At 37.2% G+C, this 524,837-nt stretch overlaps 3 protein-coding genes and 1 long non-coding RNA gene across 5 annotated transcripts in view; 2 read left to right on the top strand and 2 right to left on the bottom strand.

The window, feature by feature from the left end:
• Positions 1-167,924: 167,924 nt before the first annotated feature.
• Positions 167,925-215,344, bottom strand: Akap11 (A-kinase anchoring protein 11). The gene is made up of 13 exons (XM_026380027.2): positions 215,314-215,344; positions 210,791-210,843; positions 202,434-202,543; positions 197,908-198,024; positions 196,796-196,843; positions 195,322-195,456; positions 193,755-194,019; positions 188,690-193,187; positions 185,130-185,285; positions 178,577-178,660; positions 177,753-177,799; positions 174,710-174,870; positions 167,925-171,826 (listed from the first exon to the last, which is right to left on the bottom strand). Exons 3-13 carry the CDS (start codon positions 202,491-202,493, stop codon positions 171,686-171,688), a joined length of 5,712 nt encoding a protein of 1,903 aa, XP_026235812.2. The 5' UTR covers positions 202,494-202,543; positions 210,791-210,843; positions 215,314-215,344; the 3' UTR covers positions 167,925-171,685.
• Positions 215,345-240,327: 24,983 nt separating this feature from the next.
• On the bottom strand, positions 240,328-424,486 carry LOC113175707 (diacylglycerol kinase eta). 2 transcript variants are annotated; one of them, XM_077795200.1, is made up of 31 exons: positions 424,390-424,486; positions 416,355-416,558; positions 343,712-343,822; positions 341,593-341,673; positions 317,726-317,830; positions 317,348-317,480; positions 311,553-311,659; positions 310,788-310,913; positions 307,485-307,587; positions 306,193-306,352; positions 303,710-303,818; positions 303,438-303,577; positions 299,857-299,941; positions 295,566-295,651; positions 288,625-288,724; positions 287,335-287,608; positions 286,374-286,484; positions 283,099-283,230; positions 277,041-277,158; positions 275,779-275,889; positions 275,559-275,655; positions 267,607-267,714; positions 266,063-266,176; positions 265,674-265,808; positions 264,639-264,802; positions 262,649-262,754; positions 261,310-261,402; positions 258,534-258,653; positions 258,092-258,200; positions 256,537-256,667; positions 240,328-251,393 (listed from the first exon to the last, which is right to left on the bottom strand). In XM_077795200.1, exons 1-31 carry the CDS (start codon positions 424,447-424,449, stop codon positions 251,304-251,306), a joined length of 3,723 nt encoding a protein of 1,240 aa, XP_077651326.1. In that variant the 5' UTR covers positions 424,450-424,486; the 3' UTR covers positions 240,328-251,303. The 2 variants fall into 2 exon arrangements, with proteins under 2 accessions (XP_077651326.1, XP_077651327.1); XM_077795201.1 differs by lacking the exon at positions 256,537-256,667.
• LOC144253299 (uncharacterized) lies at positions 279,025-301,949 on the top strand. The gene is made up of 3 exons (XR_013343262.1): positions 279,025-279,514; positions 294,622-294,690; positions 301,939-301,949. It is a non-coding gene; the product is annotated as an uncharacterized LOC144253299 (long non-coding RNA).
• Positions 424,487-487,793: 63,307 nt separating the features above from the next.
• Positions 487,794-524,837, top strand: part of LOC144253356 (von Willebrand factor A domain-containing protein 8-like) — a 243,155-nt gene continuing 206,111 nt past the window's right edge. The window contains exons 1-2 of the mRNA XM_077795473.1: positions 487,794-488,063; positions 495,503-495,580. Coding sequence (XP_077651599.1) covers positions 487,901-488,063; positions 495,503-495,580 — 241 coding nt within the window. The 5' untranslated portion in view covers positions 487,794-487,900. The remainder of the gene's footprint in view (positions 488,064-495,502; positions 495,581-524,837) is intronic.

Below are 524,837 nucleotides of genomic sequence, written 5' to 3'. Positions count from 1 at the left end.
TGGAAGTTAAGAGGAAAAATGTCACAAATGCAGAAGAAAGACCATTAGTGTAAAGGCAGGGAATGAAGGGACAGGAGAGGGAGAAAGTAAGCAGAGGTACTAGGTAGTGACATTGATCAAATTATGTTACATGTCTGCTCGAATATGCCACAACAAAATGCACTATTCTGTATAATTAATATGCACCAATTAAAAAAGTCACAAGGATCAAAAGTGGTTTTATTTATTTATCAATATTTTCTTAGTGCTGGGGATTGAACCAGGGCCTCTTACATGCTAGACAAGCACTCTGCCACTGAGCTATATGCCCAACTAGTTTTCATTTTATTTTGAGACAGGCTCTGGGTAAATTGCCCAGTCTGGCCTTGAACTTGAGATCCTCCTGCCTGAGCTTCCTAAACAGCTGGGATGATAGGTGCCATTGTGCCTGGCTAAGAGTGGTCTGAAATTGTCAAGTCAGGCTCAGTGAGGCCTATAAATTGGGAAGCATGTTACTTTCATGATGCTTTCACATTTCTTAAGAAGAAAGCAATCTAGAGAAAGACAATAAACTTTGACCATACGCAGTTTCCAATTTGACATCAAATGTTGTTTCTGTTTGAGCCACCATGTTCTGGCCTAAAGTAAAGGAATTATTACCAGGCTATTCTGTGATATTGCTCCTGGAGTTCAAAGTAGTTACATCTAGAAACATAATACAACCTTAGAAGTAGTAGACAATGAAATTGAAACCACAAAGCACACTTGGTGATCATATGCCCACACTTTGTCTTCCAGGAAAAACATGAGAAAGAGTTACTCTGCTTTATGATCTGACTCTGTTGAAAACAAAAGCCACACATTTCTTATTTTTGCTTTTTGTCCTTTGTTTTTCCTCTCTGAAGAGCGGTGGATTTGCTGGAGCTTGTTTGAAAGCCTTTGCTGGGCGACCTGAAGACTCTTAAGTTCAACGAAAACTCATTGCCTCTCAACTGTATGAAGACCATGCTAAATCTGGAGGACACAAAAGCTGAAAAGACAAAGGCCTTGCCTTCCACCAGCCTGTCACAGGGATAAGAGTGTCATCATTGTCTCCCTTAGGAGGTAGGCTGGAAAATAGACCTGGGACTTAAAGAGGAAATAACAAAGATGGGATAAATGTCTTTGGGGAATGTGGGGTTTAAATTAATCTTTGTGAGTAAAGTAGCCAATATGTCAATGTGTAATGAGAGTAAAAAACAGAAAGTTTAAGGTCGAGGAAATATTTATAACTAGAACATAGATGTGAGAGAGTACACAGCAAATCTCAGACTGACGTGGGGTAGGCAGCAGCAGGGACTGGGGTGTATGCACACCTTCCCTGTGTGTACCTGGGGAGAAAACAGGTGGATGTTCTAGTGAGGCCTGAAAACAGAGGCCAGGGCAATGCTCTGTGAGTTCTTGAATGTAGACAAAGGATTATAGATTTATTCTGCATGTCCAGGGGTTGGATGTTCAACCAAGTTTCTGAGCATTGAATGACATGATCAGGCATGTAATTTAATAAGATTTTAGATGGCCTTTAGACAGAGCACACCAGTTGTAATGTCACAGTGACCCTACTCATCAGATCCAGAGAGGACTCAAGTGACAGCATTCCTGAACTCTGTTTCCAGTGCTGACTCTGGCTTTAGTGTAGGCCTTCATACAAGATCAGTTTGGTCCTTGCTTTTCCCTGGAGAATAATGGTATAACTAATAGTTCACCACAATATAACATGGTAGACAAGCACACACTTTGTGATACTGAAATTATATGGGAACCACCAATCCAACACTCATGGGCTCATCCATTTTCATGGAGCACAAAGCCTGCAACAAAAGACTATTTTGACCCTGTAGGCATTATAGTGAGTGTTAAATGGATCCCAAGTTCCAGATTCAGACACCAAGATCTGTGAGTGAGCTGCATATCTGTTATCTGGGTGATGCCTGGCAAATGGTATAACCTTGGTAGATCACTTTGCTTGGGCTGCTATGACAAAATGCCACAAACTAGATGACTTAAGTAATAGAAACTTACTTTCTCATTGTTCTGGAGACCAACAATGTTGGCAGGTTGATTCTTTCTTAGGGCTGAGAAAAACATCTGTCCCAGGTCTTTCTGTTTGGCTATAGATGATTGTCTTCATGTTACCATGGCTTTCTCTCTACATGTCTGTTTCTGTGTCCAGTTTCACCCTTGTATAAGGATGACAGTTTATTGGTTTAGGTCCCATTCTATGACCTCATTTTAATTGAATTACCTCTGTGAACACCCTGTCTTCAAAACAGTCACATTCTGAGGTACTACAGGTTAGGATTCTACCTTTAGGAAGACACCACTCAACATATAATACTCAATTTTCTTACCTGTGACAAGGCACTAATAAAATTATTTACCTATTATATGCGCTAGAAGTGGCTCAGGCTTATGACTTGCTTAGACCAGTTCTTGCTACAAAGTAAGCACTCAGTAAATAATCACTAGTGTTGCATGTATCAACCAAGGAATGGAGAACATTCTCCATCCCTGCCTCTCCATCCTGACAGCTCAAAGTGAGGCTGGTTAACAAGTAAGCAAACCACCAAAATCTCTTTCAGTTTCTTATGGAAATGATCACATTTGGATGTAAGCATTCTGCACCAAGCAGTTTCCTTCTAGAAATTGGAAAAAGGAGGCAGACAACACTTTTCTGTTTTCCTCTTGGAAAAGATAAACCTCATTGCATCTGTAAACACAGACTGACAGCATCTGATGGATGAGCTTGTATAACCACGGCCTAGGGCTGCAGCATCCTGACCCACACTACCTCAGTGTCCCTCGTGCAGGACCAGAGAAGCCAGCACAGCCCTGGGAAAGGCTGTGTTTAACTGTCTGTGCCGAGTCAGCAGCTAGTGTGTGAGGATGGCTATTTGTGGGAGGCGCCCAAGAGTGGCTATTATTTTAAAAGAAATTCTCATAGAAAAAAAAATCACTGGATTTAAAATAAATAAATGGGCTCATGGAAGTTGAATAAAATTGTAATGTAAGTGAAACGCTGAGTGTTGGATCGTGTCCACCCACCACTGATGAAGACAGCTGTCACAAGCTCTGAGTTTTCAGTTCTTTCAGGATTCACATGATAATAATGGTAAGAAAAAAAAAGAATGCTTTCAAAATAATAGTTCATGTCATTGATAATGCTTGCTCATAAAATTGAAAAGGTAGCTTGCTTTGGGCACACACACATGACTGGCTCTAATAGAAAAGATGCACACACATATGCTTTGTCTTGTTTTATTTATTCACATTCTAACATCTCTGAAATTGGTATGCATATTAAAATGGACGTGAAAAGAAGCATTGTGTCCTAGTTTCGTGGGTTGCATTCTTTTGTTTACTTTCTTCATGGTATATGAAAATACTGCTGCAGCTTACAGTCAATAGTGATAACAGAGTCAATGAAATATTTAGCAAGTCTAAATTTCTCTGGTTACCATTGGGTATAGAAACATGACTTGCTTCATTCTCATTGTATTTCCCTGAATTTCTCCTGGGTCTATGTTGTGCCGTAAGCAAGAACATCTTCAAGCCACAAATGCAGAACAAAATGGACACAGTTTAGTATTCTAACCAATATCACACAGCAAATTAGTCGTAAGTGATTCAGACTCAAAAATCATGGATTGGTTCTACTAGATCATGCACATAATAAATATGAGATTTTAGAGCAGCCACAAAATTCAGTATATGTGTGTTGTAGTTGTTGTTTTAACTTTGTAGCTTGAGCTGTATGATATAGTTTGGAAAAAGAAGTAAGATGAAGAAGGGATGGGGGTGTAGATCAGTGGTGAAGTGCTTGTCTAGCTTTGAAAAGGGGGGAGGTAAGCTAAAGCCATGTAAGCAGGAAGTAGATGTAAGAAGCCTGAGAGGCAAAGGATGATAGAGGCTCTGAGCCTCTGAAGATTATGAGGACCCAGCCTTTAGACTGTGTGAGATACTGTCCTTACTTACATTCTTAGTCTTACATTGAAACTTTCAGCTCTATAAAAGCAACCAGGCATTTTCAATTATTGACATTCTGAAGGGCTGGGCATCCAATTAGTGCTGAACGAATAGCTCCTTTTCTTTATTTTATTTTTTGTTTGTTCATTTAGATATACATGACAGCATATTTTGACATATTTAACACACATGGAGTATAACTTATTCTAATTAGGTCCCATTCTTGTGGTTGTACATGAGGCGGAGTTAATACTGGTCATGTATTCATATAGGAATAGCTCCTTTTCTTAAAGAGTCCATATCCTATTCCTGATATGATATCTACCATATCCGAGTAGAGAAGACAAACAGAGATGGATAAAGATGAAGCTTTCTACCCTGAGCTCCAGGAGTCTTACAGTAGAACTAAGGCCTCCAGGTCTTCAGTGCTGTGTGAGGCCAAAAGAAATTTTTAATTTGTTCCCATAAATTAAGAACTGATCAGTCCTGTTAATTTAGCTGCTGCCTTTATGTAAGCAATTCTTTTCTTTTAAATATCTCTCTAAAAATAACCTTATTTTATACTACACTAGACTATCATGTTTTCAGTAGCACAGTTTTTGTGCCCAACAGCACAACCCAACAAGGTTTGATAGACGTGAGCTTATTTAAGGTCAAAATACACTCTTCTGTCATGTATCTAAAAAGAACAAACAACAAAATTTCACAAAATGGAAACAAGGGTATTTATAAACAGAGAAAGGATTGAGTAGCTTCTCTATGTGATGCCAGGGAAACAAAGCCTTGTGCCCTTTCTTCTCCTGTTATGCACAGTGGAAATAATAGTCATGATTTAAGATGGTGTCTTTAATACAGCCTAGGAAGGACAATATAATTGAAGAAGAGAGATCTATAAAGAAAACAATACATATATATTAATAATATTTATTTCTCTTTCCCACTTCCCATCCACACAGGAGGCATCCCATTCAGCTTATGCCATGTTTACTTGCTGTGCACAAAGAAGATCAACAGATATTTGCTGGGAACATTAAATACCAAGCTCTCTGCTAGACTCCAGGAATATGATGTTGAACAAAACAGATGCAATCCTGGCAATCATGGGGTTTAAACAAGTTACTGGGACAGCCACTAAATCCCCCACCCAGCTCTTCTGTGTATTTTCTCAGTGAGCATTTTTTCCTTGAGTTTGCAGAGCAAACAGAAGTGTGACCTCGGGTGTTTACGCTGGAAATCCTAGTAAGATGGAATCTCTAGTGGAGGAGAACATCTCTATCATCTCTGCCTGTGGCCTTGAATTTTCTCTTTGCATCCCCTAAGTGTCATTGAGTTGCAATAATAGAGGTGAAAGTGCTTCAGGACCTATAGAGCTCTGTCCCAAATTCCCATTATTGTTGGTGCATTATGCTTATTCGCCCTGCATCCCCAGCACTGTCTGGTCAAGATGGGAAGACTTTATGGCTTCATTAGTCCTCCGTGTGCAACACTTTCTGAAGCTTTCATCCAGAAATAGTGAATTTCAACAGTCCACAGGGACTCAAGTGGAAAAAAGACAAAAACGGAAGCAGAGAGAGATTGTTTAAAGTGGAACAGAGTGGAGAAAATAGACTTAATTTGAACACGAGGTGTGAGGTCTTGAATCAGTAGCAATCTATTGAGTGATGGATATTTTTACTGACATACTTAGATCTTATAAATCCGATGTATTTTCTTGAGAATTGTGATTTGTGAAGAGGAGGAAGGACCAAGAGAAGTGGTCTATTATTTTATATGTCATTATAGACTTGGGATAGAACCACAAACCAGAAACTGAGGAGCCAGACAAGGTCACGACCCACCAGCAATACCACTATCAGTCATTATCATCAAATATACTTTCTTTTGCCTACTGCTGAAAACCCTGCTAGAGTTTGTCTGGAAAAAAAATCATATGCTGTAATGAACTAAAATTTCCTTTTTTTGCTAGTGAGTTTTAAAATTATCAGTTGTGTAGCCAAGAGCCCTGGGCAGCTGCTGCTATTGAGATGTGCCTGGAAGGCTCAGGATTTCCTTGCTTTGAACAAAAGACTGGGGCTCCTTCCTCATCATCTTGGAAAAAGAGCTTCAGGTGGCACCTGTCCAGCCTCTTGCATTCTTTCAAAAGATTTCTTGGCCCACAGAAAGAGAGGTGGTGGCAGGTAATGGTGGATTACTAACTAGCAAGGGAGATTTGTTAAAAGATATATAACTAAAGAATAGATGTAGTATTTTAGAGGATCCTGAGGATCAGATGTTAGCTCAGCAGACTCATGTGAACCTGTAACCCCCATTCCCCCCAAAAAAGGGGCGGGGGGAGGAAGGAAGGAACAAAAGAAGGAGGAAATAAATTAATGCTAGCATCCTATATCTTATGATCCAGAAAAGGAGATAAATGTTAACAGCATCATTTTTTACTAGTATGGAATCATATATGTGATGAGAGCTATAAAGGAACCCTCTGTAATGATACTAGTACGCTTGGCAGGGCAGCCTGATTCCTTCTGAGTGGTCAAGAAGGCTTCCCCAAGGAAGTGATGCTTGAGCTGACAGATGACCACCTACGCTTTAACCAAGAGAATATGCAGGAGGAAAATGTCAGGCCAACGGCGGCATGTGCCAAGGCCATGTGGCTGGATGAATCACAGCCCGCTTGAGGATGAAAGATGAGCTGGGTTGTTGAAGCCCAGAGGACGAGGGAGTGAAAAGGAGGGGGAAAGGAGACAGTTGGATCACACAGAGCCACGTCAGTCAGAGAGGGATTTTGTCTTCATCCTAACAAAATGAAAAGGTCCAAAAGGTTTAGGCACAAGACAAATATATTTTTAAAAGATCACTGTAGCTACAGTGTAGAGAACAGATTTTTGGAGGGCAAGAGGGTTAGAGAAGATCAGTTAGGAGGATACAGAAGTTATCAGCGATAAGAAGACTATAAGTTAGTCTAAGGAATTGAAGAGGAAAAGCAGAGGATAGAATTGAAAGGTGATATATATATATATATATATATATATATATATATATATATATATATATATATAAAATCACAAGGTACTCATGTCTCCTACCACTATGGCTCAGTGGAAAACTTTAAACTAGTTCAATCTAGACCTGTGACTCTCAACAGGGTCAGTTTTATTCCCCAGGGGACATTAATAATGTCTAGAATCATTTTGGGTTGATGATGCTACTGGCATCTATTGAATGTAGTCCAGAGGGGTTTCTACACATCCTATAATGCACAAGACAGCCCTCAACAATTCTCCAGCTCACAATGTCAATAATGCCAAGATCGAGTGGACCTAGTCCACACACACTTTATCCTTACAAGGACTCCCCGCTGCCCAAAAGTGGATAAATCTCTCCCTCATATCACCTATGAATAATAGAGACATGGAATGGGAATTGTCCACAGGAGAGAAGTAAGAAGGACCCACCAGTGGCTACTTATCCTATGCCAAGCTCACAGCTCTGGCAAAGCTCCTTGCTACAGGTGGGGACTTGGACATTCTGCACTGTCATCCTCCCTTCCTTCCCTCCTTATACCTTGCATCTTTCACAAAGGCTTTGAGAGCCCTTTGCATCCAGAGCTCTCAGTTAGGTCCTGTCTAGTGTTTGAAGTCTTTGTTTCTTTGGCTGGATATTCTTTTCTAATAAAACAGTAGTTCACCTTTCTTGGCTGGCTCTATGGTACTTGACATATCTTATACCAATCCTTTAAAATTCGGTTAAAGACTAAACCCCAAATAACAGGGGTCTTTTTATACCTTTCTATGGGGGTCATCTGGCCACCTCCATAGTGGCCCCAGACACTGCCCTGATCCTCAAAGTAGCAGAATGTATCTTTATGCGTAGGCATGCCTTCCTGCAGCCCCATGGATCGAGCTACACTCACCTGTTCCTTTGTGATATTACCCTTTTGTCTGGGATAGAATGTTCTGTGGAAACGCCCTTGGTGTGTCCTCTTTTCTGGCTCTGCCTTTGGATGTGGCCTTCCTAGCTGTCAGTCAACCTGCTGACAGCAGACATCAGGAAGCTAGACTCAGTCCCCTGAAACCTGACCCCTTGCCTCATTTGAATGGCTTCTCCTCAATGAAAGGGATCAGCGCTCTCTCTCTCTCTCTCTCTCTCTCTCTCTCTCTCTCTCTCTCTCTCTCTCTCCAGACCCTTAAGGTCAGAGGAGCCATCACAGGACCCCCCAAAGAAAATGGTGTCTCTGTCTCTTCTGTGGTTATTCCACACAGCCCAGTTCCCCTGGAGTGACCCTGAGTGTTTTTGTCACCAGGAACGTGACACCTTTCCCTCTGGGATCCTCCCTCATCTCTTCATCAGCCAACACTCACCTTCTCCAGGCTGCTTCCAGAAAAGTGAACTCTCAACCATCTCTCAAAAGCGTGGCTATGTCTTCTCCCAAAGAGTGAGTCACCCCCACAGACAATGAACCTTCCTTAAAATATCTCTGCTGATTATTCTTCTCATGCAGACTTCCTTTCTTGTTCTCCTAGAGAGAGGCCTGCCTGAATCTCCCTTCTATTTCAAGATATGGAATCATAGCCCCTGCTTCTTGCAGCACACAGTCTCCATGATATCACAAGGTGGACCAAAAACTGAGCAGATGAGTAAGATAGAATGGATGAGGATAGTGATTGTCAAAACACCAACAATAAAAAAGAAATATGGTAACTATGTTCTACAAACGAATACAAATTTTCTGCATTTTCATGCAGAGAAAACACTATCACCATAATAATACTCTGCAGTGTAGAAACCCAAACTATTTGGTCTTTTATCATACCCCAGATGGAGTTTATTTATTTTCCAAGGTCCACCTTACCCCTATATTCTTATTGTTCTCCATTTCTAAAAGAACACCCTTGGAAGAACAATGATGACTCTGGAGGATTTGTTGATGGCAGTCTTTCACATGAAAAGCTTACAAAAAAAAAAAAAAGACTTTGATTTTAGACTGATTGATTTTTAAAAGAAGATTGGCTTCCCTCCAGGAAGTTCCAAAGAAAAATTTGATTTTGTTTTCTCTCATACTCTTAGGGAATCAATGATTCATGCTTACCTTGCTGTTAGGATGATTATGACAAATAGGTGAATTATACTGATATTCAAGGCAGATGCACAGAGCAACATGAGGCTGTTTTTTATTTATACTATGATTTTCAAACACTAACCCAAACTAAAAGAAATGCATGTGGTATGGGCCAATAACCAAAGTCATTTCTATATGTTCAATGCATAGTTTCAGGAAAGGAGGAAATAAATCCAAATATCCTGGTCTAGGACCTATATTGGGAATAGACTGTGCCTCTACCAAGTTATTTCAAGGTTACTAGATAGTAGCTTACTGGCTCCCTGATGGTATTTAGAAATGTTTACATTTCTCACATTTTAAAGTTGGAGTCTGGTGTGGGTGTGCAGTTCAGTGGTAGAATGCTTACCTAACATTCATGAAGCCCTGAGTTCAATCCCCAGCACTGCAAAAAATAAAAAATACAGTTGAGTCCTTATTAAAATGCAAGTGTTAACCAAGTAAACTAAATTTATTCATTATAAGTGTTCACGCTGTATTAGTCAAGGTTCTGCAGAGAAACAGAATGAAGGATTGTGTGTGTGTGTGTGTGTATATATATATATATATATATTAAATAAGTCAATTCCTTAATAAACCACTCTCTACATATATATATATATATATATATATATATATATATACACACACACACACTCACACACATGTGTTTATGTGTTTTTGTGTACATTTGTACTTATGTATGCAGAGAGTGATTTTTTCAAGGAATTGGCTTATACAATTGTTGAGGCTGGCAAATTTAACATCCCAAGGGTAGGCAGACAGACTGAGAACACCAAGAGTGGTATGGCAGTCTGGATTCCAGAGGCAGTCTGTAGGAATGATTTCCTTTCTCCTCCGGGGTACCCTTGTTCTGTTTACTCTAAAGGCGTTCAGTTGATTGGAAGAGGCCTGCACATGTGCAGAGCAATCTGCTTTACTCAAAGTCTACTGATTTAAGTGTGAATTCTATCTAAACAATACCCTCACAACATCTAGGCCTAGTATTTGACCAAACCACTGGGCACATAACATACAAGCTGACACATAAAATTAACTATCACAACACCTTGGTTTAAATTACTTTACCATATTTATTTGTCAATTCCCTGAAGGTTCTGTATATGGGAAAGACTATTTTGACAGGCATAATAAAAGAGAAGAAGGGCGGAGAGCATTAGTCAAACTGTCTTAGAGAATTCAAGGCCAAGAAGGCAACAGTAGAGACCCTTGGACCACTTTTGAACTAGAGCTTTGTTGAGCCTCTGTGTCTAGTTAGGATTCATACAAGAAATAGCAAGAAGTAACATTTATTGATTGGCACTCACCCTGTACTTACTTTTTTAAAATATATCTACTCATTTAATCTTCCCCAAATGAAATAACACTGGTTCTATTATTGCCTCCACTTTACAAATAAGAAAAGTTTAGATCTAGAGAGGTTCAGCAACTTGGCCAGGAACATACAGGGGGAAATCCACAGAGCTGGGATTCGAACCTCTGCAATCTGCCAGCAGAGCCTGTACTCATGATCACAGTTGCATCATCTCTAAAACTGCTACTGATGATGTTTTCCAATATGTCATTCTTTGTTCTTTGTGTTAGGACATATACATACAATATGTTCCTTTTAGTACCAAGAAAAAAGATTGCATCTCCAAAGAACTTAGTTTATTTAGATGTATCAGATAACATAACCCAATGGCTTTCTTCTTTTGTACAGTTCTTTTTCAATAACCTCTGTTTATGAATGTTTATTTTTCAAGTTACTCCAAAACCTATTTGTAAGTAGGAAGGGTATACATAAATCTTAAAAGATATGTAGGATGTTATATATTACACTGTTGCCTAAAACAATCATATAGATATAGACATTGAGAAATTTCACATTCTTGAAGAAGTCTTATTACCCCAGAAAACAAAGTCATAAAAGTGATTTCTTTGATGGTAATAGATGAGACTCAAATAAACTCCAAGTTTCCAGGGACTGACATTCTAAGTAGGTATAGATAGGAAGGATTCACTGCAAATTCCAGGCTTTGGGGAAAAAAAGCTCTTGCTTTTTTCCAGCACCTGGAGAAGCCAACCACCCAGGTTAGCTCTTCCCGGGGGTTCATTTATAGAATACTGAAAAGCATGCAAGATTCCTGGGAGAAGGGGATTCAGGAGGAAACACGGTCTTGGATGTCTGCAGTTAGACTAACACCTGAAGCATGCTGAGGGAAAATCAACGTCTGTAGTGGTCTACAGCATTCTGGAAAAACAAGTCTACTCATTGGGATTGGTCCCTGGTTCTGCTTCCCAGCATGTTCCTGTTTCTACTGACTCGCCTTTTTGTTGAGCCAGATCCAAGTTATCTACTCCCTGGCCTTGATTATTGTGTGTACCACCTGGCCTCTATGTTCTGTCACCATCTGACACCAAGCTTGTCACCCCACTTTTACCATCAAATCTGTTTTCCCTAACATCTGCCTCCCTCTCTCTTGTTGTCAACATCCTGTCTTATCTCAGCCCACCAATGGCACAGCAAAACACTGCCCTTATCTCAGCCCTTCACACTGGCATGGCAGTTCCCACTTATCCATGATACAGAAATCAGGTCCACCACCTGATAGCCCATGACCCTTCACACTGAGGTGTAGGGCCCAGCCCTGGTTCCTTTCTACATGTGTCTGATTCAAGTTTGATGGGACTCTGCAATGTGTGGTTTACATCCTAGCATGAGCTGAAGCATACGAGGAGCTGTGGGCAGGCATCTCTTTACTCATATAGGGAGAAATTTCCAATGAGCCAGCTACTTGAACTGGGATGCCAGTGGGCCACATTCCTTATGTGCTCTGAACCAGTAACAGCAGGAAAAACCAGGTCAGAAAATACTTACCCCGAGGTTATGAGACAATCTGGAAAGTCCAGAGAACTCCATGAGGTATACCTCACAAACCACACACAGATCCTAGGCAATAAAACTCGAGCCATGGGGTGATTCTTACACTGGGCCAAAGGATACTTGGGACGCAGGGATCTTGAAGCCTCCCATGGCCACTGGAATCTAATGTTCTCACTGATTGGCTGACAACACCTACAAGACTTTAACCTTTTCTCTTTGTGGTCCTGGGGATACTGTGTTAAGGAAGCACATCATTGCTTGAACATCCCATGGTCTCTGAGTTTGAATTCTGAGTCATTCTGCAGGACCTCCAGGCTCATGTACACCAAAACTACCCATGTGGAGTATCATTTGGATCATCTGCCCAAAGGTGCTGTGATTACTAGAGGGCATCTGGCTTTTGAAGTCTTCCAGCATCGTCCTGATGGTCAATCAGCCATCAACCTGGCACATCCAGGGACAATGATTGACAGGTACTTATAGGAGAAAAACTGTTCAAATACAGCATTTTTTTTTCTAATGGAGCCTGAGTCACCTTGGGTCAAAGGTATACATGGATTAAAAAAATAACTTCAGGGGGATGTGGCTCAAGCGGTAATGTGCTCCTCTGGCATGCGCCATAAGCTGGGTTTGATCCTCAGCACCACATAAAAATAAAAAAGATGTTGTGTCCACCGAAAACTAAAAAATAAATATTAAAAAATTCTCTCTCTCTCTCAAAAAAATAATAACTTCAGTAATGAGGCAGACTCAGTGAAATGTTGTATCAGAAAAAATCCATATGACTGCAAATGATAAAAGATCAAACCCAAGTTAGCTTAAATAAAAGTGGAATTTACTGATCCACATCAAGGCAAAGTCTAAGGATAGTACTCAGTGGCTTTGGGTTTAGCTGGATTTGGGGTCTAAACAAAGCCAATAGGATATAATTTTTTCTCTCCTTCAACTTCACAATTTTATATTCCTCCATGGTGACTGTAGGCACAGAGTGCACACGGTAATAAGGTACTAGTAGCAGATTCAGCCCTTACACCTTTGGGGATTTCAGAGATACTAAGTCCATTTCCCAACCACCATAAGAATCTCTCTGCAGTTCCATGTCATTCTCCCATATTGGCCTAATTTGGGTCATGTTCCTTCCTGAACCAATCCCAGTGGCTAGGGCAGGTAATACATGATTGGGCTTGATTAAGCACACAAGCCCCTCTCAGGACCCCAGGGAGGAGTCAATGTCCCTAAATCATAATCACAAATAGTAAAGAGGAGCAGATCTCTTAATAAGATTGAAGTGCCATCATCACAGGAAGGGAGAGTGGACAATTAGTGGAACAAACAGCAAAAGTTTACCCCAGATTCCCAGGACTGCCTTACAACTAGGACTTAGTTTCTGCTGTACTTATTTCTATATTCCTGACCTAGCAACCCACAATCTCTTTGATGATGTGTGTCCTTCCCCCGCCCCTCCCGGTTCTGCGTATTGAACCCCAATTCCTCTGAAGCCTCAGTCATGCACCAAGTCTAACTGAAACCTGCTGTATGGTATTCCCAATTGATCCTCCTAATTCTACCACTTACTGTCATACTAAAAGTTGGAAGGACCTGGATTTATGTGATTCAGTCTAAAAGAGACAAATCCATAAACATGTTAATCAAAAAGATAGCTAGCTGTGGAAAATTGAAGAAACTTCTTTAGGAATGTACCCCAAGAAGAAAAAAGATAAGCAGGTGACAGCTACAGAGAAACAAAAGTGCTTGTAACACACATCCTTTCTCATAACAACTGACTGCTAGACTGTGCCCGGCATGTAAACAACTGTTATTCACATGTGACCTGTGTATGTGCACATTTGCACACTCATGCATGAGATCAATAGTGGAGTATGGGGAAAAGTGCTCCCTGAAATTCTTTTTTTGATGGTAATCAGTAAATGTAATCTTTTGCACCTCTAATGAGGAACTGGAGGGCTGCTCCGTGTTTGTTTTGCTGGGAACTTATTTAACTCTAATGTTTCCATGATGATTTCTGAGTGGATGCACAAGTGTTACTGGTGTGTAAGGACTACAGTAATGCACTGGTGACTTGAATATGATTAATGCCTTTGAATGGAGGCCTGGCTTATGCATGGAGAAAACCTGAGTTATGATTTTGCCTGTATGCAACAAGGAGGCTTTTGTCTCCTTCACCCCCACTTCCACCCCTGGAACTCATGAAAAAATGTATTGAGTGTGTATTGCATACAGGAACCCTCTTAGGATCTAGACCTGAAATATAGAAGGCAGGAGGGAAAGAAGAAAGGGAAGGGGAGGAGATGGAGAGGGGTGGGGAAGAGAAGAGGAGAGGAGAGAAGGAATTAGGAATGAGTACAGCAAAGTCTAAGGCCTGGTCATGATAAGAAAGAAAAACCAGAAAATTATTTTCAGCAAAAGTGTTATCCTTTTGAAATTATTTCCTATATTAATCTTCTAGAAGCAGAGTCCACACAAGATAGCTTTAAATTCAACCGAGTTCTGAGAAATAATACATTCTCAGACTTGTTTGAGGTAGAGTTTGTATGGTGGTGTTTTTCTTGGTTTTATTTGCATGAGTAAAAAAAAAAAAAAAGAATTAAAAAAAAAAGCTTACCAAGCATAGCTGTAAGGCTTTAGTTTCAACAAGCTATTAAAATTGCTTCTTAGTTCAAAGCGTGGGGTTTTATTTTTCATGTGCATATCTTGTTCAAAAAAGGAGCCCCATAATTTTCTTCTAAATTTAGATTATTTTATAAATTTTCAGTCTCTTTTCATTTACTTAATCATCCAAAATGCTTTTATATGAGCATGAAAAAAGAAGAAAGAAAGCCAAGTTTTTTTTTAATTCCTTAACAAAAAAATTTGCATTTATGACTTCAGATGTGATTATTTAGGTAGACTGGATTTAGAGAAGGAAGACTTGCAAATAACTGCTAACCACATTTCTGTCTAATGGTTTTAACTTGTTTACATTCCCTATCCAGTAAGTGATTTAAATCATTTTCTACTTCCTCATTCAGAATTAATTATTCTTTGCTTTAAAAATAATTTTGTCACAAGGATGTAATAAAACATTTTAATCAGCTTTGTGACTGAGTAGACCATCTATCATTGAATGGAACACCAGTCTTGGGAAGCATTGGCTTGACCTCTTGCATGTCTAACTTTGGAGGCTAGGAGTTGAGTGTCCTCTGAAGTGGAAGAATAATCATTTGTGGGGAAGTGAAAGTTGATGTTTCATTTGAAGATGCTAGTGCTGACAAATTGCTTGCCAAGCACATGAAGTTGGCTAGGAGACAAAGTTACTTGCAACACAGTATTGGGTGAAAATTTTGAACTGTAACAGATTTCCTCGTTCTAATCAAAATAATTTGCAGAACAAATATGTGGTTTGTGAAAATGTATTTGAAAAATGTGGAGCATTAAAAAATAAATTCTCACCAGACACAATGGTGCATGCCTGTAATCCCAGTGACTCCGAAGGCTGAGGCAGGAGGATCGAGAGTTCAAAGCCAGCCTCAACAAAAGTGAGGCACTAAGCAACTCAATGAGACCCTGTCTCTAAATAAAATACAGAATACTGCTGGGGATGTGGCTCAGTGGTCAAGTGCCCCTGAGTTCACTCCCTGGTACCTCAAAAAAATAAAATAACTCCTCATTGCTCCCTGCCGAGTCCCATGAAGTAAAATTTAGATCCATAAAAGTTGTACCACATTCTAGGAGTTGATATTTAGCTCTGCCATCCAATGAGACCATAGAAATCAAAGGAGATCCTTTGCACAGTTGGATTCTTATACCGAAATCAATTGATATCATGACTCTTTGGCTGTTTGAATCTTCTGGAGACAAGAGTGACAGGACATGTATTCTAGACAAAAGAAAAAAGAAAACTTCTGATGGTTATATTAGATGTCCAAGAGCCTGCCAATTTTGATCTTTCTAAGTTTTATCCTGTAAACATGTATGAGAAGTTAAATAGTGTTATTCAAGGATTTCAGTTATCACTTAGGAGACTTTCAAGGGCAATAGTAGTAGATTTAGCCCCTGACTACTTTGCTAATCAAATGCAGCTTTGACCTCAGTTTAAGAATTTTTGTATTTTTAATAATTATTATTATTTTACAAAATAAGCCCTTTGATTTATTTTTCTAGCAACTTAACAAATTAATTTAATGCCTTTCTTTCCCTCCAGATAACATGGTACACCAGGGAGCATATTGACTTTGAAGGAAGATGGAGGTGGATTGAAATGTGGAGTCATCATTTAAGAATTGTGAGAACAGGGCTGGGGTTGTGGCTCAGTGATACAGCGCTTGTCTCACATGCGTGGGGCACTGTGTTCGATCCTCAGCACCACATAAATGAAGGTATTGTGCCCATCTACAACAACAACAACAAAAATTCTTTAAAAAAAAAAGAACTGCGAGAACACAGATTATGAATCACTCATCCCCAGTACGAGCTGTATCTCTTGTGTGCAGTGACAAAAACTGGCTTGATTTAGATGATTGAGGATTAAAAAAGAAATAATATGTACAAAGTATCAGATAATTCTTGGCACATAATTATTGCTAGATAAGCTTTATTTCGTTTTTGGGGTGTTTCTTTCCTTTCCTTTTCTTTTCCAATGAGTCCTCTGCCCATAAGTTAAATGGATTCACACTTGGGCTTTATTGGCAGGTCTCTAATTTTTGTCAAGCGCCCTGTTCCTGTGACCAGATGACACATGTTAAGGCACCTATAATATTACTCCTCTTATCACAGATGTTACCCATTTGTTCAACGAGCACCTGCTCAGTATCTTTTCCTGACAGGCCATTTGCTGGGGAATGTCAAGATGAAGAAGACCTAGAGCCAGCGCTCAAAATGCTGACTACCTTCTGAGGGAGATGGGCAAGAGTCATGACTACATGGCAGTGTTTTAAGTTCTATCCGGAGGGTGTATCTCATTTTCCTAGATCTGCACACAAAGTTTGAGACAGGCTGACGAGTGACAGTCTAGGGGAGAGGAAAGTCTAAGCAGGCCCACCAGAAGTGCTATCCAGGCAAGAGGGGAACAGCTGGGGATGAAGGGAAGAATTTTCCAGAGGGAAAAAGAAAATGCCTTCACCTTCCTGGCACAAAACCCATCACACACAGCATTCATAGTCTTGTACTCAGATTCATCACAGCTAAAGATGTCAAAACTATTCGAGCATCTGCTGTGGCCTAAGTAGAATACTCAAAGAATGTAAAGGCTGAATTAGCACTTACATGGCCTTCAGGAAGCTTGTGATCTAGCTCAAAGAGTAAGATACTCAGCCAATTACCTGGGCAAGGCTAGAGCTGTCAGAGCTGTCCAGGGCTGATGAGTGCTGCACGGTGATTTAATTTAACTTGTCTCACAGCTAAAAGGGTTGAGCGTCAAAGTGTTAGAGCCCCAGATTTCCAGCTCTGAGACCAAGCTGGAATAAGTCCAAAAGCACTATTTCAGCTCAAAAGAGATGTTTTCAAGTCGAGAGCTTGAAAGTGAACAAATTGCAATTTGTTTCATATCTTAAGATAATACAAAATTTCATGAATCAAGAATAAAAAAATAAGCAATGGGGAAGAAAGCAATTGACTTAAATATCCTTGGAAGTGTTTTGACTGGGTGCTATAAAGCTAAACACAAAAAGGATATAGCACATAAACACTGTTTTCGGGTTGGTAAATTTGTTCCTCACAGGGATACAGGTTTACAATTCCAAAGCTGTTTTATAAGCATATTAGGGTTGAGCTAATAAGTAAGGATATTATAGATAAAGATGTCCAGGTTTCTTACAACCAGAGAAACAAGTTCTAAATAAGAAAAATAAAGGTAGAATAAATCTAGTGGTGTTGGATTGTATTTGGAGAAAACAGTGTGAACCTATTTTTCTTAAAAATACATATACACACACAGGTACATATATATATCTGTGTGTATGTATGTATGTGTGTGTGTATAAATGTGTGCATGGATAGGTTGGCATACATATATATCTCTAGTTTGGGGAGGGTCTGGAAACAGTAACAACAGTAACATCCCAGTAACAGTGAGCACTTCTGATACCCAGATCTTGGTTTCTAGATGTTATTTTCTTTTTTTGACTTTTTCTTTCTTTTTTTGGTCCCAGGGATTGAACTCAGGGGCATTTACCACTGAGCCACATCTCTAGACCTTTTTTAAAAAATATTTTATTTAATGATAGAGTCTCACTGAGTTGCTCAGGGCCTTGCTAAATTGCTAAGGCTGTCTTTGAACTCACAATCCTCCTGCCTCAGCCTCCCAAGCCACTGGGATTATAGGTATACACCACCTTGCCTGGCCTAAATGTTAGTTTCTAATAAAAAGAATCAGGGCATTCCTTGTAGAAGTGGTTGAATTCAAAGCTGGGCAGGGAAAATACAAAATAAGCAGTATTTTTTTAAAAAAGACTGAGCATATATTGAAAGTTCACAAGGGCCTACTTCAGGAAGATTCCAGTGACCAAATCTGAATCAATTTGAGACACAAAATAAATAATGATAGCATTGGGTCCTAAGCCAAAAGATGAAATAAATATCCTTGAGTCCATCTGATATAAATAAATAACTGAATAAATAAATAAATAAATAAATGGCGGAAAAGAAATAGCTTTTCCTTACAAGTCCCATTAATAAATGTAGAAGGAATAAAGGAACTAAAGTCCCATGATGAGACCACAGTGGTAATTATTATGGTCAAGATTCACTGGTGAATGATAAAGCTAGTGGGAAAATATTTAAGGGGAAACAGGATATGTGCATAGGCTGAAAGTATATCTCCCAAAATACCCTTGTATTAATTTTAATTTTACAGTGGTAAAATCTGTAGCCAAGTGAACCAAGTTAACATCATCAGTTAAAAGACAAATCATCCGTGTGTACAACTGATAGGATGCATTGAGAAAAGCACTTTTCCTCTGTGGGATTCTTCCTAATAATCATGAGAAATATCAGGCAAATCCAAAATGAGCCCATTTTAGAAAATAACCACATTTTTCAGAAATGTCAAGGTCATGAAAGACAAGAAAATTCTGGTAAACTCACAGATTCAAGGAGACTAAAAAGACATGGCAAATAAATTCGAAGTGCTATCCGGTAACAAGAAGGAAAAGTCCTTGGTAGAAAATGGAAAATTGGTAAAATCTCAACCAAGTCTTAAGTTAATTGAATTATATCAGTCTTAATTTCTTAATACTGATCATTTTACTACTATTGTGTATGATGTTAACATTATGAAAAACTATGTGAAAGGAACTGTGTTCTGTTTTGCAATTGTTTTGTAAGTCTGAAATGATCTCAAAATAAAAACTTTAAAAATAGTTGAAAATCAAGCATTTGTAGAAAGAAAATCTTCTTTCTACAAATGGTTGCAGACCCTTCAGTGACTATGCTAGTTTCCTATGGATGCTATAACAAACTACTAGAAATATAGTGGCTTATAACAACACAAATTCTTTATCTTATAAATTCTATAGGTCAGAATCCAACACAGGTCTCACTGAACTAAAATCAAGATGGCGGCAGGATTACATTCGTTTCTGGAAACTTCATGGAAGACTTTTCCTTGCTCTTTTCAACCTCTAGAAACAGCTTGCACTTCTTGGCTCTTGGCTCCTTCCTCCATCTTCAAATCCAACAATGGCAGGTCACTGCTATCTCTCTGCCCCTTCTTCTTGGTGACTTCCATCCCACCCCCCACCTCCCCACACCCCTCTCCTCCCTCCCTCCTCTCTCTCTCTCTCTCTCTCTCTCTCTCTCTCTCTCTCTCTCTCGGCTAAACTAGGTTTCCCTCTTTTAAGAACACAAGCGATTAGATTTGACCCACTTGGATAATTCCATTTTAAGGTCTTAACTCATCCCATCTGCAAATTCCCTTTTGTCACACAGTGCAACCATGCAACCTAGCCTTGGGTTTAGGGGATTAGGACCTTTTGGTTAAGGACTATTATTCTCCCTACCACAGGAACTTTTCAGGACAAAAGAGATAACTTTCTCCATGTCAGCACCAGGGAATCCCCCAAAATTAGATGAGACAAATTCCCAGGCCTTCCCCTCTGAAATAAGCTGGAGTATCTTGCACCGTGTCTAGTACATAGGATGCTCTCAATTAATTAATGATTGCAGACTTATTAAGACTTAAGCTTAAACTATCACAGGAATGCCATTCGCCTTTCAGTTACTGGCCAACTACCTTTAGGTGGCTCATCTCTCTCCAGATGGGATTCCCCTTTCCATTGTGAAGGCCCTGTCTTTTTACAATTTGCATCTCCAGGCCTTCTTGTTCTCAAGTAGGGCTGGGCTGCACCTGGATGTTAAGGGAGGACCACTAGTTGTCCTGTTCTTTGACACCTCTGCTGCAGTGCTCCTCATGGCATTGGGTATTTCATGGATGACTGTTGAAACAAACCCTGAGCAAGGTAAAGCTGGCCCTCTGCATCCAGAGGTTCCCCATGCACAAATTCAACTAACTAAAGATAGAAAATATTTTTAATGCATTTGTACTGAATGTGTACAGGCATTTTTTTCTTGTCATTAGTACCTAAATAATTCAGTATAGCAACTCTTTGCATAGCATTCATACTATACTAGGTATTATAAATAATCAAGAAATGACTTAAGGTATTCAGGAGAATGTGCATATGTATTATGCAGTACTCCACCATTTTATATAAGGGACTTGAACATCCAAGAATTTTGGTATTTACAGGGGGTCCTAGAAACAATCCATTGTGGATATGGAGGAATGACTATGTTTGGTTCTGTTCTCTGTGCAGTGGACCTGTACATTCTTGCTTCTGATCTGTTTTGGCCTGTTAAGAACTGGAAACCCATTTCACCCTGCCTCCAGAAGACTGTGAGAAGGGAGTGGGAAGTGGTTTTTCCCATAATTTTGGTGTGGCAGAGCAGATAATGTTTTTATTATGGTCTTTGATGCAAACAGGGAAGAGTCAGGCTGCAAATACAGTTTTCGTAGATTATTTAAATGTTATAATCTCTGCACTTTGAAGCACCTTATACAATTCCCATACTCTCAAATTATTCTCAGATATTCACTTGAGTAAATGCACATTTTACTCCTCATCCCGACAGGCTTTGTTCATAATGTCTGGATTGAGTAAAGAGGCTAACTCTGAGCTGACCATTAGCATCACTTGTGGTACTTTTTAAAGCTACTGATGTGTGCACTTCCTTTCAAAAATATTCCTTTAATTATTCTGTTAGGGCCCCCTGGCATCAGTATATTTAAGATCTCCAAATGATTCTAACATGAAACCAGGATAGGAACCACTGCTAAAGAAATAAAGTATGTTTCTCAGTATTAAAGTTCCCACAGGCCTTTCTGGAATAGTGGGGTGAGGTACCCCCCGCCCCAGGTTGACATCTGCCTCCAATTTTTTATGAGTGAATGACACCCATAGTTTAATCAGTCTCTATTGGGATTTAACCAACACAATCTTTCTCACTCCTTGCCCAAGTTGTTCATTGACTCTTCTCCCAGCAATCATTCATGCCCCCACTCTTCATCTTTCCCTTTGATCTGTTGATGAACCAGGACTAATGCCCCATTTAATGCCCCATTTAATGCCCCTCTGCTCCTTGCAGGCACCTTCTCACATCCCTATCTGTCACTCTATTCACCCTGCAGCTTTCTTTCCTCCTCCTAACATATAGCCTCATTCCTCATCCCAGTCTTTTGCTATTTCTAAACACAAATGATAGACTCAAAGTGGAAAAGGAATTCAAATGATGCACTGTGACTGCCACAGGAATATGCTTCTCAGCTCTCTAACAGTGACATCATGGACTGATGGCCCCAGGTGATAGTTAGCACAAGGCCACCCTTCCCTGGGGTGTTCCCAGATAATGGCCATGTGACCTGTCCCTGGGAGCCTTGAGCTCCTCTGACTGAGGACTTTTGCTTAAGGCTCCCAGCAGGCTTGCCAACCTTACCTAAAGCTGTCATGATCTGAGACTCTTCACCCATACTTTATTCCTTTGCTCTGTCCTTCCCAGAGGTCAGACCAACATCTAGCCTTGATAGTTCTCCAAGCCATTTCCAGCTCCCTATCATTTTCCCTCCCAAGTATTTTGTTGGTAAATTTCTTGCACATTATAATCCCATCTTGGCATCTGCTGCTTGGAGGAGCCAAACTAACACATGTGCTAAAGTTGTAAGAAGAACTAAATTTTACTTTAAAATAAGGTGATTATTCCTAAACATTTATTTAATCATCATCAATTAGCATGCAGACATATGTCATAGCCAATCATTTAAAAAATTAAGATTAACAAAGACATATAAGGAATGAACAATTGAGCAACTGGATAGAAAGAAATAATGCAATAAGGCCTGGTGATAGTGGTTTTCAACCCTGAATGCACATTGAGATAACCCAGAAAATTTCTAAGAAATGTTGATTCCCCCTCCTGAGATTCTGATGTCATTGTTCTGGGGTGAGCCTGGAAATTTGCATTTAAAGAGATCCCCAGAGGATTCCAGTGCTGTAAAAGTTTGAGAGGCCTGCCCTATAGGCAACCTAAAGATAGCCCATAATGTACAGTACCTATAAGATGTAAGCTTCCCAGCTGCTCAGGAGAAATGTGGTTAATTGCAGTCCTGAGGGAAGAGAAACATTTCTTCAGCAGATCTTCATAAAGGAAACACTGTGGGATGTCAGCAACCACATCCTTAACAACATCCCTGCAGTAAACACAAAAATAAGTCTCATAGACTTGCTTCCTATGACATTCCTCAATGTTGCCAGGTTCTTTCCATGTGCTACCACTTAGCACAAGCAGGTTCTGCTCACGTACAAATTTGGAGAGGAATTTTCCACTTTGGTTAGTGTATTTCTCCGCAAGGAGGCTTCATACTGTTTCTTTGGGTAAACACCATGGCTGGACACCAAGGGTACCAGAGAACATCCACCTTTATCTATTTTCTATATTGGGGTTCCCTGAAAAGTTGTCTGACCTAAAGATTCTACCACCAAAGAATGTTTGAAAATCTCTCTCTAGTCTGTAGGGAAAAAGTAACCATCCTATGTGTCCACAAGTCTAGGTTGACCTCAAATGAACTCACAGCAAACCCTGACCTCAGAGTCTTGGAAATAATTAACTCCAGTATGAGATGATCAATAAGGATGAACTTCAAAGTGTGATTCAATATCCAAGCAGACAGTGCACACCTGGCAGGGAGTGACAACCATGCTGAGCTGGACGCCCCCCTGCTGACATCAGTCCATATCAGAACAAAGAAACAAATTCTTCTCACATGGCCAGAAAGTTCAATGGCAGATTCCATAAAACTGAAAGAGATACCATCTCCTGGTTTTATTCTTCTCATTTCCTCATAGCCATGGAGAGATTATCTAAAACCTTGAATTTGAGGAAATGAATGTAAATATCAACTTCTCTTGGGAAAAGATATTAGAACGTATCAGAACTGCCAACTCACTGAGACTCTTGCCTTTGGGCTCCAATCTAGCTGTCCTCCACTGTCAGTAAGTATACTTTCAGCAGATTGCCAGGCCTGACTCACATCAGTGCTTCCTCTTCCCAAATTCATCTCCCCAACCTGGAGTGTCAAGGTTTAAGATGTTTAATAAATGAGTTATCTCCATCAGTTATGATTTCCTAGCCATTTTGTTTATTAGGTTGTAGTTCATCACAACTCTGGTAACTGAATTTAAAAAATAATGCATTAAAAAATGCAACATACAATTCTATTGCCTATTAGAATTACTGTATGTTTCAAGGGCAATACTTTTTAGCTGATGGAGAATACATGCTGTTAGCAATGTAGAACATTTCCCCTGTTGATTCTGAATAACTTCTTTATAAGCTGGACTGAAGATCAAAGAAACAATAGTAGTGGAATTATAAACTCCAAAGTGAGTCTTTATGCTAATCCAGATGAGTTAACAACACTATTCAAAGAATTAGAGTTTAAGGACATCCGGAAAAAGAGATAAAAAGAGAAAAAATTATGTCTGCAGATCAATTTGAATAATTATTATATCAGGCCTTGGTTTCTTCTTCTATTCTTGGCTTCAAACAGATGCACACAGAATATCCTTATGTTGCACAAGAGTTTTTAAAGTATTTGTAACTTGAAATGCTTATTAACCTACTCTGCCCCATTTCATTTTCTCTAGAAAACTTCCGTTCTTCAAATATGGCAGAAAAAGAGTCATTGCTACTCTCTTCATAAGAAGAAAGGACCTAGAATTTCAGAATAAGTCAGACATGCTAGCCTCACCAGCTTATCAATCTGCAACTTCTGCTAAAGTATGGGGGTAATAAGCCTATCAAATTCTTTCCAGAGATAAAACCTTGATAATGCAGGAGGAGAGAAAAAAAAAAAAACAGAGACCATGTGAGAAAAACTAAGTTATCAAAATAGGATAAAGGAGGAGAATGGCTGGAAGAACTGGGATTCAACATTTTCCCAACATATCCTCTATCTTGGCTTTATTGTACATAGGCCTAAGGTTCTGACCTAATATTGATGATGCATAAATGGAGCAAAGGGCTCACTTTCTTCTAGTCCAGTGCTGAGATTCTTTCAGAATATTAATGCTTCTCAGTTGTCTCTTCTGCTTACCACCATTCTGGGTCTCCAAGCTGCTGACCCAGCTCAGCTACATTAGAGCAGGCTTGGGAAGCAGTCCCATGAGACAGGTTCTCCCCATGGAGTTTGGTGGAGGCTTGTGGCAGGCTTACTGTTTACCAAAATAAAATCTGTTTTCTTCTAGTTTTGAAAGCTGTTCAATGTCATGGGTGGAATTCAACACCTGGCAATTTGCTAAACTCTTCACTTCTCTTCCAAACTACCTTTGTTGAGACAATACCTTTGTTGAGGGCAGGTTTGATACTCTTTTTTGTGTCCCCAGTGAAGGACAGGACCACGAAGTTTAAAATAAAGAACTCCAGTAGTGCCAGGCTGAGGGCAAATGAGCATTATGCCAACCTTTGGAAAATCTCAATCACAATCAGGTTCAGAAATTGGCTTCCCCTTTCTTTCCTTAAGGTAAAAGGAAGTAAAATAAGGAATGAGAGGTTTTATCAAATTGGACTTCACTTCATTATTCTCACTATATCATGAATTCACCATTCTCCAGGGTAACCTCACCCCAGGTGATGCTTTTTTAAATGAAGTGTCTTTCTCAGACTTGTCTAGTCACAATTCATTGGTGACTGCATAGAACGTCTAAGAGAAAAGGGGAGTACGCCACAAAAGCTTTTGAGATAGGCCTGAGGTGTTCTTAAATTTATTGAATCATTTTTATTGTAAGTCTGCGTGTGCGTATGTGGTCAGTGGTATTTTAGAAGACAATCCTTTTTTTTTTTTTTAAGAGAGAGAGAAAGAGAGAGAGAGAGAGAGAGAGAGAGAGAGAGAGAGAGAATTTTTAATATTTATTTTTTAGTTTTCGGTGGACACAACATCTTTGTTTGTATGTGGTGTTGAGGATCGAACCCGGGCTGCACGCATGCCAGGCGAGCGCGCTACCGCTTGAGCCACATCCCCAGCCCCAGAAGACAATCCTTTTAAAGATTTTTTTAAAAAGCATTTTTGCCTGATTATAAATTTTTTTAAAATGTAAGTTCTGTAGAAAATGTTCCATGAGAAAATATTCAGAAAAGTGCTCAAAGATTTATTCACAAAGAGGTTCATCATTGCATTATTTGTAATTCCAAAGCTATAAAATGATAAAAAAAATAGAGTTTTGATAAATATAACTGTTCTGTGGAACATTTAAAAAAAAATTTTAAGGATACTGGACAATAGTCACAATATATCAAGAAGGAAAATATAAGGTTGAAAACATAACATACATTATGACTTTATTTACTTATTTTTAAGTAATTATTCATTAATTTATTTATGGAAAAAAGAAGGAACTATTCTGAAATGTTAATATGTCATGATTTTCTGGATTCTATCCAAGTAGTTTTTATGTTGTTTATGTATTTTTTGTATTCTACAAAATATTTGCAATCATTATATATTGCATTCAGAATCAAGAGGGAAAATGAATCTTTGTTACTTTCAAATTCAAACAAGCTAATTATACCATCGCCCAAAGAGCTAGTGGTATTCTGCAACCTGCAGCAGGCTAATGGTTATAATGGTCGAGGTAGACCTTTGGAGGCTGGATTTGCATTCATCAGTGAGAGAAGTAAAATATCTCTGCCTGCCTTGTAGCATAAGTAAGTAAACTTCTACTCAGCCTAATTATCATTTAAGCTATTTGCTTTTTCAAACTCCCGTGGAGGGGAGAACACTTGCCCCTCCCAATATACTTTATTCTCCATCTTCCAGGCAGCTAGGAAGAAGACACATATGCTATACCCAGCCACTTCATCCCGGCACTGACTGACAGACAGCCTCCTGGGTTCTCTTAAAGGAAGTGGATGCCACACCCACCTGGCATCACTGAAAGGTTACACAGACCAGCACCAGCCTGTTGCAGGGAGAACCCCAAGTCTAGAGAGATTATAGTGTCAAAGTTCTGCTCTCCTTTACGGCACATGTCCACCCATTTGCTTAAGGAAACCAGGGCACATTTGAGTGGGAAAAAAATGGTATAACGGATATCTTCTTTGATATTGAATCCAGATCTCCCTAATTACCATCCCTTCTATTTCAGTTCACTTTGCATCACTGTGACTAAAATACCTGACAGGAACAACTTGGAGGAGGAAAATTCTATTTGATTTTGTTGCATCAGAGGTCTCAACCCACAGACCACCAAATTCTACTGCTCCGTGCCCAGGATGAGGCAGAACACCACGGGAGAAGGGCACTGCTGTTTTCCTCAGGGCAAAAAGGAGGCAGAAAGAGGGTACAGGAAGGAGCCACAGGGAAGATGAATCCTTCCAGGGTATGTCATACCTCATCCATCCATGCCCCGCCTACCTAGAGTTCCACCCAGTCAATAAAACTAGAATGAACTGATCAGGTTATAGCTCTTACATTCCCATTATCTTCTCTCTGAATATTCCTGCATTAACATAGCAGATTTGGGGGGTGGGGGGCTGGGGGGAACGATCCATATTCCAACCATAACACTTTCCATGGCAGTTAGCCATCAAGTCAGTGTTTTAGAACTTGAACTTCAGCACCATAGATGTATTTATCCTTATCAACAAATTTTCATCAGGTACTTATTCTGCACCTGGCAGAGTCATATGTATAAAGAGATGACTATAATTTTCCTGCCCTCAGGAATTAGAGTCAAGGGAAACTTACAGAACAATAAGGATGTGAGCTTACTCTTGATAAAATAATACTTCCCAAGGACTTCTGGCTTTTAATTTTAAGCCATCCTGTACCATACATAAATAGAATGTCTAAAATAATCTTAATTAGTTTTATTGTGCAAAATTAACATTTACAAATTATTGTACTCTCCCCAAATATTAGTGTTGTTAAGAGAGTGGGATTTAATTAATGTAGCTATTGAGAGATACAAATCAACCATCATCACTCTTTTTTTTTAATGAGGATATTGAGTTTAATGATATCATTATCTTCACTAGTTTCTAACAGTAGGGAACACAAGATTGATCTATTTTCTCCAAATACCTTGTATAGTAAGTTTTTATGCAAGTGGAAAACTTAATGCTAACAGAAACAAATTTGACCACACTTTTAAAATTACAGGATAATTGCTAATTCTGTGGTCATTCATTCCCAAGCCATAAACTCCAACACAGGAAACTATGAGAAATGTAACCACTGGTAAAATTAAACCTGCAATTATAGCACCAATTTCTAGGATATGTTGATTTTTCTCTATTTTGCAACATGTAGACAAATATATAAAATTTTCTCATTTACTTGGCGCACATTGACCTTATAAATCCAGAGTTTGTCATTGTGTGATAAATTTCATCAATTTAAGACAGTTTTTGAAACTCCTCGTAGTCTTCTTTGTTGGTTGATTATTAAAATTGTCATCTCATTTAAGGCTGATGAAATACTCAGCATATTAGTACAATGTACCCTTGAAAACATTAATCATAAGAGGAAAAAAAGCAACCAGAAAACCATGATTTATCCTAATCCATCATCCTGTTAGCCAAAATTATCTTTGCCATCAAACCTTTGGATCAATCTCTGTATTTGCAATGAATTCTCATTACACTCCACATCTTTATCAATATGCACCATCTACTTCTAGAACTTTTTCTAGGTACCATTTATCTCTCTTCTCCACAGCCTTCAGCCTTTGTCTGTTCTCAGGGCAGTGGATCCAAGGTTTCATTATACTCTAACCTAAAACCTTTCAAACAGCCCCCAAATTTTTCGAATCTGCTGAAGCCTCCTCTTCCTAGACTCCTTCTTTTATCACCATCAGTGGCTTAATTGGTTTTTGGTATTTTTTCTTTTTCATGGCATTAGGAAACTGATAGTGTGATATATTTCATTCAATTTTTCATATATGTTAAAGTCCTCTCCAAATCAGCATTGTTAAAGTATGGGTTCCAGTGCCTAATTCAAATGACACACAGAATACCTGGTATTACACAGCCCACCCTTGGAAGTGGGGATGAAGGCAACTTAGTAAAAATGATTATTGAGAACTTAGCATTTTGCATGCAACTATCTGGATTCAAACCCAAGTAGTCTAAATACGAAACCATCACTTTTAACGCTACACTATGCTGTTGTAATGAAAAGGAAAGGGAGCAAGAAGGCAGAGGAGGAGGTATAATAATACTGGTGACAGAAAAGTACTGGAATAGAATCCTGACTTCTAACTTATGGTCAAAGAGATGACCCACTGCATTGAACAAATGCAAAGTCCCTTGAGCTGTGCAGGATGCTGTGTGCTCTACTCTCCCTAGTGAGCAAGAAGTCATATGGTTTCTGTCTTCCCAGAACTTGCAGTTTGGTAACAGAGCAAGATTAAGGGGAGAGAGAAGAACACAGAGTCAGTAGAGTCTTCTCCTGAGAAGGGTTGTCTGAAGTGCTCTTTGGAATTCAGGTTGGTGTTAACAAAAAAGGGCAGAGAAGGATGTTCAGAGCAAAGGAACTAGCGTGTGCAAAAGGCACAACTCATGTGAAAGAGGAGGTTTATTAAAATAGTGCAGAGAAATTTCACAACACAATTCCATGATAATGGTCAATAATGTTCACAGTGATGAGGGTGTTGGTGGTGATGGTGACAACTTCAATGGAAGAACCTAGCCCTTTGAAATTGTCATCACATTTTCTTTGATTTTTTTCTTAATTATTTTTTAGTTGTAGATGGACACAATACCTTTATTTTATTTATTTATTTTTATGTGGTGTTGAGGATCAAACCCAGTGCCTCACACATGCCAGGCAAGCGCTCTACCACTGAGCCACAACCCCAGCCCCTGTCATCACATTTTCTTAACCAACAGTAATGGTATCTAACAGAATTATTTTTCCCAGCTTCCAGCACATCCTTTAATTAAGATAGTTTTTAAAAGGGCATTTCAAGCAAGAAAACAGAAGGAGAACTAAAAATCTAGATCAAGGACATGTTATTCATCTCTTTCTTATTTATAAAACTTTTTTAAACACAATATTGCAGGACCAGTGATTGAATCTTTACAAATGGTAGGAAAAACCGTACAGATGATCTATTGTGCTCAATATGGCATGGGTAACCTGTTTCTCCAGAGAAAAATCTAACTAGAACAATTAGATGAGACATTCATCTAATACTTCAAGTTGCTCAAGAATAGCAGAATGAAGAAAACAATATTTCTTCCAGAGTGAAAATATGTCTTTCAGATCACACACCTTTCAGACCACTTCTGAGCAATGGTTGTTAATGGCAGTTTGAGTCTCCCAACCATCCTGCAGAAGATGAAAATCATGGCCCCTACAGTTTCCTTTCCTTCTTCACCTTCACACTTACTAACCATCTCAAATAGGTACATACTTATTTGAAACAGTCTGACATGCTATGGTAAAATATTCAGTAAAATATGATGATTTGTAGGCATAATTAAATCCCTATCGTGGCCATCACCTCTTTTAAGAGCTGCTGTGCAAATAATATGCTTCAAAAGACAAGACAGTCTAACAGTTATAAACACTGAATTACCACACCCGAAAGATTTCCATAGAAGCCAAATAAAAACACACAGAAAGGTGTGGTTGCTCACTCTCATTCCTTGGCTATTTTCTTTGCAACCTCAAGGTGGTATGTTTACATAATGATTGTTTCCAGTGAGACATTCCAGGGACAGGAGAAAATGATAACTGTAAGCATGACCTAGTGAAATTGAAATTTCCCTATCAATGCCTGGGAAATAAATTAATTCTCTAAAGTGGGGATTCTAGAAGGAATCTTCCTCCTCAAAAATTCTGAAATTATGTTTAGAAGTGTGTATTCATATGCATAGGCGCATTTCCTGTCTTGGAAGGGGAGGAAACATAGGCTTCTTTTGACAGTCAGTAGAGTTCATAATACATTGCTTAGTAATGTCTTTCTGCTCTTCCTTCACTCAGCAACACTGAGACACCTAGAGAAGGACTTTAAAAGGGAAGTAATTTAAATCTAAGCAATTCAAATATAATAAGTATACAATAATATGGATGTTAAACAGTGTAGTAAAGTGGTCATTTGTTCAATCATCAGAAAATATCACTAAGAGGAATAGCAGATAAACTGGAACATATAACCCTATTCAAATGTTTTTCAATTGTTGTTTTAAAAATTTCAAAATTTCAAGGTATAAGTGGACTATTATGTGATGTCCTTCTGATAAAATTCTCTTAAGTTGAAATGGAGGACACGAATTGGCATGCTGTATTGAAGGAAAAAAAGAAAGAAAGCACCACATTTGCTGATATCATCATTATTATTGCAATTATGGTCTGAATTTTTGAAGTCTTAGTTTTTTTTTCATCTATTTAGTATTTTTATGCTTTACTTGTTTTTTCAATAATTCTCATCTTTCATTGGTAATAATTCTAAATTTCCTCAAAAGTGGGCTGTTATAGATAATAACTGAGTTGATGTTTATGTATACCAGTAATACATATTGGAGAGCTCAACAGTTCTGCAACAACATCAAATGCTGAGTATTTTTGTTTGCTTGTTTTGTCTTTTTCCACTTTGATAAGGTGATACTATTTACTCTTCAGGGACATAATGAATACTTTGAATTTATTCCCCCCCAAAAGTAAAACATTCCATAGAGACTACATTAATAATATGATGTATCTTTTGCAGATGTCTTTGGCACATTATAATTAATGATACATTTTGTAAAATGATAGAAGGAAAGGAGGAAAAGAGAAGCAGTAAATGGCCAAAGAAGTGTTTGTGCTTCTTCAGTGGGGAGGAATGATAGATACTGGTCTGTTGTCTTTATATTTGTAAACTTTTCAATATACTTTTAAAAAATTATGTTTATTTATTTATTTATTTATTTATTGTAGTACTGGAGGTTAAACCTAAGGGAGTTCTACCACTGAGCCACATCCCCAGCCCTTTTTATTTTTATTTTGAGACAGGATCTTGCTAAGTTGCTGAGGGTGGCCTCAAACTTGCAATCTTCCTGCCTCAACCTCCTGAGTAGCTGGGATGGCAGGAGTGCAGCACCCATCCTAGCTAATTTAATTTTTTAACCATGTATATTATGACTCTGAAATAGAAGAAGGAGTCAGCAGCAGCAGCAGCAGCAGGGCAGAGGCACTAAGCATGGTGTACAAAGAGAGGGGAACAGAGTGTACAAGGTGAGGCTTGAGAGGTTGCATATTAGAAAATGCAGGTTATAGAGTTAAAGATCTTGATATTCAGGGCTGGGGATGTGGCTCAAGCGGTAGCGCGCTCGCCTGGCATGCGTGTGGCCCAGGTTCGATCCTCAGCACCACATACAAAGATGTTGTGTCCGCCGAAAACTAAAGAATAAATATTAAAAAAATATCTCCCTCTGTCTCTCTCTATCTTTAAAAAAAAAGATCTTGATATTCAAGGGAAAGGAACTAAAGTTTTGTGGTTTTTTTTTTTTTGTATATACATGTGTCTTGAAATAATTCTGAAAAGCATTATTCACCTGCAATGAATCAACTGGCTTAGAGTGTATGAGAGGAGACCAGTTAGAAGGCTATTACAATTAGGAGAAGGTGGTTGATTTTAGGTGTAAACTTGGCTGGATTAAGGGATACCCCAAAAGCTTGTAAAAAATTATTTCTGGTGTATTTTTGAAGGTATTTCTGGAGGATAGTGGCATAAGTTGGTGGATGGAGTGGGGAAGATTTTCCCTTGATGTGAGCAGGCACCATTCAATCAGCTGAGGCCTAAATAGAACGAAAAGGCAGAAGAAAGCAAATCTTCCCTTCTTTTTCCTAGAGCTGAGGCTCTTGAATATCAATACCCCAGGTTCTTTAACCTCTTGATTTCCAGAATTTGCAACAGAGGGCCCAAGACTGAATTACATCATAAGCTAACCTGGTTCTGAAGCTTTTGGATTTGAACTAAGGTATGCCACCAGATTCCCTGGGTCAACAACTTGCAAACTACCTGCCATGAAATTTTGAGTCTTCATAATTATATGAGCCAGTTCCCCAAATAAAACTTTTCTATTTGTCTCTCATCTTTATATTTATCCATTTTACTATATATCTCCTATTGATTCTCTCTCTCTCTCTCTCTGGAATATCCTAACTGAAACAGATGGGATATTGAGATAGTTGAGATAGACTAATAGGAACAGAGAGGATTTCATAGATCTGAGGGAAATTTAGAAAGTAAGAGCAATAGACACCATATAAATAGAAGATAATTGGATCCAAACAATGGAATAAAGTTATTTGTAGTTCATTCTAAACAAAACTTTAGCATTGTTATACAAAAGTAATCTCAATTCATTTTCACTAGGGCAATAATAATATTAATTATCATGCCCTCCTACCTAAGGATTTGGTGGAAACATTACCATAGGCATGATAAACAATCTTTCTTCAACCATGGTTCATGAAGAAATTAAGCTCTGCAGAAAATTATCTAAAAGCTCTTTTTTCAGTTCTCCCAAGGATGAATAGCTAGTTCCATTGTAGATGCATAAACCATTGGGGATTAATTCTCTTGCAGAACTTCAGTTGAAAAGGGCTGGTAATTCAGCATTAAAAGAGAATAAAATTCTGGCATTTGCAGGTAAATGGATGGAGTTGGAGAATATCATGCTAAGAAAAGTAAGCCAATCTCAAAAAACCAAAGGCTGAATGTTCTCTCTGATAAGTGGATGCTGATCCATAATGGGGTGGGGGAATGATAAATAGAGGAACTTTGGGCAAAGGAGAGGTAGGGGTGGGGAGGGTTCATGGGGGCATGAAAGTTGGTAGAATGAGATGGACATTTCTACCCTAGGTACATGTATTACTGCACATATGGTGTGACACTATCTCATGTACAACCAGAGAAATGAAAAGTTGTGCTGTAATTGTGTACAATGAATCAAACTGCATTCTGCTCTCATATATACCTAATTAAATTAAATAAATTAATAAAAAAAGATAGAAAAGGGCTGGTAATATGGAAAGCTCCTATTTTGTTCCAATCCATATTTTTATTATTTTAATGCCTAATTCTGTTGTTCTTTAATCCTTCTATATTTTATCTGTTGTTGGGCCATATCAATATGACTTCTATCAGTATGTGCATTGACTGTATACACTTAGACATTTGCAATTACTCAAAATTCCCTAAGAGCAATATTTAAATCAATTGTTTTGCTAGGATGATGAGATCATCATTGGGGCAATTATCCAAATAGAACCAGGTCTCCTTCCAATTTCAGGGTACCATTATACTTCCCAGATCTCTTGAAGTTATGAGTGGCCATGTAACTTACTTCAGTCATTAAGGTATCAGTAAAAGTAATGGGTGCCATTTCCAAGCAGAATCTTTGAGAACTGATGCATTTTTCACTATATTTCTCTTTTCCCATTTCAAAGAACATGGACCCAAATAGGTCCCAGAAACAATGAATCTCATAAAAGAGGCTTTTACCATCCTGTATTTAATATATACCATGGATGTGGGGAGGGGGGAAACGTGTGCTCAGCCATTGAGATTTTTGAAGTGTTTGTTACTGTATCATGACTCTACCTCTCCTACCTGACACAAATATTTTTTTTCCAAAATGCTCTGCAAAATTCTGCTTGTTTACCAGAAGTGATTTATTTCTTTAATTTTTTTTACCCTGCTTTGTACCTGCTACTAACATAAATACTTGATGTTCATGAAAACTATATAAAGGCAGGGCAGTGGAAGTGGTCCATCCCATGCAGGAAATAAGGGGGTTCATTGTCTGTAGATTTTAAAACAGTAATAGAACCAGCTAAAAATTAGTGTGCTTTTTATTATCACCAGTTTATAAGTGCCTATTGGATGGTATGCCAGAGAACTTTCCCAATGGTAAACACCCAACCACCTGGCATCCATGAACTTATTCACTCATTTACTCAGTCCCTCCCAGGTGTAAGACAAGGTGCTACACACTGCAGATATCATAAGGAACAGTACTGACACCTTCCCTAACTTCATAGGGTTGACACTCGGGTGCAGGGGAGAAATGCTAAAGGAGTGTAAGTTATCATGAATGGTATTAGCCCTCCTTCTTGAGAAGGTGACAGTTGAGTTAGACCTGAGTGATAGGAAGAGGTAACTGGGCAAAGATGTCGGAGAAGAGCATTACAAGCAGACCATCCATCAATGCAAAGGCCTTGGAATAAAAACAAGTCTACTGTGCCTGAACTTTGTGAAGGAATTGGTGAGTGGAGACAAGGCAGTAGGCAAGACCTTGCAGCTCATCCATTGGAAGGAGTGGGGATTTTAGTCTGGCTACAAAGGGTAAACAATGGAGAGCTATTAGCAGGAAAGTGACATAATATGACTTGGTCTTTAGAATACCCACTTTGGCTGCTGTGTGGAGACAGGCAAGAAGGGAAATAGGAAACCAGTTAGGGGGTTGATGTATTGGTCCAGACAAGGGATGCTCATGCCTACAATGAGAGTTTTTAAGCATTGGATATGATGAAAACAATCAAATTCACAAAATATTTTGGGGTCCGAGAGACTATTAGCCATTAGTGAATGAGATGATTCTTACTTAAAATTATAACTTGAGTGGATAGTGGGCATCAGTTACTGATAAATTTTGCTTTAGTTTATGCTCTGCTCAAATAAGAAAAAAAAACTAATTTTCCTTCCTTAACTCCCCCTGGAACTCAGAAAAGAAACAGAGAGGGTGTAGGGAGGGAGGGAGGGAAGGAGGAAGGACAGAGGGAGGGGGAAAAGAGGAAGGAGGCAGAAAGAAGAAAGAGAAAGAAAGAAATTACTAAAGAAACTTGATCAAAAATATTTTTCAGTTAATTAGCATTTTTAATTATTCAGGCTACTGGACAGTATCATAGATCAAATTATCCAGGAATTACTATCCCAGGGCATCCAGAATTAAAATCAGACAAGCAATTTGATTGGTCCATGGTGATGTCATAATTCTATTTCAGAGAACTGAAGTCTGGGTGCTTGTGCCCAGAGCCTGAGGTCTGGCCACCCACTGGTCCCTGTTAGAGCCATGCTGTGCCGAGACCATTCTATGAGCTGATAAAAAGCTGTAGAATGTCTGGGCCTTAGGTTAGAGGGTTGTGTAATGCAGTCCATAATGGCAGTGGAAGTAAGATTAGAAACCAGAAGATATATGTCAGTGTGGTCTGACCCCTTTTTGAGTTCACATCAAAATCTCATTTGCTTTCCAGAAAGTAGTGGTGCAAACCGTTATTCCTGTTCATGGGCTCTTTGGGACAGTTCTTCTAGGACACAGTTCTCCTTTGCACTAGAAACTATTTTTAAAGTAAACAATACAAGATACCACTATTCAAAGAAAATCTGACCCTATATCCTTCTCAGAAACATATTAGTGTTGCACAAAAAAGACAGGCCTCTTTACAAAGAGCTTTATTCATAGATCTACAAAGGAGGAGGAGACCATGGGTGGTCTGGCCACACCCAGGAGGCTAAATTAAACAGTGTCATTCCAAAAAAACAGCAATGATTTCCTAACAGATTTTAGCTATGAAACTGGATTTTTGCCTATTGTCAGCTTTAAAGAAAACCCTCATATGTCTAATATTTTGCAAATTTGAGGTTTTCAAAGGGCATGGTACTTATTCAAACCACACTATCAATACAATCTGCAATTCAACAAATTGCAACCTCAATTTTCTTTTCTGATGTGTGTTTCTGGCACTCAGTTTGGAACTGAAGGGTGGTGGAACCATAAGGCCATCCCCTTGACTTTGGCCAACTCTCTCTGGGTGTGTTGAAGGCATCTCTACCACTTGGTTCATAGTTTGTCTCTGATTAAGTCATTGTATAAGATAATGAAAAATTACAGATTGCAGAATCATCACAATGCAATGTAAGATGGAGCCACAAAATCATAGCAGTGCAAGTCACAGCAGTGGATTGCACACACACATGCACACACGAACACACACAAACACATGCACACATGCACATGTGCACACATGCATACACTCATGAACATATATAATAGTGCCAAGACTACAATAAACCGATAACTTAGAGGGCAGAACACAGAACATTAAGGCCTTGCCCTCTGTAGGGAAACAGCCTGAGTTCAAGTCTCAAAATCTGTATACATGAAACCTACTAAATGGGTTGATAACAGTAGAACATACATAGAGTTATTGAAATGACTAATTGAATGTACGCACATAAAAGGCATGGGACAACCCCTGGCAAAAAGTAGGAACTATGTCAACCTTTGCTATTATGATGATTACTTTTTCTGTCTCTTAGACACATTAAGTGTCCCATTTATGACTTATGGGATGTTAGAAATTAAGAAAGATATGAGTAGCTAGCATGCTCTGAGCCTCTACCACATAGCTATTGCGTATGGAGAACATGCAGAAGACCTATTAAGTCTGAATCATCCTCCAAAACTGCAGCAGCTCATGATCCAGGAGGGGAGAAGCACAGCATGATCCAGGTACTTAGCTTGCCTTGCAATAACCTCAGCCTTGATTAAAAACCTGCCTTTACCACTAACAAGCTGTATGCACTTGGGCAATTTGCTTCAGCCCTCTGAGCCATCCTTTTCATAGGTATAAAGCAGATATAAACCTAATTTTCACAATTCCAGTGAAGATCTCCTGAGCTTATGTATGTAGATTAAAGTGGTTGGCCTCAGTGTAAGTTCTCAAAGGTCATGTTGTTCCTAGAATTACTTTTGAGCTTTTCCCTTTCACTGATAGTCTGCTTTGGAATAACTCAAGGTTGACCATCACCTTTCTATCTGAATATAATTTATTATTATTCTTTCATGGAAAAAATTCAGATTTTATATCATTACATGTATAATAAAAAAATAAATGTTGCAAAGATCTAGATAGAGTGTTAAAATGTGCTTTCAATCTTAGCTTATATTCACTGCTCAATCTGATATTTGACCATCCAGAATTTCCTTTAATTGCCACAATAGCTCATTTTTAAAGCAAAGAATAAAAATTAATAAGGACAGAGAGAAAGAAGGGATGATGGCCAACCATCTCTGAGATAAATCGTTTTCCCAGTATTATGGTTTGTATGGGAGGTATCCCCGAAAAGCTCAAATGTGAGCAGTGCAAGAGGGTTTAGAGAAAAAATGATTAGGTTCTGAGAACCTTAACCTAATCAGTGAATTGATCCCTGATGGGATTAACTGAGTGTTGGCTGGAGGCAAGTGGGGTGTGGCTGGAGGAAGTGATTTTCTGGGGGCTTGACTTTGGGGTATATATATTGTATCTAGAGAGCAGAATTTCTCTCTCTGCTTTCTAATCATCATGTGAACTGCTTGCCTCTGCGGTACCCTTCCTCCATGATGAAGCTGACTGTATATGGGCTGTGACCTCTGAAACTGTGAGCACTTAAGTAAACTTTTCCTCTTCTACACTTGTTCTGCTGGGGTGTTTAAATCATAGCAATGAAAAAGCTGACTAAAACACTCAGTAATCCAGAGGGGGTCATCCTGAGTATACATTCCAAGATTAATCTATGGCTTTCTCAAACAAATCCAAAGGCTTCGTGGGATATGCATTTTACCATACTGAAGACAGCAAGGAGGAGATGGCTGCCTCTCTAAGGAGCCAGGCTACAAGATTCGGTTATGTTTTATATCACTGTCCTTCCCTTGGCCCAAGGCAGTGATGGAAGATGCACAATTATAAAATATATTAAAATTAAGGATTTCAATCCACAAATATGCTTCTATTTACTGAAGCCTTGCCCTGGACCAGGGACTGACCACTGCATCCAAGTTCAACAGGTAGTATATGTGTTGGATTGATGCAAAAGGTGCCAGAGCCCAAACAGACTGATATAAGTTGAAGCTTGACTAGAACTAGCATCAGGACAGCCAGGAACTTGACAGGGCAAGTAGGGATTGGGAGTCAGAAGGAAGAAGCCAGCAAAAACAAGCTGTTGGCTTGGAGAGGGACAAAACTCAGGACTCCATCCTAAAAGAGGATGCTTGTTTTAGTCTTTCAAATGCAACACCCATTCTGATGATCTAGCAGGATGTTTGGGGCTCCCTGTCCCAGCAGGATTGCTGAATACTAAAACTAGGTGCCAATTCAATCTGGAATTTATTCATTCTACAAATATGTATTAAGTACCTACTATATGAATAAAATATATCAAATTTCCATGACTCGATGGTGTGTACACTCTAGCAAGGGGAGAGAGATAATAAATAAATAAATTATTTAGCATATGGGAAGATGAAAATTGCTATGGGAAATAAAAGTAAGGCCAAGTGAGGAGACTTGGGGATGTAGTTGAGGTGTACAGTTTTACATACAGCGGTTAAAGTGGGTCTCATTAAGAAGATGATTTTTGAGCAAAGATTTTAGGAGTAGGGGGTAAAGGCATAGGGCCACCTGTGTGTGCAAGTGACCAGGAGTGCCAGTGCAAAGCCTAAGGTGTAGGTAGCATCCTTGGTGTGGCTGGAGAACCATGGGGAAGGGGGAGAGGTTCCAGAGATGATGTCACCAAGGTAACAAGGCAGGTGGACAAGACCATGGAAAACTGCATAAAGTTTAATTTTCACTGAGTTAAATGTTGAATCATGCAGGATTTTGAGCAAAAGAGCTACATGATCTGACTACAGTTTTAAAAATATTAAGAGGCTATAAAATAATCCAGGAAGGGGAAAATGGCAACTCAGACCAGAGCAGTATAGTAGCAGAGGCGGCTGACATGTGGTTAAATTCTGCATACCTTTGGAGTCCAGAATTCCTTGGTGGAATGAATGCAGGATGTGACAGAGAAGAGAATGGTTCCAAGGGTTTGGGCCTGGAAAACTGGAAGGTTGAAGTTGCTATGAACTGAGATTTAAAAGGAGTAGGTCTTAGAGGAAGATCAGAAGCTCAATTTGGGATGTGATCAGTTTGAGTTTAGTGTGATACCTGCAAGAGGAAGTGTAGACAGTTGTGGATGGGAACCTGGAGTTCAGGAGAGGTCTACCCAGGAGATAGACAGCCAAGGGTCGGTGGCAGGATGCCATCTCCAGGGAAGAGGTGCTGATAGAGAGGAAAGCAAGGAGGCTCTTCAACTTAAGATAGCAACAAAGAAGAGAAGGAAGCAGCCAAAAGGAGGAGAAGGATTGAGCAGAGAGATGATTCCCTTTCAAATTAGGAGGGAGACAGAGCTTGACTAGTGGAAAGGAGGTTACTCGCCTCACTGTTTTTACAATTTGAAATGTGTGATTTGGGCAATGCAATGTGATTCCTGGGTATGGCTCATGGTGGTTTCATGGACTCTGGGGTTGGGAAAAGCAGCCTGGGTAATGTTTTTGTGTGACCTTGTTCGGTATGTTTGGGTTGTGTGGCTGAGTGGACCCACATGCCCCAAGTGATAGAAAGAACCTCATGACCAGGGAACCCTCCACATAGGGCTTCTGGGGACATTTCCTTCCAGTTAACAAGAAGGGAAGTTTTAATTTACATTTTGTCAATTAAGAACACTTTTTAAAATAATTCTTAATTGGGTGCTAATATGAGTCCCGTCATATATCCATGGTGTACAAAAGCCTTTTCCTCTGAATTTAGTGCATCCAACTCTTTTCTTTAGAGACAGAAATTTCCTAAGGTGTTTATTGACATTAAGATTTTCTCCTCTTTTAAAAATACTCCTCTTCATTAATTTATGTCCTTTATTATCATTGTTTTAAATGATTTATGACTTCTTGTTATTTAACTGTACAATTGAAGGTAATATTCTATTCATTCAGAGAAATTTATTCAGCAAACTGACTCAGTCCCAGCATCAGAGAGAAATATATTGTCTTTCATGACTTTCCTGAAGTTGAGCTATGCAAAAGAATATAAATTCATATGCTGCTTCTCCTGTGAACTTAATCATCATAAAGCAATCAGGATAGACCAGATTTAAAAGCTTGACAAATTTTAACTAATTGTATCCTCTCAACAACCCTGTGAGGTAGATATTGTATGATCAACATCCACCTTTGAAACACAAAAAAAAGGAATCACAGAAAGATTGAAGTACACAACTGTAAAGTGTCAGAGCCAGGATTTGAACCCAGGGAGTTGAGTTCCAGAGCCCCTGGACTTAGTCACTGGGCTATGCTCAGTTCTTGCTTCTTTTGGTAGTTTTCCACCATGTAAGCTGCTTCCCTTTTCTTTGGTAATATCAGAACTTCATAGGTGGCACTTTAAATCACCCTTTGAGTTCACAAAACAGCATCCGAAAGATGGTGATGTGGTGAGCCAGCCAGGCCACTGACCACAACACAACCAATCAGAGGGCCACACAGATGGACTGCCCAATGGCCTTCTCTGGGTGAAGGCAGCAGCTATTCCTGGGCCTACAAGGTATTACAATGGTAGCAATTGGGTTTTAAGCAGTTTCACGTAACACTTTTGATACAACCTTGGGAAAATTAAAAATGTTTCATTTATTTCTTCTCAATTTAATTTTCTGATGAAAGGCTCATTGCAAGAAACCGTGTTTGGACATGTTTAAAAAACAATGTTGATTAAAATAGGAGATCAGTGAGGGAGAGAGGAGGGATGGAAAAAGGGAGGTACAGTGGAATGAATCTGACCAAAATTTCCTATGTACATAAATAAATAAATCACAGTGAATTTTACCTTTATGTGCATCCAAATGCACTAATTTAAAAACCATAAATAGAGAAAAGATCAGTAAAGTACACAAACGGGAACAGAGGGAAGGGGGAGGGGAGGGAAAAGGGAAGTATTGGGGATTGAATTGGAACAAATTTTATTTTTTTAATTTTAGATCATTTCTTTTGGTGAATGGCTTTTTAAAATTTGTACTAATTAGTTATACATGACAGTAGAATGCATTTTGACACATCATACATAAATGGAGTATAACTCCTCATTCTTCTGCTTGTACATGATGTGGAGTTACAAATGGTCATGTAATCATATATGCACATAGGGTAATAATGGCTGATTCATTCTGCTATCATTTGAGTTGGAGCAAATTTTATTTGCATTTTATCCAATGCTTGTGTAATTATGTCAAAATGAACCCAAATATTATTTAAAACTAAAATGAACTAATGAAAAAGATGCACAAAAAAATAAAAATCAATGTTGATTGGGAGTTCACACACCAGCATTTTCTATTGTCTGGACATAGCATGTTCCCTTAACACTCTCTCCAAGGCAAGAGGATCAACAGCAAGTTTCCAGTTTCTGTAGCTGTCTGGTTCTTATCCTGCAGCCAGCATCACAAGCTTTCTCCCAGCTGGACCTGCTGCTCATTGCTTGATTTACCTGCAGAATTCCTTATGCACATCAAAGTGTGAGCTATTTGCCTGTGGATGCAGTAGTCTGGGCTGGGGCCTGAGATTCTGCATTTTTAGCATGATCCTAGGCTGCTGGTCTGCCCAGTGAAATCCAGGAGGAGGGCCCCAAGCTATGGTTTTCAAACTGCTCAGAGGGAAACACTTGGGACCCTTTGCTGGGTTCTGTCTTCAGAGATTCGATTAAATGGGTCACTTGGGCTGCAGGATATTTCAAAACTCCTCAGGTGAATCTACTGTTTGATCATGATTAAGACCCAGTACTTTAGAACAATGGTCCTCAAATGCATGGTCCTAGACCATCTGCCTCAGCATCTCCTGGGACCAGTTAAAAATGTAAATCCTTGGTTCCTGTGCTAGTCAATTTTCTGTTACTGTAAAAAAAAATACCTAAAATAACCAACTCATAAAGAGGAAAGGTTTATTTTGGCTCACAGTTTTGGAAAGTTCAGTCCATGACCAATTAGCACTGATGCTTGGAACCTGTGGTGAGGCATCACATCATGGTAGGGAGCTACTGGTGGAGAAAACTCTACTTCATGGCTGGGATGCCAAAAGGAGAATGTAGGAGTGGTGTCCCATGCCTGTAATCTCAGCTACTCAGGAGGTTGAAGCAGAAGAATCACAAGTTCAAGGCCAGCCTGGTCAACTTAGTAAGACCTTCAAAATAAAAAATAAAAGGGCTGGGGACATAGCTCAGTGGGAAAGCACCCTCAGGTTCAATCCCTAGTGCCAGAGAGAGAGAGGGGAGCTGGGGGAGAAGGGGTTGGCATTCCACTAGCCCCTCAGGGACATACTCCCAGTGGCCTAAGATCTCCCACAAGGCTCTGCCTCTCAACAGCGTCACTCTTTAACACATGGGCCTTTGGAAGACATTTCAAATCTGAACTATGGAAAGTCCTACCCCAGACCTCAGGGAAGGGGTCCAGCATCTCATGTTAACCAGCTTCCTCATGATTCTAATGCACACTCAAGTTTGAGAATCACAGGTTTAAAAGTTCATAGAATATACTTTCCATTTCCCTTCTTTTCCCCTCTTGTTCCCTTTCCCTCACTCTTATTCCTCCTCCTCCACACTCCACTAACCCCATGTTTGTAAACTATTTGGAGTAGTAGGGCTGTGCTAAAATGCATTGATAGAATGCTGAGAGTTGGAGGACGGGAGAGGAAGAGGAGTTGGCATCAATGTAACTGATGCCCAAATATACAAATATTTGGTTCATCTTGATAATTGACAATTAGTTACTTTCAGTCCATTATGGTATTTTGTACCTCAAACTGAAGTCAACTGAATGTAAGAAAATTTTGTAAGCCCTTTGGTTACACATGTTTATGTTTCTAATTAAAACAACAAAATGTCATAAAGTGTAGATAACTGGAAGGAAACCAAATCGGAATGGTTTGGATATATGCTTCCACCATTCCCCATGTAGTGCCTTCTACTGTGCTGGATAGTCCCTCAATCAGATTGGGCTCAGGCAATGGTACCACTGCTGTTAGACCTCCAGTGAGGCTGAAGCACATGGTGATGTTCTTAGAGTCTGTAGAAAGAGGTCTTCACCTACTTCACTTTTAGCCTGGATTCCTGGCATTGTCGGTCCCTGGACACATGATTCTGACCACCCTTCACACCTGAGGAAGAGGTTTCTTATGGGCAACACACCTCACCTCAGCCTGGGGACAAACATTCACACTAGGGGCAGACTACAACTGGACTGCCAGGGAGCTCAAGGAAGTAAGGTAATCTCTACCCAGGGAGTTTCCAGTCCAATGGGAGAATGGGCCCAATGCACAGAAATTAGTGACCATATTGGGACCTGGCTAGGAAGCCCAATATGAACAGCTGGCTCAGATATTCAGGTCATCTGGCATTCAGTTCAGGTGGGGAGAGTAACAAGAGCCAGTTCCCGGAAGGAAGAATACATTTTATGTGAGTTCAGTCCCAAGGCATTAATATTATGCAATCTTTTCTTTGGTTTAATTGTGATAAAACACACATAACATAAAAGTTGCCAACTTAACTATTTTTAAGTGTACAGTTCAGTGTTAAGTATATTCCCATTTTTAATGCAACCAATCTCAAGACTTTTTCATCTTGCAAAACTGAAATTGCATGTGGATACCCATGAAACAATTCCCCATTTTCTCCTCCCCCCAATCTCCAGCAAACACCATTCTACTTTCTGTTTCTATGAATGTGACTACTCCAAGTACCTCTGGTAAGTGGAACAATACAGTATTCATTTTTTTTGTGTGTGGTTAGCTCACTTCACTTAGCATAGGATCCTCAAGGTTCATCAGTATTGTAGCATGTGTTAGAATTTCCTTGTTTTTCAAGGCTTAATTATATTCCACTAATATTATTCATTATTGATAATATCCCACTAATATTATTCAATATTATTCACTAAGAATATTCATTTATCTATTCCTCAGTTGATGGACACTTGGGTTGGTTTCACTTTTTGACTATTGTGAATAGTGTAGCCATCAACATGGAAGTACAAATACATATTTGAGAACTTGTTTGCAATACTTTTGAACATATAACCAGAAGTGGAATTGCTTGGGTCACTTAGTAGTTCCATTTTCAATTTTTTGAGGCTCCGCCATACTGTTTTTACTGGCGATGGCACCATTTTTGCATTTTCACCAGCAATGCCCAAGGCGGCTAGTTTCTCCATGTCCTCTCCAACACTTGTTGCTTTCTGGTGTTTTTGATAGTGCCATATTCATGGATATGAGGAAATGTCTCATTGTAGTTTCAATTTGCATTTCCCTAATGATTATGATGTTGACATCTTTGTATATGCTTGTTGTCATTTGCCTAGCTCCTCTGGGGAAATATTTATTCAAGTCCTTTGCCCACTTTTAATTAGATTGTGTTTTTTGTTGTTGTTGTTGTAATTGAGTTGTAAGAATTCTTTATTTGTTCTAAGTAGAAAGAACAGGTAAATGATGTATGCCAAATAGGTAATCTATAAATATTTTCTTCTATTCTGTAGGTGGCCTTTTATCCCTGTTGATTGTGTCCTGTGATACACAAAAGTTCTTAATTCTATTTATCTATTTTTATTTTTGTTGCCTGTGTACATAGTATTATACCCAAGAAATCCATTGAAGTTTTCTCCTCTTGTTTTCTTCTAAGAACTTTTCAGTTTTATGTCTTACATTTAGGTCTTTGATTCAGTTTGAGTTTGATCTGGTATGTAGTATAAGCTTAAGGTCTGACTTCATTTTGCTTTGTTTTTTGTAGATTTTTTGTTTGTTTGTTTTGCATGTGGATTTGCTGGAAAGATTGTCCTTTCCTCTATTTAATGTCCTTGGAACCCTTATGGAACTCAGTCGACCATACATGTGCAGGTGCATTTCTGGGCTCTTTATTCCATTTATTTGATATGTCTTTTTGCTAATATGCAATCCTAGATTTTCACTTTTTAAATGAATGTCAGGCTCTCTTATCCTGTGTAAGGCAAACCATATAAACTCTATCATCTAATCATACTTGATTTTCATTCAGACAATTGCAACACAGTTGAGCTAAACTGTTTGTTTAGTGCATTCTGCTGTCCTATTACTCATGGGAGAATCAGACGTTCTGGGGAATATCTTGTGGGGGCTCACCCATTGCTTTTGGAAACAGGCCACTGAAGAAGTAATGATAACCACACCAATAGGAAAAAAAAGCTAGACCAGCAATAAAATATTACAACCTATCACTTCTTGATTTGAAAAAGCAGAGGTGGTATTCTGGATTTTTTTCACTATTTATATTTATACCATTTCCCTTGATATTTTGCCCCTATCTACCCTCAATAAATCTTCATCAAAGAAAGATAGTCTAAATTTTCCCAAAAGTTTTTCAGGAATGACTGAGTATTGCTGGCAATATATGAGAAATTTTGTTTCTAAAATAAATATTTCTATTATGCTTCCTCTGGGACACACAGGTCAAGATACATTATAAAATGTTGCTTCAAAGCACATATTTTTTTCCTTTTTCACCACAATTATTCATCTTCCATAAACATATTAGAGTTTTTTGCCAGAATGTTCTTTATAAGATTTACAGTAAGAGAAAACAAAAAGCAACTCAAATGTCCAATACCAGGGGATTGGTTGAATAAAACATGGTATACAAATTTCAGGAGAATAAAAGCATACTTATCAATGTGGAAAGATGTTCATTTCATATTGTCCATTGCACATGTTATTTAATATGTTCTCTAATACATATGCTGATATGCTATAACACATGTAGAAGAGAAATAACACCATATGTGTACCCTATGAAATCATGTATGTATAATGTTATAGAAAACATTTCATAGTATGTGAAATACATTGAACATGTGTATTATACTATTTCTTTAAGAATGTTTTTCTTGGTCCCAAAGTTCATTATCCTCTGTTCTTGTACATTTTTCGAGTATATTATACTTCCCCTTAATAGCGTTTACCTCAGTTGTAGATATGTGTTTAATTGCTTTTTTTTTTGTAGTTAATCGAGTCTATCTTCCCATCTAACTGTAATCCTCATGAGGGACATGTCTAGCTTATACTCTACTATATTTAGCTACATCTACTTATTGGCAAGTAGTTCAGAATTTATTTGTTGGATGAAATAATAAATGAATTATGAATTAATATACATAGAAAAATGCTGGAAAATACACAAAATGTTAACATTGTTTTTTTGTGGACAGGGATTACAGGTGATTTTTCTTGATTTCGATTTCCTGTATTTTATTTTTCTACAACAATTATGTACTTTGCAGATAAAAGCAACTTGATAGAATAGAAACTGGAAATTGCATGAGTCAGCTCTGCCACAATCGATTCCAGAATATCAAAGTCTCACAACAGTAAGCACGCATTTCTCTCCCAGTGTCTGTGGGACATCTGTAGTTCCTTGGTTCCAGACTGCAAGTCAAATTTACATCTCCTCCACCATCTCCTACGAGGAGCCAGGCAGAAAGACTAGTTCTGAAATCACTGTTCTCATGTCAGGAGCCAGAATCACAAGACAGACCAGCAGGAACATGCCATGCCTTTTAAAACCTCTGCTCAGGATTGTCATTCAGTCATCAATACCCACCCTGTATTGGTCACAACAAATCACACGGCCAAACTCAAAACCATGGTGCAATGATGTATATTCGGTCACCTGTGAGGCATGGAGAGTCACCTGAAAAATGGGGGAAAATGTGTTATTACAGAGAAGAAGCAAAGATCTGGGCACAACAATCCAATAGGTCACAACTGCTAATATTTTCTAATAAAGTAAGGTGAGTTCTATGTTAGAAAAGTCTAAGTCGAAAGGTCAAAATCAAAGACATCAAGCTCTGAAAACAAGGGCCAAATCCCTGAACCAAAGAACAACTTCTCAAAAACATGCACATCAACAGAAATAATCAACAACAATCCCAGAATATAAGGTTAACAATGTAAGCAAAGAAAAATAAGATGAGTTATTACATCAATTGTGTGTGGTAGGTTGTTTCATGAATAGCCCTCAATGGCTCACACCAGAAACAGATCACCTGGTAAACCAGCCGTTTTCTCAATTTTGTCACATAGAGGTCACTGACAATATCTAGAGACATGTTTGATGTCTTGGACTGTTACTGATATCTATGGGTTAGAATGCAGAGGCACTGCTGAAAATCCTTCAATGCACAAGACAGCCCACACAACAAAGAATTATCCAGCCTAATAATGTATACAGTACTGCTGTTAAGAAACTCTGCTGGAAACATGCACCCTTTGTTAGTCCTCTCCCACATTCACCCCTGGTTCAGCCATGGGATTTTCTTTGGCTAACGTGACATTACCATCTATGCATGAAGAGAAGAGTGAAAAATGATTGCTCACTGGGTCTTGCTATCTCTTGCTACACTTGGAAGCCAGCCTTGGCTTCCTGCTAACTGTTAGAAGTACACAACGCAGTTGCTCCTCTTGCCCAAGACAACTGCCAATCACATGAGTAAGGCCACAGAGTCCAATTATGCCCTAGCAAACTCATCATCGACCTGCAGCCATGTGAATAAACCCTGGCAAGACTGGCAAAAGAACTGCTTACCTGAATGTAGGCCAAATCTGACAAACCACAGTATCATAAGCTAATTAATGATTGTTGTTCTAAGCCACTATGTTAAGAGGCAGTTCATTACGAAAGAAAGGTACATTATACTTGTTGGGATACAGGCTAAGATGTCCTCACCAAAAGATTCAAACATACAGTAATTTAAATAGGTTTTTACATAAAAGTCCAAGTTGCCTCAACACATTTTCCATCTCTCAGTCCAAGATAGCGCCTCCAGCTCCTGTCCTCACAATTACATCCCATTCAGCACAAAGGGGAAAAATACAGTGGATTTTCACATGCAATCCTTTTAGGTCAAGACTTGTGTGCTCATATCCTTTCTGCTCACATCCCATTACCAGAACAAAATCATGTGGACACGTCTAGCTAGCTGTAACAGAGGTTGAGAAATGATGACTTTAGCTAGGATCAAGATTCTATGCCCAGGAAACAATGTCATAGAGTAGAAGAAAAGAAAAACAGATGTTGGAAAACAGTGGATGCTACAGATAAATTACTTTTTAAGAAAGAAACCCCTTCCTCTATTATATGCACATTGGGGATTGGGGATGTAGTCAGTAGTCTGAACAATCCAGAAAACTGTTCAATCCTGCATTTCACTTTGCAACTATAACCCTAAGTCACTATTTCAAAAACCACTTGTTCTTGAATCTGTAACATAATTTGGTTTTCTTTTTTTTCTTCCTTCCTTTCTTCTTTTTCTTTCTTCCTTTCTTCTTGTTCTCCTTCTTTTGCTTTTTGTTTGCTTGTGTGTGTGTGTGTGTGTGTGTGTGTTGTGCTAAGGATTGAACCCAGGGTCTCACACATACTAGACAAGTTCTCTATCAATGAACTAAATTCCCAGCTTTGTCTTTCTTTATTGGGAAAAAAACAAAGTTTATTTCCATCAAAATAGAAGATAATTAAGTTTTCCCAGTGCAAATATTTTCTTCTAATTTCCATTATGAAATCACATTGCTTTTCCAAGTTCTCTAGTTTGGATCTAAAATGTCTCCCAAGGCCTATGTGTTAAAGTTACCAGCTGTGACCCTCTTGGAAGATAGTGGAAACTTTTGGGGTGGGAGAGCTAGTGGAAGGAAGTTAGGTCATTGCAGGTATGCCCTTGAAGGGAATATTTACACCCTATTCCCTCCTTTTACTCTATTTTATTCCAGTCACCTTGGGGTGAACAGATCCCCTCTACCATGCACTCCTGCCACAATTTATTGTGCTACCACAGGCCCAAAGCAACAGGGTCAAGCAACCATGAACTGAAACCTCTGAAACCATGAGCCAAAATAAAACTTTCTTCCTTGTAACTTGTAACTATCTCAGGTATTTTGTTATAGTCATGGAAAGGAGATGCTCATAATATGTTAGTTTTCAAAGCAGAAGTTCTCACATTGCCATAGCTTCTGGAATGCCATAGTATCATTTTTTCTACTTTTATCATTTCCTCCTCTCACAAATTTTCCCCTGATTTTATAATCCACTGTGAATTTTCACCTGGGTGGTTACCAGATCCTAGGAATTTATGGACCCTGGTAAAGGGTTAGTTTTACCTAAGGAACAAGATCAATATAATACAAAACTAAGCAGAGTAGGTAAATGAAACCGCACAGAAAAGGAAATCCGAATGACTTACCAATTTGGAAACATGTATTTTTCTTCCATTAAATAAATGGAAATCAAAACTAAACTGAGATATCATTTTTTGCTTATGGTATTAAATGTTTGAAAATACATTTTTGGTGACAATGGAGAGAGACAGCAAGTTTTAATCATTGCTGGAAGACAGTGTATATCATTTAACCCAAGGGGAAAAATTACTAGGAACAATAAGATTTTTTAAATTCGCCTTTAAAAATTAATTTTTAGAAATATATCTTACAAATATACTGATACACCTACAAATACACTGACACATCTAAAATATTATGTGTACATTAAAGTTTTCTGATGCATTTTTTATCAAAGGGGAATAAAAGGAAATTAGTAGGAAATTTGTTAAATATAGTACAATGGGATATCATATAGCTATAAAAGGTGAATTAACATTATCAAATGATTTCTGAAATATTCTGTCTAACAAAAAGGCAAAATACAAAGATACAGAATAGTGTGCATAGTGCTGCATTTGTTTAAAAAGAAAGTAATGTTCCCAACTCTTTAAAATCTTATGAATCCTTGGGCTGGGGGTTGTGGCTCAGTAGTAGAGCACTCGCCTAGCATGCATGAGGCACTGGGTTCAATCCTCAGCACCACATAAAAATAAAATAGAGATATTGTGTCCACCTAAAACTAAAAAAAAATAAATATTAAGAAAAACTTACGAATCCTATGAAGGATTAACAAGGGCTGATGCCAGTGATCACCTCTTGGAGAAGCTGGAAACTAGGCTGATGCAGGAGAGTATGGGGGGATGAAATTTCCAATAAATAAATATTTTAAACTTTTTGGTAATTGAACCATGTGAAAATACTTTTCCTTCAGAGAAAATTATAGCTTGTTCTTAAATGGAAAATGCAATATCTTATGTCAGAGACATTATATTCATATTAATGCTGCTTAACATTATTTATTATTAATTGCTACATCATGTTGAGATCTTAGTAAATAAAAGCCCCCATCTTTTTTTTATTTTTTCTTATATCAAGTCCCTTTTTTGTAGTTAGGTAGTTTCTTTTATTTGTTCTATCTAAATATACATCTAATTTTTAAAAGCTTATAATTTTTTTAATAAAATTAACTACCTTGAAAAAAAGAGATAACATTCATATTTCCTATCATTTTCCTTATTTAACATCCTGTATAGCAGGCAACAAATTTCTTCTACTTCCAACAATTATCCAAATTATCCAAATATCCAATTATTGAGATAATAAACTACACACAGGTACCAAGATAAACTCTATGAGTTGTACAAGGGTACAAGGGTCATACACACACACACACACACACACACACACACACACACACACACACATCAGAGCTTATATACAACAAACACAGAAAGTTGTGTTAAATATACTACTTATATATTGGAACATTTTGAGTAAAGTCTCAGTTTGTATTCTCATGGAAAACTTCCAAGTATACAAGGCAGTTTCACAAATTGGAAATTTACTTTTAGGAGTTCCCAGATCTGTCATCTGAAAGACAGAAAACCCAACTCCTTCCACTAATTTTTAAAACTGCTGAATTTTTATAAAAAAACACCTATAATTTTATGGCAATAACAACATTAAAACTGATTTTACTAATTTTCAACTAGTCTGTGTGCTCATTGCAGAAATTATAAAATAAAGTACAAGAGGCATACAAAGAAGACAATAAATGTCACCGTAACCCCATCACTTAGCAATGCCACTGCTAACATCCTAGGTCACCATGAGTCTTCCAAACCAGTCAACATTCATTACATGCCAAGTTATCTACTCTGACCTGCATCAGTGTCCTACAGCTGACTGGAGTTCACTCACATTCACTAAGACTGGTTTTCCCATGTATTTGTGAGGCCCTCAACAACTCATCTTGACACACACACACTGGCTCCACCTGGAAGATCAAGAGAGGCTGGAGCACAAAGGGTGGGAGAGCAAATTCCACCTCAGGGAAACTTCTTTTTCCTGCCAGTCCAGCACACGGGGGATTCGTTGTCTCTGCCCACCCATCTCCCTTGCTAGCCCTGCCACATACACACATACCCAACATACTCCCCACAAGTCCATATCCCAGGTTGCCTCTGGGTGTTCTGCCCCACACCCAGAATTAGGATGGAAACTTCTGGAATTATTGGTGAAAAGAAGTAAGCACAGAAAAGAGAGTGAGCAAGGAGAGCAATCATCTTTATCAATATACATTTTTTTCAAGACCTCACAGAGAAGAACATCAGACTTAGTGGTAAGTGTAAATTAGTGGTAATTATAGAGCATTGATAAAATGAAATACAATATGGGAACTTAGAAACATCACAACTATGCCTAATTTCTATTAACTAAATATAATATAACCACACATACTTTATTACATATGAATCTCTTATAATTCATTCAAAGTTTTCCCCTCCCTCTCAGGACCCATGTCAATCTAACACTAAACTCTTATCAATAATGTTTCCAAAATCCACCTTGACTGTGCAACTTGCTCTTGATCTCCACTGCCGCATCAATCTTTGTCCACAACTTGCTGTCTCTTGATTCCTTTCCTACCACTTTATGATCAATGCTCCTGTGGCTGCTAGGCGGTCTTCTTAAAAGTCATGTCAGTTTCCTGGTCAAAACTGGTCAAAGCTCCTAGTTACTCAAATGCTTAACTTCGACCTACAAGATCCCACGCCATCTGCTGCCAGTCTTCAACCTCATCGCACACTCCTAACCTCACCCCCAGCCCTTGGCCTTCTTCCAGTTCCACCCCAAGCCAGCTACTCTCCCTCTTGGGGTCTTCCATGAGCTCATCTTTCTTCCTAGCGGTGCCCCTCCCCATCTTTGTAACTCCTCCATTCTCAGTTCAAACATCACGAAGAATGAATGTGGAATCACATGCTAAGTATTAAAAAGTGTGTCACCATGTTAACGGTTCTTTCTGGAAAGGTCGATTCTAGGTGGTCTTCATTTTCTTTTTCACACTGGCATATTGTCTAGATTTCCTACAATAATCCTACATTACTTTTGTCCTCAGAAAAACTCCCCTAACCATTTTCACAGTTATAGTCACCAGTCCCAGCCATGGTGTGGAAGGAAGTTGTACAGCAAATGGCTATCGCTGCACTTCCTGCTCCAGTCTCCTTAACTTCCTCCAGGCGCCATGTCATGTATCCTCTCCCTGGGTCCAGATGCTCTTTCACTGCCTTCTGGGCCCCAGAATATTCCTCTTTGTTCAGAATTCCACCTGCTCCTGTTTCAAGCCTCTGTGTGGCTTGATGCAAACCCAGCTCATCCTTATTTGTTTATTTATTTGTTTGTTTGTTTATTTATTTATTTATTTTATTGGTACCTGGGAAAGAACCCAGAGGCTCAACCACTGAGCCACATTCCCAGCCCCTTTTATATTTTATTTAGAGATAGGGTCTCACTAAGTTGTTTAGGGCCTCACTGAGTTGCTCAGGGTTGCGTTGAACTCTCAATCCTCCTGCCTCAGCCTCCCTAGCTGCTGGGATTACAGTAGCTCATCTACTAGAGTCAGCTCAAGGCATCACTTCTACATGGAGCCTGATGTCCCCCCCAGTAGAGTGAGTGTCTTTGGCCTTCGTATTTCTATGACTCTGGGTTTTGTTTTGTTTGTTTTGTTTTTAACATTTTTAAAGAATATTTTCATTTCCAGATTTTTAAAAAATATTTTGTTAGTTGTAGATGGATACAATACCTTTATTTGTTTATTTATTTTTATGTGGTTCTGAGGATAGACTCCAGTGCCTCACACATGCCAGCAAATACTCTTCCATTGAGCTGCAACCCCAGCCTCAACTCTGGATTCTTACCTCTGTACAAAACTTAGTTCTTGGCTTTAGGATTTATCCTTAAACAGTGACTGTCCAATGGGACAGAGGAAAAATACTCAACTGATGTTTGTTGAATGAATAAACTATATTATACAGGTGAGGAAATCAAGGTAGAGAGAGATCAATCTGATAAAGTTGTACACCCATTCGTTTGTATTTTCTTTTGAATTGGAGAAAGAAAGTTGTTGAAATAGGAACAGGAAAGAATTAAGAATAAGTTGAAAACATGTAAAGGACTCAGATTGCAAATAGTGAGCAGGGACCTGTAGCCAGACTGTCATCCCGCAAGCCTAGTGTTTTCCCACGGGGCCATACTCTTACCAAAAGTGGATCTATGCCATCTGTGTTGACTGGTAGAGGTTTAGTTTTTATTTTTTGTTTAGGTGACTCTGGTCTTGAGGGTTGAACTAGAATACACTCAGGCAGCATGTTCAGCAGTTGCTGAACACGGGGCTGTGAAGCCTGTCGCTTTCCTCCAGTGAACCCCCTGAGTCACCAGGATTGCTCAATAAAGCAAATGCAACATGTAAACAAAATGGCCTGAGACACAGAACATAGATTTAGAACTCACAGCCACATCGGGCAGGGAGATATGTCAGCTGATGTGTCCCTCTGACAGGGTTCTGAGCACACAGACCAACGCATTTCTCCAGTGGCCTCTTGGCTCCCAGCAAGCAACTTGCCGACCCGACTTTGGCAGTACTCCCTGGGGCCACGCTCATTCCTGGCGGCACTGGGCGGGGTGCCAGGCATCACCCTCTGCCTGCAAGACAGCAGGGCAAGGTGCCCGAGGCTAAGAAACAAAAACATCTGTCAGAGTCACCGAGTTGTTGGTTGCCTGAGTTCACCCACAGAGAACGCCGGGAGGGTGAGCTGCCAGGCCGTTTCCAGGATATGTCCCTGTCTGTCCCTCTGAGGGACCCTGAAAGCTCCAGAACCCAAGCCCAAGGGTCAGCCAACAAGGAAACAGAGGCAAACACCTCCCCATCACCACTGGCAAGTGGACAAGGGCTGGGGACAGAAGCCAGTCCCCTCCTGACATGCTAAGATACCAAACTCCAGGCTTAAGCTATTTCTAGATGACAACCTGCAACTGGTGGAGATGTAAATAAAACATCTGTCCTAACCTTTTTTGTAAATGTCTCTATTTTGATAACAACAGCTTGATGAATATTTTTCACAGAAAATACTGGTTCTGGTGGAGGGGGTTTCCTGTTTTGCTTTATTTTGTTGGGTTTTATGGTCTTAGGACAATTCAGGGACATGAGAGTCCTTCAAGGTCATCCCCTCCTACCCCCTGACCCATGGAGTGGCTGTGGGCTTTCTGCCAAGTGTAGTCTCTCACTCTCTCCATTGTAGCAGGGCTGTGATATGCCAGGAGTTGAGCAGAAGCAAGTTTTAGCTAAAGCAAAAATCAACCTATTTCCAAAACATCCTATTTGCTTTTGAGTCAGTGAATAAATATATGCTGACTTGTCCTGAGTAGTTCACATTTACAGTTACACATCCACACTTGTTCATCCATTTGTTCAAAATGCTTAAATGTCCATTATACGTTGACTGCTGTACAAGACACCAGAACTAAATAATGCTGAATACGAATAAGAGACAGCACCTTCCTTGGGAAACTTCAGAGTTTAGTGGAAGATTCTTCTCCCTCTCCATCAAGTTAGTGAGTTCTCAATGTGGGGCAAGTGTAGAAATTAATCTGGTGAAGTCTAGAGATGGTAGAACAAACCCCATGGCCACTCTGGCTTTCAAGCCAGACCAATGCTTACCTCAGAGAACTTAGGGTTACCACTGATCGGAGTAGCACTTGTCCTTTGTAATTTTTTAATTTTTTAATTGCTCCTCTGAAGTCAGGTTATAAATCTTGAAGATTAACATGGTTCGACATCACAATTAAATAGCAGGAGTTTACCTATTGGGTAATTAAAAGTTGTAGAGCTCCCCCCACCCCAAAAGAGTACCATATGTAAATAGCACCTTTGAAATAAAAACCAAATCTAAATGCTAAGTCTCAGCAGGTGGTAGGTTGTGAAGTTGGTTGCAGCCAATATAATATTAAAACGGCACCGTGTAACTGTGATGGTAATCTCAAACAGGATTTCATTTTGGCAAATGTAACTTATATTTTAACTATTCCTCTACTCAGTATCCTCAATATGATCTCTATGTTATGCCACTTGGCAAATCCTCTTCTCTGTTCTTTCATCTGTATAATTGGGAACCTACTTTCCAAATGGACATTTGACTGGATGGTTCGGATCACCAGCATAACAAGATGGTAGAAATCTCCTAAACATCTACACATAGACTATGGAGACATTCCACCCAGCTGTGCTGAATTTCACAGGAAGCAAGCTGTTAGGTTAAGAAAACATATAGCCATACAGTGACATCAAGCTTCTTCCCCTGACGCCAGCTGGGTGTTTGATGTGGTGATATTCTGAAGCCATGTGATGCCAATTTCAGTTGCATGATTCACAATGTTAAATCTCTGGAAATGCTGAACCTAAATGAATGACCCTAAATTCTACGCAGCTGTACAAAAAAATACTATTTGTACATAGTCTCTTCCCTGCAGTGATCTTTTGACTTAAGGAAAACCAGTGGTCACTCAGCAATTTAGGCAGTTAGTTCAATAGTTCATTAAGCAACTACTGTCACCGTTTTAAATAGCTTTAGCTTAATTCTCTTTTGCTACTAATGAACATTTACTCTAAAGTATCATTATCCAGGAATATCTGCTTGACAGAAGTGAATCAAAAGCAATAGCTTCCAGGTTTGGAGGACAACCAAGTTCAATTCATGTTAGCACCTCATTGCCAAGAAAGGAGATACTTTTGAGTTTATATCAATTAAACATGTGAATTCTTTGATCATGCAACTAAAGAGTGTATGAAAAGATGGACCAGAATCATCCTGAAATAATTTGTCACACTTTCAGAATAAAATATGAGAAATGCTACTTCTGAGGTTCCAATGTTAATTAGATTTTCGATGACCTACGTTAGAAAAGTCACACGTGAAAGAATTTGCTCTGCAAAAAATCATTTTCTGATCTAGATTCATGAAGTATAAATAGTTCTGATGATGTCTATTTTAAATTTTTAATTTTAGTACGATTGAAAAATTAATGGGTATGAACTATGCAACAAGTAAGAATGTTTAATGACTCCTTTCAACAGGATAATGGCAGAGGTCTAAAGCTTATAGCAATACTTCTGAGGGTCATCTATGATTTAAGTATTTTAGTAATAACACTTCTAATCACAATTACAGAACAAACAGGACAGAAAATCATTTACCCAAATTAAATCTTTAAAACATTTTTCCACCTATCAATCACTTCCAAAAGATTAGTCATCTTGATCCCTTATTTTTCCTACTTTTAGATGCCTCTAACACACAGGCTTTATATCCATTTTAAGCATTCACAGAATTCTAGATGTGATCACAACCACCTGTCTAAATAGCCACCTGACACTGACTGAGTGCTTCCTCTGTGTCAGCTTTGTGGACCAAATCATGAACCTCCTATCAGCCCTCTTATTTTATACAACTGTATTGCACATCATAGGAGGTTATTATTCCACTATTATTTTCATTTCAGATGAAATGTAACACAGATGATATAACTTAGTCACAAAGATTTAATGGGCTCTCCACAGTTAAACATCAAGTGAACAGCAGAGTTGGGGTTGAGATCCTGTTTTAAGTGGCTGTAAGATGTCCAAAAATTCAACCTTTATCCCCTATGAACTCTCAAGAGCAATTCCATTGCCCTCTCATTTCTTCCAATGCAAAGAATAGCATATTACTCTGTCTAATTTGTTTCACATTGGCCCAGTGATTGGGATGTGATAAAAAAGAAGCTGATTGCTCATTTGACAAATGACATTTTTAAATGAGGAAAAGTTGAGTCGGTGCTGCTGCTATGGCAACTGACTAGAGTTTCCTGATAGTTAAGAAATGGCTGGGGTGAGAGAGAGGTTCCCACTGGTTAACAGGCTTGCTTAAAATAGAGCAAGAATTTTTAAAGGCACAAAGTTGTATCTATATCCTAATCAATATTTTAATGCATTCCAAATTTGATTACATCGCCAGTGGAGATAAACTGTATAGATTACATGAAGGTAAATAATCAGCTTTACTGAATTTTTAATGGGTTATATTTTACATGTAAGAAACAAAACAGAAGAGTTTTAAGATAAAATAAATAGCAGTGAGAATTAAAAAGAGGTTGCAACAGTCAGATATGGGTGAAAAGATAGTTTAATTACAGAAATAAGATCTTGAGAAAGTCTTAGTCAAGCGTCTTTCCATTACAGTAACAAAAATACAAGCTGAAAGGGTTTCAGCAGGGGGGAAAAAAACTTTGCTGGTTCATGTAACTAAAAAATGTAGGAGATAAATCTGGCTTGTCAGAATCAGAATGCTCACACGTTAACCTCAGGAATCTGTTCCTCTTCAATTCCCAGACCTGCTTGCCTTTGTGTTGGCTTTCTTCTCTGGTTGTTTCTCTGTGGTAATGCACACGCTCTTTCACAACTCTGGGTTTACATCCTGTCAATCTTACTACCATGAGACAATGAAAGTTCATCTTTCCTAAGAGCCTCAGCAAAAATCTCAGATCAAGCTCCCATTGGCTCACTTAAGTCACATGTTTATCCCAGAATGGGAGACAGGGAGTCACTGAAGGAAAATTGGGCTGCTATTATGAAAGGACACCATGTTCTCTTGAAGGTAAACACAACAGATTCCAGAGTCAGAAAGCATCTTATATTAAAATGGAAGTGCCTCAGGAAGAAGCTATGTCCTAACTCTTTACCAACTCTCTGGGACATTAAAATGGAGCTATAGGAGAGGATGAGAGGGTGCTAAAAAGAAAGGTTGAACTTATTGAGGAAAGGATGAACTTGCCAACCACAAGTTCACCTACTGCCAACCCAGGCAACAATCCAATCTTTGTATCTGATAGCTAGTACACACACACACACACACACACACACACACACTTCCATCCCTATCAATTTCTCCCTATAATAACTATTCTTGTAAAAATGAAACATGTTCATTCTAGGAAATTTAAAAGATACAGATAAATTTAATGATATAAAATTCAATGATTCTTTCCCAAAACCCATAACCCCAGCCTAATTGTAAGAAAAACCTCAGAAAAATTCCATTAGAGAAGCATTCTACAAAACACCTGACCAGTACTCCTCAAAACTGTCAAGGTCAACAAAAACAAGGAATAAGTGAAACTATCAAAAGCAAGAAGAGCTGAGGAAAAATGATGACTAAATATACCACCATATACTGAATGGATCCTGGAACCGGAAAAGAACATTAGAAAAAGATGAAAGAGATCTGAACAAAGTATGGATTTTGTTAATAATGATATTTCAATATTAGCTCATTAGTTGTAACTAATGTAATCTATTAAGGCAATATAATAATAATAGGAAAAATGGATATGAGATATATGAGTGCCCTCTGTATTATCTTAACTTTGTCTAAAAACTATTCTAAAAAATAAAGTCTACTCAAATTTTATTTAAAAAACAACTGTAATATCACCACTCAAAGTAAGCATGTTAATATATTGATAGCTGTATTTCTAAATGTTTGTCTATGCATAAATTTTCTTCTATAAATAATGGATTGCATTACTTTATGTTTTATTGCTCTTAACAATAAGTTATCAGCATTGTCAGAGTCAAGAAATTTGCTGCAGTTGTATTTTTAATGGTTGTCTATATATACGCCTGAATTTATTTAACCGGTGCCTCATAGCTACATGTATAGTTTTTCCCATTTTCTAATACCAAGAAACAATGCTGATTAGTGTTTATTTGCCTGAGTTTTGTTTTACAAAATGGGATAATATCATACATGATATTTTATACTCACTGAAGTTATTCACGATTCGTTGTAAGTATCCCTCCAAATCAGTGAATATAAACCACAAAATAAAAGGTCAAAATCGAGACCCTTGTCAACAGTTGCACACATTGGTTAGCAATAACCAACAAAGTTCTTTTAGGCTGTCAAAACTATGAAAGAACATAGAATTATACCATAGTTAAATCCAGTTTATTATCAGATGAACTGAAGAAAATAGTTACATTAAACTACCCACAATCAGAACACTCATTTAATTATCATGTAAGTCACTTCTTAACTAGCAACCCCTCTCCATTAAGAGGTGTGGTCAAGAGCACACGGTCTTGGTTCTGGTTCTCTGTTGACTTACTTAGGGATTATCTACTGGTTCCTGTACACTCCAGGTTCTGTGCCTACAAACAATACTGAACATCATCAGATATCAGATTTATCTGCAAATTGCAAAGAATCCAAGGCCTTTCTGGAATTACTAAAAGATTGCTTTTCTTTTTTCTTTTGAGTGTAGAATCTTTATTTCTTAGAGTCTAACTGTGTCTATTTTTATTTGTTACTTCCTTGGTTCTAACCATGTCTGTTATTCCAGCTACATAATGAGATAACTGTGTGGAGTGCTCAGTGTGGCACATAGCAATTATTCAATAAGTTATGATTTATGCAAACGCTATAAACATTTGTGTACATGAGTGAATGACTGCTGTAAAATGTCTTTTGTGGTAGGACAAAGGGTTTGAAAGCCTCTGCTAGCTTTGGCAAGAAAGTATCAATTTCTCTAATTTGTGTGATTCCTGAAAGACCTTCAACCTCTCTGTTTCGTAGTTATTTACTCTATATGTATTTCTCATTCTCACAATATCCCTCCCCAGCAGCTCTGATTATAGTTTAAAAATAAACTTTTTCTGCCTCACTGGGTCCTCTCTGTGGAATGTTAATCATAATGAAATGTATATGTATATTTACACATCTGAACAGTAAACGGGGGTTCAGGCAGACAGAAGTACAAGGACCATGGATCACTGTTACTCAAATCACAATCCAGCTGTGCCTTCATTATCCCATTTGTGAACTGGAATGACAAAGCATTTGCAACATCCTTGTTTACACAACAATTTTGGAAATCTTGAAAAAACAGTAATTATGCTCTGGGGAATAAAAAGCCTTCAGAAAGAAGTGCTAAAATATGTGAACCTTATTAAGGTTATGTGGTTTTGCTACTATGGTATTCGAGTTTACATAGAAAAAAAGGCTCTCTTGGCCTAGTTTGCTGGTCCTCAAATCCATGTTTCTGAAGGTTTAAAAAATAATATGTTTGCATTTCCATTTCTTATTTTTTTTGTAATCAGCCTATCCTTAGACATCCTATTTTCCACCCCCTCCTAAGTGTAACATCAGAGTTATGTTGCTATCTTTCTTTTCTGAATTACCCCATATGGAAAATGATCTCTGTGGTTATTAGTTATTTGGGTACTTGGCCCTTCTTTTGTTTCTGTCATGCTCTATTCTTTCTGTGACACATTTCACGTAAATATACCACTATGCCTGGCTGTTTCCAGTTTGCATCTACTTAAACACCATGTCAAGAGCCTCATCAGATCCTGTCATCTAATATGCTCCCTCTGTAGGTGTCCACAATGGGAGAACCCACTGCTCCCTAAAATTAAACATTCCCAAAGAAAGAATTACCATAGAATTCTTCGAGCAAGCACCAGATGGACAACTTTTTCTTCCCAAAAGGAGATAAGGAGCAGGCAGGTGAGGATCTGAGATCAAGCACTAGAAAGAATGTTTAGGACTTTTAGAAAACAAGCCATTACTTTTTTTAACTTTTTTTTTTTTTTAGTATTTTCATGGGGTGCTGGGGATCGAACCCAGTGCCCTATGCATGCTAGGCAAGTGTTCTACCACTGAGCCACAACCCCAGCCCCAAAGCCATTACTTTTAATCTTTTGTATCTGACCTAACATTCTTATGACAATTAAGTAAAAGTACAGACCCCCAACTTGACCAATCTTCTTAAAAATGAGATAAGATGTCTCCTTGGTCCAATGGTCAGATCCCTCTCTCCTTTGCCTGAACACACCTATGCAATGCCCACACCAGTATATTCACTGGATGTATTGATTCATAAATACCTTTGTTCTCCACCTTCAAAGGTCATGACAACTTCTTTTTCTTCAGAACACTCAAGGCAACTTGAATCTGAAACTGAACCTGCATCACTCATATTTGGCTCAGAATAAACGACCTTCTTATGCTCCATTAAAGCAGAGTCATTAATTTGAGACGACACCACCAAGGTGTTTTTAGAGGCACCATGGAGAGGCAGCCTGGGCCTGGTCTAGCTCCCCTCCTTTCTATAAGGCAAAGTCTACCCTGGGTCCACTTGGGCATCTCTGGGCTGCATAAGTCCATCACAGCTCCTCCAGATATCCTATTCTGTTTTCTTAAAATCGATTCTTCCCATATTCCAGTCTTCAGGACTTTCCCTGGACTAACCTCTGCTAGTGTGCAAATGACAAGGAATGTGTTGTCCTACTCAGGTAAGCAAGCTATCTAACAAAAACCTTCAGAAGGTCACGTTAAAACCCAAAGGAAACCCCTGAAGGAGCAATATTCCAAGGAGGAAGACTGTTTAAGAATAGGCATTTGAGGCATGGAAAGCTTTCAGTTCTTCTGAAATTACAAAATATAAGCAGCTCTTTATCCTTCTAAACATAGGGCCAGTCCTTGTGGCATATTATCCCTGTTACAAGTGTCATCAGATGCAAAGTGAGGAGGAGTGGAGGGGGTGTTAATCTTATACACAGTAGGCTGGAGGGGCAGATAATCAGGAAGTATCCAATTTCTTTTGCTGCTCCCGCCTGGAGGGAAAGAAAGGGGAGATTAACATTTATTGAAACTCAGCTATGGGAAAGCCGTTTTGCTGGGCACTTCATATTCGCCATCTCATTAATCCTAAGAACAGCTACCATTATTAAGTGTTTTCTTTGTGCCCTCTCCTGGACTTAAGAGTCTGAAATATATCACTTCTTGGAATCCTCCTAACGATCCTATAAATAAGTATTATTAGCTTCCATTTTGCCAGTCAGGAAACAAGGCAAGAGCAAGTCAACTTGCCTGGAACCAGCTAATCCGTGGTAGAGGCGGGGTCAGACGAAACCCCAAAACCTCTACACATTCCTTTACGTAGCTACTATGATCCCACTTTTCATATGAGGAAATCATGACTTGAAGAAGTTGAATAAATTGCTCTGTGTCACAGAGACAATCAGTGACCGACCTAATTTCTTCAAACTCAGGACTGCCTGAGTATAAAGCCTGTGTGCTCCCTACTTGGTAATGCTTGGCAGAAGTTGGAGAGATGCTCTCCTCCCAAAGACCTTTATTTAAGTACATGGTCATTCCAAGATAAATGATGTGGGGAAAATACACACACACATACAAACACACACACACACACAACACACACACACACACACACACACACACACAGAGAAAGCACAAGAATCAGTCCTCAAAGGAAAAGTTGGCCTAAACATCTGAGGCCTAGTCTCTGTGATTGATATTACACTCATCTCCAAATGTCCTCTACATTTCAGTATCGTCACACTTCAACCTAAGATGAGGAAGGACTGGGTCCTAGGTCGTTGAGGCAAGGCTCCAGTCAGACGTGATGTAGGTAATGGCTTGTGTTTCCTGCTCTGCTGCAGAAAAAAGCAGGAAGAGCATGGAGGACAGAAATCAGGGAAGAATCAATGTTGAAACGAAATGCGAAGAGATGTCTAGAGGTTTCTATTTATTTATTTATTATTTATTTTGCTGGCATTTTGTTGTGTTTTGTTTTTGAGACAGGGTGTTGGGGACTTGTTATGTTCCCCAGGTTAGCCCTGAACTCTTGCACTCAAGTGATCCTCCCACCTCCACCTCCTGAGTAGCTGCAACTACAGACCACCACAGGAGGTTAAGTTTTAATACAGGGTTATTCTAGAGGAAGAGACTAGTGCAAGTAAGGAGAGATGTGGACAGCTGCAGAAGTCAAGAGAGACAACGTGAGAGGGAGAAACAGATGAGAGAAATCAACCATTCTGTGGTAGGGAGAAAAAGTAAACAGCTAAGACTTCATCTCTTTCCCCAGGGCTGTCCTTGGGCACCTGCTAGCTTATAAACTCTCCCTGACAGCTGCTGGGTGACCTGGCCGGCACTTCTCAGAGGCTAATTTCATGACCTAACTTCCCTGGCACCACACTATAACCCAGTACTTGGTATCTGGAGAACTCTTCCTGAATTTATACAGATGTTCATGGGAATGACTGCAAAAGGTAAAGATGGTGGCCAGGGGAAAGGGTATTAATTTGGGAACCCTTAGTCTGGGTTCCAAAATTAGCTCTACCACTGAAAGTTTCTGAACTATTCAGTGCCTCAGTTGCCCTTATATGAAGAATAAATGCAATAATGTAATGGAACTATCTAGCACAATGGCTCAAGATGGTAGATGCAGTCCTTTCACTTTGCATAGCTACATTCAATGCAAGATATAAATTCTACCTGCCTTGGGCTTAAATTACGAAAAACTATTGAGCTTACTGCTATAGATTTTCAGTGAAAATTGCAGTCCTCTCCAGAATCCATATCAAATTATTTTAAATATTTTCATAATATCTAATTGAAAACTTTAATAATGGGCTTGATTTTGAAAAACATACAAAAATCATTTAGCACCAAATGTAGTGAAAAATTAAACTAGACAATATATATTTTTTAGTTTAAAAAAATGGATGGAAGGAAAGTAAGGAAGGTGGGAAACAGGAAAATACCTAAGATGCTGCTTTTCTTGAGTGACTCAACCTGGCAAAATGTTAGTGCAAATGGGAATTTCTAGGAAATTTTATCAGTGTCAGCCATCTGGAATAAAAATCTGTTTTGAGGGAAACTGGAGGCCAACATCCATTTGGAAATTAATGTGCTTTTGTACTTAACAACAGCAAAAAATCTTGCAGTCACTGTAAGCCTTTGAAAATAGGACAGAGGAAGGGGATCCGATGAAAAATCTCCTTTCCATTTGCCCTCTGTCAGAGATACTGTAGGGTTATACAGTAATCAGCTAAAACCTTCCTTGTTGGGTTTTACACCTCTATAAGGGAAAATAAATTATAACATATTTACCCCCTTTCCATGGATTTCCAAACCTACCTGAGAAACAGCACAAAAACATTGGAGTTAGTAACTGGATTCTAATGCTGATTATATATGCAACATTAGGTATTACCTATCCTCTCTGAATCCCAGTTTCTTCTTCAGTTCATCTTTAAAACTGGAAGGGTTCATTTTAGGTCTATTTTTACTTATTCATTCAGTGGTCCTTGCTGCTTTCCTCTATTCTCAGTAAATCTATATGAATCACATCTTCTATAGATGCAGAGGTAGATTTGTTGGAAAATAATGAAGATTTGCGTCCCTCATCTGCACAGAGCACTTCTTGGGTCCTGGGAGGGCATGATGTGTTCACCAGGTTATATATTTTGTAAAATTTGTCAAAATAGAAACTTCTGTACCCTTTTTCTGAAAGAGTGCTCTCTACATTTTTGAGGAACTAGCTCCACAAAATGTAGAGATCTGTTCCTATATATTGGGAAAATTTCTTAACCCACCAATAAAACTTGGAGTTTATGGAAAGTAGAACAAAGCATCAAATGATCAAGCAAGAAAAATCCTGAAGCTAGTATAAAAGGGAACAACTTTCCAGTTCCTCCACTTCTCATTTGGCTTGCTCTGTTATTGGTTTTGGTTTTGTTTTAGAGCAAGAAGTTAAGACCTTGACCGGCAAAATGGCTGACCCTAATTAACAACCTACGCGGAAGTCCCAAGCTGCACTCCTGATAATAGGGCAGAACTCTTCTCCACCCCACTCCTGGAGGCACCAAAACCCCTGAAGACACGTGGCAATTTACTTCACTAACAAGACAGCACAAACTGGGTGGCTCAGTCTGTGAGAGTGGACACAGCTGCTGACATTCCTAGAAGGCGGGTTTTCACATTAACCTCATGTTTTTTTACATCATTTAAAATAGAGTAACTGGTGGCTGTTTTTCAGGCATGGTAGAGATTATTTTTACTCTCAATTACAGTGACCAAAATAGCAAGAACTGCTTGGGAATAGAAAATGGGATAGCATTTATTTAATTGGTTTCTAAGACAGATTCTGTCTTGAAAAAAATTATTTGTGTGTATGTGTGTGTGTGTGTGTGTGTGTGTGTCCCCTCCCAGTCTTCTTCTGCTCCCTGTGACTAGCTGTCCTATAAGACTTCTTCACTCCCATGCCTCTAGCTTGCTTTTGGGGTTCAACCAACAGGTATCCTCCTGGAGTCTCAGAGGTCTCTTGGAGCTTGCACCAAAGGTCCCCGGCAGTATGATGTGACCACACATTGTCAGGCTGCACCCAGTGTTTCCCAGCTCTTTTCTTCATAGGTAGCATCAGCCATGGGGCATTCCATCCCAGAGGGAGAACATCTTAGTTACCATGTGATTACTAAACACCAATTTTGATTCCAGCTGCAGGGAAGCCAAGAGAAGCATCCTTGGGGGGTAGACTACACACAAGCGTATTTACTCAACTTGTTGGGAATGTGAGTTACATTGTGATATTTCACAAGCCACTTGTGCAATGGTCAGTCTGCTTCCTGAAATTGATACTGCTGGTGGTGCTGGTAGGAAACATATATGAAGGAAATTTTCCTAAATCAACAATAAGCATACAAGTATTAAACTCTACATTTTCTCCCCCTTGCAAATTGTTTCTTTCCCCTGCCATGCCTCTGCTCCCTTGTTCTGCCTCCACCCATATCCAATACTGCCCTGTAGAGACATTAGTTGTTAAAGTCATTCAGGATTCATTCAAAAAAAATATTTATTAAATGCCTATCTTGTGCCAACAATGTAACTTGCTCTGGGAAATAAAAATTGTAAAATAGTCTCTGCGGCCGGGGGTGTGGCTCAAGTGGTAACGCGCTCGCCTGGCATGCGCAGGGCGCTGGGTTTGATCCTCAGCACCACATAAAAATAAAAAGTAAAGATGTTGTGTCCACCGAAAACTGAAAAATAAATATTAAAAAATTTTCTCTCTCCCTCTCTCCCTCCCTCCCCCTCCCCCCCCTCTCTCCTCTCTCTCCTTAAAAAAAAACAAAAGAAAAGAAACTGTCTCTATCCTTAGTAAGTGTATATTTAGTGGGAGTCATAGAGAAGTCCAACAGAACACAATGCACCATGTTGAAATGGACAGTGAGGCTGGCTGGTGGGACTTCTACACCTGAATCAAAGCAAGTGCTTTTTATGGGCTGCCTGGAAGAGATACTCAATAGAGCCACCCTCCCCCTCATTTCAACCAAAGAAGCTCTTGTGGTGATCCAAATATTTGTGTTTTTTGTTTAGTTTGGTTTGGTGTTGTACCAGGGATTGAACTCAGGGGCACTCAACCACTGAACCACACCCCCAGCCCTATTTTATATTTTATTTAGAGACAGGGTCTCACTGAGTTGCTTAGTGCCTCGCTTTTGCTGAGACTGGCTTTGAACTTGTGATCCTCCTGCCTCAGCTTCCCAAGTCACTGGGATTATAGGCATGCCCCACCGCGCCAGCTTGTTCTACTGTTTTTAACACAAATAATTAGTATCTGGTATTTGGAATTTCTGTTTGCTGCCATAATAAATTACTAGAAACCTAGCAACTTGGAATGACACTCCTCTATTATCTCATAGTTCTAGAGGTCAGATGTCCAGGGCCTAGCTGGATACTCTTCTTGGGATCTCACAAAGTTAAAACCAGGACGTTGGCTGGCCTGGGATCTTACCTGGAAGCTCTAGAGAAGGGTCAGCTCCGTGCTTGCTCATGTTGTTGACAGAATTAATTTCTTTCTTATTGCTCCCTTTACCTTTAAGCTAGCAATGGTTGACAAGAGTCCTTCCCATACTTCAAATCCCTCTTACTTCTTTCTCTTCTGATATCAAGAGCTCATATGATTACATCTGGCCCACCTGGGTAAGCCAAGATAACTGCCCTCCTTTAAAAGGTCAGCTGACTGGCCACCTCAATTACATCCACAAAGTCTCTTGTCGAATAACCATAACTATTGGATTAACAACAAGCAACAAGCTCAGAGGACACGGGAAGCCAAAATTCTGCCTACTTGTGTCCACCCAGTGGCTCTCATGATTCATATCCAAACCACATACAAAATACATTTACCCCATTCCAAGGTTCTTAAATTTAATCCCACTACAGCTTCAAAAATCGCACCTAAATCTCCTCCGTCCAAAAGTTTCCCACTATCATCATGATCATGTACCCTGTGAGTACAACTCCTAGGCATACTTCTTCCTCTGTGGACCCATGAAAGACTGAAAAAAGAAGTTATCTGTTCCCAACAGGCAAAGATGAACTAGGCATCAGATAATAGTCACAGATATTCCCAAATTGAAAAGGAGGAAAAAATAAAAAGGAATCACAAGTCCACAGGAGTTTCAAAAGCTAGCCAGGCAGACGCCATTAAGTTTCGATGCCTGGGAACAATTCTCCATGACTCTCCTCTGCTCTGAGTCATCAGGTAAACTGAAAACACACCATGTTCCAGGCAGTGTGCTCAGGGCTTGCAATACACTGACTCATTTAATCCTCTGAACTACGCTGTGAAGTACAGTCATTCCTCGATAGCCACTAGGGATTAGTCCCTTGATCCTCTGTGGATACCAAAATCTTCAGAAGCTTAAGTTCTTCATTTAAATGGCATAGTAGAGAATCATAGCTTCTGGGACAGGAATCCCTTTGCTTCTCCTTTGCTAGCAAAACAAAAACCTTCTTTTTCTCTAAACCCTATCGCCCTTATTGGATTGACATGAGGACAAGGACCGAGGTTTCCATAACCAATTTGTTACCCCAGATGGGACCGGAGAGCAGCCCCCACTCCAGCTTTCTTGGGCAGGACTGGGTCTCCAAGGAATTCCACTTCCATGCTGAGGATGCAAGGTGGCTGGCAAACTTGTTGAGAGCCAGCCACTGGAGAGTCAGGACATGGTGAATTTGCCTCAGGTCAAACCAGAGGAGCTATGCTTGTGAGTAAGGGGAGGGATTGAGAAACCCTCCCAGCAGCTGCTGAAGCTCCTTTTGCTTCAGGGAACTCTCACCTTCTCCTCCTGAATGGTAAAAGTTGCTTCATCATGGTCCACTTTTCAGAAACAGGAAACCGAACTCAGGAAAGTCATGACAAACTTAGCCATTTGGTAAGTCCCCTGGTGTACAGGCCAAGACCCTTGATTCCACACAACTGATTCCTTTTCATGGGAACATCTGGCCCCTTGTTGTGGGGACATCTATGGCATCACTGGTGTAGGAGTCATGGTTAAGGGGGGCTCGAGAACTTAGGGATATTTACTCCCTTCTGGTCTATTCTGTGTTCTCAACTGTTTGTTAGCCTTGGATTTGGGAATTCCCTCTGGTTGTCTGTGTTTTTGTTTTGTTTGTTTCTGTTATTGCCCCTTTTAAGACATGGCCAATACTGCATTGATCCTATAGGTAGTCTCTTGGGGAAGATCTTGGCTGGTTCATGTCTGTTGGCCATGGTTTGGGACTCCTCTCTGTCTCTCTCTCTGTGTTTCTTTTTTGTGCAATCTTGCAACTGGAGTTGGTCTGTCAGAGGTAAAGTAAGTTGAAGAAAAGACCACCTATAGGTATAAGCTTGTCAAAGATAATGTTTTACTGTTAACAATCTGACTTTTGAATAGCTTTCTGGATTATTACACAATCTTGCAGTTGATCTGTCAAAGATCAAGTAAGTGGAAGAAATTTATACATGCAAGTACATCTGTTTTAAAGGTTCCTGCCTATCAGCCCTGGTTTCAGTGATCCTCTCTTATCTATCTGTGTTTTTGTTTTTTTGTTTTTGTTTTTTTATCTTTTACTATCCCTTTGAGACATGGGCCATGCTGTGTTGCTCTTACTGGAAGTCTCTTGAATAGAGAGATCTTGGCCGAATGGGTCACCTGTCTAAGAGAGAGATGGTTTACTGTAGCATAATCTGGCCTTTGAATGGTTTTTCTGGATTATCCTACAATACCGACAATGAAGTTTTTCTGTCAGGGGTAAAGTATATGAAAGAGATTCTGTGTGTACAGGCATTTATGCATTACACAATTAGGGGTCTGAACAGGCAGGAACTAAGTTGAAGGTGCCAAAAGGCACTGCCTCTGGTGTGCAAGGATAGCAGGACATCAGAAGAACAGGTTTAAGAAGATTTAAATCTTTTAAACCCAGTGCTGGCCCTCCCAGCACTGTTTCTCAGCCTGACCCCAGGCAGCCACAGGTCATCCCACTGTCAGTGACACTAGCCCTAAGCTGGGAGGAGAAAATCCCAGGAAACTAATGTGGGCTGTGGGAAAATGGCCAAAGAGAACCTGGTCTCTGCCCTGCCTTCCAGGCCCTTTTTCCCATGGGGATTGAGGATGATGACCACAAAGGATGTGGCAGTAGGGTTCTAGCAGTGTTAGTTTATAATCTGGGGACAGAAATAGTCTCCCCTTTTAAGATCTGAAGGACACCCCATTTGGCCAGGGGGATATCTATCACTGGGGCCAAGCAGTTCTTGCTATGACAGAATCCCATTAAACTAAATGCATGGGGAGGATGGCAAAATAAGCAACAGCACCCAGAAAAGAAAAAGACAAACTAAACCCAACCCATGTTTTGTAGGCAGCCTCTGCAAAAGGATCTTCAAGGAAACCTAAAGAAAATGGTGGAAAGGACCTTCTCCAATGTATATGAATATAACTAGTATAAGAAAAAGGCCCCCAAGGAGCCTCTGGGTACAACTGACAGTACAAAACTCACTTAAAGTTCATGGCATTGTAACAATGATAAGGGAGACAGGTCAAGCTCAAAGATATCCTGTGCTCCAAACCTTGAATGCAACCTAGGGGAAAAATAGATTAAGGTACAGGTTTTATATATTTTATAAGGCACAGGCTGGATTGTCCAACCCTCTCCTGGGATGAAAATTGTTGTGTAATATTCATAAGGATTATTTCAGAATATGAAATTTAAGAAAGGGTTCAAAACTAGAAAAGATCAAAGGAAGTTATAGGTATGGAAATATATTTTAGTACAGAAAAAATAGAAGGTAAAAGAAATGTTCTGGATGAGAAAGTATTTTGTCTGGTAAAGTAATATTTTTTGTGTTAAAGTCCAAGATGAGAAAGGACAAAACCAAGGATGTAAGCAATTTGTGAATGTTTAAGTAAGCCACAGAAGGTTTGTGGAAGGTAAATCTCAAAAATTTGTGTTTGTAATTAAGTTGGCTATAATTAACCCAGTCAATATTAATTGAACTTTGGTGTACTGATATGAAGCAAAGTCTGAAACATTGATCTGAAATACTGATCTGCTCTTATCAAGATAATTTTCTTGTTATCCATTAGGTTTTATTGCTTAGAGAAACTAAGTCTTAAAGGATTTTTAAATAATTTTAAGTGATTACTTTGTAACTGGTTAGATAAACAACTATTATTTTAGGTTATAACAATGTAGTTGACACCCTAAATATATGTGATTAGATATAAGAATGCATCTGAGAACTATATCTATTAGCAAAGTAACCAGTGCTCTGTTATACATTGTATCTGACATAGAAGAGCCACACTGTCATTTGAAGATGTGCCTTTTATCAATTTACTTTGACTAAGTCTATTTCTAATCGTTAACACTGTTTCCTAAATGTATAAGAGATTTAAGGCTATCCTTTGATTTTTGTTAGTTCTACTAACCCATGCTGACCTGTGATTATTGTTACCATACACTCTGGATTCTAAATTATATATTAAAAGTTAAACTTAGTTAAATGTAAAGTTTGAGGAGAGTACTTTACCAAGTTGGTGTTCTTTAAACTAAAATTATATGTAGCAGTAGTCTCCAATTTGTATGTAAATAACAAATTCATTGGTATTTATTCATAGCATTTGATGTGTTATAGCTGGAAAAAGTAATCTGTTCTCAAAAAGTTATATATACAACTTTGTGTTAGGAATAGGAATTTAAATGTATTTTTGAAAGGTAATAACAAGAGTCTGATCTGTTTAAGGGTGATATTGTAAAACACGGAAGCATTTTGCCACTTTTTCCACAAAATAAAGTTAAAACTCTCTTAGCCTTTGTTTGATTCATGTTTTAGATGTAATGTTGTGTTGTGTTATTTGTCCACAGCCCTACATTACCTGAGACAAGACTCTGCCTCTCTTACTCCATGTCAGAATGGCTCCAGAATAAGCTAGACTTCAGTTTATTTAAAATTGTGTTCAAAAGATTGAATTTTTTGTTGTAAAGATTACTGTGATCTCAACTTGGGATAAAATATATAACGAAGTAAAGGTTTAGATCATAAAAAACATATTTCTTGGTTTATAGCTAGTACACAAATTGATTTTTTTGCTCTGTTAATTTCATTTTGTATTTTCTTTATAAACTTTATAGCTATTGCCTGTTAGTGTTTTGCAGAGATACTACTGCTCATAAAACAACCTGAGTTAATTTGAGATAATAAGCCATCACCTTAGAACAGATAGTTTATGCTAACTACTAGTACTAATGCTAACCCCCATTATAGATATCAAAGTTATAACCAGTTACTCCCACTTTAAGACTTGTGAAACTGACCTACTGGATGTTTAAAACTAATACCTTGGAGACTAAAGTCAAGGAAGTAAAAGGGCCAAGGAAAAAGTAGCCAACATTTGGGCCCTTGCCCTGTAAAGTCAGCCAGGACCCAGACAATGATGAAACTCCTTTCTCTGACCTGCAACTCTGGTGAGTCACCCCATCTGCTGATCAGGTAGATCAAGAGGAAAGGAAGCAAACCAGTGCACATTCTGCAAAGAGGAGGGTCATTGGAAAGGGAAATGTCCTTGATGCCTCCAAGAGAAGCCACATATGGTCAGCAAGACCCTGACCCTCCCTGGCAGATGGCACCACTGGTAGAGGAAAGCTAAAGGAACCAAGAGGCTTTGTACATGTCCAGAAGAGTGATCTCTGAGGACTCTCAGCTGACCTTTAAAAGTAGGTAGGAACAAGGTCAGTTTTGACCAACTTGGTTCTAAACACACACAGTCCTGCATGGACATTTAAAAGGAAAAACAATGTTTGTTTTTTTTTTTTAATGAAATTTAAGATATACACTTGTGTCAACCCTACCAAAAGTAAGTAAAGCTGGAGGCTATAAAGAAAGGGTTCTTGTGGGAGGGTGCCTAATAACAATCACAAAGGACTCTACAGACACAAGTTTACCTGAGTTACTTTGGCCTGATCTCATAGACCTAAAAATCTTCCTAACCTTCTTCATTGATAAACTTGATCTGTTTTCCACTGATAAGATTATGGGTTAGTGTCTTCATGGTTTTCAGAGACTGGCTGAAATACTAGTTGTTTTATGCTAATTATTTACAAAAAAATATAATGCTTTGCTGTGTTGTTTTTTGCTGTCTTAGCATGATCCCTGTCCTATGTATGCCTTGTCCAGTCACCTGCCATCTGCCACTGTGGACCTCTGGACTGCTCTGATGCTGATACCCTTAACTGTCCATGCCCCGTCTGATAGAGAACAAGGACTTTGTGTTACTTCCACCAACTTTGCCCTCTTTCAGCAGGAAGCAGCTTGGAGATGTCACTGCCCATTTTTCCATAGAAATGGAAATCAGAAGTTGACAGTGGGGAAATGTAATAGTGGTTCACTTTATGCTTGGAATGTAGCCCTTGCTGTTCTGCCACTGAAACTTATTTTTTTAAACTAACATGTTTCTTTCTCTTCCTCTCTTCTTGCTCCTCCCTAATCTCTCCCCTGCCCTAATATCAGGGGGAATAGGATTACCTTTCTTCCCTATTTTAAGCAGATTCATCTATCCTTGAGTACACACCCAGCATAGGAAGGAAGTAATCCAGACTTTGGGGATGATATCAGAAGACCTCAGAAATTATTTCCCAAATTAACAAGTGAACTACAACTCCAAATGAGAACATGTGGAATGTAGCCTTTGAATCACCTCTTTAAAAGCTCCTTGTTCCTTCTGAGGGACAGAATCACAGCTTCTGGGACAGGAATCTCCTGTGTTTCTCTTTTGCTAGTGAAGCAATAAACCTTCTTTTTTCCTTTTTCTCTAAATAAATAAATAGCACAGTATATTTGCACATAATCTATCCATGTTTTCCTATATAGTTTAAATCATCTCTAGATTACTTATAATACCTTATACAATGTAAATGCTATGTAAGTAGATATTATCATATATTGCTTAGGAATAATGACAAAAAATGTAGACATTTTCATACCCAATTATTTTCAAAATATATTTGATCTGCACTTGGTTGGATTCAGAATCAGAACCCACAGATATGGAGGGCCAACTGTCTGTTACTACTGTTTATTCCCATTTTACTGATGAGGCATTCTTGGGCTTATATATTTTGCTGAAGGTCATGTAATCAGGCACTAGAAGATCTGGACTGAAACCCCCAGGCAGTCTGTCCTCAGAACCAATACACTGCCCTCCACCATCTTGCAGAATCAGTAAAGACTGGAAACCACTGAGTTTTACTCAGGAAGATAGGTGTTTAGAAATTATTCCAAAGTTCCCCCAGCACACCACACTATTTTCTCTGAGATGTGGGTGTTTTTATGTATCAACATATACAATTCCCAAGTGCTGTACAGGAAGTGGAAAGAACACCTGGCATCTCTCTACCACGCGGCCTGCGCAGTGGTTTCATTAATGAGGTTCTAGGCATAAAGTTAGTTAGACGAGATCGAAATAAAAACACAAGACTCAATTACCTTAATTCTATTGCTAGGTCCGAGACGGCTCCCCTCTCTGGTTCGCTCCTCTAGCCGCCCAGCAGGGCAGCAAGGATTACTCAGGGCTAGCAGGAGAGAGAGAGCGAGCACGCCGGGGAGTAGCCTTTTATTAGGGAACCAGAGATTCAGGGGAGAATTCCATCCAATGAAGGTTGAGGGGGGGCTGCACTCCAAGGTCAGGGTCAGCGATTGGGTCCCCGGGGTCAGTGGTCAGGCACACCCCCACACGGATGGGCTCTCTCATCAGGAGAGGGACGGGAAAAACTTCGACATTTGCCAAAGTGCCTCAGACCCTCAACGGGAGGCACCCGATCACGTGTGAGAATGGCGTCCCACACATCTCTGTGTTGGGATAAGGGAAATCCCAAGGCTTAAGCTACTTAACATGCAAAACTCTTCTCCAGAAACATTATAGAGCATGCATTTGCATATGAATCTTGTCCCCACCTCAAAATAATTTGTCTTCTTTTTAAGAAAAGAAACTTGTTAGTTTAAACATGTTAGTTTAAATGGGAAGGGATCTCATGAAAATAGAAGGGAGATCAGTGGAGTAGAGGAAGGAGATACAGGGGGAGGGAGGAGGGACAGGAAAAGAGAGTAATGGTGAAATGAATCCTACCAAACTTTTCTATGTACATATATGAATATGCCACAGTGAATTTCAACTTTATGTATATCTCTAAAGCACCAATTAAAAAAATACAATAAATGGAAGACCGATAGGGTAGAGAAAGGAGGCAGGGGGAGGGATGAGGGGAGGCAAAGAGGAAGTACTGGGGACTGAAATGAAGCAAATAAAATGCCATGCCTTTGCTATTAGGTCAAAATGAACACATTATATGTAATAATAATGTACTTATAAAAACATTTAAACTCTTCATCTACACAATGGTACTTTGGCTGTGATGAGGGAAAACATTTCTATAATACTGGAGAGGTGGGATCACATTGTAGTTAGAAAAGGTAGCTCAAGGATTGGATTATCTAGGTTTGAATCTTGGTCTCACCTCTTCCCAACTGTTTAATCATCTGTGACTCACAGCTGTTTAACATCTCTGAGACTCTCCTGCAAATTGGGGCGCATAGAACCTGCTTCATAGAGATTTTATAACAGATGCATATAAATTCTTTGTGCCTGGGATCCAGTAAGCCCTCAAAAAATCTTAGTTAATAATATTTTTCTATTTATAAGCATTTCCTTGTTTTTATTTTGCACCTTTTGAAATTCCCTTAAGCTAAGGGCATATAGCAAGCAGGAACACAATCCTATGAATCAAAGAAGTATTCCTTTCATTTCATTTTATTGTTTGAAGTAGAAATAGGTTAGAAACTTCCATTATGAAAATCTATTCTAACAAGTATTTTACCAACCATTCCAACAATGATCTGAATTGAAACAGCAGAAATTATCCTTGAATTTTGTATTTTGCATCACATACTTATTTTCATACAAACCAAGCTTCACTTTGGCTTTTAAAGAATAGTTCATTGGGCCAGGCATGTGCACCCCTGTAATCCCAGAGGCTCAGGAAGCTGAGGCAGGAGGACTGTGAGTTCCAAGACAGCCTCAGCAACTTAGCAAGACCTTGTCTCTAAATTAAAAATACAAAAAGGGCTAGAGATGTGGCTCAGTGGTTGAGCGCCCCTGGGTTCAATCCTTTGTACTGAGAGAGAGAGACAGAGAGACAGAGAGAGAGAGACAGAGAGAGATTGATTGATTGATTTATGAGATATTGTGATATTATATTCCAGTTAGCTTTTTCTTAGGGAAGGGGGGTGGTACTGGTAATTGAACCCAGGCACACTTAACCACTGACCCACATCCCCACACCTTTTAAAATATTTTACATGGTCTCACTAAGTTGCTTAGGGCCTCGCTGAGTTGCTGAGGCTGGCTTTGACTTTGCAAATCTCCTGCCCCTGCCTCTTGAGTTGCTGGGATTACAGGTATGCTCCACCACATCTGGCTTGTAAATCTTTTTCTATTTCTTAGGTATCATGTCAGCTTTTTCCAATATTTTTCTATATAATTCTTGTTCCAGCCCTAAATAGAAACTGACAGTTCACCTTAACACAGTGAACAACCACATTATGTGGAAATTTAATCATAAAAACCATAGTCTGTGACAAAGAGACTCAAAAGTTCTTAATAATGATGACTACTGTATAAAATAATTAACAAGTGCTAGTGAGCATGTGGAGAAGTTGAAGTCCCTGTAAAATGGTGCAACTGCTGTGGAAAACATTTAGAACTAATGTATGCTCCAAAACCCTACTTCTGTGCATAAATATCCAAAAGAATTGAAATCAATCTCTCTGTGGGATTTTTGCACATCCATTCCCACAGCAGATTCATTCACGGTAGCCAAAAGTTGGAAGCAGCCCTCAGGTTCATTGCTGACAGATGTATAAACCAAATGTGGTACATACATACACCAGAATATTGTGTAGTCCTGAAAAGGAAGGAAAACCTATCACATAGCCCAACATAGATGAACCTTGAGGATGTCACCCTGAGTGAAATTAGCTGGCCCAAAAGACAAAGCCTGTATGATTTCACTTGTATGACTTATCTAAAGTATCGAACTCATGTAAACCAAAGTAGAATGGTAGTTATCAGGGACTGTACAAAAGGGAGAAAAGAAGGTTAAACAATATGAAGAATTCATCTCATGACAATGTGACTTTACTTAACACTACTGAACTGTGTTCCTAAAAATGGTCTAGTAAACCTTACGTGTTTTGATCACAGTATCAAAAACCATTGAAGGTAACAATACCAAGAGTGAGTCCTAATGTAAACTATGGATTTGGGGTGATAATGAGGTGTCACTGTAGTTAATTGATGGTGACAGTGCACCCTTCTTGTGCCAGGTGTTGGTTGTTGAGGAGACCATATGCATATGGTGTAAGGAGACAGAGGGTACAGAACGCTTGAACTTTCAGATCAATTTTGCTGTGAACTCTAAAAAGTATCTATTTTTTAAAGGCTCTGACTTGTAGACTATGCAAAAATTGTAAACATCCATCGATTCCCTCAGAAAGACTTCCTGCTCTGGGTGAGGACATCAATGGATGAACTCGAAGGCATCATCAGTGTATTGTAACATAAACTATCACCCAGGGTTAATTCTCACTTCTTTGGAACTCTCTCCTTGGAAATAGGCAGGACTCCCTCTTTCTTCATCTTCAACAGAAGGGACCACATTAAATAACCACCTAGGCCAATTTGGCAACACATGATTTCATGCAGCTATATGTGTAGGCTTCTGACGTGATTTTCATTGAGTAAAAGTTGTAAAATAAATGACTTAAGTTGGGATTCGTGATTCATGGCTATAAAATGCTTCCCAGAACCCCACTGGGAATTGCTACAAAAATGACTATAAACTTGAAGTTTCATAAGCAAGACCTGAAGATGATTCAGCTTTCCTTCCTTAAAATTAAGTAGACTCAAAAATAAGTCTCAACTAACTTAAAACCATCAAAGTTATACATCATGATCTTTTCTGATCACAACAGAATGAAACTAGAAAAGAATAGATGAAGGAACACACGAAAATTCAAAAATATGTAGAATTTAAACGACATACTTATAAACAACCAATGACTTGAATAAGTTACAACAGAAAGTAGAAAATACCAGAGACCAAAAAAAAAAAAAAAAAAAAAAAGATAAGATGCTGTGAAAGCAGTGCTAAGAAGAAAGTTGATAGGTATAAATGCATATAATTTAGAAAAGAAGCAACTCTGGATACTGAGGCAGAAGGATCACCAGTTTGAGCAAGCCTAGCTTTGGCAACTTAGTGAGACCCAGTATCAAAATTAGAAAGGGGCCAAGGATTTGTCAAAGTGATAAAGCACCTCTGGGTCAATCCCTAGTTTTGGAAAAAAAAAAGAAAAAACACACATACACACACAAGAAGAAGAGGAAGAGGAGGAAGAGGAGGAGAAGGAGGAGGAGGAGGAGGAGGAAGAAGAAGAAGAAGAAGAAGAAGAAGAAGAAGAAGAAGAAGAAGAAGAAGAAGAAGAAGAAGAAGAAAGTTCTCAGATTAACAATCTAACTTTATATCTTGAGGAAATAGACAAAGAAGATCAAACTAAACCTATGCTAGCAGAAGGAAAGAAATAATAAATATTATAGCAGAGATTAATGAAATAAAGATTAAAAAACAATAAAAATGTAAATGAAACTACAAGTTGGTTTGTAACACACCAACAAAATTATTTCTTTTACAAACAACATTGGGTAAACTAAATATCTCATGCAAAAGAATAAAGTTGGAAACCTTATCTTAAACTGTATACAAAACTTAGCTAAAAAATGGACTAAAACCTAGTGTAAAACTCAAAACTGTAAAACTCTTTGAAGAAAAAGAGAGACTGCTTCATGACATTGGATTTGGCAATGATTTTGTTGATATGACAGCAAATGTACAAGCAACAAAAGCAAAAATAGTTAACTGGACTACATCAAGCTTAGGAATTTTTGTTCATCAATGGACACAGTTGTTAGAACAAAAGGCAACTTATAGAATGGGAGAAGATATTTGTAAATTATAAATCTGATTAGGGGTCAATATCCTGGATAAATAAAGTCCTATAACTTAAGAACAAAAAAAATCCAATAACCCAACTAAAAATAGTCACAGGACTTGCATAGAAATTTCCTCAAAGATGATACACAAGTGGCCAGCAAGCATATGAAAAAGATACTCAATATTCTTCATTGATCATTAGGGAAATGCACACCAAAACCATAATGAAATTATAACCTCATACCCCCTAGTATTGTTACCAAAACCATTTTCCAACAAATAAGTGTCAGAGATAATATAGAAAAAGTGGAGCCCTTATACATTGTTGGTAGAATCATGAAGTGGTGCAGCTACCATGAAAGACAGTCAGATAGATCCTCAATACATTAAAAATAGAATTACCATATGATTTAACAATTCCTTTCCTGAGTATATACATCCAAAATAATTGAAAGCAGTATCTCTAAGGGATATTTGCAGACTCCTGTTCAAAGTATTAATTTCACAATAGCCAAGAAGTAAAAGCAATCCCAATATTTATCAATGGATGAATGGATAAACAAAATGTGTTATGTATGTAGAATGGAATATACTATGCTGCCATTTAAAAGGAGGAAAGTCTGTCATATGCTACAACATGTATGAATTTGAAGACATTATGTGAAATAAGTCAGTCATAAAAGTACAAATACTTAATTATTTCATTTACATGAGGTATAGGGTGGTTAAAATCACAAATGTAGAGAATAGAATGGTGGCTACCAGGGAGTGGGAAGAGGGGACAAATGGGAATCGATGTTCAATGTGTAATTTCTGTTATGCAAGAAGGAAGAGTTGTGGAGTTGTGCTTCACAATAATGGGAACATACTTAATACTAACCAACTGAACATTTAAAAATGCTTGAGATGGAAAAGTCTGCAATATGTGCTTTTCACCACAATAACAAATATACTTACAAATCAGATTTTTCACTGCAGCTGAATAGCACCACTTGTTCCACCCCTGTCCTCGAATACATAAATATTCAATACAATTTGATTGGTAAATACCATAAAAAGTAACAGGATTAAGGCCACACTCAGGAATAGCTTCACAAGTGGTAGAGCCCAGTAGGCACCAGGGAGTGCTGGGATACACTCACCCTCACTGTCCCCTATGTCCATGGGTCTCAGAAAAATTTCTCTCCAAGGTTGTGTGTGTGTGTGTGTGTGTGTGTGTGTGTGTGATTGCCTCGATCATCTTGTCATCTTAATATCATGGCTCCCATTTGTTCTCCTATTCAGTCATTCAACTCTGCTCAAACTCCTTCTCCTCTGAGAAAATTTCAGATGTTTGTCTATTGTGGTGAAAATCTCTGTCAGAATTTTCACTGAAATTCTATATGATGTCTAGATAATATCTGGGGGGGGGGAATGACATCTCTGAAAGATATCATCTTTCTATTCATAACATGGTATGTCTCTTCATTTTCTCAAAATCTTTATGTCCTTAATAATATTCATAGTTTACTCCATAAACTCAGAGAAGTCTTGTGTATCATTAGTGATATTATTTGTAGGTATCTTACATGTTTAATTAGAATTATACATGAGATCTTTTACATCCTCTCAATTTTATTATAAATACTTGCAAGCATAGACAAAAATAATAATAAATCCCAGTGGACAGTTCCCTGGATTCAATAATTACCAACATTTTACCATATTTGCATTATCTCTCCCTTTTCTCTTGATTCCTAACTTTTTAAACTACTCTTTTTCAGGGAAGTGAGGTATAATTTACTTACAGTAAAAAGCACAGATTTTTAAGAGCAAGAGATAGGACATTTCAATCCCCAGAAGGTTTCCTCACACCCCTTTGCTGTAAATCTTGCCTCCCTACCACCAACATGTCTTATCAAGAAAATTGTTAACTGTGACATTTATTCTTTGAAAATTGAAGTTAGCCTGTCTTCTTCCCTAGGTACAGTGACAATTTAAGCATTATATCAAATCGTGGAAAGGAGCCTGATGAAATCGTTTTAGGCCTCAGCAAAAAAGTGAAGGAGACTTTTAAAAAAGAGTTTGTTTCCATGGCCACTAGAGTCCACTGGAGGTCTGCTGGGTCTGAGTCCTCACTGGAGATATTCTGGGTGGATATTTTAGATGAGCACAGAAGGATCCATGCCCAGCATTGATTCCAGGGTTTCTCAGCCTCAGCCATATTGACAATTTGGTCCAGCAAATTCTGTGGTGATGGACCATCCTTTGCACCATAGTATGTTGAGTAGTATCTCTGGCCTATGCTCACCAGACGCCAGTAGCACCCACCTCTCCAGTTGTATAAGTATCTTATAAACATGGGCTTATAAGATGTCTCCATCATTTATTAGCTGTATGGCCTTGAATAATTATCAAGATATTATCTAGATATTTTCATATGTCCCATGGAAGGTAAAATCCCCTCTGTTTGAGAACCACTGACGGAGAACAGTTCTGAAGATGGTAGCCTCCTAGAAGGTACATCCAGGAAATCTTAGAAAGGAATACCTAGGGAGATACCCATGCTACTTGAAACAAGTAAGCATATAATTCCCATTGGTATCATATCAGCACTCAATGACAGAAGTACCCTTTGCTGCATCTGCCTTGCTTTCCTTCAGTGGGCAAGTAAAGGACCTACATTTTTCAAGGAATGGCCCCATCCTTATAAACAGAAGAAAAGGTTGCAGTAATGGCTTTATCCAATTATAACAAAAATAGTGCAGTAAATCAGGGGTGGATTCTCTTCTAGGTACCATCTTGATTTCTGGAAACCTTGATTTAAGATCATTGGGATAATGGACTCCACCCTTAGGAATCTAAAGCAGTTTATTTAGGCCTCAGATAGCATAGGAATGGAGATGGTTACACAGAAGTTTCTAAAGCATCACACTTCTTGAAACCTATTTTCCTATACTTAACTTACATATTGAATTTTTTAAAGTCATAGCATCTTTGCTTACAACCACAGCCCAAATTATTAAGTTCTGATGCAAAAAAAGTAAAGTGATAAATGTGTAAAATATTAGTGTCTACATACTCTTTAGAAACCACGTCAGTTTTTATAGGTACCCAGGTGCCATGCTGAGTTTAGAAAGAACCGGTCTAGTTTAAATTGTTCTAGGACCCATTCAATTCCTTTTTCACTTTTGACTTTATTTCTGGAACAAACTACTCCACTGCATTTCATCTTTGCTGGATTAAAACATCAATTACATCTTCACCCTCTCTTTTCCCTCCGCCACACACCCACTCCAAGTGATGGTGTCATTTCCTTAGGATTTTTCCTAAATTGTGGATCAAAAATGGCAGAGTTTTAAAATAAACTTTAGTTCCATTTCTACCTCAGATGTAGAAGAGCTGAATTTTTAAACAACTCAAGCCTTTCCTCAATCTTCCAAATGGAATAGTAGCTGGTTACTAGGAGATCAGTAGCTAACTAGTCAGCAGTTGTGGTAGTAGTAGTTAACATTTCTGAGGGCTCTGTTCAAATCACTATGCATGTATTATCATATTTAATCTTCACAACAACTCTATGAGGTTCCATAATTATCCCTATTTTTCAGATGAGACATCTGAGACCTGAAAGGTAAAGGCGTTTACTCAAGGCCATACATCTAATAAATGATGGAGACATTTTATAAATCCATGTGCCTGACTCCAGGGTCCTCCCTGTTAACTACCATGTCACTATGCACATTAAACTCAGTCCCACTAAAGAGCATGGGGTTTATCTGGAAGGCAACAAGGAGCCATTGATGATGGGATGTGTGTTTTCGAAAGATGACTCTGTCTGCAATATATGGAGAAACACTGAAGGCAGAGAAACCAATCCAGAAGCATCCAAGGTGACATGATAATTGGTGAGGTGGCCTACACTAGTTCAGTGCCAGTGGGAAAGGAGAGAGGGAAAATGAAGTTAAGGAGGATTGTGGAGTTAGGTACAATGGGGATAGCTATGAATGGAATCAAAGATGATGCCCAGATATCAAATTGTTGATGCAGACATTGGTCCAAAGGAATTAATCAATTCAGTGTGAGATATATTGGAACCTAATAAATGGTTTCCTACACTCAAGCTTCTGTTGCAAAACATGCTTCCAAAAGTACAATTAAATGGTGCAAATCTAATGTCAGGTGAGCAAATGGTGAGCAGCATCTGTTGGCAATTGATAGGAGATGTGTCTGGGGCTCCATGAGAACAAGCTGCCTTTTTGAAAAATTAAAAAAAAAAAACTGTGAGCCTAGTGGAATGTGTACAGTCACATCCAGATAGGCATGAGTCAGGGGTTGAAATCAATAACTCTACTACAGACCGATGCTTCACTTTCTAGGGCCTCCAGATGGTCTGGGAATCAAGCCTGATGAAGACAACATTCTCTCAAATGAACTTGAGAAAGAGATAATGAAGCTCTTAGGCCATAAGGGGGTCAGAGGATAAGAAAGAAGTGGGGGAAAAAATGAAGATGGAAATAGCTTTTGATATATGGAGGTTTCATAGGCATAAAGGGGATTTCCATTGAGAGAGCACATAGATTCTAAACATGTTCAACTAAAGTTAATGTTCCCATCACCCTATCTAGCTAATGTCCAGAGAGACTCCAAAAGCCAGAAGACTCCATTAGATGTGAACTCCATTCAGTCACCATTGCCTCCTGTTGAATGAAATTTCAGACATAAAGAAAGAGAGGCAGGGAGGGAGAATTTTTTCAGTTTTAGCACACAGAGAGTATTAGTTATCCAACATATCTAAAATTTCTGTAAATGCTATCTATAGCTTATCAAAACAAAGCTCGTTAAATGTTTATTAAGTGTCATAGTAAAACTGTCTGGTGGGTGCTTTCCATCCATTAATGAGCTTCATTTTCACTAGGAGGTAGAGAGTACCAATGCCACCCCAGATAAGGAGGCCAAGAAATTTACCCCATGTATCATGCAGCTCACCAGACACAGAGTCAGGATTTGAACCCAGGGCTGTCTGATTTCAGAGCTCGAACTCGTACTGTTATCATGATTTGGTAGCTCATAAGAGACCTGCCATGACTCTGGGACTGTCCTTAACATTAGTCCCAGGAAGTCAGCAAAGAGCAGTCTTCTGAATTGCTCAGTGGAGAAGAGGCAATTTTCTGCCACAAGAATGAGTTTCCTCTCTCTCTCTCTCTCTCTCTCTCTCTCTCTCTCTCTCTCTCTCTCTCTCTCTCCTCTCTCCTAGCAGTACAAGGAGCTTCCAGGGAAAATAGACTGAAGTCGATCATGCTCCTACTACCTTACAATTTGAGAATGTAATTAGGAATGGAGATATTTCATGATGAATATGGCAATGCAGTCGGGGCCCTGCCACTAAACTCTCTTTTTTAAAAGATTTATGCAAGAGAGAAATTGGAGATCATAAAAGAAAGAATTTGAAAAGACTCTGAAATTGGTGGGCTTCTACAAAGCTGGTCTAGACATTTACTTTTTGTCCATGGACTCCAAAATGTATTAGAACAGAAATCTGAATACTCTACCAAGATTTCAGTTAGACTTAAATGCAACTTATGAAACTCACCTAGTTCAATTCCACTTTGACAAAGCAAATCATGATGGGTTAAACAGGTTTTGAGAAGCTAATGAAAAGCACTCAGAGGAAGGAGAGCTGAGCTCTCACACATGGAAGGAGCCAGTGGAGCTTTCTCCTTGTATAGAGGGAGGTTGGCTCATCACTTCACTTGGCACTCACTTGACAGCAAAGGAGATAGGGCTTCATACATACAGGCTACCAGTAATTTTCCTCTGTCTTCATGACAGTTAAGAACAACAGAACCATGCCCTATGTGTTAGTCAGCTATAATAAAATACCTGAAATAATCAAGTTATAAAGAGAAAAGGTTTATTTCAGCTCATTGTTCTAGAGGTTTCAGTTCTCGGTTGGTTGGCCCTGTTCATTTCAAGCCTGTGGGGAGGCAAGACATCAAGGTGGGGAGCATGTGGTAGAACATAACATTTCACCTCATGGCCAGGATGTTAAAAAAAAAAAGAGAGAAGGTTCTGGAATACCATAATCCTCTGCGAAGGCATGCCCCTGATGACAAAAAGCCTCTCACCAGGCCCCACCTTTTAATGTTTCTACCACCTCCCTAGAGCACCAAGCTAGGAACTAAGTTGAGAACATTTCAACTCCAAAATATAGCACAAAATATAAATCACAAACACACATACCTATCTTTATGTCTGTACATCATATGAAATTGCCAGTGCACTTTTGGGTAATCCAGCCTTTCCTGACTTTTCAGCCTTAAAAATTTCTTACTTTTATAAAATAATGGAACAAATAGACATCTATGTTCTACTGCTGCAGTAACAAGTTGCCACATACAGCAATACATAAATGTATTATTTTCCAGTTCTGGAGGGGTAGCTCATTGGTAGAGTGCTTGCCTAGCATGAGCAAGGCCCCACTTCAATCTATACGAAAGAAAAGAAATGAAAAGTAAAATCACCTTCCCGAGTTTCCACTATGCTCCCACTTCCTATAGTTTTTATCTTGTTATATTATTTATAAACCTGAACTACAAATACATTGAAACGGCAAGGGTTTTCAGCACCATATATGTTTACAACATCTTATAAATATTTAGAATCATTGTAAGAATGGCTCCATTGACTCATAATAAATTCTGTGCTTTGTGTAGGGATAATTGCCAAACTGATGACCCAGAAATGTGGAAAACCCCGTCAAACTTTGTGACCTGCTTGTCCCAAAAGATTATCTTTCTAATTACTGGAAACGCTGGAGCATTTAAGTTTAGCTCTCTTTAAAAGTTGATCTTCATAGATAAACATCCTGAAATTCACCTCTTTGGAAAAGATAAGTAAAAGAAATATTTTCTGCTGAGGAATTTGTTCATTGGACTGTATCTTAAAAGACAAGTCATTTCGAAGAGTTCTCAGGCTCTGTATTAAAAAAAAAAAATCACAGAATCCTGAAGGGCCTACCATTCTCTGAATAGAGAATTTGGGCATGATGGAGAACACAGGGTGTGAGAGAACACCAACAAAGGATGCCACATGTGCCACTGGAGCCCTTGGGAAAGAGCTTTAAGGGCTATAAAGGGATATCAAAGGGTGACAGTTCTCCAGGGAGACAGCATTCATGAGCTTATTACAAATGCAAATTCTCCCACCTCAGCCCAGGCCTACTGAGGCAGAAACCCAGGATCTGGGGCACAGAACTCTGTGTTTTAACAAGGCTTCCAGGTGACCCTGAAGAATGCTGAATTTAATAACCTCTGCCATAGAGGATGCTTCTAAGCACTGGGAATAATATGGTCAGATCTGGGTGTTCTAGTGGCAATGGGGGAAAAATGGAGCAGAAGGCAAGAAATTGAAGGCAGAGAAGCCTAAAAAGAGGACCGAAAGTATGGATGGATAAGAGTTTGTGTGGTATCAAGTCTAGGATGTTATTGCTTATGAGTGACACGATTATTTATTTCTAGAAAGAAAAATTCTACCCACTAAACAATAACACAATTCCTTTTTTTAATCAAACAGTAAATCTACAATCTTTATTTTGTATTAGAACTGGATTTTATCAGTTTAGTGATTTGCTAATTCCTGTTAACTACTTTTGAAAAAACTCCTGATTCCCATTTTTCTCCCATGTCAGTAAGTAATTGTTCTTAGGAGTCCCCCTTGTCTACCTATTGTCATACTGTCAGATGACAGTGGTCAAATTTATTGAAAAACACAATTCTTACCACTGGAATTTTTATCTTACATTTATTGGAAGGAATCCTTAAAATTTGTACCAACAGATTTTTATCATATACCACCCATACACATACATAAAATGGAACATATAAGCAAAATAATTGGTTAAGATATTCCTAATACTCTTCCCAATCAAGAGCTGATTCTTCTGAAGTACTTTTCACTCCACAGTCATCTAGAAGGTTACTTACTTTGTTTCTTGGATCTTCTTCCATGGAGCTGAGGCTTTTTCTACAAGTTTGGATGCACATGCACAGACTATTCTGTCTCCTGACTGTTACCTGGCCAACAGAAACTGTAAGATGCCTCCCCATTCTGGAGATGCTGAATCTTTTTTTAAAAAGCCTTTTTTTTTACCTTTATTTTGTTTATTTTTATGTGGTGCTGAGGATCGAACCCAGGGTCTCACATGTGAGAGGCGAGTGCTCTACCACTGAGCCACAACCCCAGCCCGAGATGTTGAATCTTGAGAGAAGGAGTACATCTTAAAATTGATAACATTCCAATGACAGCTAACCCTGGCCAAGGGAAGTAACAGAAGGAACGGGAAGGAAGGGACAGAAGCCATTACCAGCTCACAGGTAGAGTCTAAAGGATGTGTGACAAATGAGATGAGGCAGATGACTCTGAAGTTTCTGATCAAAGTGACTAAATGGATGGCAATGCCCTTCATCAGATAAGGGGGGAGGAAAAAAGAGGGGACATGGGGATAGGAAAGGAATGAGATGGACATCATTATCCTGGGTACATGTATGATTACACAAATGGTGTGACTCTACATCATGTACAACCAGAGAAATGAAAAGTTGTGCTCCATTTGTGTACAATGAATCGAAATGCATTCTGCTGTCATGAATAATTAATTTGAACAAATGAAAAACCAAAAGATAAGAGGTTCAAGGGAAAGAGTGGATTTTAAGAGCAGAAGGGGAGACATGGTTTATTTTCTGTCTTTTTGAGTTGGAGGTCCCTGTGGGATATTCAGGTAAAGATAACCAGAATGCAGGTATAAATACAGATCTATAACTCTAGGGGATGGAAGGGGTCATGGTTATAGAGAAATACTTTTTAATCAACAGCAATGGTAGTTGAAACAAGGTCATGAGTAACCTTTTGCAAAACTAACAGAAGAGTTGAAGACATTTCATGATAGAACCAAAAGAAGTGAATTAGAGGTAAGAAAGAAGGAGCAGAGGGTAAAAATGATTAGGTTATTTTTATATATTTTGTGAGCATCTCAAAGACAAAACCTGCCTTATGCGTATTTTGATTTCCAGGGTAATGATTAGCCCACTAATGTTTGTCAGACTAACATGAAAATGGTGGCCCAAAAGCTAAAAAAAGGTTGAACATTTTAAGGAGAAAGAAGTGGTCCATATTGTCACATGCTATAGCTGACAAATAGAGTAAAATGATCTAGGGACCCCTGGATTCAGTATACCTTGATAGACTTCCACCACTACCACCAACCCCATGTTACAGATGAAGAAAGGGAGATATAGAGGCAAATGGACATGTCCAAGTTCAACAACTCACTGAGAAGTGAGCTAGAGGAAGGAATGTGATCTCCTGACTCTTGTCCTGGAACTGTTTCTTCTGATGAACTTCTCCTGTCAGAAGAGAATTATACCCACTGCTGCTAAACCTATGGGCCCAGGCAACCTCAGCTTGGCTCCTACTGAGCAAAATCCATGATCCATAAAGATGCATTCCACTGACAGCCACATCACCCCTACAGGCCAGGGGAACAACAGCAAAGGGCAAGGAGTCTGGCATTGGGTGGGCATTCCAGGTCTTGCTCTAACACCTAGACACTGCCTATGAAGCACATCCATGAAAACCTGGATTCAGATGACTTGAATTTCTAAGTCATATTCTGAGACAGGATTTTCTCTACCTCTAGCTAAATATAACAAAACAGGAAAAGACACTAAAGCAGAGCAGTCTTCTGTCTTCTCTGTAACATGGGGTCCTGTAGCAAAACTTGAATTCAGTTGAGCTCAAAACAAAGATGTCATCATTCTCTTTGGTAACAATTAAGTTGTATGACTGTTCATGGGGCTTATGCTACAAAATGAATGATTCCTTAAGAGCTGTGATTCTCAAATATCAGAGCTTACCTAGAATCACCTGGGAGAACTCCTACTTCAGAGATGCTGGGGCAACCTAATGTGAGCTCTGACCCCAAGTTCAAAACTATCTGGAGACTTGTTCCAAGAAAAGTGGTGAACATTACATTTCCCACAGTCCAAAACTCAGAATTTGCAAAGATTTGACTCTAGAGATTATTCTCTTCTTTATAATTCTTGCAGGCCCAGAGAATCAGCAGGCTAAGGCAAGTGTGGCCACAACCCCTGTGGCTTCAGTTTCTTCATTAATGGAGACACATACAGCTATGCAGAGGTTTCCAGATACCTCCATCTAGCAAAGATTAATAATGGGGTTTTCCCAGATATCCTAGCAAAGGTGCCAGAAGTATAATCATTTCAGATCACAGCCCTAACAAGACAGTTTCTCCTAGGACAATACCCTGATAGACAATTTGTCTTTCTTTTACAATTTAGATGATGCCCACATATGGCACTTACCTCTCCCAGGAATGGGCACAAAAATGCACATCTGGCCTGAACCTCTGAACTGAACCCTTCACAGAAAATGTCAGCCTTTCTATAAACAAGAGTTGAACTTTTCTTCCACTATGCAGGTTGCAGTTTTCTCCTCCTTTTATATGCCATAGCCCCTCCCCACCCCTAGCAAAAAAAGAAAACCAGATAGGGTCTAGCTAGAATTTGTAATCAAAGGAACTCCAAGTGAGTCCAAAAGCAGATGCAAACTCATGCAGATATTAGTAGCTGGTTGCTGAAAATCACCAAGGGCTTTCTTATAAAGCAGTGGGAAGGAAATGAGTGACAGATGATGTATTCACTATTAGACTCTATTGAGTCAGAGCCTGCAAAAATATGTTGGGTTAGGAAATAAAGGACACATTTATTCAGACTCCACTCTCACAAAGATGGACAAGATTTCAGACTAGATGTAAAATAGTATTACCATTGATACAATCCTTGTCCATTAAAAATTGATATTTCTTTTGACTTTTTAAGAGAAGATGAGTCAAAATAAGAAATCGTAGGAACATGAACCATTAACTGAGTGACCTTGGCAAAGTCATATAACCTTTCTGGGCCTCTGTTTCTTCAAAAATAAAATAATACTAAACCATTACTCCCTAAGGTTCCTTCCATCTCTGAAGTTCTATAAGAAACAGAACATCTGCTACTGAAAAGTTTAACAGAGATATGAAGCATGGTGAGGTTATGTCTTATAAAATCAGAATAATTCATCTTTCAGCATGGACAGGAACTCAGATAAATATGACTCTAAAAGTAACAGGAACAGAATTTGAAAAGTTATAAAAGTATAGGAGCTGCTGAGCAGGTCACTGGAATACTATGCCCAGATAGAGGAGTCCCTCTGTCCCAGGATGTCAAACTGTATTTTTTAAACAGTGTGTTATCAAATGGCAGCTCTGCTGAGTATTAGAAGGTTTGAGACAGGAGCAAAGTTCAATCAATTCTTTTAGTACTGGAGATCTCAAAGCTTTCCCTGTGCTGTCTAATAGACCATTCTGCAATTACAAATGTTCCACATATACACTTCCCAATATGGCAGCTGTGAGCCACATACCATGTGCCATCAGCTAGGTGGTTGACGCCCAGGAGACCACTCTAACTTTGACACTGCAACTAGCCATCACAGACATTAGTCACCACCCAGGGATAGAGGCTAGGGTGTCTTCTCTTCTTTACATGTGGTAATGTCACCTCAGAATACAACCACAGCAAAATCTCCCAAGTCCCAACCAATACCCTTTGCTCCTCGGTGAAAGCACAGTCACAGAATTCAACCTGTGACAATGTTAAGTAACTTTTCACTCCTTTCCACCAAATGTAAATCTAATGCTACTGGGCTTTCCAGTTGACCAGGTACATTTGAAGACACCAGGACATATCATTATCTTAACAACCCAGTAAGATAAGTAACATTTCATTTATAGGTGAGAAGAGTGGAGCTTAGACCTTGGAAGCGATTTAGTTGCTTGAGCTCACACACTTAGTTAATGGGACTTGGCCTCTGTTGAAATTATGTCTCATCAATCATTCTAACAAAAATTGTTTTAAATTGAATATATCCTTAAAGTGTCTAGGGATCACAAAAAAATAACAAATTAATACATTCTCAAAATAACAAAATATTATATAGCTGGGCATGGTGGCACATGCCTATAATCCCAGCAACTCGGGAGGCTGAGGCAGGAGGATCATGAGTTCAAAGCCAGCCTTAGCAATGGTGAGGCATTAAGCAACTCAGTGAGACCCTGTCTCTAAATAAAATATAAAATAGAGCTGGGGAGTGCCCTTGATTTCAAACCTCAATACCAAATGAATGTATGTATAATACCCAGGAAAAGCAGTTTGTTTTACAAGATTTGCTCACATATACTTGAAAAGTATAATAAATGCAAGAAATGATTAATGATAACAGACTAAAAGAGACCAACTCAATTATTCACAGACATGTATAATTCCTATTATCCAGGAAAATCTCCACTGAACCTGAAAAATCCACACGGGTGTGTAAATAACCAGCTGCAAACTTCATTCTCCCAATTATTCCTCCTTTCCTGGGTAGACAATCAATTTGGTGCCTCTCCGTGTCATTTACTCAGCCCGCAGCAGCACTCACAACTGCTCATTTTTGTATCTAATTTAGGCTTGGCTCTTCAAGCATTAGCTTGTGGGCCAAAGTCCTTGAATCAATTTGTCGTCACATCAGAGATGAGTGCCTTTGACTCTGACCTACACAATTCAGAAATCAAGGGGTTTTTTTCAGTGGAATATTGTTTCTTCAACCATCACTTGGCCTTTTAGGAAATTGACTGGTATCTGCAGCTATGACCCAGAATTCCAAATCCAGGCATTGCCAAAACAGGACAATGCAGAGCCTGAAACAGTGTATCAATGAGGTGACTCTCTACAAATCACACAGGCATGGCCAGCTATTAGTGGGGCTCACTGCACTCAGGCTCTTTAGATTAAAATAAAATCAATTTCAGTCAAATACATTGCAGTCATTATCTGTAATAAATCTGAATATCTTTGATATAAATAATATCGGACTTGATTATGACATCCTCTAAAAAAATTCTACAGTTGGACTTGATTATGACATCCTCTAAAAAAATTCTACAGTAGCATTGTAATATTGCATACAAAACATGACATACACAGTCATCTCAATGGTCCTGTGAGAGATGATTAGCAACCTGCATGCTCAAAGGCACAGTGGAGGAGGCAGAGAAAATGGAGAAGGAGGAGAAGGATGCTTCAGGAGTCCGGAATACATGAATGGGAAGAGAGAACCATAACAGATCTGTACCCAAGGCCACCCCTCAGGCTGAACTTAGGCTGAAAAGTCTCATGGGAGATAGGGTAGTTTGGTACACCGCTGCCAAATCTTACACCCGGGGACCTTGTTGATATCACAGATTCCTGGTCCCCACTCCAAGGGCCTTGGAATCTGTGTTTTAAACAAGCACATCCAGGTGATTCTCATCATGGGCAAGTTTGGGCAGCAGCACTAGTGGAGAATGGCATGGATTGGAAGACGGACAGTCCAAAGTTTGAATCCAGACCCATCCACTCACCAACTCTTGTTAACTTAAAGAGATATTTAACTCCTTGAGCCTTGGGTTTCTCATCCATAAAAATGGTACATTTACCCCCAGTAACAGTCCTCCAAGTTAGGTGTTGTTATCCTCATCCCACTTTATAGATTAGGGGGTCAAGGCATGGGATGATTGGATCAATAGTTCTCCCCAAAGTCATGTGGCTGGCAAGTGGCAGTCAGCCCCAAAGCTCCAGGCACCAGGTTCTCGCTCCACCATTGTTCTTTTCCTCTCTGGGAAAAAAAAAAATGCTGAGGAAGGCAGGGAAAAAGGGTCCAAAGCACTTTAGGTTCATTCTTATTCACATCAGATGATAACCAATGTTCCACTTACATAAGTTACTCTGTAAACTAGCAAAGTTTACTCAAATTAATTTTTGAATCAAGCTTTTCTTCCCCCAAGATTAATAATTTATAGGAATCAAGCCATGACTCCACCTGGGAGACAGCTCAGGCATATTAATGCTTCAACAAACTTCATGGCTAATAACGATACCACAAGTGGTAGAAATGAATATTAAATCAGGCGCTCGTAGTCTACAACACGGGTCCAGACTCAAAGTGAATATTAAATCAGCCCCCGTCGTCTACCACCCGGGTGCAGACTCAAGACCAGGCTAATGGCACTCACCCATTCAAGACCATCTGCCCCAAGTGGGTTCACCTCTATCCTGCTTTACATAGCCTTGTAGCCTCTTCAATATATTCCTGGGCTGGAAATTTGCATCCTATTTGAAATCAGGTCTTACTGGTGCATTTCTGAAGACACTGCAGCATATATCAAAATGAAGATCTAATCACCCACTGTAGCGACAGAGAATATTTATTTTACCAGGATGTGTGAAATGATTGTTTCTCATTTGTCATCAGGCTCTGCACTCCAGGCTGTATGGAAGATGCTTCCTGAAAGATAGGACATGACACTGGTAATGGACTCTGAACTTGATGTTTAAAAAATACATATTTAATGCAGAAAACAGAGGCTATTGGGGACAATTTTTTTTAAAAGTGCTTTCCAAAGTTCTGAGAATAAACTAAAGTAGGAAGAGCTAAACTTGTGGACAAAAGAAATGCAGATCTATTCAAGCAAAGCAAAGTGCAGATGAGCAAAATTAGACAAGAAAAAGTGGGGAGTGCAGGGAGAATGGTCCTAGGGTGCAACCTAGTAGTTAGGGATCTACAAGATAAGATTTGAAGGGTCCCTGTCAAAAGTATCCTTCATGAAGAGTTAGATTCATCAAGTAGGTGTTATTCTTTTCTTTGATTTAAGTCTAATCTCTGCCTTCCCTTATATATTTCTTAGAGACTCTTTCTCCACATACTCATGTGACTCATGCCCCCATGGAGCAGGGCTCCACACACATGACCCAAGGAGGGCCAATCCAAAGGTATCAGCTAATTCTTTCTCCCAACTCAGAACCAAATGGTACAAAGAAGATAACTCCTTAGTAGGGAGATGGAATTAGCAATTCAGAATGTGGGTAGAGAGGTTCCAATTTGAATAGAGTAATAGAGACAAGTAGAGGAAAATACCGTGTGCTATGTAATCCTGCTTCCAGAATTGTGTTTTAGCCTCAATGGTCTGCCTGTACTTTGCTTCTGGTTCCTAAAGGTCAATAAACTATTATCTTCTTACCCCAAATCTTCACGCTTGAGTTTGTCTCATGGATTTTATATTTCTTGTGACCAAAGAATCTCGATTAAATATAAGTAAATTCTGCACATCTTGACATTGGTGGGAAACTTACACCTGGCAGCAAAGAGAATTTCTACCACTCTCATATGTCTCCCAAGGATCTTCTGACCATACTGACTCAAAAGAATGCTTTCCTCTCATTTTTCCACCCTAGTAGATGTTCTGCCTTCTGCAGGTTTTCCATAATTTTATTAAAACAAAACAAAACAAAACAAAAAAACAGTGCTGGGGGACAAACCCAGGTCCTTGTGCTTGCTGGGCAAGTACTCGGCCACTGAGCTACATCACCAGCCCTTCATTTAAAATGCTTAAAGGTGGACTGCATGTTCTGGTGTTTGGGTTGGTGAGTTTTCTGCCATGAGATATATTTAGAACAAGGTTAGTTGATCATGTTGTAGAATTTTAGAAAGTAAATAAAATCAAGCATTAGAGGGGTACTTAAACTAGATCATCTTTACCTCCCAACCTTCAGATTCTAGGATTATCCTGACTTCTTTTGTTAGACTGCAAAGGCCCAACTGTTTTATCACTCCTTCTACAACACTAGTCTCCTGTTCTACCAGCCTACTCATCTTACCTCCATCAGAATGGGCCCTCACTTAGTTTCTCTTAAAAGATGACCTTCATAACTGAATAAATGTGATCTGACCAGTGCAGAATCTCCTAGGACTGCTACCTCTTTAATCTGCATTCATTCTGCAAATGCTGCTGTGAGAGCACTTATTGTGGTGAAACCAAGTCTCATCTGGAGCCCCAGCTGAGCATGAGTTCACTTCAGCTGTCTTAACTAGTATCAATTTCAAATTTTGACAAAAGGCTAGGAACAGAGGTCATCTAAGTAATGGGTTGCCTGTTTGGAGAAATACTGTTACCTTGGGGAAGAGTAGCCAGTAGATAATAAGGGAGGTGAGAAACTTCCAGAGATAAATTTCAGTTTTTCAGTTTGGGTTCTGGTTAGCCCTGAAAATTCAGGACCATGGAGACAGCCAATCCAAAATCTCTAGAACAAAGTTCTCACCTGCCTTCAACCTAAATTGTACCAAGAAACATCCTCCCAACCCTCCTGAAATCTCCACACCTCAAGGTTTACTGTCTGAAAATACTTGGACCCTAGATATTTGAATGTTCTGCCAAGGAAGAATTTTTGGGTTCAAAAATAGAAACAGAGAAAAGGGTACCCCAATACACAGAACACATTCTGGGATATAGCATGACATAATGATGATGTAACAGAAGGTTTACTTAAGTTAGAAATCAGCAGTGTACTGCTTCACTGCAATGTAATGACAAGTTCCAATACAGCCCCTACACACACACACACACACACACACACACACACACACACACACAATGAACACTCAAGCTCATATTACATCTTCAAGCATCAGGGCTGACAAGGAATGTCTGCATATTGAAGATATTGTCAATTCAATTTGTCAACCAGGAATAATTGGCCAAGTCATTTTCTTGAAAATTATCCACAAGAATTTTACAAGTGTTCATTCCTCAACTTAGTTCTAATCACAGTTAATGACATGTGTGTGAACTGAGATAAATTACAAATTTACATTCAAAACATTCCAAAGCAATGCAAGTCCATCTTTTAGTCCATTAATTCAAAAGTAACCAGTATCTACCAAATATTTATTTAATGAAGTATGAGAAAGTTATTTCACTCTATGGACCTACTCTAGGGCCAAGGTCACAAGTTGTTTCTATATAAAACTGTTCAATACAGCACAATGATTGGTATCCCATGTCCCTACATCCAAACAAGTTGCAAAAGCAGAATATACTGTAGGAGTGTAGGGTAGAAGGCTGACAGATGGCCAGCTACATCCTCCTGAAAACCAGGAGATCTGAGTTGGACTCAGAAGGCTTGACCTTATAATCAGGCTATAAGACACCAGAGGAACCTGGCTACCATTTCTACTGTCAGCCTGGCAAGTTGCAGGGAATCAATACCACCACAAGCCTGAAGAGTTATGTCTTGAGTATTCCTGGCAAATCAATTACAGCATGCAAATTTTCCGCGGAGTGGACTTCTCGCTTTAGGAGCCCCGCGCTCGCTCCTTCTGGCTTTTTGCATGAGGAAAACATTGTTGGGAAAGGAGCCTGAGGACCAACCACTGGAAAGTGCACTCAATAGCACTTTGGTTGAGATAATTGCTGCATTTTTTTTAAATTGTAGGCTTTAGAGATGACCACAAGCAAAATTTGTGACAGACATTTGACACTGAGAAAGTCTGCCATGTATGGGTGAAATTTTTCACATCTCCCTTCCCCCAAAGACTGGTTTATTGACTAACAAAAGAAAAATTATCTAAAACCGCTAGAGTACGTTAGCCAAGTCTTCCCTTTTGTCATAATGTTCTTTTGCTAAGCACCAAGATTTCTCATTATGTACAGTCACGCGGATTCCCATCCAGGCAAGCTGGCTCAGTCACCCTGCACGGGCTGACGGCACAGCAGCCCAGCCACACGGTATTAGTGTTGCTTTGTGAGCCCATACACGCAGATTTTTCAGGAAGACTCCTTACTCACCAGGGACCCAAGGGACTTAGAAGCCCTGCTTAGTTGCTACAGAACTGCTTTCTTATCCCCAGAGCCAAATGTTCCCCTTTGTCCTTTCTGTCTGCAGCAAATTCTATCAAGAAGAAAGCTTGTGGTGTGACAGTTTAAGGGACACAAATCCATCAAGTAGAAAGAATCACAAGCCAGAGAAAATAAAAGACAGGGTTTTTTTTGTTGTTGTTGTTTTTCCAGAGGCACTCTGCCTGCTGATGGCCATTAGGCCCCTGTGATATCAGTTAGCACAACAAGAACAGAATCAGAACCAAGCAGAGAGCTTTGATAAATTCTGAGAGTCTTTAGCCCTGGCTGGGGCTGTGGGTCCAAACCAGCTGGTAGGAATACACCAGAAGCTTGCACAGTTATTCCCTGTAGGCACCTCCAACATGTTCCAGGGCTCTTGAGGAGCTGACTCCTAAGCAGACTTCTGTAACTGGAAAAGGAAGCACCCTGCCTCCTGGTTTTCTTGATCATTCTACTTCTTATAAATATGGCATTGCAAAAGCAGTATTACACTGAGAGTCAGAGTGAATTTGGCTCTACCATTTCCTGGTTTGGAGACATCAGGAAGTTCTTTATGGCTTAGTTCCATTTCCTATTATCATTGAGAAGGCTCAATAAAACTATGGATGTGAAAGTATCTAATATGGGGGCCCTAAATGGGAAGTAATGAACAGATGAACTATAATAACAAAGCAATTAGAAAGTATTTCCTACTGCATGTTAGACAATGAGATTCTGTGTTAGTCAACTTTCCATCACTATAACAAATCCCTGAGATATTCAGCTTATAAAGAGAAAGAGTTTATTTTGGTTCATAGTTATAGAGGTTCCAGTCCGTGTTCAAGTGTCCATGTGGCCTTGGGCCTGTGATAAGGCAAGATGTCATGACAGGAGTACATGGCAGTGCAAAACTACTCACCTCAAGACTACTCAAAACTACTCACCTCAGAGAACAAAAGAGAAAGAGGCAGCCAGATCCCTTAATCCCCTTTAAAGACACATCCACAATGACCTAAAAGCCTCCCACTAGGTCCTGCCTCTTAATGGTTCTATCACCTCCCGACAGCACCTCCACAGGGATCAAGACTTCAACACTTGGGCCTTTGGGGACATTTAAGATCCAAAGTAGAGCAGATTGCAAAAACAAATGAAGCTTTTTTTTCTTTTTCTCTCACAAGGAACTCACAGCCTAGTCAAGGAGATGACATGAAAAGGTGCAAAGTTAACAAGTCAAAAAGTGTTAAATAAACTTCCAAAACAGGTGCACATGCCATAGGAATCTCAAAGAAGAGGGCAAGAAGAAGCAGGGGAATCAAGGCAGAAGGAATCATAACAGAACCACAAAGGCTGATGCCTTTGATAAAACAAGTAGATATCTCAAACAGAGAAAGGCTTTCAGAATAGAGACAAGGTCCCAGGTAGAAACAGACTTGGAGGAAAACATTAGTCCCCCAGCAGTTTACACAATGAAACTTGGTTTTTCAGGGACTCAGCCCAATTCCATTTGAATATACATTTCAAAATCAAGATCAATACTCATGCACAGACAAAGAAAAATTTCTACCTATGACCTCCTCTATAATAGCATCATTGATTCAGTACAGGAGAAAATGTATATATGGTTTTCCAACTCCAGAAGAAAACAGAAGTTAAGAAAAGGAAAGGAGTAAGTAAAACATGCAGAGAGATAACCATCTGTGTTTTCTGGTTTAGTCTTCCTTCCAATGTGTAATTATGATTCCAAGAGCTGAGTTGGCCATTTGAAGAGATGATGGTCCAGGTCAAGAAAATAACCCACTAAGGAGGAAATCAACCTACAGACAATACTCTGTATTTGCATGGATTTTTCTCTTAAGGGAGATTTATATTTGCCAACTCAACACTAGATACTTCCCCAATACATCTTAATTTGGTAGGAAACACCAAATTCATAAGTCTTCAGCAAAGTCTAAAATGCTGCCAACCACCTCATCTCTAGAATAAAACACAAGACTGTATTATTTTCATTTTATATGAAACATTCGAAGTTCAGGACTGGAAAATTGTGTGTGGGCTGATGCCTGATGGTGCAGCCAGTTATTATATAGTGACTCACAATAAATTTCCAGAGCTACCACACCTTAAAGTTAAACTCACTCGAGCCAGACAGTAAACTATTAGTAGAGATATTTTTGTAACCATAATTTCTAGCCCTTTAACTAATTTTTTTTTAAACTTGCAGCATCGCCAGTTTTATAAAAGTCATAGAGCTCTCTTTTCTGGCATCAATGTTTTGGAAGATTTATCCTTTCAAAAACAATACAAAATAAAAACAAGCCCCCTGGGTATTTTAAGGAATTTCTCAGCTGACCAACTTGGTCAGCCAGCATAATCCTGGAGCACTGCTTCAGTTTTGTCAGCCAGGCCTGGCTCCTCACCACAGGGAAGACTCAGAGATGACGCCTGCGGTTGTGGCAGCTCCTATCCCAGGTACCCAGAAGGAAGTCTCTTCATGGCGAGACCAAGCGGAAGATGGCACCATGCAGGAAGAGCTGCTGACAAGACACCGGAAATCTGAAAGAGGCTGGGATGCAGCTGCCAAGCTGTCCCCTGACCAAAAACAAAGATGCCTCAGCCTGAGTCCAGGTTTGGTCACCTGCAATAACACACTTCAAACACCCACCAGCAGTCCACAATGAAGTCACATCTGTCTGCGCTCAGGAACCCAGACCTGGAAGCTACTGTTTAACATAAACATGTGTTCAAAGAACCTCCTAACAGCACGGGGAGACAGACTCATTCTGGAGGTCTCATTATAGCATCTGAGTCGAGTGGCTTTTCTTCATCTATTTTTAATTCACTTAATGACATGCTATGGGGTCAGTGATGTAGAGAGAGTACTTGTGGGCTACTATGCTCAGTCCTTTGACTTGATATTTCTGAGCATGGAGTTGCACACAGACATATCATTATTCAAATGGAGTGGGTGAAACAAATAATTTACAATGTGTGTTTGTCGTCCATTTATTCCCATCTCTGACACCACAAGGGTCTCAAATGTGCTACAGAAATGGAGTGGGTAAAACAAATAATTTATAATGTGTGTTTGTTGCCCATCTGTTCCCATCTTTGACACCACAAGGGTCTCAGATGTGTTACAAAACTCATTTCTAGAGTAATATTCCCCCATTCTTTTTGCACATAAAATTAATGGAATGAATGATTATTTGGAGGACCTCCTAAAACTCTTCCCCATTTGGGGTGGGGTGGCAGAGTGGAGGGGAGACCTTGATCTTGTGGAGGCGAGCCAGAGGGCTTCCTGTCGACAAGGGCCAGCCAAATGAACCGCATGGGGCCAGGCAGAGGCTGGTAGCAGGAGGCGGGGGAGGATGCTGACGCACCGCAGACAGAGCACAAGTTTTTTTCTTGGTTAGGAACACAAACTGTGGACACACCTCAGTCATCAGCTCTTGAAAAGGGGCATCTGGTGCAGGGAATTGGAGAGTAACTAAGAACAGACTAGGGAAGAAGAGCACAAGAAGAAGACCAACATTAAACAAGGATGAGAGGTGGGAGGGAAAGGGACAGAGAAGGGAAATTGCATGGAAATGGAAGGAGACCCTCAGGGTTACACAAAATTACATACAAGAGGAAGTGAGGGGAAAGGGAAAAATAATACAAGGGGGAGAAATGAATTACAGTAGAGGGGGTAGAGAGAGAAGAGGGGAGGGGAGGGGAGGGGAGGGGGGATAGTAGAGGATAGGAAAGGCAGCAGAATACAACAGACACTAGTATGGCAATATGTAAATCAATGGAAGTGTAACTGATGTGATTCTGCAAGCTGTATATGGGGTAAAAATGGGAGTTCATAACCCACTTGAATCAAAGTGTGAAATATGATATATCAAGAACTATGTAATGTTTTGAACAACCAACAATAAAAAAATTTAAAAAAAAATAAAGGGCATGGGGAAATTAGAAAGGTGAGGGCAGAAGCCCCTTCTGTCCTTTGCTGAGCTTTGTCCTGGCTGTGCGCACTTAGGCACTGAATGAATCTCGCCTCCTCCCACCAAATGCTGTGGAGGCCCTGACACAGGGCCTGCAGCACTTAGGCACTGAATGAGTCTTCCACAGCTGAGCTTTTGGATTAAAAGTCAGGGATGGTTGAAGGAATGGACTGTTCCACATAGGAAGACAGACAGAGGGCATCAGGTCTGCCTCCTGCACAGAGGGGTTGGCCCTCTTCCTCAGTGTTACATGACCATCACAGTGAGAGCTGGCCAGTGCATTGGGACCTCCTATTGGTAGGAAATTCCATCATTTCTCTTCAGGATTCTTCTGATCCCAGCTCTCTGTGGTCCACCTGGGTCAGGATCTGAGGTCTAAGGTGTCCCTACAAGCCCCATATTCCAAGATGCTCACCCAGCTTGAAGGCAGCTTCTACCCTTGCTTTTCTTTTATTCTTCTATGACACCATTTCCTTCCTAAGCCCTGCTGTCCAGCCTCTTAACACCCCATGCTTTGCCCTCCAGTGATAGTTTCACTGTTGCTGTCCAGTCCATAATCAAGACCAAGGATCCCTTTGAAACCTGACACCCAGAAGGAAAGAACAAGGTCCTAGTCATCCATCAGTCCTCCTCATTCTTGCAGTATACACTCCTTTCTAGATCTTCTCTCCCTGCTATTCCTCCTGCTCTACCCAGCTTTGCTGCACCTGCAGACCCTGTGTCAGAGCCCCCACAACGTTTGGTGGGAGGAGGCAAGTTCAGAGGTTCCCTGCCTTGTCATCCTCCTCTTGAGCTTCTAGGAAGCCCACCTGTTTCACAGTGGCTCCCCACTACACAGACCACACGCACAGTGCTTTTTACATATAGACATTTTCCTCTGGGTTTTTTTTTTTTTTTTGGTAGAATCTGTGCCCACTGTGCTTTCTGACTGCTGGGTTATTTTTTCCCCAAAGGAGAAATAAAATGTGATCTGAATGGAGAATTAGCCTGGAAATTAGGAAACCTGCATTCTTAAAAATCAGTCTCACAGAGTAAAAAAGGACTTTGACTCTCTGGGTCAACTGGTATCTTAGCATCCTTGGGTGAGTGAACAGAAAGCATGTCAAGCATCCAAAAGAAACCTCCTCAGTTGCTGGCCCTCCCTGCAATAGGCACACGGAGCTCTGGTTCCTAGATAGGCCTAGGGTCCAGCTGGCACCCTACTTTGTGGCTCCTCCTCCTCCTCCTCTTCCTTTCCCCAATCTTGCCTATTTTGTTCCTCCAGTATTAGCTGATCCAAGAAACTCAAACCTTAGATATCCAAAAAAGTCAGTGTCTGTCCAATAAACTTCATGATCAGCTATGCTGAGAGTGTCTCAGAGCCAGACATGCATCATAAATAGCTAAAAATAGCTTAGGCTTGCAATGGGTGAATATGTATGAGCTTGCAATCAAGAATTCTGATAAATGACTTTTCACTCCCAAATCCTGCACTTAGGGTTAAGATGGTTTCCATGTCAAGTGACAGAAATTCAACTTAAGTTAACTTAAACCAAACAAGTCTGGTTTGTACCTTGTGCATTTGATCTTGTGCAAAGGTGGATATAAGGTCTCATACAGTGTCATCAGAGCTTTGCCTCTGTCCCCACCTGCTGGACAGGTGCTTTCCAAAAGAAGGGAAGACCATTGCCAGCTAACAAGTCCAGTGGAATGAAAGTATTTTCTAATAGTTCCAGCCAAAATGTCATGGAAGACTCAATTTGGGTCATGTCCCCATTCCTAGACTGCTCTTGGTTCATCTGACCTCCTCAGTGGTAGAGAGGGCCTGACTCAGGCTGTAGAATATATTCTCCTTAAGAGAGATGCACACAGTTCCTAGATAGATGGAAATGGATGTCAGTCAAACAAAAACACAAATGTTTCCTATGCCAATCTGAACCAGCTATAACCCAGAAACTCAGAACAAACTGGGAATGCCAATGAACCTAGGGCTAAATCTCACATATTTCTCCCCAAAAGAGGAGAAGAGAGACCTGAGACAGACAGACAGAGCATAACAAGGTGGTACTCTATTTCTTTCTACAGCTGGATAAAGCTCTTCCATCTTGATGGAATTAAATACAAATACCCATAGACTTTGCTGCAATCATCAAAATATTTCTATGACTCACAAGATAAATGAGAAAAACACAGAGAAGAGTCAAAGTTACACTGAAGTTAGATTGTAATCACACCCTTTAGTTCTAACAACCCACTGACAAAGTTTCCTGCTGAGAACACATTACTTATTTTTCTCCAGAGGGTACTGGTACTTGATGAGTCTAAAGCAGAGTAGTTCCTCTATGGATTATGTGAGATCAGTTTTCCTCACACATTGGTGTCCTGTCATTGACACAGACCCCATCTCTCTCACTGCATCAGCCTGCCAAAGAGAAACAATGATCCACTGGCCCAAGAGCTCAAATTGGGGATACCAAACCATCTGATGAGCCACAGATGAGCTCGGAAGGCTACACTCTTTCTTTAATCACTAACACTAATGGCTCCTAAATGGATAAGGATACTGTCTGCACTAAGAAGATCAGTCGTCTCTCTGGTAGCAAGGACACTTTAACATCCTGCTGCTCTGACAGGAAGTAGGGCTTTCAGAGGTTTACCTCACAGAGGGAAAAAAAAAAGGCCTTAGATGCTTTCTCTGATTTTGTGTGTCTTTTTTTCTTTTTCTCCACCTCAGGCCACCATGTCTCCAACACACCCAAGTCTAAACAACAGCAAACCCCCTCAAATCCATAGAGCACCTGCTCTGTGACTGGCATGGGAACACAAAGATTGATTTGGAAGAGATGTTCCCAAGTATAATGGCAATCTGAGGTCAGGTTCTGGGTTCCCCAAGTACAGCGATGATATACGAAACATATTTTGCTATGTTTAAAATAAAATATTGACCTGAAAAATCAGGTCAATATTTCCCTAAAATAGAAATACACAGTAGTAAACAGAGTTGAAGCCTAGAGTTGAGGACTCTTGGTCAAGAAGGCAGAAATGGCCAAAGTCTGATTCCTCTGCAAGTAGCAGGGAATAAACCTTTCCAGGAAGGACAAGTGACCTAAAAGGATCACCACCTGAAGCCAGGGGTGGTGCGGGCTCCTTCATCTATAAAAGGAAGCAGAAAATTATAGCCACTACCCTGGATCATCGGCCTATCGATAAAAAGTCAGGAATCTGCAGTTCTGGGAGAAGGCAGAGACAGCCAGGGAGCCCCATCTCAGGTGAAGCCGCCCACCAACTTAGTGGCCGCATGAATGTATTCCCAGCAGATAGGGTAGGAGCTCACCCACCAACATTCAATCTGGATCTGGAAGAGTTCCTAGGAGACAGGTAGAAGTGATGTCAAAACCAGTAACTAGGAAGAAAAGCAAAAGGTGATGGGGTAGAGAGAACATAACCAGATGTCAGGCTGTTGGGTGCTGAGCCATGGCTCATCCACATAAGAGAAGACAGGGACTGGGATGATAGACAGTTCTGGGATGAGGCTGGAGAGAGGAGGATGGCTTTAAAGAACATAACAATAGGAAGAACCAATGAACATAACAATCGATGGGAGCAATCTGGGTTCAAAGGGCCTCCTAAGGAAGATTAGTAGAGGTTTATGGTAGGAAGCATATTACAGATAGGTGGCAGTTAAAAGCAAAGATACTGATCAAATTTCTTAGAAGATGAAAAAAAGCTAAGGCCCAAATCATCAGCAACACTAACTTTTAAACTAACATCGATGTGGCTGCATTACTATAGTACACTGATTTTAAGTCCTTTGGTATAGACCAAGGAGTGGGATAGCTGGGTCAAATGGTGGCTCCATTCCAAGTTTTCTAAGGAATCTCCATACTTCTTTCCAGAGTGGTTACACCAATTTGCAGTCCCACCAGTAATGTATGAGTGTGCCTCATACATTGTCCCCCACATTCCCACCAACACTTGTTTGTATTCTTGATAACTGCCATTCTGACTGGTGTGAGATGAAACCTTAGAGTAGTTCTAGATGCTTTTCAATAGATGAATGGATAAAGAAACTAAGGTATTACTCAGCATTAAAAGAGAAATAAGTTAATAGAGAAATAGAAATTAATAGAAAAATAAATTAAAAGAGAATAAAATTACGGCATTTGCAGTCTCTGCAGGTAAATGAATGGAGCTGGAGAATATCATGCTAAGTGAAGTAAGCCAATCCCAAAAAAACAAAGGCTGAATGTTCTCTCTGGTAAGTGGATCCGGAGAGGGAGACAGGTATGGGGAAAATGGAAGAATTTGATTGGGTCAAGGAGAGGGTGGGGAGGGTAGGGGGCCTTGGGGCAGGAAAGATGGTGGAATGAGATGGACATTATTACCCTAGGTATATGTATGACTGCACATATGGTGCAATGATACATCATGCACAAACAGAGAAATGAAAAGTTGTGCTAAAATTGTGCATAATTAATCAAAATGAATTCTGCTGTCATATATACCTAATTAAAATAAACAATTTTTTTTAAAAAAAGAAAGAAAAGGATTCAACAAGAAATGGGAATACAGATAAGATCAAGGGAGAATTCTGTCATATAAGTCACTGATTAGAGGGAGTGTGTTACCAACATCAGATAATCCCAGAGGTCAAGTAAAGTAAAAATCAAGAAGCACGTGCTGGATTTGACAGTATGGAGGTCACTGGTGAGCTTCGGTCTCATTGACTTAATGAGTATGATATTAAATCAAATCTCAAAAATGGATCCTATCTACCCATAGATTTTCCCAGACGCCCCCAGGGTATTGATCAGATCATTAAATTAGACAAGGCTTCTTCAAATATGAAGAGGTCCCTTATTCAGTCTTTAAAACGAAGAAAATCCTACCATTAACAACAACATGGATGGAGCTAAAAGTAGGTTAAGCGAAATAGACACAGAAAGAGAAACTCTGAATGATCTCACTTATATGTGGAAGCTGAAATCGTCAAACTCGTAGAAGATGGTGATGGCTAGGGTCTGAGGTAAGGAGCAGTGAGGTGGTGTTGGTAAATGGGTACATGGCAACTAGCACTAGTGACTGATATGCTAATCAGCTGGAATGGGATGAACATCTCACAATGTGTGCATCTATCAAAACATCAAGTTGGGGCTGCGGTTATAGGTCAGCAGTAGAGCGCTTGCCTCACACATGAGGCACTGGGTTCAATCCTCAGCACCACATAAAATACATAAATAAAGTAAGGATATTGTGTCCATCTTAAAAAAAGCATCAAGTTGTATTCCTTTAATATATACAACTTCTACATGACAATGATATTTTAATAAAGCTGTTTTTTTTTTTAAATCAAGAAGCTCCAGATTCCAACCTTTCAACCATTTCAAAAGAGCAGGTTTAGAAAGCAGATCTCCAAATGCAATTCTCTGCCCTGTTCTCAGGATTTTCTCACTTTTCTTTAAGTTCAAGGCCAGCCTCAGCAACTTAGCAAGGCCCTCACCAAGTTAGTGAGACCCTGTCTCAAAATAAAAAACAAAAAAGGGCTGGTGATGTGGCTCAGTGATTAAGCACCCTTGGGTTAAATCCCTGGTAAATAAATAAATTAATTAATTAATTAATAAATAAATAAATGGAAAAAGGAGGGGGAGAGAGGGAGGAAAAAGCAACAAGATTGTGGGAGTCCTTGGGAAGATTCTGGTGGCACCTGGGACTTAGGCCAGCAATGCACAGCCACCACAGGAAATACTCCTGAGGACCCAAACAGCCTCCCAGTCAGGAAGAGGAGACAGCTCACACCTGGCTTCAATAAAAAGCCCGTCCTGCAAACCCTGCCTTGGTCTTGCATTGGTCATGAAATATTGGGTTTTTAAAAACCCAAAGGAACTTGCCTGGCACTCTGCCCCTTGAATTACAGTCTCTGTATTTTTTGGAAGCAATAAATTTATTTATGTTCTGCTCATTAAAATGCTGTTTGAGAAAAAATATCTGCTATTTAAGATGCCCAAATTGAAATGCTTTTTTTTTTTTCAAAGACTAGATTGCAGGTGCAAAAGCTCACTGATCATCCATTGCCCCTTGCTACCCAGAACATTAATTTTTCAGTGGGCTTGCAAGTTAGACAATTAAAATGCTCTTCCCTCCCCCTTCACCTTCTGCTGACACAGGAACATGGTTTTAATGGTCTTCCACAGTCTCTTTCTAGCGCCTCTAGCATCAATAGCATTTGAATATTCTCCAGATCGTTGTCTGGACTTGGGCAAAAGCCAATGTCAGTCTGGTCTTTTATGGTTTCCTTAACTTTATGATTAAGACAGCAAAATTCTGTTTGAAACTACAATCTAATTTAAGGCTTCAAGATCCAACCATGTATTTCCTCTTGCCTTGGTCTCAACTGATTTCGGTATTTCTACTTGTCTTAGAGGCTCCCCAGATCAGTAGATATGGCCTCCAGCAACCCTTTTCAGCAACCTAAAGCAACCGGTGAAGGACTTTTTCCACTTAAGACACAGTTTCTGAAACCACTTCCTCTCCCCACTCTCCTTGACCTCTCTTCAGCAGTCTGCTCTCTTAACCACTCTGTCCTTGAAACTATTGCATGTGTGCGTGTGTGTGCGCACACGCATGCACGTGCACACTTATTTGTGCCTGTGCAGGGAAAAAATGCTGGCATCAACAGAACTGGATACAAATTGCAGCCCAACACTTGACATTGAGGAAATTGCTTAAAAATGAGTCTGTGTACCCACATCTATAAAGACAAAGACAAATGACAATCCCTATTTGGTAAGAGTTGTGGTGAAGACTAAAATAGCTGCTTGTAAAGTATTTAAAAGATACACAGTCTCCATGAGATGATAGCAGACACATCTTTTCTGCTTTATATTTTCATCTCCTTTGCTAGCTCCTAAATATGGACGGTGCCCATCCCTCAGTTTTCAGCTGATTCAGTCTTCAGCCCCCTCTTATCTCTCTTTCCCCTTTGCATGTTTCCCCATAACCTCCCTCCCCTATCCCAGACCTCTCCTGGGGGCCCATAGACTAGAGTATTATACTCACAATATTACCAGTGGGGAATGGCTTCAGCTCAGTTTCTGTCTGCAAAACAAAATGTCGGGTAGAAGAATAAGGTACATGACTGAATCCTCTATTTTGCCAACACTTGCTCTATTGACTGCCTCTTTCACCGACTTTGATTAAGTAAGCTGCTCTACAAAGAAGCTCAGGTGGCAATCAACTAAGGGTGGCCTCTAACCAACAGCCATAAGGAACCAAGGCCTTCCATCAGACAAGCCCCAAAGAGCCCCGCCCTGCCAATATTTACCTAACTTGGAAATGGATCCTTCCTCCGTCAAGCCTCAGATCCCCAGTCCTGGCCAATGCCTTGTTTGTAAACTTCTGAGGGAACTGGAAGCAAAGGACTCAGCTAACTCAGGTCTGGATTTTTGACTCACAGACATTGGAAAATAATTAGTAAAACACTAAGTGTAAAGCCATAGGGCTAAACAGCAATAGATAACTAATACATTAATAAGTTAATGACCCTATGCTTTGAATTTTAATTGCTGCTAAGATTCACACACAAGAAAGAGACAATGAGATATTAGGTGTAACCTGCTGCAGGAACACAAAACAAACCAGGAAACGGTCTTGTCACAAAAACTAAACACTACCTTCAGGTCCGTGGATTCACCTATGGACGACTCAAGGGACTCCAGAGGACAGAAGAACTTAAAGGACACCACAGAGATACAATCAGACAAACCTACACTGCGGTAATTCTACAGGACATCACCTGGGCTCCTCATCCAATCGTCTGCAAGGAAAAACAAAAATAGATTCAGTGGGAAACCTATTGATTAAAAGAAACTTAAAGAAATATTAACTAGTCACTATGTATGGGTCTTGGGACTAGGGTTTTGATCATGGTCTATTTCTTGTGATTTATATAAATAAACTGTAGAAAGAAATAGCATTTATGAGCTGGTTGGAAATTTGAGTACTGCCTACACAATGACATTAAGGAAATACTGTTCTTTTTAAACTATTGATAAGGACCCTGTGGTTATGTTTTGTGGCAGAGATTCACACTGACTTATTTATGGATGAAATGACCCAATGTGTGGGAGGAGGGGAGAGGATAGCTGTAGATGGGACAGCATGGACATGGGCTGATCGTAGTCATGCGAAATAATGGGCACAGGGAGCTTATTATACTCTTCCATCTCCTTTTGTACTGTTCAAACCTCATAATTACATGAGGACATGAAAACAACATTTTGTAAGAACATTTACAAACAAAATACAAACAGAACATTCAGCCAAAATACAAACAAAAGGCACAGACTTTAGAATGGTTACATATAAGGAATGAGTAAATAAGTAAATGAATAAATAAAACAAGTGACAGCCCTATACTAACCAATGGTGGTGGTGTCAGAAACAGCAGTGTCATCACCTCGACTCTCCACTCACTGAGATCCAAAAGGGAGAACAGCCGAAAGGCTCCCTTCTCCTGCCAGCCCCATGCCCGGGTCCACACCAGCACCACCAGGGCTCCAAGGTCTCCTGTCCCCTCTGCTGCATTCAAGCCCCTAAATTTCCTCCTGTCCCCACTGCCCACCGCCTCTACAATTCTCATAAAACACAACCACATTGGAGAATCTGCGCAAAATCCAACAGCACATTTCCAGTAACCTATATGCTACAGTTAAAATCCTCTTCCCCATATTTCAAGGCCTTCAAAAATAAAGCCAGGGCACCTTTCCCTACTTCATTTCTCCCACTTCTCAGTATAAACTCAGCTCCCACACGCTCTTCCCAGGTTCAGAGGAACCCACCCAGCCCTTCAGGTCCTCCAACACACATGGCGATTCTCTGTGACTTTGCTCACAACTCTCTCTTCAATGGGGACCCAAGCCCGAGCTGAGCCAGCCTCAAGAGGAATGGTTGCTAATCTGGTTGGGTCATATCCATCCTGTACCAGGGGCACATTTGGGTGGGTTCTGCAGCACCAGGGACCAGAGACAGAAAGTGGAGTTGCCTCCTAAGGGTAGCTGAATCTATTCTCCACTGTCTCTCTAGAGGCCTTGCACATCTGTCACCCTAGAGGCAGAAAAGGTAAACTGAGGTAGCACTACCCTTTCTAGACAGGCCCACTCATCTTTCTCTTTGTTCCCTTCCATGAACACCTGGTGCCCAGAGACAGGTGGGTAGGAGGAGGGAGCAGCCTCACTTAGGCTGTGGGGTTCACTGCAACCCCTGACCAGAGAACCCTCTCAGTAGCATTTGCAGGAAGTTATCTTAAAAAAACCTAGATTAACAGGAAAGCAAAAGTCATAAAGAGTCAACATTACCCTTAACAATTGCTTAAGCTGCCCCTAGAATACTGCTGGGAACAAAAGGCTCTGTTGCATACAGTCTTGTGGCCCTCTCCCAGTGCTTTGCTGGTCAGAGTTCTCCAGGATCTTTAATTAATTCATCTATTTATTCCTCCAGGGTGACAAGCCTCCTGAGCAAAGAGCTTCCTTTCTCTGTGGGTGACTGGGAAAAAAGATGAAAGTCATTTAAGGGAGGAGGGGAGCCTGGGGACTGGGGTACTGATCATTTCTAATTCTTGTGCTGGGCTGTGGTTACACAGGTGTGCTGGCTCTGTCAAAATCTATCAAGCTGAGCACTTGTGATTGGTCTACTTTTCTATATGTAAATTATACTTTAATTTTTTTAAAGTTCATTTTAATATATAAATTATTTTCTTGGCTTTTCTAGCAAGCTCTAAGTGTTTCAGGCTTGATTGCCCAGGACCCATCTCATTCGACCACAAGGCAAGAGATACCATGCTATTTCCATTAATGTAATTCATTTTTGCTCTTTCTCTCTTTCTCCTTTTCCTCCATAGTTGAATTCTAGGAAATTAATTGAGAACAGGATGAAAGTAAATTGTGAAGTAGTTCCATCACCGACTTACTATGACTTCAGGCAAAAATTACTTAGCATCCCTCCCCGTCAGTTTCTTATCCGTAAAGTAAGGAAGATTACTTCCTACCACGCACCTCCTTATTTGTCGAAGACAAGTAAATGGTGTGTCCATAAAGTGCTTAGGAGAGCACTGGGACATAGTAAGCACTGGATACCTCTTATGATTTGTTATTTTTAATTTCCTGTTTGTGGTCTAACCCTGAACATATATCTCCATCAGGGGCCTCATCAGGAGAAAGAGTGCAGCACCCAAACAAGATCCAAGAATAGGGATCCCTTGACTAAACCCTACCAATTCAACTAACGTCCTTCTACCATTCAATCTCCCCCATCCCCTAGGCCCTGCTCCCATCCAACTCCTTTGGGAAGCTTCCCCTATGCACTTCAGCCCTGGGTTCTCTCCATCCTTTGAATTTGGCTTGTTCCCTGAATCATCGGAAACCAAACCTCCATGGATCACACCAGTTCTCTGGGAGATGGGCTCTGCCTGTATCTATCAGGCTTCAATGTCTCCTAATGCAACTGCATAAATCAAAGCCCTATGTCCTATAGGGCCCAATGGCTGTAAGTCAAGGATCTGAAATCGCCAGTTTTCCTCTGGTCCTGGCTTCTTTGGCAAACCCTTTCATCTCCTCCTTAGCCTCCCAGTCCCCCCTGCTTGGGGACGTAGGTACTCAGGGACATTTAATTTCCTCATAATCTTCCTCCACTCAGACAAGCAAGATTCTATAACCAGATGTGGGGAGCCACTCTGAATGAGTCGCCTTTTCCTTCCCTGAGCCGGAGAGGCTTTGACCGTCACTACAGCTCATAGTGACATGGACATTGCCCTGGTCTAGAAGTTTGAGGATGCGTCTTTAGATGTAGGCATGTTGCCCCATGGATTGAGCTACACTCACCTGTTCCTTTTTGATATTACCCCTTTGCCCTGTTTGGGATAGAATGTTCCATGGAAACACCCATTGTGTGTCCCCTTCTCTTGCTCTGCCTTTGGGTGTGGCCTTCCTAGCTGTCAGTCAACCTGCTGATAGCAGACATCAGGAAGCTAGACTCAACCCCTGAAACCTGACCCCTTGCCTCATTTGAATGCTTCTCCTCAATAAAAAGGTTGCTTGCTTGCTCTCTTTCTGTGGACCCCTAAGGTCAGAGGAGCTGTCACAGGACCCTAAAGAAAAAGGAATCTCTGTCTCTTGTGTGGTTATTTTGTGTAGCCCAGTTACCCTGGAGTGACCCTGAGTGTTTTTGTCACAAAGAACGCGACAACCAGATATTCACACTTGCCAATTGACTCTCTATACCTTTGCTAAGATTTGTTCACTTAAAATAAGTACTCTACATATTCCCCTCTCTTGCTTTCCCTCCCAATCCAAACCTCCCATTGATCCACCAAGATCCAGCTCACAATCTTCACTCCTCTTCATCTTTTCCAACTCCCCGGGGACAGTATTTATAATATTTAGCAACCAGTCTGGCAATCAGAGGAGTGTGACCTGCCAGTCCACCAATGTATCCTACCTGAATTTCAACCTCACTTCAACCTTGAACAGAACTAGTTCCCTTGCCTACCAGGCTTCTCATCACCTGGTCCATGCAAATACTGAAGCATTGTCCATTATCTTCCTGAGAGGGAATCTTCTGCCTGTCCTTCCCAAACCCTCCCCATTACACTCACACACAAACACTCACAGATGTGACTGTGAACTTCTGAAAGGAAAGAATCTTTTCTTAGTTATCCAGGAGTTTAGCACAACCCAACTGTATCACAGGAGTTCCATAAATCCCTACGGAATAAATGAATTGGGATAGGAAGTAATCCTATCTCCGTCACTGACAACTTCCTAAATACTTTCCCTCCTCAGATTAAGAACCTTTTCTACTTTAAAACTCAGATATAATATAATTTGTGTTGGGCTCATTTTCCTTATTTGGTTAATTTTATTTTTAATCAACAAATAATCAGTATATATATTTATGGGGTAAAAAAAGATGTTTTGATATGTTTGCAACATGGAATGATCAAGTCAAGCTAATTAGCATATTCATCACCTTCATCACTTCACATACTTATACTTTGTAGTGAGAACATTTAAGTCCACTCTTTCAGCAATTTTTAAATAGGCCATCCATTGTTATTAACTATAGTTACAGTGTTGCATGATAAATCCCTTAAATGTATTACTTTCTTTTAGTTATTATTTTTCAAAGTCTAACAGGCTTAAAATGCCTTTCTGTGTTACTTCTTATCTTTCTACCTCTGGTTATTAAGTTATATAACTGTGGGCTGAATAATGCTCCCCCAAAATACATAGATTGAGTTCTAATCTACATTAAGCTACATTGTTTAAAAAATTCATTATGTTAAAAGAAGGTCATCTACATGAGCCCTGGTCCAATGTGATTGTTGTCTTTGTAAACAAAGAAGATTAGAAGATGTCTACAGACATCAAATATCCCCTAGGGCTCAAGTCATGGTTGAGAACTATTGATTTATTGTGGTCCGATCTTTGTCTCCTCTTCTAGGATTTTTTCCCCAACCATTTGTGTCTCAAGTTGTAAATAAATTTGAGGATTCCTTAGAGAAATTTGCCATAGATCCTGAACCTGAGAAGGGTTGCAAGAAATAAGATAAATTTATGGGGAAGGGAGTGGGCTGGTGCACCTCAGATCTGTTATGACTATTTTGTCAAATTTTGGCCTGTAGGAAGAATAGTCTCCCTAGTAGGGCAAGACCAAAGAAGAGGCTAAAAATGTCAAGACAGTGGTTTCTGCTGAGTCAGAGGCCCAGGCCTTTATTCCCAAGATTTCACCTCCTGGTCACTGGTCACTAGCTAGGATCAACACAGACAAGGAGTTATTTCTATCTGCAGTAGGACTGACTATTTTAAATGAATTTGCGGTTTGGGGTCATCTCTTGGTGGACAAATCCCCACATCACAAAAACCACCAAGGAAAATGCCACTAATTAGCATGCTCGTTAACAACCTTAGTCAAGAAGGCAGTGGCTATAAGGGCTGGGGCCCCAGGACTGTGGTCTCCCCTCTGAAGCTTGTCTGGCACCCTGGGGCTGAGGCTGGGAGTAGGCAGACAGCATGGCCCCTTACTCCTAACCACCTTCCTCTTGGAGAATCATCCCAGGATCACAGGATTGTCCTCTGGAACCCATCAACTAGTGCCGGCCTCTCTCCTGGGTGTAAAGATGTAAGTAAGCCTGGTGATGAATGTATGGGATCCTTCTACCTACTAAGAACCTGTAGGAATGATGAGTGATGTTGTGTGGACCCATCTAACCTAGCCTGAGCAATCTAGTCTGATGCCTCCAGGGCCTCCATCATTTGGCTTAGAATCAATAGGCTGAAAATAAGTCAGCTTAGAGCCAGATAGGAAGGGCCTCCATGCCAAAAAGAAAGGAATTTGGATCATTTCTGCACTCATAAACCTCATGTTATCATGTTCTCTGATATTTCTGGGGGGACCGTGGATGGATGGTAAAGACACTGGGGATGTAGATCACAGGAAATCTCTGCCACTAAAATTTGCAGCGATGCATTTATGTAAAGAACTATGATGAGACAATGAAAAGTTACCTGGAGAGAAAAGAAAATTCAAAATGCTCCTAAGCTTCTCTAAAAGCAAAGAAAGTAAGTGCTGTTTTGATGCAAAGCCCAGTAGCAGACACAGGGACACTTACCGCTTCTACTTTCTGAATTAGTCACTGCATTATTTATCATCCCAGATGTACCCAGGGTAGCAGCGAGACCAAAACTGGTCTGAACTTGGACTACAACGGAAGTCTGGGCTGTGTTTCATACCTGCTTCCTCTCCCTCAGCTCTCCCCTGGGTGACACATGCAAAACTCCTTCCATGTGTATAAAGGTAAGCCTCATTCTGGAGTTTGAGTGAATGCCCATATGCCACAAACTAAATGTGTCAGAGGGGGTTTTCTAGGGATCCCCACAGCTTCCCCATTTCCTCCAGCTAGGCAGCATGAGGTATAGGGTTTTTCTGCTTATGGTGCAACTTGGGGATTTGATAAATGTAAGAGGATGCATTTCTTTCAAGAAGGGCATAATTAGCTGCCATTGATCATCATACCCAATACAAGCTACCTCTTATTCCCATCATCACAGTTTACATTGTCCTCTATACCATTTTCTGTGACATTATTAAATTCACCATACAAATGTCATTTTTCCATAGAGTTATTTTCCTGTCTCCCTACTTAGCTAGAAAGAGAAGTCAATAATGACCATTTTGCTTAATGCTCACAACAGTTTTACTGCTTTTGTACTAGGTTATAATAGCTGCAGCAGACATTTTAATTCCATTTAACGCTAAATAAATAAATAAATAAATAAATAAAATGAAATGAAATGAAATCAGTACTCATGCTGAGAATATGTACTATAACACACTAAAAGAGCCTGAAATGTGAAGTTAAACTCTATCTACTCCTTTGGGAAAGAATCGTAGAAAAGTTATTTTTCTCTTCTTCCCTTTTAACATATTGTGTGTCCAACCCATGGGAAAATTACAAATGCAGATAATTTAGAACATTTCTGTTAATTAGGGCATAGCCAAATTTGCTGAAATAGAGCTACTCCAAAATAGAGTGCCTCAAATTATCCTGAAGCACATTTCCCTTTAGTAAACAGGCACAGAGGTTGTGGGCAGGGCAGGAACCTGACTCTGCTCGATGAGATCCTCCAGGATGCAGGATGCTTAGGAAGAGGAGGATGACCACGACAATGTTCTTGGTCTTTTCCTTACTTTCTTTAGGTCTAATTTATATAGAGCCAAATTTGCCTTTCCAAGTATACTTGTTGCCTCCTTCTTCCCCAGAATGTTGCTCTCATCCATAGCACCTCCTCTTTATTCCGCTCCCTCAAACAAACAGCTTCTTTTTAAAGTGCATAGAGAAATGCAAATCAAAACTACTCTAAGATTTCATCTCACTCCAGTCAGAATGGCAGTTATCAAGAATACAAGCAACAATAAGTGTTGGCGAAGATGTGGTGGAAAAGGCATTCATTGCTGGTGGGACTGCAAATTCTCGCATCCACTCTGGAAAGCAGTATGGAGATTCTTTAGAAAACTTGGAGTGGAACCACCATTTGACCCAGCCATCCCACTCCTTGGTCTATACTCAAAGGACTTAAAATCAGCTCCTTCAGTGACACAGCCACATCAATGTTTATAGCAGCTCAATTCACAATAGCTAAACTGTGGAACAAACCTAGATGCCCTTCAATAGATGAATGGATAAAGAAACTGTGGTATAAATACACAACAGAATACCATTCAGCCTTAAAGAAGAAAGAAATTATGGCACTTGCCAGTAAATGGATGGAGTTGGAGAATATCATGCTAAACGAAGTAAGCCAATCTCAAAAATCCAAAGGCCAAATGTTTTCTCTGATAAGTGGATGTAGGGAGCAAGTGAAGAATGGGAGGAACTTTGGATTTGGCAGAGGGAAGTGAAGGGAGGGGAAAGGATATGGGGGGAAAGATGGTGGGATGAGATGGAAATTATTACCCTATGTATGTATGTGATTGCACGAATTGGCTGACTCTGCATTGTGTACAACCAGAGAAATGAAAATCTCTGCTCTATTTGTGTACAATGAGTCAAAATGCATTCGGCTGTCATGTATAACTAATTAGAACAAATAAAGTGCATAACAAGGGGTTGCAGCTCATATCCTCCTGCTCAGAATAACTTAAGGGAGCTTAGAAAGTGGAGTCCATGTGCCCAACTAAAACTTGGGAGATTCTCTTACTTTTGAAAGAATGAAGGTGGAAATGACTACAATTAGGATATCGTGCCACAGCATGAAAATCTTTACAAAACTTGGGTATTGGAGTCTTTCCCAATATCTTTTAACAAATGATAATTTAGTACTAGAATGCAATTGCAAATAGTCAACAAAGCAAATGTCTCATGCAATAATATCTAGTTCTTTATTGTTAATTTTTATCTATCACTCACTTCCCCTTTTTCCAAAGATATGAATCAATTAAACACGTGAAATTTTCTGTCAAACACAAGAAACCATTGCCAGATAGTGTCTGTTTTTTTCCCTTTAGCACAATCAAAATTTATTCTTGATGACTCTGGCAATCATAAAATGAAGAAATCTTTGGAGCAAGAATCCTTCAGCTGAAAGCATTCTGCAATGTTTGGCAAGTGTCTATAATTCAAAATTATCTAGTAAAAACATCAAATATACTGTGCTGTTTTTAAATCATATATCCCCCATGCTATAGGCCTATGACTCTGATCTGATCTTAATTTCCCCCATAATAAGTATGAAAATGCGAGAAAGACAAAGTTCTGCAGAATTTCAATATTTCTTTAGGTAGCTGCTGCATTTGATGAAAGCATGACTAATTGTTGGCAGAGAAAACTTCTAAATGAATCAAGGAAAATAAAAGATGCTATCAGTGTATAAATTAAGGGATTTTTATGACTGTGCCTACAATGCAAATATATGATGATGTCAGTTCCAAGTGATCAGAACAGCAGTGGATATAATGTTTTATCTGTTTAGAAAATGTCAGTGCCTAAGAGAAATAACTGCTATAATCTATTGTCATGATGTGTGGTACTGATGGCTTGGCAACAGTAGATATCTTTCCAGCCTCAATAGGAACCGTAACTGCCACAACAGCTATACTTTCTTTAATTCTACCATGTAGTGACCAATATGCTGATTGCTTTTTACCTACTCTTTCCTATAATTTTTGCAAGATTAAAAAAATTGTGAGACTGTCATTTTAAACCCAGGGGACAATTTGCCTAAGTTCTTCCAGTGATTGTGGCTGTGGTGATAATAACTAAGGTCCACCGAGTGCATCCTCCTATGCCAGGCCATGTGCTAAGCACAACAAAGCTGAGATTCAAATCCATGGCTCCTTCCATGGTCCCTCACCAAACAAGTCATTTATTAACACAGAGAGAAGCCAGGGTTGTCACAAGACTTGGGTTTCATCCTGCCTTATGCAGTCGCTCAGGTTGCCTCTGAAAGCTTGGGTTCTGAGCAGGTCACCTCTTGCAGTCATGTGGCATTCAGAAACAAATCTGAACCACAGGGCCGTTATCCATCCATCAGAGGGAGCACCTACTATCTCCTGTAACAAGTGACTTAGAGGAACGGATGATGGCCAGGCTCCAGCTACAGAAATACCAGGATGAAATGGGTGGCTATCAACAAGTGTTTTTTAATTCAAATCCTCTCAACCTGTCTGAAGCAGATAAATACAGTGTTGATCAAAATAACATACCCCACTGCTGTGCTTGGAAGGTGTCCCTTCTGAGTTCCAGGTGTGGCCAACATGCTAGTGTTAAGAGGCTGGGCCTTTGATAGGTGATTAGGCAGAAGGACTCCTCTATTGTGAATGGGATTGGGTTCTTATAAAGGGCCCTGACAGAGGGAGTTCATCCCATTCAGGTCTTTGTCCTTTGGCCACATGAGGATAGAGCATTCATTCATCCCCTTGGAGGAGGTGGCACTTAAAGGCGCTATTGGAAGCAGAGAGCAGCCTCACCAGGCAACTAAACCTGCAAGTGCCATGAGCACTAGAACCGAACTGAACTAGAACCGAGAGAAGTGAATTTCTGTTCTTTATAAATTCCCCAGCGTCAGGCATTTGTTATAGCAGCACACACAAAAAAAACTAAGATGCCATCTCTTCAGATACTCAAAAAGGGGGAAAAATTAAAGGAAACAAGTATGACAAATGCCACAAGAAGAAATTCCATGGCGTGTTTTAACCCCTCTCAATTCTTGGCACAATGCCTGTCTGCCTCTCAGGGATTAACAACACTTAATACAGATTTGTGACTGGTTTTTAAAGCGAAAAACTGAATTGACTAAGTAGCTCACTTTGTTTACTGAATTTTAAACACATGGATTTAGGACTAGTAAACTGAACAGAGATTTGGTTAGCATATTAAACTGTGGTGATTGATGTGATCTAGGAAGATTAAATGGCAGATTCTCTATTGAGATATTTGTCCATTCAATATATGCGAATAAGGACCCTTTTTGACAAATGATTTTTATTGTAAAAGGCTTCTTCTTTCACCAAAAATGCAATGATTTGTTTGTAAAATATATCTTAATCGTGTTTAGAAAGTCACGGCACCTGGCTAGGGGAAGACATAACAATAGTCATAAATTATTAATAACTCCTTTGGATATAACTGAATTTAAAATAAACTTGCTGAGTTTTAATATTGCCATTATTACTATTAGCAGTAGTAATAATAGTTAGTAGTTGCATTTATTTTATTCTTACCCCTCTATAACTTTAATATATATATGACATTACAAACAGCAAGTTTATTTTAAATTCAGTTATATCTATCTATCCATGGAAGTTTTTAGTTATTGAGACGCTGTTAACAATTTTGTTTCCCTTCTGTAGAGGCCAGCAATAGCAAACGTCAATTTCTGTCTCTGAACATTCATTCCTCGACATGTGTATGTCATCACCCTAGTGTCTCCCCACCCACACAAGGGGATTTTGGAGGGTAGGGTCTCTTTCTCAACCCATCCTACCACAACCCCAGAAAATTCCTGCAAAATCTTTCTCAAAAGAAATCTCATCATACTTTGCAAATCCCTTGAGGGGAAGCATCTTGTATCTTCTTTTATTTTTTAATCAGTGACAAGCTTCTGCAGTTTGGATGTTTGATCGTTAACTTTGATAAAAGCAACAAACCAAAGTGAACAGGTCAGTCATCACTTTGGCTGATAAGAAAACTGAAGGTGATTTGAAGTAATAAATATCCACAAGGCAAATAGGTAGATGCTCTATTCCTATTTACTAAGCTCCTACTAAGCCCAGCAATATCCTGGGCACCTTGAGAAATATGAGCGAGAAGACTCTTGGAAGAAATTACCAACAATGCAAGACTGTTAACCCAAAAGATAATGGCAGATTTGTTAACTGTGATTTTCCAGCTTTTTAGTCTTAGAATCCTTTTGACTCTTAAAATCCTTTTGACTCTTAAAAAAATATTGAGGATTCCCAAGGGCTCTATTTATATGACTCGCATAGATCAATATTTACCATATTATTAAATATATATTTAGTAAATATGTTATGATTTTACATACATACTAAAGATAAGAATTCTTTAATATGTAGTAGTTTACTTTAAAATAATAAAAATAAATCCATTACATGTTAACACAAATAACATGTTCTTATGAAAAATAACTATATTTTTCAAAACAAAAAAAAACAGTGAAAAAAGTGGCAATGTTTTACATTTTTGTAAATCTCTTTAATGTCTGGCTTAATAGAAGAGAATTGAACTTTAAACTCCACTTGTGCATTCTGTTTGTTACAATGTGTGCTTCTGGTTGAAGCATGTGAAGAAAATTCAGCCTCACACAGATACACAATTGAAAAGAGAAAAGTTTTAATAGCCATTTGTGATCATTGTGTACTATACCAATCGTCAATAATTGACAGTTTCTTAAAGATGAGCTGTAGCACTTAATCTAACATTATTACATTAAAATCCATTAGTCTTTCCTGCAATTTGGATTTTATGACACCATCATTGGTCTTCTGGGAAAAAGAAACCAACAGATCTTTGCAATGCTGACACTTTCATTAATACAATATCAAAAAATTACATTTACTCACATCACTGCTGTTTTCATAAAAAAAAAAAAATTTGAGTAGTCAAACATGGTGGGACACACCTGTAATCCCAGCAACTCAGGAGGCTAAGGCAGGAGGATCACCAAGTTCAAAGCCAGCCTCAGCAACTCAGTGAGGTCCTAAGCAACTCAGTGAGACCCTACCTCGAAATAAAAAATAAAAAGGGAGAGAGATGTAGGTCAGTGGTAAAACAACCCTGGGTTAAATCCCTGGTACAAAAAATAAAGAAGGAAAGAAGAGGAAAGGAAAAGAAAAATCTTTTAAGTATTGCCAAGCTGCCAAATTCATGGTAGCAGGTCCAAGTTCTCCAAGATTCTGATTTTCAAATTAAAAAGCTCAAATTTTATCATTGACCATAAATACTTTGCTTCCCTTGAAATATCAGACTCGGGTTTCTCATTTTTGAGAAAATGTCTGCCAGATAGATACACAAGTCTGAATAGCCATGATTTGTCTGTTAGTCACCCTCTCAAATAAATATGGCATTCCATGGGGAAAGCAGCCAGTTGATTCTAACTCAAATAATTGCAAAAGTGTTCCTCATCAACAGCCTGCATTTATTACACCTGCACCATAAATTTCTATAAAACACATTTTAATAGTTGTGAGAAAGTCATGACAAATGAGTTAGGGTGAGACATACTGATACTCACAAATTCTATCACCAGTGCCTGGTGGGAAGAATGCAAGGACTGATGGTACTGTTTGGTGTTACTCCCTCGACTATAATTTTGTTCATCAGTGTAAATGTCATCCTACTAAATCAGCAAATCATGTCTTTGAATTATTATGAAAACAGTTTTTAACCTCAAGGTCCAACCAAAAAGGCATCAAGACACCACCTTGAAAGTTAACACCTTCATTCTAATTTAAGAATTTGGGGTTCTTCCTCGACCTCATTAGCTGCACCAGTGACTATTAGCTCAAGTATAATGTAATGTTTTTAACATCATTTGACTATACATTGATGCTTCTGTGCCATTAAAATCACTGGTTAGCAACTGGCCATAGCAGCTGTTGTTAGGTACCAGAATAAAATAACAACCCCATTTCCAATTCTCTTTTTTCTTTAAAGGTAAAAGCATTTTCTGACCTTCTTTCTCTAAATTACTGCTGATGGATGGCTAGCAAGATGAGTGAGCCCTTCTGATCTCAGCAAGCTCTGCAGTGGTGATCAAAAAGGAAGAAGAGGATTCAATGTCAGTAACCCCACTTACTAACATCAGAAGGTCCAGCGCCCTAGCATTTAGGTTTCTTTCAAAAGCCTTTTTATAAAGAACGCTTGTATGCTTACCATAGACTAAGTTATAAGATAAAATATTAGAAAGTGGATCAGAGACTTACAGCAAAGCATGCCAGGAAGGGATTCTAACTTAGTTTTAACACTGTAACCTCCCTTATATTGCAAAATACACCTAATGCAATATGTACTTTTAGACATTTTATATAGAAAGGAAAGCACATTCTCCTAATATTTTATTGCCTAAGAACAAAAAAAATCAGCATTCTAATTGTAAAGACAGAAATGTGACAGAAGGAAAATATATGCTAAGAAGTTTATATGGGAGGTTGTAAAAATGGCCCAAATCTCATCAGGAATTCATCCTGCCTGGTGTTTATTCGGCTCTGTCTGTACCTTCCCACATCTTATTACATCTATTTGCTTAGTAAAAAGGGTAGTTCCTTTTAAAATATTGACAGACTTTATTTCTTTAAAACAGTTTTATATATGTAAAAAATTAGCAAATAATACAGAGTTTCCCCAAATCCCCCCCAATGCACAGTTTCTCCTATAATTAACTTCTTGCATTAATATGGCATATTTGTTACAATTAGGTACAAAATCAATGTGTCATATTCACTAAAGTTCATGTTTACATGAAGATTCAAGTTTTGTATCTTACAGTTTCATGGTTTTGCTAAGGCCAGGATGCCCTGTGTCCACCCCTACAGGACAATACAGAACAGTTTCACAGCTCTAAAAATCTCTGGTGTTTCACCCAGTTTTCTTTTTCCTTCCTCCCCGCCCCCTCTCCAAATCCCTGGCAGTCAGTTTTTACTCTCTATAATTTTGGATTTACCAAAGTGTCATAGTGTTTGAATTAAACACTGCCTAGGCTTTCGTAATTTGTTTCATTCACTGAGCAATAAGCACTTAGTATTTAAGCTTCCTCCACGTCTTGTGAGGGCTGCATAGCTCAGTTCTTTTTTATTGCTGAATAATATCCCTTTGTATGGATATACCACAGTTTGTTTACCCATTTCCAATTGAAAAACATCCTGGCATTTTGGTTTCTTCCAGTTTGGGTGACAACAAACACAGCTGCTATAAATGGTTGGAGAGAGATTTCCATGTGGGTGTAAATTTCCTACTCATTTTGGTAAGTCCATACTTAACTTTGAAAGAAACTGCCAAACTTGTCTTCCAAGTTGGCTGTGTAATTTGCATTCCCACAATCAATGAATGTGAGTTCTCTTGGCTCTGCATCATTTCCTTCCAGCATTAGATATTATCAGTTTTGTTGTATTTTAGCCATTTGAATCCGTGTGTCATGGTATCTTATTGTTGTATTTGTTTTGGTTTGCAATTCCCTAATGATATATGTTGAGCATCTTCTCATACTTATTTGCCATGTATCTTCTTTAGTGAGGTGTCTGTTCAGGTCTTTTGCCCACTTTTTCATTGGTTAATTTGTTTTCTTATTGTTGAGTTTTAAGAATTCTTTGTGTATTCTAGACACAAGTCCTTTATCACATATATATTTTGCAAATATTTTCCCCGTCTTCAATTTGTCTCCCATTACCTTAACAGTGTCTTTTGTAGAGAGGAAGTTTTAATTTTAATGAAACCCAAGTTACCAGTTTTTTTCTTTGATGGATCATGCTTTTGAGGCTGTATCTAAAAGCTCATCACCAAATCCAAGGTCACTAAGATTTACTCCAAAGTTATCTTCTAGAAGTTTTATAGTTTTGCATTTCATATTTAGGTCAATGATTCCATTTTGAGTAAGTTTTTTGTGAAAGACGTAAGATCTTTCATGGGGTTGCCCAGTTGTTCTAGCATCATTTGTTGAAAAGACCGTTCTTTCTCTTCTCTGTCTTGCCTTTGCCATTTTGTCAAAGATCAGTTGACTATGTTTATGTGGGTTATTTTGGGGGCTCCTCCATTGGGTGCTATTGATCTTCATGTTTTTCCTTTCACCAGTTCCATGTTGTCTTGATTACTGTGGCTTTATGGTAAATTTTGAAGGTACCATCAGTCCAATGAATAATTAGAATTTGAAATTAAAAACATAATATCATCATTATACAAAATTCATGTATGAAGATGTGAATTTGGTGTCAACATACCATATATACAAACAGAGATTTGATAAAATGTGGTATAAAGGTATATTAAGAATTGTAATGCAAAAAAATATGACTGTAATGCACTCCACTATTGTCATGTATGTAAGAAATAATAATAAATAAATAAATAATAATAAAAAATAAAAACACCAATAACCATTAAAAAACATAGTATCATTTACATTAGTGCCAAAAAAATACCTAGACAAATATGTACAAGATCAATATGAGAAAAACTATAAAATTCTGATGACTAGGTATATTTTTTGGTACTAATGTAAAAGAAATTATGGTTTTAATTTCAAATTGTAATTATTCACTACTGGTATATAGGAGAGCAATTGACTTTTGTGTATTAATCTTGTACTCCATACCTTGATATACTCACTTATTAGTTGTGGAGGTTTTTAATAACTTCAAAAAATATGTAGTTAGCAATGTCATCTGTGGAAAAAAAAACATTTTATTTCTTACTTCCCAACCTGTATACCTTCTATGTCCTTTTCTTGTCTTATTCTATTAGCTAGGACTTGCAGCATGATGTGGAATAGAAGAGATGAGAGGAGGCATCATTGCCCTGATTCCAGTCATAGATCTAAAGCATCTAGTTGCTCACCTAGTTTAGCCTAGCTGAAGCTTATTTATAGATATTCTTTATGAAGCTGAGGAAATTCCTCTCTATTCCTAGTTTTCTGAGAGTCTTTTTTATATACAAGTGTTGGGTTTTGTTAAATGTTTCTGAATTTATTTATATGATCTTGTGATTGTCCTTCTTTTGCCTCGATTCAGTGGATTACATAAGCTGAATGTCAAATGTTGAACTAGTCTCACATATCTGGAATAAATTCCACTTGAGTGTGGCATATACCATTTTTTATATATTTTTAATTTAATGTGCAATATTTTGTTAAAGATTTGCATCTGTTTTCATGAGAAATATTGTTTCATAGTTTTCCTCATCTAATGTCTTTAATTGGTAGTAGAACAATAATGCAGATCTCAGAAAATAAGTCAGGAAGTTGTTCCACCTTTTTCTAAAAAGTTTGTAGAGAATTAGTGTAAATGTTTAGTACACGGTACCAGAAAAACCATCTGGGCCTGGAGCTTTCTTTTTGGAAGTTTATTAAATGTATAATACATGGTACCAGAGCTTTCTTTTTGGAAGTTTATTAATTATTAGCCTCATTTCTGTAATAGATAAAGTCCTATTCAGAATATCTGTTGCTCCTTTTGTGAGTTTTGGTACTGTGTGTCTTTCAAAAAAATTGGTTCAATACATTTAAGTACCAAATTTGGGGGCATAGAATTATTTATAGTATTCCTTTCTCATTCTTTGGGTATCTATGTGCAAAGAGTCACATTTTCTTGTGACAAATGTACTGTATCAATGTAAGATGTTAATCATAGAGCAAACCGGGTAAGGTATATATGGTATATCTGTACTGAAAGGTTTTCTATACATTTAAGAATATTCCAAAATAAAAATTATTGTAAATAAAAATTAATATAATCAAAATTCACATATATGATATGGGCAGTTCATAAGATGTATATAGAACATAAGACAAGAAGGTTTGAAACTGAGGTATCTTGTAAGTACATCAGTAAAAATATTAATAGCATAAACAAGTTAAGATATTGCAAAAGCATACAGCAAGGCAATTAATATACCTTCTTTTCATAGACCAATGAGATGCTTAACTAATATTGACAACACAGTAAAATAGAAACTGACAACAAAGTAAGATTTTCAAAATACCCTTCTGGAAATGAAAATGACCTATAAATAATTCTTTGGTCAAAGGAAACTAAAACTTGAATTATACATTATTGAAGAATTAATGGCAGTAGGAATACTCCATAGAAAACTAAAACCCTAGAATCAAATCTCCATCAATTGGGTCTTGGCATCATTAAATGTTAACATTTCCACAGACAATTTTGGTGCCTTGGTCCAACTGAAAAGCACCATGATATACAGACTCTAACAGATGTGGGATTCGAGGAGTGGTAGGCATACCCAGAATGGTTCAATAAAGGGAGTTCAGGAAAGAGCTGCCTGAGGAATAGCATGTGAGCGGAGTCCTGACGAGTGAACAGGAGTTTGCCAGAGGACAAGAGAAGATAGATAGAGGGACTCTGCACAAAGACACAGAGGCAGAGAATAGTAGGGGATTTCGGTGTGGCTGAGTGTGATGCCAAGAAAAAAGCAGTGAGCTGAATGGGAGTCAGACGGTGGCAGACACAGGGAGCTGTGTGGATAGGGTTGACTTCATCCATTGGCAAAAGATTTTATGAAAGAAAAGATTAGGATCTGATTTGCGTTTTCAGAAAAACTTTGGCCACTCCTTGGAAGAAGGATTTGTTAGAGGGAGATTGGAGACCAGATGATCCAACTATCAGAAGCCCAGGGGAGAGGCGATAAGAACCAGGCTAAGGCATCACCCTGAGAACAGGGAAGAAGTGATATTCAAGAAAAGGATTGACACTATTTGGTGCTGGGGTGGAGCTAAGAGGAAAGGGACCCGTCCAAGAAGACTACAGGTTTCAGCTTGAGTCAATCAATGGTTGGTACCCACTCATCAGAATAAGAATAGAAAAATGCTGGGGTTTGAAGGAGCCTCTGTTTTGTACAAGATGAGTTCCAAACACTTAGGCAGTTCCCAGAAACGTAGAGGAGTGCAGTGCACAGACAGACCCTCAAGTCTAGCATGCAGGAAAGGAAAGAACAACGAGTTTTCAGTGCACATCATCTGATGCTGTGGTGTGGGGACACAGATATCTGAGGTTATGAATTTCCTTCAAACTCCCTTTTATTTATCTGTAGGGAATGTTCAGGACACACCACCTCTACACCTTAGAAGTCTTTGTGCTAACAACCTTCCATTCAAAATTTAAAAAACGAAATCTTCTTCTACAAATGAATGGATAAAGAAAATGTGGTATGTATACACAATGGAACATTACTCAGACATAAAAACAATGACTTTATGACATTTGCTGGTTAATGGTTGGATCTGGAGACTTTCATGCTAAGTGAAATAAGCCAGTCCCAAAAGGCCAAAGGTCAAATGTTCTCTCTCTCTCTCTCTCTCTCTCTCTCTCTCTCTCTCTCTCTCTCTCTCTCTCTTTTGTTTTTTTATTAAAAAGAAAAAGAATAGAAGAAAGATCAATGGAGTAGACAAAGGAGAATGAAGGAAAGGGAGAAGAATGGGAGAAGGAAAGGCAGTGGAATGAATCTGACCAAACTTTCCTATGTACATACATGAATATACCACAGTGGCTCTCACCATTGTATACCTCCACAAGAAATTGATTTAAACACACACACACACACACACACACACAACTATAGATAAATGGCAGAAAGATCAGTAGAGTTGAGGGAAGGGAGGAGGGGGTTGGGGGCAAAAAGGGAAAAGGGGGGGTACTGGGGACTGAATTAGAACAAGATATATTCCATGCTTTTATAATTGAGTCAAAATGGATTCTACTGTCATGTATAAGTAAAAAGAACCAATAAAAAGTAATTTTTAAAAACTTAACCCTTGGATCCATTGCTCCAAGATGAAGCTGAGTATCTCCTTCCCGTACACTGGCTGCTAGAAACCCATTGAAGTGGACAATGAATGCAAACTTTATACTTTTTATGAGGAGCTTGTGACCACAGCGTGACTGCTTTATTGACTGTCCTGAAGCCTATCTCCTTCACTTATGCCTACTATGCAAGTTGGTGCTGACGCTCTGGGTGAAGAATGGAAGGGTTATGTGGTCAAAATCAGTGACTGGTATGACAAACAAGGTTGCCCAATGAAGCAGGGTACCTTGTCCTATAGCTGTTCACCCGCTACTGAGTAAGGGGCATTCCTGTTATAGACTAAGGAGAACTGAAGAGAAAAAAACACAAATCTGTTGTTCAAGGTTGCATTGTGGATGCCAATCTGAGTGTTCTCGACTTGGTTATTGTAAAAAAGAGAAGGATATTCCTGGACTTTAAGATACTACTGTATCTCATCGACTAGGACCCAAAGAGCTAGTAGAATCTTTCAACTTCTCAGTCTCTCTAAGGAATATGCTGTTTGCCAATATGCTGTCAAAAACCCCATAAACAAGGAAGGTAAAAAACCCAGGACCAAAGCACAAAGATTCAGTGTCACATTACTCCTTGTGTCCTGCAACCCAAGCCCTGGCATATTGCACTAAAGAAACAAGGAAGAATAAGAAGAATAAGGAAGAGGGTGCAGAATATGCCAAACTTTTGGCCAAGAGAATAAAAGAAGCCAAAGAAAACACCAGGAACTGATTGCCAAGAGACACAGACTGTCCTCTCTGAGAGCTTCTACTTCTAAGTCCGAGTCCAGTCAAAAATAAGAATTTTTAAGAGTAACAAATAAATAAGACCAGACCTGTAAAAATCAATTAATTTTCAATGACTCCACATTGGCTAAATATGAAATTAATTAAATTCATATTCACTCAGGTGGCAAATCTACCCTGTTTCCCAGCATCACTTCCTCACACTTAGAGACCTCAAAGACCCTCTTCTCTTCTCTTAGAATATAAGTCAACTCCTATCACACATTGCTAATGTCCTCTATTTGCTCCCTGCCTTGTTCAGTGCTAAAACCAAGTCCTTACGATGACACATAAGGTCCTCCAGGATAGCACCCCCATCCCTTTCTGACATCATGTCCCACTAGTCTACTAATCTCAATACCTTATCTTCATTTTCTCCACTCCAGTCACACTGGCCTCCTGGCTGTTCCTTTGTGTTCCTCACACATGTCCCCACCTCAGGACCTTTGCTCTGGCTGTTCCTTCTGCCAGGAACACTCTTCCTTTAAACAGCTCCCAAAGTCAACCCCCTGCAAGAAGCATTCCAACTATTCCCCTGCCTCCTGCAGGGCTATCTTCACATGTCACTGTCTCAGTGAGATGTTCCTTTACCATCCTGTTCAAAATTACAAGTTCTTCTCACCTCAACTTCCCCATTTCCCTTTCCGTGCTTTATTTTTCTCCAAAGCACTCACCACCTGACATTGTGTGTGTTTTAACTACTCATCTTATTTATTGTCTCTCCCTATCCTGACATCAGGGATTCTTGCCCTTTTTGCTAACTGCTCTATTGCTAAGGAGTGTCCGCCTCATTGTAGGTGTCCAATAACTCTTGAGTGAAGGACAGCAAGACAGCATGTGGCACTTCCTACGTCAGCTGACCCAGGGCTGTCTAAGCTGAGACATGACAGGAGGAGGGGGGTGAAGGAGGCTCAAGGGGCCATCTTCCCAGGGGACATGGCAGCCTCATTCATCTTACTTTATTTTTGATTCAGGGACCACAGGCTGGCTCATGAAGCTGCTGCTGAGAATGGCAGCTCATGCATTTTGGATTCTCTGATTTGTAAAATATTCAGCATTGTAAAATGATCACAAGCCATTAAGAGATCAGCACATCCCTGACCAGCTGCATGGCTGTGTTATTGACTTTGTCCTGAAGCCTGACTCCTTCGCTCATGCCTCCAACACAAGTGAGCAACAGAGCTGGGATTAAACCATCTGCTTCCAGACTCCCAGTCCAGCGCTCATTCAGCCTCTTCAAAAAGCTTTCCATCTAACTGAGGAAGAAGGGGTGCACATTTAAAATGTTTACAATAATTAGAAAGTAATATACATCCATGAATTCACAGAACTTCAGAGAATTTGAGTGTAGGCCAGCAATTTCTATACATTTTTAAATTAAGCAAATGTTCTCAGAGTTACCCTGAGATGGCCAAGACTATAGCTCCTATGGATTCACGTGTGTACAGCCCTAGTACAGCTAGCGGGGCACAACCAAAATGGTTCATTTAAACAAAAGCCAGGGAACCTCTTGAGAATTACAAGGAGACCCACTGGGGATAATGTCCATCCCCTGAAGAAAGACCCCTATTAACCTCTCCAGCTTCCTACAATACCACTTGCAGTTTCTTCACCAATCCCACTAGTTGCTTCCTTTCTGCACACATCCACACACACTTCTGCAGAGCTAACTCCAACTCACACATCAGAACTTGGCCAAAGTGTGACCTTTATGTGGGTTAGGTTTGCCTGCTGGGTGTTTGTCTTAAAATTCTGCTGTAATCTTATCCAAATCTTTAGGAGTTGGACTTTATCTTTCTCTTTGTATCTCTAGCTTATAATATAATAAATGGACACACTATTAATGATAAATGGATAGATGGTAGGTGGATGGTTGAATGGATGGATCAAGAGAGAGAAATCATTAAAAAATGAAAGGGAGAAGATATATCTTTTATACCAAAGACAATGGCTAAGAATAGAAGATAGTATCTGCTAGGCTGTGCTGCATCACAAACAGCTCCAAAACTTAATAAACCTAAAACAATTGTTTATGTTGTACAGGTTACAATTTGGACTGAATTGAGCTGGCTCTTCTTTCTGGTCTAGAATGGGTTCAGTTGATTTCGCCTGGGCTTGGTTAGGTATCTACTGACAGTTGGTGGATTGATGGGTTGGCTGGTTAATGAGAGCCTTGTTAGGCCAGTAGGGACAATTGGAACTTCTCACATGGTTTTCAACCTCGAGCAGGTTGCCCAGAGGTGCTCACATGGTGGCTTCAGGGTTCAAAGCAGTCACAACAGAAGGTGCATGTCTTCTTGAGATCTATATCAGAACTTCCTCAAAGAAACCAGATTTTAAAAAAAGTCACAGTATGAAATACAGAAGATGGAAGAAGAGACTCTTCCCCTTAATAAAAAGAGTTTCAAAGTACATTTTGAAAATCCATCTTAGGAGGGATAGAAGGGATTTCTCAGTTTTCATGTTCCATGATGAGATTACCATTCTACTCTTTTATATATCTTTTTAACCCCATTTCTACTCTTATTTTTCTCTCCCTGATCATAACAATCATTCCAATTTGCTATGATTATCCTTTCTGATTATGCATCTATTTGTCCCTAAAAAAGGTACATTGGTATTTGTGTTATGTCCCTGAAAAACAGTATATTGGTGTTTTGTCCATGTGTTTTTACCTTATGTAAAAGGTATTTTGTGTATATTTCTTTTTCTTACTTTACTCAACTTTGTACCTTTAAGATTTGTCTTTAATGCTATGATCCATTTAATGTTATTCTTGAATTTGTAGATATACCTCACTTAATCATGACGTGTTTTAAAATTGTCGGGTTCAGTTAATTAGTGTTTTATTTGAGGATTACATATCTACATTCAACAGTAAAATGGGCCCATGTTGTTTCATAGTGGAAGAATACAACCTGTATGATACTGATATTCTTGAGTCTTTACAGTAATGTTCTTTATAACTTAATAAATGGTCTATTTTGTTGGTCTTTAAATTTGAAAAGTCCACTGTAATCTCTCTAGATTGGGATTCTCATTATCTTACTATGGGTCTTCTAATCTGCTTTTCCATCTATATTTCTAGGAAGTTAATTTCCATTTCTCCAAATATTTCTTCTTTTCTTTTTTCCCCCTCTTTCTAAAACTCCTTTTAAATAAATAAGAGGAGTAATATTTTTACTTCTAACCTGTGTCTTTGGTTTTGGCTTTTCTTTTCTATCTCTTTACCTTTTCCTGCATTCTTCGAAGAAAGTCCCTTAATCTGATAGTTTAAATCACAAGTTTGGTTTCAGTTATATTCTTCCAAGTATTTATTTATTCATTCTCTGTGCTATTGTTTTTCAACTATTGAATTTCTATTACATGTTTCCATTTCTCATTCTTCCATCTTGTCTCCCAGCACTGATGTTGCCCCCTACCTCTCTAAAAAATACAGAATCACGCACCAGTGTCGCAATGGCTGCTTTAGGTGGCTGTACAATTAATTGTCTTTAAGGTAGTTATTGTCACTTGGGAACTCATTTCCCTGGTAGTATTGGTTTCCATTTTTTGGAAATGTGTTTTGGGAAGAGCCATAGCTAGATTCTTGTCTATGTCACTGTGGATGATTTTGAGGAAGAAGAAGGATGAGACCCAAAGTGAGGAGGGAGCCTTGTTGGTTGCTTTTACTTGCTGCCCCTCACCAAGGAACTACTCCAGCCACTGGTGTACATTTCAACCACAGGGATGCACAAAACTGGAAGGATATAATCTCCCCAACCCAGAGACCTAGAAGGCTGCAAGTCACCAAGTCTATCTGTATCTGTCTCCTTAACTCCTCAGCCCAGCAGCACTTTTGCACTGGCCTGAGGTCACCTGTGAGCCCTGGTACCAGATAAATGGTTGTATCGTTTCCTATTGCTGCTGTAGCAAATTACCACAACTTTTGTGGCTTTAAAATACAAAAACACATTCTCTCATAGTTCTGGAGGTCAGAAATCTAAAATTAGTCTCTCTGGGCTAAAGTTGAGGTGTTGGCAAGGAAGCTGGTTCCTTCCAGAAGCTCCAGGGAAGAATCCATTTCCTTACCTTTTTTTTTTACCTTCTAGTGGCTACTAGTGTCTTTGGCTTGGGTGTCTTCCTCCACCTTTCCAAGCACATCACCCCAGTCTCTGCTTCTATGGGCATATCATCTTCCCTTACTCCTCCTGTGTGCCCCTTAGAAGGACTGTTGGGCTCACAGCAGCCCTGCTCAGATCCTCCAGGATAAGCTCCCTATCTTATGATTCTCAAATTAGTCACACTTGCAAAGTTTTCTTGCCTTTCAAAGATGACATTTATGAGTTGTGAGGATTCAAAGGTGGATACATGTGGGAGCCATTATTCAGCCTACCACAACCACTTAGGAACACATACGCTGAGAAAACTCAAGAGTCCACAAACAATTTTGAAGCACTTATTATGTACCAAGCATTGTACTGGGGAAGGGGTTGCTAGAAAGCATGACTGAGCTGATAGAAATGAGATCGTATCTGTACCTATACAGAGATTTATAATATAGAAGTTGTACCAAAGACAGACATGGAGAAGAACAGGATGTGGGCTGAATAGAGAACTAACCATACTAAAGATTCACAGTTGTCTTGTCTCTCTCCACCCTGGTGGCAAGTCTGTCCTGGAAGGATCTTCGGTTTCTGGAAGATAGTGCTCCCTTGGACTTGACATGGGGGCACTCATCTTGTACTATCCATCTTCCTTATAGGCACTTGGGACTCAGAAAAGGGGGAAATGGTGTGAAGGTAGGTAAAGCCCAGCCTCATCCTGTCCCTGAATAGTCTAGCCTAGTGGACGAGACAGATGGTAGAGAATAAACTACATGCTGTGGCAGGATATCCACCAAGGACCAGGAGGTCTGCCTCACCACCAGCCCTGGGGCCAGAGAGAGCTTCACCCATTTCATAAGGAAGGAGGAAAGGACACTCCCTGGCCAGAAAAGCACACCGCAGAAAGGCTTGAAGGAACCTGATAATCCTGCAAACAGGGAGCAGCGAGGTGCATCTGGCTATTTCCTTGCCTCTCTCCTGAGCTCTTAGGAAGAGCCCATCAGCAAAGCCTCCCCTTGCCTCACCCTCCAACCTTCCTTCTTGCTGTCCTTTCTTCTTTCCCATTTCCCCAGTGGGGGATTGAGGGAGGAGATATTACAGGCATTACAGTACCTTTTTGCCCCCTCAACTCAGCCCTTACATGACAAATACCAAGGGCTCTGCCAGGGAAAGAGAAGAAAATCAGTTGCAGTGATGTTGTCAGCCCTCAAAAGGCCTCTGACCACCTTTTCATCTCCGGAAGCTTTTATCTCACATTCTTACAGCACCTGCCTTCAAAGGCCTGATAGCCTGTAGGTATTCTCCCACCCCTTGAATATAGGCAGGAGGCAGGTCTCAGATCTCTGCTTTACAGATGAGAAAGCAAAGGCACTAGGATCCCAGCTCCCCTGCACAGGTCTCCCAGGGAGCTGCACACAGCTCAGACCAGAAACACCCCTGACAGACTCCAGGCAGCGGGCCCCAAGGAGGCCAAAGCACACCTCAGCTTTGTAGTTCCCAGACAGCCTCTGAAAATAATGATTCTCTAAGGTGATTTAGGCCACGACCTTCTTTGCACTGAAAAGCCCTGCTTCCTTCTCACTCCCTCCACAGTCTTTATCTCCACAGTCTCACAGAAGAGAATGCATTAAAATCACCATAGTGATGGAAACTGAAATATGATACAAATTGGACTAGATACCTCACCAGATATCTTAGGCCATTCAGAGAACGTCTCCTTCATAAACACTGACTCAGGAAATCCACAGAGACCACACTGAAATCAGAGTTCCTTTTGGCTAATAATGACTCCTTCACCAGACAGAAGTAAACAGCCTAACTTTAGTGTTAAGCCTGTGTCCGTGTCCCTCCCGCAGGGGACATTGGAGACTGCCCAAGTGAACTAGTCTATAGAGCCACAGCTCTGAGATCGTTCACTGGTGCACAGCAATGAGGCTGGAACATGCTTTTGCTGCATCCCGCACTGGCCTTAGGATTCCCTTGTTCTGTGCATGCACATAGGGCATCAGATTCCCATGTTCCAGGGTCCATGCAGATTGCCACATCCAATGCAGTCAGATTTGCCCTGGTTCAAGTGCAGTGCAGATGCACAGCTACAGAGGAGGGAAGTCTGGCAGCTCTCCCATTGTGGACTGATTGGTAATATTCACACAAAGTCATTATGGTAATTTGATTCACAATTTCCATGGCTTGCTTGAATGGATTATATTTGCTCCATGAATAACACAGAATGTACTGCCATGTTTTCACCCCAGATGTGTAACTGAATCATCCTATTCTTTCAATCATGCATTTTCTGTGCTCCAAAACAAAAAGTTGGTTGTGTCCCAAAGAATCAGTTTGGGGCAATCCAAGGGGTCTATAATTCTTCAGCATTTAATCCTTATACATTTGTAGCATCTGAGGAAAGATCCAAACCAGATAATGTGAGAATCTTTAATAACATTGATACTCTTTGAACCTTATTTTACAAATTTCAAAAAAAAAAAACCCAGTGGTTTCAGTCTACAGGCTTGCAATAAATTATAAAGAAAGGATTAGAATACAAAGTGATGTGTACCCTTTGAAAGGACCAAGAACCATTCCTAACTTCTTCAATTCCCTAATATCTCTTAATGTACTTCACACAATAAATATAAAGAAAATGTTGCTGCCATTTATTCATTCATTCATTCATTTGAAAAATGTGGGGTTTTTTTGGGGGGCGGGGGGCATCCTTTATGAGCCAGGCACTTCCAGGCTCTGGAGAATTAACAGGGAATAAAACAGACAAGAAAATATCTACCTTGTAGGTCTTGTATTTAATTCCTTCTAAACTATCACCAACAGGACAAAGATGAAGGGCAATAAAAACACTGAGATCACAGACCTTGGCCTCCTTTGGCATGACAGCTCTGCCCTGGTATCAGAGAGTGGAGAGGTCAGATGAAATGAAATTTAGCAGGGAGGCAATTAATTGGCTGAGGCCTGGATTTATTGAAGTCATTTACGAGGCTATTGTAAAATAGGTTATTTCTTCTACTGCCTAATATCCTTTCAAGAATCTCAGAATAATTTCTTTCCTCCTCAGAGCAAATATAAATTTTTAAAAAATCTTATTTCAAATAACACACAGTAGTTTTTCTAGTTGCATGAATAAAAGTTAACTGGCCCAATGAAACAAACCTAACTCAAAATATTGAGGGAAAAAACAGAACATATGTGCTCACATGACTGGGACATCTAAGAGGTCACAATGGATCCCAGAATTTTGAAAAGTGCCTTCAGGATGTTAGCTCTTTGTCCAGTCCTTCGACAATGCCTTCCTTCAACAATGTCTTCCTTCCTGGCAAGTTTACTCCACACAGTGGCAAACTCCAGGTCTTTGTGATCCTTCACCCTTGTGATCTTGGGATAAAGTGGGCCTTGGGGACACTAGGGATTGAAACAACAACAACAACAACAACAAAACACAACATAATCAGGACTCTCACTTTACTCACTCCCACAGGTCTCAGCTCTGCTTCTCCTTATATGTCAGCTTTATTTTCCCTGCTATCAGTCACTTCCCCCGAGGTAAATGGAGGAGAACATAAGGTCACAATGAGTTCTGGTCTTGCAAAATCCCAGCCCAGCCATTCAGAGAAAGAGAGCTAGCTTGCCCATTCGGTGGTCATATCAAACTCCCTGGTTAGTCTAACTTGGGTTCTAGACCATCAGGTCTTAGGGATGGCATCCTACTATTGACTAGGCCAGAGTCATGTGTCCATTTCTGTATTGGGCAAAGGAGTGTTAACTGCAAGTGGCAGCCCTGCTGAATGCAACAAATTCCTCTCCCCCACCCCCAATGGGAATGCATTGCTCATAGGAAATGATCAAAATTTCTCACAGCCCTATTTCAGTTGCACTAGACAGAGTGTAACTCTCCATTGCTCGATAGCTACTGTGGTTATCATGGTGGACAGTGTAGTTCTATATCCTTGACCTGGGTTAACTTATTTAACTCATGGGAGTGCAGAACATTTACTCAAACAGAAAGGTAATGGATTAGTTTCCTATTGCTGCTGTAACAAATTACCATAAACTTAGTGGGTTAAAACAACAGAAACTTGTTCTCGAATGGTTCTGGAAACCAAAGGTCTAAAACAAGTTTCACTATAGGCAAAACCACACTCTGTCAGAAGTTCTAAAGACTCTGCATTTAAAAATGACAAAATCATAGAATTTGGAGGGAAATGGATGGCATTAGAGCAGATTATGCTAAGTGAAGCTAGTCAATCTTTAAAAAACAAATACCAAATGACTCCTCTGATATAAGGGGAGGAAACAAGGACAGGGTAGGGACGAAGAGCTTGAGACGAAGATTTTCATTAACAGGGTTGAGAGGTGGGAGGGAAAGGAAACGAGAAGGGGAATCGCATGGAAATGGAAGGCGATCCTCAGGGTTATACAAAATGACATATAAGAGGAAAGGAGGGGTAAGACAAGATAATTCAAATGGAAGAAGTGATTTACAGTAGAAGGGGTAGAGAGAGAAAAGGGGAGGGGAGGGGAGGGGAGGGGGGATAGTAGAGAATAATATAGACAGCAGAATACATCAGACACTAGAAAGGCAATATGTCAATCAATGGAAGGGTAACTGATGTGATGCAGCAATCTGTATACGGGAGAAAATTGGGAGTTCATAACTCATTTGAATCAAACTGTGAAATATGATGTATGAGGAACTATGTAATGTTTTGAACGACCAACAATAATAAAAAAAAAGAACTTAAAAAAAAAATAAATAAAATGCATAATATGAGTTGAAAAAAAAAAAAAAAAAAAAAAAGAAGTTCTAAAGAAAAAGCTGTTCTTTCACCTTCTCCAGCTCAATCCTTTTCCTCCATCTTCAAAACCAGCAGCATAGCATCTTTAAATCTCTCTCTGCTTCCGTTATCATGTTTCTGTTGCCTTCTGTGTCATATCAACCCTGCCTTCCTCTTATAAGTTACACTGTGATTGTGTTTAGGGCCCATCCAGATAATCTGGGATAATCTCCTGTCAAGAGAGTTCCTTTATCCATATCTGCAAAAAAATCCCTGATACCATTTAAAGTTAACATTCATGGGTGTTAGATATGAGGCCCTGGAAATACATGGGTCTTTTCTCCAAAAGCAATACAAAGTCCATGTGGTAGGGGGAAAAGAGTGCATTTGCATTTTTTAAAAGATCTCCCTGTCTGTAGTTTAAAAAAGGAAGTGAAGGCAGAGGACCAGAGAGGCTACAGAAAGACAAGTTAGATACTAAGGTAGCCACATTGGTGAGAGGGACTGGCTCAGACGGAGATATGGCAGTGGAACTAATTAGTGGTAACATCCATAGACATTGGTGATGAATTGCCAATGGAGGGAGAGTGAAGGAGAGGACAGTCCAAAGAATGACCCTGGGCTTCTGGCTTACATAAATAATAGGAGCAATTAGAAAAGCTTGAAGGAAACCAGCAGGGGACACTGGTATGTAGGGAGCACTACATGGTTACGTTATTCAACTAAATGTGTGGTGCCCAGAGATATTCAATGAGAGATATCAGGAAGACATAATGATTTGGTGCTCTGAGATATGAATTTGGGAATCATCAGTCTACAATTAGTCACTGAAGCCCTTGCCTTAGAAGGTGGTGCATCGGGAGACAAAAGAACTAAAAAGAGAGAGTCTGGGACCAAGCTTTAAGGAGACCAACACTTAATGGATGAGTATACAAGGAGGAATCTTAAAAAAAGAAAACAGACTCTAAAGGAGTAACCACAAAGAGAGAGACATGTTACAAATAAGAGTATATTTCAAGGAGGAAGTGGTTGACAAGGTCAAATGATGGACAGAGATGTAATAGGATGAGGATAAAAATTGGATTGAATGCAGCAGCATCTACAGATTATATTTTGAAGTTTTCTCCTTCCACCAATCACACACAGACATACCATACCCTTAACAATATGTATTCATTGAATGAATCTAATAATATACACTGCATTATATGAGTGTATATTGGGAATACACTCCTCCATACGGTGGGAAGACATGAGCCTTGAAGCCCAGAACATCTACTTACAACTTTTCATGCCTTAAACATCTAAGACTCTAATGATCAGCTTAGTATGGGCCCAAGAAAGAGGGACTATTGGTGTCTACCACTCTTTACTCTTCAAGGTGTTGCAGGTTAAGCAAGCTATCCCAGGGTCAATCAGTTGCTGAACCAGAGTATTTTGACATCAAGTTCAGTTATCTGATGAAGAAAAAGACTGTCCTCAGGATCTCAGAGTTGTTACTTTTTACCTCTACGGATGGATGGCTGTTCAACAGTCATACCTAGAATTCTGGATGTAGAATTGGAGAGACAAACGTGTGAAACACAGTGCTTGCCCTGTAGGGGACTATGTTTCCATAGAGGAGACTAATTTGAACAGACCATTACACAACAAACTCTCCAGTGGGGAGCTTTTAAGGGTGAGGCACTGTGAAACCCAGAGGAAGTCCTGAAGGAGGAAAAAGAGAGATCTAGAACATTTTGGAAAGTGAAACAATACATAAGTCATAGATAGAAACACCCTTTTTTCTCTCTTCTTAAAATCAGAGAATTTTAACTCTACTTTGTGAAAAACCAGAGACATAAAAAAAATGTGCTCTATATGTATACTATGTATGGATTGAAATATATTCTGCTGTCATGTGTAACAAATTTAAATAAATATTTTTTTTTTAATTAGAGAATTTCAAAACCAGAAAAGATCTTTTAAAATTATTTCCCTCTCAGGGGCTGGGGATGTGGTTCAAGTGGTGGCGCGCTCGCCTGGCATGCGTGCGGCCCGGGTTCAATCCTCAGCACCACATACAAGCAAAGCTGTTGTGTCTGCTGAAAACTGAAAAATAAATATTAAAAAAAATTCTCTCTCTCTCTCTCTCTCTCTCTCTCTCTCTCTCTCCCCCTCTCCTCTTTCTAAATAAATAAATAAATAAATAAATAAAATTATTTCCCTCTCAGATGTGGTGCCACACACTTATAATCCCAGCTACTCAGCTGGCTGAGTCAGGAGAATCACTTGATCCCAGGAGTTAAGATCAGCCTGTGCAAATAATGAGGCCCTATCCCCCCCCCAAAAAGTAAAATGATCACCTCCTTATACCAAAGAAGGTATAAGAAGGTGTAGAGCAGAGAGGTGAGATAATTTCCTCAGGTCAAGAGTTGACAGAACAAAATCCATTGTTCCCAAGCTTAAAGATCTCAGCCTTGTGGAAGTCAGAAACATTGTCTTCTAGCTGAGTTCTGCAGGATGCTTCAACCATCTGGCCCACCAATTTAGGCAAGAATCAACTACCCAATCTCAAGGGCATCAAGACCCAGATAAGGACACTTGAATCACAAGGAACAGAGCCTGGAGGCACTGATGGGCCTTCCCTGGAAGACTGCTAGAAATATGTCATCACATGTTTATGAAAGACGACACTGGTTTCTCTGCTTGAGTCATTTGTGTATCTGATTTTGGGGAAATGGTAGTAGGACAAGACCTAGCAGAACCTTCATTAACCTTGCGGACAAAGACAGGTTGGAAATAAGCAGAAAAGGGTTACTCCCTCTGCATAGACCAGAGAAGGAACCCTTGAAACAAAATCTCCACATAAAAGAGGATTGAAAATCAATGCCCATAATTTTAAGAATATTCAATATGATAAATTCACAAAATGAGCTATTAAGACAAAATATTTATTTCAATAACCCAGACCTACTTGAGGATTGACAGAGGGTTAGGAGGAGGAAAAAACCTGACTCAAAACAAAATAAAACCATTCATTTCAAGAGGACTGACAGATTGTTATCAAGTAAAGTCCTTGCAACTTACATTTTGAAATTAGTAATGTAATGTCAAATACCACACACCAATTGTTTGGGAACAGACACCTGTATCAAAACTTGATGATACTTAAGAAGTCCATTTCCTGAAAGCAAAACAGAAGTTGCTGTGTGCTTTGTAAACTTCTATCTTTATAGACAGTAAAAACATAAGCTCTATTAGCCCCTTCCTGAACTACAAATTCCAAGTGGACTCCAGATGAATTAATTTGGAAAGTCCCTTAAATTCTTTGGAGTAGAATTAGACCTATGGGTCATTTTTCCAAGTCTTGCCATGGCCACTATCAATATTTTATGGTGACATTTTCTTAAACAACTTGAACAAAGAGGGGATGGTATACTTACAGAGAGTTAACCAAGTGCTAAGCAAACAGATATGTTTGAAGATAGCATTTTAAAAAATAACAGTATGCTTTTAAGAAAGTTAATGACAGCAGAGGCCTCCTTTATCCAGTTTTGTTAAGCAATGAGGTTGTCTATACAAGAACATTTTCCAGGCAATAGCTAATTTCCTCTTTCAATAACACTTCAAAAATGATCTTGATGGAGATTATTTTAATATGTAATGTACACTTCCCTTCTGGTTTACTTGAGCTAATCTATTATGTCCTTGCTAAGCCTTTCTGTCAATGACTCAGGACCCCCAAATATTAATACCTGTTGTAACAGCTCTAGCATAGCTTTATTCACAGGGCTGACCACAGTTCCCTGGGTCTTCATTGTAGACCTAGCTGCTTTGGTTTCTTAATCCTTAAGTGTCCCTCTCTACTTTCTTCCCTTTTCTTGAAACTGTCCATATGTTCTCCTCCAGTGGTCCTTTCCCTCTTTTAATTTGATACTTTAATAATTGTATGATTTTTTATTTTCAGTTATGAACACAACACATACTTATTTCGTAACACTTGAAAAAATATGGAAAATTGTTAAATATTCACTCACTTATACATAGATCCTTCTTTTGTCTTTTTTCTAACTCATTAATTTGTTTTAAAGTACATTGAGAAAACAATAGCTGCAGTAGTAACAAATAAAAAAAACATGCATTCTGCTTTTTGTATTCAATATAGCTTTTTTCTTCAAAGCAAACATTTAAGCAAACATTATATAATATTCCATCAAAGAGATTTTCTTCACTAAAAGAGTCTCCCTGTAACTCCCATATGGTAAGCTCTGGTTTTTCTATACCATCTTTTTTGGTGTTGTTGTTCTAATTAATTATACATGAAAGTAGAATGCATTTTGACACATCATACATAAATGAAGTTTAACTTCTCTATCTTCTGGTTGTACGTGATTTGGAATTACACCAGTCATGTAGTCAAACATAGAGTAATAATGTCCGATTTATTGTACTATCCTTTCTACTTCCATAGCTCCTCCCCTCCCCTTACTCCCCTCTGCCTAATCCAAAGTACCTCTATTTTTCCCTAGCCCCTACTGTGAATTAGCAACCAAGTATCAGAGAAAACATTCTGCCTTTTGTTTTGGGAGATTGGCTTACTTCGCTTAGCATGATATTCTCCAGCTCCATCCATTTATCTGCAAATGCCATAGTTTCATTCTTCTTTAAGATTGAATAATGTTCTGTTGTGTGTATATATACCACATTTTCTTTATCTGTTCATCTGTTGAAGGTTCCATAGTTTGGCTATTGTACATTGAGCTATTATAAACATTGATGTGGCTGCATCACTGTAGTATGCTGATTTTAAGTCCTTGGGGTATAAACTGAGGAGTGAGATAAAACTGAATACAAAACTTCACATCACACCACCCCAAAGTAAATCCACCTCGCAAAGCATGAGTAAAAAATGAAGATTGAATTAAAGGCTTATGGAAGGATAGGGAAGAATTCTCTTCAAAAATTACAATTTAATAATATCCATCAAAATGAAAAAGTATTAAAATGATCATTACAATGTTGTTTACATAACAAAGACTGGAAGCAATCTTAACAGTCCATTTATAAAGAACTAGTTTATATATTTATGAAATTAATCACTATGTAGCCACTTAAAGGAATTATATACATCAGTGTTGCAGACATGGAATGGTCACCAAATATGTTATAATATGAAAATATATGGTGCAAAACTATATACATGTATACATGTGTTGATAGAAACATACATTTCAGATTCAGAGATGGGGAGACATATACATATATATGCTTTAGAAACTCAATTCTGAAAGGATAAATAAAGGATAAAACAAGAAATAACAGTGACTGCTGTAGGAGGAGGAGGCATCCAGAGGCCAAGGGTAGGACTTTCACTCACCATTCCTCCTTCGGTACTACTAGAGGGTTGGGGTCATTATCATTGCTTCACCATGTGCATGGATTACTCTCAACACCACTATGAATTCATTTGCTTCACTTAGCTTTCAAAAGCATAATAGCAATAATGGATACTTACTGTTTACCAGGCTATAAGAGCTTATACATATAAAATTCCATTTAACCCTCACAATCACCCTGAATGGTACATACAGCTTTTACCATTGTTGTACAGATAAAAAAAAAAAAAAAAAAAAAAGAGCCCTAGAAGCAAGGAGGTTACATCATTTGCCCAAGAGAGGAGGCAACAGGGCTGAGATTTAAACATATGCAGATTGGCCCCAGAATCTGCATTCTTCAGTCCTAAAACCTACAGGCACAAAATAAAAATAAAGCTATTTACAAAGTTAAAATAGTCTTCACAAATTATTTGGGCATAAACTGAGGAGTGGGAAGAAAAAATAGATCCACACGAGTACTAGGATACTGGTGCATATTTTTTCACATCTCTAAAACTCAAAACTGAAAGCAACATTATAGTGGTAAGTGACAGTTATGCTAGATAAGGAATTACGCTGGATATTTTTAATGTATATAATACACTTTTATATAATTAACACTGCAATAACTGGAAAAAATGCTTCTCTGCTGAGAAAGGCTTCAATACCATCAGTCCCTTCCAATTGCTATTTCCCACACCTTTCTGCAAGTGCCACAGCAGCCCCATGGGTCTTCTCAAGGTCTCAAGGACAAACCATGATGTGTCCCATCCTGGATTGTGCTATGCCTAAACTGCACTTTCAACTGCCCATTCCTGCCAGTCATAGTCCTAGACATCCTTCAAGGTCATGACCAAATTCCACTTCCCATGAGAAAACTCTCCTGATCATCTACATCAAAGCTCATCTCATCCTCCTCCAGAGGTTTCTTAGCAATCCATTCAACAGAAATACAAACACAAAGAATGCAAAGGAATGAAGATTATGGAACTGTCCCCTGTGACGTGGGTCTTAGGAGGCAAATAATGTATGGTTATTTGCACCACCACCATCACACTAACTGGCACAGTATTTCAATAACTGTTCAATGAAGGATTGCAAGAAATAGAATATTGTATAGGGAGTGTTATGAGTCATCAAGAAAACCTAAAGCAGATGGAAATACGGTAAGGATGAGCCATGGTGACTGGGCTTGGGGATGTTAGTCATCTTTGCTCACTCCAGGGTGTGAGATGGATATGTTCTTCGCACAAGAAGTGGCAACTTGCTGCCAAAGGAAAAGTGTTTTGAATAAAACAGAGATGATTGGAGCATCTGCCTGCTGTGCTGGGAAATGTATAATGCAGGAAACCCCCCAAATTAGATAGATGTAGAATCCTCATGGCTACTGGAGATGGTATGGTAGATGAGCTTTCCTTCAACCTCACCCTCAACCAACACCCCTGCTCTGTGTGTTGTGTGTTTAGGGTGGGAAGGCCTTGACATAATCATCATCCAAGTTTCATATTAGCAAGAGGGTTTTGGACAGATCGTGTGCGCGCATGTTTGTGTGTGTGTTTGTGTGTGTGTGTGTGTGTGTGTTGTGACTTTTTGTTGTTGTTGTTGTTGTTGTTGGGGAGGAGATGATGTTGCTGATTATGACTCTGAAGAATATCAAGGATCCAGAGTTCACAGAGCTTGTCTATACCCCAAAAAGAAGAAAGCTGTCTTTGCTAGATGGAGCAAGGGAACAAAGAGGGAAGGGGACTCTGGGAGTCCTCATTCAAAGTAAACCCTGCACAATGGGCCTCTGGGTGTGTTCTGATTGGCCATGAGGGAGAAGGGGGCCCCCTAATGATGGACTAGGCCAAACCTTGGGCTTTTGCAACCATTGCACTGTAGGCCTCCAGAGCCAGACTGCAACCTGGTCATGTTGAAAGAACCCAGGCTTCCCTGAAGACTAGAACCCACCTTAAGCCCTGGGTAGCTTCTACATGTTGGCAGTTGCCTTCTGACAATTTGAGAAGAAATGGGTGAGGGGTTAGGGCAGAATCCTACTGAGACCACCAGAGGAAGAGAGTGAAGGCCAGGACTGCAAGGTCAGAGCCCAAGCTGGGCTGGAAGCCCAGAGGGGCCTCCTTAGGGAAGGGACAGGAAAGTACCTCCTCAGTGGGGGGCCAGGCCTGGAGAGGAACTGGCAAGAAAAACTCAGGCAGAGCAGCCGGAGGCTATAGAAGAGCACCCTGAGAAACCGGGAAGGAGGCAGATGGTAGGCCAGAGCCTGGGGTCACCATCCTACTGGCAAGACCGCCAGCTCCGCCTAGCGCTTTCTTCAAATCCAGAATCATGAAAATCTTTCTTCCTTAGGTGTATCTCCATCCATTTTATACATGCTCCCTTACAATTTGGTTGCTGAATTGTATTTACCTAGTTTTTCCAGTCAAATTATCACTTTATACATTTAGGAGTTTTATGAATATGAAGGAGGAAAAAAAAAACCCAAAACTTGAATGGAAACGCCTGTCTTCTCACTGAAAGATCCTATGCAGAAAGACATAGATAATCACACAAATTGCTGGAATTGCTGTACTGGAGTTGTAGGACTTGTTTAGAGCAGACTTGCATTAGATTATGTCAGATGTAGTTCTTTTTCCTTTTCCTTTAGGAATGAAATGACAAATTCTCCCCAGGTGGCAGCAAGAAAATTAAAAGTACAATCCATCTGCACTCTTGCCTCAGATGGAAAAAAAAAAAAAAAAGACAGAAATCCCATTTCAAATGAATCTCTGCCATAAACTCAAGCACAGCAACAGATGTAGAAAAGCCCTCTGAGATCAAATACAACACCCCCAGTCCCCAATAAAAGTAATCAATACCAGCTACTGTGCTCAACAGCACAAATGCTTCCAGAATGGTACAGGGTGTGCCAAGACTTATACCTGGAGGACAGCTGCTGTTGACAGTGTAGCCTGCTAAGGGGAGGTTACCTGGGAAAAGTCCTTACATTTTTCCTCTGCGGAACCCAGGATGAGGATTTGAGGATTGGAGAAATAGCACAGGATAGAGGAGGAAGAATAATCAAAATGGATAACATGAAGGTACACATAAGAACTGACACATGACTCTTAGCCATGAGAGACTGTACATTCAATACTCTTAAAATGTCCTAAGGCCAAGGAGTAGACATACTTTGCTGTTATCACTTAACAGAAACAATGCCACATGCATTCTGGAAGGTAGACAGATGTTCAGCTATGGCAGAGGAACCAAGGCAGATATGGAAGCTAAGGAAGAGCCCAGGAAAAAGTAAGCATCGGTTCCCTTCTTACTGGAGTGGTGTGGTGCTGTGGGAGCATTTTCTATATCATTGCAAAGTGATCAGTAGGAAATGAACATGGGTACTGAGTGCATGATTCATTGCACCAACATAGCATGCACATTCTGCTGCAGCGGCTAGCAGTCTAACCCAGTTAGAAAAACAGATGGTGGTTTTCAAGGTAAATTGAAGAAATATTTGCCCATGTACAAGCCTGCATGAACATAGACACACACTCAATATCCTAAATAAATAGTCCCATTCCTTCACCCAGGTTCACCCACAATCTGACCTACCTCTCACTGAATGACATCTAACCCTCAGCTTTGCTATGCCCAAGTCTTTTCCCATGCAACACTGAGAGAGAAGTCATTAAAAAGTCCTAAGGAAAGAAACAGCTGCTATAGCTTAATATCCTCTTTGAAAGGAGCTGGGTTTACTCAGAACAACTATCATCCTCTTCAGTGATGTGTCTGTGGCCCAGAAGGCCTGGGACACCAAGTAAAGCAATTCATTGATGATTTTCCTTGGTTTAGTCTCTTTAAAATTTTTTTTATTAGTAAGTAAAATTTGCACATATCTATAGTGTACAAGATGATGTTTTGAAATATATATATATACACATTGTGGGATGGCTAACTGATCTAATTAACATATGTATTACCTAAAATACTTTTTGGTGAGAACACTTAAAATCAACTCTTGGCAATTTTCAAGTATACAACACATTGTTAACGAGTCAGCATGCCATACAATAGATCTCTTAAATTCATAGTCTCTTGATAGATTTGAATAACTGTCTCTCTGTACATGCCTTGGCTATAGATGTGTGACCAAATGATACTGTTGCTGCCACCGGGAAGAGAATAGGCTACACTACTCACTGCTCCACAATATTCAAACTGGTAAGAAAGCCACCTTGAAAGAAGATAAAAGAAAGTTTTTGTTTGTTTGTTTCAAATTTCCACCTTTGGTGGCTCTGAGGGTGAAGAAAGCTTTTTAAAAGAGAAGAGGTGGCAAAGTGTGACAAAAGGCAGGAAATACACACAGATAGATTTAGTTAGTCTGTGCTAGACAGGCCAAGGATGGGAACCAGTCTCCATCCTCAGCTTCCTTGGCATCTCCCAGGTCAGGGTGGGAGGAAGCCCCTAGCCTCCACTATCAGTATGAGGAAGTTGCTCTCAGTTTCAGAGGGACCTCAACTTCCTAGGCAGTTGGTTTCAGATGTTATCAAATAAACAGAGAGAGATTTTGAAGATACGTACAAATTCTATGAGATTTTTTTTCCTACTCAGTCCCACATCTACCAATAGGAGAGTATTTGGAAATTTGGGGCTTTGATAATTTAAAATGATAAACTTTGAATTTTAGAGTATGATAGAGCTTGTTAAAATGTGGATTCCTGGAGCATCTTGTAGTGGCAGAATGTGCCAGAAGTGTTTCCCAAGACCACAAGAATTAGGTTACATCAGAGAGACACAGGAATAATAGAATAGAGATCCTAGATGTAACACGCCCACACCTCCCCCCATACACACAAACACACATATCTACAGCCAACTGATTTCAACAAAGGTGCTAAGAACATGATTGGACAAAGGATAGTCTTTTTAATAAATGGTGCTGGGTTAATATCCAGAATATGTAAGAAACTGAAAAAAAAAGTTCAATAGCAAAAAGAAAACAAAAACAAACAACCCAATATGAAAATGGGCAATAGACACTCATAGACATTTCTCTGAAAAAGACATATGAAGACAACAGTAGGGAGAGTCCTCTAAAAACTAAAAAGAGAACTACGATATGGTCCAGCAATTCCACTACTGGATAAATAGCCAAAGGAAATGAAATGAGTATGTTGAAAATATACCTGCACTCCCTTGTTTATTGCAGCACTATTTACAATAACCAAGAAATGGAAACAACCTCAGTGTCCATCAACTGATAAATGGATAAGTGTGTGGTATATGCACAAAGAAATAATTTACAGTCAAAAAAGGCTAAAACCCTGTCATTTGAGGCAACATGATGTAACTACATATCATTATGTTAAGTGAAATAAGCCAGGCACAGAAAGATGAACACCACATGATCTCACTCATATGTGGAATCTAAAAAGGTTGATCTCATAGGAATTGAAAGTAGAATGGTGAGGAGAGAAAGTGGGGGAGAGAGTTGGGGAAAGGTTGATTATGGGTACTAAGTTACAGTCAGGAGCAAGTTCTGATGTGTTATTATATAGTAGGATAACTAGATAACAACTATGTACTATATATCTCAAAAAAAAAAAGCAGAAGAAAGAATTTTGATTGTTTTCACTTAAAGAAACAATAGGTATTTGAGGGGACAGATATGTTTACCCTGATTTAAACATTACCCAGTGTATACAAGTATTGAAACATCTCATGGTAACCATTAATATACATAATGTTTATGTTTATGTATCAGTTAATTTTTTTTTTTTTTTTGGAACCAGAGATTGAACTCTGGGGCCCTGAACCACTGAGCACATTCCCAGCCCTATTTTGTGTTTTTTATTTAGAGATAGGGTCTCACTCAGTTACTTAGTGCCTCACTTTTGCTAAGGCTGGCTTTGAACTCATGATCCTCCTGTCTCAGCTTCCTGACTCACTAAGATTACAGGCATGAGCCATCACACCTGGCTAAAAAAATAAATTTAAGAGCCAGGCATTGCAGCCCACCCCTGTAATCTCAGCCACTTGGAAGACTGAGGCAGGAGGATCACTTGTCAACCAGGAGTTCAAAGCTAGCCAGCCTGAGCAACACAGCAAGATAACACCTCACAAATAAATAAAATAAAATGTAAATTAAAACAAGATACCCAAGGACCGCTTGTAAAAGTTACCAGCAGACAAAAAGGAATGATGTGATTAATAAAACAGTCCTAGATTATAACCCAACATCTATGAGTCCATACCAATATAAATAAATGAATAAATAAATAAATACATGCATACATACATTGGGGGAATAGGCAAATTTCCCATGCAGAAGAATTCCATAATTTATTTAGCTTACAATCCTCTGAAGGATTCAGAGTATGACCCCCACTTCATAACTGGGGGCTACCCACAATGACTTCCTTCCAAAGAGTAAAGTATAAAAAGATAAAATGAAAAGAACCACTCTATCGTGGAAAACTATTACAGCCAGGTGATCGAGGTTAACTCCAACAGTGACACACATTGATAATGTGTACCCTTGGGGGATATAAGAGGAAAGGCACTTTACCTCCGTGATCGACCTCCCTAATACCCATAAGCCCCAACCATAAGTAAAACATCAAACAAACCCCAATTCAGGTACATTCTACAAAGTACTCTCCAGCACCCCTCAAAACTGTCATAAGTCAACAATAACAAGAAAAGTCGGAGAAACTGTCACAGTTGAGAGGAACCTGTGTCATGACCATTAAATGTAATGTTATATTCTGGATACGCTCTTGTCATGGGAAAAGGACTTAAGTTAAATAATGTAGGAACTTTGTTTACTGTTATTGTTACTACAATTACAATACAAGTGTATATGTAACAATTGTATTATTATTATTATTACTACTACTAATAATAATCTATCAGTATTGGTTCATTATTTGTGACAAATATACCATGCTAATGTAAGATATTAAAAAAGAAAACTGTATAGGGCATATGGGAACTCTCTGTATTCTTTTTGCAGCTTTTCTGTAAATCTAAAACTATTCTAACCTTAACACTATCTAAGGGAATTTGGATTTCTGGGTGTTCCATCCCCAGGAGCTGCAATTTTGTAGGTCTAGTGTAAGAATCATCAGACCTGTAGGTGGAATAAGCCAATCAGGTGATTCCACTGCAAATTGCATCTCAGTCTTTTCAAAGGCTACAATCCAAGATATATTTAACTACAAAACAGTTGGCCAATGAAATGTCCACCAACCTCCCTTACAAGTGCCAGGAGCTCCAAGAGCAAAAATAATTTTCTCTCACTTGCCTGCCCATAAGTACCATTCTCAGTACTGGACCACTCTGAAAGTGGCTATTCACCAAAGGCCACATTTCCTCTATGCCTTGCCAAACTGCAAGTAGAATCACCCTCACAAAGATAAGCTGTGATGATGGTTACAGACTGTCCTGTGGCTTCTCAATCTGCAAACTTGCAAAGTGAAGAAAATAAATGGAGAACAAATGACATTGCTTCCAACAGCCTTCAAACTGAATGTCACATTACATGGACAAAGACTATTCATTCACCAGAAGGGAGAAGGGAAGGGGAGGCAACACGCATGTCTTTAAAGCTGGATCCTGCTGTGCTTAATTGTACATGGTATAACAGTAGTCTCCAAAACCTTAAGATATTCACTTTACAGTGAATATCTTATCTAGCATATACAAGGTCCTGGGTTCAACCCTCGACACTGTAAAAAAAAAAAATCAAAATATATTTTGTCAATGAAAATACAATTTTACCTAATAAAATGGTCTTCAATATTGAATAGGAACCTTGTGGGATTATTAAAATAGTGTAATTGAATAATATAAACATATATAGCTATTATAAATCTTACAAATATTATTAGAATAGATTGCTATAATAAACTCTTATGGAACAGTCAGACTGTGTTTCTATTATTTTCTCTGCAGGCATTGAATGCCTTGATCCTTTCACTTTATAGTCTGTTTTTTTGGCAGGCATGATATTCATTTTCTGTGAATTTGATATTTTCATAGTGACAGGATGGTCAATTATCTCCAGGCTATATCATTTGTCTTTTTACAGACTTTCTAGAAGCATCAGGAAAAAAAATAACTGGTGAGGAATAGGTCTGCACATGCACTGGTATTTAACCAAACTAGCCATACTGTCTGTTGAAGGCAGGAACACGTGGTATCCTCCATAACCAGGCCATCAGCATTTTCTCCTGATGACCCCTGGTATACCCCAGCATGAGGACCAGACAAATGTGCTCAGCCAGGCAACCATTTCCACTGACAATGTTTTCATTCTTTCTCCTGGGATTAACATTTTTTGTTTTTGACCAAAATGCAATAAAATTATTAAGTTTTAACAACCTCAGAGAGGACTCACTGTAATTTCTAACAGGCTGGCAGTCTTTTGGAGGGCTCATGAGCAGGTTTGCTTTTGAAAAACAGCCTAGATTTGGAGATTTGGGGACTTGAGAGTAAAGAAACAGAAAAAAATTTATTGAAGAAATGTAGCCCAAATCCATGTTGCCAACCTCAAATGATTAGTTTCCATATAGAAAACAAAAATAAAGATGAGGACAAGATAAAGTTTATTCCCCAGACTGCCCTACGACATGAATCATCTCAACCAAATAACCAGGATATTTCCGTCCACAATACCTCAAAACAGACTCAAATGGCATTGAAATAAATTGTATTTCCCCATTTTTAATGGCACAAAGTTCATTTGAGTTAAGCAATGATCTCATACAGGGGGGGATAAAAAAACAACAACATTAGGTTGTATATTATCATGGTGGACACTTTCAAATGTGATCTTTTGGACCTATTATAACTGTTGAACCACAGTAGATTCCACAAATGTCATTGTCAAGCTGTCTTGAAACAACTGATAAGATTTCCAAATTCTGTGCATGATAATTTTTTTACTGAGGCAAATCATTCATGATATTTAAAAATTACTTCTGAGTCACTAATTAATCTTCACAGTTTTCAGTACTAATAAATATTAACATTTGCCCATTTTATCAGTGTATAATAAAAGAAATTACAGGGATCCTGCTTGATCATAGGGTCAATCAGAGAACCAAAATTTCAAATGGAAAGTTAGTCTCCTAATTCTGAGCTCTAGCTATTTTTCTCTGCATTGCTGAGAAACTGTCACAAAGATAAGAAATGGGCCAAACAGAAACCACTCCATGGATGCTTTTGGTGTTTGGTCTCAGACACCTGAGTCTGCCTTTTGGTTTCTAATTCTCTTTAAAAATATGTACATATTTTTTTAAATTGTAGATGGACACAATACATTTATCTGATTTGTTTGTTTGTTTTTATGTGGTGCTAAGGATCAAATCCAGTGCCTTATATTTGCTAGGCAATCACTCTACCACTGAGCTACAATCTCAGCCCTTCCAACTCCTTTTGACATTTGCTTTCCTAATGATAGGAAATGACCCTGTCCACGAGGGGTAAGGTAGGGCAAGAAATACTGGCCAAAAGGAAAAAGACTCAACTGTTGCATCCTGGGGTTTTTTGTTTGTTTGTTTGTTTGTTTGTTTTAGAACCACAGTTTCTAGTTCCCTCAGGACAGCGGTGCTCAGGACAAATTTACCACTGTGTTGTCAAACACTTTCTAGGGTCAGCAACATCAAATGCATGCTCTGCAAATAATTACTTTTTGGAGCATGTGCCGTTCATTCTATCACATACTAAGGATGTAAAGACTAATACAGCAGCTTCACCTACAGTCCAGTACAGGAAGACACAAGAAAGCATGAGATGCCTTCTGAAACCTTTATCAAGAGAACTGCATGCTGTTGAAGCATCTACACATTTCTGGGCCACAAATGCAAGCCATGTGTGTGATTTAGGTTGTCTAACAGTTACATTTTTAAGAAAGTTTTAAAAAGTAAAATAAAATTTTATTATATATTTTGTTTAAACCAGCAAGTTAGAAATAGTGTCATTAACATGTAATATGAATAAATTTTGAATTAATGAGGTGTTTTACTTTTCCACAATAAACCTTTGAAGTCTATGTGCATTCTGTACTTACAGCACATCCCAATTTCGATTAGCCACATTTCAAGTGCTTAGCAGCCCCAGTGTCTACCATATTGGATAAGATGCTATAATAAATTACCATGCACTTATTGTTCTAACATTTACATTTTTTATTATTTTACAGTTCTGGAGGTCAGAAGTCTGATACAGGTCACATTGGGCTACTGTGATTGTCCTCATGATTGCCTTCCTTTCTGGAAGAGTCTATTTCTTTGTCTTTCTCAATTTCTAGAGACTGCTTGCCTTTGCTGACTTTTGGCCCCTTTCTCCATCTTCAAAGCCAGGAATCTCACATTTCTCTGACCCTTCTTCTGTAATCATGTCACTCTCTGGCCATGACTGGGAAAGATTCTCCCAATTTAAAAAGATTAGATTTGGCCCACCTAAATAATCTGTATTAATATCCCCAACTCAAGGTCCCCAACTTCATCACATCTGTAAAGACCCTTTTGCCATGTAAGGTAACATAGTCACAGATTCTAGGAAAAAGGACCTGGACATCTGTGGTGTAGGGAGTTACCCTGCCTACCACAATAGTGTTAAGTTTTATCTTGTTTTGCTTTCATTATAAAGAGAAGAGAGTAAACATTTAAAATTGGACTTGGAGAATCCATCAGGATACAATAAAATGGCACTGCCTTCTCTCCTCCAGCTCATTTAGAAGGAGCAAAGATTTCCTCCCCTGGACAAGACAGAATTACTTCCATAAAGTTCTACCCACATCCCAGGATATGAAAGTTTTCCCCTTCATGCTACTGACCATCCATCAAAAATATTTTAATGTCTTCTAGACACCAGATATATATATCAATCCTATAAAATAATTACAACCAAATAGAAGAAAATTATGGCACAACCAGATGATTCCTTTTACCACAACTTTATTCTGAAATGTTTTTATCACATTGGAAGAAAAAGAGGAGCAAGGCATCTTTCCCAACATAATGTCACTAATGAGAAGAGACAGCTTAGGAAGAGCCGAAATGAAACATATTTTTTTTAAAAAAAAATCCTTTATCAGAAAAAAATAAAACCATTTAGCATATAGACCAGAGCTTAAGATGGAAATATAAGCATAGATGGATACATTGGAGGTTTTCTTAAGGAGAATATTTTTAAAGACTTAAGGATTACCAAGGAATTTCTGTTTTTGTTCACATATACAAATGCATCTTTCAGTACTAGGTTATTACTTGCAACTGTTTACTGTCAAGAATACATACTGTTGGGCTGGGGTTATGGCTCAGGGGTAGAGCACTCATCTAGCAAGTGGAGGCCCTGGGTTTGATCCTTAGCACCACACAAAAATAAATAAAATATTGTGTCCAACTACAACTGAAAAAAAAAAGTATGCATACTGTCACCAGGCACAGTGGTGCACACCTGAAATTCCAATGATTTGGGAGGTAAGGCAGGAGGATCCCAAGTTCAAAGCCAGTCTCAGCAAATTATTGAGATCCTGTCTCAAAATAAAAAATAAAAAGGTTTGGGGATGTGGCTCAGTGGTTAAACACCCCTAGGTTCAATCCCTGGTATATATATATATATATATATATATCTGCTACATGGCTGATGGCCTTGGCCCCTTTCAGAGGCACCTATCATAAAACCAAAAACCATCAAGGGAAAGAAGGAACTTCAGGCCGTGAAGTCCATTCCACTTACTTCACAGATTAGGAAACAGGCCGTGCTGGGAGGTCAAGTGACCTGCTCAAAGTCTAGTAGGTAACTAGTGGCTAACTCCCAGTATGCTACTTTTCCCACTCACTGTTGGGGAGGAGTAAAATCTTTCCTCCTTTCCTCCTTCCATCTATCTACCTACCTCTCCAACAAAAATTTGGTAAATGCCCAAAAATACCAAAGAGCTTCAGGATTGAGAGCACAACAGGGAACAAAACTGGCAGAGCCTTGGTTCTTGGGAGCTTTAAGCTTTTGTGGGTTAATAGACAAAAAAAAATACACTTAGGTCAGGTGGACTAAGGGCTAAGAAAGCAACAAAAAGATTAAAGAGTGTTATGATTTATATCTGGAATGTCCCCCAAAGGCTCAGATGTTGAAGGATTGGTCCCCAGTGCAGCATCGTTCGGAAATAGGAGCTTTGGAAAAGTGATGGGATCAAGAGGGCTCTGACCCCATCGAGATGGAATTATTGGGAGGTGGTTTAAACTATAGGAGATGGGATCTACTTGAAGGAGTGGGACCTTGTGGTGGGCCGTTGGGACTCTATCTTGTTCCTGGCCCCTTCCCCTACTTCCTGGTCACCATGAGTTGAGCGACTCTACTTCATCATGCCCTCTCTGCCATGATGCTCTGCTTCACCACAGCAATGGAACCAGCTGACCATGGACTGAACCACTGAAACCATAAGCCAAAACCAATCTTTCCTCCTTTAATCTGTTTATATCAGATATTTTAGGCACAGTAACAAAATGCTGATGAATCCAAAGAGTAATATTTTTGCTATTCACATGGTGGTTGAGGAAGGTCTATGGATAAAGTGACACTTGAGCAGACTGAATTTAGATTAAAATTTAGAGTATACTTAGAATAGAAACTAGTTACAAATGGTGTGGATATGGTAAAAATCAATGGAAAATTCCAAAAATGCTAATAAGGGGTGACTGAGGACACTTGTGAGGGAAGAGGTAGGGAATGGGTAAAATGAGGAAGGAACTGAGAAGAGGGATGCTGGTGGTGCATTCTGCTCCCATGAGCATGATGTGACCTGAGGAGCCCCCTTGACTTCCCTCTGCTGCGTGCCTGCCACAGCTTTAGGTGGTGCCTATGAGGACAGGCTCCACCACACAGGGGGCAGCTCTCACCTGAAACTGCAAATTGAACCTAGACAGGAGAGAGGTCCCTTTTCAGTGACCGGAAGAACTGAGAAAGCCATTCCAATTCTGACTGGGGAAGGAAGTAGATGAACCAGCAAGAAAAGACTGCAGAGGTCAGGCTGGATTCAGAGTCAGCCTACTTGAAACAAGAAATGCAGGAGATTGAGATATGGTTCATTCAGACTCTCTGTGCCGAAGCAAGCTTTGGGAGGTGTAACAGGCTTGCTTCAGTGGTAGGCTGTGCAGCTGTACCACCTTGAGGCTCAAAAGTGACACTGCAGCTGTAGAAGAGCAGAGCAACCGTGAATGCTTTTGGACAGGGAGTCTGAGCTTCTGCAGTCTGAGCTTCCCCAAACTCCCTCTCCCTGTAGTGAAGTCCGGGTATGGCCCAGGGCTGGTCTCAAGCACTCCCTGGTAGTGAACCATGTGGGACAGGCTGCAGGAGTTCCTGGGGAAGGGCAGTGGGTCCCCACAGCAGCCAGCCAGCCCAGTCTAGCCTGGCTGGTACCAGTGTGCCTGGGAACCACTGCAGAGAGCAGGCTGCCAAGACGACCTCAACCTACCAAGAGCCCAAGCACCTCAGGGGCTGCGAGGCAGAACAGAGGTAAGACAGGCAGCTGCAGCCTCTTCTCTCACTGCTTCCATGGAAGGCAGTCTCCTCATCCCACTCACCGCAATTTTAAGAGGCTGCTGAGAAAATTCAAGGTTGTGTGATTTTCCCATGGGCAATTCAGGAAGCAGAAAAAAAATATTTTTAATAAACTATCTTTAGTCGTTTTTAAACTCTATTTTGCTTCAATGGTTTTTTTTTTTGCAAAAATTTCAGAAAACACCTAATACACCCACAATCTCTTTGAACCACATTTAAATATCATGTAATGAATTTTCTTTTAAAATACAGCATATATTTAAAATATTATATAAAGGTTGTGCATAATTTGAAGAAAAATGAAACATCCAGGGACAGTGTATATTATTGGTACCTTAGAAGCCTGTGTTGCATCCTCCTCCCTTTCTCCATCTATATAGGTAATTGAGTATCCTGAATTTTCTATCAGTCACTCGCTTACATTTTTATAGTAATATACACATATATATGTACCTATGTGTGTGCATACATCTATGACTATTAAAGGGTTATGTGTAAATAAACACATACATATGTATCTCCTTAACATGTTTAGTTTTATCTGTTTTTGAATTTTCCATCTGCTCTAAATGGACTCCTTTTTTTGTATCATTCTATAATTTGTTTGCCTTTGCTATCATTTTTACAATGTATCTATGCTGATGCATGTAGCTGTAGTCTTTTTCACTGTTGTATAAAATTCCATTAGGTAAACAGTTATCTCATAGTGGATCCCCAAACCTGAGGATACCTAAGTCCTTTTTATATAAAATAGCATAGTATTTGCTTATAACCTATATACATCCTCCTATATACTATCTCTTCATTATAGTGCCTAATACTATGTAGGTGCTATGTAAATAATTGTTTATATTGTGTAGGAAATAATGAGAAGAAAAAGTCTATATGTTAAGTACAGGTGCAATTTTTAAAAAACATTTTTGATCCATGTTGGGTAGATTGCTCAGATGAAGAACCCACAGACACGGTGGGCCTGTATATCACTATTTATCCAGTCTAGTGTTGATAGACATTTTGGTTGGTTCTAATGTTTTCCTATTGGGATCAATTCCACTATAAGCAGTTTTGTATATATCTCCTGGTATGTATGCAAGATTTTCTCTGGAGTTTATATCTGTGTAAGTCAGGTGTCCGTTGCTATGACAAAATACCTTCCAACAATCATCTAAAAGGAAAAAAGATTTGACTTATGGATTCAGAGGTTTCAGCCCACAGTTGAGCGGCTTGTATTCTGGTACTGTGGTGAGGCAGAACATCATGGCAGATAGGGGAGAGTGGAGCAAAAATGCTTACCTCATGACGACCAGGAAACATGGAGAAAGAAGCCAGAGTCCCAATGTACCCTTCATGGCCATACCCCCAATGACCTAACTTTTTCCTAATAGGTATCCACCACCTCCCAATATTGCCACCAGTTGGGGACCATGCCTTCAAGACAGGAGCCTTTGGGGATCATTCTATATCTCATAGCAAACTGTGGTATCACAGGGCACACACAAGACCAACTTAACTAATGCCCATTCATTTCCCAAACAATTGTCCTAATTTCCACTCTTTCATAATTGGGATGCCCTGAAAATAGACTCAGATATATCTGTGCAGGAAGTTTACTGAGGAATTCTCTCAGGAACAACTGAGGGGAATGAGGGAGGCAGGATTTACATCTACCATCTTATTTGGGTGCTATTTTTTTTTTTATTTATATATGACAGCGGAATGGGAGCTATTTTTTTTCTTCAATTTTTTTCCATCTTCTCTTTTTTTTCCTCTACTAATTTAAAATAGATACAACTTATTTTCTTTTACTGATTACTCTATAAATTTTAGCTTGTTTATTGAATAGTCCAGAAAACTAGACAGATACATATATTACTCTCCCCAGAAAATTTAATGTGTATTCTGTTTCTTGCTTGAGAATTGTTAGGTCTGGAAGTTTTCCAGCAATTATCTTTTCAAATATTAGGCCTCATTCTCTAACGCTATACTAACTAGATGTGTGTTAGATCCTCTTCCCCCCAATGTCATTTCAACATTCTTTCATACGTCTGATTGGTGTCTTTCTGTCCTGCATTCTGGATCATTCTTTTTCGGTTCACCAATTCTCTCAGCTATGTCTAATCTGCTGCCAAACCCAACTGCTGAGTCTTTCATTTCAATTATTTTTTTCAATTTTAAAGTCTTATGTTTTAAAAAAAATATTCTCTGTCATATAATATTTTAGATATAATTTACCCACTACAAAATTCATTTTGGAATATATAATTCAGTGGTTTTTAGTGCATTCAGAAAGTTACATAAACATCACCAATTGTAATTCTAGAACCTTTCCATCACTCCAAGGAAAGCATACAACCAACAGTCACTCCCAATTTCCCTCTCCTCTCAGCCCCTGTTAACCATAAATCTGTTTACTGTTGTCCTTTGTTTGTTCTAGACATGATACATAAATGGAATCATACAATATTGGATCTCTTTGTGTTTGAGACTTCATTTAAAGGTCCATCTATGTTGTAATGTTTACCTGTACTTCACTCTTTTAAAAGGCTGAATAAAATTTCATTGCATGTATAAACATTCTATCCATTCATCAGTTAACTGACATCTGGATTGTTTACACTTTGGGGCTACCATGGATAAAGCTATGAATATCCATGCCCAAGTTTTTGTGGAGTTGTTTGCAACTCTCAGGGGTATAGTAATAGGAGTAGAATTATTGGGTCCTATGGCAACTCTATATGTAACGTTTTGAGAAACTTTTCAATTTTCAAAGTGGCCACATCATTTTAAATTTACACCAGCAATGGAGATGGGTCCCAACTTCTTTGCATCCTTTCCAACACTTGATACTGTGCATCTTTTCTATTTTACCAACCTAGTAGATGTGAAATGGTTCTCTGCTCATATTTAGGTTCTCTTTTCAGTCTTGAAAAAAAAAATGAAACATAGCTATTTTTTATTGTGTCTAAAAACACCAACATCTGAAATCTTTGGGCTGGTTCCCACTCCATCACTTCCACTCATGGTTTTATAATTTTTTTAAATATTATTTTTAGTTGTAGTTGAACACAATACCTTTATTTATTTATTTTTATGTGGTGCTAAGGATAGAACCCAGAGCCCCACACATGCTAGGTGAGCGCTCTACCACTGAGCCACTACCCCAGGCCAGGTTTTTAAATTTTTTTAATCAAAAATTTTTTCAACTTTATCTTTGGGAGTAATTGAAGTCCACAGTGAAGGCAGGCTCCTTATGGTGATTTCTCTTTGCCTCTCATAGTTGCATTAACAGAAAATTAAATTAACAGGAAAATGTTAAAATAAATTAAACTCTGGGGTTTTAGATCCCGTCATCACACTGATTCACTACTAAAGTTTGGACAGAGAAGTGTTCTTCCAATCCCCAGCATGGGAGATATTTCCCCCACTCCCAACTTCATCCTTTACTGTATAGTTTTTTTTAAATTTAAATTACTTTAATATATTAAAAATGTGCATATTTATGGAGTACTATAAAATGTTTCAATAGATGAATACATTGTATAACATTTAAATCTAGTAAACATTTGTCTCCTTAAACATTTACCATTTTTAATTATGGTGAAAACATTCAAAATCCTTTCTTCCAGCTTTTTGAGATACACAGTGCATAGTCTATAGTTGCCCGGATATGCAACACACACAAAAACTTCTGCTACCTAACTGTAACTTAGTACCCACTGATTGACCTTTTGGAGTCTATACTTTGGCCAGGCCCTGAAGCTTGGTCCAATGGTTAATCTTAAGTGTCAATTTGGCTACGTCAGACATTTGCTCAAATATGTACAGATGCTACTATGAGAGAACATTTTTAAATAAGATGAATATTTAAATCAGTAGACTTTCACTAAAGCAGATTACTCTCTATAATGTGGGTGGGCCTCATCAAATCAGTCCAGGGCCTCAAGAGTAAACAGACAGAGGTTCTGTAATGGAGGGAATTCTTCCTCCCAACTGCCTTCCTGAAACAGCAGCATCAACTGCCCTGCAGATTAGATCTTGTCAGCATTCATAACTGCGTGAGCTAATTCCTTAAAATCATTTAATAGATAAACACATACACACACACACACAGCCCTATTGATTCTGTTATCCTGGAGAACCCTAATACACTTGGTTTTCTTTTCCCATGCTCCATTAGTCTGTGAAACCCAAAGTTCAATGAGGTTCAGGATAAGCCTTGAGCCAAAGTCAGTTTTACCGGCAACACACAGCTCTACATTTCTACCTTTATTAGGTTTTTGGCCTACATATTCCTTGTCTTCATGCTAGCTCATCAATGCATTTAGGAAGATGATTGATATTTTATACAGAATGGTCAATTATTTCCAGCAGACGGGTCAGTGCATTAGAATGTATCGTCTGTCATACATGTAAAAATAGAAGTCAGCAAGCAAACCAATTTATTGTGCCTTTCCCTTACTTACCTTCTAGACTGTTTAGTTATGAAATGTGACACATCTCTTGGTGACTCCCATCATCTGATATTACTGAGCCATCTTCCTTTTTCTGGACTCAGCATACTTCATCAAATAAATAATAAAGTTAACGATTATAACTACATATCTAATTCAGAATCAATGAGGCAAGGTAGAGCTTTACTGAGTGTCTCTGATGACTACGGAGTGTGTGGAGTGTGGGGTAACGCTGTATCACATGTCAAACTTTCTCTACCCATTCCCCCAGGTGGAAGAATGTTTCCCCTGACACCTGTCATCTTTCCCTCCTTTCCACATCACCTCCTCCCTCATCATTTTTGGAGACAGGAGTCAGGGGGAGAGGAAGACATCAAAGATATTTCAGTGATTACCCAAAGGTATGAAACGCAAAAGGCTGCACATTGTATAACAGAGTACAGAGGAGGAGGTGCATGTTTGCCAGAGCAAGGTAAGACTGGATCAGCAATGACAAGAAGGCAAAGGAAAAGCCACCTGGTAAGTGCAAAAGGCACCAAGAGCTTGGAAAAGACATCTGTTCTTTTTGTGACTTTTCCTTCACACTAGATTCTGAGGGTCAAGGAAACCATGCACAAAGTAGCCTCTATTGGTGTCAGCTCTGGTAGGCAATTATGATTGGAGACAAGGAAAGAGGAAGACTACAGTTAAGCTGAGGTAATAAATACTTTTCTCAGTTTCTGGAAGCCAACTAAAAATCTTTTTTACATTATTTTCCTTCTCAAATACCTACTTAAAATCTTAACATTATAAAGATTGTTGGCTGTGCCAACTTGAAGCTCAAAGCAAACAAAATACAACTATATATCCTTCAGAACAGAGAGCTCTAATATATTTCCAGCCAAGATAATGGCAAGATTCATTGATTACCAAACTTAAAGAGCCCAAAGGTCAGCATGAGGTTTTTAAAAGTGTTTTGATAGGGCTGGGGCTGGGGCTTGGTGGTAGAGTGCTTGCCTAGCAATGCTGAGGCACTGAGTTGGATCCTCAGCACCGCATAAAAATAAAGATATTGTGTCCACCTAAAAACCAATAGATAAATAAATATTTTAAACGTTTTTGATAAATATTTATAAGGAAAATCTCAATTGTATAAGATAGAAACATGGTGGGGGTGGGGACTAGAAGCACACTACCATGTAAATAATGTTCTGTTATTGCAGGTGATTTTCACTGTCATCTTTTTATCTTTTTGTTTTCTAATATGGTGATACAGTGTATTATAATGGGCACGACATGGGCTTAGGAGCCCTACAGCCCTGAACATTAATTACCACTAGGTCCAACAGGTAAGAAATGTAAACCTCTTTGAGCCTGAGTTTCTCATGTGAAAATCAGGGATACTGGAGACAGAGCTGATGTTGGAGTCAATGGTTATGAATTGCTTGCCTTAGAGAGTACACAGGAATTATTCTATGAACACATTTGCATTTAGGTGTTCATTCTTTCCCATTTTCTATTTTAATTATTTTAAGCACTGCTTCTTCACTATTTCCTTATGAGCTCAATTTCCTTTTTGCAAAAATAATGCATCCTTCAGTATTTTTTTCAGCACAATTCACTATAAACTCTTTCAACCTTAAATTTATGTGTACTCTTAAAAAATAAGAAATTCTAGATTTGACCTTTTCAGCCAGCACTTTGCAGATATTAGAAACTACTCTTTTAGCTTCTATCATAACTAATAAGCACACTCCTGTAAATCAAATCTGTTTTACAGGTAATTCAACTGTTCTCTCTGCTGGTTTTTAAGATGATAAGTTTTGCAGTTGTTTTTAAAATACTGTGTGTGTGCATGTATTATATGAAATGTACACACAGAATTTCACAAAATCTATTTGAACAGTTTAACCACCTGTTTAGTTTTTTCATTGCTGTGACTAAAGGACCTGACCAGAACAACTTTAGGGGAGGAGAAGTTTATTTGAGGGCTCAGTTTCAGAGGTCTCAGTCTATAGACAGCTGGCTTATTCCTCATGGCTTGAGATGAGTCAGCTTGAGGTAAGTTAGAACATCATGAAAGAAGAGTGTGACAGAGGGAAATAGCTCAGATCATGATCAGGAAGCAGGGAGAGAAAGACTGTACTAGCCAGACACAAAATATATACCCCAAAGCCCTAATGCCCCACCTTCTCCAGCCACCTCACCTGCCTTCAGTTAGCAATGAATTCCATCAGATGATTAATTCACTAACTGGGTTAAGGCTCTTGTAACCCTATAATCATTTCTTCTCTGAACCTTCTTGCATTGTCTCACACATGAGCTTTTTGGGGACACCTCACATCCAAACCACAACACCACCATTCAAATCAAGAAACAGAATAAAACCATGAATCACTAAATGTAATGGATTCAAACTAAAAAGCTGCTTCTCAGCAAAAGAAACAATCAGTGAGGTGAGTAGAGAGCCTACAGAATGGGAGCAAATTTTTACCACAAGCACATCAGATAGAGCAGTAATCTCTAGGATATATAAAGTACTCAAAAACCTTAACACCAAAAAACAAATAACCCAATAAATAAATGGGCCAAGGAACTGAACAGAAACTTTTCAGAAGAGGATATACAATCAATCAAAAAACATATAAAAAATGTTCAACATCTATAGCAATTAAGAGAAATGCAAATCAAAACTACTCTAAAATACCATCTCACCCCAGTCAGAATGGCAGCTATCAAAAATACAAACAATAATAAATGTTGGTGAGGATGGGGGGGGAGAGGCACACTAATACATTGCTGGTGGGACTGCAAATTGGTGCAGCCAGTCTAGAATCTAAACAGTATGGAGATTCCTTGGAAAACTTGGAATGGAACCACCATTTGACCCAGCTATCCTACTCCGGTTTATACCCAAAGGACTTAAAACAGGACCCAGCCATATCAATGTTTATAGTAGCACCATTCACAATAGCTAAATTGTGGAACCAACCCAGATGCCCTTCAGTAGATGAACTGATAGGGAAACTTTGGTATATATACACAATGGAACATTAGACTCAGCATTAAAAGAGAATAAAATCTTGGCATTTGCAGGTAAATGGATGGAGTTGGAGAATATAATGCTAAGTAAAGTTAGCCAATCCCCAAAAGCCAAAGGCCTAATGTTTTCTTTGATATGAGGATGCTGACTCATAATGGTGATGGGGGCAGAGAATGGGAGAAATGGAGGAACTTTAGATAGGGCAAAGGGGAGGGAGGGGATGGGAGGAGGCAGGGGGTGGAATGATGGTGGAATGAGTTAGACATCATTACCCTAAGTACATACATGAAGACATGAATGGTGTGAAAATACTTTGTGTATAATCAGTGACTTGAAAAATTGTGCTCTTACGTGTAATATAAAATGATTTGCATTCAAATTAGAATAATTAATTTAATTTTTTTAAAAAAGAATATTGTTGGCACCACCAGTGTCCCCTGCAGCATCCCTCTTCCTAGAAGGAATCACTAACCTGACTCAAAGACTATGCTCATCAATCATTTCCTGGTTTTTTGTTGTTGTTGTTTTTTTGTGGGGAGGGTCACTTTCAAATTCACATTTGATTATAAGTTACAACAGATAATCCAAGCTTAGAAATGTCCTATACAAAACAATGCTATAATACCAGAAACTGGTAATGGTGGTCTTTCTGGGGGAACACTTTGTGGCTGGAGAGGGATGAGATGACCACTTGTCACTGGACATTCTTACACCTTTTAGAATTTAATCTTATGTGTATATAGCTCTTTCATAAAGGGAAGTAACAAATGTAATATAAAATAAAAAGGATAACAATGGTAAATCACATGGAGACAAAGGAAGAAAGGGAGGGAGAAAGTTCAGTTCTACATATAAGTTTAACTATTTAAAGTGGCTAGAGCATGGTGGTACACACCCACAATCCCAGTGACTCAGGAAGCTAAGGCAGCAGGATCAGAGATTTCAGGACAGTCTGGACAATTTAGCAAGAGCTGGTTTCAAAATTAAACAAAAAAAGGGCTGGAGAGATAATTCAGTGGTAGAGTGAACCTAACTAAGTTAAATCCTTAGTACTGAGGTGAGGGAGAAGTATTAAAAGTGGTTATCTGGGAGGCAAAGTTGAGTAAAATATTAAAACATGAAAGCATGAAACAGCTAGTAACATACTGAAGAACCCCAATATGTAATCCAAGTACATGAAGTCACTTTTTATCCTAAGAATATTTCTCAATCCTAAAAAAACAAAAACAAAAAAAATTGATAGTGTTGTGGCAACCTCTAGAACTAGGAAAGCAAAAGTCAATTCTGTCTACTCTCCCCAACAAAGGGTAGCTGTAACTCCAAAGGGCCAAACCCTTCCTACATAGGCCCTGGCCTAGACTTGCAATACAATGTCAAGTCACCTTGGTGATCTAGAAAGCCTCAATGCTTGGAATTTAAATTAAGATGCTCGAAGTTGCCCTCAGGCCACTTGAACCTATTTAGGCCTCACTGGATCTGATTGTCAATTCAACACCCTCTTTTCTCACCAGCTCTATATCAATTGCAGACTTCATCATGAAACCAAAAGCCCCTCCTTCCAGTAGCCATGGTTTCTTAGGGTTCAAGGGCAGTGAAGAAGTCCACTTGGCTGCACTAGCTTAAGTAGCTTAACTGACCTCCCAGCATTTGCCACAAACTATCCAAGGTTGACTCAAAGAAAGGAACTCACAGGTAGGAAAACAATCGTAACATTTCAGTCATCTCTTAGTCCATGCTCACCTGTCCCACAAACATTCACATCCATTATAAAAAGAATAGAGGTAAGAGGCTAATTGGAGTTATTCAGGTAGCTTTTCCTTCTTCTGAAAAGATAAGCCTACAGTTTTTTAAGCTCTTAGTAACAGTTTATATATTTAGAAGTCCTGGGTTCATAGAATGTGTGTAAGGTACAGGGGAAGAACTAACTTTATATCAAGAAGGCCATGAAAATATAATATTAGTAGGAAAATATTTAAACCCATAGTTGTAAAAAAGCAGGTGTGTGTACTTTTGGAGAAAAATGTCAAATATGTGGTTTAGTAAAAGGACAGAAGGAAGTCAAAACTTCTTTACTGCTCCTCTTGTTTCTAATGTTTGGCTATTATCCTCCAATGCTCCCAATCAGCATATACAACAAAGTTATACCCACAAGGCTGTATATAAAGATAATACATGAAATGACCTATGACTTTCAGGTAGACAATGATCTACTGTATTAACCACAAGTTCTTTGGGAGCACATTTTCTAAATGTTATGAAATCATAATTACTTTTTTCTCTTCATATAAAATGCCTCATTAAAATCTGAACACTATCTGGTGTTCTAATATGCCAAGAGAATAATTCTACTGAAAAAAATGAAATGTAAATCTGACAGAATCTGTTCTTGGTAAACCTATACTGGCTTCTCCTCTTCTCCACATTCTCTCTCTCTCTCTCTCTCTCTCTCTATATATATATATATATTATATATATATATATATATACACACACACACACACACACACACACACACACACACATACATACATACATGTATACACACACACACATTCTCTCTCTCTCTCTTAATTTATTTTCTGCTCAGAAGCAATAAATTCAGAAGTCCTTAATTTCTAGAAGTCCCTCCCCTGAGCATTCCTAAGGAGTTACTAGAATGTCGTTCAGATTTTCTAGGCACATTAACTCATCTGTTTTAAGTCAGAGGCTGCATGTCAAATATTCATGGGCCCCAGCAGACAACAGAAATAAGGGAATATGGCAAGTTATTTAAGAAGGAAGAAGAGAACTTATACCAGGACTGAAGGGGCAGTGATCATTTGGCTCCAGCCAAGTTGTTACCATGTTGGATTCCAATCTGTGTTACAGAGCTTTTCAATTTTTCAAGAAAATAAAAATATGAAACATATTTCAATGGGAAATCTCCTTGTTTTTAAGTGTCAGTAATTACTTTTAGAAAATATCACATTGGGCCAAAACATATCAATGGGAAGAATTCTCTGAGTCCAGTTATAATTCCTTGTTCTCAGGTTAATAATCCATTCAGGAGTTAGTTAATGGGGAGGTAGTGCAAAGACAAGAGTTAAGTCAGAAGGGGGGGTTCCAATCCCCTCTTGCAATATTTATTTTTATTCATTCCAGTCTAAATATTATCTTCCTTGATTCAGAGAACAAAAGTTAAATAAGACCAGAGTGATTACAAAATTACAAGACAGATGGGGCTGGGGTTGTAGCTTAGCCATAGAGCGCTCACCTAAAACTTTCGAGGCCCTGGATTCGACCCTCAACACCAAATAAAAATAAATAAAATAAAGGTATTGTGTCCAACTACAATTAAAAATAAAAAATAAAAATAAATTACAAGACAGAAAAAAATGTAAGATACTCTTTATTGTTCCTGCTATATAAATAACGTTGCAAAAAACACAAGATTTTTCCTCTTACCCTTTTCTGAGTATACAATATCCACACAACATAAAATAGTATGCAGTATTCATCTCTAGATACAAGACAGCTTCACTTAAAAATCTAAAAAAAAATTTCAAGCCCTGACACTCCCTCTTCTCTCTATCTTAGCTAAGACACAAATTACAAATGAAGCCAGGCATGATGGCACAGACCTATAATTCCTCAGTAATTCCAGAGGCTGAGGCAGGATGATGCCAAGTTCCAGGCTAGTCGAGGCTATTTAGTGAGACCTGTCTCAAAAGCAAAATAAAAAAGGCTGGCAATGTAGCTCACAGATAACAAGCCCCTGGGTTAATCCCCAGTACCACACACACTCATACACACGAAACAAATCATAAATGATCACTTTGTTAAATAAACTTTAGCCACATTTCCCATTCTTTTGAGCCATTTTTCCTTTTTGGAACTATAATAAATGGAATCTCTTTCTTATTTTTTTGTATTTGTTCATTGTTTTCTTTGAGAAAGCGACATACTTACACAATGCCTTCTCATTGTTTGGCATTATTTCCTAGAATTCTGAAATAGTTATGAAAATGTAACAACTATTCCCTGGTTTTAAAATACTTAAGACAGGAAAATAAAGTGACAAGCCATACTTGTATATTCCTACAATGGCCATTATACACTTATCTATAACCACAGAATGTGCAATATTAAGACTGAATTCATACTAAACCACAGGCTCTGGATGATAATGGTGTGTTAACACAAGCTCACAGATTGTAATAAATGTCCCAACCTATTGTAGGGTGTTGGTAGTGAAGGAGGCTAGAGGTATGAGATGAAGGCAAAGGAAAACTATTTTTTGCTCAATTTTTCTGTGGATCTAAAATTGCTCTGAAAAAAAAAACAGTCCATTTAAAAGGAAGAAAAAGAAAAGGAAAAAAAAAAAAAACTTAAACCAAGTTAAATCCCAATGGTAAAAAAACAGGAACTAACTTTTGAGTTTCTCATGTGACTTATGCAACAGGGTTTCTCTACACACTAAGAAGGAGTGCTCAAACCAGGCCAGAAGAATTTCATAACTATGCTCATGTCCAAGGCAATCATAACACTCTACTTTGTGTTAAATCCAAAACAGGGCAGCCAGGCTTTGGAGTTACATACATCAACACTTAGAGGCAAATATTAGTAGGTAGAATTCAGTGTCCAATCAAAAATATTCCTAATTTCTCTTGTTCTCAAAAAACATGATATGAACATTTAGATCCTTTTATGTCTTCTATCTTGGCAGTCTTATATGCCTTTGCTCTTGCCAGTAGAGAATATTAACAAGATATTACAGGATGAAAACCAAGTTTAGACATTTCTTAAATTTATTGAATTCTTAGTTGGGAGAGGAAAAAAAAAATCACAGGCTTAAACAACTGTAAGATAAAAGAACAAATAATTGCAAATTATTACAAAAGTAATTTCTGAAACATTTTTTTAGCTACTGCTAACAAAATTTTAGTGCATCTTAAAGCTCATATTTTGATAAGCAAACATTAAATTACTGAAGAGGGAAAAAAGTTACAATTAAACAGTACAAGATTATAATGTAGTAACTGAGCACAGCCAAATAAACAGCTATAATTATTCAAGGCTGCTTTTGCTATATATCTAGTAATTAAACAAGAATGTGGATTATTTTAACACTGCACAGTTAACCAAAGTTAGCAAATTCAGCAATATTAAAACTGGGCATTAAATAGTATTCAACATTACAACAGAAAATGAGAACTTCTAGAATCACAACTCTATTCATATGAAAGGAATGTACATGGATGGTAAACAAATAAATAAATAAAGTGACAAGAGTGACTAACACTGCATCTGCATCTTCACAGCAGGAATACAGTAAATGAGTAAATGCTCACAGGGATTTTGCTGAAAATGAGAAAAAATAGATTTCACTCTGCAGTACAATTTTTCTAATTTCTCCTGTTGCGCTAATTCTCTTGTGCTGATGACAGGTGGACAGGGTTTTTAAAGGAAAGTATTTTCCCTACCCTGAGTATGGATGCATCACATTTAAAAAAATTCTGTGTAAAGTTTTCTTTGAAAAACATAAAATGTAAAGTGATATACTGCTGGGAAACTGATGATATTAAGTGGAAATAATAATATTATCTAAATAATTAAGCAGACATTTGAATCTGGACTCTGATGATGAATGAAGATTAAACTTGGCATTTAAGAAATATGCCCTAACATCAAAGTCACCTAATGTCAAATGGGTAAACTATCTTTCACTTTATACATGGTGCACTTAATAGGGAATTAAATTCTCCTAACAGCAACATAAAACCCATATGTAAGCAGAATAAATGTATTATGAATTGAGTTTAATTTACATCAAATATCTAGAAAGGTAAGTAGAACATGTTTCAAAGTATAAAGATATCACATATCATCACTGAGTGAACACTCTCAAATGTTTTATAACACCATTAAATCATATCAAACCATCCAATAGATAGTTATCTTCATATGTAATTTATAAATGAATCATCCTTTGAATAAATCAGGAAATATTTTCAGTATCAACATTACTAATACCAAAAATGTAAATGTAATTTAAACTTGGCTTAGGGAAAGAACTACATGAAAGACTTGTATTCTTTTTTTTTAAGCTATTGCTAACAAAATTTTAGTGCATCCTAAAGCATATTTTGCCAAGCAAAATAATATTCTGAAATAATATTCTGAAAACTCCTTGTCAAAGGTGTCATTCACTTTCTTTCCACAGTTGGCAGGACAATTTTAAAATGGATAAGCAAAAGAATTCAACTCATTGAACAACACAATTTTAACAGTTCTAAAGACACATTTCATTAGGACCAAAATGAACAGAATGGCAATATTACAATGTTACCATATAAATATGTCAAAACCAGTTTGTAATAAAATAAGACAGAGCTATCCTCACACAGCTGTTCTGAAGACTGAGCAACCAAACAGATCTAGCGTGTCTCTGGAAAGTCACAAAGTGCTTTTAAAGAAAGTTTAGACTGTACTTAATTAAGAGATACTGCTCTATTCTCAAACATTTTCTCTCTATATAAGTATGCTGAACCCACACCTCTTTTCACACCTATCAATAGTTAATATTTTCTCTATCCCCCTGCACTGAATTGATTTAAGTATGGAATTCCACTATTATTACCACACGTGCTAATACCTAATGATTGGCCTGTCATCAGGTAATGGTTAAATAGGGGAACTCTGAACCCAGCACAGCTCCAGCAAAAAAAAAAAAAAAAAAAAAAAAGAAGAAGAAGAATATGAGGAAACCTTACTTCAAAGTGATTATTCTATTAACAGAAATAAGCATTTTCAAACAGAGTTTCATAAAACTACACTATATTATCATGTTATTTTAAAAGAAATTCAGAACTCAGTTTTGCTGTTAATCAAACCCATACATACATCCAAATTACTAAATCAATTTGAAAGTTACTTGTAAAACTGCAATCTAAACTTGATAATCAACTAATCTACCTTATAGTTAACAAAAGCAAACATTCCTGGTCCTAACATTTAAAACCCAATCCAGTGCTGCCTCAGACAGAAACAATTCTGGTTATACATTTCCTGCTTTTTCACCTTTAAAAATACTTGAAAAACCTTTAGGAAAATTATGTTTAAAGCCTCCCCTGTGTCTGTTATTTTAAACTGAGAAAAACCAAAGCTTACAATACAACCTCAAAATATTTAAATAGCTTTTGGCATTTTTCTTAAAAAGCAAATTTGAGTCTTTCATTATAAAACACATTTCTCTACCATAATTTTTAATTTGAATTAATGTAAGTGCCCTGATTTCCTACTCCCTGGCAGATGCTATGTTTTCTACAGCTTCCAGAACTGTCAGTGCTCAGGACAAAAGAAAATGCAATGGAACAAAATTAAAGCCCCCACAGAAAGTGACTCACCCTCAATTACAAAATCCACTAGAAGAAGAACCCAAAACTTACACATACTAACACACACATACAAAACCAAGACATAATCTCAGTCCTCTTATTCATGTCAACTTGCAGTTTTTGAAGACAAAGTATTAGGAAATGGAGAGCCCAGAAAAATCATGTCAAAACTTTACAAAACAGTAGACATATTTCATTGGAAGATGGAAAATCCCCATTTTTCTAGGAAAAAAAAAAATAATTCCTGATAAAGGAGGGAGTTTTTTTAAAAAATTCAACAATGAAAACCATTATTAGGCTCCTCTGAATGTATTTCCATATTTAACATTAATTTTAAAAATTTGAATGTTTTGCAACTTTAACCTCAATTATAGAATAAAAGACAAAAATTTTTACTGCACAATCTTCATAAGCATTTTATTTTGAAGCACCTTTTTAATGTTAAATAGTGGGTTTCTAACTAAGAAAAAAATAAAAAATAAAAAAGAAGAAGAAGAAAAAAAAAAAAAACACTGGCAAGATTCAAGTTCTCCTTGAAACACACACACAGATACTCACTTTCATGCCAGGACAATCAGCAGCACTGGCAGATAATGTCCTTTGATGGAAGGCTGGGAAAACCATAGTTTTTGATGTTTACAAAAACCTAAAATACTAAACTTTTTTACTAAGAAATTAAAATTTGGGGAAATCAAGAAACTTCTAATCGCTAATCTATGTTAATAAAACTGATTTTTAAAAAAGCAGGACCAAAGTCTATGAATCTACTGAAATCAAAAAAGGCTCAATTTTACTTTTGATGTCAGATAGTCATTAGTCAGATACCATTTGTATGCAAAAGAGCAAAACTCTTTATCATGGAAACTCCCATCAGCCACCTCGGTATAGTTTCAAGCAGCACTGTGTTAGACAATGCCCCGAAAACCTCCCCGTTGACCTTCCTCCACATAGCGTTCTTAGGGTCCTAACACACTACACAACCATACAGAATAGGTGAAGATAATATTTTGACAGAGATTACAAAAGTATGAACTATATACACTGTGAGGACAGAAAGCACTTAAAAGCTATATTTACTTTCCTTCCAATTTACTTAAAACGTTAATATTAACTACTCAAATTTTATCCTAAATATGTTTATCTGTTTCTTCCCCTCCCAAAACAAATAATAAAATATACTGTTTGGGGATTTGTTCTATGCATTTTCCAAGAGCCAATCAAACAGAGACTTGCATCTCTCCTCAGTGGAAGCCTTTTCCACCACTTCATAGTATTTAAACACAGCCTGCAGGACGTCTCCCACTTTCCATCCTTTTTCTTGTAATCGTTTTGAGAGCTAAGAAAGACAGATATGTCAAAAGTTAGGAGAAAATAATTTTATAACAAAGTTTTTATTTTATCATTAGATAAAACAGAATTCTACTGCTTCCAACTAAATATTGTTTCCCAGTTATACTAAGATCTTATCCTCTAAAGCACCACCCCTTTACCCAAATTAAACATTACCCCTTCCTGCCCTTTATAAATACATCTCTTCCACAGAATGAGACTTTGGGACTGCTTGGAGACACAACTCCACAAACCTCACCCCAGGGACAGTCTGTGTGGGAGTGCAGAGGCTTACTCTCTACAGGAAATTCTTCACCTAACTAAATACATCTGCCACAACCTTAATTAGAAACATAAAATAATAAAGACAATGTCAAACTTAATAAAAGGATGTGGATTTTCCTTCCACAACATATAGTGTGGTTTTATTCTGGAAGACACACTCCAGCCTCAACGGAAACAAGGTTTTCTAAGTTAAGAAACACAAAAATAAATAAATACAGTTTTAAATAAACTCTATTGAGGCTAATCAGAACATGACTTCATTTACTTTTTTGTCTATTTACTCTATAAGTTGTTAAGTTTTGAAAGATCAGTAATTTAAATTTTGAAAAGCTACTTTAATTTTCTGTAAGTAAATATGCTTATCCTTTTTTATTTTTAAGTTGTTGATGGACCTTTTTAAAATTTATTTATCTATATGTGATACTGAGACTCAAACCTAGTGCCTAACACATGCTAGGCAAGCGTTTTGACACTGAACCACAAACCCAGTCCCATATTTATTCTTTTTTAAAAAACAGCTTTATTGAGACAGAATTCACATACAATTGTGTTTAGTATAGTCACCAAGAGGAATGCAACTATCAACACAATCAATATTAGAACATTTTTCCTCATCATATCAAATGGAAAGTCCTACCTATCAGAATTTACTCCCCATTTCTTCCCAACCCCCTCTATCCAAGGCAACCACTGATCTATTTTTGGCCTCTGCAGATTTAATCTACTTTGGGTATTTCATATAAACAGAATCATAAATTATGTGTGGTCTTTTGTGACCACCTTCTTTCACTTAGCATAATTATTTTAAGGTTCTACCACTGTGCAGCATGTTTCACTATTTCATTACTTTTTATTGACAAATAATGCTCCAATGCGTTAATATACCACACTTATCAATTCAACAGTTGATGGATACTTAGGACATGCCTACCTTTTACCTATGTTGCTAAGGACATTTGTGCACAAGTTTTTGTGTGGATATATGTTTTCATTTTTCTTGCACATACACCTAGTAGTAGAAATTGCTGGGTAACATGATAATAACTGTATTCAATTTTCTGAGGAACTGTCAGGATGTTTCCCAAAGCAATTACATCATTTTAGATTCTCACATCAATATATGAAGGATCTAATTTCTCTGCATCCTTGCCAATTCTTGTTATTACCTTTCTGATTATATTCCTCCTACAGGGTGGGAAGCTTACAGTGGTTTTGATCTGTGTTTATTTACCTAACAGCTAATGAAGCTGACCATCTTTTCACATACTTGGCCACTATAATTCAGATTCTCTATACCCATTTTTAATTGGATTATCTGCCTTTTTTAATAAGTTATAAGAATTCTGTATATATGTAGGTAAAGACTGTTATCAGACATACAATTTGCAAATTTTTTTCCATTCTGAGTTGTCTTTCACTTTGTTGATAAGTGTCCTTTTAAGCACAAAAATGTTTTTAATATTGATCTATTTTATTTTTTTCACTTATGTAAGTAGACTTTTATATTTTTTGTTTCTATATGATTATCTCTCATTTTCTATTTATGCTTATGGTAATAATGTTTGTTTGTTCTACTTAACAGTGTAAATATCAGAATTACTAGTATATCATGCATAAAGACACAAAATAAAGTATTTCTATTATTTTCATTATCATCAAAGATATTCTGTACTTGCCTCTTAACTGCTTCAGCTTCTTAAAAAATGTATGCCTACCTGCTCAGTTCTAACAATTCTCCTACCCATACTTTTCCCTTGATAATTCATCTCCTGAGCACTCCTTTCTATCCTATTTTCTCTTTCTGCTCCAAACAGAAACCTACACTGAAAAAGTCTAATGTAAGTAAAAATAATGACAAAATACATACATAAAAAAAGTACGTATATAATGTCTTCTCAAATACTTCTTTCTCAACAATATCTTCCTAAATTCTGAATCAGAAAATAAGAGTAACTGGAGTATTCCGTTTTTGTTATTATTGATCCACCTAACTTGGTTATTCACTAGACAATTTAACACCCTATAAAATTAAACCAAAGTTTTCAATAAAGACAATTATGGAGGGAAAAAAGTCCTTAAGACTGTAAACTGAAAATCTTTATGAACAAGTGCTTAGCACATACTAAACACTCAATAAAAATATCTTGTTTAAACTTTTATTGGCTTTTGAAAATGAATACTCGGGAAACTAGATCATCAGAGAAAGAATCTTATTAATTATTAAAAATAATTATGAATCAAATAAATATAAAGAATAACTCAATCTTTCATAGGAACCCATAAAATGCCTATTAATGGCATGTTAGTTGGAGAACTTAGAGCATGACCAGCATGAAGCTAAGCGTTTTGATTTTTACAGTTATTATATTAAAATTTTGCAAACCCTGTAAGGTAGATTCCATACTTAAATTTCCATAGTGCAACTAAGTAAACGGTTATATTGCTGGAAAGTAGCAGAACTGACACCTGAACCCAAACTGCCGACTCCACAGCCTAAGCATATAATCACTTTGCCAACAGGCATCTTACTACACTAACAAGATGACAAGAACATTATATACTGTCAAATGTATCCTCACAACCACTTCATAAGGTAAGAACTTACTAATACAAACTCCTTCTTTGAAGAATCATGATAATAAAGCTCTGAAACTTCAGCCTCAGAAGCAACAAGCCACTGAAGAATAATCCTCAACTGGGGGTCCACTGTGCACGGTTCCATGTCAATGTTTGTAATTAGCAGAATCTTTCCATCTTGCTCCAAACCTAATACATTTAAACAATATGAAGTGAAATTCATCAATTCAACTCATAATACTTTGGTTTCCAAGTATATACAAATATATTTCAATGAATGACTTTCTTAACCGTACCATAATATCAACAAAATATTTCTCTGAAAGGGAAAAATGATGCTAAAACAAAGGAATAAGTTTGATCTTTTAGTGACAGCACAAATGTGAAATACTATTGTAAGGTACTGAATTCAAATACTATGTATGTCATAATTTATGTCAAATTATGACTCACAGGTAAAAGGAGAGAAAATAAAGCTATCATTGCAATCAAAATAAACATGAAACAGAAACAATCTGAAAGAAAAGCAGCAAACCGTGGTATAACATATATCCTAAGTACTAAATTTTTTTATATATAAACTCCTTTAATCCTCACAAACACCCTATGAAGTATCATCACCTTTATTTTACAGGTAAAAGTAAGTTTTCAGGCCAAAAGAGACCCAGACTCTTACAATGTAAAATGACGAAGCCAGGATATGAACACTGGCAATGTGGCTCCACACTCAATCACTTCATTCTTTAGGCAAAATAGTGTTTGTGAAGTGGGTGGGAGATGTCATATGTAACCGCTTAAATCCCAAAAGCCAGACCATTAAATTTCTGGTACAGCCTAATATAAAAAAAGTTGCTGCTCTCAAGTTTATTTTCTTATTTAATGACAATTAGGTTTTTAACACAAAGAAGGATGTTTCCTTACTGACTACAAAAATAATGACTTGTGCACCAAGATCATGTATTTATCACTCCTGCTTAAGGATGATTAAATAGGGACTGCTGAGACCTGGACTCCTGACTCCACAAGAGGTGAGCTCCTGGGGCACTCTGGTAGATTTTGTGTTAATATGTTACCAATAATGGAAAGGCTGTTGGTGGATATTCCTGGTTTTCTGTTACAGTCTGCAAGCCATTCTAGATCACTACTAAATCATTTTTAGGATTGATGCTGGCCTCTAATTTTTAATTTTAAAACTTTGGTTCGTATTATTCTCTAGAAATAAATTTATTATCTCTTCCCTCCCTTCTCTTTAATAATTCTCATTCAAAAGTAGTTGTACACAGTACAAGACATGGTCTCTGAGTCAATTTGTAAATCCTGCAAAGGTCAGGAGTTGGAAGCTAGATCACCAAATTCTCTGTACTATTAGTGTTTCCCAGTTCAGGGTTGCCTGACCTGACAGGAAACCTCAATGGCTCTTTCTTTAGAGCGGTCACTTACCACTAGTGAAAAGGAAAGGAGCTGATGATACCATGCAACTATTTAAAAAAGATTTGTTGCCTTAGGATTTCCAAAATTTTTAATCTTTCTGTAAATCCAGAGAAGTATGTCCTTTAACAAATTTGAAAAAGTTAGCTATAATTTCTATGTAATAAGAAATACCTATGATAATCTTAAAAGCTGAGTAATGACTAACTTGCATATAATTAACCTTCTTATTTCTACCTACTCACAAAAGAAATCCAGAACAGCCTGGGTGGTGTCAAAAGAAAATTTTTAAAATGAAATTCATATTTATATAAACTTCTATCTCTTTCTGCCTAATAATTCTTCAGTAAAGTTAGTTATGCAATACTAGTTCATGGAGAAATACTTACCACATGCATTTATATCATGTATATATAGCCTTTGGAATAATTCTGCTCACAGGTGTTACTTGGGAAAAAGTACACAACTTTTATAGACAAACCCAATACATTTTTAGTAAACAAAAATAAAGCAAGCATTACCTAGCCTATTGCTAATTCTAAAAATACTGTTCTATGCTGACTTTATATTTGATGATAAAAACTTTCTAGACTTCCTATAGGAAGAATGTCTAATACACAAAAGATAATAAAATTAATAATAATCTTAAATATGATGATTTTAGGTTAAAAAATGGGATGTAACTTTCCCAAACAAAGACACTTGAAGATAAAACTGATTGGAAACTCAACAGTTTTATAAAGTACATTTCAAGAAATTCTTTTCAGCATCTTCTCAGTTTGCCTACTTCTAAAGAAAGAACAAAAATCCACTGGTTCAAAACAGCATAAATATATTTTATTTATATGTGATACTCTATAGAAGATATTATTAGTATTTTCATTTTTCAGGAAAAATAAGATTTGGGGGGAAAATTAAACAATTATCTGAATACAACATAAACTCCATTTCAATGTGAAAATTTTCTAGATTCAGAAGGCATTCTAATATATGAATTAAGGATTAAAAGCCAATGACATCTAGTATTGAGATATGTGGAACTATATTCATTAAGGAAGGCTTTAATATTTTCCTCTCATATACATATGCATGAGTATAGAACTGGAATTAAGGAATAAATAATTACAGAGGCACTTAGAAGTATCTTTTCACTTTTACTTATTCATGCCAGTCTGGCATGAAACATTAGTTCTAAAAATTACCAGTTTGGAAGGAAAATACTATGAGAGTAATATGCTATAATTATACCAAATTATAACATGAGTAAGGATTTTAGATCTTTATATTTTGAAAATGACAACAATTTGGAGAGATTATCATATATTTCTTCTCAAATAATTGAAAAATTCTTTTAAAAAGTCCAGTCTTTACACCAATGAGTACTTTACTAGTGGCAACCAAACAATACAAACTGCTCAAAAGGACCTATACCAGGGGCTGGGGACATAACTCAGTAGGTAGAGTGCTTGCCTCACAGATTCAATCCCCAGCACCACAAAAAAAAAAAAAAAAAAAAAAAAAAAAAAACCCTAAATCCAGACAAAGTATCTGATGAAGATGCACAAATACAAACTGTAAAAGACTCCTCCAGGAAATCTTATACAAAAAACAAGCAAACTCTGAAAAAACAAACTGTCAGTTACCTTCTACATTGTCCTCATGATCTTCATCTTTCTCATCTTCTCCATCACTTTTTGAAGAAAATAGCAGCATTTAAAAAAAAGGGGGGGCTTAATTAATAATTAATAAACTACTTCTTGGAAATGTAAGAAATGAATGTTACAATAGGACATATGACAATTTGGAAAGGGGAGAAATGACAAAAAAAAGGAAGCATTGCTTCTCACATCATTTCATGTTAAAATTTGAACTGCAAATGATGCCTAAAGTTATCAATAACCAAGAAGTCCTAACTTACCATTATGTTTAGAGCCAAGTAATTTCTTAATAAAATCGAATTTAAAATAATTTAAAGCTAAACTATTCTAATTTGATTTTAGATAATATGGCATTTGAATATTATGGAATTCATAAATAATAAAAAATTAGCACTTCTATTGGTGCCACTTACATATATTTTTAACACAATAAAAACATTTTTCTATGCTTTCTTTATGTATAAAATAAAACTACATACAAAAAAAAAAAAAAAGAAAAAAGAAAAGCCAACAGAAATCCTGTAGGAAGCAAGCTCTTTTTAATGAAATAATAATTGGTAGAATGAAAAATTGCAAGCAGAGAAACACATGCATACAGTCACACATTTTGCAATTAGATGTCAGTCATGTCTTAGCATAGTTGAATTGTTTCATTAGATGTAAATTTATCAAGCAGAATCATGTCAAAATACAGGAGAAAAGCAGGTTGATAAATACTGGTACTGTAACCCACATTCTCTTTAAGAATATGACATCATGCATTAGTGGTGAAAGACTCATCAGTTTTTAAGTTTCTAGACTGGACCAACCTGTCTGATGTTGGAAAGGATAAATTGTCCTCATACAAATCTCCTTCTAAACCAAGACTGCTCCAGCTACTGCTGTTACCATTACTGCCGGAGGAAGAAAAGAACAGAGCTGAACTAGTAGTGAATAGTTAAGACCACCTTGGTTTTCCTTGGAACAGCTTCTGTCCTTGATAATTGTGCATGTCCTGAAGCTGCCACAATAGAGTAGCATCCATCCACTGAGCGGACGAGAGGTCATCACTGCTACTCTAAAGAGTACCTGACAGGATCAGAGACTCAAAAGTTTTTTTCTTTTTCCTCCATACATCATGTAAATTATTCTAAGCTTACAATTATTTTGCAAACAAAGACAATAGAATGATTTTCAAGACAGGAAATAAATGGATGATGAAATTAATTTTTATGGCTAATCTTAGGATATAATTTGTAAAAAGGTAATACTTTTCAGTTTGCATAGTTTAAAAAGAAAACAAACAAGATTAAGATTCTTTCAATTTTTTAAATAGAGTTAAACTACTGGCTTACTACAGGTTTGGGTGAAGAATATGGAGGAGACAGAATGAATAAACCAAAACATAGTCTCAAACAGATGTTGTTTTCTAGTTTTAAAATATTCTTATTATGTCAATTACCTTTATTTTTTACATTATGTGTAATTCAGTAGGTGGCAAATAACATACATTTTCTTCAAAATAAAGCTAGAATAATCAAGGCTTAATCACATTTGCCTGATTCACAAGTCACTGATACCACATTCAGATAAATTCTTACACTACCTAACCAAAAGAAGAAGAAAGCAACTATATTCTATAACTGCAGCAAAGCAATTTTTTTAAAAAGCAACAATGTTCAGAAACAAAATTAAATTCAACTTTTCAGATTAAAACCTTCAGCATGCAATTTTTAAAAAATTCTAATCATTCCTAATTATTAAAATAATTAGTAAGCACATTAGTTTGCAGTGATAAGCAGCTATATCTCCTTATATTAGGCTAGGCAATTATAAAATAAATATTAATACAAAAATGAAATTTTGCTTCTAAAGAAATTAACATTAAATCATTACATGTGCATCAGTAAATATTAACAAGGTTACCAAAAAAGGATGATTACTTAAAGTTCTAACAGTTTTCAATCTCAAATAATTTACCTATCTATATTCACACTAATAGCATCAAATTGTCACAAACCATAATATATTACAGAACAAGAGTTAAAACTGAGCAGTATTTTAACATACGTTCAAACAAATATAGCTCTATTATAAAACCATTAAAACAACCAAGAGTCTTATCCATGCAGTCTGTTGTCAGACAAACTAAAAATGAGAAAATATAGAAATATAGAATGGACAAACAGCTGTGTGCCAGAGAAAGAGAAAATTAATGATCTCAAAAATTGTACTTACATCTATCAATAGTATTATTAAACAAAAACAAGTTACTAAATTAAAATTCTTATTCATAGCCTAATAACAATAATGCTTTCTCCATTTAATTAAAATAAAAATCTACCACCATAAGCATTAGATGAACATGAAAACAAGTAACAACTAAATAATGTAAAGACTTAAACTTCAAAATCTCTGTCACCTCATCTCCTCCACCCTTTTGCTCCTCAAAATGGGTCTGCCTTAAGATCAGTTATTTATAAAAGACTACTTCTAACTACGATGACAATATAATTTTTCATCTAACTAGGGTACTTGGAAATGTAAGAAGATACCATTAAAAATTATACCAAAACAGGAGAAATAAACCAGAACTGGCCTGAGTAAGCTGGAAGATATGATCACCCTCCATCCCAACACTGGGAAAAAAAAATCTTCACATAATAAACTATTTCATTCTTGAAACAATTTATCACTTCCATCATTTCCTTTTCTGCCTTTTCATATTTCCTTTTTCTAGAACCAGCATACTTACACTCTCAAACCAATGGTAGTCAAGTACAAAACTCTTAATTGTGGCTTTCAGTCATAGGAAGATCCTATCACATCTCATACAAAATATTTCAAGAATTCTGCAAGTTCAGCCCCATCTCTTAACTAGTGTAACACATAACTTGTAACAATCACAAACCACTTGAAATATTTGAGATTACAGACCAGTTCTCTTACTAAATAATAATACAATCCTCCTAAACACATATGCAAACCTGAAATTACTGTTTTTTAAATTTGTTGACATTTATTTTCTACCTAGAGTAAAAGTGCAAGGTGTTTATCTCCCATCTTGATCTCTGTATATAAAGGAACAGCACATAGAGCAAATGTCACCAAAAGATACAAAATGTAAAGCAATCTATCTTTAGATTCCAATGAAATCATCTAAGAGACTTATCAAGCAAGTAGATTTTCAGGACTCTCTACTGACCTAATAAATCAATTTCTGAAGGTGAGGCCCTGGAAATTATGTCCAGCAAGCACACCACCAACCCAGGATGAGCCCCACAATCTTTTTCTTTCTGCCCACATCTTAATACCAAATAAAATCATTATTAGTTTTAATAATTATTAGTTTTAATAATAATGTTATTAGTTTTAATAATGTGGTCAATTGAAACATAGCCCTTTTTTTGACAAAGTACTATAAAGCCAGACTTACTCCCTATATGAGTTCAAATAATTAATTTTGGAACCTAAATGTATTTAGTCTTGTTAAGTATAATTATTTTAACATCAGCCTGACTCAGTCTTAATTTCATTAGTGGAATTATCTTTTCATCCTCGTTTATAAGCCATCCACAAATGAATATTCTACAGGATTGACGAACTAATGCTAAAGAGGATAAAATAAAGGATAAAACTAGTAGAATACTCCCTCTTCTCATTAAATTACATAGTTAACTTCTTTGCACAGAGTTGTTCTACTGGGTATAAATCCTCTTAAGGCCACTAGCCTCCACCAATAGTTCTATTTTTTATTTTTTTTAGGTTTTTAAAATTGGTTCTTGTAGTTCAATGACAATAGAACTCATTTGAATTATAATTATGTAATATCAAATAATTATAAAAGCATGGAATATAATTTGTTCTAATTCGGTCCCTAGTACTTCCTCTTCCTTCCTCCCATCCCCTGTTCCCTTACTTTTACTCTACAGATCTTTCTGTTATTTACTTATAGTTGTTTTGTTTTTAATTAGTGTTTTGTCTATGTACATGCTAGTGAGATTCACTGTGGAATATTCATATATGTACATAAGAATGTTAGGTTATAGAGGATAGGAAAGGCAGCAGAATACAACAGACATGAGTTTATCAATATGTAAAGCAATGAAGTGTAACTGATGTGATTCTGCAAGCTGTATACGGGGTAAAATGGGAGTTCATAACCCGCTTGAATCAAAATGTGAAATATGATATATCAAGAACTATGTAATGTTTTGAACAACCAACATTAAAAAAAATAAAATAATAAAAAAAATAAAATAAAAAAATAAAATACCAATACAGTAAAATAAATAAATAAATAAATAAATATTTGCTAACAGGTTGAAAAAAAAAAAAAGAATGTTAGGTTATATACATTTAACTATCTCTCCTTATTCCATCTCTTCTCCTTCCTCCCTTCCCCCCATTCCCCTTTGTCTACTCCACTGATTTTTTTTTAATCCCCCTGACCTTTGTGGATTAACTTTCACATATAGTAGAAAACAATCTATCTTTGACTTTGAGAGACTATCTTATTTCACTTAGCAGGATACTCTCCAGTTTCATCCATTTACCAGCAAATGCCATAAAGTCATTCTTCTTTATGGCCAAGTAATACTCCATTGTGTATATATAACACATTTTCTTTATCCATTCATTTGTTGAAGGGCCCCTAAGTTGTCTCCATAACTTAGCTAACTCTGCTTCTAAAATTATCTTTATCTGCCAATGATATGATCCTATATTTAGAAGACCCAAACTTCTCCACCAGAAGAGTTCTAGAGCTCATAAATGAATTCAACAAAGTAACAGGATTCAAAATTAACACACAAAAATCAATCATATGCCTACTCCAATGATGAATCTGCTTTAAAAAATTAGGAAAACTATCCTATTCACAATAGCCTCAAAAAAAAAAAAAAAAAGGAAAAACCCCTTGGGAATTGATCTAACAAAATAGGCGAAGAACCTCTCCAATGAAAACTATAGAACTCTAAAAAAAAAAATTGAAAAAGACCTTAGAAGATGGAAAGAATTCCCATGTTCTTGGATAGGTCAAAGTAATATTGTCAAAACTGCCATACTACCAAAAGCACTACACAGATTCAATGTAATTCCCATCAAAATTCCAATAACATTCTTCACAGAAATAGAAAACGCTTGAAATTCATTTGGAAAATTATAAGAGACCCAGAATAGCCAAAGCAATCCTTAGCAAGAATACTGAAGCAGGAGACATTATATTATGGGATGTCAAATGATACTACAGAGGTATAGGAATAAAAACAACACAGTACTGGCACCAAAACAGGCATGAACATCAATGGAATAGAAAAGAAGATATAGAGACAAACTCACATAAATAAAGTTATCACATACTAGACAAAGGTGCAAAAAATGTATGTTAGAAAAGAGATAGACTTTTTAGCAAATGGTACTGGGAAAACTGGAAATCCATATGTAGCAGAATGAAATTTAACCCGTATCTCTCACCCTGCACAAAACTCAACTCTATGTGGATCAAAGACCTAGGAATTCCAATGAAACCCCACACTTACTACAGGAAAATGTAGGTCCAATATTCCAACATGTCAGCTCAGGAAGTGACTTCCTTAACAAGACTCTTAAAGTGTAAGAAGTAAAATCAATAAATGGGATGACATCAAATTAAAGAGCTTCTTCACAGCAAAGGAAAACAATCAAGTGTGTGAAGAGAGAGCCTACAAAATGGGAGAAAATCTTTGCTACTTGCTCCTCAGATAACGCATTAATATCCAGAATATAAAGGACTCAAAAAACTTAATACAAAAAAACAAATAACCCAATCAATAAATGGGCTAAGGAACTAAACAGATATTTCTCAAAAGAAATACAAATGGTCAACAAATATATGAAAAAATGTTTAACATCTCTAGCAATTAAGAAAAATGCTAATTAAAACTACACTGAGACTTCATCTCACTCCAGTCTAAATGGCAACTACTAAGAATAAAAGTAACAATAAATGTTGGCAAGGATGTGGAGAAAAGCGTAAACTCATGCATTGCTGGTGGGACTGAAAATTGGTACACACATTCTGGTAAGCAGCATGAAGATTCCTCAAAATACTAGAAATAAAACCATCATTTGATCCAGCTATCCTACTCCTCAGTATATATTCAAAGGGTTTAAAATCAGCATACTATAGTGACACAGCCACATCAGTGTTTACAGTAGCACAATTCATAATAGCTCTCCTATTTTAACACCAGAATTTCCTAAGCAACCATGTCAACCCACATGGGAATCCTAGAAGCTTGTGTTTCTCAAAGACAAGAGAAAAAAATTAAATGTTAATATTCTATTCTAGATAAAGTTATGGAAAAGGGCAAACTATGATTTATAACATTGCTCCATCTGCTTCTGCCAGTTTTAAAGACTATCTTTTTGGATCTGGATTTTAAGAAATACAATTATTTCTTTTAAGAAACTATGACAAATTATATACTTTATAAAAATTTTAATAGTGGCTAATGCAAGTAGCTAACAAAATACTCTTGAGATGCAGTGTCTTAACAGGTGAAAGGCCATTGACTCTTTTATGCTACCTGATCCCTTCTCTGGTTCTTCCTTCCACCTTCCTAGTAAGTCAATTCCAAAGAAGCCTTTCAGGGTCCTTCCCACATAGTGTAAGAATGTTGAGAACTCCTCCCACTTCCCAGATTCAGCATTGCATAATATTTATTATTGCTAATTATCAGCTAATGTGGATAGAAATTTTATGGGAATTTATAGGTCAGGATACTTTTAGATAGAGGTAAGAATATAAGAAACAATTACCATAATTAATAAAATCTTTCAAAGACTATTAAGAACAATGTTAACTAAGAAAAGTTATATATGAAGCAAATGTCAAGATATAAAAAATATTTTTATAATGGGTTTATGTATTTTCAGTATTTCAAGTATGCATATGCTTTGTGACTTTATTCCTAACAGGAATAACAGTTTACCATTCCCTGCAAAAATATATTAACTAATATAAACAAAATTATAGCAATATTGATGCCTTTTACAGATAACTGTCCCTTTTCCTAACCTCTAATGGGGGGGAAACAAAAACCCTATCCTTTTTAAAGTGAAAAAGAAAATATATTACTGAAAAGTTTAGGAAAAGTTTAAAAGGCAAGAAAATCAAATATCTATATTCAAATTAACTATTGAAATTATTGACACATCCAAAGAACAATAGCTCAGCTAAGTACTGTATTTAATAAGTATCAGAAACCTTTATAAACATGTTGTAAATAATAAAACACATTTTGAAAGTAATAATGTATTTCCAAATTTAGAGTTTTTAAATAATACTTAGTGGCTTTTATAACACAAAATTTTACACAATGTACACAAAATTTTAGTTACCTTTCACTCAGATGATGAAAACTGCTGCTTTCATCCTGGTGTTCATCCTCAAAACTTAAATTGGACCAGCTACCAGTGCTGTCATCACCAATGCTGAGATTCATCTGCTGGCTACCAAATGACTCAATTGATTGAAAGTCCTCTATTTCTTTTGAACTAAGAAAAGAAAACAACAATAATAACAATATCACACTAAAAGCATCACAGATCTCAACTCTCAGATTATTAAACTGATAATTGAGATGACAAAAACAAGAGATGATATTTAGAGTCAGACCAGTGTGCTAATAATGAGACTTTGTAGGATAGCATATTAACTTCAAACATAACTGAGATACCCAATAATTCAGTATGAATCCATTCCTAGTCCATCATTTATAAAAATTCTGTTTAAAGCAATTTCTATTTTTTAACTGGGATACCACGAGGAGTATAAGTTCCTAAGTTGATCATCTACTTTGAAAAACAGTGTTTAAGCTATACTAAAGTAGCCTCTTTCTGGCTTTAAAAACAAAATAAGTAACTCAAGGAATTCTATTAGTGTCAATCAAGCCCATATTCAAACTAGCCTTGAAATTTTGAGCATGGATCATTAACTCTTTTCATGCTTGTGTTTTTCCCCCCCAATAAGCAGACATTTATTTTTATTACATCATCACAAAAAAAAAGTTCATTCATTGCTCAACTATTGTAATTGCCCCTTCTATGTATTATTTGCATTATGGTAGTTTAAAGTGCTGTCTAAACATAAAGAAAAAAATGTCAGTCTTCTCATCAAAAAATATTCAATGGCTTCTCACCAGACTGAAAGCAAAAGTCCTTTATAGAATACTAGCTAGTCTTTTCTCATGTCCACCTTATCACCTTCCATATCATATCCCTGGTTTACTCTACTTCAGCATAAGCCTGTTGTTTCTGAACATGCACAATCCCACCCCTTCGACAGGAACACACTTCTGATTCCCATATGACTTAGGCTGTCCTCACCTTTGGCTCTTAGCTTAAATGTTACTTTGCCAGTTATTTCTTGGCCTGCTACCTATTTATTCAAGCCAACTGCAACTGTCACTGCCCACTGGCACCACTGAAACTCCTCTAACTCTTTACCTTGCTTTATTTTTCCTCTGAAGCACTGGTCAGTATGGGACATACAACATTTTACTTATCTAGGGTCTACCTCATTCCACTATAGTAAACTTTAAGAGAAACTAATTTTGTGTGTTTTACTCTCTTCTATATCCCCAGTGCATATAATAGGCCCTGAAGTGCTTTCCTTTTATAGGAAAAATTCTTCTTTTGCATTTAAGATATACCTACTTGATTTATATTGGGCATTCCAAATTCAAGTACATTATAGTTCTGAATAATAATAGAGCTGTATTTTGTTCTTTCTGATATTTTTCCTGGTATATGCTACATTTTTATGAAAATGACCCCCAGGCTGAGGTCCAAAAAGGAGTTTTTAATGACTGTTAGGAGATTTTGGCCCAGAAATAATAGCTCAGAATATAATCTAGATGTTTTGTTCTTACAAAAATGTACTATCATTTAGTTTCCCATTTGACATTTACATGTTACCCATGTGAACATTAAAGCTTTGTGATATACTACCACATATGTATATATATTTATTTAAAAGGAACATTAGTGAAATAACCCAAATAATATCTTAAAGACATCTGAAAAAAATCCCACTTCAAGCTTGAAAGGCAACTTCAGAAGTAGATGTGAAATGCAAACTGAATACACCAGAGTCAATTTTTAATAGTAAGCACTTACAGAACTCTAGCACAATTATTAAAAGAAACAGAAAATAACCACAAAATAATATTCTTTGTAAATACCATCCTGGATAAAAAGTTGACTTACAATAAGAACTCCAGGGGCCTGTCTATTGAAGTCCTAAGAAGGTAAAGTAAATATACTAGAGGTACCTGAGCTCGCATTGTGGCTCAGTGGTAGAGTGCTCACCTAGCATGTGCGAGGCACTGGGTTCAATCCTCAACACCACATAAAAATAAATAAATAAAATAAAGGTACTGTGTCCAACTACGACCAAAAAAAATTATTTTAAAATATATATATACACACATACACTGGAGGTATTGGCTAGGTCCTGAGAATAATGTCTTAGAAACACTGATCTACAGAATTCCTCCCATGAGACTGGGATGGTGGGTGGGAAGGGTTAGGAAGAGGGATAGAGGATTTTAAAATGATCTGAGGCTACTTGTTTGGGGAAAGAGGAAAGCTGAATCAATTGTTGAAAAAAAAAAAAAGCCTAGCTCACTACCACTTATTTTTAATATTAATTAACCACATATTATGTATTTATCATCTAACTAACAGGTTGTCATGAACAAAGAAAATGTGGGTCTATGATATAGGTTCACAAACTTTTGCTTTGAAGGGTCAAATGGTAAATACTTAGGTGTTGTTGCCTATATGGTCTCTGGTGCAACTATTCAACTTCCATTTTAGCAAAAAGGTAGTCACCAAAAATATATGAGTATGGAGATATTCCAATAAACTCTATTAATGAAAACTGAAATTCAAATTTCATGTCACAAAATATTCTTTTGATTTTTGTCAAACCATTTTTTAAAATGTAAAAACTATTCTTAGCTTGTGGTCCAAATAAAACTTAGCAGTAGGCCATAAGACAGCCATAGATTATAGTCTACCAACCTCTGATCTAGGAGTCTGCCTAATTAAGGCAAACAGAGACCTAGCCTTGTTCCCCAGAAACTTATAGCATCTTTCCTCCCAAGAGGATGCCACAGGACAACTGGATTTAAGAGTCCTAGCCAAACAGCATCTCTATTTAAGGACAGCCAAAGAAACAGGCAGTCTTGGTCATGAGTTTGACAAAAATTATTCAAAAAATCTGGTATACCATCTTTGCATTGGGGCTTGCAAATAATAATCCTGCAAACTAATACCATAGGTAAGTCCTTACATTTTCTAAGGAAGAAGGCTAAAAGTGAAAATGTTCAATCTGTTAGAATCACAGAGCAAAAGAGACAGCTACTAAAGGAAAGGACACAGTAGGATCATCAGAACCCTTAAGGTTGTGAACTGATTAAGAGGGACAGTATCTCTGGTGGAAGTATTTAGAGGATATTGTTTTATTCCTCAAAACAGTTTGATTAAACCACGTTCCTCAAAAGAAAATTTGCCTTTGTAAACAAGAAAAAGAAAATACTACACAAAAATCTAAGAGTAGTAAATTAATATGACAATAGTCTATATTTACTCTATAAAATTCTCCAGCTATTTCTTTGACTCAACTTTACCTACTTCATAGATCCATGAACTTGGACAAGGTGATTATCTTCTCTAACCCTCATCTTCCAGCCCTATAAATGGACGATACCTTTCCTCAAAAGGGATCAAGAAACAAAATACATGAAAGTCGTATGTAGGATACAAAACCACACACAAATGCAATGGGAAAAATTTTTGCTATTTTAGGATTAAAATAATCACACTTTCATGAACAGGATCAAAGCATACATGATCAAATTTAATTTTTCATTTCATCTTAAGAAAGGACTTACCTGCTGACGGCATGTCCAACATTTGTCATGGCTGACGTCATTATTTCTGTGGTAAGACTTTCAGCAAAGCTAATACCATCTTGTCCAATGCCACTATCAGCTGCCAAACTGGTATTGCTCAGCTCTCTCTCTGCTTTTTCAATAGCTTCAGCAACTATCTTCTCAGCAAGCACTGTCTTTTTATCAAGATTAACATGAATTTGAGGGACATCAAGATGAAAAATTCTAGATTTTCGATAAATGTTGCTAAATTTTGTATTTGAAACTGGCTTATTTGTAGCATATGAACCCTGTTTGGAAAACTGCTGAGATGAATTTCCAGTACAATCATGGAGTTCTTTAAGGTCACAATATCTGCAAGCTTGATTTATAAGGGGTGACAACTTTTCTGCATAAGTGATCCTATCTGCTGACCTTGCGGTCTCAGACACTTGGAAAACTGTGGATCCTAGACTTAGCTCTAAAGTATCATCTACTACCTTTTTAGCATACTGTTCTATAGCTTGAACAATATTCTCTCCACATCCATGTCCACTTAAGCTATCTGTACTATGGTAAAATCCATGATTTTGTGAGGAAGGCTGAAGAGACCTAGGAAACTCTGATTCAGTAAGATATTCAGTATCTTCAATACATCCAGATTTTTCAAAAAGACAAGAATCTGTTGAGGATTTTGGCATGTCAATTGTAGGTGCTATCAGCTCTTTTTTAACATCTCTTGTTATGCTGTGAGCAAGACAGGCCGAAAAACTACAGAGTTCAGAGTGCTCATTTCTACATGTATCCTGGGTCCTTTCACAACTTTGATTTTTACAAAGGTGACCTCCATTTTTTTTTCTTTGTAGTTTTTTATCTACTTCTTCATGGTACTCCTTATTTGAGAATATTAACAGTTCATTGCTGGTTTTCCACTGTGAGCTTTGCAGAGGGAACATTTTTGAGTTGTACTTCATTTTAGCTGTCTTGGCTGCTTCATGTAATCCTGACTTAACAGATCGATAAGCAAGCCTGTTGGCATACTGATCCATTATTAACTCGCCATTCCCACCTTCCTGTTTCAGTATTTGGATAACATGAGCTGCATATTCATCTGTCACACTTTCACAGCTGGGATACTTATATGTCAGACCTGGCATATAAGAAGTTGGTGGTAATGAAAGAATAAATGAATCTGCTTCTCTTGGGTGTGCTAAAACCTCAGTTTCCAACTTCTCTTCCAATTTATAATCTTGGTCTCCATCAATATGACAACTATTCTTCTTCTGTCTGAAAAATACACAACTTCTAACTTTTGCTATTTTCTCAGCTTCTGCAATGACCTCTGCTGCCATATCACCTGCAAAATTGCAGGTCTGTAAATCTGCATCTGAATGACTTAAAAGAGTAGGTGATATAATTTGTTGACTCTGTAAATTTAAGCAAGGACTTTGACCCTCAGGTTCTTGAGTTATTTTATGATCCAAATGAGAGGCTGCCATTTCAGTTGCAAGAGAAATGATGTGGGTAGCTAATGCTTCTGCAAACTGGACTTTCTTCCCTGAGTGCTCTGACTTCACATCCATTTCTGGATGCTCTTCACCTTCACTACTTTCAACTTCTTCTGAAAGAGATCGCATGAGTTTCAACATGAACTCTTCTTTTTCTATAGTATTTTGTTCACTTTCAGACAAACTACAAACAGATGAGTTGTGAGGTGTAGAAGGTGGTGTAGCCGGTGCAAATTCTTTGGCTAATTCCCCCTTGAGCTTTTTGGTTAACTTCTTGATATCCCACTCAGAACTAGCCTGAGATGGTACCAGAGGAGTTGATGGAGGAGTATCAGGTGTTACATTTCTGTCTCTGATTTTCTGTTTATCTTCAACATGCAAACCATCTGCACAGGTAAGGACTGTAGAAGAGAAACTTTGTGAGTTGTGAAAAGGGCTTTCCTGTCCAAAAGAAAAGGCTTCAAGTGCTGTATTATTCGAATTATGCTTTTTTACTGGTTTATCCCTGGCAGGTTCCTTCATATCAGGTTTCTGACTTGCCATTATTGTACAAGGTGTTAGAGCTACTGAAGAAAATCCATGAGCCTCAGAATCTTTATATTCTGGAACACAATCCTTTCCAACTGAAACTGAACAGTGAGATAAGTGATCTTGAACCTCAAGACATTTGGAGAACTTTTCTAAGGTTAACTTTGATTCTTCTTCTGGAACAATCAAGCCTTCCTTATGTACTACATTTTTATCTACATTTGGGATCATTGATTTGCTTTTATCTATGGAATGTTTAATAATAGATTTAGACAACTGTTCGGCAAACACATCCTTATGGTTAACTTCACTCTGTTGGGTTGCTTGATCACAGTGGGAAAAAGGAGAGATTTTTCCCTTCATTGTTTCAGTTAAATAATCCGTGTGTTCATCAATTGCTTTTGAAACATCAAATGATGTCATTGACTCTAAAGTTTCATTTACTATTGTATGCACCATTGCTGCAGAGAAGTTGCTAATAATCACAGGATCAGTTGTTAATTTTGAGGAACTTTGTATTTCAGCATCATCATGAGTTGGTTTACAATCATTCTGGTCACCCAGATTGTGTTCTGAAGGTAAACAAATATTTCTGAGGCAAGCTACTTCTTCTTTGTTTTTTGTAGCAAAATGTGCTTGCATAGAATCACCATTTAAATTACTTTCACCAGATGACAGTTCAGACTTTGCCTGATATAAAGTAGAGGAAATATGATATGGGAGAAGGGCACTTCCTGCCAAGGGCACTGGTATGGAAGTGACAATTCCTGAAGTGCAAAACAAGGCCTGCTGCACTGTATACTCCTTTTTATATTCCTGCACTGGTTTTGTCACCATAATTGCTTGATTGTTAAAAGATGGGGAAAATGTGAAGGTCTGTGTTGATGGTACTACACTTTCTGCACTAACATACTTGATGTTATCTGTAGATAAACTAACTGCTGCCTTTGTTGTGAAAGGCACATCAACTTGTGATAGCTCAATGAATGCTTCCTGTATTACAGACTCAGACAAGTCTTTTGCATATGACTTCACTATTTTGTTTTCAAAGTCAAATGACTGACACTGTGGAGATGTAGGTGTCGGAGAATATGAAAACTGACACACTTCCATGATGCCTTCAAAAACAAGCTCTTCAGCAAGATCAGCAGCAAACCTAGCAACTGTGTTTGTAAATATCTGCTTCTTTACATACTGTAAATCTTTTAAGGCATTTGATAAGGCTTCATTCACCAAAAAACTGGCCAGGCCACTAATGGCACGTTCTTTCAGCGAAAATGCACGCTGCCTTCTTAGTTCATTAAATGCCATCTTTTGAAAAACAGATGATGTCAATTTGATGGCTAAATGGCACAAGACATTGGTACAAGAAGAGACTCCTTTCTGTAAGTCTTTAAATGCACCGCCAAAACTTTTTTCCACAAGATCTGATGCAAATTTCTGAATGCTATCTTTAATCATTGAAGATTTATTTTTAGGTTTACCTTCATGATCAAGGCTTCCATGCTTAAAAGGCACAGTTTTACTTTCTCCCCTTTCAGTACTATTAACGTTTGACATTGAATCAGAATGTTGGGCATGAAGAACTGAGCCTAGTACTTCACATGAAATGTTATCTGCATAATCTTCATAGGTGTAATAAATAGAATCATGATTTTCATGAATCCTATCTCCACCAATATCTGTTTGACAAAAACATTCAGCAGGAGTACAGCTTCCAAGAGGACTAAAAGCAGAGGATCGAATAGGGCTAAACAAACCACTATCTTCCCCTGATGCCTTGACAGGGCGAGGAGAATCTGGAGTATCACACAGGTTACCATATGGAGATTCTGGTTTACGAGGAGTTGGTTTTCTAACGTTAGCTGGAAGAGCTGGACAATCAAACTTGAATTTCTGAGGATTCATACAAGACTTTTCATGTTTATGTCCTTTCTTCTGAGATGACTTCCCTATGACAGGATCTTTTATAAATACACAAGAAGTCTCTGAAGTTTGTTCTAGTTCATCAAACTGATCAAAACTATCAAAAAATTCACTTACTTCTGAGTCTGAATCCTCCACATCATCTTTCATCACAGGAATTTTAGGCAGCTCAAGTTTTGCTTTTAAACTTTTTTGATATCCCTCTTCATCTAAGAAAATAACAGGACTTGGACTTGAGCATTCCGATTCAGATGAATAGGCAGGAGAAGAAGAAGAAAAAAACGTTTTCTGGGTATCACTCCCTTTGTCTGAAGCATTAGATGACCTATAGAAACTTCTTTGGATCCAAGGCTCTGAAATTGATGTTGTGACTGAAGTTTTCACAGAAGGTGGTTCTTTCTGTCCCAGAACATTTACTAAAGAAGATGAGGGTTTAGCCAATAATTTCTGCTGTCCAGAGCTAACCATAATCTTTAAATCACGGGTTTCTAAGTGGTGACCAGAAATAGTCTGAGAAGCAGCATCACACTGGCTCCTCAGTGTAGTAATGTTTATTCCTACAGGTAAAGAATAAAATGATTAAGTTATTCTAGAACATAACCCTTTAAACATTTAAATCAATGGAATAAATTGGCATTAAACATGAAATGCTTATTTGCAACGTAAATGTTCCGTATACTATGTTGTTAAACAGAACGATTCATCCCAAGTAACACGTGAAAGCAAATATGCCTTTTACTAAAATAATTTCATTTTACCCTAAGGGGATACCTATTCTTAGCATACTATCATGCATGTTAGAAACATTACTACAGTGACTCTGCCAGCTAACTCTTCTACCATTTGAATATTGCCATGTTCCAGACACTGGGTATTGAGGTAAATAGGGTATGAACAATATTACCTTAAAAAGAACAGAAACCGTAAAAGTAAAAACCAGGTAACAAGGAACCTAAAAATCTCAGGGAAATTAATTCCTCCGCAACCAAAAAGAAGTTAGTATACTTAAACTGGATCAAATTTCAACATAAATTTCAACCAAACAAGTCTGCCTTAAAACTTCCAAAACTGAACTTTTGATTCCAATCTACTTCTAGAAAAAAATGTTCAGTAAAAAAACAAACCATCATTATATAGCTTTGAAGTCTCTTCTTCTTCTAACTGCTCAAAAGCAGTGACAAAGTCATCCTCTATGGAAGACACGGACTGGTTAGTATCATCATCATCTTCATTAGTGGTCTCAAGTTGGCGCTTCTGATGCAAGTACGTGTCCAGGGTGTATCGTATACCAGTAGCATATTTACTTAGGAGACTAAAGATAAAATCGATTCTGAGTCTTGGTAATGTAGGTGACACTCTCATGACACAAAGCATTCCAGAATGATGACTCTTGGGAAAGATCAAAGATGATTTTTTAAAAATTTAATTTTAAACACAAAACATTACCTGGAAGTATAGCCTAGAAATAATACAATCTCAGAAAACAAACAACAACAAAAACCCAAGAAATGTATGACTGACTCCCTGATTTGGCAATGTTTAATTCTTTTGTCTCTTCTTTATATTCTCATTTACTAATCTCTTTTTCTACTATCTTCCTCTATCTATGTATTCTAATTCTACCCAGTCTATTTCCATAAATGTTATATAAGACCTACCATCTGTCCACTCACCTGTCACACCAGTTTATACTGTAAACTGCTTGAGGACAGAAGCCAGTTTCTATTTTACTTTTTATCCCATTTTCTCATAGATGGCAGAATAATGCTACTTTTCCTATCACAGTTAAAAAACTGCACCCTCCTTTTACTTAAATTTCTCTAGTATTAAAACTTAAGACAATGTTTACAGTCAAGATTAAAAGTCTCAAACTTTCCTTCATATATTATCTTTAAAAATGCAAATACTGACAAATGATTTATTATAAAAAGAAGAAACCAAATAGAATAGCTAATCATCCTTATAATCTAGCAAATAAAGTAAAGCAAATAAAGAATATAATTAAGGAAATGAGGCAAACAGTTCTATCCTTTATCAGTAGATCTCATAAAGAACACAGCAGTATTTTATACCTAGAATACGCAATCCAAATTTTAAACCTACTGGTTCAATTTTAAATGTTTTACCTCCGAAAATGCAAATCATTTTTCTTTAATGCATTATCAAAAAAAACATTATTTAGCAATGCATTAAGGTTAAGTATTATGAAATTAACCACCTGGCTTAGTGGTATAATTTTTTGTTTATAATAAAAAAATATATAGGATCATGTGTACACTTTACAAGGATAATTGTGAACTAAAAAATGAGCTGAAGTACATTCACTATAACATATAGCACAATGTTTATATAAATTTGGAATTGGCCATAAAAAAAAAAATCATGCTATGGTTTATATAAAGGAAGAAACTATAGAAATCCATAAGGAATGAATTTCCATTAAAAAATTTGTACTTGCATATGACTATGAAACTTCACAGATATAAAATCTAATTTATAAGCTACAACCAAAATTACTGTTTCAGGGACATTAATGTTTCATGAGTTCAATTTCTTACAAATTCTATTTCCTTGAGATAGCAAAAACAAAACAACAACAACAAAATCATCCAATAAAAGTTTTATACTCTTGATCAAATGTAGTAAAATTTGCCCTGAAAAAAATAATTAGAAATGATCTATAAAAGTTACCTGATTTAAAAGACCACTACTTATATCTGATGATTTATTTATATCCTTCATACAAATAATTTCATTTTCATTTAGACTGCAGAAGTGAAGTGAATTCAGAAGATCTGGAAGTTCCAAAGAAACTGCAGCTAAATCCTAATTTAAAATAATAACAATATATTAACTGAAAGAATAACACTTTTACAGTGATCTCCATCCCAAAATCGTAAGGTCTATTGGTTATAAGATTTACATACACAATTTATATCCACAGATAATTTTTTAAACTAAAAAATAAAATATGAAATTATTTAATAATTATTTAATAATGACTATTCCTGCAGCCTTCCAAACATATAGCTATCGAGCTAAAAATAAATTTTAACATGGTACCATCACACATCAATGACAATTAGGCATTTAATTGTTTTTAGCAAATTTTAATCTATTGTCCTCAGATTTAAATCTAGCATTTTTCATACAGCATTCTTAGCTATCAAATGTACTTCTCTTCAGAACTTAAGTTTTAACTTTATAAAACACAAGTTCATTTTTCTGTCTCTCCTCTTGAAGGTATTTTATTAGCTTTGTTTTTTCCTTCACTTTTTTACATAAATATTTTACCTAGCTAAGAATTATTAAAGTCTTTGACCTTTAAAGAGCACTTTGCTTTGCAAACATAGCTTTATCAGTAACTCTGAAAGACAAGCATTAGAAAAATACTTTGGAACTTTTCTCTTTCCAGGCATATGTTGTCAGAAATATGTCCTCTCTGTTGTTTCTGTCCAAGCAATTTTCTTCCAGCTAAGGCAACAAGACATACAACAGAGTTTTTATTCATAATCACCTGATATGTAGTATTCTAAAAGAATTGAATAATGTTATTTCTTTCTCTAGTAGGAGATACTTTACCATGACAAGCAAGCACAAATTTTCAAACTGCAGGAAAAAAATAGTATATCTGCAGTAGTTTCAACCATGTTTTATGTAGCTATGAAGCCTTTCTTTGTTGATTTTAATATCCCCTACCAGTCCTTTTATATTTGCCTAAATCAAACAAGCTCAAATTTTTGCATTGGTTAACTGTGACTTTTTATAAATTTTATATTTTACATTTAACTAATTCAACTAAAAATACAAGAACTTTACTGTTGAAGTCAAATTATGAAAAGCAAAGAAAGAAGTGTCACATGCTATATAACACAAAGAATGAAGAAAAGGTCATCCTATAGTTTGCATTCTTTGAAGATAAATGCCTTCAGTAGTCAAACCTAACATTGATTTCTAGACCAAGAATTCTCAGTAAAAATGTTAAAAGTAAAAATGCCCAAAGCACACTAAAAAACTGACCTCAAAATATCACCTTTTAACTTTAAAAAGGAATGATATCACAACTTAGTGTATATATTGGGCATTATGGTCAATGTTTTGTGGTCTCAAAATTTATTCCAAACAATCTCTCACAGTCCTTTCCAATTCTTTAAGTTGACCATACCTGTATATGCGCAGCATCTGTTTCTTCATTAAATCCCAGAAATGTGACCTTTATAAAAGAATAAGGAATAAAATGGAAAAAAAATCCATTAATTTGAGTTTTTAAGTCTCGTCTCAGATTGTAGACAGAAATAAAGACAGAAAAAAAAGCACAGTAAGGCATTAAAATGCTGACTTCCTTGAACAGAGTAATTTTTCAAGGATGATCCAAAAGGTTTTCCCCTAAAGATTTGGCTTCATACTGCAGTTCATAAACTTCATAAAACACTTCCCTCAAACATATTTCAAATACATTCACTTCTTCCAATCCTCCTGCACTATTATATTCCTCTCCCATCTGATTCCCACTGTCATACAACATATCCTGTCAAAACTCTTCCCTTTCAAGGGGAAAATCCTAACCAGGGTTAGTTTATACCCTTAGCTTTCCCTCATTTTTATTCAAACACATGGTCCCCTTATCTAGGTCGGGAACTACCCAGTACATCCTTCCCTAAAGTTCTCAAAATTGTGTACGCTTGATCTGGATCTCTCTCCCTCTCTTGGGATATTTACATGCCTAGCTCCTTCTCATTCTTCAAGTTTCAACTAAATGTGATCTTCTCAGAGAGGCTTTCCCTGGGTAGACCCCCAAGATTGCTTCCTCTAGTACTATTCGAGATACCATCATTTATTATTTATTTTAATGCTCTTATACAGAGATTATTCTGCAGAAGTTTAAATAAATTAAATTTCTAAGAAATATCTAATGGCATGAGGAAATGCCACATTATGTTACAGAAAAAAATATATTTGGTACACAATTTCAAACTAATTTTTAAAAATATATGCATGAAAAATAATACTGGAAGGCAACACCAATGATTAAAGATAGCAGGAATCACTGAACACACTATTGTATGTCCAATGAGTGGTTAATAATATCTACAAATTTAATTACATGTGCTCACTATGATACATTAAGATAATTACGTTAGCCAGTATTTAAAAAAGGAACTTTTAATACATGAAATAATATGTAAAGATTTTAAAAATAGGTCATGCAGTTCTACAAAGATGATGGAAATACACTGAAGTTTATTAAGAAAAGATTTAGAAAGTGGTAGGTCAAACCTCAGTTAAATTGGCATGTTCATTCTGCTTTAAACAGTCCTCTCCTGAAATACTGCATAGTTCCTTCTCACTCTGTAATAAAGATTTTACAGACTGGAACACATCATCACTGAAGCTCTAAGGAGAGAAAAAGACATTCTTATTTAGTTCTACAACAAGGCAAGACATTCTGCAGATATTTTAATTTTAAATGGAGAGACTTCATGATCCAATTAACATCCACTTGGCACCTTTATTGTCTGCAAAACTTAATTCAGCTTAGAAGAAAAGTTCCATTCAGGTGATAAGGCTTAATAAGTCTTCCATGTGTCTAAAACACATTCAGCACACCAGAGCCTCTGCATTCAGATCACTGGCAGACTACAAAGGCCCTCACACCCCAGCTTTTATTGCCTTATGCTAAAACTAACAGATTGCATATCTGATTTCCAAGTCACTGACAGAACAGATACAACAATTTCTATAATGAGCGAGACAATGTGGAGTTATAATAAAGAACACTAACAACAGTGACTATTCCCTTAATATAGAGACAAAGAAAAAAGAGTTATTCCAAATAAGGCCTTTCAGGCATCAGCATACAACTGTATGATGAAAATGAGGGAGCAGATTCCAGATTTAGGGGGAGGGGACTGTCATTAAGTACAAAGGGAGGAAATACTTACCTTACATATCAATATGAACCTACAACTCCTTAAATATATGTACCACCTTTTTCCACTAAAGAGTCTTAGAAGCACTGACTCTCAGTGGCAATGAGCATATACCCATTACCCAGATTTTGGCTTCTTAATCACCAACAAAAAGACCAGAGATCCTCAGAAAAATGGCCGGTTCTAGATCAGAGGTAAAGAAAGCACAATGTGAGCCTGGAACATCTAACTATGCCAGAAAATGCATGGAAGTACTCCAAGACTTAATTGGATCTTAAAAAAAAAAAAACACACAGAAACCAGCTTGAAGGAATTCCTACTATCCAAATTTGGGCAGAGTCATAAAAAATAAAAATGGCTGGGCATGGTGGTGCAAGCCTATAATCCCAGCAACTTGGGAGATTGAGGCAAATTTGAGGCCAACCTCATCAAGTTAGCAAGGCTCTAAGCAACTTGGCCCTGCCTCAAAATAAAAAATTTTAAAAAGGCTTGGGATATATAGAGTACCTCTGGGTTCAATTCCCAGGACACCCCTTAAAAACAAAAAGGTAATGGATTATAACTGCTAATAATAACTTCTTCACCTATGAAAACCAACTGACATACATGGACAGAATGACTAAATTAGAAAATCCCATACTAGGCACTGTGGCACACACCTGTAATCCAAGCAGCTTGGGAGGCTGGGGTAGAAGGATCACGAGTTCAAAGCCAGCCTCAGAAACTTAGCAAGGCCCTAAACTACTCACTGAGATCCTGTTTCTAAATAAAATATCTTTAAAAGGGTTGGAGATGTGACTCAGTGGTTAAGTGCCCCTGGGTTCAATCTCCAGTACCAAAAAAATTTTTTTAAAGAAAATTCCAAGCCTGGGGACATAGCTCAGTTAGTAGAGTGCTGGCCTCGCACGCACAAGGCACCAGGTGGAACACCAAGCACCAGGAAGGAAGGAAGGAAGGAAAGAAGGAAGGAAGGAAGGAAGGAAGGAAGGAAGGAAGGAAGGAAGGAAGGAAGGAAGAGAAAATTCCATTTGTAATCCTATGTAATTATTGTTTTAGGAAAAGAATCATCAAAGTACTCTAAATCTACTAGGCTAAAACCTATTGGGAGCCGGGCATGGTAGCACATGCCAGTAATCCCAGAACTCCAGAGGCTGAGGCAAGAGGATTTCCAGTTCAAGGCCAACCCCAGCAACTGAGTGAGTCCCTAAGCAACTTAACAAGACACTGTCTCAAAATAAAAAATTTTAAAAAGGGTTAGAGTTCGTCTATTCCTCCCATGTTCCCTCTTCCTATCCAACTGTGAATCAGCCTCCTTATCAAAGAAAACATTCAGCATTTGGTTTTTTAGGATTGGCTAACTTCACTTAGCAATATCTTCTCTAACTCCAAGAAAGGAGGGGGCATGGGGTTATTAATGATGGTGGAATGTGATGATCACTGTTATCCAAAGTACAGGTATGAAGACACAAATTGGTGTGAGATATGAAAAATTGTGCTCTATATGTGTAATAAGCTTTATATATATAATATATATATATATTATATATATATATATATATTATATATATAAAAGGGGGGGCTAGAGACTTAGCTCAGTGGCAAAGCACTCCTGGGCTCAAGCCCCAGTACTAAAAAAAGCTATTGGGAAACAAGATACTCACACTAACTCAAACTATCACCCTACAAGTTATTTATTAATCCCATAAATACAAAGATACTATGTGCATTCATACTGGAGATATCTGGTGTCTACATAATCTTGACTATGGAATCAGGTCTAGCATTAAATAATATCAGACAAACTCTATCAAACTTGATCTGATAGAATGAATGCAACATAAGTTTTAAGGTACAGGGAAAACCAAATGAATCCAAATTTACTCAAGATTTTCTATCATGAGTATAAAAATCTAAACCACTGAAATGGTCCAGAATGGGGGAGATCAAATACACAAAACAATTAAATACAGTGTTTGAATTTTAACTGGACCCCAGATGAAAGACAAGCAAAAAGTCAGAAGAACATCTGAGATAACTGGAGAAATCTATGTAGGGACTATTCACTAGATGACGTTACTAAATTAATAATTTTCTTAAGAGTGGTGATGATGTTGACATGAAAATAACGTCTGTAGAGATACTCTCATACAATTGCAAAAGTGAAGAAAGGTTGTGTACAGGCATGTGTCTGCACAGGTGTGTATACTGAGAGAGACTGGGTACTGCAAAATATTAATAGAGGATGATCTAAATAAGGAATATATGAAGTGTTAACTGTACTGAGGTGTTTTCCCCTAACCTGAAAATATTCAATATTTAAACAATTTTGTTTTCATTAAAGAATGGAGGTTTTCATACTAATTTACAATCACAAAATCAAGAAAGGAAAAAATATGTAATAAGTAATCTGACCTTGAACTATCAATATAAATTTGTGTGACTGCAAAACAAAGGGCGATCCTAGTATCCAGATCTTGGTTTCTAAAGACTTTTCAGGGTTCTTTGAAAAATATGTCAATTTGAGGTCTGAGGAAAGGTGAGACTGTGTCACACAACCAAAAAGATACAACCAGAAAGTAAGGAAGCTGTCAAAAAATTAAGAACCTGAGGAAAAAGAACACAGGCACCAGGTTTGGTTAGCTCCCAGGTACCAATCTGGGGACAGTTTGAGCACTTCAAATAAATAAATGAAACAAAAGATTGTAAAATACAGAATTATAAAAATTTATATTTATACATCCAGAGCAATACAAATAAATTTAAAAAAATCCAAAGCAAAAATTCCAAAGCAATATAAATAGACAAATGAATGAGTGAGGGGAAATAAATTCACTTGCCACCACTGGAGGTGATAATTACATCAAGTCATTAATCTAAACATTATTAGTAGGAACTAAAGGACATTTACCCTTCCCATACTCACCTTAGATAAACTATCTTCTCCCTTATGAGTGTTATCAAAAGAGAGAACAGAGTTGCCATAAAGAGAGAAGGAAAGCAAGAAAAACATTCTAGTGAAAGTCAAAGACTGTCTCACAGGTATGGACTGGTCAACAGTGTCATTATATAATACAGAAGGGTGGAGAAAGTAGTATGTCAGGTCTAACAGGTAAGGACTGGTCACCAATGTCATAACAGTTCTAACAAACAAGCAAGTGCCATCCTCCAGTCTCCATTTCTCTCTTCTTCCTTTAATTAATGCCCCACCGTTTTAGCAAAGATAAAATATAAAGACATAGAAGATTAACCAAAGAGTTACAAAAGGAAGTAAAGAAGTTTTTCCTCAGACTACAAAGAAGAAAGGATCAAGGATCACATTTCATTTGGTCCCTACTAATTACCCTACATCTAGCAAAGGGGCTGACATATAATAAGTTCTCAAATTCTTATTTGCTGAATGAATGAAGGAATGAATGAATGGTAATATTTTGTATCATCATCAGAGAAAAGTCAGAAATACATAAGAAAGTTTATATCTGATACTCTATACAGAAGAGTATACCAAAGTTGGAAAACATCTGTTGAGAAGAAATGGAGAGGAGGTTTGTGATTTAAGAAAATAATCATGATCATGATTTTATAGCATTAATTCCATACATGACAATTTTTACATTATTTTAATGTTACTAATTTAAATAAGATTCAACTAAAAACCAAATCATAGCTTTAAAATGATCAATACTTTTCATTAAGGGCTGGAGATATGGCTCAAGTAGTAGCGCACTCGCCTAGCATGCATGAGGCACTGGGTTCGATTCTCAGCAGTACATAAAAATAAAGATAATTGTGTCCTCCTAAAACTAAAAAATAAATATTAAAAAAAATACTTTCATTAAAACTTTCATGAAAAAGAACCTAATATAATGAACTTACCTTTCTGACAGATGCTCTTGTCTTCATATGACTGTTTCTGAAAGACTGGAAAGTCGCCATACCTATATGACTATTATACGTAATTACTGAAGAGTAAATCTATTGAACACCTAAACAAAACATCAAAAGAAAACTTATTTATTGATCTTAGTAATGCAGGCAAACATTTTGTGCTAAAATAATTTCTTTAAATTCAGTCATTTAAAGAAAAATAAAAACAAAAATATTGAGCCCTAAAAATGTATTCAGCAATCCAACATATATATTTGACAAATAAGTGATATATGCAATATTACAAAAAAACTCCTATTTTTCAACTGTAAAATTATAGTATAGTTTACCCTTTTCTGACCCATTATCACTGTCCTTTTTAACTGAAAAGTCACAATAAGAATTATTTTTAAAACCTTTCAAATCTTAAATAGCATCATAAGAAGAATCCCAGCTTTCCTGCCTCCTAAAAGTCAACCTCATCTCTACAGCAACAGTGATGTTGCAGACATTCTTATCTCAGGCAAAATAAGAACATGAAATTTGTTCATATAAAATCAAAAAGATAAAAACAATTTAATTTGTATTTATTTAGAGACAGAGTCCCACTGAGTTGCTTAGTGCCTTGCTTTTGCTGAGGCTGGCTTTGAACTTTCAATCCTCCTGTCTCAGCCATCCAAACTGATGGGATTATAGGCATGCACCAGCACACCCAGCCTAACTCTTAACTTTTAAGATGCTTTATTTAAAACCTTTGAAAATTTAAATCAACTTTGGCCATTAATCATTCAGTATCTACATTTGACTGCAGGACCTTGTCCATCCATTAAGATCTACTCATGTTACACACAAAAGATATAATGGAGATGAGAGAGTTCAAAGCCTTCCAGAGAAAAAGTTTTATTATAATAAAGAGTAGGAGTAGGGAGCTGGAGCTGAAGCTCAGTGATAGAGTGCCTACCTCACATGTGTGAGGCACTGGGTTCAATCCTCAGCACCACATAAAAATAAATAAAGATTGGGTCCACCTACAACTAAAAAAATTTTTTAAAAAAGAGTAGGCATGCAAATTCTGAATAACCAGAAAATCTGAATCAATAAAGATTTAATAAACCTTAAAATCTTAGTTTCAAGTACCAAACTGGTCTTATCAAGGATTGCCCAACTGAGGTTTTCAAGACATTTGGTTAATACAGATTTATATTATGAAGAGATATATACTTATATACTTATTGGATAAGTTTACTATGAGAATCAAATGGAAAATAATTTAAGGGAAGCACTTGCAAAATATAAAATGCAGGCAAAAGATAAATTAAAATATTTACCTATGAACCAGAATGATCAAGACCAAAATTATCAAAACTGAATTTAAAGGTTTATCTGAACAAAACAAGAAGATAATCTTTTCATTTGTCTCAGGTCAACTTATTATTCTTTCTTCCCACAGTGTTCTCTTCAACTACCAGAAACCTGTAGTGGCAATGGAAATGCCACAGAATTTCATATAAAAAATAAACTACAAGCCTGGCGCAGTGCTGCTCGCCTGTAATTAGGAAGGCTGAGGCAGGAAGATCTCAAGTTCAAAGCCAGTCTCAGCAACAGTGAGGGGCTAACCAACTCAGTGAGACCCTGTCTCTAATTAGAATACAAAATAGGGCTGGGGATGTGGCTCAGTGGTTGAGTATCCCTGAGCTCAATCCCCGGTACCCACCACTAAACTATAGAGGCCAACACAAAAATTCCAGAAAAGAAGAAACACTCAAAGCCTCCTCCTGAAGAAAGTGTCACCAACTTTCTAGAAGGCGATTTTATAATGACGTCAAAACTGAAAAAATTCCTACCCTTTGGTCCAGCAATTAATTGTTCTGGGAATTTGTCAAGGCAAATAATAATCCTGGAGCATGTAAGGCTCTAAATTAGAGTTCATGCTTGCTGAGAGGTTTATGTTAACATCTCATTGTACACTCCTGTTTTACAAGGAGAAAAACTAAGTGAGACAAGAGGAAATTAAACAATCCACCCAGGCCCATACAAAAAATGGCAAAGCTAACATTCAAATTCAAATTTTCAAAATCCAGCTCTTAGCCATCCTCTATAGTGCATAAAGGTTTGAGAAGCTATTCATTAAACTTTATAACAGAAATAAGAAGCAATCTAGACACCAGAAACAGAAGAGGTGTTAAATAACCTTAGGTTTATTCCCACAGTGAGGTAATGGCAGCCATTAAAAACAACACTAAAAAAGTAATAATAATAAAAAATAAATAAATAAACAATACTGAAGGATAGAGGTAAAGCACAGGTTTGTAACATCTTTACTTTCTGAGTTGAGTCCTAACCTTGCCTGAAAGAGGAGTCCAGAAAAGAGATGGAAAACAGACTAAAGTCAACTGAACAAAGATAAACACTACCTCACAGGAAACTTTACCATAAAAATGACTTGTTATCTAGATGAAATGCCCACCCTAAGTGTGTCATGCCCCTGAGGCAGAAGACACACTTGTAAATGTCCTCAGTTGGGGTGTCTTAGGTGCTGAAACAACATCCTGGATTGGACAAGGCTAGCAATCCCAGTCCACTTTACCCATAATATTCCTGAATGGCAGGCCCAGATAGAATACTCTTATTCAAGGTCAAAAAATAAAGCAAACATGATCCAATAATGGGACCTATGAAAAAACATTTAAAAACAAATAAACACATTAGTAAAAATCCAGAAAAATATAATCATGCCACCCCCCAAATTCATATTATCCAATAATACCTCAGAAGATGTATCACTATTTAAAATTAATAAAAATGAAGCTAAGTTTAATTCCACATTTATACTATGCTTCACTCATGGAAGAAACACAATTTACTCCACTATTTACCCTACTCCATTACTTCAACCTAAAGTAAAATGTTGTCTCACAAAGAACAATCCACTAGAAAGTATCTGCACAACATAAAATCGAATCCAATATGAAATGACATAACATACTTCTAGTAAAGCAAAGAAAAAAAAATCTTTGGAAATGATACATAGATAAATGGAGAAGAGAAAAACAGCCAGAGCAAGATTTCATCAACATCTTATAAACTAAGAATCTAGTTTTAAACATTGTACAAGAGGAACAAAAACACAGTATTTTCCCCTGAAATATCCTTGTACTACAATAAACTTTTTGCTTAATGCTTATTTTATACCCTATTCTGGGTGAATAAATAAGAATTATACATGGGAAATAACTGTGTTAGCTATAACAAAATAAAAAATAAAAACCAATCTAGATTGGAAAAAAAAAAACAGATCAGAGTCAAGAAAGTACAAAACAGCTGAAATGTGAGCTGACAGAACTCAGGAAAGATCTAGAAAATAAAAATATTATCATTAAGCAGCTGAAATCCCTCTAGAAGCAATAAAAAAATATTCAGAAAAAAAATTAATACATTTATTATAGAAAATATTTAGTAGATATAATAGAAAAATTGCTGAATGTAAAAGGAAACAAAGCAATTAGAGAAACAATTATAAACAATAGAGAACAGAGACATGTAAAACATGCCTATTCTAGCATGCTTCCATTTTTCTCTTTTGTGTAAAATCTATGTCACTACAATTGTGTATTTACATATGTAATACAAAAGAGGACACACACTAGATGAGTAAAGACTGATTTTATCTGGGGAAATCCAATTATGGGTGTGGTCTATTGTTTGTTTGCTTTTTGGTCTGTGTGTATATCCTGTATTTTTCTGGATACACATAAATTCTTTTACAATAAAAAATATTCCCCAAATTTTCTCTCTGTCCTCTGGCCTAAGAAGTGTTCAAGTCAACATCACCTGTAACTTGACCTTTTTATATCAGGAAAATTAACCATGCCAAGAGTATAAAATACCTTTCTAGTCAACAATATTGTTTTTTATTCCCCCATACCCAGGATTGAACCCACAGGCACTTAATCACTGAGTCACATCTCCAGCCCCTTTTATATTTTATGTAGAGACAGGGTCTCCCGAAGTTGTTTAGGTCCTAGCTAAGTTGCTGAGGCTGGCTTTGAAATTGAGATCCTCCTGCCTCAGCCCCCTAAGCCACTTGGGATTATAGGCATGTGCCACCATGCATGGCAAAACTGTTCTATCTAGACTTGCCTCCAAATGCACCAATACTCAAACTTCAGAACACATACAAATCAGCTTAGTTCTAACACTAACACACACACACAAGCATATACTCAGAAGTACAGAGTCGGGTCTACCTGGAACCCAGAAATCCATATTTTTAATGAATATTTTACATAATTTCTACTGAGAAATACATCTTTCTACCCAGACATGGGTTTCCTTCCCTACATTCTTTCAAAACTTGTTACTCCAACACTAATAATTCCTTACCTTCCACTGTTATCCTCTTTGGTTTTCATTTTATTTAGTTTTCCAAAGATATTTTACCTCTACCTCTGGTTTTAACAGTGTGAATTAACTCCCTTAATTTATATCTTCAGTTCAGTTCTGTGTTCCAGTTTTAGTTCCTTATATCCAATTTTCTATGAGACACTTCTAACTAAATATCCTTGCTACAGTTTGGTTACTATTGTACCCCAGCAGTCCATGTGTTGGGAGATTTGTTCACCAGTGTTGGGAGGTGGTGGAACATTTCAAGAGATGGGGCCTAATGGAAGGTAATTAGGACCTGAGAGCATCAACCTCATAAATGGATTAATGTTACCCTGTGGGGATACTAGCTCTCATGGGACTATATTAGTACTCAATGAAGGGAGTCTTAGAAAGAGACCTTGGCCCCTTCTGCTCTCTGGCTTCCTGTCTCACTATGTGATCTCTTCTTCTACACAATCCCACCATGATGTCATACTCTGAAGATCATCACAAGAGGCTGAACAGATGGAGCTACCCAACCTTGGACTTTGTGCCTCTAAAACTATCATAGTTAAATAAATCTCTTTTCTGTATAAAGTACCCAACCTCAGGTACTTTGGTATAGCAACACAGTAAGAGCCAGAAACCAACCTCAGACAATAAGCCAAGAAACTTTCTCCCCAATCCTACAGAGCACTGTTCCTTGTAAATCCCCAGCCCTAACCTGTCATGCTCCTAAACTTGTCTCAAATCTACCCTCTCACTTCCATAAGCTGAAGTGAAACTAACTCTTAACACATTAGTTCAAGGACCTCCCCACTTAAGGAAGGTTTGGCTTATCATTTCTCCTTCCTTGTCCAATAGTACTACCTCCTTTATATTCCCAAAGTGGTTTGGTGTCAGTGTTTGCATACCTCTCTCCTGTTGTGAGTTCCCTAAGAATAAAAGTGCTTTACTTTATAATAGGCATTCAAACACTTGCTGAATAAAAATATTATTTTAAAAAGCAAAATACACTTTTAAATGTTTGAATGAGGTCTACAATTAATGGAATTATTTGTAAAAACACATTTAAATGTTTGTAACAATTTGTTTTATAATATTTGTGATTACATTTTTAAATATGCTCCAAATACACATTTTGACTAAATGCAAAATGGTCAGGTGTTAAAAATCAATGTTCTGTTGAATGTAAATATAAAAAAGGTACAAAAATATATATATATATATATATATATATATATATATATATGCGCAACTTTGGTTTGAAAACATTAAACAAGAAGTAATACAGGACTGTGACATCCCTAAGGGAAGGGAAACACCTGTGGCCTTTCCAGAGCACAACACATGGACAGGAAAACCAAGTAGTCTAGCAGCCTCAGTAAGTTTTGGACAAAGAGAACATTTTGGAGAAACCAGGGTGGCTATACACAGTAGGACACAGTACCAGAGTGAGAATGTTATGAGAACCATAGCTCTAAAAGATATACAAAAGAGTTATATTAGAATTGTTGTCTAAAAACTACGCTGTGCTAAGTACCCTGAAGCTGGGGAAATAACAATCAGAGAGTAGTAAGTCAAACAATATCTGGAGCCAGACAGAGCTCAGAATAGTTTACACTTTCACTAACCAGAGCTGAAAAACCTTGTAGGATATTCGACCAATGGATAGACTTTTCAGAAGGAAGGTCTTTGGGGGGGGGGGGGGAGAGATCACTACTATAGGCTCTTCTAGACATCCACAAATAAGTTTTAAAAGCAGGACTTGAAACAATTCAACAGATTACAAATAATCTAAATGTTCATCCCAACAAAATTAATACTCTTGGGAATTATAAGTTAAGCAGGCAACAGCATAAAACTCAATAGTGGCATATAATCAAAAGTATGAGATATGCAAAGAAGGAGAAAAATATGACATATAACTAGGGAGAAAAAGGCAATAAATAGAGGCCCAAAAATGACAAGAGATCCGGACATGAAGAGAAAAAAACTGTCATAGTATAGTATAAGTATGTTCCATACACTCAAAAAGGGAGAGAAAGAATCTGAAAATATAAGAGACCAAAACCGAACTTAGAAAATAAAATATTGCCAACATGAAACATACAGTGGATGCAACCAATAGCAGATTAAATACTGAAAAAGAAAAGTTAAGTGAACTTGTAGAGAGTGTTTACTTGTAGACAAAAAAGAAAAAAAAGAAAAAGAAAAACATCTATCCAAAATAAAACTGAGGGAAAGGCATAAAAACAAACCCTGAGTAGTGACATTAAGCACTGTAAAAACGGTTGGTACACAGAGTCTCAAAAAGTGAGGTGTGGGGGTGAGGAAGGCAGTCCCAAAAAGTGAGGGAGAGGACACAAGAAAACCATAAAAAGTGAGTGATCCAAGAAAGCTCAATAAACACCAAGAAAAATAAACATAAAGAAAATCACCCCAAGGCATATTATAACCAAAGTACTAGAAACCAGTGATAAAGAGAAAATCTTAAAAGTAATGGGCAGGGGGAGTACACAAAGCAGAGAACAAAGCACAACAGACTTCCTACCTACCCACGTCAGAAAACAAAGATGATGGAACACTATCTTTAAGCAGAAAGGGAAATAAAAGTGCTAACCCAGATATCAGTACCTAATGAAAATGTCTTTCAAAAATTAAGGCAAAATAAACTTATTCATAAGAAGAGATGAAAATTCATCACCAGTTGATCACCATTAGAATAACCATGAAAAGAAATTCTTGAGGCAAAGAAAAACAGTACCAGATGGAAATCTGGATCTATATGGACAAGTAAGGAGTACCTGACATGGTAAATATAATGGTAATATAAAAGTTATTTTCTCATTTATAAGTCTCTTAAAAAATAACTATTTAAACAACAATGTATTATAAGATTTACAACAGACACAGAAGTAAAATTTATGACAAAATAGCACACAAAGGATGTGATGGGAGAAAGGTAAAAAAATAAGCATAAGACTTCAACACCATCCATGAAATGATATCATTTCAAGGAAGACTGATAAGTTTAAAGTTGTCTTGTAAGCCCTAGAGCAGCCACTAGAAAAATAAAACAGAATAATATCAAATAACGAACAGCAGAATAAAGGTGAAGCTATCCTACTCTCTGTAGAGAAGAAAGCTAAGGCTCACCTTCACAGGGCTGCTATAAGAACACAATGCAATAAGATGTAAAAACAATGCCTTATAAGGCAGGAATTTCGGCTCTTCCCTTGAGCACACACCTGGTGTTGAGTTATAAAATCTAAAACTACAACAGCTATCAGTTACTACTATTTTGTCTTCAATTGTATTAAAAAGACCTGAGTATTCTTGATATTAATTCTTGATAGTAGCTGCCCAGTAGCAGGAACATGTTAATGGATCTCCTTTGCAGATTAAGTATTAAAATACTTGCTTCTTCATAGTTTCTGCCCTCTTTTTACTCCTGAATCACTTCATTCCTAAATGTAAAACATGCATTGTATTCTAACCTCAGCATTATTGACATTTTAGGTTAGCTAATTCTTAGTTGTAGAGGGCTGTCTGTGCATTTTAAGTAGGACACTGTACAGCATTCTTAGTCTCTACCTACTAGATGCCAGCAGGTCCCACCTAGTTGTAAGAACCAAAATTCTCCAAGTATCGCCAAATATTCCTTGGGGAGAAAAACTGCCTTACTTTAGCATTTTGACATTCTAGTGCCTTATATGTATAGTAGTTTATGCCCTGCATTGATCTGCAAACACTGACAACACTCAACACAATACTCACCAGGGAATTTTGAAGTTAGTAGCAGTTTAGTGATTAGAATTCAACTATGAAAAGCCCTGCTCTAAAGAGCTTACATTCTAAGGCCATGCCTTACCCACAATAAACAACTATTATTGATTGAACTGAATAAGCTATAAAGCACAGAAATTTTTCATCAAGAACATGAAATTCCAAGGAACATTTAATGGCAAAACTGGCATCAGTAGATAGAAAATACCTACTCAATGGCTTTTTGAAAAATTAATCCTGGGATATGTGTTCTTCCATGAGTTTTCTGAAACATCAATAGGAAAAAAAGTTATTGGTCTCTCAACTGCATTCCTAGGTTAGAACTCACTTCTAAGCATGTTTGAGCCCAGTCTGTCACTAGTTTTAAATTATCAGCATGGGCCTAGTTGACAAATCCTAAGTGGGAACTGCTATGGACTTCAAATCTCCCTATACAGCCAAAAATGTGTGTGTGCGCGCACGCGCGCACACACACACACACACACACACACACATTCATTCTCTCTCTCTCAAAATACTAAAGCTTCACATATGCTTTCAACATAAATATGCTATCTATAAATCGAAATAATTTTCTTAACCCATAACAAGATTATTTCTGACATAAAGAGATTTTAATCCAGTAACACATTTCTCATTATCAGTCAAATCTGCCAGTAGCAGTAATAGCTGCCCAGTAGCAGGAACATGTTAATGGATCCCCTTTGCAGATGGTCCAGTGCTTGGCACATAGGAGGTACCCTGTAAGCCCACACAGAATCTATTAACTGACAAGAAAAGCTTGAAAGACAACTTTAAAATTTCAAGCCTAAGAAAACAGAAGGTAGAGCTTTTGCCATTTTTTAGAATAACTGGAAGATGGTGTTTTATGTCAGCATAATACCCAAAGGCAACTAAAATAAAGCCACAAATGTTACTCTAAGAATCGTCCATGCATACAACACAAAGCTTGAAAGCTGAGCCCAAAGACTAGGACAAACAATAAATTAAGAGAATCTAAGGGTTCTGGGGCAGGTTAAAAATAAATAAATAAATAGATAGATAAATGGCAGTGTGAAGAATTTAGAGTCACTGAAGTCAAGAAATAGTTTTAAATGAGTGGTCACCACTAGACTTCTAAACTCTTTTGAGGGCAGAAATGATATTCAGCTCTGAACATTCCTGATGCCCAGATATCAGTACTACACATACAGTATGCACCCGATAAATACTAACACCCTACATATACCTTGTGGCTGCCACGTGCCAGCTAAACCTTGAGTGCTTTACACATGTGAATTCGTAATTCTCACAGGAGAAGGTGCTGTTATTACACTCATTTTACACACAGGGAAACTAAGGCATTTAAGTAATTTGTCCAGTTCTCACACCCAGAATTTGTCCTAAAAAGGGATCATTGACCTGGTTAGATCATTACCAAGCTGACAGCAAGTTCAACTCACTGCTATTAGAAAAACTACAGGATGTTAAAAGTACCCCAAAGTACTTATCATTTCCTCCCCATCCACACTTTTCTTAAAGAACTTGCTGTAGTAGTCTGAAAAATATAGCCCTACAATCTGTGAAACACAACTAAGTTTCCTCCCCACTAATTTCCCATTCCCATCTTCCCCCACCGCAACCAACATAACAAGAAGTAGAAATCTAACCAATCAGGTTCTCTCAATATAAATTTAGAATTGAGTTTTGGAGATATTTTTAAGAACCATGATTCAAAGTCAAAAATGAGTCTCATGTAGATGCTCTAGCACACCAAAGTAATGGGGAAGCAGAAAACAAGAGCCTTGAAGGGAAGGCCAATATGAAAAACACTGGAACGGGCATGGAGTACCTGAGTATCTGAGACAGTATGTTCCCAGGGAAAAACTGGAAGAGCAACTAACTGCCTGAAGACTTTATGGTTCCCAGGACCCCAACCTGGAATCACAAAATGGACTTCAGAGGCAGTGCTCCAACTGTATGACAAATGCCTTTTTTAAGTAAGCTAATTCAAATGGCTTTTTGTTTCTTGCAGCCAAATAATTATTAAGCCAACAAGGGAGGTCAAAGAAAAAACACTGAGTAAGCAGTGACTATGTGCCTCAAAGTAACTTTCTGAGGTAGATATTTTAACTCTCAAGGATGAGGGAAATGAAACTCAGATATTTAATTAGCAGGTCTAAGTGACTTCAAAACCCAAACCCTTAACACTATAACTCATTTTCACTAAAGTAACATCTTTCTGTTCCAGGCTATCACACAACGACTTTCCCCCATGAAACATTACCAACCTAATTAAAAAAAAAAGAAAAAGAAAAAAAGTGTTAATTTTTCTCTTTTTATCATGTCCAAGTTCTTACCTACACATTTCAAATGCCTTTATAACAGGAAATACTTTTAATGAACTTTTATGTATAAGAATAAATGGAAAGGGATGGGTTGTAGCTCAGTGGTAGAGCGCTTGCCGCATGCATGAGGCACTGGGTTTGATCCTCAGCACCACATAAAAATAAATAAAAATATTGTGTCAATTTACAGCTAACAGAATATTTTTTATAAAAGAATAAGTGGAAGGGCTGGGGCTGTAGCTCAGTGGCAGAGCGTTTGCCTTGCATGTGTGAGGCACTGGGTTCGATCCTCAGCCGCACATAAAAATAAACAAAATAATGGCATGCTGTCCATCTATAACTACAAAAACAATTTTAAAAAAAAGAATAAGTGGAAAAAAATGAAGATATTTGGATCTAATAAAGCATTTTCCTTTCCTTTCACCATATTACCAGTTTATACACCCTTTACTCACAACCAAGGGTAAGTTCTTTTCCTGACCTGTCCCCACCTCTCATTCCCTCCAAGTGGTTGCTTTGACAAAAAGAAAAAAATACCAGTTTGCCTAACTAGTAATTGCTTTATCCAAAGTTACTTCAACTACTTTACAAAGGCATGACAAAGCAACAAATGCCCCCAAACTTTGAAACCCTTGCCAAAAGAGTATAAGTATAGCAACAAATCGTTTTTCTATCTCTGAAAATCAGTTTGTCAAGATGGAATGGGAAGGAATTTTCCCCATTTAGATTGGTCTTCTTTACCCTTGACAAAAAGACATTTTCTAAGTTTTTTCACATTTTCTTCTTATATGGACAGAAGTTCCCTACCTATTTATAGGTGGAAATTTCCCTTTAAATGACTTTTAACATTTTTTTTTCTGAATTGGTCTCAGCTCCTTTTCCAGAGAGTAAGTTCCTAGAATTTAAAAAAAAGTAAAAAAAAAAAAAAGGTGTTGTTGTTTAGTCTTGATGTACTGTTTATTTTTCCATCTTCAAAGGCAAAGGAGAATTTCTTCACCTTCTAGACTTACCCTTGGAGTTCAGAGCTAGAGAAGGCTAGAAAATTTCTCACTGTTGGTTCTGGATCCTAGGCAACTCCTACATCTTCACCAACAGAGAAATAATAACCGGTCCAGGAGTATACTGCAAAGTATCAGTCTTTGCAATAGTGCAGTTTTGTGGGTAGTAATCACTAGCTCAGCTTGGGAACCAATTTCTTGCCTGATTCCCTTACAATCTTTGATCTCTCATAAATTACTCATCACCACAACTAACAGTGAAATTCACTGTCAATTCTTGGGTCAGTTATGCCTCAAGGAACATTAAAAAGTATAAATAACCAGAATAATACTTGAATGCATTTTAAAAGATTGGCAAAATAAAATAGTGGAATTTAACCAATCATATGGGCACTGGGCTACCATTTACTCTAACGTCATAAACAAGACATTAAAACAAAATCACTTTTCATAACTACGTATTCCCATCTTTTCTGAATATTCTCTGAGTATTTTCACATAATAACAAAATCATTTATTAACCAACATAACAAATTCCTAACAAGGTGGGAGGATGCTGAGGAAAATTTAAGCTTTTTAAAAGCAAATGAATAATTACAAAGCCAAAAAGAGGTTTGGAATTATTAACTTCAGTATACACGAAGGCCATTAACTACGTGCTTCAGCAGAATTTCTCACCAGTAGAGAAAAAGAACCATTACCAAGTCCTACCACCGTGATGGTTGATTTTGTCATTGACATTTTGCCAAAAGTTTGGGAGTTTTTTAATGCTTTTATTACATCTACACCTTTTTTAACTACAGCAGCTTAGATGCATGGAATAAAATAAGGCATCCCTATCATTCGGAATATTGAATGGCCATCACTTAAGCCACTAATGGCCTAGGAGAAAACCTGACAGCTAACGCAAATATAAATTCTCAGAGGAGCCGCTTGACGCTTCGGTTTCTGATATAAAATTCGAGTCCAGAGCTCAGGGATTCTGGCAGTGAAGAATGCTATTTGGGGACAATGTGCAACGTCGTACTCTTCCTATACAGGCTCTCAGGCGCACACCACCAACACAAACTAAGTACGCTCACCACGTACCTGGGGCCCGGCTCTGAAGACCACCCCGAGGTTGGAAGCTGAGCCTGACATACGGTGGGGCGGCAGCTCCTGCTTCACACTCAGGAACCACCTTCCCTCTGGGCCCAGGGCCTCTGGCTTCCTCCCTTCCCCACTATTCCCTCCCGCCTCCCACAGCCAAGCGAAAGCGCTGCCTTCAGGCGGCCCCGAAGCAAAGGGAAGACCACCGGCAGGCGGAGAAGCTAAAGAGGCCAAATCAGGCCTCTCCATCCATCCCGGCCCCCAGTTCCACCGCCACCCCGAGCTCTGCTCACGCCGCTGGCGAGTCGGTGCCAGGCTCACCTTGGAGGCAGCAGCGTCTGCAGCTCACAAGCATGTCACCAGCCGGCAACGACCAGTGGCGCGAGCCGGGCGAGCAGCAGGCGCCCCCACCCGCACCAGCCCCCGGCCCTCCCCCCTCCCAGCCCCGCGGCCCGCCCCCACCTGCCCACCCCCTCGGCTTCCGCCGCCGCAGCTCCTGCCCGCACCACAGCCTACTCCCCACGCCTCCCACTCAGTCTCACGAGAGCGAGCACTCTCGCGAGAACCACCCCGTGGCCAAGCCCGCGCAAAAGTGGGTGGGTTTTTAAAAAAGGAAAAAAGGAACGCGAGAAAAACCTTCCCACGTGCTTCTTCGGAGCAGCAAGCCTAACTGGTCCGCCGGTCACCTGACGCCCGAGCGGCCTCGCCATTTGTCAGAACGCGTTCAGCCTTGGGAGCTTTAAACTCGAGTCTGACCTACGAACCTGCGGTGAACGTCTTGCGCGCTTCCTGGTCTGTTGCCTTGGAAATGGTTTAACCCTTTCCTCTGGCAAAATACCCGGGCCTTGGCTAGTTCGGCCAGCTTGGTTTCAGGCCCAGTCTCGTTTCCTTCTACCCCCTTGGCTTATCGCCTGGGGCCAGCAAGACTCCATCGCCACAAGGCTGGCTTTGTTTTCTTCCGCAGCCCCTGACCCTGCCCAGCTGAAGCAGCAGCCCCACTAGATCTGGCAGCCCACGTCAGACCCATCCTTTCGCATGGCCCCGCCCCTTCTCGGAGCTTCTGCGGGAGGACCGTTCACGGAGCACCAGGCGGTCTGTGCTACCGAACCTCAAGAATCAACCCAAGACAATCTCTGGGCCCTAGTGCACACCCTGAAGTCTTTAAGTGGTTTCTAAATCAGAAAATAAAGCACTGGTCACCAAAAATCCAGGGCCAAGGTGAAACGCTAATATGTTACGTCCAGTTAAAATCGGAAGGGTTAGTCCCACAGTCAGGTTGCAATGTTCCTCAAAGGCATGTGTTCCTCAAATAGAAAATTTCTGATAGATAAGAACGGTATTTTAAATGTATCCTCATTAGGAATTAAGTTGCACCCTTTTGTTGGAAAAGAGTTGGGGAAGATTATTCACATGTTCACTTCTTAAGTGAATTTTGTTGAGCTTCTACATGTTTTAGGCACTACTGTGAGCTGTTGAGCAATGATGGAAACAAATGGGAGGGAGTGCATGATCATCGTGTTATGCTATATACAAATAAATAACAATAAGAAGCTTGGTTTTAAATACTTTTCCTTGCAGAGTATGGATTTTAAGGAGGCCAAAGTAGAAGCAAGAAATTATAGTCACTTGTAGTCCAGGTGAGAGAATTGTGAAATGAATTAATACCAAAGACCTTGACATTCTTCTGAAATCCATAAGGTCAGAGCCCTAGCGCTGTCTATTGCCTTTCATTAAAAGTAATTGGGTTTCTCCTATTTGATAAGAGAAATTAACGGGGATTTTTTTTGGTTTCTTGAGAAAATGAATGGTCCCCAAATGAAAAGCTCACCTTTGATTTTATTCCCATCATCTACACTACAGATAACCACCTCTCCTGTCTAAAAGTCAGTTCTAAGAAAAAGGAAACATAAAATGATGTTCCTTGTAGATAGTTATTTCTTAAGTGTAAAATTTGAAAAAAAATAGAGATTGAAAGCTGGAAAATGGAAAGTTCCATTAAAACAAATCGGGAGACTTAACTACCAACTTGAAACCCTCTTGTTAACTAGCAACCAAATCAAGTTTCCTTATCATCACTTCCTCAAACATAAAAAAAAAAAAAAAAAAAAAAAAGCAATTTAACTAGCCTACATGCAAAGTGGTTAAGCCTGAATTACACTTTGGCATGCACACACCAGTAGGATGGAAGCTGGAAAGGGAAATGAACTTTTATGAAAACCTAACAGTCAGTAGCACAAGCCAGATGAAACTGGACACACATACCAGCTGAGGAACTATGAAACTGATTCATACAGATACCAGGAATGCTTTCCCAAGAACCACTGGCTTTCTCAGAGTGTGAAAACGGAAGCATTGCCACCTGCTTAACCTTATATTCCCTTTCTCTGAAGCTATTTTGAACCTATGTAGTATTTAATAAATAATGATTCACATGTTCCTAATCTAAGTTTAAGAATTAGATGGAAAATAAGTTTTTTAGGTTTGAGTTTATATAGTAAGCTAACACCTTAATTTTAATGAAAGCAATATTTCAAGAAATGCTATAGGGTTACTTTTTTAAAGGAAAAAGTGACAAAGTAGGACTATTTGTTAAAATGTTAATTGCATACTTTTTCTAAGGTTTACAGCTCTTAGAATGATTATCTGAAGGCAGCTGCTTAGCACTGCAGATTTAGATGAAAGGAGGTCTCCTCTACCATTCTAATGTATATTAATAGAACCATCAAAGCCTCTCAACTCACCCTAGTGATAAAGTCATTGTGGTCTCAAGTTAGCTATAATTATTTGAAGTACATGAATAATATAAAGTGAGAAGAAATTTAATATTAAGATCCAAGTGTGGGGCTGCAGTTGTAGCACAGTGGTAGAGCATTTGCCTAGAACCTGTGAAGGCACTGGGTTTGATCCTCAGCACCGCATTAAAAAAATAAATAAAACAAAGGTATTAAAAAAAAAAAAAAGATTCGGTTGTACCATGTCCCTAGTTTTGGGATTCTTTAAAAAAAAAAAAAAAAAACAATATTCTTTTTTAACAGTTTCATTGAAATGTAAGTCACATCCCCTGCTATTTAATGTTTTTTTTGGTGTACTCACAGAGTTGTACAACCATCACCCAACTAATTTTTACAACAGCTTTGTCCCCTTAAAAAAATCCATACTCTTTTAGCAGTCAATCATCTACCCCATTCCCAATTCTAAGCAATCACTAGTCTCCTTTGTCCTTGTAAAAGTGCCTATTCTGGAAATTTCATGTAAATGGAGTCAAACAATATGTATCTTTTGTGTCTCACTTCATTCACTTAGCATAGTGTTTTCAAAGGTCATCCATGTTGTAACATTTATCAGCATTTCTTTTTATTGCCAAATAATGATCCCATTCTACATATATAGCATATATTATTGATCAGTTTTTCTGCTGATAGACATTTTGGTTGTTTTCACTTTTAGGTTATTATGAAAAGTGCTGCTTTGAACATTCATGTTCACATTTTGTATGGATGTTGTTTATTCCTATTAATACTTTTAAAAGTATGAGATGCTGGAGTGCAGCGGTGCTTGCCTGTAATTCCAGCAGCTTGAGAGGCTGAGGCAGGAGGATTGCAAGTCCAAAGCCAGTCTCAGCAACCTAGTGAGGCCCTAAGCAACTCAGAAGGACCCTGAGGTCTAGAGATATGGCTCAGTGGTTAAGTGCCTCAGGTTCAACCCTTGGTACCAAAAAAAAAAAAAAGTATGAGACATAAAGTTTATCCAGTTTACAAAGTCTACATTTCTTTTCTGAGCATAGTCACTTTGCTTCTAGGCTTTGTCTTTTTGCCTACTGTTTAAAGAATGTACACTCTGGGCTAGGATTGTAGCTCAGTGGTAGAATACTTGCCTAGCATGTGTGAGGCACTGGGTTTGATCCTCAGCACCACATAAACATAAATAAAGGTCCATCAACTAAAAAAAATATTTTTAAAAAAGCATGTACACTCTATCCACAGAGATAATTTTATGTAGGCAATTTGTATCCAACCATGTCACTTGCTTAAAACCTTTCAGTGGCTTATTATGGTTCTCCCATGGACTGCCTAACTTTCTCTTCTGCTCTCATATCATTCTCCCCACTTTTATTTCTTCAAAATAGGACAAGACTCTGCCTCAGAGCCTTCCATAAACTATTTCCTTAGTTCTGTATATTTTGCTCTACCCAGCCCCCTTAACATCTGAATGTCCACAATCCTCCAGCTTTGAGTTCTTCTGTCATTTCTTCAGTAACCTTGTCCTACCTTCCGAGGATCAGTATGCACCTCTTTATTTTCTCAACTTATAATGATTTTTATTTGTGCCATCATTTTTAGTACCTGTCTTTATTATCTTTCTCTTCTATTAGACATCCCACGAGCAGGGACCACATCTGTTTTTGATTACCCCTGCTTGGCACACTATAGGTACTCAATAATTATTCATAGGAAGGAGGGAAAGAGAGAGGGGAGGGAAGAAGCTGGAGGGGAGGTGGTTCTTCCCCAACTACTCTTTGTTCTATTTCCCTTATCGTCCTAGGATTCTTTAGCAAAGTCTTGATAAATGTTACAAACCAAATCTATGCTATGCTAAGGAAAAATAATGGCAAATCCTGTCCTTTGCTTGGGATATTTATTATAGCGGAGGAAGACACAAGTGACTCCTGCTCCCTACTAGAAAGAGGTAGGAAGAGGAGAGACTAATGGTATACAAAGGAACCAAGTCAACAATGGGCTAAGTCAGAGAACACAAGCTGTATCTAAAGACACCTAAAAGAGTACCTGGAAAACTCACATATGTCTCCTGGGGACATTTTAGTAGGCTAGCAATCAAATCAGTGGTGTCTTCTCCACTGTAATTTTTGTAATTACAAAATGGAAATATTACCTTCATTTGTAGACATATTCTAATAAAGCCAAGACATTTGGGTTACAGGCACAGGAAAGAATTACAACCCATCAAGGTTGAATAATTTGTTCTAGATCACATCAGCCACTAAATGCGATAGTTCAGACTAAAATTAGCTGGTTCAGTCTGGTCCAACTTTTTAGTGAAATCAAGCATACTACACAAAGCCAGGCTCTTAATCCCTCTGATGACCTTCTGACTACAAAGGCAGGAATCATCTTTCCCCAGGCGCTTTGGAGCTTTACACTAGCAACCTCTGACAGCCAAATCAGATTCCATGTTGCTTCCTGTCTGAAAACTTGAGTCTCACTTTGGCCTACATGGCAAATTCCTCCCTGAGTGATGTTTCCTGCATGAATGATAGCCCCAGCTGGCTATTTACTTTTACAAGACAGACACAGTGTTCATCGTGTCCACATTCCTTAGTTTGGGATTTTGGTATTTTATGATTATAAATGAATACACATTCATTATGTAGAACATTGGAAAGTACAGGGAAAGATAATGCAGCACACCAGAGGGTTTTTTTTTTATTGTTGTTGTTTTATGTTTGATGCTTACTTTACATGCATTTTTATATTTAATAATAAACCAAAGTAAAAATTCTAAAAGTAGAAAACTGGAAATTATATCAGCCTTCTAAATATGTAAAAATATTTTTTTTTAATTTAAGAGCTGAAGTCTGTCCTTCATATATTGTGTTTTGTTTTTTCATCCTGGTGATCCAACCCAGGACCTTGCACATAGTAGGCAAACATTCTACCACTGAGCTTTATAAGTCTTCATGCCTTTGCTTTAAAAGCATATATATTACCTCATAGTCTATTACATAAAGTTTATAACCTCATACTTACTTAATTCTTTTGTAGTGAGTCTCTTGAACAATGGAAACACATCTCAGCCAGTGTTATAACAGGATACCTAGTAATGTTTTAATTTATATAAGGTGCTCATTAAATGTTCAATGAATTCTAAGATTATAACTATACTAATTAGGAAATAATGCAGGTATTAATTGAAAGGTGACATTCTAAACTACAGAATTCTTGAATAACAAAATAAATCTGAGTGCTGTTATCATATGCAAATACAATGATTCTTCCCATATAGATCATCATAGTCATAGCTAATTACTTCCAATATGCAAAATATATATGTACCCTCTTTTAAGAAAATGTCGAGTTGTCCAAAATTCAAAATCATGCCTAAATATAATTATTTAATAAGAGAGTTACTTTAAATATCATCACCACCCTGCTAACTTTAAATAGTTGGCATGTATTGTAGTTAATTTTAAAATAGAAGCACAAGGTCTTATAAAAGTTATACAAACATTACTAACTCAATGAATGTTATCAAACATTTAATTACTATAAGTAAATGTAAAATTAATTTCATTTTCAAAACAAAATCTTATACTAAACTTCTCAAAAATGTCTTTTGCGTAAGTTAGGGTAGACATCCTCTTCCTGTGGGCCAATAGTAAGCATGCTCGCTACTTTAGAAAGATATTACATAATTTTTCCTGGATTATGTACTTAAAGGGCAAAGTTAGTCTTTTGAATATTAACATAGCTTTATGACAATATAAAACATATCTTTTCCTAGGTGAATCATTCCTGGTGGTTGGTTACTTGCTTTTCAAATTTTAACATGCCAATAAGAGCATCTTTATTCATTAGTTAGCTCACACAAAATCTAACAGAAATGTTATGTGATCCTTACATAACATCATACAGATGAAACATGAGTATTGCATGTCTGCCTCTGGTTCTGGCTCATTAAATACTGTGGTAAAAATCTAGCCTGAAAAGGAGATCTTTTAAAATACCTTGAATACTTCATGACCTAGACTTTAGAAAAATCTCTGTTCTATTTGGAATTTTAAGCCATTAAATTGTGCTAGAAATGCATAGTCTAGCCCCACACTAGTTTTTGATCCTTCTTTGGGATTCCTTAGGGACATGTTGAACAACCCTGGTCCCTTCCCCACAATGGAATTATGAAATCAGCCAATTTTCTGAAGGACAGAGTAGGATTCTTCATAGCCAATCTTCATGAACACCAAAGTAGCCCAACATCTCTGATTTGTTGGTTCACTGTCTTCTATCACTTCATGGTTAGTCTAATCTCTTCAATCTGAAGGTTTTGGCCAAAAACCAAAAAAAAAGCGAATGCAACTTTAGGCAATATGAATGTTAGTGTGATACTCACAATAAAAGAGGTAATGGACTTACTCCTCTGAGCTACTCAGTCCATACCTGCATTAACCAAGTGAGCTATGACCAGAGATGAGGTGACTTGGGAATATATTATATGTGAAATTAAACCCATTGTTATTTTTTTAAATTTGTTTAGATGTTGATTGGCCTTTATTTTATTCATTTACTTATATGCATTGCTAAGAATCAGACGAAGTGCCTCATACATGCTAGACAAGTGCTGCGCCACTGAGCCACAACCCCAGCCCCAAACCATTGGTATTTAATCTAAAGAATGGAAGACTCAGAGTAACACCAAACTGAAATTCAAAGGCTTTCATATTTGAAATATTTTAGGACTCTCTCTTTATATTTCGGAGGAAAGAGATACATTTTGGTTTAAATATAAGGGGGGAAATTAATAATTAGGATTCTTAAAATGTAATAGTTTTGTTGCAATACTGGAGACTAAACCCATGGGTACTCTACCACTGAGGTACCTCCCCAGCCTTTTAAATTAATTTATTTAGTTTTGAGATAGAGTGTTGCTAAATTGCTCAGGCTATCCTTGAATTTGGGATCCTCCTGCCACAGCTCCATCATCCAGTTGCTGGGATTGCAGACAAATACCATATACAGTTTATTTTAAAAATACACTTTATTGATTGGCCTTATGGAGTCCAAATTTATAAGATCCTAATTTCTTATTCTGCTCTTATCTCTAAATTAATTTTATTTTTTTTTCTTTTTAAGCCTGCTCTTATCTTACTTTTGTACAGATTGCTATCCTCATCAGTTAGTATAAGATTCTTACAAAGTTCCTCTTATCTCCAAACATTAAGCCTGTAGCAGCGTATAACTGGTATAACATGATTCCTGCAGAGCTCTTCTTTAATGGTAAAATAGCCTGTAATTTTCTTTCTCCTTTTTAGATGGGTCAATATCTATTCTGAAATTGCCATATAAACACCTGATGAAAGTGAGATCTGCAGAAAAATAAGGCCTGATAAAGTATCACACTAATTTTTATGTATGGTTGGAGAAAATGGCATTCCTTTATAGGAAAGAGAAATCCCAAGATTTACAACATTTACAAGATTCCATGCCCTTCAAACTTTAATGCTAGTCTATATTTTTATAATTAAAAAAATTCTCACAAACATTTCTTGCTTACTTTACTCTTGTGTGATTCTAAGAATTGTCAACTATATTCCAGTGGGAAAATAAACTCCTCAATCACATTAGTCATACCGTTGTTACCTTTCCATATGTCATACTGAAATGCCGACATTTCTGCCTGTCTATAGCTAGACAGTTAGTGCTCTTTTCTGCTACAGCATCCACTCATTAAGACATGACTAAATGATTCCATCTTACAGACAGGAGTCCTTCCTGCAGAAATGACACTTGATTCTGAGATCCCATACTTAATCTATATGCCAGGTCCTTCTGCCAGGACATGCAAATGCTTTCTCTCCTGATTTCAGTGATGTGATTCACCACCTCCATTGGGCACAAGGTTTTGTGACACCATAACGTTTATACTATGATTCAGCCTACATTGGACCTCTTGTCTCTCACCCAGGTATGGCAATAATATCTTAATATAGAGACAAAGCTTTGTCTCTTAATATAGAGACAAATCTAAGCCTCTGCTTGTCCTTGGAGAGAAGTCTTTTTCAAATAATCTACATATCATAAAAGAATCCTATTCTCTGTTCATTTGCTCACTTTGACCAATCTAAAGTCTACTTTCCTACTTTCCTTTGATAACTCCAGGTAGAAAAATGAAAGTAATGGAGTGTGATGATGTACAAGATATACACAAGAACAAACACCTGCTGGGAAAAGCCCCAGATTTCTGTGCCCCCTGCCAAGCATCAAGTTTCACTAGGCTACCTTCATAAGAGTCCTCACTAAGCTCCCTTTCCAGTGACATAACATCATCTTCACAGCTGTTCCGATAGCAAGTGGCTCACTCTCACTTACGCCAGAGAACCCCCACAGGAATCATTTGTATAATCACTTGGTCCTCTTTTTAACTCCACAGAGATCAACATGATTACTCTGGTTTGAGGACCCCTCTATATTTATATTTTTGGTGACTTTACATCTTGTTTTGTCTGATATGATCAGAATATTTTCCTATTGTGAGCACCCCTTTCTTTCTCAAAAGTATCTCAGTATGGAAAAAAGATGTTTGCAGATACCCTATTTATACTCTGCCTTAGGCAGAACCTCTTTGCCTGTCTCTCAAAATGTCCTTGGATACCACCCCCAGTCTGCTAATCAGACAGAGTAACCAGCCAAACCCTAAAGCTGTATCTTCAGGGGCACCCTTCCTACCACCAAGATAACTGATTATTTCTCCTTCCTACCATCTAACTCACTTATTTAAAAATCACCCAACCTTATCACCAAATACCTATGAAATATATTTTCTAACCAAGAAATTTCCTGGGCTAATTCTTCTGCTTTTAGCTATAGAATACTGTGAGGGATTCTAAGCCACAAAGGATAACTTAAATGCATTTAAGACCTTCAAATGTCATGGTACCCAAAGCTAACCCTAAAGGCATGTTACTATTCTCCATAACATCCTGATACTTCTCTCCCTTCAGCCCTTCACAAGGCTACCTGGTAGGGTTCTCATCTTCTCATTATGACCTTCATATTGGTGATATATTTCTATAGCTCCTAATACTTTCAAATTCTACAGTGTACTTCATTAGTGGCTCCTTTATTCCAGACAATTCAACTCCAACTTTTCATACTAACAAAGGATATTTAGGAGTATGTAGTTACTGTCATTCCAGATTATTGGCTCCACTGGAAACAAATTCAGTACTTCAACAAATGGTATAAAATACAAAGAACAATGCTGGGGACCTGCCTCCTCACCTCTGCTTGCTATTTAGGTCCTTGGCCACTGCCCTCCAGGGAAGATGCAGGGACCCATAGTACTGGGATTTCTACTGCATCTGGTCCCTAGAGAGCTCTTTAGTCTACTTGAAGAATAGCATCACCTCCTATCCTTAAGGATCTAATGCTCCTTGAGAATACCTGAAAAGATATTTGCCAGGAAGCCTACATGAGATAAATTTTCTGAGCCTGTGACTCTGGTCTGCCTCCTGCTTTACCCATTAGCTTTGCTTCTATGCTTCCAATTCAATTTCTATGCCAGTTAAAGGCAGGCAGGGATTGTGCCTTAATTAGCAGATTCCCAATGGTCCATCACAAAATTGGGAATTGGGCAACAAGCATATCTCTTTACAATATCTTGTAACTCTCTCTTTTCATGTTTGCTTGAGACTTGGCCTGAAAAATATTGACAAATTGGGGTGGCCGTATGAGATTCAGAGTGAGGAGCCTTGAAGATAAGGAGGATTACAGGTTGGATGCGGTCTAGTTGCTAAAAAGGTTAAGTCATGTGGGTGTGAACTATCTCTTACAAGGCAATAAACAGAGGCATTTTGGAGAGAAGCAGGAAACTAGCCTAGTATAGAACCAGAGAGATATCTTCAGATAACAAAACAGCCAAGTTGTTCAAATAAGAGCTCTTTAGGTGAAAGCAAAAGTGATGCTAAAAGATGCTGCATTTCATGAGGCAAATTGGGGGCGTGCTTTGCTGGGGGAACCCTTAAAGGACATACATGCCCCTTTCATTTCAAGACAAAGGGTTATAGTTCCAAGAAGTATTTTAAGTCTGAAGAGTAAGGGAAGGTAGTGAAAGACAGCTGTGTCCTAATAAATTTTCTATTTTTAGGAACTGGCTCTCAAGAGTGATTCATTTGATCAGTCTGACACAGGTTAGGAAGGAAGTCAGAAAACTAAGCCAAGTGCTGAGAGCTATAAATTTTAATCACTCTTAACTGAAGCTCTCAATTTCACTCACATACTGGATTAGAACAAATCTTAGTCAACACAGCTAGGTAGAAACCCAGTCTGGAGCTCAAAGTTCCATATCCCAAAGATAGTTCATAAATGTAGCAAGTGTCAAAGGATTCAACATCTAGTACGGGAAGTGGTTCAAAAAGTAGTTTACCAAATTATTCATGCATGCATGAATATATCACAATTCATCCTAATTGTATGTATAACTATAATGCACCAATTTACAAAATAAATAAATAAGTGGAAGAACAAAAGAGTAGAAGAAGAGGGTCAGGGGGAGGAAGGATGGGAGGGAAAGAGGAAGTACTGAAGATTGAACTGGAGCAAACTATGTTACATGCATTTGTGAATGTCAGAATGAATCCCACTATTATGTATAACTATAATGCACTAATAAATATTTTTAAATAATTAAAAAAAAAACCAGACCGGGCTGGGCGTGTGGCTCAGTGGTAGAGCGCTTGCCTGATGCATGTGAGGCCCTGGGTTTGATCCTCAGCACCACATAAAAATAAATAAATAAAAATAAAGGCATTGTGTACAACTAAAAGAAATACACACACACACACACACACACACACACACACACACACACACACATATATACATATCTATATATCAACCATAGCACCAGAGAATCTAGACTAAAGAGATACTCAGAAATTCAGGCTGACAATCAGCAGGCACTTACAAAATATATCAACAAACAAAATGGCCTTGATTCTGGTGTGATGGCACAAATCTGTAATCCCTACAACTCAGGAGTATGAGGTAGGAGGGTCACAATTTCAAAGCCATCTTTAGCAATTTATCAAGGCCCTAAGCAACCTAGTGAGATTCTATCTCAAAAAAATAAAAAACGGCTGGCATGTAGCTCAACGGTTAAGCACACCTGGGTTCAATCCCCCAAAATAAAATAAAATAGTCTCTATCCACATGAATACAGGAAGACACAACTGGGAAAAGTTATGACCAAAGCAAGGGAGGCCTGCAGTACTTGATCAACTCCTTAGTTCCAAGAAACTCAAGTTCAATGAAAAGAGCTATATGAAATCTTATGAATCAGGGAAATGTATTATCAAATTAGAGGAATAAAATTAGAGACACTAGAATATTTTGTGTACCCTAATGAGTAAAGGTAGGTCCTAGAGCCTGTCTCAGGGTTGTTTTGCAGGGAGAGATGGAGGCAGAAAGTGAAAACTAGGTAGGGTATCATTTTAAGTTATAAAATATATAAAATAAACTAAAAAAAATAAGTTTTTTTTTTTTAAAAAAAGAAGCAAAATGTTCTAGGTACTGTTAAAGCCCCATTCTCCAATCCCTTTGCCCTTCCTTTCTTTCTATGAGAAAGCACTATCTTGAAATTAATTTTACTCTATGTGTATGAATCCATGAACAATATATGCTATTGAGTGTTCAAATGTTTTACATAAACAGTATCATGTGGTACTTATTTGTAGAACCAGCTTATATTTTATTTAATATTGTTCTTGAGATTTAGCTATACTGATTTGTTATATTGATTTAATTCATCCAATTGAATTAATAAATAAGTTTATTTATTCTCCTTCTATTAAATATTTCAATTTCATTAACACAATCTTAAGTATCCTTGCATATTATCTTTTTGCACCCACATACGTGTATACCACATACAAGTGGAATTATTGGGTCATTGACTAGATGTGTCTTAAACTTATGAGGTATTACAAAATATGTCTCCAGATAGTTGTACTGATTTACAATCTCACCTCAGCATATATGAATTCCCATTTCCTCTCATCCCTGACAAAATCTATGTAGTTTTGACAGTGTGAGGAACAAAAACATCATTTTCCTTTATTTTCCTTGCTATGAGTACTATTAAGCATATTTTAGACATTTATTGACTATTCAGAATGCCACTATGGTTTATGTTTGTGCCTTCCAAAACTCATGTTGAAATTTAATTGCCATTTTAACAATGTTAAGAGGCAGGACCTTTGAGAGGTGATTAGGCCATGTGGAGTTCGTTCTCATTGGTGGGACTAATGATATTAAATAAGGATAAGTTTTTCCCTTTTTCCTTTGTACCCTTCTGCTTTCCACCATGTGATGGCGCAGCAGGAAGACCCTCTCTGGATGACACCTTGACCTTCAATTTCCCATCCTCCAGAACGGCATGAAAATAGATTTCTATTCACTATAAATGACCCAGTCTCATATATCCTGTTATAGCAGCACAAAATGGACTAAGACCATTCATTTTACAGGAATTGTTTATTCATATAATTTGTACAGTTTTCTAATGGGTTGTTTTGTTTTTAAATATTTATTTCTAATAATATATAAAGATGGTAAAGAAGCACAAAAATTATATTCAATATCATTAGTCATTAAGGAAGAACAAAATAAAACCTGAGGAAGATATCATTAATCTCCTATTAGAACAGCCTTAAAAAAAGAAAAAACGGACAGTACCAAGTGTTGTTAGCAAGGATGGGAGGAATGGAAACAAATACTCATACATCATAAGTGGTAATGCAAATTGCACAGTCACTTTGGAAAACAGTTTAACAGTTTATAAGAAACTGTACAGTACATACCTACCATATAATCTAGCAATCCCATGGTGTTTACTTTTGAGAAAGGAAAATAAATGGTCACACAAAACCTACACACAGCTGGCTACAGTGCTGCTACTCAGGAGGCTGAGCCAGGAGGTGCTAAGTTCAAGGTCAGCCTGGTCAATTTAGTGAGACCCTGGCCCAATAAAAATTAAAAGGGCTGGAGATATAGCTCATGGTAGAATGCTTGCCTAGCATGTACAAGACTTTAGGCTCAGTTCTCAGTACTGCTAAAACAAACATAGAACAAACAAACAAAAAAACTTGCATACAAATTTTTATTGTGAAGTTTTTCACAATCACCCCAAATTGGGAACAACTCAATGTCCTTCAACTGATGAGAGAATAAGAAAACTAGTAGATCTATATAATTGAATACTATGCAACAACAAAGAGGGAAAACTACAGATATAAGCAATGATATGGATTATATCAATTTTCTTATGCTAAGCTAAAGAAGCCAGACTCAAAAAGCTACATACACATAATTCCATGACATTTTAGAAAAGACAAAAATATGCCGATAGTCAATAGATTGGTGATTGCCAGGGCCTGAGGCAAGGAGAGGAATTGATTATAATGAGGCCCCACAAAATTATTTTTAAATGAAATACATATTTTATATATTAATTGTAGTGGTGTTTGTACAACTGAATGCATCCATCAGGATTAATTTATGTACTAAAAAGAATTAGTTTTTGGTTTATAAATTGTACCTCAATAAACCTGACTTTAAAAATAAAGAAAAAAATAAAAAGGCATTGTGTTGTATCCATCTACAAAAAAGATTCTCTTTCTCTCTCTCTCTCTCCTTTAAAAAAAATAAAGTGAGTGGTTTGTATGAGATATGTGTATTTATTGAATACAAATCATGGTAACTTGTACATTTGACATTTTTTCTAGTTTGTGGCCTGTAAACTTTCATATGTTGTTTATTATTAAAGAGAAAATTTGTATTTTTATTTAATCAAATTTACCAGTTTTCTCTTAAAATTGAGTGTGCTTTCCTGTGTCTTACTTAAAATAATCCTTTCCTAGTCCAATGACATGAAAATATTCTATTGGTTTGGGGGGTATAGCTTAGTAATAGAGTATATGCTAAATAAGGTCAAGGCTGAGCTTAATCCCTAGCAGCCCCAAACATATTCTTTTGTGTTGTCTTCTGAAAGGTTTGAAGTTTTGCTTTTTACATGTTTTTTTTTTTAATTTATCAGGAATTCATTTGGTGTATTTTATGAGGAGGGACTTACTTTTTTTCTTTCTCTGACTATCTAATTATTCCAGCTTTTTTCTTTTTTAAAATTTATATATGACAGCAGAATGCATTACAATTCTTATTAAACATATAGAGCACAATTTTTCATATCTCTGGTTGTTTACAACTTTTTTCCTTCCTTAATTTTTAAGCATCAGTTTTCTTAAAGTATAAGGAACATTCCTGACATGACACTACCCAAATTTTTTTACCTTCATATTTGGTTCTCTAAACTAACATAATGACATTTTACAAGTCAAAAATCTTATTACTTTACATCACAGAACACTTGATTGGATTAAGGGGCACTTAACCAGCACTGAGCCACATCCCCAGCCCTTTTTGTATTTTATTTAGAGACAGGACCTGAGTTGTTTAAGTCCTCACCAAGTTGCTGAGGCTGGCTTTGAACTCATGATCCTCTTGCCTCACCCTCCCAAGCTGATGGGATTACAGGCATGTACCACTACACCAGGCTCCAAATATAATATATTTTATTTCACCCAATACATATAAACTGTTTTAATTTTAGTAATATGTCAGTTTAAAAAATGAGACTTTTTACATTCTTTTTTCATACTGAGTTGCAAAATTGAATGTGTATATTTAGAAAACTCAAACTAGTTACTTTTCAAATGTTCAGTAGCCATATGTAGTTAATGGCTACCACATTAGATAGTATAGTTTTAGACCAACCTTCCTTTGTAAATAACTAAAAATGTCGGATAAATCTACATGAAGGCAAGAACCTAAGGAGTTAAGTTTATCACTAAATCAGATTTTATCTAAAGGACATTTCCCCCCCAGCCCAAAAAAGGCTCAGTTGAGTTGTGTTTTAATGACTCCTACCTAGGCTCTTAGGAGGAAGAGAGTCAAGCCAAGATCCACTCTAGGTGGGGAACATTACAGGAATCTACCACCACTCCTCTCTCCTAATAAAACACACAAAAGGGCAGCTCCCTAAGTGTCTTACTCCGTAGGCTATTGTAGCAAAAGGTTGGATGCCATAGACTGCATAGCTAATACACAGAAACATTTCCCACAATTCTAGAGGTTGCAAAGTCCAAGATCAAGATCCTGGAAGATTTGTTGTCCAGTGAGGGTCTGCTTCCTGATTCATAAAAGTTCTCTTCTTGCTGTGTCTAATATGGTGGCAGGGTAAAGGAAGCTCTCTGAAACCTCTTTTTAAAAGTACTAATCCTATTCATGAGGACTTCACTCTCATGCACTAATCATATTCCAAAGTCCCCCACTGCCAAATAACATCATTTTGGGTGTTAGGTTTCAATAAATGAATTTGGTGTTACAAAATCATTTAGAGTATAACACACAGTGTAAAGATGAACCAGAAATTAGCCCATCACACACCTTCACCTCCAGGGAAGGAAGCTGCCTTTAATATATTTTTTAAAATTTTGTAAATCAAAAATACACATCATTTTTTTTTTTTTGCTAAGGATTGCTTTAGCTATTCTGAGTCTCTTATTTTTCCAAATAAATTTCATGATTGCTTTTTCTATTTCTATGGATAACGTCACTGGGATTTTAATAGGAATTGCATTAAATCCGCATAATGCTTTTGGTAGTATGGCCATTTTGACAATATTGTGTCTAGGAGCATGGGAGATCTTTCCATCTTCTGAGGTTTTCTTCAGTTTCTTTCTTTAGTGTTCTGTAGTTTTCATTGTAGAGGTCTTTCACCTCTTTTGCTAGATTGATTGCCAAGTTTTTTTTTTTTTTTGAGACTATTGTGAATGGAGTAGTTTTCCTAATTTCTCTTTCAGTGGATTCATTGCTGATGTATAGGAATGTGTTTGATTTATGGGTGTTGATTTTATATCCTGCTACTTTGCTGAATTCATTTGTTAGTTCTAGAAGTTTTCTGGTGAAATTCTTTGGGTCTTCTAGATATAGAATTATGTCATCAGCAAATAGTGCTAGTTTGAGTTCTTCTTTACCTATTTGTATCCCTTTAATTTTTTTCTTTTGTCTAATTGCTCTGGCTAGAGTTTCAAGGATGATGTTGAATAGAAGTAATGAAAGAAGACATCCTTGTTCCAGTTTTTAGCACGAATGCTTTCAACTTTTCTCCATTTAGAATGATGTTGGCCTTGAGGTTAGCACATAAAGCTTTTACAATGTTGAGGTATATTCCTACTATCCCTAGTTTTTCTAACGTTTTGAACATGAAGTTGTGCTATATTTTGTCAAATCCTTTTTCTAAATCTATTGAGATGATCATATGATACTTGTTTTTAAGTCTATTAATATGATGAGTTATATTTATTGATTTCCATATGTTGAACCAACCCTGCATTCCTGGGATGAATCCTACCATTTGACTCAGCTATCCCACTCCTTGGTTTATACCCAAAGGACTTAAAATCAGCATACAATTTTGTGATGCAGCCACATCAATGTTTATAGCAGCTCAATTCACAACAGCTAGACTATGGAATCAACCTATGTATCCCTCAATAGAGGAACGGATAAGGAAAATGTGGTATGTATACTCAATGGAATATTGCTCAGCTTTAAAGAAGAGAGAAATTATGGTGTTTGCCAGTAAATGGTTGGTGTTGGAGAATATCATGCTAAGAGAATATATGCCAATCCCACAAAACCAAAGGCCAAATGTTTTCTCTAATATGCAGGTGGTAATTCACAATAAGGTGGGGGGCACTAGGGAAGAAGAGAATTACCTTAGATTAGGTAGAAGGAAGTGATGGGAGGGGAAGGGAGGGGATGTGGGGATAGAAAAGATAGTAGAATGAAACAGACATTATTACTGTATGTATATATGTGACTACATGACCAATATGATTCTGTAACATGTACACTCAGAAAAATGAGAAATTATATCCCATCTATGTATGAGATACCAAAGTGCATAAATGCATTCTACTGTCATGTATAACTAATTAGGACAAATAAAAAATTTTTAAATACACATAATAAAGGAAATTACTAAATGTTTAAAATGATATAATAATGAGACTACATATTAAAAGTTGTGGGATACACGAGAACTTTTCTGAGAGGCTCACCCTCCACAAGGCTCTCTATCTAGGAGGTTAGCACATGTAATCGGTGTGTACTTGCAGATCTAGAAGGGCAGGGGGTGCCTTCAAGCCTGAACACCCAAGAAATCCCTGAACACTAACTTTGTCCTGATTCTACCATGCTAGTCTAGGATACCTGACCAGTTCTCTTGCTGGGATTAGAGGTGTATAGAGTCTCAGTACATGGCCTTCACTTTAGTTACTGAACTTGGCTTTTGGATTCCTATACAAGCAGTTGACTGTCTTGAAGTCATACATAGTTCCTAAAAAACAAAAACAAAAACAAAAAAACAAAGAGAAAAAGCCTTGTGGGATAATGCAAAAGCAGTTCTTGGAGGAAAACTGATCATTTTCCCTATTTTACATTGGAAAAGATAAAATTTATATTAAGCATCCAACCCAAGAAGGTAGAAAGAAAAAAAAAACAGATAATTCTATTCTTACACAATTTTTTTTCACAGATTAGAAAATGAGTAACTATTCTCTCAACTTAATTTATGAACTAATGTACCTAACTTCCAAACTAGGCAAAGGCAGTGTAATGTCACTCACAAACATAGAGCTTCAAACAAAATATTCCAAGTAAAATATTCTCTTTACCTGTCCAAAAGGCATTTATTGAAGATCAGCTGGGAGCCAAGTTCTGCAATATAATGGGGACAGGATGAATAATATATGCTCTCTACTCTCAAGTAAATGAAATTCAGTGGGAAGATAGCTATGCTAATAATTATGATGCAATATAATTGCTCTAGTGGAGGTGTATAATGGGAACAAAGTGTAATGGTAATAGAGATGAGAATATCTAACTTTTCAATGCTCTTGGTGAGTTTTAAAAGGTTTTGCTGGAGGACCCCTTAAACGGAGACTCTATGGATGAGTAGGTGGTAGTGGATGGAGGTGGAGAGTAGACTAGGGATGTTCAAATGTGCACATCTATGTGTAGTGAATACAGTGAAGAAGGAGAAGCAGACAAGGACGAGGAAAACCCCAGCTATTCAGAGGAGGATTTGGAAGGTTTGCTTTTCTTTTGACTCAATGCACAGAAGGAAGAACTGACTGCAGTTAATACTTAAAATACGAAGTATTATCAGAGACTGCAGAATAAATGCATAGGTATAAAAGGAATGCAAAGTGTGGATTTTTTTCTCCATAAAAACAAAAGAGAAATAAGTGGAGGTGAGGAAGGAAATTGAGGGAGAGAGGAAGGATGTGAAAAGGGAGGAACAGTGGAATGAAACTGACCAAATTATCTTAGGTACATATATGAAAATACCACAATGAATTTCACCTTCAAAGAAAAAGGAATGCAGGTATAAAGTGTATATAAATATACAAATTCATAGACATTTACAAAGAATGTTCACTAACCTCAGTTTTTAACTTTTAATTTTTGTGTCAATTTGTATGCATTTTGTGTTCACATTTTGAAATCTATTATATAAAGTTTGTATAAAGATAAGTTCTATTCTGATGAAAACAGAGATGGGATTATACTTTTAAGAGTGCTTTATGCCAAAAAACATGAAACAATTTGTTAGGATTAATCACTTTCCAATCAGCTGGTATGCTTTAATAATTTGATTTCTAGTTGCAATTACATAGTTCATTGAATCATAATTAAGCTAATAGGAATGTTACATATTAGTGTTTTTTTGTTAGTTGAAAATTGTCATCTTGGAGTAATGAACTTTCAAACATTCTAACTTTTTGGCTGAATAACCTTTTACAGTAGCTGCAGGATGCTAAATATTCTTATTATCAGTGTAGAGGGGATTGGCATCTGTTGTTTAATTGGTTAATCACTTTTTGCTGAACTGCTACAGGGATTCACATTGAATGAATGGTAAGAGGTGAGTTTTATGTTGTTTCTTGTTATTAATTTCTAGTATAACTGCACTGTGTCAAAGTCTCCAGTTTGTATGGCCTAGGCTCTTAAACTTTTGGGACAATTGTTTATAACCTAGAATGCAGCCTTTCAGGGTCTCTGTTTATCTATAAAATGGGGGTCAGGGTGAGTGAGGAGATTAGATAAGTGATTTCCAAATGTAGTCCACATGTGAGAATCACCAGGGTGTGTGTGTGTGGAGTGGGGGGAGAGGGTGATACACATATTGGCATCCCAGACCCCCTCCCCAGAGATTCTAATTCCATAGATTTATAGTAAGTCTTGAAAAAATTTTAATGTCCTTTCAAAATGATTCTCAAATGGTCAGCTGAGCATTGGAAAACTATTGAACTGTGATTTTAAATAGTACTGTGGGACTTACCCTTGTGATAATGTATGCTTATCATGTTTGAGGCCCTAGGTATGAAACCCAGCACCCCTACTATCCCAACCCCACTCTCACACACTAAGTTATTACTATGGGCTCTAATCTATTAGTGCAGAGGTTGTGTCAACATCTTGCTTTAAAAATAGTGCCCTTTGGTTTACACATTGTCTATGGCTGCTTTCCTGCCATAGACACATGGCCCACAGAGCCAAAAGTATTTACAATCTGGCCCTTTACAGGAAACATTTGCTGATCCTTTCATTAGTGGGTTATAAAATCATTTTAAAAGATTGCAATTGATATTTTTAAAAAACAGAAAATACTAAGGCATATTGCATGTAAATAAGTGCTGTTATTATTATACATGAATATGTAATCATGAATAAATATATGCTGTATATATATATATATAATATATATATGTGTGTGTGTCTGTATAGACACATAGACACACACAACCATTTTTATGTACACTAGGGAAAAATGTATTTTTCACTTTAGGTAGCAGTCAAAAAAGCCTGAAAAATTTGATGTAAGACCTCTTTCACTTGTGACTTCTCAGTTGCTGGGAGCTACCTGGCTGCAATTTGGGTGAGAGGGAGGCCTGTATGGAAGAAGAGATACACAGAGAACATTTTCTACCTGCTGTGGTTCTTAGGGCTGCTTGCTACTTGGTGAGTCAGTATGGCTCTTCAAAGGAAGAGTAGTGCTCCAATGCCCACATTTATCAAAAATGTCATTGCTCGAAATGGAACCAATGCAAAGGGTATGAGGATGTTCCAAATGGGTCTAATACTGAACTCAGAGCGTCATGAAGGTTCACTGCAGAATATGGTGCCTTAAACTAAGAAATACTGTATACTGTTTGGATGCTATTTTTACTGTAGTGCCTCATTCTTGTGGCTAGTACAACCATCTCAGTTTTGCTTTGAGATGAATGTTACTCACTACAGCACCAAGTGTCATATTTTGTGAATGCACCAGTGGTGGGACAAGGAGTAATAAACAGCAGGAGCAGAGCTAGGAAAGGAAAGTTCCTAGTACTATTTGAAGGAGTCTCATTTTCCTACCTGAAAGCTCTCATGTATTTAGGTTTCCCGGTGAAAATTCCAATTTGCTTGTGTGATAAACCATTTGCTGTCAAGATTAAGGGACTGGGCTTTATCAAGACTATGGCTAGGTAAACAGATTGCTACTTTAAGAAGAATTAGTATACAATAAAGTATAATTTGCATTTAAAATTAAAAGTAATTTAATATGATTCAGAAAGTCTGTCAGAATCAAGCAGTACTGAGTCATGATGTAAGTATATAAAAACATTGGTTAATAGCACTTTTAAAGGGAACTAGAGCTTAAATTTTGGTTCACTTATTTCCTAATGCAGTTAGGACTGCATAGTTGGTCTTTATGTATGATCAGTTGCTGGACTGAGAGCCACTTATGGTTATCTGGTCTTCTGATCTGATGTTTGATTACTTCTGGTTTATTCAACAAATATACATGCCATATACATATGTTCAGCATATACATACATACCATATACACCCAATAGCCAAGCGCTATTCCATGCATTGGGATACAATGGTGAAAACATTCTCTTTCCTCATGGAATTAATATTCTTGTGGGAACCAGGTGATTGCCAGCTTCCGTTCAAACTCCTCTCTCAAGGGAACTCATGAGCTATCACATCTTTAGACATCGTAGTCTCTCCTGTCGATTTCACTTTCATATCTCATTTAGAACTAATACAAACCCACTTTGTCACAGCAGCCCCTTAAATATTTGAAGACAGTCCTTACATATATCTAATCTCATTTCCTCTGGTCTACCTTCACTCCCCAACCCTGAGTGTTCTTTTCCAAGCTAAGACGCTGCCATTCCCTCAACTATACCTCCTGGGACAGCTTCTCGCCCTCTGAATGTGATTCAGGTTGTGTCTGATATAACTAATAACTGATGAAGACTTGCTATTCTTATGACACTTAGTGGCCACTTATTAAACTTTTCTCTTATTTCCAAATAACCTTTTTATACTCTGCTTTGTGATGCCGGGGGTTGGGACTCTGTAAGTGGCACTGGCTTTGGCAGCTAGTTTCCTGCCCAACAGAGATGTTAGAGGGAGACTGGATGGCAGTGAGAGGAAGGCCCTGCTCTTCATGTTTTGCTGTAGTTACCAGTGTCCTGGTGGCATAAGTTCTCACTGTGGCTGAGGCACCTGGTTCTGTTCTCCACCTCCTTCCTTTGGCACTCCCCCAAGCACCATCAGGAGAACACCCTTTTCTCTGAGGCCTGAGTTCCAGATCTGTGGGACGACTCTTCTTTGTTCCTGAGGGTCTTTCAGAACAACTTCATCTTCTCTAGTGGCTTCAACCCATATAAAGGATGACCTGTGACTCTATATTTCCTTCCCATACCTCCCTTCAATATTATGCATACAATAGACACCCTATACTTACCTTAAACCTGTGATATGAATCTGACCTTGATTTCCTTTTCAGTTAGTAGAAACCTGGGCTTCATCCACAATCTCCAAGTTCAAGCCATTTACACCTAACTATATGTCAGATTTGTTCCTTTCTTTCCATTTCCACTAAAATGCCCTTCAAAAGTTCCTCACTGTTCTTGCCTAGACTCAAATCTGTAGCATAGTTGTTGCCCTCACCTACTCCAGGTCCATCTTCTGTCTCTCCCTGCTCTCTTGCTGTTAGTCACACCCTCTCTGCTGCCTTGCTTCTTTTTCTTGCCATGTCCTTTCTGCCTTTCCCACACATGCACTTTGTCCAAGACACAACTTGCCGCAGTCTGGCTGGGCACAATTCAGGAGCCACTTGTCAAAAGAAACAAACTTTATTTTTAGAACCACACACGCCAAACAAAACAGCTCCTCAGGAAAAACCTTCAGAGCCCAACTGCCACCACCAGCTTCCCACAAGCCTCTCAACCACCCCCACTCCTTCTGTTCTTGATGCTGATTGGCTGGGTCGGTAGGCAGAGCCAAAAAAAAGTCCCCCAATGAGCAGCTCCGTGGTCTGAAAGGGTGGGAAAACAGCCCAATGAGCATCACCGCAGAGGAGCCAATCAGTTGGCAGCTAGAAGTTTGCTGGGGCTGCTATGAGCCAATCATCAACTGGCAGCTGGAAGTTTGCTGGGGCCCCTTCGGCTGTGGCTGTCAACAACAACTTAATGTCACCTATCCAGGAAGACACTCTTAAACCTCCTTGTTCTGTGTTCCACACATAACAGTTTGTGTACTATTCACAGATCATTACACTGCAGACACTTGCATATGTCAGGCTCTTAACTATATTTTGGTGAACTTCAAGGAAGCATTACTACAAAGGAAAGCTAGATTATAACTTTGCCATTAAGAATTCCAAGAGATGGAATACTATTCAGCAATGAAAAGACCCTAACCAATCAACCAAACAAAAAACTACTGATATATACAAAGATTTAGACAAATCTCCATGGAATTATGCTGAGTGAAAAATTATGCTATATAATTCCATTAACATAACCTATTTGAAACAATATAATAATAAAAATAGAGATAGTAAGTGGTGGCCTAAGGTTAAGAAGTAGATTAGGACAGGAGGGTGGTAACTGTGCTCACAAAACAGCAAAATGAAGCTGGGCATGGTGGCACATGCCTGTAATACAAGCAGGCCAGGAGGGACAGACAAGAGGATCCCAGGTTGGAGGCAGCGTTGGCAACTCAGCAAGACCCTTCTCAAATAAAAATATAAAAAGGGCTGAGAATATAGGTCAGTGGTAAGGTACCTGCTGGGTTAAAAAAAAAAAAAAAAAGAAGCAACATGGGTTGTGAGTCCTTATGGTGATACAACTGTTCAGCATCTTGACCTTATCAATGTCAATACCATTCTGGGTTTGGTATTGTACACTGTACTGATCTTTTCCAAGATGTCACCACTGGGGGAAAATGGGCAAATGGTACAAAAAATCAGTGTATATTATTTCTTAAAACTGCATATGAATCTACAAAATAAAAAATTTAAAAATATTTCCCTCTATGAATAAAATAAAACTCACACCTTCTTCAAATGCATTCTTTTATTGAGAAGAACAATCTCAAGGTAGTGCCCTTTGGGAAAGACATTTCTCATCATCATGAACATCAGGATCAACCATTACTCTCAGCAAAGTACAAAAATAAACACATCAGTGACTTCCATACAATAAATACATAATCATGCATCCCACAATAAAAGGCACCAAAAACTGGTCACTTAGTAGTCATAAAAATTACTAGCTACATTAACAAAGCCACCCAAATTATCTGTACAAGGAAATGTAACAATATATTCCAAAGGTGAAAACACATAAAACATCTTTAAAATAGTATGCAATAAATATCTCAATTGTTGAATATATTTTAAAAATTATGCCATTATAAACAGCATGTAAACAAACAAAACTCATGTTTTCTTATCATTATGAAAAGTAATAAGAGCCAAAGTTATAACCTCTGCTCTGTCAGGTATATTTCACTGGCAAGTGTGCTAAGCAGTTAAAAGTTTCACTCTTTTCTGCAGCAAACAGAGCCCACTGTGTAATAAATAGACATTACCTGAATCTTTCAGATATAAGTACTTAGTTTTAAAACAGACTACAAAAATGTAGTAAATGTTTACCAAGAAATAATATGGTAAGGCTAAATTAAAACTAACTTTTGCAATATAAGGAATAGAAGGAACTCTACTGTTAGGTTTTCGACCTGATGATAAATTGGAAGCAAATAATTTCATTCTATTTATTGAAAGGTGAAATGAATGTGCTGAACAGAAGGGCAAAGTGTCCAGCCTCCTGAGCCTCTTTCTTTTATAAATGTTTTAGAAAACCAAAGAGTTAATTTATTGAATTAAGGATTTTCTTTTGCTAGGGGACATAAAAAATAGCTGATATTTTATATTGATTAGAAACAGTGACTTAAAATATACCTATCAAAATGTGAATATACATACAAGTAAGGTTTTTTCCATACTTCCTGACAGTAAAAATACAGTTTCTTTCTTCTCTAAAGGAACCTGATAGCTTAACCTTCAATAAATATTCAAAGATATTGTTTTATAACTCAAATATTTTTGTTTTGTTTCATTTCTATCAGGGTTAGGGTTAGGGTTAGGGTTAGGGCACACACATACTAGTAGCACATTTACTATATGCTTAGATAAGTACATTAACCTGTTAAATATTATTATTCTCTACTCCCCACTAAAAACAACTGAGGTGAAAACATTAAATCACAACTTCAAATGAATCCTTTAATGTCTATGGAAAAGCATTTACTATTTTTCTCCTGGGGTTTTACAATGTATGCCTCTTAGACATGTTGGTGTGTGTGTCACTAACACATGCCTTCCAAAAATGAACTAAAGTTCAACTCATGTTCTACAAATATTTTAGTCACTTGGATCACATTTAGCACCTGCCATTCTACAGAACTGATGAAACACATAATTGATTCATATGGTCAAAATTACTTGTGCCTGCATGAAAATACAAAAATCATGGGCATAGGGCTGGGGTTTTGTTTCAGTGGTAGAGCACTTGCCTAGCATGTGTGAGGCACTGGGTTTGATTCTCAACACTGCACATAAATAAATGAATAAAATAAAGGTCCATCAACGTCTAAATTTTTGTTAATTACGGGCATAAAAATGAGATTACTTCTTTATGACAAACAATTTGGTCAGTTGAAGAATACATCTCTGAAATAAACTGGGAAACATTTGGTTTAAAAAAGAATGTCCTCTGAATATCTTAGACTCAAGAAAAATAATTGTGAAAACAAACTTGAACTAATCTATTGGACAGAAGCCATGTCTCATTTTAGTTGTATCCTTAACATCTAAATGAGTGCCAAGAATACAGCAGGCAGAAAAACGTCTATCAAGTGAGTGAAGGAAAATTACATTTAATTAAATAAATATTGACTAGTATTTGATTTTAGATTAACTCATAATTATATTTGGGGACACGATAGAAAAGCTTTAGAAAAGTCACAAAAGAAAAACAGGCCCATATTTAATGGTTTTAGTCTTTAGATTCTACCAAGGGTGATGACAGACACAAACCTACTTTACATTGATATTACAGTCATCATTAACTATGTGAAATCACACAAATCTTCCTGGTTAAATATATTAAAACATTTCACCTTCATTGCTTTTTTTAAAATTCCTTCTCAAGTCTCTCTTGTGTGTAGGTAATCAATGTATGTGTTTATGAAGATCATGTATACCTAATGTCTGTATGAGGTAATCTTTAGGACATATTTATGAATCACAAACAAGAATTTGGCAATTGTGTGATAAACCATAGCCTTACTTTAGAAATGAATATTCAGATTTGGTAGATCTTCCTGATGTACAGTCCTCAAGTAGCTACCCTTCATAAAACAACCCCTTTTGCCTGTTCATCTCCTTTTGGTTTGTCCAGAATGCATGCACACTCATGAATGTATTCACCTTGTGGCTTTTTGGGGAGTTCTAATGTTTTACTTATAAAAGTACAAACATATAGAGATATTTGGAATTTATATCTCCTTCATCTAAAAACACTTCTCAGAGTTCAATTATGTGCTAGCAGACATTGTAACTACAAAGAGAAAAATTCAGGGAGAGAGGCAGGCATGGGTGTGTGTGTGGGGTGTGTGTGTGTGGGGTGTGTGTGTGTATGTTGTGTATTTCTAATTGAAATATAAATGTTTTTTAACATAAAAACTTTCAAAATACTTTTGGCCATGGATGAAATAAATACATGCCTGGAGACATCAGGTAGGGCTTCACAGAAGATATGAACTGAGTCTTGAATAAATTGATCTATGGCATGGGATTATTCCAAAGCACTAAATTGTGAATATTTCCAAATGTCTGGATTACAAAAAGTCAATAGAGGGATGGTAGTGGAGGATGCTAAAAGTGTGGGGAGAAGAACAGTCACAGAGTATCTTATCTGTCCTGCTAAAGAGTTGGGCTGATATCCTATAAAGAAAAGGGTACTTAAGAATTTTTAGCAAAGAAATGAAAAAGCAAATTCAAGTCTTCTACTCTGGTGGGAGAGAGTAAAATAGGAAAACTGGTTGTTGTAAAGCACAGGAAAGAAAAATGATGAGGCTTGTATTGATGAGGGCCTAAAACAAGGCAACAGAATTATCACTTTACTGCAACTAATTAGCAACAGAATAGAATGCCAATTCAGCTTTTGAGATGGGTCAAAATGAAATATTCAATTGCCAAAATAATGAAAAAATATGATACATAAAATGCTTTTACTTGCACAATCCAAAACCAAGATTAAATTATGCATTTGTTTTGTTCCATATTTTAGTTTATGAGTTTCTTGGTAGAAGAACATATCTACAAAATGTTGCCATAAAAACTGTGTCATCTTTCAAATGCTTTTCAAGTAAAAGGAAGAAAGGAAACAAAAGAACTATTTAAGTTCATAGCTTCCATTCTCATCATTATTTCTATTAAAACACTGCTACACAACTGAAATCTGCAAACAGGGCAGGTTCTAATTAAAATGAATTAGAATTAATTTCAATTATACTAAGGTCATCTGTATATCAGGTCATTGAAGTAAAGCAAATTCCAGGGAAATAATTTTTTTCCAGTCAACAAATCATTCTGGAATAATCATTTAGAGATCTGTTTTCATGAAAATTAAGTTGTATCATTAAGACAGATCAAAATATCATGTCGACAAATTCCAATTAGGTCTTTTCTTTTATGTCATACACCTTATAGCCTCTTATAATTCCACATTTCTAGGGGAGGGGATTGCTACAGGAGCTTCAAGTTACCATATTGTGCTATAATAAACACTGTGCTATAATAAACATTGTGCTATAATAAATATAATAATATACCAGATTTAGCAAAGAAAGCTTCACGTTAAGAATCAGATAGTGACTGAATTCAAATGTCATGCAAAAATAAAGTCAGCATTCACTTATCCTTATATAATTACTTTAACCAAGTAATTTGAATTTTGCATTTATTTACCTTAATTGTGCCCAGATTTCTATTATGGCAACAATTAAGACAACCTCTGGCTTAGTTTCTCTATGGGAAGTTTAGGAGGTGTGCTGCATGAGAGAATACTATTCCATAGTCTGAAAATGCACTTAGTGACCTGTGCTATAGATCAAAGGCACCCTTCAGAATGGGCTTACCCTTGAGGAAGTAACATCACAGGGAAAAACCTAGGTAAGGAGACATATTTCATTTTTTTAAACAACTAGTTTAAAGATAATCTTCTCCTTAGAGAATTAAAGATAGGAAGACCTTAATTAAAAATATATATATATATATTTACCTCTATAAAATAGTTGTTTGGGGAAAATATAGAAAAAATGAAATTACTCAAAATTTTTAAAGATTTTAGAAGTGAGTTGTTAGCTTATCCTAAAACGAATATGACCCTGTAGCATACAGATGAAAATGCCTACAACCCACAGATGGTACTAATTTAACTTCATTTTCCCTTAAATTTTTTGCAGTACTGGGGACAGAATCTAGGACTCAAGTATGTCAGGTAAGTGCTCTACTACTGAGCTATGTGCCAGCCCTTTGCTTTCACGTTTAAAAGACACACCAAATGGTATAAATTTGACTTTTAATTTTCATGCTATATGTCTCTCTTTAGATATAAATGATAGTAGAAAAGAAATGACAAATTTAAGTATGATTCACACTTAACATAGTTCCTTTTATAGCAGAAAAATTAACCAAGTACTTATAATTGGCAATATCATGTGGCATTTCTAATTGGGAAAACAGAGGCACCAAAACATACAGCTTATAGAAAAGGTCATGATGAGCCACTGCTGAAGTCAGTTGTGGAATCAGGTAAACTGACAATATTCCCATCTCTAGAATTACAGAATGTAGATCTTTACAAAGATTATAACTTTTAATGATTTTTTGCTCTTTTAAATGAAAACTCATTGCTAACAAATTTTAGGGCTTAACAACTGCATGAAAATCTCTGGTCTGTATGGTGTAGGTCTGATTCACATTTACCCAGTGTTCTTTTATTAGGAAACAGCTAAGCCCTTTGGACTAGTTTCTCTGAGACTCTAAGTTGAAAAAGCACAGACATCTGTCCCATGGAATAAACACTTGTGTGGACTATATCAAATGTCTTGAACAATTAGTCATCCTAACTACTTCCTTAAAAGTTCTAAATTTCACCAGTAAAATGGGATCCCTGAATTCATTAGCTATTTTGATAAAATCTAGATATAGTCTCTGATATCATCAATGTGCCATTTTTTTTTGTTTTGTGGTATTATGCCCACCATACCATATATCTCGCATGTGCTTTGTATTTCTATAAGCTGAAAAATAACTATATTCAAACTATTCCCAAATCTTTGTCAAACTATCAGCAGTTTCCCATCTCTTAAAATGTCTATATAATGTTTCTCACATATTTTCACTTTCCCACTTTTGATAATTGCTTGTGCAACTGTAAAATTAATATAAAACCCTGTCTTTAAAAATGATAATAAACTAATTCCTTAATCTTCTAATATAAATTCTTAAATATATCACAATTCATCTACCTTGCCCACTGTAAAATAGAATGAAACAGTGGAATTTAGGGGTTATTCAAGTGATTTCTTTGGCATACCACATGGCTTCACACCGAGTTTTTTTTTTTTTTTTTCCTTTTCCCCTTGTTTTTACTTCCTTGAAAACAGGTGATTTTATTCTGTGGGGTTAAGTTGTGCTATTGTGTTTTAAAAGTTGGATTTTTAAACAATGTAATTGAGAACACGTTTAAATAGAAATGATTCAAAACTCAATTAAAATTTCATTTATATATTTGACAGAAACAAATAACCATTATCCATGGTTACTATTTGTAAAATAGCTCATAGTCCAATGCAAAAATGTTAAAAAATATATACCAAGACCTGACTACTAGAGGTATGTGATACTTTGGGGAATTCAAATTCTCAATGTTCATTTAAATGTTGTATTGGCAGTATAATCTCTTATAACAAATACTGAAAATTCATCACAGGAAAAAAGTTATGAAGACGTGTTATATATTGGTAAACTGTAGCATAATGAATCCCTTGGCTCTATTAAATTCTTAACATTGCTCACTTCCTTTGGATTTATGCCCTTTGATACTTATTTTAGACATGAAAATCATTTTTTAAAAGTCCCTACTGCTCAATTATCTATTATGATGAAGAATATCAGTTTTTACAAGAAAAAAATTGGGCATCTGTTTGACAGAAATGAGTACTTCAAGTATATAAGTAAATCATTAACAGAGCTATTACACTCTAGGCAACAGCAGTAAAAAGGAAAAGAGCTAGAATATGCATTTTGTATAAAGATTACATTTCACAACATAATAAATAAATGAACTGATTTATACAACTTGTGAAAACCTTCCAATGGTTATAAGTAATACTGCCTATGATTGACGTTGCTGTTGTCAGCATTGTCTCACATACAACAATTCAAAGGTAAAATTTTTGCCCTTAAAGCCACAAAATATACAGAGCTTTTGTTTGTTATTAAATATCTTGTTTGCCAAAAGTCCTGCAAACTAAAATATACCCTGGCAATTTGAATAACCAGAGCGATAATTATTTTGATATAAAAGGGTAAGAAACATTTTAGTATGAAAATTAACACCAGCAAAAGGAGGAACCTGTTGTATAAATAGACGTGTTAACAAAAAGTAAGACTTTAACCTTGCATAAGAGAAAGAAAAAGTTTAATACAACTTATTAAAGATTTGAAAATAATTACCATATTTTCCCAGCTCTAGATAAATATATTACTCCAATTAACTAGTCATCTTCAATATACAATATATAACTCACAAAACTGGGAATGTTACAATACCAAAACCTTTCACAGCACTAGTTACCAGTTACCAGAACTGCAAGCAATCTTTAGCTACAAATTAGTTTAATACTTAGAGTATAGAAATAGATATGGCTAAGTTGTGTAAAACAATAGTGCAATCAAACATTAAGGGCCCCAAGATATAGTCTTTTTCCCTGTTAGCTTGTATATCTAACTGCATTATCCTACTTTAATAGCATTATCAACTGAGTATGAAACCCCTTTATTTTAATGAATTTTAAAAGTAACTCTGTTCTGTTAGATTTGGTTAATTTACTCTTGAAATGCAGTTACTATGAAATACCCAGACTATAAATTCCTAAACAGTGAATAACTTGTTGCTAAAATGAAATATTTTATGTGTAGCTTTAAAAAGTCTTAGTAGTGGTTTTGTTTTTATTTTTCCAACTAAAACTTGGAAGTGCATAAGAAATTAGGAGAGTATATAAATAATGTAAATAGAATACTTAGTTACATAAAGGGAATTGTTAACTTACATACTGTAATATGGAGTTTATCTTAAACATTATTACTGAGTTAATGCAGTCCCAGTTATTGTTAAACTTCTTTTCCCGAAATTGACAGAATTATACAAATAGGTACAGTCCAGCTGTCTTTAATCTCTCTTCTCTATAATGATAAACCTCTGTACTTCTTTTCTTCTGATATAAATATCTCTAAACAAAACTTGGAAAAATGAGAAAACAGTAATAAAGATAATAAAATTTAGGCTTTGCTTATTGTAGAAGCCAATAATCATCACCTTTTTAAAGATTTGGTTGCTTCCTTAGGGAGGCACCCTATTACTGATAGGACATGGAGACTGTTATACAAAGTCAGTCATGGGATGTCTCCTTGGCAACAGTCAAGACCTAGGCCTCATGGCACTTGGAGTGGAGCAGTCAGAGAAGTGTGGCAGCCAAGTTGTAGGAGCCACCAGGGAGGGTGAATCCAGTAGCTAATGGTTCCTACTGCAGGAATTTCTACTTCTCACTTTCCTCTTTCTGTCCTGGGGGAGAACTTGATGTTTTAAAACTGCCACTGGTATTATCCAACTCTAAATTCATTGTCTATCCAACTTCCATCTGAAAAAATGTAAAATTAGTTCATTGAGGTGGGGATGGTGGGAAGGATCCATGGCATCAAGGTGAAAGATGTATCGTTCTCATGGTTTAATTAAAAGACTCAAATCCTAACAACGTGAAAGTTCACTACGTTGTTAGCCCAGCTGAATATAGTAGATTATTTACTTTAGAAGTATTGTATGGAGGGAGCTCCTATAATTGCTAAGTCATAACTTGTATTCCTGTCAAAAATAACCCATAGAGTCTAAAACAGTGCCATCATTATTTATAAAAAATTAGTTAAGAATCTCTAGGCATTAGAGTATTTTGACATATTATTATACATTCTGTCATGTATATCTAAAAAAAAACCAAATAAAAAATAAAGTAATGACCGAAGACACACACACAAAAAGAATCTCTAGGCAGTTATGTTTTGTTAAATTTTATGTGAATTATTAAGTGAAGGATTCCTGACAATAAGTCATTGGGAAAGATTTTATTTTAGAATTAAATAATTTGCATTTAGGGGCCAAGAATGTATTATTTTCAGGCACCATTTAAAGAAATTATTAGCCATGTGAAAATCAAGATAAGTTAGTGTAAGAAACACAGATCCAAATCTAGCAAGACACGCCTACTTTGAGGGAATAAATGAGACATTTGTTTTACTTGTAATCATTTTGATCCTTTTTTTTTGCATGCCTAATGATTCATTTAATGTGTGTGCTATGTGTCTTCAAGCATGCACTATGGCAACAGGGTAATCTAATGATAAGAGAAAATGAAAATGAACAAGTTGAAGGACAGTGATCAGTAATCTTTACTTATCTCAGTACATAGTCTTCTGAAATGTCCCTTGTGACTTGTCATGAATAAACAAACATGCCACAGGGGCAAGAAACTAAGCAGATGGATTGCTACTGGCTTACAGTACAGTGAGGGACTGGAGAAAGTTCAGCTGTGCTGCTTAGCCAATCTCCTATGCTCCACCTTAGTTACCCAGATAAACCCATTAGGTAGGAAGACCCCATCTAGAACAGGGTTAAGAATAAGGATTGAGAAGAAAACTCTGCTATGGTGATGAGAGAAAAGAGAACATTTTACACAGGGCAACTGACTGGCAAAGGATGGTGGGAAGGCAGTGAGACTTTGAGCAGCCATTACTATGTTAGGCATGGGAAAATGCAAAGCCAGAAAGTAGGAAAGAAACTGAGAAAGGGAGGTGGAGAGACAATGAATGGGGAATACTGAGAAGTCTGGAATTTTACTTAGGATTGACCCTGTCCCTTTCCTTTTTGAAAAGCAATTTTCCTCAGGGAAAGTAAAAGTCAGGGAAAGTAGATTTGGGCTGTGATTCTCCCACCTACGCCCTAATTATCCAGGCGTGGGAGAACCTATGAGGAGGAGCAGTGACAGCTACAGCTGCAATCAGTGCCCGGGTGAGCTTCTCAATGTAAGCGTGTGCATGGATCTAAGCAGAGAAGCCATCTGCAGGCTGTGATCCCAGGCTGTGATCCCATGCCAGGGAGAAGCAATTCCCACTTGATGGTTTCTAAACCCCAACTAGGATAAGAAGATGGTTTCTCTGTGATGCTGACAGGAGGCTCTGACGGTGCCATGCTGGTGACAGGTGTCAGTGAAGTCATCTGAGTCCTGCACAGACATATGCAGACAAGCAGACCGACCTTACAGGGAAAATAGCTATCATTTAACAACAAAAAAAAATAAATAAATAAAAAATCCAAATTGTCATTCTAAAGGATTTCCCTCATCCAAGAGCCATTTGCAGAAAAATTCTAGTTAAAGATTCTAGTAACTGAGATTTTAAAGAAATTAAAAGATGTTACCTAAGCAAAATGGTCAAACAACAAGAAAAATTTCAATCCTTTACATCATACTCAAATTCAGAACATGTAATAGCTTATAAATCTTTTCTATTAGCAAAGAGGTATTCATTTTTTTGAGAGGGGATCAATAAAGATTTTTATATTTTATATTAGCACTGTCTTAATACTAGAGTTCCTCTCACCCCTCCTTTCTTGAGACCTGGACCAGGATCAGGGTCTCAAGAGAGTTCTGGGATCTGGCACCTGGTATTTTAGTTTCAAAGGGAGGAAGCACATGGAGCAGGGACAACATATAGGGTGGGGACTACAATGAAGACTGGAAAAGGAGACCCCTGGCTTCACAGGAGTGGATAAAATTAAAATTTAACCACCCCTTTAAACTACTTGACATAAATTCCCTTTGGAAAATTTCCATTTGTCCACAACTTAGGTAAAAAGTCAGACATGGGACCCATTGGGTTTATTTATTTATTTGCAGTGATGGGGATTGAGCCTGCAGCCTGACACATGCTAGGCAAGTAAGTGCTCTACCACTGAGTTATGTTCCCAGCCCTCCCATTTTTTTTATTTCTAAGATATCCAAATTTTGTGACTTTACTACCAGTTAAATACCCAAGTTATAAATAAGAACAAACTATCACATAATTAAGTTCCTTTGAGGTAAATTGTATGTCTGTCAATAGTTCACTTTAAATACTCCTCGATCACTATTTCTCTTAAAACACTGGGGAATATTGTCTAGAAAATACCAATGATACTATGTCTCAAGATAATATGTATATGTGTGTAGGTGTATATACACAAATATGTGTATATGTACACTAGTGTGCATGTATAGCTATTGAGCACCTCCCAGGTTACTTTATGAAAACTGTCACACTGGGTCAGTACCCTGTTTATTTTTCTTACATAGAACATTAAAAATAGTATAATTAATTTCTTGGCATTATAATGGCTAAAGAAAGTTTATTTAAGAATATTTTTGTGGCTTCTTGATATGTATGCCTTTGGCTTTCAAATATTTGATAACTGTAATGTTGACTTCTAATGAGCAACTCTAATGTATAGTGGTTTAGAAAAAGGGAAAGAAAATCAACCTGATAGGTTATAAGAATTATGTGAAATAATAATAATAATTATTATTAATAATAAGAAGAAAGCCCTTAAGAATTTAAATTTCTTCTGTTGGGAAGTTCATGTCAGAAGTCACTGTAACTAGTGGGTGAGTCTGGGTGACCAATCAGTATAAAAATTTCAGTTGAGACCTTGCAGAATTCCTAGATGTCAACAGTCTGTTATAAATTCAAACAAAATATTAGATGATTATTAAAATGAAATGAAAAATAGGAACAAAATGTGGAAATTTTGCTTTGGAAAGTTGTAATAAGTTCTGTTAGATAACAGCATGTAAGTTTATAAAAATATCCAGACAATTTTCTGAATGTGCATACCTATGGTTTATGTATGATAAGTTAAAATAAAATTGGCTTGCATAAGATGTATATCATTTGTTGATTATGGCACAGACACATGTTCACAAAATCTTAGGTATAGAATATTTATATAAAATTCCACGTTATAGAACAGAAAAGTTCAGTCCCTTAACCAACAAAAAGGTACTTGGGTAGTCATAAATCAAATTCCACTAAAACTGAGATTAAGGCTACCAAAGTGTTACAATATGACATGCAAGAAAAAGAAAGACAATCCAGGCAGGAACTCCGTGCATTAAGATCTGCATTATTTGTAGTATTTGATAGGTTGGTTTAACCATATTCTTTGACCAGTGAATGCTTTGAACCTATGGTAATACCAATCTAACATTCAAACCACAACTTAATGTATATCTTTGTCTCCTAACCAATGATTTGAAGAAAGAAGCCAATTCCTCCAACAATGAAACCCAAGAAGTTTTAGTCACACACCTTTATGTGATTGCACAGTAAGAACCCTCTATCAGACCAGATCTAAGGAAAGTAAGTGAGTAGCAATTCCACTTTTAGACAATGCAGTTATCTCGGATGCCTCCTACTTTTTTCCAACTATGAGCATATTTGAACATATCAGGTTTGCACAATAAGAAAATGGCTTTATGGAATGTATTTTTGGCACAAAAATATTTTCTAAAACCTCAAATCAAAAATTTCACCCATAATAAAATATCAAGCCATAGAGGTGCTTCAGTGGTGCTTACTTATCTATGCAGAAAACTACAAGAACAGCCAATTGCTTCCAAGAACTTTGTATTGAGTAGCAATTACTTCTCTTCCAAGGAATAGCACCAGTATTACACCTCAGACTGGGAAGTGCTCCTTCCAAGCTCTTTAATTCCCTGCAGAATTCGCTTCACATGGCCCACTTTCGGTATCCCCAGGTCCTAAAAAAAAAAACAGAAAAGAAAAGAAAAGAAAAAGGTAGAAAGAAAGAACCAAGAAAGGAAGAAAGAAAGAAGACAAAGTTTATTGATAAAACTGTGGATAAAATTTTTAACCAGCAAGTAACATAATTAGCATTCAGTTCATCTATGTCAGTTTATATTCAATGATATAGGAAGTGATAGTTAGAAAAATAAGTTAATGAAACAAAAATAACAATGAAAAATGATCAATCAGTAAAAAAAAAAAAAATCACATCCCATACAAACTCCTCTGATTTGCATACAAATTATATACAAGGGGGCAGTTCTTTAAGTGTCAAAATGAACATAGTTTTTCTTTCTCCCCTGCCTCCCAAACCTCTGTTTTTAAGACAGGCCCTTTGGGATCTCTGGGGCGAATGAGGTAGGACACCAGGGCATCCACAATTAGTTCTAAGACAACTACACATTTCTTGTGCAACTTTTTTTTTTTTTTTTTTTTGAGCTGGGGTCTTGCTATGTTGCCCAGGCTGATCTTAAACTCCCAAGTTCAAGCCACCCTCCCACCTCAGTCTCCCAAGTACTACAGATGTGCACCACCATACCTAGCTCTTTCCAGTGAGGCCGAATCCTAGAGGAAGACAATAGTACCTGCTACCTATTTGGAATGCATTTGCAGTTGCATCGAGAGTCTTTGATTTGCATAGAATATCTAATTTAAATATTCTTTATTTTTTTGTAATGTATATATGTGTAAAAATTACTTAAATACAAGTATCTGCTGGTTGATGCTTTCCCTCAAAATACTAATAGTTTTGTATCTTGGAATTATTATTCTCCTTTCTTAAAGGACTGCCTTTCTATAAGTGCCAAGAATTGAATATTCATCTTTCAAGAATGAAGATGACTGATGGGTGTGTAGTAGGCACATGGCAAATGCTTATTGCAGGAGAAACATCCAACTAAAATAATATCTAGGATCCACAAAACTACAAGAGTTAAGGCCTCTAAACCCTATAGTTTCTGCAAGTGTAACAAATAATCAGTTTGTTAATGTGTGAGGTCAAACAACCTCTTCACAAAATAGTGTGAGATGTCTGAAAATTAGTAAAAAGATGAGTAAATAGCAACTAAAAAACGGGATTACAAGGTACCACACGTTGCTTGTCAGAAAAGGTGATTTCAAATACCCACCCTGTTCCGTAACTTAAGAGCATTATTTTAAAACGTTTAAATGGAGTAGATCAAACGTGTTTAAGTCTACACATGTACACATGCTTTCTCCCTACACTTGATGAGCTTTTTGAGCTCCACTGCAGCAAAGCTACTGGTGATTCTGATCCTTCTGGAAAACATTCTTTCTAAAGGTAGTGCTATTTTTGAGCTTGAGATAATTAAAAGGTGACATTTTTATCATATTTAATTGACCCAGAAAAATTTCTCATATGATATTAGGACATCCAAAAATTAGATAAGGTGACTATACATGTTCTGAGTATATGATAAAGATCAGACTTAAAAGCATGGCCATATCCTAGAGGAAGATACCAGTGTATGTTATCTAGATTTAGAATGTAAATGCATTTACAGTCTTATTTAGGTTTTTTTATTTGAATTAGAATATTTAAGTATATTTTATTCTTGTGATAATGCAGGTATCTACTTACAAAATATATTTAAATATTAATTAAATATTTTATTTTAGGCCATATACACACTGTATTCTCCAGAATAAAAACTTCTTTGTAATGAGGTAGACCGCTCTCAGAGTTAATCTTTTGGTATAATGAGATCAATGTTTTCTATAATGTAACATAGAATGGCATAACCTTCTTAGCTATATTTTACTTCAGTTGGAATTCAGTACTTTCATGTCTCCTAGAAGCTAAACTGTGATAAAGTTATGCTGTAACACTTCTTGTATTTTTTATATCATATATTGTTTGTCACATATTATTGTATACTTTTTTTAAAAATATTTTTTTAGTTGTAGTTGGACACAATATCTTTGTTTTATTCATTCATTTTTATGTGGTGCTGAGGATCAAACCCAGAGCATCATACAAGCTAGGAGAATGCTCTACCGCTGAGCCACAACCCCAGCCCTTATTTTTTTATACTTATTTTTATCATACTCTTTACTATTGGTTTTTTCATTCTTTGGATTAATAGCCCTAGTTTTGGAAAGCATATGTTTTCAGTTATGCTACATATACACAATTTACCAAGCAAAAAAATAAACAAAATTCCCTCTACCATTACTTTATCATTTTCTCTGACATCCCCCAGTTTCTCCTACTGTGTTCCAGCAGGAGAAATATTACGGTCAGTTTGCTTCTTCATCTGTTAAAGCATTTTAGACATGTATTCTCTTTCCTAGCTTTCTTTTAATTATTTATTTATTCTTTATTTTTATATTTTTTTATTTTTTTGCAGTGCTAAGGAGAGAACCTAGGGCCTTGTGCATGCTAGGCAAGCAGCTCCACTGAGTACATCCCTGCCCGCTTTTTCCAACTTTAGATGGTCACTCTGCCATCTCTAGTTGTTTTTGTTGATAAAGAAGTAACATTTAAGCTAGCCTCTCAGTAGGAGTTAGCCAAGTGGAGCGAAGGGGAGAAGCACAGCAAAAGAGGGTATCCCTAAGTAAGAAGGCATGTTGCATTTTTAAGGTAGTGAGGGGTTAGAGACTCTACAGGAGGTCATGTAAGTTGGAAGAATCTCAAAGGCCTCCATAACCATGTAAGTCTTTATTCTCATAGCAATGGAAAGTCACTGAAAGGTTTTAAACAGAAAACTAGATATACTAGATTGATGATATTAAAATATCACTCTGGTTGCAATGTGGATAATGGACTGGGGAGACAAAGTAGCAGTAAAAAAGCAAGTTGGGAAGCTAATGAGTTTTTTCACAAACAAGATGTGACAGTAGTGTGGAGCAGGATTATAGACAGATTAGAGTAACGAATGCAGACTAGGATCAATGTGATATGGTGAGAGGCTTGATAGGTTGTGGGGCGTGGATAAGGAAGAGAAAGGTGTTAACTTGAGACTCTGGATTTCTTGGCCTTTAGCACTTGGAGAGCCAGAGGCTTGATTTACTAAAATGCTCAACACTGACAAAGGGGCTCAATAGGAGTGGGATAGGAGATCAAGAGCCTGGTTTGGATGTGTCAAAATTATGTCCCTGTGTGATACTCAAGTATCAAGTGGACAGTTGGTGACATAATCTTGAAGTTCATAAATGACATCAGGCAGGGACAGATATAACTTGTGTACCATTGATAAAATCACAAGTAGCATTTGAAGGAACAGGGATGGATGAGATGACCCAAGGGGCAGGTAATCCTTCACCAACATTGAGAGGCTGTTCTGTGCTCTGACAGCCACAACCACAGAATGTCAGGGGAGACTTCTCTAGCTTCATGGTTTTGTGCTACAGAAGGCTCTTTCTGTAAAAAAAAAAAAATGTCCTTTTACCACCCCCCTACACTCTGTTTCACAACCAAAAGAGTTAAAAAGGCCAGTGTCAATACAAATTTCTAAAAAGTTTTCAGGGAGAAAAATATAATTTACATTAAAAATGAAAAACAAACAACATGAAAAGCTAAAGAGAAAGTTTACTAAAATAATTCTTAAACCATCTCTTTTCTCGTCTTATTTTATTTTTTTCCTTAAACAGGTCCTATCACCCAAGTTTTCCTCAGTGTACATATGAGATTTGTTTTGTCATTCTGTAAATATGTGCTTCATTCAGTGTGTGCATGTATGTTTCTCTGTGTTTTTGTGCCTGTATTTGTATAACATATATGCATTTATATAGCACACAGCACACGCACATAGACCTATTTAAATATGTATTTTTTATACATACACAGAGGGTTTTCTTTGAATGTATGCTTACTTATGGTCAATGAGATGCAGGCCTCTAGAGGACAGATATCATTTAGAGAAACTGCACAATACGGTAATACATTGAATAGCTACATTATAAGTACTGTAGCCTGCCCAGGGTAGCAGAAGCTATATGAATTTACTGAAAAGATCCCCTACATTTATTATTTTTGTGCACTCATTTCAAGTTTTGAAGTTAATCTTGGCTTCAACTCTACCATTGTATACTTTGTTCTGTTCCAGAATTAGATCTCTCAATCAAGTTAATTACCTGTTATTTTATTATTATTCCAGCTAAAGATTTTTGGGTATAAATGGTATTCACCTTTTGATGTGCTAAACTGACTACTCAATAAAGACCTATATTTTATACCACCATTATCTCTTCAAAGATTTCTGCTGACTTAAACAGACAAAGCACAATAGCTTGTGGATGTGTTAGGAATTTACTGCCATAATTCTAGACATTGTAAAACTTGGTCTACGATAAAGGGATTGTTCCAACAATGTTACTTATTATAGTTTTTAAGTGGCAGCATGGGGCAAGAAAATTTAACATGATAAAAATTTCACTCTTAGCAGACAAAACAGGCTACTTGGGCGGTTTCTACTGTTGAGTTTCAACCCAAAGAAGAAAAGGGAATTGCTGCAGACAGTTGATAAATGATTTTCCTTCCCTGTCCCAAATAACAAATATACTCTGAACTGCTTTCTAGCATAGCTATATGTAATTTTTGCTTCAAGGGAGTTTGAATTAATTGGTCTAGTTGATGATGCAACCTATGAAAGGCCAATTTAGAATCAAACAAAATCAGAGAACTCTAAGTAGCAATTGCTATAAGTTTCTCATAATATCCCACATAATAGAAAGGCTTTGTCTTTAGTTGTTAAGTTTATATTAGATTTTTTTGTTTTTTTTCCCAGCAACAATTACCCCCTTCCATGCTGATCCAGTCCAATGAGCTGATGGAAACATGACCCATTTGGAGATATTAGCACAGAAAGTCACAAAAGTGGATGCAGAGAAAAATTACTAAGCTCATGCAGTGTGTTAGCTATAATACAGAATGATTTTGACAAGAAAATATTGCTGACGCGTTCTTGTTTAGAAAGCACACAAGGACCTCAGACCACAGGACAGGGAATATTAGATTACTGCACATTTGCATAACACAAGCCAAGCTGAAAGCACATAACAGAAGAAGCACAGGAGAAAGAATTCTGTTTTGCAAGAAAAAATTTCAAGAGCAGAAGAATAGCACAAAGGAAATACCTTAAGATCTCGCCTTTCCAGATGCAAAAGTTCAGCCCCTCTGATGTCATGACGGATGAAGATTTCTTTGTACTCTCCCAAATTGAGCAGATCCAGCCAAGCAGCAACTTCCTCAGTGCCCCATTTCTGAACTACCAAAGTTAAGAGCAAAACCCCCTTAATTTCTACATGCTCAATGCATTACAAAGCAAAGGTTGGCCAAAGGAGATGCAAAACAGAGTGCAGCAGCAGTGCTAGCAAAGAAAAGGTCAAAGGTGTTGTTCAACAGAACTATAGTTCCATTTTTTTCCCATGCAGGTTACGGACTATCAATCAGCACAAGGGTCTGACTATACAGACACTGGCTATCGTGCAGCACCATGCCTTCAGCTTTTGTTCAATTTCCTCATTAAAACTAACCACGCCACACAACATACAGAAAATTTTATTTTGAATCGTTAGGATTAGTGGTGCAAGTCTGAATAAGCCCTGATAATTTCCTTAAGACAGTGGATGAAAACGGTTTTAGTTAGAAATGAGCTACAAATGCTAATTGGAATTTAAAATCTGTTATGGGGTACTCAATTTTACACTTTCATGTTTAAGGTCTTGCTGACTTTAAGTGTAGCCTTTATTGATTCTACTGCTATTGATAATTATGGCAATAAATGTGCTATTAAATCAACTTCATGTCGTTTAAAAACTGTCAGTACTATTCTCTAAGATTAGTTGATCATGTTATTTTTCAGTATGTATAATTATTCTTGTACATTTTATTCAACATGGATTAGCTTAATAAAAGCCTACTTATTTGCTGTATTTTGTTTTTAAATGCCCTTCCGTAGCTGCTCTATGAATATCATAAGTAGGATTTTATATCATTATTTAAAAATGAGATAGCTAACTCAGAAAAATTTATAAAATTCTTATAAGCTAAGGACTTATGAAAAAGATTTGCTCTCATGTGTACAGAACTTGAAGGTGCTTCAGACTAGAATAGCAGTAAGTTTCATCTTTAGAGAAGATGGAGAAGAAGCTAGAAAAACAGCAGCAGAGAGAGGTTTAATTTTGCTTGAGAATGCAGATAGCACAGCTGATGGTCATTATCAACAGGTTAACATGATGTCCTTAAAACAGGAGAAAAGAAGATATAACTTTAGGTGGAAAAATACATTTAGCAACTTTATTTAGGAGTCAATGAAAGTTTCTGTGTTTCATTTATCACAGTGATCTCAACTTTGGACTCTGAAGAAGAAAAACAAGTTACACACTGATAACTTGAGTTGCTGTTGAGAAAGATAAAGTCCCATCTGGACAGACACAATGATATCCACCAAACAGAGAAGCAAGCTAGCAGCCATTCATTTCCTTCTAAGCTTCATAACTACTTAGACATATTCTAGGTATGATGTGATTTTTATGGTAAAATTCACTATATCAACAATTTTAAAGTATACATTTCAATGATGTTTAGTACATTCATGACGGCAATGCTCATCACTATCTGGCTCTCAACATTTTCAACACTTCAATGACATTAATGTGTTATTTTTTTCCCATCATGTGGACTACCTACCAGGCTGAGTACTTGTCTTCTGCTTTTGAACTTTTTCCTTTTTAAACTTTGGCACTATACGAAATACTGTGCTTCTGTTGTTCCTTTTGGTGCAATCCATTGGAGGCTCCTGTTCAAATAGAGCAAAAAGGAATTGCTGTAGGATATTAAGAAAAGTACACTTTTAACAGAGAGAATATAGGAATAGGTTATCAATACTACATATTGTAGAACAGTAGTGATTTCTTCAAAAAAGTTCATGGCATAATGTATTTATGAAAATCTACCAATTCCCATATAATACTTGTGGTCACAAAAATACCTTTCTTCCTTACTTAAGAACAGTACATTTGAGAATAGTGTTGGAAATCTATTTTCCCCTATATATCTTTTTCAAAGATAAGCTCAGATTCTATTGTCATATGGTCTATAATCATAAAGAAACAGACTGAATTTTACATACCTCCTCTTCATTGGGGTGTAAGATGTAATAAAGCCAGGGGATCTCTGTTAATTTCTGTAACTCCACCTCCACAGAATGTAAGGCACTAGCCACCCGTTCTTCATGTGGAGATTCCAACTGCTATTTACCAGCAGATTAAAAAGCAAAACAAAACAATACTCAGCAACCAACTTAAAAAGAACAACTAATTTATTTTGAAAGTGAACATCCTCATTTATTATGCTAATTTTTAAATGAGAGAATTTTTTAAAAAGAACAATTCTTTATATTTTCATTTAAAAATATCTGGATAGATTTATGCTAATTCTTAATTCCCAGAGATGATATATGTAGCTAACCTGACTTTAATAATATCACAGAGAAAGTACTGCTTTTAATGTTTCTAAGTAAACCTTTCCCTCCCTCTGTTCCTCCTTCCTTCCTCCTTCCTCCATTCCAAGAATCTATTTACCCATTCTTAATGCTTATACTAGTGATCTGTTTCATTATTCTACTGATTTGTGCCACAAATCTTTCTGATTAACATAGATCGTCCTATGAATAAATCATATTTTTAACTGGTCATAAACTTATCATAAAAAGAAATGGTATAAAAAATCTGCTCAAAAACTAAAAGAATGAGTTTAAGAGAAGAAAATAAATCTAAGAAAAATGTGTGATGAAAAGCTGTTGTAAAAATCAGGGCAAAACCAAAAAGCTAAGTGGTTAATAGTCTAGAATAGGGTTTGGATACATTTAGAGACTTTAACTGGTCACCTGTTATTCACCTTTAACCCATTCATAGCATTTAGTGAAATGCATGTATGTAAATGACTAAAGATGAAGTAAACACTGTTATGCACAGAACAGGAGGGCAGCTGATTGGGTTCTAGTCCTGGCCTTGTGACTAATGAACTGTGCAAACAAGGGAGGGGCAATTGCTTCCAGGAGCCTTAGTTTTCTCTTTCAGAAATAGAACAAAGGGACATTATTTCTGAGGTCTCTTCTAGCTAACCAGTACTTTCATAAATTACTTTAAAACTCAAAGAACCTATATACATGCTCATATACTTTTAGAATTGAAAGTTCAGAGAGAATATTGCTATTATTTATTGTGAACATTCTTTTTTTGCTGTTTTCCCCCTAGGTTTTTAAAGATATCTACCTTTTCTAGTCATTCATAAAAATATGGAGATTCTCTACCCTAATGTAGCACTTTCATTTTAGTTTAAGGATATGTTTTATAAAATTGATTAAATGGCTAGTAATATTCTTTCTAAAAGTAAAATAAAGGATAAACCTTAGTTATTTAAAATATGATCGAATATTATGATTTCACTATTGTTAAGAGTGTTGGCAAAATTAACTACAATACATTTTAAATCAAACATTTATATTTGACAATGACAGAAAATGAAATGTGTGTGTGTGTGTGGGGGGGGTGTTTCCATTTTCATATAATACAACTGATAGATAATTACAAAGTAGCACAAAGAGGGTACTTTTGGTGTTGAGGACCAAGTCATGCTTCTAGTTCTTGTCAGAAATTATCTTAAATGTAATTCAAGTAACAGAAAAAACACATATCCTCAAAATAAAAATTGGAACCTAAGTCACAACTCACAGGATTTCCTATAGGACTTATTTTAGAAAAGGAGAAGATTCTGTTTAACAGTAGGAGTGCCCAAAACAGCCAAGTAGATATTTCCATTGATTTTATCAAGAGATAACTCAAGTTTCTCCCTAAGTTGTTCTGGAAGGCCATAGTAGAGACAGCTACCTTTTGTCCCATAGAAGCTGTATTTCTGTATCCCAAGGAGAATACAGAAAGGGCATTGGCCTTCATCCTGCCTTTAAGCTCTCAGAGCAAAGGATGCTCCAAGAGTGGCACTTTTTTTTTGGCCTACAATTAAACAGAAATTTCAAGCATGATTACTTAGGCTGGCTATGGGAAGGACTTCCCATTCATACACCACCTAGCACAAATATTATGACTTTAATGATTTCTATGACTTTATTTATGTGTATATTTACCCAAGCAGAGATGAAATTACTATCAAACAAAATGTTCTGAGATCACCACTTATCAATTAGAATAGTTATGAGGAAGGAAAAGACAGCTAATGCTCTAGGCATGCCACACAGGGACCACAGCGTATGTGAAAATGCCTCAAGTGAACTCTAGGTGGCGACAAGATCCAACATCCTAGAACATTGGACAATGGTGAGGTATTTTTAAACAAAGACTGACTCTGGATTAGCATTTATGCTTTAGGTCAGTGGACTGTGTCAGATTTAGACTTACCTAAACTTGACTTACAGGATCAAACTGAGTTAAACTAGGGATATTTCCTGAAATTTAGTTCTTGAAATGCTGCATCTACACAGTGACCCCTTTAAATAAATCTGAAGAACCATGTCAATAATTTTTCAAATGTTAATTTGGGGCATTAAACCTATGATTCCCTCTACTTTTATGCATAAATGAGTGCTGAGGAATGACTACTACATTTTATTAAGCCTGAGTCTTTCAAAGCTGACTGGGAGAGCGGAATGCTATATACACACATAATGACATCTATGAGGGGAATGTCTACTTCTGTTAGCCTGAATCATAACTTCCAAATTTAGCCCTATATTTTCTGGAAGGCAAAAGCCGGCAAAAAGGAAGGTCCGAGAATGAAAGCCGGAGGGCTGCTCTTGCCTTAGGATCTACTGAATGCACATTCCCTAGTGAAGGTAAGGCCCAAATAATTATTTCATCATTGTGATATTATCAATCACTTCTTTTTCTTACCAAAGGAACCCTCCCAACTAGCAAAGATTCTGTTTCATTATACAACGCCTTCACATTGATGGCTATTTCAGTGGCAGTATCTCTTGTAAGATTCTAGAAAAGAAGAATATCAAAGACACATAATTCTGTATTAAACTAGGATTCCACTGTAAGTAACTTTAAATTGCATTCATTCATGATTTAAATTCACATCACAGTTTTTAGAAAAATCTATCAAAATTCTGTTATAGGCACAAATCTCCAATAAAAAGTTAAAATCCATCAAAATATATGGAAACAAACCTTACATGATGCCATTCACTGTTGGGAGAAATGTAAACAGCATAAAATTAACCTTAGTAATACTGTCCTACTATAATAATTTCATAGCCACTTCCTATTGCAATTGCAGGAGGCTCAAGTGTTGATAATATCCACTTAAAATGTCATGTGACACTAATGACCTCCACCTGAGCAGATGTCTCTCCAGCAAATCATCACTCATGTGATCTCTCATGGTTTGCATATTTCTAACTGTACACAATACATATAACATACAAAATATGGGTGAATTGGCTTTTGATGTAAGTCAACAGCAGGCTATTAAAAGATAAGCTTTTAGGGAGTCAAAACTTAAACACAGAATTTTGACTGTGTATGGGAGTTGGTACCCTTAACCCCTTTGTTGTTCAGGGTCAACTCTAGTTAGGTCTATTTACTGACTTTCACTTTCAATCAAATTACTTTTTAGATTGTAATCTTGAGAACTAGCATTTACTTAAATGCTAATTTAAGTAACTTCAATTTACTTACAAGAATAACACTATCAGTTTTCTCTATACTATACCATTGTACTATGTTTTACAATTCAAGAGAGTTATGTTCTATCTCTTCTATTATTTAACTTCTGCATTAAAAATTTTACGTAACTATCAACTTAAAATTCAGCAAAACAAAATGAAGTAGGAGTAATTTCAGTGCACAATTTCAAAAGTGACTAAACATCTCTAACAGAATGTACACTTGATTTTTAAGTCTGGCCTTGATTAAGGTGCAGGAGAGAGAGTATGAAAGGACTAAGGAAAGATGATAGCAGTTAAAAGGAGAAAGACTTGAAGGAAGGTGGCAAATGACTGAAAGTGAAATAGAAAAAAATGGGGAGAACTGAAGGACAGGAGTGAAAAACATGGGAGAAAAAGGAAAATAAAATTTGGTGACAAATTTCCCAAAAGATTCTGGTAGAAACTCATACGGACTACATCATTTTCTTTCACAGGATGTGGCATATTTTACAGCATTAAGATCATATGTGTAATACCAAAAGAATCCATGGAATGAGAATTTACCATGAGATCCTCACCTCCGGGCACCTTGGGTTGGCTTTATTCAGTGCATGTGAGCATGCATTCACCGCATGGGCCAGTTCTTGTTCCAGAAGACAGTGAATTGTGGCTGCATCACAAATCCTAAAAATGAAAACAAAACAAGTGAGCAAAATCTTTGGGGGCATTGCTGATTTTTTTTCCCCTGGAGTATAGAAGTAGTTGGGAAAAAAATAACCTATAAAGATCAGCAAGGAAAAAAAAAAGTTTTAAATGGCTGCTTAATTATGGAGGGCACAGGATATATTTATAAAATGTAGACCTTATTGCAACAAAAAAATTAAAAACTCTTTATGTAAAATGTTAGGTTCATAATCAGAAATAAGCATTTTGAAGTGCTACTAACAAAATGGAGTGATACTTCATTTGGCAGTATCATTGGAAAGAGAGGAATCACAAATATAGAATAGAAACTTTTACTTATTGAAACTTCAAATTCAACATATATATCATCTGTATACAAATTAGGGGAACATATATATCATCTGTATACTAAGTGCTTTACAAGCATTATCTAATTTAATGTTCACAACTTTAAGGGGTAGCTATGATTAGTTTTCTCCACTTAATGGATGAAGATGTTGAGGCTCAGAGAGACTGAGTGTATGTATAGAGCTAATAAGTGATAGAGCCAGGATCTATTTCCATTCAACTCCAAAACCTGTTGTGCCACACTCCTCGAGTAGCCAAACCTCTAAGAATGGTTTCTGGAAAGCAAAAATCCTAGAAGGCCCCAAGGCAAAGAAAAGGAAGGAGGAAAAGTTTATCAGAAAATAATGCAAAGTTTGCATGGTTTCTGGAAAGCAAAAATCCTAGAAGGCCCCAAGGCAAAGAAAAGGAAGGAGGAAAAGTTTATCAGAAAATAATGCAAAGTTTGCAGATGAGCAAGAAGGCAAGAGTAGACAAATACTTTTTGCTTCTGACATCTTCAAGGAGAAAGATCTTTAATCAAGAAAGAAAAGAAAAATACCAGAAGTCCTACACACTTGAATCAGGAGTAAGAGAAGAATTTAATGCTTAAGGATCATGCAATTGGTATACAAATTATAAAGGAACCTAAAAATGAACCTGAGCATTATAGCATCAATAATGTTGAGCAACCATGGAGAATAGATAATTTATCAAAAGAACAGAGATGGGTAAATGTTTTCCTCATTTTCAAAGAATGGGAAAGAATTAATGTTCAGATGACCATTTTTACTTGGCAAATGAAACCACCTCCTCAATATTTGTAATGCAATTTAAAATCTTTAGTCCAACTTGGAACCTGTCACGTCCTCTGATTATATCATATTATAGATATCATATGATACCCAAAAAGTAGAGCTGGACATGATGTGCTTTACCTTTCAGGTATTGTATAATCTTCACAGTAAAGTAGCTCCATTTATATCCATGTGGTAGAGAAGATTTAGGTGAAGAGAAGTCAAGAAGTCTTTCTTCTCTGAAGCTCACTTCTGGTTCTAGTGATTTTCATGTATTTTATACTCAGAATCTATTTCTTATCTCTTCCTTTCTGTCTACCAAAATTAATTTATGTGTGGTTTCTAAATTCTGTTGCACACTTGTTAGAAACTGGTGCTAGGACTCTTTTTTTTTTTTTTTTTTTAATAATCTGACTCTCTTTAGGAATAGGGTTAATGTTTGGGCTTCTTTCTACATTCCATGAACATTTAGTTAATAATTATAAGGCAATGTGCAAGTGAATAATAGAGTGTGAAGACCATATGTAAAAGAGGAAATGATAACGGAGAGAGTATCATGTGGCAGGGTAAATTAATCATGTTTCCAGAAGTATAAGATCTGGTCTGAGGACTTGATAAAGGAGAACGACAATTATAGAGGCAAACAAGAGGCAGTAAATGCACCCCTTTTTGATTCTACAAGCAACTAAAAGTACAAATTAAAAAACAAAACTTGCTAAGACTAGAGATTCTCATGGTCTGCAAAGCCGGCAGAACCTCCTACCTAGTAATAAGCTCTTCTGCAGCCTGGGAGCACAGCTGCATCTGCGACACTTCTTCTGTTGCCAGGTCAACGGCGTGTTGGATGAACAAATGGGTTCGAAGAACTGTCTTACCAGTGTCACACTTCTGTTTATCTTCCCAAGATTTTAGAGTGCTTTCAAAGGCCTGTTTAAAAGTAGTACTGCAGTAAATGTTTTGTGTAACAGCCATGAGACTCAGATAAATGTGTATTTAGACATTATATGAAAATCTTTGAAACTATGCTTTCTTTTTCTGTAACACCTCACTCAATAAACCACAAACATAAAACAAGACAAAAAAGAGTAATGTGATCCATAAGGATAAATATATCACTGAAAATAAAAAGACTTTAAAATTTCAATGTTTATTTCTTCAATTTATGCTTCAATCTTTACCATTTTATTTTACTTTGATATTTTATCTTAACTATTTTACTAGATAGCATGAATATTGTCAGTTTTATTTGTTAAGGTTTGACCTTAATTAAAAATATATACTATAGGGAAGACAAAACTAATGGAGACAGTAAAGAGATCAGTGGTTTCCAGGAATAAGGGAGGACAGATGCATAGGTGAACCCTAAGGGGTTTTAGGCCGTAAAACTATCTGCATGACACTATAATGGTGGATACAAGTCAAAACTCCTCGGTACACAACACAGAGTAATGTGAACTAGGATTTTAGTTAATAATGTATTAATATTGGCTTATCAGTTGCAACAAAAGTACCATGCTAATGCAAAATATTAATAATAGGGGAATATGTGTGTAATGGGAGGAAGGATGTATGTGAATAATGAATACAATTAGAGTCCTCTTGTGTACTTTTGCTCAATATAAGCCTAAAGCTTTTAAAAAACATATTTAATTTAAAACCAAACTGAATATTTGTTCATATTTAAATGTCAGATTTAAGAGAATTTAAATCTTTCCCATTTCCTATTTTTCATGACAATTTAGAATTTAAAAAAAACAATTTGATAAAATTCCAGAATAAATTTTTTTTGGTTACATACTCTGTCCCTTGTTAGCATCTGAGCTCTGTTTTTGTGCACAATTTTGATAATCCCTGGAGGCTGGACCCATGCTTCACCATCCACCTGCACTGGGACTCCCTCATCACCAAATATGGTGATTTTTACTGTGCGGCACTGAAATAAAACACATTGTTTTAGAGTATAAGTCATCCTGAGAAATTGACCATCAATCTCTGCATGTGTTCAGGCTTGATATTTAGGCCATTCTGTGGGAATGGAATTCTATGCTAAACCACTTATGATGACACAGTAAGAACTGACCTGACAGCAAAGTCAATATCATATAGAAGCATATTCAGGACACCTGTCATTTGGAATAGCAGCCCCCAGCCCTCCATGGCCCAAGAAGCATAGTCAGAGAAACAAACCTGGGCTATTCGATGATGCTGCAGCTTAATGACCCTTGAAACTGCCATTTGCATGCTGTCAAATATTGCAACGACTTCCAAGATCTTGTCATCAAATGATGGTGCAGTAAATATCTGAAAGGAAAAACTATGTTTCATTTTCACTGAACATTTTGGTAAAGCGGTACATCAAATAATGTAAACCCTGCTATCTGTCTATATTTAGAAACATAAAAATAGTGAGCAAAAAGCAAATAAACATTAGAAAATGATAATCCAAGAGAAAAAAATCACTGAAGATGGCTTAAAATAAATGTAATTTTTAAAAAGGATTTTGCATAGGGATAGAAGACTCATTTACATAAAGCACTGTTTGGACTAATGCATTTTTAAATGATTCATCTTGGTATAAATGCAGCAAACATCTGCCATATATAATTCAGATGTTTTGCTAAGCTAATGTCTATAATTTTTAGAAATCTAAGAAACCCAAAAGGTGAAACAGTTTCATCAGGTTAAAGCTAATGAACATGCAAATTATGATACAGTTCACTTGGTTATTCTAAGGGAGATCTTTCAAGGTATTATAAGCAGCATGCACGTGTGCCTCATATCTTAATACAACAACTTTTTAGGGCATTGAACTATGGAAACAGAAACCTCAGGTGGTAAAATTCACGTAAACTTTCTTTTTCTTTATGTTAGATGCCTTTTTCACAAAATTAATTACTTAAAAATGTAGACTGTATGACGTTCCCTCTTTTGCCCCCTCTTTTTCTTTGTCATAAATAATTATTATTCTTAAAAAAAAAAACAACATAAAGTAGTATCCAAATTGAAAACTTTCATTGAAAATATCAGGAAACAAACTTTCTAACTGATGATTAATTACTTGGCAAAAGTAATTTTGGTGATGTAATTAAATTGTGGACCTTGAAATGGGAAAATTATCCTGATGCTCTGGGTAGACCCAAAGTAATCACAAGGCTCACTAAAAAGTGGAAGAGGAAGGCAGAAAAGGTGACTAGAGTGAAGCAATGAAAATCCAACCTGTGGGAGGAACAAGAGCAGCCTCTAAAAGCTGAAAGGACAGGAAACAGATTCTCTCTTACTGCTTCCAAAGTCACACAGCCCTCTGACATCTTGATTTTATTAGCCCAGGGAGACTTTGTCAGACTTATACCATATAGAAATGTAAGATGGTAAACCTGTGTTTTTACTAAATTGGTGTTAATTTGTTATAGCAGCAGTAGAAAACTAATACCAGTATAAAATTAAGAAGCAAGATCTTCCCTTCTTTATATCCTAAATTTACTTTACTCACGTAGATGACTTTGTATTTACCCCCCCCCAAATTGTAACCTACATCCCAGAATAAGGAATTTTAGAGTAAACCCATGAAAAACTATCTAAATAAAACCTTGAACAAATCTATTCTACCCCCATACCTTCCCCGTATAAAACATTCTGACATTAAATTAATATTAAAAGTACATCTTTAAAAGATATTACATGAATTGAATCATTGTTGAGGTAACAGACTCTATTTCTATTTTGCTACTTACATCATCCTCTTTGGTTCCACCCCAGAAGTTAGTGCCTCCTGCATAGCTAGGGATGTTTAACACTGCTATGCCTTGCAAACTGGGGAGAGGAATATACTGCCCATCGCACTGCAAAGTACAAAGCCTAGAGGTTAGACTTCAAGAGCAACACCACTAGTTTGGAGGATAGTAAAACACCAAAGTGAGGGAGAAAAATGTATTGGTTATGTTTGTTCTCTTGTAAGTACATTCCTACACATTACAAAGGCATTTATCTTATTTCTTCTTAATTGAAAAAAATTGAAAGCATAAATAAAAGCTTTCTAAGTGCAGAAAACTGCACTTAGAAAGAAATGCTTTCCCTCTTCTTTCCCCTCAAATCAGGCAGTAACTTTCTTGAATCCTTTTCGACCACTTGAGAGATTCTCACTTGCTTTATGAGTTTAGGCATCCTTTTGAAAGCAGCTCTTTAAGGGCAGGTTCTGGTCCAGCCCACATTGGTAACACCTCTCTAAAAGGAACTGGTTACTGGCTAAACTCTAAAGCTGAGTTTTTCAAGGAGTCAGAATCAAAGCCAAACAAAAAACATGCTTGTTGGAAAGCACCTGACACTCCTTGCCTTGTCATTACTCACTCATGAAAATGAAAAGTACCACTTAGATGAAAACAACAATGACAAAAGTAATAACATTGGTGAAGTAATTATATATGTGAATAAGTTTTACTGAGTAGAAATAGAATTGTTACCTTTTCACAAATGCTATTTATTAAATTAATGTTGTTTGCTTTACTCTATTAAGTCTTAGAGCCCAGCTATTAAGAAGTAAATAATCAGTAAAGGGACTGAATGTTTTCGCTACAAAGAAATGATACATGATTGAGGAGATCCATGTGCTTACCCTGATTTGAACATTATGCAATATGTACATGTACCAAACTATAACATGGTACCCCATTACATGTATAATTTTTATATATAAAGTAAAAATATTTAAAATTACTCAAGAAAATGAGTATAATTATATTACATAAATTTTATGATCACAATAATTTAATCAGTATTTGGGCTGGGTTATAGCTCAGTGGTAGAGCACCTATCTAGCACATGTGAGGCACTGGGTTTGATGCTCGGTACCAAAAATAAATAAATAAAAGTATTGTGTCCATTTACAACTAAAAAAAAATTAATAGTATTTAAAGAGAGCCACCTAATGAAACTAAGTGAACATTTAATTTAATGGAAAGATTTAAACCTTTTTTTTTTTTTTTTTTTTTTTAATCTTTTAAGACTTCAAAATGGTTGGGCTGGGGATGTGGCTCAAGTGGTAGCACGTTCTCCTGGCATGCACAGGGCGCTGGGTTCGATCCTCAGCACCACATAAAAGTAAAATAAAGATGTTGTGTCGAATCTCTCTTAAAAAAAATGGTGTGTGTGTGTGTGTGTGTGTATGAGACAAATTGAGAGGGAGAGCGAGGGAGGGAGGGAGAGAGAGGGAGGGAGGGAGAGGGAGAGAGGGAGGGAGAGAGGGGGAGGGAGGGAGAGGGAGGGAGAGAGAGGGAGGGAGGGAGAGGGAGGGAGAGAGAGGGAGGGAGGGAAGGAGGGAGGGAGAGAGAGAGAGAGAGAGAGAGAGAGAGAGTGAGTGAGTGTGTGTGTGTGTGTGTGTGTGTGTGTGTGTGTATGTATGTCTGCACGTGCTCAGTTCTGGCAGTTGAACCCAGGGGCATTCTACCACCAAGGTACACCCACAGTCCATTTTATTTTGAGACAGAGTCTCACTTATTTTCCCAGATTGTCTCCAAACTTGCCACCTTCCTGCTTCAGTCTCCTTAGTTGCTAAGATTATAGGCCTGTGCCACAATGCCAGCTTAAGCATTATTTAAAAAGAGAAGCACTTAAAAATGTCATATTTAAAATAGATTCTATACCTCCATTAAATAAGTCTCATATTAAAAATGGCATTTTAATGCCCAATCAAAATTGTCTTTAACATTTAGAATAAATGAGAATCTAGTTTGAATCCATTTTCAACCACTGGTATAATTGAGACCTTATATGTTTTATTTACCTCTACATGAGATTTTTACAATTTCTTTTCCTTTCCCGAAGATACGGTGTTAACCAGTAGACAGGCTGAGTATTCAATATTTACAGGTCTACATTGTAACCCAGCACTCAGGGCCATGCCTGGCATATAGCTAGTACTGAATATATACTTGTTAAATGAATATTAATTACTTAGTAGAATAATGAACTTTTTCTAAATTCAATACATTAAACTGGTATCTGTGTGCTTTAGAAAGAGCTGTTTTCATTCATACGACTAAGTTAAAGGAAACGGAAAAAATGCTGTCTCTGTAAATATAAAAGAAGTAATTTTAAAACTGTTTAATGGATGCACTTTATTTGCAAGCATGAATGGAATAAGATGAACATTTTCAGAAGGAAGTGCCATGTATACTGCCAAATGTAATACATTATATATTAAGCAAAACACAAGTGAAGTACTTAATATCTGTGTCATGGAGTCTCATAGAAAAAACACAAGCAGCACAGATTTGACAAATTAGGATCACATGACCGAAAACTTTCTTATATTCAGGAAGAACTTCGGGAGTATTATATCCTTTTATAATTGTCCCATTCATCCCACATTCCATTTGTGGTTCATGATGTTGCAAAATGCCATGAGACTCCAGATATGCACATGCACATACATACCTGTCTCCGTGTGTGTGTGTGTGTGTGTGTGTGTGTGTATCTGCATATGTGTGTATGCATGTGTGTATATGTATAGAATAGGAAAGATACATATGTGTGTGTATATATATTATTTATATATATGTATGTGTATATGTATAGAATAGGACAGATGTGTATATGTGTGTGTGTGTGTGTGTGTGTGTTTGTCTATAAATATATCTGTCCTGTTCTGTTACTCTGACCAAGCAATGTGGGATAGTGGAAAGATCGTGGGCTTGGTTTGAATTCTCTCACTGAGTATTTTGAGTAAGTCCCTTAAACTTTCAAAGCTTCATTTTGCTCAACTGCTAACACTTAGTGTGACCAATGAAATGAGGTATAGGAAAGCACCTAGAACACATAGTCAGAAGTCAGTGAATTTCCTTCTTTAGTCATGATTACATATTGTTTTATGGTAACAAAGCAGTGAATTTGAAGTGATGGCTCCTTCAGTTATCAGCTGTTTGATCTTAGGCAAGTTCCTCCTCTGAAATGAATAACAATACCTACTATGTAAAGTACCAGGATTAAACCCAGGGCACTTAAACATTGAGCCACATCCCCAGTCCCTTTTAAAATTGTTTTTTATTTTGAGACAGGGCCTTGCTAAGTTGCTGGGGCTGGCTTTGAACTTCTATCCTCCTGCCTCAGCCTCCCAAGTCACAGGGATTGCAGGCTTGGCCCTAACTCATAAAGTTCTAACAATTAAATGTGATGGTATAGACAGAATTCAGTAAAATTCAACTAGTATAAAATAATTTAACCAGTAGTTATGACTAATTATTATTGAAGTAAACTAAACAAAGATAGAAATTACTATTTCTATCTAATAAATCAAAATTTATTTAGGTTTTACAAAGTATAAACAGATTATAGAAATAGTTTAAGTAACCAAAAATATGCATTAAACAAATATTTGTTCTCCAATACCTATTTCATTATAGCTTACAGATGGATCTTGTTTTTTAAAAATGACTTGTTTTTCTTCATTTTATCTTAGTATTTAAAGGATTCAAAACAGTATGCAATCATTATTTCAGTTAATAAATAGGAAAAGCTCCTTGACACATGTAAGTTAGGTATATTATAGGCAAAAAGTCAACCATTCTTAATCAAAATGTTTAAAAATTTAATGAGATTTTCCTATTTATAGCTGTAATCCCAATAGCTTGGGAGGCTGAGATAGGAGTATCAAGGACTTCTCTATCATAAGAGTAGCAAGATGTGTTACTGTGATTTTATCTTATATTTTTGGCATTCCCAAAAGATTATAAATCTCAGTCAATGATTCTGAAAGTTGGGTATATATCAGAACCAAAACTGATGGCTTGGGAAACAAAATTTATACATCTAGAATTCTTTTCAGTTCACACTGTTATTTCTTGTACCTTAGCTCACTGAATTTGCACAGAAGCATTATTTCATTTGTTGTGTAGACAGAGAAACCAAAGTCTTTCTTCCATACAAATTCAAAGTTGAGACTTAAAATCAGTCTTCTTTCTTTTTTATTTTTTAAAAATATTTATTTTTTGGTGTAGATGGACACAACGCAATGCTTTATTTTTACGTGGTGCTGAGGATCGAACCCAGGTCCCTAGTGTGCTAGGCGAGCGCTCTGCTGCTGAGCCACAATCCCAGCCCTGAAATCAGTCTTCTTTCATACCACAATATTCTGGACTGACACTGATGCAGAGATTTCTCTGGAAAGAGCTTCCAAAGATGGGGCTATCTCTTCACCTTTATCTCAAGTGAACCATCATATCAGGGAAATTAATTTGTAGACAACAGGCCTTCCATGGTCTGTTATTCTTGGGCACAGAAGGTGTTCCTTCATTTACTTTAAATGGCAAAGAATTCTCTACTTTTTTTTTTTGGGGGGGTACTGAGGATTGAACTCAGGGGCATTTGATCACTGAGCTACATCCCCAGCCCTATTTTGTATTTTATTTAGAGACAGGGACTGAGTTGCTCAGTGCCTCACCATTTGTAGGCTGGTTTTGAACTTGTGATCCTCCTGTCTCAGCCTCCTGAGCTGTTGGGATTACAGGCATGTACCACTGGGCCCAGCGAATTCTCTACTTTTAATTTTTCTGTTTTTATATGTCTTGTTTTACTAATTTGTTTCTTCATGTATCATTTAACATACAATTCTATATCAAGGATCTTAACTTGAGGTACAGAAACCCAGGGTCCATGAATAGTTTCAGGGGGACTGTTAAACTTGATGATAAAAATAAAACTTTTATGTTCACTAACCTCTGGAATTTAGCATTGTCCTCAGTTATAAATGCAGACAACAAACAGGCATTAGCAATACCTGTAATTTCACTGTCAATAGAAATACAGTTTTTTTTTTGTATATTACAAATGTTTCAGATATCATTTATGTTCATCATTTCTTTAAAATTATGGTATTTATTAGACATGCCACTAGATTTTCACTTGTTGTGGCAATGAAACATACATTACTTTTAAACAATTTAAAAATATTGGCCTGGCATGGTGGTGCATGCCTGTAATCCCAGTGGCTCAGGAGGCTGAGACAGGAGGATCAAGAGTTCAAAGCCAGCCTCACAAATGGCGAGGTGCTAAGCAACTCAGTGAGACTCTATCTCTAAATAAAATACAAAATAGGGCTGGGATGTGACTCAGTGGTGGAGCGCCCCTGAGTTCAATCCCCAGTACTCCTCCCTCCAAATTTTTTTTTTTATTAATTTATTTTAATATTATTGGTTTCTATGTATTTTATACAATGCATTTCAAAAACATTTGTACAAGGGGTCCAGAGTTTTACCAGAATGTCAAAGGGTCTACTGCTTCAGAACCTTTTTAAATGGAGTTCAAAAGCAGCTGTATAAGAGTAAGATATCCTGTTAATAACATGGGCATCAAGTTGAAGTGGCAAATCTATGTTTGTAGAGCCAAGTTTCTTGCAGGAAATAAGACCCACCAGACATTCTGATTCCAGATAATTCCTTAAACTTTAAAGATGGTCAATCATAGGGCTTGATCACAGAACAGCTTGTAAAAGTATACCAAATCATTCTGTTTTCTCCCTTCAGTATAGTATTGAATACATTACATCAGATAATCAACACTTTATATAAAGCAGGCTTTGTGATATGTGATTTTGTCCAACTGTAGGTTAATGTAACATTTGAGGTAGGCAAACTTAAGCTATGATGCTTGGTAGATTAGGGGTATTGTATCATTTTTGAATTACAGTTTCAACTCTTATAATGAGTTTAATAACCCCATCTTACCAAATTACACTAAATCATCATTTACCTGTTCATTTACACCTCAAGAGAGGGCTAGGTGCTGTGCTAAGTGCTGGAGAAAACAAAGATAAACACAACTCCCTACCTGTTCTTATGGAGTGTGAACAACTAGAGACGAGACACAATTAGAAAAGGAAGGATTATAATACACCAGACACAGGAGGACACCTAAGTTGATCTGGTGATGAGGCTGTGAAAAATAGCATTTACAAAATGTGATCCTTCCTGATTTTTGCATCTTTTTAAAAAATTTTGATTTGTTATATATGACAGCCAAATATATAACAATTCATATTATACATAGAGAGCACAATTTTTCATATCTCTGGTTGTACACAGTAGAATCACATCCTTTGTGTCTTCTTACATGTACTTAGGGTAATGATGACCATCGCATTCTTCCATCTTTCCTACTCCTATTTCTCCCCATCACCTCCCTCCCCCTTTCCCTTTTGCCCTATGTAGAGTTCATTTAATCCTCACCCCCCAACACACAGCATATTATGAATTAGCACCCTTAAATCAGAGAAATTATTCAGCATTTGGTTTTTGGGGGTTGGCTAATTTCACTTAGCATTATATTCTCTAGCTTCATTCATTTACCTGCAAATGCCATGATTTTATTATTTTAATGCTGAATAATATTCCATTATGTATATATACCACATTATTTTTATCCATTAATCCACTGAAGGGCATCTAGGTTGGTTCCACAGGTTAGCTATTGTGAATTGTGCTGCTATAAACATTGATATGGCTGTATCCCTGTAGTATGCTGTTTTTATGTCCTTTGAGTATAAACCAAGGAGTGGGATAATTGGGTCAATGGTGATTCCATACCCAGTTTTCCAAGGAATCTCCATACTGATTTCCATATTGGCTGCACCAATTTGCAGTCCTACCAGCAATGTATGAGTGTGCCTTTTCATTTGGTAATCTCTACCTTAATTTAACAGGCACTGATAATGGAACCAGCTAATTGCATAGTTATACTTTTAGAGTGGAAGTCTTTATCTTCACTATAACATTCAGTTGATAACAACTGAGCCAGGCACCTCTTTAGTCCATATCCCAACAACAACAACAACAAAAACAACCTCTCCTCCCCCGCAAAATCCAATGCTTTTAAAAGTATATCATACATACAGGAAAGTATATAAATCTTAGGTCTGAAATATTCTGATCAGTAAATCAAACCAAGCATTGTTATTTTAAGTGTTATCATAACCAGAATGTGAACTAAAGAGGTGACTGGCTCAATTGCTCTCAACTAAATGATATATTTAAAAAATATCTGGTTATAAAAGGATACAAGATACAAAAGACACACCTGTCATCATAAACAGTGAGACTGAACCAAGGGTAGAAGAAAATGAAATTCACAGTTTAATTGACTTTGCTGAGCCATGTCCCCAACCTTTTTAATTTTTTTCTGTGATCAAAGAAGACTTAAAATCTTTTAATTTCCTATTTAAATCAGTAAAAAATAATGAAAAAAACCTAAATGCTCGAAATCTTTTTCTTTTACTGACTTGCTATTAGAAATAATTGGAACAAAAATAAATACATATTTTAAATTAAAAGACTGTACTTAGTATAAAAGTTATTTTAAGGGATTTGTGAAACTCTGGGTATTACAGAACTGAGTCAGAACTGGGAAACTGAAATGAGAAAGTCCACTAAAAACCCTATCCTATAAATGTACTCCCATGACTCCACATTTTCCTGGGCACTGCGTCTCCACTTTCAGGAGCTACTGACAACAATGGTGAAGTGTGGGTTCATGTCCAGTGTTTATACCTACATTAGCAAAAAGTCACTCCCTTGATCTTTTTTTCCTCCTGAACATTTAATCACTAATCAAGGGGAATTTAGGTCATATTAGCCCTACAGATGAAAATAGTTTTCTAAATAAGATAATGTGAAATGTCTTTACTTCAACATGAACTTACCTCAAGTTGAACTCTTTGTTCTAAATTCTTGTATGATCTCTGTAATAATTCCCGGGTCCCAAGGACTCCATACCACATCAAGTTTTTAGTTCGGCTCCTAAAAATAAATATCCGTGGACATTTCAGGAAATTTTACTCCATGAAGGCAGAGCAAGCAAAAGAAATGAATAAAATTAAAGTAAAAACCACCTTCAGGTGATAACATTATTTTCAAAATTACCTGTATTTTTCAGGGTGCTCCTCTCTCTTGTTATTAAATTCTAATGAAATTTTTGCATCCAATCCAATCCCAAAGTAATTGTTCATGACACATTTTTCTGAATATCCATCTCTTCGAGAATAAGGAAAAGTACATAAAGGTTAATTTCAGGTTCATTATAACAATTAAATTTGTTCACAAAACAGCACTTAAAATCAGTTAAGCTTCTACTCCTTACAGGAGATTGTAAAGCTCGGTAGGAATTACTTCCTATATATATATATATATATGCCATGTGCATAGCCATAGTACATGTGTACAATTTTTGGTACATGTGATATAAAGGGCAAGGCAAAGACAGAGTAATGGATTGTTTTCTATTAAATTTAACAAAGTCTTAGTCCTTCTATTTTCTCTATAAGTCTCTTGCTACCAGACAGATGAAGACGGTTATGGGAAGGGCCTGGTAGTTAGGTGGCCTTACTCCTCTTTTTCAACCATTAGAAAGTCTTCTCCCCCTTTGACTCTTAACAATGGGAAAATATTTGCATAAAAAACTACTAGAGTCAATCCATTTTTCTAAGTACTGTTGGAAGTTCAAAATATGGTACTTTGAGGAATGTCATTATGGAGTGTGATATAACAAAGGCCAAATGGAAAGAAAAAATATATCTTTTGTTAAAAAATATTTTTTTAGTTGTAAATGGACACAATGCATTTATTTGTTTGTTTGTTTATTTATTTATTTATATGTAGTGCTGAGGATTAAACATGTGCCCCAGTGCCTCACACATGCCAGATGAATGTGCTACCACTGAGCCACAACCCCAGCCCCCCAAAATTATAACTTGAGTTGCTAAAAATATAGAAATTTTGAGAAGGGAAGAGGTCAGTATGTGATCAAAGCTCCCAAAATTAGAAAATCTAGAAGCTGGGTATGAAAAGATGGCAGATTTGGCGAAGACTGAGAAGAAAGAAGAGGAAGGGAACAGCAGAAATACAGGTGTAAAGGCACCTGTAAGTGAAAGCCTCCAGAGAGAAGTGAGCAGACCTGTGCTTCCTCTCCCAGAATGTGCTCTCAAAGAGAACAGGTGGGAAAGTGACTGCCTCTGGACAGACCAGAGACACCACTGAATTTCCAAAGGCTTAATGTGCCTTTCCAAATTCTCTGATCACTCTTTTAGTATATGGAGCCATACATCACGATACATATATGCTATAATTCACATTATGAAGAAATAAGAAAAGCCAAAAGAAAAATAATTGCAAAAACATTTTCTTACACTGAATCTAGATCTGGGTCAATAAATGGCGTTGCACCAAAAGGATCGATATTTGCTAGTAACATTTTGTTGATAATGGAACTCCCAGCAATTGAAGCAGCTAGTCCTGCTCTTAAACCTGAACAGAAAATACATAAAGCATCACATGTTAAGGAAAAAAAGAAACAACCAGTCAATTCATGCCTAATCACAAACATCTTGCTCCTAGAGTATGATTTTCAGTGCCTATTCATCTTATTAACCCAAACTAAGAACTATGAAATTTATGACTATAAAGTTTTTGGTGCTTCCAAAAACTTTATAGTCATAAATTGAGGAGATGAGGATATTAACAAAAGTCTCTTCATGACATTTTCTCTTACCATCCTAGCAATTCTATGACTTCAACAAATAAATACATATTACCTCTTTATTATAGCAAATAATGTAATAAGTCTATGAGGAATTTACAATAAAGCCTGAATTGCCCAATATATCTTGGAGTTACCACCTTTATACTCTCAAAAGTGTAGATAATAATAACTTAAAATGTTAGGAGGTGTATTAAAGTAAATAGTGTTACTGTCAAGAATAAGTAGGAAAATACTAAATGCAGGTATTTATGAATTTTAGAAGAATATAGTATTGAACATAAAAAAATAAAGCACCTATCTTACCTCTGAATATGCAAAAGCCCCAATTGATTTCAACATTCTTTTCACTAACTCTTGGCATTCAAAGCTAATGAATTTTATGCTCTACTCAACCTAATATAAGGTTGGAAACACCAAAGTCTGCAGAGAAGACAAAGTAATACGGGCCAAGAGAACAAACAAGAAAGGACAGAAGGGTGAACAAAAACAAGAAACGCTAGGAAATTAGAAAAACAAGTCCTTTCTTTGGCAAGCCTTCCCTCCCTCAACAGTGAGCTCTTCTTAGAGGATATCATTATTCATTATTTTAATTAGTAATTTTTTCCAGAGTATCAAATTATCAGGATGAGTTTTAATTTTCATAGTCTTGAATATTCTATGTGATGCTTTACTATATCATTTTCCTTTTATGTCTAAACATGGAGATAAAAAAACAACAAATCTGGTGAGAGTAAAGAACAATCTAGAGAAGTTCTCACACCCCACAGGCAGGCGTAATATTCTCTAAAACGTCTCAAGATAACATTAGAGCTCCAGCTCAGCAGGGCCATCCCTGTGTTCCTGGAGAGAATGAAAATATGACTTCTATGCCAAAGCCAGGCAAGTTCTGGAATTATCTTTCTTTCTTTCAATATATTACAGTGATACAATTCATGCACCATAAAATACACTCTTTGAAGTTTTTAAATAATTTAGCTGTTTGTAGCACACGCACAAAGTATCGTACAACCAACACTGCCATCTAGGTCTGTAACTTTTTTCACTATATGCAAAAGAAACCCTGTACCTTAGCCATCACTTTCCAGTCCCTAGACACCACTACTCTACTTTGTATACTTGTGAGTTTGACTATTCTGCACATTTCATGTAAATAGAATCATGTAATATTTGGCCATGTTCATTTTTATTTTAAAGTCCAAATCCAGTGTATGACTTTACTACTTTTTGCTTATCCAATTACTGATGCATATATATGTTGTTTCCAATTTGGGGATATTGTGAATGTGGCCAGAAGTAGTCATGTTCAAGTTTTTGTGTAGACATGTATTTCAATTGTCTTAGGTATATGTACAGTAGTGGAATTGTTGGGTTATCTGGGTTATATATTAACTCAATGTTTAGTTTTAGGAGGAACTATCAAACTGTTTTTCGAAATGACTGCACTATCTTATGCATCTATCAGCAATGTACAAACATTTCAGTTTCTTTATATCTTTGCCGATATTCTTTATTGTCTGGTTTTTGTTTGTTTGTTTTCTGTTTTTAGGATATTTTTCAGGAGTGGGGGACTGAACCCAGGGCCAAGCCAGGCAAGTGCTCCACTACTGAGTTCCACTACACTCTCTGCCCTTCAGTCTCTTTTGATCACAGCCACCTGAAGGGGCTACAGGGATACCTCATTGTGGCATTTACTTACAATCCCCTGATGATTAATCACACTGAACATCCTCTTATGTGCTTATTGGTTATTCGTTATTTGTATATTTTCTTTGGGAGACTATCTCAGATACCTGTCTCATTTTAAAATTGGGACATTTGTCTTTCATTGTTGAATTTTTAGATTTATTTATATATTGTGGATAATAGTCCCTTTTGATATATCATCTGTAAATGCCCGAGTTCTAATTTTACTCTCTTGGTAGTGTCCTTTGAATCACATTTTTTTTTCCTTTCTCCTCCCCCAGCTCTGTCCCAGGTCTGCAGAGTGAACCCAGGACCACTCTACCACTTAACTTCATCCTCAGCCCTTTTTATTTTAAGACAAAGTCTCACTAAGTTGCCCAGACTGGCCTTGAACATGTGACCCTCATGCCTTAGCTTCCTGAGTTACTGGGATTACAGGTGGGTGACCAAAATATCTGACAAAAACAACTTAAAGATTACCTCTGCACCTGGCTAGCTTTTCCTTTTGCTACTTGTGCTTCTTGTCATATCTTAGAGACCATTGCCTGATCCAAAGTTATGAACATTTATGCCTTTGCTGTCTTTATGGTAGCTTTTTAGCTCTTGGGTCCAACCTCATCTTTACATGTAAGATCTAGTTATTCTCAATACCAATGGTGGAAAAGGCTATTCTTTCTCCATTGAATTGCCTTTCCACACTTGTTGAAATTAAACATAAATATAGGAATTTATTCTTGGACTTTTAGATCTACTTCATTGATTTATATAACTGTACTTATTCTAGTATGATGTAACTTTTTTTTTTTTAATTGGGAAATGTATCCCCTTCAACTTTGTTCTTTAAGATTATTTTGCCTATTCGGGGTCTTTTACATTTCCATATGAATTTAAAAATTGGTTTGTCAATTTCTTCAAATTAACAGTGGGGATTTTGACAGCAATTGTGTTCAACCTGTAGTTCAATTTGAGAAATACTGCTATCTCAATAATATTTAGTCTTCTAACACATGAACTTAGATGTGAGTCCATTTAGTTAGGTTTTCTTTAAATTCTTTCGGCCATGCTTTCTAGCTTTCAGTGTTTGAGTCTTTTACTTTTTTGGTTAAATTTATTCCTAAGCATTTTCTTATTTTTGATGCAACTATAAATGAATTTTTCTTAATTTCATATTTAGGTTGCTCACTTATAGTATATAAAATATAATTATAGAAATACAACTTTTGTATACTGACCTTTTTGTCCTTCTATTGTTATATTTATTTATTAGCTTTCACTGTTTTTTTTTTTTTGTGTGTGTGTGTGTGTGTGTTGTGTATCCCTTAGGATTTTCTATATGAAAGAGCAATTAATGAAGACATACAGTTTTCCTTCTTCCTTTTAATCTGGATGCCTTGAATTCTTTTTATTTTGTCTAACTGCCAAGGCTGGAATCCCTGGTACAATATTGATGGCAGTGGCAAGAGTGCACATTCTTATCTTATTCCTGATCTTTGGGAAGGCTTTCAGCTTTTCCCCATTAAGTAAGATGTTCATTGTGGGTTTTTCATAGATGCTATTTTAGTAAGCTTTCGTGCTGTGACCAAAATACCTGACAAAAACAACTTAAAGGAGGAAAAGTTTTTTTCCGGGCTCATGGTTTCAGAGGTCTCAGTCCACAGACTACCAGCTCCATTGCTCTTGGCCTAAATTAAGGCAGGACATCATGGCAAAAGGGCTCAGCTGTGGAAAGCTTCTCTGGATCATGGCAGGGTGTGTGTGTGTGTGTGTGTGTGTGTGTGTGTGTGTGTGTGTGTGTGTGTGTGTGTGTGGTGTGTGTAGAAGCAGAAATAGAAAGGGAGAAAGTGGCTGCAGCGAAGACAAACCCTTCCAGGGTATACCCCCCCAGTGATCCACCTTCTCCAGGCACTTCCTACTTGCCTAGAGTCACCACCCAGTCATCCACCTAAACTAGGATGCACCAATTAGGTTACAGTTCTCACAATCTAATCATTTTACACCTGAACTTTCCTGCATCAACACAAGCATAACAGATGCCCTTTACCATAAATAAAGAAGTTTCCTCTTTTTCCTGGTTTTTCAAGCATTTTTACTTTGAGAGGATGTTGGATTTAAAAAAGTGTTTTTCCAAGTCTATTGATATGACTATGTGGTTTTTGTCCTTTATTCCATTAATATGGTTTATTACATTTTATATTTTCATATGTTGATTCGATCTCACATCAAAGGAATCATACTTGGTTATGGTGTATAAATCTTTTGATATGTTGTTGGATTTAGTTACTAGTATTTTTTTCAGATTTTTGTGTCAATATTCACAAGGGATATTGTTCTGCATTTTCTTGTGATGTCTTTGTTTTTGGTATCAAGGTAACATGTGTCTCATAAAATGAGTTGGGAGGTATTCTTTCTCTTCTATTTTTTGGAAGAGTTTGCAAAAGGCTGGTGTTTATTCTTTTGAAAACATTTGGTAGGCTTCACCAGTGATGCAATTTGACCTTGGCTTTTCTTTGTAGGATTTTTTTTTTCCAAATTAGTACTGAGTAATTCATTATCTTGTTATGAGTTTAGTCAGATTTTCTATTTCATCTTAAATCAGTTTTGGTAGGCATTTGTGTATTTCTATGCATTTATCTATTTTACCCAGGCTATCTAATTTATAATCTTTTCTATTTCTACAATGTCTACTATGATGTTTCCTCTTTCATTCCTGATTTTTAGTAATTTCAATCTTGTCTCATTTTTGCTTTCACTTGGCTAAAGATATGTCTATTTGTTGAACTTGTCACAGAACCAACTTTTAGTTTTGCTTATTTTCTGTACTGATTTTTCTATTTTCTAGTTTATTTCCACTATAGTCTTTATTACTTGCTGTCTCCTGTTTGCTTTGGATTTAGTTTCCTCTTCTTTTTCCAAGTTATTAAAGTTACTGATTTGAGATAGTTCTACTTTTTCAATCTAGGTATATACAGTTATAAATTTCGCCTCTAAGTATGTTTAAGCTATATCAAACAAGTTTTGGTATGGTATATATTCTTGTTTTCACTCATCTAAAAAAATTTGGCCTAAATTTCCTTTGTAATTTTTTTTCTTTGACCTACATATTTCCACATATTGGTACATTTCCTAAATTTCATCTTCTCATCAATTTCCACTTTCATTTCATTGTGGCAGGAAAAAAATATTTTGTGTGATTTAACCCTTTTAGTTTTATTGAGAAATATTTTATAGCCTAGTATGTGGTCTATCCTTGAGAATGTTCTACAAACTCTTAAGAAGAATGTGTATTCTGCTGTGGTTAGGTAAGTGTTCTTAGACATCTGTCAGGTCTAGTTGTTTTATGTGTCAAGTATTCTATTTCCTTGTTGATCTTCTATCTAGTTCTACCCACTATTGGAAGTGAGGTGCCAAAGTCTTCAACTTTATTATTGAATTATGATTCATCTTTCAAAAGAACACGTTTGAGACTCTGGTTTTCAGGGTCTAACTTAGATTCCAACCTACTCTGAATGAAGCTGCAGGATGTTTATCAAGTCAAACAACTGGCATTTAAGGAGGCCTCGGAAACACATATATTTTCCTCCATCTCTTACCTATAATCATTTGGTTTCTCTACTACTAGCCTAATCCAAGCAACTTTATTTCATCAGGGATGAAATAGATGTTTCAGATGTGTTTATAGTATATATAGATATATCAGTTTATAGTATATATTCTAGTGATAATTGCTTTGTTTTTGAATAAAATGGAGTGTAAGATTAATATAGTTAATTTGTAATTAGTCTGGGAGACTAATTTGTATATATATACAAATTAGTATATATATATATAATTTGTATATATACAAAAACAAAGCAATTATCACTAGAATATATACTATAAACTGATATATCTATATATACTATCAACACTCTCCTAAAAGAACATTTACCTTTGAGAACACATTTCTATAGTTCATGGAAATCAGTATTTACACAGCTTCACAGAAAAGCTTAAAAATGCACCCCTTTCAGAATCTGTAATACCTGGGCAGATTATTCTGGTATTGAGCACAGGGAGGTTTTCTTTGGTGGCTGTGGCAGCTGGACCAGGGACAGAATCAGGTTGAGAATTGCCACGACATGCCCTGGCATCTGGAGACTGAGGTGAAGTTTTAACTGTTGGCAAGAAAGATGTCCAGATTAAAAAGAGAAAATGACGAAGGCAAAAAATTTAGCAAGACATGAAATAATTGAATCTCTCTTTAAATCAATCAGTGGAACAGAGAATATTAATTGTATTTAACTATTCTTTTACCATTTTAATTTTCTTGAAACAAAGAGGATATCTGTCAAGGTAGATGTCTTGATCTCTGATCTTAAATACATGGAGATCAATAGAAAATAGATATCTACTATAATTAAAATTCAGTAACCTACACTGAAAGTAGAGAATTTGAAGACTGATGATTTTGAAAATGGAACATATGTGTTATTAAATAAGCTACTAACAGGAACTTTTCTCGTAAACATTGAGTATCTGATCACATTTAATTAATTTTCAGAACTAATGTGTGAAACACAAGTTAACATTGTCTTCTAAAAATGGAAGAAAAAAATAGTAGTTTCAAATGAAATCAATATACTTTTTCTGCCTCAATTATTTATTCAAAATGATGGATTTGTCCCAAATGGCTCTATTATATTCTCGTAAAAGCACAAAACATTCCAAAAATTATTCCAAAACACAATTACTCTCAAAGAAAACAACAAAAGGAAAGATTTAATTCTATCTAAATTGAGGCAATTTAACAAAGAGCAAATGGTACCTTTAACTAATTTAGGGGCTTTTGGTTGGTATTTTTTCCTAAGGGGGGGGGGAACAGTACTCGCAAATTCAATTTAAAAGTACTCTAAAACTTAATTATCTTCACTCTCTCTCAGACTAATTACAAATTAACTATATTAATCTTACACTCTATTCTATTCAAAACAGTCCAGCTGTACTAAAAGTAACAGAATAGTCACTCTTTTTTGTTTTTAAACAGATAGAACTCCTGAGGCTAATTTTTAATAAAAGAACTTTTTGATGTTCATTTCTGATAGAGAGCAGACAGTGTACTAATGACTAAGACTAATGTTCCACTGCGGGTAATTAAATTAGTGATTCATAGTTCTTCTTAAATAAAGCATGTCATTGATTATATTAATATATTTCTTACATCTCAGACATATGAATTATTATATAATTTAATAATGATAAAATGAGAGTGCTTCAACAAAGATAATGATTACCGAATACAGAAACACTTCTCCTCCAGGGCCAGTTTCCAGTAAGTTGGGTCACTAGCCAAAATTAAGATCAAATGCTGCAACATTAAAGACTTTTCTAAATTTATGTTTATCTCAATATCAATATCTATAGCACTATAGTTGTATATTTTAGTTTGCTTTAAGTACAATGAAAGTGTAGAGTTTATGATAATATGAAAAGGGAGGATGATGGCTGGCTGGAAGACCATTCATGACTGTTAACAAACCAATCCTCCAAGACAGATGTAATCTTGGGGAAAATTATTAAGTCTGACTGTCAATATGCCATTGCCAACCTGGCTTTAGTTGACACTTTTCAATAGATGATAATATCTACGGCCTGCTTATCACATTCACAGATGAGAAAAAAACTGAGACGATAGAATCAACCTTCAAAACATTTTGACAGGATGAAATTATAGATCCAAATAGGAATGAGTATAAACTACTATAATCTTTGCAAACACCCAAAGTGTACAAATTAGTAGTGTTTGAATATCAATGTGCTATTACTTAATAGAAATTATCTAACATGCATCCATGTTAATGGATACAGCCAAAAAAAACCAAGAGGATTGAAATTATTAAGTTAAAATCTGGAAGAAAAACTTAGCACAGGTCATTTGCAAGATGTGACAAGGGGACATGGTGCCATAAAAGCTATTTTCAGTATCATTTAAGGGCTGCCACATGAAAGAAGAATAAGACATGGCTCTAGAAGGCAGATTCATCTCCAATACAGTGATATATCAAGTGTGATACTGCTTTTTAAAATAATCACAAAGCATTAGACAAATGCCAGTGGTTGTCATGGTCAACATCATCATACATAAAACCTAAGAACATCTATAATCATGGGTTGAAATTTAATGGAGAAAACAGAAAGCTTCAAGTAAAAGAATACAATTGCAGCCAATCATAATCATAATTAAATAATTAACATGATTAAATGATTTTTCTATTTAAGATAGAGTGATCCTCTGTCAACAGAGTTCTAGAGTATGGATTGAGTTGTATGTTCAACATCAGTGATTCAGAAAGTCAAATTTCAAAGTCTAAGTAGTTTAAGTACAATTAAAGAATGCTCTTTCAAAGTTAAAGTAATTAGCAGAAGCATCAATAAAAAATAAATAATAATGATGACAGCAAACATCCATACTGTGTACACAATGCTGGGCACTTTATATACAGTAACTTATTTAATCTTCACAACAACCCAATGAAACTGGCATGGTATTATCTTCATCTTACAGATGAAAAAGCCACAGAGAGGTTAATATGACCAAATTTATATATAAAGAAACTAAAAGCAAAAAGTTAATAAATTTTTGAATGTAAATAGTTCTCACATAATTATGTTGACCTTTCATGAGTACATTAATATGTGCATCATCTTAATATCTTTATTATTATTATAATTTCTCTTTTGTATTATCTCAATAAATTAGATTTTTTTTTTGCTTTGGCAATGTAAAAGTATAAATTCATCCTCAATTAAATGCTAAAAGGCAGAGAAATTGTAATATTCTTAATTTCCTGGCAAAATGAATTTTGGTAAAAAAGGGTTGTAACTAAATGTGCTATGATTTTAAAGCTTAATTTAGTATTAAGGATTATCAATCTAGACAGTTGATCAATGATATTAGGAGACTGCTGAATAATTCAAAGGCTAAATTTTGTGCTTGTGAGGCCTGTGGCTTTCTTACAATTGTCAAAGGAATCTGAGAACTAAAACAGCTTAAAGCTGAATGATTTAGGTGTTTCTTCCCTTTTCTTCAGGAAAACCAAGATATTTAATCATCTCTGGTTCTGTAATCCTTTGCTTATCTCTAGAATACATGATAAGAGAGGAATTTGGCAACCATTTAAGTAATCTATTACCTTTATTATTTTAGCACTCATGTATATCTAAGCTTAACTGCCAAAAAGCCTTTCAGAAATAAAAATGCAAATAGTTAAAAGAAAATTCACATATTATTTAATTCCAAATGATGTTATTGTTTTCTTACCAGTTAACAACTCTTTGGTATCATCATCAGTAGATTCACTTATTTCTGTATTGTTGCAGTCAGATAATTGATTAACTGGTTCACAGGAATGAACCATCTGCTCATCCATAACTTTAAGTAGTAAGAAGACAAACATGTTTGCATAATGAAAATAAAATCCATCCCACATTAAAGATATGCATAGGAAAGTAAAACTGAAACACATACCAAAAGATACTTTGTACTTACAACTAAACACCATTTAGAAATAAGCTTGGGAGTGATGCCTATAAGTACCAGAGATTATGAAACTAAATAAAGTTGCTAAAATTACATATTTACCAGAATTAAAAATATGTAAAAATTTTAGGAAAATACAAGTCCAATTACAAGTTACAACATGTAAATATATAAATGGATTTTTGAACATTAATCATATTCAAATTAATTTTAATTAATTTTTAGTCTACTACTAAAACTCTAAAAGAATTGTATATATGAATATAAAAAATTGGCGTATAGGCAGAGTTTTTATATATGCTTTAGAAACCAACAAACATTCAAACACTTAAGAAAATTAATGTTAAGAAGACATTTTCTACATATTCAAGTAGTTTACAGATTTGATTTTCTATAAGAGTTTGATATATTCCAACTAAGTGAAAAATATTTAAAATTTTGGAAATGTTAATTCAATGATTTTTCTATTTAAGATAGTAATGTTTCAGCTTAATTTATTTCTGAGATTTTATGTTATACATCATTAATGTGCTGATCTTTATTACCATAACAATAAACAGGACCAGTACAATTTCCTTTTAGTAGATCTATCTTCTGTGGTGTCTTAAAAGCATTTTTTAAAAAAAAAAAAAAATACAATTCTTTTTTCAAGTGCGTCCCATCTGACCATTGTGAAAACTCCCTCACACATGCAATAGCCATGCTGCCAACTTCTTCTAAAGCTAATTTTGTCACCATGTACCTTTTCCGGCTTCTTCGATGACTTGTCTCACTGCTTTCTTTAAACTGTTTGCCCTCAACATTATTTCCCTGGGTTTGATGGCTCCTTGTGAGGAAGGCTTTGTAATGTCATCTGAGAGCTGGTCCTTGCATTCGCCCAGGGATTCTTCACTTGAAGATTCCACAGCATCTTCTTCTAGGACGACAGGGCTGACAGCGGAGAGGACAGCATCAGGCTGGGGCTCTGTGTGCAAAACTTGTAGCAGTTGTTCAAGCTTCTCATTTAGGACTGAACACTGAGAAAACAAAAACAGGGAAAGGAGGGAGAAATTCAAATGGAAGTCACATCAGCAGACACGACAGAAGAATTTTTTATGTAAGATGTTTTGAATGTTTAATCACTGGAGAGAAAAACTCTAAAATTCAATTGGCTATCATCTTTTATTTTGTAGATGTTTAGATTCAAGAAGCCCCTAATTTAAATTTTAGTGGAGATGGAAAATAGATCTAAAAGTTAGGACTGTAGCCATGAATGCCACACAATTTCCAGTCCTTTTCCTCTCCATTGTTTGTCTTTGGTGACATGCTGAGACAGAGCTCTGGTAGAAAGAGTTTAGAGACAAAAATATAGCTAAGAAAGGATTCCCATTTTCTGAAACCCCATAGAGTAGAGAAAGTGGCTGAACGTTTCAAATGCATGTTTAGTTCCCTTTTCTTTTCCTTCTACCCAATTAAACAACCATCTAAAGCATGAATCTGGGAGAGTGAAGTCCTTTGCAAGCCTAAGATTTCCAATCCTTTTGCAAGAAGGTCCTCTGATGAACTTACAAAAGTAAAAACAGTGGCTTTTAAGATAATTAAACTATTGTTATTTTAGCATCAGAAAGATAATGAAGCAGGGTGGAATCCATAAAGAGAACAAGGTCTAGTGAATCCAAAGACCTGTGCTAGGAGAGAAATGGACCAGCCAAAGTTTGCTTGGAAATAGAAAACTGTTCCTCTACCCACTGGAACACCGACTGTGCAGCATTCTCCCCTGTGGCCTGATTGCTGTACATCACCTGGCAAGATGTCAAACACTGGGAGAGGGATTTGAACTATAAAATTTGGTTTGACGATGGTTTGTTTCCAGGATGCAGTATTACAAGGTAACCATAAATTAGAGTATTTTTAAAATCCTCATGGTCTAATAAAAGTAATTTTTCTTTAGATGTTTTGGCAAAGAAACCATGGAATCCATTTAGCTTTAAAATACAATTCAATGTTAACATTGTCAGTAAATAACTTGCATGCCCTGATGTGTCCCTCTTACTTTACTGGCCACGGCATCCGCTACAACTGCATTTTCCAATGATCTGTCATATGCCTTCTCTACTTTGGCAACGAAGTCCTTTACGGTTTCACATAATATCCTTTGAGGAAGAGAAATTATACAATATGATCAGAAAACTTAGTAGGATTTGTAATAGAAACTGTACAATTCAGTAATTTACTCTGATTTATAAACACATTTAAAAAGAAGCACAATTAAGCGAATTGTCAAAATATCCAGATAGTTTGTATATAAATCCATACTTCTACCTACTGTGTAGTATCTTAAATAACTCTAAAGCCTCCTACGTGGGAAATGGATATATTAACAAACCCTGTTCTCCATAATTTAGAGTACTGTTAAGGTTAGAGCACACCTTTCCCAAATACTTAAAGAAGAATAATTTTAGGGTGAGGGATATGGCTCAGTGGTAGAGTGCTTGTTTAGCATGTGTGAGGCCTGGGGTTTAATCCCTAGCACTGCTTTTCCCTCCTTGCCCACCCCCCCCCCAAAAAAAAAAAGAAAGTACTTTTAGATCTTTTTTAAACAATGCATTATCGCCCACAGCTCATGTTTTCATAATGAAAACTGTGGTGTCAAACAAATAGCATGGTTTGTCACTTGTGTTGTCCCTGTCCATCTACAATTCATCACATGGGTATCTTGATACCACACTTTTCCTGCAGAGAAAAGATGTTGTGTATTACGTTGCAAACCAATCTGTCACTCGAATTGAGTTATATTCTCTGTAAATCTATTCATTTTTCCCCCTTAAGATAACCAATGCAATAACATACAAGACTAATTTAATTCAGGTCTCATTAGTGTTGGCGATATATGGTTTACTTGCTTATTTTAATTACATTTGGTTTCTTTGCAATAGAAATAAACTATAAGGAAAAATAACTTGAAACACAAACAAAATCTGTCTTTCAGAAGCCTTTGGATATGGTATTGGATTAAAAACAACCACCAACAGAATGGTACATGATTAGGGTTTTTTGTTTTGTTTTGTTTTGTTTAATAAGAATTTATGCTGTTGGAAACATTATTTTAAAGCATGGTCTGCTTTCTATCATTGCTATACATTGAGGAATTTGGAGAAAATGAAGAAAAAAAACCCAGAAGTTACTTTTTCTACTAAATTTACAATTTCTCTGTTAGGTGAGTGGCATTATAGATATTATGAAATTGACCCATTCAATGGATATAGGACACACATATATACACCCACATGAACACACCAAATCTTCACATTTGTCATCCAGGAAATAAATGCAGTATGCCTAATAATTTTTCTTTCATTTGTTGTTTTGGGGCAACCATTCCTATATTGACTTCGCTAGAAAATAATTATCTCCTAACCCTTTTAATCTGTTCGGTTGGCTTTTTCCTCCCAGTGCTGGGGATCAATTCCAGGGCCTTGTGCATATTAGACAAGCACTCTATTACTGAGCTATACCCCAGCTCCCTTGTTTGACTTTTTGAGCTCAAATTCTACAAAGAATCTAGCTTAACATTTACCAGAGATGGTTTCATGTTCTTCACATCAAATTTTTCTTCTTGATGTTTTATACTTTTATGACATTTCTTAAAATATTAAGTCAGACTATCATGATTTTCTTTGGGGGGGCTTTACTGGCAATGTCTCTAAGTTGTGTCCCTTCTTGGGAGAGGAGATATTGGCATTCTCATCTCTTTTGTATAACTCCAAAATGGAGGTTTGTTTTGCCATTATTCTAACACTGTCTTCATATATAATTTCTTATGGATTTAGGAAACTGCATATGCCAGAACATTATCATGGCTACTTTTGTTGTTATTTACTAACCCCTAGGGATAAGAGCCATCAGTCCACTAATCTAGGAGTGAAAGGGGCAGCAGAGTTCTCCTTCCTCAACTGCACCACATTCCCAAGGCAGACAGTAAGCAAAAGATGATCCTGTAATCATCACAGTATAAGCCTGTGAACCTGTGCCAAGAGAGGTAAGGAAGGGGAATATGAGTGAAGGTCAGAGGCTACTTGTCACATAAATTGTGGGAAGAATCAGAAGAAAAACTCGGTCTTATGGTCCATAAGTTCCATATTCCAGAAGAAATAGAATATTTACATTTTGGATCATAGAGTTTTTAAAATAAAATGTACAATTAAAAATAGTGTGACTTCAAGGTCCTATCAAGTAGATATTTGCAAATTGAGGAAAAAGAATTTTAAGATGTGTTTACTATAGTAATGCAAAAGACACTCTTTAACTGTACCCACAGTTTTCTATTTTAATACACAAAGTTCTCTAGAAAAAGTACAAAAATTAAATCGATGAAAATGGAACATTGATTTTCTCAAAGAACAACAAAATTTTAATCCCTGCTTTTATCTTTACTGTTAGAACTTTAGATATTTCCAACATTTTGTTTAATTTTTTTTGTCATCCTTCACAGTTAACTATGCTCCAAATAGTCACTTGAGGCTAACAACAGTCTACAATGATGATGCTTAATGCTTTCCACCATTACCTCAATTCTGTTTTACAAGATGTATTGTCCTAATGAGTATCTGTGTCTTCATTTATCAGTTTTCAATTTACTTTTTAAAATAGGGGCAATGGTCAATAAAATATTCAAATACTATATTAAAATAAATACACCCATGATGCCCATATAGAATCACAGATCATAGAAAGAGACCTAAAAAATTTGTTTGTCATCTAATATAAAATGCTACAATCAGATATTAAAGGATATTTAGAAACATTAATGAATAATATCTAAAGACTCCTTGCAATCTATGTGCTTGAAGAAAGATGTTTAATAACTCTGTACCCCATCTATTCATGCATGGAGGTTTACCTCAATTATCCTTAAAGTAGGTTCCAAATCTAAATTCTACCATTATATGACATTAGCTCCAATTCTATTGTTTTTTTCCTGTCAGTTACCTCATTTTCTGAAAATTTCATATATAGACCAAATGCCATTCATTTTAATAATTAGGGTTAGTAGAGTTAGTCAACAAAAAACCCTAAGTAATGCCTACCTACTGTTAACGTTAGTAAAGTTTAAAAACTACTGAGAATAAAACAAAACACATTTATGTTTCAGGTAAAGATTGTTATTTAATAACTTTTCTATTTTTAATTAATAAATGGTAAAAATTGTTAATTAGAGCTTCTGGTTCTAAGATAACTCCTTATACTCTACTGAATTGATAAAATCCCAGGCAAAATCAAAGAAATAACGTTTGAGGTTCACCTATTTTAGTTAACCTACACCTTAGCTATATTATTGAAATGTAGCTTCTCCATTAACATTTAAATATTTTAAATAGTAAAAATAGCTATTTTATGAAATAACTATAATCACATAAGGAAGTTATTTTCCTTAACATTTATTCACTTTTTCATTTATTCACACATACATGACATTAACATAAGAAGAAAATTCTTTATTTTTGTCTAGGTGGTGGTTACATAGGTGCAGGTATGTGAGGAATTTCTTTGTAATCATTGAGTTGTATCTTTGTGGTTTGTGTACTCTTTATATATGAAGAGTCAATAGGATTTTTTTTGTTTTTGTTTTCTATAAGCAGAAGGAACTACTGCAGATTTATTCTATTTTATTTTTTATAGCTGGGGATTAAACCCAGGGCCTCATCCCTGCTAAGCAAGCACTCTACCACTCAGCTATATCTCCAGCCCCAATTATGGGTTTTTGAAGCCTTAAAGAAACATATAAACCAAATGAAATCTGTGAACTTTGTTTGGATTTTAATTTGAAGAAACTAACTATTTAAAACATTTTGAGGGGCTAGGGCTATAGCTCAGTGGCAAAGCACTTGCCTAGCACATGTGAGGCACTGGGTTTGATTATTAACACCACATAAAAATAAACAAATAGAGGCATTATGTCCATCTACAACTGAGTAATAAATATAGAGCATATGAACTGTAACTGGAGGACATGGAAGATGGATCGAGTAATATTGATGGTACTAGGGAATTATTAAATTTATTGCATTTTTAAAAAAAGATTATATATATGTACATGTAATAAAAATAGAATAAAATGATTTCTCATATTTGCTTAAAGATACTACAGCAAAACTAGGGAGAACATGGCAAAATGCTGATAAACAGTGAAGCTGAGTGATAGGCTTAGTGGGAAATTACACTTTTATGTAGTGTTTGAAAATGTCCATTAAAAAATAAAATAAAAAATACATTGTATTAATTGGCATAATGTATTACATGTTGTCCTCTTTTCTCTCTTGAACTCTTTAGAGCAAATCCACCCAATTTTAATCTGGGGCTATGACATCAGGACAGTAGCAGGACGCTGAGCACAGAAGAGTAACAAGGAGACCAGGGTGAAAATGGAATTGTTTAAAGGCAAGAGAGCTGTTTGGAGAGAAACCCAAAACTCAGGCTAGGAGCATGGCGTAAACAAAGAGCCAGACCAAGGTCAGAAAACATTTGAAATGTAATTAGGGAAATGAGGTGATAATACCATAATTTAGTATACTATGATACTATAATTTAGTATATTTTTAGCACTCTGTAGTTTATATGCTCTATATTTATTACTCAACTTAATTCTCCTAAGAGTTCCATGAAGGGAAAATAATAGGCATTCCTTTCCCTTCTTATGCTGGTAAAAACCAGACACAGATTCCAAGGCTAGTGAATAAGTGTCAACTAGGACACAAATTTACTTGACCCACGATTTTCAAACTGTTCTCTAAATGCTTTCAGAATTCCATAAATGAGTGTTTCAAATTTCATTTAGAAATATAGCACATAATATTTTTAAGGCCAAACGATTATTAGAAACATGACAAGACAAATAATATGTTAACATTTACTTTAGAATCGACTAATTTTTGTGCAACTCTTGGACTAAAGAATTTTCCGCCATCTTTATTTTATCAAAGACAATGTCCTTATAACTGTATGATCAAATTAGGTACAGAAATAATTGAAAACTGCATCAAATATGAGATTATAACTCATCTATCACCTTATTGCTTACACTTTCAAAAATGTCTTTAATAATTTAAGCACATCCAATTAACATTAACAAAACAATTTTAATTTTTTAATACTGGAATGCTATGTAAGATTTTATTTGAAAAAAGGTTTTCACTGATAAGAATGTTGTACTTCACAGGTATTAAGATTAAGAATGATAAGAAAGAGCCAGGTATGGTGGCACATGCCTATAATCCCAGCTGCTGAGGTTGAGGCAGAGGGATCACAAATTCAAAGCCAACCTCAGCAACTTAGCAAGGCCCTACACCACGGAGTGAGACCCTATCTCAAAATAAAAAATAAAATGGGCTGGGAATGTGGTTCAGTGGTTAAGCGCCTCTGGGTTCAATTCCTGGTATTAAAAAAAAAAAAAAAAAAAAAAAAAAAAAAAAAGAACGAGAAAGCAGTGGCTGCCATAATGATCTTGTTTGTATCTGTCCAAATTTCACGACCTGAACTCCATTTAATTAAAAATACATAAAATGTATAGGAGACAGTGATCAAACATATCAAAATGCAAAGGCCAATACAAAGGCTTTGCTAAAAGGTAGTCAGATAAAATATTTAACTACAGTGGATTAAATAAGGAATCTTTTTTTTTTTTTTTACAATTTGTTATACCTTTTCAAACCTTCCTTTCCAACTTGCCATCTTTTCTAGCAATGTTCTTTTAAATGTCCTATAAATAAGCATTTATTTATGAGACAAAGGTGGCAAAGTCAAATACCTATAGGGATCCAGCTAGTAACAGATGTATGAATTGTGGCCAGAAAGAGAAAGGCATTAAGGAGTGCTGAGGCCTGGGACAAACGGGAAATTTACATATTTCACCATAAAGCAATGCAATTCATTAAATAACAAATACACATAAATCAACCAGTAGTACTGCCCACCAGTCTGCAGTCCTTTTCTGCCTACAACAACCACTTGCTTCCACTCCCTTAACCCACTGAATTCTTTTTCTGTTGTGCAGGGCTGTTTCCTATTCCTGCATGAGATGACATCAAAAGCAATTCTGACTACATTTGTACTTCAGTCACAAGTAAGTTTCCCCTATAGATTTCTCTTCTTCACTGCAAATGAATCATGTAAGATACTAAAATTAGTGTATTTTTCCTTTACCTCTTTCCCACTCCCTTTCTCTCCTTCTACCCATTCTTTGTCTCCTCTCTTTCTGCGTAATAGTAATATCTGCTGCTAAACTAGACTCTTTCAGCATTCTTTCACTTATCAGTTGAAAATTTGGGGTGGTTTCATCCCCTTCCTCTGGTCATCCTTCCAGTTCTCATGACATCAGTATAGGATGCTTCCAAACTAAATTTTAAATTCCAGCCAGGCACCATTTGGGATAATAACATCAAGTAGCTTTGGCTCCATGTATGCAATCAACTTAACTAAAATCTGATAACTTTGAATTAAAACATAATTATGCAATTTAAACATGCTGAGAAATGTCATTTTGAAAAATCTCATCGTTGTGTTCCTTTTACTGAGGTAAACAGTTCCTAAGCAGTAGTAGTGTTTTTAGAAGTAAGAAGTTATAACAAAATGTGCTTTCCATGTTATAATTAATCATAATCTACTTTTAAACAGACATCAGATTGATTAACCTCTAAATACTTATTATAAGTTTTTGACAAAAATGTATCAAATTAAGCAGCAATATATATATATATATATATATATATATATATATATATATATATATATATATATATAAATGTATTCCACTCCAAATAAAATGCTATAGTGATTTTTAAAAAAAAAAATCAAATCAAATTCAGTACAACTAATTTTGTGAATTTCATAGATATTTTTTGAAAAGAAAAAATTTCAAAAACAATGTAAGCAGGAAGAAGCAGCTTTCCTTTAATTTTTACCATGTAACTATTTCATGACTCAAACTCCACAACTCACTTGGCAGACGATACAATCACCGTTTGTTCATCGGAATTGAGGATTTTTGTAAGATGAGCTGCAACGGAGTCTTCATAAATCGTCATCTGAAACAAGAAAATACCCTATGCTATATTATTGTTGTTGGCATATATACAACTCCGTCATTACTGCTTCTAAAAGAGCTGTTCATGACACAAGCGAAACAGCAATTGCTACAATGAAAAAGGAGTCATGAAAAATAGATAAAAATTTCCTTTCTGTGACAGGCTTTCATTTTCTGGAATTCTTTAATGTATATTTTTAGAAGAGTCCATAAATGGCTAGAAAGCAGGGGTGGCATGCCTATATTCCCAGTGACTTAGGAGGCTGAGGCAGGAGGATCACAAGTTCAAGGCAGTCTCAAAAACTTAGTGAGACCCTGTTTTGAAATAAAAAATTAAAAGGGTTGGGGATGTAATTCAGGGGTAAAATACCCCTGGGGTTCAATCCCCATTACTGGGGAGCAGGTAGGAGAAAACCCACAAAAAGCCCTTAAATTAAAAAAAAATATTTTTTGAATATGAGAATTCTTAAAAGCCAGATAACCTAATTCAAATGGGCAAAAGTAATTTAAATAGGAGAGTTACTGATGATCCATAAACAGATAGAAAGGTGTTCAACCTCATCAGCCATCCACCAAGTGTAGACTAAGAACACAACACACTACCACCACATGTCTACTGGAAAGGAGATGAAGACAGCAAGGAGATGAAGACAGCAACAAGTGAAAACTGCCAGATGTTGGCAGGACAGTGGAGCTACAGAACTCTCATAAGCTTCTGAGGAGAGTGCACATTGACACCAACACTCCATAAAACTATTTGGTAATATCCATGAAAACTGAATGTACACTGGGCATGGTGGTGCATGCCTACAAACCCAGTGGCTCAGGAGGCTGAGGCAGGAGGATCACGAGTTCAAAGCCAGCCTCAGCAAAATCAAGGCACTAAGCAACTCAGTGAGACCCTGACTCTAAATAAAATACAAAATAGGGCTGGGGATGTGGCTCAGTGGTCGAGCACTCCTGAGTGCAATCCCTGGAACTCCAAAAAATAAAAAATAAAAAAAAGCTGAATGGCTGAATGTATGCATGATACCACAGGACTCAGAGATTCAACTTCTACAAAAAAAAAAAAAAAAACCAGGTGTGTGTTTAGCAAAAGACATGTACTAGAATGTTCATGCAGCATTCACTCAACAGTAGAGTGGATAACAAAATGTAGCATATCTGTGGAATGGGACACTGTGGAACAATGAGAGGGGATGATGCTCAATTACCCCACAATGTGGCTGAATCTGACAAACATAATGTTGAGTGAAAGGATCCAGATACAAAAGGGAATATGCAACATGATTCTATTTTATAAAATACAAAAAAGACGAAATGAAGCTATGTTATTAGAAGCTGGGAGAGTGGTTACAGGGGGGAGGTGTGGGATGGCGACTGAAAGAGCTGTGAGGGGAATTTGTGGGGTACTTGAATGTTGTCCTGTGATCTGGGTGCTGATTATATAAATTGGTTTAGTTTGTAAAAATGTACCAAGCTCTTTATCTATGATATGCATACTTTTCTACATGCATGTTATGATTCAACAAAAAGTTTTTTTAAAATGCGATCATGCAGTCGTATAGTCATGTATGTGATCAATCATGTAAACAAAGCTTTCTCTCAAATAACAACATACACACAAAAAAATCAAAATGCCAAGTGCCCTATATCCCTTTTCTATTTGACTCAAACTTTGACATCATGTTGAAAGAGATCATCTTCCTGATACATAAAATATGTATAGTATTTAAACAATCTCACATTCACAGCCTCCCTTTAAATGTTTGCTTTAATATATTCCATAGCTCAAATTTTTTCAGTATAAACGACAGGTTCTATTGAAGCAGGCCTGATGCTGCCATACTCAGATCTTTTCATTGCTTTTCCCCAACCAGCATCAGTTTATTCAGACTTAACTGAAGATTAAGTTAATGCCCGCCCCCCTCAAAAAAACTTCCTGACTAGCCTCTTCCCAAAGCAATGTCAATTCTAATTTACAGTCAAGTGTACCGGTTACTCTTTTAAATTTCTATCTTAACCTACTTCAAAAGCAGACCAAATAGAGAAAAGTTATTTTACATCAATGAAAAGGAGGAAGGGCAGGAACTTTAAATTTACACCCATATTGTATTGACCGACCCACAAATCCACTTTACCAATCTCCTGATTTAAATGCCAGAAACTGAATTTTTAGAGATCAGAAAAACAGAAGTACCTCTTTTAAAACTACAATAAGGAAGTGCTTTTTAGAGATTAGTTTTCTCTTCCCTAATGGGTTGAAAATATTTTAAATGACCATTAATGCCATTGACTAATGAATTAATATCAGTTGATTAATTTATTATCATTTGACAAATGACATTTGCAATTTACATCTTAAAAAAATTCAAGTTGTTATCCATTAGTGATATTTAAAGAAAACAATGCCAACCCTTTCAGAGTAAAATAAGCTTCATGTCCAAGAATAAAATTATATGTGTCACTCATTAATCACTTAGCATTAACAGTTAACAGTGTGTGTGTGTGTGTGTGTGTGTGTGTGTGTGTGTGTGTGTAGCAGGCATTAATGTTAAGTACTTTGTATACTTTTAGCTCTTTAACTATTCTGTTTTACAGTCAAGGAACTTGAGAAAAAGGTAAGCTGAGTAACCAGCCTAATACCCATAGTCAATGAATTGCTCAGGAATTCAAAAACAAAGTAGTTAGCTTACTTCTATTATAATTTTCAAGGTAAAAAATAAAATCACAGATGATAAAGTGTTTTCTTGATGTTAGCTGGAGGGTGTTCAGGCCTTGGTCCGAGCCAGACAGAATGTCCACTTAATCTGTAATATTAAAGGATGCTATTTGTTTGTTAAGAAAATCAGTTTAAAAAAAAAATTAGCTGAGCTTGGTGGCACAGGGCTATAGAGTGACTTGGGAGGCCAAAGCAGGAAGATCGCAAGCTAGAGGTCAGTCTGGGCAATTTAATGAGGTCCTATCTCAAAATAAAAAAATCACAAGGGCTTAAAAAAAAAACAAAAAACCACAAGGGCTGAGGATGTAGCTCAGGGATAGAGTATCCTTGGTTCAAACCCTAGTACTGCAAAAAAATTTTAAAAAGATGAAGTTTCATTCAAGCCCACCTGCACCAAAAAAAAAAAAAAAAAAAGAGATTTCCTTTATGTACTTAACACCTCATATTTAAGATATGATTACCTAAAAATGATAGAAGGCAATTATCTATATTTTATATACTAGGAAACAGACATTTCTGAAGTAGGTAGAACAAAAGAATTTCCCTTTTCCTTTTTTTGGAAAGAAAATTAGCTTCTCTAAGGAATAGCCCTATTTTCTAGTTATCATCCCTTGCCCTAATTTTGACAAGATCATAATTTTCTTAATGACAAAACAACGGTTCCATTTGTAAAATAAACAGATAAATTTTCCTAGAGGGAAAAGTAAGCTCTCATAGATCAAATGGTCTTAATGAGTCAGAGAATAATCCTCTGAAAGTCAGGTTCTGTTTTAAATCTCTACTGCTTGGAGATTTAATCAGAATGCTGAATCTTTTAAAATGTTGTCTAAAAACTTCAGAGCAGTTGCGGTCTTTCTGGAATGAAGTGACCTATCTTAATTCCTTGGTTTTCTCTAGATCAACAGGCTTAACCCTGTCTTTTGCTCCCTTCAAAGAAAAGGCAAAGCTTAGGATCATTATACAATATTCTGGCTACAAATACTGGTCTGTTTGGAGATTGTTTAAGGGAGCTGGGCTAATACCCGATAATCAAACGGGTGCTCATGAACAAGGCAGAAGATGAGTGGAAGCAAGGTGAAAGCTGGCCCCTTGAGCTTTGCTGGTAAAAAGGAAGCAGGAGGTAGAATAACCAGGGAGAACTACTGAGAGCTGAGAAAGGACCTTATATTCCTGGTGCACTTCACTGAATCCTCACAACGCTGCAGCCTCATGTCACAGATAATGTTAAGAAGGCCCACAGGGGCAAGTGACTCGGGTAAGGCCACACTCCCTGTGGGGGTAGTCATGGAAGGAGTCTAAACTGGATCTTTAGGATTCTTTAATCTGGGGAGAGAACTAGAAGTGGTCAAGGAGGCGATAGTCCCCCAAATTAACATAAGATGAAGTAAGCATGCTACAGCTACCATGAGAGTAGGTTTTCTCTTTTTTCCCCAAGATGTCAACCCCCATTTTAGATGATAAATAGGTAAAAGGTAAAGTCTTACATAAAATTCTTCAGGTGCTTCTGGAGGTCCCGGAAGTAGAGAAGCCTTTGGTGGCAATTTGAGTTCATATGTCATTATACTCCACCTGAAGGGAGAAAATCCTTTGGTCTAAAACGCCTTTAAAATTTAACAAACTGTTCTTATTTCATCATCTATCTGTATTTGTGAACTATGGCTTTATTGTATCTTAATCAAAAAATGAGAAAGAGATACAATTTTGGTAATCTCATAAAATATTGGATTCATATTTATGATTTCAACATTTTACCATTTCTCCACAAAGTGACGACTTTTAAACGTTTTAAGAGCATGCCCATAGTAAGAAATGTTCAAATGTAACAAGACTTCTCATTCTTCATTAGGTGTAATGCATTGTGACTTTTTTATTCAATTCTTTTAAAATTATGATTACTGTAAATTATTAAGTAGATTACAAGTTATTGATGCGTCACAACCAAGAATTCCAAAACAGTGTCCTAGATTAAATAAATGTATACTGCCTATGAAAAACACAGTATTCCCATGTACCAACCATTCTTGCCAAAGCAACTTACACATACATACGTGAAACAAAATAGGTGAAATCTTAATTCAAGAAAGAATAAATTTAAGCATAGGATTGAGGGAGAAATGTTAATAGAAATGATACTTAATTCAAACAAATTTATTTCAATTAACTATTAATATTAATTTCAAAGCAAACATTGAATCATTGGTATTTGAGAAAAGCAATCAACTTAGGATAATTCAAGCCTTCTAACTAAAATAATAATTTCCCAAACTGAAAATAAATATTGGGTCATGGCATTACTGTAGACTACAAAATGTAAGATGAAGATTTTACACAGAAACAAAGCATTATAAAAATAGTAGTAAAATATATGACTTTTAAGAAAAATGGAATCCAATGATACAACCTAGAGGCAAATCCAAAGGTCAGTATTTAAACTGAGCTTGGTGTATCATTCAGACTAATGAGAATAAATCTTTGCATAAAAACCCAAATTCCCAGGAATTCCCCCAATAAACATATATTATGTGTTAGGATATATAAATTGAGTAGTTGTTTGAAGCTACTATTCTACTCTTAACATGAAAATATTATGAAGAAATATATATTTGAATGCTGAAAGCCATTCATTCATTCATATAACCATCCACCCATCCATTTGTGCAACAGATATATATTGAACATCTCAAAGTAACAGGGTCTAAAAACACAAAAGTGAAGAATGCTTTCCTAATGTGTATTCTATCTCAGAAAACAGGGATAGTATAAGTAAACAAAACAATTAAATTTGCAAGTATCTAACAGAGAAAACCATGATTGGAAACATAAAAGTCAAGTTCTATATAGCTGGAAATACTTCTCTGGTCAAAAGAGCAATTAAAAAAAAGGGAAAGAAACTCATCCAATGTCTACACCTTCCATGCCATACCTCCCTCCTATATAAGAAATGGCTGGAGCTGAAGAAGCAGGAGGAAGTGGTGGCAAGAGAGGAAAGAGTCAGGCAGAAGTAACAGCTAGCAGAGTCAGAGGCCGGAAAGCTAGAACTTCTCTGCTGACTATATGTTTAAGGACAAGAGCGTGCAATGTTGAAGACAGACCCTAGGAACTACTGATAGAACTCTAAACTGCAAGTTCTAGTACTTTCTAGCTAGGGCAATTTTGATCATGTAAAAACCTTCGTTTTACCAGGAAAATGGAGATGACAATATTGGTTCTCTTTAGGAGCAGTGATGATTGAGGAGTAAAATGACTGGCAGTGCCAGGCAGACAGAAAATACTAGTTATTTTTATTCCCATTGTCTGCAGAAGCCTCAATTTTACATTTTAATAAAATAGTCATCATTATGCTTCCCTAATCCATCCTATAAATTTATAATTGGAGTGAATAGATACATATGATTTGGAATATTAAACGGTGATTTTTTTCTTTACATCTTTGCAAATAGTAAATTAGGGGAAAAAAGGAACAAAATATTCTTTTGCTTCTAACAATAACATTGGATTCCATTTTTCTTATTTCCTAGGTTTTTGAGTCTCTTTTGATTTTAATTTTTTCCTTGTGTTTTCCCCAGGCTTGTTGGTATGAAGCAAGAGTTTCACTATGGAGATGCTATTTCTCAGCTAATTAAAAAGTGAATTTCTAGAATACCATGGAAAAGCACATATTCAGGGTAGAGGAAAAACCCAACAACACTTCCTAGGATGCAGCAGGAAGCAGTGCTCTTCAAAGCTTTAACGAAGAAAGTATTTAAAATATTTCATGTTGTTTGGAAAGCACAGAATCAGACAGTTGTTCAGTAAATCATCTCCAAGCTCTTTTATAAATAATGGTGATTTTATTTATTTATTTATTTCCAATCCCCCCAGGTATAACCAACAAATAAAAACTATATATATATATATATTTTTTAAGGTGTACAATTTGATATTTTGATTTATACATCAAGCCAATTAACTTTTCCATCTCTTCACATGTATTCCTATTATTATTTTTTTTTTAAGAAAACCTCTAGGCTTTTTTAAGAATTGGAAACTGAATCCAGCTTCACCCTAGACTATGCAGTCAAACTATAGGAGTATTTCTCATACAATTTTGGATAAATATAGACGAATATTCTACTGTGCAGCTCTCTTTTCAAATAGTCTGTCAGCAAAAGAATCATGCATTACAGTATTACCTTATGACAGACAAGGTTACAATTAATTTGGTTACAGCTCATCTTAGAGTAATTACATTTTAGATTGGTGGCTCCCTGATGAGATTTGTTATTTTCGGGACGACTTCCACAGATGGCTAATCTTATTAATGTTGTTTTGAGTCATGCTACCTCACGTCTATAATGATATTTTGACATTTGTCTTCTACTCATGGGGTGGGGTAATTGCTGCTTACTAAATCCTGTTATTCCCTATACCCAAATTCTAAACACCTCCTGCACCACACTCAGCTACATACTGTGATTTCTGTTTTACATGTGGGCTACTCAGAGAGAAAGTGGGTATGGGATGTGAGCAGGGACAGCATAAATATAGTGATAAGCCCTTCATTCAAAGCTGTCTTCCTAACACTACCCTGTTCCAGGGACAGGATTTAAAAATTCAGTTCCTTGTTGGAACAATTTGTTTGTAATGTGTATAATTAAGAAGAGATATTCTAACAAACAGAAAGTTTGTCTTTGCTTCTCTGAAGCAACCTGATGATGGGGGTCCTACTTTTCATACTCACTAACCCCCCACCACCACCAAATTAACTATTTTATTTCTCCTACTTGAACAGTGATTAAAAGTAGTTATCATCCTATGTATCAATCTACTCTTTAGAACAATGGATTCATTGGAATGCAAGAAGAGATGTTTCCCTTCAGTTTTATAAAAAATTCATTCATTCAGAAAATATCTTAATTGAGTGTCTACTCTGTTCAGGCCTGGTTCTCAATCTCAGGGAGCAAATGGTCGACAAGTCCAGGAAATCTCTGCCTTCATGGGTGTACAGTCAGTAAAATTTAAATTATCAAAAAGTGATTTCTGTATGCCATTTTCAGTCTAGGATTAGTAGAGAATTTTCTCTTACCTGTCTAACATTTTGGTACTAGCTCGTTCCAGCTTCTCTAGTATCTGAGGAAGTTGAGTGTCATCGTCATATGAACCTCCCCAGCCAAGAACTCGAGCCAGGTCATTGCCTGTTCCCAAGGGTAATACTCCTAGTTGACACTACGAGAGAGTGCAAGGGTGAGACTTTCAGAAAAGTTGAGAAATAAGGACCATTACATTTCTGCACCTCTCTGGAAAATAATGTCAGTATACATTCAGTGTCAACTAGCAAGGAAAAGAATTAGCACTTGCCTGTTTATTCAAGTTGAGCTTATCGATTTCTGACAAAACCCAACCTACACTTCCATCTCCTCCGCAAACAAGAATCCGGAAATTGTCAAACTTCTGAAATAATCTTAAACTAAAAGTAAAAATTATTTCATTTTAGCAAAAATAAATAAAAATCACTTATTCTAATTCTTTGTCATTCTTGCATGCATTGGTATTCAAGTTCAGATAAAATATAAAAACTCATATTTATCTATTAATTATACTATAAAAATTATTTTGAGTGCAATTTTTAATTCAAGAAAATCTCTGAATCAAAAAGGATGATAGTGAATTACAGGCAGGAATGGAGGAAAAGGGAGCAAGAAATAAGGAAACAAAATCGAAGCAGAACCAGGAAAGAACTACAGGTAAACATGAAATTGTGAAAGTGGTGGCTTTCCTATTTTAACAAGAAGGATATATTATATCCTTAAGAATTATAAACCAGGGGGAATCGAGGATGGGATGCCAGTAAGTGGCACTGAAGCAATTCTTAAAGACACTTACCAAACCTTGCCAACATGCGGCCGTAAGTACAGTCAGCCCACCTTTTCTCCTCTCCTCTTAGTCTCAGGCCAATTCTTTCACTTCTATCTCCCTTCATCTCAACTATTTTTTTCCTTTTCTTTTTCTTTTTTTTTTTAAATGTGTGTGTGTGTGTGTGTGTGTGTGTGTGTGTGTGTGTATGTTTCTGTCTGTAGATGGACAGAATGCCTTTATTTTATTTGTTTATTTTTACATGATGCTCAGGATCAAACCCAGTGCCTCACACATGCTAGGCAAGCGCTCTGCCACTGAGTTCCAGCCCCAGCTTTTATCTCAACTTTCCACACATTTCACCTCCTGAATGTACCTTTGTAAAATTCAAGTATAATGGGAAATCTGGAAAATATATCATAAGAACAACCCCAGGAAACTTCACAAAGAGAGATCTTTGGGGGCTTAAAGGATAAATGGGAAAAATAAATATCATGAGTATAAGAGAGTGGATGAGGCAGTAGCTTGGTGGTAGTGGACATGCTTCAAATGTATGAGGTCCTGGGCTCAATCCCTAGCACCAAAAATAAATACACACCTATAAAAATTCCTAAATTAATTAATTAACAGAAGTATGGAGAGTTATTAAAAAAAACCAGACATGTCAGAAAAGAGGATGAAACTACCAAAGAACAGAAGACACAAAGAAGGTGAGAGGAAATCTGAGAAAATGCTGGGATCCAATCAGGGGCAAGAGAGAGATGTACTTAGGGAAGGGACAGGGTATAAATGAAGAGAACTAGTGTCTGTGTGAAACAGAGGACCTGAGACTCAGAAAGAGAAAGGCAGTGCAAAAAGGACAGAAGACCTTGAAGGGACAAAAGTGACAAGAGACACAAAGAGAAACAGGAGAGAAACAGAGAAGACAGAGGAAAGTGTCAGTTTATAAATGAGTGCTTCTCAGGCACTGGTATCTAAAATCCCAATTTCTGGCCTTAGGATGTAGCTTAATAGTAGAGTACTTGCCTGGTATGTACAAGGCCTTGGGTTCAATAACCAGGACTGCAGTAAAATAAAATAAAATTCTCATATTTACTTCTGTGTTCATACTTGAAGGTCACAGGGAAATCCTCAGGAAAAGCTGAGTAACCTTTGCAAATCACATAGAGATTAAAGATCCCTCCATCAGAAGATACAGCATCCTCTTTAAGAAAAATCATATGCAAACACTGAAAATGTATCTCAAGGCATATCGCCCCTCAGTAAAAATACTATTTAATTTTTTTTTTCAGATTTTAAGTTACATAACATACTAGAAAACTGGGAGGTGGGGGGGAGTCAGCCAAAGTATTTTGTTGTCATTTATGTGAAAGTCAAATTCTTTTTTAAAAAAATATTTTTAGTTGTAGATGAACACAATATGTTTATTTTGTTGATTTAGTTTTTTTTATGTGATGCTAGGGATTGAACCCAGTATCTCATTCATGCTAGGCAAGCACTCTACCACTGAGCCACAACCCTAGCCCCTAAGTCAAATTCTTGAGGAACTGTCCTTGAGATCCATGATAACATCTGTAACGTGGTGAAATCACCGATTATGTACATTATATATAAATTAATACTAGCCTTCCTTGAAAATAATTTTTCTAATATTAGCTTTTATTTTATATTTATGGAAATTGATCCTTCTTGGAGTTAAACAAATTGATAGTAGTGTTTGATATAAAATATATATAAAAATTTTTCTTAAGGAATTTGAAATTTGGAAATTTTGGTAAAAAATAGGAAATTTATACAAGATATTTATATAACTGTCAAAAAGCTTAAATTAAAACTTTAAATAATGAAAGCTTTAAATAAGGGAGAAGGAGAGAAGACCAACATAGGAGATCAAGTGGAATCAATAATTTTCATGAGATGAAAAGTCAGACATAATTCATGCCTAGTACTATATTTCATTCAAATAATATTTATCAATAACAAATTACCCCAAATGAGGACCTCCGTTCATTAAATCAAACACCTGAGCCGGATTTAGCAATTGTTTAAAACGACGAAGAAACTTGACTCCCTGATTATCTCCACTCTTAGAATTGACAAAAACCAATAAAGGACTAACACAGAATGAAAATGTTGCTCTACAGAAACCTGTAAAAAAAAAAAAAATACACATATAGCATAAGAGCAATACGTACTATTTTCCTTTTTAAATTATTACTGAACATTCACAGAAAGGAAGATAAATTCATAAAAATAAAAAGTCTTGCTTATTATTAGAACACTCAGGTATAATGTAGACTCACAAGTGGAGGTTTACTATTTAAATACTAAGAGCATAGGACTTCTCATTTAAAAATATGTTCTATAATGAAAAATGATAACAAAGACAAGGGAAGTATTAACCATAGATAATATGAGATATAATTATATTGTTAAGACAGATGGTATAAGAAAAACTAAGCAAAGTCCATAAATTCACATTTGTAAAGAATTCATATGATTATTTTTACTATTTTAAAATGATTTAACTGTTCTTTGATAAGACCTAAGAAAATATTAAAATTTATAATAAATAAAAGAACCTAGATATGTCAGAGATGGGAGAGGCAATCAATAGCACAAGTTTTAAAAATCATATTATTTAAGCTTTATATCTTTATATCTAAAATATTTATTGGCTTAATTTACTTAAAATTTCAGAAGGCATAAAGCACATTATAAATGCCAGACATTAACAACAGTACATGGTAAAAGCCTTTTGTAATACAACTTGCTTAGAAGGAAGTTATTAGTATGCTATCCTAAAACCAGTGTTGTGAAAAGTTTCCTCAGCACTTACAATTAAGTTGTAAGATTCTGGAAAAAGTGAATGCATTTATAGGATATAAATTTCTGCAATGAAATTATAAGAAAACAAATTTTAACAACAGCCATGCTAATGAGCAATTTCAATTATGGTGGAAAAAACCACTTATAAAAATTAGCCTGTTCAGATTATGCTTCAGTACAGGATAATGATCTTATTTTATTTACTTAAATGTAAAATCTAAAAGTCTCATACATGGTAATTTTACCAACAAAGCTAATAGCTATGTTACAACTTTCATTTTAAAAGATTCTTTTACAAATTAAATATGCCATTCGGAAATTTAAATGGAATTATTATGTAAAAATTGACCAAAATAACCAACTTAAGTTCTATTTATTCCAGGAAAATAAATGTACATATATCAATATTAAATATACCAGAAATACACATACTCACACTACTATTACATACCATCAGAATCAGTGCTATTTAGTGCAATTGGAGGTATGATAGATACTTTGCATTGGCCAAGTGGACATACAGGAAAATAATAATCTTTGCAGGCAGTATGTACCTAATGATAAACAAATAAAGCTTTGGGAATCATAAAAACAAAGCATTTTTCTATGTCATAAATTACATCTACAGAAATGATCATTTAGGATCAACATCATCACAAAATATTCAGTAATTCACAAGTTACTTTAATGGCACAGTATCTATATTTCTAAGGAATAGACCAAGCATTTTAGTGATGGGAATATAATTTTGGTCCATGTGGCCTATTTCTGTGATGGTCTCAAACAAGGGATATGGTCAATGAATGCTGAAGGCAAGGAGAGAGTAAGAAAAGGGAGGAAATGCAGAGGGAGAAAGGGAAGGAGGAAAAGAAAAAGGGAAGAGAGGGAGAAAGGAGGAAAGAGTTTCAGTACTGTCAATATTTTGCCCATAAAACAAATCGATACCATCTACCATATAAAAATTCTTACAGACTTAATGAAAGTGAAACCTGCCATGTGGCTGCTCTTTCTGCCGTGCTCCTATAACTTTCTATTCGCATTTCTTTTATCATGTGTTTTTTATCATCACTATCAGCACATCCATGCCTACTTTCTCAGCTAGACTGCAAGGAAAAGGGAGAGGGATTCACATCACAAGCCTGTGGTAAATGCTCCATGAAGAAACATAGTTTCAAGGCCAGTCAAGATACTATTGAGAACAAAGCAGGCTAACCTAAAAAGTAGGAGCCAGGCCACTTAGAATACTTTGTGTATTTACCTAGAGACCCTTCAAAATATTTTGGCTAGTAAAAGCAGATGCTTCATAAACCATTTATTTAACAGGACTTTATATCATTAGTGCTTTAAGAAAACTGGCACACTGACTAAACCTCTATCCACACTCTTCAGAAATAAGTGAGATTTAATAGCAGTTTTTAGCAAATTTAATAGCAACTGTTTTTGGACAGTTGATTAGGATTTATAATAATTAACAACCAAAATGCATTTTATAAAAACTAGTATACATGGATAGTTGTAAAAGGAATATAAAAATACATGAGAATCATGGAGCAAAATGGGAAGCTATTTATAATAATCTAAGTGAGAAAAGCAGAAGATAAAGTTGTATATTCACTGATTTTAAAATTATGACTTAAACCTTCAGGGTTATGGAACTATGGGCTTTTGGACTTGGCAGCGGTTTTTTTTTTTTTTTTTTTTTTTTTTTGCTTTGTTTTGTTCATTTGTTTTCCCTAAATGACTATGTTTTCAGCCCTAGATAGCCTGCTGTTAGAAATTCACATTCTAGTGGTTGGGGTTGTAGCTTGGTGGTAGAGCACTTGCCTAGCATATGTGAGGCACTGGGTTCCATCCTCAGTATCACATAAAAATAAATAAAGGTATTGTGTCCATCTACAACTAAAAAATAGAGTTTTTTAAAAAAGAAAGAAACTCACATTTTACAGGTAAAGTAATATATAAACAGATAAATGATAGTGCACAAGAAATTTGAGGCTAAGAGAGGCATTACAGAGGTGATGGTGCCAGAAACCAACAGGTGTAACTTACCCAGGGTGGGGTAGGAAAAAAGAGGGAAAAGATACTCTAGAATGGTTCCATCCCAGAATGGTCCCCATGCACCCCATTTAAAATTGCTATTAAATTTCAGTTGTTTTCCCAAGATAATGTTGCTCTTCTATTTGTGAAACTTTTTAAAGTTGGGGATGAGTAGAAGGAACAACAATGAAACCTAATTAACTCCTACCTTGAAGATTATTAGTGTTTAAAAATTACTGACCAAATAAAAGTAAAGACATATATTCTGTAGGTAAAGACAATTTACACAAAACCCTTCTAAAGTGATTCATCACACATGAGATGTATTAGCAGGAAATACTATCAGTGATCATTCCCCCCAAAATAAATCTTATGTGGAATGATGATTTAAAATCTTTCTTATGGATAGCACTCCTTTAAAATAAGGATGGCATAAGAGGGCTTTAGGGGTCAGGGCTATACTGGGAGTCCACAGAAAGGCACCCATCACAGTCTGTAGGTTATATGACAGTGAAATAAGAGAAGTAAAAAACCAAAAATAAGCCTCTGGGCTGGGGATATAGCTCAGTTGGTAGAGTGCTTGCCTTGCACGTACAAGGACCTGGGTTCAATCCCCAGCAAAAAACACACACACACACACACACACACACACACACACACACACACACACACACACAAGCCTGTGGCTAATTAAAGAGGCAAATGATGAAAAATAACAAAAGCATGAGGACAAAGGAAATCTTAGTTGGTTTAAAAATTAAGAGGAATCACAGATTACTAACTAAAAAGTCATAGGACTTCCACCCCCCCTCTGGGGCCTGTGGAGTCAATCTCATAGGAAACCAGCACATATTATCACATCTTATGCTGATCTACACCAGACTTCCCAAAAGCAATGGATTTTCCACACTATAAAATTTGGTCCAACTTACAAATTTGGACAGCAAGAAAAGAACATAAGATGCAAATCACAAGGGACTATCATCCTGGGACAGCAGCACCCAGGAGTAAGAGAAGCATGCCCAGCTGTGGCTTCATGGTCCTGTGGTCTTTGAGCCCTATGCTACTGTTGGCATGACTTCCCTTCTCTATCAATGTGCTCATGCAGTCCAGGAGCCCTGACTGTATGATATCTGGCATAAATGAGACTGTTCTTTGCTGATGATTCACATGATGCTGGGTGAACTTTTTACTTCTTTCCGTACATGCAGAGAAGTTTAAAGCTATTTATTATATGACCTAAGTTTATATCATTTAAATTACATCAGTGCATAGTACATTGAACTTGGCATTCTGTCTGTCAGAGGACACACATGGTACTGCAGCAAAATCACACTTCATATGTTAACCCAAATCTGGCAGCACAAAAAAGGACTTTCTATGTGCACCAGGCATAACAGAGAAAACAGCAGATCACTGTGCAGTGGAAACAAAATGGAAAACAATAGATCTGTAGGAAAGAGATTCTGAGACATAGGAAATATGTGAGTAAGAGAAAATATTACAAACGGGGCATTTGAAAAATGACCAGGAATGGGTCAGGGGGTGGAAAATATGGAACTGGAAGGAAAACACTATTTAACAACCCATGAATGCCACAATGGGCTATGCTGTCAGGCTCTGCCATGAAGGTCTTTGCTTTGCTTCTGAACCACACAGATGTCCATGGTAAGCAAATAAGATAGTGAAAAGGTACGAAATGTTTGCAAATCCTTACCATTGTTTTACACCAAAGACATTTCCAATCCTGTAGACGGAGAACACTGCCACACGTTTTGTCACAGACAGCACACTTGGCACTCACGGGCAAGTTGCCCTCAAGCCATTGGTGAGGCATAGCGAGCTGTAGGGCAGGAAAAAAGGGCAGCCAAAGTGAAGACTGTGGAGAACAGTGTTCTTACCCTTGGGAAGGTACTGAATGATTTGTTACTCTATGGAGTCAATAACAGGCATCCTGCATGGCACTCATGTATCCCAGATTTATTGAGTATCTATTATGCCTAAACCCTGTAGGGAGACAAAGTAAATAAGACGAAAGGCCTGCCCCTTTGGGATTCAGGTGCAAATCTAGCTGAGGAGAAAAGACAAAGGGTCATGATACATGGCCCACTAAAGGCTGTCAGAGATTCACCTATGCAGTGCAATGCAGGAGACGTTTTTTTAAGGTAGGGGTACTGCAGAGAGGAAACCCCAGAGTCTGCAGAATAAACCTCCTCTAAACCTTATAGATCACAGAGTGTGACCTTCTGTTACACCAGCCAGGTCCAGCAGTCATTCCTAAGCCCTAATCTTAACAGAGTTCCCTCAAAAATCCAAGAGTGAGGGAAAGCTATAAAGCAATGAATTAAAAATAAAAACTCACAAATAAAACCTATTTCATCCTGATAATAAACACTCCCACTTAAACTATTAGTATTTCCCCTAAGAGCAGAAAATAAGAGAGGAGGCACCAGGAAGAGAGCAAGGGCAGACAGCAGCTTACTCCGTCTTCGTCCTCTATGATGTCCTTTCCAATGGAGGCCAGGGTTGTCCATTTACAGTTATTAGTTGCCCTCACTGCACATCTTTTGTGAGCCTTGAATTTACACACTAAAAAGGAAAATAAAATGTTAACCATTTTAAAGTACTTTTGCACCAGCACTAAAAGTCATCATAGCATGAAATTTTTAAAAGGGATAGAAAGGAGAGAAAAAGAAAACAAAGATTTTAAAAAATTTAAACTAATCTCCAATGATACTAATTGTATTCTAAAAAACTAATACAGACTTGCATTTATGAATCACATACAGAGTTACAGATCGATTGCTACATGGATAAACAAAAATGAGATAAATAGAAAATAATTAGTTCTTGAGAAGGGAGACTGACACACACACATGCACAAGCAAATAAAATTCAGTAACAAGGATACTGATTACATCCTATTTCTTAATCTGAGTGCTAATTATATGAATGAATTTAAGAAAATTCATTGAGATGCACACATTTCTGATATTTGCATTGTTCTGTGTACCTAATATATTTACTTATATTAATAGGTTTGAAAACATCAGAAAGATCAAGAAAATTCAGAGGAGTTTTAAAATGCAAGTACAAGACAGGTGTGGTGGCACATGCCTGGAATCCCAGCAACTCAGGAGGCTGAAACAGGACGACCCCAAGTTCAAGGCCAGCCTCAGCAACATAGTGATACCCTGTCTTGAAATTAAAAAAACAAACAAAAAAAGAACTGGGGGGATGTGGCTCAGTAGTAAAACATCCCTAAGTTCAATCCTTAGCGCACGCACACACACACACAAAAAAAAAATTGTAAGTACATCATGAAAATAACAAGTCATCATGGGAAATAGGCTGAGAGGGTCATAAGATGACTCCATCTTTTAAAAATATTATGTTGGGATGACTATATTATAAATGTAGGAGAAAGGATTGATAAAATAATGTCACCACTATTCTTCATTAATTCTTCCCAGCTATATTATCATAAAGAAGTTTATAAAAGAAAATTAAGATAAAACAACTAGGAAAGAAGCAGCACATATTTGGTAAAACAAGTAAACCACAGGTTATTTGAAAAGTTAAATGCGTTTATGAAAATTGGAACTTGACTACTACTAAACACATTTATCTTTCCAGTAATACAAATTATCCAAGCACGTGTAGATGCCGATGGAATAACAGTTCCTAAGTTTTCAGATAACTAGTTAAAAGTAGAGATCATTTCAATGGAAATTAATAAGGTGGCGGCCGCTAAATTTAAATGTAAGATGGCTTTTTCTCATATGATTTTTTTTCACTTTCTATCAATTGTTAAACATTTGTAAATGTGTTACATACTATTTATGTGTTACATACTACTTATTATCTTTGAACTGTCTTAATTTGATGTACATTGAAATGAAAGGTCTGGATAAAATACCCAAGATGTCTGTTATCAAATGTTCAACATGGGACTGGGGTTGTGGCTCAGTGGTAGAGCACTTGCCTAGCACACGCAAGGCCCTGGGTTCAATCCTCAGCACCACATTTAAAAAATAATTAAATAAAATAAAGATATTGTGTCCAACTACAACTAAACAATAAATATTTTAAAACATGTTCAACGTGATTCAGGCTTCAACAAGCCAATATATAAATGGCTACTTACTGATCTGTTCTTGAAAAACACTGGTCTACACATACTAGAGATGTTTCACTTACCTCCTCTTTTATATACCCTGAAAAATTCTTTTTGGCAATAATACTGTTATTGTTATAAGGGACTTCATATAGAATGCAATAATCTTTCAATTAAATTTTGTTGCTGATAGTAAGGGTGAAGACACAGAACCATAGGCAGTAACTACTTTGAACTACAATTGTTTAGTACCTCCAGGTCTTTTCATCTGTAAGACTATTTCCCCAAAATGGGGTTCTAGCCAAGTGCAGTAGTACCCTCCTGTCATCAATCCCTGCTATTTGGGAGCCTGTGGCAAGAGGATCAGAAGTCTTAGGTCAGCCTACGCAACTTAGTAAGACCTTGTCTCAAAATTTTAAAAAATAAAAATTAAAAAATTAAACAAAATAACGTGAGGTCCTAAAATGGTCTATACCAGAGTCCCCAGGGTGTTTTATAAGAAAAAAAAAAAAAAAAAAAAGCACGGAAAAGATGAACATAAAAGAGAGTAATAGTATAATTTCATGGCTTTTTAAAATTTTTGCCATTAAAAATCAAACAATGGGGCTGAGGATGTGGCTCAAGCGGTAGCATGCTCGCCTGGCATGCACAGGGCACTGGGTTCGATCCTCAGCACCACATAAAAATAAAATAAAGATGTTGTGTCCACCGAAAACTAAAAAATAAATATTAAAAAATTCTCTCTCTCTCTCTCTCTCTCTCTCTCTCTCTCTCTCTCAGAAAATTCAAGCAGTTCATTAAAAATAAAAATCAGTGCCTGCCTTACACATGTGAAGAACTGGGTTCAATCCTCAGCACCACATAAAAATAAAATTGTGTCCATCTACAACTAAAAAACAATTTAAAAACAATAAAAATCACACTTTTAATAATAACTAAGTGCTTCATACACTGAGCCTTGAGAATGACAAAGTTGCTTAATATAACATAGAACAATAGTAATAAACAAACCAGACTGTTGTTATGGTCACTAAGAAATAGAAATAATTAATGGGCACCTTAACTTTGTTAGGTGACAATTACATTTCTCCAAATTATTCTAGAATAAAGCACTTTCCCCTGACCTATAAAGCCATTCTTAAAACCACAGAACTTAATAAATATATTGTCAGGTGGCAAAATTATTTTTACTGTAATATTTCATCTTTATCAAACTGAATCTTTGTGGTAAACAATAGTTAAGACGAAATTTCATAGGTAGCCATGTTGACATAGTTGATACTGTTGATTGAAAAGAAAATGACTGTTTAATATTTTTGGCCAAGTTACTACTGAAGTAACTATGAAGGACAATTATATTCTAATTATGATAATTTATACTCTCAAATACTTAAGATTTTTTAATGAAAATTATTTTCTGTCTTCCATTTTTCATTCATATAGTATTTTACATATGCAAGACTTTAAAACAATAAGTTTACTTATAATTCAATACAAGTCTAGAAAACAAATCAGTATAGTCTCATATTATGGTGAAAAACAAGAACCTAAAGGTCAAGTGAATTTATTGATGGCTTCATACACCAAAAGCTGAATTTCACTCTAATATAAAGTTGTTAATCTTCACTATTAAACAAATTTTTATTATATTTGCATCTCCATTATAACTTGTAAAGCCTGTTTATCCCTATGTTTTTAGGTTTAATATGTAAGTAGTATATTCACATTTAATGGGAGAGGGGTCTCAAAAGTTTAACTTTGAATACGATAAAATATCCAGGATGGCCATATTCTCATAGAGTAAAACATTTGGGATTTTTGAAAGCTTCTCCTACCATTTTAAAAATATGAATAGACAAAATACTGCAGATTTAAATTTTTGCCAGCAGAGAAAACAAATATTAATGCATAATCTTTTGAAGAAATTTTTAATCCAATAATTGAGACTTTTTTCTGGTTCTCTTTAGTTATACATGACAGTAAAATCCATTTTGACATAATTAAATAAGCATGGAAGACTTTTTTTTAAAAGGGTAGAAAGAACATGTGTTTTATAGAAGGATATAACAAATGTATTTAAAGACTTTTAAGTTTCTTATTCTCACCAACTGAAATAATTTTCATTTTCTTTTAAAATGCTTAGAAAAATGTTCAATCATTCCTTTATTGACTCAATTACTAAATAATCAAATATACTTAGCAGATAAATTTCAAGTCAGAGGGCTATCACAGAGTTATCTTAAACCTGGTTATCCTTTTTAAGCCATTTGGGGAATAGAAACTATCAGGTAACAGTTAAAGTATCTTCAGAACAGCACCACATAATATTACAGACCTAGTATGAGTTATTCAGACCCACATAAACCCTTCTGTATTAGTAAAGACAGAAAAGCCAATTATATCTTTGTCTGAAATTCTTTAAATCTAAAGAATAAAGTTTAATGGCTTCTCCAAATTTTCACCTTCATGAACTTGAATGTGTCAGGCCTCTGATCCAATCTGGAACTACTTACTGGATCAATTCCTTATAGAGCACAGTGACAATTTCCTATGATGTATTTAATCAGAAAAGCAGTTTGCATGCATTCCCTCATTTCATCTTCATAGTGCTGAGGTATAAATGACTATTATTCCCATTTGACAGATGAGAACAATCTAATTGTGTTAAACTACTTCTGGTAACAGTTTGTAATGGTGGCTATGGGAGGGGGTTTAATGGCTGAGCTCTATTCCTTACCATTGTGCATGCATTGCTATGCATCGTAGTAAATGGCTGAAACAAGAGTTATTGATATTTTTTAATATTTATTTATTTTAGTTGTAGTTGGACACAATATCTTTATTTTAATTATTTTATATGTGGGGCTGAGGATCAAACCCAGGGCCTCGCATGTGCTAGGCAAGCACTCTACCGCTGATCCACCACCCAGCCCAAGAGTTATTGATCTTCTTTACTTATCGTTAGTCATAAATTTAACATCAATTAAAACTGTGGCTCTGTCATTATTTTATTATTTTATCATAATTAGCTATATTCAAAATTATCTGTGCTAGTGTCTTATCAGAGAAAAACACTGGTATTGGCATTAGATATATTTCAAAAAGCAGTATAACACTTTTCATACCTCATCACTGAATTATGAAATTAAATCAGTCTAAAGATGTTATCAGTTCTCTCTTGGTAATGACTAAAATACTTGTTTCTGATAATCGCTGTACTTAAATTAAAAAATACTTCACATACTGCACTTGCCTAGCATGTGCGAAGCCCTGGTTCAATCCCCTGGCTCTGCAAACAACAATACCAAAAAGAGAACCTCACTAATCCTGTAATGAAAACAGTGGCATTGTCCTTATTTTTAGAAAACTTTAAAGAAGTTTAAAAAGATGACACAAACTACATGTATAAAGACATGTATTGGCGTGAACACACTTTATATACAAAAATATGAAAAATTGTTCTTTATATGTGTAATAAGAATCATAATGTATTCCACTGTCGTGTATTTAAAAAATAAAATCAATTAAATTTAAAAAAAAAAGATGACATCAGGACTGAGGCTGTAACTCAGAGGTAGAATGCTCACCTAGAATGCATGTGGCCCTGGGTTCAATCCCCAGCGCTGCAAACATTAATCAATCAGTTAACTTAAAAATTAACTAATAAAAAATTAATTCCTAATAAATTACTTTTAAAATGTTTCATGGTACAGCACTTGTTTAACAATGCATGAAACCCTGGGTTCAATCCCTATTACTACAATTTTTTTAAAAAGTTTCAAGTAAGGCAATACTACTAACAATCAGGAAATTCTGTCAAAGAATATATATTGTCCTGATAAAACGTTTTGTGTTTCATAATCAGAATTAAGAACACTAGAATGTTATACAAAGCTATGTTTTTAGATTCTAGTTCCTATATCCTTAAGAGTGAAATGCTATATTTTGATTTATGTTTCCTTTCAGACAATATTATGTTATCTTTTCCAGAGCAAGAATATTTCCCAAATTAGTACTAGGAGTACAATGCTCAAGATTAAACTCCAAACAACCTTAAACACTGTATTCCAGCTTAGATCTTCCCAGCTACAGCTTTCCCAGTGTGGTGTGTCTTTTGTACTTTTAAAATTGGGAGAGGACTGGGCTCAATGCTACAGTACCTTCACAGGACAGGCCATGGGAGGTAACTCCAGAAAGACTTTCTCTGCATACGTTACAGAAGGTGGGGCGGGCATGGGAGCAGGCGTACCAGTTATGCATCCCTGAGAAATGTTCCACGTTAAACTGGGCCACCTAGAAATGAGACATTTGAACAGATTTGCCAAATAAGAGAACAAGACTGCAGACACTGGACTACTTGGAAATGTACATACTATAGTTCTGATCAAAATTTCAAATCTGTCACTTTTAACACTAAAGCACATTGCTTTAAGTTAAAAAAAAAAATCTGGCTTAAACAAGTTGCACAGCATAGCTTTAGCTCTTTAGTTAACATCCATGCTCTAAGAACATAAAATATCAGGGATATGCTATTTTACCTCATAAGACTCTCTGGTTTGTACAGACTTCAGTGAACTGATCCAATCCTCCATCTCTTTTCTGTTCTCGGCACATAGCATTAGCCTTCTGAATGGAGTAATTATCTGAAAGGGATAATTCAATCTAATGATTGATAATAATCAACAAGAGGGATTATTGCAAAACCAAAATCTTAAAAGGCAATTCCATTTCTAAACTCAGTCTTTATTTCCATGATAAAGAAAATAAATCCCTGTACACAGATGAGTTTTGTTCCCTGTGTATGTCACAATGTGCCCCAGGACAGGACAATTCTCAGAAATCTTTTCTTGTCTTTGATCCTGCTGTTACATACTTATCAGGCTTTTTTAGCACTTTTCTAAAGGCTATGAAATAAACAATGCATTCTTATTTCTTATTTCACAGACTATATCTTAAAAACTGACTTTAAATATACTCCAAAGTAATTCAGAGTAAGTTTAGAACTAATAGATAGATGGTTTTCAATATGAAAAATATTTTTTAAATTGAAAAAAATGTAATATTAAATGATTTCATCACTGATTCACTATGGTATCCAAAAAATTTTTGTTAACATTTAACAGAGTTTATATATCATTTCTACAGCCTGTTTGGATATCATTTATATGGGGGATTTTTCCTGCCCATTGTGTAGAAATCCACTGTATTACTTTATTGTCACAGCAGGAAGGAAGAATTGGTATAAAAATCTGTTAGTTGTCTTGAAGGAAAAAAATAAGTGTGACTTTCATCATCTTTTATGTCACTAAAAATAAAAGGCAATATTAATTGGCTGAGAACCTGATTGAAGTAGAATGAAAATTTCAAGCTGTTATGTCATCAAAATCTTCAAAGGAAGATTCTGAAATGATTGGGGGGGAAACCCTATTTGCACATGAATACAATATTATGGTTGCAATCTTAAAGCTACTAAATCCTAAGCATTTATTGCAAAGAAGGGAGCATTTATGTACTTGCAGAATAAGCAAAACACTGGAAACTTTCTGAATAAAATATTACAGATTTATTTGCATAGAAAATATGAAATTCTCCATGTGTAAATCTTTTGATCAAGTATTAAATCTAAATGCAATACTGTATTATAGAGCAGACTCAACAAGTAATAAAAAAATTATCTGAAAAGAAAAAAAAAAGAGGAATACTTCCCACAAGGAGGACACTAGTGAACCTAAATCACTATTTATTTCTAAAATCCTTGATTTTAGAAAACAAGCCTGTAATTCCAAACAATACAGAGATCAGCCCAATCTTAGCCACTCACCAGTCACTGTCTTCTCCTGTGTCACTGGCTTAAGCTACACTCTGCTTCCATAAGCCACAGAGTTTTTACTAGATCTGACAGGCACTCACATTTAAATACAGCCATCCAAGTCACATGGCACAAGGGCATCAACCACTCAGCTCTGGGTTTTTGTTAATTGCATATGAAATCGAAGAGAGCCTCACTTTTGCATTTTCTTCTGTTTTAAATGACCCTCTTTGGATAAAACTTATTAGCAGTTGGTCACTTCTCTTCCTGAATAAATAGTTAATGCAAAGAGCAATGCCTCCCTCATTACTTAGGAGCCAAATGGATGTGTTATTGCTTCAAAATGTTTTTCTAGGACAGCTCATCAAATGCAGCAGAGAGGTACCATTAAATCATAATATACTCCTGGCTCCAAAGGCCAGCACATTCCAGAAATCTCAGTTTCACTGACTTGCTGATGTTACCTAAATAAATATTGTGTTGAGCAATTTATTTATTCTTTTCTATGTGATTTATCTATTAAGGATTCCTCTTTCATTTGTATGATTCCAAAAACCCCAAGAAATATTAGATGTTATTCTCTATCCTTCATTCTCCCATTTTTGTTGCATTCATGATGACTTTTAAACACTTTTAATGTAAAGGCATTAAAGATAGATAAAATCGACCATCATTAGTGTCTTTACTGAGAATTCAACAAAGAACAAAATCAAAGTATGAAATAGCAAGCTTATTTTTATTTGTACGAATAATACTTGATCATGAATGCAATAAAAGTGGGAGAATGAAGGATAGAGAATAGCATCTAATATTTCTTGAGGTTTTTGGAATCATACAAATGCCTCAATTCTAAATTACAGAAAAACAATATACCATAGTTACACATGTACCTTATCCACTAATGAAGTTAAATGCATACATTAGCAATTTCTCCTAATAAAAACTTGTTTTAAAATTAACAATAGTGAGAAAGTAAAGATCATTAGCATATTTTCAATCAAAAGTTAAATTTATCCGAGGCTAAAAGAAATGGTAGTTATTTTGATGTATGGACCTTGTGATTAGTCATGATTAAAATTTTACTGATTGTTAAGTCTGTAAGAAAAAAATCCTTCATAAGTCAATGCAAAGATGCCTGGCTTTGTAAGTGCAGTGTCCAAAACACCTCTGGCTATCTGAACACAAGCCTAGCTCATCTAGAGAAACTTATGCATTTCCCAAATCGGCCTTTTGCCTCCTAAGCCATCCCTGAGTAGGACTTTGGTGCTGAGTCCCCTCCTCATGACCTTTGTAGGAAAGAATCTGACAGTCACAGTTGCTGACTGACAGACCATACCCAACTGAACTCTGGCCATAACCAACTGAACTCCATTACACTACAGCAGTCTCCCATTCAAATTCTTATTAGGAAACAATTTGGGAAAGAGCAAATTCTGAAAATTCCTTGGTCCTTACTCTGAAAATATATCTGAAAAAATCTGCCTCTTTATTATGACATGAGTTGGGTGGAGAGATGAAAAGCTCAGATGAGTTTCTACACCAATATTGGGGGAGGGGTAGCTGATTCCCCAGGGAAAAATGGAACCTGTTGGAAGCCAAGTCCAGAAGTTTCTGCAGCTAGAGGATTTGTTACCTCTTGAAGGATCTGAAGCTTACCTATGGTAAATTCCCTAGTGCCTGTCCATATCTGAACCCTCCTCTTACCTTCTTTTCCTATCATTCCAACATCCCCAAATCACTTTTTTCAGGCACCTCTGAACTTACTTCAATAGTTAATTTTTTTTCTCAAACTATGTGCATGCATGCATGCACACACACCCCTCATTTCCTGGAATAAGCATTATTCAGACAAATAAGGGTCACCAACCACACAGCTCTGGGTCTTTGTTAATTGCACCTGAAATCTATTCATGCATCCCAGCATTTACTAAGCATCCGCTGAATGCCAGAGCTAGGGGAAAACTATACTGGCTTTGCCTTAAGAATCTATAAGGGAGACAAGAAGCAGACCAAGAATTTACTTGTCTGAAAAACTTCCATATAAGACTCCGGTACAAAGAAGGGACATCCAACTCAGTTTCCTAATTCTAATGTTCAGGCTCCACATACCATGGACTCTGAGAACCCAGCCACAAATACTGTTTTTTTTTTTTTTTTAACTACAGATGATTCCAAAGTGTAGCCAAGTTCGAGACCCAGTGTCAAATGATAATTTATTGCTACTCAATGTTAGAATTCAAAAAATAAAATGTTTCTAAAGAGAAGTCAATTTGAGAGAATTATTAGTCTAATAACAAAAGCAGAGTGATTCAGTGCCTAACTCTAGAGTCAAACTGACCTAGACCAAATCCCACCCTCATCCTTTGGTACCTACGCGACTGTGGACACATTTCCTAGGCTCTCTGAGCCTCACTCTCTCCTCTGCTAAGGGGGGACAGAGCAATAATTCACAGCACTGTGAACAGTGTTACTCCATAAGCCAGATAAAGCAGTTAGTACAGTATGAAAGCTCGGTCAAAGCTTAGCCAGTATTAGCATCACAATTTTTCTTAGCTGTGACAGAAACTGCATATACATTCATACATTTCTTCTTTCATATATATACTTCTTGTGTAAGTTGTGATCCAAGATGAAAGCATAATGAGCTGAAGTAAAAAATGGAGACAATTTGCCAACAAACAGATACTGACCAGTAAACTGTGAACAGAGGGATAATGATAATGACCACCTGACCTCCTTCTTAAAAGATATTAAAAAATATCAACCAACAAATTAGGAAAAACAAATGACTCTCCCTAACTGGAAAGTTTCAGAGTCCCTGTACAGCTCTGAAAGAATTCAGTGTGCCATTTCTAGTAAGCACGGTGCCTGAACTCTTCAAGATAGGTGGCTGTTTGTTTTAACTCCGGTATTTTTGGTTGTGCAATGAAGGAAATTCTATAACTTTCTCTGGTTATTTTAAATGCCAAACAAGTTTTTCTATCAAGAGATTCTTATTTCTAACCTAAAGTTCTTTCTAACAAACCAATCATTTCTGCCTCACTGCAGGACTCCCTGCGTCTTTAGTAAAAAGTCCTGAACTGTCCTCACTGAAATAAAAATTCATATGTAGTAAGAAGCCCTTATGGGAAAGTAGGATAAACAGGAAATATAATTGTGCTCTAGCAATTTGTATTACCTATGTTTATTAAAATTTAGGGCTCTAATTTGACTTTTATTATAAAAAGTATAAGTAGGAGCCTTTTTCATACTAACTTTGCTATTCCTGAAGTTGCCAACCGCTCAGTCTTAATCTACCTCTCCCATCTTTCCTTATAAAATCTATAGCCAACTCTTTAATTATGTATGTTGCTTTCTTCTCATTCTTTTTTTTTTATGGAGTGAAATAATTCACTTTGACAACTTAAATGTGCCAAGCTGCAATGTAATCATGCATCTTAAGTGACTATTTGGGGAGCAGAGATACTCCCATACTTCAAAGAGTTAGCCGGGAACCTCTCCCACCCAAGAGCACAGATCTGCAACTGCACAAGCGCACCCAAATCAAAACACACCCAACGAAGCTCCAAACTGGACTTGCAAAACCCAAATCTTGGTTTTGGGGGAGGTGAGGATAATGTTGGATGTATTTTGGCAAAGTTACTAAGGGGATTCTGATGCACACTCCTGTTTATCAACCATAAAGGGTAGTGTAAGTGTTTAACTACATTGTATATATAACGGAAGTATAATGTCACAACAAATGCATTTCTGGCACCATGACCAAAGAAAACACCACAGATACTTTCAACAGACAGTATAATTTAAATGAATAGAAAAAACAATTTTTTTTTTTTACTAAGAAGAGACTTTATCATGCTGTTGTAATACCATACATGTTCATTTTATAGATGCAAACTCTGTGGAATCTGCACTGAGTGCTCAAGAAGAAAGAAAGTGATAATTCCATGGAGCCCTGGAATGCAAATTTTACAATGACTAAGATGAGACAAAATAACCCATGTAATAAAATAATGATAAAACTGAAGTCATCCAGTAATTCACATACATACAAGGACTTCATTATTAATCTGAGCTGAAACTTACAAAGAAATTCTACTATGCAGACAGAATGCCAGGCAAACAGAATCCTAAATGGTATGGTCTGGTAGCTGGACTAATGTTTTCCCCATTCCTTTTACAAGATCTAAAAGTCTTCTGAAATGACTACATAGAATGTTTAGATTTGTACATAAACACACATACCCACCTTCCACTGAGAGTCAACGATGATTGTTAAAAGTCGCTCTATGCTTTGGTTTTTGGCTGCCCATCCTTTTCACTGTTCAGCTACTTTGGCTGAATGACAACTTATTGACCTCAGGGGGTAACTATGCATGTCAACTAGGAGAATCCAAACTTCAAAATGCCTGTCTAGGGACTCAAACTAATAAGGGAGGCAGTTGTCAGGAATATAAGGACAGTACACCAATGTTCTTGCCTATCTGTCTAGGATAAGCTATGCATTTGCTGAATGTAATATTTACTTCAAAATCAAATACAAATCAAGTACAAATCAAGTGTTACCTATATAAGTTGGCATAAATCATTGAGAATATGAACTTCTCGCTCATTTGTGACAGGTTCTACAAAAGGAGTGCAAATATTAAAAAATATTTTCTGATGGAAAATTTGTTAAGTACATAACACAATTTTTTCTGAGAAATCAGTGAATGACAGAGAAGGAAAAGACCTCTGGACAATAGGAGAACATCTCTGCCAAGAGAATGTCTTTCTCCTTTTCTGCAGGAATACCTGACCACTAACTTAAGGCAAAAAGGCAATGCTCATTGATCCTTCCATTATCTCTATAAATTAAGAATGAGTTAATTTCATTACAACATATTGATGAGAAAAAAAAAACATAAACACTAAGTGACCTGTCCACAGTTTGTTAATACATTTCTTAAATGATAAGTTAACAAAAACGTAAATAGCATTGTTACAGGAAAGAAAAAAAAAATCATCCCTTCCCTGTAGTACACTGAGCTGCAAAACTGCACTCAATTCAGTCAACCTTTCTCTTTCCCAGCCCACATGTACCTAAGCAGTATTTGAGAAGAAAGGTGGAAAGAGAAAGAGTCAAAGCCTGGCCACTGTATTTTTTTTAGGAATGCCTACTAAAGAATAAGGGGGGAAGTGCAGTGATGTGAAAGATTTACTATCAAACACTGCAGATAAAATAGGGAAAAGAGAAAACAGGTAAAGCCAGTGTGACAAAATTTAGATAATACCAAGATCTGGACAATGGGACTGTGGGGTCTATTACAGAGTTATCCTGAGTTTGTATATGTTTTAAATTTGTCCTAATTTTTTAAAAAAGGACCTACACATTTGAACCCATATTTTTTTTTTCTTTTTAACTTTCTGGGGTGCTGAGAATCAAACCCAAGGCCTCATGCATGCCAGAAAAGCACTCTACCACTGAGCCACATACCCAGCCTTTGACCTGCACATTTGAGAACCCTACCCAAAGCTCTTCAAGGGACCAAGCAGGTGAGAGGCCTAGGTGTCCTAGTTTCCTTCTGCACAAGGACCAGAGAAGGGTTCAGCTCTTGGCACTGAACTCAGGTGGTTGAACACATCCACCAGGACCCAAGTCTCTGACCTCCCATCTCCCTCTCCCACATCCAACTGAAATTAAATAATGCAATTTCCTTGCTCCAGTGGCCCATAATATCCACAGAAGTTAATGGATTTCTGATTGAGATGGGGTGGGATGGGCTGAGCTCAAGAGCTATCAGGTCTTACTTCCATCATTCTTGAGCCTCAAGCTTAAGATGAGGTCAGTTTAATTCCATACTCACAAAATTTGCTTCTGCACGAAGGGATCATATCTTCATCACAATGTCATTTTCCACATTAATCTCACCCCTTTCTACACCCAAATGTTGGATTTTTTTTCATTGCCTTAAAATATATAATATAAATTTTTCTGTTGCCTGTTTCCATGAAAAAAAGAACTACAGATCTCAGTGCTTTCTACCAATATTCTCCCCACATATACAGTATTTCCACCAGACCTCAAATACTAAAAGGAAAATTTTTTCTTTAATTAAAAAAAAAATTCAAATATACTATAAAATTAAAATTTTCTTGAAAAACATTTAATAAAATAGTGCACTTTAGTAAAATGAAGACATGTAAGATGGCGGAATCCAAAACTTTTCAAAGTAGCAATTGAATTTAATATGATTTATGTCTCTAAAAGAAAACAGTCTATTTCACATCTTTCTGGGACTACCATGACTTTAAGGTTATGTTTCAGAGTCACAATCCTAACTGTTGCTTCCCAGAAGCCTCTGGTTCACCATAAAATCAAAAGTATAAAGAGTAAAACTGTGGAGGTGAAGACAGTCTCTCTGGAGGGCATGCTCTGTGTACTGGCCTCCCTGGGAAGGAGGCCTGGCAAGGGCCTCAGAAAATCAACCAAGAATACCATTAAGTGAGGCACTGGGTTTGATCCTCAGCACCACATTAAAAAATACATTAAATAAAGGCATACTGTCCATCTACAACTATAAAAAAAACCCTAATTCGGGTCAAAAATCAGTATTAAAAATCTCTTAGAATTCAAACAAATTGTAGTTATTAATGTTTAGTCAATCCCTATTGTATTAGTTTCTTATGGTTGCTATAACAAATAGCACCATCTTCATGTTTTAGAATGAATGTACTCAAGCAGTGATGGAGGTCAGAAGTTGAAAGTTAACTTGTTGAGAGAGCTGGGTTCCTTCTGGAGACTCCAAGGAAAGTCCATTTCCTTGCCTTTTTGTTTCCAGAGGCTGCTTGTATTCGTTGGCTCACAGCCACCTTATTACAACACTGTAGTCTCTTGCTTCCATAGCCACATCTTCTCTGACACTGACTCCTTTTATCTCCCTCTTACAAGGAGCCCAGTGATTACACTGGGTCCACACAAATAATCTCATTTCAAGATCACATGATCATAACCACAATATTCCTTTAGCAAGGTAAGGTTTCCTTCACAGGTTCCAGGGATTAGAATGTGAACAGCTTTGGAGGTCCCTACCACACTCCTCAAATAAACATAATTATAAATTTTGATACAATAATGAATTGTTAAATCAGAGATACCTGAAATCTATTTTCTTACTATAATCATAATCTTAGCTAATAGCTAGGGATACAAACAACTTTTCATGGAAGAAACTAATAATTAAATCATTTAAACATAGACCACTTAGGGAATTCTGATGTTGACAAATAAAAGGATTACTTCTGTAGCATCCTACATTTTCAAAGTGCTTTGCTGTCAGTAAGGACCCACCTATTATCTCATTTTAATCTTCCACATAACTGGCCTATATGAGAGGTAAAAAGAAATTTGATCTTTTTTTTTTAATCGTAAACTTTGTAAGTAGCAGATCCAGAGTATATAGTCAGATTTTCTAGCTGAAGATCACAACCTCTTTATCCTGTTAGAATAGACAAGTAGGGTCTATGCCTGAAGTTCCATCATATAGACCACAGAACACTGCCTACAGTACATTTTGCTATAATCTGATATATGTAGATATATGTAAGAAGTTGAATGTTATCAAAACAATCATTTCAGTAGAAATGAACAGATTAAAAAGTTTCCAATTGCAATAACAACATTATTTTTCCTGTGAAAATTTTCAGAACACTTAAGCTATAATATATCTATATAAAAAATAGCTATAACTATGTCTTATTTTTAAAAATATACCTGGTTCACCAAAATTGGTTAAAAAAAGATACTAAAAATTACTTAACCTTCTAGAACAGGTAAAATCAATTAATATTTAGATTGCTAATATATAGTAAGCATATTCTACAACTATCAAAAGAAAATAAAAGAATTCAAACTGATACACAAATCAACTGTAAATTGTATGTAGTTTGCTTGGTGTTTGCAAACTTGCAAGCTTTCTTTGAGTTAAACACCCAGGTGGTAGAAAAACAGAATTTACTGGTTTCCCTAATAACCTTACCTAAGAAGAGGAGAGTCCATTTATTCTCTATCACAAAATGTTATTCTTAACTTTATAGCACTTTTCTCCAATTACATATTAACATCTGATTATTGTCTGACTCTGTCCACTTTGTGTCTGTTTCGTGAGTCCATTCTAAAAGCCAAACACAATTCTGGAATAAAAGTATATTAATGTTTCCAGTGACAGGCAAAGATGGTGGGTTAGATACGAGATTCTAAAGAACATACTGAAGGTGACCATTTATGATAGATTAAAACTTACTCTCTCCACTTGGATCCATCCTCTCATCCATTAGAACATAAAAGCATACATACTTTCTGCTAAGCAGTGTTGCAGCCCATGGTACAGAGAGGTGAAATACCCAGTCCTTTCACTGAAAGAGCTCAGAGTACAAGAGGAAATATAGGTACATAAACCTCATTTCTGGGCAGTAAGTTCCTATCACCTTCAATCACTTGGTACATTTTATAGTTTGTGACATCCTTCAAGATGTGAACTTTGTCTATATTCTCAGTACTCTGGGTGCCAAGAGCACACAGTGAACGTGCGACTAACCCAGACTAAAGGGTCAGGGGGTACATTGTAGGGGAAGATGAGATTCATGGAAGGACAAAGAGCAAGTATGATTTCAAACCAAAACTGAGGGGAAGGAGAAGGCATGGTTACTGCAAACTGAGAGACACACAATTGCATGGAAGAGAGGTTTAGAGGCAAGAGCTGGGTATCACAGAAAGTGCAATGTGACAACCACAGATTGAAAATGGAAAATAAAGCTATAGGGGAAATCATGAAAGACCTTTTAACTATGCCAAGGGGTATGGATTGACAGGACTCTTTGAGAAAGAGTTAAGAACCAGATATCTGGCAGAGCATCAGTATAGACAGCCTGAGGGAAGACCTGGTAGGAAACTCTTACTGAACTACAGGAATGCATGAGAGGACATGAAATGAGGTGTGGAGAGGCCACTGTGCATGGGGGCACTCAGTCCATAAGGATCTGAGCAGAAGACAGAGATGAAAAGGAATGAATAGCTTCTTAGGAGGCAGATTCATGGGAACTGGTTGTGAGGAATTTAGATAACACCAGCATGCACCTTTGGAATTATAGTCATGTTAGAAGTTCAAATTCTATGAGCTACCACTTACGGAGTATTAGCAGACAGGGTATATAATCTCAGTTTACCCATACAACTTTTAAAAGTAGTAATCTTATTTTTCCTCAGAGGACCTTAAAGCTCAGAAATGTTTGTGACTTGTCCAAGGTCACAAAGCACAGTAGGATTTGAGATTAAATTTTTCCTGCCTTCCTAGCCATCAACTAGAGAAAATAATGTCAAAGAATTTCTGATATCATCCTGGAAGGGCAGGCAGAAAAGACTCACTTAATTTTCCTTAAAAATAATAACTGGGTCCACTGCACAGTTATATCTCGATTCCATCCCAACTTGTGTATTCTTTAAAGGTAAGAGAGAGAGGGGCTGCAATGGTACGAATAAATAATAAAAATAATAATACTAACAATAATTTCATTTACTAACATGCATAGGTCTCAGGCACCCTCAATGAACAAAATATTTATAAGCTGTATAACCATACATTGCATCAGATTTGGAAGTTTTACATTGTATACAAGAAATGGAGAAGTTTTTTAAAATTAATTATAATAGCAAAAATCACAATGAGTTCAGAAATTATTTATGTAGGCTGTCACATACACTCCCACTGTAAATTAGAGGTATTAGTTAATGGACACATTAAAAGTTCTACCATTCATTTAATATTTCCAGGCAGTACCCGAGATTGCAACAATGCATTAGCCTCATTCCCTTGGCACAAGTGTGTTGGTTTATGACCGCAAATGCCTTTGTACAGGACACATATGTAATGAGAAACTTCAAAATAAAATATCTTGTTTTATATTGGTCTCTACAAAACTAAAATATTGCCAAAACCTAAATTTTCCACTATTCCATCGTCAAACATCAGGAGCAGAGAAAATACTTGAATATACCAAAAACTTAGAGCCAAGAAAACACCACAAAAGTACTTTAAGCCATTTTTTAATAGTGAAAGCACCCCTCCCAGTTGCCTGCTAGCTATCCTCAGATTTTACCATCACTTTGCATTCCCAAGGTCCAGAAATGAAGTCTTGCCGTGCAGTATGTTTTATTCCCATTTTTCTACCCTGAATTAAAGGCACCGTTTGTATAACCCCCCTCCCAAACCCATTACATTAGCTTCCTCTGCTCTTTCTCCCCTCCCTTTGGCCACAGTTTCCTGGTCTTTCTGCAGAAGGCCCCACATCCATTCCTTCCTTCCCTCTCATTGCACACAATCTCACCCCTTCCTTATTATGGTTTCCTGGGACACTGTGGCACTATCCAAAACGGTCTTCATGCCAAATCTGTCATTCTTGTCAAATGCATCTAATAGGAAGGTGCCAGAAAGGGTTCCCATGGAGCATTTCAAAAATCTCTGAATAGGTAATTCATATTTGTGATATGAAATTCAAAATATATTTAGAGTTAAATGTATGTCTCCCCCTTAAACCTGCCCCCAGGTACCAACTTCCCTTCCTGAAGGCAAATTATCAGCTTCTTTATTTTATCTCTCCAGAGATAGTCTACTTATGTATAATAACTATGTGCTTTCTTGGTTTAAAGACACAGAAATGTGTGTGCATACAGAGTAACATTTTATAAATTCAACTGCTCCACATACGAATTTCCCACTAAATAAAACTTGAAGTCAAGTATATATTGTCCCACTTAGAACTGAATCATCTTTTTTCATGCCTGCATAGTATTACATTGGGTGATATATTTCATAATTCAGTCCAATTCAGCTGCAATTTGCACATTTGGGTTGTTCTGAATCATTTGCTATTATAATGTATACACAATACCCTTTTACATATGTCTTTGCACATACAAACAGAACATTTCAATATGCCCAACCCCATCTCCAGATCATGAGTGTAGTGAAGGCTCTGCTGAAGACTTGAAAATCTCTCTTTAAAAACTTATTCTGTGAAGTGGATAATTTGTTTACATTGTGTTAAGAGATTTTTTTTCTATAATGGTTTCGAAGATAGTAACATCAGTCCTTGCTGATGGGGATGCTTCTACCCATCCCCATAAGCCACTTATTCTCTAAAAACATATTTGTTAATATGAACACTTCATCTGGACAAACAAAACAAAACCACAATTCTTTCAGGGGCTCCAAAGGAAGAAGCTGCTTTGACCTGACAGCTTTTCTCACACCGTAGGCCCAATAAACAGAGAAGATCTAGTAGTTTTGTTGAACAACTGGGAAAAATTATTAATTTTTATTTATTGGTAAGATTCCAGGAAAAAAAAAGGAATTAAAAAGGCCTAACATTTGTGCAGAAACCAGACCACAGAGGCCAAAACCTCAGCCCATTATTCCTATAAACATGAGACCTACAATACATAGAATGCTTTTGACTCTTCCTGCTAAATATTAGTGGCAGGCCTATGTGACTTCTGGTTACTCATTCAGTAGTACCTACTGTCAGACCTTCGTACCAAATAGTACTATGCTAGATTATCATACAGCATTAATAGAATGTGTAAAAGGGTCCCATCAGCAAAGGCAAGAATCCCTACCACCCAGACTATGTCACTGGGCAGTGCCTAGGGTCTGGACCAATGCAGGCCATCACTCAGTCTTGCTGGAAGGGGTCATCAAGTCCTGATGTCAAGGGTCAGTGTCATACCTTCTACTCACTACTCTCTTTAACCTCTGCATTGAGTTCCATACCAGTATGGGCAGCTTTCCAGATGCTTCTGAGAACGAGAGCTGGTTGACCCTCCTCTCCAACCCTGAGCTAACATAACCTGAGGTCCAGAACTGTCCAAAAGCCTTCAGATCTGCTGCCAGCAGGTCTCAACCTGTGTAAACAGCAAGACTACAAAGAAAATATATACAAATAAAAATATCCAACTGGATAATACTCAACTTACCTGCTGTCAATAAAAAGATCATGCTTCTGACTTCACTCATGTGCTGCAGACTACACTATAATTTGTTTTCTATAAGTACAAACCTAAATTTACCTTCATATATTGAGATTTGATCTAGGCCAAGTTTAAACTGGGTTCAGAGACTACAAAAATGTGTAAGACAGAAACTATTAAAATAAAAGCCTCTTTTTGCCAACAATTAACTTAATAACTTTCTCATCAGGAAATTAAATTCTTACCTGACATCAAGGAAGACTACTGAGGAAGACTAAAATTGTTACATCCTTCTTGCTCCATAAAGATGATTAGCCTAATGACCATGAAAATCAATACTCTACAATAAGCGAGGAGCCTAATCCTTGCTAGCTGTCGCACTGTTCAACAAAAACTTTCTTCTTGCTTGTAGGTAATGAGGATTCACCAGGATTGGCCAGACTACAACCCAACCTATTAAAAATGGTAGGCCCTCCCTTATCTGTTTACTGTGATTGTATTCTTAATCACAGGAGCCTGAAAATTCTAATATGCCACTCATTCTCATGGAAAGAACACAGAGCTTAAAATATTAACTATGTTCCTTTACATAAGTTTACACAAATTAAGCTCTCTGAACATCACCTCCTTCATCTGTTGAATGAAAGGAAAGATACTTCATTGGTTTATTGAGATAATGAAATAAGATATAAAATGTACTCATTACTCCTCATTATAGGCTATAACAAAGGATTTAGGAACAAATGAAGACTCATTTTTTTTTCATCTAAATTTCAAGTACATCTTAATTCTTTAAAACCTTATAGAATAGTAGGCTTTCCTTGGTACTATTTTAATATTTATTAATACTCAAAGCTAACCTAAAATTATTTTAATGTCTTTTTTAAAGATGTTGATGCTTTTACATTGCCCAATAAAGCCAAAATCTGAGAGGTATAACAATGCATTCTCATTTTTAGAGTATCTCATATGGGAGGCAAGGCCCATATGAGAGTCACCGATGAGAACACGGTATGAGGGACTCAGAGGCCCTTTCCTGGGAACACATAACTTAGGCCTCATCAGGTCATTTAAGACTCTACCAGGCTCAGATTGCTCACAAAACAGAAGGTTGCAAACATCTTTGGGATTTTTCTGGAGAATTTAAGCACTGTCATTTTCTAATATTTCTAATTTCTTAACAGAGCACCAAAGATTCTGGCTTCTTAGAAGATTTGAAACTTCAAAATTCTTACGAAACAACACCATCATAGCTAAATGCAGAATTCCAAGATAATAAACCCATTCTAAGCTTGTTCAGATGGTCGTTGGGATTAGATACTCTTTAGCTAATATTCATATAGTGTTTTATTTTAAATTTTTTTTTATTATTGCCAGTAGTTCACTTTCCCATATTAAGTCCCTATTCCAGGTACTTATGTAAGACAAAATTTTATCTTTTATAGAGTCTGAAGCTTCAGTCTATACCACAAATGGTTATCAGAAATCAGGGTCACTCTAAATGAATGTGGAACTAAAAAGCCTTCACTAAAACTTCAACCATATAAAGACCACAATGAAGTTCAAATAAATCCAGTAGGACTTCTTCAAGCGGTGCATGGTGCATCAGTGGATGAATCAGCCTGGCAATAAGTGAATAAAATTTCATTGTACTCTGCACAACTTAGAAGCCTGTGCTTGGCAGGATGGTTGGTGGGACTGGGGCTGCTGGTTCAAAATTTAAGACATGTTGGCCAGTTTTTCACATAGAATCTCTCAGGGACGAAATGGAAGTTCAATGCCACATAGCTATAAGTACTGCAGGATCATGTTGAGAGTGACAGCACCAGCTCAGAAATGTCCATTTGGCACCTGTAAAAAGCCTTATACGTTGAATCTATGCAGGAAATACAATTTATAACTTGTTCCAAGACCAGTAGGCTGTGTGGCATGTGGCTGTTCATGTGGGAGTTGTAATATGCAGATGCACTAGAAAAGTCAATTCTCCAAGATACAAGGCTAACACTGGATCAGCTTTTCATCTGGACAGCAGTTCTCCATTGGCCGTGCACAAGGGGCTTAAGGCTAAAAGTCTTGCAGGTAATCAACTCACCTCATCCAGGCCAGGGATAAGAAGTTTTGTCTGGTTGCCATATTTTGGTCTCGGAAATACTGGCAAGGAGCATGTTTGTGAAGAACAGACAAAGAGGTCCCAAGGAGTAAGTGTTTAGGGTTTTAGTCCTCAGTAGACTGGGCCTCAGGTTTAGGAGACTATATAATTGCCTCTCTTTCCTATGGCATGAGCCCCTGTAATGTCAGTTTCCAGTACCAGTTGGGAGGTGATTCCTTGTCTTTTGTATCCGAGGATACTTTATGGACAGGGCCATGTTCCCAAAGGCAGGCACCATCTCCTTCTAAATTTATTTTCATTCAAGTTAAATCTTTTTTTTAGAACTTGCTGCTCAACTGCCAGTTCTTTTTAATCACCACTGAATATTCAGAATCTAACACAATGTCTGAGACATACAGTAAATTCCCAATACATCATTTCTAAACAAATGAGTTCTAAGAAAAGTCCTGGAAGTAGTGGAGGATGGGGTGGGAAATGCACCAGCCTGTGAAGATAGGAAAAGTTCTGGAGGCAGCATGTTGAAGGTTCCTGATCAGGAGCACCATGTTCTTCCTTAGTCATAGACCTTTAGTGAGACCAGGCACAGCACAAGGGAAAAGTAATGCCAAGCAAAGCAAATTACAGTGATACCCTGCCCGGACCTCCAGTGACACAGCTCTTTAGCCCCCTCTGCCAACTTTTTCATAGTGTATATTCAGATCTGTCAGACCCTTTGATGAAGCTGATCTATATTCTGAGATTCATTACCATGATCTGACTTTTGCAAACAAGCCCAAGATTCCAAGAGCCCCAAAGTTGGCATAATTCTCAAGGCATGCTCATTGGGTCTTGCCTTACTTTACAGAAAGCCCATTTGGAAGATTTATGTTAGACAACCAGAGAGGTGGAGAATTCAGGAAATTACTGCCAAGATTTATGGATGGTTTCTAGTGAAGATGGAGACAAGGGCACTGTTCTTCCACCTACAACTTATCTTCACCCCAAAACTTCAGTCTAGCTAAAAAAGGACCAATGATTTCTTAATGCCCTGGGACTAAATGAAAAGACACATATGAGAAGCCCACAAAGAAAATGACAAGACATGTCATTTTTAAAAGTCCCTAATGTCTAAGATACAGAAATAGGAATATAAATTTCAAGTTAAATTCATAAATTATCAGCTTTCATAGTAGAAAGCCATCTGCATTGTATATAAATCAATTTTAAAAGGCAAAACAACAAGCATTTAAAATGCATCATATGGTATCATTTTAGGGTGTTATAAAATATTATAAGCAACATAGAGATAAAAATATGAGGTTTACTGCTACCAGGCATCTAATAAATATATAAGTAAAGGTGATACCACAGCAATGATCAATGAGAGGCAAGAATTGTGCTTTTTAAAGTCTTGTTGGCATAAAAATAGTCTGTGACATTATACAAAGACTTCAGGAGTCTATTATGTAAAACCAATATCAAGGGAAAAGATTAGAAAACGGTGCTCTGGACTAAAACATGAAATGATACTGTTTGGTCCAAAGAAAAACTAGAGTTTACAAATATCACTCATTCATTCAACAAGAACTCCTTTCATTTATTCATCAAATCACAATTGGCTTTCTTCTGTGTTCCAAACACTGTGTTAGCCTTGGGGATCTGGTGAAGATACAGTCTTTGGATCTACAAGGAAATTTCAGTCTTCACCAATTCTTCTCACCATTCCCTCATACAAACCCCATGTCAAGATTCTCTGACAGATCATGAAGAATGGTTATTTATCTCTTGCTAAGTAGTTTAGTGGGACAGCCTGTGTAAAGGGTCTGGAATACTGCCCGGCAATCTCTAAACCTACTCCTCCTTGCCTACCCCAACAAACACCAAAAGCCTTCAATTTGGTATTAATTGTGCACAGCTATTAGCCATCCAACCTTGAGGAATTCATCTCAGCACTTTTGAACTTGAGCCTGCTCTCAGAGCTCTCCCATGAAGTCCCTTTCAGCTGACAGAGAAGAAGATGACTGGAGATTTCTAATAATGGGCAGGGTCATTACCTCACAAGGGGCCTGTTCTATCAGATGGTGTAAGTTAGAAAGTTCTTTATGTTGAGCTGAAATTGTCCCTCTCGTGAATTTAACCACAGGTCTTAGTACTGCATGTGGCAGTAACACAAAACCAATCTACTGCTTCTCATACAAGGCAATTCCCCGAATATTAAAAAGATACTTGTCACATTTTCCCAAATCTTTAAAATAAAAAGTGTCCTATAATGCCAATGGATCCCATAATTCCCAGACCTTTTTATAATATTGGTTACCTTCCTCTGTGAGCTCTTTAGCCAATATTCTTCTATAAGATACAGTGCCAAGAATATAATATAATATTATAGATTTGTGGTCAGACCAGCGAGTGCTTTTGATACATCTGATAATGCAGTTTAAGATTATCATTGTTTTGAAGCAGAAAAGACAAAGAAACCAGGAAAAAACAATTCATGCAATATTATCAGAACCACATTTATCTAAAGCTTCAGAATAAAGAGGCAGGGTAGCAAAGTGGTCAAGAGTAAGGATTGAGGGCACATGACCTAGATGGGTCAGATTTCAGTTATTCCATATATTAGCTGTTAGCCTCTCTGTTTCTATTGTTATGGTTTAGGTATTAAGTGTCCCTCAAAAACTCATGGGTGAGATAATGCAAGAACATTCATAGGTGAAATGATTGGGTTATAAAAGCCTTTACCCAATCAGTGAACTAATCCCCTAATGGTATTAACTGAGCAGTAACCGAAGGCAGGTAGAGTGTGGCTGGAGCAGGTGGGCACGGGAGGCGTGGCTTTGAGGTATATATTTTGTATCTGAGTGGAGTCTATGCTTCCTGGTGTGATGTCTTGAGCTGGTACCATCTGCCACACTCTTCCACCATGATGTTCTGTCTGACCTTGAGCCCCAAATGGAGATAGCTGTCTATTGATTGAGACCCCTGAAACTGCAAGCCCCCAAAGAAACTTTCCTCCTCTAAAATTGTTCTTGTCAGGTCTCTTGGTCACAGCAGCAAAAACATCTATCAAATGGAAATTATAGTAGTTCTTACTTTATAGGACTGATAATAAAGCATTAGATTAATTATCAGGTATAAAGCAGTTAGAACAGGAACATGGTAGTTCCAACAAATATTACCAAATAAGATAGGCAACTTGTTATTCTAAGTAATTATTTATTTGGGTGACAAATACCTTTTGAGTGATGTGCAGTGACAAATAATATGAAAAGAAAATAACTTTTAGTTACTTCCTTTGAAACTACATATTGAGCTATTAATGGATAAAAGCAAACTGACACTTTCTTGGGTTCAAAGGATTCGATGTCCCTCTTCAGAGAGATGAACTGAACTATGTCAACTGAGAGGAAACTAAAAGGAAAAATAGAATAAACAGAAGTAACCATTAAAGAAACAAATTCTTAAGAACATTTTCTTCAGTTCCATTAATACCCAGACTTTTCACTTAAATGATACTATGAATGCATAATTTCTGGCATGTTATGTGCGGGAAGAGTATGTTCTCTTTGCTTTTTGGCTTTTTAAAACCTCCCAGGAAGAATCATAATCAAATGCTAATCAATTTTCATTATATCTGTTGGGGCAAGTGACCCCTGAACTGAAATGGCTCTTGGTTCCAGTGCTCCTTTAGATTTAAAAATAAGAACTCCCACATACTGCCTGCATGTTACTGCACATCCCACAGAGTGCAGATGTGCAGTAACTGTGAGATTTCACATATATACCCCTGCAGCCTGCATACTGAAAATACTAAGGATGGTTAAATAAATGAAATAAATGACCTATGATTCTTTCTTAGTTAAACAAACACACAAAATACACATGCTACTTTCTCTGCAAACTTCCATAAGAAGTTTTAACAATGCTAATACAATACTTCCTTTAAAATGACTCTTTTGTTTAAAGTTTAGTTTAATCTCCACTAAAAGTTAAGGGGAAAAAAATTAAGGAAAACAGCTATTTGAACAGCAGTTTTCAAAGTTGAACATATAGCCTGTGGTGCCATTCAAATCATTGAAAAGCTCTTCTTTAACAAAAAAAACGTTTACCTAATAAGGTACAGTTATTTCACTCATTACTGAAAGATTGTTTTTCCCAATAATACTTTTTAAATAAGAGATGAACATGGAAATAGATCTTAACTGTGACTCTGAAAGACAGGCAAGATGAAATGTTTTCTCAAAAGGAAGTTCATCCAGGTTGCCTAGGTTGGTTCCACAATTTAGCTATTGTGAATCGTGCTGCTATAAACATTGATTGGCTGTGTCCCTGCTGTTTTTAAGTCATTTGGGTATAGACCAAGGAGATGAATGGATTTTTAAAAATGTGGTATATATATATATATATATATATATATATATATATATATATATACACACACACACACACACACACACACACACACACACACAATGAAATATTACTCAGCAATAAAAGAGAATAGAATCATGGCATTTGCAGGTAAATGGATAGAGCTAGAGCAGATAGTGCTAAGTGAAGTTAGCCAATCCCAAAATCTGATATAAGGAGGCTCACTCATAGTGGGGTAGGGAGGGGGAGCATGGGAGGAATAGACAAACTCTAGATAGGGCAGAGGGGTTGGGGGGGAAGAGAGGGGAAATGGGTTAGAAATGTTGGTGGAATGAGATGGACATCATTATCCAAAGTACATGTATGAAGACAGGAATGGTGTGAAGATACTTTGTATATAACCAGAGATATGAAAAATTGTGCTCTATATGTGTAATATGAATTGAAATGCATTCTGCTGTCATATATAACAAATTAGAATAAAAGAATTTTTAAAAAAGAAAGTTCATCCACACATTCCTTCAAAATTTCCAAACTTTTAGAATTTGGCAACATGGTGCCACTTGTGAAGGAAATAGAAGGATGACACAATCATAGTAGTATAACTTACTCCATACTACTATGTTTGTAGTAGTTTATTATAGTCATAGAAAACTAATACAATACCCAAGGTGATTTAGACAACTGAAAAACAAGACAATTATTAACTTGAGTTGGGAAAGGGAGACTATGGAAAAAAGGAAAAATAAGTCATACTGTATACAGATTTTAAACCATGCCCACAAATCCTGTGACACTACTGTCTTGTTGTCTAAGTCCCTTCCACTCGCAGTGGGACCAGCCTCAGCGATTTTCTCATACCAATCAAAAACAGTAGATAATTCTGAGCAGCTACTGGGTTAGGCCAATTGCTACCCTGCTCCCTGGAACCCATTTTATAGAGTTCAGCAATGGATTTTCAGGCAAAACATAAATTGTCTATTTTCTACTTACTATTTATAGATTTTCCACATCCTACTATCCTCATCAGTATATCATCCTGAGGGACTTCAAACAGAAGAGGGACAGCTATAAAGAAGCAGGATTTGGCCATCTCTGGATTCTTCAGACATGACACTATCACGCCTCAACATTAACCTCTGACCTACAATAGCTAAAATAACAGCACCATAATCTAGAAAGGCAGGATATTTAAATATTTAAAGACAGGGAAGACAGTCAATTATCAGTTGAGAACATGCCTTTTTCTCCATTTTACACCCTTGAATGTTTTATCAGATCCATTTGCTGTAAAAACCCTAAGCAATCTGCAAAAAGTATTAGTCCCTACATTTCTAGGAGGGCAAACTTCAGAAATAACATTTGGCTGAATGAAGACACTTCTTGAAAATATTTCAACAAAACAAGTCTTCCCAAGCCTAAAAAAAAGAACTCTCAACTTACTAATTAAAATCAACAATATTTATGAATAAGGTCTAGCAGAGCTTGTAATAAAAATACATGCTTAGCTAAGCAGAAAGCACAATATGTAGATTCTATAAGAAACATATAACAGGAGAGACCACACATAGTTGGAGGACAAGAAAGAGCTGTATGTAGAAAAAAATCTGAAAACCTCCCCAAACCCAGCTTCTTCAGTTCCTTTTGCCTTTAATCCAAGCCCTAGACCTTGTCTTCACCTAAAATTATTCCATTCCTCAAATTTGAAACCCTCTTTCAGATTAACTCTGGTTCCCTGTTAAGGGGAACCCTTATCCCCCGCCTCCACAAGTCTCTATAGAGGACAGAACTACTGTTTCTTCCCCAGGGGAAACAAGTGGCTGATCTAGACGGTAGGACTGCGAGGTTCTTTCCCCCACCCTCCCATTCCTTCACGGGGAGGAAGGAGGAATGAGCCACATTTCCACCTTAGGCCTCCAACAATTTTTGAGAAGCCCTGTACTCAATAGGAACTGGAAACAACAAAGTTGTTTCTGACTACCTTGTATTTTATTCTCCAAAGCTGAGAATGCAGAGGGGGGAAAGATGGATGAATTACTCATTCCCCCAAACACCCAGCAATCCCTTTCTCTTTCTATCCAAAATGACCTATAAACCACCAACTTGGATCAATTCCATTGTTCTCTAATGTCATTTAAAGAATATTTAATAAGCATAGGGATTAGGAACATTACAAAAAGTGTTCTTTAATCTTTGCAGGACTCTCTTGACTACCTAGTAATCTCTGTCCATTTTCAATGCTCCGTAGAAGCCATTCCAAACTTTCCTGAACTCTCACAGCAAATACCCTTAGTCTTCAATTTCACTGAGAACAGAGTAGTATTTGGGATTGATGCACAAGAGCCTCCAGCCTCCACAAGCCTTTGTGCCCTGTTCAGTGCTAGCTCTTAACCTGTGCTCTGAGGCCTGCGCCCTTCCCCTTACTTGGTGACTTTGCTCCATCAATTAATTAGTCTCTCTCTGTCCTGAGTCTTTGACACTTGGTTCCACCAGTTTTTTCCTCTCTTCAAAACCCACTTTAAAAACAAAGCAAGAGAACAACAAAACCACAACTCTCTTCTACCCTAGACATTCTTCTAGCTGTACCTGTCATCCTTTTAACAGCCAAGCTTTAGGAAAAATGCTAGCTCTGTCTGCCTTTTTACTTTGCATTCCTAGAGTAGCCAAGTGGGCGCTACCCCTCCACCAAAGCAACTCATGTCAACAAGGCAAATGAGTTCACAAATTCAACCACCACTTTTCAGTTCTTTGACTTGACCCTCTACAACTTCCATCTTGAAACGGTCCCCCTTTGGGTTTTTATAACATCACTCCTTCCCAGCTCTCCTTTACTTAAGAAAGCTCTCAGTCTCCACTGCTCAGATCTTACATTTTAACATTTTCCCAGGATTCTATTCTGGGCTTTCCTCTTCTTAAACTAAACTCTCCCTGGGGAAGGGGGAGAGGGAGAGGAATATTTACACAATGAATTATCCCTCATGCCCATAAATCAATAAGACTAAATCTGAATTTGTTTGCTTCCTCCCTCACCCCTCCCTCTACCCACGCTCACCTCCATCCCTCACCTCTCTCTCTACAGAGCCCTCTGTATTTGTTTATCTGGCTGTCCCCCCTGCCTTGGTATGCCCAGAGGATGGACACAGCCCACTAGTGTCAGCAGTGGTAGTGGCTTCTCGGAGTGGGGATTGGGAGTGTGACAGAAGCAAAGCATCTTAGGGGAGCTAAGGAATGTGCAGTTATAAATGGGACCCCACATGAGCTTTGCTGAACTGTGAAGATCTGAAGGGAAATTATAGACAGACGCATATACATACATTTCTGAATTTCTTGTGTTTAGCATTAGTGCCTGGCACACAGTAGCCACTCAATTTATATTTTGTGAATTAAAGAAGTAAAAGAAGAATGGGACACCTGAAATAAGTCTGAAGAACTGATAGGATTTCAACAGCTGCAGAAGGAGGAGGAATCATTCAAGTCAGGGGAAAAGGAAAAGCTCAGGCAGAAATGCCCCAGGGGTGGGACGCATAAGGACCAATAATGTCAGGAACTCTGTGAGGCTGCGGCAGGATATTACAGGGCTTTACCTCTGAGATGGGGTTGTACTATACGTGCATTGGGGAACAAGTTCGGTTTTTTTAAAAAGAAATCATTTGTGATCGGAAAAGAAGAAACTGGAACAGAAGACACCTCTTAAACAGCTCTTGAATGAATGAACTAAGTAAGAAGAAATGAAGGCCTGAACTGTGGCAACTTCCTGAACAACAGCAACAGGAGTAAAAACGGGGAGAAGGAGAAAATATTATTTTTAAAATTGTTGATGAGTAAGAAAGTTTTTACATATTCAAATGACAATGGAATTAATCGAAGTATTGATTTTAAGTACAAATTAAAACAAAACCATTTAAACCCAAGTTTATTGGGCTAATTGATCATGAATAATACTGAGTATTAGAATGTACAATGAAACTTGGTATTAGAATTTACAATGTACTTATCAGATTTTCTTGTTTTAATAAGAACCCCAACACACATAAGTTGACACACTGTTGATAACTGAACTGGGCATCTGTATAAACTCAGGAAAGACCATTTTACACCCTTTGCATAGGGAGTTAATAGAATATATCCATACCGTGAAGCTGTTGTTAGCATTTTTTGTGCTTGCTTCAGCTACACTGGCATCTGAGAGGTCAACTTCGTCAAATATCAGCGACTATTAATGAAAAAAGAAGACAAACATATTAAGTAAGACTTAGCCTCATGCTCTTCCCTACATTTTTACTATCAGGTCATGACTATGAAAGCTATGTCAAGAATAAGGATCAGAAAATGAAGAAAAAATTAAGTGAGTGATATCTTGCAATTTCTTCTAAGGATGGATGAGTGAAACCATAAAGTATAACTGAGCCATAAATCCTAAACTGAAAAGAACTTTAGAGAACCCCCAGGACAATCTTCCAATGCAAATTCTCTGGACTCCCTGAAAGCACAATAGCTACCACTTATAGGGAACCTATGGAGTTTCCTGTGCACGCACACACAGACATACGCTCACAAGCTTGTAACAACACTGCCAGGCAGCAAAGGCCAAATCATTGCTCCCAGGTCTGCTAAGTGAGAATTGAGAACTAATCTTGGCTTGAGGTCATGGTGATTTACTGAACATTCTCAATCTTATTTTCCTCATTTATAATGTGTGTCCAATATGATAGTGAATGTGCTCTGTAAGAAGATGTGTTTCTTTTACACTCTTAAACACCATTTTAACCAGTATTAAGTGGCAAAAGCTCCATAGAAAAGAGCAATGAACCGATTCAAAATGAGTTAGTCACTGTTCACGCTCATTCTGTTGTTCAGAATGAATAAGGATGCAAGGATGGCATAACAGTGCACATCTATTAATTGGGGAGAAAAAGTACCCCCCAATCCTTTTTGTGGTGTTGGGGACTAAACCCAGGGCCTCATGCATCTAGGCAAAGCCCTCTGCCACTGAGCTACACATACATGCAGCCCTAAGGGTCGCTCTTCTCTGATAGCTTCCACTCCCCATCCCCAATTTCCACAGGGTTATACTACTCTGCTCCCATTCAACCATTCTAACTCTAAAATGCTCACTGACTGGCAGACATTTACAATCTAGCACAGGAGATGAAACAGACAAAACCAATTATAATGTAAGAGACATTGTTAAAAGTGGAAGAGAAAAGATACAATAAAATTGGGTTCTCCAGGAAAAAAAAAATTGAATGAATGATGGGATAAGGCCTATTTGAGGGAGACAATAAAGAAAACAGAGGGTTTCATCAAGGGGAGAAAGGGGAGAATCATTCTGTAGACAGAAAACATAGGCCCAAAGGTTGAAGGCTGTCAAGGAGTGCCTCTAGAGACAAACAGGAAGTCAGGATAGAGCCAGGTCAGGGACGACCTTGAATATCCTGACTTTAAAAATAAGATTATTTTATTTGGTTAGTCCTACATAAGTATTTGTTTATTACTTCTACTATAGCTGCATAAGCTAAGTATTGGGTTTGTGTGTTTTTATCTCTTGGTATATAACTTTTTCAGGAACATGTATTTTTTTTTTAAATGGGATTATCCAACTGGCACAGTAGCAAAAAATCTTAATGTTTATTTTTTAAATAATAGTAAAATTTCAGTTTTAATGGGGACATTTTACTACAAATTTTTCTTCCAAGAATGCATTATTATTTAACTCAACTATTACATAAAATTTATGTTGTCTTGATTTTATTTCAATATGATTTTCATTTTTCTTGCTACAATACTAGAGTAATTATTTTGTGCCAAGTATCATATATGCACTTGATTTGCATTATCACCATTAAGCCTGTTCTCAACAATGAGAAGCAACTGTTAACAACTCTATTCATGGGAAGAAAAAGGTTTAAAAGTAAAAAGTAAAAGAAAAGGAGAGAAATCAACAATTTGAGTTTATTATAGCTAATAAGTTATATTTAATATTTTACTTTAATTGGAAGGAAGGAATGGAAGGGCAAGGACAGATTAACTACACTACAACTTTCCTATAAGATGATTCTCGGCATAGGTATAGGGCTGACTGAAATTGACCTCTTTGGGATGATGTTCAAGATGGATCACATTTTTACCAACAGCATACAAAAGTAAGCTCAAGCTACCATGAGGCTACAAGACAAAAACAGCTTATACAATCAAATTTTTAAATCCATCCACAATCTCAATTCCTTAAAACTAGTATTCAGTTGAATTACCTTTGAGTCCTTTGCATAATAAAGTGTCCGGCCTCGAAGTTTGAAGTAACGCTTTTTCCATCTTTGGAAAGAACTGGTTTGCTTCAATAGCTGTCCTTCTTTGATACTGGTCTGGGTGGAAAGAGAAGCACAATGGCACAATTAAAATGAAAACTAAAACCAAATGCAATTCTGAATCAATGATGCAAAATCATTAACATTTTGAATAATATTTTTCATGTTTTGAATAATATTTTTCATGTCTTACAAATTACAGGAGAATGTTTCTCTCATCACAGTTGAATCAAGGGAGCATGTAAGCAAAGTCCCAAAGAGCAATAATGAATTCAACATGGTTCTCTTCCCTCAAAGAATTCACAAACAGTAATGAAAGACACAGGCACACAAACTAACATTTGTAATATAGTGTGATACACATGCTGTCTAGTATATAGTAAGTATGGTAGAGGTGCAGTATATATAATGATTAGGAATGCACATGGGCTCTGGAGCCAAAAAACTTGTGTTTAATTCCTATCATCAAAGGTAGCTGGATCTTGTTAGGCAACTTACTAAACTTTTCCATGTTTATATTTACTCATCGATAAAATAGGGATGTCAGCAGGACATACCTTACAAGGTTGGTGCAGGAAATAAATAACTAACATGTAACGACTTAGTCCATGACATGTCTTAAGTGTTCATTAAATATTAGTTATCACAACAAATGAGCATACAAGTACTATGCATGGTGGCCCAGAGAGGAGAGCATCAGCTAACCTCAGAGGGAGTCAAAGAGATCCTCCCAGAGAAAGGCTCCACCGTGCATCTTGAAAGAGTGTGTCAATAAAAATGGGAAAGGGAAGGGCATTTTAGATGTGTGCAAAAGTAAAAAGCTTAAAACAGCCTGGACATTGGTGATTCTTTAAGGAACTCCCTGTTAGAAATGCAGCCAAGTGTCTGCAGGGGGGAACAGCAGGACATACTGCTCAAAGAGGTAGGCAGGGCTCTGTGACTAGGCAGGATCCTGCTAAGTGTTTTTAAAAATGTCAGTTCTCTGCATTGTCACCAATGAAATATGTGGAATTTCCCTGACCTCATCTAGTCCCACCCTTTCTCAATCCTCTCCATCTAAAATGGCCACTTTGAAATGGGCATGCATGCTCTTCCTTAGGCCTGGGCACTAGGCCCTCTCTCCTCCTGTTCTGCTCTTCCCTCCTCTTCCTTCCCTGGCTAATTTCTTCACCTCCTTCTAGTCTGGACCTTCTCATTAAGACCCACCTCAGTGACCGCTTGTTTAATGCTGCAATTGCTCTTGTGCTCCATATCTCCCCATCCTGATCTTATTATCCACCCCCACAAAGTACTTTCCATCTTCTGAAGTATAATGTAATTTACTCATTTATTATGTTTATTGTGCTACCCCTATTAGAATATAAAGTCCCTGAGTTTATTACATCTAATAAAGTTAAATTTAATGTTTCATTTTAATTGGAAGAAAAGGAGAAAGGGAGGAAGGAAGAAAGCAAAGTACACTAGAGCCTTCCTGTAAGAGTGTCCTTAAGGGATGTGTCACAAGACTAGCTCAAACATACCCCATTTGGTTGGGGTCCAAGATGGCTCAGATTCATAGTGAATTCAATAAAAGAATAATAATGCTATAGTGAGCCTCCAAGACCAAAACAGCTGATAGAAACAAAGTTTTAAATCATCCCAATGGATCGAGCACTGATGTACCTCAAGTGCCAGGAACATTGTCTAGCTAGCACATATGACGAGATCTAGATGAATGAATGGCAGATGCTGAGATTAAATGCCATCTGTTTGATTACAGAGTTTATTTGCAACTTTCACACCCTCCTGTCTCTTATTGTCAGTAAGACATAAAATATTGAGAAGTTTGTTGTCTCCAATAAAGTAATTAACTTATATTTTAAAGTTTCCTTCCAAATTCAATGAGAGATTTCTTCTAGAGCTTGCTCTAAGACTGTCCTCCAAGAATTGTGAAATCATTGCAAGTTTAGTGGTAATAAAATACTTCTGACACTTCAGAATCAAACAGCTAATTTAGAATCAGATAGTCAGGCTTCCAGTCAGGCTCCCCTACATGCTAACAGTATGAACCGAGGCAAGTTACTCCAATTCTCTGCCCCAGTTTCCTCTCCAAAAATTGGGAAGACAGATACCGACTTCACAAGCTTGTTGCATCTAATTTCATGATAAGATAATGTCTGTGGAGCACTTAGCACACTGTCTGGGTTACAGAAAACATTCAATAAGTGGCAGAGAGTGTTATTATTATGATATCATTATGCTATTAAGTTCAGGGAGTATTTCCCAGGCATCAAATTATAAGAGCTTCTTGGAAGAAGTAAATAAGTGTTCACAGGCCACTGTCAAGGCAAATAACAGCTACAGTAGATGGAGAGTATCAAGAGATGATGTTACAGGAGACAAGAGCCAGGGTATGCTGGCCACGACAGGCGTCTGCTTTTTATCCTAAGTGCAAAAAGCTAGTGAGACATTTGAAGCAGGAGCAACAACGGGGAAATGGGTGTGAAAAGAAATGGAAGAACAATTAGGAGTTTGCTATAGAAGGGCAGGGGAGAGACAACAGACACACATTGGGGTTGGGTGGTAGCATCATTCATTGAGATGGAGAGAAATAGAGGCAGCATCCACTTGGCATGCCAATATACATGAAGGACAAAGACAGGAGGAAAAAAAAAACAGAGAAAAAAATCCATATGCACTTGGCTGGAACAACCAGATGCAAAAGACTGGGTTGAGAAAGGGACTGATAGGGAAGGTAAACAGTCTGAACAATAAAAATCCTGGTTCAAGATTCATGCTCCTTAAATAGTACAATGAGGAGGAAGACTGACCTATATTAGAGCAAGCTGGGGAAAAAAATGAGCCCATTTGCAATGACAGCCTCCTGGGGAACACTTTTAACCCAATCACAGAAGCCCTCATTCTGAAATCCCAGGCAAGTGGGAACCATGCACTAACCTACTCAACTGCTACCAGCCCACATGTTAATATCTTCCCAGTGCTGTACCAGGGAGTGGTGGCTGAAGATCTAGGCCCCCAAGACTCCACCTCTAAAAACCCAGAGAGAAACACACAAGTGCTCCTAATTTCATTTTATGATGAAATTGTGCTGTCATATCTCAGATGCTGCCACATCAGAGCTATTTGTTTCCAAATAACTAATCATAGTGCAAAATGTTTTAAGAGAAGCATAAGTCAAAGGTTGCTGTGCATGTCCCTCCTTCCTGCCCTGTGTTTGACTAGAAAGTTCAGGAATACTTTTTAAGACAGTGGGGATGTCTAGAGTTAAATTACACAATGGGACTTAGGTTCTTGAAAAGTTTAAGGAAAGACAACAGGAAATTCCCCAGGGGAAAGGAACTTCGCCATGGATCTTCAAATTGTACCCATAAAAGAGATCAAGGCACAAGGAGTAAGAATAGTCTGGGGCAGAGAACATTTTACTTACTGTAAACTCAAACTTATTCCCAAATTTATTCTCACCTTGAATATAAATCCGAATTATCAGAAGTTTTAAAAGTACTGATTGCTGGGTGCCACTCCCAGAGATTCTGATTTGATTCGTCTGAGGTGCAAACCAGGTATCAGGAATTCGGAATGCTCCCGATAATTCTCATGTTAGCCATTATGGAGAACCACAGCTAAGGTAGAGTTTAACTGCATATCATCTCAATCAATTATAGTTGGAATCCTGTATTTATGGGTTACCTATCTTTGGATTCAACCAACCACAGATGGAAAGTATTTGGAAAAAAATGCACATATACTGAACATGTATAAACTTTTGCCATTATTTCCTTAAAAATACAACTATTTACATAGCATTTGTACTGCATTATATTGTGTAAGTGATCTAGAAATGATTTAAAGTATGTGGGAGAATATGCATCCATTATATGCAAATACTATGCTATTTTATATGGTCTTGAGTCAGACACATTTGAGTCAATCAAAAGATATCTTCCAAAAAATAAATAAAGATGCTATAAAAAAGATATCTTTCAAAATTACTTAGCTAAAGTAATTAAAATTCTTACTGTAAATGCAAATTTATTCCCAAAATATACTTAGTCTTTGTATATTCTCTGAATTCAAAGTAACCCCTATTTATCCTTATAAAAGTGGATGCAGCCGGGCATGGTGGCGCAAGCCTATAATCCCAGCAGCTCAGGAGGCTGAAGCAGGACGATTGCAAGTTCAAAGCCAGCCTCAGCAAATAGCAAGGCACTAAGTAACCAAGAAAGACCCTGTCTCTAAATAAAATACAAAATAGGGGTGGGGATGTGGCTCAGTGGTTGAGTGCCCCTGAGTCCAATCTACCCTCTCTAAAAAAAAAAAAAAGCACAAAAGTGGATGCATTCTTAAGCCATGTTCCCACATTGTACACAGCAGCAAGATACACTAGTAGGCTAATCTCCAAAGCTCTCCCCGGAGCTGGATAACATGTTAAGAATTATGGAAAGGGCTGGGGATGTGGCTCAAGCAGTAGCGCGCTCGCCTGGCATGCATGGGGCGCTGGGTTCGATCCTCAGCTCCACATAAAAATAAAATAAAGATGTTGTGTCCACCGAAAACTAAAAAATAAATATTAAAAAATTCCCTCTCTCTCTCTCTCTCTCTCTCTCTCTCTCTCTCTCTCTCTCTTTAAACAAAAAGAATTGTGGAAAAAGACACTCATTTTTGAAGTAGCATGATGAGATGCCAAATCTCACAGGATGACATCTTGCAGCACTCACCCCCTCATTCTGCTTCCTGTCTTCTTCCACCACTTAGCTTCTCCCTTCAGTCAACAAAACAACATGATATTTCTGCTAGAAATCATGCAGCCTAGCCAGAAAGAATTATCATGGCTCTCATCAAGAACCTAATTTTCATGCTATACCTCAGAAAGAAAAGTCTGAAATATGAACACTTCAAACACATAGTTGTCACCATAGGAAGGTCCTTATTCTGGCTATTCTGGCTACTTGTGAAAAGGACAGAGGTAGTGTCTATGCTGTGGAATCCCCATTCATTGTCAGTCACAGAGGCCATTAATGAAGCAAGGGCTGCAGTTCTGAGTCCCAGGAACCTGGGTACCAAGTAAGAACTAAGAGTACAGGCCAGGCAGGTGGCACATGCCTGTAATCCCAGCAGCTCGGGAGGCTGAGGCAGGAGGATTGTAAATTCAAAGCCAGCTTTAGCAACTTAGCAAGGGCCTAAACAACTCAGCAAGACCTTACCTCTAAATAAAATACTGGGATGTGGCTCAGTGGTTAACCACCCTTGGGTTCAATCTCCAGAACAACAACAAAAAAAGAATTAGGAATACATGTTTACATGGAAACCACATCATATGCTAGGCGTGGTGGCATATGCATGTAATCCCAGCAACTCCAGAGGTTGAGGCAAGAGGACAAGCAGGTTCATGGCTGGTCTCAGCACCTCAGTAAAACTAGGTCTCAAAAAAAAAAAAAAGTAAAAAGGTCTGGAGATGTAGTTCATTGGTACAGCACCCCTGAATTCAATCCGCAATACCAAAACTAGAAAAGAAAGAAAGAAACCACATGATCAATATTTGTTCAATTCTAAGAATACCAGCCTTTCCATAGATGTCATGGTCATGCCTTCCTACTGAGAGACTATACCCTGTCCTCTTTCTTACTGAAACTCAGACAGCAAAGGGCTCCCTTCTCGCCTACTTGTAAACTGAAGCTGTAATGGCAAAAGGGAATTAATCCTGACAAAGGTGCAAAAAAAATTGAAGGAGAAGGTAATGGGTAAATTAGGAATTTAATCTCAATTGAGGATCAGTTATATATTGCCTTCACCGCAGACTGGATTGTAAACCACTTGCAGTCTGGGTCTGCCTCATTTGCATTTCCATCATGAAGGTTCTATAACTATTTGAAGCCAAGGTACTTTCTATATATCTTTCATGGAAAAAAAATATGGTCTAAGTTCCAAATAACCAGGTCATAAACTATTTCTGGAACAAAATCTAGTTGTGAGCTGGGGTCTACATGCAAACAGGCAAAGTAACCTCTGAAACAATGGCTTGTCACTGTAGTTGGATCAAGAAGTCTTTTTAGGATCTAAGGAAAGTTATGAAAACTACCTCTCTAGAATGCACACACTTACACACTACAAATTACATACAATTTTAAAGGTTTCATGAATTTTCTGAATTCGCCATAACTAAAAATGATGATCTTCACACATCAGGCTGGATGACTTATTGGTTGTTTTTGTTTTTTTCTTTTTAATAAATCAGGCCTTAATATGGGTATGAGTAGCAAACACTAGTTTCTTTAACTTTCTCTTCAGTTAGCTTAATAGTTTTTAATAGCATTTGAAACAGCATGATTTAACATTATTTAAGACATTAGGGAGCAACAACTAAAATGTTTGGGGTTCCAATTTTCTGCTGGGATCTTAGAAGTAGTTAATTATTACTTCTCATAATCAAACATATTCTAAAATACACAGGTATTACCTAACTTGAACATTTAAATATGCTTATTTGTACATTTTGGAAATGTGATATTTAAAGACATACTACCTAGTCATATGTAGTTGTTGTTCTTCCCAGTAGCATTAAAGAAAAAATGTTATTTTATGACAATGAAAACCTTGCCCCAAGAAAAATTTATTTGAATTAAAATACTAATTTCTTCAACACATTTGAAAATATAATATTTTCATCCTGTGGCTTTGTTTTGTCCTAGTTTATCTTCCATGACTACAGATGTGCAAACCTCAGGGCGACATGTTATTTTCACTCTGTGACTGAGGAAGCTCTTATCACCTACACCTCGACTACCTCAAATAACCAAATGGCAGTTTAGTGTCTCCGTGTCCTATCTAGTTTCATGGTTTGTTGCTTCCTAAAGTATACTCTTGTGACTCATAAAAGGGCAGTACATAGAGAGGTTAAAAGAGAACATGGGAAGAAATACAAAGAAACTACAGTAGGAAGTATCAAAGATTGTATTATTAAAGTACCAATGAGTGCTTTCAGAGAGTTATTCTTTTTTATTTTTTTTTATTATTTTTTTTTTAATTTTTAATATTTATTTTTTAGTTCTCGGCGGACACAACATCTTTTGTTGGTATGTGGTGCTGAGGATCGAACCCGGGCCACACGCATGCCAGGCGAGCGCGCTACCGCTTGAGCCACATCCCCAGCCCCGAGTTATTCTTTTTTAAAAGAAAAAAATCTTGATTAAAAAAAAACCTTTTATGATTAAAAAGAGAATGTTGCAAGAAAATAAGAGGGTGAAAATTGAGACTTGATACATTAAATAAAAACAATTATTCACCTGATCAGAAAGTAATACGAAATGTTAATTTAAAAATAAAAAGATTAGCTGGATGCAGTGGCACACTCCTGTAATACCAGAGGCTCACGAGGCTGAGACAGAAGGATCACAAGTTCAAGGTCAGCCTCAGCAGTTTATCGAGGCTCTAAGCAACTTAGTGAGACATGGTTTCACAATAAAAAATAAAAAGGGCTAGGGATGTGGTTCAGTGGTTAAATGCCCGTGGGTTAAATCCCTAGTACCTAGACAGATAGACAGATTGATCACATCAAAGAGCAAGGTAACTATACTTAACACTACTGAAATGTTCCTTTATAAATGCTTAGGACGGTGAATGTTATGTTTTAAACCACAATAAAAAGATAAAAAAAAAAGATTCTAAGACACAGTTAAATAGTCCAGAAGGTCCTTGGAATAGAGGCTAAAAACTCTTTTAAAAAGGGAGCTGTATCAGTACCATTTAATCTGGGGAAGTTAGTAACAAGAGAGAAAAGAAAACAACACTGAATATCCCAGAGGTACTGTCTTGCTAGGTTGAGAACTGAACTTCTACCTGACACCTACAGCAGGGCTGCTTTTTGGACCCAACTGTAGGTGATCACCAAGTTCATATGAAGGCTGACCTTGGCCTTGACCCAAGGAGCAACTATGAACTTTGTCATGTTACACAGTACTAAGCTTTTGTTCCTATAAATCAGTTTTACTTCTGTCAAATATTTGCTCAGATTCATTCACACATGAATTCTTTATTTTCCCCCCTGATAATGTTTAAGATATCCAAACAGACATCCCTGCTCAATACGGTTTTACTTCAAGACTCTAGTAGGAGAGATACAGGAAAATCCTCTTATAACTGCCAGGGAGGCCTTGGAAGAGTCACACAATGAGTGACATTGAGCAGTGCTGGAGCATCTGAGGTTACCCAGGGTAGAGAACCTAGGATCCTTAAAGGCAGAGTGTTGGAATGTTGTGAAAACCTACTTACCCAAAGAATAAATCATTTGGAAATTCAACCTATGGAAGTGTGTGTATTGAGATTTATGTAAAGTTCTCTCTGAGGCCATGAAGTAGAAAAGTTAATGTTGGGTCTATGTATGTTATACAAGCATTGTTAGGAGAAAGCACAAATAACCCACTTCATTCTCCATGTGGTTATTAAGGTAATTTTCTAAAATGAAAGCTTGATTAGATTGTGCACTGCTCGAAGCTTTTGGTTGGTTCTCTTTTGCCTTCAGCCTCAAGTCCCACTGGTATCACAGAAGAAGGAACAGGATGCTTCCCACTGCCTGCCTCTCTCCATGCTGCTTTCTCTGCCACTTTCTCTCTCCTCAGTTTCTCTGTCTTGAAATCTCCTCGTCATCTTAACTCTTTTCCAGGACCACAGCCCTGTAAAGGCTCCCAGCTGAGCTCCAGGAAGAAGCAGCCCCTCCCACCTTCACCCCTCTAAAGCGCTCCCTTCTGTATCTGTGGAATAGCACCTAAGACACCAAATGACCTCCTTTTACATGTTTATGACTGCAGGAGGCTGTGGCCTTCATAAGGACTGTGTCCAACCCATTTTTAAACCCACACCATCTAACACATTAGGAGACACATCACAGGGACTCCCTGAATAAAGCTGTGGAGTTGAACTTAACAACTTTGAGTGATAGTGTAAGATGATCTGTAAAGAAATTGAATCTGGGGGGGCTGGGGTTGTGGCTCAGTGGTAGAGCACTTGCCTAGCCTGTGTGAGGCACTGGGTTCGATTATCAGCACCACATAAAAATAAATAAATAAAGGTCCATTGACAACAAAAAAATATATATTTAAAAAAATTTTTTAAAAAAACTGAATTTGGGGCTGGGATTATAGCCCAGTGGTAGAGTGCTCGCCTTGTGAAAGGCGCTGGGTTCCATCCTCAGCACCACATTAAAAAAAAATAATAAAGGCACTGTGTTCATAAAAAAGAAAAAAAAGAAACTGATTTTTTAAAAAAGGAAAAAAAAATCAGAAAACAAGAAAGCATGGACACCCGATTGAGGGGAAGTTTTATCAGTGAGTAAACAAGAAATGGTGACTAGAGGTGATATTAAGGTTTCTAGATTCAGCAGTAGGGAGCAGGGAGCTTGTTTCTTTCCAGGTGCAAAACAGCAGCTGAAGCAGTATACAATTTTGCATGTGCTCCTGTGGTGTGTGTCCTGGGGGAAAAGCTAGGAAAAGACAGACAAAGGGATAGAATATGTCTGTCTGCACTGATTTTAAGAGCATGGCTCAATCAGAGATGTCTCTTATGTTGTCACTTTCAGGGCAAATAATTTGGTTTTTTTCTACACAACTCAGGTTCCTTTTTCATCTTGTATAAGCATGGATCAATCTTCTGCAATGTGTGAAGATTGCATGGGGAATATGAAGATGTTCAAGACAGAGTCCTTGTCTTTGTGGATTTACAAACTTCTCTGTGTTATAACATACAAACCATTAATCTTAAATGTTGAAAAAAAGAAAAGAAAAAGAGAAAAAATGTTCTTGCTTTCCTCTAAGGAATGTGATGTAAAAGATTCACATGAAAGTTAATCTTAAAATAAAACTACTGTTTATACGTAGCTAAACAAATAGTTTTTTTAAAATATAGTTTTTAAAAAATATTCTTAGCTGTAGATAGACACATGCCTTTATTTTATTCATTTATTTTTATGTGGTGCTGAGGATTGAACCCAGGGCCTCACGCGTGCTAGGCAAGCGCTCTACCACTGAGCCACAACCCCAGCTCTAAACAAATACTTTTTATAAAAGAAGCATGACAAAAATTATCAATTTGTCACAGCTCTAGCACATACAATCATGTAATTAAAGTGTGGTTAAGAAAAAAACATGGGGAAAAATGGGGTTCCACAAATTTCAAAATAAGTACACCAAATGAAGAAACAATGAATTATTGTTTTAAATCACATTATATTCAACATTAGTGGTCAACCAGAATAACAAATTAGAGCTATTAACAAATTAAAGAAATAGTTATGATCAGGAAGTTATTATTTAGAATCTGTTAAAAAATAAGTCTTATTTTAATATTGTTTTTCCTCACAATTTCCTGGATGATGGATAAATTCACCTCTCCCCCTGCAAATGGGCTTAGAAACATTTACATGTAATGGACAATTAGTCATATAACCTGGAAGATATTGGCTTAGTACTTATCTGATCCTTTCAAAAAAAAAAAAAATCAATAAAGCCATAGAGATACTAACTGCAATCCAATAACTCAGTTTCCAAACGCTAAAAACAAAAAAGTAAATAAATTTGGCTTTTTTTTTGCCCTCAAAAATTAAGCTTTAAGTGCTTAGTTTAAATAACAAACTTAAATGGCTTTAAAAGTTGAAAGAACTCATCAGCTACTTTTCTGAGACCATCTGTAGTTCAACGTCTTAAAGCTGTGAAATTGTTCACTTAATGGTCCTTGTTTAGAGCAAATAAAGTAATTTCTCTTTTAAGTCACACATACGTGAGCATTCAGGGATTTCGTCTAAATTTTCAGAAATGCTGATGGGTCACAGGTTGAAGTTGCTTAAATGGAATACTACTACTACTCTGAAGCCCCGTGGAGAATGAACTTTAAAAAGAGTCATTTGAAGCCTTTTGTATAGCTAAAAATCTTTGAAAAATCAGTTACTGTCTGATTTTCTATTTAGTGTAAATTTCAATTTATTGGCTTTGGATGAGAACATTAAATAGGTGTGGTAAAGTGCAAAGGTCAGTATGATTCATAATTTTTACAGATGCCTTCAAAAATTCCAGAAAAATCTCTAGCTCCCACTGGTCTTGCCCCAGCAGGACCTTTTACTTCTTTTTTAGGGAATGGAATTTGGTGTGATGAGAGCAATGGTCAGGGGATTTTCAATACTCTACATTTTACACATATCTCACTTTCTCCCTATCTTTTCTGACTATGGCCTATTCCATCCTCCCAGAGAATTTTTCTTTGCCCTATATGTTTCCTTATTCCTTTATCATATAAGCTCCAGGAAGGCTGTTATGCCATCCTGGGAGTCTGTACAGAACCTATTGACATCGTGGGTCTGTTTGTCCATATTTAATGGTGAACATTTTAATCTCTGAAGTGGAAATGATATCTTGATAACTGCATATCACTACATATTATGATGATGTGTGAGGCAACAGATAAGAAAAAAGCCATAATTCTTTTAAAAGGTAGTATGTCACAAAATCATCATCCACATTGGTTCTCATCATAAGCTTTGCTTTATGAAACAGCATTTTTGTTTGTTTGTTTTGGTACCAGGGATTGAATCCATGGGCACCTAACCACTGATCCATATTCCCATCCCTTTTTATTTTTTATTTTGAGATAGGCTCTTTCTAAGTTGCTTAGGGCCTCATAAATTGATGAGGCTGGCCTTGAACTTGCAAACTTCCTGCCTCAGCCTCCCAGCTGCTGTGATACAGGTGTGCATCACTGAAAAGCTTTCATTTCTTAAATCTATCCCTTTCCACTCTTCCTGCCACTGCCCTAGACAAAGCTCCTCTAACGCCCTTGAACTCAGCACTCCCCTAAATGTTCTCCATGCTGTCGATTTTTCCCACCATGGGTCCATTCTTCCCACTGCAGACAGAATTACTCAAATAAAGATGTGATTCCACCAAACTCTGGTTTAGTATGTTCAATGGTTTTCCAACACCCACAGTATAATAATACAAGGCGGCTGCTTCTTCTTCTTCTTCTTCTTTTTTTTCAAAATGGCCTCTTCATTCAGCAAAAATATATTCTCAACATCTCTATAATTCCTGATTTCTAAGCTGGGTATACAAGATTTACTTCCACAATAACTCACCTTATTTAACAGCCTCATCATCAGCAATCCCCCTCTAAGTTCACCTAACAGAATAGCACTTGCTTGTCCCCAAATAAACCACACTTCCCAATGTCCAAGCATGTTTATGAGCTCTTCTTTCTACTCCACATTGTCTTCTACTTCTCTTCTAAACCCCCTCCTCATCCATCATCTCTCCGTGGCTCAGGCCACCATCAGGTCCTTGGTGCACCCAGAGCACTAGGTTCATGCATAGTTTACTGCATAAATCATGCTGCACAGGAACTTTTCAAATGTGTGTTTCTCTCCTATAAGACGGAGACTTTTAAAGGACAGAAACTATCTCATTTATTTTTCCATCCCACATACAGCAATTATCTGATATTTGGAAAATAATTACTACATGTTAATTGATTCATCGAATACTCAGGGAAAAAAAAGTAATTCACAGATTTTATTTTGACTGACAGGAACTGAAGGAACCAAATGAGGGAATATATTTAAAATTTTCTTTCCATCCAAGTCAACATACTGGCAAAAAGTAAAAAAGAAATAGACCTGACTGCTGAAAATAGCCCCAGCTCTGTGACCTCAAATAAGTAATAGCAGCTTTGAACCTAAGTCTCCCCTTCTGGAAGGTGGGGATAAACATCACCTGCTCTGTATTCCTCAGAGGTTTTAGGATCAAACAAAATGACACACAAATGCCTCATAAACTCTCAAATGCTATGTAAATACAAAGTATCGTAAGTGAGGTACTATTTTAGCATGTCATACTTTTGGGAAAGGGTGTTTTTAAATAAAAAGATAACCATTCTGAATAAGGGCCTATTGCTTCTATTCAGAGAAAGTGTCACACAAAACCTGTGTTTAATCACACCAAGGATCCAATCCTCAAATGCACAAGGCTTCCTGGTTTAAGTATGAAAGTGGAAATCAATCATGAAATTGTATTTGACATAGTAATGCAGAAGAGTTTACAACATGCTACATTACTCTTTTACTTCTTAGAGCACTGATCTTATTTTTTTCAGTAAGAATTAGGAAATGACTAGTGCTGCTACTGCTCCACTGCACACCACTGGCTCTTCAAAAGTCAAGCAGCCCCAAACTGACATATCTGTCCCTCGCCCTGCCTGGGAGCTCAGCAAGAGCAGGGACCGTGCCCACCTTGTTCACCACTGTAGAACCAGCACTCTTCACCGGTTCTTGGCCCTGATAATACCTCTCAATCATTATTTACTGAACAAGTGAATCCGTGAACACTGGCATGCAGATAAAGCCACTGAAATAGTCATTCGGTGGAATCTGGAACAGCAGACCAACTCTAAGAGCTCCTGAAGGGACAACCTAGGCAGGAAACCCAGCAGCATTCTGAAAACGAGATCCAGAGATGCCCTTGTGGCCAGCCATCTTACTTATCTGCAAATGCCCCTATGACAAATATAAGCATTTGACTGTTGACTATTCTGGGATTGGTTTTTTTTAACCCCAAAATTAAAAGTCATTTTCTTTTTATTTGCTGTCATTCCATCATTATCAAGGGAGGTCATCTATCTTGTCAGCATTAATATTGTCTTCGTTCAGGTGGGATACAGAAGAGATCCATTTATGAAGTATTTATATCAGTAGATAGTGAAATTAAAGGGATGGTAGATTTTTCTGTCCTTCTGTATTTATCCAACAGTTAACACTTACATAATTTTGGATGGCAGGCAGTCAAATGCAAACCACAGAGCCCCACATCTCTAAAACTAGGAGTCTGGCTTCATTATAAGTTTGCACTTTAATGTACTATGTCTTCTGTCATAATGTGGCTCTTTTTCTTTTCTGAGTCCTTATGGATTTTTTTTGTATGAATATAAAATAAGAACTATCTCCCCCTGCAACATGCTAGAGCTCGATTCTGGATGGGCAATGCTGCTCATGCTCTGGAAGGTGAGCCGTTGATTCTGATTCAGGGTGTCGACCTCTTTCATCAGCCACATGTGAAACTAATTCAAGCCTGGCTTTTCTCTCAGCCTCCAAAACTTCCCACCCATTCCTTCTGAATCCAGACCCTTTGTGCCTTCTCTCTATCATTCTTTCCTCTCCTAACTCGTACCCTGCTGGGGCTGGGATTGTGGCTCAGAGGTAGAGCATTCGCCTGGCACTCTCCCCATGGTCCCTTCCCTCTGTTCTACTGATATTTCTGCTTTCAGTAGCACTCTGAGTCCTTCTTTTCATTCTTCTTTAATTAACATCATTCAATATAGCCATTTACTCTTACTGGACTCTCAGAATTTAAAAAATTTGATGTCAGAAACTTCCTAAAAGACACATATAGTAAAATATTGCATCTCTCCACTCAAAACATGGTTCTTTCCGTTTGTGGGAGCTCCATTCCTATGCCCCCCACCCAGAGTGGGGAGATGACTTGAGTTTAATAACTGAGTATGCTCATTCAAGCTCTTCCCCTCTCCCTCTTGGGAGTCAGCTGCTCACAAGAAACCAACTTACAATTGACTATAATTTAGATTTAAACCAGATTTCATAGCAGATGAAGACTAGAATAAGATCAGTGACTGAGGAAATAAGAGCTGTAGTGGGAGCTAGCTGGCCACCATCAGGTGCTGGGACCTGCCGGCAGGGAGTGGAGAGGTGAGGCTCTGGTCCCTTATCCCCCTTTCCAAATATGTCTCTAGATCCATACTGCCACCCAAAGTCAGCGCTGGCACCAGTCTATCCCAGCCAGGAAAGCAAAGGCTGGAGTGGAACTGTCCAGGGGAAAAATGAGGACAAATTTAAGTGAGTGAATCCCTATTTATAGAAGAATGGAGATAAGAGAAGTTTCTGGAACCAATATTTATTGAAAATGCAATAATGGTGGTTTGTGACTTATAACATCACAAACAGTTCTCTTTTTTAAAGCTGCCATTGGAGCCATGTTCTCAAGCACTTTTGTGTTTCGGAATAATCTGAGGAGGTTTTCCCAAATATATTTGACCAGGCACTTTGCAGAGGTAAATCCAGAACCTAACCAGCTCAGCCTCCCGACTGGGGGTAATGGGGGAATTTTACAGCTCCATGAAATCTAGTTCAAAAACCACGAGACATTTAATATTGCAGATATGTGATATTCTGGAAGTTTGTATAATAGTTTCATTTGTTCTCTTTCTCAGAAAAATAAGCAACCACTATTTATTTTATAGTTTTCCTAGAAGTAATTGCTCACTTTTACACATAAAGCACGCACTCCCAGACGGACACTTTCTGTCTGTATTGTCTGAGATATATGTGGTGACAGAACACTGTCGTCTGACCACCCACTGTTCCCTGGCAGCTGGTCCCCTCTTACACCACACATGCCAGTGGCTGTTAAGTCAGCCTATGAAACTCTGAATAGGTCTGTGGCTCTGCAGTTTTTCATCCAATTTTTCATACATAACCCAATAGCAGAAAAGCCTCAATACCACAATTCCCTATTTAAGAAGAAAAAAATTCAATTTTCCAAACAAAAGCCAGTGAAGCTGCATGCTCCATAACCCTGGTTAGGTCTACCCCTTGAGAAACTGGAGGAAACATATGAAATGTAATAAGGAAGCAATGGTTTCCCCATGCATACAGAACTATTCTAAAGACCTCTGGATATATTCACAATATCTTCATAATTTTGTTTAAAATACCATAAAATCCAATATCTGGGATACTTATGTTTAAGTATAAATTAATGCATTCTAAAGCAAAACAATGGAGATTATCCAACATATTCTGGTTACCCTTTATACCAATAAACTCTCTCATTGGAGAATACTTTGTCCATTGTAGAGGTTTACAGTTTTTCTTGAGAAAAGCTATTAAGATAAAATGACCTTTTGAGACTCTAGTCATTTTGTGAATATTTTTAATTCCTAAAAATAAACTCCCTCTCCATTTTTAATATGTACCTTCTTTACAGAGGTTTCTGAGTATAATTTTCTAATTAATATTAGAGAGATAAAAATACATGGTTTTGTAAAGTGCTATTATACTAAGAAGGTTTAAAATATTAGCAGTGTATAAATGTAATATCAGCCTTTTTCATAAGTACAACAAACTACAATCTTTCCACAAGGTGGCAGTGGTGTTATACTAATGCTCGGGATTTTCTTCTAGTGCTGAGAACAGTTGGACCTTTTTATTTTTTTTTTTCCCCAGAGTTACATAAATCCTTGCCCGTAATTCATGAGTGGCATGTAAGTAACTATGTTGTAAAGAGGTTTTAAAAAAAATTTTAAAACTATCCTTCCAATTCTGAATTAACTTCTTCCTTTATCAAACGCCCCAGCTCCCAAGAATAATCTCTTTGCCCACACATGACATTTTGATGGAACCACTTTCCCACATGGCCAGAATGATACAACTATTTTGATGTAGGGGCATCTTGATGTGGCCCAAAATAACTACTAACCATTAAATTTATTATTTTTTTATCCAGTAACTAAAATGCAAAACAGATAAACTCACACCATTCCTGAGACTCATGATGCTACCACACACCCAGTGCTCTCAATTTCAGGATGCAGGCCAGGAATAAGGGAGGAATTAGAGGGGGTAATTGTATGGTCAAGGATGGGCAGGGAACTGACAACATAATCACATAAATCCAAGAGTCATCATTACCTTGTATATTTTATCTCAGAAAGGGCCATTAAAAGAATCAGCTTATTTTCTGTAATTTTAATCAAATCTTCAATATTTTGCTTCTCAAGTTTTATAGTTCTTCCCCCGGATATCACCTGGGTCCTGATTACATAGGCAATTCTCACTTAGAAATCAGCTGGGCATCTGATAGGCAGACTTACAAAGAGGCACACATATACATTATTATTTAAAATCATAAATTCTACTCCAGTGATGGTTTTGATAAGCTGATACCCTTAAAAAGATAATCCAGGTTTTAAAAATATCTTAATTGTTCACCGAAAAAAAAAAAAACAGAATAAAATTTGATGGTCTTCTGTGATTACAATGAAGCAGATGAAATGCAGTCAGAGATAATGGTTAGATAAAGCAGCAAAACACACACACACACACACACACACACACATACACACACACACGCACGCACACACACACACACCAACACGGGCTCTAGCCTTGGGTCCTGACAGTGTGTTGCTTCATCTGGATCCATCTCTAGTCTTCCATTTATTCCTTCTCTGAGATCTTCCCTATATAACTCCATCCCTGGCCAGAAAAATGTAACCCCTCACTCCCTCATGCTACTCCTGCACATTGTCCTTACTTCCGTGCTTGTATCATAGTGCAATAATTTGCCTACATAATGCACATGGGTACAGAGCTATGGCCTGGGTTCTAATCTTAGCCATGTGGCTGGCTAATTGTTGAAAACCTTGAGCAAATTGTTTAATTTTCCTGTGCCTCAGTTTCTTCTTCTTTATGGATAACAACAACTAACAACTAGCTCACTGGGGAATTGTGAGGGCTAAATGGGTCAATGTACTGAAGTATTTGCAACAGTTCTTGACACACAGTGCTCTGTGATTATTAGTTGCTCCTGTGTTATTCTTGCTCCTCTCCTTTACTGGACAAGCAACTTCTCAGAGTGAGGATCATGCTTCCTTCATCTTTGCATCCCCGGTCCTAGCACTATGCCTAGCACCTCAGTGGCACTTAAAACTTATTTGTTAAACTAAACAGAACTTTCCTGTCTTATCTAATTGTTCCCTCTCCATCCATTCTCCCCCACCTTGGCATGAAGAAAGGTAAAAACTATTTTCACCTCTTGACTACATCCCAGGCTACAAGCTATGCTTTCCTCCCCATGATTCCAAACTTCTTTTAAAACATACCATACTCTTGCTGCCTCCTTCCTTGGCTTCTGCCTTACTGCTGCAAGACAGTTTTCCCTCTTTCCTTTTCAATAAAACTGCCCTTTAGCTATTTCTAGTTATATCCTGCATGCAAATCTCTGAGTGAACTTCTTTCCATAGTTCCAATTATTTAATTATATTTATATATATATTTTCTAAAATAAATTTCTACATTTACTTTCAATTTTTCATTCCAGCTCCACTTACTACTATGTCCTTGACATCTCTACCTGGAGATGCTGTCAAAATATCTTAATTGTTCACCTGAAACTCAACAAGGACATTTTATTTCATATAATATGCCCTCAGTGCAGCAGGGAAAAAAACCACTGGCCTGGCTTCAGGAAACATAGATTCTAACTGTGAACTTCTAGTAAGTGACTCCAGGAAAAAAGTCACTTGCTTTCTCTTACCCTGAATGGAACTTAAAATGAATTTCAGCACTTTCCCACTCCTCTTCCTGTGACTCTTCTGTTAGCAGTGGTAGCATTTTCCAAAGCACACAATACCAAAACTTCAAAACTACCTTTTATCTTTGCTTGTCACTTTACTTACTCTGCTATCAAAATGTTGCTTCTATTGCCAGTGCACCAACTCTTGTAGATTTCTTGTTTCTTACTTAGACTCTGGCCATGGCCTCCTTGCAGAGATGCTTCCAGAACCAGTACTCAAAGAAGAACTTCCTTATGGAGAGCAGAGAACAACCACTACCCATCCCACCACCAGCACTAACCCTTCATGGGGAGGATACTGCTTCCCCTTAAACTTTGTCCTAAAACTTTTACTTTTTTTTTAAAGTGTATTTTTAAACTGATACATAACATGAAAAATTTTATATATTTATGGGGTACCATGTGATGTTTCAATACATGTATACATACTAATGCTTAAATCAGGTTAAACATATCTATCCCCTCACACATTTATTATGGTGAAAACATTCAAAATCCTTTCTTCTAGCTTTCTGAAATATACACCAACTGTCATTATCTAGAGTCCCCTCACTGTGCAGTAGCACCCAAGAGCTTCTTGCTCCTCTCCCACTGCAACTTAAAATCCACTGACCAACCTTTCCCCATCACTCCCTCCCCCTGCTCTCCCCAGCCTCTGGCAAACACCTTCCTACTGTCACCTTCTGAGAGATCAACTTTTTAAAAATCTGCAACGAGTGAGAGCAAGGTACTAGTCTTTGTGTGCCTGGCTTATTTCACATAACGGAATGATCTGCAGTTCCACCCATGTTGTCAAAAATGCCAGGATTTCATACTTTTTGTGGCTTACTAGTTTCCCCCTGTGTACATAAGGAAAGACAAGACAGAATACAAACAAGATTTTACTTGAGGGCCAGAGCTAAAGGAAGGTCACCAGAGAGCACCATTTTAGACAACAGGAAAAAAAAAAAAATCCCTCTTGTCAGCACCTGTGAGCACGAAGCAGGACCCCAGGGCCTTCCTTTCTCAGCCTCCCTGTCAGGGCATACCAGATGTCCCCTACAGCTAAGGAGCACACCACACTCAAGGTCTTCACAGCACACCCAAGAAGCTGAACCCCCATGCTAAACCATTTACACTTGTCCTAGCAATTCCTGCTTTCACCCACGGGGACGCTGCCTTACTCAGGCAGGCCTCACTGGAATAGCACGACCCCACAAAAGCCACTATGCCTGTGGGCATAACATGAAAAAAAAAACTTAATTCTTCACACTAGCCCATTAGCCCCAGTCAGTCCTCCATATTCCCTCCCCCCAGAATTATTTCCTAAAGACACAGGTCTTGAGGCTGGGGTTGTGACTCAGTGGCAAGAGAACTTGCCTCGCACATGTGAGGCACTGGGTTTGATCCTCAGCACCACATAAAAAATAAACAAATTTAAAAAACGTATTGTGTCCCTCTCCAACTAAAAATATTAAAAAAAAAAAAAGACAGATCTCATCTGGTCACTTCCATGTTCAGAATCTTTGTTAGTTGTACATAAGCCACACAATAAACCCAAACCCCTTCATTCTGCATCGAAGGTCCTTGTCTCTACCTCCCTGGAGTCCCTCCAGTGGGAGCTTCCACCCCTACTCTCCCTGCAGTGCATGCTCCTGACCTTTCTCTCTAACTGCCACTGGTCAAGTGAGACATACATACTCCTATCTTGAGCACTTGAAGTGTCTTTCCATACATCCAGAATACTCTTCCCCAAGACCTTCCATCCCATTGACTTGCCCTTAAATGCCCACTTTTCCAAATGTCACTCAAGCAGAGCTCGCTCATTCGCAATGCCATGCTCCTGGTCCTCACAGAGCCCAATTTGTAAAAAGTAATAGATTCCTACAGGTCAGTGATGTGCTAAGATTATGTTTACTCTAAAAAGCCCTCCCCTTTTCTCTCCAATATTTTCTGTGGTACATGAATTCTGAAATCCATATCTATATTATGGTATAAAGAGAATATAAATCACAAACAGGTCGAGTTACACACCCAGTATTTAGAAACCAGTCTAGCCTTTTTCCTTCTAATCCCCCAGGATCCAGATTATTTTATTTCTTCCTCATCCTACCCAGACTCCACTCCACTTGAAAACAGCTGCCTGGAAATAAGTGGGTGTTTTTGTTGTTCTTGGGAAGGAATGAAACATTTCCTTTCCGTCTCTCCAGTTCACAAATCCCTGCATCCTGAATGCCTGCACTGTCCATATCACACATGGTTGCCGTCTGTGCAGTTTTCTTCATACACAGTACTTATCCGCTGGGGTTATATAGAGTCTACTGAGGTTATACAGGTCAAGGGAAATGCTGCACTTTTCCCCTGAAAGGTGAGGCAAATAAAGATTACTTCAACAGATGCCTAAAAAATATATAGATAGATCCATAAGTGCTGAGGTTAAAAAAAAATCAGATTTGATTATTCACATTATTGTGTTTTACAGCTCCACTCATTCATTAAACACACATTTATTGATATCTACTACAAGCCAGAAACTGCTGTGAGCACTGGATCTACAGCAGTAAAGCAAACAGATACAAATGCCTGTCTCCCACATTGAGCTAATGATATAGCAGAGGCCACAGTTAAGATTTTCGAAAAGATTTAATATCTGATTTCATTTTACCTACATATAAAAGTATATGTCATCTACTTACAGGTCTTACTAGTTTGTAGGTATGACTAAAAAAATAAAAAATAAAAAATCTGAAAGTGGCATGTAGTTTGGGACTTTGTAGGACTATTCCAAGAATGGTTTTCCAGATGAGAAAGCAAGGAGCTACATCAGAGTAGCAGAATCAAAATCCAAACAAGCTTTGAGAAGAGAATTATCACTCACTACCAAAAACATGTCTGTTTTTTGTTTCTGTTTGTTGATGTCTGTGTGTGTGTGTGTGTGTGTGTGTTGCTGGGGCTTGAACCCAGGGCCTTGTACATGCAAGGCAAGCACTCTACCAACTGAGCTATAACCCAAGCCCTGTTGTTGATTTTTAGTCAAACCTTAAGTCATTGCTGTGGTTTGAAGATGTCCCCCAAAGTTCATGTGCTAGAAACTTAATCCCCAATATAGCAGTGTTAAGATGTGTGAGTTTAAAGGGAGAGTTTCCTACAAACAGACCATTTCGGGACCCCTCTTGTATCTGTCTCTCTACCTCCCTCCTTCCTACTCTTCTTCCCTTCTCCCTTCCTCCTTCTGTCTGCCTTCAGTCCTGGAATGATGTTGCTACAGGCCCTCCTCCCAGATGCTGGCCTCTTGATCTTGAATTTGGCAACTCTAATATTCAAGCTATGTTTAAGCCACCCCACTCGCCCCAGACCACCTGCCTCTGAACTATCTATCACTGGTGAGAAAGCAGCTCTTATATTATTTAAATCACTATACTTTGGGTTTTGTCACAGCAGGTTAATCTACATATACTTATGTTCTTATCATCTAATCTATAGATAGTCATTTTTTTTTAATTTTAATATTTATTTTTTTAGTTATCGGCGGACACAACTTCTTTGTATGTGGTGCTGAGAATCGAACCCGGGCCGAACGCATGCCAGACGAGCGCGTCACCGCTTGAGCCACATCCCCAGCCCAAGGTAGTCATTTTTTACTACATTAGTCATTATATATGATTCTAGGAATAGGTGCAGGACCACACAACATCCATGTCTTCTTTCCTCATTCCTAACAGAGCCCAAACAGAGTATAGGTATCTACTCTTTCTCCATAAATCAGGTGCTTGGGACATGCTGACTCTATTCCTAGCTCTAGCACATTAACTAATTTAATAAATTGCTCAGGAGGATTCCTTTCCCCTTGCCATCAGCAGTTAGTTCAGAGGTGAGATGCTATCCAATTCCAGTCAAGAAGATGTGAATGGAGGTCTCCAAGAGAGACTGTTTTGGGTTGCCAGCAGAAAGAGCCTGTTTTCTGGCTCTTTCATGGGACCTGGAATTGATTCAGGTACTTTACAGAGGCTATAGTTAAGCCAGAGAGGAGAGCAAGGCCTTGAGACTCACAGGGAGAGATGAGTAAGAGTCCATCCCTACTCCAAGTGTTCCCATCAATACAATTTAGGGTTTTGGTCACCCATAGCAGATAGCACCTTAACTAATGGAGTATGATAAGAGGCCTCATACAATGTACATAACAAGTAAGCCAATTCTAGGGCAGGTACGATGACGCACACTGTAATCCCAGCGGTTCAGGATACTAAAGCAGGAGGATTGTGAGTTCAAAGCCAGCCTCGGCAAAAGCAAGGTGCTAAGCAACTCAGTGAGCCTGTCTCTAAATAAAATACAAAACAGGGCTGGGGATATGGTTCAGTGGTGGAGTGCCCCTGAATTCAATTCCTGGTACTAAACAAGTAAATAAATAAATAAGCTGTATCTAGAAATGAAAATAATATACTATCCCATCTCAATCAGAATATACTGCTCCCATATTAATCATTAAAAAAATGGAAGAAACGCCTGTAAGTACTATCATCCTAATGATATTCAAGGTCATTGGAACCACTACACTGAAGAAATCCTATGTGAAAATAACATTCTCCATTTTACTTTATTCTTACTTTATAATGGCAAACCACAGGACTAGGAGGCTTCAGATTTCCAAAACTATAAAATCAAGACAAATATGTAACAATCTACTTCTTATGTCAGGCTGTAGTTTACTCCTGGAGAGGAGGCCAAAGTCCCATTTACTTGGTCCACTTCACTTCTGCTGCTTCTCTGCAACTGGACACACTGTGGGTTGTTATTTTTTGACTTCTTAGTACTTAGAGCTTTTCTAGACATTCCATACTCTCATCATATTGTACAGCCACTTCACCAAAACATAGGACTCCACAGAGAACAAGTGGCAACAACCTTTATTCTTTCTCTAAGAGGCTTTAAACTCATTCAGAAGCCCATTCATTTCTAGTCCTGCTGGAAATCTTCTGTTCCAAGGCTTTCCCATCATTCATTTAAAAAAAAAAAAAATCAGAAGTCCTTTGGTCACCTTTAGTCATAAAAACAATTTGCATTTCAGCAAAAACATCCAGCCCCAAACTTCAAACTTTATTCTCCCCAACCCCCACCTCCAGGCTTCTCCAAGCACAGCCGGCTTCTCTTGGATCTGCCAGCTGCATCCTTCCATTCATAAGCCAGTGTTTCCTCAAATGGGAACTCTTCATCAGTTCTGCAGAGATTGTCTTACTGGAAACAGTGTTCTGCAGTTATTAGAGCTCAGGCAATCTCCTCTCCCAATGATGAGGATACTGCCTACCTGGGACATCTGCCTCTGGTGACATACCTTGTGCCTCTGCTGAGAAGGGCTCACTATCCCTGGCAGGAAGGACTCATGGGCACAGTCAAATTGTAAGACCATCTGGTCCTCTCCTGGTCCATGGAAGTCAGACCCAGTTGCCTTTTATGAATGAAAGCACAGCTCTGGGATCCCTGTGCAGCTGCCTCTCCTTGTTCTGCAGCCAGCCAGGCAGGTATAGTTTCAACAAGTGTTTGACCTCAAAATGTTTAAAGTCCAAGTTCAGTGTCTCCCAAGACTCCAGAGTACATAGACCGAGTCAAGACAGCCAAGGGGCCTTGTTCCAACCCCTTCACTCAGTTTGAGGTGAGATGGGATCATCTCTTTCCTTGCTGCCTTCTTGGGTCCTGTCTTGGCCTCTTCAGGCTTGATCATACCTTCAAGATGTCCAGCTAAGTGTTGCACACCTTCACAAAGGAATGTGGGTGTCTTTGCCACTTATTGTTCTGTTTGCAGTGTATTGGGACCTTGGCCAAAACTGACACAGAATGAAACCTATTTCAACATCCTGTTTCACTTGTTTTTCCCAACATCCACTATGTCTACCTCCTCCTACATACCCTCCTCCAACAGCTAGGATGGCTTCAGTCTTTCCATCATCACAGCTTTTCTCTTTGCTTTCAAGAATGCTCTTTTTCCATTCTCTTTCTGAATGGTTCTGCCCCACCCATCCCCATCCCAGCTCTTTTTACTTGGGTATTATCTTTTTCTCCATGTCTCTTCTTCTTGCCACTGTCAGACCTCTAGAATCAATTGTCTCCAGTCATCACCTCTGTTTCTTCATCAGAAATTCCTTCTGAATCATCTACCCACATATTTCTCTTCCAGAATCACTGAAACAGAACTCTCAACTCACCTGTGATAAACACTTTCCAACAGATCTTTCTGCAGTGATGGAAATGTTCTATATCTGCACTGTCTGATCGAGCAGCCACCAGCTACGTGTGAATAGTGAGACTGAGAGTCTGAATTTTCCTGGTATGTAATTTTAATTGATTTTCATTTAAATAGCCACACATGGCCAGTGGCTACTGTTCTAACAACAAAGGTCTCCACAAATCAAATGGCTTGTTCCCCGTTCTCAACCTACCCTAATGCTCTATCACTTGCTACTGCTATTGTTCCTCCAAGAAATTTCCTTGACCCGCCAGTTTCAGAAGACGAGATTTAAAGAATGTGCAATATTAAATCAATGAGTAAAGAGGTCAGTCTGGGCTGAGAAAACAACATGGGCATATGTAGCACAAAATTAACCAGCAAATGCTCTGTTTTATGGAAAAGGAGATGGAAATGAAGACTATGATCAGACCAGAGCAGAGGATAAGGGCAGGGATTAGTGAAGAAGAAAACTGGGTGAACAAGCTAGAGACAGATCACAAGAGATAGGAAGAGAGTTATAGGAGTTAAATCAATTTATAGTTATTGAAATTCATAGTTTTAGAAATTTTTTGTAGTTATAGAAATTTAGAGTAAAGAAGGTACTTAGAGCTGAAGAAACAAAGGCTTGTTTAATATCACAGATAACTTTGTGGCAAAGCTATATCTAATATCCAGTTCTACTTTCCCCTATAATAGGGTTAGGCCTTTAAGGATTTAGGCAGACTTCAGTGGTTTAAGAAAAGAACTCTGGCAATGTTATGCAAGAGAGTTTGGAAAGGTGAAAGTTAAAAGATGCTGAAAGCAACGATGGTGATTCAAGAGTCAGGGTGGGTTGAATTCCTACAAAGTGATTTTCAAGTACGTTTAGCAGTGGATTCTCAATCAGATGTTTTATTAAAGTAAATTCATCTTTAGAGTTAAGTGGGATAAAATTATGTATTTTAAAGTCAATCAATACAAAGAAAGTTGCATTTTGGCCTTTTCCCAAACATGAGCTACCGCTGGGGAATGAGCAAATTCTTTGCGTTGGTGGTACCCAGTGTTGTGAGTTTTTATATGTGATGTATATGTTTGCCCATGCTGTGTTTCATTACTTTTTTAGAAATATTTTAAAGCATACTAAAACATAATATTAAAAACAAATGCTTATAGGTCCCCTACAGCAGACCTGCAGCCCCCAGAGTTCTGCAGAATGTAGGGTAAAAATCGTTCAATCCCAGATCAGGATACAAGATTCCCAATTCCATCTCCCTGCTTTATCATTTTCCTGAGCACTGACCATCTTTGATTATACTACACAGTCAACTTATTTATCATACTGTGGTCTCTGCCCACAAAGGCAGGGATTTTCATGTTTTGTTCATTGCTGCCTTCAGTTATTAAACACCTGCCTGGCATGTAGTTGGCACTCAATAAGTATTTATTCGTTGAATGAATAAAGTATCTTGAGTCTCCACCCTTGCCAACCAGTACTGCTTCACAAGCAGTGAAATTGCCTTCAGCCCTGCCACTTAACATGTCAGCAACACTAAACCATGGCCAATCCCCTCTGCTATTTCAGGTCTTCTCCCTGGTGGGGTCAGCACTAATTTTCTAAGCTGCCATAAGATCCTTTGCAAACACCTTCCTAACATATCCCATTTCTCCCTGAAATTATCCTTGTCCATGTCTAATGTGCCCATGAAGAAATGTAGGCTCCTTCAGGGGCCTTACTCGCCCCATCACTCTGTGTGACACCTGGCACATAGAAGGCACTTGAATAAAATGTTGAGATTCTAGAATTGAATGGACAAATTGGAAACATATTACAAAGGAAGAATCAATGAGCCCTAATTCTTGACTCATAAAGAAACATAGGCAGGATGGGATGAAATCAGCCAGAAGAAAAAACCTTTATGGTTACTTGCAAGCTTGTGACTCTGTGAACTGAAGATAAGGAGCTCAATTTTATTTTTGATTTGCTTTTTTTCGTGCGGGGCGGGGGAGTGTTTCTGTTTGTTTGTTGTTATTTGTTTGTTTGGGTAACAAGTATTGAACCCAGAGGAGCTGAACCACTGAGCCACATCCCCAGACCTTTTTATTTTTTTATTTTGAGATAAGGTCTTGCTAAGTTGCTTAGGATATCACTAAGTTGCTGAGGCTAGCTTTGAACATTATGATCTTCCTGCCTCAGCCTCCTGAGTTGCTGGGATTACAGGTGTGCACCATCATGCTTGGGGAGGAGCTCAATTTTAAATATACATTTGTGACTAAAGACTACTCCAGCAGAAAAAAAGCTATCCCGGCTCACAATGATCTTTATCTACAGTCAGCATCAGTAACACTTAAGACTAACATAAAATTTACCATGTAATCACGTTCCCTGTAAGTTTGTAATTCTTTCAACAACAACAAAAACTTCTTGTGTAACTCTATGCACTTTAGGACACTTCTGGGATGTGTCCTTTTACATTAAGAATTATTTTTCAAGGAATAGTAAGCAGCTCTGACTCTCTACCTTAAGATTACAATGATCTAAAGCACCAGCACATATATGCATTCAAATATTTGTTAAATAAACAGATTTTTTACATAATTCACTTTAGGAACTACTAAAAAGTATTAAGAGTAAATTACACTGTTGAAGTCTTCAACTGCAACATTTAGATCACAAAGAGAATAACAGCATCACACTGAAAATGTAAAGAAAATGAAAACTGCAAGAATCACACTTCAGAGTCTTGTGATATTTTGGGGGAGTATCATCAAAAGGATCAGCTCTTAAGATAAAGGGCCACTGTACATTAACAGGCTTTTAACTATCAATTCTTAAATCATGATATTAATTTTTATCATGTATAAAGTTTTAATTTCCCAAAATCCCATTTAAAAACAGCTGACTAACCACATGCTTTTTAGCTTATTTATTCCCATTATTTCAAAATTACAGTAAGGAGATTTCTAAAAAGGCAAAAAACTATGAGGGGAGACATAATGGAAGAAAGCAAACATTGCAAAACTCTGTACACTATGAAGCAGACGGACGAATGAAGACTGACTTAGCACAACCACAAGGCAGCTGTGGGGAGTAGCTGAATATCAAGCCACTTGAACAAACAGTCCTCAAGTGGCTCAAGAACTGGCAATACCAGGCTCCTCTGGATACCAGTGTAAAGATGAAGCAAAAAAGAATTGGTTGCAAATCTGTTTTAAAATCACTAAGCTCCCTTTCCCTCCACCCACTCCCACCATCCCCACTCTCAGTTTGTTCAACCTGGATGGCTTCCAACTGCCCTCCCAGCCCTGGAATAAGGCTGGGAGAAGGTCAAGTAGAGATTGTCTAGTATAGAAAACCAAGGAACAACTGAATTACTGAAAAGAGAAGCGCTGCACAAAAGTTTACAGGCCAAATACTGACAGCTTTCTAGATTTCCTGCCCAGTGGGTCTCTCAGCTGCTGATAGCCAGGGCTACACCTTTATAGTGGAAGGGTCTTCCCCAGGGAACCAACAAAGAGAAGTCTTAAAAGTACTGATAGCAACAAAATAGCTAGCTGGGTTAGGGCAATGCACACGGTTGACAAGTCCTAAACAGACATAGAGCTCCCACTCAGCTTCAGGGGGCTGTTGTTATCGTGTGTGTGTGTGTGTGTGTGTGTGTGTGTGTGTGTGTGTATGTTTCAACCAACCTTGGATAGAAAGTACCTGGAAAAAAATTGCATCTGCACTGATCATAAACAGGCTTTTTTTTTTTGTCCTCATTCTCTAAACAACACAGTATAATGACTATTTGCACAGCATGTAGATTGTATTAGATATTATAAGTAATATAGAAATGCTTAAAAGTATACAGAAGTCTGTATATCTGTTACATGCAAACATATATACACTATATAAAGAACTTGAGCTTCTGCAGATTTTGATATCCTCAAGGAGTACCAGAACCAAACCCCCAGTGATACTGAAAGACAACTGTATACATAAATACACACACACACACACACACATACACACACACACACACAGGTATATATGTAATTATCTATGCATAAAGAAATGAAAAATGAAATAGAAGAGGTAGAAAATAAACTTGAAAAATCGCTCAGAACCCAGAGACAAAATGATGGAAAAAGGGGAAGTTGAGATTAGGCAACTAGAGGAAGATCAACATCCAAATAAAAATGATGCTAAAAAGAAGGAATGGAAAAACAGAAGGAAAAGATAATTCAAGACAATTTCCCAGCACTGAAGACTGAATGAGAATCTTTAAAGCCCACACAATGGATGAAAATAAACCCACACACATTTCACTGTGAAGTTTCATATCCCAGAGGAAAAGAGAAGACACTGAAAGCTTCCAGAGAGAAGGGGGTGGGAAACGAATTATACAAAGGATCAAAGATCCAGATTGTAAAGAAATACTCAGTTCTGGAAGCAGGAAAACAGTGGAGTAACATCTTCAGTGGTCTGAAGGAAAATTGTTTTCTACCTCAGATTCTAAACCCAGGGAAAAATAGAAGCATAGAAGTGCAGTAGACTAGACAATGGGGAATGGAGGGAAGGGAGGGGGAATAAGCAAAGGAAAGACAGGGCAACGAATCTGACATGGTTTTCCCATGGACGTACATGAAAACAACACAGTGAATCCCACCACCATGTCTATCCACAAGAATGGGACTCTAACTAGAGATATTCCATGCTTATATAATTATATCAAAATGGATTCTGCTGTCATACACAACTAAAAAGAGCCAATAAGAAAATGTTATTTAAAGAAAAACATTCTAAACCGGGTGCAGTGGCACACCTGTAATCCCAGCAGCTGAGGAGGCTGAGGCAGGAGGATAGCAAATTCAAAACCAGCCTCAGCAAAAGCAAGGCACTAAGGAATTCACTGAGACCCTGTCTCTAGATAAAATACAAAATAGGGCTGGAGATATGGCTCAGTGGTTTAGTGCCCCAGAGTTTAATCCCCCGTATGCAAAAAAAAAAAAAAAAAAAAAAAATCTAAACCCAATTGACATTAATCAGAGAGAAAAACAGAATTATCTTCAGACATTGAAGCCCACATATGTAGGACACACTCTTCCTCCATGACAAAAATCACTGGTCCCTAAGTCATCTTTGCACATTTTCCTTTCTCGCATAGGGTAGAAGTGGCACATGAGGGGAAGCTGAGGGAATCTCAGATGACACTTCCACCTTAAAACGATCCTCAGCCAGGTAACAGGAAAATTCTCTCCAAATAGGGCAGCAGTTTTCTTCATGTTTGCACATCCCACTCAACCTTGCAGAAATGTGCAGTGCATAAGTAAAAGTTACTGAAATTCATCAATGGAAGGAACAGGAAGTCTAGAGTGACTGTGAAAAGTCTGCACACAAATGGGATCTGAACTGAATTTACAGCCCCTCAAAAATCACTCGTGACCCCAAACTACTGAATTGACAAAAATAAAAACATAATCACAAAAGTCAAAATACTCTATCAAGGAAACAACAAGCAATACCATAGAAATAATATGAATTCAAAATAAACAATTAGTCATTTGCAAGTATGTCTGTTCTCTAAATTTAGATAGAGATTTGTTTCTATCAAACATGATGTTTTCAAACCAGAATACCAAAGATGCACAGTTCACTAACTAATCGGTCAGTTAGTGAAATGTCAAGTTATGGCCTTAATTAAACTGTGTTAACCATGGCAATATTAGGTTAATATTTGTCCACAGATACCAAATCAAATGCTGTACTATAGAAGAGGGATTTATAAATGTAAATATGTGTGTGTATATATTTATATATTTATATCCATATACATTCATATATTTAAAGAGAGAGAGTAAATTTCTAAGCCACTTTAAAAACACAATAGGTTTCTTTATCTTTTCTCGGAAGGGAAGAAATAGAGAAGAAAATTGAGAGGAACAAAAACATCACTAACGATCATATCTACTTCAAGTTAGAAGTTAATGAACAATGCTAAGAACACAATTCCTATCTCCAACATTTAATTTCTTCTTCCAATAGGTAATAAATGCTCATTGAAAGTGGTCATTTATTGAGTAGTTGCTATACTTAAGATAGCATTTTAGCAATATCTTTCATAATTATAATAGGAAGACATTGTAAATCAGGTAAATGTGTCTCAGGAGAGTCCACTTGTCCTTCCAGGGTCCTTTCCTGTCTAGTTCCCCAATCCTCTATTCCCTTCCCCATGTTACCAGATTTTCTGTCTTATTTCAAGGGTTTCTGTAGTCAGGGAACCAGATAATATGCATCAAATTCTCCATTTGTTTTCTCCTCCCTTTCTACGTATTTTCTTTTAAAACACAATTATTAAAACCCTTGCAAGAAATGAGTGAGTGGTAACTATGATACATATGTACCCTGTGAGATACAGATGTAGGAATCTGTCAATTTGCATGTCTTTCTGAGACTGCACAAAACAACATATGGGCTTTGCATAAACAAAAACTAATTCTGAATCTCTCCCTTGGCAGAAAATTTGACTATATAAAAATTTGAATCATCTTTTCAAATAAAATTTGTAAATTGTGTAGTGTTGTACATTTGGCTCTTAACTCTATCCAACTGATAATGCTCAGTTCATTATGCATATCTATGTGAGAAATAGGAAGCTAAAAAATAGGATTATTCATGTGAAGCATGAAAAATCAAACAAAGCATGACTGCACAGATAACAAGACCAATCTCTTTGAACTTTCAGATGTTTTTTTTTAACAGACCCACTCTAAATTCTAATATTTCACCCAAACCCAATTCTAATTTATGATTGGAAAATGTATATTTAAAGATGAAAATCATGCTAATAATTCTGAGTCAAAGTGTGCTTTTTAAAGTTGTTTAAAAATCTACAAGTACAAACAGATCTGATCAATAGTTGCCAAGGACTATTTTAACATCACCTTTGTAGAGTTTCTGCAAGTTTTTTTTTAATGGTAAAATACATGAAACATAAAGTTTGCCATCTTAACCAGTTTTAGAGTTCAGTACTGTTAAGTCCATTTACAATGTTGGACAACAATCTCCAGAATTCTTCATCTTGCAAAACTCTATAACTGAGTTCTTGGCAACCATGTTCTACTTTATGTCTCTATGAATTTGATCATTCTAGGTAGCTCATACAAATGGATTTATCTATCTATCTATCTATCTATCTATCTATCTATCTATCTATCTATCCTTTTGGTGCTGGCTTATTTCACTTATCATGATGTCCTCAAGATTCCATGTGGTAGGTAGCACATGTCAGAACTTACTTCCTACTTCAGGCTATTCAATAATATTTCACAGGGCTGGGGATGTGGCTCAAGCGGTAGCGCGCTCGCCTGGCATGCGTGCGGCCTGGGTTCGATCCTCAGCACCACATACAAAAAGATGTTGTGTCTGTCAATAATATTTCACTATATTATTACACTCCATATTTTTTTAATATCTTCAGCCATTTGTTCACATTTAGGTTGTTTTCCACTCACTGCCTATTGTGAATAATAATGTTGTGATGTGGATGTACAGATAGTACTTTTGAGACCCTGAATTCAATTCTTTAGGTCATACACCTAGAAGTAGAATGCTGGATCATATGGTAATTCTATTTTTAATTTTTTTGAGGAACCACCACACTATTTTCCATAGTATCTGCATTATTTTATATTCTCACCTTCAGTACACCAGGGTTAGGATCTTTCCATACCCTCATCAACACTTATGAAGCAGGTTTTATTTAGGATACCAGGATGTAGTCTCAGGACAGGGCAGTCTACTACCCATTACAACCTATATATATGGAATTCAAAATGATCTGTATTTTTGTAATATCAACAATTACAGAAGACAACTATCCTAATGGTTGTGAGGGGATATCTCACTGTGGTTTTAATTTGCATTTCCCTAATGATCAATGATGGTGAGCATATTTTCATACATTTGATGACAATTTGTACATCTCCTTTAGAAAAATCTTTCTGTTCAAGTCCTTTGACCAATTTTTAATCAGTTTGTATTTTTGTTGTTGAGTCGTATGAATTTCTTATATATTCTGTGAGCTAACCCCTCATCAAATCTATGACTTACAAATATTCTCTCCCATTCTATGGTTGTTTTTTCACTCTGATGGTTGTATCTTTTGACAAAGTTTTTAATTTTGATGTAGTTTATCTCTTTTTACTTTTATTATCTGTGCTTTTGGTGTTATATTCATGAAATAAATGCCAAATTCAATGTCACAGGGCTTTTTACCTGTTTTCTTCCAAGAGTTTTATAGTTTTAGCTCTTACATTTAGGTCCTTTAGATTTTTAGTTAATTTTTAAATACTGTGTAAGGCAAAGCTACAACTTCATGCTTTGGTATGTACATATCTTAGCTTTCTCAGCACGTTTTGTTGAGATGGTCTTGGCTATTGAATGGCCCTGGCAACCTTGGTAATCATCACTTGACTGTATATGTAGAGGTTCATTTCTGGGCTCTCTATATTCTATGCCTGAGGTCTAGATACCTGTTTTTATGCCAGTATTACACTGCTTTGATTACTGTGGCTTTATAATAAGTTTTAATATCTGAACGTATGAGACCTCTAACAGCTTTGTTCTTCTTTTTCAAGATTATTATCTCTTCCAAGTCATTTATATATGTGTGTGTGTGTGTGTGTGTGTGTGTATTCCCCACCCCCAGAACAGATTGTTGCATTTCTACTAAAGATGCCACTGGAATTTTGGACAGGGATTGTACTGAATGTGTAGGTCACTTCGTTTAGTATTAACATCTCAACAATATTAACTTTCACGACCTATGAACACAAGATATTCTTCCATTTGTTTGTGTTCTATAATATTCAGTACACATTTTTCCATATAGTTTTTAAGTGTATCACTAGGTATTTTGTAATTCTGATGCTATTTTTATGTAAAATTTTAGTTTTAATTTCCACTTGTTTCTCACTGACAAATAGGAATACGTTTGATTTTCATGTACTTGACGTTGAACTCCATGACCTTATGCAATGTACTAACTACTTCTGGTAAACAATTTTGCAGATTTTTCACATTTTCTATATAGATAATTGTCTCTGAATAAAGGTAGCTTTATTTCTTACTTTGCATACTGCATGCCTTTTATTTCCTTTACACTGCACTGGCTACAACCTCCAGTATGATGTTGAATAAAAATAGTAAGAATAGACATCCTTGTCTTAATTCTGTCTCAGCGATTCATCATTTAGGCTCTCACCAATAAGTTAGCCTGTTAACTGTTGCACAGATGCTGACAGAAGCATAAGGCTCCAGAGTCAGAGAAAAAGAACTTTATTACTCTTGACACAACCAGCAAAATAGGCATGACTGCATCTGTTTCTCTTGCCCCTAACTCTCCCAGGTGACACAGATAGGCACAGATAGATGCCTGTGCATGCAGAAGGTTGCACTACAACAGAACAAGGAGCTTTGGGCATCCACTGCTTTATAGCAAACAGTAAAGAAGCCTGTTCTATCCCAGAGAGAGACATTATCTTATCCCTCATGGTTGTTCCCTGGAAAAGCACTGAGAAATGGCCCAGAGAAGAAGTGTTCAGGGTACTGCATTCCTGGCATTCCAACAGGATATAAAAGATCTCAGGAGACACAAGGACTGTCTCTCTCAATAATTTACCCTCTTTTTTTTTTTCCTTTAACCATCTTGATTTTTGGCAAATTTTCACATGAGCATGCCACTTGGCTGGCCATTCTAATTAATCTGATGGACAGAGGCTGGTACAAAATCTGTTTAATTTGCCTCATTTAATGAAAGCTACTATCAATAGGACTCCAAGCAGCAGGATGAGGCCAAATGCTCTATCAATCAGAACTATACCTTCCAGGTTCCAAGACTGAGTCAAATGTGGGTAAGTCTTGGGGGAAGGGATGAGACGCAGGTTTTATTTAAGATACCAGGATGTAGTCTCAGGCAGTCTACTACCCATTACAACCTATATATAAGGAATTCAAAATGATCTGTATTTTTGTAATATCAACAATTACAGAAGACAATAGATGAGTCCAAAAGCAACCTCTGTACCCAAAGGAGAAACATTACATGGTCCGCTGTCCCCTACAGATAAACACAAAACATAAAGGAGCTCAACAAACTCCAGTTTAAGATTTATTGTTCAACTTGATTTGTATCACAGTGGCATTGGCTCACTTAAGCCTCATAGGCAGAGGAATACCTCAGACTCCTGGAGCTACAGGAAAAGCAAATGAATTGTTATTAGATTAAAACAAAGTTATGCCAAACCGTGAGGTTTAAATGCAGGAGCACCTGTTATTAGCATTAGGCACAGAATAGCTCTGGACTCTCCGTGTCCACATGACCTTCTCTGACTTCACAGCATGGAGATGGAAATGACCAACCAAACAGTAGTTAGCTGCTACTTGAGAGGTAGATAAGGTGATTGTTTTTCCAGGTTGCAGTGGGGGAAATAAAATTAATTGCCCCCACCCTGCATGTTCGCTGGTGCCAAAACTGTAGGCCTTTTTTTCCAATCAGTTCCTCTGGGATTCTACCTCACTATTCCAAGTATCTTGAAATTAGGCTCATAATTTCCTCCTTGACCTTAGAAGTATGTTTGATTTTGGTTTTTCCAAATACTATTCAGATTTTTTCTTATTATCTTTTTGTGGTCAGAGAATACACTTGTGATTTCAATCATTTTAAATCAAGACAGCAGGATAATGGGCCCACAAAGAGTCCGTGTCTTAATTTTTATAACCTATGAGTATGTTTCCTTACAGGGAAAAGGGAAATCAGGATTCCAGAAAGAACTGAGAAGGAGAAAGTATCTTGGATTACCCCAGTGGGACTGGTGAGAGAAAACAAAACCAATTGCCATGCGAGAAAAGCTCAGCCAGACGTTGCTGCTATTGAAGATGGATGAATGGGACTCCCAATCAGGAAGGTGAGTGGCCTCCTAGAAAAGGCAAGGACACAGATTCCCTCCATAGAGTCTCCAGAAAGAAGTGTTTTGCTGATACCTTAATTTAGCCCAATGCGACCCACTCTAGGCTTCAGACCTCTATAACTGTAAGATAAATAAATTTGTGTTAAGTCAGTAACTTTGTGGTGATCCATTGCCACAATCATAAAAAAAAAAAAAACCGAAGACATTAAATTTATTGAGACATTTACTACACAGGATAGAGTCTCTATTGGGTAATACACTTAAAATGAATGTTGATTCTGCTATTAATGGGCGGAGTACTATGCAAATATCAATTAGGTCAAGTTGGTGAATAATGATATACAAGTCTTATTATCCTTACTGATTTTCCAACTTGATCAATTATTGGAAAGAGGCTGTTGAAATTTCAAAATATGATTGGAAATTTGTCTGTTTCTCCTTTCAGATCTATCAGTTTTTTTTAAGTTGTTATAAGCTGCATGCACACTTAGGATTAATGAGTCTTCTTGATGAATGCCCCCTCTGTCATATGTAATATCCCTCATTTTCTCTGATAGCAGTCCTTGTTCTATTTTGTCCGATAGTAACATAACAACCTTAGCTTTCTTTTGATTAATATTTGCATAGTATATCTTTTCCTATCATTTTACATTTAACACATCTTTATCTTTCTGTTTAAAATGGGTTTTCCACAGACAGCAAATAATTAGGTGTACTCACTCCCCCAGCCTAACAATTCATTCAAAGGGGAGTATTCTGACCACACACAATTAATGTGACTATCAATATAATTAGCTTTAAATCTACCATTTTGCTATTTGTTTTATATTGTTCTCACCTGTACTTTGTTCCTTTTTTTTTTTCTTACTTTCTTTTGAATCAACTCAGTGTTGTAGGTTTTTTGTTAGTTTGTTTTTGAAGTACTGAGAATTGAAAGTAAGGCTGGTCTATCACTGAGCTACATCCCCAACTCTTTTTTATTTTTATTTTGAGATAGGGTCTAACTAAATTGCCCAGGCTGTCCTCAAATTTGCAATCCTCCTGCCTTAGCCTCCCATGTTGCTGGGATTACAGGTATGCACCACTGCTCCCAGCTAACTCAATATGTTGGGGAATTCAATTCTATTCTCCATTACTGGCTTATTGGTTATGTTTCTGGTTAACTGGTTTCTGTATTTTAAAGTGGTTCCCCAATGGTTAACCAAACCCACTTTTAGTTTTCCCCACTGTATACTCAATAAACACTCTCCCGTCACAAACTGTGTAAGAATCTTACAATGATAAACATCCATTTTTCCAACTCCCCCCATCCTTTGTTCTACTGCTATCTTCATTTTATTTCCACTTGTTTATAAGCCCTACGTTATTAGTTTTGCTTTAAAAAGTTTATTATCCTTTAATTTTGAAAATAATCAGAGAAGGTCTCTTGTGTAACTACATTCTGATTATTTTTGATGTTCTGCGTTCCTCTCTGTACTTCCAAATTTTCATCTGGTACTATGATTTTTTAGGGGGAGGGGGAGGAAGCTGGGTACCAGGGATTAAACCCAGGGGCACTTGGCCACTGAGACACATCCCCAGCTCTATTTTGTATTTTATCTAGAGACAGGGTTTCATTGAGTTGCTTAGCACCTCACTTTTGCTGAGGCTGGCTTTGAACTTGCAATCCTCCTGCCTCAGCCTCCAATGCCACTGGGATTACAGGCACTCACACAATGCCTGGCTCTGATTTTTTCTTTTTTTAACCTAAAGAATTTCCCTTAATATTTCTTTCAGAGAAGATCTGCTGATGATAAATTCTCTCAGATTTTGTTTAACTGAAAGTTCTCATTTTACTTCACTTTTGGAAGATATTTTTTGCTGGCCCTATATTTCTAGGTTAATGGCATTTTTCTTTCAACAATTTAAACGGTCACTTCATCATCTCCTGTCAAGCATACTTTCTTTTCCAAAGTCTGCTGTTATTCTTATCTTTGTTTTATATGAAATTTATCTTCATTTCTCCAGCTTCATTTAGAATTTTTTCCTTACTATTGGTTTTCAGCAAGTTGGGGTTCCTGCTGCATTTAGAGTTGTCATTAAATTTGGAAAATTTGTGGCCATTAGTTCTTCAAATACTTTATCTCTTCCTCTTCTTTGTCCTCTATTATATAAATATAAACATGCAAGAAGCTTAATATTATACCACAACTTTCTGAAGAAAATTAACATAGTATCAACTTTTTACTCTGTTTTATATTGGATATTTTAAAAGTAAATGTCCTCAAATTCTTATCTTTCCTTCTATAGAATCTAATCTGTTATATATCCATTCAGAGTATTTTTCATATCAGATATTGTACTTTTTATCATCAGAGTTGAATGGGAGTCCTTTTTTGAGTCTTGTCATATTCATGATTTCTTCTATCTTTTTGAGCAAATGGATGAGATTTATAATCAGTTTTCATCAAGTTCTATTATCTCCTTAATTTTTAGTGGTTTCTATTGATTATTTTTTTCTTCACCACACACTCCTGCCATGATGTGCTGCCTCATCATAGGGACAGAACAATGTGATCAACAAATATTTGATTAGAATCTCCAAAACTATAAGCCAAAATAAAACTCTTCTCTTTACAAGTTAATTATCTCAGGTACTTTGTAGTAGTAATGGGAAGCTTGCTAATACACATAATTGGTTTAAAGATTACTTTTAGGCTATGTTATGACATACCAAGACAGCTTTTAGGCTAGGGGTAATTTGTCTCCATTACTGAGGCAATGCCCTTAGCAGGATTCTACCTGATCTCTGTGTATTATGGGGTTTTTCCACTGTCTGGTGATAACACAAACTATTCCTGCCTCTGAGGATTGTTTTGCCTACTCCTTTCTGTAGCTTCATTTCCCCATCCCCCATACTTCTTTCCTCTGATAATTTTCCCCCACACACTCATGCATATGCAGAACAGTTCTTGGCCAAAGACTGAAGGGACATAGCAGACCAAACTAGAGCTTTCCCTGTGGGCATCTAACATCTGTTTGGCATTCTTCCCCACAAACTCTCACCTCCTCAAAATCTGAATTTTGTTTCTTCAACTCAGCAAGACCACAGGGCATTTATTGGGTTTCTCATCCAGCATTGTGGTCAGGAAATTCTCCAGGTAGTAAGTTAGGGTAGTAAGAGGGCCCACACTTGGTTGGTTGTTTTGGTTGGTTTTCTCTCTTTCTGTAAAGAATTACTGTCATGTGCTGCCTGTTGTCTAAAAAAACATTATTTAACAGAAAGTCACTGTTACTCCATGATGACCAATGGTAAATTATTTTTTTATTATCCATTAAAAATTGTTTCATTTCTCTAAAAATCTATTTTATATCAGTTTAAGGAGAACCCACTGTAACAAATACTTATTGTCTGTTAAAGGGAAAAAAAATGTAGTTGGAAGTATGTATGTTAGAATAATTTTTGCCACAGGGGACAAAATGATAGAAAAGAAAGTAAACAATCTCCAGGATGACTGTGTCAAACAGTAAAAGTATTATAGTTTTCAGGCCTGTCCTTATATCAATATTGTGGAGACTGTGAAGCAAGAGAAGACAAGGGAGACTTGGCTACTTCATTCATTAATAAACACTATTGAAAATCTTTTTATATCTCAGGCAAGTTTTAGGCACCAAGATTGACTTTTTTTTAAAGATGCATGAAAGATCTGTTCATATTGTTCTCACAAGAAATTTAAAGTCTAATAGGTGATATAAAAATATAGACATGACAGATACATATCAGCAGGTAGTAAATATCATTAGAAAGGTATTTCTTAAGTGTGACAAATTCACAGAAGAAAGAGATTACTCAGCCTATGAACTTTAAATAGACCTGGATCATCCAAGAGCTAAAATAATTTTTTGAAGAGCCATTATTTAAATTTTAAAATTCCAGCTACACTAGCTTCAAGCAAAAAGCTGAGATTCAAACTTGGGCCTTGTCTTGTTCTCTTTGAAAATTTTGGTTCTATTTCACACTTTCCCCCAGAACAATCCATTTCATATTTGTAAAAGACTTATTGTCCTTTAAAAAAAAAAACACTATCTTGGATAATTTATTTTAACATTTCAAGATTACATGTGCTTTATTATAGTAGCTTTATTGCTTATATCTTGAGAACTGTCAAAGCTTTTGAACCACCTATTGTCATAAAGTCCAATCACAATTACTATACTTCTCCCTTTGTACCAATGTATCTCAAAGTGTATCCCAGGCAGTTATGCCCATCTCAGATAGTTTATGAAGCTGTTCAAAGGCAAGACGGCCATTTTGGGGAGCTAAGATTGAAGGGAAGGGAGAGGGCAATCTCTAAAATTAGTTGTTCCCCTAAATTTGACAAATATGAAAAGTAATATTAATTATGATCAATATTATATTCTCAAAGATTCCACATACTTTATAGCTTATGCAGGTCAGCAGACCCCAGCTATTACTCAGTTAATAATCCAACGTGTCTCAGCTAACATATTTACATCGTTTGCATTAACATAAGCTAAATGTATATTTTTTCTTATGTTGTATCATAACCTTAATTCATAAATGGACCAGTAGTTCAAAAAAGATGATTGCTTGATGTTTAAGATTGGGGATTAAGATTGGGGATAAAGAATGGGGATGTGAGGGCCTGGGATTGTGGCTCAGTGGTAGAGCCCTCGCCTAGCGCCTAGCATGTGCGAGGCCCTGGGTTCGATCCTCAGCATGACATAAAAATAAATAAAATGAAGATACTGTGTCCAGTTACGACCAAAAATAAATATTTAAAAAATTTTGCGGGGGCCGGGTTGTGGCTCAGTAGTAGAGTTCTTGCTGAGCATGCGTGAGGTACTAGGTTTGATCCTGGCACCACATAAAAATAAACAAAATAAAGGTATTGTGTCCATCTACAACTAAAAAAAAATTTTAAAAAAAATTAGGGGCTGGGGTTGAGCGTCAGTGGTAGAGCGCTTGCCTCGCATGCTTGAAGCCCTGGGTTTGAACCTCAGCACCACATAAGTAAATAAAACAAAGATATTGTGTCCATCTACAACTAAAAAAAATATTTAAAAAAAATTAAAAAGAATGGGGATTTGGCTTGGTGGTGGAGCCCTTGCCTAGTATGCACAAGGCCCTGGGTTCAATCTACCACACTGCAAAAAAAAAAAAAAAAAAAAAAAGTAGGAAAATAGCAATATAAATTACCATAAGCAAAAACAGTAAATAGTAAGAGGTGCACACACAATATTCTAGAGGTGTACACACACTATTCATTTATTGGATTAAGGATTCTTTTTAACTAGAAATAATCATTATGAAATTTTTCACTGAGTTAATAAAGCAAGATTAATTTAACCACTAACATCTGTTTTCCAAATTTGTTATATATCTCAGTTACACTCAGAACCTAGGCAACTACAAAGCCCTTGTCACTGTGCCAGAACACTGCCAACCCAAACTATTATAGTTATATTACAGGAAACAGAAATCTAGCACGTTTACACTACTAGTCTGGGGAAAAGAAATCCTAATCCTCAGCTAACCCCTACAACCTACATAGGATATAGTTAACTATAAAATCATATTCTAAAAATATAATGGCTGGGTAAAATATAATCACTGAGGCTATTTTAATATGTGTTCAGACTGAAAAGAATCAATGCTCTGTCATGTTAAAGCTTAAATACATTAAAATACATTTTTAGGTAACTGCTTCTTATGTTTATGTAAAGTTAACCTTAGTGTCAATTTTTAATTGTAAAACTCGTTAAGATGAATGAGGCTATTGTGAATAACTTCCTGAAAAAAATCTGGTAGTTTTAAATATTTACACCTAAACTAAAAACACACAAGCACACTTATACACAACACTGAATAGCAGATGGGATCATTTCCTATGATGTAGTATCAAAGAAAAAAATAGAACAGATTGTACTATTTCTGTTTGGACAGTCATAACATGAACAGCAAGGAATTTCCAAGAGATACCTGTGAATAAACATGGCAAGGATTTTTTTTTAATTACTTTATGGGGCAAACATCAGTAAACATATAAGGTACACATATGTATACACATCTATATTGTCCTTCATACTGTATATTTAATATTTATGTGAATATGGATGACTAGGAGCTCTTTTTAATTACATCTAGATTGTAAATAAAGGTTAGTTGGGCTGGGGTTGTAGCTCAGTGGTTGAGCGCTTGCCTCACACATATGAGGCACTGGATTCAATCCTGAGCACCACATAAAAAATAAATAAAATAAAATACTGTGTCCATCTACATCTAAAAAAAATATTTTAAAAAAAGTTCAGTTTCTATTTATGGCTTCACCTTAATCTGTTATCATATTTGATTACTCTCTCCTCCTGGAAAGCCCAGGAGGTTCCTCCTTTTCTCTCTCCAGCTTTTTAATACTGGGTTTATCACCAACTCCACTTACATTTGTAACTTTGTATAATTCTTAAATATATATATATATATATATATATATATATATATATATATATATATATAGTTGTATAGTTGGTTTCTGGGGTACTTTCTTTTTCTTGGGGAGCAGGGAGGACTGGCATTTTTTCAGTATATCTTCTAACCTTTTAAAGAGAGATGTCTTTAGTAGTTCAGACTCCCTGGAAAACAGAGCCCAAGGCAATGACAGGAGGGAAAGGATTAAATGAGCAAAGGAAATGGGGTCAGGAAATAAGAGGGGTGGGTTAGTGAGCCAGTCAAACAGTTCCCAGTTAAGCCACCCGCGCCCCATGCACACCCCATGGTCTGGCTGCGCCATGCTCCCAGTTCTCCCCCCAAGGCGGCCCCTGCCAGCAGCGCCAGCGAGGTGTTACTGTGAATTCAGGGTGTACCCTTATCTCCCTGTAATTATAACAGTCAAGTAACTCAAACTGCATTTGCACAGCTTTTTGTATTTTCTCCATTTGATTATCACATTGGAATAAACCAGAAAGGAAGGATGGCATGTTAGCATTTTACTAAAGGGAAAAAAGGTTAGTGACCTCTCCATGTCTTTCAGCTACTTCATGTAAGTTGCAGGTTCTTTGGGGTAAGAAGAAAATCTCTCCATTATTGGTTGGTTGCTGTTTTTGCTGTTAATATTTTGGTTTGGGGCTTGGGGGATGTTTTATTTTGTTTCTTTGCCTCTCAAACATTTTAAATGCTGACAACTATCCGGATACTTACTAATAGTGCCATCATTAAAATATAATGTTATTATTTACATTTTATTAGTCTCTAAAATCCATATGATCTTAACAGTTCTTATTTTCACAGAGTCCAGAAGTACTACATATTAAGTTAATGGTAAGTGTAACTCTAGCTAACATAGAATTTCCTAAGCTCTTTTCCTAGAGATGAAAAATAGAGAATCTTAGCCAGGCACAGTGGCGCATGCTTGTAATCCCAGCAGCTTGGGAGGCTGACGTGGGAGGATCTTGAGTTCAACACCAACCTCAGCAAAAGTGAGGCACTAAGCAACTCAGTGAGACACTGTCTCTAAATAAAATACAAAAGGGGCTGGGGATATGGCTCAGTGGTCAAGTGCCCCTGAGTCCAATCCCTGGTACCAAAAGAGAGAGAGAGAGAGAGAGAGAAAAAGAGAATATGAATGAGAATGAATGAATGAATCTTTGTGTAAGAGCCTCTGGCATAAACACTCTTGGCTCTATATTGTCCCAAAGATCTAGAACTTACTACTCTGTCTATGCACTTTATTTCAAAAAAAAATTTAAGAAGCCTTGTGTTGGGCCACAAGGATATTGAAACCCAGCAAGCAAGGCTTGAAGGCTTTAGAGGAGAAACAAATATAAATTGACTATACAGTTTGTAAATGTAAAGAAAAGAATACAGAGTTAGGTATTGATGTCCATAAGGAGGGGCAACTAACCCTAAGAGTCTTAAATGTGGAGTGTGCTCATCTCTTAATAAATTAAACAGAAAGCTTTCTAGAACCAGGTAAAAACCATTATTTGAAAATATTAATGACTGCTTGTTACAAATTAGCATTATTTTATAAACAATAATTCTGCCACAGGACAATGAGATTCAATAACGCATGACCTCAAACAATGTCACTAAACCATAAAGTTTAAAAATTGGGCCTCTGCCTCAGAAATGTATTAACACAGGGGGAAAAAAAGTACAATAAAAACAGGAACAATGGCTAAACATAATTTGAAATAATAAAGCAAATAATATGTGAATAAATACTAAGAAATGTGAAATCCTAAGAACATAAAAAATGTCAAAAAAAATTGGGATGTCCAGAAAAAATGTTTCAAAAAGTAGCTTTACTTTGTCCTATTATTACTACCAATAAAAATGCAATGTATTTTTCTTTCATTCTTTAATCACTTAGTCCAAAAGCCATTAGATGGGGCTGAGCGATGTAGGCAAGTGTGGGGTATAAGAGGCCAAGAGAGGTACTGAAGGTTTCCACATGGCCCAGTGTGAATGCCAGAGCTGAGAGGAATGAGGAGGGTATTGTAAAGCCCACCATGAAACGTGGAAGCTGAGTGGGGCAAGGATAGCAATTGTGGGGTTGGTTTCTCATGAGGGTAATTGATCTGTAAGTAAATATAGGGAGGATAAAGGAAGCCATGTTTCTCACTGTCCTAAAAGAGAAAACGTGAATGAACCTTGTGGAGCTGGGTTGGAATCAAAGATCCCAGGGTGGACTCATGGTTTTTTAATAAGAATTGATGAAGAAATAGATATGCTACAGAAGTAAATGTCTGTAGAACTCTGTTTACTGAGAGGGCCCAGAAACTGGGATACCTCAATAGCAATGAGCACACCTAATGCTTATATTCTAGTTTCTAAATACTATTACCCATGAAAAGGAAGCAGGGCTCCTTGGATAAAGGAGCCTATTACAAAGCTAGAGTGAAGGAAAAAAAAAAAAAAAAAGAAAATGAACTTGGGAATGTCTCATTTTACCAGAGTCGGGTATTTAAGAATGATAGGGATGTATCAGAAGATATGAAAAACTAGTCTGAGGGGTCTCCTACCGATGGCCTGAGACAATTCAGGTATCCAAAGAAATAATTATATTAATGGCTTATAACTCACTGAATAAAAACAGGAATCCATAAGTCCATGATGCTCTGCACAAAAAATAAATTTTAAAATAGAAGAGAAAGCTTTCCTTAGTAGGATAGTAACTAAATAAACAAAAATATAGAATAATGAAACTAGAAAATTCATTTGGCACCCATGATAGTAATTATTTCAAAGTTAGATTTATCTATCTATAGTATTTACTCTTTATAGGACTGAGGGGTAGCTCAGTGGTAGAGTGATTCTCTAGCATACTTGAGGTCCTGGGTTCAATCCCCCGCATCACACACACAAAAAAATCCTCATGATATTTGATTGTTGCTCTATTTGTGATGATAGTGTCCACTGTCATTCACTGCCTAGAACCATTTATTCATTTATGATTACAAAATGGTGAAATTCCAATGTGGAAAGGTACTGAGGAATGAAACTGACCTAATTGTTATGTATGTGTATGACTATGTCACAGTGGATCTCATTATCACGTATAATTATGATGCATAAATTAAAAAATTACAAAAAAATAAAAATCCCCCCTCGAAAATATTATATAATATGGTAAATTCTGAATGTAAAATGATCCAAGCTTTTGTTTCCCAGCACTGTGTGGTTAAAAAAAAAAAAAAAAGCATAAAAATTAGGAATCAGAGTAGCTCTCTGACCTACTCTCAGGGCTGGGTCAGATCACTTATTTCTCTGATTCTTAGTTTTCTCACCTAAAAAAACTGACATGAACTTAGATTCTTGATTCCAAAGTGTTACATTCAATAAAGCTTTTTAAAATCTTTTTTTAAACTGATTTTTAAAAAAATAAATGACAGTGGAATGCATTGCAATTCTTATTACACATATACAGCACAATTTTCCATATCTCTGGTTGTATATAAAGTATGTTGACACCAATTTGTGTCTTCATACATATATTTTGGATAATGATGTCCATCACATTCCCCCATCCTTGCTAATCCCCTGCCCCCTCCTTTCCCTTCCACCCCTCTGCCCTATCTAGAATTCATCTATTCCTCCCATGCTCTCCCTCCCTACCCCACTATGAGTCAGCCTCCTTATATCAGAGAAAACTTTTGGCATTTGTTTTGTTGGGATTGGCTAACTTCACTTAGCATTATCTTCTCCAATGCTGTTTCACCCAGCTATCCCCCTCCTTGGTCTATACCCCAAAGATTTAAAAACAGCATACTACAGGGACATAGCCACATCAATGTTTATAGCAGCACAATTCACAACAGCTTAACTGTGGAGCCAATCTAGATGCCCTTCAGTGGATGAATGGATAAAAAAAAATGTGGCATATATACACAATGGAATTTTACTCAGCAATAAAAGAGAACAAAATAAAGCTTTTTATTTAAACAAATAAAATCTTACACGAAGCTACACTATATAAAAGTCAGATAAAAAACCTAGGATAAAATTTTCTGAGGGAAAAATGTTAACTAAAATGGGTATACTTATTATAAACTATTAAAACTAGAACTTATGGATTTCAAGAAAATAAAGAAAAAAGTAGGATGGGAAAAGAAATGGTTGTAAAAGATTGTTATAACTTAATATTGTAGACTTGCTTTTTCTTGATTTACAAATAGTCAAATTTAGAAACCTTCACAGAATCTAAAACTCTTAGAGGAAGACTTCTGAGAGATGAGTTTCAAGAGATCATTATCATGAAGTGGAAACTGTTCGTCCATATCATTACATCACATGTAATTATCACTCAAAGGATTTCATTAGAATATTGCCTAAATGTGGGCTTATAATGGAAGTCACAGTATGCTCATTCTGGAGATCAGAGCTTTGGGGGAACTAAGAGCTTCCTCTTTCAACCCTCCATCCCAGAGGGCAAAAACCCATCTCATAAAGACAAGCACTCATCCACCGATATGGTAGGAAATTAGCACTTACCTATGCAGACATAGCTAGAACCATCTAGAACTGAAAACTTAAATGCCTTCTGTGATGCTTTTACATTTGGTCTAAAAACCATGAGTTATTATACGCCATAACAAAAAGCATAAAGCAAAAAGGCAGCAATATATGAGGATGGAGAAATTTAAATCATGGTGTTAAACAGGGATTTAATTTTCCTATTTGAGTATAATAAAAAATAAGGCACTAAATTACTGAACTTCAAAGATAAAAGAAAGAATTCATGTATCCAGAGAGAAAAAGCAATGTGAGAAAATCAGGCTGACCTCAGGTTTTTCCACAATAAAAAAGTCAAGGGATAATGGAACAAAATTCAAAAGGAAGAAAAACAGGACCCAAGAAGATTATATTCAGCCAAGTTATTATTCATGTATAAAGACATCAGGCAGACATTTTGAAACCCCAAAGAGCTTTAAAAATACCCATGAACCCTTCTTAAAAGTACTACTTGACAAGTAATTAAGAACTGAGTCAAAATAACTCAGAAGTGTACAAACAGTGGGAAAATTACTTGGGAACACTGAATGAATTCAAACAAGTAATTTTAAAAAGCAAGCATGCATTATGGTTGCAACACAAAAGGTGGACACAATCAACATGCAAGTGTAGAAGTTAATGCAGTTGATGGGGGGACAGGGTGAACTGGGACAGAGCAAAGAGTCCACCTTTCACAGCTGGAGGTCAAGGAAACACCTACACCTATAAGGGAATGGTGAGACAACACCACTGACCAAAGCAACTGAAATGCTTTTCTTACTTTTTTTTTTTTTTAATCTAGAGGGTTCTTTAAGAATGTACCTCTTTTAGGGAAAAAAAAAATGTGAAGTTCAAACATTCTGCCAGAATGTTAATTCAAGTGAAATGAATCACTTAATTTAAAATACCACCTCTTGTGTAACACCATTTATTAAACTGTTTTTGTCCATGTTTATATATGAAGAGAACATATGTCTGGAGTGAGGTACCTAATGTTAATTATGGTTATTTCCATAGAGTGGATTTCAAGATTTTTTTTGAATATCCGTTTTTATGCGTGAGTCAGGTGTTTTCTATTGGCAGATGGCACCCATGTGCACACCCTTCGTCCTTCTGACTCCTCAGGGCACAGGAGCTAGAAAGCTAAAAACTACATCCCCAGACTCCTTTATGTTCAGGCGATTTGGGTTCTGCCAGTTTGATGTACTAGATTTGGAAGATGAATATAAAACAAAACTACCTTTTAGCTGTTGGGACAGCCAATAAGCACAGTCTAGAAGTATGTATCTGCAGCGAGAAGAATTCACAGTCCCCAGTCTAAATACTAGCCCCACAGAAATGAAATGAGACAGCTTTGGCAGTGGCAGGTGGTACCTTAGCAACAGCAGCAGCTTCCTGATCTCTGCATGGCACCTGATCCAATGGTGACCTCTGATCTGTACTCATCACAACCCCTCAGAATTTTGTATGGACCCAATTGCCTGAGTTGAATCCCTTTCTGCTTAAAATACCTAAAATATTTCGGTTCCTGAAATGAAAGCCTCACCGATACAGTACTTTACTGCATTTATTTTGCTTCTTCACAATTGCATGTGTCATATTTACATTTGCAGAAACAGTAATTTCCGTTTAAGAAAATAAAAAAAAAGAATGGAAGCAAATATGACAAGATGTTCATGGTGTTTAATTCTGGATGGTGGGAAAATGAAAGGCTATTATCTTCTTTTCACTTTCCTATACTTTTTTCTAAAAATATTTCTCTTCTAAAGAAATAAGAAGATCACTTTAGCTGTGGAGACAGGACTGGAAGGAAGCATGGCTGGAATCAGGAAAAGCACTCAGAATGCTGATGTTATAATCCCAAACTCCCCTTGCAGTCCACGTTTTAGCTGGATATTTTTATCCTAATTCTATTTGGCTGAAATGGAAGTGGACAACCTTTAAATCCATATGGTCAGCACTACCTTCTATCTACTTTAGATGGAGCAGAAGAGGAGTGCCTTGAACCAAAAGCCAAACTAGTCTAAGACATCTCTAAATAGGCTGACTTAAATCACCCTAACATTTCCATTAAACAGATAAAAGGTCAAGGCCAGGGACAAGGACAGTAAAAGCTACTTTCTGGTTTCAATTTTATTTCACAGGAACAATATTCAGAACACTGTACTTGTCATTCCTTGCATGAACATATGATTAATCCTTTTTACATTTCTTGGGTAAATGACTTTATTTCTTGGTTTGCAGCTAAGCCAAGTGCCACCAGCAAAGCCTCATGAAGCTTTCCAAATACTCTTACAGCAGGCTTTCACTAATGATATATTTCTGCTCTGAAGTTTGCAACATCATCCTTTTAAGTATTAATAAGATGGAGATCTAAACCACATCAGGAAAAAAAAAGAAGACTGATATTTTTAGAAATGTGGTTAAATTCATAATATGGACAGAATAATAAAGCATCTTTTAGCCTTTCTACATACTATCCATCACTCAGGGGCTATGCTACAGAATTTATTAAATGATCGAGTGGAGGGATTATTACAAATATGAGCGAGTCAAAAGCACCAAAAAGAATGTCTAAACCAAAAGAGAATGAATAAACATGAAGAAAAAGCAATGCGTGGTTTTATGTTCTATAAAAGTTAATAAAGAAAAACTTTGAGGACTCTTGTTTGAAAAGAATAGAAGTCTTAGTTACAAGCTACAAAAAGAAAAATATATACAGAGGGAAGGCATATTTTAAAACACATTAAAAAAATATTTAAGGGGCTGGGATTGTAGGTCAGTGGTAAAGCTCTTGTCTAGAACATGTGAGGCACTGGGGTTCGATCCTCAGTACCACAAAAAAAAATTTTTAAAAATAAAGGTATGGTGTCCATCTACAACTTAAAATAAAAAAATTTAATAACCTATAATTTGTTTTTTCAATATTATAGAAATTGGAGTATATCAAATCACTTTAATTAGCAGCTACCCTTGGATAAACTGTGTGGTCAAATCTGTAGGGAAAAAAATCTAAATAGCTTGTTTTTTTTTTTTCAAAAAAAATCAATATTGTATTGCTAACATATTCTTGAAAAAGCCACAAATTACCTGTGAAAAAAATAATTTAAGTTCTCAATATTATATGTGAAAACTTTATGGTCACAGAAAACAGAAACAAAATACAGACAACTCTAAAGAAAAAAATGGTTAACCTAGACTGGAATAGCTGTCAGATTTCTGCAAAATGGACAGTAAAAGTGTCAGCAGGGGGTGGTTTATAATTTTTTCTCAGAAGATACTTTACTGATATAGATATATTATTTTCCAGCTTTATGTTGGAAGTTGACTTTCTTTTCTCTCTCCAACTCGTCTTTGCCCTCAAGGCCAGCACAGAAGGTTCCCTTAAGTTGATCACACATTAAAATATACCACATAGGAAATTTTTTACATATATAAATTAGGCCAGTAAGAAATTGAACTGTTTTCTAACACGGCAGTCAGTTATACCTGCTATAAACAACACAAATAACAATTCTACTGGTCAAGTAATTTTTTAAAACTTATTTTAACTCTTGATGCCTAGAGACTTAGTTCTTTCAAAATCATACATTAAGTTTTGAAAAATTTATTTATAAGAGCCATTTATGCTATATTTGCAAACACCATTGGAAATTATCAGAAAAAGGCTCTAAGAGGCTTGCATGCCATGATTCAGAATGGAAGTTGGAAACACACTGAACCTGAGCTCTTATTAAGAGGAAAAGGCTGTTGATTGTGTGAGATTTTAAAGTGTTATTTAAGATTGTTCCTAAGACATGGTTCCTTCAAAATAAAAATAAGAAGTATCAACTAAGAGCACAGAAATCAAGAATGGTATTAGAGAACACTGGTGGAATGGAGGTGATGCTGAGTTTATGAAATGTAGACAGCAGTCTGAAAATAGGAAGGAGTAGGAGGAAGCTGCTGAAACAGGTAGCAGCCAGCGCTTGCCATGGTAACCAGGATAACCAGACGAACATCATACCATGAGGCGGGAGAGTCCCTACCCGAACCTTCAGAGATTTCAATTAGTGGGTCCAGCAACCCATAAACACTAATAAATTACATTTAAGTAGACTAAACAAGTAACAGGGACTACTCCACCAATCTGTTAAGGGCTAAATTTCGGAGAGACTTTTGAAAGATTTGCAAATTAGGGGAAGAGAAAGACAGTATTTCCTCTACAGATTAACAATGGTACAAAAATAATGATGGTGGAAGTTGAGCCAAAGATGTATCACACTTTTACACTCAGTTCTCATATCCGTTCATGTCCTTGGTCCCAAAAGACACACTTTGACGATGAAGTAAATATTTTAGTTATAAAGTTCTTTCACTTTAGATCAGTGAGAAACTATGCAGCAGCATGACCACCACAAATCTGCCTGCCCAAAATTAATATTCTAAACATACTGTCAAGTTGGAGGGATTAGTGCACCTTCCAACACCACTAGTCGATTTATACATGAACTTAACAAATTGCAGAAACATAACCTAAAGCGGGGAAAAGTATGAAAAGAGACAGTAAGATTGAAGCTCCCTTGTACTTATCTTCTTTAAAACTATCCAACGAGATTAATCTAATCATCTCAACTTTAAAATTAGGAAACTGAAGCTTGAGGATGTTAAATAACTCACCTCCTACCATAAATTACTAAGTAGAAGAGGAAGAAAGGCCTATTTGCCTTAAACACTCAAACACTATCTGTTACTACTGATTGCTGCTCTCCTGCTGAATGTGAGGCAAAGCACCAGCTAATACTGTATCCAGAGGGGTAATGCTTTCAAATATTTGATTCTTCTAAAAAATTGTTTTGTTAAATGTTAGTAAATACACACAAGTGTCCTGGCCCATGTGCCAAGATAGAGCAAGGACTCCATTTTTATAATGTGGACTGTTTCAAGTGATAACTTGATTATTTTAGTATGGCACTGATAAACAAAAACTTTGCAGATATTTCCCTAATTTATTCAAAAGAAAAAAGAAAGATGAACTCTGGGTGCTTTTCATATCTGATTTTGAGGGAAAGACCTGAACTTTCATCAACCTCAGGATAGAGATTTTGATAAGTGATGTGGAAACCTGACAGGATACATGAAACTATAATAATAATCATGTTTAAAGTTGCAAAAAAAACCCCATATTCTGAAGCATGACTTAATAGACCTATACTAATTCACTTTTTACACACATACACACACACACACACACGCACACAAAATTACCCGATAATAATCTATGCATCCAAAATACCAAAACGCCAAAAATCCCTTTCATTCAACTGCTACTGAGTTTTCTACTATGTATCTTAAGACCATGAGGACTACAATGAAAAAAAATCTTTAATTCAAAACACATATTCAATCATAATAAGAATGCAAACAGAACTCAGTTAATTTTCTAGTTCATCTTTCCTGTTGTAGACAGTCTCACAAAATCACCATGGTAATTTCTATGAGAACTTCTCAAAAAAGGGTTCATGAATTCAGTGGATACTAAATTAAGTGTGTGCAGGTAAGGATAACAAAGTGCTCACAGCACAATACCAGAAGAAAAAGCCATTGTGCAGTTCAGTCTTACTAGATGCCTTCACTTCTGTTATCCTTTAAGACTCAGTTCAGTACGACCTTCTCTGCCTCTGTTACAGCATGCATCCGTTACCATATATATTTGTATACATACCTTAGCTACTACAAGAAGGGACTGCATTCTGATTTTACTTATTTCCAGCATAGAACAAACCTTTAATAAATGCCAGAAGAAAAGTTCTTAATATGCTGCATCCTCTGCTATAATATATGGAACATGTACCAAGCAAGACACTAACGTTTAGTTACTCTTTCCACATACATTACCAAAGAGAAAGGTGAACGTTACCACAAATGCTAAAACAAATAAGAAGAACTTCTCAAAACTAGAACTATTTTCTATTCATTTAACTTTTTTTTAAGCAATTACTAAGTGGCAGGTAGTGTTGTAAGCATTGGAGATAGGGCAGGGAACAAAAGAGAATGAGAACCCTGTCCCCATGGAGTTTCTATCTAGTATTGGAAGATGGACATGAGAGAAAATAAATACACTCCCTAGTATAACAATGGTGACCAATGCTATGTGGAAAAGTAAAGCAGGAAGGGAAGGTGGAGCATACCAGGTTGCAGGTTGGGGCTGAAACTGTGGTTATACTGCCTGGGTAGGTCTCTCCTGAGGCAAGGGAAGGAGTTTTATTAGATGAACATAATTTTTCCTTTGTTTAAAAACTCATGGGTAAAAACATGTTCTACAAGACATTAATTATAAACAAAACTCCACTTGCATTTCTCTGCCTGGCCTTCATAATGAGATTTCACAAACTAATAAATTTAGAAACTATCTAAAACAGAACTAATGGAATCTATTGTCTGTTGACAATAGGCAGATCTATATTTCTTTTTTTCTTTTTTTCTATGTGTGTTTTTGTCTTTTATATATTGGGGATTTAAGGGGTGCTTTACCACTGAGCCACACCCCCAGCACTTTTTCCATTTTATTTTGAGACAGGGTCTCACTAAGTTGCATAAGACCTTGGTAAATTGCTGAGGCTGGCTTTGAACTTGTGATCCTCCTGCTTCAGCCTCCTGAGTGAATGGGATTACAGGGATGTGCCACCACACCCTGCTCAGATCTATATTCTTTGCAAGGTAACCATTTTTTTCTTGATAGTCACAATTAAAGTTTGCTTTAGATGCCAAGTAAATTTTAAACATCAAATTTACTATAGTTTATCTTCTATATTCTAATAGCAACATAATAACAGACCTGTTTTAAGTACCAAAGTATGTTCCAGACACTATTCTAAATAGGCATGCTATCTCATTTAAATTCTCACAAAAACTCTTACAAGGCAGATACAGTTATGATCCCAATTTTAGAGATTAGAGAGATTAAAACACTTTTCCAAAGTCACTTAGATGGAAAGTAAGACTGCTGGGATTTAAGATCAGGCCTTTCTCAAATAGCAGAGCTCATCCATTGAACCATAATCTTCTATTGCCTCAAAGGTTAAGAGCAGCAACGTCATACAGCATTTTAATATACCCACTTATTAACCATTGAAATACAAACTTTATGTAGAAGGAGAACTCATAAGTTTTTTTGGTTTTTTGTTGGTTTTTTTTATTGGTTGTTCATAACATTACAAAGCTCTTGACATATCATATTTCATACATTAGATTGAAGTGGGTTATGAACTCCCAATTTTTACCCCAAATGCAGATTGCAGAATCACGTTGGTTACACATCCACAATTTTACATAATGCCATATTAGTAACTGTTGTATTCTGCTATCTTTCCTATCCCCTACTATCCCCCCTCCCCTTCCCTCACATCTTAAAAGTTTTTCTTATAGTACAAACATTAAGCAATCTGAACTGACAGAAGCAAAATACAGCCCCTATTTTTAAAGATCATCTTAGGAATCTATTATATAAGCACAACAAGTAGTGATTGCCAGGAGGAGCATTAAGATAGGAAAAATAAAATAAAATGTACCGATAAAAACAAAAGCAAACCACATCCTTCTGTCTCTAAGAATATCTCTAGTCTTACAGTCATTCCTTTAAAATTAAACCAACATAGAAGCTAGAAATGTATTATTGACCATAAGGTCAATTTTGTAGCAATAATTAAACTCAATGGCTAAGAAATAATGTAAAGTGTTAGTTAGTTAGCACACACAATGATATATACTTGTCATTTCAAGCCTTTATTATCTGAGATAGCAGCCATTTTTCTACAACATGAACAGATTACCTCAAAACAAAATATGTTTTTTATGTGGAGACAATGAGTAATTCTGTGTTCCATCTTCAAATTTTTTAAATGTTTAAAAATAATCAGTTATGAAAAGGCACCATTTCCCTAATATATTGACCTGGGTCATGTATTTTGTATTTGTATTTCAAAAAATTTCTCTGGTTTGTGTATGTAAAGCATTCTTTCTACATTTACACTCTGCTGAAAAAAAGAATTTTTTACCAAAAAGTACATTTTATCAAATGAGTTACTATTAATATTCTGTCAATACATTATCATTTGCAAAGCATTTTTGTTAAGTTTTTTTAAGTGTGACCAATAGCCACAGCTGTCTATTATCAATCTTAAGAGTTCATATTGAATTATTAAAGACATTTAAAAACCTAGGTCAATCTAAAGTAAGTTCAGTTTACAAGTCAGATGATTTATAAATATCTATCAGGCAAATTTTAGCAATATCTTTGAAAGTCTATTGATTTTATCACAAATATTTAAGCCTTTGTTATAATAAAAATTAGGCAATCCAGAATTTTAGCTTTTAATATCTTAACATCTTAATTGTAATGATGTTTTTAAGTATGGAGTCATACCCTGTGGGCTTTTTTGCTTTTTCTTATTTTTGCAGAAATTAAAAATTACTGAATTATTCAATGGTTCCTTTATATAGGGAACAGAGAAATTAATGCATGCTGCTAGGTGAATAATATTAACCTTTGGTTATTCCAACAAAAATGTTTAGTCTACCTCTGGAAATAAGAAGTACTATGCCATCTATTTATTAGATGTGTTTTATTAATACAAACTGAATGGGGTTTGAATTCCTGAATGGAGTATGAAAATTCCAAATTTCTATTTGCATTTTTATAATATAATGGAGTACATTCAAATTTTAAAACTAAAGTTTTTCTTAATACAAAAGCAAACCTGTTACCTGCAAAGAAGTTTTAAAGTGAAAATAAGTAAATAATTAGCACTCATAAATCCATTATACAATGAGACCACTCTCATCTACTATACCTTCTTTTGATGTCTATATATGCACAGATATACATGAATGCAACAAAAAGGAGATCGAGTCTACACATAGTACTGTAATCACCTTCTATGCGTAGCATAATTCATATAATATTTCATTATTAGACATTTATGTCATAAATAAAAAATGAGAAATATCTTTCTGGTTAAACATTAGAGTACTTGGGAAATTGTTTACCTTGTAAGTCACCTCATAGTAAGCTTCAAAGTGTCAGGATCTAATAATCACTTTGTTTTTCTTTTCTCTTCAGCATTATATCTTAAAATTCCCTCTAGCCCTAAATTACGAAAATATTTATCTATATTTAGGCAAGTACTTTTATGATTTATTTATAATTTTGATCTTTAACTCACCTGGAAATTATGCAGTATTTATGGCGAGATAGGGATTGAGCTTCAAAATTTTTAACTAAATGGTAAGCCATTTGCCTCAAGAGGAATTATTGAGTAATCCATCTTCTTCCCCTCAGGTTTCAAATAATGTCTTTATTGCATTCTTGCATATATTTGTAGAAACAGTTCTAAATTTTATTCTGTTGCATTGATCTTTATGTTTATTTCCATATTTGGGCCAAATTAATTTCTTTTGTAGTTTTGTAGCTAAATTTTACTACATCTGATTGGCTAAGGACTTCTTCATTATTCTTCTTTTTCAATATATAACTATTTTTTCTAATCTTTCACATCATTTCCAATCACAGTTGTAATTATATTAAAATTACAGATAAACTGCACTATATATACACACACACACACACACACAGCAACCAAATTCTTTTTGTCCCTTAGCAAAATTTCATAGTTTTCGTGATATTTTGCACACTTCCTAAGTTTTTCACTTTTACCTTATATACTCAAAGAAATTCTTGTAATATTATTTGAGTTCTTAGAGTTTATTTTTGAAAGTCTGTTTTATAGTGTCTTAAAAGTGATAAAGTACACATAAAATTTACCATCCTAACCATTCTTAAATGTCCAGTTCAGTGGTATTATGTACATCCACACTATTGTGCTACTACCACCAGGATTCATCCAGAGAACTTTTTTATTCCCAGCAACTCATTATTTTATTAAATGCTGGCTTAAATCCCTCTTTGCTACATGGTCAGTTCTCCAAAGTGATTAAATAATTACCACTTCTCTTTGATCCAACAGCAGCTAGTTAAAATAGTCAACCTGGTGGCCCACTCCCATTTCCCTTCATTTTTCCAAGTCTGAATTAAACTTGTTTTTAAGCTTTTGCCAGTTCTGCACCAAACAATTGCGATTTTTCCATGTACAACAAGAGATGCTGACTTTCATTAACAAGAGCTTGTTTTAGGAACCTTTCATTTGCATCCAACTAACTGGAGAGACCAAGAGCTTCCTTTCCTTAGCTTTGCAAAGTCAGTAAGTATCCATGCATGTCTAATGCATTGTGGTGGTGCATTGATTTTCATGTTGTGAGCTCACAGAACTCTTTTAAGTCTGAAAACTCCAAATCCATTCAACATAACTCCCCATTCTACCTTCTCCCAACTGGTGGCAACTACCATTCTTTGTCTCTATGAATTTGACTACTCTAGATACCTCAGACATGTTAAATAATATAGTAGTTGTCCTTTGATGTTGGATTATTTCACTTAGCATAATGTTCTCAAGATTCATCTACATTGTAACATGTGTCAAAATTTTCTTCCTATATGGGTCTGAATAATTTCTCATTATATGTATCCACCACATCTTGCTTATGTATTCATCCATCAAAGAGCGCTTGAATTGCTTCCATTTGGGGGGCCTTGTAAATAATGCTCCTGTGAGCATGACGTACAACTGCTTCATACTATTCTGCAGATCATGTGCTCACGTTGTACCATATAGATGGTTAATGAAAAAGTACACCAAGCTCCTCAGGCTTCATCAGCCTATATGTAAACATGGGGTCATAATCGTGACCATGATCCATACTTTACTGGCTATTTCTCTGACCTACTAAGTATGGAACCCTAGTCCTCCTCCCTCGCCCAAATATTTCCCAGGGAATGGCTCACATAATGCTCAGATTTGCCTGCCTTCTTATTGTACAGGAAAGTTAAGAACCTGACTTCTTTATTCCAGCCTCTCAATTGCTCCATACCCACGGGGGCCTTAAGGTAATAATGCCACAGGATGGTTTTCTTCCCCATCCTTTCATTATATCCTTTTGCCTATCCATAACAAAGGAGAAGGAAAGAACTGATCCACCAAGCAGAGTGCTTCTTCTTTAAGAGGAGGAGGAGCAAGAACATGAATACTCTTATGGTAATAATTTAGAATTGTTGTCACATAAATGGATGATGATAAGGTAGAAGTGTTTATTACAGAAGGTTGGATCTCCTTCAACATTCTTCCCGTTCTACTGCAGAATCTTAACTAGATCTATGATAAAATTGCTGTCTCCTTCTCAGATGAGACACAATCTACAAAAAGTTTACAATCAAAAAGCTCTGGTTTCTGGCTTGCCAGAGGCAAGACAGGCGTGGGAATTCTTTCCCTATGACTGCAAGATTTCATTAGCACCTTCCTGGCTTGTATCCTTTCAAGAACAGGCTACCCTATTGGAAAGACTGCCATTCACCTCAAGATGGTCTTTATCTTCTTAATCCTCACAACAGCTTTCCCCGGTTTACCTAAGAGGAAACTGAGGCTTTCGGAGGTTTTGTAACTTACCCAATAAGAATTGTAATTGGGACTTGGGTTAGTTAACACATTTCAGGGCTTTCTGTATATGTGCTTTTTAAATTCCAAAATAGATTTATTTATCCATTTGGGGAACTTTCTTTTTCATGTTCTAAGTAAAATATTTGTATTTCACTAAAGGGGGGTGAGCAGCTGTGCATATATGATCTAGAGATTTTCCTAGCAAAACCTATTATTAATGCCTCTCTAAAGCATATTTAAAAATAATTAAAAATATATAGTTTGTTTTCATAGTCTTTCTTTTCCTTCATTTTAAAATTTGAATGAAGTTTCATTCTTGGAGCTGATCTTTGTCAACCATCTTCTGCTCCATCCATCTTAGCTTCGTGATCCCACGGTTATTCCCTAGACTCTGACTCAAGCCCAGCATAAATTCCAGAGCTTGTCACTGTCACCTCCCCTTTGTATCCACCTCCCATCTCCTTGTCTCCTCTTGCCTGGCCGAACTTAGACAAACTGCATCCATGGTTGAACCCAGTTCTCCACTTACTCCACCATGAACATGGTCCCACAACTAGGCTGACAGTGCTTACTTTAATTTCATGGTCACTGTTCTCAGCGGTGCCTTCGATGCAACTTGGTATTTATACTGCATTTCCCTGGCCCATTTTCTCCTTCCCCTGCTCAAGAATGTTTTACTCTTCTTCTCTCCTCAGATCTCTAATACTTTCTCCTTCATCTTAATTCTCACCTGATGACCTAGCTTCCTAGTACACTGCAAAAATCAAAACAGTCAGAAAAGAACTTCCAGAAGTTTCTACCCATGCATCTATCACATTCTGTGGATGAACTGAGCTGCTCCAAGGGAAGACAGGCTTCTCATATTACCCCATCCTATCTCTCACATACAAGGACATGGCTCTTGCAATTTTTTTTTTCTCTTTTCTGTATCTAATCTTCCCTTTCAACTGTATGACTTTCCTTAGGCCAAAACATATTTTTTCCTCTTAAAATATTATTTCACTTTTTAAAAGCTCTCCCTGGACCTCTGGATCCCTCTCCAGCTACAGCTTCATTTCTCTCCCATCTTTAAAAAAAAAAAAAAAAAAATTTGTTTTACATACTGGTTTTATTTTTAAGATTAAATCTACTCTGGGCCAGCAACCATACTCCTTCGATATTGATATGATAAATAGTATCTATGTGCTAATTATGTGCTTACCAATATGCAAAATTGTCAGGTAACTGTTACAGCACCACTCGGCCCCACCCCCTGACCTCTCTGATTTTTTTTCCCTCCTAGTCAGTCTCCCTTCACTCACTATGCTCCAGCCATCCTTAGCCTCCCAATGTTCTGGGAATGTGTCAAGTGTGTCTACCTCAGGGCCTTTCCATTTGCTGTTCTTTTTGCTTGCTCCACCTCTTCATCCAGATACACTCATGGAACTCTCTTCAAATCAGTTAAGTCCAAATACACTCCACTAACACAGTTCTCTAAGTGTCCCTAAGAATTTATGTGGGGTCCATGGAGTCAACACTATTTTCAAAACAATCCTGAAATGTATAGCCCTCTTAATAATCTGCAATGTGCTCGTGAAACTCTACAAACATATTTTCTAAAATGTGGCTGTAGAATGATTTCATCATTTTTTTGTTTGAGCATCATCAAGAAACACCAGATTATCCTTTTCATACTAGCTGAGAACATAACACTCAACCTCTCTTTACAGTTGTACTTGAAAAAAATAAACAAAAAAAAAAAAACGCAGATAACCTGAGAGCTACAAGACTTTAAAAGTATTCCAGCCAACATCCACTTTAATGGAAGGACTGTTTCAAGTTCATGATGTTTATTCAATCTTCAAAAATAATTTGGACTTTATGCCTGGAGTTAGCCATAACTAAAAATGCCTTACTTAAATGCCCCCAAAGAATTGCTGTCACAAAACTGAAGTTTGGATGACGTCTGGACCTTATGAGAGAGGATGGTATAACTCAGAAGGTTGCCTTCTGAGTTTGTGTTTTGATGTAGGTGATGGGAACAGCTACTTCGTCCCTCAGCACCATCAGTGAAAGTCCAATAGAACACATTTCTTGTCCTGCCAAGAAGAGCTGGAAAGCTCTCTTTCCCATTAAAATCTGGAGGGCATTTTTGCCACTGACAGGAAATTTCTGAAAGTGTTATTATTGCTTCAGCTGCCAGGAAGCTTGAGACCAAATTTGTAATTCATCTTTAAACCGAACGTGACTCCTGCTCTATGTATTAACCTACTAACCTTCTTCTTACTCTCTTAGTCCTCTCTATTCATATTTTACCAAAGCTTGCTACACAGTACAGAATGTGAGAAAGTAACAGTATGTAAAGAGAAATCAGAAAAGAGGGGACATTTCAAGTGGACCAAATAATATATGCAAACAGCTGGGAAAATGCTTGCCTTACATTGGGAGCAGAGGAGATCTTGGCATGACTGGCCAGAGGGTTAACAGTGGCAGCAAACACAACTGGAATGTCAGGGCATTGACTCTGCCTGGGGTGCTGTGAGCCCAGGGTCTGTACAGTTCATGATACTTCATTAGGACCTCTGTTCAAGTATATCCTTATTAAGAAAATCCATCCTAGATGAATTCAACCAAAATACCCTCCGTGCACACAGACACACACACCACTCCATTGTTCTCTCTTTACCTTGTTTTATTTTCCTTCATTATGCTTATGAACACCTACCCTACGTGTTATATAAATCTGTCTGCTCCTATGGTTATTAACTTCTCCCTCAATAGAATACCAGTTCTACAACAACAGAACTTTTTATGTTATTTTACCAGCCCAGCACCTAGAATAAATAGTCACCAAAAAATATTAATTGAATGAATAGTAAGGTAGTTTAGCATCAAATTGAAAAAACCTATTAAACCATGCTAAGAAATTTAGACTTTATCCCACTAATAACAGGCAATGTCTAAGAGCTTATACAAATGTATTATGCATCATACTTCTCTTTTATAAAGATAACTCTGGCAGTGGCGTAGAAAATACACCAGAAAGGAAATCCATGCAAAAAGAAAAAAGGGATGGTTTGTAAAAGTTAAATGAAGGCAGAAAAGAAAAGATGAATTCATAAGAGACACATACAGTGAAGAAGGAGATACTATATCATAATAATGAAAGCAGGAATCAAACAGATCACCTGACAACCGTGTAACCCTGGGCAAGTTACTTTCTAATCCTTGGTTTTCCCCATTTCTAAAGTGGGAAGAATAATTGTACTTACCACCCTCATAGTTTCATCATGAAGATTAAATGAGATAATGCATTAAAATAGAGAACGGATTAAATCAGGTGACCAGTGACAGGTGGTGAGTTCCATGAGGTCAGAAACTATGTTTCAGACACTGTTATATCACTGATACCCATACTCTGCTGAATCATAGCTGGCACTGAATGCAGATTTGTTGAAAGCAAAGGAATTAATGAAGATGATTAACCAGAAAAGAAGTTAACCACAGGGAAATCTCTTCTACAGGATAAAACAAGTAGTGAAGATAAATTTGGTCAGAGGTGGGGAGACTGTGTCCAAATCTGCTCAGTTGGAGGATTTTGAGGAGAAGCTGATGGTGGGATCCACTACAGGGGATGTCTACTAGGTAAAAGAAAAAAATAACCAGATGTCAAAAGAAGTATATGCTAGAGGAAGAACGATGGAGTTGAAGTCAAATCCTAACTTAATTGAACAGGTCAACTAAGGAAGATGCAAATAGAGCTAAAATAGCACTCCTAAGAAATGAAAACACTTAGCAATAGGAAAAGGCTTCACAGATAAAGACTGAGAAGCAGTAAAAAGGGTAATAAGATAGAGAAGAGAACTTAAAATTATGAAAGGAGAAGATGTGAGAAGAGAATGGTCAACGGCATCAAAATTTGGAAACATATACAACTGGGTGAAAACTAAGGCAAGACCATTAGATTTGAGCAATTCAATTAAGGGGCCTTTGCAAAAGAAGTTTCATGAAGTAGTTGGTGGGCCAATGCTAGATGGCAGTGGGCTAAGGGATAAACAGGAGGTGAGAAAAGGAGACAAGATTCAAAGATCAATACAAGATACAGTGGATCTGGCCATGGTACCACCGAAATCTGACCAGGTCACTAACTTCCACTACCACATCCAGGTGGTTGCTCCTATTAAACATTCACCAGGTATGGTGATTCAGCTACTATGGGGGCTGGGGGCTGAGAAGGATGGCAAGTTAGAGGCCATCCTAGGCAACTTAATGTCTCAAAATAAAATAAAAGGTTTGGGGATGTAGCTCAGTGGAGAATGCTTGCCTAGCATGAAGCCTTGGATTCCAATTCAACCGAAAAAAAAAATCAAAAAGTATTTTTTCGTAAGATTCTTGTGATATACATTACTCTGGAAACAAGGTTGGCCCTAGCTAAACTCATCAAGTGGAGCAAGGCTATCTTCACTGCTCCTGCAGTATGGATTGTTTTTATATCCCATGGGTCTTTCACCCTAGAAAATATTTTTTAATTATTAAATAATGACCTGTAAAAAATATGATAGTTGCATAAAGCCCTTTAAATAGTCAAAAAGACAGCAGTCAATATATTTTATTGATCAAATTACTTCAAAGACATATATCAGGAGTCATTGAGTTATTTAGATTTTATACCAATTTTTTAAAACAATTATAATTATGGGTACAAAAGCCCTGTATTTCTTTAGTCATAATTACTACCCCAAATAATATAAATCACTACATCCACCACTTTGCAAATGAGAAATCCACAATCCAGAGAAATGAAGAGTCCAGGTCAGAGTATGCTAGCTGATAGTCAAACAAAGTCCAAATCTCAGAGCTTTAACACAATAAAGGTATATTTCTCCCTTTTGTCACAATCTACTGTGGCTAGTGGAAGTGGAATGAGTAGTAATACACAGGCCTCTGCTCCATTAAGTCATTCAGGAATTCAGGAACCTTCCACTAGATAATCTGTATCTATCTGGCAGATGAAGGAAGAGACGGTGCAGATTATCCCCCAAAGAGCTTTAGAGGCCAAGTGAGACGTCATTCTCACAAGTATTGTACTAGCCAGAAACACAGTCACATAATCCACCAATCTGCAAGTGAGAAACAAAGTCAAATGGTGGGTCTCAAAGAATAAGAGAAACACAGATATGGATGGGAACAGCATTCTTTGCCACAGTAGCATGCTCAAGTCACCTAACAATACATGACAGAGCTAAGGAGCAAACCCAGCACTTTCTAATTGTTCTGAAGAACCTTGATATTCTGTGTAGCTGCTCATTTGATTTCACTAAATCCCCGATTTTAGCATTTCTCCAAATGACAATGACAACAGATGGTTTATATTCCAAGGGTTCAATCAATATTACCGTAGACTAGTATTGTAGGTGTATAAATGTATGCTTTTTAATCTTTTATTTTCTGCCCTACAATTTCCTTTTACAAATCAATAGTTTTAGCTTCCTGAGGTACACGCACATAGACATAAAACCCGAACTAGCTACTGATGCATGGGACTCTAAGAACTCTCTTACTTTTGATGCATTCCAGCATTCTACCTGCTTTCTTCATAGTCCTTTCAGCCCTACTGATCTCCTCCTTGTGGCTCTGGTCTCTTATCTTTGCAAGTGCTGTTTCATCTCAGACTGCTCTTCCCACAGAGGGCCACCTAGCTCATCCCCTTGAGATTGTGGCTCAAATATCACCTTCTCAGGGACAGCTTCTCCTTTGCAACCCCTTCCCACTCCACCCTCACTGACATGCAAGCTTTGTTTTCTCGGATAGCACTTCTCACTTTCCTGGGATAGCACTTCTCACCTTCTCATATGCCACGCAATTTACATATTTATGAGTTCATAAATTTTCCCTGCATTAAAATGTGAACTTCGGGAGAACAGAGGTTTTGTTTATTTTGCTTACTGTTCTATCTCTGGCACCCATAGCAGTGCTGGAGACACTATAAATATTTTTTGAATGTGTGAATTGAGGGGCAAAGGAGTAAAATAAAGGAAAGCCCACACAGATAGATGTATACTATAGAAAGTGTTCTCACTCTGAAGCTAGATGCCCGGGTGTCCATTTCCCACTGTGCTTCACCAACTGCAGAGATAGCCTACATACTTAGGTATGTATCAAATACTATATTACACAATTTTAAAGTAATACAAGAGCTTGGGTGAATAATCCAAATCAAAATGGTATATCTGCTCAGGTATACATTCCTGCCATTTTCTTTTCTACATAAAATAGAAGGCTAGCTGGGTGTGGTGACACATACTTATAATTCCAGCTACTGGTGAAGCTAAAGGAAGAAGGTGGCCAAGTTCAAGGCCAGTCTGGGCAACTTAGGGAGACCCTGTCTCAAAATAAAAAAATAAAATAAAAAGGGTTGGGGTATGGCTCAGTGGTAAAGCTTCCCTGGGTTCAATCCTCAAGACCCCCCCCCAAAAAAAAATAGATAGATATAGAAAACTGGGCCAAAAAAGAAATTGTCATTTTCATTTCTTCACCAGTTAAAAATAAATTTTACTCACATTTGTTCCTCAAATCTCTCTTAATAAGTCAAATGGAAAATTACTTTTAAAGCTATATCATCATATTCTAGTTTCCCTTCAGATCATATAAATCTTTCCCCTTTTTAAAAGGTAGATCATGACCTTTTAAAAATACTATGTTACCTTATAAAAGTGAAACTGCTTTTTCTGAAAACCCATCTGAAGAGTTAGGTACCAAGAAACATTTTCTTCTATATTAGTTCTTTTGAAGATGTTTTTAAAAACAATATTTTTGTTCAGTTTAGTTAAAATTAATGTACATTTCAGCTAAAACTTTTAATTCCAAAACTCTCATCTCAAATGTTTACTCTTAGGCTTGTCACTCAAAAATACAGAATTCAAGAGCCAAAAGGCATTTTTGAAATCTAAAACATGGATAAGAGAGATGCTCACAGATTAAGCAAATTAAGAAACAGGGGCAAGAAGAAAGAGGAAGCAGAAGGGAGAGGAGAGGAATTTCAGGGAGAGGAGAGAGGAAAAGGAAGGAGAAGTAGAGGCCAGGAGAAGCAAGAGAGGCTGACTGCACACGTGTCCGCATGCTGTGGACCACGGTGGTGTACCAATGGTCCCAGCTACTGGTGATGCTGAGGTAGGAGGACTGCTTGATCTCAGAAGTGTGGGGCCAACCTGGTCCACACAACAAGACCCCGCCTCTTTGAAAAAATATATTTTTTAATTAAAAAAAAAGAAACAGGAAATCTGAAATAAATACATCAAACTAACATTTAAAGAATTCATGATACCAAATTACGTTCTGGTGGTTTGAAAAATTCCTGGTACTCAAATGGCTCCTGAGAAGGTTAGAGATTCCAGTTCCACACATGATAAAATTAATCATATTTCCTTGATGTAAAACAAGAGCCTAACAGTTCTCCAAATACCCGCATAACGAAAAGCAGAAAGGAGGGAGTTATTACTATCCATTTTCATTGGTGGTGGTGGTGGGGGGAAGCAACTATATAAAAATGGAAACACACTGAATTCTAAATTAAAGCTGTTATCAATAATAGCCTTTGACCACATTAAGCCACTTCACCAAATCAAAAATATGAATGTATTTAAAGTGACTAAATAGTCACAGAGTCTAATTCTCAATACCCAACAAAACCAAACAAATTTGCCCAGGGAAACTGCAATGTACTAACATGTTACGGTCTTTTCCAAAGGTCTATTCTTAGATGTAAAACAAACTCTCTTTAATTAAAACCTTTGCTTATAAACACATTTCCTGAGTAAGTAAAGCCTAACAAATCCAATAAGTGCAACCCTGCACCCTGGAAACAGAAAGAAACCCCAGGTCCTTTATAACAGTGGTTTCCTATAACCTTTCACCATTCCCACCAGGCAGTAAACACACAACCTTAAACTTCGTGACAGCTTTCTAAATTTAGATAGCCTCAAATAATGCATCTTAAGTCATATGTAAAGGTTTGGTAAATTATTTATCATGTCTCTTATCTTTAATAATGGGATATCATGTTTAATTTGTAATCAAAATGGAAAGAAAGCTGTTATACCATATATTACTGAACTGAGAGTCAGAGTTTCCAGTCTATATTTAGTTCACATTAAAATGGAAGCAAAGACGCAAACCAAGCTAAAAATAAAATGTTCTACAAAGATGAATTTTTAAAATGGATTGAAATCTAGCTTTATTTGGTTCCTTAAGTGCCGGTTGTATTTAGCAGCACCTTAACTCTGCAGTGCTTTGCAAAGCCAACTATACCATTTTCCACCTTCTAGAACAGGTCAGTCAACTACAGCCCTCAGACCGTATTCATGGGCCACACCTGCTGATCACCTGCTTTTATATAGTCAACAAGTGATTTTTATGTTTAAACAGATTCATTTAAAAAGGAGAAAATTATGTAAAATTTGAATGCCACTATCCTTAAATAAAGTTTAATTGGAACACAGTCACACGTAAGTATTGTCCATAGTTGCTTTACACTACAATGGCAGTTAGGTAAATATTTTTTTCTTTCTTTCTTTCTTTTTTAACTAAGGTAGAATTGACAAATAATAGTTGTCTATATTTCTAGTGTGTGACATATTTTGATATATGTATACATTATGAAATACTTAAAACAGACTAATTAGTATATTTATCACCTCTCATACTTTTCTATGGTGAGAACATTTGAGATCTCTCTTGGCAATTTTCAATACATTTTTTTAATACATTATTAAGGATGGTAAGCACTCTGTAGTTACAACAGAACTCAGCCTATTGTCCAGAATAAGATCCAGAACCCATTTATCCTGTCTATCTAATAATATACCTTTTGACCAACGTCATTGCACCCCTCCTTCGGGCCCCTACCTGGTAACCATCATTCTCAGAAATGAGTAATTTTGACAGAGATTTCATGGCCTACAAAATTTAAAATATTTACTATGTGGTCCCTTATAGAAAGTTGGCCAACTTCTGCCATAGATGAACATTGATTATTGTTTGAGATATCTTGCTGCTCGTCACTGATCAACATGTAAAAATTCCCACTTGCCATTCATTTTATATTCAGTTTCTGAACAATAAACCTGTCAGTATCACATTATTCTCTTTTCTTTTTTTGTTTGTTGTTTCTTAGTTGTAAATGGCCACAATACCTTTAATTTGTTTATTTATTTATATGTGGTGCTGAGGATCAAACCCAATGCCTTACACATGCTAGGTGAGTGCTCTACCACTGAACCACACCCTCAGCCCTTATTCTCATTTCTTAACACTTTCTGGCCATGTTTCTGTTTCTCATCCTATTTGGATCATTGCCTAATTAAAATGTTTCCATCCAGAACTGCAGCTAATAGTTTTAAATAATATTTTCCAATTTATTCTGTTTGGGTTTTAAACACTGCACTTAAACCATCATGACCTACTAACACGCTACCACCTACACTATGGAAAACACTGAGCAAGTCTTCCCTAGTCTACTCTACCGAGGGTGAATGGTAAAAAAAATGATGTCTTAATTGCATAAATTACATTTCATAAAGCACAGAAAATTATAAACAACATTTTTATATTTTGCTTTATCATCAAAGTACAGAAGTTTATTTATACATCTTTCATGTTAAATTAAAGCCAACATACTAATTGAAGAATGTGACCATTATTCTTTTCCTACTAGGTGTAAAGAGATTTCTTAATCCACATAGAACACTGTCCCAAAGTTCTGAATATCTTTACAGTGTTTAGTTATGTTTTCTCTAAGTTTAAAGACTCAATTATGGCCATCCAAAATTAACCATAAAATGCTGGGCATGGTGGCCCATGCCTATAATCCCAGCAACTCAAGAGGATAAGGCAGGAGGACCTCAAGTTCAAGGCCAGCCTCAGCAATTTAGCAAGACCCTGTCTCAAAATAAAAAGTTTTTAAAAGGCCTGGGGATGTAGCTCAGTGGTAAAGTGCTCTTGGGTTCAATCCCCAGTGACCACCTCAAAAAAAAAATTAACCATAAAAATACATATAAATATCAAAAGTAATGAGAACACAATGAACCTAATCAGGAGGTATTTTTGACACACAAGTTTCATGACCTTAGCCAAGATGACTCAATGGCCGAAAAAGTCATTGAGATAGTTCCCATTTGTTTATGACAGTTGAACAATCTAGCCTGCAAGCTGTCTAAGATTCCTCTGGCCACTCCTGCAAAAATTAAAGATTACAGTATTCATGAACCAACAGAAAGCATGTAAAGCCTCCTTCACACTCCTGTTCAAAACCCAACTGTTTGGAGTTTGTGTTACTGTTCTTTCAAAATCTCATTCTCAGTATATACCTGTGTTATTCTCTAGGTTGCAGAGAACACAAAATCCACAAATTCAGGAATATTAGGGAAAGGCAAAGAAAAGGAAGTAAAAAGAGCAGTATTCTGCTCCCACTGGGCTTTCCACATCAGAACCATTTTCATTTTTGAAGGACTTTTTGCCTCGGGGAAATAAAGGCAGCCCTAAAATTACCTAGTTTTTAACATGTGAAATTCCACTCGGCCGATACAGAAAAGAAAAACAATGAAAAGAGAAAAAGGAAAAAAAAATAGTAAAGAGGCAGCAAGACCTACAAAGAAACCAAGGGGGGAATGGAAAATGAAAAGGGAAACAAAAGTCTACCATGTAGGTAGGCACGGGAGGAGGGCAGTAAGACCTACATGAGGATTTTATTAAGCCACCCTGATTTTTTTTTAGAATTGTTTTTAGTTGTAGATGGACACAATATCTTTCTTTCTTTTATTTATTTATTTGTTTGTTTGTTTGTTTATTTATTTAATGTGGTGCTGAGGATCCAACCCAGTTCCTCACATATGCAAGGCAAGCGCTCAACCACTGAGCTACAACCCCAGCCCGGCCACACTGATTTTGAAAGCATATCAGTCCTATTCTTTACTTTAAAAAGTCAACATGTCCACCACCCAAAAGCTGAGATTAATGTGTTGTCCTAGAATAAACCCTTATTTCCTTCCATACATAACTGATTCATTAAATAATGTGTCTTGTTAGGTTGAACCATTTGAAATTCCATATTTTTCACCAATTTTGACCTGCTAATAAGGCAATTTCACATAGCTCAATCTAATATATTGGAATATATCTCCATCATGGAATGTATTTCCATCATTAAGAACAGTTATACACATATGAGGTATGTATAAAAGCCACTACAAAAATAATCTCCATATTATATCTCAAAGAAAACATGTTTATAAAACATTCCTATCGGTATTTTTAAGATAAGGATGTCCATATATACAATATGTACTTCTAAAATATATATATTTATATGTATAAAAATGTATATATATGTATAATATATATTTTTCGATATATATGTGTATACATACACATACACACACAGACACACACACACACACACACTTGTATGTACATAGAAATTTTCTGGAAGCACACCAAGAAAATGTCACCACTAGGGCTGAGGGTATAGCGTATAGTGAATGACAAAGAACTTGCCTAGCATTCCAAAGGTCCCAGGTTCAATTCTTAGCACCACCAAAAAAAAGAAAAAGAAAAAGAAAAGTGTCCCCAATGTCTGCCTATGAAAGGGAGACCAGAGGTCTGGAGTAAGAGGGAAATTACTTTTTATTAGATACCTTTCTATTAACATGTAACATCTATCTCTACTACTGTCTGAACATTTTAACATATGCATGTATTACTTTTTCTGTTAAGAAAAAGTCTGAACATTTTTCAAATTCACCAGTAATTTAATGTCCTTCACTAATGTCCAAATCATTTAAAATGTTACAAAGAACACTTTAAATAAGGTAATTTCTTCAGTTAGCAGCCTTTTTTCACCCTAAACCTAAACTCTCTACTAAGTAGCTTTACAACCCTAATCTTAGAGGAAATTAAAATTACTACACCTGTGTTAATAATATTCATATATCAGAAGCATTATATGTAAGTATGTAATATATAGTTATTCAAGAAATATTTTTGCCCTCTATGTACAATATACTCTTCTTTAAGCCCTGGACTCATCTACAGATAAATGCTTGATAAAGAAAGCACATAAACATAAGCATGTGCATATGTATGTATATAGTTTACATGTGTGTTCCCAGGATTGAAGCCACCACTAGTAAACCCAATCTGCCAGACCAAGTGGTCTTTTGGTGAATCTTCCAAATGTATAAGCAGGAACTACTAGTGTTATCTTACATGTGACTGGGCTTTGAGCTAGTCCTGGGGCCCCATGTCCACCAAGTTTTTTCATCTTACACACCAGTGGAAAGGATCAAGAGACTATCTTTTTCTAAAGATTCTTCCCTTAATTCTTACCTGAATTAGAATTGAAGTCTAAGAATCAACAGTTAAATTTAGCAATTCTCAATCTATACATTCCCTCACCACCCTCACCTTCTTCCCTGAGAATCAACATTTAAGACGAGAGATACTTGGGTTGGGCACAGAGGTACAGGCCTGTAATCTCAATGACTTGGGAGACTAAGGCAAGTCAGATTAAAGCAGGAAGATTGCACAAGGCCAGGCTCCACAGTTTAGCAAGACCCTACCTCAAAATAAAAAATACAAAGGGCCAAAGATACAGTTCCTTGTACAGTGTTTCTAGGTTCAATTCCCAGTAACACACACACATACGCACACAAAGCAGGAAAAGAAGGGCTGTAATTCATGAAGCTTTTAGAATATATAAACATTCCGGATTGTGAGATGTGGAATGTGAGATTGAGGCTCACTGGTCTCAGCAATCTAAGATCCTGATCTAAGGTGTTCACTTATAAATAGCTGATGAATTCATGTGAACCCTAACATATATGAGCAAGTGTAAAATGCAGAATTTTTCATATTCAATACATTTTTTGAAATTCAAACATTTTATTCAATGATAATAATTATCTGTATTCATAGCAAAATCTGCTCAATATTTTTATTAGAAAGTCAAACAGAAACCAAAAATAATTATGCTTTTTCACTTTAGTCTCCATAAACTTGCTTTACCCCAAACCATAGATAACAACAAAATTAAAGAGTATAATCTTAGCTATTACCACAAGTTCACTGACCTTAGGAAACCAATTCTCATGAAAATAGTTGTAGAATGACTTTTGCAATTTTTTTTTTTAATTTTCACTTTTTGTAATGGGGATTGAACCCAAGGGCATTTGCCACTGAGCTACATTCCCAGCCCTTTTTATTTTTTATTTTGAAACGAGGTTCACTAAGTTGCTTAGGGCCTCACAAAGTTGCTGAAGCTAAACTTGAACATGTGATCCTCCTGCTCACCCCCAAATCTCTGGGATTACAGGCATGTGCCACTCCCTGTGGCTGCAAATTTATTTTTATTTTTATTTTTTTTTTTTTTTTTTTTTTTAAAGAGAGAGTGAGAGAGGAGAGAGAGAGAGAGAATTTTTTTTTTAATATTTATTTTTTAGTTCTCGGCGGACACAACATCTTTGTTGGTATGTGGTGCTGAGGATCGAACCCGGGCCGCACGCATGCCAGGCGAGCGCGCTACCGCTTGAGCCACATCCCCAGGCCCTGCAAATTTATTTTTAAAGAGGACAGCCAAACCCAATAATTTTACTGGTTCCCTTTTCGAATTCCTCATGAAAGTTGTTCATTGACAACAAACTCTCACTGTGGATTTTTAAAGATGAACATTACGAATAATCTTTTAATATCCATAATCATTTGCTTTGTGTTCATGATCAAATTAAGACAACTTTGGAACCTTACAGGCCGGGACAGCACAAAGCTTTATAAACGAGTAACATAACCTCCATATAACAACATATATGTATATATGTGACATATATGCAACTTTTTAATTATCAAAAACAACCGTGGATGTATGGTCTCAACTCTAACTTTGCAGGAACTCGCAAAAACGAAAACCTGGCCAGCTTTCTGTTGGATGCAAGGTGAGTGCTCGAACAAGGAGCACCATCCATTTACCACTGGTGTAGACTCAGGGCTTCTGCTTACCAGACAGCCGCAGGAGGAGGACAGGATGCCAGGTGTCACCTCCTACCAACCCTCCCAGATTGAGCCAAGAGAGGAGCAGCCTTCTGCCCACTGGAAGGAAAGTGGCAGGCGCACCTTAGTCTGGCTGGTTGGCCTACACACGCAGCGAACATGCTACCGAACCACGCCACCACAAAGAGGAAAAAATAAAACACTTCTTTTAAGTTCAGCTTTTCTCACGCTCCTGCCAAGCGACTAGTTCCCAGTTCCTCGGGCCCAGCCTGACAGGGACTCAGGATCCCACCATGGAAGCCTTGGAGCTCCCAGGCCTGGAATCCCAGGCTGCGGTGGTTAGTCCGCACCCTTGGCCCCTCCCCTCCCCCAAACCCCGCCCCACACTCCAGGCCCCGCCCCCTCCCCTTTTCCCTCTAGTTCCTGGGAGCACCCAGCACGCGTTTGCTGCGCCCCAGGCGCCCTCTCCACCTCCCAACTCCTCCGCCTCCCAATCTCCACGCTCCCGCAGCCCTCCTTCCCGCCTCACCTTGGTCCGGATCTGCCCCGAGGTGGACACTTTTCGGATCAGTTTCTGGGGTCCCTCTTGCTCTACTTCGCTGTCAGACGAATCCTCTCCGGGCCCCGCTGAAGCAGCGGAGGGGGTGACCACAGTGCCAGTCCCGGCAGCAGCTCCTCCAGCCGCACCCGGAGGGTGGTGCTGGCCACTGGCCCCCGCCATCCTCTCCGACTCCTGCAGGGACAGAGCACCGCCCGGCGTGGGGCGGTGGCAGAGATCAGAGGGTGGGCTCCACCCTGGCAGTGCCCTGAACCCGGCGCCCAGCTGATGCCGCCATCTTCGGTTACCCTTACCCTAGCCACCCCCACGGGGAAAGGATCATTGGGGACCAGATGCCCAGCAGTCAGGGACTGGACAGGCTTTTCTGCTCCATTCCCGCCAGAATTTCTGTGTAATGAAGCACTGTAGACACAGAACCCTTTCCCGACTAGGACCCCTGTGTACCCAACCTCAGAATAAGACCAGCGCAGGTTGAGAGGACAGGATGACAAAGGGATAGGCCAAACGCCCTCCTACTTCCTCTAGGGTCTGGGGTCCTCGGGATGGACTAGAGGGCAGGATGGCAGAAAACCTAGGTAGTAGTCAATCCCGCCACAGGTCAGGCAGGGACGGATGGTGCTCTCTCCCTTGGTTATGGGCAGCAAGGGTAAGAATGGCCCCTCTCAGTACTTGGATCTACCTCCCGACCCCCTAGAGGGCATCCCACCACTTCCTGGACCCCGAATCTCTGCAGACACTTGGGCCTTGTTGCATGGTTCCAGCAGAAAAAAAGTCCCCTCTGCCCCGTGTTTGTCTCACGACCCTCAGCCCCACTCTGGGGACCATACCTCTCCCTCCTCCGCCTGGAAGTGCCGGTTCTTAGAGCTCTCTCCACTGTGGTGGTGTTTAGGTTTTGGTCCACCCCCACCCCCATCGGGCGCACGAGGAAGTGAAGGGTATTTTCCTGGAGGTTTAGCTCTGCTCTGAGAACTTTTCGTTCAGAAAGAGGAATCCCCTTTGGCTAACAGGAAACTGGAAAGGGCGCAGAGAGAGCGCAGAAACCAGAGAGGATACGCAGCCCAAGACGACAGAGTGCGAAATAAATGTCTTAATTGAAGTGCTAACCGAGACTGCCTGAAAGAAAACAAGGCATTCAAGCTATGTGAACACCAGTACCCAAACACAGGGCGGTGGGGGCGGGGTGTTAAAAAGGAGAGGGGGAAAAAAACCACACGTACACACACTGGGAAGTCCTGGGAGAGCCACTCCCTAACTACGACTGGAGCAGGAGGAAATGGGATCAACAGGCTGTAGTCACCGCTCAAAACTCGCCCCTTGCAAGCTAGTTGTGTGGGTGCTTGAGAACAGCAGCCTTGCTGCAGATCATGCACACTCAATATTCAAAGGTCCCTTGCAGGTCTGGAATAGCTTGAAGAGAAAATACTAAAATGACAGATTCTTCTTGTCATCCAAAGAGAACTTCAAACTATTGTTAGCTATATTTTTAAATAGGGTACAAAGTCCTTGACAGACCATTGGGTCTCTTCACCTGGATAAAGCACTCAGTATCTGCAACATGTCCTTACCCTTCTATACACATTCCTTTTTAATTTTATTTATTTATTTATTGGTTGACTTGACCTTTAACATTCCTCCATATAACATATATGTATATATGTAACTTATATATGCAACTTTTTAATATTAAAAACAACACATGCAACTTTTTAATTATAACTAAGATTCTGGGTTTTTCCCTCCTAGTTGCAATATAACTTCCAACAATAATCTGATTTATGTGTTAGGGCTGACAGTTCTAACAAGTTTTAAGAAAGAGTATGCAAATCCTAACACTGTAGATTAAATTCATGAAAATGTAAAATGCACTGACTAGTTTCTATCTTCCAAGACAAGGAGACTGCTGCCACATAATGCTTACAGAGATGACTTCTCTAGCTTCAGCTACTGCTTAGGAAAAGAAGGAGCCAGCAAAATGAACTTGAAGATTTCTTCTGGCCCTATAAACACGTAATTTTATATCTAGAAACACATATATCACTGGAAATTCTTTAAGAGAAAAATAAGCAAAATAATGGCCTTTATCCCCATCTGACATTTAGTCACTGACAAGTCTATGACTTAGCAATGTAGTAAAAGATACCCAGTAAAGGGTCTTTTGAAAGAATAAGTTTAATTCAGCCCTCTTTTAATGTATAAAAGCACAAACTGGGACCAAAGTCAAAATTGTGATTACTATTCAAATGTTCTATTCACTTTATCATATTAAATAACAAAAATAAATTTGTCCTCTATCATTTACTCACACATTATGCTTTCAAGTTTTATATAGCAACATTTTCCAGAATTCAGGGAAGGGGTGGTTAAATGGAAAGTCTTTTTTAATGCCTATGCCTACTGTGTGATCCAAAAGGAATAGTATGGATTACATATGGGGGGGAGTGACCAAGGATTGGACTCAGGGGCACTTAACCACAGAGTGACATCCCAGCCTTTGTTTGTATTTAATTTAAGGACAGGGTTTCACCAAGTTGCTTAAGGCCTCCCTAAATTGCTGAGGCTGGCTTTGAACTCTTGATCCTCCTGCTTCAGTCTCCCAAACCACAGGGATTACAGGCATGCACCACCACACCCTGCTTGGATTACATTTTTATTCTTTAATTCAAACACTGATTGCTTAAAGATACTTTACAGCACTTTTACATCCAGGAACTGGGAAATTAATACCTCAAAGAAAATGTATTTCTTACTTATAAAGATTTAACCTCACAGTCAGCTCTATAATTTCTCTACCCTGTAGAAAATTCAGGGTGAGCCCAGTGTGGTGGTCCACACCTATAATCCCAGACTGAGGCAGGAGGATCACAATTTCAAAGCCAGCCTCAGCAACTTAGCAAGGCCCTGAGCAACTGCAGGAAGACCCTATCTCTAAAAAGGCTGGGAACGTGACTCAGTGGTTAAGCACCCCTGGATTCAATCCCTGGTACCAAAAAATAAATAAATGACTCAGAAAATATGGTGTAGGCAAATGAATAAATGCCACCTCACTTCCCAAGAAAGGAAGCTCATCAAAATTCTTTTCAACCATCTCTTCTGAGAATCCCTAATTTAAGGTACTTTTATTATTGTTACTTTGAGATCTCTGAGATTTCCTGCATCATTCATATATATATATGAAGATGCATAAATCATAGCCAAATATCATGCTCATACCAATTTTATGAATATTAACATACAACTATCTACAGATGTAATCTGAATTATAGTCTTATCAATCACTACTCATAACAAAACAGAATACCATTAACAACTTTTAAATTCCATACATTCTGTGGTTTAATATTAAATATGATAGCATAAACAGGCTGAATGCTACATTTTATATCCTGAAGACAAGTGTGCACATTTAAAAATTCATATTCTAGGACTCCTGTTCCTCATCAGTAAGGAACACATGTTCAAGGAACTTTGCCAGTTGACCAAGTACAAGCCCAGAAGACTGTTTTCACTAAAACTTTAGAACAATTTCCATGGTACACTTTTCTTACATATTCATAACTTAACATTCAAAACTTTATCTTATTAAAATTTCCTTAGTTGTTATCTGAATGAAAAAGATTTGAGATCAATTGTGGTATCAATTGCACATACATGTGGTCACCCTTGTAACTAAGGCAAAAATCTTTCATTATCTAAATATAATGCAGAAATACATTAGTTATCTCTCATTTCTAGTCTGATCCTATTCCTTTGAAACTCTTTCCTTCCTAATTTTTTATAAATTTGGATTGTTTTACAGACACTATCTGGTATTATATCATTTGGAAATATAAACAAAATGTAGTAGGTGAAATGTACTCTAATACCCCTCCACTAAGAACTACATTCTACATGCCTGTAATCCCAGTGGCTCCACAGGCTAAGGCAGGAGAATCAGGAGTCAGCCTCAACAACTTAGGGAGGTCCTAAATAACTCAGTGAGACCCTGTCTCTAAATAAAATACAAAAACTGGCTGGGGATGTAGCTCAGTGGTTAAGTGCCCCTGGATTCACTCCCCAGTACCAAAAAAAATAAAAAGAAAAAAGAAAGAAAGAAAGAATTACTTTGTAAATAGTCCTACATTTTGTAAATTTTGGCTTGAATTCTACTTACCCCCTCCTCCAAGATATTACTCTGAGTAAGGATTGCTTGGCTAAACATCTTCCTGACAATCCATACCCACAACCAAAATACTTTTTAATTGATTATAAATTTAGGTAATGCCTATATTTCCACTGAGACCTGATTATATTCCAAAGCTGGCATTAATGAAAATACACGGAAACTTAAATGCTAACATTATCATCTTTAGGCCCAATGTCCCAGCCAGAGTAGAGGGACTAATAGCTAATTTAAATGTTCCCATTTAAAGAACAAAGAATGTCATGAAGTCCCAGCAACTGCTTGTCAGCTGCAGACATGGGTGCATTTTTGACAAGAAGTACGGTTCTCTCGGCTGGGATATAGCTCAGTGGTACAGCCCTTGTCTAGCAAGTTCGAGGCCTAGTTTTGATCCCCAACGCAATAAAAAAGAAACAAGAAAAAAGAAAAGAAATTATGTTTCCTTTACAGTTAGCTAGCATCCATTCCTGATAGTTCATTCACTCTTCTGCCCGAAGAGTAGACTCATTATCACATTTTAGATCACATCAAAAAAGAATGGGGGCTAGGACTATGGCTCAGTGGTAGTGCACTTGCCTGACATGTGTGAGGCACTGGGTTCGATTCTCAGCACCTCATATAAATAAATAGAATAAAGGCCTATCAACAACTAAAAATAATATTAACCAAAAAATAATAATAATAATAAGGCCAGGTGCCATGGCGCACACCTGTAATCCCCATGATTCAGGAGGCTGAGGCAGGAGAATCACAAGTTCAAAGCCAACCTCAGCAAAAGCAAGGCACTAAGCAACTCAATAAGACCCTGTCTCTAAATAAAATACAAAATAGGGCTGCGTATGTAGCTCAGTATTCAAGTGCCCCCGACCGAGTTGAATCCCCGGTACACCCCCCACCAAAAAAAAAAAAAGAATAGGAATACTGCTTGTTATATGCCATAAGGGATAATGCAACAGGATAAGTGTAATATTAATATCATTTATTTGCTACTGGATAGTCCTTTTTAAATGTAAATGAGCATACTTTCATGGTAAAGCAAAGTTGCCAATATTTGAATTTAAAAAGTAGATTTTTAAATAACTTAAAAATGGAGTCCAAGTGAAAATAGGTGTTCTTAATTGAGCTCTTTGAGGGTCCACAAGTTGGTTTTCATAAAATCTGATTCCCTTGAAATTGTGTTAAAATGTGTGTAAGAGGGTGGTTCCATAAGATTATATCCACTAGTGATGTTATAGCCATCTTAATTTGTATAAGTACACTAAACAATGTTTGCACAATGACAAATGCATTTCTCAAAATTTGTTCTATTGTTAAGCAAATGACTGCAAAAGACCATGACAGTATATTATTTAGGTGCATTTCTGGAGAAGAAAGTCCATTGCTTTAATCAATTCTTAAAGAGATCACTGACCCAGACAAAGGTCAAGAATCCAATTTTGATGGATTTGTGTTCCTTCAATACATTTAGATTAAGCTGATTCTTCCTCTTTTGCTCCACAAGCCTGAAATATTTAACATTTAAACACTTTTTTCCTAATAAATTCCTCCTTTTTATTGTATATGCCTCCCCCCCGGTTTTTTAAATATTTTTTGTAGTTGTATAAAGATACCTTTATTTTATTTATTTATCTTTATGTGGTGCTGAGGATTGAACTCAGGGCCTCACACGTGCTAAGCAAGCCCTCTACAGCTGAGCTACAACTCCATCCCCATGTACATGCCCCTTTTAAGTAATTTGGATAACTTGAGGTTTTTGGGTTTTTTTAAGAATTTAAATAAGAATTTCCTTTGTTAGTCCTAAAATAGACCTTTGTGGTCATAACATGTATGACCACAAAATTTCAAACTCATCAGAAATAACATTTATATCACCAGTCTAAGTTCTCCTGAACATGTTTTTTGGACTCTCTGAATGGAAATCATTTACATGGAACCGTTAAACATTCTGTTGAATTAAGAATGCAAGCTTTCTGAGGACAATGCTTTGTGTCTGGGTTGTTAAACGCTATCCAACAGTTCCAGAACATGATAGGTGCTGGACCAAAACATTTGCTGAGCAAATACAAAGGCCTTTCATGTTTAAAGAAAATGAACCTAATTTTTAAAAGCGATTTCTACATTCTGGATAGTGTCACAGTTCACGCACACATTTCTGGTGGTGAAACTGGTACTGAATATTTTCTGTAGAAAATAAATGAGTGGTTTTGTTCTTGTCACTTCTGAGAAGTAAAGAGGTTGGGCAAGGTGGCAAATGCCTGTAAATCCCTGCAATTTGGGAAGCTGAGGCAGGAGGATCCTAAATTCAAGACTAGGCTGAGCAATATAGCCAGTCCCCCTCTCAGAATACAAAATAAAAAGGGTTAAGGATATTGCTCAGTGGTAGAGCACTCCTGGGTTCAATCCCCAACACCTCAAAAAAGGAAAAGAAAGGGGGTTCTTTAATTTGCTGGGCGCAAAGTAGTTGACATCACTACCCTAAAGAAACACTACATATGACCAGGTGTTTCCAATTGTGAGAGGCATGGGCTTAAAGTACCCAGGTGCTGAAAAGACTTCAAATACAAAAGTATAGGAGTAAGGTCACTGGGATTTAATTCTCAATGATCTTTAATTTAAACGTCAAAATTAAATTGTATTTTTAATTTCAAGTACAACTTACTCCCCAGTGATAACCACAATAGAAGAAATATGAGCAGATGGGCGACCTAACAACATGTTCAAATTCACAAAAGCAAAAACAGCTGCAGATGCAGATGGATCAGAGTCCAAGGACACTTTTGAAAGGTCAGGAAACAGGAGGCAGAGAAACGTACCCTGAGCAAGGGAGCTGGAGTGTACACATTCGAAAAGAAAAAGGAGAACCAACCCTGGCACCTGACCTAGAAGCTCTCAACAGGCTGAGGCCGGCCCGACCAAACTCGCGGAGTCCCTGGGAAAATAGCATCCGAACTTATAGTCCGCAACGCGGGTGAGAACAGAAGCTTTTCTGACCAGTTCAGAATTTCAACCGAGACGGAGTACCAAACATCCAGGCAGGGCGTAGAGAGTCAAAATTCGATGCCAAGGAAAAAGCAACCCACACTGGATTACTGAGGTCTGAGTGGCACCGGGATTCTAGAATCCCCGGAGGGATGCGAGATGGTTCTGTTTTGAGTTGTAAAAAAAAAATAAGTCGAAGGGGTCTGGGGAAATAAATCCAAAGACCCTTGGTCTTCTCTTCCTTATCCTCGCACACAAAAGACACATGCACACACTACTCTCGGCCCCTAAAATTACTCAACCTCCGTGTTGCGTGTGCAGCGAAATCCCAGGCGAAAGCGAAGTTAGCTTCTGGCTTCATCCCCGGCAAAACCCCTTGACCCTTGGAAAAGCCTGTGGCTGTGGCGGCCGACAAGAGTCGGAGGCGTGGTTCTGGCTTCTAGCAGCGATCGGCCTCCCCAGGCGGCGGTCCTTAAAAACCTGTGCGCCCAGGTGATTGCCAGGGAGCAGTCTCAGGAGGGAAGACCCACCTCGTCCCAGCCCCACACGCTGACCGCACAGCCTGGCTTTCTCCTGTCCCTCTGCCTACACTCCACGCTCGAAAATCAAGTGAAAAGTTGGAAAGTCGATGAAGCACGGAAGCGGTCCTCTAAGGACCGTCACCAGTGGGTCGCCAATGGCCCCTCGGGGAAAGCGCAGCCGACCGGACAAAGGCGATCCGGGCGGCGCGCGGGCGGCGGAGGAAGCGCTGCCCCGGCTGGGAAGCAGCTGGGGACCTCATCCCTGGCCATTTCCTGAACGGAACCCGGCCCGGGCGGGGGGGACAGAGTAGAAGCGGGAGGGGGTGGGCGCGGGCGCGGTACCCACCGGTTCCTCCCAGGTCGGGCTGCGGGCGCCACTCGCGGGGCGCACGTGCTGCGGCTCCATCGCGCTGGCCCGCGGCTGGCCACCCAGGCGCGCGGACCCCGGCCCCCACCGCCGCCGGGGCCGCTGGATGCGATTCCCTCGTCGCGGTCCCTCTCGGCCGCCGCCGCCGCCGCCGCCCCGGCTCCCGCCCGGGGGCAGCCACCGGCCCTCCCGCCGTCTCTGGCTTCCGCCGCGCCGCTCTCTCCCGCCCCCGCGCCGGTCCCTTCCTCCGCCGCCGCCGCCTCCTCCTTCTCCTCTTCGGTCCCGCTCCCTTGCGCGGCTCCGAGCGGTCCGCTCCCGGCTGCTGCTGCCGCCGCCGCCTCCCACGGCCGCAGAATCCGCCCCTCGCTCCTTCCTCCGCCCCCGGCTCCCTCCCCTTTTCCTCCCCGCTTCCCGCCCCTCCCCCCGCAGCCCCCTCCTCCCGGCGGGCGGCCCGGGACGCACGTGACCCCCTGTCGGGCCTTATAAGGCACGGAACCGAAAGCGGCCGCCGGGTGGTCACGGGCACCGGGCGACCGCGCTGGAAGGAGCGGCCTCCCCGGGGGCCCGGCGCGGAGCTGCCGGCGGGCGCTCAGGGAGCCGCGGGGAAAGCTCGGGCCCGGCGGCCGCCGCGTTGGCGATCATAGCAGCGGTGGCCGCGAGGACTAGAGACGCCTGCCAGCGCCCCTCTCCCTCTTTCGCTGTCTACCGGGAGTCGGCAGCTCGCGCCCGCCCGCCTCTGTCCAAAAGCTGTAGGCGCCTCCCCGCCTCTGGGTGCCGAGGCTTGAACGAGATCACTTTGGACAGTCACCGGCTTCAACAGAGCGAGGGAGATCTTGGCACTCCCGAACCGCTCCAGAACACACGGAGCCGGGGATGGTTTCTTCTTTGTGATGTTAAGAAAGCTGCAGATGGGTTACCATCTGCAAGAGAGGTTAAGCTTGAGAAGTGCTGCTTTTATTCTTTTTTAATGATTACCGGTTTCGTGGAAAGAAAGTCGTGATGGGCTGAGACCATCTGCGCTCCAGTTTTAGCACCACACTGAAATTAGGGGAAGGGGCTGGCATGCCGCGAGCGCTCATTAAGCAGCAAGTCGCCTCCTCCCGTCCTTTGAGGGAAGGAAAAAAATGTTACAAATAGCATTTCAGATCATCTCCTTGGCACTGGATGTGGTTTCCATCTAGTTCTAATTCAAGAGTGACTGACTTGACACAGGTTGTTTCCTCTCCTGAACTTTCAGAAGCCTTCCATCTACATCTTCTCACGGCCTTTATATCAAATGCATTCACAGGTTTTCAAAACCGGAAAGTCAAAAACACTTACTTGATTCCCTCTGTTATGCCTGCCATTCCACTGAGACTACACTGATAAAGGTCACCCAATGGCTTTGAAGATTCCCCAAAACATTTGATGTTCTTCAATTCTCATCTTAATTGATTTACCTGAAGCATTTGTCACTGTTGACTAGGCTTTGATTCTTGAGTCTATCCTTTCCCTTGGCTCCTTTAGTAGTGATGCTGCCTGAGCATTTCTTGCTCAGCTACCTCTTATATGTTGCGGAACTTAAATACTTTGCCCTCAGACTGTTTTGCTACCCAGGAAACAATGAGCGGTCTATCAGACCTTCCCCTGCCTTGATTTGAACTGCCAACTGCTGATAACTCTTAAATTACCATCCCTATCTCAGATCTCCAGTTCTATAAAGCCAGCTTCTTACCAGAAAATCTCTACTCAGATGTCCCTCTTGAACTAGCTTGACTAACACAGAAGTTAGCTTCCCTAACAGTGACTTTTCTCTCCTGTCTCATTCTCAGTAAATGCCATAATTTACCTAGACAACAAAAAGAGAAACCTGAAAATTATCCCAGGCCCCTCCTCCTTCCATTGTTCCCCACGCCCCATGGTTCCTGTCCATCACCTTCCCTTCATTCACTGCTGTTCCCTGGTTTCAAGTCTTTTGTTTCAAGTTCCTGAAACTTTGCATTACTTTTCCTTATTAATTTAGCTGCCTCTAAGCTGGTTGCACCTCCACTGTTTATCTCTAGTACATTGACTTAAGCAAGCCCTGTAAAGTACAAAATTGAGCAAATCATTCCCTGAGTAACCCCTGCCAATAGCTCCCCATTGCCTAGAGGGTAGAATTCCACTATCTTAGCCAGTGCCTACTTTGCCAATCTTGTCAAACACTTTGAGTTCCTTGCATTCAGTTCCCTATCAGGTCACTTATTTTTATGCTGTGCTCTCTTATGGAATGTCCTTCCTCTTTTTCAGTCAGTCCAAACACCTGCTCATCTTTCACCATTCACCCAAAGAGTCACCTTTCTTATGAAATCATTCATTCCCAACTCTGCTGCAGGTTAAAACTAGCCTTTCTCTCTACACTGAGTGACTAAATATCTTCTCTCTCCATTCCCAACCATAATACTTAGCAGATTTTGCCTAACTCAGTTTTTACATTTAATCTCCCCAATGGCAAGTGTTATGATTGACTTGTCTCCATTTTCCTAGTTCCCAGTTCAGTTCCTCACACATAATAGGTGCTCAGTAAATGTTTGTTGAAAGAATTAATTATGTGACATAGTTCAAGACATGTTTTTATGGCTCTTGAAAATTAGCGTCCCATGCTTAGCTCATCTCATTCTTATAATTCTCCAAAAAATATATTATTGTCAGCTTTTATTGGACACTGAAGCTAGAAAAGGATAAAGTAATTTGCTCATGGTTCTGCTGTATAAATCACAGGGTAAGATAACCAAGTTTACCTAGTTAAGTTCATTACATGTTTTCCTATTTCTGTGGTCTAAATGTTTATATCTTTTCCAAATCCATATGGTAAAATCCTCACCCTCCTCCACCAAATAATGGTGTTAGGAAGTAAGGACTTAGAAAGGTGATTAGGTCACTGATGCAGAGTTCTCATGAATGGGATTAGTGCATTATAAAAGAGTCCCCATCCCCTTCACCATGTAAGGTTATAGCAAGAATAAGGCAGACTATGAGGAAGCAGGCCCTCACCAGATGCCAAATCTGCCAAAGCCTTGGACTGGACTTTCCAGCCTCTGAAACTGTGAGAAATATTTTTTATTGTTTATAAACCAATAAACTATAATACTTTGCTATAGCAGACTGAACAGACTAAGATGCCTATCCATTTTCTTTTCACTTAATTCTGTTTTGTAGGATATGATAGCTTTCTTTGCTTTTAATGATTGCCCAGGTTAGCCCCCTCTTTATTTTCAACCATTTTAAGTCATTCATTGCTTTTTAAGTGTATCTTGTAGATAAGAGTTGCATTTTGACATTATTGACCCATTGTAACTTGCCTTTTAGGAGTCTTTTTAAATCTGTTTTCATTTACCACATATATTAATCAGAGTTAAAAACTTGTTGTAAGGAGCAGATCCTTCCTCCTGCCTTCCCACACCTAGTGTTTATTTCCTTCTCTTGGTGCAGTGCCAAATAAATGGTCCAGTTGCTGGGAAGGCTCCTTTGTACTGTATTGCAATTCCATCTTCTTAAATTTTTATCCACATGGTGAAAGCTGGTAAGGGAGCTTCAGTTTATAGAAGGAAGAAGAGAATGTGAAGGAGCACTAACCCAAGTTCTGAAGGCCTACCGCAAGAAGTGATGCACATGTCATCTGCTTATATACCATTGGCCAGAACTTACATGATCACACTTAGCAGCAAAAGAGCAGAAACATGTCACCACTAGCTGTGTGGTCATAGACCAACCACAGTTATATTACTATGGAGGACAAACAGATTTTGTTGAAAACAAGCACACTCTGTCACATTATGATGACTCTCTTTTGGATTTATTAGCACCATCTCATCTTGTATTTATTTAACTTTCTTTTGCTTTTTCTTCCTTGTTTCTTGCCTTCTAGTGGTTTTGTTGTTGTTGTTATTTGTTTGTTTGTTTTGTTTTGTTTTTAGTTGAATTTTCTTTAGTGTGTTCCCTTTCTCCAAACATTTCTACTGATTTGAAATGTATTCCTTCTAGCCAGTTACAATGGAGCATGCCCATAATCCCAGTGACTTGGAAAGCTGAAACAGAAGAATGGCAAGTTTGAGGCCAGCCTCAGCAACTTATTGAGACCCTATCTCAATAAATAAATAAATATTTTGGGAATGTGGCAAATGCACCTGGGTTCAATCCCTTGTAAGCCATCCCCTACCCCCACAGAAAGAAAGAAAAAAAGAAAGAAAGAAAGAAAGAAATGTATACTTTCTAATTCAACTTTTTGAAGTTATCCTGAAAATATTAAAATATTAACATTTATATTTAATATCCAAAGTTAGTCACTATCTGTACCTCCTCCTATAAATATAACCTTAAATTTAAAAAATAATAATAAAATGAATCACTTTAACTCTCAAGTTCCCTTTCTATAAACTACACATTGATCTCTTGTGCTTTTTAATTCCCTCTTATTAATTAGTTTATTTATTTATTTTTCTCTTTTTGCAGTGCTGAGGATGAAACTCAGGACCTTGCACATGCTAGGCAAGTACTTCAACACCAAGTTGTTCTCCCACCCCTAGCCATTACTTTTAAGTGCTCTAATACTCTACTCATCATTGTTACTACATTTATAATTATCTCATTAAATTTACCAACATGTCTTTTGTATTCTGTTCTTTCCTTTTGGGATAAATTCCTGACTTAGTGAAGTGTGTTGTTTTTGGTTTCATTCACCAAAGGTCTGGGTGAAATTTTTTCTTTCTCTTTATATCTCTCATTTTATTTTCCCTCATACTCTTAAATAATAATTTCACTGGCTATGGAATTCTTTTTTAAATTTTTTTATGTTTTAGTTGTAGGTAGACACAATTATCTTTATTTCATTTTTGTATGGTGCTGAGGATTGAACCCAGGGCCTCACACATGCTAGGCAAGTATTCTACTACTGAGCCACAACCCCAGCCCCTGGCTAAGGAATTCTAAGTTGACAATTATTGACACCTACACGTTGAAGTGACTATTGCATTACCGTTTGGCATTTACTGCTGGTTAATTAGAAGTCTGCAGTTGGTCTTATTATCACTATATAGATATTTTTCTCTCTACTAAATCTTAATATTTTCCTGTTTTGAGTTGATAATTGCATTATTGCTTTGTGTCAAGATGGGTTTTGTATTTGGATATATTATTCAGGATTTAGTATGCATTTTAACCTGAGGATCTAAATTCTTATTCTTCCTCTCCTCCTTCTTATTCGCCTTCTCCTCCTTTTCCTTCTCCTTCTCCTCTCTTTCCCCTTCTTCTCCTTCATCTTCTGTCCCTGAGAATGAACCCAAAGGCACCTAACCACTGAACCACATCTCCAGCCTTTCTTATATTTTTTTTTCAGACAGGGTCTTGCTAAGTTGCGCAGGGCCTCACTGTGTGGCTGAGGCTGGCTTAGAACTTGCAATCTTTCTCTTCAGGTTCTCAAGTTGCTGGGATTACAGGCGTGTACCGCTATATTTTAATTCTAGAAAAATTTCAGCCGTTATGTTGTCAGATATTGCTTCTCCCTACCCATGAAGCATGCATTTTTCTCTATTTTATATTTCTAGAACTTCTGCTAGATATGGTTTGGGGTCTGTCATTTTATCTTTCAAGTCTTAATGTTTCTTTTATATTCTTCCATCTTTTTACTTCCCTTTGTTGGAGTTTGGTAATTTTCTCAAGCTATGGCACAATTCCCTAATTCTCTTTGAAGCTGTATTTAGTCTCCTTTTTAATGGATCCATTGAATTTTTACTCATTCCCATTTCTAGAATTTCATTTTTTAATTTATTTATTCTTTTTTTAATAGGACCTTAATTTGTTAGTCTATTCTTTCCTTTATCTCTTTAAACATTTTAAACACATTTATTTAGAAGTTCCTTTCACATTGCTCTGTTCTCTATTGTTGTTTGAATGTAAATTCTTCCATTTGTTGCACTTGCTGAGTCTTGCTTGTGTTGACTTGTTTTCTTGTATACTTTGTAACATTTTCCTGTTGTTTTCCAAGGGAATAATGCATACCCTATGAAGTCACTATCTGGAAGGGTCTTATTCTGAATCAGCCAGGGACCACAGATTTCTTTGGTTCACTTACCAAAGACTCAAACAGCTGTGGGCTAGTATACCGGGGACTTCTTGGATATCTCTCTCTCCAAGAGGCCTCTCCACTACTCATTCCGGCATGGTAGCTTCAGGGTAGCTGACATCTTATGTGTAAGATCAGGTGTCCCAAGATGTATGTTGAAAGAGAGAGCTATGTGAATGTTGTATCCTTTTTATAAGCTCACCTGAGAAGTCATGTAGCATCACTGTCTCCAAATCATTTAGTTGGAACTGTCACAAAACCCTAGATTGAAGGGTATAGGACATAGACCTCCACCTCTCACAGGAAGAGTGCCAAAAAAATTGAAAGACTAACATATGGAATTAGAGATATATACACAGGTACAGCCATTTTAGAAACAATCTACCAAATAGTGTTTTTTAGTAAATTTTGGTATTTATGCTTCTAGGCAATCAGAAGTCCATTTTCTGTACAGATTATAAGTATGAGATACTTCTTCCCTCTGACATAGCACCAGGAGAACATAGATTATGGGGAAAGCAGTTCACAAAAATACAAGCATATGGTTCTCAGATTTGGAGTAGCAAAGACCTGTTGCTTCTATTACAGCCAAATCTCTCATGGACCATATTGGAGTTTAGCAAATTTTTCCATAGAAATAATTTGACAAAGGCTTTCCACATGAGAATTCACTTGAAACAAATTCATAAGAAAATTATATCTTAGTAACAATGCATCTAAAACAAGAATTGGAAATTCCAGCCCCTGATCCCCTTTGTAATAGTAATAGGAATGAAACACACAAAAAGAGGGTCCCATAGCAAACCAAACTATCCTTTCATCATGTTGGCTAAGATTATCTCTGCTGTTTTAGTGAGAATGGGCTTCATGGTTCTTTAACAGAATGCAGTGCTGTGTTGTTTTTTATAACTACAACTCAAATGTGCAAGTTCTACAAATGAGTTTATCTTACTCTACTGTGCTTGTATCACACAATATAGAGTGGGGGAGGGGACTTAAAAATCATTAAAAATATATTGACTATAAGTATTGACTTGTAAAAATACTAAAAATATAGTAAGAAGGCAGATTTTTAAAATAGAGAATGTAAAAAAATATAAATATTATACAAATATGAATTAAGAAATTTGGCAGACTATATCCCAATGTAGTTAGTGATTATTGATTGACAGTAAGATTCCATAATCTTAATGTGCTTCTTTCTTGTTTTTGTTTCGTGTGTGGTAGGATTATGGATGATCTCCCTCCACACACGTAATAAGCATTTGTTGTTTGTGAGAAAAGAATTGCTCATAATTAGGTTAGCAAAGAGATCAACACAGAAAAAATTTATGAAAATACAAATCTGACCTGGGTGCAATGGTGCACATCTGTAATACCAGCAGCTTAAGAGGCTGAGGCAGGAGGATAATGAATTCAAAGCCAGCCTCAGCAAAAGCAAGGTACTAGGCAACTCAGTGAGAACCTGTCTCTTAATAAAATACAAAATAGGGCTGAGGATGTGGCTCAGTGGTTGAGTGCCGCCAAGTTCTATCCATAGTACCAAAAATTAAAAAAATATATAAATCCCTGAAGAATAATAATAATAATAATAAAGACAATTGTGGGACTGAGGAAGTAATGAGGCAGAGGAAAGGGGAAATAACAGGTGGCTAAGGTTTCTTCTCTGGATGGGACAAGAGTGAAGATTTGGGTCTAGAGTTCAGATAAAATGTTACTGTTTTAGTTGTGATTCAAGCAATGGAACAATGGGGGGTTCTTGCCAAGTAAGCACTTCGAAAAGATGGGAATCTAGTTTCTGTGATCCCTTAAAGTATATTTAGCAGACTTCATCTGGGCAGTGACCCTGCTCCAGTCACCTTAGATCAAGGTCAGAGCTCTCCAGGCTATCAGGAACTGAGCAGTGTGAATCAAGCCAAAGCCAAGTGCTGGGATCCAGGGATAGGCATGGAGGGATATCCAACCCACACACCTCAGCTACAAGCACAGTGCCCATGGGGAACTTAAGGATTTGGAGTCTAGGAGGCTATAAAGTATAGTGGGAGTAGTGATCGGTAGTGGCCTTCAGGATCTAGGTACAGGGACAGGGCCCTTACTTGAGCAAAAGTACCCCAGGTTAAAAGATTAATGTTAGGGAGGGGGCAGGGGATTAGCAAGGACGGTGGAATATGATGGACATCATTATCCAAAGTACATGTATGAAGACTCGAATTGGGTGTCAACATGCTTTATACACAGAGATATAAAAAATTGTGGTATATATATATATATGTGTAACAAGAATTGTAATGCAAAAAAAAGTACATGTATAAAGGCATGAATTGGTATGAACATACTTTATATACAAAGATATGAAAAATTGTGCTCTATATGTGTAATAAGAATTGTAACACATTCTGCTGTTGTGTATTTAAAAAAATAAAATCATTAAAAAAAGATTAATGTTTATGCCGTGTTTTTCTTCTCAGGGATAGCTAGTAAACTTTCTTTTGGAAAACTATACAAGGGAGAAGTAAATGCCACAAGAATGAGGTTTGGGACTTGGCCTTTTGTGGTACACTAACATTTTTGTGGAGAGAGCATGGCATTTTCTGTTAAAGAGAACTGTGCCCAAACTCCTGCTTTCTACTTATCAATCTTAAGACCTTGAGCAATTTATTTTCTCCTTTTAAAAATGAATGTAATAATGTCAATATCTCTTAGAGGGCCAGGTGAAATGCTGTACTAAACATATCTGGCATAATACAGGTGCTCTCTGCAAACATAAAAGTTCCAGCAGAAAGAGAAAAAGAAGGACTATTCATGAATTTGTTGGAGAGCATTTCTTCCCATTATTATGACAGAAGTCATAGTTTTTGAAACAAGTGGCTACTGGAATTAGAAAACCATAGCTTTGACAAAATTTTGCATATATTGGGATTTTAAACTCCCTTTTAAATGAGTGACACTTGGGTTGTAATCTTCAGATCTACCATATGAAGTTGTTGTTATTCCTACTTTGCAGGTGAGAAGACCCAGGTTCAGGGATCAAGCAATTTGCCCAAGGTCACAGCACAGAAGTAGCACTGATTTGCGGAGTCCTCAGCATGCAGAGAACTTCTGTTAAGAAAGGCTTTCTGGAAGCAGGAAAGAGAGGTGCACATGAGGGAGGGAAAAGGAGGATAGACTACGTTGCAAGAACTTGGGTGGTGAAATCTTTACTGGGAGATTACTGTTGTTTGGTAGCATAGGGAAATACTTGTGTGTTTAGGCAAATGAAAAGGAGCCAGTAGAGGGGAAAAAGGACTTCAATGCCAAAGAGAGGACCAGTTGATGGGAGAGGTATGATGTTCAGACGGAGGAAGAAGTTTTAACGAAATCTGTTTTTTCAGAGCCTAAAATAGAAAGGCAAGGAAGAGACACACCATAAATGTTAACTGTTGTTGTGACCTGGACTGGAATCCAGGTTTAAAGCATTTTCTGTCCCGTTGCCCCAGGATACAGCAGCTGCCTTCAGTACAAAGGTCTTAAGCAGGCTGGGTTCAGTCTGTCCTTTTCACCAGCCTCAAGGACACAAACCCCCCCTTTCCTAGACCATCTCCTCTCAGAGTTTTCCTTTGATTCTACTTCCTGCACCACTTGACTTCCCATTCACTGGGGGCCTGGCCAGTCTCTTGAGGTGCCCCTTCCTCTCCTACATTTCTCTGCCTTTTAAACCTGGATGGCAACCTGGAAGGCCACAGATGGGGCAGGACATCAGGATCTTGACCTGACCCAGCTGGCTTTGCCTCACACCTCTGCCACAAGTGGGTTCCAGCTGCATGGAAGCCCAGAACAAGCTGCATACCATTCTGACTGCCCGGTCCTGCCTCTCCTCTTATGCAACCTCCACTCCCATGGACAATCACGTGGATAGTGCACCCGGTGAGGCTGGCTGCAGGCTGGAGATCCCAAGAGTAGTGGCTTAAGACTTAGGCCCAGAGGGAGCTTGGAGGATTGGAAGAATGATGCTGTTTGTGTCCCATCCTTACAGTGGAGGCATGGCAGCAAGTCAGAAAGGACACTGTGTTACTGCTGAATTGGAGGTGAGAACCATCTAACTAGATCTCTTGGGGACAGTCTCACCATCTTCAAGTTTAACTTTTTCACCAACAAGCAGTTATTGAACACCTACTTTGTGCAAATCATTAACTTTGGCTTGTCCAGAAACCATGTGAAACATCCCATTAGTTAAACATCTCTGGCCATAAGATGTGGGTGAAACTCTAAGAACTTGACAAACCAAAGTTTTGTCAGACAGAAGTTAAAGTGAACATCCATTTCATGTTTTCTAAGGGAAAATTTTTAGATGCATTACTTGCAAAATCATAGTTATTTAATTTATTTGCTCAACAAATCTCTATCAAGCATCTATTACACCTGAGGCTACACACAGCAGGGAGACATCTATGACAGATAATGGGGCCTTTACAATTGGGTATTGTAAGTGCGATGGTACACTAAGTGACAGGCATGAAGAAGGGATGGGTTAACTTGGAGGGTTGAGAAAGGTCCCCCAGGGGAAGCTACTAACTCTCATTAACTCACCAAGTTGGACAGGGAAGGGAAGAGCAAAAGACAAGTATTCCCAGGGGACTGGGGGCCGAGTGGGGCAAAAACCTACTTCTTTATAAAGGCCAAGTGGCAAAAGAGAACCCTGCTGGTTGGTTCAAGTTCTGAATAGAATTGCAGTATGACTATTTATTGCAGTATGAGGTAGTGAATAAAAGATGAGACCAAAGAAAGGAACAGAGAATGGATCATGAAGGTCCTAATACAGCAGCCAAGACTTAACTGTGCTCACATCTTTAACATAGTAATAATGGCAAGAATTGAGCTCATTGAATAACTAATCTTTTAAAAAATATTTTATTAGTTATAGATAGACACAATACCTTTATTTTATTTGTTTATTTTGTATGTGGTGCTGAGCCTCGAACCCAGTGCCTCACACAGGCTAGGCAAGCACTCTACCACTGAGCCACAACCACAGCCCTGATTAATTAATCTTTATAAATCTTAGAAGGCAAGTGAAGTTTGATTATAATAACTTATGATTTTCCACCTTAAATTCCCTCATATTATGTCTTAAAAACTAGGAAGCACAGGCACAAATTTTAAAAGACCTGCCTTTCATTTTTTCTCCCTTCCTTTCTTTCTCTCTCTCTTTCCATAGAAGGGGGGTTGGGAATCACAGGACTGATGATTGAAGAAGGGAAGGCATTTTGGACAAGCTTAGAAATCCTCTGACTAACCAGTTTGGCATCTTAAAAGATCTACAAATTAACAGTTCCTCCAGGGTGGAGCATAGACTACAAGCTGGAGCAGGCTTTACCCTTTGGGGAGGGGGCGGGGGAGGCTGGAAACCTAATTCAGACACAGGGCTATTACCATTTCATTTTTAAAGCACTGCTTTGGAGAAGGAAATCAAAGTGAATAAACAATCGCAGTTTCAACTTATTATTAAAATATGATATTCTTGCCTCATCAAAAAAAAAAAACACCTAATGTATGACAAGACATCAGATGAATGTACCTACTGAGTAAACTTTCCGAAAGAGAAATTTCTTGTTAGAATTAGTGACTAGACCATAGAATTAGTCACGTTGTTTGATTTATTGAAGCATATTATTAACCAGATTAAAAGATTTAAAGGGTTCCAAAAGCTGGTACTGAATGCAAGAGGTCACTAGCATCAGACACCTCTACCCACCCACCTCCCCAAAATGACATGTTGATTAATGAAATTAATATAATAATTGTTTCTTTTCAGTTTAACAATAGTGGTATGTTATGTTTCTCAATGAACAGAGAAACAGATAGATTGTGACATGCATGGCCAACCCTCCCTTGGGTTCTTAGGAGATGAAGAAAGTGCAGAAAAGGGCAGTGAACTTTGGATTTGCTAGGAGGCTCTGTCTCAAACAGGGTGCAGCCCCTACCTGAGCTGAGCTGATCTGGACTAGCACCACACCCTGCTGCTTTTTCTGCCCAGAAAAACAGACTGGCCTTTCCTTGCCTTCTCCTTTTACTTTTCCTAAGGTAAAGAAAGAGCAGCCCAAAGAATGTTTTTACCAACTGTACTTTCCCATCCCCCAATCTCTGCTTACTGCATTTCTGGTTCAGTTTCCATCCCTCCCCACCAAATTTACCAGCCTCTTCCAGGTTGCCAAATCCAGTGGACGCTTTTCAGTCCTCAACTAACTTAAACTTTCGACAGTGGTTGCCCTTACAACACAGATAACCACTCCCTACTTTTTGAAATACTTCCTTCTCTTGGGTATGTTTACACAGAACAGTGCTATTACCCTCATTTTGCTTTCTTCCTGCCTCACTGGCCACTCCTCAGCCTCTGTGGCTGCCTCTTCCTGCCCAATTCAACCTCTGTATGTTAATATTTTCCAGGGCTCCCATTTAGGGCCCTTTGTCTCCTCTTCTTATACTTCTTCCCAGGGACTCTCATTCCATCTCATGGCTATGAACAGCAATTATATGCAGATAACATCTGTATTTGTATTTCCAACCCTGACTCTTCCTCCATACTCTATGCTCATATATTCACCTGCAGACTTGACATCTCTATTAAGATACCTATCAGCATATTAAATTTAACACATCCTAAATAGATGTCCCCTCAATCTGTTTCTCAATTTCCCCCATACCGATAAAAAGTACCAATATTCACACAGTAGATCAATATAAAGACCTAGAATGAATCCTCTTTCAACCTCAACCCTTGTGTCCAATACATCAGCAAGTTTGGTCACCTTTACCCCCAAAGTGTCTATCTGTCCACTTCTAAGTTTCACAGTTTCCATCTCAGTGCAAGTCACCATGATCTCTTCCCTGGCTGTTACCCCTATCTCCTAACTGGGCTCGCTCCTGCTCCTTCCACTATTACTCTGCCTGTACCATCCTTGTTCAATATGGCAGAAGAGTGACTTTTTAAAAAGCAGTCATCAGGTCACGTAAATTGTCTGCTTCACAGACCACTCAAGTTATCTGTCCCCTACCTACTTCTCTGACCTCCTGACATACACTTCATTGTCTATACTCTAGTCACATTGTCCTTTAAAGGTTCAAACATGCTCAGCAATCTCTCTGCCTTGGACACTTTGCCAAGCTGCTCCTTCTGTTTGGGACACTCCTTCTCTAGTCTGCCATTGACTGGTACCTTTTTATCCAGTGCCACCTCCCTCAGAGACTGTCCCTACCAAACTAAAGTAACTCCCCAGATACTTCCTCTTTGTTTTATAGTCTTCATAGAACTTGTCACTACCTAATATTATCTTGTCTTTATACTTGTTCATTGGATTACTAACTGCCTCCACTATACAATGTAAGCATCAGGTCAGCAGAGACCAGGTCATGTTCATTGCTTTATTCCCAGTGCTTAAGTGCCTGACACATAGTGCATGCTCAATAAATTGTTGTTGAATGAGTACTTTGTCCCATTGTTTCAAAGCTAATACCTATACAACACCTGCTATGACCTAAAGCCTTTAATATAGCTTTACATATATTCCTTCATTTAAATAACAAAGTAACTCTGGTGTTACATTGTATTATATCTGATTTTTTTTTTTTAATAGATGAGTAAATGCAGCACTTAGAGTTAGTGGCAGGGCTGGGGTTTCATCTGAGACAGTCCAGATCCAAAGCTCTGACTCTTAAACATATTACAGAGCTTGGTTTAAACTACCAATTTCCAACCTTCCTAGGAAAGGATCCTCAGGCCTGTCAACCCTGACACCCTTGAGGGAGAGAAAAATCTTAGGGGAAGCAGGAAGAGCTTCAGACTGTGTTAAAGAAAAAAAAAAAAAAAAAAAACCGCTGGGCACACCTGTAATCCCAGAGGCTGAGACTAGAGAAAAACAACCCTTAATTGACTTACCTTATGGCTATTGCTTGTCTTAATGAAATGCTCCAATCACTCTAATTGTGCTTTAATAAAACATCCTGAGTTCTTGGGATTATGTATGTCCATCTTCTTCGGCACACCCCACCCCACTGAGGAGGGAGAATAGCAGAATAAGAGCCAACATTCCCTGATTCTTGTTCAATCAAAAAAAAAATCAGTCTATATGTGTAATAAAAATTATAATGCATTCTGCCAACATACATAAATTAAAAAAAAATAGTTAAAAAATAATTATGCCAAAAAAAGAAAATGATCAGGGACTGGGGCTGTATCTCAGTGGTAGAGCACTTGCCTAGCATGTGTGAGGCACTGGGTACGATCTTCAGCACCACATAAAAATAAACAAATAAAATAAAGATATTTTTTTTTAAAAAATGATCAATGAGAGAAGAGGTCAGTACAACCCTGGATGAGGTCTGCCCATACCTTCAAAAGGCCACTGTGTACATGTACCTTTAACACAGATGTATCCCCCCAGCACTAATGAGATGTGGGGTGTCTAAGTCCATTTCAGCCTGCTACAACAAAATACCATAAACTGGGTGGTTTATAAACGACAGAAACTTATTTCTTACCTTCTGGAGGCTGGGAAGTCCAAGATAAAGTCTCTAGCTTTATGGGGTCTGGTGACGACCGACTTCCTCAGATGGTGTCCACGTGGCATCAAAGGCTTCAGAGCTCCCTTGGGCCTCTGCTATGAGGGAACTAATTCCATTCATGAGCTACTCCTTCCAATGACTCCCTAATCCCTTCTCGTTGGAAACTGGATGTCAACGTATGAGTTTTAAGGAGATAAAAACATTCAGACCATAGCAGGAGACCTCAGCCCTTTGAGGTTCCTCTGTGGTCTTGTTTTGTCTATTCAACCACAGTGTTCAGACAGCACTTTCTGTCCTTCCCAGGCCCTGTGACCCCTGACAGTTCTTCCTTTTCCTTCTTCTAATCACATTGATTCCAGTCACCAGCCCTGAACCTAGATGCCAAACTCCCTGGCACTTCCCAGGCCCCTCCGGAAATTCTGGGATTAGATCCAGGTACATGTTCTTTCCTCTTTCCTGGGGCTCTGTTCTGACCTCTTGAGACCTTGAGCCCCCATCTGTCTGAATCCTTTTCTCCTTCAGCTTCTATAACTATGTCTAAAACTAAGACTGTCTGTGCATCTGTAAGATCCTGTGTCACTCAGATGATCAACCAGACATCCCACTGTTTCTGAAACAACCTGACAAGCCAAGGCCTTTTAGATACAGGTATGTTGACGTGTGTGTGTGTGTGTGTGTGTGTGTGTGTGTGTGTGTGTGTGAATGTTGTTAATGTTTAGATTCTAGATGATTTAATTTAGGAATGACTTTTGTTATGTGGCTGGTCCATCCATTCCTCATTTATCTGTTCACTGGTATACTTTACCTCTCTGGGACCCTGCAATAGTAGCCACAATCTAGTCTTATCTATCATCCCTGGGGACCTCTAGGAGTCCTGCTGTCAAACCATACCAATCACTATGCCTGGACTTACCTCTCTGACTACTTTCCCACAGACTCATAGACAGTAAAAGATGACAACAACAATTAACCTGGAGCTCACAGTAGAGAATTCAGACTGCTGATAGCTACCAGGAATCCCACAGTGGAATACCACTCGGGCTCTTCTCTGAGTCATCCATCAGTCCAAAATGTTGGCAAAGATAGGAAAACAGCGAGATGCATTTAGAAAAAGAAGCATGACCTGGGGCAACCAATCTAGAACTAACAATTAAAAACCTGCCATTCTCATATGTGGTGATTATTTACCTGAGGGTAGCTGTATTAGTCTGTAACAAATATCTGAGATAATCAACTTATGAAGAGAAAAGATTTATTTTGGCTCACAGTTTGGGAGGTTTTATTTCAAAATCAAGTAGCTCTGTTGCTTTGGGCTTGTGGTAACACATGATAGAAGAAGCAGCTGGTGGACAAAATTGCTCACCTCCTGGCTGGAATGCAAAAGAACAAAAGGAAGAGATTGAAGTTCCACATTCACCTTCCAAGGCATACCCCAATGACCAAAGGCTTCTCTCTGGACCTCAAAATCTTAAAGTTTCTATAGCCTCCTCATAGTTCAATTTTGAGGAACAAATCTTTAGCACATAGGGTATTTAGGGAACATTTAAGATCCAAACTATAGGAGTAGCTAGAGTGTCCATATTGAATCTCACCAACATGGTGGTGGTGGTCATCTCTTCTTCTTTATTCCCAGGGCTCTTTATAACATGACCTTTATCATATCACAGATGCCAGCAGTAGGCAAAGTGCAGGAAGACAGATGAATTTGGAGAAAACAAACAGGCAAACAAACATCAGAGGACAGGATTTTCACTTTGCCTGTGGAAATAGATAACATTATTTCTTATCTCCTTTTCATGGGTTCTAGGCATAAACTGGCACTCCAGAGATATTCCCCTGTTCCTTCAAGAACAGACCGTTACTACAAATTAAGTTCAAGCTCATTTATGTGGTTGCAAGAACCTCAAAATAGTTTAACTTTACTCATGTTCCTTTTTCAAATTATTATTCATTTACTATGATTCCCAAACTCAGAGAAATCCATCTCAAAGGGATGATGTGGGACAGAGCACAGTGTGTTGAACTGGCTTTAGTCTTAGGTCAGGTATTTGGAGACCATCTCATTTAGTCCTCGTAGCTATTTTCTACACATGCCACAACTTTTTCACCCAGTGACATTTTTTTTTATTCGTTTTGTTTTGTGCTTGCTTCACTAATGTTACTTGCAACTTTAAAAAAAATTCTAGTGCATATACCTGGCTTTCTTTTCAGTACCAAATTTTCCTTAACTGCATCTTTTATTTATTTTTCCCCTTAAATAAAAACACTTCTAAAGAATTCTTCCATATTTGATGGACACATAATAATTGTACAGATTATGGGGTACAGTGTGGTGTTTCAGTTCTTGTGTCCATTGCACAGTGATCAAAGCAGAGTAATAGGTATATCTATTCCTTCAAACATTTGTCATTATTTGTGGGTCACACCTCCTTTCCTTTCATACTTGAGTTTGGAGCTGGAACTTTATTTATATCTAGTTTAGAAGTGTTTAAATACTCTCAAAATTTTTTCATCTTTGTCAACCACAGTGCATAAATATGATATTTTCCAATATCATTTCAAAGTGTGAGTATTTATAATTTACTTTGGCAGATGCTGTGTAAAGATCATAAAGCTGTTCTTAATTTGTACATGAATTTATAAGTGGCTTTACCATTTGTTGGAAGAAACATAGAAACAATCTGTCTTCATTCCATTTCACTGTTTTCTTTTCTCAGTTTTACTTCTATATGCTTCAACTGACTAGTATTCAATACAATAAACTCAAACGATAGGTACAGCTCACCAACAGGTGTCATTAATACATTACTAGCTTTAATTTTAAGATTTCCCAAAGTGATTATAAAGGCCTTCTTCAATAAATATGATAATTTTATAAAACTGGTGATTTTACACTACTAATATGAAGATCCAAAAGATAATGATTGAAACTTGTGTCAGATTTTCATATTCGAGTTCCTTAAAAGAAATAATCCAAGAACCATCTCAATAGAAACCCTCAAGAAGCACTTAATAAAAGTTAACACCAATTCTCAAGTTAAAAACAAAAACCTGCCTACGAGAGGAAAAGAAGGGAATTTCCCCAGCTTGAATATAGTGTTTATCAAAACTATCTTAAATATCCATCATAATTTTTGGAAAGTTGCATGTACTATCACCAGAGTTTTATTTGAAGAAAAAAAATTCTATGTTTATGTAGCCAATCAATGTAAGCACATTCTCTCTCTCTTTAAAAAAAATTTAATATTTATCTAATACTCATTTCATAATACTTAGAAAAGCAGAAGCTGTTTTTGACTTTTTTTTTTTTTTTTTTAGTACCCGAGATTGAACCTATGGGCCTTTAACCACTGAGTCACATCCCCAGCCCTTTTATTTTTTTTAAACATTTTATTTTTTTTTAGTTGTAGATGGACACAATACCTTTGTTTAGTATTTTCTTATGTGGTGCTGGGGAATGAACCCAGTGCCTCATGCATGTTAGGCCAGTACTCTACCACTGAGCCACAACCCCAGCTCCCCTTTATTTATTTATCTTTATTATTTTTATTGTAAGACAGGGACTCACTAAATTGCTTAGAGCCTCACTAAGTTGCTGAGGCTCTTTGAACTTGCCCTCCTCCTGCCTCAGTCTCCCAACCCCTGGTATTACAGGTGTGCACCACTGTGCCCAGCTTGACAATTCTTAAAGGTTTATACTCTTGAATATTTTGAGGATTATTTAGCTAATAAGTTTAATACCTTTTACGCAAGTGAGTAAGTTTTTTTTTTAAGTTGTCGATGGACATTTATTTTATTTATTTTTATGTGGTGCTAAGGATCCAACCCAATGCCTCACACATGCTAAGCAAGCGCTCTACCACTGAGCCACAACCCCAGCCAGTGAGTAAGTTCTAATTGGGGAAAAGACCACCACTCTCATTATGATAAAAGCAGAGCATTTCATACTTCTTTGTCATCTCCTTTCTTGTTTTTAGTTTTGTTTTGACATAATGACAAAAAAGAAATGGAATTGAGCATACATGAGGTCATTTTTCTCTGGTACAGTATTAGTGAATATTTATTTTTCAAAATTTCCCCATATTTGGTGAGGTATGGTTGACATATAAAATTGTATATATCCAAGGTGTACAATGTGAGAACTTGATACACATTGTGAAATGGTTACTACAATCAAATTAATTAACATACCCAACACCGTATAGTTACCATTTTGTAGTAGGGGATGAGGACATTTAAGATCTACAATCTTAGCAAATTTCAAGTCAACAACATACTCATCTGCTGTACAGTAGATTCCTGAGATTATTTATAATCGGAAGTTTGTTTAACCAACATTTTCCCATTTTCTCTACTTTCTAGCTGCTAGAAACCTCCTCTCTACTCTCTGCATCTATGAGTGTAGAGAGGAAAGGGAGGAAAGGGAACATTTTTAGGTTCTACATATATGTGAGATCATATGGTATTTGTCTTTCTGTGACTTGGCTTTTTCCGCTCATAATGGATTTCCTCTTTTTATGGTTGAATGATATTCCGTTCTAGAGTATATCATATTTTCTTTACCCTTTTATCTGTTGATGGACACTTACTTAGGTGGTTTCCTTATCTGAACTATTGTAAATAATGCTGCATAGAACATGGGAAATGTCTCTTCAAGATATTGATATCATTTCATTTGTATATATACCCAGAACTTTAATTTCTGAGTCAAGATAGTTCTTTAAAAAAAAAAATTGGAGGAACCTCCACACTGTTTTTCTTAATGACTATAGCAATTTACATTCCCACCCACAGTATACAAGAGTTCCCTTTCCTCTACAGTTTCCCATAATAATGGCTCTACCAATTTACATTTCCCACCCACAGTATACACATACCACCAACACTTTCTATCTCTGGTCTTTTTGAGAGTAACCATGTTAACAGGTATGAGTTGATATCTCATGGTGGTTGGTTTGCATTTCCCCGATGATTAGTGATGGAAAGCAGCTTTTAGTATAAGCAAATAAATATTTAAAATCAGACTTCTTACAATATACCAACATAAATTCTGATAAGTTGAATATGTTGAAAGAAAATAACAAGCTTTGGAACTGTTTCTGACCAAAGAGATAATTTTACAGTCAACGAAAAGGAGCAGTGTTCTCATGCCCACAGAATTCAGCAGTCTTATCAAGTCCCCATCGTCTATGGCCACCATCTGAATGCTAAACTGGTACGAGTTTGGAGTACTTTCCTATAGGATGGGATACATTCTTGAATTAGTGGCCAAAGTGATCAATATCTGGTGGTGTTTCTCTCACAGCCAGAATAGGTTTAACCAACCCCAGAAATTGAAGGGTGAAAATAGAAGTCCCTCTTCTCACTACCACAGGTAAGAATCACTCATAAATGTTTGTTTCCAAGCTCTGAAACTTTAGATGTTGCTGGGTTAGATCATAGTTCTCCAGGCAGTTCCTTTGAAACCCTCAACAATGCTTCTTCTGTCCACCTGAGAGCTGACACTGACATGTGGCCATTTTGAGCTCTACTGAATTACTCTGTGAAGAAGAAATGAACAAATGAGATGCCACATCTATCTTAAACCCCCAAGATCAGCAGGTGTCTTTAAAAGTTCAACAATAGTAAAAATCAAGGCCTAAGAGAGATTGTTTAAAACATCCATAGACCTGAAAATACAGATCTCTTTTATTCAGTCTGTGAACGGTGCTGCCATTGAAAAAAAGAAGAAAATTACATAAATCACACTGATGGAATCATCAAAGACAATTTATCCTCAGTTAAGAAAAAAACAACAAAACTTTCTAGAATGACTGAAAGACTATCTTAGATATCTGTCAAATTCTAGAATCATAAAGACACGTTATATTTAATGGAAATGGATCAGAAGGAGACAAAGCTATTATTCAAAGATTCAAAGACAAAAAGATTTTTAAACTCATACAAAAGAAAGAGCATAAGCAGGCCCTAAAGATAAAATTATTATAGATTCCCCCCTAAATACTTGATTCCCACTATAAATCCACATTATATCATCCCACTGGTTTTGGGGGTATTACTTACCTTGTTTAGATTTTGGGTTGCTGCTTGTTTGTGTTTGAGGCAGAAGAATTTTTGCAAACATAGAACCTGAAAGATTATTTTGCCATAATTGCATCAAACAAGAAAGAACTATGAAGGATTGGGGCTGTACAGTGGAGAATAAATATAAGTGATTAGGATGACTCTTACAGCAAAGGTAGTTAAGTACCTATGTTAAAGAATTATTGTTGTGAACTCTAGAACTCCAAAAGATAACAGTATGAACATTGTTTCTGAACAAAATTTAAGATATTTAAAATAATGCTAAAAGATAAAAAAATTAACCCAATTAAAACTTGATATATAATGGGGAGCACAATAAGTGTTCATTTCCTTCCTTTCCTATACCGAAAATTTTCACAAAAGCACACAGAAACAAAGGAGAGGTGTACAAAACTAGACTTTATAAAAAAATAAGGACAGATAAGTGTTAGCAAACAATTTTATTTTCAAACTGAAGCAAGTGATGGTTTCTTGTAGGCTTAACCAAAAATTGTTGGACACCAGCATAACTGAGCCCCCCCAAAAAGAGAAATCAATTTAAAAAAAATAAAATAGGGAAAGATCTAGAAGAAGTATATGAAAAAGTGATTAGAAACTATCTTATACAATTTGTACACTCATTTTTAAACCTAAGCAAAAATTCCAAGTATAAAACTGACAGAATATGAAACAGAAAACAAAACTTGGGAATCTCCTCTTATTTCAAATCTCAGAAAAATCTTTCCCTCTTTAGGTACTGTGTTGATTGCCTCTATCCAATCAGTCAGAAACTTCCAACTACCGGAAAGAAAGTACCCCTCGGCTCTCCCAAAGTCTCTGGGGTTCCTAGAAGATAGTTATTAACCTGCCATCAGTCCAGTGTGTCTTCGACTTTGCTTATTGTCTCACTTCACAACCCAGGTGGTTGCGCATGTCTGCCAAGCTGAGATTGAGTTGATGAACGTGCTCTTTTTCTTCCAAGATACAGATCTTCTTGAAGCTCATGACATTATTACAAATTGCCACACTCTAGTGAATGGTTCTGCTTCAACTAAGTAATGTCTGCAAGATGATGACACAGCAAATGTATCTGGGTGCAGAGGTGTTTCAGAGTTTATTAAAGTCCTTCTTTTGACTTACACACAGCTTTATGTACCTATGGGGGAAAATTACCTAGTTTGGTTGAGATTTGTTCATACATTATGACCACAAGTTGGTCTCTCTTCACTTTCATACCTTTTTGGTGTCTGAATCCTAATTTTATGCTGGTCTTTCTGCCAGAGGGTCCATAGTCTTCTAGCAATTTATGAGCTCTCAGCACAAATCTTACCCTTAGAACTCACCCACACACCAGTCCTCCATAGTACTAACATGTCCCTACAACTCAAGAGGAAGCAAGATATCATCTCCCTGCCCCTGGCGGTTCCTGGCCTTCATACAAGTCAGTGATTTAAGCAGGGATGGATATACATAGTAAGTACCACCTACTTTCATCTACCAATGAATTCTGATATCGGCTATTATCTAGCTGATACTCCATGTGTCTTAGTAAGAATCCAAGGAGGAATCAGAAACCATTCTAGGTACTTCAGCAGTTATGACTTCATGCAGGGATCAAATGCATGTGAGACTGCTTTACAAGCCCTAATATATACATTCACAATAGATACTTTCCTTAATAAAGTCACCAGTAAACTCAAAAACCAAATTCACTGGATAGTTTCTTTGCAGTTTTTAACATTGTAGGGACAATGTTTTTTTCTGAAACTGTCTCTTGGCTTAGCTTCCCCGGTTTTCTGCCTGTTCAGTTCATCCCTTCTTAGGCTCTTCATAAGTCCTTATACTTTTAACAAATAGATACTGAATAAATTAAATCAGCATTGATGATTAGACAGACTTGTGTGAGCTACTGTTTTTCTTAGTTTTCTTAGATCTTTCAGCAGAACATTTTTAGACTATAAATGTTTAAGCACTTTCTCCCAAAGAATTCATTTCATATTAGTGTTCTCCCCGCCCTGTTCCCCCTGCCCCTCTAAGAGGAAGCCAAAAACTGGAAGTGAAGCCATGCACTGAAAGCTACACAATAAGTTAAAATTTTAAAAATCTGCTGGTCAGTGGCATGGAGACAAGCCAGACTCCTGTTTCTAAACTCTGATCAGAGACAATAGTGCCTCTTCAAGTAATAAGCAAATAAAAATTCCCGGGGAAGTGACAAAATGCTTGCAGGCATTGTTTCTTGTTATTTCCTTGTTTCTGTTTTAATTTGCTTATTTGTTTGTTCTGTAGAAAAGAAGTTAAGAAAAAGCATGTCCAACTTGATTTTTTCTTTCTCACCCATTTCTTCCCTCCACACTAAATAATTTGTTTAGAATTTTGAAAAGTAGTTTTGATTTTAATGGATTTAACCTAGTGAGTTTATTATATAATGGAATTATTCATTGAAATTATATTTCATTGAATTATAAGTATAAACTCATTTGAATTGTTTGTAAAATAACAAATTTGTTCATGTATATGTTAAATATCTGCATAGCATGTGTATATATTAGTTTATATATTTAATGTGTACATAAACATATTTTATGTATACACTTGACCTTTTGTATCTGTGATTTCCACATCAGTGATTTTAAACCAAGTGCAATTGAAAATATTAGGAAAACAAAAGTTAAATCTGTCCTGAACATATATAGGCCTGTTTTTCTTGTCATTATTCCCTAAATGGTACAGTATAACAATTATTTACATACCATTTACATTGCATTAGTCATTATAACTCAAGATGACTTAAAGTATACAAAAGGAAGTATATGCAAATAATATAATTTGTGTGCAAATACTATGCCATTGTGTGTCAGAGACTTGAGCTTCTGCAGATTTTAGTATCCACAGGAAGTCCTAGAACCAATTCTCAGGAACAACTGTATATATAACTATATTTTGTATTGTAATATAGTTGGATTATTTTGATGTAAATATACAGCCTAGTTTTTTTGGGGAAAATAATAATTGACAATTTAACTCTGCATAAGTTGCTTATATGAATTATCTTAGTGCTATTTGGATTATTATTAATATTTAATCATTTGAACAATGAAGAAAAAAACAAAAATAAGGTGTACTGGCTCCAAAATTTGAAAGTAGGCCTTTGAGGTCCCCCAGGATCTGCTCCCATCTGCACTCCTCACTTCTCTGGTCTTTTCTCCTTCTACCCCACGTACACTTTGGCTGTTCTCCTTGCTGTGCCTTAAGTGTGCCAGGCACACCCCACCTTTAGACCTTCACCTGGGCTGACTCCCTTGCCAGGAATATTTTTCACTCAGAAACCCGTCACAGCTCATGACCTCTCCTCTTCCAAATCTTTGCTCAAATGTCAACTTCTCATGGAAGTATTCTTTGCTTGATCTGATGTAAAAGTGCACCCTGCCCCTCCTCTCAGGTTCGTGAAGCCCTACTCTGCTTTGCCTATTTCCCACAGCTCTTCTCCTCTTCAAACATTCCACATAACTTTTAAATACATATTAATTTTGTGGGTTTGGAGTTTACTGTGAAGTTGAATTTGGGGCCCACTAGCTCTCTTGAGAAACATCACCACCTGCTCACTCAGCTCAAAAAGTGTCAGTGAGCTGGGCATAGTGGCGTGCACATGTAGTCCAAGTTCCTCCGAAGACTGAAGTGGGAGAATCACTTGAGGAGTTGAAGCACATGGCCTCTTTCAGGCTCATCCATCTGAAGCCACTTACAGGAGCTCCCAGCCTTTGGGAGGATAGAAGGACAACTGGAGTCATTTGCTTTAGTCTCCTCACCTCACCAGACCCACTTAAAGACAAACATATATCCCATTTGCTTCCTTTGTAAAAGAAATGATAATCAGAAATATTGGGGAAAGAGGAGGAGGTGACAGCAATTGGTGATACAGCAATTCTTTCTAGCCAAGGGTACTATAGCTATTTCACGTGAAAAGCAAATGTGTCTACATAAGGATGCTCATTATTGTTGCTTTGTTTGAAGACGCAGACACCTGAAGCAATCTAAATGCCTACTAATAGTGACTGATGGAATAAAAATAGTATATGGAGTCAATGGTACATTATGCAACTATAAAGAAGTATGAGGAGACAAGATATACTAATTTGGAAAGAGATCTATGATATTTTATTGAGTGCAAAAGCAAATTATAGAACAGTAGGCAAAAAAAGACTTGTGGGGGAAAAAAACCCAAGAAATTATAATGTGGTGGGAAAAGCCTTTGAAATGTTTACTAAGTGTCCCTTCTTCCTACCATCATCACCAACTTCCAAGTCACCTTTCCATACCCGCCCCCCTAACCGACTGCAGGCAGTAAACAGGGCATCCCAGGCCTCAGGGGATCAGGGCCACAATTAAACAGAGAACAAAAGAAATAATTCTCTGCTTTTTTAGTTTCAAAATAGACTTATGAAACTTCTGGCAGAGATAATAGGTTAAACAATAGCTTTGAAAAGAATGAATGTTGATCTAAGAGCCAGTTTTCCTGCTTTAGGTGAGATAAAAATATTCCAGGAGAGTTAGTGGGAAAAATATAGTGCTGGGATCTGCCCACCTGGGGGCTGAGCCTCACATGGTCTGGAAGCCCAAGAGAATGAGATCCAGTTTCCAGATTAGGGACCGCTGACAAAGTTCCCTTCGCCTTCAAGGCACAAGAGCACGGAAGTGAGACAAACATAAGGTGTGCCATGCAGTTGGGCCAGGAGCACCTTTGCTGGCTGGATCCTGGGAAGAAGGTTTGGTTTCCTGTAAAGAATTAGGAGCTTATTGCAACCTCTGGGTGAGCAGAAGGCAACACATCAGCTGATACAGTGTCACCACCTGGTTTGCACCAGATGCCATTATGGAAATGGAGGGGGAGCAGCAGCTCAGCACTAGATCCGACCATGGGCATCACAGTAGATGTCAGAGTGTTTAGATCTCACTCATGGCTGCCCACCTCTTCCACGTGCCTCTTTGCCAACCTCCAGAATCTAGAACAACAGCCACAACTATAAGCAAGGACAGAAGGGCAGAGCAGAAGAGCAGTTCCCCACTGACTGAGAACTCCTGAAATGACTGTTTCCTTTGCATTGACAAACATTATGTTTTTCCCCTCTCGACAGAACTGGTGCTCAAAATAGATACCAAGTTGTTATTTTTAAAAAGTTGTGTTTTTGCACTCCTGAATGTGGCATCCTGAAAATCATCATGACTGCTATGCATAGATATGTACTTGTTTATAAATAGAGACATTAGGGAGGTAATTCAGAAATGTAACAGAGAACATCCCTGGGGGTAGAAGTGAAGAGACAGGGGACCTAAAGACTTTTCACTTGTGCACTTTGAATTTTTCAGCATGATTAACTTTAAAATAATCGCTAAAGACCTTGTCCTTAAAGAGCTCAGAGAATATGAAGTAGGACAGACAGATAAGGAAATAACTTAGAGTGTGATATGTTCCCCAATTAAATGTCACAAGTGAAGCAGAACAAATGATCCTTAGAGGTGACCACATGAGAACTCAGATGAGTCATCAAGGACCCTAGACTATTAGGAGGTATAGTGTCCACTAAGAGAATCCTTGCTTAGGATTATCTCAATTGTTACCTGAGGACTCAGTCCACAGGGGGAGAGTATCCCTGGAATATGAGTGACCCTTTTTATCAGGAAGAAGCCAGAAAGCTAAAACTAAATTTTTGACCTAGATCCAGGAAGAAAAGAAATAGGCATTGAACAATTCGGTTGTTCAATTCACCCTTTCCTCTGCATTAGTCCGTGCAAAGACGCAAAAGTGTAACTTTTTTAAAAAAATTGGTCTAAATAGTAGAATATATTTTGACACACGGCACACAAATGGAGCACACAACTTCTCATTCCTCTGGCTGTACCTGGTGCAGAGTCACACAGGTTGTGTAATCATACATCATACATGTATATAGGGTAATAATGTCTGTCTCATTCCACCATCCTTTCCACCCTTCACCCCTTCCCCTCTGCTCACTCCCCTCTGCCTAATCCAAAGATTCTTTATTCTTCCCTACCCTGCTACCCCTATTATGGACCAGCATCCATTTATCAGAGAAAACATTTAGCTTTTTTTTTTTTTTTTTGGTTTGGCTTATTTCACTTAACATGAATTCTCCAGTTCAATCCATTTATCTGTAAATACCATAATTTCATTCATGATTAATATTCCATTGTGTATATATACCACATTTTCTTTATCCATTCAAATGTTGAATGGCGTCTAGGTTGGTTCCGTAATTTAGTTATTGTGGATTGAGCATGCAAGGGTACCTTCTTAACAAAAAAATCTGATTGCAACTCGCTTTGCAAATGAGTACCAAAAAATTGATCCGTATCTTTAAAATACTTTCCAGTGCCTGAGTTCCTCAGGGTGGTTCATGTGAGACAGTAAAGGACATCTACTTGCTCAACTACTGCACTTTACGTTGTTTAAATTGTACCACTTTCCAGAGACCTAAATGTAGAGATCCTGGTAAGTTTAAACAAAGTAAAACCATATTTTTTTCCTATACCTATTTCTACTGTTATTAATATTACTATTGGTGGGACTGGGAAAGAGTAGAAAAAAAGAAAAAAAATTTATTTGAGCAACATTCAGATGGATATCTGCATTTCATACTGAGAGTGGAAAAAGGGAGCCACAATGTGGAAGGCTGGGGCATTTGAGGAGAGCAGGAAGGCCACTGAGGCCCATGGTGGGTGTCAGAAATCTCCCAGGATACCCAAGAGCTCCAGGGGATCTAAGCATGAAACCCTTCCAAGGGTTATGAGGACTCAGTTTTACTCTGAGTCATATGGAAAGCCAGGGCTGGAGGGGGCCGAGAAGAACTGTGCAAATATGATTCAGTATTTAAAGTCACTGCCAGGCTGCCACTGTTTGAGTGACTGTGGAGGCACAACAGACATCATGAACAAGGCAAAGGGTTGGTTCTCCCCATATGGTGCACCTAAACTGCTCTTGGGTGTCTTGTTCCTGTTTTTAAAAGGGAGGTTTTGTTGTTCAGTATAATTTAGTCTCCACCAAATACAAAAGTCAGAATGGTGACAGGTGGGTGATTAGCCTACAGCATATTTTACTCCTCCAGTGTTCATAAAATAACCTCTTTCTGGTAGTAATTACTGAAAGTCTGGGCAGGAAAATCAGCAAGATGACAGTTAAGGCCACAGAAAATAAGAGAATGAGGAAGGGAACAGCCTCTTGAACCATGTGGTGGAGGCAGAGGAGTCTGGGTTTAGCAACAAAGGGTATGTGGAGGGTGAAATATAGTTTAGAGTCGCTGCCTGGACAACCAATCATTTAAGGCTATTTTAAATTAACTTACTGTAATTTTATTTCGAAAGCCTGGGCTCCTACAGAGATCGGGGGGCAGCCCTGTGAGCATCATGATGTATCAGGCAGTAGAATCACAGCAAACCTCAAACCGAAGCAAACACTGGCTAAAATGGAACAGGGAGTGGGAATGGGCACATTCCCTGATACTGAGGCCACTTCAATCCAGGGATGGAGTAACCCCTTGGAAGGGATACAGCAGAGAGCTAATAGTTCTATGTATTAGTCTTCTTGGGCTGCAGTAACAGAATACCACAGACTGAGTGGCTTAAGCAACAGAAAACTATTGTCTCACAGTTCTGGAGGTGAAGATATTACTCTGGAGGTTTCTCGTCTTGTAGGTGATTGTCTTCTCATTTTGTCTCCACAAGGTCTTCCCCAGTCACATGGATCCTTGAGGTCTCTGTGTGTCCAAATTGCTTCATATAAGGATCCCATCATATTGAATTAGAGCCTCATGTTGACAAAACCACCTCTTTAAAGGCTCTGCCTCAAAATACAGTCACATTCAGAACTGCTGGAAGTTAGGGCTTCAATATATGTATTTGGGGCCACACAATTCAGCCTTTAGCACAAAGATCCCTTACATACATAACCACAAATGAATTTGTATTTCAAGGGAAGAATGTAGAAGAGGAATAGAGATGAAATTTAAATGTCCTAAAATGCATTGAAAGGGGGAAAAATGCTTAGAAGTAAGTTAAAGAAAAGCACTTCCCAAAAGAGTTAAATCATTGTCAAATCATTCCAAGCCAGTGGTAAGCTGGGTTAATTGTCAAATACTTCAGCAAGACTAGTGGGGGAGTTAACAGCAGTTATTATCTTAAAAAGAACACATTTCTTTGAAATGCTATTATGTGTTAGAAGTGCATAAAAGGTTTCCAAGGAGAGTCCCTTTTGTGTAACGTTGCAAATTGAACTGAGTGGTATGCATCATTTCTGGGGTGACATCTGCGGGTAAAGTCAGAAAAATCCAGAGGCTGCACACTATGTTAAAGGTAAATTTTCTTGAACTGGAGGAACCCAGCTAGCATCAGAAGATGGAACACACAGAGCTTGTAAATTAGAGACAATAAGGGGGGAATAGCAGGTTTTAGAATCTTGCAGGTTTCCTGCTGTTTATAGCTCACGGATCTAAATATAGCTTTGTTTTAAGTTTTTAAAACATTCAGTTTGTGTGAAAATCCTCCTCTATAGATACTCTATTCCTTAGTGAAATAGACTAGGAAATGAATTTTAGAAACCACCCAGATCTCTTTAAGAGAAATGATTTGCACCAGGGATTCCTGGCAATCTGAATTTTTCTGAATGTAAACAGAAAAACGTCTGGGGGAAGAAAGGGAGAATAAAAAACACTGACATGGGAGGGGAAAAAGTCAAAAAACAGATACAACAGTCTGCTATCACTAATTTTTATTCTCCTAAATTACTATTTTATTTCTCAGCACCAATCCCCTTTGGAGACCAAAAACTTCTAGCCCACTTATTTATGCTCTATTACAAGTGTTTCTCCCGAGGTTAGCATTCATTTGGGTAGGAAGAAGCAATTGAATCTGTGAAAGTGACTTGGCAATGGAGTTTTTTCCCCTGTAAATCCATTAGCCATCTGCTTTTATTACATTTAAGAATGTTCCCCGAGTCCAATAAAGCTCTGGGTGCATCTAGGCCATGCATCAACTATCTCTGAAGTATTTAGGTGTCACTGTGATGAGAACTTCAAAAATAATTATGTGCCAGAGTATTGCATTATTCACTAGGGAAACATACTTGCCTTAAAAGCTGTTTTGAAAAAAAAATTTGTCTGTGAAATTCCAGTAAAAGTTTCATCAGTTTTGGGGGGCACCCCTGAACCTCAGACTACTCTGATTCTCACCTCCGATATTCCATCTTGCTTACCAACTTCCTAAGGAAGTTAAAAGTTCAGTGGCTGTGGTTCTGCTTCTCTGACTTTATTGTTGTTTTTACCTCCAATATCTAATGGCATCCCCCAAAGAACCAAGGCTGTTTCATTGATACCCGGTAGTTCACAGTGAATCTGAGAGACTGTACCACAGTATTCTGTTATGTGCATGAAATTTACAATGCGATGTAAAACAATGTGAGGTAGCTTAGTCTCATTGTAATCTTGTGAATGAACAAACAAAAAAACTTACCCTATATCTTACTTCACAGGTAATTTTCCAATAATATCCTGTATTTGCACAACATTTTTCAGATTTTATACCATCATCAAGTGAAAAATCTAGCAGTAGGAATACCCAACATTAAATAAAAGTGATACTGGCCAGGTCTGTCTCCCACTTCTCCCTCTTCCCCATCTCTCTTTTACATATTTTATATAATATCTTCTTCAATCAGGCCCTACTTCAGTGCACTGGATATTAAAGATCTAATCACGAATAAGATGAAGTGGCAACAGTAATGCAACATAATAAATACTGCAGTATAGAGACCATTTCAATATGATTTTAGTTTGGGCACCCCCCAACCACCTCAATTGAAGCCTAAAGAAAATACTTAGGTACAGGGAGTTTGTTTGGGTGATTATCCCAGGAAGTAGAGTGAGAAGTATGGAGAGGAATAGAAGGAGGGAGAAAAGTTAATAAAAGATATCAATGAGCAACTATGGGCCTCAGGGGCACAATACCACTGGAGGCCCTCTGAAGAACTGTGTAGAATGAACGTCAGAATCATCCCACTGAAGGCGCCACTGATTCTGATCCTCTGTTATTTGGCAGTTGCCTCTGTGGGTAGCAGCTTCCCCCAAACTTCTATGTTAACTTCTGCAACTAAGCTGAGCAGCTTCCCAAGGGATTCTGGGACAAGTGTCCAGGCAGCAGAGCACAGGTATACTTCAGAGAAGACTTGAAGTGAGGAGTAGGCAAAGTACTTGGGACCCTTCCTAGGTTGGCCAAGAAACTGTGACACAGCTTATCACAAGTATTGGCTACAAAAAGAATCAAGAGGCTCCTAATTTGATCATAGGAGATGGGACATAGTACGTTTCCTAGAGGAAATAATTCCCAAGCTAAATCTCAGAGAAAGAGAAGATTTAGGCCAGGAGAAAAAGCATTCTAATATATGAAAGAGCATGAGCAAGAGAGGACAATAGAACATTTGGAAAAGTGTGTGTTTAATTGGGATGTGAAAATAGGGAGAATGAGATAAATCCAAGGGGGAATTTAGGAGGCAGACTAAAAGGACTTGTTAAGGGTCAATGGTATTTTAGTGGGAGAAATGGGAAGAAAAAAATTTTTGATTGGGGTAATAAAGTTTGTGGATATAAGAAAAAGGATGGAGAACTCACTTATGGGGTGAGGACTATATACATGAAATGTCCAAGGTGCCTGTAGAATGGACAGGTGGGCAAATTATGTAGATAATTGGATGTCATGAGCCATTAGATACCTGCCCTTATTACATTTATAAAAGTACTCTGAGCCACGTATATAAAGCATTGGATGCATCTGGCCATGCATCAGATACTGTAGGGTTTAGGAGAGAGATAAGGTCTAGAAATATAGATTTACATACATCCACCCTAAGAGGTTACTCAGGAATGCAGGCAGAGGTGCATTAGGTGTGGTAGTATGTACCATACAGAGACAAAAGAGTGGAGGTCAGAGCTTTGATGTCTGAAAAGTAGGCAAAGAAAGAGAACTTCAGGATGGACATTGGCAATCTATTGTTAGAGGAGTAGAAGAAAGTAGTAAAATGGAAACCAAGAAAAAAAGAAAATGTCAAATTGAGGTCAACAATGTCAGCCACTGTAAAGAGGTCAAGGAAAAGGCATTTAGTGACAGGGAATTTGTTAGTGATGATAGCACAGTGAGAAGTTGCTCTTCCTATTCCACGCCAACTCTGGGTGCTTTGTGTCTACTCTTATTTAACCATCCCAGGCGGACTTATTACCAGTACTTTGAGTTTCAATATTTTCTTACATAGTAGAAAGGGCAAGAAAAGTCTCTGGGGTCTCTTTAATAAGGACACTAATCTCATTTCTCAAAGGCTCTACTCCTAAGACCTAGTCACCTCTCAAAGGTCCAAATACCCTCAAACTGGGGATTACGTTTTAACATAGGAATTGGGGTGGAAGAGGTACACAGGTTCTCTAGTCTTTAGTCCATAGCAGCTATGCTTTCTCATAGATCCCCTGAGTAGGAAAAAGTATACCTCTTCCATGTAGACAAGAAAAAAGAAGGTAAGAGGGCTGGGGCTGTACTCAGTGGCAGAGCTCTTGCCTCGCATGTGTAAGGCACTGAGTTCAATCCTCAGCACCATATAAAAATAAAAAAAATAAAGACATTCTGTTCATCTACAACTACAAAATTAAAAAAAAAAAGACGGTAAGAGCTCGGTGGGAGCAGATGTTGGGTGAAATTGTAGAAAGTTGCTTAATTCAAATCAGCCTCTGTTTTCTCTAAGACATTAAATTCCTAATCCGAGGCAAAGAAAGGCAATATGGAGATATGGTAGGGAGACTAATGGCAGAGATGAAACTTCACAATAACTTCAGAGAGAAGAATTGGACATCCCAAAGGCTGAGACCTCAAAGACTCTCTGCTTCTGAAAATTGTCCCAACCCCATGCCATCTACCCAGGTACATGCATCTACTGGATCTGCCATGTTTTATGGTTTTCCCCCATAAAATAAAAATGCTTTACTTAACAATCATGGATCATTCCATGGACCAAACAATTGACTTATCCAGGGCTAAGCAGTAGATTCTGAGCAATATGTGGGTCTTGATTCTGATCCCTATGGGTTGAGAGTGTTGCCCTCCCACTGGGGGACTTATACATTGTGGATGAGAATCTATCTCATCAAGTCCATGAATCTCACATACACCTTCAGGCACTGTTCTGGGAAGACAGAACCTTCTCAGAACCTTGGTGACTGTGACCTGCTTGATAGACTGCACATGGCTGGTGGGGGCACAGCAGAGATGCCATATTACAGAGTGACTTCATCTTCTGATCACAGGGTTTTGGTCCTCAATGGACATCTGACCCAAGTTTAGCCAATGTTATTTTCTTACCTTTCTAGTCAGAGTTCATTCTGTGTTAATGAGAGCCCTTTCCCAAGAACATTGGAAATATAAGTGAAAAGAAAACCAACTGTCTTTGAGTATAAGAATTTTAAGATAAAAAACATGGAGAATGTTGGTGGCTGTAGGGTTTTATGAAGGACAATAGGTAAAATTCCTATTATTTTTGTTTCATATCCATGAGGGATTGGTTCCAGAATCCTTCAGGAATACCAAGTCTACAGATGTGCAGGTCCTTTATATAAAATGGTATGGAATTTGCATATGACCTACATATACTCTCCCATATAATTTATTTTTCAAAATCATTCTATAATGTCAGAGGATGGGGAAATAAGCCATTGGTGAGGATTCTCTTAGAAATTCTGTAGAACTTATAGTTCTTTAAGCCCTTCTAGCAGCATGTGGATACAGGCCTGCTGGTAGACAGATCCCAAGAAGAGGAGAAAGAATGGAGCTGAACCACATGTATATTCAGTCCTTTTCCCCAAACACACAAATCAGATAAACCATCCTTACCTGCAAAGAACTTGGGGGAACAGGGGTGCAGAGAAAGCAGGAGTTGTTCCCTAATGGAAATGCCTCCTCAGGGAAACAAGAGGAAAAGGGATGAGAGCTCCTTCTGCTCATCCTTGGCATTTTCCTTCCATGTGAACTAGAGAAGCAGGTGAAACTCTGCAGAGACAAAAGAGCCAGAAACAAAGCAGATAAGAGATACAGAGAAAGTCCTGATAGCATTTGAATCTCTGGTTCCAGTTGTTCCTCCTACCTGTGGATTTTTCCATTTTGCTGTATCCTAACAAAATCATCAAGCTCTGGTCTTGGCCTCGTAACATGAGAAGATAGTATTCCCAGTGCATTTTTCTCCAAATTGAACTTTCATTAGAATCTTAGTGTTAAATATTGGAAACTATCTTAGCCTGGTTTCCCCACAAAGCACAGACTGAAACAAACACTTAAATACTTTCTTGAGGAGTGTGATTCAGGAAGGAGGAGTGAAAGGCAGGGGAGTGCAGCAGGGAAGAGGGAGAGAAAATACAAAGATGCATTCCTAGTTGCTTACACCTTCTCACAGACCTGCTGACTGCTTTGTGAAACTCAGGGATGCCAACCAAGGTAAAAAGTGGGAAAAGGTTTTATTGATAAGCTCCAACCCCTCAAGAGTTGTGGGTTGTTGCTTGCCAGGGAATTTCGACTACATCCCCTCCACGTTGTCAACAGAGAAGCCCTGGGCGGGAAAGCATAAGACCCGTATGTGCAGAGGACAGATGCTGTGTTTGAAAGAAACTGGAGTCTGCACAAACTGGGTATGAGAGGAACTGGAACAAGTCACAGGTGAGGCCCAGAAAATCTGAAGTGGTGGCCGAGAAGCATACATCAGTTACAGGGCACTTGTGCCTTCATGATGAAATTGACTTCATTTTCTCATGAAGAAGTTACATGTTTGTCAAAATATATTCCATATTTAAATGTATTGCACATTTGAAAAAAATATATACTACATTTACACATCTTAAAATATATTATACATTTCTACTTAGAAACTCAATCTAAAAAACCTAACACTGTTCTCAGTTCAGAATAGACTCCTCTTTCCAGACAGGTTAAAATAAAACCATTTGTGGACTATTGTTGTAAATATCATGGCTTTAATGTGGTTAGTAATATATCAGGCTGCCTTCTCCAACCTCCTCTCACGCACTTCCCTAATTAGTTAAGCACAGCTCTATTCAACATTTACGAAATGGGAGAAGTGTATCTAAAAATAAAAACTCCCCCCAAATTGATATAAGATCCTTCCTCTGGAAACAATTTATTATTTCTTTTCTTTCTTTCTTTCTTTTTTTTTGGGGGTGGGTGGGTGGGGCTATCGGGATTGAACTCAGGAGCACTCAATCACTGAGCCACATCCCAGCCTTATTTTGTATTTTATTTAGAGACAGGGTCTCACTGAGTTGCTGAGTGCCTCACTTTTGCTGAGGCTGGCATTGAACTCATGAGCCTCCTGCCTCAGCCTCCTGAGTCGCTGGGATTACAGGTGTGAGTCATCGCGCCGGGTTAATTTATTATTTCTATAAAATGTTGAATGGTATAATCATAAACTGTCATTTTAAGATCATCCCTCAGCCTAATAGGAACCTAAAAGAAAGCATAAAAAGGGAAGGTCATGCTTGGGACCTGGAGTACTTAGGATTTATCCTGGACAGCTCCTCCAGCTGCAGCAGCAGCGCCACCACCACAGCAATTGTGGACTTCATTTTCTTGCACTGGTGATAATGAAACAATTCATATTGTGCTGAATCTCAGTGTGTTTTTTTCCCCTCAGTTAATAGTATATTTTGGAAAGCTTTCCGTATCATAGGAGCTAGCTTCCTTGTTTATGTAACTAAGAACCCACTAATGGGCATGTCATTCTTGTTGTTTTTTTTCAAGTTGCAATGAACAAGCTTGCATGTGTATTGTTATGCTTGTTCAAATAAATAGATTTGTAGAATGACATGGAATTTCTGGCTTGCTCCAGTTTTTAAAATTGTATTGAAGATCCAGCCCCTGCTTTGTGGCCTACTTCTGGTAATTGGGTCACAGATTTTATTTTCCATGTGGAGGTCCCCGTCTTTCTTTTATCAGTACTACAGTCTCTAAAGAACTGAGACTTGGCTTTGCTCTCTTCAGTTCTCTATCAGAGATGAAAATTCTGCAACTGAACCTCTTTCCAGTTTTACTGCTACCTTGACACCACCTAACAGACTTCTCTGATGTCTGCTTGGGTCTTGAAATAGTTTCTGTACCTAGTTATAATGCCAATGCTTTGTCTACCTATTAAGAAATTGTTAACAAATTGTTAACAAATATTGAATCCCATTGATATTCTTTGTATCGACTTCCATTCGTTGCCTGAATTTCTGGATACTGTTTTATCTACTAATCTGTTTGTTTTTGTACCAGGGATTACACCCAGGGGCACTTAACCACTGAGCCACATGCCCATCCCTTTTAGTTTTTTAAATTTTGAAAGAGGGTCTTGCTAAGTTGGTTAGGGCTTTGTTAAATTGCTGAGGCTGGCCTTGAACTTGTGATCCTCCTGTCTCAGCCTCCCAAGTTGCTGGACTTAATAAGTGTGCACCACTGTGCCCAGCTCTAAACCGTATTATTTGTATCTGAAGATGAACTTCTTGAAAACATGGAGTTGCATAAGATTCTTCTTGGTAGCTCCAAGCCTGTCTCATGATAGGAGTTTGATATATGCTCTGATGTACTTGTGCATCTGAGGATTACTGAGGATTAGAGGATACAGTCCTTGTTAAGGCAAAGGATATACTGTAATTAGAAAAAGGAGTTTAGGATTAGAATAGAAAAGGAGGTAAACAGAAGAGCAGAAATAGATCCCAAGGGCCACATAAATCAACTTGATCGAGTTTGTATCCTGGGTTTAGCACTAGAATGGGGGAAGGGAGACCTCTGATATAGAGGATTAAGGAGTATAGGAAGGCTTTTGGTTTGATATGAAGTTATCAAGAAGATTATAATCTTGTGTTAGAGGGGCTTGAGAAACACCTACTCTGATAAACTGAGGTTGGCTCCTGTTCCTCATACCAGAAACCCAAGTTATATAGTCTCAGAATCTAGGAGGCAGGGAGAAGAGTCAAATCTCACTGTTAAAAGTTAGAAAAATTGCAGAATATTTAGAGACTACACACACATGCACATATGCACACACAGTATGCACATGTATACCTAGGCACACAGACAAACACATGTGCCTCTGGAACAAAAGAGGAGGATTTTATAAGCATCTCACTAAAACTTCAGGAGGAAATTCTTTAAATTACCTACTTAGCAAAGGGTAGGGAAATACAAAAAGACTGCCAATAATTGCCAGTATGATGTATAGAATGTCATAGTTACCATCATTACATGATAAACTGCTTGTGTTATTTTAGGAAAGGTAAAAATATTTGTGAGGACATTTATACATTCATTCCCAAATTCAGTTGTTGTAATGTTATTTTTTAATAAATATCTTAAGGTTGATTAATGGGCTGGGGATATAGCTCAATGGTAGATCCCTTGCCTAACATGCATAAGACCTTGAGTTTGATTCCCAGCACCACAGTTTATTAATTATTAATTAACTAATTAATTTAAATTTACTCATTAGGAAGAATAAAAAGTTTCTAAAAAAAATTTTTTTACAAAAGTTGATGATTGAAAATTCCCACCAGTGGAATTTCTCCAAAGTCTCTCTAATTCCTCCAGTCAAAAGGGATTATACACAGGAAGTTTCCCCAAGGAAGATGGTAGTATTTTCTGGTGGCAGTAATGCCTGAGATGTGTCCTCAGCAAAAGGAATGGAGTTTGTTCATCTGACTAGATAAGAAGTGATACTTCAGGCAAGAAAATGTTATATACAAAATTATGCAAGTCCAGCAGAGCATGCCAGGTTCAGGAACTGCAGGTAAATAAGTGTTGGGACATAAAACAGAAGGGGCAGTGTATATAGTTACATATAAATTACCACACATTTTGTGGCTTAAAACGATAGCTATTAATTAGCTCATAGTTTCTGGACTTAAGGGTCTGGCACAAAGCAGCTGGGTCCTCTACTGAGGGTCTCAAGAGTCTGGAATCAAGATATCTGCTGCAACCTCACTTGGAGGCGTAACTAAGGAAAGCTCTGTTTCCAGGCTCCTTTCAGTTGTTAACTATTGTAGGACTTGTATTTTTAAGACTGAGGTCCCCATTTTCTTGCTGGCTCTCAGCCTGGGACTTCCCTCATCCTCTAGAGGATGCTCTCAGGTCCATGTTATGTGGCACCCTCCATTTCAACGATGGAGAAGCTCCTTTCAGGTGATCTCTCTCCATTTGAATCTCTCTGGCTTTTATTAATGCAACCAGCAGGGGCAAATGCTCTGCTTTCAAAGGGCTGGTGTGATAGGTTAGGCTAACCTGGAGATTTTTCCTTGATTACTGTCAATTGGTTAGCAACTTGCATTCCATCCACCATCTTCGAAATCTACCTACCACAGGTAGAATCTTGAGAAATGACACAAGAAGCTGTTCTGGATGTTTCGTTTAGAATGGAAGCCTGAAGGAAAGCAAAGTGGATGTTAAGGACTGGAAATTCCATGAAATAAAGTCTCTTACATAAACAAAATTGAGATGCTTTGCTTCAAGAATAGGAGACAAATTCAAATTTTCAAAGACTGACAAAGATGATGGATTTGCTTTGTGTATGTTGCAACTAACAATGGGTAGAAGTCACAGATAAGACCAGTGCAAAACAACGCAAAGACGAACTTGTAGTCTTTAAATTCTTTATGTTTTTCCAAAAGACTCTTAGAAAATACTATTTCTTTTTTTGGGGGGAGGGGGTTTGAACATGAGCAAAGTACCTTTGTTTTACTTATTTATTTATTTTATGTGGTGCTGAGGATGGAACCTAGAACCTCACATGTGCAAGGCAAGTGCTCTACCACTAAGCCACAACCTTAGCCCTGAAAATATTGTTCTTGAACCTTACTCAGATCTGTGGATGCAGAATCTCTGGGAGTAGAACAGATGATCCTTACCCCAGAGTAAAAACTGCCTCTTCTTTCAAGCCTCCTTCTGTTGGTTATATATTTAACCTATCACCTCTACTTCCACTTCCACCACCTCCAGTATTACTGCTTTGTTCTTTTGGATTTCTCATAAAGGGACTCAAATCAGATCCTGGGAAGATTCTCTATCAAGTTTAAAGTAAAATATTATATGGATATTAAAAGATTAAGTGGCTAAGGCTGCTTTCTTGTTCAATCACTAAAAGAGGAGATTGTAGACATATGGTATAACATGAATGAACTCTGAAGACATCATTCTAAGTAAAATAAACCAGTTGCAAAAGGACAAATACTGTACAATTCTGCTTATATAGGGTATATAAAGTAGTCAAATTCAAGGACAAAAAGTAGGAATGGTAGTTGCCAGGGACAGACAAGAAGAGTGGGGAATGGGAAATTAGTATTTAAGGGGTACAGAGTTTCAACTAGGCAACATAAAAAAACTTCTGGAGTTGAATGGTGATGGTGGATAACAACATGAATATATTTGATGCCACTGACACACTATCCTTACACATGGTTAAGATGGAAAAATTTGTGTTAAGAATATTTTACCACAATTAAAAAAATTAAAGGAATATTATATCATTGGAAATGTATGACAGTTTGTCAGTAAATTTCTCTCCTAGGAATACAGTACCCTCAAACAACTAAAGGACGTTCCTAGGAAAACATTCCCCAACTCAGCTTAATGATTTTAAGAACTCAATAGTTTCAGTCACAGGCCCACATATTGGAAATAGGCATGCTTTTTTATTATATAGGATTCTTAAAAAAAAAAAAATATATATATATATATATATATATGTTGTAGATGGACACAATACCTTTCTTTCTTTCTTTCTTTTCTTTCTTTCTTTCTTTCTTTCTTTCTTTCTTTCTTTCTTTCTTTCTTTCTTTCTTTCTTTCTATGCAGTACTGAGGATCAAACTTAGCACCTCAGACATGCTAGGCAAGTGCTCTACCATTGAGCCATAACCCCAGCCCATAGAATATAGGAGTTTTTTAAGAAAAATATTTTAATAATGTTTTTGTGGGTTTTTTTAATGCCTTTATTTATTTTTTATGTGGTGCTGAGGTTTGAACCCAGTGCCTCACACATGTTAGGCAAGCCCTCTACCACTGAGCTACAACTGCAGCCCATAGAATGTAGGATATTTTAATTAATTTATTTTTATTTTCTGGTTCAGATTGTTAAATGGCCTCCTGACTAGATTGTGATATACAAAGAAAACATAATCTCCAGAGCTTGTTTTTTACAGGCAATTCTTCAAAGAGTGTTTGTAGATTACCTATAATAGGCCCTCTTCTTTCTCTATGTACAGATAAATAAATATCACATCAGAGAGCCACATTCCACCTGCCTCCATATTCATGTCTGGGTGCTAAGTTTGCCTTGTTCTAAATATAGACTTGGCAAGAGCTGAATGTCAAACATGATCAAGACCCATCTAGAAGCTAACGTTCTTGTACTTACAATGCTCATTATTATTTCCATTTCTGGAAGAGCCCCTATTTTATTGTCTACAAACTATAGGTTAATTTCTTATTTCTACAAGCCCATCTTCCTTAAACTTTTATATGAAATATTATATTTTAAAAGTCTACCTCTGGAACAATTTTTAAATTTGACACTAGCATATTATTTGAGGCTTTATTCTTGCAGAAGCCATTTAAGTACACAAACTAAAATTTCCCTCATGCTGCTTGGAATGCTTAGAAACCTTCCTTGGAATGCTTAGAAAGCTCATTCAGTGAAGTTTTATTTCATTGGATTGCACGTTTTCTATTTTTAAAAAGTTTCTGTTCATATATAAATATATATATATATATATATATATATATATATATAGTTTTGTTTTAGGTGGACACAGTATTGTTATGTGGTGCTGACAATGGAACCCAGTGCCTCATGCGTGTTAGAGGAGCACTCTACCACTAAGCCACAACCCCAGCCCAAGTTTCTATTTTTTGATAGCAACAAAACAGTATCAGGATTTTGTTACAAATAACAAGCAAGTCTAATAATGAGCATAAGTAAAAATTTTGCAGTCTTCCCTGGGGAATCTAGTATAAAATATCTACCAAAATTCAATTACATGTACATATATAAAAGATGACACCTATTTGTTCCTGAGGTAGGCATTAGTCATTCATTTTCTTAACTTATTATTTAGTTTTATATCCAATCCTGACTTAGAAGCTATTGAATCTCTACCCTTAAGCCCAAGAGACTACCTTCTAGGAGTTAATATAATTGTGTGGTTATTTGTAAAACAGTAACAGCATTAGCAGAGGTGCCCCCATTGTGTGCCTAGCTTGTCAGCACCCATGGGTTTACATTGTGGCTTTCAAGGCCACAGCTTGCAGGGCTTCAACATCATCATGAGGCGGCTGCACTTGGCTGTTATCTCTGTTGAGTGTTTCATCACCATGCTCTGCATGTCTATGTGTGGACATGACAGAAAAGTCACCCTGGCTGGAGGCACTTGAGAATGTGCTGTTTACTGGCCACACATTTACTGAAGCATAAAATCTGAATTTAGGTTCTGTTCCATTATTTGACTTTTTAAAATTGTTTATCTTTGTGGAACGTTATCAGCAGTTACAATGCAGTAGTTTTTTTAAAAAATTATTATTATTTCTTTCTCCCCTTTGTTATCTATATACCTGAGCTACTGGTTTCTTTTTAGTTCTTATTGGTGACCATAATATTATGGTCTGGTCATTTCCTGTCCTCGTGTGGCATATTCTTTCTAAAAAAAATTTCTTATTTTAATATCTTCTATATGCTACTGCTTATTTTTTCATGATATTTTCTTAAATATATTCAACATTATCTTCCTTTCTTATTGATTGATTGATTGATTGATTGTACTGGGGATTGAACCCAGGGTGCTTACCCCCCGAGCCATATTCCCATCCCTTTTTTTAAATGTTTTATTAGAGGCAGGGTCTTTCTGGGATTATATGCATGCATCACTGCACCCCGCTCTTTTTTTTGGCACTGGGGTTGAACCTTGGGGTACTTTACTACTGAGCTACATCCCCAGCCTTCTTATTTCTTATTTTGAGATAGGGTGTCCCTGAGTTGCTCAGGCTGCCCTTGAACTTGTGATTCTCCTGGCTTCATCCTCCTGAGTTGCTGGGATTATGGCAATACACCACCAAATCCAGCTCAACATCTTCCTCTTTTTAAAGAAACTAAACTGTTCCTGATTTTTAAAACTCTGCTATATATTAAAATTAAAACATTTTCCTTAATATACATTATTAAAAGCATGTTAAACTGCTTACATGGTATTGTGTGTTACATTATTGACATTTCACACTTGACAACTCAACCTGATGAGCTTGGTTGGATAGCATAGCTTGTCAATGTAGGAAATAGAAAAGATCATCATTCTCCAATTAGGGTTCCATAGAACCCCATTTCCATAAAATGTTCATAGTCTTTATGTTTTAAAGGGTTCTTTTATCCAAAAATTCAGAAATCGGTGAATTAAACAAAGTAAGCTTATTTCTAGTATGACTTTTGAGAACTTTTTAAATGCCAAAATACTATATGTTCTCAGTGTCAGATGTGGTATGCAACATTTCCAACATGTGTGTGTATGTTTCAGAGCACCTAGTAGGACTGATGTTTCATAAAGCACACTTTGAGATATATTAGAAGAGCTGATGAATTTACCTAGAGAATAATCTGACATGGTATAAAGTTAATTAAATAATATCCTAAAACATTTTAGTGGTTTTTCAAGGAGCCATAATGAAAAACTTCATTAAATTGCCTTGAAATACTGCATAGTCCATTTAATTAGTGACTTCGTGTTATTATTTGGACAAAGATGGGTGAGATCTGAAGGTGTGTGGCCCAGTCTAGATGTGGAGCACAAAGTGAGTAGAGCCAACTATAAGGGCTGCTGCCCCAAAGTCTAATAAGACCAAATAGCAGGTGGCATTGCCACTCATAATGAAGAGACTGCTTTCAGCTTGGATCAAACATACAACACGTACGCCAGTTGTGGCAGTGTGAATACAGCAGAGTGTTGGGAGAGACGTAGTGGAAGCCTGCTGGTATGCCTTTTCTCTTCCTTCTTCTGCATGCAATGACCTGCAGGTGGGATGTACAGCAGCCATATGGTGACCATGAAATAAACATGAGAACAAAAGTTGATGGGCTAAGGATGGAAGGATAAGGGTACTAAGAGAAAGCCTAGGTCCCCTCAGTCTTCTTGAGCCACTGCACTGACCCTGGACTGCTCTCCTCTGAATGTCTTGTTATGAGACACAAATGAAACTATTTGTTTAAGCTACCATTAGTCAGGCTTCATGTCATTTACAGCTGGAACACTTTCTTAATGGCACAAATACTCTGTCTCTATTGGGAAAGGGCCACTGTGGAAATAATGCTTGTGTGTAGCAGGTAGACCAAAAATCAGATGTGTCTGAACATCCTTGACAAAAAGTGGGAATGAGCCTTCCAGAAGCAGAGTTGCCTGAGCCCTGAAAAGCCCTTTGGGAAGACTCATCCTGTAGAAACAGATGCTAAACATTGTAAGAGCTGCACAGAGCAAGAAAGCTTTGGTAGTCAGAGGAGGAGGGAGCATTATAGAAATAGCACTGATATTCAAATATCAATCTGAAATGTCAAATTCTGGTATCCAAATTTGCTTCCTTATCAAGAACTCATTGGACTTATATTGGGTAAGTCAGAGGAGTGGTTCTTCTTTTTTAAAAAATATTTTTTTGTTGTTGTAGTTGGACACAATACTTTTATTTTATTTATTTTTATGTGATCAAACCCAGCACCTCACACATGCTAGGCGAGTGCTCTACTGCTGAGCCCCAGCCCCAGCCCCTGGAGGAGTGGTTCTTTAAAGAAAAAATTAAAGGAGATACTTACTTTTTAATAACCTCACAAGGCAAGCTCATCTTTTGCCCCCTCTAAGAGTATCCCACATTAAGAGGTCGTCTCCCCTGCTTTGCAACAGAACAGTACAACAACGTGGCATCTCAAAATCTTGGTGTGTCAGCTGCTTTGAAGGTTCTGACGCTCTAGGAAACGTGGCTGCCAAGTGTGAGAGGGTGGTACCCGGCGAAGAAGGGACACTTATTTTCTTGGAGGACCTTTCAGAAGTATTTAGAGAAATCTTTGCAGTGGGACTCACAGGTGAGTTGAAGAGACAAATGGGTAAATTCTATTAGCATAACCCCACCTAAACATATAGACCTGAGGTCATTTGTATAACAGACTGTGCAGAAGTGTTAGCCACACTCTGAGGTTTTACCCCTTAAAATCAGCCTCTAAAGGGAAGGGGTCTATAGAGCTGAGGGCTAAAAGAGTTGGCTGTGCAAGTGACAGGGATACAAAATCACCCTCACTCTCTCATGTTTCTTTCTTGCAGAAGAAGACAAGGCTGTATGTGCCATCTGAGGTAATATCTTTGATTCTAGAATTTTAAGAGGAAACAGGGTAAGGTCAGAGAGTGGAATTGAGGATTGGACTGTTCAGAGCTGGCCTCAGGCTTAGGAAGAGGATTCACTGACTGTTAAGGTATCTGTCTGTGTTCTCCAACCTTTCCCACAATGGGAAAGGTAGTAAATGCAGGAAAGAAACCCCATAAAAGTATGTTTGGGGCTGGAATAATTCCCTGCATTCTAGTTCTGATAAACCATAGCACAGCAACAGGCAATAGACAGGCTCCAGATTCACCTAAACTGAATTATTGGCGAGACAAAAATATAAACTCAGAACCTAAATGGAAGCAAAACTGAAATTGTCTCTCCTTCCTCCCAACCCTATCTAATTTATGTGCGTGTACACACACACACACACACACACACACACACACACACAGTGTGTGTGTGGCGGTGTCACTGTGCATCCTTTTGTCCTACCTGGAGGTTAAGCTTTTTTTTTTCCTCTTTAATTTTTTAATTGTAGTGGGACACAATCCTTTTATTTATTTATATGTGATTCTGAGGATCGAACCCAGGTCCTCGCACATGCTAGGCGAGGTCTACTGCTGAGCCATAACCCCAGCCCCAAGATTAAGCTTCTTTAAAAGGAATAAGAGGGGGCTGGAGTTGTGGCTCAGTGGTAGAGCTCTTACCTTGCACATGTGAGGTACTGGGTTCAATCCTTAGCACCACATAAAATAAACAAATAAGTAAAACAAAGGTATTGTGTCCATGTTCAACTAAAAAAAAAAAAAAAAAAGGAACAAGAGGAAAGACTTTGGATGAACAGCTACATAAAGAAGCTCAGGTCCTCTAGACTCTTGGTTTTTCGTTTGCCAGCTGTCTGATTGTGAGTAACTCACACTAGCTTCCACTCTTAGTTTTCTTGTTTGCAAAATATTGCACTGTCTACTTCATAAGAATAATGTGAGGAAGAAATGAGATATATGTTTAATAAAGTGCGGTGCAAACAATGTATGTTCATTGTTGTATTATATGCACAGAGCATGGTGACATATGAACAGTGTGGGACAAAACAAAAGAGACCAAAATGTAGAGCAGAGCTGGGGGGTCCTGGCAGATAGCCTATCAAAAATACCATGGCTGAAGCCAGAGAAATCCTCAGGATTGGAAGTATTAGCTGGATACTGAAAATCAGGAAGGCTAAATATTCAGTAAATGATGGGAATGGCCAGGAATTTTCAAATGTATTAAGTAGGCTGAGACTATTCATTTCATTTTTTTTGCAAAAAATATAACTGCAAAAAAACAACAAATATGCTCTGATTTCACATATGTAAGATACATATTCTATGAAAATTTATAGAGACAGAAAGTAGAAGAGAGGTTATAGGGACTGGGGGAGAGGGGTGAGAAGTTAGTATTTAATGGATACAGATTTTCCATTTGGGGAAATGAAAAAGTTCAGCAAACGGATCATAGTGATGATTGTGCAACATTGTAAATATACTTAATGACACGACACTGAATTATACACATAACAATGATTATCATGGTAAATTTAGTGTTATGCATATTTTAGCACCTCCAAAATATACTGGTGTAGAACCCAAGGTTTCAAAGAGTTCTAACAGGGAAAAGTGGCAATAGCACAGGAGCTACTAACCAAGGCTTGGATTGAAACGCATAGGTTTGGGGGTAAAACCCAGGTTTTTTCCACCTATGTGAGAGGCCTTTTCAAAATTCCTTATTAATGTCTGTAAAATCAACATAATAGATCTTGCTTCATGAAGTTTAGGATTAATTGACATAATGTAGTGACATACTTAGCAAAATATCAAGAACATAGTTGGTGCTCAATAAAAATTCACCAGTAGCAATTAATTGTAGTTAACAGGAGGCCCTCCTCATGACTTTGTGTTCTGTGTTTGCAGAAATGGTTCACACACCTGGGCTCACACCAGATGTAAAGGCAGAATTTAAAACATCCAAATTGCTGTGCTGACTAAAATAGAAGGAGAAGCAGTATGATGGTTAGGATGGCTCAAGGACTGGCGCTGAGAAACAAGGATGATAGAGAGTGGTTTGATTCTAGGTAGAGAGACTCAGTTGCTAAAAGAAGACAAGGAGTGTTTCTTTGACCTATTGCTTCCATTCTCCTGCTGTGGTCATGACAGGTAAAAGGAAATTGCGAAATTGTTCATACAGCATAACAGATAGAGAATAAAAGTTCTAGAGAACATTGATTAAAATTCTTCCTGTAAGTATGGAGATACAACTCAGTAGTAGAGCACTTGTCTAGCATGTATGAGGTCTGGGGTTCATTTCATAGTGCCACCAATAAATAAATAAATAAATTTCCTGGCCCTTCAAGCAGAGAATAAAAGAAAAATTCCTTCAGACACAGCTTTATATAAAGAACTCAAAGCACAATAAAGGTCTATAAAATCACTGTTCATTTCCCTTGGAAAACATACACAAAGCCCAGAAATAAAGTCCAGGAAAAAAATTGAGCATGAAAAAGAACTCCAAGGATAATTATTCTTTCTGCTATAAAGCAGGCTTAGCAATAACCACGCAGGCACTCGCCCAGGGCAGTTGAGAATTTGTACCAGATGAATGAATAATAAGGAATTCTGATGATTTTACTCTTATGGGACGGATTGACTGGTTGAAATAAAAGCAAAGATTGGTTTTAAATTTAGTTTTGCTTTTGTATAAGATGTGGGGACAGGAAAAATTAAAATCCCAGAGGCACATAAGAAAGAAAAGAAGATACAACTTTTAAGGACAAAAAACAGAGCATGAGTTACTAGGGTACAGACCATTACCATAGCTCAGAAGAAAGGAGATTCACCATGTGTGTTAAGATGCACAACAAGAAGCCTGGGGATAGTAAGAGAAAGAAGTTAGCAAGAAAGCTTGCATGGTAGTGCAAAAGCATTTGAAAATGAGAACCAAATGGAGCAATAATGAAAATGAATGGATCAGAGAGGAAAAAGGCTAAAGGAATATTACATGTAAGAAAATATTTTTAGGATATGCTGATTCCAAGAAGAAAACCCAGATAGCAGAAGAAAAGGAATTACATGAATCAAAAAAAGGAGCACAAATAATTGTGTTAAAAAAGTTTAGAATTAGCATGAAAAAAATGATTTTAACTTTAAATTTCTTTTAAAGAGTCACGATAGTAGAAAAATTCCTGCTCATTTAGGTTTTTCAGCAAAAAGGTCCTGTAATAAAATGAGTGAGTCAGGAATAAAATTAGGGGAAAGTATGTACTTATTTTTATTCTAACACATACTCTCATATCCCCCATAACACTTACTGTGGTCTCATTTGAACAAACAAATGAGCCTCCTGGAAACAGTAAAGGTGTCTAATTGGTGAAAGAGTACTAGTATTGCTCTCTGGAGGACTGGCTTCCACATCTGAAGCATTAAATTACTTCAGGATGCGAAGATGCCCTTCTATGTTAAACTCAATTATTTAAGAGGAAATGGTGATCACACAGCTACACTGTGTTGAGAGGGCAGGGGGAGTAGGATCAGTTATAGAATAGTGGAAAGAAAATGTAACTTCTAGGATGATGCCTCAATTTTTCATTTGGGAAATAAGGACAGTGAACTCTATATGTATTCTGGGTTCTCATGGTTCAAATCCAGTGAACTGCAACCCAGGATTGATAGCCTAACCAAGAATAAGCAAACCAGAGTGATCCCAGCTCTTTCTGAGAGGTGCCTGAGGTCTTCTAGCCTAGGTGTGTTTGGATTCTGGTCCTTTTGGTCCTCCATTCTAATCTTGTCACACTGTGCTGCTGCAGGGCTCCAGGCTGTCCTGAAAAGTCTTCTCTGCTCTCCAGGTGATGGACAACTTCCCCTTACTTCTCCACAGCATGGTGGGTACTAGTGCAGGGCTTCAGTGGAGATTTTCTGACATTTGAGGAATATCAGAAAAACAAGTGTGACACCAAGAACAACTTGTACCTACTGTACAGGTCCAGACATACCTTACAGTGACCTAGAGTGACCATTCCCAACCTCTCTCCTAGCCTGCCTCCTTGTGGTAGTGTCTGTCAGTGGAGTCAGTGGGAATGCAGTTTGGAGGGCCAAAGATTCATTGGGAAATAAGACCCATGGAAATAAAAGGGAGGAAATGGGCCAGCAAACTGAGATGCAGACCCAAACAAAGTCTCTCCTGTCCAATGGGAGCTCCAGAGCGAAGTCTGTCTTTAGTGGGGCTCATATCTGGGCAAAAAGGGTAGACCCAAGTGTTACAGTCTTGCTTGAAGAGCAAGAAAAACATGACCTTCACTCAAAAGCCGAGGTGGACTGAAGTCTAAATAGCTGGAGGCTGTCAGCTAAGCATATTCCCTAGAGTCTTTTATTGTTGTTGTTGCTACTTTTGTTGTTGTTGCTGTTCTAATCAGTTATATATGACAGCAGAATGCTCTTCAATTCATTGTACACAAATGGAGCACAAATTTTAAATTCTCTGGTTGTATACGAAGTAGGATCACATCATTCATGCAATCACACATGTACCTAGGGACCTAAGGTAATGATGTCTATCTCATTCCACCATCTTTCCTACCCCCATGCCCCCTCCCCTCCTTTCCCTCCCCTTTGCCCAGCCCAAAGTTCCTCCACTCATCCCATGCCCCCTCCCCCCATTATGGATTAGCATCAACCCTTGCAGTCTTTTGTTGTTGTTTTGTAGTGCTGGGGATTGAACCCAGGGCCTTATACATGTGGCAAGCACTCTACCAACTCACCTACATCCCCATACCTCTTACAGTTTTTTTAAAAAAATGTTTTTGTAGTTGTAGAGGGACAGCATGCCTTTATTTTATTTATTTTTGTATGCGGTGCTAAGGTTCAAACCTAGTGCCAGTGTAAAGGTAAAATTTCCAAGCTGATTTTAAGCCGCAGAGCCTGAGTTAAAGTGTAAAAGACCAGGCATCCTAAAGTTTCCAAAGTGCAGAGATTGGGTTAAAAAGTAAAAGACTAGGTATTGTTAGAGTCCCTCTGCTACCCCCAAAACCTGTAATCCCTGTAGCTGTTAGGACAATACTGGAACTGCCCAGTAAATATTTCCACTGACTTTCTGGTTGTTTAATAGCTAAGGGTTCCGAGTTGCTTGGCACGTAGGCATTGCAGGACCTAAACCAATCAGTTTGAATGTGTACCCCACTTAGGAGCACCAATCACCCCTGTCCAATCTGTTCCCGCCAATGTATGCACTAATCCTGACTCAGGGTTGTTGTTCAATTTTCCCGCGCCTCATGATGATTTGTCCTGATGTATGCAAAGCCCCCCCCTCTCTCCAAAAAGTGTATTTAAGCTCCGCTTGAACTCTGCTCTGGGCTCTGGGCTGCTCTCCCTTCTTGAGTGAGCACAGAGTCCCAGTGCGCTGGAATGGATCCTCAATAAATCCCCTTTTGCCAATTGCATGGAGTCAGTCTCTTGGGTGGTCTCTCCCTCCGACGTTTCGCCGGATCCCCCCTTACACCAGTGCCTCACTATGCTAGGCAAGTGGTCTGCCACCAAGCCACAGCCTCAGCCCCCTTAACAGTCTTTTTTGAAGGAGGTTTTGAGCAACGCACATTCCCATGTCTGCTACACAACTCTACATATCCATTCAAAATCAACAGACAGGTCTCAGCATTACTTTCCCCCCCAGTTCTAGCCAACCTGACTTTGACTATAGAGGAAAGAGAAAGTCTAAGGCCTGATTTTTGTATTCTCATATCCTTCCCCATGACTGACAGTGTGAATATTCATTCCATTCAAAGAAAACGCTCCTGCCACTCACAAGAGTGTGGTCTGACCTATGGCCCTCATAAGAAAATCACACAAAAGTCTAATAGCCATATATTTCCCCAATATGGGTTATCCTATTTTGAAAAATACCACATGTAGCCTATCAATGACTAATACAAATGGCACTCTGCCAAACTCAATAAAGATTCTTATTAGTCTTTTTGTTTTCAAGGGTGTCACAATCTTAGAATCTAGTTGCATCCAAGAGCATTTTATTAAAAGAACAATATATGTAAAAGGACTTTAAGACTCATTTGCTATATAAATGCAAGATATTGTCTTTGTAATGCCAAATATTTACTGATGTATGAAAACATTCTTGACTGAATTTCTCACTTTCCTTCTAAATATAACTATCATGTAATTTCAAATAGTGAGTAATCAGCAGGAACAAGCTGAACTTTAAGAGAACATTCAAAGCATTTTCCGATTTTCCTTTTCATAGCATATTCTGATATGGTTAATTCTGAGCTTAAGTACAGATTTTTTTCGTCTAGAAATTAATTGGAATACATTTATTTGAAATCTTAAAACATGTTTCTCACTGGAACAATGGCATTTTTTACTTTCCTGGGTTAACTCACAAAAGATAAAGTATCCAGAATATAAAGAGTTATTTTTTCTTCTATGTAAGATATACATAGAAATATTATTTAATCATAACACTTAAGTAAACAGATTGTTCACCTTCACTCACTCTACAATTCAGTTTGCTATTTAACATATAAAAAATAACCCCCCAAATGGGAACAAAAACTTTAAAAAAGTAGGAGAGACTAGGGGCTTGAAAAGTGTATATTAGGGGGACATTTAGATAAGTTCCTCACTTCCTTCTTACCAATTTTATTTCTTCTGGCTTTTCTCATTCCCTATTCACTCTCAATTACCTTGCAAACACAAACTCTGGCTAGTGGGAGTGGTGGGAAGAGCAGTAATGGAAATTTTCCATCTTTTCCTTCCCCTTTCTTCCATTCCTCCAGTTTCTTGTCTTGTCTCCATTTTCTTTCTCCATGTTCCCCTCACTCCTCTCTCTTCTTCTTTTGAACACTTCCCCTGTTCTTCTTCTTTCCTGAGCCATATTCTTTAAATATATATATTTAAATATATAAAAAAATATAAATATATATTTTTATATATTTAAATATATATATTTATAAGAATATATATATATAAATGCTGCAGTCTGGCTGGGCACAAAATCAGGAGCCACCACACACCTTGTAGATTCAAACAGCAACTCTTTATTCTCGAACTGTCACCGGCACTCTACACACAGGTTCTGTGCAAGATCCACGTTCTGGCAAAATCCATGTATTCCACCAGGCTCTGAATTCCAAATACTCTGAATCCCATGAGAACGCAATGGGAACTCAAGGAGCGGGCATGCCTGAGGCAGCAGGATACACCCTATTCCCAGCAGGGTACACCTTAAACCTGGAACCGCCCTAAACCCAAGGAGCAGGATACTCCCTAAAACCTGATCCGCCCTAAACCCGGATCCACCCTGGTCCTTGAGCAAGGTCACCTTACTCAAGCATACATGCAATGTCACTGCAAATGACCTGGGTCCAAAGGCAAGCCCATTTCCTCTAAGCAACATGGAGTGCATCATTCCTACTTGGCAATGGCTCTCAGCATATATATTTGAAGAATATATATATATATATATATATATATATATATATATATATTTAAATTAAATATATATATATAAATATATATATATATTTAAAGAATATGGCTCAGGAAAGAAGAACAGCGGAGGTGTTCAAAAGAAGAAGATATATATATATATGTATATGTTGTAGGTGAACACAATACCTTTATTTTATTTTTATGTGGTGCTGAGGATGGAACCCAGTGCCTCACACATGCTAGGCAAGCTCTCTACCACTGAGCCACAACCCCAGCCCCACCATTATTTCTTATGCCATTTCTTTCACCTTCTTTGGAATCTTTGGCCATTGCCTGGATGGGACTCTCACCTGTTAAACCACGACGCAAGAAAAGACCACTGACTCCAATTAAAATCAAATTAAAGCAAGCTTATTATTTCGACCGGCCGGGCTGCCTTGCCCCTCAAAATCGTGGGAGCCAAGGACAGCCCCGAGGCTTCTTTGTGGCCCAGTTTTATAGCCCAAAAAGTTACACAAAATGGGGGGGGGGGTTACAGATAACAACATTCTGAAGAGCATAACACAAGTTTACATTTTTGCTGGCCCCGGCATCAGAATTTATGGAGATCTTAGAGACTCAGAGAGGGTCGTTGTCTGGCCAGGGAGGGCCAGAATTTATGAGGTGTCACTAAAGTTTAGGAAAGGGTTGTTATATGGTCAGGGAAAACCGGACTTGGGTGAGTTCAGGGCACGGGCAGGCATTCCAATCAGCTTTACAACATCAACTAATGGCCAGGCCATACAGACATCCTGATATTTTTACAGAAAACAGAAATGAATCCTTCATAACTTGTGACAAGCTGGCTTCTAATCTAATGAGATAATTAGGCTAGGTATATCATCACCATCTTTCACCTGCAACCCACATGATTTTCCTGCCTCTGATCTTATGCCTACCATTCTTTCTCTATCCTATAAGATAAATCTAATTATATTATATCCTAACTAAAGACCCCAATACTTTGGAGATTAAATCTAAACCCCTTATGTTTGGCTCCTGCCTACCTCTTGAGCCTTATCTCCTTGCTACTACTCTATCAGTTTGAACTGATTGATTCCTTTCTGGACCCTCTGCCTGGCTTGGGCAAGCCTCCTTTGGGCCCCCTCAGTGCATGCATCTAACTTAGCAGTTTTAGTTACCATTTCTCCTACCAAACTATAAGCACCTTGAGTGCAAACTCTTTATGTGCAGATTATGTCTTTTATCTGTAGTGTGGTACTGCAGAATTAAGTCCAACCCATCACCAGTTTTGGCCACAAGGACGAGGCCCTGCTGGAACAAGGCAAAGAGTGAGCAGGAATTACAAGAGTGTACAACAGCAGCACATGTGAAAGATGTTTGTCTCCATAGGTGCAGAAGTCTGCACCAGCACCAGGAAAAGGGACCTCAAGTGAGGAGGAAAATTCTCTGCATCTGATGCAAGACAGTTTACAGCAGCCCTATTAGACCACTGGCAAGGAAGTGGGACTAAACAAGGTACAAGTAAGCCAGGAACTCCCCGTACTCTTTTTAAAATAGATTACAGCAGAAACAAAAACAAATACTAAAACTGTGTTGTGGCTCTAATACTTGAGTCTCATAAACTCTATTGAAAATGAGTGCTAAGTATATAGTTTGCTTTTTAAAAGAGTTTTTTTTTTTGCAGTACAATCTTTGTAATGGAAACATCATATAATACTTGGCTAAATTAATTATATGTATAAAACATTCTGAATATATGTATATATTCAATTTTGAAACAACTCCTATTGCAAATGATTATCAAGGAGTATAATTTTTTTTTTTCATTGGAGGGCCTCCTTTCATCTAGAAACCATTTTCTTCCAGGCAAAATTTTAAAATTAATGCTTTTGGGCTACGTGTGGTGGTGCACACCTATAATCCCAGTGATTCTGAAGGCTGAGGCAGGAGGATTTTGAGTTCAAAGCTAGCCTCAACAACTTATTGAGACACTTAGCAGCTCAGCGAGACCCTGTCTCTAAATAAAAAACAAAAATTGGTTAGGGATGTGTCCCAGTGGTTAAGTGCCCCTGGGTTCAATTCCTGGCGGCATCATCATCATCGTCATCATACTTTTGGACTGGGGATATTGTTCAGTGGTAGAATAAATATTTTCCTAGCATGCATGAGGCCCTGGGTTCAATCCCCAGTTCTGTAGTTCAGATCTGAAGTTAGGAGGAATGTAAAGGTTTCTTCCTTCAATGTCTGATGGCTGGACTCTTCCTAGAATTTCAGTTCTGCTGTTTCCTGTTCCTTTGATTGGGATTATTAGTGTTATCTTCAATTAGTAGCTTCTTTGCAAAGATTTTTAAAAATTGTCAATTTGGGGGGATTAGCTTATTTAAAACTAGATATTATAATCCATGTAAACTGTAGTATGTAGTAATATGCTGAAAGCAAGTGAATGAAGGAGATTATAAAGGTCAACAAATTCAATAAGCAATTCTCAGTCTTTTCCCAGGACATCTTGTGTTCCTGATATGACTGACATAGATGGCGTAGGGGCACCAATGTCATTCTATACATAAATATGAGTCTTAACTCACTTTCAAGTGGATTTCCAACTCTTAGGAAAACAGTTGTAATTTCCTCCTCATATTTAATTAAAAATGTAAATAGTATTTCTATTAATTTCTTCCTATACCCCAGTGGTTTGTCTTCCAGAACTCTGGTGATATGTGTCCCCACTTTGGAGATCATTAATTCATATCGGGACTTCCAAACTTTAGGTTGTTTAAGAATCTCTTGGAGGTTAGAGATGTACATATATATGTATTCAGATATATATGTAGTTAGATGTACATATATATGTACATATAAACATATGAACATACATATGTATTTAGTCAGATTTGTTGAGAAATAAGTTATATACAATAAACATTTCCTTTTTTAGGTATAAAATTCTTTGAGTAATGGCCATTGTATGTAACCACCAACAAAATCAAGATTTAGAAAATTTCATCTCCTGTCAAAATTACCACATGATCCTTTCTTGCCTGCGTCCTGTGCAGGTGATGGAAATGGAGTTTCACTTAGTGGAATGGTCTGGCTGCAAAATAAAAGCTAAGAAAAATAGAATGACAAAAAACCCCACAGGACAGGGAAAATAATTTAAGAAAGCAGGGTGGGATGGACTACCCGATCATATTGTGCCAGCATCACCATTAATCTAATTCTAGCTTTTTTTTTCCTTTTCTTTTTTTTTTTGCTACTGGGGATTTAACCCAAGAGTACTTACCAGTGAATCACATCCTCAGCCTGTTTAAAATTTTTTATTTTGAGACAAGTTCTCACTAAGTTACTTAGTAGCTTGCTAAATTGCTAAGGCTGGCTTTGAAATCATGATCCTCTTGCCTCTTGAGTTGGTAGGATTACAGGTCTGAGCCACCACGTCCAAGTTCATTCTAGCTTTTTATCACCAGCAAAAGAAACCTCATTTCCATTAAGTGGCCTGAAAATATTTATTTTAAAACCTTGTTGAACCTGTGGATTACCAAGTCTCAGAGCTTAATTTAGTAAAGGTGATGTCAGTCCCTAGAATCTGCATCTTCGACAAGTCCTCAGATAGTTCCAAACCACATTTTGAGAAAGTCTTTTCTCAAGATAAAGCTATTTCAGTACATCACATTACTGTCTAATTTGAAAAGAGACACACATGTAGTAATTGTTGACTTAGAAATATAACCTAGGTTTCCATTACACTTTATCATCGTCTTCCAGCAAATGAGGTCTCATAAATATTAACAATGAACATTTTTTTTATCTTAGTGTCACTGCCGATTCAGTATACTGTCTCCTTTGTAAATACTCTTCATATATTTCTGAACATCTACAAGATTATCCTGTCCTCTAATTGTAGAGTCATTTGGAGATTCTTAGTGCCACAATGAATGGTGTTCATACCCAGAATAGATACCCAAAATGTTGAAGTCCATGAAACTTCCAAATATCCCTTTCTTAGACTGGATTTCTTGGAAATAGACTCTGAGATGGAGAACTGTCTGTAAATGTTTCTTTGAGGGAATGCTCTCAGGAGATACACCTGTAAGGAAATAAGGAAGACATGTTGAATAGAGAGGCAGGATCATGAGTTCAAAGCCATCCTCAGCAAAGACGAGGCACTTAGCAACTCTGTGAGACCCTGTCTCTAAATAAAATACAAAATAGGGCGGGGGATGTGGCTCAGTGGTTGAGTGCCCCTGAGTTCAATCCCTAGTAATAAAAAAAATATCTGGAGGGAAGATGGTCCTTTGGTATTTATCTCATATTGAACCAAGCCGGCAGGACCTTTGTATTCCTGTCATTGCCAGTCATTGGCTATAAGATGCTCTCTAGAAATTAGCATAACCACCCTGTGGTGGAGAGTATGTTCCTGTGAGGGACACAATTGTGAACCATTAGCAGCTGATAGTCCCAGCACCTCAGGTATAAGTAGTTAGGCTCTGAAGAGCGTATCTGAGCATAATTCTATGGTATCCACTACTGTCCACTCTGCACCACATGCTTTTTTATACTAATTTCATTTAATTTGGAAACAGCTTCTTTGGATTCTAGTGATGTTGTTTCTTGGGAAACACACCAAATAAATAAATAAATAAATAAATAAATAAATCATTTGGAAGGACTCAAGCCCCCACTGCTGCACAATGGATCTGGAGGCTGCAACTGCCTTTCTATATTCACTTTGCAATAACCAAGGACCTCATTCTTGTGAGGTCAGAGCCCCTGGTTACCATGAACCTGCAGCTTCTGTTTGTTGATTTGCCATTCAAACTAGGCAACTGAGAATGAAGAGGTATTCCCATGGTTTAACTGAACACCACACACTCCACCCAGCTGCCATTGTGTAGTAGCAACTCCAACTTCTCCTGATGGTTAGGGTATGGGATCTACGCTACTCCCCGCTCTAGCATGGAGAAACCCTAACAGAACACTCCTGAAGCCAGGGGAACTTTAAGAGAATATACAGGGCATTTAAGAAGCTGTACTTTTACCTTATTTATTACAAAAGTCATTCTAGATAGAGAGGAAATAATTTGGAGAAAAACTTCTTGGAACTGTGCTGTTTAATCTTGATTCCCCAAGCCATTCCCATCAGGAAACCAAAGGACTTCGTTGATTCTGTGTTTTTTGTGGACCTAACACATGCTAGGCAAATGCTCTACCACTGAGCTACATCCCCAGCTCACTTCATTGATGCGGTATCTTTATCTAACTCCACCCTACCTCTTTCTTTCACAGCCTGAAACCTTGAAAAATAGTCTTTACCAGCATTTTCAAAATCATTTTTAAAAATAGTAGTTTCATGATATAAAACAAGCAATTTTACGATAAATGCATTTGGGAATTTTAATTATAAATAGTATCCAAGATTTACTGATGTCTTATTACAAATCAAAGTATGATGTTAACAGTTTTTCAGTATCTTATTTATTTTATTCAGGAATTAATCATTCAACAAATATTAACTGAATTCCCAGTAGGCACCAGTCACTGATATAGATGCTGGGAATATAGTGCAATGCAACAACTACAAAGACAGGATTTTTACCTTCATGGAGCTCACACTTTGCTCAGAAGATATTTACTAGCCAAATAAGCACAGAGACAAATGTAACATTGTGACCATGCTTAATATTACAAAGGAGGGATAGATGGTACTGTCAGATAACATAATTGAGAAATTGATTTAGAAAAGTCATTGAAGACTTCCCTAGGAATTGGAAATTATCTCAGCATATGAAAAATATCATATCACATAAATATATATTTGGTATATTTATGCCAACATTTTCCCATGTTCAACTTAAAAAAAATCAACCACAGATCAGGAATCTTAGAAACTCTATAAAGAAAACCACACCTATGCATATTATGGTTCAACTTATGAAAAATATAGATAAATAAAAAAACTCAAAAGCAGCCCCCCCAAAAAAAACCACCCCAAAAAACTCTCTGTCTCTGCTTCTCTTTCTTACACACACATACACACACACACACACACACACACACACAGACATACACATGAGCCACCATACCCAGCTATGATGACACTTGTAAAGGACCAAAAGAAGAAAAAAAAAACCCAGAAATTCTGTATTCTGAAAATGTATTTCAGAAAGAAAGAAGACATGAATGTTTCAGGTACACACAAATCAAGCAATTCATTGCCAGTAGACTTGCACTAGCAGAAAAGCTAACTAAAGTTCTTCATGCTGAGGGAAAATATTACCTAATGGAAATACAGATTCATAGGATGGGATGCAATGCACTGAAAATGGTAAACATGTGGGTAAATATAAATGAGTGTTTTCTTAAAATTTTTAAGCAAAGGGATGTGTGCTGGATTTTGTGTGGTCAACTTGGAACCACCACTTCCATTTGAGGCTACCTTTCTTGGAATTCCTTTTGCTGTGTGGTTCTAGGTTAGGGCTGCCTGAAATAAGAACTATGGAATGCAGAAATAAAGCAGAAGCCATTACTCTTGAAAGGCTCTGGTGGTCAGACATGCTGATAGACAGAAACAGAGGTAACTAGCAGTTTCACTTTGTGCTCATTCTCCTTCTGTGTCCAATCTTCCCAACTTCTGGTGCTATTGTTGAGCAGTGATCCCAAACTCAGCACCATGTACTCGGCTATGCGCTCATATGTCATTAAAACAACCCTGGGAAAGGTTGCAAACGACTGCCATGTTTTCTGATATGTTTTACTATTTTTAGTTTCCCTTTTAACTGACTTCTTTTTGTGGCATCTGATAATCCTGTTTTCCTTCAGATGGTCTAGTTTGCTCTTGGTTTTGTTGACACTACGATTTCCTGGTTCTATATCTCTCACCCTCTTTTCAGCCTCCTGATTTCATTTAAAGTGTGCTCTTCAGGATTCTGTCCTAGCTTCTTTGATTCTCTTGCTCCTGCACATTCTCAGAGTGATCTCTTTCATTAGTCCAAAAACATAAATTAGATCTGTGCAAGTCATGGGAGGTCCAGGAATGAGATACTGATTTTACTCTTAGGATGTCCAAATTCTATTAGAGGAGGCAGAATACTAAAAGAAGATTTTTTAAAATATAATATTGTAGAGCGACTGGTGGGAGAAGTTTGGATCATGAAGGTACTCATGTAATTAATAGGGAGTTTTCAATTAATTTTGAGAGTAAAGAAGAATCAGTCAAGGATTTCATGTTATAAAGACAATTAGATTTGCACATTAGAAAGTTCATCCTGGAAATGGGGTGGAGAAGAGATTAAAGAGTGATAAGTTAGGAGGTTCCTGTAGCAAGCAAATTATGATTAAGGTCTAAACTAGGGCAATGACATAGAGACAGAAAAGAAGGAAAGGATTAGATGGCTATGAAAAAGGTAAATTAGATGAGATTTGTTTATCTGGATATAAGAAGTGAAGATATAAAAAGGTTGAAGGAAGCCCCACAGTTTCTACTTAGCTTACCAAATCAATATGGGTTACTAGAGACTTAGGGACATATGAGGAGAAACAAGTTTAATGAAGAAGGGATGAATTCAATTTTGAGTTTAAATTATTTGTAAAATCTTTAGATTAGGATTATCCAATGTAGGCACTATTGACATTTTGGGCCAGGTAATTCTTTGTTATAAGGGGTTGTCCTTTTCCTGAAGGATGTTTAGCAGCATCCCTAATCTCAACCTGCTAGATGCCAGAAGCACTTGACCCCTAGTCAGTCGTGAAAATAAAAAATGACTCCAGACATTGCCAAATGTTCCCCAAGGGACTAGGGATGAGGGAGGGATGAAACTGTTGGCTTGCTGAGAATCACTGATTTAGATGGAGATTGCTCCCATGGTTTCAGCTGTCATGCATATGCTAATGATACTCATACCTCATATGTCAGCCCACACCTTCTCCTGAGCTCTAGACTCAAGTAATCAACAGCCACATTGGCTGGACAGGATGAGGACCAATTCCATTCAAGGTGATAGTTACATTCATTCCATCTGTACACATTCTTTTCGGGATCCCATTCATGGTGCCAGTTCTTTAAATTCATAAAAGGGCACAAACTGTTGTCCAATTCTTGTATGTACAGAGGAATTTCTCTTGAGAAAAGAAAAAATGAGAGAGGAAAGAGATATGATTTTACTTTTGTTTATGGGTTTTCTTTTTTTTCTGGGAGTAATGGCTTCTTGGTAGCTAAAGAGGTACATCTTCTAAGACCTTTGGGAAATGTATGAATTGAGAAACAGACTATTCAATTACTTGACATTGGTCAGATAATAGGTTGTCCTAAATTCATGGATTTAAGTGTGTCAAGGAGAGTTCATTCTCTTGGTGTGGAAACTGAGCTAACAATTTTTTCCCTTTCATTTTGTTATTTTCCCCAATACTGAAATTAATATGTTTATGGCAGAAATATTTAAAACAAAAAGGTTCAAAAAATTTTTTGTTTACCCATGAATTGATCACTCCAATGATATTTTTCTATATTTTATATCCTTATAAAAATTAGAATCATGTTGGATATAAAATTTTGGTTTTTATATTTTTAAACACTAAGTATAAAGATTTCATGACTGCAAAGTTGTAATTCAGTTAACCGTTCCTATTGAGTAATTACTTTTCAATATTTTAGTGTCATAAATAATGCTTCAGAAAACATCCTCACCCTAAGACTACAGTAACATCTATTTTAGTAAGCTAGAGTCCTAGAGGGGTGTATCTAGGTCCCTGATACAGGTTGTCATATTGCATCCCAGAATAACTGTACCAGTTTCCACCTTCATCCTCAGCAATATTTAAGATGATTTTCATCTTTCTTATCAAGTCTCTTTTTTAAAAATTGCTGCCTGTCTGATATTCACAAACATTTTTTTCATCTTAAGTTGGGCAATAATATTTGTATTATTTGCATTTTCTAAGAGGCGTACTGCCCATTGATACAGTGGCTTCTCTTCCTTCTTTTTTAAATTACAGAAATAATAGACACTTGTTTGAACTTGCATTCATTACAACAAATGTGTTATTTTGTAATTTAATATAACACTGAAGGAAATCAAAGTTTTTCTTATGCCAGTCTCCACCCCGCTGAGGTAACCATGATAACACTCCTGTTCATGATGCGCCACACTGTTCTGTACACTTACATAACGCATATCAACACAGGCATGAAAGGGGACTGTACATTTCTTTTCCTTTTACTATTATGGCTATTCTTTTTTTTTAGACTTTTTTAAGTTTATTTTTTATTTGTTGATGAGACTTTTTTTTTTTAATGTTGTGCTGCAAATCAACCCCAGTGATTGACACATGCCTGCAAGGCAAGAGATCTACTACTGAGCTACAACCCCAGCCCTCAGGCCTATTCTTATTGTTATGCCTTTTACTATTAGTTTTATCATGCCCAGGACTCTGCTTGCTTTGATAACTTAATAATATGTCTTAAATGTCATTTTAAGTCAATGCACCTAGACTTATTGCTCCTCACTTTTAAAAATAGATAGCTGTGCATGTATCAAAATATCATGTGGCTGGAGTCAGTGGCACATGCCTGTAATCCCAGAGGCTCCAGAGGCTGAGACAGGAGGATTTCGAGTTCAAAGCCAGCCTCAGCAAAAGCGAGGCACTAAGCAACTCAGTGAAACTCCGTCTCTAAATAAAATACAAAATAGACCTGGGGATGTGGCTCAGTGGTTGAGTGCTCCTGAGTTCAATCCCTGGTACTTGACCTGCCCCCCAACCCCCCTCCTGCCCCCAATCACATGATATCCCATTGACATGTAAAAATTTTATGGATTTAAGTATGTTGATAAATACATTTAATTTAAAAAATAAAAATAGGTAACTCAGTTGAAAAAAGTAATAAATAAACATAATGCAAGAGTATATGGTGATAGCTGGGCATGGTGGCACATGCCTGAAATCTCTGCTACCTGAAAGGCTGAGCAGGAGGACTCCAAGTTTAAGGCCGGCCTTGGCAATTTAGTGAGACCCTGGTTTTAGTACAAATATCCAGAAGCAAATCCTTCAGTTGAATACATCTTTATGACAAGTTGTTCGGTTGATCTACTCATGTATATCCTTTAAGAACCATCTCGAACATCACCTACTCTGAAAACCCTCACTGACCTTTCCTAGGTGTGACACTGTGCCTTAGAGTATCTTGAGGCTAAATCTCCTACACATGTCTCACTGTATTATGTAATTCTTTGTTTGTATGTCTGTCTTCTATACTTCATGCAAGCCCTTTATTTCAAAGTACCTAGCAAGGTCCTGTTTATACAATAGTCGTTTAATAAATGTGGTTGAATGACTGGGTGCTCAAACCCATATCAATCTCTTCATTGCCTCCCCCCCTCCCCATTATCTCTAAGAGCTCTTAGTGCTTATATCAATCATTTTGCTAACTGCCTTAGTTTTTTTCTCCATTCTTTCAGATGTGTACTGGGTTCTGTTGACATTAAACATAGATGTCTTGACCAAGTGTATCTAATTCTTTCAGCCTCAGTTTCTTCATCTGTAAAAGGGGGGGTGTTAAATAGTACCTCAATAAAAGCGTTGTGTGAAATAATTCATTAAAGTGCTTAGCACAATTTTTGGCACATAGTATGTGCTCAAAGTAAGCAAAGCATTTTATAAGCTTGTATCCTACCTACATCTATGTCATCTCTCTCTAGCAGTCTCCTAGGGTGGTTGTGAAGAATAAATAAGATACTAATGAAATCATGTTGTAATACATTGAATATTTATTACATTTATTTTCACCGTCTCCCTAACTAGGTTAGAAGCCTGTGTCAGCCTTCATTACTCAAGTCCCAGTCTTTGAGCAGGATGCATAGAGCCTTCTTTACTCAGCCTAGCTTCCATTTTACAGCCTCATCTCAATCACTTTCTTCTCAGCATCTATCATAGATTTATGTGCTTGTGAGATAGGTGTTCAATACGTATTTAAAGACAGTGGCAGCTTTAGAATTAGCAAGGCCTTTAGCTAACAGTGAGGCCTGCTCTCTTTGTTGGATGTTTGTTTGTAGAACTTGATAACTTTTTGCCTTGGTCAATTCACTCCTGACATTTTGGTGATGTAGTATTACATTAGGCTTCCTCTGCTTTGTGGTAGGACCGTTTCTGCTTTTGGAATGTATGAAAAGGAGGCTGTCTTAGCCAGTGCCCTACTTTTCTCCTACTAGAAATACAAATTATGTTTATATAACTCTTGTATTGCTGCATGACTGAAAAGTGCTTGATTGGGATCCTTTCTGATAGTTTAGCAGTATTCACCATCACAATGTAAAATTTTCACTCGGATTTTAGGAAGGGATAATAAAACCTTCAGAAACAGAAACAACAAAACCTCCAAAGGTTAAGGCTTTCAGTTACTGGATGGAAACACTGGTATGGTTACAATAAATCAACATGGGTGAAAGTTCCCATAATCTCATGCATGTTTTCTCAATTCCCAAAAAGGATTTGAAGTAACCTACGGGGAAAGCGCATTACAATAAGACCGAGAAATGAAGCCCGTGCGAGTTATCTGAATTCCGATGCTCCTAAAACCCGTCAGCATTTTCTGAACTCCCCAGAGTTTATGGGGCGACAGGGCAACGACTGGAGGCAGGCCTGGAGAATCCAGGTGAGGGGTCGCTGGGGACGCGAGGTGCGCAGGGGCGGAGGTCCAGCAGCCCGAGTGCCCCAGCCGGCTCCACGAGCTGGCGCTCCCCAGGATCTCTCCGCCCCGGTGGGCCGGGCCAAGAGGGCTGAGCCGGCCGAGCCGGGGGAAGGAGTTTCCGGCGGACTCAGCGTGGTGTCGCTTCCTGTTCTTCTTGCCGCACCGCTTCTCGCTGTGGTCCCGGGACGCCGTTGGGCCTGGGACCCTTAGCTGTCCCTGGCAGGACCCCGGCTCCATGCAGTCCCGCCTCCTGCTCCTCGGAGCGCCTGGCGGCCGTGGGGCCTCGGCCTCGCGGCGTGTGCGACTGCTCCTGCGGCAGGTGGTGCGGGCCAGGCCGGGCAGCGATGGGCAGCGGCCGGAGGTCAGACTGCTGCACGCCGGGGCGGGGGCAGACACAGGTAACCCAGGCGCCCCCGCCTTGCTCCCTGCAGCCTGCGCTGGGTCCGGGCCTCTGCCGGCTGCTGCCTGGCGGCACTCGGCTGGAGCGCTTGCTGTCACGATTGCTGAGAGATCTAAGTTCTCATCCCATCTCTCTGCTAACTGCTGCGTAATGTGGGGCAAAGCGCTGGCACTCTCTGGGCTTCATTCTGTACGGGTCTGGACTAAAGATCCTGATGACCTGTTCTCCTTCTCCACTGGCGCGTTTACCCCCAGAAATCTGACTTGAATTATAGTACATGTAGAGGTTAATGCAGCAGCCTTGCAAGTTTTTGAAAGCTGGAATTGACCTTGCTTTCTGAGTGACCCCAAAGGCTTGGGCCTGGAGGCCATAGTGCTATGCCATATAGCTATGCCATATTCCCTGCAGGGATTGACATTGAGTAAAAGCATACATTCTGGTCAAAGAACCCATAGTTGACTGTGTGATATATCTCCACAAATCTTTTGGAGATCTACACTAGTCTTTCCAAGTTCCACATATTCTTAGAGCTGAAAAGTCAAAGGTTCATTTAGCCTAAACACTAAATGTGTGTGTGTGTGTGTGTGTGTTTGTGTGTTGTTGTGATTTGCTACAGATCACACAACTAGTGACTACACTAGAACTACATGCTCTGATTTCTAAACTTGGCATTTTTTTTTTTTTTTGTCTCTACTTGAGGTGGTTTCAGGAATCCTCTTTGTTTTATATTGGAATTTGAGTGTTTGTGATGATTAAGGGAAGAGATGTATGTTGCTGTTCTTCAATGTCTAAGTTATTTCTAGGAAAAATTTTGTCAATGTCATTGTTGCTTAGAATGATGGAGGTTTTCACTATGAAATCGTAGATTTCATTGTTCCTCTTGCTTTCTGTCTTCACCTAATACTTTTTCTTCCCAAGAAATGAGTCAGTTTTACCTCCCGTTCATTCATTCATTCATTGAACAAATGCTTCCAGCAGAACTGACATTCAGAGTTTGCCTTTCTCCAGTTGTGGTGTCTAGAATATTTGTTTTGTTTTTATTTGTTATGTTATTTGATGTTTGTTGCTCCTCTATCCTAAAGGCAGAGGTCAAGGGCAGGCATGTAGCATAATCTATACCTTGGGTTTTGGAGCTAAACAGTCTTAGTTGGAATCCACTTCTGCACTATCTAGCCGTGAGGACTTGAAGGTAGGTTACTTGTGTTCCAATTTTAACTGTAAAATGAGGTTAGGAAGATAGGGTTGTTGTGAGGATTCAACTTGCAATTCAGTACATATATTATTAGTATTGTACATTCTTAGCTAGGTGAAAGTTATTCTGCTTCAGTGGCTTTAGAAGAAATGAAACCAGTTACTTTTAGGTTCAGAAGCATCTGGATAGGCAGATGGAGTAGAGTTAATTGACACATTTTTAAAAATAGAAGTTACTCTCTATACCTGAATAATACTTGTTGATTGTAAAAATATTAGAAACACATGTGAATGTAAATTTTAAGTCTGTATTATATAGATGGTGGTAAATGCCCTCAAAATTTGTGTTATGTTCAACAATTCGAAGTATAGGCGTTGTTTCAAATGCAAGTCACAGATATGTGAATAACAGTTTAACTTCTTAGACTCAGCCATTGACTTTGGCAGAATCAGAACACAAGAAGTACAGTATGTTGACCTAACTTGTCTTGCTGCTACAAAGATTCGTAATGCTGAAGGTTTGAGGCATGTGGATCCATGCACCTGGAAACTTACCGGAGATCTGGGCTCAAGTAAGAAAAGTTATGAGCCAGGGAAATAGAAGGCAGTTCTTGGCTACCCTGACATGATAGGGCAAGGCCTTCCAGGTTGGAGTGGCCTATTTGGAACCAGAGGTCATATGTTGACAAATGTAAAAAAAAAAAAAAAAAAAAAAAGCAGTAGTTCATAATGGATTCATATTTATAATGAAAAGAGGCTCTGAGCTGCACTGATATATGTGACCAATAATTTACTAACTCCTCTTTATAATTGACATTGCTTCCTTAGCAGTTTTGGCGGAAAAAAAGTACACAGCAAAGTACATAAATAACATATTCTTCTTTCCCCTGGACTTTATGTCTTATTTATCATTATGTTGCTTTGGGGCCTGCCAACACATTGTATTTAATAAGCCTTCAGTGGCTTACTAGGTTAAAGATCAGAGAACCAGTGTGAGAAGCTGTGATTGCGTTGTTGGCTCTCAAGATAGAAACTTTACTAAGCCTGATAAGAAGAAAGATAGGTCATTTATGAAAAAACAAAACAACACAAAATCCCAAAGCCACTGTTTTTTATTCTTTGTTTTTAGATAGAGTAAGTATCTTCAATTTGTAAATTCTTTATCCCTTTACACTTCTATTAGTAGTAGTGTCTCTTGGTTTTAGAAACAGAGGGGTTAGTTAACAAGGAGTTTATTTACTGCAGAGTTTTCAATAAAGAGTATTGTAGTGTTTTCACAGATGGAGCCAAGTAAGTTGGTTCAGTAGGACTCTGATGTGAAATGGATTCAAATATACTGGAAATAAAATGAGAAACTCAGAAACACAACTATGTAAATCCACTATGACATTTAGTGTTCTCTTTCAACACAATTATTAATGGATTCACTGCTTTTTCTTTATGACTTCTGTGTATGAATTAAATGTTTATAGAAATACTTCAAAATACTTTTGCATAATCAATCTATATTCATTATAGAAAACTGGAAAATACAAATCCCCTAAATAGTCCTCTCACCCAAATTTATAATTGTCAAACTTTTTAAAAATATTTTTTTAGTTGTTAATGGACTTTATTTTGTTTATTTATATGTGGTACTGAGAATTGAACCCAGTGCCTCACACATGCTAGGCAAGCACTCTACCACTGAGCCACAATCCAAGCCCCAGTTGTCACTTTCTTGCTGTTAATCCTATCAAGTTTTATTGATCTCACTATAATAAAACATTTATGCAAAAACATCGTTTGAAAAATGGGATATGTGTTTTGTGACACATTATTGTGAATATATCAACATAATATTGCCATGCATGATCATTTAAAATAGGAATTATTAAATTAATGTATTTATCCACATAATTTATCTTATTGGTTTCTCATTCTTGGATATGTAGATTTCTATTTTAAAACATAAACAGTGAAATAAATGTCCATTTATAAACATTTTTGTGATTTTGAGATTACACCTTTGGGCTATAATAGAAATAGTAATAAATGACACTGGGGAGGGAAAATATAGAACTCTGGCTTTAACTGAGAAATCCAGTATAAAGGGAAAAGAACTATACTTTGGTTTAGGTCTTAATTCTATATTGACTTGGTATTGAACCTTGGGAAATTATTAACTATTTTGACCCTGCAATAGGACATTTTGACTCTGAGGATCTTCTGATAGTGTTTATATAGTAAAGAATTTAGCAGAAATATTCCAGAAGAGTTGTAAACGTACAAATCATTAGGAAGACCCATATCAGGAACACGTAGACCAAGATGGAAATTGATATATTTGGTTTTCTCTTGGGTCTCAGTTTTGTGTATTAAAGAAAGGTGCCACTGACCCATTTGTTCTTAACCTGAGGTGATTCCCCTCCCCCAGGGGACATTTGGCAAGGTCTGGAGATGGTTTTGGTTGTCAGAACCATGAGGGAGGGCTACTACTGTCATTTTGTGTGTGGAGACTAGTGATACTGCTAAACATTCTATAATACACAGGATAGCTCCTCTGTTTTAGTGAGCTTTTTTTGCTGCTGTGACCAAAAGACCTGACAAGAACAATTTTAGAGAGGAAGAGTTTATTTGGTGCTCACAGTTTCTGAGCTCTCTGAACATAGATGACTGTTTCTAGATGGCCACCTCCATGGCTCTGGTCCAAAGATAAGGCAGGACATCTTGGCAGAACAGTGTGGTAGAGGAAAACACCCCCACCAGGAAAGAGACAGCTCCACTCTTTTGGAACAAAATATATATCCCAAAGGCATGCTCCCTATGACCTACTTTCTCTAGACACACCTTACCTGCTTACAGTTGCCACCAAGTTAATCCCTATGAGAAGATTAATTCATGGACTCTGTTAAGGTTTTCATAACCCAATCATTTCACCTCTAAACTTTCTTGCATTGTCTCACACATGAGCTTTTGGGTCACTTGATATCTAAACTATAACACTGTCACAATGAAGAAGTATCTAACCAAAATGTCAATAGTGCAACGTTTGAGAAACCATGAACTAAACCAACTTCTTTTTCAAAGCTTGTTAAAAACTTCATACAAATCAAATTTAAGAGTTTAACTAAGCAATGAATGATTGGCAAATCAGATAGCTCTAGAACCAGAAAAGTTTCAGCGAGGTTCACATAGCAATGAGGGCAAGCAGCATTTATGGACAAGAAACAAGTGCAGTTCAGAAAGAACTTGATGGATTATAGTTCACTGTTTGCCTTATTTGCCCATGGTTTGATCAGTTGGCAACCTGTGTTGACTGAAGCTGGGCTTGGTGTGACTGGCTAAGACTCAGTTAATATAAAGTTAGTATATTAAGTTAGGTTTTCAACTAGTTGACTAAGTTGATTTACATTTTTAGAAGCCTCTTGCTTGATGCTCTAATGTTTGGGGATTTTCAGATACCTTTTTGATTTGATTTCTAGTTTAATTTCACTGTGGCCAGAAAGCATACTCTATGATTTTAGTCCTTTGAAATTTATCAAGACTTGCTTCATGGTCCAGTTTATGATATACTTGGGTGAATTTTCCATGTACATTTAAAAAGAACTTGTAATATGCTGTCATTGGGTGTAATGTTCCAAAAAGGTTTTGTAGGTCAAGTGGTTTCAGATCAATACTCTTCTCTGCCCTTATCTTTGATACTTAATCTTAGCCAAAAGACTAAGAAGCAATTGTCCTAACTTCTGTATTCCTTTCTCCCCCTGTTCCTTCCATCAATTTCTGGAGAAATACATTAAATTATTTAGATGATTGTGAATTTATCTATTTCTACTTTTCTGTCAAGTTTTTTTTTCTTATTTTTCCTTCATATTTATTCTCTAGCTCCCTTGTTGCCCAGGTCATCATCATGGTTTTGCTCTTTTCTTTCACAGAGAAAGAGGTTAGGATGTTGCTTTATCTAGTTTCCTTCTTTCCTTGCTTGCTCTTCTGGCTTTTTAGGCCTAGAGGTGGTCATGGTTTTCTGTTATGGCTAGTCCCAGGATATTGCATTATTCTTATTATTTTTCTGCCCTCACCTTTGTTAATTGTTTCTTGATCATACTCTTTTCAGTTACTCAATTTAAATGTAACAATATCCCATCTGTTTCTTTGAAGGTCTCTGATTGACAAATCGATATGCTTGGTAAGGCATTTTAGTTAGTAGAAAAATCCAGCGCAGAAACAAGAAATAGGGAGGAGACCAGTTGTGGCTGGAGTAGGATGAGTGCAGAGAAAAATTATAGGAGATGAAGTCAGAGAGGAAACTGGGAAAGCTAGATTAAAAATATACCTGTAGGCTATTGCAAAGAATGGAGGATTGACCAGAGGATTGGTATTGATGCATATTTTATTAGGATCACTGTAGGTACTCTATTGAGACTAGACTGTGGTGGAGCAAGGGTTGAAACAGAAAATCTGTCAAGATATGTGAGAGAAGGCTTTTTGGACTACCATGGATTAGGGTATAAAAGAGAAAAATTAGGAATTTCTTGACTCCATGCTTTGTGGTCTGAACTGCTGGAAGGAAGAAGTAGCCATTAGCAGAATGGGAATACTGAGTTGAGCTTTTTGATGGGAAGATCAAAAGTGCAGTTCTAAATACTGAGGAAAAATTTTAATACTTTAAAAAAACCTCAGTAAAAAAGTTATAGATATACCATGTTTTATTTTGTGATTCCCCTGTTATTTAATATTAAGTTAAAATTTTTTTGTAAAAAACATATCAAGAGATGTCTTAGTCTGCTTGGGCTGCTATAACAAATTTCATAAACTGGATTATTCACAAACAACAGAAATTTATTTCTCACAGTTTGGGGTTTGGAAATTCAAAAATCAAGGTGCCAACTGATTAGATGTTTTAGTGAGGGCTAACTTTTTGGTTCATGTTGACACCTTTTACCTCTATCTTCACATGGTTAAAGGAGAAAATGAGCTGCCAGATAATTATAGTCTTTTTAAGAATTGAAATAACATTTATGAAGGATTCTCATTTGAAAATGACACAGCTATAATTCTTTATAACTATTCTGTAATAAAAGGCAGTAAGTATCTCTCTTATATTTGTAAGGAAGGTTATACTTTAAAAACTGATACTTTAGAAAGTAGCTAATTTATGTTTTCTTTGCACTAAGAAAAATAGGGTAGCATAATCTGTCAGCCAATGCCTGGATGTAGTTAAGGTTGTACTGTGAGACCCTACTGACCACTACATTTTTGAAAATATTAGAATTTAAAGACCAGTGGTTCTCAAAGTTGCATTAAAAATGACCTGGAGGGCTTGCTGAAGCAGATTGCTCGACAATATTCTAGAGTTTCTGATTCAGTGTTCTGGGGGGCCTGAATATTTGCATTTTTAATAATTTTCAGGTGATGATGTTGCTACTGGTCTTTGAAAGTGTGAAGACCAGAGACTGAAGACGGTAGTTATTATCACCATGATTTAAGTTCTTAGTCTCTAGAGTATCTGACTAGTTATAAACTGGCCATTCTGAAATATGAATTTTCCACAACTACTTTTTGAGTGTCTTTGAACCGTGTCCAAAGTTCCAGGTGCAGATGGTGTCAGTATGCCTAACTTGCTGTTAGGACAAAGCAGAGAGCGATTATTTGGTTTAGTCCTGTACTTTAGGAAATCAGTCATAAATTAATGTTAGTTTAAAAACTTGAAAGTATAGAAGTTACTGAGAACTTTTGTAGTTCTTTTTCTACTTGTTTCATGTTGAGGTTCTTGGCATTTATGTCACTTAGAGTTTTGTTCTTTTAATATGGATCTAGAAATATTAAATTTTGGGGTGGATTGCTACAGAACCTGAAATTGTATGTAGTAAAATAAGGATGTATAAAGATATAAAAAGGTTGAGGATATGTGTTAAAAATTCAACTATTCATGCTTTGGATACTCTTAAATAACATATATCTTCTGTATTATTATTGCCTATGTTAGCATTACTATTAATGAAAAAACAAAGGTGGTTAATATTGTATTGTGCTTCATCTTTTTTTGCTAACCCAAATTTGAAATGTGAATTTTAATAATACTTCATTTCTCCCTGATATAACTTATACTGTGGACAGAAGTTTTTGAATGCACTGCCTTTAACATGGTCATATGTGTAGTACATTTCTGTGATGTCCTCTCTGTAAGTCAGAAGAATCATTGTTGATAAAGGTATGGTATATGTCACTTGTCCGTTGTAATGCGTGTTTTCTTTATTCTCTTTTTAGGTGATACTGTTAATATTGGGGATGTATCCTATAAGTTGAGAACTCCTAAGAACCCAGAACTTGTGCCACAGAACTACAGTAAGAAATATTTATTTATGAATGAATATATTTTAAACATTTTAATGGGAATTTTCAAACAAACACAACCTAGAGAGAATATTAAAAAAGTGTAGGATCTAGTTTATTAATATTATGCCAATCTTTAACTTGAACCTCTTTTTTTTTTGTTCTGGAGTATTTAAAACCTATCCAAGACATCCTATTACTTTCTTTATTCATGACTATTTAGTAGAAACATTAGTTTTTCTCACTACCCTTAAAAATAAAACTTGGGATAAAGTTTACATCTATTAAAATGCATAGATTTTAAATGTTTATTTGGTTAGTTTTGACAATTTTATAAACCTATATAACCACCAGGATTACTTTTATTACGTCTGTATTGGCTTTCCATCTCTGTGACAATATACCTGACATAAACTCAGATTAAAGGAGGAAATATTTATTTGGCTCATGATTTCAGAGGTTTCACTTTATGGTTGGATAGCTCCATTGCTTTGGGCCCATGGCAAGGCAGAACATAAATGTGGCAGAGTGAAGGTACCCACCTCATGGTGGCTGGAATGCAGAGGGATACAGCTTAGAACAAGATATATCCTCAGTGACCTACTTCCTCCAACTAGGCTTTACTCCTAAAGTTTCTACTACCTCCCAAGAATGCCACCAGCTGGGGACCATGTCTTCAACACATAAACCTTTGGGGGATATTCCAGATTCAAACTGTAACAACCTCCAAATGTTCTCTTTGCCTTTATCCTGTCTTTTCTGCCGTGATAGATTAGTTTTACCTACTCCTTAGCTTTTTAAAAGTAGAGTCATGCAGTGCCGGGTTTCTGTTCTCGCGATTAAAAGGCTCAGGGGTCACTCTAGTTAAACTGGGCTAACTGGGCTGCACGAAATAACCACACAAGAGACACAAATACCTTTTTCTTTGGGGTCACTGTGACGGCTCCTCTGACCTTAAGGGTCTGCAGAAAGAGAAAGAGCGAGAGCACGCGCTGACCCCTTTTATTGAGGAGAAGCTATTCAAATGAGGCAAGGGGTCAGGTTTCAGGGGGCTGAGTCTGTCTTCATGATGTCCACTGTCAGCAGGTTGACTCTCATCTGGGTAGGCCACACCCAAGGGCACAGTAAGAGAGGGGGACACACACAAGGCACTTCCATGGAAGATTCTATCCTAAACAGGGCAAGGGGTTATATTACAAAGAAACAGGTGAGCATAGCTTCACCCATGGGGCTGTAGCAAGACACACCCATTTCTGTGACTGAGCGCCTCAGCACCCAGCTGGGGAGTGGAACTCAGTCACCCATAAGGTTGGCCTCCCACAATGCAGTATGATTGTGTGTATCTAAGTTCTTTACATCAAGAGAATGAATTTAAGTTCATTCATGTGGCTGCACCTATCTGTTTGTTTTGATTGCTGAATAGTAGTTTATTGTAAAAAATACCACAGTGTGTTCATCCATTCTTCTGTTGATAGATATTTGGATAACTTCCATTTTAGATTGTCATAAATAAGGTACTATGAAAATTTGTGTACAAGTCTTGTGATCATAAATTTTCACTTCTTTTGAGTAGAAAACTAGGAATTGAATTGATGTATTATAGGATAGATACCTGTTTATAACACACTGGAAATAATTCTCCAAATCAGTTGATCAGTTATACTATTTCCATTTTTTTTGGTACCAGGAATTGAACCCAGGGGTACTTAATTACTGAGTAGTACCCCCAGTTCTTTGTTTTTATTTCGAGACAGGGTCTTGCTATGCTGTGGGACTCACTGAATTGCTGAGTTTGGCTTTGAACTTGTGATCCTTCTGTCTCAGCTTCCAGAGCCACTGGGATTACAGGCATGCATCACTACACTTGGCTGTACCATTTAACTTTTAACAGTGATATTCTACATCCTTACCAACATTGGTGTCTTATTCTATTAGGTATGAAATAGTAACACATTGTGGTTTTTGTTTATAAGTTTTGTTCAGATGTAATTCATATACCATAAAATTCACTTTTAAAGTGTATAGTTTATTGATTAGTAGCATATTCAAGGAGTTGTATAGCCACACCACTAACTTTAGAACATTGTTATTACTCCTGAAAAGTTACATATTAATAGTCACTCCCCATTTTTTCCTTTTCAACATCAACCCTTGGTAATCACTATGCATTATGTTTTTATGGGTTTGTCTATTCAGGACATGTTATATAAATGGAATCATACAATATGTGGCCTCTGTATCTGGCTTATTTCACTTAACATGTTTTCAAGGTTCATTGTTGTCATAGTATGTATTACTATGGATGAATTATATTCCATTGTATGAATATTTTACAATTTATATATGCATTTATCAGTTGATGGATATTTGGTTTCCACTTTTGGTCTGTTATGAGTAATACTGTTGTAGAAGTTTTTATACGGGCATATGTTTTCAATTTTCTTACATATGTACCCAGGAGAGAAATTGCTAGGTCATATGGTAATCCTTTGTAACATTTTGAGCAATTACCAAAATGGTTTCCAGAGCAGCTGTACTATTTTACATCCCCATCAGCAATGAATAAGGGTTCTCATTTCTCAATATCATCTCTGCTTTTTACTGTCCATCATTTTGATTGTAGCCATCCTTATGCATGTGAAGTGGTATCTTATTGTGCTATTGTGCTTTTGATTTGACTATTCCTAATGACTTGCCATTTCTTTGCTCAAAATCATTTTACTTCTTTTCTCAAGAATTTAAAACATCTTTCTTATACCTTGGGAACAAAGATAAATCCTTAGCTATTTTGATCTAGACTTAGCCTAATCTTTCCACTCTCTTTTTTCTATGTTTCAGTGATTGAGCACAATATAGAACATGTTTTTTTTTCCCTCTTTAGATTTTTCCACTAGACTATGTGCTCTTTAGGAAAGAAATCTTATTTTCATCTAATGCAAAATTACATTGACTCTATCTCCTAAATGGCTTTGCCATCTGTCTTCTCTACTCTGTCCCCCCCTTATTTTATTTTTTTCTTTAATTTTTATTGTTGGTTGTTCAAAACATTACATAGTTCTTGACATATCATATTTCACACTTTGATTCAAGTGGGTTATGAACTCCGATTTTTACCCCGTATACAGATTGCAGCATCACATCGGTTACACATCCACTGTTTTACATATTGCTATACTAGTGTCTGTTATATTCTGCTGCCTTTCCTATCCTCTACTATCCCCCATCCCCTCCCCTCCCATCTTCTCTCTCTACCCTATCTACTGTAATTCATTTCTCCCCCTTGTTTTTTTCCCCCTTTTCCCTCACTTCCTCTTGTATGTAATTTTGTATAACCCTGAGGGTCTCTTTCCATTTCCATGCAATTTCCCTTTTCTCTCCCTTTCCCTCCCATCTCATGTCTCTGTTTAATGTTAATCTTTTCTTCCTGCTCTTCCTCCCTGCTCTGTTCATAGTTGCTCTCATTATATCAAAGAAGACATTTGGTATTTGTTTTTTAGGGATTGGCTAGCTTCACTAAGCATAATCTGCTCTAGTGCCATCCATTTCCCTGCAAATTCTATGATTTTGTCATTTTTTAATGCAGAGTAATACTCCATTGTGTATAAATGCCACATTTTTTTTATCCATTCATCTATTGAAGGGCATCTAGGTTGGTCCCACAGTCTTGCTATTGTGAATTGTGCTGCTATGAACATCGATGTAGCAGTGTCCCTGTAGCATGCTCTTTTTAGGTCTTTAGGGAATAGACCAAGAAGGGGAATAGCTGGGTCAAATGGTGGTTTCATTCCCAGCTTTCCAAGAAATCTCTATACTGCTTTCCAAATTGGCTGCACCAATTTGCAGTCCCACCAGCAGTGTACAAGTGTGCCCTTTTCCCCACATCCTCGCCAGCACTTGTTGTTGTTTGACTTCATAATGGCTGCCAATCTTACTGGAGTGAGATGGTATGTTAGGGTGGTTTTGATTTGCATTTCTCTGACTGCTAGAGATGGTGAGCATTTTTTCATGTACTTGTTGATTGATTGTATGTCCTCCTCTGAGAAGCGTCTGGTCTGTTAAGGTCCTTGGCCCATTTGTTGATTGGGTTATTCGTTTTCTTATTGTTTAATTTTTTGAGTTCTTTGTATACTCTGGATATTAGGGCTCTATCTGAAGTGTGTGGAGTAAAGATTTGTTCCCATGATGTAGGCTCCCTATTTACCTCTCATTGTTTCTTTTGCTGAGAAAAAACTTTTTAGTTTGAGTAAGTCCCATTTGTTGATTCTAGTTATTAACTCTTGTGCTATGGGTGTCCTATTGAGGAATTTGGAGCCCAACCCCACAGTATGTAGATCGTAGCCAACTTTTTCTTGTATCAGACGCCATGTCTCTGATTTGATATCAAGCTCCTTGATCCATTTTGAGTTAACTTTTGTGCATGGCGAGAGAAAGGGATTCAGTTTCATTTTGTTGCATATGGATTTCCAGTTTTCCCAGCACCATTTGTTGAAGATGCTATCCTTTCTCCATTTCATGCTTTTAGCCCCTTTATCAAATATAAGATAGTTGTAGTTTTGTGGATTGGTTTCTGTGTCCTCTATTCTGTACCATTGGTCCACCTGCCTATTTTGATACCAGTACCATGCTGTTTTTGTTACTATTGCTCTGTAGTATAGTTTGAGGTCTGGTATCGCTGTACCGCTTGATTCACACTTCCTGCTTAGAGTTGTTTTTGCTGTTCTGGGTCTTTTATTTTTCCATATGAATTTCATGATTGCTTTATCTATTTCTACAAGAAATGCTGTTGGGATTTTGATTGGCATTGCATTAAACCTATAGAGAACTTTTCGTAATATCGCCATTTTGATGATGTTAGTTCTGCCTATCCACGAACAGGGTATATTTTTCCATCTTCTAAGATCTTCTATTTCTCTCTTTAGGGTTCTGTAGTTTTCATTGTATAAGTCTTTCACTTCTTTTGTTAGGTTGATTCCTGAGTATTTTATTTTTTTTGAGGATATTGTGAATGGAGTGGTTGTCCTCATTTCCATTTCAGAGGATTTGTTGCTGATATACAGGAATGCCTTTGATTTATGCATGTTGATTTTATATCCTGCCATTTTGCTGAATTCATTTATTAGCTCTAATAGTTTCTTTGTAGATCCTTTTGGGTCTGCTAGGTATAGAATCATGTCAACTGCAAATAGTGATAATTTAAGTTCTTCTTTTCCTATTTTTATGCCTTTAATTTCTTTCATCTGTCTAATTGCTCTGGCCAGTGTTTCGAGAACTATGTTGAACAGAAGTGGTGAGAGAGGGCATCCCTGTCTTGTTCCAGATTTGAGAGGGAATGCCTTCAATTTTTCTCCATTCAGAATGATGCTAGCCTGAGGCTTAGCATAGATTGCTTTTACAATATTAAGGTATGTTCCTGTTATCCCTAGTTTTTCTAGAGTTTTGAACATAAAGAGATGCTGTACTTTGTCGAATGCTTTTTCTGCATCTATCAAGATGATCATATGGTTCTTATCTTTAAGTCTATTGATGTGGTGAATAACATTTATTGATTTCCGTATATTGAACCAGCCTTGCATCCCAGGGATGAATCCTACTTGATCATGGTGCACAATTTTTTTGATATGTTTCTGTATCCTATTCGCCAGAAGTGTATTGAGGATTTTTGCATCTAGGTTCATTAGAGATATTGGTCTGTAGTTTTCTTTCTTTGAAGTGTCTTTGTCTGGTTTAGGAATCAGGGTGATGTTGGCCTCGTAGAATGAATTTGGAAGTTCTCCCTCTTTTTCTATTTCCTGAAATAGCTTGAAAAGTATTGGTATTAGTTCCTCTTTAAAGGTTTTGTAAAACTCTGTTGTATACCCATCCGGTTCTGGGCTTTTCTTAGTTGGTAGTCTTTTGATGGCTTCTTCTATTTCCTCAATTGATATTGGTCTGTTTTGGTTGTGTATAGCCTCCTGACTCAATCTGGGCAGATCATATGACTTAAGAAATTTATCGATGCCTTCACTATCTTCAATTTTATTGGAGTATAAGGATTCAAAATAATTTCTGATTATCTTCTGTATTTCTGAAGTGTCAGTTGTGATATTGCCATTTTCATCCCGTATGCTAGTAATTTGAGTTCTCTCTCTTCTTCTCTTCATTAGCATGACTAAGGGTCTGTTGATTTTATTTATTTTTTCAAAGAACCAACTTTTAGTTTTGTCAATTTTTTCAATTGTTTCTTTTGCTTCAATTTCATTAATTTCAGCTCTGATTTTAATTATTTCTTGCTTTCTACTTCTTTTGCTGTTGTTTTGCTCTTCTTTTTCTAGGATTTTGAGATGAAGTATGAGATCATTTATTTGTTGTTTTTTTTCTTTTTTTAAGGAATGAACTCCAAGCAATGAATTTTCCTCTTAGAACTGCTTTCAATGTGTCCCATAGATTCTGATAGGTTGTGTCTGTGTTTTCATTTATCTCTAAGAATTTTTTAATTTCCTCCTTGATGTCTTCTATAACCAATTGATCATTCAGTAACCTATTGTTCATTCTCCAAGTGATGCATGGTTTTTCCTTCCTTCTTTTATCGTTGATTTTCAGTTCCATTCCATTATGATCAGATAAGATGCATGGTATTATCTCTACTCCTTTATAATTTCTAAGAGTTGCCCTGTGACATAATATATGATCTATTTTTGAGAAGGATCCATGTGCTGCTGAGAAAAAAGTGTAACTGCTTGATGTTGGGTGGTATAGTCTATATATGTCAATTAAGTCTAGGTTATTAATTGTTTTATTGAGTTCTATAGTTTCCTTATTCAACTTTTGTTTGGAAGATCTGTCCAGTGGTGAGAGAGGTGTGTTGAAGTCTCCCATGATTATTGTATGGTGATCTATTAGGCTCTTGTACTTGAGAAGAGTTTGTTTGATGAACATAGCTGCACCATTGTTTGGGGCATATATATTTATGATTGTTATGTCTTGTTGGTGTATGGTTCCCTTGAGCAGTATGTAGTGTCCCTCTTTATCCCTTTTCATTAACTTTGGCTTGAAATCTATTTTTTTTGATATGAGTATGGACACTCCTGCTTGTTTCCGAAGTCCATATGAGTGATATGATTTTTCCCAACCTTTCACCTTCAGTCTATGTATGTCTTTTCCTATCAAATGCATCTCCTGTAGGCAGCATATTGTTGGGTCTTGTTTTGTGATCCATTCTACTAGCCTGTGTCTCTTGATTGGTGAGTTTAAGCCATTAACATTTAGGGTTATTATTGAGATATGGGTTGTTCTTCCAGCCATATTTGTTTATTTATATTACTTAACATGGTTTGTTTTTCCTCTTTGATTATTTTCCCCCCGTTACTGTACTACCTCCCACTGTTGGTTTTCATTGTTATTTTCCTTTTCCTCTTCCTGTAATGTTTTGGTGAGGATGTTTTGAAGAGCTGGTTGTCTAGCTGCAAATTCCTTTAACTTTTGTTTATCGTGGAAGGTTTTAATTTCATCTTCCATCCTGAAGCTTAATTTCGCTGGATACACAATTCTTGGTTGGAACCCATTTTCTTTCAGTGTTTGAAATATATTATTCCAGGATCTTCTAGCTTTCAGAGTCTGTGTTGAAAGATCAGCTGTTATCCTGATTGGTTTACCCCTAAATGTAATCTGCTTCCTTTCTCTTGTAGCTTTTAAAATTCTCTCCTTATTCTGTATGTTGGGCATCTTCATTAAAATGTGTCTAGGTGTGGATCTCTTATGATTTTGCACATTCGGCGTCCTGTAGGCTTCTAGGATTTGGGACTCTGTTTCATTCTTCAAGTCTGGGAAGTTTTCTCCTATTATTTCTTTGAATAGATTGCTCATTCCTTTGGTTTGGACCTCTATACCTTCCTGTATCCCAATGACTCTTAGGTTTGGTCTCTTTTTGTTATCCCATATTTCTTGGATGTTCTGCTCATGGTTTCTTAACAGTCTTGCTGAGCTGTCTATGTTCTTTTTATTTGAAATACTGTGTCTTCATTGTCTGATATTCTATCTTCTAAGTGTTCTACTCTGCTGGTAGTATTCTCAATTGAGTTTTTAAGTTGGTTTATTGCTTCCTGCATTTCTAGGATTTCTTTTTGGTTTTTTTTTTATAACCTCCATCTCCCTGTATAGTTGATCTTTTGCTTCTTGGATTTGTTTATGTAATTCATTGTCGAAGTGATCTTTCATTGTCTGATTTTGCTGTCTAATGTCTTCCTTGAGATTCCAGATCATCTGAAGCATGTATATCCTGAATTCTTTATCTGACATTCCATCTGTTGCAGATATTACCTCTTCTAACGTTGAGTTGACCTGCATTGCTTGTGGTTCTTTCTTTCCTTGTCTTTTCATACTGCTCCCGTTTCTTTCTGCTTTGTGAAACTGTTGTGTTATTGACTTTTCCCACTATATATTTATATTGCTCTTATATAGTTGCAAAGTCTCCCTCGAAGGCGTGGGTGGTGGCTCTGCCCCTCCTCCAATTGGGACAATTTGCCTACCTCGCTGGCAGGCCACCGGGCCTGTTCTGCCAGTAGGTAGCAGGTCTGCCTACCTTGCAGGTGCGGATGGCGGTTCTGCCCCTCCACAGGCCGCTGGGCCTGATCTGTCTGTTGGTTGCAGGTCCGCCTACCTTGTAGGTGCTGGGGAGGCTGTGCCCCTCCGCAGGCCACTGGGCCTGTCCTGTTGGTGGTCGCAGGTCCGCCTACCTAGCAGGCAAGGGCAGCGGCTCTGTCCCTCCCCCAACCAGGGCGATGTATGTACCATGCTGTTGGGCCCCTGGGCCTGTTCTGCTGGTGGGTCGCAGGTCCGCCTACCTTGCAGGCGCTGGGGAGGCTCTGTCCCTCCACAGGCCGCTGGGCCTGTTCTGTCAGTGGTCGCAGGTCCGCCTACCTAGCAGGCGAGGTCGGCGGCTTTGCCCCTCCCCCAATCGGGGCGATGCATCTACCATGCTGTCGGGCCGCTGGGCCTGTGCTGCTGGTGGGTCGCAGGTCTGCCTACCTTGCAGGCGCTGGGGCGTCTTTTCCCCTTCGCAGGTCCCTGGGCCTGTTCTGTCGGTGGTCGCAGGTCCGCCTACCTAGCAGGCGCTGGGGCGGCTCTTCCCCTGCGCGGGTTTCTGGGCCTGTTCTGCTGGTGAGTCGCAGGTCTGCCTACCTCTCCCCCCTTTATTTTACTATGTTTTAGGTTTTTTCTTTTTAATTATATTTTCTTAGTGGTCATCATAGGGATTACAGTTAACACCTAAAGCAATTTTTTCAGGCTAATACTAACTTTAATTTTAATAGTATAAAAAACTTTGCTTCAGTATATGTAGGTCTGTTCTCTCCCACCTCCTTTGTGTTGTTGTTGTTTTTTTGTTTTTATTATTATTATTTAATATTTACTTTTTTTAGTTGTAGTTGGACTTAATACCTTTATTTATTGATTTTTATGTGATGCTGAGGATCAAACCCAGGGTCTCGCACATGCTAGGTGAGGGCTCTCCCACTGAGTCACAGCCTCCTGTGTGTTATTATTGTTATACAACTTATATCTTTATACATTAAAAGTCTACAGTTTTATAATTTTTGCTTTATGAAGTTGTCTTTTAAGTTAAATAGGAGAAGAAAAGAATGGACAAAAACATGTTTATACTGTCTTTATATTTGCTTATATTATTTTCTTTACCAGTCTTAATTTCTTTGTGTAGACTTGATTTACTATTTATTATGCTTTCATTTCAGCCTGAAAAAAGGACTTTAGTATTTCTTATAGGGGAAGTCAGCTAGTAAAGAATTCTCTGTTTTTGTTGATCTGGAAATATCATAATTTCTTCTTTTTATTTTGAAGGATAATTTTACTGGGTATACAGTTCTTTGTTGACGGTTCTTTTGAGCACTTTGAATATGTCACCATATTGCCTTTGGCCTCCCTCCTTTCTGATGAGAAGTCAGTTATTAATCTTATCAAGGATCCTCTATGTAATGAGTTGCTTTTCTCTCTGCTGTGAAGATTCTCATTTTGGCTTTTGATAGTTTGATTTGGATGTGTATTGTTTTAGTAAGCTTTTTCAATGCTGTGACTAAAAGAATAACCTGGAACAATTGTGAAGGAGGAAAAGTTTATTTAGGGGCTCACAGTTTCAGAGTTCTCAGTCTATAGATAGCAGGCTCCATTCCTCAGGGCTCGAGAGGAGGCAGCACATAATAATTGCAGAAGAGTATGGTGGAGAGAAATAGCTCACATTTCTGATGATCAGAAAGCAGAGACTCCACTCGCCAGATACCAAATAAGTCACCCTCCCCACCAAGGAATTCCCTCAGGGACCCACCTCTTTCAGCCACACTGTACCCTCCTTCAGTTATCACTCAATTAATTTTGTCAGGGGATCAATTCACAGATTGCTTTAGGGCTCTCATAACTCAATCATTTTTCCTCTAAACCTCTTTCATTGTCTCACATCTGAGCTTTTGGAGACATCTCACATCCAGCCATAACAGGTACTATGGTTTGGATGTGGTTTGTCCCCCAAAGGTTCATGTCCTAGAACCTTGTGCCTAGTATGGGAGTGCTGGAGGATGGTCGAACCTTTAAAAGAAGGGTCCTACTGAGTGATAATTAGGTCACTGGGGAACTACTTTTGGAAGGGAGATTAATTCTGGCCTTTTGGAATGAATTTCCTGGAGGATGGTTTGTTATAGAAAGAGTAAGACTGGACCCTCCTTTTTGAATTTCTCTTCTAATGTTCCTACCATGAAGCCCTCTATCATGTTATGGCACAGTCAAGGGGGCTCTTACCAAATGCTGAAAAGATAGGGCCACCTGATCTTGGATCTTCAGTCTCCCAATCTGTGGGATAAATAAATCTACTTTATTTATAATTATTTTATCTCAGGTATTTTGTTATAACAATGGAAAACAGACAAATACATTAACAGTGCTAATTTCTAAGTTCATCCTATTTGAAGTTTGTTGAGCTTCTTGGATACTTAGATTTAATGGTTTTCATTAGTTTGGCAATTTTTTAGCCATTATTTTTTCTCTTGTATCTATCTCTTTCTAGTACTCCTTTATTTGTATGTTGATAAGCTTGATGATATCCTAGTGGTCTCAGAAACTTCATTTTTCTTTCTGTTACTGAGACTAGATACTCTGAATTGGCCTGTTTTCAAGTTTGCTAATTCTTTCCTCTCTCTGATCACTTACTTATCTATCTTTAAGGTTAATTATTCTTTACCTGTTCACATTTGTTTTTGAGTTTCTCTAGTGAATTTTTTCATTTCACTTATTATAGTTTTCAAGTTCATAATTTTTATTTGGATTTTTGAAATAATTTTTATTTTTATTGATATTCTTTATTGAAATGTCATCCTCACATTATCTTTTAATTCTTTAGACATGATTTCATTTTATTCTAGAATTTATTTGTAATGATTGATTTAAAGTGTTTGTCTGCCAAGTCAAATGTCTGGCTTCCTCTGAGACAGTTTATTAACTCTTTTTTTTTCTATGAACCATATTTTTTATATGTAAAATAGTATAACATGGCAGCTCTGGAAATCAGATTCTGCCTTTCCCAGGATTTCTTGTTTCTCCTTGTTTATTTGCTTTTGTAAGCTATTTCTTTAAATTCCAAATTCTTTGTCATGTGCAGTGCTTTAAGTTTCTGCTCAGTTGGTTTAGTAGTAAGCTAATGATTAGACAAGAGATTTCTTAAATGCGTTGAACTAATAATTCTCTTGGCCATTGCTGAGGGTCTTTTATGCCACTACATTGGGATATGATTTCATTGTCACAAACAGCTTATAATCATGTTTTAACTTCTGTTTGTACAAACCCTTCAGGGTCAGCCAGAGATAACCAATTAGGCCTTGCTGTGCATGGCTTTCTAGATTTCTAGGCATATAGTAGAGCTGCTGAAGCCTTCTATGAATATCTCATTCCTAGTTTTTCAATTTTTTGCCCCTCCTTTTGTTAGTTCCAGTTGGTATCAGTGCCTCATGCAGCTGTGACATTAAATAATTGTAGTTGATTTTATTTATTTAGTTTTTGAACACATGCCCTGGTCTCATGCTATTTACACACAGTGAGCTCTGAGTAGGTTAAATAAAGACAAATTTTAAGAGTAGATATTTTTCAGGGAGCTGCCAGACTGACCAAGAAGGGACAATTCTCTGGGAATGGGGCTTTTGGAGCACTCCAAATTGTACTGTTCCATTTAAGTGGTTGCCAGGTAATGGTGGTTTTTACTGTGGTAATGGGTGGTTGGTTTTCAAGACAATCATAGAGCTGAGAAATTAGGGATGGAATTAGGGCAAGTTACACATAGAACTTGCTTTTCTTACTGAAGTTCATCTCTTTTTTTCTTGGATAAATGCTCGTTAGACTATTCAAAGCCTTTCATTAATTTGTAGAGTTCTAAAAAAGTTATTGACAATTTTTGCAAGTGTTCTCTCTCTTTTTTTTTTTAATGGAGAAATGAATTTCAGAGGTCCTTTCCCTACTATTCCAGTAATACCTGTGCTCTTGTGGTTTTAATTTGCTTTTCCCCTGATGAGGGATGATGGTCAAGACATTTTCCTATACTTGCTGGCCATTTGTATATCTTCACTTGTGAAATGTCTACATCATTTACCTATTTAAAAATATTGAGTTCTTTGCCTTTTTATTATTGATTTATAAGATGTTTTCATATATTATGCATTATATATTATGGATATCCTCCTTTGTCATCCATATGCATTACAAATGCTATTCCTAGTCTATTTGCTTAGTCACTTTCTTATTGGTGAAGAAATTTTAGCTGCATTTGATTTATTATTTATTTACTTCATTTACGATTAATACTCTTTGTATTTTAGAAATCTCAGTCTACTCCAAGATTATAAAGACAGTCTTTTTTTTCCCTTTCCAAGAAGTTTATAGTTAATTTTGGTGTCATGAAATGCAATTATATTTATAAGTAACAGCAACAAGAAAGTTAAAACTTTCAAACTTTGGAGAAATGAAGTCTAAGGATGGCAAATCAATGTAATGCCTAATCTATTGGTTAAACTAGTTGTCACTGAACAGGTTGTAGATGAATTTGTGAAAGTCTGCAAAGAACATTTAAGTTTACACATTGTCAGTTTTTGTTATTTTAAAATTATACCTATTTTTTAAAATTTTAAACTAATGTTGGTAGTCCTGTGTGTAACAAATGCCCTGTAATCATTATCTATGTCTAAATTTCAGCAAATGTAAAACAGCTAATGACTCTCCTATTCAATCAAGCTATTGAGCTCTTTTTACTCAGTAAAAAGATAAGTGCTTTTTCATCTCAGTTTGTAAACTCATTGGCATAAATTTTTTAATATTAAAGCCTTCATTATTCTTTAAATATTTGTAGAATCTCTAGTGATATTCTTTTATTTCTCATATTGGGAATTTGTATTTATACTTTTTAATAGTATAAATCTTACTAGAGTTTATCAATGATTTTGACTTTTCAAAGAAATACTTTGTTGATTTTCTCTATTGTTGTTTCATTCATTTCCATTCTTAATATTTCCTTATTTTTACATACTTCAGTTTTTATTCTAACTCTAGCTTCAAAACCCAGAGCAAACCATAATTAATCTCTCTTAGCTATATATCTACCAGATATTTGAATTGCTGGGGAGCTCTCTTTGCCATCTGTATTTTGCATTCTACAATTTAGATTTCTCTTGTCCTATTGCCTTGCCTCTAGAGGCCACTTCACTGAAGAAAAAGAAAACCTCAAAAAAATTTATGTGTACTAGCCCAGAAGCATCCTCAAGGAACTTCTCCTTTGCACTGGATAAAGACCCTAGTGCCCATGTGGAATTTCTGTCATGTCTTCTATCCCACCCCTGGCGTCAGTGGGTTGTTCCCTTGCATTAAGAAAAGGTCCAACATACTTCAGAGAGGGTACCTCTCAGCTTCTGCTCTGTTTGGCTTTTAGTGTGCACTCCTATGTACCTTCACTTGGTAAGAGCTGGTGGGAAAGAATAGATAGGTAGTTAGTTGCAGGTTTTCTTTGTGGCTTGGATGGCTCAGTTTACTAATTCATCATGCCAGCTCATGTGTGGCCATTTTAAGTTTGTCAAAAGTTCAGTATATTCAGTTGCTTGGCCCATTTATTGATTGGGTTATTTGGTGTTTTTTTTTTTTTTTGGTGTTAAGATTTTTGAGTTCTTTATATATTCTAGAAATTAGTGCTCTATCTGATATGCATGTGGTAAAAATTTGCTCCCCAAAAGTAGGCTCTGTATTTACCTCACTGATTATTTCTTTTGCTGAGAAGAAGCTTTTTAGTTTGGGTCCATTCTATTTATTGATTCTTGATTTTAATTCTTGTGCTATAGGAATCTTATTAAGGAAGTTGGGGCCTAATCTGACATGATGTAGATTTGGGCCTAATTTTTCTTCTAATAGGCAGAGTCTCTGGTTTAATTACTAGGTACTTGATCCACTTTGAGTTGAATTTTGTTCATGGTGAAAGATATGGATTTAATCTCATTTTGTTGCATATGGATTTCCAGTTTTCCCAGCACTATTTGTTGAAGTACTTTTCTTCAATGTATGTTTTTGTAGCCTTTGTCTAATATGAGATAACTGTATTTATGTGAGTTTTTCTCTGTATCCTCTATTCTGTACCATTAGTCTACCAGTCTATTTTGGTGCCAATATCATGCTGTTTTTGTTACTGTTGCTCTGTAGTATAGTTTAAGGTCTGGAATAGTGATACCACCTGCTTCGCTCTTCTTGCAAAGGATTGCTTTAGCTATACTAGGTCTCTTATTTTTCCAGACGAATTTCATGACTGTTTTTTCTATTTCCATGAGGAATGTCATTGGGATTTTGATTGGAATTGCATGAACAGAGACTTCTCAGAAGATGATATACAATCAGACACCAATTATATGAAAAAATATTCAACATCTCTAGCAATTAGAGAAGTGCAAATCTTACTCCAGTTAGAATGGCAGCTATCAAGAATATAAACGTGGATGCATAACCAATATGATCCTGCAGTCTGTACACATGGTAAAAATAAGAATTCATACCCCACTTGAATCAACTGTATGAAATATGATATGTGAAGATCATTGTAATGTTTTGAGCAACCAATAAAAAAAAGAATATAAACAACAGTAAGTGTTGATGAGGATGTGGGGGTAAAGGCACACTCATACATTGCTGGTGGGACTGCAAATTGGTGCCACTGGAAAGCAGTATGGAGAATCCTTGGAAAACTTGGATTAGAATCACCATTTGACCCAGCTATCTAACTCCTTGGTCTATACCCAAAGGACTTAAAAACAGCATACTACAAGGACACAGCCCATCAATGTTTATAGCAGCACCATTCACAGTAGCTAAACTGTGGAACCAACCTAGATGCCCTTCAGTATATGAATGGATAAAGAAAATGTGATATATATATATGTATATATATACACACATACATACATATATATATATATATTCCATTGTGTGTGTGTGAATATATGTGTGTGTGTGCGTATGTATGTATACACATACAATGGTATATTATCCAGCATTAAAAGAGAATAAAATCATGGCATTTACTGGTAAATGGATGGAACTGGAGAATGTAATGCTAAGTGAAGTTAGCCAATCCTAAAAAAACCAAATGCCAAATATTTTCTCTGATTTAAGGATGCTGATTCTTAATGGAGTTGGGAGTGGGGGGGGAAATGGGAGGATTAGATGATCTGTAGATAGGGCAAAGGGGAGGGAGAGCAAGAGAGGCGCATGCGAGTAGGAAAGAAGGTGGAATGAATAGACTTCACTACCCTAAGTACATGTATGAAGACATGAATGGTGTGACACTACTTTGTGTGCAATCAGAGATATGAAAAATTGTGCTCTATATGTGTAATATGAATTATAATGCATTCTGCTGCCACATATAACAAATTAAAATTGAAAAAATAAATTAAAAAACGATGCTAGCAAATGGAATCCAACAGCAAAAAAAAAAAAAAAAAAAAATTCAGTATGTTTCTCTTCTCATATCTATGGCAGGTTCTTCATCTTGCTGCCTGGGATTCTACCAGGAATGAAAGTTAGCTATGAGTCTTTTCCTCTCCTTAAAGGGCTTATTACTTTCTAGATTTTAGTTCATTTAGGTTTCTTTGTATTCTTACTTCTATGATAAATTTTGAAAAACTGTGATTTTTATAGATTAAGTGATTTGTTCTAGTTGTTATGTTTGAAGTGAAATTCTCTTCATCCTAACTAGAAGTGGGAGTTGAGAACATTTATTTTTCATATTCATTATTGAATGCTTATTATGTGTGAGCATATTATTGTAGTAGACAGGTTTTCTTTTCTGGGGGTAAGACTAGTGACATAAATTCTCAACAAGTTGTTATACTTGTCTGGAGAAAAATTAACAAAGTAGATTTGTAATGAGATAATTGGGAAAAAGGGACATTTTTCATGATTTCTGTGTCTTTTCTTATTATGAGTGTAATTAAATTTTATAATAAACTTCAGAATGAGGAATAATATTGTCTCTTGATAGACAATAGGAAAAAATTTATTTAATTCAATTTCTGTAGGAAAATGACTGCTGGGGGTGGAAATTATATTTAAAAATTTGTCAGTACTACTTTCTAGTTGCATGATTTTTCTCTAGGTAGTTTAACTGCTGGACTCTCTTTGGTTACATGGGGATGATTGTTGCAACCTCACAGGTATATTTTAAGGATTGAATCAAATCGCCTAAGACAAATGTGTAGAATAGTGCCTGGCACTTAGTGTTCAATAAATGAGTCGCCAGGAAACCATTCCCTTGGTCTTCTGATTCTTGTTCTCTTTCATTTCCCATTATTTTATACCTGTGAATGACATAGTTGAATATGAAGATTATTAAGGAAAACTTTCGTTCTATACTAAAAATGTGTTAGTCTTAATTCTGTCTTTTCCTTTAAATAATTAATCTAGTACATTTCATCTAGATTTGATTTTGAATTTGCCTTCAGCCAGGTTGTTTGCAGGATTACCAGTGGCTGTAGGCTCTTCAAATAGCTTCAGTTTCCTTCAGAGATAAAATTTGCCATGTTTACCATGTGGCAAGATGCTAACCTTTTCAACAGGAAGACAGGAAGTATAGTCAGTGCCTGACAGTTTTCAATAGGATAGCACTACCCATTTCTTCTTTTGATATCGAAGATACTATAATCTCCCATATGAGGTTGGCTGAAACATTTTGTCATATTCACAAATGCTTAATCATTTCATAAGTCTTTTTAAGTGAAAGAATCCATAAGAATATCTGTACTAGTTTTAAGAATTCCATTCTTATTTTAGTAATAATGTGTTTTACAAAACTTATGAATTATAGCCTTTGAATAAATGTATTTTCATATCTTACAAATGGCCACAGGACAATATAGTAGCTGGTTGAGGTCAAGCCCCAGAGTATAAAGGCTTCTAAATGTAGCAAAACTATCAGAAATTGTGATTAGCAAACCCCACAAAAACCAAAACAATAATAACAACAAAACAACCAGTACATTTTCTTGCTTATATACTTTTTTTAATATTTATTTTTTAGTTATAGGTGGACACAATGTCTTTATTTTATATTTATGTGGTGCTGAGGATCGAACCCAGTGCCTCATGCACGCTAGGCGAGTTCTCTACCTCTGAGCCACAATTCCAGCCCCTTGCTTATTTACTTTTAAAAACTGTTTTCATGCATCCTTTATGTAATCAAATTTTTTCATTTCTTTTATGTTTAGCTATTAGTAGCTTACTCTTTAAAATTTTTCTCAAGATAGTTTATGTTGAGAATAGTCTATAGATCCTAATTTGTGTTTTCTTTTGCTTGTTATCCATTGATCATTATTCCTTCCACAGTCACAATATCCTTGTCTTTTGTCTTTCTCCCATCAAGATGATTGTAGCATATGCTTTACTCAGTAGCAAATTGCTACATTGACAGTACTTATGAGAGACTGTGTCCATTTGTAAGAAAAAGATTTAGGAGTTTAGCTTGATATAGGAGAAGTAGCTGAGTCAACCAAAGTCTTCAGTATCAGCAAAAGCATCATGTGGTTGCCACGTATAGATTGAAAAGATAAAATATATTATATTATACAGGGTTTTGTGCATCCATTGATTGTATTATATTAAAATATTCTATTGAACTTTTTCTTTCTCAGAGAATATTTACAAATTGGGAAAATTTGGCTTTTCTGATGTTATTGCATGATTGAAGACATGAGTTTTGGTTCTCAGAGAATTTTGATGCTTTCTTTTTTTTAAGTTTTAAAATATTCTAAAATATTTTGGAAATGAAGTTAGGTTGAAGTTTGATACCCTGTTACTTTCATTCCTGTATTTTTGCCTCAGTTGAGCTTTAGCCTTTTGGATATTTAATATTTTCAAATAAAGCATAGACTGATAGACTTTTTTTTTTGGTGGAGGTGGGGTTCCAGGGATTGAACTCAGAGGCACTCAACTACTGAGTCACAATCCCAGCCCAATATTGTATTTTATTACAGACAGGGTCTCACTGAGTTGTTGAGTACCTCGCCATTGCTGAGTCTGGCTTTAAACTCGAGATCCTCCTGTCTCAGCCTCCTGAGCCACTGGGATTACAGGTGTGAGCCTGGCAAAATGATAGACTTTTGTTGAAGAAAGGAACTTTAGTAATTATTATTCTCTCTAAAACTCTATTTCATAGTCAGGAAATTAGGACTACAAGAAAAAGGTCAGAAGACTAATTAGGAAAGCCTAGATTTTCTGACTTCAGTTTGGTTTTCCTTTTGCAGCCTGCCACAGTTTCTAGCTATTTATGAGCTACTCTTGATTTTCTGTAGAATTAATTCTGGAATGGAAAGTAGAATGATATGTTAGAAAATTTTCTTTTAGATTTAAAAGTATAAAAGATTATTTAAAAATGCTGAATTACTTGAAGCGTGGCATGATATTTTATTTCTATCTTTATCAAAGTTGTCAGAGCACTGGAAATCACACCATTGTTATAGTGTTATAGAAATGAAGAAATAAAAATCACACCATTGAGATATGAACCCTGCTATCCATATTTAACATGTGTTTAATACAACGGTAGAATCCTGCTAACTGGTATTTGCTATGGACTAGAAATGTTCTTAAGTGGAAGTCTAAGATTTGATGAAAAATCACATGAAAACAGTATTATCAAAGTAAGATTGCTTAATTCACTGAACACCTGAGATAATGAATGCTTACATTCTATACTCATTTGTCAGCTTTTCTTTTGAACTTTTTCTGTTTTCATAGTGTTGAGCAAAGCAGCAAAGCAGGACATCTTTCTAGTTCTAGCACCCATCTTAGTGCCTGGCACATCATAGAAACAGGAGTTGGATTGCTCTTTAGTTTTTTTTTTAAAAATAAACTATCTCTTGTCATCTCCTGCCTTAACCATTGTAATTTCCATTTATCATCTTAGTCTATCGTGATAAACTATAAGTGTCTTTTGCCTTTTTGTGTGAAAGTGAATCTTAAGGCTTAGGTGAAATTGGCAGTTTAAAAAAAAAGGGAGATTCTTTCATATTTTTTTGCTTGAAGTTAAACTATATTGTATCAAAGAAGGTTATTTCTTCCAGGGTTTGCCTTATGAGGTGATGTTCCAGGGTAGATAGTTTTCAATAGATAACTTTAAACCTGACCTGAGAGTTATATTCTGCATCCTTACATAATGTTCTTATTGCAATGAGCAGACTAATTATACATGAGGTCATTTAAGGTTTACTGGACTTTGAACTTTTATCAGAGCTGTGAGAGCTCACAAAGATTTTCTATAAGAATTACAACATTGTGTTCTTAAAATGGATCACAGGATGAGAGGATTTTTTTCTTTAGTTTATAAATAATTTTGAGGTTTGAGAAATTCATCAACATCATAAATGATAGAATAGCATGGGAAAATGGAATTCTTGTGTAAATATCGGTAATGCAGAATAATTATTGCAGCTATGTGTTAGCTCCTTTTTAATATTTATTTTTTAGTTGTGGTTGGACACTATACTTTTATTTATTTATTTATTTATTTTTATGTGGTAAGGTAACCCAGGGCCTCACATGTGCTAGGTGAGTGCTCTACTGCTGAGCCACAACCCCAGCCCTTATGTGTCAATTTTAATGAATTAGTGACAAGTTACGCAGAAAGGTCTCTGGATTACCCAAGATTCTCTTACTACATAGTCAAAGCTTAAAAAACAACTAACCAACCAACCAAACAAAACCCAGAAAACATAAGAGAAATAGGGCTTCTAATACTTAAGATCTGCCTTAATTTGTTGCAATACTTTTTAATTTCAGCCTAGTTATGTATAAAAATTGCTTATTGTATCATTTGTATACCTCTAACTATAGAACAGATATAGAATATATGTTTATATACTTACTGGCCACTAGATTTCCTCTTCTGTGTCACAGCTATTTAAATCCTTTGCTTATTGTCTACTGAATCACATGATTTTTCTTATCAGTTTGTAAGATATATTTGTATTTTAAGCATTCAGTCCTCTATCACATGTGTTGTATATGCAATAAAATTATTTTTAATTTAATTTTTAATAGTTGCACTAATTGCATCTCATTATGAAAGAATTTATTTTAAGAAGTACCTTTGGTTTTCTTTAGATGGATTTAAAAAAATTTTTTTAAGTTGTGGATGGACACAATATCTTTATTTTATTTATTTTTTTTGTGGTACTGAGGATTGAACCTAGTGCCTCATACATGCTAGGTGAGTGCTATGCCACTGAGCCCCAGCCCTAGCCCCCTTTAGATGTATTTTTAAGAAGAATTCTCAGAAGGAAGAATTTATCAACTTTTAAGTCCTTGAATGTGTCCCACAGTCTGTCCTGGAATCTTTATAGTAATCTTTATCCAGTTCCTAATTTTTCTTTAATCTTCTTTCTCTTAGGAACTGTATGCAGAGTAAATTTTTTTTGATATATTTTATTACTTTTTATTTTCCATTTAATTGCCCTTGTTGCTTTCTACAAATTTCATTGCAGATGTACAATTTTTTAAAAATTATTTTTTAATTGACAAAATTTTATGGTACATAACATGATGTTTCAAAATTATAGAATGACTAAGTCAAGTTACTTAACAAATCTTTTACCTCATCTATTAATTTTGTGATAACATTGAGAATTGATTCTTTTTGTAAGTATACGATACATCATTATTAACTATAGTCAGCCTGTTGTATAATAGATCTGAACTTTTTCCTCCTGTCTAATTGAAATTTTATGTCCTCCCACCAACATCTTTCCAATGCCCTCTGCCACCAGATACACAATTTTTGAGCTATGAAATATGTTAAATAGGCTTCTTTGGATGTACCTGGCAATTTGGCTACAATGAATGACATTGTTTATATGAGAAAATGAATTCAAATAGTAATTGCCTAAATTAAAAATCATTTTAATGCATATACAACACATGCGATAGAGGACTAAATGCTTAATATATAAATATATCTTACAAATTGATAAGAAAAATCATGTGATTCAGTAGACAGTAAGGAAAGGATTTCAATAGCTGTGACACAGAAGAGGAAATCTAGTGGCCAGTAAGTGTATAAACATATATTCTATATCTGTTTTATAGTTAGAGATATGCAAATTATATGATAAGTTAGCAATTTTTATACATTACTGGGCTAAAATTAAAAAGTATTGCAACAACAACAAAAAAGTATTGGAACATCAAGTACCTATAGAATTTTAGGGCAATGGCTTTCTCATATTTTGTTGGTAGATGTATGAATTCTTATGACTTCTTTAGAAAGTAATATAAAAAACACCAAGTTTAAAAACCAAATCATTTATAAATTGAATTATAATCATTGCTATCAATTTAATATGTGTCATTTTAGTATTTAAAAGATTGCTAGGAATAATTTAAACATAAAACTGTACATATTTATATATTTAAAATGTACACTTTGTTAAGTTTTGATATGTCCTATAACCAGGAAACATCTAACTATAGTCAGAATACTGATCAAATAAATTTATCACCCCCAAAGCTTACTTGTGACCCTTTGTGATGTTTCCTGGGTTCCTCCATCATCTTGAAATCACTGATTTGCTTTATAGACTTACCAAGATTTTCTAGAATTGTATATAAATGCAATCATACTATAGAAATTATTTTCGTTTAGCTTCTTAGCATAATTACTTTGAAATTCTTCCATGTTGCAACATTCAAAAGGATTATTCTCCTCTTCCTCCTCCTCCTCCACTTCCTCCTTCCTTTTTTTTTTTTTTGAGAACAGCATTTTACTGTATGGATATATTAAAATTTGTTTATCCATCTACCTTTCAGTGATTATTCAGCCCATTAACATTTTGAGGCTCTTACAATAAAGCTGCTCTCAACATTCATGCACAAGTCTTTGGACATATGCTTTCTTTTCATATATATATGTATGCTATATTACACAGTAAGTGTTTGTTAAATTTTTTTAAGGAACTCCCATTCTGTTTCCTAAAGTGATTGTATCATTTTACATTTCCACCAACAATGCGGAGTTCCAGTTCCTTCACATTTTTGTCAGCTCTTGGGCATGGCCAGTCTTTTGGATTTGTTTTTATGGAGGAGGTACCAGGGATTGAACTCAGGGACACTTGACCACTGAGCACATCCCCTGCCCTATTTTGTATTTTCTTTAGAGGCAGGGTCTCACAGAGTTGCTTAGAATCTCACTTTTGCTGTGGCTTTGAACTCACAATCCTCCTACCTCAACTTCGGAGCCACCAGGATTACAGGCATGTGACCCTGTGCCTGGCCAGTCTTTTGAATTTAACTGTTTTAATGGATGAGTAATGATATTTCACAGTGAATTAATTTGTGTTTCTTAGTGACTAATGCCTTTGGCATTAGTTGCAGTGTTTGTTCCAATCTTTCACCTATTTTTTTTGGGGGGGGAGAATTTTTTATGTTCTTTTTTTGAGTTTTGCTATTTCTTTCTCTACCCCCACCCCTGCCATTTCGCTATACACCCTTGATATCAGATGTAAGTTTTGAAATATTTTCTTCCTGTCTGTGACTTATCTTTTTGTTCTCTTGTGTTCTTTGAAGAGTGAAAATTGTAAATTTTAATGAAGTCTAGCATATCAGTTTTTTAACTTTGTTTTTACTTTGATAGATTGTGCTTTGGTAGTCACCTGAGAAATGCAAAAAATCTTTAACTGAATTCCATACAGACTTTTTTCCCTAATTTTTTAATTAGATGTTTTTATTTATGTCTATCATTCTTTTTACATGAATTTTTGTAAATGGTATAAGGTATGGGCCAAAGTTCATTTATTTTACATATGGGTATTCAATTGTTTCAGCACCATTTGCCGAAAAAAAAATCTATCCTTTCTTCACTGAATTGTTTTTGTTCTTTTGTCAATGTATATTCCGTGTCCATTACTAGACTCTGTTCTGTTCCATTTGTTTATCTCTCTTGACACCAGTGCCTTACTGTCTTGACTGTTGTAGCTTTATAATAATATTGAAATGAGGTAAAGTTACTCATTTTTATCTTTTTTACAAAGTTGTTTTGCATATTTTAGGTCCTTTGCATCTATATGTGATTTTGTAATCAGCTTGTTAATTTCTATATTAAAAAAGCCTGCCAAGATTTTGGATTGTGATTGCTTTGAATGTGTAGATGATTTTGTGGATGATTTTGGGGATATCTTCATAATACTGAACTTTCCAATCTATGAACAATTCATATCTTTCTGTTTAGGTCTTCTGTAATTTCTTTCAGTGGTGTTTTACTGTTTTCAGTGTATAGGTCTTATATATATTTTGTCAACCTTATCCTTGGAGTATTTTACATATTTTGATGTTATTTTGAATAGTATTATTTTTCAACTGTAATATAGAAGTACAATTAATTATTGTATATTGATCTTGTTTCTTGGTACCTTGCTAAAGTCACTTTTTAGTTCAAGAGTTTGTTTTTGTAGATTGCATCACATTTTCTACATAAACAATCATGTTGTCAATAAACGAAGACAGCTCTGCTACTTTTTTTCCCCAATCTGGATGCTTCTTATTTCTTTTCTTTAAAATATTTTTTTTCTTGTTTCTTTTGTTTGTTTGCCTTATTGCATTTATTAGAACCTTCAGTGTAATGTTTAATACAAGTTATGAGAGAAAACGTTGTCTTGATATTATGGGGAAAGAATTCAACCTTTCTCCCTTATGTAAAATAGGTATAGTTTTTTTTTTTTTTTTTTTTTTTTTGGTACTGGGGATTGAACTCAAGAGCACTTGACCACTGAGCCACATCCCCAGCCTTATTTTGTATTTTATCTAGAGACAGGATCTCACTGAGTTGCTCAGTGTCTTGCTTTTGCAAAGCAAAAGGCTTGCTTTGAACTTGCAATCCTCCTGCCTCAGCCTTCCGAGCTGCTGGGATTACAGGTGTATGTCACCACACCTGATTGATTTTTTTAATTAGGAAGAAATGTCAGATTTTTTTGAGTGCTTTTTCTGTGTTATTTGACAGTTTTCTTTTTCTTTTTTAGTTTGTTAATATGGTGAATTACACTGATTGATTTTCAAATGTTAAACTAACTTTGTTCCCAGGATATTTCCCAATTAGTGCTGATGTATTATTATTTTTACATATTGTTGGACTATTTGCTAAAATTATATTTAGAATTTGTGCATCTATATTTATGAAATATATTGATCTGCAGCTTTGTTTTCTTGTTATGTTTTTGTCAGATGTTAATATCAGGGTAGTGCTAGCTTTAGAATGAATTTGAAAGTGTTTTTGCCTCTTCAGTTTTCTGAATACGTTTGTATAAAATTGATATGTCCCCCTAAATGTTTGTTAAAACCACTGAAATTATCTTGGTTAGGAGTTTTTGTTGTTGTTTTTTTTTTGTGTGTGTGTATATGTGTGGGAGGATTTTTAATGGTAAGTTCAAATTCTTTCATACATATGGCTATTTATCTCTTCTTGTGTCAGAAGACCCGGCTCTTTTAAGAAACTTTTCTTTACAGGAATTTGTTCATTTCATCCAAGTTGTGAAATGTATTAGCATAAAATTTTTCACAATATCTCATTATTTTACTTTTTAAAAATTTTAATTTGTTATGTATGGCAGCAGAATGCATTACAGTTCATATTACACATATAAAGCACAATTTTTCATATCTCTGATTGTACATAACATAGTCACACCATTCATGTCTTCATACATATTCTTAGAGTAATGATGTCTATCTCATTCTACCATCTTTTCTACCCCCATACTCCCTTTCCTTTGCCCTATCTAGAGATCATCTAATCCTCCCATGTCCCTTCCTCATCCCCATTATGAATCAGCATCCTTTAATTAGAGAAAACATTTGGCAATTGGGTTTTTGAGATTGGCTAACTTCACTTAGCATTAAATTCTCCAATTCCATCAATTTATCTGCAAATACCATGATTTTATTCTCTTTTAATGCTGAGTAATATTCCATTGTGTATATATACCACATTTTCTTTATCCATTCATCTACTGAAGGGCATCTGGGTTGCTTCCACAGTTTAGCTACTGTGAATTGTGCTGCTGTAAACACTGATATGGCTGTGTTCCTGTTATATGCTGTTTTTAAGTCCTTTGGGTATAAACCGATGACTGGGATAGCTGGGTCAAATGGTGGTTCCATTCCCAGGTTTTCTGAGGATTCTCCTTACTGCTTTCCATATTGGCTGCACCAATTTGCAGTCCCACTAGCAGTGTATGAGTGTAACTTTTTCCCCACATCCATGCTCATTTTTTTACTTTTTTGATGTATGTGTACCTTTATGTCTCTTTGTTATTTCTTTTTTTTTTGTCTTAGATGATTTAATTGTACATAAAGGAAATAACTTTTTTTGCTGTTATTCAACCATTTTACAATTTTACAAAAAATGAAAGTGACAAATTAATACGATTAAACTTGATGTATGAAAATCTGCACACAAAATTTTAAACAATAAACTTTATCAATTAAGCAAATTTTGTTTCTACACACTAGCTGTACAAAATACACTTTTTTTATTGTTGGTCGTTCAAAACATTACATAATTCTTAATACATCATATTTCACAATTTGATTCAAGTGGGTTATGAACTCCCAATTATACCCCATATACAGATTGCTGAATCACATCAGTTACCCTTCCATTGATTGACAAATTGCCTTTCTAGTGTCTGATGTATTCTGCTGTCTGTCCTATTCTCTACTATCCCCCCTCCCCTCCCCTCCCCTCCCCTCCCCTCCCCTTTTCTCTTTGTTATTTCTGATGTTAGTAATGTGTATCTTCTTTTTTCCTCTTTTTGGATCAGTATGTCTAGAAATTTGTCAATTTTATTGTTATTCTTAAAAAATTCAGTTTTGTTGTTTTTTCTTGATTTTTCTGGTTCCTATTTCATTGATTTTTAAGCTCTAATCAATATAATTTCCATTCTTTTTTTAATTAAAATTTTTTTGGTTGTTGTAGATGGACAGAATATTTTACATGTTTTATTTTTATGTAGTGCTAAAGATTGAACCCCGTGCCTCACACATGCTAGGCAAGTGATCTGCCACTGAGCTACAGCCCCAGCCTTATAATTTCCATTCTTTGGGCTTCATTTGTTCTTCTTTTACCACTCTGTTAAAGGACAACTGAGACCCCTAATTTTAAATACTCCCTTTATCTCAATATAGGCAGTTAGTGCTATATAATTTCTCATGAGGCAGTGAGTGGCATGCCAAAAATTTTTATACATTATGATATCCTTTTCATTCAGCTTTAAAAGCATTGTAATTCCCTTATTTCTCTTTTGACCCGTATTTTCTTTGTTGTTGTTGTTGTTGTTTTGTTTTGTTTTTGTACCAGGGGTTGAACCCAGAGGTACTTAACCACTGACCCACATCCCCAGCCCTTTTTTCTTAGTTTTTCATTTTGATACAAATACTTTTTAAGTTGCTTAGGGCCTTGCTAAATTACTGAAGCTGGCTTTGGAACTCACGATCCTCCTGCCTCACCCTCCTGAGCCACAGGGATTATAGGTATGTGCCACCATTCCTGGCACAACTCATGTGTTTTATTTTTTAATTTTCTTTTTAGTTGTTGAAAGACCTTTATTTTATTATTTATATGTGGTGCTGAGAATTGAATTCAGTGCCTCACACATGCCAGGCAAGTGCGCTGCTGCTGAGCCCCAGGCCCCCATGTAATTTTTTTTTAAATATTTTTTTTTGTGTTTATATTTATGGTATACAATTTAAGTTGTGGAATAAATATATATAATGAAATAGTTATTATAGTGAAGCAAATCAACATATCCATCATCTTACATAGTTATACATTTTTTGTTTTTATTTATGGCAAGAAAATCTAAAAATTTCATTTAGAAGCATCATAAATCCATGATAGTTTTATTATATTTAGTTCTCATGTTGTAAATTAGATTTCCAGACTTGTTCATCCTGCTACTACTTTGTGTCCTCTTGGCTTACATCTTCACATTTACTATCCTCCCCACCCACCATCCCTGATAATCTCTGTTTTATTCTCGTTCATTGTGTATTTGATCCTCATACCCCATTGATTTCCAAATATAAGAATATCATGCAATGTTTTTTTTAGTATAACGTCCCCCATGTTCATCCAGATGGTAACAAATTGTAAGATTTTCTTTTTTAAGTCTGAGTAATATGCCATTGCATGCATAGCTATATACCATAGTTTTCTTATCCATTCATCCATTCATAAACACTTAGTTGTTTCCCTACCTTTGCTAACATGAATAATGCTGCATTGAACACAGGAGTACAGATTTATTGATGAGAAGTCAATTTATTTCCTTTGGGTATATGACCAGAAGAGGAATTGCTGGGTCATGTGGTAGTTCTATTTTTAATTTCTTTAGAAACCACCATACTTTTTCTCATTATGGTTGTTCTAGTTCACATTCCCTTTCTCCACAAGCTCAGCAACATTTGTTATTTTTTCATAATGTCTATTCTAATGGGTGTGAGTTAGTATCTCAGTAGTTTTTATTAGCATTTCCTGATGGTTAATGATGTTAACATCTTTTTATATACTAGGTGACCATTTTTATGTCTTCTTTGGAGAAATGTCTATTCAGATCTTTTGCTTATTTTTCAATCATATAATTTTTTTTCTATTGAGTCATCTGAGTTCTTAATGAGTTTTGGATATTAACCATTTGTATATATGATTTGCAAAATTTCCCTCCAATTTTCATTTTGTTGGTTGTTTCTTTTGCTATACCTAAGATTTTTAGTTTGATGTCTGGATTATTTATATTTGCTTTTGTGGCCCAAGTTTTGATAATAATAATAAAAAAAATCATTGCTAACATCAATGTTCAGGAGTTTTTCATCCATATTTTCCTCTAGGAGTTTTGTTGTTTCAGATACAGCATTTAGGTTTTTGATTAATTTGAGGTGATTTTTGTATATCATGTAAGTTAAAGGTCCCACTTTTTTTTTGCATGTGGAAATCCAGTTTTCCTGTACCATTTACTGGAAAGATTATCCTTTCTCTAAGTATGTCTTCTTGGTGTCTTTGTCAAAAGTAGTTGACCAAGTGCTGGGGTTGTGGTTCAGTAGTAGAATACTTGCCTAGTATGTGTGAGCCCCTGGGTTTGAGCCTCAGCACCACATATAAATAAATAAAATAAAGGTATTGTGTTCAACTACAACTAAAAATAAAAAAAAAAGTAGTTGACTGTATATGTTTGGATTTTTTTCTGTGTTCTCCATTCTATTCTACTGGGCTATGTGTTTGTTTTTGTAGCAGTACCATATGATTTTGATTATTATAGCTCTGTAATAAAATTTCAAAATAAGAAGTATGATGCTTCCATCTTCTTCTTAGAATTGTTTTGGCTATTCAGGATATTTTGTGGTTTCCAGAGGGTTTTAGGATAGTTTTTTCTGTGAAGAATGTTATTGGGATTTTAGTAGTGATTATATTGAATCTATATATCAATATTGGTAAAATAGACATTTTAATTATTCACCAATTCTTATGATCCATGATTCTGAGGTATATTTTCACATATTTGTGCTATCTTCAATTTTTTTCATCAATATTTTTAGTTTTCAGTATATATATCTTTTACCTCCTCATTTAAATTTATTCCCAAGTGTTTTTATTTGGTTCTATCGAATAGGATCATTTTCTTGTTTTTTTTTTCAGCTAGATCATTATTTATGTATAAATGCTACCGACTTTTTAATG

The sequence above is a fragment of the Urocitellus parryii genome, chromosome 2, assembly GCF_045843805.1.
Source record: "Urocitellus parryii isolate mUroPar1 chromosome 2, mUroPar1.hap1, whole genome shotgun sequence".
Taxonomy (NCBI): domain Eukaryota; kingdom Metazoa; phylum Chordata; class Mammalia; order Rodentia; family Sciuridae; genus Urocitellus; species Urocitellus parryii.
Note: the sequence above shows the minus strand (reverse complement) of the source record. Positions and strands in the feature narration are given on the sequence as shown.

What these genes read in the sequence shown, in the direction of transcription:
- Akap11 (XM_026380027.2), bottom strand. Translation starts at nt 202,493, where the DNA reads ATGGCGACTTTCCAGTCTTTCAGAAACAGTCATATGAAGACAAGAGCA. An exon ending in GTAGTGGTCTTTTAAATCAG is followed by an intron (nt 194,020 to 195,321) that starts GTAACTTTTATA and finishes ATCTTTCCCAAG; the next exon opens with AGTCATCATTCTGGAATGCT. An exon ending in TTTCATCATCTGAGTGAAAG is followed by an intron (nt 178,661 to 185,129) that starts GTAACTAAAATT and finishes TTCCTCCGGCAG; the next exon opens with TAATGGTAACAGCAGTAGCT.
- LOC113175707 (XM_077795200.1), bottom strand. Translation starts at nt 424,449, where the DNA reads ATGGAGCCGCAGCACGTGCGCCCCGCGAGTGGCGCCCGCAGCCCGACC. An exon ending in GAGCACCCTGAAAAATACAG is followed by an intron (nt 275,656 to 275,778) that starts GTAATTTTGAAA and finishes ATTTATTTTTAG; the next exon opens with GAGCCGAACTAAAAACTTGA. An exon ending in TGGAAAGGCGAGATCTTAAG is followed by an intron (nt 251,394 to 256,536) that starts GTATTTCCTTTG and finishes TTTTTTTTTTAG; the next exon opens with GACCTGGGGATACCGAAAGT.